We start from the raw sequence: 554,863 nt of genomic DNA, 5'->3' as shown, positions 1-554,863 counted from the left end.
GTATAATGCTCTGTATTAATAATGCCAGTACTGGCCAGGTGCCATGGCTCACACCTATAATCCCAGGATTTTGGAAGGCCAAGGTGGGTGGATCACGAGGTCAGGTGTTCAAGACCAGCCTACCCAGTGTAATGAAACCCCATCTCTACTTGAAAAAAAAAAAAAAATTACCTGGGTGTGGTAGCCGGTGCCTGTAATCCCAGCTACTCAGGAGGCTGGGGCAGGAGAATCGCTTGAACCTGGAAGATGGAGGTTGCACTGAGCTGGGATCACGCCACTATACTCCAGCCCAGGCAACCATGGGAGATTCCATCTCAAAAATAATAATAATAATAATGTCAGTATTTTGACAAGTAAAACTTAAATATTTCTCATTCTGTATATTATCTTATTTACATATTAGTGCTTCTGTATAATAATAAGTAGTTTAAGGAATTGATTATGTATGCAAGAGAGTAATATTATGTTAGTAAGTGTCCTTAAAGTTACTACTAAGCAAGAATATGATAAAATATCACCTGACAGTCAATGTTATTGGACAAATAAAGCAGTAAAAGCTTTATGAAAATCAATTTGGCAATATATATCAAAAACCTTAAAATTGTACATCCTGGCTGGGTGCGGTGGCTCACGCCTGTAATCCCAACACTTTGGGAGGCTGAGGTGGGTGTATCACCTGAGGTCAGCAGTTCAAGACCAGCCTGGTCAACATGGCAAAAACCCATCTCTACTAAAAATACAAAAATTAGCTGGGTGTGGTGGCAGGCACCTGTAATCGCAGCTACTCAGGAGGCTGAGGAGAATCACTTGAACCTGAGAGGTGGAGGTTGCAGTGAGCCAAGATCATGCCACTGCACTCCAGCCTGGGCAACAGGGTGAGACTCCGTCTCAAATAATAATAATAAATAATAAAAAGTACATCATCTCCACCCAACTTCTAGAAAATGATCCTAAGAAATAATCTAAATTACAAAAAATAAAATATTTGAAGATATTTATTACAGCTGATTTATAATAAAGAAAAGCTGAAAAGGCTAAGTGACAGTACAGCATATGGCAAAATTTCGTATAGTCACTAAGAATTATGTTTATGTTGTGCTAAGTGAAATAAGCTAGGCACAGAAAGACAAATACCTCACGTTCTCACTTACATGTGGAATCAAAAACTCACAGAAGCAGAGAGTAGAATGGTGGTTACAGAGTCTAGGGAATAAGGAAAATGGGGAGATGATTGTCAAAGGGCACAAAATCTCAATTAGACAGGTGGAATAGGTTGAACAGTGTAGTGAATATACTTAATAATAGTATATTGTACATTTCAAAATTGCTGAGAGAAAATTTCAGGTGTTCTCACCACAAAAAATAATTTATATTTGAGATGAAGTATATGTTAGTTAGCTTGATTGAATTATTCCACATTGTATTCATAAATTATAACATCACTTTGTACCTCATAAATATATACAACTATAAATTGTCAATTTACAATAAAATTTAAAAAAGAATTTTTTTATGCATATGGACTGTTTTGTAAAATCACAAAAAGATGCCACGTTACAAAGGTAAGCGTAAAAAGCAAACTGCAAAATTTGAGTCCAGTGAAAAAAGGTGTAGAAAAAATTGATGGAACAGAATACAAACAAATGTTAACATTGCTATCTTGCGGATGGTAATGTGGAATCAACAAGTGATTTTTTTCTTCTTCATAATGTTTCTATACTTTCAAGATTCCCTAAAATGTACATTATTCATTTTTATAATAAGAGAAAAACTATGGCGTAACGAAAAGGCAGATCTAAACAGATTACCTAATGCTCATTTAAAAAGTACCTATTTAAGAAACATTAATGGAAGATGTGTAGAGGGCAAGGCCAATCAGAAAAGGTGAACTTAACCAGGTAGCTGGTATTGCCACATTTTTTTGTTGTTTGTTTGTTTGTTTGTTTTGTTTTTGAGATGGAGTGACAGAATCTCACTCTGTTGCCCAGGCTGAAGTACAGTGGCGTGACCTTGGCTCACTGCAACCTCCGCCTCCTGGGTTGCCAACTTAGACAGAATCCTATTATTGATTTTGCCAATGGTTCTGATAAAAAACAAAAAACAAAAAAAAAAACTGGGATTTATATGAAAGAAATGCTTTTGTAGTGGTGAAAAATAATGAAAAGTTTGGTTAAGAACGGAATATTTACAGTCTCACAGTAACTCCTCACAAAATACTTATTCATTATAAAACAAAATAAAGTAACTTTTCAATACAAAAGTCTGGCATATACAGCCATAGCCGAGTGATTAATGTGGATACCATTAGTAATGGGACAAGTCTAAATCATGTACCATCTGATAGGATGCAGTAAGAACACAACACCACCTTGTTGATAGTTCATCAAAAGATGCACATCCTGAATCTAATTTTGAGGAAACATCAAACTAAAATTGAGAGACATTCTACAAAATAACTGGCCTACACTGTTCACCAGTGTCAAGGTGACAAAAGGAAAGACTAAGGAACTATCTCAGAATAATGAAACTAAAGAGACATGATAATGCAGGGTACAGTTCTGAACTGAATTGTTTTCAATAAAGGGTGTTTTGGGGATACTTGGGAAAATTTGAATGAGATCTGAGGATTAGAAAGCAGTAATATATCAATATTAATTTCCTAATTTCATGGTCATATTGTAGTTATGCAAGAGAATTCCCTTATTTGTAGGAAATACATACTGATGTTTTTGGAAATTATGGTCATCAGATTGGCAAATTACTTTCCAATGTAATTAAAACTTTTCTGTAAGTTTGTATAAGTTTGTGATTGTTTCCAAAAAGATAATTCTAAAACACAAGAAATACACCAGGACAATCGACATAATCTAGACTGTTCTAGAAGACTGGATATTATCATCATCCAACTTAAAAGTAGGTTTAATAATTAAGTACTTCTTCAAACATATATTTACCTAATATAACACCAAGGTATTAATATGTTACCCAAAGTGGTAGTAAATCTTTGCTTTGGTGGAATGAAAGGATTTATCATCCATAATAGGAATTTATGAAACTGTCACTATTTGGTCTAATGGGGACCTTCTTAAAATGTTTTATAAGGAATTTTACTTTCACAGCTGGACTTGCATTCTGAATCCTCTTCATCCTACCTAACCCAAGGAAAAATTACTTAATCTCTGGGATCCATAGGAATGTAATACTAAGCACACTGCAAGATTGTTTTAAACATCTGATACTATGTTAAAATAGTAGTTAATGCCATATCTTATTGATTCCAGAAGCACAGCATCATTTTTCACATTTTCTGATTTCTGACGTCAGGATGTACCTTGCAATGGAAGGCCTTTCACAGTTGTGAACAGCCAGAGAGAGGCCAGAAGTACTAGTCACTGTCTACATGTTTGCAAAGTTGGATATAAGTACTGGCAGCCTGGCTGGAAAACTACAACCCTTCTGTGTTTCAGACAACAAACTCTTTTAGGTTCATTTAAGGATGGAACATTCGTATTGGTCGTAGAACCTTTTTTTTTGGCCTCTTCTGGTAAGATCAAGAAAGCGCCGCCCTAAGAACTTGCAGAATGAGTCTCAGTGACTGTGGTGGGGCCCTCTTTTCAAAACATGCTATGTCCCAAGAGGACATTACTAATTGAAAACAGATGGACACCAACAATTCTGAGTTGAAGTGACTTAGAAGATTCAAATTCTATGTGCAACGAAGTTTTATGGATATCTTAATCAGTTAATTTCACTTCTGTTTTTTTGTTATGTACCTACAAGAATGAATGAAGGTGGCCAGGTGCTGTGGCTCACTCCTGTAATCCCAGTGCTTTGGGAGGCCGAAGCTGGTGGATCGCCTGAGGTCAGGAGTTTAAGACCAGCCAGACCAAGAAGGCGAAACCCTGTCTCTACTGAAAATACAAAAATGAGCCAGGCGTGGTGGTTGCGCCTGCAATGCCAGCTACTCAGGAGACTGAGACAGGAGAATCACTTGAACCTGGGAGGCGGAGGTTGCAGTAAGCCAAGACAGCGCCACTGCATTCCAGTCTGAGAGAGACAGTGAGACTTCGTCTCAAAAAGAAACAAACAGACAAAACGTATAACAGTAAAATCCAGGTCTAACTAAGTCTAAAAGATATCTTTCAGTAAGTCCTTAGTAAGAATTCTATGTTATGTTTATATAGTTCAAGTGTCAGAGTTTTTCTTTATTCATGGTATATAAAATAATTAGGCTTACTACAATTGATATGTGCCTTAGATTTGAAGAAAATCAGTCAGTGGTAATTTTTATTATCCTTGAAATGGCATCACTTAAGTAGTTGCCACACATAGACAATAATCTGTGAAAACATGCCAAGGTCCCTGGGATTGGTTCCTTATTATGGCAGAATTCATTTGGAAAAAATATATAACCTCTGAGAGACTGTCTTTACCTAGGAGAACCAAAGTGGTGCCCATCATGTCTGCATCATTAGGAATATACTTGAATTGCTGTTTTATATAGAAAAAATGAAGATATACTCTAGGCACAGGTTAGTAATATTCACCATTAATTAACTAATAGGCTTCCACTAAGTGGTTAACTGAGAAGTCAAAATATTGGCCTCAGGGGGCCAGGAAAATCTGTGCAAATATGGATGTATTAATATAACCAAATTTTAGAGTGTTAAAGGAGACCATGGCTGGTTAATCCATTGGTCACATGACAAAGAAGGGAATTCGTGTCATATAAAAATGACATGGAACCACTCTGTGGACTGATCTATAACTGGCCACTCTGTATAGTAATATTGAAGCCTCCTCTGGAGGAATTCACTGACAAAGTAATGCTAGAAAACATCTGGACAGTGTTTTTTATTTCTGGATGGTTTACCGCAACCAGCGTTATTTGAGACTGGGAAAGAATGTATGGTGTTTTCAAAGTCCCCATTTGAAACCAGATCATTTGAATGTAGGCTAAAGCAGAGGCACTTCGCGAAGGGGCTACCATTGGCCTGACGCTTTCAGCAAGGACCCAGCATTGGCCATTTTGCATTTGCCTAGCACTGGACATTTCCCGTGCAGGACCTCTTGTACTACCTCACCTGCAAACAAGCTGATATTGACTGTTTTACAAAAGAGATACCAGAATTTTGAAAATGGGCCAGGCAAAGGCATATCTTAAATGAGCTATCCTAGCATTTCTGCTGATCCACACCCCTCCCCACACACAATTTGGATAATCTGTTTAAAAACTGAATGACTTATGCCATTTTATATCTGTCTCTGCTGCCATGTTGACTGTAGATGAAGTAACCTCAGTCATTTCACAAACTGGATAATCTTCTTCTGATCATTTGCTGAGGGTGGTCTGTGGGCAACATTTTACAAATATTCAATTGCAAATGATTTTATTGAGTCTTAGAGTATTTAAAGACTGCTGTGTTAAGCCGTTTGTGAAATAGAGGATTAAACTTATTTAAAATGTTAATCTTCTTCAGTGCATGAATCATGCATTCAGCCTGTTTTAGTTCCTCCATAATAGTTGTCAGAAAGTTTAGCAAGAAAAGTACTTACAGTATCATTGAATTATTCTTGTCAACTAAAGTGATATTTGGTCATGATGTGAGTAAGACAGGCTCTCACATTGGGTGAATACTATTAAAAAACTAGATCCTATTTTTTCTGGAAAGAATAATTATACTTAACATTTTGATACGAAACTTTGACTTTCTAAAAAACTATCATAAGTAAATATACATGACATTTTATGTGAAATTTCTATATTCATATAAATTTGTTTCCTTTCTTATAGTCAACAGGTTCATATTCTTCCTCTTCAGTATAGTCTTGAAACTTTTTTCTTTTTTTCTTTTTTTTTTTTTTTTTGCTTTTTGAGATGGAGTCTCACTCTGCTGCCCAGGCTGGAATGTAGTGGCATAATCTCAGATCACTGCAACCTCTGCCTCCTGGGTTTGAGCAATTCTCCTGCCTCAGCCTCCCGAGTAGCTGGGATTATAGGCACCCACCACCATGGTCAGCTAATTTTTTGTATTTTTAGTAAAGATGGGGTTTCACCATGTTGGCCAAGCTGGGCTTTAACTCCTGACCTCGGTCTCCCAAAGAGCTGGAATTACGGGCGTGAGCCACCGCACCCAGCCTGTTCAATGTAGTCTTCGTAATCTTTGTTATTCTTTGTGACTCAGTTCCATGCAGGAATTTGATATGTGAATGAACAGCCTATACATCCAATAGAATAGAGACGACATAAGTGAAAGATACAATGTACTTCATGATGTGCTGCACTTAGAGGTTTACTCTCAGGCCAACAGTTATGAAATAGTGCTACCCCACTATTTCCTTACCCTTTGTTGTGGATTGAACGTTTGTATTCCTCCAAAATACATATGTTGAAGCCTTAACCCTCAAGTTGCTGTGTTTGGAGATAGGACTTGTGAGGAGGTGATAAGGGTTAAATAAAGTGGGTCCTACTCCAGTACAGCTGGTGTCCTTATAAAATGAGGAAGAGATAGTAGAGCTCTCTCTTCCCACCATGTGAGGACACAGTGAGACGGTAGCCATCTCCAAGCCAGGAAGAGTATCCTCACCAGAAATAAAACAAATCAAACACTGCTGGACCTTGATCTTGAACATTCCAGCATCCAGAACTGTGAGAAAATAAATTTCTGTGGTTTAAGCCATGCAGTCTGCGATATTTCTTTACAGCAGCCCAAGTAGACTAAGGCACTTCTATTTGGACTTTCCTCCCCCAGTACACACATCCTTATAAATGTACTGGTATTTATCAAGACCCCAGATTAAACTAGGTCCATGCCATGATTTGATTACTTTATATAATTACTGTGTGTCTCAAAGCATTTGAGTTCAATATTCCCCAGACAAATCACATTGTTTACCTTTATTTAATATACAAAGAACCTAAGAGCAAAGAAATTTGTGTTATTAAGTGGCCAAGTTTTACTCTGCCTTTTCAGTTCTAGAATCTATGAAGACCATTTCAAATTATTCACAAGTTATCTTGGTTAATTCTACGTTGCCATTCAGTCTTGTATTTGAGTGGCAATATCAATTAGCTAATATTCGAATCTCTATTCTCTGCAAGTCATTCCACTATATATTTGGGCAACGCAAAGTTTAAGACCATCTTTGCTTTGAGGAGGCTTATAATGCAATGAAGAAACAAAGCATAAACTGTTAGAGGCTTGGTTTTGCGTCAGATATGAGGAAAGTAATAACAAAAAAGACATCACAAAGTAAGTTACAGGCCGATTGAAAGGTCACAAATGTGGAGGAGTATTAGTATTCCTGAATAGGAGCATGAAGGCATGCTAACGTAAATATTTCACAGAAGTATTCTTAAAGAAGGGAAATGACATGGATTGCATCATTCAAAGGACTAGGGTAAATCAGTATGGTTTGCAGAGAGGACTTGAGAAGGTAAATAGTTGATAAAAGCTTGAAGAGGTTGGCTGAAGCAAGATAATGGAGGAACATCAAAACCAGCCCAGGGTCTTTGGACTGTTCTTCTGCAGGTAATGGGAAAAAAAAGGATGGAAATGACATCAAAAGATGACTGTGGTTATAATATTCAGGACCAAGTGAAGGGGAAGGCCTGGAAGGTAGGTACCACAGCTAGGGGGCTTTTGTAGGAACTGAAAGAAAGGATCAGGTGCAAAAGACAGGCAGAGTGGAAGTTAAAGAAAGATCATACTGAAAGGTGGATGCCATTTGCTCTTGAAACATTAACTTTTAAAAGACAAAAGTAGTCTTCCATGGTACATATATGCCACAGTTTCTTTATCCACTCTTTGATTGATGGGCATTTGTGTTGGTTCTATGTTTTTGCAATTGCGAATTGTGCTGCTATAAACATGCATGTACATCTTTTTCACATAGTGACTTTTTTTCCTCTGGGTAGATACCCAGTAGTGGGATTGCTGGATCAAATGATAGTTGAATGAATTAATGGCATTCACAGTGACCTGGATGAGACTGGAGACTATTATTCTAAGTAAAGTAACTCAGGAGTGGAAAACCAAATATTGTATGTTCTCACTCACATGTGAGAGGTAAGCTATGAGGATGCAAAGGCATAAGAAAGACACACTGGGCTTTGGGGACTCACAGGGAAAGGGTGAGGAGGGAATGAGGGATAAAACACCACAAATTGGGTGCAGTGTATACTGTTTGGGTGATGGGTGCACCAAAACCTTACAAATCACCACCAAACAACTTACTCATGTAACCAAACACCACCTGTTCCCCAATAACCTATGGAAATATGTAAATTTAATATAAAAGACAAAAGTAATAAACATTCATTATACAAGTTTAGAGAATTTATTTATTAAAAATTAGTGTTGAATTAAAGGTTAAATATCTATCATTATCCCTTCTCATGCTGTGTAGAGGAAACTACATTTAAAAGTATAGCATGATATTTCCACCATTTTTCCTGTTTTTGCCTTAATTTGAAGTAAAAAACTACTTACCAGGACTGGTGACTTCTTGTCTTGTGTGTGCATAGGCTATATCATATTCATCTCTGGTGTGGCAAGCATCAATTACATTCATCTGTTTTCCTGATTCCTTAAATTTGCAGTCAACACATCAGATCATATTTCAGAGGTCCACCTCTAACCTGTTAGAAAAATTTTCCTTCAGGAGTTACTTATTCATTTATGCATAACTTCCTTCAATGGACATTTTAAACATGTATAAAAGAAGAGAGAATAACATAATGAACCCTCACATACCATCACCCACAATATACATAGACTAGCCTTTTTTTTATCTCTTATTCTCTCCTTAGGATCTACCCCCGACTAGCTATTGTAAAGCAGTTCCTAGGCATCATACTACATCCTAAAATAGTCTTTCTATGATTCATGGCTCACTGAGAAAAATCCAACCTCTGTACCCTATTGGATCTTCCTATCTAATCCAATCCTACTTTTCCAGATTTACCTGTGAACGCTGCCACTCATGCACACTGCACAGCTGTAGTGAATGACTTGCGTAACCTGCCTGTCCTTGCTGCTTTGCTTATACTGTTTCCTCCGCTTACGAGTCCTCTCCACCCATTATTCTGAGAAGAATGCCCCAGAGATATGGTTAAAAACACCGATTATAGTAACTACCATTTACTGAGTGTTTACGCTTGGCAATGGAATGCACTGGGTAATGATTCATATTCTTTTCTTTTTTTTTTTATTTTTGAGACAGAGTCTTCCTCTGTCGCCCAGGCTGGAGTGCAGTGGTGCAATCTCAGCTCACTGCAACCTTCGCCTCCCGGGTTTGAGTGATTTTCATGCGCCACCACATCTGGTAAGTTTTTGTATTTTTTAGTAGAGATGGTGTTTCTTCATGTTGGCCAGGCTGGTGTTGGAATCCTGGCCTCAAGTGATCCACCCACCATGGCCTCCCACAGTGCCGGGATTACAGGTATAAGTCACCACAACCGATCAATATTCATTTTTAAACAATCCTGAGATATACCTGAGAAAGAGAGGAAACCAGATCAAAGAGGTGAAGTAATTTGCTGATAGTGCATTTCATTTTGAGGCATATTATGCCGTTTGTTTGTTTGTTTAACTATATCAGTGGTTGTCAAATTTTGGAGTGACATTAGGTCATCTGGAACAGTTATTTTCACATGCAGATTCAAGAGGCACACCTTCTGGATCCTGACTTTTTCCAGCTGCACTTGAGTCCTGCAGCTGATCTTTTCACCAGGGAGTCAAGAGGGTGCTGTGACTTGTGGTCTTTAAGCCACACTTTGAGAAACACTGCACTATACCACGCTACAACCTCCTTTCATTCTTTCTGTCACCACCTGCAGACCTCTAGGTCCTATTAATGAGATCATATATATAGAATGAATTTGTATATCTTCTATTACCTTGAATATGGAAGGTGTTATTCTATTGCCTGGTATGGTTACAAGGGAAACATTTTAATATTTCGAACTTGGATTGTAAAATGCAATCTGGGAAAGAGAATTCATTAATGTCATCAACAAATATATTGAGTGGCTCTGTGTGTTGTGCAAAAGATTCACGTACCTGAATTGAAATGCACGTACCATCATCGGGAAGAAATGTTTTATCTGCCTTTGCCTTCCACTCCAGATGTTTTATGGGGTAGGCTGAATTTTTACAAACAAAAATGACATTATTTCCAGTGAAACTCTCTGTATTTTTAGGAGGCAAAGAAATAACAGTAGCTACAAAAGAAGTGAGAAATCTGTGCCCAAAATGTCTCCCATACAGTTTGAAGGCTCCTCAAAAAATTAAAAATAGAGCTTGCATATGGTCCAGCAATCCCACTGCTGGGTATATATCCCATTGAAAGGAAATTGGTATATCTAAGAGATATCTGCACTCCCATGTTTACTGCAGAGCTGTTCACAATAGCCAAGATTTGGAAGCAACCGAAGTGTCCATCAACAGATGAATGGATAAAGAAAATGTGAGACATACACACAATAAAGTACTATTCAGACATAAAAAGAAACAAAAGGCCAGGCACTGTGGCTCACACCTGTAATCCCAGCACTTTGGGAGGCTGACACTTTGGGAAGCTAAGGTGGGCGGATCACGAGGTCAAGAGATCGAGACCATCTTGGCCAACATGGTGAAACCCTGTCTCTACTAAAAATACAAAAATTAGCTTGGCATGGTGGTGGGCTCCTGTAGTCCCAGCAACTTGGGAGGCTGAGGCAGGATAATCTCTTGAACCCAGGAGGCAGAGATTGCAGTGAGCTGAGGTTGTGCCACTGCACTCCAGCCTGGTAACATAGCGAGACTCCATCTCAAAAACACACAAAACCAAAAACAAACAAAAAAAAACCTCTGTCATTTCCAATAATAAGGATGGAACTGGAGATCATTGTGTTAAGTGAAATAACCTAGGCACAGAAAGACAAAGATCACATGTTCTCACTTATCTGTGAGATCTAAAAATCAAAACAATTGAACTCATGAACACAGAAAGTAACAGGATGGTTACCAGAGTCTGGGAAGGGAAGTTGAAGGATAGTGGGGGATGTGGGGATGATTGATAAGTACAAAAAAATATGAAGTTAGAAAGAATGAATAAGACATACTATTTGATTGCACAACAGGGTGATTATAGTCAACAATAACTTAAGTGTACATATTAAAACAAGTAAAAGAGTGAAATTGGATTATTTGTAACACAAAGGACAAATGCTTGAGGGGATGGATATCGCATTCCCCATGATGTGGTTATTTCACATTGCATGCCTGTATCAAAACATCTCATGTACCCCACAAATATATATACCTACTACATACCCACAGAAATTAAAAATAAAAAAAAATTTTAATGTCTCCAGTGTCTAAGGAAATATTTCTGGAAATAATTTGTGCATATGTAAATGCAATTGGGGCCTGGTGCGGTGGCTCACACCTATAATCCCAGCACTCTGGGAGACTGAGGCAGACTGATCACCTGAGGTCAGGAGTTCGAGACCAGCATGGCCAACATGGTAAAACCCTGTCACTACTAAAAATGCAAAAATTCGCCAGGCCTGGTGGAATGTGCCTGTAATCCCAGCTACTTGGGAGGCTGAGGCAGGAGAATCGTTTGAACCTAGGAGGTGGAGGCTGCAGTGAGCCAAGATTGTGCCACCTCACTCCAGCTTGGGCAGCAAAGTAAGACTCCATCTCAATAAAAATAAAAATAAATAAATGCAATTGGAACAAATAATTGGATCTTTTTTCAGTACTCACATAGTCAGTAGACTTTTAGTCAAAATTTCTACAAAAATCTGTGTAGTATATTTGCAGCATGAAAAAGGGAATCCACTAGCAAAAAAACTTTGCTTAGAAACTCATTCAGAGATCCCTATCATTTAGTTGAATATGGACTTTTTTTTTTTTTTTCAGACAGACTCTGTATCTGTCGCTCAGGCTGGAGTGCAGTGGCGTGATCTCAATTCGTTACAACCTCCACCTCCTGGGTTCCAGTGATTCTCCTGCCTCAGCCACCTGATTAGCTAGGACCACAGGTATAGGCCACCATCCCTGGCTAAATTTTGTATTTTTAGTAGAGACAGGATTTCAGCATGTTGGCCAGACTGGTCTCGAACTCCTGACCTCAAGTGATCTGCTTGCCTCAGTCTCCCAAAGTTCTGGGATTACAGGAGTGAGCCACTGTGGCCAGTCAAATATGGACTATTTAGAATGGGAAAAACTTCTGTTAAAATTTCCAAAAGACCTGGTGAAAATGGAAGCTGTGAAGAGTGTTTGCTAAGTTGGGTGGGGGATGTTGAAGAAGAAAAAGTAGGAAAATGATGTGGAAAAAGAAATAATGTATCTGTTAAGGAACTCGTATCTAAAATACATTAATATTATAATTCAATAAAAATACAAATAACCCAATGAAAAATTGACAAGCAATCTGAATAGACATTCCTCCAAAGACGATATACTAAAGGCCAATAGGTATATGAAAAATTGACAAAGGATCTGAATAGATATTTCTCCAAAGACAATATACAAAAGGTCAATAGGCACATGAACAGATGCCCAGCTTTGTGAGCCATCTGGGAAAGGTAAATCAAAATTACAATGAGACAGCCCTTCACACAAACACTAGCAGGGCTCCAGTCAAAAATACAGATGGTAACAAGAGGTGATGAGCACCTGGAGAAACCAAAACCCTCATGGAAGGAAACCAGTCCAGAAGTAACAAAGGGTTATCATGTGAGGCAACAATTCTACCCATAGCTATATACCTAAAAGAAATGAAAACATGTCCACCAAAAAACTTCTCCATGAATTTTCATAACAGCATTATTCCTAGTAGCCAAGAACTGGAAACAACCCAAATGTCATCAACTGATGGATGGTAAATAAAATGTGATATGTCCATGCAATGCAGTATTCTTCAGCAATGAAAAGGAATGAAAGACTGACGCATGCTACAATGTGGATGAATCTGAAAACCCTTGTGTTAAGTATAAGAAGTGAGTCACAAAGGACCACATATTATATGTCCAGAAAAGGAAGCCTCTAGAGACTAAAATAGATTAGTGATAGTCCAGGGCTTGGCAGGATAGAGGACTGGAGAGTGAGGGCTTATAGGAGTGAGGTTTCTTTGGGGTAATAAAAATATCCTAAAATTGATTGTGGTGATGCATGCAGAAGCCTGTGAATCTACTAGGATCATTGCATCATACCCTTTAAATAGGTGAATTGTATGGCATGTGAATTATGTCTCAATAAAGCTGTTAACAGAAAAGGACCATATCAAAAAATATGAAAGACGTTCTTGATAGTACAACACATGGAACAAAAACAGCCATTACTCTAACTTTCACTGTAAGAAAGTGAAAACAAGAGAAAAAATTTGTTTAATACCTATGCAACAAGCTTTATGTAATTCTTATTTAACATGGCCAGCTAGCAAGACAGGTATTTTCCAATTTTACAGATTACTTCAAAGAAGCAGGTCAGTTGTATCCTTAAGTGGCAGAGTACATATTTAAACAAAGTTTGTCTGTCTACAAAGTATTTTTTTTTTTTTTTGAGACGGAGTCTTGCTCTGTCGCCAGGCTGGAGTGCAGTGGTGCAATCTCGGCTCACCCCAACCTCCGCCTCCTAGGTTCAAGCGATTCTTCCACCTCAGCCTCCCAAGTAGCTGGGACCACAGGCGCGTGCCACCATGCCTGGCTAATTTTTGTATTTTTAGTAGAGACAGGGTTTCACCATGTTGGCCAGGATGGTCTCGATCTCTTGACCTCGTGACCTACCCACCTCGGCCTCCCAAAGTGCTGGCATTACAGGCGTGAGCCACCATGCCCGGCCAAAGTAAATATTTTTTCAATTACACCATTTGGTCTCTGTATTTCAGCTAGTTTTATAATTTTATTTCAATAATGGAGCTAAATGTAAAAAAGGGCCTTTATTCTATTTGTGTTACTTTTACTTTTAAAAATTTATATAAAAATGGGCTGGGCTCGGTGGCTCACACTTGTAATCCCAGCACTTTGGGAGGCCAAGGCAGGTGGATCATTTAAGGTCAGGAGTTCAAGACCAGCCTGGCCAACACAGTGAAACTCCACCTCTACTAAAAATACAAAAATTACTTGGGCGTGGTGTCATGAGCCTGTAATCCCAGCTACTCAGGAGGCTGAGACAGGAGAATTGCTTGAACCCAGGAGGCGGAAGTCGCAGTGAGTTGAGACTGGGTCATTGCACTCCACCCTGCCTGGGCGACACAGTAAGACTCCATCTCGAAAAAAAAAAGTTTATATATAGTCAATGTTAGGGAGTACATATATATACAAATATCCTAAACTTCTACCAGTTGACTCAGAGCACATCTTTTATCCATTTAGAAGATAAAACTAAAAGTGTATGCATATGTGGCTGGACACGGTGGCTCATGCCTGTAACCTCAGCACTTTGGGGGGTCTAGGCGGGTGGATAATTTGAGGTCAGGAGTTTGAGACCAGCTGGGCCAACGTGGTGAAAACCTGTCTCTATTAAAAATACAAAAATTAGCTGAACAGTGTGGCTCATGCCTGTATTCCCAGCTACTTGGGAGGCTGAGGGAGGAGAATCGCTTGAACTCCGGAGGTGGAGATTGCAGCGAGCTGAGATCTCGCCACTGCACTCCAGCCTGGGCAAGAAGAGCAAGACTCCATCTCAAAAAAAAAAAAAAAAAGTATATGAATGTGCATATATTTTATTATATATACTAAAATTTCTTCCTGAAAAATAATGTAATGTCATTGTTACATAGCTCAGTTTTATCTTAAGTGATACAGCATCTTGGAAAATTGACTTTGTTATGACCCAGGGTAAAATAATCAAGACATTTTTAATCTAGCTATGTGAATTATCTCACCCACTTTTTAAAAATTATTTATTTGTTGTAGTCTACATAGCAATTGATGCTAAGACTGTAAAATTATTTCATGGCTGATAAGGTTCTATAAAGGTTGATAGATTTTATAAATTTTATATTCCATGGCTTATATTTCTGAATATTAAATATCTTTTTCATTAGTAGTAATCTCAGGATCTAAGAACGTGTTCAGTCAATTTGACATTAAAGTAATTTTTCTTTTTTCTTTTTTTTTTGAGACGGAGGCTTGCTCTGTCTCCAGGCTGGAGTGCAATGGCGCGATCTCGGCTCACCGCAACCTCCACCTCCTGGGTTCAAGCGATTCTTCTGCCTCAGCCTCCCGAGTAGCTGGGACTACAGGCGCGTGCCACCACACCCGGCTAATTTTTTTTGTATTTTTAGTAGAGACGGGGTTTCATCATGGTGAGGATGGTCTCGATCTGTTGACCTCGTGATCCGCCCGCCTCGGCCTCCCAAAGTGCTGGGATTACAGATGTGAGCCACTGCGCCCTGCCAGTAATTTTTCTGTTTATCCTGAGAAAGCAGAAATGTCAGTGCCAAAGGCACATAGTAAAAAAACAGAAATCACACCCCCTTTCAAGGGCAAAACTACTGCATGTGGTCCTTGGACACATTAACTTGTCCACATCAAATCAAAAATAAATGAGATAAGAAAAAAAAGTGGACTAGTGTGAAATTGTTGCTTGTCAACATTAGGGAATGCATTTTATATCAAGAAACTCATAAAGAATAGATGGTAGCTTAGCTCTCCTAACCACCAAAAGTTTTGTTTTAGCTGGTGGTAAAAGCTCCCAATATTTGAAAATAGTTTTTTTCCCTTCTCTTTTGGTGGTATGTTTTGATTGTTAATGATAGTAGCTTTTTCTTGGGCTTAAATGAATCAAATCTGTTTGTTTTTATCCCGAATTGCCCACAAATCAAGTACGTATTTTTGACAGAAGGGCACTCTGATACTGACTCCATCGTTCCAGCTAATGTCACGTATTAACCAGGAAGGCTAGCCCTTTAATTTTCCTGTATATTGCAAATGTAATAGACTCACAATAGGCTGTACTAAAATCACTCATGATGAATCTGTCTTGTCTATAAAAGGTCTCACAGACTTTCCATATCCCCAGCATGACCAAAGCTCAAATTCAATTCATCATATTATATACCAAAACCCCAAAGAAAATTACACCCAATGGACTGTTAAACCATATTAGGTTTGTATTATTTAGCTCAAGAACATTGAATCAGATTTAAGTAAGGTGCAGCCTTGAAAGTAGTTTAATGGATTTTGGCTTGTTGTTGCTGATAAGTGTGTATGTGCGTGTATACATATATGTACGTGTGTGTGTATATATATGTATACACACATATATAAAACAGTGTTAAAATAAGTATAAACTTCATTTTCATATGAATGCAGGAAAATCATAATTGTGTTGGTAAATTGGTCATTTTGCAAAGCATGTGAATTCAGACTATTACAGGAAGATATTAACATATTATAAATTAACAGAGTAATGGTTAATTATGTTTTTGTAAATGTGATTTTTTTAAAGGCTTGTCATGGAATTCTGAAGGAATCCTACTCACTGAATTCATTTTCCTCCCCATTAACTTCAAATAGTGCTACTAATATCCATGTAGAAATTAGAGTGTGGAAGGGGTAACCAAATCAAAAATGGTAAGATTCCATACTCTTGAATAAATGATACCATCAGTCCTTTAGACCCATATTCTCAGCCCAAGAAACTCATAAATTACACTGAGGAGTTGTGAATAAATAATTAGAAGTGATGTAGAAGATTTGAAAACTAGCTTTGGTGACTTCAAATATGATACTAGAAGAGGTACGCTATTAAACTAGTTTTCTTTAAAAACTAAAGAAAAAGTGGACACTGGAAGGAAAACTTAGTCTTATAATCATTAATAGTAATTATAATGATAGGCCAGGCACAGTGGCTCATGCCTGTAATCCCAGCACTTTGGGAGGCCGCGGTGGGAGGATCACTTGAGCCCAGGAGTTCAAGACAACATGATAAAACCTGTTTCTACCAAAAATACAAAAAATTAGCAGGGTGTCGTGGTGCATGCCTGTAGTCCCAGCTATTTGGGAGGGTGAGATAGGAGGATCACTTGAGCTCAGGAGGTCAAGGTTGCAGTGAGCACTGATTGCACCACTGCACTCCAGCCTGGACAACAGAGTGAGACTTCATCTCAAAATAATAATAATAATTGTTATTATTATTATTGTAATCGTATCAGGATCACTGGACTTACTTCAAGTGTCACTATGGTTCTATTATGCTGGAGAAAATGACTCTTGTTTCTCATTTCAAACAGAATGCATATATAATAATAGGCTAAAGTGGATTGGCGAAATTCTTTCGAACACCTTGGACTTAGGCAAAAACATTCTCTTTGCTAAACTTGTGTAATCCTCAGGAGTCTTGGACTTCAGGACATCCAGTGCTGCAAATGCTCTGCACACCTTGTGCATTTGCATTTGTGATTCTAGCACTGTGTTAGAATGGGTTGACATTGTCACAGTGGGGACATCGCTGGCTAACCCTTATTTTATTCTGAGAATCTGCCTCTTGAGATCTCAAATTTTTACTTGTAAGAAACAAATGTAATAGGGAGAATTATACCAATGGACTTTTGAAAACTAATTGCAATAATCAGACATAAAATACACGTGTCTAGAGTGTGCCCATGCAGTAAAGTGGATTCTGGGCACTGAGGAAACTGTTGCACTTACACCGTTTCATGAATAGCTATTTCCAGATGTGTGTTTTGAAGTATTTAATAAGCCATTTAGAACTCCAGAGAGCATGCATTAGGACATTGGAAAATCTTTAAGAAATTGGAGCAACTTGTTTCTGAAGAATGATTTATCTCAACATGGAGATGTAAAACTACCTTTGTGAAAGTTGCTGTTGTGACTGCTTTATTTTTCTTCATCTTTCCCAATGAGTAGAGTAGTTTTCTGTCTACATTGGCTTCTTTCTCCTATCAAGAACATTGTAGCCTTGTGAGAACTATATTTGTCTTCTTATGGTTCTTTAGTGTACCAAAATAAATGCAAATGAATGAAAATAAATGTTTCATTGACATAGGAAGTCTTTTCTACTTCCTTATCAAGGAATGTGGATCTTCAGTGTATTTTCATTCTTTCAGAGGATGTAAGTTTTGACTCTCACACTGAAACAGAATTTCATCCAATTAATTAACCAAATCATCTTTTTAAATATGCTGAGTTCAGCAAAGATATAATTCATAGTTATTAAGGCATTTACCCTTCATTGCTTCTTATTACTTTTAATTCCATTTAGACATCACTAAATAAAAATTCTCTTATTGTTATAAAATAAACACAAACATTTGCTATTACTCTTGAAGTCACATAGTTAAACTCTACACTTGCTAATTTTTTGATTCTTGAGTAGTTTGAATATGGAGCACTAAATCAAGCCCTGGAGAACTAACTCTGCATACTTGAGTTTTTTAGATCTGCTAGAGGTCAAATAATCTAGACATTAAATGAGATGTGACCATAAAACAGATACTAGGCTCTTATGTCATCTCAACACATACAGTCAAGGTCTGAAATAGAAAAACACATGCAGAGATCTATATCTTTTATCCTTTAATAAGAATTGAATCTTTTATTCTTTAATAAGAATTGAAAAGATCTATGTCTTTTATTCTTTAATAAGAATTGAATTGAGTGCAGATTCCGTATTACCTGAATCACAAGGTCCTTTATGTTTCACGCCACTATTGGTGTTCGTCTGAGAGTTTAGCTTCTTGAACTGGCAGACATCCTTGTAGTTTTTTCCTGATTCACACAGAAACACTGGCTCAGTGATTCTCCATCTGTCAGCACCTCTGCCTCCAGGACCATGCCAGGTTGTTCACACACTAATCATAGAAATGGCTGTTTGACCAGGCGCAGTCGCTCACACCTGTGATCCCATAACTTTGGGAGGCTGAGGCAGGCGCATCACTTGAGGTCAGGAGTTTGAAACCAGCATGGCCAACATTGTGAAATCCCATCTCTACTAAAAATAAAAAAATTATCCAGGCCTGGTAGTGGGTAACTCCAATCCCAGCTACTTGGGGGGCTGAGGCAGGAGAACCACTTGAACCCCAGAGGTGGAGACTTCAGTGAGCTGAGATACTACCACTGTACTCCAGCCTGGGCAACAGAGCAAGACTCTATCTCAAAAAAAAAAAAAAAAAAAAGCCTTTCTGCCGATATTCCATACTTCCAAGTAGAGCTGCATCGATCCAACACAGTCCTGGACAGGGAGCGTGCAGGCTGGGAGCAGAGTTCTAAATCACAGTTTACACAGCTATCATCTCCCCTGAATAACCTCAGCCAGCACTCATGACACAAAGGAAGGAGACTATGCAAACTATGTAAGGGTTGTAGCAGGGCTGCAAACACCAGTATGCTCCAAGCCATTCATTCATGCCAGCTTTGAATCTTTGGTTTTAAACCGAAAGAAAAAAAGTCTCCATTTTTCATCTTGTTTTTCCCTCTTTCCCCTCCAGGAAAATTATAAATCTGCCACAGATGATTTCAAACCAACATTAACATCAGATTCCAAGTCTAGAGAGGATAAATAGGATATTTAAAAATCCACAAATGCTCTTCTGGGATGCAATTTTTTAAAAGACAGCTTTTGGGTTTAAAACAAACTATAATCTTGACAGTGGAATTGTAGTTTTTGCCTCCTGATTGGTTTGGAAGCTAAACGCTGAGAGAGTTATTGTATGAGAATAAAATTGTTTTATAGTGAAGTCCAAGAAGTATTAATAAAGAACAAGTATAAAGTTCATTATCATATATGATTTTAAAATTGTTAGGAAATTATTTTCCATTCTTTTTTTTTACCTCCTTCCCTCTTTCTTCCTGCTTCCTTCCTTTATTTCTTCTTAGTCATAAGACTAACATGTCAAATTCATTTAGGCTACTATTTTATGAAATACTAGAAAGTATCTATGGCTCAACTAAATGGCTTTTGTTTATTTGGGGCTCAAGTGAGGTTCTGGGCATTATTTAACATACGATGACTCTAAAATAACTACTAAGTGAACGAGTGTGGTGGCTCAGACCTGTAATCCCAGCACTTTGGGAGCCCAAGACGGGCCTGAGGTCAGGAGTTTGAGACCAGCCTGCCCAACATTGTGAAACCCCGTCTCTACTAAAAATACAAAAAAATTAGCCGGGTGTGCTGATGGGCACCTGTAATCCCTGCTACTCGGGAGGCTGAGGCAGGAGAATCACTTGAACCCGGGAAGTGGAGGTTGCAGTGAGCTGAGATTGCACTGCTGCACTCCAGCCTGGGCAACAGAGCAAGACTGTCTCAAAAAGAAAAAAAAAGTAAAGATTAAAATAATAATAATAATAACAATAATAAAATAACTATTAGGCAGTAATAAAGCACAGGACTTCTTGTTAAACATGGTCAAAGAGTTCTCACATGAATTATGGTTTTCTCCTCAAACTCCCCTAAATTGATAACTGAAGAAATTTGAAAAACACAAACTGATAAAGGCAAAGAGAACAGGAGAGGGCTCCATGGCAAACGGGGAAACTCAACACAATGTTTGGAAGCTGGAAGGCAAATGAGGTAGTAACTGATTTAGCACAGCAGAGACAGGGTAGACCTAGATATCCGTCGTGGGGGAAGATGACAAGAGGCCAGCCACGTTGCACTGAAGAACTTCAGAATATCAAGACTTGAAAGCAATATGAGGCCCTGGAGGCAGAGTTGTGGGCTAGGCCTGAAATCGGATGTTTTGAAAATTGCTATATAGAAAAGTAAGTCTTGCAGGTAACTTGTTCAAGAGAAAAAGAGAAAAAAAAGGCAAGGAGTTTAATTCCTTGTAGGATTTTCTCAGTTGTGGCCAGGGATAAGGTGCTGGACCAGGAGATTAAGAGGAAGTCAGTGGACTGAACAGGGAGATCTCAGGCCACTTCCCTAGGGGTTCCCAGAATGCTGGCAGCCAGGTCTACATCTTCCAAGTGAGAAACTGGGGTATCCTTCTATGGGGAAACTGACCTATCTGGGAGATATTACCTTCAGATGGTGCACATGTTACTTGTCTAAACATAAGTTTTAAATAATTAAAAGCAATTGTAACAAAACACAATCAGACAATCACTTATGGCTTTGCTTGACTCTTGACTTGCCTGTCACTAACTTGTGACCTTGGGTAATTTTACCAACTTGATCTTAAAATTTCCTTAAAATTGAAAAACATTTCACTGAGTTGTGATAAGGATGAAATGTGATACACATGTAAAAGCTTCTAGGGGATACAAAGGCACTTAATAAATAGCAGGGTTTTTTTTCCATTAGTTCATAGTGATCAATAATTATAGTAAAAGTAAGTCCTCTTGGAATAATTAACCTACTCTGGCACAGTAACCTTTGGCCGAATATTACTCTGGGCAGAATATTATATTGGCTTGCTTTAGACTCTTGCTAAGTGGCTTGGCTGTTGCCTGAGAAACAGTGATTTAAACTAGACATATGGATTTCTGTCTAAGTATGATAGATGAGGCAAGATAACAGTGGGAAAAGAGGAGAGCTTGAAGAAGAGGGGGAAAGAGAATTGATTTTGGTTTACTTCAAAGGGCTGGTGTCATTTTTCTTAGATTTGTCATCATGTCTTGTTTGATCACTTGAAACCTAGGTGTCAAATACTACTGCATGTTTCACAAAAGCAGCAGGTTTTATAGAGGAATTGGAAAGGTTTGCAGATAAAGAGGAAAGGAAGCGACGGTGTTAGACTCTAGGTGCTGTCCTGGAGGAGGACAGGTACCCCAGGACAGGATGCGTTGAGAGATCCCTGCACAGGAAGTAGAATTAGAGAAACAGGCTGATGTGAGTATGGAGGGGACACAGATCAAAGGCCTTCTAGTTTCCAAGTACTGGCCATTCAGTTTTCTCGAAACCTTCCAACTACAACCATCATCCAAATAGCTAGCTCATGATGCCATAGCATATCCCGTTTGACATATGAGAAAACATAAGCAAAGAGGCTAAGTAATTTGCCCAAGATTGACTTCTTAGCAGAGCCAAGATTTGTACCCACGTCAATTTCACTCCAAAGTACATCTACCTTTTTTTTTTAAAAAAAACTCCATTATCCCATCTCTTTTCAGATATGAACTTATTTTTATGAAATAAGTGCATACAAGCCCTTTGTAAGGCATAAAGTATTCCATAAGCTCAGGACATTTTAGCTATTATTTAACATTTGGAAGGCAAATGACACATGAAAATCGGAGGTGCAGTTGTGCTTGTGTAACACTCAATGTATTTAGTTTGCCGTCTGCTTGCGGAGCAGGTTGAAATAGGAGATGGGAATAGGAGGCTGAAATGGAGATGAAGTGGAGAGAGAAATAAGAGCTGATGGGTTTTAGTATTTCAAGAGAAAAAGAATAATAGAATTATTTTTGTGGTAGTAGAAATTGCTCAGCTTAAACATTTGTCTCTCTTGTATTACAAAATTATATAAGTACAATGTGGATTTTCTTGGTGTAAAATTGAAGAGGGATTATTTTGAGGCTGATCCACAAAAAGTTTAGGTTCTTGCTACTGAAAGTGTGGCCTGGGGCCAAGTGTTGGCTCCTCTTGGGAGCTTGTTGGAAATGCAGAATATGGGCCCCACCTGAGTCAGACCATGCACAGATCCCCAGGTGATGTGTATGCACATCGTGGTCCATGAAGCACTGTTTTAGGTCAAAAGCTAAAGGTCGTGGATGAAGAGAAAGGACATGAAGTTGGACAAGGGCTTTTCAGGGTTACAGATTTTCAGTAAGAATAAGGATTTTCAGGAAGTATTCTGAGTATTTTTTAAATGAATGAACAGACTATGAACACATCATCCCAATTGCCACAGAAGTGACTGGACTGTGACCTGAAAGGGGGGCTGTGGCGGGCATGTGTGTTATAAATGAAACTCATTAAACAACAACAAACGTTTGGATATTAACAGAGATCAAAACATTCAGTGCAGCCTCCTGTTTACCAGTGACATTTAATTATGCAAAGAAGATCTGAGTGAAATCATGAAATTTTCGCTTAAAAATTTCCCTTTAATATGTAATGTAAGTTACAATAAAACAAATGTGGATTTCTCTCTTGTCAAAGCAATTCAGTATTTTATAACGCTAAGGAGGAAGAAAAGAGATATCCAATGTCCAACACCTTGAAGAAACTAGCAGAGGGTAAGTCTATGGTGCCCTTAGGTGTCCTGAGTCCCTGCTGGGGGCCAGATCCTATTTCCTGGCAGTCGGTTCTCATCATTTGTGACATTGCAGTCTGCAGAGCATGATGCTAGGAGCCACTGGTGGGGGACGTGAGGCAGAAATACAGTGATTCAAGGATTCCCAGCGACAGCTACAGGTCACTGACCTAAATAAAATTACAATTCCTCAGGTCCTCAGAGAGTAAATTAAGAATTTACATTCTTTCATTCAATTTATCAGCATGTATTTAGTAAACATACTTCTTGAACAGCTCTGTACGAGAAGGCTTATACCAGATCACAAGCCTTAATTCCTTTCTTCCAGGATTTTTAAATCTCCATGCTCAAAATGGCAGAGTGTTTTACGAAGGGGTAGGTGACCTCTGTTGGGATAGGAGAGAGCACTGTAATAATTCACTGCCTGTATTTAGGACAGTGAATTATTACAGTGGACAAAGCACATTCAGAGTCAGAGGGAAGTAAGCAGTTTTCCCATTTTAGAGCCGTGGAGCATGTTGGGAGAGGTTTAATAACCCAAGGTCACTCCTTGCTATAAATTGACAGAGCTGGAAATGAAATCTAGGCCTTCCATCATTTAATTCCATGAGGAAAGAATAATCCAGATGATGATCATGATGATGGTGGTAGTGGTGATGTTAGTGGTGACGATGATGGTGACGATGGTGGTGACGATGGTGGTGGTGGTGGTGGTGGCGGTGATGATAGTGGTGGTGATGGTGATGAGGAAGGGTGAAAGACGGGAAAGGCAGTGCTAGGGACTCTCCTCCTTAAATAAAGAACAGTACTGCTAGCTCTACTACTGTTTGTCCTGGCTGAAGAAGAAAAGTAGGTGGCTTCAACAGACTGAAACTAGGACAAACAGAGGGACTGGGGTATCTCAATGTGATCTTAGCACACATGGGGATTCCCAGAGATCCATGAAGTGGATGTAACTGAAGAATCCTCATTGTAACCCACAACCACGGTTAAAAAAATCAGGAGCTTCACTAAATGTATCTGGCAAGCATTTCGTCTTCCCTTAAATAAAATAAATTCTCTTAATAAAGCCAATGGAGGCAGGGTTGGTGGCGGGGGTGGGAGGTGGAGAGGGTATGTGTGATTTATTACAGAGCAAGAGGATGGCCCTGATGGCTCCGAACTATCTATTTAGAACTGCTGGCTCGAAAACCAAGTTGTACACTGGTTTCTCTTTTTGTGCCAGTCTTACTTTTTTAAAAAATATAACTTTTATGAATATCATCATTAGTGCTATAAGCACAGGGAAGTATAAGTTAATTCTACAGTAAAGTGATTATTAAATCCATTAGTCATATACAGGGAATCCATAATTAACTTATTCTCCAGCATCAAGTAAATGATTCTACTGTGTGCTTTAAGAAAGCAATTGTTCACTAATATGCAAAATACAGCAGAACTATTAGATCATAAAGCCATGCAATCTTATAATTAAATTATAAATTTTACATATTTTAATAATGTGCTTTATATACTTTAATTGTTTTCTATGCAAGATTAAAAGGAGGTGCCATGGTTTTTCTCAGGCATATTATATCTTGACCTGAACTGTGCAATACTTAATAATAATTGATGAGTATCTACCAGGGATGACAGCAGTCTTTCAGTGGCATCAGATATTTCTTTGGATTATTGCTGAGGACTAAAATGAAGATATGCATTAGTCTTAAGTGGAGTTGCAGCTATACCCTTGGGCTGTCTTTGTTTCCCCTTTTTTGCTGTTATAACAACCATTGGCATCCACGTTCTTTCTTCCCAAGCCATGAGAAGGGACTGGCCCCGTTCACACTTGGTTGTATACGTGGGTAAAGGCAGCATGCACGTTAAATTCTCTGCAGGGGACTTATGTGCCCATATGGGCAATCTATTGTGGTTATTGTATTTCGGATTAAATAATGATGCCATTTTTTTCCCTGTGCAGAATTAAATGTGTTTGAAAGACCTGGGAAATACTACAGATCTGGGCTGCAGGGATTGCCTCTGTAACCTGTTTCTCCAAATCGTGATTGCTGCAGGGAGACCTGGAAAGCTGGTTTCCTTTTCTCTCCCTCAGAGGGAGCTAACCTTTCTGTTTGATGATTATTTCAGCCTGCTGTTTAGTGGTCATCGCACGGGGTGAAGGTCTTCTCACAAAGTAGCAAAGACAGCTGCCACAACTCCTGGCTGACATCACCCTCTTGAGGATGCTGTAACTGGCTCTTATCCTATCATCAGTTTGGCCACATGATTTTCTGTGAAGTTATCATGACGGCCAATGGATGGAGCAAGCTGACCGTCCAGGCCTGGATCAGCTGTCCTCCTCTGGAGCCCAGTGGGAGCAGGGGTAGGATCAGCCCCATTAAACTACATGGACAGAAGGGGAAGAGCAAGAATCCACCAAGGAAAAGCGGGGGAGCATGATGGTTAATTTTGTGTGTCAATGTGACTGTGCCACAGGATGCCCAGTTGGATTGCTAAACACAATTGCTGAGTGTACCTGTGATGGTGTTTCTGGGAGATGTTAGCATTTGAATTGGTGGACTGAGTAAAGCAGATGGCCTTCACCAATGTAGGTGGGCATCATCCATCCTCTTGAAGGCCTGAGTAGAAGAAAAAGGTGAATTATCTCTCTGCCAGATTGCTTGAGCTGGGACATCGATCTTCTCCTGCCCTCAGCACTCCTGACTCTGAGACCTTCAGACTCAGACTGGAACCTGCACCATAGGGTCTCTGGCTCTCAGGCCATTGAACTATACCACAAGGTTTTCTAGGTCTCCAGCTTGCAAATGGCAGCTTGTGGGACTTCTCAGCCTGGATAATTATATGAGCCAATACCTTATAATACGCATCTTTCTAGAGAGAGAGCTATATAAACATCCTATTGGTCTGTTTCTCTGGATGACCCTAATTCAGGTAATATCTGCCCCAGGAGATAGAAACAGAAGCCTGAAGGTGGTAATAGCCTTTAAGGTGGCCTCTGCTTACCCCTGCCTCCTGCTAGTCACACCATTGTGTATTCCCCTCCCACACTGAACCCGGGTTGATCTCTGTGGTGTGACTACAGAATACAGCAGAAGTGACCATGTGTCACTTCCAAGATTAGATTATTAAAGACATGGTGGCTCCCAAAAAGGAAAAATATAAAAAAGAGGCCGGGCACAACGGTTCATGCCTATAATCTCAGCGCTTTGGGAGGCTGAGGTGGGCGGATCACCTGAGGTCAGGAATTTGAGACCAGCCTGGCCATTATGGTGAAACCCTGTCTCTACTAACAATACAAAAATTATCTGGGTGTTGCCGGGTGCCTGTAATCCCAGCTACTTGGGAGGTTGAAGCAGGAGAATCCCTTGAGACTGGGAGGTGGAGGTTGCAGTGAGCCAAGATTGTGTCGTGGCACTCCAGCCTGGGGGACGGGAGCAAAACTTCATCTCAAAAAACAAAAACAAACTCTTACAGTCGGGTTTGATACATCGTTAGTGTTATGTCAATCTCAACCAATTAGAAGTCCACTCCTGTATCTGGAATTATTATGCTAACGTGTTCTTTCACTTTAATTAAAGGAGGCAAAATTGGTTTCCTTGACTCTGGTCTCTGCTCTTTTATCTTCATCTTCTAACTAAAGCTGTAGAAAGACATAGCAAATTAACATTGTATTTTATTCTGTTTTAGAGAAGTTAATGAAGTATGAGTGAAAGTTTTTCTATTTTTAAACATCCTGGTTTTAAACGTCACTTTTTAAAACCAAAACAATCATGTTACTTCTGTTACCAGAAAGGGGTCCTGATCCAGACCGCAAGAGAGGGTTCTTGGACCTTGTAGAAGAAAGAATTTGGGGTGTGTCCATAGAGTAAAGTAAAAGCAAGTTTATTAGGAAAGTAATCAGCTGGGCACAGTGGCTCACACCTGTAATCCCAGCACTTTGGGAGGCCAAGGCGGGTGGATCACTTGAGGTCAGGGGTTTGAGACCAGCCTGGACAACATGGTGAAACCCCGTTTCTACTAAAAATAAAAAAGTTAGCAGGGCGTGGTGGCAAGTGCCTGTAACACCAGATATTCAAGAGGCTGAGGCACAAGAATCACTTGAACCTCAGAGGAAGAGGTTGCAGTGAGCCGAGATTATGCTATTGCACTCCATCCTGGGTGATAGAGCAAAACTCCATCTCAAAAAAAAAAAAAGGAAAGTGGAGGCATAATAGAATGGCTACTCCATAGGCAGAGCAGCAGCATGGGCTGCTCAACTGAATATACTTATGGTTACTTCTTGATTATATGCTAAACAAGGGGTGGATTATTCGTGAGTTATCTGGGAAAGGGGTAGGCAGTTTCTGGAACTGAAATTTCCTCCCCTTTTTAGACCGTATAGAGTAATTTCTGAACATTGCTGTGGCATTTATAAATGATCATCGTGCTGGTGGGAGTGTCTTTTAGTATGCTAATGTATTACAATTAGTATATAATGAACAATGAGGACAACCAGAGGTCACTGCTATTGCCATCTTGGTTTTGGTACGTTTTGGTTGTTTTTTGTTTTTGATTTTTAAACTACATCCTGTTTTATCAGCAAGGTCTTTGTGACCTGTATCTTGTGCTGACCTCCTATCTCATACTGTGACTAAGAATGCCTAACCTCCTGGGAATGCAGCCCACTAGGTCTCAGCCTTATTATCCAACCCCTATTCAAGATGGAGTTGCTCTGATTTGAATACCTCTGATACTTCTCTATTTACAAATTTAGGCTTGGAAACAATAATCTTGGCTTGAGCTCAGATCATCACACATGTATTAGGTGACTATCATGTTCCAGGCCCTCAAATAGAATATATGAAAAGATTAGTAATAGGTAATCTTTGCCCTTAAAAGTAAATTCTATTGATGGTTTCACACTGTTTATAGCAGTTTCTCAAGGTGTGATCCACTGACCTCCAATCAGCATTTCTGGTATGGACTAGAACTACAGTGGACAGGCTGGGCATGGTGACTTATACCTGTAATCCCAGAACTTTGGATTCTAAGGATTGACTCGCTGAGGCCGGTGGGTCACTTGAGCTCAGGAGTTCAAGACCAGCCTGGGCAACATGGCAAAACCCTGTCTCTATTAAAAATACAAAAATTAGCTGGGTATGGTAGTGCACGCATATAATTCCAGCTACTTGGGAGGCTGAAGTGGGAGGATCACCTAAGCCTGGAGGTCAGGGCTATGAGTAGAGATTGCACCACTGCAACAGAGTGAGACCCTATATCAAAAACAACAACTGGACTGGGTGTGTTGGCTCACTCCTGTAATCCCAGCACTTTGGGAGGCTGAGGTGGCTGGATCACCTGAGGTCAGGAGTTTGAGACCAGCCTGGCCAACATGGCAAAACCCCACATCTACTAAAAGTACAAAAATTATCGGGGTGTGGTGAGGTGTGTCTGTATCCCACCTACTTGGGAGACTTAGGCATGAGAATTGCTTGAACCCGGGAGGCAGAGGTTGTAGTGAGCCAAGACTGTGCCACTGTACTCCAGACTGGGTGACAGAGTGAGACTCCATCTCAAAAACTACAACAACAACAACAACAACAACTGGCCAGACACAGTGGCTCACACCTGTAATCCCAACATTTTGAGAGGCTGAGGCTGATGGACCATTTGAGATCAAAGTTTGAGACCAGGTGGCCAATATGGTGAAACTCCGTCTCTACCAAAAATACAAAAATTAGCGCATGCCTGTAATCCCAGCTACTCAGGAGGCTGAGGAACCTCAGGACGCAGAGGTTGCAGTGAGCCGAGACTGTGCTACTGCACTCCAGTCTGGGTGACAGAGCAAGACTCCATCTCAAAACAAACAAAGAAACAAACAAAAAACCCAAAGCAACAACAACAACAATCAAAACAAAAAAGGACTAAGGTGGACCAGGCAGGTGTGAGAGAGTAGAGTGACAGCCACACAGGCAAGCTGCTCAGGAGAGACCAGGTTCCTATTTGGTGCTGGAAGTTGTTGATGAAAAGAGTCAAATTCTGTAAAATATTTGGAGATTTATCCTTACCCAAATGTGAGGACCATGACCCTGCCACAGCCCCAGGAAGTCCTGAGAACCTGTGCCTAAGGTGTTCAGGCTACAGCTTAGTTTTGCATATTTTACGGAGACATACGACATCAATCAACATATGTAAAATGTACATTGGTTCAGTCCAGAAAAGTGGGACATCTCAAAGCAGGTTGTTGGGGGCAGGGGTTCCAGGTCATAGGCCAATTCAAAGATTTCCTGATTGGCAATTGGTTGAAAGAGTTAAATCATTATCTAAAGACCTGAAATGAATAGAACAGAGGGTCTGGGTTCACGGGTTGTGGAGAACAATGTTTTTATTATGCAGATGAAGCCTCCAGGTAGCAGGGTTCAGAGAAAATAGATTGTAAATGTTTCTTATCAGACTTAAAAAGATGCCAGACTCACCGGGTGCTGTGGCTTACTCCTGGAATCCCAGCATGATGGGAGGCCAAGTTGGGTGGATCACCTGAGGTCGGGACTTTGAGATCAGCCTGAGCAACATGGTGAAATTTTGTCTCTACTAAAAATACAAAAGTTAGCTAGGTGTGGTGGTGGGCGCCTGTAACCCCAGCTACTTGGGAGGCTGAGACATGAGAATTACTTGAACCCTGGAGGCAGAGGTTGCAGTGAGCTGAGATCATGCCACTGCACTCCAACCTGGGTGACAGAGCAAGATTCTGCCTCAAAAAAAAAAAAAAAAAAAAAAAAAAGCCAGACTCTTAGTTAATTCTCTCCTGGATCAGGAAAAAGACCTGGAAGATGAAGGGGATTCTCTACAGAATGTAGATTTCCCCCCCCAAGAGACAGCTGTGCAGGGCCATTTCAAAATGTCAAAGAAATGAATTTGGGGTTAAAATAGTTAAATTTCTTTCAAGGCCTGCGAGCTGTCATGCTAGTATCTTATTGCTACAGGGTCTGTTTTAATGTTAATGCTGGTCAGTTGAGCCTGAATCCCAAATGGAGGAGAGTATAATGAGGCATGCCTGACTCCCGCTTTCCATCCCGGCCTGAATTAGGTTTTCAGGTTTCTTTGGAGTGCCCTTGGCTGAGGGGGTGTCCATTAGTCACTTGGGGGTCTTAGAATTTTATTTTTAGTTTTCAAAGTCCAGGGCTTGACTCTGACACAAAGGTGTGAAGAAAGCTACGGAAAAAGAGGTAGGAGGTGGACACTGGTTGCTCCAGTGTTCTTTCTAAAGAATTGGTCACATTTTATACCATGAAAGAGAACCACTGAGCCTGAGGGAGGTCTAAGCTTTTGATAAAAGGGAAATACATGAGAAATTCAGGCCCTACCGGGCCTCCTTACTCAGACCCTCCCACACTGTGGCTGCCCAAACCAAACTTGGCTTCCCAGAATTGGCTGACAGAGCAGAGCTTGTTTAATTTGTGAGTACTGGACACCAAATCATTCTTTGTGGCAGCTCTGATATTGGCAGATGGGAGATTTAGCTCTGTCCTGTTTATATAACAGCAGTTGATAGATAGTGACTTCATAGTTGGATATTTATGAGAGGTTTCATTTCAAATAATATAGTTTTGGCCTGTGGCAATGCTAAGGCTCTTACCCATTATTACTGAGAAGCTAAATCTTTAGGATATTGTAACTATAACTGCAGGGTCCGTTTGATCTACCTGGAAGAACTGCAAAAGTTAATATTTTTTGAAGTGATGAAAGCTTTATTATAAAAAGTCTCATTAGGAAGTTATCTGTCCCTAAAACATATAGGCTATCAGAAGGTCAGGTCTATAAAAAGGCAACTTTTCATATTTTTCTTTCACCCTGTGACTTCCATCACATAACAAGGTGATTAAAAAGAAAAAAAGTATCCTGCTTTCCATTACAGAACCCAAACTCCTTTCCATTGACAGAGCAGGAGCATTGCCATCATGGACAAGCACCTCATTTTAAAATTCATCTTAATCAAAAACTGCCTAAATCCAAGGGACTTCAGCCTAATGGCTAAGGGCAGCATGACCATAAATCACAAATAACATCTCCAATCAGAAACATTCCAAACTCCTTCCTGACCAGAGACATGCTAGCCCTAAGATACCCCACCACGGGCTGGGAAGATGCCAGCCTTGAGATAACCCTGCTCTGGCTGGAAAGATGTCAGCCCCAAGATAACCTCCCCTCTGTCCAGAAACATTCCAACCCCACCATAAACTTCTCCCCCACACAGAAACTTTCCAAGCTTGTGATAAGCCCCCTCACCCCAAAACCAATATATACTCTTAGTCTGCAAGAGAAAGTGCTCCTGAATGAAATCAGCCAGAAGCCCCTCTCAGGTTTATCTCTGTAAAATAAACCTGTCTTTGACTGTTAAGCCAGGATTTGTGTTTCTTCCCTCTTTCTTTAACTCTTATAGCTGTGCCCTCCAGCCAGGTCCTGGTTCTGAGGGAAGTAGGTGAAGTCCATCTTCACTGTTTTAGGACAATAACCATGGCTGTGTTAGGCACTGAGCCTGTTCCCAGTCCTGTAAGCTGTCATCAGATTGTGAGTGCCATGTGTTTTCCCAGTTGTGAAAGAAGATTATCCCCATTGTAACACTACTGGGGGAGATCTTTGGGATTCCGTGGGTTTAAAATCTTTATTCAGTGATAACAGACCCTTTGCAGCAGAGGAAGTGGCAGGATCTGAAAAGGATGATTGTGTTGAGTGGTACAAAGACTCTTTAGGGATGGGTGCTGGGAATCCATGTAGAAGCATGATGCTGCTCAGCTGTTTCCAAAAGGAAGGTAGATGGCACTGGAGGACCTGAGTCATGGAGGCGCTCTTGGTTTGTGGGAGACAGAGTAAGAGCTAAAATGGTTGGAGAAAAATTGGGCAATAAATGATGGTAATGGATAACTTAGCAGAGGGCTTAAATTTTTCCTTTTTGTTTTGTGATGCAGGAAATTGAAAAGGACACACAGTAATCCCTCACTCTTTGAGGAGGCCAGTGAGAGGAGTCAGAGCTGGTGTTATGGGTTGAGTTGTGTCATTTCCAAACCTCTCCATTTTTTGCCCAAAATTCATATGCTGAAGTCCTAACCCCTAGGACCTGAGAATGTGACTATATTTGGAGATAGGGCCTTTAGAGAGGTAATTAAGGTAAAACGAGGTCATTTGGGAAAAGCCTAATCCTATATGACTGGTGTTCTTATAAGAAGAAAAAATTTGGACAGGGACAGAGCAAAAGACCGTGTGAAGACATCAAGAGAATGGCCACTTATAAGCCAAGGAGAGAAGTCTCAGAAGCCAACCCTGCTGATACCTCAGACTTCTGGCCTCCAGAACTGTGAGAAACTTAATATCTGTTGTTTAAGCCACCTAGTCTGTGGCACTTTGTTACGGCAGTACTAGCAAACAAATATACCTGGTTAGATTATTTGTGGGATGAAGGAGAAAGGCAAACTCTAACTTGTAACTAAGCATATCACCAGGTACACCTGCGAGTGTGGAGTTCAGCCTTATCTTGTGCCCGGCCCCTCCTGCAAGCTCCCATGCTTTGCTCTCGAGTGCTACAAGGGGCCTGGTACCTTAACCTAAGTAAAACATTGGGTTTTAAAAAATTAAGGCTAGGCTGAGTGTGGTGGCTTATACTTGTAATCCCAGCACTTTGGGAGACTGAGGTGGGTGGATCACCTGAGGCCAGGAGTTCAAGAGCAGCCTCGCCAACACAGTGAAACCCCATCTCTACTAAAAACACAAAATTTAGCCGGGGCATGGTGGTGCACGCCAGTAGTCCCAGGTACTCAGGAAGCTGAGGCATGAGAATCACTTGAACCTGGAAGGCAGAGGTTGCAGTGAGGTGAGATTGCACCACTGCACTCCAGTCTAGGTGATGAAGTGATGGAGTGTGTCTCAAAAAATAAATAAATAAATAAATAACTTGACTAGATCTTCTTTTCATGTATTTTATGTCTCTTATATTTTAAGAAAGAGTTATTTTCTTAAATAGTATTTCTTCAATCTATAATTTTGAAAAACAATTTCTTCCCAAATTTTGCTTCTTTTTCATTTTCTTTTTTATTTTGAGACAGATCTGTCACCCAGGCTGGAGAGGACTGGCATGATTATGGCTCACTGCAACATCCGCCTCCAGCCTCAAGCAATCCTCCCACCTCAGCCTCCTGAGTAGCTGGGACTACAGGTACGCACCACTGCGCCAGCTAATTTTTATACTTTTTGTAGAGACAGGGTTTTGTTGTTGCCCACGCTGGTCTGGAACTCCTGAGCTCAAGTGTTCTGCCTGCCTTGGTCTCCCAAAGTGCTGAAATTATAGGCGTGAACCACTACCCCCGGCCTCTTGTTATTTTTCTGCCAGAGAATAAAATCCAGCATTTCCCAAAATGTGTTCCATAAACTATCTATGAGCTACACTAATATAATTTACTCACAAGTAGGATTCTATCATCAGATAAATTTTGGAAACACTGTATATGATGTCCCCCCTTAGACATTCAAATTGCATATTAGTATTTTGAAAGTTCTGACCAGTCTTGAAACAGGCAGCCTTTTAACTTTAATTCAATATTTTCCAGAATTATTGGATTAAAAATGCCTTTTTATCTCCAGATCATCTGGCCAAAGTGGTGTTGGTAAGAATCATCATAACAGGAGGATATATTTTCTCAGGGATTGTTATGTACAGGGCATTGCTTTAAGTAATGTATATGTTTTAATTCATTTTATCTATGTAATAACCCAGTGAAGTAAGAAGTAGTATTATCCCCAGTTGACAGATGAGGCACAGTGAGAGGAATTAATTTGACTAAGACCATACAGCTAATAAGTATCATAGCCAAGACTCAAACCCAGGCTTTCTGACTTCAAGGACTCTTGGGAAAACACTACTGTAGTCTCCAGGACAGAATTTCGTTTAATATTTCTGGACTCAATGAATATATGTATTAACTCTACAAATGTTTATTAGATTCTTCTTATGTGGAGTCACTATGCTAGGCACTGCGGGGGCCCAGGGGATAAAAGCAGACAGAGTCCTTGACTGTATGAAGTCTGAGTCTCAGGGAAAGATAGACAGTGAACAATGAATGCTTTGGATAGGTGTAAAATTACAGCTGTGAACACAGTGATGGGGCTTTTAATGAAAGGCACATACTGCTATAGTCTATGAAACACAGGACTTGATTTTTTTGGAGAGGAAAGAAAGACTTCCCTGGGAAGTAAATATTAAGCCTAAAAGTAGTTCTGTAAGGATCCAGCCAAAGTCTTGTTTTAGTTTTACTTATCAGAAACTATGAATTTTAAACTTTAATGCTAAACTTTGTGTTGAGTGCCTGATTTCTAAGTTACTTACAACGTTAGGCGCCCGATGCCTTCATTCTCCTTTCCCACTTCCCTGACCAGATGTTTTCCATTCTTTATTAATTCCAAGGTAAATGTTTTAATATGCTTTCTTTCTAAGAGGACATCCTCATTTGCTCTTGGATTAAGCATAAATGGAAAGACTGAAGGTCCCGTAGAGAGTTTCCTTAAGCAGGAGACCTACACACATGTGGTCCCTATGTCAGCTCTGTATGTTGACAGGCTGCTATTTTATTTTCAATAACATTATTTAGAACAATTTTTCTTTTTGAGACATAGTTTCACTTTTGTTGCCAAGGCTGGTGTGCAATGGTGTGATCTTGGCTCACTACAACCTCTGCTTCTTTAGTTCAAACGATTCTCCTGCCTCAGCCTCCCAAATAGCTGGGATTACAGGCATCTGCCACCACACCCAGATAATTTGTGTATTTTTAGTAGAGAAGGGGTTTCTCTGTGTTGGTCAGGTTGGTCTTGAACTCCTGACCTCGTGATCCACCCATCTAAGCCTCCCAAAGTGCTGGGATTACAGGCATGAGCCACCACACCAGGCCTAGAACAATTTTTTAAAAGAATAGTTTGGAAATGGTGGAAATGACAGCTAAAATTTTAATATGTAAAAACAGAAAAGGGAGGGATATGCAGTTTAGGGACTGACTCATTCATTATAAATTCTGGAGATTTAACTTCACACTCTTAGCAGCACTGATTTCCTACTTAAACTTGCAGGAGAAATAAAACGGGCTTTGATTTGGGCTGTCTGACTAGACTTTAGTTTTAGCTGAGCTCAAAAAAGAGCAAACAGAAATTCAGTGTTTGATATCCACTCTTTGTTTTTAAGGCTCTCTTAAATCAAGAAGTGTACAGCCATTAGGAGCCAACAAAAACCAGTTAAGCCAGAAACCGTGAATTTTGTTCTGTTTCACCAATAATGTGTCTTTTACTTTTATATAGCAACCTCACAGCAAAAGTTCCAATAAAAAAGAGGTAACATTTATGGAGCATGCAACCATCGGCCAGGAACTGTAAGTGTTCTGCACGCTTGGTATCATTGTGTGCACTGCACACATTGCATCATTGGAGGCTATGAGGACATTTTTCCTGTTTTACAGAGAAGGAAATAAGGTTCAAAGAGGTTAAGTCAGGTCAACAGCTAACTGGTAACAGGCAGAGCCAGGGCAGAAACCCAAGTTGACTCAGGTCAAAGCCATCCTCCTAAGCTCTCTGGTATACTCCTTGAATTCTTCACACGGTCAGTTTGTTTCTTCTCACCACGCTTATGAGTTAGTGACTTTGGAGACGGAAAGTTCAGTGATCATTTCTAAGGTGGGAAAGCAAAAGGGGCATGACCTTATCCTGGTTTGCGTTTCTTTCATTCCTATTATTGTCTAACTTGGATCCAGATTCTGGAGACAGATTCCAACAACTTGGAAGAGTGAGGAGGTATGGTATAGTGGATGAAGTACATGTTTTGTTTTTTTTTTTTTTTTTTAGACAAAGTTTCTCTCTTTTTGCCCAGGCTGGAGTGCAGTGGTACAATCTCAGCTCACTGCCACCTCTGCCTCCCGGGTTCGAGTGATTCTCCTGTCTCAGCCTCCTGAGTAGCTGGGATTACAGGCATGCACCACAATTTTAGTAGAGATGGGGTTTCACCATGTTGGCTAGGCTGGTCTCGAACTACTGATCTCAGGTGATCTGCCCGGCTCAGCCTCCCAAAGTGTTGGGATTACAGGCATGAGCCACCACACCTGGCCCAAGCACAAGTTCTTGAGGTCAAATAGACTTGGGTTCAAATCAAAGCTCTGCCACTTCCCAACTATATAACCTTGAGCCAGCCATTGAATCTCATTGAATCACTGTTTTCCCCTCTGCAAAATGGGTTAATATTATCTACCTCATAGGACTATCGTCAGGATGAGAGATAGGATAGATGAGGTGCTTAGTACATAGTTGGCACATAAAAAATTGTAGCTATTAACTAGCATTTACACACCATGGACTCCTGTCCTTTCATGTGACTCGTAACATCAAGTCTATCTATCTGAGAAAAAGCAAAATAAAAACACCTTTGGTGGACTGCACTGTGGTGATTATTCTTAATATTTTCCCCCTGCAAACTGCATAAAAGTTCCTTTGCTTCTGTGTTCTATTTAGAAAACATTATAAAACTTTGAGGAGACATCGGTGCTGCGACAGCACCGTGCTCACCGAAGCACAGTATGCTTTTCTGATAAAGATGAACTTTATTGCCCTTTGGTACTCTCTTTGTTGATATAGTAAGCAAATGGGAGATAATTTGAAATACCTTTACTCCCATTTGTAGTGTCAGAACATACAACTTACCTTTAAAAATGTGAAAGATTCATTGCAATGGAAGGCATTGTATATACATACAAATGCATTTTTAAAACAATCACCAGTGTAGTGCTGAGAGGAAACATGAACTGAGATCTCTCACCTTTGTAGAGATGAAATAGGATGCTTTTGTTAACTGTGTTCTTGGAGGAGCAAGCCAAGCTGCTCCGATATGTGTTGTGGGCAGGATGCCAGCTTTTGTGATCTCTTTTGCAGGAACTTTTAGACGGAAGGGGCAAAAAGCAGGGTCCTCTAGGCTAACAAATGACTTTAAAAGTCCTTTCTGGGGAAGAATAATCTGATTTGGTGGGAAAGATTCCAGAGATGCCCCTGCCTCAAATTTCTGGGAGGTGGAACAGTCCTGGCCGATTGTGAGAGATTGTCAAGACACAGGTCACAGATAATGCCATTAAATCTTTATGAGGTACAGCTTGCTGTTGTATGGTAGATGCTGTAATCTTGCAGCACTGCTTCTGCATAGGCTGAGCATGAAGCTGAGTGCACAGAATCCTTTGAGGCGGCCCTGGGATCAGTGAAAAGATGCTAGGCTTAGGAGATGTGGCTTCTAGTCTTGGCTGTGCCCTGTGTTTGATCTTGGATGCATCCTGTGCCATCTCCCACCCTTATCTACTAACATGCCATATAAGCTGGTTGCACTTCACAACGTCCCAGCTACTGATTTTCTGGGGTTATGTAATATATGTGTAATCATGTATCAAATTAATTAGGACCCATTTGTGTGACTGATAGTACATGTCCAAAATACTTTCACATTTATAATCTCGATTTTTAACCACACCACAAACCTGTGAGACAGAAAGAGTGAATATTTTTTTCCCTTTGACATATCAGAAAACTTAGGCAAGTAGAGATGCAGTTAATAGTAGAGTCGAGGTCTCTTGACTCTCATTCTTGGGTTTCTACACTAAATTAAACTGGATTAGTCTTTTGGGATAAGTCTGAAATGGAATGCAACTAGATTCTTTGTGGAAAAACTAACTTAATAAATTACATTAAATTCCTAAAAGAGTAGATAAAAAAACAAAGTTGGAGTTCTCTTGTTGAGAATTTGCCTTTGAATCCCTCTGTGAAATGAATTAGAATCTTTTGTTAGGATGTAAGAAATATACAAACTCAGAAAAAGCACATCTCACATATTTTTAAATGGATAATTTCTCCTGGGACTTCTTTGCATTCTGAAAATTCACTTTATTATTGCGTTCTAAGGTTTGTGGCTTTAAATGCACGGCATCTGAGTCTAACTTTTATTGGTGATATTTGTGGTTATCAGTTTCCACTGTCACCCTCTCCCATTTCCTTTGTTTCGTTCCATAGATATGATTTGATTTATGAATGAGGGCTTTTTGATCCTTTGAGATACATTTTTGTGAATTGGTTCAATAATTTGTTATTGAAAAGGAAAATCCATCAGAGACATATTTGCCTACTTTCTCTAAAAAGAAATCTTTTCATAGAGACCAGCTGTCTATTCATCATTCGTGCCTTGCCTCTGTACTTTTTAAGGACATAGGCACATTTCTTGTTTGTTAAATGTGTCCATAGAAGTATTCAACCTTAAAGGCCAGCTTCAAGGCTTCTAAAATTTGGAAATTACACAAGTGTCTTAGTCCACAAAGAAATACACACAGTGTAATTCAGATCTGCAGGCCTCTGCCTTGGGTGTAGACACAGATTAAGTAGGCAGGCCAGACTCAAAGAGACCCTAAGAAGGAGAAAGAATTTTTTTTTTTTTTTTTGAGACAGAGTCTTGCTCTGTTGCCCAGGCTGGAGTGCAGTGGCACAATGTTGGCTCACTGCAACCTCTGACTCCCTGGTTCAAGCAATTCTCCTGCCTCAGCCTCCAAGGTAGCTGGTATTACAGGCATGCACCACCACGCCCAGCTAATTTTTTTTGTATTTTTAGTAGAGACAGGGTTTCACCATGTTGGCCAGGATGGTCTCTATCTCCTGACCTCATGATCCACCCTCCTTGGCCTCCCAAAGTGCTGAGATTACAGGCATGAGCCACCGTGCCTGGCCAGAGTTGCCTTTTTATGTCACGACTCTGATGATCATGTATATCTCAGCTGAGTGCTCCCTCCTTTTATTACCTTTGAGTGCTCTTACTGAAGCTTTTGACTCATACCCCTGACCTTGAGGGCTACCTATGAAGTAACATTCAAGCCAGCTGTCCGCTCCTACCCATTACAGAAAGCAGGCTCTTTCGTTGCATGTAGTCTGACTTTTTGCATTCCTGTGAAGGTTTTTAGTTCATTTACATAAATTCAAATTAACTTTAAGGTTAAAGTTTAGTGCCTTAAAAACTAAGTTTAAGGGAGTTGCAACAAAGAACTGCTGTATCCCGGTATACCTGCATCACTCTTCAGTCACAAAGTTATCATTGAATGCTTTTTTGTCATGTTTGGCCACATCAGAAATATATGTTGTACTAGTTCATTCTTGCTTTGCTGTAAAGAACTACCTCGGACTAGGTAATTTATAAAGAAAAGAGGTTTAACTGGCTCACGATTCCACAGGCTATACAGGAAGCATAGCTGGGGAGGCCTCAGGAATCTTTCAATTATGGCAGAAGGGAAAGGGGAAGCAGGCTCATCTTACATGGCTGGAGCAGAAGGAAGAGAGAAAAGGAGGAGGTGCTACACACTTTTGAACAACCAGATCTTGTGAGAACTCATCATCACAAGAATAGCAAGGGGGAAGTCCTCTCCTATGATCCAATCACCTCTCACCAGGCCCATCCTCCAACATCTGGGATTGCAATTTGACATGAGATTTGGGTGGGGACACAAATGCAAACCGTATCAGATGTCCTGTTCCTTCTTGGCACTAACACAGGAGATTCAATGAAACAGACGTATCAATTTGCATTCTGCCTGCTCTACATATTATTCATATTCAATAGTTATGTCCTGTTGGACTTTTCCATGTGGTGGACACACTATTATTTCACCATCCTGAAAATACAGTTTGCATGAAGTTGTTGTCTTTTCCACCAAAGCATGTGGCATCTATCTTTCCATCTGGCCTCACATTTGGAGAGCTTTGAAAAATATAGGTCTTGAGTCCATAAGTCTGAATTGAGACTCTGGGGTCTGTTGTCTGTAAAGCTCCACCCATGACTCTTATGATTAGCCAGATTCAGGAACGACTGCGCCAAAGCCTGTGTGTCCAGAGTCCCCACAACCACCGGCTAGGTTTGATGATTTACTACGAGAATTCACAGGACTCCGCATACAGTTGTACTCATGGTAACAATGTATTACAGCAAAAAGATACACAACATTGCCCGACTCCACAACTCTTTAACCCTCGGCTGTCATCTTCACTGAGAGAGGAATAGCTAGCTGGCTTGTAAATGCAGATGTCCTTAAAGATCACAGAGACATTGAACCAGCAGATAGCTATTTATTCGCTTTTTATGTTATTTTCTCTTTTCTAGTTTTCCAAATGGGATTGCATTTTCTTTAATGTCTGGGAAGGCACAGTTATAAGTAATGAGATTGGATGGTCAAGTCTCATATCATAACCAAGTCACTGAAAGTGAATCACGTGACTCCACTTCAGATCCCCCGAAAGAAATCATAATTTTGAAGCTCAACCTTGTGGGCCACCAGGAATATTCTTAGACATTCGTTTTATGTTAGCAATACTTTGTATGACACTTTAATTTTCTGCAGCCAGAGGCATCTCCCTGTATCTACAACTTCCCAAGATTACCTGGTAAAATAGAGCTGTCTGCTTTCAGGCAGGTGGATGGCAAAATCAAAGGAAGAGATGATTGTTTATTCCCATGGGAAATTTCCAGATGGAGAATCTGAGCATTTCATTATTCAGCCTGCACATTTTCTTCTTTCTAAACAATTAGGCTTTCTCTTAAGTGCGTTTATACGTATTTACTTTTATCCAGTTCACTTATTCAGGTGAATAGTGGAACAGTATGTCCCTTGCACAAAATTTCCCTTGAACCTAATAATGACAGTCATTCATTCAGCTTACTTTTCAAGGTACAAAAACTCCTTCTTGTTGGACTTGTTCTCTATTATTTAAATCACTTCTGTCATTCTTCTCTCTTTCCCCGTTTTTGTACATCCCTAGAAGTAAGGGCCAAAATCGAACTCAATGTTCTTCAACCCAAATATACTACAGTGTGATATATATTTAAATTCTTTACAAAACTGTTGAAAATTATATGTAATTTAATATATATTTTTAATATTAAAAAATAGATTAAACCTGTTTTCAATGTTTTCTTTTAAAAAGTCATTGGTATTACACATAACTTACTTTGACCATGTATTGTAGTGTAATTCCTGGTCTGTTAAGAGACAACTTAAAAAATGTACATGTTTTAAAAAGAAAGGAACTTTGGCAGTAAATAAACTGATAAACATTCACTTTGGGCCAGCATCTGAAAACTGCTCTTTATGTCTAAGAGTAAGGCACAACATTGAAAAAAAGGTATCTTGATGTCAAACTCCCACTAACTGCAGATCTCTATGATTCTCACTATACTTGCCTGGTGTATCAATTCATTTTCACACTTCAGTGAAGATATTACTTGAGATTGGGTAATTTATAAACCAAAAAGGTTTAATTGACTCACAATTCTTCATTGCTTGGGAGGCCTCAGAAAACTTACAATCATGGTGGAAGGCAAACGAGAAGCAAGGCATGTCTTACATGGCAGCAGGAGAGAGAGCAAGGAAGTGCCACACTCTAAAACCATCAGCTCTCCTGAGAACTCACTCACTCTCATGAGAACAGCATGGGGGAAACCACCCCCATGATCCAATCACCTCCCAGGTCCCTCCATCAACATGCGGGGATTACAATTCAAGATGAGATTTGCGTAGGAACACAGAGCCAAACCGTATCACCTGGCACTGAAAGCTATACTGTACTTCAACGGGAACTCCCTGCATTGCCTGCTCATTTCCAGTTCCAGGTCTACTGTAATCTCCAGCCCTTTTCTGCTATGCTCATCTCTCTCTCTCTCTCTTTTTCTCTTTCTCTCTTTCTTTCTTTCTTTTGACAGAGTTTTGCTCTTGTTGCCCAGGCTGGAGTGCAATGGCACGATCTTGGCTCGCTGCAACCTCTACCTCCTGGGGTCAAGTGATTCTCCTGCCTCAGCCTCCCGAGTAGCTGAGATTACTGGCATGCACCACCACGCCTGGCTAATTTTTTGTATTTTTAGTAGAGACAGAGTTTCACTATGTTGCCCAGGCAGGTCTCGAACTGCTGATCTCAGGTGATCCACCCGTCTCAGCCTCCCAAAGTACTGGAATTACAGGTGTGAGCCACTGCACCCCACCCTCATTTCTACCTTTCGTTTGAAATTAACCATCTGCCATTAAGTTGCTATTCAGTGTCTACCTATATTTGTATGATTTTTATATCGAGACTATTGCTAGTCTCAATAGCAAGGTAACTAATAATTATATTTCCATGACTTAGATATTCCCATCCCCAGCTAATTTCATATTCTTAGGAAATTTGGTGAGGTTGTTCTTGATATTTTCACCCAAGAAGTAAACATTTTGAACATCCTGAGCCCTGGGACTGCTCTGGGTGGAGGATACGAGGGACAAATCTAGAATATTAGGAGTTTTTACTGAGAATGCTAAAGTAGTAGCTACATAAAGTGCAGAGTGATACAAAATCTAAGACTCAATGTTCCCCCCCAAGTGTATTCTCAAACTATAAAAATATCATTCAGCAAAAACAAAAGAGAATTCCAAACAATAAAGAATGCTTAGAAGAAAATGTGTAACATTATTTGAGAAGTGACTCTTTCAGTATCACCAGGCTCAATTGTTTAACTGCAAGGCAAGTGTTGTGGTACAGTGATGTCAAAGAAAACACTGGCTGTGTCACCAGCATTTACTATTTGCTAGGTAGAAGATACTAACAGTAGGATTAGTGTGTGTGTAGTGAGCATACATGTGTACTGTCTGGGGTCGGGGGAACAGGAGGATAGAAGAATGTGAGCCTATTGGGTTTACACTGTGATACATATTTTCTCCAAATTGGATCTTATAACAATCATTCTATAGATGACCACTTGATTTGGTGGCTAGCTAATAAGGTATATTTATTTCACAGTTTCACATCTTTCTCATTGTTTTTATATAATGCATAAATGGGGCTTAAGAACAGATATTCCCTTTTAAACTTTTTTAAAATTTTTATTTATTTATTTATTTTGAGATGGAGTCTCACTCTCACCCAGGCTGGAGTGCAGTGGCACAATCTTGGGTCACTACAACCTCTGTCTCCCAGGTTCAAGCGATTCTCTTGCCTCAGCCTCCCAAGTAGCTGGGACTACAGGCACCCACAACCATGCCTGGCTAATTTTGTATTTTTAGTAGAGACGGGGTTTCACCATGTTGGCTTGGCTGGTCTCGAAATCCTGACCTCATTATTTGCCTGCCTTGGCCTCCCAAAGTGCTGGGATTACAGGCATGAGCCACTGTGCCTGGTCTAAGTTTTTTTTTTTTTTAATCACAAATATGATTGAATCATACAACCACATTTCACCTTATTTATTTATTTATTTTGTTATACTTTAAGTTCTGGGGTACATGTGCAGAACATGCAGATTTGTTACATAGTTACACACGTGCCATGGTGGTTTGCTCTATCCATCACACATTTCACCTTTTTAAACCAGCCCTCCCATTCCCATTAGAAACATTCTGTTAAAAAAAATCAGGTGATCAAAGTCATAGAAACTGAATTGTGAGAAGTATAATGGGAAAGGAATGAGAACCTGTGGATACAGGGAGTTACAGAAGAGAAATCATCTTTTAGAGCCATGGTTTATTTCTGAAAGGAAGGGTAAAGCCATGAATTAATTAGAACAGGAAGCTAAGAAATTAAAGATGGCGAGATTGTCGAAAATAACTGAGGCTGAACTGGAAGCCTTTACCCTGGCACACTTTTGGTGCTGTTGGCTGAGCCTGGCCAAAAAGCAGGGAGAGATGCACACGTGTGCTTCTTATGAGACTGTCTGGATTTGGAGAGGACAGCTCACCTGCAACCTGAACACAGGTTCTGTAACATATCTCATTGTTACTCAGAAAGTTTCGTACTCAGGTCCAGCATGCTCCTGCTCATGCAGGGTAAGCCACTCAGAGTAGACCAGCTGGAAGGATCAGGGATCTGAGCAAAGCCAAGCTTACTTAAGTTAAACCACTTGTTCCTGGGTCATGCAGTTTGTTTTCTAATAAGTATCATTTCTGATCATTAGAGCAAAATGATGAATGCTCCTCTTAGAATGATATAGGGGATATGCCACTGGGAAAGTATTGCTCAGTGTTACAGTAGCAGCAATGACAGAATGACAGCGAGTCTCTGAGTCAAACCAGAACTTTTAGTACCCCATCAGTATGTGAATAAAGGCAGCTAGAAAATGGACTCGATTCTGCAAGCCTTCAGGACAACAGCCCATATTAAGACTTCTAGAATAAGTAAAAAAAAAAAAATTTCCATTTCCATCCATGACATGGGAAAAGGGTTTTAGTACTGTTTAGGATAGATGTTGTTTAGGATGTATGTACGTATAATAATAAAATGATAAGATATACATACTGGGGGAATAAAGCTTCAGAGTCCTTCCAGTGTGGGGAATCCATTGTATCTTAGAACCAAGGGATTTATTTAGATTATTGATCTACTATTTCTTCACTTACATGTGAATTTTCAATGATAGAACTTATTGGAAGTTGGGGATAATTCTGTTGTGGTATTAAATAATATTCATTATTTAAAAACTCATCTTGGTATTGAGTTAGTGCACTGACATCCAGTGAATTGACATAAGCCCACATTTCGTTTTAACCAGAAACAAAAACTAGAAAATGTTACTCCCTAAATAGGTAACAATGTATTTTATAAGCACTGCAGATATTTAGTAAATAACATGTATGATTACTTTAGAAAAAACTTCTGACACTTGAGGGTTACCCAACGGTCTCCTTTCCATTCTTTACATGAGGTAAATGCAAACCAGGGAGCCACTGAGTAAATAGCCCTGAGTACATTTGTAATCTTGGGCTCCATGGGGATGACTTTGGTTAAGATGAAAGAGGAATGGACTGATGTTTCTATTACAAGATCCTGTAATGCTAGGACTTCTACACAGCTTAGAACAATGGTGGGGGTCCATTCTTTGAGGAGAAAGGCCCAAATATTATTTTAGTCACTTGTAGCACCATTGAATGTGGGTGCACACTTGGCCTAGAATACCATTTACATTATTATCTTGTCCTGTTGAAGACCTATTGTATGCAAGAAATTTAACATCAACTCAAAAATACATGTAGTATGCCCAGTAAAATACATTGGCTAGCATAAAAATCAAAGGAAACAGTAGTTTGGAATACCGATCAACATTACTGGGATTTTGAATTGTGAAATAATCAACGATTCTGCCCATCTTTTCTCGGAAGACAAACTTGAACTTGTCTCTGGTTTTCATTGTCAAGTCACTGTAGTCAACCTTGTCGCTGGAAATTTCAATGCTGGCAAAGCTGATCTTCCGTTTAAAGCTGGAGATGGAGCTGTTGATGATGTTAGTAATACTGACTTCTTCCACTGCCTTCGTTGTCCCCTAGTTCATAGACAATGATGTTAGCTTTAAAGACTTGACTCAGCAAAATAAATAAGTAGGTAATGAGCTAATAAAAAGGTTAGAGGCCTAGGTATAGAATAATTAGGCTTAATAGAGAGTGGCATTGAGTGCTTCAGAAATTGGCCAATAAGCCAGACTTGGAGTCCTGTTACTCTGTTTGGAGACATTTATTTGTAGGTCACCAGCATATGTAACAGAAGGAGTAACCATGACCCACTGTGGATATGCTGAGCAGTGTGCCAGATGCGAAATGCGCAGGCTTTGAAGTTAGCGAACCTGGGTTCAATTCCATTCGGCCTCTCACTATCGTGAAACTTTAGTCACCTCAATCCCTGTAAGACTTGATTTCCTTGCCTGCCAAATGGTGATTGGCGTTACCATCTTGAGACTGACGGGAAGATCAAATGGTAAAAAATGGAAAGCATCTGGGAGGTATTTCATGAATTCAGTCCTGTTCCAAGGAGAAGGGAGTAACTCATTCTGAGAGAAAATGGAAATCAGCTGTGTCTTAAAGGCTTTGCCACAAAAGCAGAAGTAGCGACGCTCCCTGCAATTGCAAGGAGTTGTCATTCTCCAACATGGCTGGGGTCAACTCTCAAGAATGTGGGAGTGTAGTGAAGTCAGAGAGAGTGTGGTTTGGACCCTTGGCCGGGCCACTTGCTGGATGTGGGGTCTTATGGGAGTTACCATGTCACTCTATAGGACAATGAAATGAGTACCATTATTATCCCAATTTTACTCTTGAGAAATCTGCCACATCAGGGAGTGCCAGATTTCTCAAGAGTAAAATTTGATAATAATGGTACTCATTTCATCTGGTTGTTAGATGAACTAAAGGAGATGTTGATGGGTGTTTAGGTCACAGCGAGTACTTTGTAGTGCAGCGATTATCGTATACACAGCAAAATAAGGACTTTCTGCTGTCGTCAGAGGAGGCTGTCCGTATTTCATCAATCTCCATTTTGCCAATCTAGCAAATCTAGATTTTTTTAGGGGGTGGGGAGGTAATTCAACTTCCTTCCTTCCTCATAAGGAAGCAAAAGAGACGCAAGCCATGTTCCCCTCTGGCTGGCACACATGGTCATTTGCCTTTGGTGCTTGGATGACGTGACTGTGAAACATTGCTCACTGTAGCCAAACATAAGGGAAAAAGCAACTGGGTCTTTGGGTCATTCTGATTCCCCATTCTTCACTATTAGACCCTTTAGCACTTTGCTAAAGGTGGGCACCTCTTCTGAACTGGATCCCTATTGTTTTCTTGCTTGTTAGCATGAAGGTTAGTATGCCAATATCTATCAAATTTGGCTTCCAAGTAGCACTAGGGGTCCATGGACCTGTAAAGAGTGGTAGTTAAGAGCATGGTCCAATGCCCATTGCAAGTGGAAATAACGAATAAGTGCCAGGCTTTAGCACCAAGTAGGTTTAGCTTGGAATCCCAGCTCTACCCGTTACTATCTGTATCCCCTGGGGTAAGTCCCTTTCCCTTCTTGTTCTCAGATTTCATAAATTTAAAAAAGGAGCTAACCTTATTGGGTTCTTATGTGCATTTAAAATGATATAATACTTGGAAAAGGCTTGTTACTGTGTCTGACACATGTAAGTGCTTGACAAATAATGGCCATTATTATTATTTAGAGAGCTGGACTACAGTGTTCCACTGCTAAACCAAATAATGACAGTTTTTCTCAATTAGCAGAAAAATATGCTAACCAAGAAATTTGTCAAAATCTAATATTTTCCACACATTTTTTCAGTAAAAACCATTACTTGTATAATTTAAGAATACAATAATGCAACAAAAGAATTAAATAGTAAATATACATTAATCTGAAACTTGCAAGCAGCTGATTATGTTTTGTTTCATATTGGATTCTTCATGGATGATTGCTCCTGTGGTTGTGATTTTATGCTGCACACAGATAACACATTTTCTGCTGGAAAGTTGAACATATTAATATCTCATTATATTTGGTGAAAAGAATGGTCTTTTTCAAGGGGCACCATGACTTCCAGCTGCTCCCACCTGAATGAGGATAAGACTCACTGGAGCACAGGGAATCACTGGGGGTGGGTGGGGATAGGAGCCAGGTCCAGGCCACGTCCACAGATCCAGCACATGGCACCAGTGATGGATCGTACACAGGGCCCTCAAGACTTACCCTATCTTTGGCTGCCATCTGCTGTAAAGAACTGTAGTGAGCAACTGCGTATTCCAGCAAGGCCCCAAACACAAAGCTAAAGCAGATCCCCAGGTACACATCGATGGCCTTTATGAAGCAGTTGGTGTTGGGAAGAGAAGTGCGGGACCCGATCATCAGTGTGGTCATGGATAACACGGTCGTCACTCCTGGGAAAACAGGCAGGGAATGTTCCTACCATGTGACTGGTTAACCCTTCACCATAGCCTGGTAGAGTGTCCTCATTCAAAACTGGCAGGTTGAGGACAAGACCCAGAAATAGAATGCATCTCATTTTGAAAAGTCTGTGACCTTCTAGAACAGGGTTGATGTGTTCATTCTGCACAAAAATGAGTGATGTGGTTTTTAAAAAATGTTTCATGTTCTGTCTTCTCCTGGGAGGGAGTGGTCAGTATGCAAAATAACTGACAATAGACCATCTAAGCACAATGATCCCTTGCTTGTCACTGTAAAACATAAGTTTAAAAATGTACCACTCCTGGCAGGGTGTGGTGGCTCACCCCTATAATCCCAGGCTAAGGTGGGTGGATCATTCACTTGAGGTCAGGAGTTCAGGACCAGCCTGGGCAACATGGTGAAACCCCATCTCTACTAAAAATACAAAAATAAGCCAGGCATGATGGCGCATGCCTATAGTCCCAGCTACCAGGGAGGCTGAGGCAGGAGAATTGCTTGAACCCGGAAGGTGGTTGCAGTGAACTGAGATGGAACCACTGCACTCCAGCCTGGGTGACAAGAGTGAAATTCCGTCTCAAAAACAACAACAACAACAACAACTACAACAACAACAACACTACTCCTGAAGTAGTCTGTTTCTGTCTCTCTCTTTCTCTGTAGAAGAATCTCCCAAGAAACTAACCCTTGGAACTGCCTTAGGAATGTCAATGAAGACAATGGTAAAAGGAAAAAAAACTAAGTACCTGATAAGCCAGTTCTTAGAAACCTCCTGTTGGAGCTGCTTACCAATGCAGGTTCTTGCAGGGACTGAATCAAGGGAGATCCAAAATGAAACCCAGGACAACACCACCAGGAAAGTGGAAGGAACGTAGGTTTCCAAAATGAAATACAGAACATTCCTCCGAAGCTCAAATTGTAAGACCAATCTAGTGTAATTTCCTGTTAGGGTAAATAACGGATAGGAAATCATGTCTGTTCATGTAGCAACTGGTTTTTCTATGGGATGCTTAACTCAGCTATATGCACGTTAGGCCCTCTGTCATTGATCAAAATCTGGCTATGTATGAACTGTCATTATGATTTCCACAGGAGACATTGCTGTTGCATTGAATGGCATTTATAGGGGCTCTGCTCCCCGTCATGTCTATCTTGGGCTTTTCTGTATCATAGTATTCCTACAGCAGTGGAATCAATACTGGTTTTCTTGATGTCTGCCTCACTAGACAGTGAGTCCCTTGGGGGCAAACACTGAATCTTTCAGTTCTGCACTCACAAAGTAGTTGTTCAATAAATACCTATCTAATGAAGATTACCTGGGACCATCTGTTTCTCAAGGAATGCTATGGAGTAGACCTAATGGACCTATTAAATATAAATGAATTTTTGATGACTTCAGAGGCACCCCAGATTTTACACTACTTCAGGGCCATCCTTAGGAAACTAGCAGTATATTCTAGATGTGGGAAAGGCATGTGATGGAGGGCTATCTTAACAGAATTCTGTGTGGCAAATAGGCTACTGTAGCACACAAATATCCATGGGTTAGAGTCCCATCCCAAGCTCTGGTCCTGCTGTGCTTCTGTTATGGGGAGGTGAGCAGTAGTGGCCAGCATTGGGGTGGATGGATGAATGAAGAAGTTATTATTCTCTGGGAACAGGAAAAGTCTGGCTTAGATGGCACTGGGGAAAAACAGGATAGTGAATGGGATCTGCTCTAACCTCCTGTCACCCCCAAATTAAAGCCTGAAATTAGAAATTATGCCATTAATTAGCTAAACAACAGACATATGCCTGGAGAAATATAGTAGAGAATAAAAATACGTACTTCTAGAGCTCGATGGGACCCTAGAGATTACTTATTATTTTACTTTATGGATGGGTAAATTGAGACACAGGGAGTTTTAGTGATTTGAAAAGGACCTTGAGTTGATGTTAGAAGAAAGAATAAAAACCAGGTCTTTTGCCTGTTGGTCCAGGGGTGTTTTATCAGTCTACACTGCCTGCTTTATTTCCTTGATTTTGGAAGTCAATGTTTTAAAAACAAACGAGCAAACCTTAGAATCAATATTTGACTAAATAATGACCCTCTTTAGTACCTAAAGTGGATCTTTTGTGCCTAAAGAGAGTCATTATGCTACATGAGATTAAATAATTTTGAAAACTGAGGCCATTTTTTCATATGAACTCAACGTGGGAATCCAGATTTGATAAACTATGACAGCATAGCCCTAATTTACAAATTGTCTTTAAAACTAAAGTGTATTTATTTGCCCATTATAAAAATAATACATGATAATTCTTTAAAATTTGGAAAATAAGGCCAGGCGTGGTGGCTCATGTCTGTAATCCCAGCACTTTGGGAGGCTAAGGCAGGCGGATTGCTGGAACTCAGGAGTTCGAGACCAGCCTGGGAAACATGGTGAAACCTCATCTCTACAAAAAATACAAAAAATTACCCAGGCTTGATGGCACACACCTGTAGTCCCAGCTACCAGGGAGACTGAGGTGGGAGGATCACTTGAGGCCAGAAGGTGGAGGTTGCAGTGAGCTGAGATTGTGCCACTGTACTCCAGCCTAGGTGACACTAGAGTGAGACACTGTCTCAAAAAAAAAAAAAAAAAAAAAAAAAAAAGAAAAGAAAAGAAGAAAGAAGAATGAAAACAAAAATTTGGAAAATAAGAAAAATAGGGGGAAATCATCTTTCCTTCCATTCAAGTCTTTTCTCTATGCATAGCCTTTAATTTCTAATTTTCACATAGCCATGATCTTGGTGTGACATATGATTTTTAATGTCATCTAAGGCTCAACTAAAATACACAGTAGGCTGGGCGCGGTGGCTTATGCCTGTAATCCCAGCATTTTGGGAGGCCAAGGTGGGCAGATCACTTAAGGCCGGGAGTTCGAGACCAGCCTGGCCAATGTGACAAAACCCCATCTCTACCAAAAATACAAAAATTAGCCGGGCGTGGTGGAGCATGCCTGTAATCCCAGCTACTCAGGAGGATGAAGCACAAGAATTCTTTGAACCTGGAAGGCGAAGTTTGCAGTGAACTGAGATCACGCCATTGCACTCCAGCCTGGGCAACAAAGTAAGACTCTGTCTCAAATAAATAAATAAATAAATAAATAAAATAAAACACACAGTAATTTGTTAGGGTGCAAATATTGATGAGACTAAGCATTCTTAATATTATCATAAGGAAGTGAGAAGAAATGTCAGCTGCTTGTATATAACATCACATCTTTCAAAAAATATCTATCTAAAATCACCAAAGACCAAGAGATGCATTTCTGGTAAATGAAATGAATAAATAATACTTCCTGCCACCTTTGCAATAATTCGGGTGTTTATGCTTTTATTGGGCATTGCCGCTGTCTCCTTCAACTTTGAGCTGTATTCTTATTTGTACTCTTCAGTGTCAGAGAACCAGTGCTCCAGTAAGAAACAGGAATAAATTTTATGCATGGGGGAGGCATGGAATTTAAGCAATCATTAGAAAATATCTGGAGGTACATAGTGCAAGGCTTCGGAGTTGGTTCAGAGGTCTGTTCCTCAGTGGACCATTTTAATACCGTGTGTGGAGCAGGTGGAATTGCTCAGCCCAAATTCTACTGTCCCTCTCCACTACATCCCATAGGTAAAGTGAGAAGCTGATATTTCTGACTCAGAGAGCAACCCTACACCTTGGTTCACTTATTTTTATCTCATACAGTTTGTCACATGAGTTACCTGTCTCCTGCTGCGATCTGGTGACTAAGGTGAAATACCGCTGTATGGTGTACTGAGCAAGCCGCAGGTGTTCCAGCCCACGCACAGAGTCGTTCCCTCTCAGCCAGGTGAACTCGACGTCATTTCCATCATAGCCCCCTGGCAAATAAAACGGAGGCCTGGTCAGTGCAAGGGTGTTCCAGATTGAACTGGTCTGGAAAATGCTATAATGTGGAGACAGCATGAGCTCTTTCTTTATGGTGATAAGTCCAAGAACAATCCCAGGCAAAACTTGTCATGATTTCTCAAGTGTAATTGTAATGTCTGCTCTGAATGAAGTGACCTTCTAGGACTATTTGCCATCAGTTGAGAACTGGTCCTGTGTTAGGTGTATTGTGTAGATCTGATGGATGGTAAGTCATTAGACGTGGCCTCCCTCATTATTTAAATTATATTTATTAAGCACATATCTGTGAACACACAAAGATACTGCCTTTCAAGACTGTATAATAGCTCTGATGATATTTTCAGTAACTTAAGAACTGATCTGTTCATATTTCCATATTGGCATAAATAAAAAACCAAAAAATCTGCTTTATTAAAGTCTGTAAACACGTATGTTAGATAAATCTCAAAGCAGTTAGAGTGGCACACCAGTGTTCATAGCAGCAGTACTCATAATAAGCAAAAGGTGGAAGTCAAATGTCCATCAACTGATGAATCAATAAAGAAAATGTGATATATATCTCTCACATGAATATATATATATATATATAAAAGCATACAAAGAAATAACTACTCAGTAATAAAAAGGAATGAAGCACTGATGCATGCCATAACATGTGTGAACCTCAAAAACATGCTAAGGGAAAGAAACCAGATGCATAAGACCACATAGGGCTAGGCGTGGTGGCTAATACCTGTAATCCCAGCATTTTGGGAGGCTGAGGCAGGTGGATCACCTGAGGTCAGGAGTTTGAGACCAGCCTGGCCAACATGGTGAAACCCTGTCTCTACTAAAAGTACAAAAATTAGCTGGGTGTGGCGGCATGCGCCAACTGCTGGGGATGCTGAGGTAGGAGAATCACTTGAACCTGGGAGGTGGAGGTTGCAGTGAGCCTAGATCACGCCATTGCGCTCCAACCTGGGCAACAAGAGCAAAACTCTATTTCAAACAATAACAACAACAATAGCAACAACAACAGAAAACCACATAGTTCAGGATTCCATTTATATAATACCAAGAAAAGGCAAATTCAACAGACAGGAAGTAGGTTAGTCATTGCCTGGGAGCTGGTGATGGGGAAGAGGCGTGGCTGCAGAGGGGCACAAGGAGTGTCTTTGGGGAAATGAAAATGTTCTAACAATGGCATGTGGAGATAGTCGCACTACTTGGAAATGTACTAAAAATCTTTGACTTGGACGCTTAAAATGGGTGAACTTTATGGTATATAAGTTATACCTCAAGAAAGCTGTTAAAAAACAACTCTGAGTCAGATACTATTATCCTTCCCACTTTACTGATAGGAAACTGAGGTCCAGAGACATTGGTTACTCACCCGGAGTCACAGAGCTAGTGATGGCAAAACCCAGTGACTTCAGTACTTGTGATCTTAAACACAAAGCTATAAGGCTACCGGGAAATATGATGCCAGTGTTGGAACTAACATTTTGTTAAGTCTCACTGTATGGTATCCATTGTCTAGCAAGGTTATCTCTCTCTTCCCAGGGAAGAGAAATATAGTCATGAACCCTTAGGGAATTTCCAGGTAAAAATTATCTGTGGACTTTCCCTAACATGTACTAAACCCAGCTGTCTAAATACGGCTACCATCCCACGTTAAAAAAAAGTCTATGAAAGTGGGTAGTACAAATTTCTACCTGGACACTCTGCCTTTACAACTAGTAAATGCTCACAATCATTATATTATGGTCTCTCTGTCCCTGGGTGAATAAGGAAAACTGTGGGATGGTATCAGTTCTTTTCTAGAGATGGCACGTAGAAAAAAACCCATAGTGAGGTTTCTGTACCCAAACACTGCTAATAAACATGCAGAGAAAGCTCCCTCTGCTCACTGGGGATGATATTTGTGAAACAGAGGCTGAAGTTTCCAGGAGAATCTCTCACCTGGGATTTGAGATGAGCCCAGTCATGATATACGAAGGGTAATTGCTTTTTCCATGTGGGACTGAAAATGAGTTCTCTTTTTGATAATCTCAAGTTTTATTCTGCCACCAAACAGCTGTATTGCTTCAAGAAGGTTCTGCATGCATTTAATCAATAAGATAATTAATCTGTTTGTCTGAGTCTTTAATTAAATGTCTGCTTCTGAAAAATGGCTTCTACCTCATAATGGTTGTGCTTCTCAGATGTTGCCCACTTGTGACCTTACGTAAGGAGTGTCCACTGCTCTCCACAGCTTGACTATCCTTTCTCCCTTCACACACAAGCCCTACCTTGATGCCTGAATAAATCATAGCTGCAATATTGTTTGCCTATCACAGGTGCCCAAGTTTGGCTGGCATTTTGGAGTGGTTTACTAAGGGACAATGGGGATTACTTAACAATACTAGGGAGTTCATTCATCACACATCAACTTAGAGTTAAATCCTCATTCTTCATCACCGGCAAATCCCCAGATTATTGCTTAGATGCCCATTTACTGGCATGATCGTATGAGCTTTATATTTATCAAGCAATTTCTTTTAGAAGTTGGAAGCACGAGTGATAAATGTCAAGGATGATTTTGCATATTTGCCATTTCTTCTGCTGTGTACCTTCTTGTACATAATCTGCATCTTAGCAGATTCTGAGTCCCACTCCTTGTCCTCTTGGTTCATTCCAGCTGATCCCCTATGTCTTACTCCAAATGACACTTTCCCTAGGAAAACTCTGACACCCCATTACTTTTCATTGTTGTAACTCATTCTGTTATAATTATTTAAAATCCTATACCCTCTACTAGACTGTAGAGTTCTTGAAGACTGGAACATTGCCTTTTTTTTTTTGAGACAGAGTCTCACTCTGTCATCCAAGCTGGAGTGCAGTGGCACGACCTTGGCTCACTGCAACATCTGCCTCCCGGATTCAAGCAATTCTCCTGCCTCAGCCTCCCAAGTAGCTGGGATTACAGGCACCTGCCACCGTGCCTGGCTAATTTTTTTGTAATTTTAGTAGAGACGGGTTTTCACCATGTTGGCCAGGCTGGTCTCAAACTCCTGACCTCATGATTCACCAGCCTCAGACTCCCAAAGTTCTGGGATTACAGGCACGAGGCACTGCGCCACACCCATTGCTTTTGTCTGTGAATTACAAACATCTACTGTAGTTCGGCAGATAGAACAGTCATTTAATGGTTGAATGGATGTATTGAATGTATTTAAATGAGGATAAACATTTAAATACATTTAATACATTCAATAACCAGCCATCCAGACTGGCTGGAGACTTTAGTGGGACAATATATAAAACTAAACTGTCAGAATGAGAAAAAAGACTTTCCTTAGCATACACAGGAAAGGACAAACACTGGTGTTGGTCCTGAGTAATGCAAGGGAACTGGCACAGGGATACGGCTGGGACCACTGTGTGGTAATCAGGTTGCAATTCAGTTGAACATTCTGGCAGGATTTGGGGAATCCAACAAGGGCATCACGTGGTGACTCAACTTGGGGAACAATGATGATAATAAATGGACACTGGAGAAACTGGAAAGGAGTTATTAAAAGATTTTCATTATCCCCGTATTACTGTTTAAAAGCACTTTATGTATACTCAGGAAAAATAAGCAGCTCAGATCACTAACAAACCACGGGAACAAACTCCCTATGTGACTCTCCAGCCCAGTGGAAGGGCTACTAGAGTTCAGAGAACTTTGGACCTTGGGCCCATTCTACCTGGGTTCAAGTCCCAGTGTGGCTACTTAACTTTCCCTTGGGAAAATTACCAAATCCTAATGAGCCTCAATTTCTCTATCTGCAAGATGGGAAAAACAAAATATATCTCTCAGGATTGTTTGGAAGGTTTCTAGTATAGTGCCAGACATGGGTTAAGCAATTGGTAAATGGATGCTGCAGTATTTATTGGGAAAATAATTTTTATTACTTTTTTTTCTTTTTGAGATGGAGTCTCGCTCTTGTTGCCCAGGTTGGAGTGCAGTGGCATGATCTTGGCTCACTGCAACCTCCACCTTCCGGGTTCAAGTGATTCTCCTGCTTCAGCCTCCCAAGTGGCTGAGATTATAGGCATGTGCCACCACACCTGGCTAATTTTTGTATTTTTAGTAGAGATGGAGTTTTATCATGTTGGCCAGGCTGGTCTTGAACTCCTGACCTCAACTGATCCATCCATCTTGGCCTCCCAAAGTTCTAGGATTACAGGCATAAGCCACTGTGCCCAGCCCATTTGTTACTATTATTACTATTATGGTTAATAAAAAAGTTGTTTGGTCAAGGAGACTGGGGCAACAGCAGATTGAGGTCATAAAGCACATTTTGTTACCTTCTCCAGGAAGTCTTTCCCCACTAGCCTCTCTACCTCCTTGGCAATGGAGAGTGAGGTTTCTCTTGTTAACACAGTGCTTTGCATAGAAAAAATAAAAAATAAAGCCTTTGAGGCTTTCTAGACTTAAAAAGGTAGCCCTGGACATATTTGCTGACAAATGAAGAGTATATTGATGAAAATTCCATGACTTTTTTCGTCAGCTTCTACAGGGACCTGTGGCTGATTTGATCTTGGAGAGTAAGGGCGAGTGGGTGGCAAAGGACATGGCCATAGAACTCATCTGGAATCATAGACTCTTTGAGAGTTAGTAGCCAGATGGATGACATAAATTAAATGTTAAAAGTTTAGGTCTCAGGGGCTAGTGTAGATGCGTTGTTACCAAAATGTTTTTTATAAAATGATTGTCCCACAAAACACTCATGAAAGAAGACTCCATGGTTTAAAATGTTTGGGAATTGCTACCACTCCTTCTTGGAATTTCACATGGAAGTAGCTTATTACAGTCTGTTAAAAGGTCTGCAGCAAAGAAGACTGTTAATACTTCAGGCTTTATGAGTCATCTGGTCTCTATCACAAATACTCAACCCTGGCACTGCAGTGCCAAAGTAGCCATAGACAATATGTAAGTGCATGGGCATGACTGTGCTTTAGTAAAACTTCCTTTGTGGAAACAGGTGATGGACTGGATTTGGCAACCGGCTGTTGTTTGCTGACCCCTGGCCTAGACCACCAACCACTTTAAAGAATTTCCTTTGGTTTTCTTGTCCACTCACAGTAGGAGGTATTTGGTACTAATGCATAATGGTTCTTCCCCAAAGATATTAGACATGTCTTTGAGAAGTCTCTAAATCTGTCTGGAAGCACAGTCAGAAGGGCTGAATCCACAGTGAATCAACATTAAGAAAAGAAAGGTCACTATGTATGAGATACTTTTCATGAATACACAGACCTAAGTCACCCAGGAAATCATCTCAGGAGTCTGTAGAATGTATACTTACAGCTTTCCAGCTGCAACTTGCATGTCTGTGTGTCCATGGGGTATTTAGACAGATCCATATTACATGCAACAGTTGTTGTGATCCTAAGAAGGAAAAATGGGTTCAAAAACAGTATTATGAGGGAGCTATAGAAAGTTCACATTCCCTTTCAAGGCCCACTCAAAGAGGACTTTCACTTGAACTTGTACAATGAATGTGTAGCTTGGAGTCTGCATCTAAAGCATCCTTGAGGTTCTGTGTGCTAAAGAATGCCCATGAGGTTTGGTTAAAACTGGGTCCAGAGTGGAGGAGGTTGGAATGTTGGCCATTCAAGAGGCAAAACTTCTGAGACTATCACAGAACAGATGGGTGCAATGGCTCGAGATGCTTTAGCATCCAGCTTTTAAATTTAATCTTCGTGACAGACCTATGTAAGCCTAGGACAGTGTTCACAGTCACTATTGTCACCACTTGACAGCAGCTGTAGGGACTTGCATAGGCTCACATGGCTCTGAGTGGCAGAACTGAGGCTGGAGCCCAGGGTCTCCTGGCTGTGCTCTTCTCACAAGACCCTGCCTCCTCATGGGAAACAGGATCCAGAGGCAGTGGGGTCCAGGCACGTGGCTTTTGGGGCTTAACCCCAGAGATGTTCAATTAAAGGTCAGTTAAGCTCTCACGGTGGAGATTGCATTCGCCAGGCCTTTATCTTCCTTTATTCTTCAGTGTCATACATTTTTTATTCAACACTCTTATTTATTAAGCACTGTGCTAGGTACTTGGCAGAAATGAAGGTGGTTATAGAATGGTGCTCACCTCCAGGAAGCTCACACTCCCTTTAGGGAGACAGAGACTAAGAACAGCTATGGTTTACTGAGTGCTTACTGTGAGCCAGTCCCTGGGCTGAGTGCTTTGCATGCATTACCCCTTTGAGAAGCTCCACTAGGTAGGAAATATATTAATTCTCATTTTACTGTTGATGAAACTGAGGCTCTGAAAGTCAAGTAACTTGCTTAAGGTCACAGAGCTGCTGAGGAACAGAGCAGGGACTTGTACCCAAATCTTTGTGATTCTAGAGCCAGGCTATTAAAACATCCCTCATTATTTTTAATCCTTACACAATATTGATTGTGCTGTGTGCCATAATATAGACAGACACACATGTATACACAAATGCATGCACATGCCCACACACACACACACACACATGTGCTGTGGGAACATGGAGAAGGGGGACGTTAATGATGATTGGAATTGAGGTCAAAAGAGAAGTCTAGTTTTGTTTCATGAAATAAGAATTGGGCTTTGAGGTGGTCTTTGCAAAAGTCAGTACAGTTGAGGCATGTCCAGAAACTCAGTTTATCGGTTAACTCAGTCCCTGATTTATAACTTCAGACTCTCGCTTAAGATTAAAGGTCAGCCCCATGAATTGGTTCCTGGCCACCTCCCCAAGGCCTCTGGGAGCTTTGGGTTTGCACAGTCCTTGCACAGGCAGGGATGAGTCCTGTCCATCCAACCCGGCTCCATGAACAATTGGGTGAAAGGAACTTCAGCTTCAGGGATTTGGGGAGAGAACAAAGGGGAGCCCATGGCTGCAGGTGGTAGAGGCTTTGAGGCACTGCAGCTTACTTTTCTGTACAAACATGACTCAGACAAGTAGAGCTGTGTTCAGGAGCTGCTGCAGCTCCACTGAGCCCCATGAAAGGAAAATTCCTTGCATGCACCTCTCTGTTGCCCTTGCTTCTTCCCTTGCTAACTTCCCTTTATCCTTTAAGACTCAGCTCAGAATCCTGTGCAAGCATCCTCTAACATCACCCCCAAACCACTCACCTACTCCCCAACTTGGGCCCCAGAACTAGGGATTTCCTTTGTTTCCAGGTCCATGTCCTTGAGGACAGGGCAATGTCTTATTCAGTTCTATCCTGTGTCCAGCATGGGGCTGGGCACAGAGAAGGGATTCGGTAGATGCTGAACTGAGAGAGGGACCTTCTATTAGCGGGGCAAGGATCTAAGAAGGCAAAGAACCTCACAGTGGCTCTTTGAGTTCTGGTCACAAGTATCTAAGACACATTTTCATGTTTTCTCCCAGCTGCTGCCTTCCAGCCCTGAGGTCACAGGTGTCTGCGTACCTGAGGGCATAAAGGACCGTGCCATTGGCGAAGAGGCGGATAAGCCTGTTTCCCACAGTGACTTCATGGAGAAAGGACTTCTTGGACTCCACAATGTAAGTGTCTGGCACCCAGAGGAACTCCACGAGGCGGGCATCCAGAGTGAAGCTCTTGTTGCCTTCAAACACCAGCCGCTGGTCCATCCAGCGCTGTCGGAGGTATATGGTGGCTGTGTAGTCCTGGGAAGGGGAGGCAGGGTATGGAAATGGATAGGGGTAGTGGGTGAGAAAACCCAATCAAACAGGAGAAAAGTGGCCAAGCTTTACTCCACCCCAACCTCCACTTAGAGCAAGAGTACACAGACATTGGTGAAGAAAGTTGCTATTCTTATTGCAATATGCCACTACTCAAAGTTGGGGTAACTGGTAAGAAGTCATCTGCCGGATAAGTTACCCCAGTTATCCTAGTCTTGGGGTAGTGGCATATTGCAATAATAGAACAAATTGCCTTATTTATTCTAGAAAATAGCTCCCACTGCCAAAAGGGAACTCCATGTTTGAGACTTTAACTTACTTGGCATGTCAACTCACATTGCAGTAGATCACCAAGGCTCCACCAAATTGCTGAAGTTCTTGGTGGGCTAAGTGCTTAAGATGTCCACAGTTTATCCGGAATGCACAGCATGCCACTTGGCAAGCTGCCTTTAGTTTGCCCTTATCTTGAATGTGTGTGTGTGTGTGGTTTTTTTTTTTTTTTGAGACAGAGTTTTACTCTTGTCACCGAGGCTGGAGTGCAATGGCACAATCTCAGCTTATTGCAACCTCCGCCTCCCAGTTCAAGTGATTCTCCTGCCTCAGCCTCCCAAGCAGCTGGGATTACAGGCATGCACCACCAAGCCTGGCTAATTTTGTATTTTTAGTAGAGATGGGGTGTCTCCATATTGATCAGGCTGGTCTCGAACTCCCAACCTCAGGCGATCCACCTGCCTTGGCTTCCCAAAGTTTTGGGATTATAATGCGTGAGCCACCACGCCTGGCCATTGACTGTGTTCTCTTAAGGGAGAAGGACATTGCAGCAGTCAGCTGTCAGTTTTCCTCAGGTTGTCTCCCCGACTATAAAAGACCATGTGATCTGCAGCCTTGCTTACTACACTTTTACTCCTTTCCCCAAATTTTATCCATCACCAAATGTACCCACTTGATTCCCTGGTTTCTCTCCTCCTGGCCCTTGAATGAATCTTCTTCCTGATACTCCGAAAATCTGTTCTACAAGAATCTTTCATTGTCTTGAGTTTGGAGATAGCATTCCAGCTTCTGCCATTCTAAATGGAGGAGGGCCATGAGCCATTCTTTTTTTTTTATCTTTTTGAGTAGCTAGAAAGGGTATCCCCATTAAACACATGGACAGGGACTCCTTGGGTGGAGCACAAAGGAACAACACTTACCATGTTACTCTCTGAAATGCTGGAGATACTTGCAATGTCCAGAGTCAGCGCTATCTGAACTGGTTCTCCTAAGATGAACAAAACCCAAGACAGACATGGAAACACAAACATGAGATTTCCCAATACTACATCAGCGCATTCTAAAAAAGATTAAAATTATAAAAGTCGAGCTTGCTTGATAGAAATATTTAAATAATCTATAAATATAAAAAGAGAAAGTTAAATTTTCTTATCCTCTCTCAAGAGTAACCACTGTGTATGGTGTGCCTCCCTTTGGTATGAAAAATATGCACAAATACGTAGGTATTTTAATACGTAAGAGAGACCATACTGCGTAATGAATGCGTATTTTAAGGAACATAGTGCTGAGATATTTGCCACTTCTTACATGGAGGGTTTTTCCTATGGCATTTGCAAGGAACTAATCATTTAGAAAGTAACAGATTTGGTAATCCGATTGTGCACAGATGTCGTTTTTTCCCCCTTGGCTAAATAAATTTACCACAAGGGGCATTCAAGACCCATGGCTGAGCTTTTGCTGACCTCCGGACACTTTGCTTCTCTTCCTTCACTCTCCCGGAACCCTAAATTTAGAATTTCAGAACCTCTGCACTTGGTCCAGTGTGCGGACTGTTGGGCCTCAATCCTGGAAGCTCAGCAGCCAGATTGAACTTCAGAGAGAGACAGTTCTATCTCTAGAGACTGAGGTGTCAGAGCCACCTTCAAGAAGCCAGGCCAGGCCAGGAAGTTTACTCCTCTTTATGTGGAGATGTGGAACAATGTACCTGGGTCCCAGATCTGTCACCTCCCAGTTCTTTATTCTGTGAAAAGTTATCAAATCTTTCAGATCTGCAGTTCTTTTACCTGCAATTGGAGATCATGTTGACCTCATAGGGTCAAGGAAAGGGTTAAAGGAGATTAGGCGTGTGACAGTGTCTTTGTGGAGGGGCAGCAACGGCGAATGTAAGAGAAGTGCCTGCCCAGCCCGACATCCTGAAGGTGATCATCACTGCTTGTCTGTACAAAGTTCCCAGCATCATGTCCATCAGTTACATAATAGGCGCTCAATAAATGACATTTCCTTCCTTTCCCTTCCCCCTCTCTTCCGTAATCTTAGCTAATTTTGGAAAAGAGACAACTTTGTTCACCAGGCTAATAGATGCAAATAGCATTCACTTGCAATAAAAAACCCCTGGGGGTACCTCAGGGGACAGTGACAATGCATTAACCAGGAAGAGGCCAGGCGAAATTCAAAAGAAACTTAAAAACATCTAGATTGGTAGGAATAGGGCAAAGAAACCTACTTATTAATCTAAGAAAACTAAGCCATAGGATATAGGTAGGAATTTGGAAATAAAGTGTTAGAGCCAATGCAATTAAACAATACTTGAAGTTAATGTTGATATCTGGTGGAAAAGGACGAGTTTTTTTTTTTTTTTTTTTGAGACAGAGTCTTGCTCTGTTGCCCAGCTGGAGTGCAGTGGCATGATCTCAGTTCACTGTAACCTCCGCTGCCCGGGGTTCAAGTGATTCCTCTGCCTCAGCCTCCCAAGTAGCTGAGATTACAGGTGCACACCACCACACCTGGCTAATTCTTTGTATTTTAGTAGAGACGGGGTTTCATTATGTTGGCCAGGATGGTCTCAATCTCCTGACATTGTGATCCGCCTGCCTCGGCCTTCCAAAGTGCTGGGATTACAGGCATGAGCCACCGCGCCCCTTCAGGGCGAGATCTTTGAGGGCAGACCCTGGAAGGTGCTGAAGCAGTATGGTGCTAAGTGGCTTTCTGCCCCTCCAGGCAGCAAGGTGCAGCTCTGAGACTGGAAGCCTGGAGTCAGAGAAAGGTGTATGAATTCCATTCAGGCCACTTAACGGCAAATTTCAAATCTCTTTGTGCTGCACTTTCTTTTCTTTTCTTTGTTTGTTTGTTTGTTTGTTTGTTTTTTGAAATGGAGTCTCACTCTTGTCACCCAGACTGGAGGCGCAGTAGTGTGATCTTGGCTTACTGCAACCTCTACCTCCTGGGTTCAAGTGATTCTCCTGCCACAGCCTCCAGAGTAGCTGGGATCACATCTACCACCATGCCGAGCTAATTTTTGCATTTTTAGTAAAGACGGGCTTTCACCATGTTGGCCAGGCTGGTCTTGAACTCCTGACCTCAGGTAATCCACACACCTCTGCCTCCCAAAGTGCAGGGATAACAGGCTTGAGCCACTGTGCCCACACTGTGCTGCAGTTTCACGCCTGTAAAATAGAGCTACTAGTGCCACTGTGGTTTGAATGTGTGTCCCCTCCAACACTCATATTGACATTTAATTGCCATTGTAAGAGTGTTAAGAGGTAGGACCCTTAAGAGGTGGTTAAGCCTCATGAGTAGAATTGGTGCCATCATAAAAGGGCAAGTTCAGCCCCATCCTGTTCTCTCTCTTACCACCATCTGATGACGAAGCTAGAAGGCCCTTGCCGAATTCCAGCACCTTGATATTGGACTTCTCAGCCTCTAGAACTGTGAGCCAATAAACTTCTGCTCATTATGAATACTCAGTCTCAGGTATTCTGTTATAGAAGCACAAAACAGACTACAACAAGTGCCGGCCATCGAGGGTTGGGTTGGGACTGTTACGGCATCTACTTTAAGCGCCATAGATCTGTGTTAGTCGCCCTCCCTGAAGAATGCAGGGATTGGAAAAGACACAAGAACTCCGGTCCCACTGTGCTTTCTGTCCAGTTTATTTCTACACGGTCTAGTCTAGGCTTTGTCTCAGTTGGCTTTTTTACTGGACCAGACCTTGCTCTTTCTTCCCCTTGAGTTATAAGAGCACGCTGTGCCACCAGAGGGCAGCTTTCTCCTAGGAACGAGGTCAAAGCCAGCTCCTGCGTAGTGTTCACTAGTGCCAGCTTACAAACCTTTGCTTTGTCCAGCTCTGTCCCTGAGAAATCCTATGAAGGTCTTGTCTCTTTTGGACCTCAGGGCCCTGGAAACTGGGTGCACAGATATTACGAGAGCAGTGGCCCTCCATGGGCCTCCAGGCTGCCATACAAGTATAGGGGTTTTCAGGAGTGAAGTGCCAGAAGGCACAAAACAAGGGGTGTGGGGCTGTGCTGTTCCCCTTTGTTAGCTGTAGACCCTATGCCCCATTTTCACCCCAGGTGGGAAGAGACATCACATCCCTTTAGGCCTACCCTGGGCTCCCTGTTCTCAGAATGAACTCCCTGCCCAAGGACCCTGCATTTGTTGGCCAGTGAGTGGGCAAACAAGAAGGGCTGCATTCTGGCTTAATTGTTTGGGGTTTGGGAGGCAAGAGAAATTGTTGAGTGGCATTAACCAAGGCTACATGCTTGTCATTCGTGTTCAGTAGGACCTGGGAAAACCAGGGGATGTTGAAGCCTCTCTAGGCTCCTTGATGTAAGGATCTCACATCTTAATTATGTCTCAAATCTGAATGAAAATGCATCTCTCCCATCTCCAACTGAACAGATGTGATTGACTGAGGACCCTGGCTTCTGTGCTTTGGAATCTAATACTACGCTTGCTCTGAGGCCACGCTTCTCTTGGGCCATAGCCAACCACAGACTGAACACGTGGGGATACAAAGGCAGGCCTGTTCCTGGGAGGCGCAGAGATAGGAGACTCCTCTGATGGTACCTCTAGCTCAAGGACTCCCTGGTGAGTCATTCCAAACACACTGAGGACTGTCCTACCATCTAAGACACTTCCACCCAACCTCCCTTCCTTCCCTCTCTCCTTCCCTGGAGCCAGACCTGCAGGTCTGACAACTCTCCTAGCTTCCCTCCCTTACCCCCATTCTCCCGTCTAGACATAGTCCCCCTAAATAGCTTAAAGAAGTCATCTGCTCTTGGCATCTGCTCTTCAGAAGATCTGGACTACCACATGAATCCTAGATCAAACCAGGAAGGGATGAAAATAACTCATCCTCTGTTGATGGTGCAGGCACTGTGCCTCAGGCTTCCATACTTCACTTCATTCAGTCCTCCCTGTGAGATAGATGGGATGTTCCCATTTTACAGAAAGGGAAAGTGAGGCACAGAAGGCTAAAGTACTTGCCAAGCAGGAGAGCTAGGAGCCAAACTCAGATTTGTTCAATGCCAAGGTTCTTTCTGTTGCTTTCTGCTATGAAGAGCTGTGTAGTTGGTCTCGCTCCCTCCCTCCTTGCTTTATTCTTTCAACAGATATTAATCAGCAATTTGTTATATGTCATGCACTGAGCTTCTATGGGGGATAGTGAGGGAAATGAAGTCAGGCTCCTCCAAGGGCTGCCTGGAGGAATCAGGGGAGGCTTCTCAGAGAAGGCAGCCTTTGCTCTGAGACATGATGGAAAATCGACATTTTTCTAGGGAGTCAAGTTCAAAGAAGCAATTCCACGAAGATAGCCTCTGTAAAGGCATCAAGACGGGGGACGGCAAGGATGTCAGGGAATGTTCGGGGTGCACTGGGGAGCATTGTAGGAGGGGAAGGCGGGGGGGACTTGGGCAGATGAGAATGACAGACAGACAAAGGCTGGGCTGCGAAGGACCTGGTGTGCCTGGACTCTGTGTGAGGATGCTGAGGCACGTACAGGTGTTCCAAACAGGGCAATGACCCAGGAGGCATCCAGATGGCGGTGTGAGGTGTCAGCTGAGAGGGGGCAGGCTGGAGGGGGAAGACCAGATGGGGTAGCCTGGTGGCACCTGGTGAATTCATTGAATAATGACCCTGGAAGTGGGGGAAGGAGCAGGACAGTGTGTGAGTGATTGTTAGGAGGCTCTTGAAACCTCCTCAGTGAGGAAGAGTATTGCTTTATCTTGCAGGTGGAGAGGCAAGGTGCCTTTTCCCAGGTAGTGTGAAAAATCATTGGTAGCCATCCTCATCCATCATTGCCAATCCTTAACAGGTTGCAGATCAGAAAATGGAGTCAACTAAAACCTCCCGAAACCCTCCACTGCTTATTGTCTCTGTTTCCATCCTTTTGAATTGATGTCCTGGGCACAGAGGATGACCTACCACCAAAATTGGGCCTGAGAAATTTGTTATATCCTGCTGTGAGGTTCTCAAAGCCAGGCAGGGAAAGCTTGTCACTTCTGCCAACCTCGATGTTGAACTGATTCCCCTGGACGCACATCCTGGAAAAGAAATGGGTTTTATTGTGCATGCTTGCTTATGTGAATCAACATGTGTACACACCCTCGAGCTTATGTTTGCCCGTGTGTGTGTGGGTGTATGTGCCTTGTCCATGTACCAGCAGTGATATTTCTAAAGACAGATCTCTTAATTTTCAGTTATTGAGTATCTCCATTTTTTACCCACTTGTCACAGATCAAAATATCATGGTAATTTTGATAGAAGATTGATAATTTTATTGATATTTTGATAGAAGAAGACACACCCTCCAAATGTCTTCTTGAAAAATACAAGGGTTCATCCATCTATGACCATATTGGAAACTTGTGTTCTGTAAAAGGAGTAAATGGCGGGAAGTTTCATTGTTTGGTGCTCCAGGGAAGTGAGTGGACCAGGTTTTGCCTTGCTTGTGGGTGAGTAGGAAGAGCTGCCCCCTACCACCACGTGCCCCAACTCAGATGGAGGCCATTCTGGGGGTAGCAAAGCTCACCTTTCAGTGAAGAGAATCAGACACACGAAGGCCAAGTGGAGGCTGTAGTTCATGTTGAGGAGCTGTTCACACCGAGGGGTTGAAATAGGAATCACCTGGGAAACAGAGGGGGCAAGGTGAGCAGCAGGCAGCCCAACAGGCTCACCGGCTCCCGGTTGGCCTCTCTCTCCGGTGGGTGGTTGGCTTAGCATTTTCTCAGCAGGAGTGGGAGGCGGCCTCTTTCCATACCTTTCGGTTACAGCTCCTTCTCTCTGTGTTCCTGCCAGGAATGACTTCATTTTGGAGGATTATGTTTTTTTAAATTTAATTTTTATTTTTTTTTGAAACAGGGTCTCACTCTGTCACCCAGGCTGGAGTGCAGTGGGGTGATCTCAGTTTACTGCAGCTCAATTTCCAGTGATTCTCCCATCTTAACCTCCTGAGTAGCTGCGATTATAGGCACGTACCACCACACCTGGCTAATTGTTTTGTATTTTTGGTACAGATGGGGTTTTGTCATGTTTCCTAGGCTGGTCTTGAACTCTGAGCTCAAGTGATCCATCTGCCTTGGCCTCCCAAAGTGCTGGGATTACAAACATGGGCCCCTGTGCCTGGCCCAGGATTATGTTTTAAATCCACCCAAAATTAAGACTGAGACCTTGTTTGGAGCATGGTTCATCAGCACCAGAAATACAGCCAGTTTATCCTCTGGGCTGCATCTGTTGGGAGCCAAGACTATTCTTTCCCTGTCTTGTCCCAACTTTGCCAGGAAGCACACTCCCAACTCTACATTCACCTTGACCAAGCCAGACATTCTCTTATTTATCCCTGGGTCTAGGCTTGTGGGGCCAGTCACGTAAACAGGAAACAAAAACCTCCTGAGAGCCTCCCGTGTTAGGGAGTCATGAGTTAGGTGCTGTCCCACAGAGCTCACTCCATCCTCACCGTGACCTTGTGTGGTGGGCGGGTTAATCCTTGTATTATGACAAGGAAGCAGGTGCATGGGAAGGACACCATGCTAGTGAGTGCCAGGGGAGGCTTTGAATCCAGGGCTGGCTGCCTTCCCCAGTACTCTCTTCCTTCAGAGCAGGCTGGGGCCTTGGCCTTAGATAACCCAGTGATCCTTGCTGCTAGCATGACGTCCCAGGTCTGGTCCCTGGGTTTCCTGAAGCCTTCCAGCTGGTGTGTGCATGAGGACCACTGTTGTGGGTGGGGGTGGTGCATGGCTCAGAGGCCTGGCCTCCTTGGATTCAGGAGCTGCTCTCAGGCATCCCTCTGAGACAGCAGGGAGCAGCCAGGCAGGCCAGCCTGTGACCTGTCACGCTGATGACAGCAGAATGGGGGTGCTCAGGCTCAAGCCTCCTTCCCAGGCAGCCTTGGGTAGATCACCTTCTCAGTGGCAACATCTGTGAAACAAGCCACTTTCTAGAATCTAGTCTTTCTGGAGCTTAGGGTGTGGTTCAGCCATTCATTAATATTATTTTACTTTCAAAACCAATACATGTTCATTGTAGAAATGGCAACAAGACAGAAATTAAAAGTGTAAGTCCCAATCATGTGTCAATATGGGTTCATCAATGAAAACAAACGTGCCGCTCTGGTGTGAGATGTTGACAGTAAAGAAGGTTGTACATGTAGGGAAGGCTCAATTTTGCTGTGACCCAAAATTGCTCTAATAAAAGAAATCTATTTAAACAAACAAAACCAAACCAAAAAAAGTCCCTTCTTCATTTCTTCTCTCTCATTTCATACTTTAGAAAGAACCAGTGATAACAGTTGTTTTATCCACATATACACAGATATATATTTATATACATTTGTATCTCTGTACCAAAAAATTAAAAAGCAAAATCGGGGCAATAGCATGCTTTTTTACTGCTTGCCTTTTTAACTTAGTAATCATAGCAAACATTTATTGAACACTTAATGCATGCTTACAACTGCACCATGCCTGTCTAGAATCCTCAGCCCTTTGAAGGAGGGACGACCATTCTCTTCATTTTACAGGTGAGAATACTGAGGATTGGAGAGGACGGGAAATGTTCCCAAGGTTCAGTAGCACATGAGGGGTAGCAAAGTGAATCTAAGCAAGCTGACCCAAGTCCTCTTAATGAGTGCACCATGAAACATGCTGTTTCCCAACACCAGTGACACCTTCCATGTCAGATCCTATAGATCCACCTATTCTTTCTAATGGCCGAAGGTATCTCATGGTGTGAATGTGCCAACATTTCCAGAACACATCTCCTACTGTGAATGCTGTTATTTCCAAAGTGTTTACGGTTACAAAATCAGTGAAGAACATCTTTGCACACAGGTAAACCCTCATAATTCTGCTCTCTGTTGTGTTAGCTCTTTTGTTCTCACTCATTGAAAATACCAGCTATAAAATCAACATTATAAATCTACCGATGATTGTACTCACATTCTCTTCCTTTAGTCCATCTCCCCAGTCCCTGTCCCTCCCAGTCCAAGCATTGAGTTTAAGGGAGTCCCTGGAGCAGCTCCCATGTCCTCCATTGCCTCTTTCAATTTTCCAAAAGTTTATCGAGCTCTCCTATGAACAGGCATGTGAAAGGCACCATCAGAAGACCCATCTAGTGAGGGAGAGACACGTGTGCGTGGTGAATGGATGTTCCCTATAGCCATCCTATAACAGGAGCAGAGGCCAGGGGATACTTGGTATGCAAAAGAGCAGGGAGGATGGGGCAGTGTCAAAAGGGAAGTCACAGAGAAGGACATTTGATTCTTGGCGAGTGTGTTGCATTTGCCAGGTAGACAAGGGGGAGTGGGCGCCCTCCACATGTTGGACAGAGAAGTGGAGGCTTGCCCATGGCCTCTCTCTCACACACTTATCAGCCTCTTTCTGCCAGCCCTTGGCTGTCTGTGTCTTTCTCCTGGTCTGGCCTGAATGAACATGGTTCTACTTTGGCATATTCCTCCATTCCTCCTCCTCCTATAGGAAACTGCCCTTGATCAAGTGAGTTGGGGAAGCATCCAGCCTTCAGGTCCAAGAATCCTATTGAATAATGCCTTCCTGGTGGCCAGGAAGATGTAACATTTGGCCCTGGGCCTCTCAATTTCCTCTAAGTAGTCTCATGATCTGAGAAGCTTCGCCCAGGCTAGAGCCAGAAACGTAATCCTATCCTACCCTGTTTGCTTGGTTAGGTTGCTAAACAGGTCTCATTTTATAAGGGATGAAAAGAGAAGCAGGAAAAAGCCTTCTAAATGCCCATGAATTGTTAGAAGCCCTGTCTGGTGCTTAATGTCATTTAATTCTCATGGCCATTGGCCCAGTAGGTGTTAATTTTTAGAGTTAGATCTCAGATTTGCAAAGGGATTTGCTGAGGTCACACAGCAATTAAGCGGCATGGTTTAAATCTGTTTTCCAAGTCCCTTTTCTTTGCCCTGCATCTAGCAGGAGGGCCTCTGGTACTCCCAAGCTGAACTGGATTCCACTTCAATCTTGTCCTTTTTACACCAAACCCATCTGAGGAATGGAGTGTGGCATCTGCAGCACATCCCAAGTGACAAGTGCAGCTAATGCCATCGCTCCCTGTGGCAGAGGAGCCAATCATTAAGTGGCTATGTATGTGCTGGCCAGGCTGAACGGAGGCTCAGGCCACCAGTTCCGGTACAGAGGCTGGAGATGGCATTTAGTATAGAGGTACTGAGCCACCAGAGGGCAGTGTCCTAAGGGTTGTCCCCGAAGCTGCAACACAGATGTTGACTGGAACTACCTAGCTTTCTGCATCTGCACAGACATGGTAACTCAGACATGGTACTCAGGAGGTCCTAGGGGGCTCCAGAGTAGGAGCAGCCTATGCATTATCCTGCCTCGAGGGCATCTCTGGACAAGCTCCCACTTCCACTTGTTGAGGAGACCTTGAACTCTGGACACACCCGAGTCATTTAACCTCTCAGAGCCTCAGTTTTCCCATCTGACAAATGGGAATAGGAAACACTCAGTAAACATTAGTTTTCATTCTCCTTTGCCTTCCTTGTCTTCCATGGGAATTCAGTGATTCCACTATGACTAAGAGAACTCAAAGCTCAAGCTCTTTCTTTCTTTCTTTCTTTCTTTCTTTTTCTTTTTTTTGAGACGGAATTTCACTCTTGTTACCCCAGGCTCACTGCAACCTCCGCCTCCCAGGTTTAAGCTATCCTCCTACCTCAGCCTCCAAAGTAGCTGGGATTATAGGCATCTACCACCACACCTGGCTAATTTTTGTATTTTTAGTAGAGACGGAGTTTCCCCATGTTGGCCAGGCTGATCTTGAATTGCTGACCTCAGGTGATCCACCTGCCTCGGCCTCCCAAAGTGCTGGGATTACAGGCATGAGCTACCATGCCCACCTGCTCAAGCTCTTTCTAATACATCCCAGGTGCCACTCAGAGTCTGAGCTAACTGGCATCATCTCAGGAAGGACAGGGTCAGGCACAGGGCATTAGAGTCCCCTAGGGAACTGATGGCATCTTTTTCTGGACCAGAAATCCAGCCCAATGCCTCCCAGTCTCCCCCGCCTCTTCCTGGGTTGGCCTGCTGGGCCTCTATACTCCTTGCTTTTGGCCTTTACGTCTCTTTTCGAAACTTCCCAGGCTGGAAGCAGAAGCAATTCCAATATGTGCAAGTTTCTATTCCCGTTCCTAGAATATCTACCATGTAAATACAGTGATGCTGAACTTGTCACCTCCAGCTTCCTTCCTATGCAGGCACCGTTTTCCTATCCTCGTCACTTCAGCATAGACAGAATCATTTGTTGGAAAGCAGGAGTGGAGCCCGAATTAGACTGAGATGAGGAAAGGCATTATTGCCATGGGTCCTCCTTAAGAAAATCCCAGAAGATAAAGTGGTGCGGGGCGTGCCCTGTGTCTGCTGGTCTTGGCTGGCTGGTGCACAGAGGTGAACCACCGTGGCTGTAGTGAGGACAGCAGGGGCTCTAATCTCGGCTCTGCTGCTCGTCCTCCAGTGGCGCTCCCTGACACACATTAAGTGTTCATCAGAGTCCAGACCTGCCCCCTCCCTCGGTCCCAGCAGGGCTTGCGTTTGGATCTCATTCCCTCCCCTCTCTCCAGGCACCTTACCGGCAGCTGTTGAGACTCCGTCAGGGCAAGTCCTTCAGGCCTACAGGCAGGACATCTGGGCGAGGCACGGTCTTTTGTGTCCCCAGGGTTCTCCCCATCCTCAGCCCTGTCCCCTCGTAAGTGGGCACACAGCCACCCTCTGATGGAGTGGCTCTCTGGGGAAGAATGGAGCTGCTGAACCTGCTGCGCAGAAACAGAGGTGGGTGGAGCCTCTCGTAGCCCCGTCCTTGGTGGGGGCGCTGACTGGTCCTGAGTGTCTGGGAATCGTCAGCTCCTGCTACAGCTACTGCCTCCAGGGGTTTGATTCTGAGATTGTGTCTCAGTCATGCTCCCAGACCTCTGTCGGAAAAGACCCCTGAGATCAAGGACCCATGAGCGTCAGGTAAAGTGGTTGATTCCACCGCTGTGCTGGGCTCTGCGTTTGGAGGACAGCCCTTCATTCTGGTGCAATGGAATTGCTATAGCGGCCACTTCACCTCCTTAGGCCTCAGCTTCCTGTCCATAAAATGAGAACCTGATTGTTTGTTAAACTCTGATTCCTTTTTGGCATTTTAAGAGCATCTTTGGGATCAACAGAAAGCCTATTCTATATCAAAAGAGACTTTCGTATTCCAGGACCTAGTGCTTTCCAGCCTGGGAAGTCTCAAAAAGAGCCATAGATGCCAAGAGCACAGAGGACAGGGGTCCAAGAGGCCAGCGCAAGAGGAGGTGGGGAGACTGGGAGACATTGGGCTGGATTTCCCTAACCCTCCACCTTCCCCCATCCTGCCCTCACACAGGATTCTTGAACTCCCCACAAAGTCCCATCAGGAGCATCCCAGAGAGGGAGGCCTTCATCCTCCCTGGCCAACTGAACCTCCTAACAGAATTGCTTGGGCAGTGCTCACTGAGCCCTGGATCATCCCCTCATCATAGCCAGTGGCCCCAAACTCACTATTGGCTCCAGCCATGCCAGTAGGGGGAGGGGATTCCTTGGAGGCTTGGCCTTGCATTCCAAGGGAACTGGGAGACAGAAGGGACTCAGATGGAGGGGCAGGGAGAGGCCCAGAGACATCTTCTTCCCTCTTGACATTATGGCAAAGCTCCTTCCCAGACCCAGAATAGGAGTGGTAAAGGGAGAGACCCAGAGAGAGAAAGGAAGGGGAGCAAATGGAGGGGCAGGAAAGGGAGGGCCTCAGCGTACAATGCACCATAGATGCCTTTGGCCCCAAATCAACTTCCTTAGTGAGCTTCTGGAGCCTGGCCAGGTTGGAAAACATTGCTCCGCTGGTGGGTAAGGAGTGGGCACCTAAAGAGACAGTGATTTCACTTCTCCTGAGAGGCCTCACTTTCACTTGGGAAACTTGCAGGTGGCTAGAGCAGGAATGGCTGAGGAGCCGGTTTCAGGTTCTCAATGAATGAACAGTGATCTGGGGCTTTTCTCAAAAAGTCTAAGATGTTCTTACACAGAACAAAGACTCCAGGACAACAAAGACAATTCAGAGCTGAGAGGTGGGGGTGGGAGGGTTTCCTCTGACTCAGGAGCATGAGACTTAGATGAACGAACATGGGCTGGCTAGCTGCATGGCCCTGGGCAAGTTGCTTAGCCTCTCTGGATCTCAGTATCTTGTCTGACCAATGGGGCTGAAGCTTCCTTACAGGGTTACTGTAACGAGTCAGCAATGACAGATGTGGTAGCGCATCTGAAAGCACCTGGCACCTTGACCTGGCACATTGTAGGTGCTCAACAAATTGTTCTTTTTCTCCTGATACTGTAGTGTCTTGTCACGTTTGTACTTACCTATCAACCCTCCATCCAAGTATCTATCTATCTATCTATCTACCTACCTACCTACCTACCTTCATCACCATTATCTATCTATCTATCTACCTACCTACCTACCTACCTACCTACCTACCTTCATCACCATTATCTATCTATCTATCCTGTGTTTAATGTTTCCGATCATATTGTTAGTACTTTCATCACAAGGGGCTTGAATTATGCTACTATGTAGACATCCAGTAAATATGTTAAGAGACTACCCCTGGTGGCCAGGGAAAGCCAGATCTCCCACTTTCAAACAATGTTTCAGTCTAGTGCCAGCTTCTTCTTAGCTTTTCCTCAGATCAAGTGAAGAAATGCCTGGAGTGGGGAATTTCCAGGAAAACTAGGTTCCTCTTAAGTATTCCCAGGCATTCTTGCTCCATGGCTCCAGAATCCCCAGCAACCTCTATACCATCCAGGTCACCTCATTTCCAAGTGTGACCTCTGGCCTCAGGAGGCCTGAGTCAGTGTTATTTCAGGACACTCAAATGTACTACCCACAGGATACCGATCTCAGTATCTACCTCTTACTCCACATGGTCGTACACTCTCTTAGAAGGTGTCCCAGAAAAACAAAGGTGAGAGTACATAGATATGTCTTGCCTTGTACCTCAATCACAATGCATACAGGATACTAAATCATAATAATACCATACACTTGTATAGCGTTTTGCAGTTTTCAGAGCTTTTGTGCATATGCTTTATCTCTGAGCCACATAATAATCCTGTGAAGCAGGCAGGGCTTTTTAAAAAAGTTGTCATTTTGCGGATAAGGAAGCTGTGCTAGTCAGCCAGCTACTAAGGGTGGAGTCAGCATGGACTGGAATCTGGGTCTTTGAATTTCAAATAAGTCCATTCAGTAATGGTGGGGAGTACAGTGAAACAGAGTTCAACTAAAGCAGGGGACAGAGCAAACCTTTGGATCTTCCCCTTGCCTGGAATTCTGTAGTGAGATGAGATCACTCTTTGCACCTGTACTACCCAGGAAATACTGCCTGTCAGAACTGAATACCCTTCTGACCTGCAATCCCAGCTGGAAATTCTAGGACAATCTCAACCCTCTTATCTTCCTTATTCTCCCACCCTCAGCACCTGATGGACGCTCACTCTTGATACCTCGTTCTGTCTTATCTCCCAATATCTGGCTCAGCATCTCCTAATCTTAGAAACGGGCATCTCCAAAAAGAGGCCTGAATGGCTCTGTGCTAGATGAGCCTTTGAATTATAGGGAGAAAATATTAGAACTTCTATGGCTTCAAACAATGGGAGAGATATTGCACTTTACGAATATTTGCTGTGTTCATGGATACCGGCTGCTCACCAGTGTGATGGGCAGACTGTCCAAGGTCATGTACAGCTGGGCCAAGCAACATGAACCTGAGGATGGAGCCGGGCTTTACAACATGGAGGGCTTGGTCTTGCAATCCTTTGCTTTGGGGCCAGGTTAAATGGATTGATGATTTGTTTTCACCAAATTAACCCTAAATTGATGTGTGGCTTAAAAAAGATTTTTACAAAAAGAAACTACTGAAAGAAGATAACATGAATAATGCAAACAGCAAGAAAATGGTAGCACTGACACTTCACTCACCTCAACCTAATTCAACGTCTTCCAGATGAGGAGTTTTCAAACTCCTGTTAAAAATGTGAAAGTGATTGATCAACATCAGAGAAGATGGACGTTTCCTAACTGAATTTAGACAAAATTTACATAATTGGTAAGACAGAAAAATTATTGTTTTAGCAAGCACAGTCAATGTAGTGCCTTTTCTATTTGGATCTCTGCACTTTAGTAAGGAATCATTTTTTCAATTCTGTAACTGATTAGAACTAAATATTGAAATAATTTGAACTTAAATCTAGTCTTCTAAATATCCTAATGCAGAAGTTTAATATGAAAATAATACAGACATGATAAAATGTAACAACCACATTGCATTTACTACAAATATTAGTTTTCATAGTAATTTGTTTCTGGGTCTTCAAAAAGTCTACTGGGCCAATGAACAAACGTAACCAATGGTATCTGCACAGCTGGGTAAAGCAGTGTATTATGAGCTCCTTATATTTGCTTCTAATTTCTTTGTATGTTTTTGAGATGGAACCTCGCTCTGTTGACCAGGCTGGAGTGCAGTGGTGTGATCTCGGCTCGCTGTAACCTCCGCCTCAGCAATTCTCCTGCCTCAGTCTCCAGAGTAGCTGGGATTACAGGCGTGTGCCACTGTGTCCTGCTAATTTTTGTATTTTTAGTAGAGAGGAGGTTTCACCATGTTGGCCAGGCTGGTCTTGAACTCCTGACCTCAGGTGATCCACCCACCTTGGCCTCCCAAAGTTCTGGGATTACAGGTGTGAGCCATCATGCCTGGCCTGCTTGTAATTTCTAATAATAATAAATACATACCTTCCTCTCCTTACACTGCACACCCCCTGGCCACACCACCCCGCATTGCCCCAGCTCCAAGGCCTAAACCCCTAGATTCTAGATATGTTTGAAGGACTAGAGAAAAAGGCAATGGCAGGTAGTGAAAACTCATTTCTCAGCAATGTCTCTGCAGAGGAGACAAACTCTGCAGGTAAGGCAGTGTTTTCCAAGGTGTGGTCTGCCCAGAGGTGCTTCTGTCGGAATCACCAGGGGTGTTTGTTAAAATGCATGTTCCTGAGCCTCTCCCCAGACCTACCGAATCAGAGTATCAAGAAATGACAAGAAATGAGGCCTAGGAATCTGAATTTCAGTCAGCTCCCCAGATAATTTTTATTCATTCTAAAATTTGAGGACTATGGGTATAAGGTAAAGCTCTCATTTCATTCATCATTGATTCAGTTAATAAATATTACAGAATGCCTACTCATTCCAGACCAGGCACTGTGCTACGTGCTGGTGGAATACTGCCCCTTCAGTCGCACCTGGCCCTTCCTTTCAAACTTACAGTTTAGAGGTGGAGGCAGATAATACTTAAGAATCATATTTAGGCTGGGCACAGTGGCTCACACGTGTAATCCCAGTACTTTAGGAGGCCTAGGTGGGCAGATCACTTGAGGTCAGGAGTTTGAGACCAGCCTGGCCAACATGGTAAAACCCTATCTCTACTAAAAATACGAAAATAAGCCAGATGTGGTGGCGCATGCCTGTAATCCCAGTTACTTGCGAGGCTGAGGCATGAGAATAGCTTGAACCTGAGAAGTGGAGGCTGCAGTAAGCAGAGATTGCACCACTGCAGTACAGCCTGGGTGACAGAGTGAGACTCTGTCTCAAAAAAAAAAAAAAAAAGAAAAGAAAAGAAAAAAAAAACATATTTAACTACAAAGTATGATAAGAGCTCTGAAATGCAAAAAATGGAGCAGGACTGGCTAGCTTAGATGGAGTGACCTAGGAATATCTCTTTGAGAGGTGACATTTAAGCTGATTTCTGGAGGGTGGGAAGGAGTCAGCCATGTGTTGAGGAGGGCAGGGGAGGCAGGGCAGGGCCTGGGGACAGAACTCTCTCAGGGGTTGCAGGAAGGTTGGGCAGTGACTGGGGGCAGAGCTCTCTCAGGGGCTGAAGGAACACCCTGGGGGAACCCCTAGCCCAGGCAAACAGGTCCTGACTGGAGGAGAAGCAGAGGGCTGCTCTTCCGCATCATCGCAGACTTCCCATCTCAAACCCTGGGAAACTGGAATAGCTATGTAACATAAACCCACGTTTGACTTCGAATCTTTCACAGCTCTTGGGGTTCAGCCAGACTCCCACAGTCTGAGAACACCCGAAGCCAGGGGAGGTCTCCACCCACTCTCTCCAAACCTTGGTGCTTTGTTCTTTTTCTCTCAGTCAGTCTTTTCTTCTGAGCTGCCAAATCATTGGCACCTTTAGAAGACTGTCAGAAGCTAAGGGTATGAAAGACCTCAAGCCACAAACACAATCACTGGCACTGTGGGCCACAGGGCAGGTGAGGGAAGGTGGGTTGGATCTACTGGAAGCAAGCTGAGTCCCTGCTGAGGACAGACTGTCCACACCCCTTACTGTGCACCCTGGGAAGCTGCTCCCAGGGAGGGGCGGCCTGGATGAAAGATTTGTGGCAGACACTGTAATCCCAGCTGTGGAGACTGGGGACCATTTCAGGAAAACAACCTCACCAAGTCCCCGGCATCACTTTACCTGCTGTAAAGAGCTCAAGTGAAGCACATTCGGCCTTACCATATTCCCACAACTCAAATAAATAATAGACAAATAAAGAAGAAAATAAATTTAATAAATGAAAAAGCATTAATATCATTGCCTGAGGGTCAGGCTATACATGTGTTAGTTTCATTTATCAAAATGACTCCCTGGTCAGTTTCTAAGGGTTCTTATTTCTCCATTTCATTCACCAAGTTAACCCCACCCACCCTGGCTTGGCGTTACCCCTGGGAGTTAAAGGGTGCTGCTGGGTGAGGGGGTTTGAGGGTCTGTGTATCACAGGGGTTGGAAAGTCTCTGTGGTGAGGTCAGCCGAGCTTGGGGCTCTCTGATGGTGGGTCTTGTTTGGGATTAGACATTTCAGTCTATGTTGCTGAGTGGAACAGGTATTTGAATCAAACCTGGGTTCTCAGCTGGACACGGTGGCTCATGCCTGTAATCCTAGCACTTTGGGAGGCTGATGTGGGTGGATCACCTAGGTTAGAAGCTCAAGACCAACCTGGCTAATATAGTGAAACCCCATCTCTACTAAAAATACAAAAATTAGCTGGGTGTGGTGGCATGCACCTGTAATCCCAGCTACTGGGGAGGCTGAGGTAGGAGAATTGCTTGAGCCCAGGAGGTGGAGATTGCAGTGAGCCGAGATTGCACCACTGCACTCCAGCCTGGCCAACAAGAGTGGAACTCCATTTCAAAAAAACAAAACGAAGCAAAACAAAGCAAAAACCCGGGTTCTGGTTTCCTGGCTCTGTGATCTTGGCAAATCACCAAGTTTCAGTTGTCAGTTTCAGTTTTTCTTCTGTAAACCGGGGATAACAATACCTACTTTGTAGTATTAGTAGGCTATCTTTCATTTTGCCTGGTACAGGGAGTGCTCAATAAGTATTTATTTTTATTTTTTATTTTAGATGGAGTCTAGTTCTGTCATCTAGGCTGGAGTGCAGTGGCACGATCTTGGCTCACGGCAACATCTGCCTCCCAGGTTGAAGTGACTCTCCTGCCTCAGCTTCCTGAGTAGCTGGGATTATAGGTGCCCACCACCATGCCTGGCAACTTTTTGTATTTTCAGTAGAGACAGGGTTTCACCATGTTGCCCAGGCAGGTCTTCAACTCCTAACCTCAAGTGATCAGCCCACCTTAGCCTCCCAAAGTGCTGGGATTACAGGTATGAGCCACCATGCCCCACTCACAAAGTATTTTTTAATCTGTAATTTCAGACCCATGGCCATGAGTAGCCAGTTGCACCCTCCTTGGAACCATTCGGTGTTGTAAGATGCTGGCATGACGCCCAGCGTCAGAAGCCTACCAGCCCCAAGGTGCTAGGGTCAGCACATGCAGATGGGATCTTTGCAGCACTGGGTTCTTGAAGTTCTACAGCAGCGTGAACCTGCTGGGTGGCTCCAGAGGCTTCCGATATAGATCTCATGGGCTGGGGCTCACTTTGCTGACCTTCACAGCAGCTCAACACCATCCTCAGAGCCAACCCACGTCCCAGCTGCCAATCACTTCAGATAAAAACAGGCCCACAGCAAAGTTTTCCATTTCTTAAAAAGATAAAAATTTTATTATATTTCCTTTCAACAAAATTTGAGAGCCGACTATGGGTCAGATGCTTTTCTAGGTTTTAGTGACACAGCTGTGAGCAAAATAGATTGAGTCTATGCTTAAATGAAATGCACATCCTATAGAGAGGAGACCAGAAAATAAAGAAATGCATACAGACGTAGATGCAATGTTGGGTAGGAATAAGCGCTATAAAGAAATGTAAAGCTGGCTAACGGGGATGGGGCATGATGAGGGTTCTATTTAGATGGGCTTACAATAGAATGCCTCTTTGAAGAGGTGACATTAAAAGGAAGGAATGCTGTCCTGTTCTTGCTTCCCTCCTCCACCCTCATTCTGCTCTCACCAGCATTATTCCTGGAATTCTACTACAATCAGATCACTTCCCGGCTTAAAGATCCTTCAGAGGTTATTTTTCTGAATAAAGCTGGAACACCTTTTGGCATGGCAGTCAAAAGCTTTCAGGATATGGTCCCAAAGATCACTTAAATCTGTCACTTCCCAGTTTCAACCCACCCTGAACTACTCACAGTTTTCCAAATGCCGCCAGGTGGCTGACTCTGTCTCTTTTTTTTTCAACCCCTACTTTCCCCTAGTCTTTGCAGATGCTGTTCCCCTGCCTGGAACACCCTCTGTCTTCTCCCTCTTCTCCATCTGGCCAACCCCAGTAGGTTCCTTGGAGGCCCTCCTGTCCAACCAGGTTTTCTCCCCCTCCTCCAGGCCAACCCCTTGGAAAGCACCCACCATATCATGAACCACAGGATCCTTAGTTTGTATCCTTGCCTGTCCCCCATACCAGACCATGAGCCCCTACCGAAATTATTTGCATCCATCCTTAATGCTTAGTATAGAACCAAACACATAGTAGGTGTTGACTGGATTAATAAACAAGGGAAAATCATTCTGCTTATTCTCTGTCACTTGATTATGCCTTTTCCAGCATGGCTTATTAAAAAAAATCTATGGCACATAGTAAGTATGCATATTTATAGGGTAGATGAGATATTTTGATACAGGCATGCAATGAGTAAAAATTGCATCAGGGTAAATGGGGTTTCCATAACTTCACACATTCATCATTTTCTGTGGTACAAACATTCCAAGTGTACTCCGTCAGTTATTTGAAAATGCACAACAAATCACTGCTGTCTGTAGTCACCTTGTTGTGCTATCAATAACAGATCGCATTCATTGTACTGCTTTCATTGCATATTTTGTACTGTTAATCATCCCCCAACCCCACTACCCTTCCCAGCCTCTGTTGTTAATCATCAGTCTACTTTTCTATCCCTGTGAGTTAAAGTGCTTTAATTTTTAGCTCCCACAAATGAACGGGAACATGAGAAGTTTGTCTTTCTGTGCCTGGCTTATTTCATCTAACATAATGTCCCCCTGTTCTATCCATGTTGGAAATGACAGGATCTCATTTGCAAAATCAGCATTTCCCTAACTGCCTCTACACGTCAGCCACATTTCATATTCCAATATTTGCCATCCCAGTCATTCTGTCCCCCATACCCTGCTCTTTGCATTTTTCCCTACCGTATCTCCTTCTAGCACCTTCCACAATTGAGTCATTTGTTGTGTTTATTGTTTACTATTGATTGGTCTCCTCCCTGCAGAGCACAAGCTTCACATGGGTGGGGTCTTTCTGTGTTTTCTCCCTGCTGTATTTCAGTGCCTGGCACCTTGTAGGGGGACACATTTGTTGAATGAATCACAGCAACTCAATGCTGCCAGCATTTCGTCATTCCTCCCTAGGGACCAGAGAGCCAGGGAGGTAGCATGCCTTGCCCAAGGAGGCACGACCAGTAAAGCTGACGACAGGTTGTATTCCCCTCCCAGCATGAACTCTCGCAGCTCTGTGGGCCACTTCTCAGTGTACTGCTCCACAGCCAGATTGAAAAGTGAGCCTGCTGGCTCAGATGTGCCCTGGTTACAGCTAGTGCTCTACTTGCTGGTGGTGGTGGGTTTGTGCTGGATTTCCTCACGCTCAGGAATAGAGATTGGAGACACCTGGCTTCGGGTGAGGATTGTGAGTGGGTGGGAGGCTGGCAGGTGATTTGGTGGAGAGGCTTGGTTTGCACAGACCCTCCCACTTTGGCCTCCCAAAGTACAGAGATTACAGGTGTGACCCACCTCGGCTGGCCAAGAACTCAGGTTGCTAATCCCTCCAGCATGCATTTGCTTTGTAAACACTGCTGCAGCCAGCTCAGGTGCGGTCCTGACTTGGCCTAGCCAGGCCTCTTCCTGGGACTCCCCAGACGTGCTGCCCTGCTGCTGTTGCCATCTCTTCAAAACTCTGGCCTTTGGGAGGCCGAGGCGGGTGGATCACGAGGTCGAGAGATCGAGACCATCCTGGTCAACATGGTGAAACCCCGTCTCTACTAATACAAAAAAATTAGCTGGGCACGGTGGCGCGTGCCTGTAATCCCAGCTACTCAGGAGGCTGAGGCAGGAGAATTGCCTGAACCCAGGAGGCGGAGGTTGCGGTGAGCCGAGATCGCGCCATTGCACTCCGGCCTGGGTAACAAGAGCGAGACTCCGTCTCAAAAAAAAAAAAAAAAAAAAAAAAACTCTGGCAAGCCCACCTCAAATTCTAAAGGGGTGCTGAGGGCTCCAGTGAGGCCCACTTAGTGTGGCCCCCAAACGGAGTCCTCGCCTTCTCCCATCCCTGCCCCACCTCTCCTCTCTACTCCCCACCCACGCCCCTGCCATCATGCCCCACACATCCACACATGCCAGGCTCAGTCACACCTCTGCCTGTACACACTCTGCATGCCTGTTCCTCTTCCTGGAAGGCCTGCCTCCTCTTCTTTTTCTACCTACTGAACTCCTCCTCCTGCTACAAGAGCCAGACCCAGGGATGGCCTCTCTGGGAGGCCTTCCTGCTACCTGACCCTCTACAAACACACACGTGCACAAAGATACTCTGAATACACATATACCTTGTATACACACATGCACATACAAAGGCACAGACAAACACATCACCCAGATTCTTCACACACAGACATGCACTTGTACACACAGACAAGACACACATACACACCATATACACTATTCACACAGTTACATGCATATAACATATGTACATACACCCATAAACCCCTTCCCCTCCACGTGCACACGCACTCGTATTCCCTCCCGAATACCCCTACTCACATACACAGATGTGCCCCACTGCCTCTCCTTCCCCACACCCATCACACACTCGCCGTCAGCCTTGTACTCCCTCCCCTTGACAGCAGCTGCTCACCGTTTATCTACGCTGCTGGGCCTGACTCTCTTTCGGCACGACCTGCCCTGTGACATAGTGTGTTCATTCTCTGTCCCTCAATCCTTGATTGAGAGCCCTGTCTGAGCCCCAGTCCTTAACTCTGGCATCTGGCACACAGGAGGGAAAATTGACTGGCAGGTGAATGAATGAATCCAAGCAAACTCAGGCATGAAGGGTGGGGCTGAAATGAGCCCTAGAAATGATTCAGGTCAGGTGTAACAACCAGGAGAGCACGACCCTGGGCATCAGGAGAACTGGGGCAGGACAAGGGTATCTTTGCTTTGAATATCAAAAATAAACAAGAAGAAACAAAACAGTAAAACAGCTCCCCGGGTGGCTCTCATGTGCATCCTGGGTTGAGAACGGCTGATGAGGACCAGCAGCCCCCTTTTTTCACACACACGGGAGAAGCAGATGGTTCCACCTCACACAGCAGGGTCAGGACCTGACCCAGGCATGGTGGTGTTGACTGCTGCTTCACAGAGCTCATGAAATGTGCAGACTGTGGGATGATCACTTCATAGGCAGAAAGAGGACAGGAGGGCCTATCTGCACCAGCTCTGGACTGCTGGGGGTGGGATCCAAAATGCCTTTGTTTGGGGAGGTAGCAGGGTGCAGAGCAGTGGCTGTAGGTCAGGGGTGGTTTTGCCCCCAGTGGACATATGGTCCCAAGTGGTCTGGAGACATTCTTGATGGTCCCAATTAGGGGGCAGGTGCTATTTGTAACTGGGGGTAGATACCAAGGTTGTTGCTAAACATCTTGTGATGCACAGCCAGCCTCCGTAACAAAGAACCATCCAGCAAACAAGTTAGCAGTGCTACGGTTGAGAACTCCTGGTGTAGACAGAGGAACATGGGCTTTTGAAAGATATCCCAGCTCTGCATGTGGCCCTGGACAAATCACTTTCCTGATGCCCCTGAACCTCAGTTTTCTCATTTGCAAAAGGTGATAATCATGTCTACGTCACAGCATTATTGTGAGAATCAGCTTTCACTGCAAATCACCTAGCCCTACACAGGGCACATGGAAAGTGCTCAATAAATAGTGGCCTTCTCGAGCAGCCTCTGCATCCATGGTTTCCACCCTCCTTTCTTTTCTTCCTAAAGACTTCCTTCACCTCTGCCGAGACTTTTCAGGATCTGCCTCCTAGTGTCTCCCTGATCTCTTGGCTTTGGAGGTAACCCTGCTCTGCCCAGGCCTTCCTCCCCTTGAACTTCATGTGCATCTAAGGGGGATTCTGAGTCCATCATCTTCCTCAATCCTCCCACCCTGAATACACAAACATATGTGCCTCGGACATAGGGCACATGGGGGTGTGTGTGTGTGTGTCCACTCATGAGCGTATTTACACTTGCCTCTGTGGTCTGGTTTTCAGCAGGATGATGATGGGGCATCGCTGACTTGGGGGCACAGCACTTCACCTGTAAACGTGTCTGAATGTGTCTCCTTAGGTGTACTCACCGTCTGAAAATTAGAAAGGCCTACAATCGCAAGAGGAACTTTCCTTTTCTCCAGCATTGCTCTGCCTTGCTCTAGGTTTTTGAGGAATCCGCCACCCTTGTCGGACAGAACAATGTCAAGGAAGTCCAGAAGGAGATTGAGAAGGCTGCTTCCCAGTTTCTAGGCCTTGATGCTTTCTTGTCTGCCTCAGGAGTTCAATACTGCCGTGAGGGCTCTCCAGATAGGCCACCGAAGAGCCAGGTCCAGAAGTCCCATGGAGAGCACTCAGCCCAGCCTACCTCACTTCACTGGATGAGCTGATCTCTTCTCTGTAGGTGAAAACCTATAGCAGGGGCCACTGCCCCAGGCTGCTCTGAGCATGCTCTCCTTCAAAGCTGCCAGGGTCTCAGAGGCTGGATGATCAGGTCACTGTGCTCTGCCTCGCTATTCTGCTCTGGAGCACCACTCTTTGCCCTCCATTGGCAGCCAGCTCTGGCAGCTGAACTGACACGCTCACTTCCCTGTCCCCCAGCCCTCTGCTGCTGAGCAAGCCTGGGCTGCAGCAGCCTTTGTGCTCACCCCATCCACTCATTACCTGCTGTCTCTCCACCTGAGCAGGCCTTCCACCTGCCCAGGATGAATCTTTCCATCGCTCACTCTGAGAGGCCTCTAAGCCAAACAGCCCTGCCTGCTATCTGCCCTGGCCAGTGGGCAGCCTGCTCCAGAAGACATCTTAAGGCAGACACAGAAATGCCCAACCAAAACAACTGGCCAGAAATCTGGCTCGAGCTATCTTCACACAAAAGAGACACTAAATGAACTGGAATGGGTGGATGAAAGCCTATCTCATCTTAAAAGCTCACCTCCTTTTACCAGGTCACCAACACATCCACTAATTGCAATTCCCACTTCTTCCTGTTGGAGTCTTTCGAGAGCTCGTCTTGAAGCTAGGTCCTCTTGCCTCCCTCCACTCGCTCCCCTCTATTACACACTGCCCCACCCTCTTTCTAAAATGCAAATCCCATCATGTCACTCCCTTCCTCAAAAGCCATCAGTGGCTCCCCATTGCCTCTAATTGAAGTTCTGGATTTCAAATCATCCTTGTTCAGGCCCTTCACGGTCTCTCCCACTGCCCTCCCCAGCCCTTTTCCCACTACAGGCTTACTTGCAGCATGCTTTTACCCACTCCTCAGACACACAAAGCAAGCAAGTTCTGCCTTCTTTGCCATTGTACTTTTCTTTCTTTTACCTGCAGTAATACCCTTCCTTTTCCATTTCCTCGATCTTGAAACCTTACTCGTCCTTCCAGACACACTTCAAATGGCTCTTCCTTTTCAGAACCTCCTAGCTCAAGTGTCTCTCTCTGTCCCATAGCACCTTCATCCCAATAATATAGCCAAGTGCTAGAGTTGATTGAGTGCACATTTGTCTTCCCCAGTAGTAAAAGCTCCTTGAAGTCAGGGACTATGTGTTATTAATCACTGTGGTCAGCACCCCCCATCCTGCATCCCATCGCTAGACATAGGCTAGGGAGTAGATAAATTATGAAATTGAAGGGTTTTCTACAAGCTCTTTTAGGAACCATGAAGGCTGTCAGATGGGGGTGTGGGCTCAGTGACTGCCAGAAATCCAGGCAAATAGGAATGTGGGCAGAGCAGTCAGCCTGGAGAACAACCAGGAAAGATGCTGAGATTTCCTGGAAGCATGCTCCAGTGGTCGGGAAGCCCGATGCTCATGATGACATGCTATTTTACCATCTGTCAGAACTAGGCTGCTTCTTTCCTTCCTCAGCCTCTTCCTCCTCTCTCCAGCTCCCATCTCTGGTTGTTCTCTGGGGGAAATGTATATCTCTAATGGTGGAATAATTAGCTCCCAAACCTGGCATGCATTAACCTTGAATGTCAGCTAATGAGAGAGGGAGCAGGAGGGCTTGGGAATTATAGCAAATCTAACTGCATTCCTTTTTCTGGGGCCTGGCTTGAGCTGATTGACTTCCAAACCCTGAGAAAGTCCTTGTGGGTGTTTTCACTCCCAGGTAAGAGACATCGTTGCAGGGTTTCCCACGTTCCATGTCCAACATCGGTCATCATTTTAGTTAAATATTCCCCAACCCCCAAGTAAATGAAACAGTATATTTCTTCCCATAATGATATTCTTACCTATGGACCTCCAGTTGCTCTGGCGACAGTGAGATACGCTGTTAGTATGTTACCCTTACTTACTAACGGTGTACACCTGGACTAGCTACTTGGCTTAATAGAGTCTCTGTTTTCTTAACTGTAACATGGAGCTAATTATAGTATCTACTTTATAGGGCTATTGTATGAATCAAATAACCTACTGTATATAGATGTTCAGTCTATAACATGAGCTGTTATGATTATTACTTAATCCAGGTGAGCACCATGACACAGCATGTTCTCCAGGCCTCAGTTTCCCTTGCTCTAAAATAGGGAGTGGGACTCGGCCATCAGTAAATCTCACCTGGAATGTTAAGATGGGATTGTTCTTAGGTTTTCCCACCATGCTGACTATGTACCCAATCCTCCTGCTATTTCTTATCACCTAACATCTTGCTTGATTTGTTCCATTCAGTGATGTAAAAAATTTAAAAAATGTTTCCAAGAATAGTTGTAAGAGTCCTAGTAATTTGACGATGGAGAGAAGTGAATTTCCCTTAAGAGCTCCAATTAAAGCTGCTTTCTGCAGTCCGGGAAAGCCACTACACCATCGCCAGCTGCTTCCTAGATGGTTTTTGTCTCTGGCAATCAACCGTGTCAGTTCACATTATAATCCTTACATCAGCATAGTATTTTACAGTTTAGAGGGCTTTTCAATCTCTATGGTCTCAATTCGCCCTACCGATAATCCCGTGGCAGAGCTGGTGTAAATAATATCACTCCCGTTTGATGGATGGGAATGTTTATTCATTCCTCTGCTCATTCATTCCATGAACGTTTATGGAACGTGTTTTGTACTAGATGCTGCAGCTCAGATGCTTGGCATATGTGGCTGTGGTGTCACTGCTATAAGTAAGGGGCAACTCTGGGTCAGGGTTCAAGGCCTCTTTGTGCTGTATTCAGTGTGTCTGCACCCCCAACACTGCTCTCTTGCAGTCTGTGCCAATTACTACCCCTGAATCCTGATACTGAAGCCTGCAACCAAGAGAGCGTTTCGGCTGAGGCACACCCTTGTGTTCCTCTGCTCAACCTTAGCCACCTGCTGACCTGCTGCTCACCCTTCAGCCCTAGCTCCTCTTCTGTGAACCCTCCCCCCACCTTGCCCTTCTGCCCCCCTCCCTCGTTTGTGCCTGTGGATCCATCTCCACTATCATATTTATCACATAATATTGTAATAGTTTATGTACATTCCTGCATGTCTGCACCTGTTCTTCCACCCCTCCACATGCATCCCACCTATATACAAAGCCACCAGACAGGAAATTCGGGCCCCTCATATGATCCCTGCGTCTCCAGAGTCAGGCCCAGCGCCCAGCATGGGCTCAGTAGATGTTGAATGGACAGAGTCATTTTGAGTTGGTCCTTCCTCCCTGAATAATGTTTGGTATCTCATACCCTCTGGGTGTGGATGAATGAGAAAGGGGACAGGGAGAGGAAGTGGAGAGGAGAGAGAGTTATGAAAAAATAGAAGCTGGAGACCTCACCTGGTACCTCTCTGCTTCTCAGGGCAGATTGTTTTAATATGGGATGCCTCTTGTTGATAGATGTTCAATAGCTGTAAAAACCTTGTGCATAAGAAACCTCCTCCCACTCCACCCTTACTCATCTCCCACAGACCCTGGGTCAGGAAATTAGAAAGACAAAAAGCAGCTGGCTGACTTGCTTAGAGGAAATGAAAAGGAATTCATGCTGACTGTGGCTCAGGTGCCTCGGCTGCCTTGTTACTAGGTAATATCCCCAGGCAAGGAGAGTCAGTGGTCCCAAAGTTCAAATAACTTGCCCACGTTCGCACCGCTGGTGGAGGTGAAAGCTGACCCAAGATCCCCTGGCCCTTGTTGAGGCCCCTGCTTTTTCTCCACTGCACACCTCAAAAGAGTGTGGAGAAAGATCTAGAGGGAGTCTGGGATGGCCCCATGAGGAAGTGAGATGAGGGAGCTGAAGGCGCAGGTGCTCTCAGGAGCACTGCCAACGACCCCAGGCTCTGTCTGTACCAGGCAGAAGGGTCTCAGAGTAAAAAAAAAAAACCAAAATTACATGATGACACTTACTTATTAGAGCATAGTAAGGAAGACTTTCTTCAGGACCATTGCAACAGGTAGAAGAATTACAGCAATGGGGTTTTGCAGTGTGGGTTCTGCAAAAGAGATTGGGTTCAATCTGAATACATCATGGGAAAGTAAGAGTTTACATAGCCAGGGAGCAGGGCGGGGTCAGTGGATGGAAAATGACTAAGAGGCTTCCACCACAGCCGCCACGGGGGAGTGGCAGCCATGGCTCTGCGTTACCCTGTGGCTGTGGGCCTCAACAAGGGCCACAAGGTGACCAAGAACACGAGCAAGCTTAGGCAGAGCCGCAGCCACAGGCGTCTGACCAAACACACCAAGTTCCTGTGGGACACGATCCGGGAGGTGTGTGGCTTCGCCCTGAATGAGCGGCGCGCCACGGAGTTATTGAAGGTCTCCAAGGACAAACGGGCCCTCGAGTTCATCAAGAAAAGGGTGGGGACGCACATCCGCGCCAAGAGGAAGTGGGAGGAGCTGAGCAACATCCTGGCCACCGTGAGAAAATCTGCTGCCAAGAAAGACTGAGCCCCTCCCCTGCCCTCTCCCTGAAATAAAGAACAACTTGATAGAAAAAAAGAAAAGAAAAGAAAAGAAAATGACTAAGAGGAACTATCAGGAGTGAGGAGGATTCTGGCTGAACCCACCTAAAAGATTTTTGTTGAAGGCGAGACTGGGTGATCAGACCTCACCTAGGGGAGGGCAGAAGGTGCCGGAAGCTGAGCAGATATCAAAGGTGTCGGGGGAGGGGGTCTTGCTAAAACTAGGTTTTACAAGAAAATTCATAGATGGACCTAGGAGAAGGTCCAGAAGCCTGGCAAAGTTTTGATCAAGCAAAGAATCTTTGTCATTAGATACAAATTAGACAGGGCAGGAGGCGGGAAAGGGTGACATCTGGAAAAGGTTGTGTTGACCCTGGGGAGGGGTAGAGGTCTCTGTAGGTAGCCTCTGCCTAGTGTTTGTCGGTAGTTACCTTACCTGCAAAGCATCACTGAGCTCAAGAAGATGGGCCAGGCTGTGAAGCAGTCAGGGCCATGTATCTTAAAGGGACCACCAAGGAGGAGCAGATGGGAACCAGTGACAATCCTCTGAAGCGTCCCTGAAGCCAGAGCCCCACAACTCTTGTGAGGGAGAGAGTCGCTCTGCTGGGGTGTGTGTGTGTGTGTGTGTGTGTGTGTGTGTATGTACACACGTGTGAAGGTGGAGGTTGTCTGACTCTCTGGAGTGTAAACTGAGCCCTGTTCAGGTGTGATTCCCTGGGCTGTTGTCCCTGGCGTCACTGACAGTGCCATCTGCAGTAAATCTCCCTCCACCTCAGCTGGCTCTTGCCCCATATGACCATTTGGGCCATGTCCCCCAACCCCTACAGGGGCCCCTGCCAGACCAGCTCTCAGGCAAGGCAATTAACTCGTTTTTCCAGACAATGACTCATGAGAAAATATCTCTGATTTGTGGGAACATGATGGATCTGGGAGCTGGCAAATGGCCACGGGGGAGGGACAGTCACCTGAGCACAGAGTGCCAGCTCCCTCCCGGCTATAATTTTGCTCAGCAGCAATTCCCATGTAGAGGCTCAGGCTGAGCTTTAGCTGTTCTCCCCAGCCTCTACCAGGATGACCCCAGCACCGTGGGCCCTGATAGAAAGACCTGGAGCCAGGTCCTTGAAGGACTCAGGGACTGAGACCAGAATGAAGCAGAGGTCCTGCCCGTGACTTGCCTCCTGAGATAGTGTTGACATTGTTCTGTACTTGCACTCCACAGTGACTTGTCCCTTCTAGCTAGTGAGATCGTGGTGTGTGTAGGACTCTTCAGAGATTATGAACTGCCTCGTTCAACCATAACTTACAGGCTGGGGAAATACTTGAATTATATGTGGCTTCTTCACTCATTAATTCAACATTTGCTAGGACCTGCTCTGGGCTAAGTCTTGTGCTAGGTCCTGAGGACTCAAAGATATGTAAGACATGGTGTATAAGACCCCTCTGGAGGGGTTCACAGTCAACTGGAGGAGAGAAAGTCGTAAGCAAGCAACCCATGATATAGGGCGGGAAGTGCCATTATAGAGAAAGGGTCCCGAGGAGGTGGGAGAAGAGAGGCAGGAAGGCGTGACTACCTGGGACTCTGAACAGACTCAGCAGGGAGGCAACACCTGAACTCATTCTTGAGGATGAGCAGCGGGGCCCTTCTAGGTAGAGGGGACGGTCCGTGCAAAGGCCAGAGGTTGTGAGGGGGAGGATTCTTAGGAAGACATCATGGTAGGGGACATAAAGAGGAGTATCAGGAGGTGGGCCTGTGACCCATTAGGAGAAGCCAACAAGTTTGGACTTCATCACATAGACAATGGAGAGCCAACAGAAGATTTAATTGGGAAGCTGCTCACTGGGCATACATAGCATGGGAACAGGGCTCATCTGCTAGAGAAGAGCTCCAGCGCGGAGGTCATGCAGTCGGTGTCTGGAGAGGCAGTGAGATTTAGGTGGAGAAACCTTCTTGATGGGGCTGCAGACCAACTGTGCTGCCCACCTTGCTAATCAACACTGCAGACCTGGTAAGAAAGTAGAGACGACTGAACAAACTTCAGTCCCTATAGCTGATTGGAAGAGCAGTGCAGAACGCACATCTTGTCCCATTAAGGGCAGCGCACAATCATTCACAGTAGATCATGCTTCAGCCAATATATAAATGTGGACACAAACTCGTGGAAGTTTAGAGCAGGAAGGTTCTTATACTATCTTTTCATTAAGTTTTGTTTTTCCATTGAGTTCTGAGACTAATAATCCTCCTCCTTTCCCCCTTTTCTAATGATCAAAGACTTTCCTTTATTTTAAAGACGGGAAAATTGAGATCCTGAAAATGCACACGAATTGCCCCAGATCCCAGTTGTGGTCAACGGCAGCGTTAGAACTACTGAAGACACACGTGGGCCTGTGACTCTTTCCCATTATGAAATGACACCACTGCGAGGCACCTATAGGTGGGGATAGACCGACACGATTGCTTAGGAAACTTACGGAGGAAAACAAAAACCACTCTCTTCTTCTTCTTGAATTATCTCCATCCCCAGGCCAGAGGTTATTGATTTGTCAGCCATGTTTTCTTAGTTTCTGCAAGATTGGCCTTCACATCCCAGGAAGAGACAACAGGGCAGTGAGAGGAGTGGACAAAACATCTCCCATCTTTCATGGCTCCCTGTTCCATTCAGGGAGCCTGTGTGACTCCAAACTTCCCATCTTTAAAATAAAGGAAGGTCCAAAAGTAGCCTTTGTCCCCTGAGCATCTTAACAGAGGTTTCAGTAGAGGATACTATACTAAATAATGCAGCCCCTCCTTCCTTCTTCCATGCCAGAGAAGTTTACATAACAAGAAGGAAGCCTTCCTACCCATCACAGCCAGGAGTCCCTGTTCTGGCTCTCGGCTGCTGCCTTAGGGTAAATCTGTTGCTATGGTCACTGGGGTGTCTCTGCAGGTATGTATTTTACATGTAACTCACTAGGAAGGATGAATTCAAAATTTTCTCTTTCACTCCCATCTAGGGCTGCTACGTTCAGCAAATAAAAACACAGGACATCCAGTTAAATTTGAACTTAAGATAAACAATGAATACTTTGTTAATATGAGTATGTCCTAAATATTGTATCATTTGGTGTTTATCTGAAACTTAAATTTAACTGGGCATCCTGGTATTTTATGTGACGACTATACCCCTAATATAAGGAAAATGGCCCGTATCCATTTTCTCTGCCTAGAGAGCAATTGCTTATACTTGTCTTTGCTGCGATGCTCTGCTTGGAACTTGTTAAAATAATTGGTCAAAATACACATGTGCCTGGGGAGTTCAGATGCCTGCATTTCTAGAATAGTGTGAGAAATGGAATCCAAATAGCAATACTTCTGATGATGAATCATCAGCAATGTATACGTGCCTGCTGCCAGTTCCTTCTTTGACTGACTGGAAGGTCAGATGAGTGGAAAACAATAGCCAACCACTGACTTCTACCAGAGCCCATGCCATTAAGCACCTTTGCTTTTCAATAGGCTTTTTGGTGTTGGTAACCATTGTGGTTAATGTGTAATTAGACCATGGAAAACACCTGCTTGAGGCCACGGCTTGTCCCTGCTCTTTAAACCGTGTCTTTAATGATTGAACTATTAATAATCCGCTCATACCAGAGAGAAGAGTCATTCCTCTCCACCTCAGTCGTTTAGAACTAATGTAACCCTTTAAAAGTCACAGAGTAAAATTCACACACAATGAAGGAAAAAAATCGTCTGTGGACATTATGCAAGAGGATGGCAAAAGAGTTTCTGGAATGCCCCAAACTCTAATTGAGGTGTCCTGGGCAATGTCTTGGCAGAGAGAATTTGTAACTAAGACTGACACGTCTTCAGTAGAATTGCATGATCTCTGAAAAACAGCAGAGTTTGCTGGTGGGAATCTTCAGCCTGGAGCCTTGAGATAGGAAACTCACAGAACAAGAATTTGGTAGTGTTTTTCCAGGGCCTTGCAAGGGAAAGAGGCTGGAATCTTCCAGAAATGTTTTAGGACATTGGAAAGGTTGTCACTGATGGAGAAAGGGTAGTTCATGAGACCTCAGCACAGGTGTGGGTGACAGCCTCTCTATGCCTCCACCAACCTCCTTTTCCTTAGCTTTTATTTCAGCTCAAGAAGTGATGTTCTTTTAATACTTTAGCTTCCCTTTTGAATTTGTTTATGGGGTTACCAGTACTGACTGTGTAGCATAACCCTCCCTCCCACCCTCCTTCCTTCCTTCCTCCCTCCCTTCCATCCTTCCTTCCTCCCTTCCCTCCTTCCGTCCTTTTTCTCTTTTTCTTCTTCTTTCCTCTGCTTCTTGTTCTTTTCCTCTTGTTGTATTCTCAGAATACATTAGTCAAGTGGAGTTAATTCTGATTTGTACAAGAGCCTCTTGTGACTTGGTTGTATGAGCCAGTTCCCTCTAAGGCTGGGTAACTCTCAGAGCTCTGGCAAAATTGAGCTCCTGGTCTTGGCATGCTGGAGGCCAGGTCCTGGAACACAGCAGCCACACCCAGGCCTTCTGCCTGGCCTGGCAACACCTCTGCGCTCTCTAGAACTTGGTTAAGAGAACATATGAGTCAACTCTGCAGTTTTGTGTTTTATAACCAATCCCGTTTTGTTCCACTTTATGTGAACTCGTATAGATTTACACAAAGATCTTCTGTGAAGAGAGGTGTAAACAAACAAACGAATGCATCAGTGAACACCAGGTGGATCATACCCGGTTAAATATTATTCTTAAAATAAAAAAATTCAGCCCTCCTGGGTGAACTGAGGCAAGGGGATGCAGCGTCTCTGCGGCTGATGAATCTGGGACCCCAGCACCACAGATTCGGCACTTCAGTTTGCCTGCTGGACATTCCTTTCTCTCAGCCATCTGAAAAATGGGCCCCACAGCCTTTACATTAAATAGCTATTCACTGCCAGGCTTTTCTTGGCAAGATGCCGATTGGCCAAACTTTTTGCGTGGCTGTAGAAAAGGGGAGTAGCTGTTTGCAATTACAAGTGCATATGGAGGAGGTACACCTTTTAATCACCTTATACATCGTATATGACCTGTGAGGAAGCTGCGCACAGAGGCGGGGGTTCTTACCCCCAGGAAGTCTGGCTGGCATATCCAATGCCATCACTGCACTGTTCTGGAGATTGTGTTTGCCTTATGGATGCTGAGCCAAAAGGAATGTCTGGGGTGATATCTCAGGTTTCCCTCTTTTTGGTTATATTTTTAGGTCTTATTGCCCAGGTGGCTGACTTTAATAATATAAGAAGGAGGTGATGAATTTCAGGCTTATTCATCCATTCACGAAATAAATATTAACAGAGTACCTGCTATGTGCCCAGCACTATGACCCCTTTCAGCCTAACTGGAACAAAAGTGAGAAACAAGCATCTTGTTTTCTGGTTTAGGGGTAAACAACATGTGTTTTGGTAGCCTGGACTGAAATCTTGTTGGGTATACTAGAACTGCACATCACCATGAGGTCCTGAAGTTGGGAGTGGAGCCCATGCTTGGACAAAGCTGGGAGGGCAGGACAGGAGAGACGTCCAGACCTAGGCAAGGATACAGGATTCTTCCCAACATCCAAATCCAAGGCCCCAGGCAGAGTACTTGAGTCTTATTATCTACATCACATGGTTTGAGCCAGGAAAACAGCTGGCAAGGTAAGTGGTTACAATACTGGGTATGGTGTCAGGAGCTAGAAAAGCTGTAAGAATGAGAGGCAAAGCATCAGATAAAACTGCCAGGATGACACAAGAGAAATATCTCTCCATCCATCCATCCATCCATCCATCGATTCATCCATTCACCTATCCACCTATCCATCCATCCGTCCATCCATCCATCCATCCATTCATCCATCCATCGATTCATCCATTCACCTATCCACCTATCCATCCATCCACCCATCCATCCACCCATCCATCCACCCACCCATCTACCTACCCACCCATCCATTTATCTACCCATTCACCCATCCATCCATCCATTCATCCATCCATCCACCCACCTGTCCACCCATCCACTCACCCATTCATCCATCTACCCATCCATCCATCCATCCACCCACCCACCCACCCATTCATTCATCCACCCACCTGTCCACTCATCCATTGACCCATTCATCCATCTACCCATCCATCCATCCATCCACCTACCCACCCACCCACTCATCCATACGTCTGTCCATCCATCCATCCATCCATCCACCCACCCACGCCACCATCCACCCACTCATCTGTCTGTCCATCCATCCATCCATCCATCCATCCATTCATCCACCCATCCATCCATTCATCCACCCATCCATCCATCCATCCATCCAGCAAATATTCATCAGTATCCATTCTGTGAAATACAAAGATAAGTAAAAACATACTGCCTATGCTTAAGGAGCTTAGAGCATAGTAGGGGAGAAAAGCAAGTAATAATGATTACAAATACTAGTTGAGCCTTGCTATGTTCAATGCATTTTTGGTTCCAGTTTCCCAAACCCTTATTCCCATGGGGTGGCACAAAGAGGGCCAGGTGTCATCTGTAACTGCTGTGGGTCGCATTACAGGAGAGGAGCCCTAAGCCTATGGAACCCAAGTATTTCATAATGGAGAGTAAGCCTACCTGCTCTTTGCATTGAAGGGAGATACTATATATTCTGAGGCTATTTGCTTTGCAAACATTCCTGAAAAGATTGTAACCAAAGCAGTGTCTCTACTCACAAGATGTGCAGAAACACAGAAGATTCTGGAAAAATACTTCCAAACAATGAGAGGTTTTATCTTTTAGGATGACAGTGTTTTGGAAACAGTGAGAAAAAGATACTGAGAGCAGTCCCTAGCCTGGGTATCTAGAGAGTCTTTTACCTTCCTCTGCTAGGACTCAATCCTGGGGTTGGTTATCCTAGACAAGGCCAGTGAAACAGGTAAGTCCACAAGAGGGAACAGGGGGAGGCAGCACTGGACACTCTCTCTTCTACTGGTGGATCAAAAGCTTTACTTTATGAAAAACATGGATTCATCCTATCAGCATCTTGGAGCAAGTATCTAAATAGAAAAATAGTCTGCCCTGGATAGGCATGTGGGGTAGAGGAAGGTATGTTGTCTACATTTCAGTGTGACAGTCTGAGGGAAGGAAGGACATTAAAATTTATTGAGAAACTGTAATATACCAGGCCGTGCGATTATTTCTACAACCTTCATTTCATTTAATGTCATAGGAACTTAAAAAAAATTGTGACAAAATAAACACACCATAAAATTTACCATTGAAATCATATTAAAGTGTACAGTTCAGTGGCATGAAGTTCATTCACAAGGTTGTGCAACCATTGCCATGATCTCGTGCCAGAACATTTCATCACCCCAAACCAGAAGCCCTGTACCCACCAAGCAGTTACTCCCCATTCCTCCTGCCCCAGCCCTGGAAACCATTCATCTGTTTCTGTCTCTGTGGCTTTGCCTGAAGTCATCATCAACTTTGATAGAGATACTCTTACTCCCATTTTACAGATGAGGAATCTGCAGCTCAGAGAAGCTCATCTCCTGTCCAAGGTTGCAGAGGAGGCAGGGGGTTGATGTGATGGGTCTGTAAGAGCTCCCCACGTGGAAGAGGAAGGTCAGTCAGTCATGTTGCCCTCACGTCACCCTCAGGAGCACACTTGCTGTTACTGCATTCAGGGAAGAGGAGGGGGAGTAGGAGTCCTGCCCACTGGGCTTGAATCAGAGGAGGCAGGAAGGAGAAGGGCTCCAGGTGGAGAGGGTCCAGGCTGCGGGTAGGAGAGGCCAGTCAGCAGCAGGGCCAGGCCCCACGGTGGTTGGAGACTGTCTTGCTGGAGTGGTGCCTGAGGTCAGGCAGCACCCGCAGTGCAGAGGAAGCTTCTAGTGCAGCGGGCTTCAGCCCACACACCCGCATTGAACAGCTTTGTTTACTTGGATAAGCCCCCCCAAGCAGACACTCTGGGAAGGCAGCCGGTTCAAGTTTCTTTTTCTCCAGGGAAACCAGACCTGTCTTTGGCTGAAAGTCTCTCTGGTCTGCTGCCAAGATCTCCAGGCTGTCTGCGGGGCTGAGTGCCTGAGTGAGGGTTCATGAATTGCCTCGGGTCAGAGGCAGCTGCCAACGGGTGAGCTGAGGGAGGCTTTTGTTCATTTCCTGGGAACCTGCGAGAAGCCGGGGCAGGATGCTGCCCATCCACTGCAGGCTGGGACCTCAACATTCCCTCCTCCTTGAGTCTCATGGGAGTCAGTTTTTGGGCCTTTACTCAAGCTGCTGGAACTCGGGGAGCCCCTTTTCTTGCTGGGGGGGTGCATGGTAGGAGTTCGGGGGTGTTCCTTCACAGATTTCTAAAACTCAAGAGGCTCACCATCTCTCCTCTGTGAAATGTGAGCCTTCCCTACCCTCGATCTCTCTGGGAAGCAGGGTGGGGAGGAAAATGTGGGCCTGTCCCAGGTGTCCTAACTCATCCTCTGTAGAGGGACCCTCCTCCTTGAGCATCTCCTTCACCCAGGGTGTGGTGTCCCTCGGCCCCGAGGGTCCTCAGAGGGTTACACATTGAATAAAAAGAGCCCTTCCAGATGGGCTGTGCCATAGCAGCTGTCATGAAGGGCCCCGCCGGTCCCCATGGGCCTCAGGACACAATCGTAACTGTATCTGGCTGTGCCTGACTCCAATCAGATGAGCTTCGAGGTGAGGCATGTGGCTTCCTCCTGGCAATAGGCTGTCTGGGGTGAATGTGACTCCCACAGATGTCTGTCTGCCTGCCTGCCTCCCTCTCACTGGGCCTCTCTGGGAGGAATTTCTAATAGCAGCCTGACCCCATGGGTGAGCGTGCTCCCTGGCATCAGGATGGTGACCCTACAGAGCCTACTGAGGTGACAGGTGGACACGGGAAACACCTGAATGCCTGCGGAGATGGATCCTGGAATGAGTACCCTATTCTCACTTGAAGCATGGCAGGCACAGAAGCAGAACAGGCCTGGTTCACCCAACCCTGTCACAGGCAGCCATGTAAATCTGAATAAATAAACCCCTCTGCCTCGATGAACCCCTTCTCATCTGTAAAAGGGGATAATGCGTTGCTGAGTTGCTGTGAGTCTTAAATGGAGAATGCATGTGAAATACCTGGAAAATACATAACAAATATAAGTAGTTATTTCAGACATTGAGCCTTCCATTTGACACCAACCTATTCTAAAAGAATCAACAGGTTTCACCGGGCCCGGTGACTCACGTCTATAACCCCAGCACTTTGAGAGGCTAAGGTGGGAGGATCACCTGAGGTCAGGAGTTCGAGACTAGCCTGACTAACATGTGGAAACCCCATCTCTACTAAAAATACAAAATTAGTCAGGCCTGGTGGTGCATGATTATAATCCCAGCTACTCAGGAGGCTGAGGCAGGAGAATCACTTGAACCTGGGAGATGGAGGTTGCGGTGAGCTGAGATCACACCATTGCTCTCTAGCTTGGGCAACAAGAGTGAAACTCCGTCTCAAAATAAACAAACAAACAAACAAACAAACAAACAAACAAACAGGTTTACTCAAGGCTCAGTATCTCTGGGTGAATCCTGAGCCTGTCCCAGCCTTTCCTGGGCCATTTCGCTGATGCATCCCCTGGTCTGGCCTCTGTTTGACTCAGCAGGGTACGCCTCACTCCGTGTTCCTGATTCCCAGTCTTCTCTCTGGGAAGCAGCCCCTCGAGCAAGTGCATGGCTCTGTCACTAAAGGCTGCAAGCTGTGTTTCCGATTCCTGCGTGAGCACAGCTGGCGTCCGCTCTCCTTCTTGAGCCTGTTGGACTCCTCACCCTCTCTGCTTAGCTACTTTTGCTTAGAAAGATTGAGTGTGGACATCTGATCCCTACTGTCCTGTGGCTCAGGAGGCAGAGTAGTAGCATGGTGCTATTAATGTGCTTTGAACCTAGATGGGTGGTTTGGGTTCAAGTGGTGGTTCCACATCAGCTCAATCTACTGGTGACATGGGGCAAGTGTCTTCAGCTTTCTGCCTTAATTTCGCCCTTTCTGAGATGCGGACATGATCATCTTGCCTGTCCACTTCAGGGCTATGGGGAAGATGAGATGAGCTGTAGACACACAGAGGACTCAGAACAGAGCACGAAAGAGGGAAAGGGATTCATGGCTTTTAGCTGTTAGCAAGACCTTAAATCCTGTGGGTCTTCCTAGAAACCATCTGGGCTTGGGGCAAAGCCTGGGCGAGGGGGTAGACAGCTATTCTAGTTTCCAGATATGAGAGCTGGGGTGACAGTAGGAGAGAGGAAGAAAATGAACATTCCTTGGTGCCTGTTGGGTGTCAGCCTCCTAGGTGTTTGCCCTGTTTATTCATTTCCCTTGATGAGAACCTTGTGGGGCCAAGGATGTGTTTTGACTCTACAGTCAAGGAGGAAGCTGGTTAAGGGAGCTGAGACACCTTGCCCAGTCTCAATTAGCACATGATGGTCGGGGTTCAATACTAGGTATGTCTAAAAAGCCCATTCTTCCCACATTACCATTCATGTCTTCCTATTGGCTGAAACTGTCAGTTCTGAAACAGAAGGGGGACTGTTATTCAAGACCTATTCACTGTCTCCTTGTTTGGGCATATTTTAAGAGCTGCCTCAAGCGATTATGTGACAACCAATGAAGACTAAATACAAGTTGCTCATCGCAAACGTCCCAAACTGCCCTGGCAGCTTTCAGGTCAAGTTGCTAACCTGCTGAGGGAGGTTCTGCCAGCAATCTGTCCCTCAGTTGACCTGGGGACTTGATTGTACATGTCTATCACTTGTGACTGGCTCTGTGACATGTGTCACTTAACATTAACCTGAGCTCTCATTAAAAAGTGTTCCTTACAAGTGAAGACCACTCTCCTTCACAATAAAAGCCATCTCAAAGCTTCTTATGTTTTCTGGGACTTAGACATCTTCAAAAACAATGAATACTGCAGTTTTCACGAATAGCAGTTCCCCAGGCTTGGGCAGACAAAAGCCTCTGGTAGTTGAGGCTGGAGAAATGGGAGCTCGAAAGACAGGGAGCTGGCCCAGGTGGTAAGTGGGAGACGCAGTGGGGTGGGCGCCTTCTGCTATGGAAATCCCAGGAGACGTGCAGCGTGGGGCAGTCCAGGAAGGCAGTCCAGGTCAGCTCGTCCCTCAGACATAAGGAGAGGAGTTAGGTGGCTGACACCGCACAGTTGTTGAGAGCAAGCTGCTCCTGTGAGTGGAGAATGAAATCTGGGGAGCAGAGGGATTCAGAGGAAAGTGGAGACCCAGGCCCCTCCCTGGGGAGCTCTCTGGAGGAAGACTGATGTCAGAGAATGCCACTAGAAAGAAAGCCTCTGTGGTTCCACAGATCAGGGGCGCTTCTTCCGGAGGAAGACAGAGGAAGGGGAAAGCAACCTTTTATTGAAATGGAGAAACTTCCCCAGGTGCTCATCAATTACCAGGCCAAAGTAGGTGGAAATGGCCCCCCTTACCTTCTCTCTGCAAACCATCATTCCCGCAGGTTTGGAGCAGGCTTTAGAGCCAAGCAGCCCTGCACGTGCCTTCCGGCTCCGTCACACAAGAGCTGTGGGCCTGGGGACAAACTGAGATTGAAGGAAAGTACTAGGTATAGTGGTTTGTATGTAGTAGGTGCTCAGTAAATATTAGTTCCTGATCTCATTTCCCTCCCTAGAGAAGGCCACCGGAGGTCCTGCAACATAAGAAGGGATGGAAAAAACAAGCAGATGTAACTACAGGGTGGGGTGGTGTTCTCAGTGGAGCTGTTTCCTAGAACTGTCCAGAGAATCGGAGAAACAGTGCCCCAGACTGGCCCCACCTAGAGGTCAGAGCTGGTCTGCTCAGGGCATGGGGGCTGGTTATCATTGAGACCCCGGCCCCGCATCGTGGTTAAATGGTCTGATCTCACTCTAGAGATCCATCTCCAGGCAGGGGCTGGGGGTATCAAGAGGCATCCAATCTGCTCCTGGAAGTAATCCAGGAATCCCTTGAAGAACACTGTGCAGGGCCTGGAAACACAGCCAGTGGGAAGTGAAAGCTTTTCTGGATAGTTTTAAAGACCTGCTTTCTCTTGTCCCCTGTGTGTACGAGTCTAAGTCTGGGGTAAGCTTGGCTCTAGGGAAGGCCCAGTTATCCTCCTGGGGAAGGAAAGGTGCCAGGTACTGGCCATTCTGTTTAGCTCTATTGTGATGTCCACGGTAAATGCACTTTTCTATGCTGTTAAAATCTCAGGAATGTTGGCCAGAGATGTGGTCATTCAGCAAAGAATTCCTGAGTGCCTGTATGCACAGGTGTTGTGAAGCGCCGGACCGATGTGGGGGAGACGAACATGACATGAGCCTTCCCCTTAAGGAGTCCCTGATTCTGGAGGACACAGACATGGAAACAGTGGAACAGGTGCTCGGATGCAGAATGTATGATGAGCAGGGGAGGTGCCACGTACAGAGGAGTCAGCCACCCTCAAGGTCGGGAGGCTGCTCAGAAGTGGTGACAGTTACATGGGTCTTGAAGGGTGACTGGATGTCTGCCTCTGGGCAAGGTGGAAAGAAGATTTCAAGAAGAGGGAACAGTGTGTGCAACAGCAGGAACACAGGAAACGCTACTCACACCCCAGGGAGCTGCGTATGGTGTGGTTTAGCCGAATATAGAATTCCAGGCAGGAAGGATCCGCAGATGCAGATGGGCAGAGGGAGGGGCAGGCTGTGCATGGCCTGGTGTGTCTTGCTAAGTAGTGGGACTTCATCATAAGGATCATGTGGGATCCTTCTTGTGGAGCATGACAGGATAGGACAAAAATAGTAATTATAATAATTATTATTATTCTGTTTTTCATAAGCGAGTGCTTGCTATATGCCAGTCACTTTTTTAAGGGCTTTACTTGAATTAATGTATTAATCGTTAAAACAATCCACTGTGATAGGTGTTCTTAGCCTCCTTTACAGATAAGGAAACTGAGATACAGGAAGACAGTAAATGGCTGGGTTTGAACCCAAGTTGCTAGATTCCAGGGGGTGCTGTCCTTGGAGGTACCATTGTCACTGCTTTTGCTTTTTATGTAGTGAAGAAAAACAACGGCATGAAGCCCAGCAATGGACTAGATGCCCTACTCATCTCGGGGATTCTGTAACTCCTGCCCTAGCCTTACCTCTGAGATTTGGTTTTTACCTAGTGTTTTTGTGTTTGTTGTTGTGAGGAGGAATACATGAGGCTTTCAAAGATTCCGAGGTCAGAGAGAGATCCAAGATGGCTGATCACTAGCAGCTCGGGCTTGTAGCTCCCAGTGAAAGTGCAGAGAACGAGAGGACGCCACACTTTCAGACGAATTTTTGTTGCTCACGGACCAAGAGATTCCCAGCGGAGGAGCCCCACGGGTCGCCAGGGCGACTCTTGTGGCCGGCGCGGCGGTTTTGCTGGCAACTTAGCGCGGCAGTTCTTGGTGCAGAGTCCGGAGATTCCCGGGCAGAAAAGCACCATCAATCTCAACACTGCTGTTTTGGCCGGCGCAGTGGATTGCTCAGATTTCGGCGCTGGGAATCAACAAGTTGGACGTCTGCTCAGAGACCTAGTTAGAAAGTCGGTAATTACAAAGACGACAGAGGGATAAATATATAATGAAGGGAAGAAACCAGCCTAAAAAGGCAGAGAATACTCAAAATCAGAATGGCTCTCCCTCTACAGGGGATCACAACTCCACATCAGTAACAGAACAAGGCTTAATGGAGAACGAATGTGTTCCAATAACAGAAGCAGGTTTCAAAAGGTGGGTGATAAGAAACTTCTGTGAATTAAAAGAACTTGTTCTAACCCAATGCAAAGAAACTAAGAACCTTGAAAAAAGGTTTGATGAAATGTTAACAGGAATGGACAATTTAGAGAGGAATATAAGTGAATTGATGGAGCTGAAAAACACAACACGAGAACTTCGTGAAGCATGCACAAGTTTAAACAGTCGAATTGATCAAGCAGAAGGAAGGATATCAGAAGTCGAGGACCAGCTCAGTGAAATGAAACGAGAAGACAAGATTGGAGAAAAAAGGATAAAAAGGAATGAGCAAAGTCTCCAGGAAATATCAGACTAGGTGAAAAGACCTAATTTACGTTTGATAGGTGTACCTGAATGTGATGAAGAGAATGAATCCAAGTTGGAAAATACTCTTCAGGATATCATTCAGGAAAACTTTCCCAACCTAGCAAGGCAGGGTAATATTCAACTCCAGGTAATACAGAGAATACCACAAAGATATTCTTCAAGAAGACCAACCCCAAGGCACATAATCGCCAGATTTATTAGGGTTGAAATGAAGGAGAAAATACTAAGGGCAGCCAGAGAGAAAGGTCAGGTTACCCATAAAGGGAAACCTATCAGACTTACAGCAGATCTCTCAGCAGAAACCCTACAAGCCAGAAAAGAGTGGGGACCAATATTTAACATCCTTAAAGAAAAGAACTTTCAACCCAGAATTTCATATCCAGCCAAACTAAGCTTTATAAGCGAAGGAAAAATTAAATCTTTTGCGAACAAACAAGTACTTAGAGACTTCACCACCACCAGGCCTGCTTTACAAGAGCTTCTGAAAGAAGCACTATACTAGCAGCTATATAAAGGAACAACCAATATCAGCCTTTCCAAAAATATATCAAAAAACAAAGAGCATTAACACAATGAAAAATTTACACCAACTAATGGGCAAAACAGCCAGCTAGCATCAAATGCCAGTATTAAACTTATGTATATTCTAATTGGATAAAAAGCCAAAACCCATTGGTATGCTGCATCCAGATCCATCTCACATGCAACGATACACAAAGACTCAAAACAAAGAGAAGAAGGAAGATTTACCAACCAAACAGAGAGTAAAACTAAACAAATAAACAAAAAGCAGGAGATGCAATTCTCGCCTCTGATAAAGTAGATTCTAATGCAACAAAGATCAAAAGAGGCAAAGAAGGACATTACATAATGGCAAAAGGATCAATGTAACAAGAAGAGCTAATGATTCTATAGATCAATGAGACAGAATATTAACAAGGACATCCAGGACTTGAACTCAGACCCGGAACAAGTAAACTTAATAAATATTTATAGAATTCTCCACTTCAAATACACAAAACATACATTACCACCTCACACCTATTCCAAAAGTGACTACATAATTGGAAGTAAATCACTCTTCAGTAATCGCATAGCATTTCATGGGTTTAAATGAAATATTGGTTGGCTGCTTGTTTGTTATTTTCTTCCCTTATTCCTTCCTGTCTACATCATTAAGTATGATTATTGGTATAAAAGAGGTTTTCAATACCCATTTCTAAACTGCATTCTAGCCTGGGCAAGAAAGCAATACTCCCATTCTCTCTCTCTCTTTCTCTTCCTTTTTCTTCCTCTTCTTCATTCTTTTTTTTCTTTCTTTCTTTCAAAAAAAGAAAAAAAAAAAGAAGATTCCGAGATCATGAAACAAACAATTTTTGTCTCTTAGATCCAGATTTCAAATAGTTAACAGTCTTTGCATGGTTGATGTGACCTGGTTAATGTCGCTACTCATTTTCACTGTCAGCTTTCATTCCCGAGAGGCTGCCCGGTGACAGCAGGAATGCCTCTGCATGGGTGGCTCTGCAGGCATCAGATTAGCCTGGGTGCTGGGCAGGCACCAGGCCAGGTCCTGGGTGGTGTCTGTAGTGAAATGCAGCTCTAGCTACCTCCAGCCTCCATCTCTCTTGGGAGATTGAGACTCAATCATGTTAATCTCAAACATACTAGAACATCCTAGACAGGAGGTTGTTTTTTTTTTTTTTTTTTCCTTTTGAAACAGGGTCTCAGTCTGTCATCCAGGTTGGAATGCAGTGACGAGATCACGGCTCACTGCAGCTTTGACCCCCCAGACTCAAGCAATCCTCCTGCCTCAGCTTGCTCAAGATCATACAGTGAATAAAGGACAGAGATGGAGTCTGAAGCCAGTCTGACCAACTGTAAAACTCACATGCTGTCCCGACTCCATTCAATCCTGTGAGGTAAGGATTATCAACCCTGTTTCACAGATGAGGGGACAGAGGCTCAGAGAGGGAGAGTCATGTTCTTGAGGTCACACAGCAAGTTCATTGCAGCAGTGGGGCTGGAGCCCAGCCTCTCAGAATCCAAGGGATCCAGGACAACCTTTCATCCTGGTTCAGCCAAGAGACCGCCCTCTGAGGAGGGCACAGACCCTGGGATGAGGGGAACCTTCTGGTCTCTGGTCCCTGATTCCGGACCCCAGTGCCTGCTTCCAGCTCTGTGGAGCTGGCAGACAGAGGAATGAGGGACATGCTGCCTTTCCTGCCCCTTTGTCCCGTGTTCGGGGGCCCTGACTCTGCAATACCAGGGTGATCGCTGACTTGAAAATTAGGAGGCTGGGCCATGTCTTTGTGTCACTCTCTTGACCTTGGGCAAGTCACTAATTTTTAAAGTGGGGCAGTGAGGACGCGGTGAGGGGAAGGCTTTGGCGCCAGCTTGGGGTTGTATGACCACATGGGGCAATACGACTATTATTGTCTTTCCTCCTGCTCAGTGGCCTGCCCTCTGCTTGTCTGCAGCCCCAACCAGTGTGGAAGGCCACCTAGCAGGCTGCTCTGGACCAGACGCTCAGTGGGCTGCCCCCAGGTGGCTGGTCTGGCCTGCTAGACCACATTTCTCACTGCTCTTCTGCCCTCCAGCCCTCCCCTCACTGAGCACTCTGCCCCCACCCTGCTTAGGGGAGAGTCTGTGACCCCCAGAACTGGCTTCTGTGTTTCATCCCCCAGGGGGAGATTCCAGAGCAGACAACCCAGCTGCCTTTGTGACTGAAACCGAGAGTAAATGAAGGGATATTTATGGAGTCGCTGCAACTTGCCAGGTGCTTTCAATATGCAACCCTCCCTGCAGCAGCCCGGAGAATGTGATCTTGAGTTTACTTTTGATGAAAGCAAGGCTCAGAGGGGCCACCCGCCTAAGGGCATGCAGCTGGAATGCGGGGAGCCAGGGCTCCAGCTCTGGTCTGTCTCACTCACTCGGAAGCCAGGTCCCTTTCCTCCCTCCCACTCTGCATGTGGGAGCTCCATGGGGCCGGGGGTGGGGGTGGGGAGGGGGTAGGGAGTGGGCTGCTGCCCTGAGGGCAGGTCCTTCTGACCACAGTGCCAGTGGCTGGCTGTCCAAAAGGCGGAGCCAGGACTGGTAGCTTGGGCTCTGAGGACTGCCTTTTCCTCCTGGCTGCCAGGGAGTTTCCAATCATCAGAAGAAACAGACTCTGGGAACAGCTCTGCCACCTGTCCCAGCTCTGTCCCAGCCTCTGAACGACTGGAGTCCAGATGTCCTGGCCCACCCTAAGCTATCCCTAAGCACAGGTTGGCCTGAAGGAGGCTCCCTGCTGGGCATAGGTGAGGGTCTTTGCCTTCTGGGCAGCACTCTGCCTGCCAGGGGACAGCCTCTTAGGTGGGTGGGAAAAAACTCTGTACTTGGGGTCACAAATGTGGCTTCTGGCCCTGCACCAGCAAGGACCAACGAGTGATTTTGGATGGGTCTCTTTGCCTCTGTAAGCCTTAGTTTCTTGGTCTATTAAATGGGATCCTAACCTCTCCTCACTGCGGTGTGGGAGGGAAAGTGAGTCAAGGCGTGCAAGTGCTGGAGACCGCAAGCCCTGGGCAAGTTCAGTGCAAACATGAAAAGGTGGGGCTGGGCCTCCTGGCTCACACCTGTAATCCCAGCACTTTGGGAGACTGAGGCAGGTAGGTCACTTGAGGTCAGGAATTCGATACTAGTCTGGCCAACGTGGGGAAACCTGTCTGTACAAAAAATACAAAAATTTAGTTGGGTGTGGCAATGCCGCCTGTAGTCCCAGCTACACGGGAAGCTGAGGTGGGAGGATGGCTTGATCTGGGAGATGGAGGCTGCAATGAGCTATGATCGCGCCACAGCACTCCAGCCTGGGCGACAGAGCTGTTCAAAAATACATAATAACATAACATACGTACATATGTATAAAATAAATACAATAAAATGTAAATAAAAAATAAAAATGAAAAAGTGGGTCTCCTTGTTCACAAATTGTGAATTTCAAGGCCATGGTGGCAGAGGGTTAAACCAGCTCAGGGTCGCACGCCCTGAAGCCGGCGCTGCGCTGGGGTCCGGAGCCGTGGAGGGTCCTCGCTGAGCCGCTGCTTTGGCTCCCGGGCCGGGTCCTGAGAGCCACGCGGCGGATCCCGGTGCATTCGGCGGGCGCCGGCTCCATCTAGCGGCCCGATGGCGAACAGCACGCGCCGCTCAAACCGAGGTGGCCTTGGGGCGCCTTAGACTCACAGCCGTGGGTCGTTTTTCATCCGTCTCCATCGGTCACCACGTTCTCTCCATGGTCCTCCAGGGTCTCTCACATTGCTCCTGCTCCGTCGTGAGTACTTTGGTCTACTCACTCACCCACTCCCCTTGTGGTGGTCCCGCAGGGCGGTGCGGTTCCCTGAGGTTCCCACGGTCCCTCCTGAGCTATTCTCTGGGGGTCTCTCGAGGCACCCCGTCTGCAGCCCCTTTTCAGCCTGCAGCGCCATCTCACAGCACCACCTCCTCGGAGCCCTTCTGTGGCTTTCTGCCCTGCCGGGCAGGCCCGTTTCCTTCGCCTGGCATCCCAGCCTACCTGTCCCACCCTGCGGCGTCCCCTTTCGGTCCTGGCCCCGCCCCGCCCCCCTGCCCCTTCTACCCCCACCACACCCCACCCTCCACCCCCGACGACTCTGCCAGCCTTTCCTTCTCCTGCCTGCCTTCCTCCCGGCCCACCTCTGATAGGAAGCCTTCCAGGATTACCAGAACTCCCTCCCTCTGTGTGAACAGCAGTGGGGAGGTGTGGGAGACAAAATGCCTCTGTTGGAGGCAGCCAGGTTAGGGGTGCGCAGAGAATGGGCTTTGGGATTGGACCTGCTGACCTGAAACCTGTCTCTATCACTTCTGAGTAGGTTTCCTCGTGGATAAAGTGGGGACATCAAACGAAGCAGGATTTTTTTCTTGGTGAGAATTACATTAGATAATTTATGTTAGGCATTCAGACTGGTGTCTGGTTCATTATAAGCACCGAATAAACGTTGCTATGGTCATTATCATTATCATTATTAAGTTCTGTACCCATTAATTACTGGCCATGTGACCTCAGGCTGGTGATTTTACCTTATTGAGCTCTCCTTGTCTGGAAAAGGGGGAGATATTTCTATTCCTATGTCAGAGGGTGCTCGTGATAGTACATGGGGTGCTGTTCGTAGGTGCTGGCAGTAGGATTTTTTTCAGAAATGCTGTCCCTCTCTCCACCCTGCTCTAACCACAGTCCTTGGTTTTCCAGGATTATCTACTTTTGGTACAGCTTTATTTTTTATTTTATTTTATTTTGAGACAGAGTCTCATACTCTGTTGCCCAGGCTGGAATACAGTGGCAAGATCATGGCTCATAGCAGCCTTTACCTCCTGGGCTCAAGCCATCCTTCTGCCTCAGCCTCCCGAGTAGCTAGGACTATAGGTGCTTACCACCACACCCAGCTAATTTTCTTCATTTTTTGTGGAGACAGTGTCTCACTATGTTGCCCAGGCTGGTCTAGAACTCCTGGGCTCAAGTGATCCTCTCATTGTGGCCTCCCAAAGTGCTGGGATTACAGGCGTGAGCCACTGTGGCCAGCCTGATACAATTGTTAAACTTCTGTGTTTCCTCAACCAAACATTAACGCCCTGAAGGACATACATTTTTTGTTTGTTTTTGAAATGGAGTCTTGCTCTATTGCCAGGCTGGAGTGCAGTGGTGCAATCTCAGCTCACTGCAACGTCTGTCTCCCGGGTTCAAGCGGTTTTTCTGCCTCAGCCTCTTGAGTAGCTGGGACTACAGATGTGCACCACCACACCCAGCTAATTTTTGTATTTTTAGTAGAGATGGGGTTTCACTATGTTGGCCAGGATGGTCTTGATCTCCTGACCTCATGATCCGCCCACCTTGGCCTCCCAAAGTGCTTGGATTACAGGCGTGAGCCACCGTGTCTGGTCCATATTTTAGTTTTAATGAGTGTATTAGTCAAGGGTCTCCAGAGAAACAGAACAGGGTGTGTGTGTGTGTGTGTGTGTGTGTGTGTGTGTGAGAGAGAGAGAGAGAGAGAGAGAGTGTATGTGTGGAGAAAGAGACAGATGGACAGACAGACACATCCACAGACTGATTTATTTTAAGGAATGGGTTCATGTGATTGTGGGAACCGGCAAGTCTAAAATTGAGATCCAGGGAAGAATTGATGTTGCGGTCCCGAGTCATGTGGCAGCCTGGAGGGAGAATTCTCTCTTCCCTGGGTGACTTCTGTCCTCTCAATTGAGGCCTTCAACTGATTGGATGAGGCCCACCACATTATGGAGGATGGCTTCCTGTCCTCAGAGTCTTGGACTTAAATGTTAATCTCAGCTGAAAAGTACATCCACAACAACACTAAACAGACTGATGTTTGACCAAAAACTGGTTACCACGGCCTTGCCACGTTAACGCATAAAATTCACCATCATAGTGGGCTGGCATTTACTACAAAAGAATTTTATCTCCTTTATTCATTCCTCCCCTTCCACCTCCCTGCTTCCTTCTTTCCTCCTTTTACTTTCTTTCTTGACCACAGAAAGTTTAGTGCTCTCTCTTGCTCTTCTGCATAGAATCCGCAATAGTCTGTTTTTCCCCGGCTTTCCCCCAGCAATTGCCTATTCTGTGTCATTGTGGACAGTGAGGGGCTGGGCAGGCAGTGGGTTGGGGTGGACTGCATACTCTCCATTCCTAAACCCCTGCCTCAAAATCCTTGCCCGCCTTGTGGCGTTCTCATGAACACCAGCCGAATACGAAGAGTGACACAGGATTGCAATCCGCCATCTCTCGCCTGCACCAGTCTGGAAAGGGGACCTGACTGGGCTTTGGGATGAGGGCAGAAGGGGTAGACTGGAGTTGGCAGGCTTCCTGCTGGGAATAGAGAGGGATGAGATGTAGTCAGAGAAACGTGGCTGGGAATAAAGTGGCCAGAAGAAACACCAGAGGTTTGGACGATGGGGCTTATTAACGGAAAGTGTCAGATTGCAAGTTACAGAAAATCCAACTAGAACTGCCTTTAAAAGATGAATTTCGGCCTGGCGTGGTGGTTCACACCTGTAATCCCAGCACTTTGAGAGGCCAAGGTGGTCAGATCACCTGAGGTCAGGATGAGACCAGCTTGGCCAACATAGTGAAACTCTATCTGTACTAAAAATACAAACATCAGCCAGGCTTGATGGCGCACACCTGTAATCCCAGCTACTCGGGAGACTGAGGCAAGAGAATTGCTTGAACTCAGGAGGTGGAGGTTGCAGCGAGCCGAGATTGCACCACTGCCCTCCAGCCTGGGCAACAGAGTGAGACTCTGTCTCAAAAAAAAAAAAAAAAAGTGAATTTCTTGGTATTTATGGACACGTGCAATGAGCACTAGAAGTAAGTGTAACTTCCAATGACGCTTGATCAGCAGTTCAGTAACATCAGCAACCCATTCTGTCATCCCTCTGCCTTGATCACTGTGGTCTCTTAGGACATTTCTAGCTTGGCTTCCCTGCAGATTACATAATGGCGGCCTACAGTTTGCAGGGCTCTGTGGTTTTCATTCGTGTCCAGCAGGACAATGAGCAACTTTCATTGTTCTCAGTAAAAGCCCTAACATTCCATGCTATTTGCATGAGCTTAGGTTTTAAGCCTATTCCTAAAATTTCACTGTGGCCAGAGGCAATGGCTGGTAATGATTGGCTTAGCCTTGGTCCCTATGTTTTATTCTAAAACTGGGACCCGTAGCATCTCATGGGTCTTCAGAATCCTACCTAGTGGGACTGGCTGCCTCTAGGGCTCCCCCTACTGTTCGAGTTCTGAGCTTTGTTGGTCCCCATAAGGCAATGGAGCAGAGTGCAGGGCTAGCTGAGGTCTGCCAGTTACGTTGAGCCTCATTTTGATGTGGAAGGACATGCTTATTTCAGCTTCTTTAAGAAACCCATATGGCCATCTTTGCACATGTCCTTGGCATGATTCCTTTTACAGGAGGAGTAATTTGGCTCAGATTTGTGGGTTTGTTTTCATTGGTTTTTACTAATAGTTTTCATAGCATCTGCTTCCTAACACCTTCTGGTGTTTGTATATCATCAGAGCTAGTTTTAGGAATAGGTGGAGAATGGTCTTTATGCGCTGTAAGAAATAAAGCTGGGCATGGATTCTGGAGCTTGGCAGACTTTTAGGCCCACTACCAGCTGTGTATGTAAGTCCTTCTATGACTCTGGGCATCCTTTTTTTTCATCTGAAAAATAGGTGCCTTGGATACCTGCCCCACAGAGTTGCCATGAGACTGGAGAAGGATGTTGTCCGTGGAGAATCCCCTGATCCAAGTCACGTCAAGCTCAGTGGTCTGCTCTTCAGGGAAGCCTTACTCTCCACCCCTCCAAAGTAGCCCACAGCCACCCTGGACACTCTTTATCATGTCTCACATTTATTCATGCCATTTCATCTAAAATCATTTCATTTCATGTCCATTTCCTCTTGCTAGAATATGAAGTTTATGAAAGCAGGACACGTGTCTCTCTTATTCATCATAAGTTACTGTTGTGAGCAACTGGGGCTCAATCCCCCCAGGGAAGTCTAGGAGATGGTACAGAAGAGACCTCAAAGTTCTTCCTACTGAGAGGGATCTGGGGTATTTTTCCACCAACTCTCATCAGTCATTGGTCAAGGACTTCTCCTAGGAGGTGTCAATGACTCGGTTCTTTGGTCTGATATATCCACGGCAGAATGGGCCTGTGTCTTAGTTCACTTGTGTAGATAAGGAACATCCAAGGCCAAGTACTTTATAAAGAAAAAAAGACTCATTTGGCCCATGTTTCTGGCTGGAAAGTTCAACTGGGCACCTGCATCTGGGGAGGGCTTCAGGCTGCTTCCACTTGTAGTGGAAGGTGAAAGGGAGCTGGGTATGCGGAGATCACACGGTGAGAGAGGAAGTGAGGGGTGGTGGGATGGTGGTGTCAGGCTCTTTAACAGCCACCTCTTGAAGGAATTAACAGGCCCCCGAGGGAGGGCCTTCATCTAGTCCTGGGGGATCTGCCCCCATGACCCAAACACCTTTTCTTAGGCCCTACTTCCAACATTGGAGATCAAATGTCAGCGTGAGGCTTAGAGAGTCAAATACCTAAAATGTAGCGGGCTGTCATGGACAGATTCTGTGATTGTTAGAGTTATAGACAAAATCTCTCGGGTGATTGCCGTTGGCAGCACTTGAGTCTACCTGCATGGTGATGGTGAGCACCGAGGGGATCGGGCAAAGTGGCCATAGCACCTGCTGCACAGTTGAGTCCCCATCAGCAGGCGTGATGGTAAGAATTTGTTGGATGGTTCAAGAGGAGCAGGGTCCCTCCAGGAAGACAAGTTAGAGATGATGCCAATGCCCTCTCATTGCTGCAACATGTCCTTTCCCCGCTGCTCGTCAGGGCAACCATCTCCCTTCCTGTTGTTTATCCATCTGAGGACTAGTGTTAAAACTTCCTTCCACAGTGCATTCTCTCTGAATATCCCAGCTGCTGATTTTCCTCTCAGTGTTAAGTGCCAGGACTGAGGCTGGTGTTACTCATGGTCTGGTTAGCACAGGGAGAGGGGTGCCAGTCCTTTCTCTATTCTAGAGCAGGGGTTTGCAGCCCTAGGTGTACATTGGAATCACCTGGTGAGCCTTTAAAGCATACTGATGAGAGTTGTTTCATCAGGGCTCCACCTCCAGATGCAATTCATTTGGGATAAGGCGCAGGCATTTGGCACTTCAAAAAAAATTCCCCTTCTCTGCTCCCCAGGTGATTCTGACATGCAGGCAGCGGGGAAGGGAACCACTGACTTAGACCTTACAGAGGCACCTGACACAGGCATCTGAAGAGGTCAGAGGTATGTCTAGCTTCAGAGGCAGCCGATCTAGCAGATAAATGATGTCATCAAGGGCTCAGTTTCTGCTTGCTTTGTTTTTTTTCTCTTCTATCTTGCCTTATGTGATGTCAGACTTATTAACCCTCTGATTATTAGATAAACTCTCATAATTCCTAAATAGTTACCAGCAGGTCCTGGGGCTATGTGCGTTCTTCTTCATGTCTGGTAAAGGAGAATATCTTTGTCTCATTATTCCCGGCACAAATTTGGAGATTCATGCCATTTGAACGAGTGTGGGTCTCAAGCCTATCCCTGAATTGATCCTTGTGGCCAGGGGGATGGTTCAGACCATGCACTTCATGCCCAGCTCTAGATGTGTCAGTTCCCCACTTGGCCCTGTGTGCCCAATACACTCACCTGGGTGGCTTCTAAAGAATTCTGATGCTGAGGTCCCACCTTCAGCGATGTTCCTTCAACTGGTCTGCCATGGCAGTCAGGTGCTAGCATTTTTCAAAGTTCCCAGGTGATTCTGATAGGCAGCCAGGGCAGAGAACACTGGCATAGACATCATACAGCCTCAAGATGCAGGTTAAGACCCCATATGGGAAGAATCTCGAGGACAGATCCTCTCCTGGGCCTAACTGGATGTCTTGCTGGGGACCAGTCACATGCCCAAAAGCCTTAGGGGGCCACCTGGCTACATGCAGGAAGCCCAGAGGAACAGACCTGAAGTATCCAACAAATCCTCATCATCGCACCTGGAATTTCCAACCATGAGAGGCAGCAGCCAGTGGCCATCTGAGTGGGATGTGCCATGAATGTAGGAGGTTTGGTGGCCTGCCCCTACCAGTGACAAAGGCTGTCTGAGATATTTCCCTGTTCTACATTTGTTTCCCCATCTGTTACACAGACTCATAGGATACCGATGCCTCTCTGAACTGACTTCAGAAGAATGAGATTTGTGGGAAGTATCCTCATACTTGGCGTGAGGCAGAATCCCCTTGTAGGAAGGGTCTATGATGGAGGGAGAAGAGTTTAGTCTCCCTGTGGAGTCTCTTATTGGCTGTGCTGTCTTACGCAGGTCCTCCTTACCTCTCTGAGTTTCAGCAACCTCATCAGTACAACCAGGACTCTAACCATCTGGAATGCTTCACATGAGTATAAATAAGATAATGTATATAAAGCCCCTAGTGCAGCACCTGGCACAAAATCGGGGTTCAGTAAATTGCTTTCTTTCCAAGAATGCTACTGTTGGCTTTTAATCTTTTAAATGTGATGTCAAATGGTGAAACCAAGGCCCACAGTGTTCAGCATGAGTAATCATTTGCTGGTTATAGGCTGAAACCACTTGATCATCCTCTAGACCCTAAAATCTCTCAGTAGGAGGCCCTGCCATCCTCTTCATTTCTGCACTCCCGCCCACACCACAGGGGCTCCAGACTTTCCGTATCAGAGGGTCTTATAGGTGGCAATCTTTTTGGAAGCAAGGTGTTGAGAAGGGTCTTGTCTTGAAGTTGCATTTGCATTTGGTTACAGTATTTGCTTTTGGATTGGATGTTTGCTGGGGATGACCTGGGGGCTGGGGAGGATGAAGTCACTGCCTGGCACAGGCCTGGCACAACATAAGTACAGTTGACCCTCCAACAACATGAGTTTGAATGGCATGAGTCCACTCACATGTAGATTGTTTTCAACCAAATATGATAGAAAATGCAGTATTTATAGGATGTGAAACCTGCACATATGGAGGCCCAATTTTTTTGTAAACACGGGTTCCTCAGGGCTGACTGTGGGACTTGAGTATCTACAGATTTTGGTATGCAGAGTCTTGGAACCAGTCCCTCACACATACGGAGGGACAACTGCACTAATAACTGGATGTCAAATGAATGTACTAGCCTTCCCTTTTCACAGCTTACCTCTCCTACCTAACGGAGTCATGAAGAAGTGATTGAGCATGTAAGAAATAGTTCTGTTTATTGGTTAGAACATGGTATAAAATTACAACAATTTGCAGGCATTCTGGGCTTCTTGGGAGGGACATGCAGTGCTGGGCTCAAGCAGGGGATGGGGTGGAGATATGGACCACTGGGCAATGGCTCCCTTCCTGAACATGTTAAAGGACTTGCACTACCAGCACAAGCGCTAGTGTGAGAGGATTATTGGTCCTTGTTTCTGGAAACAAATGACATGGGCAGTTTGGGTCATCAGACAATGCCATGCTTAATAATTCAGTCCTATCCTACATATATTAGGTGCTAGCTCTCCCAGTCTGGTCATGACAGATCCTAATTGTTCTGGATAACTCTCATTCTTCCCACCAAAGGAAGAGAAGCAGGCACATTGGTTTGGGAGGCCATCAGAGGATGGTGTGCATCTGGCTCAGGTCCTCTTGCTTCCAGATTCACCAAGGTCTGCTTGACTTGGAGGCAGTGGGCTGGGGGCACATAAGCAGAATATTGTGCACTACTGTTTAAGCTCAAGCAGAGGGACCTTCTGTAGGGCAGCAGTGTGAAGAGATGAGCATGCTTCCAAAACAAACTCAAATTTCATCTTGTCTCTCTCAAGAAGAGGAAGGAGGAAGAGTTGGCAATCAGAGACTGAGCCACATGATGCTGGGTTCCATAGAAAGTCTCCAGCAGAGATTTCTTCCAAAGTGTAAAAGGTGTTTCTGTCCCAAGAGTTGGAGTGTAAAGTCAGAACGAGGGCAGATCAGGGTGTTAAGGTGGTTGTTTAGTACAATGTCTCTGAGAGCTGAATGGCTGAGTGTCACCAGTTACATGACATTTTGAAACAGCTGGAGAGACCTCATGATGTTGTCATCCTGGGAAAGGAGGAGGGGAAGAGGATGGTTAGAACTCTGAGACTCCTCCCTGAGAGCTCTGTAACTCTGGTGAACAAATCTCAAGCATGGGTTTCCTGTATGGAGAAAACTCTACAAGGGTATGAAAAATAAGACGTAAGGGTGGGAACCTAGAAAGTAATCAGCTCCAAGTAAGAAGCACCACCTGTAGGCTTAAAGAAGAATTCAGAAGAAAGAAATCATCTAGTAAAATACTGAGTTGCTTCTTTTAAGAAGCTCTGAACAACTGCATTTCATAAAATTATTTTTATACATCCACTGAAATGATTATATTTTTCTCTCTTTATTCTATTAATGTGGTAAATCACACTGACCAATTATTGAATGTTAAACCAATCTTGCATTCCTGGAATACTGCTTTCGATCCTACAAATTTTGATATGTCATATTTTCATTTTATTTTAATTCAAGATATTTTCTTATATGAACCATGAATTAAGTTTATTGCTTAATACCCAACATTTAAGAATTTTTCTACATTCAATACTATAACTCAGAGAAGATATAATAGAAAAATGTAAAATACAGAACATGCAATAGAGACATACAATAAGAAAACCCCCCAAAACTCTCTCAAAAATAATAAAGTAGATAAATGCTTATTAAGACTGCTTTTCAGATTATGAATATCAGAAATGAAAAGGTTAATGTCAGTATAGGCTTATTTGGCTCAGTATTCTGGTGGCTGGAAAGTTCAGCCAGGCATCTCCATCCGGTGCATGTTTCAGGCTGCTTCCACTCACAGTGGAAAGTGAAGGGAAGCTGGGTGTGCAGAGATCCCATGGTGAGAGAGGAAGCAAGGTTGGGGGTGTGGAAGGTGCTAGGCTGTTTTACAACCAGTTCTCGAGGGAATTAACAGAGTGAGAACTCACCCCCAAGGGAGTCAGTGTTCATTCCATTCTAGTTGTTACATATCTTGGGTATCACTCTGTATATAGGACATCTACATAACAGGGCAGCTGTGATGTTTGTGTATGTGATTGAAACTCAGTAGGGGCTCAGTACGTGCTAGCAACTTCTCCCCTGCTTTCTTACGTTTGCTGTTCTTCTTGGCTGCAGTTCAGAGTAACTGTACATTTCCAAAATAATGTGGGGGTACAAATGCATTTCCCAAAGGTAGATGAAGCAGTTATTTCCAGTTCAGTTTCTAGTAGTGACTCTGGGGCCAGTTTATTAGTTAGACTTAATGAAAATTGTGTTCTCAGGACCAGCATCACCAGCGTGACCAAGGAGAATGTGAGAAAAGTAACATCTCAGGCCCCACCCCAGACCTATGGAATTAGCATCTGCATTTTAACAAGATCTTCTCAAGGATGTTGTCTCATACATTAAAGTTCTAGAAGCATTGGCCTAGGGCCTTTGTGTTAAAGTGACCCAGATCTATAGTCTCTGAGATTGAGGCCTGGAAATACACATTTTCAGAATCATTCCAGGCAATTTTTATGTACACTCTGGTTTGAGAATCACACAGTTGTAGATCTTTTCCCCCTAGCTGCTCCCTTGTAGTCTGGGGAATGAGGCATCAAGCCAGAGGCAGGCTAAGAAATAATGGTGTTGCCTTTTTGGGAAGTCTATCTTCAGAGAGACCCCTCTGAGTTTTCACATCCCCACAGACTCCTACTTTGGGTCTCCATTCAGTCCTGTGCTTAGCCAAGACCAACCACAGGCCAGCCTGAGGAGTGGAACCACAGTTGTTGCTGGTGTCATTGGCTCTGACAGGAGGGGTTGCAGGTATGTGCAGGTTTCTCATCACCTTCCTTCTGCAGGTCCCCAAGCCCCAGATTTGCTTTCCCAGATGTAGAATTATTGTGACCTGAGATCTCTCCTTACCTCCTGACATGATTCAAGAAATTCATCTAAAGTTACGATGCCATCTTTATTTTTGTCCATTTTCTGAAAGACATAACAGAAAGCACTTTATGGAATCGGGTGATCTTCCTTCCAAAGCTTGCTCCCCTGCTTTCTTGCTGGAGCTCAGAGTAATGAGCTCAGCTCAAATGAGCTGGAGCTCATTTCATTAACCAACTTTGCCTTGAGAATTAGAATTGTCTTTCAGTGGCCAGACAATTCCAATTACGCCCTAATTACAACACTTTGACCCCATGAGCTTCCTTAAATCGAAAGACTTCCTCTGGACACTCATCACCTCGCTGCCGGCTTATTCTGCTTCTTCTGTAGACTCCCTACTACTCTGTCCATCTGGCAGAACACTGTGTACAAGAGGTTCTGATTCTGGCCTTTGCTTGTCATATAAACTTGCTCAAGGCCAGAAAGGACTCTCTTTTCCTGTATGAAAAGTGGGAGGTTGGACTAGAATGAGCTCTGATACTCTCTGATACTCCACTGCTAGATTAATTTTTTCCTAAAATGCCCCAATGATCACACCACTCCCCTAGTCAAGGATCAGCAGTAGCTGCCCATCCTGTACCAGAGCAAGGCTAAACTCTTCCATTTAAAGGTCTCACAATCTGGCCCTATCCTAGTTTCCGTGTTTACTCTGATTCCCCAATTTTTATGGATTTAGAGTTCATACTATACCGCTAACATTTAATGATAAACTTTCTTGTTCTCTTCTGTCGTGTACACTTGCAGCTTAAGGAGACCATCTGTTTCTTGAGGACAATGTATCTTATAATTCTTTTCTGTTTCCAGCCATGCTTAGTACAGGGTTGGTTGGACACAAATCACTTGCTTAGATGCTCATGGGTTGACTCGATCTAGGCTGGGCTTACAGCTCATGTGCAGGGTGTGTGCACTTACCTGGAAGAAGACGTCGACATGCTGCCTTGGAGTGTCCTCTTTGAGCACGGGATATGTGTATTTCCCCATCATGTCATAGATTGCTTTGACAATGTCCATCATCTCCTGGAGCGGGGACATAAAAGCACACAGTGTGGGAACCATGAGGTCAAGCTCTTTCTAGGTGACAGTGTTTGGAGCTCCTTATGCCCCTTGCCAATGAAAGTGATTAAAAGGTGAGGTCCTTCTTTAGCAGGTGTTAGGGAGTTAGATGGTAGATAATTCTTAAAGCCCTCAGAAGTTCATGGGTAGGTTACTTTGTTATGGGCATTGTCTTCAGTGAGGGGTGATGTGTGGGATCCCCATTCACAGACTGGAGGCAAATAAAATATTATTCTGAATTTTAAAAAAGTTAATGTTCTAGCCTAGAGATTAAAAAATTCCCCTAGGGTCTGCCACTGTTTTAAGTTAAGGAAAATGAACCAATAGCTAAGAATATCCACAGGGCACGTGAGGCCAATAGTTCCACAGACTGAGGCCCTTACTAAAAAGGTCGGTTCTCAAGTCAACCCCAAACCTATTGAATTAGAACACCTTAGGACTAGGTCCTGGGAGTTTCCATGTTTATCAAAGTACGTTAGGAACCATTATTCTGATCATTCTGGCCCCCAAGTTGGAATGGGGATAAAAGAGTGTTTGGGATGTTTGATGTGGTTTCTATAGAGACCCAGGGGACAGTCTTATTCCATATGCTTATTTTATTGTGTTTTTTGTTGTTGTTGTTGTTTAATTTTCACCTATTATTAATAATTTTAGACTTACAGAAAAGTTACAAAATAGTGCAGAGTTCATGATACCTTTCACCCAGTTTCCTCTCATGTTACCAACCTGTATAACAGAGCACAATGATCAAATCTAGGAAATTAACATGCTACACTATTACTAATTAAACTACAGGGCTTATTCAAATTTTATCAGCTTTTCAACTAATATCTTTTTTCCTTTCAATGATTCTACATTGCATTTATTTGTTGTGTCTCCTTAGTCTCTTCTAATCTGCGTGAGTTTCTCATTCTTTTTTTTTTTTTTTTTGAGACAGGGTCTTGCTCTGTCACCCATGCTGGAGTGCAGTGGCACAATCACGGCTGACTGCAGCCTCAACCTCCTGGGTTCAAGTGATCCTCCCACCTCAGCGTCTCAAGTAGCTGGGACTACAGGCATGTACCACCATGCCTGGCTAATTTTTGTAGAGATGGGGTTTTGCCATGTTGCCCAGGCTGGTCTCAAACTCTTGGACTCAAGTGATCTTCCTGCCTTTGCTTCCCAAAGTGCTGGGATTATAGGCATAAGCCCCCATTCCCAGCCTGAGTTTCTTTCTTTCCTTGTCTTTCAGGATCTCACGCTTTTGGTATGAGTATAGGTCAGTTGTTTTGTGAAATGTCTCTCAATTTGAGTTACTCCCTGGTTTACTTATGATTAGATTGAAGTTATGCATTTTTGGCAAGAATACCACAGAAGTGATGTTATAACCTTCTCAGTGCATCATATCAGGGAGTTACATAGCGTTGAGATGTCTTATTATTGATAATGTTGACCTTGATCACTTGATTAAGGTGGTGTCTGTTAAGTTTCCTTACTGATTTAGTATCTTTCAGTGGATCTTGCCTGAAAAAATTATTACCGTAGTATTTGCCTAACAGCAATTTTTATTTCCTTTATTCCTTCTATATTTATTAATTAAAATTCTTCTGTAAGGAAGAGCTGCCCTCTCTCCTGCATTTATTTATGTATTTAGTTGTTTATTTACATTAACATGGACTCATGGGCAGTCACCATATTTTACAGGTTATAATCCAATATTTAATAATTTTTAATTTTGCTCTAATTGCTCTTATTCTGGCTATTGCGAGCTCCTTCAGGTTGACTTCTGTGGTTTTCTTTTATTTTTTAGCACTTTCATATCTTCCAGCGTGATAAAGTACTCCAGGCGCATCTTATATTTACTTTTCCCCAATCTTGGAATCAACTATTCTCCAAGAAGACTGGTTCTTTTTGTTGAAGAATGGTATTTAGAAATCAAGGTCTAGGTGCTAGGAATGCTCACTGCTACAGGGATGTCATTGCTCTCAGGTGCCCTCAACAGATAGAACCAGGAAATGTATGTCTCTATCCATGTATTTATTTTAAAATGTGTGCGTTACAAGACCTTCACATTTACATGGCCATTGATGCTTTTCCTGTCTGATTTTTTTTTCTTAATCACAGAAAGGACTTAAAGAGCAATTTTGTTGCTCTCTCAGGATTTTCACTGCCTACAACTTGGATGAGACCATCTCCAAATGATTGCCAGGTGAAGAGCCTGCTATTTTTTCTAAGAAGCTTTTATTTTTTAGCCACACTTTCTTTTTTTTTTTTTTTTTTTAGGGATACTTTATTAATTCTGCCCTCCAGAGAGGTCTGATGGATTAATGGGGACAATTCTGTCTAGTTTGTAGATTACAAAAAGGGAGAAGGAGCTAGTAAGGTTATTCAGCGATGAAATAGTGAGTGAACCAAAGTTGAAGACCAAGTAGTATAAATCCCCTTTCTGCATTTTTTTCTTTATATATTTTGGCAAGGTAGTATTTGAATACTTTAGAGTATCATATATTTGCATATGTATACAAGCATTTAGTTGTTTATAAAATTGAGATATCATACATACTACTTTATTAAGTGATTTTAAAATGTAATATATCATACTAATGTTTATTTTACAGTACTCTTTCATGATTTTAAGTGGCCACCTGCTATTCCATTATATGTATTTGCTGGAATTCATTTTACAAATCTGCTATTAGGGGATATTATGGTTATCACATTTTGGAGGACTATTACTTGAAGACTTTTCTTGCTTTTAAGTCTTTGTCTCTATTTTTTTTTCCTTGGGACATATACCAAGATGTGGTTTATAAGGAGAATGGGATGCATAGCTTTCAATGCTTTTGATACATATTCCTCAAATACCTTTTAGAAAGTTTGTATCAGAACACTCTCAGCAACTATGTATGAAAAACCACTTTTACCAACCTTCAACAAAGATTTTTACAAAATCTTTGCAATGTAATAGATAAGTGATAATTCGTTGTTTTTAAAGATATACATTACTTTCTCGGTGAGGTTTCTGATATATGTGTTGACTATTTTTATTTATTTTCTCATGAACTATTTGTTCCTCTGCTTTGCTCATTGCGTTCATCTATTTCTGACTGGATTGTAAGAGCTCTTTATATATTTGGGTAGATTTATGAAATTGTTAAAATCTCTTAATAGATTTTAAATTTATGTAAAAGATATTTTAATGCATCTACCATGTGCTAGATATTGTGTCAAAGAAATACAAAGATAAGCATGATAAATATAACTCTTGGCTTTGTTAAAATGAATGCCTACTGAGGAATATCAATCCTTTCTGTTATCATAAATTGCAGATATTTTTTAACAGGTTTGTCACTTGCTTTTCAATTTTGTTTATGGTATTTTCTGATATACAGAATTTAAAAATATTTACAGTATAAAGCCATCAATAATTTAAAAAATTATTTCTAACTTTGATTTTATGCTTTGCCCATTCTACGATCAGATATTTACATAAGACTTTTAGTTATTTTTTAGTTAAAAATCAACTATATGTATCTATAGTGACTTTGGATTTATAGTACTAAGTGAGAACATTTACTTACCTGTAGCCAAAATAGCTAACCAGTTTTCCCAGAATCATTTAATTATTCATTACCTATCTATTCTCTATTCAATATGCACCCTTTATTATAAACCAAGATGTTATTTGTACCTGGGCTTTCTAGTCTGTTCCATTGATTTACCTGTTCTTTCTCTGATATTATAATATTTTAATAGTTTCAGCCTTATTATATGTTTCAGTATCTGGTAGAACAAATCCCATTTTTCTCCTCTTTGAAAATTATCTTTGCTATTCTTATCTGATTAATCTTCCAATGTAACTTTATAACAATTGTGCCACATTCCCTCCCCAAATAACACTTTCATTTTGATTCAAAATGAAATAAATTTAAAGTTAATTAGAGAAGAATTACTATCATTACAATATTGCTATCTTTATATATATATACTCCTTCATAAAATGGTATGTGTCTCTACTTATCAAATTTTTCTTTCTCTTCATCTAAATTATGGATATTTTAAAATGCCCATGTGCCTTAAATTTTATTGTGATTACAATTAGAATATTTTTGTTGCAATTTTCTAGCTTGTCACAACTGATGTATTGGCTATACAATTTCTTTTTGTGTATGTATTTTATTACCAGTCATTTTGCCAGCTCTTTAAAAGTTCTAATTGTTTTAAATGGATTTTCTTGCTGTCTTTTTTCTCAGATAGAAAATCATGTCTTTAACGAGGAATGTTGTAATTTTTCATATTTAGATCACATTTCTTTTTCTGTTTCACTGTATTTGAAGAACTTCAGGAAATGTTAAATGGTGGTGATGTTTGACAGTGTGCACTCTTGCCTCATCTTCCCTTCAGTGAGAATCTCCGCTTCTTACCATAAAGTTTGAAGCTGTGTACTAGGATGGGGTATTTTCCATTATGCTGAAGAAGTATCTTATTCCTAATTAACTGAATCTTGAAAATTATTATGAATAAATGGTAAATTATATCAAATGTGATTTTAGCATCAAATGGTTTAGTCTTTTGGTATATTAATATGATGAATTATTTAATAGACTTTTTCTACTGTTGGACTATTCCTGCATTCCTGGAATAAACTTTATCTTAGTCATGTGCTTTTCTTTATTTTTTTAAATTTTATTTTTGAGGAAGAGTCTTGCTCTGTTGTTCAGGCTGGAGTGCAGTGGAGCCATCATAGCTTGGGGCAGTCTTGAACTCCTGGGCTCAAGCTATCCTCCTGCTTCGGCCTCTGGAGTAGCTGGGAGCACAGGCATGTGCCACTACACCCAGGTAATTTTTATATTTTTCTTTTGAAGAGACAGGCTCTCTCTATGTTGACTAGGCTGGTCTTGAACTCCTGTGGTCAACCCATCCTCCTGCCTCAGTCTCCCAAAGTGTTGGAATTACAGGTAAGAGCCTTTAAACAGAGCACTGGGATTAATTTCCTAGTATTTCATTAAAGATTTGTAATCTATAGTTTGAATGAGATTGGGTTCTTATTTTCTCTTATCTGCTTTATTTCACAGGATTTTCTCCTTCAACACATTTTTTTGAATATCTTCTATCAGGCACTTCCTGCTTACACCAAGTTTAAAAAAAATCAAATTTATAAGAGCATAATTTACTTATAACAAATTCACCCATTTTAAGTGTACTGTTTGATGGATTTTGACAAGTGTATCTACCCATGTAACCTCCACCACACTCAAGATATAGAACATTTTCGTAACCAAAAGACATTCCTTCATACTTCTTTGCAATGAGTGCCTCTCAACCTTTGTCACTAGGCAACCACAGATCTAATTTCTGTTACTATAGATTGATTTACATTTTCTAAAATCTCATGTAAATAGAATCAAACAGTATAAACACTCATTTGAGTCTGGCTTCATTCACTCAGCATGAGGTTTATTAGCTTCATGCACATTGCTGCATGGAACTGTATCATTTCCTTTTACTGCTGAGTAATATTCCATTGAATGAATAAACTATGATGTATTTACCCATTATCTTGTTGACAGACATTTGGGTCATTTAAGTTTTGGGATTACTGTGAATAAAGCTGCTATGAACATCTTTGTACAGGTCTTTATGGAATTATATATTTTTATTTTGGGGGGGTAAATACCCAGGAGTGGGACTTCTTTTCTTCTTTTTTTTCTTTTTTTTTTGAGACAGGGTCTTGCTCTGTCACCCAGGCTGGAGTGCAGTGGGGCGATCTCAGCTCACTATAACCTCCACTCGCCAAGGTTAAACAATTCTCCCACCTTGGACTCCTGAGTAGCTGGGACCACAAGTGCTAACCAACACATCTGACTTTTTTTTTTTTTCTTTTTTATTGTATTTTTAGTAGTGACAGGGTCTCACCATGTTGCCTAGACTGGTCTTGAACTCCTGAGCTCAAATGATCTGCCTGCATAAGCCTCCCAAAGTGCTGGGATTACAGATGTGAGCCACCATGCCTGACCGGAATGGGATTTCTGGGTTGTACGTTAAGTGTGTGTTGAGCTTTATCAAAGATGCCAAAATATTTTCCAAAGTGTTTGTATCATTTACATTTCTGCCAGCTACCTATGAGAGTTTCTATTGCTCCACATCTTTGCCAATGCTTGGTATTGTCAGTCTTTTTAACTGTGGCCATTCTGTGCAATTATATTTCATTATAGTTATAATTTGCATTTCTTTGAAGATCGGTGATTGGAGCAAACTTTCATGGGCTTACTGGCCATTCACGTATCTTCTTTTCTTAAGTATCTCTTCAAATCTTTTGCCTATTTTAAATTAAATTGTTTATCTTTGTATTAAATTATAAATGTTCCTTATATATTTTGGATACCAGTCTTTATATTGGATTGGTATCTTGGTATCTTTATATATCTGGTATATAATTTGCCAACATTTTTTCCAAGTCCATGGCTTGCATTTCCATTTTCTTAAAGGTGTCTTCCAAGGCATAGACATTTTTAACTTTGATAAATTCAAATTTATCTACTTTAAAAAATGATTCTTTATCCTTTCTTACTCCAAAGTTGTGAGAATGCTTCTCCTACGTATTCCTTAAGAAAACAGCTTTTGTTTTAATATTTAAGTCTATAATCCAGTCCAAGTTGATTTTTATGTTTGGCGTGAGGTTAAGTTTAAGGTTCATTTTTGTTTCCAAATGGATATACAGCTGTTACAAAACCACTTGTTGAAAACACAATTCTTTCCCCTTTGAAATGTTCTAAACTCATTTTATAAATTTAATATTATTATTTTATATTAATATATTAATTCAAATATATATTATTAATTATTATTAATATAATATATTAATATTTATTGTTTTATATCATATTGTTTTGATTTTTTGACCCCACAAATAAGAGAGAACATGGCATGTTTGTCTTTCTGTGCCTGGTTTATTTTACTTAATAAAATAATAATGACCTCCAGTTCCATTATTATTGACTCTTTTTGGCAACTGTTGCATTGACATATGGGTGAGCCTGTCTGTATTTAAAACAATTTTTTTTAATTTTTAATTTTTGTGGGCACATAGTAGGTGTATATATTTATGGGGTACATGACAAGTTTTGATTCAAGCATGCAATGTGTAATAATCACATCATGAGAAATGGGCATCCATCTCTTCAAGCATTTATCCTTTGTGTTACAAACAAACCAATTATACTCTTTTAGTTAAAATGTGCAATTAAGTTATTATTGACTACAGTCACCTTTTTGTGCTATCAAATACCAGGCCTTATTCATTCATTCTATTTTTTTGCACCCATTAACTATCCCAGCTTCCCCCACAGCCCCCCATTATCCTTCCCAGCCTCTGGTAACCATCCTTCTACCCTCTATCTTCATATTGTTTTGAATTTTAGATCTACAAATACAAGAGACATTGGGATGTTTGTATTTCTGTGCCTGGTTTATTTCACTTAACATAATGACCTCCAGTTCCATCCACATTGTTGTAGAGGACTAAATCTCATTCTGTTTTATGAATGAATAGTATTCCATTGTGTATAAGTACCACATTTTCTTTATCTATTCATCTGTGGATGAACACTTAGGTTGCTTCCAAATCTTGGCTATTATAAACAGATCTGCAACAAACATAGGAGTGCAGATATCTCTTTGATATATTAATTTTCTTTATTTTAGGCATATAACCAGCAGTGGGATTGTTGGATCATCTGGTAGCTCTACTTTTAGTTTTTTTTACTCTCTATTTTGATCCATTGATCTATATGTCTATCTTTATGTCAGTTCCTCGCCATCTTGACTACTGCACCTTTTCATTAAGTCCTGAAGTAAGGTAGGTTTAGTTCTTCAACTTTGTTCTTTTTGCAGTTGTTTCGGTTATTTTAGTTTTTTTTGCATTCCCATATCAAGTGCTACAAAATAACTGCTGGGATTTTTATTGAGATTGCACTAAATCTATAAATAAAATTTGGAGAATCTACATCTTAACTATATTGGGCCTTCCAACCCATGAGCATGATATATCTCTGTGTGTATTTGGTTCTTTGCTTTATCTCAGCAATATTTTATCGTTTTCAGTGTATGAGTCTTGCACCTATTTTGTTGAATTTTTCTAAAAGTATTTTCTGCTTTTTGATGTTATTTTTTCTTAATTTAATTTTCTGATTGTTGCATGTAGAATTATAAGTGACTTTTTATAAATAGAACTCATGTCTTCACTTGTTAAATTCACTTATTATTTTTAGCAGTTTATTTGTAGACTCAGGATTTTCTAGTCATATCATTATACCATGTACAAATAAAGACAGTGTTAATTCTTCCTTTCCAGTCTATATCCCTTTGGTTTCTTTAAATATAGTGAATTATACTGATTGCTTTTTGAGTGTTAAACCAACCTTGCATTCCTAGAAAAAACTCACACAGCTGTAGTGTATCATCCTTTTTATATATTGCTGGATTCAATTTGCTAATAGTTAGTGAATACTTTTTGTGTCTGTGCTCGTGAGGGAGCATGGTTTGTAGTTGTTTTCCCTCATAAGAGCTTTTTTTTCCTCTGGTTTGGGTATCAGTGCACTATTGGATTTATAAAACAAGTTGGGAAATGTTCCATGCTCCTCTGTTTTCTAAAAAATTTTTTGTAGGATTGGTATTAGAATTCACCAGTCTACCACCTGGGCCTGTAATTTTATTTGGGAATGTTTCTTAACTGTGAATATAATTTCTCTAAATGATACAGAGCTAGTCAGTTTTTCTAATTCTCTTTGAGTCTGTTTTTGCCCTTTGTGTCTTTCAAAAACCACGTTCATCTAACAGCCTCCCAGGGGAATATGGTTGGGCCCCTTACCCTAGCCCTCCACCATCTGACTCTGCTGACCTGTCAGCCTCATCCTGCACTGGTATTTGCCTTCACACCTTCATCGGCAGCTGTCTGAAGTCTTCCTGTTTCTGAAACACATGAAGCTCTATCTTGCTTCAAAGTCTCTCTAGTGGCTGTTTCTTCTGTCTGGAACACTTTTCCTGGCTTTTTGTATAACTGGTTTCAGTATGACAACATCTCCTTTGAGAGGCCTTTGCTAACCTTCCCTGCCAAAATATCTTCTACCTGTTAATGCTTTTTTGGCCAGTTTATTGTCCATCTCTGTATACTGCTCCAGTGTGGGGCCTAGTCTGATTGTTCACCTCTTTGCCTCCAGCACCTAGAACACCTAATAAGCCTTCAAATATGTGTTAATTAAAACCATGACTGAATGAATGAGAAATGAAAGTTGAATAAACTCTCTGAGCTTTAGCTTCTCTCTGTAAGGAGAGAAGCTTGCATGGCTGTGGCGAAGATTAGTGCTGATATCTATACCTCCAGGCACTGTACCTGGCACATGGGAGCTCAGAAAGCGGGGTGTTACAGGAAGCCGAATTCCAGCTTCCACTGAGATACCAGGATACAGTGGATACAAAAAGTGAGTTTTGAAATAGACTTGAGGGTATTTCACTGGCTAGAGACATGTGCTCTGAAGTTGTAAAAGTGCAAAGTGGTGAAGATGCATAAATTATTTGTGATAATTTCTTTAAAGACAGCCGTACCTTCCATTATCCCCTTGGAGGTTGTATTAGTAGGCAAAATAGGTTAAGGCCAATATGACCCAACCGTACGTTCCTCTTCCTTAAAAAACTTTCTTTTCTCTTGTAGGTGCTGCCTACAATTCCACCATTTCAACTTTCAGCTTTAACTTGTGGCTGCTAACCTTCCCAAATGCAGGTTCTCTACGGAAGAGTAACTCTTTCCACTGAAACAAGTCATATTTACCCACTGTATAATGTTTACTGAATCTAGGCGACCCAGTGAGAATGAATCTGTTTAATCTTTTCTGGGTGCTTGGGAATAGGGCAGGGTAGGGCAATGAGGGAGGCCTTCTTTATTTTGCCAGGGACCAGCTCTGTTAGCCCCAAAGCAGAACCTGCCTCATTCAGACAGCACTGTACTCATGTCTGGAGCTGTTTTCTGTTGGCTTAGTTACCTTCACTGGGGCTGTTTCACACCCCTGGCCCTGGCTCACTTACCTCTTTGTTTATATATCCATCCTTATTGATGTCATACAAATTAAATGTCCACCTTAGTTTCTCGTGGACAGTTCCTCTCAGTAAAATCGACAGAGCGGTTACAAAGTCCTGAGAAGGGGAAAAAGCAGGAGTGGCATTAACCATCAAGCCATCAGGCAGGGTGAAGCTGTGTTTTTGGGTCAGACTGTGATACTCTCACAGAGTGGTGCCTCCTGCATCCCCTTGTCTGCCTGGAGGATGCGGCTATGCTCAGTGAAGAGCTCCCGCCTTCTGTCCCCATCCTGCTCCAGTTTTTAGGCAAGGTGCCCTCTTGAGGAAGAATGGAGCTCTGAGAGACACAGATCAACACAGCCAGCCCTGTTATTGCCTTATCCGTGGCAGTAACAGTGCAATGGTCTGTCTATCATCCCAGTGGCCATACGGTCTAGTGACTGAGGATGTGGACTGTAGGAACAGTCTGTATTGAGGGTCATACTGCCTGCATTCAAATCCCTCCTTTATCATTTGTGCGCTCTTTGACCTTGGGAAAACTACTGTGTCTCTCTTTGCCTTACTCTCCTCTTCTGTAAAAGGGTAATAAATAATAAAACCCTATCCTATAGGGTTATTGTGGGGATTAGAGTAAATGAATTAATACACACGAAGCCTTAAGTACAGGGGCTGCCACCTGGGAAGCAGTGTCCCAGGAGCTCATTCACTGTTGTTACTAGTCCCCCGAGCCCCTGAGTTCCTGCAGGCCAGGGGAAGTTTCTGCTGCTTCTCCCCATGTTCAGGAAATACTTATGAATGGATAAAGGTGTCTCTGGTCTTGACTGAGAGCTTTTGATGGTCCAGCCCTTCCCCCAATGCCTCGAGGTTTAGAGGGGGAGGTGATGTAGAACCAGGGGACCCCCTAGAGTGGACCCCAGATGAGCATACCTCGAACTTCACGGAGCCTGTCTGGGTGGTGTCGAAGGCATTGAAGAGGTAATGGGCATACGTGCTGGCATCTACAAGGCAGAAAGGGAGGGGAGGTGATGGGGCAGGAATTCCACACAGGGGGAAGCTTCCAAACAAGGCAGGGCTTTGACAAGAAAGAGAGGAGAGTGATGCTGGGGTGATGGAAAGGAGAAAATTATGGAGTGGGGCCCGTTGACTCAGCTCTTTGGGTGTGGGTGGGAAGTTAGATCTAGCAAAAGGTAAGATGAACCCTTGTCCCGCCCTTTAGCCATCGTGAGAAAACCATTCTCCTGCCTGTCAATGTGCAGAATCCTTAGTGTATGAATGATGCAGTGACTGCACGACGACGTTGTGAGCGACCGTGCAGTGCCTGGGATGAGCACTCACTTCAGAGTAGACAGACTTGAGCTTGGATGCCGCTGTATTACATAAGCTGTGTGACTGTGGGCATCAAACACGACCTCTCTGAGCTTCCCTCTCCTACCTCTCGACAATGGGATGAGAGCAAGGCCTATCTCTTGAAATTGTTTAAAAAGTATGTTAAGCTAGAGCTGTGCCTCGCATACAGTGAGAACTCAATGAACAGTGGCTCAATGGAACTCAGAAAGCTGCAATTCTGGGGCCTGCAGGGGACAAAACTGCCTCCCCACCCGATCTAGGTAGGGCCCCCGCACACCTAGGAAGGCATCTGTCTGCTGCCACAAAGGCCCATGAGAAACAGGGCCCAGGAAGTGTGTGGAATGCTTGGATCTCCATTTTTGTCAGGAACCAGGGGAGGTGTCTTGCAGGAGACAGCTCTTGGGGACAGAATGCAAGGTGGCATGTGACATATGGAGGCCACAGAAAGAGCCACTGCTGTGTTCCCAGGCCCATGGCGACAGAGCAGGTTCCTACAGGAGTCGAGCAGGGCACCAGAGCAGCTGCTGTGGGCCTGGCATACTTGTAACCAGGCTGAATAAGCAGAGCTTCATGCTCCCCGCCGTTTTTTGGATTAGTTTATTTTTATAGTCTTCGGTATTTACTGAAGTTCTTTTACAAAATTCCAGCTTGTCTCAGCTATTTGAAGGAAAAGAATCGAAAGTGCTCTGCACAATGGTGATGCCAGCATGGCAAAACTCTGCTTCAGACCCTTATGGGATCTAGTCTTGGCCTGCCATCCACTAGCTGTGCAATCTTGAGTACATTGCTTATCTTCTCCAAAGCTCAGTTACCCCATCTGGCGTTACAATACCTGCTTTCTAGAGCTGTTCTGAGACTTTGTGATGTTGCATTATCAGCCCTTCTTCCCCTTCCAGGGTGGGTTTGTTTTGAGAATTCTTTCGTGCTAAAGCTTTGGAGACTCCCACATCTCACGATGAGGGAGGTGTCCTGCTCTTCCTCGAGATGGAAGCAGATGATAAGGAAGAGTGGACTTGGAGGAAGGGGAGGCTGCTCACCAGAGAGGGAGCTGGGCAAGATAGTTTTCAAGGTCAGACTCACCTCCGTGAGGGAAAAACTGAGCATAGATCTGCTTGAATGTGTCTTCATTGACCACACCGCTGGGACACTCCTGTGGGAAGGAGAGAGTCAGCAGGAGGCATCTGGGGGCCCGCACCAGGAGGAGATGCCTGGGCCCAGCTTTGGCGTCTGGGTTTCCTCATGATCCCCAGGGGCAGGGACGGGGCAAGCACCTGTGCCTTTCCTCTTCTCCAAAGTAGCCCCATCTCAGGGGCTTTGCAAAATGAAGCTGCTTTGCAAAATGATGAGACATTATCAGAGAATGGGCACTGTGAAGTGGAGAGATTTGGCGCTTTAGGATCAGAAAAATCTGGGTTTAAATCCTGGCTCAGCCAATACTAGGCTTTGTGACTTTGGCCAAGCCAGTCTCCGATCCTCAATATCCTTTCCTGTAAAATGGGGCTAACAATACCTTCCCAAAGGTTTTTTATGAACCTGTGTTAGGTGAGTCCATGGTAGATGCTAAGCAATGTCAATTTCTTCTCTTTTCTGGATGCTGTTCTCTCTGAGCCCAGTGCCTGCCTGGGAAACTTTCCCACAGGATCCTGCTCCAATTAGGCTGCCTGCTGCCAATGCTGCCTCTTCAAGCTCAGAAGGAAAGAAGCCCTAATGGCAGGAAACCATGCACTTTGTATGTGCAGTCAAGGCTAGTGTGGAAGGAAGAGGCATCCCAGCACCTGTCAGATAACTCCCAGGAGGGACTGGAATCCCCGTGGGTCAGCACTTTGGAGAACATTGAGGCTGTAGTCAGTTTGGAATTGACCTAGCTCAGCTGTACCTACAGACTGCACCTGGAGGGATGGTGACCAGGTGCACCTTGCTCTAGCCTACCCCACTCCACACCACCCTGGGATTTGGGAATAAGATTGTACTCTGAAAGTTAAACTTAAAAAATAAATGGCCAGGTGCGGTGGCTCACACCTGTAATCCCAGAACTTTGGGAGGCTGAGGCGGGTGGATCATGAGGTCAAGAGATGGAGACCATCCTGGCCAACATGGTGAAACCCCGTCTCTACTAAAAATACAAAAATTAGCTGGGTGTGGTGGTGCGCACCTGTAATCCCAGCTACTTGGGAGGCTGAGACAGGAGAATTGCTTGAACCCAGGAGGTGGAGGTTGCAGTGAGCTGAGATGGAGCCACTGCACTCCAGCCTGGTAATAGAGAGAGACTCCGTTTCAAAAATAAATAAATAAAATAAATTAATATCCAGGATTGTATCTGAGAGCTCTCAAACTGGCCTGAGAATGCAGGAATGTATTAATGTATTTGAAGTAACAACTAAACAAAGAACCTCTCGTCCTCTGGCTTCCATATGGCTTATAAGGAGAGCAGGTCTCAGCGAGGGGAGAGGAGTGTCTAGTCCCACTGTCAGTTCCATTTCCCATGGTAAATTAATACACTGACATTCGGCTTACACATGGGTCTCGGTGAGCCTGGTTAGCATAAGTCAGCAGGCCTAAATCCCGTTATTGTGGGGGCACCACCAAGTTGGAAGATACGACTATGTTAAGGGCTAAGGCTGGACCCTGGGCCAGGGTGAGTTCCCTGAGGTTGTGCCACCCTGTGAAGTTTCTGGGCAGTTGGCCGTTTCCTGTCTCCTGAGGTTGCTTCATCCTCACCTGGAGCCTTCCTTTCTAACCAGATGATCTCCCTCTCATGTCCCCTTTACAGAGCTGGACTTCCTTGTACACCCTCACATATGGGAAACTGCCTTATGAGCTTCCTTAGCATTGGGGAGAGCTTAGCCTCACGTGGGAAACCCCCCCAGGCCTTCAGAGCCTGCGCTGGTCTTACATTTTTGAAGCCCCGATAAAGGACCTGCAGCTCCCTCTTGGTGAAGTTGGTCTGGGCCTCGAGCTGCTCCAGTCCCTCGGGCCGATGGCAAACCATGGTCATCTCCAGCTCATCTTCAATCTTATCTGGAACCAGAGGAAATGGCATTGGAGCGGTTGAGCTCGGGGGTCGCTCTTGCTAGGTAACAATCTGGGTTACCAAAAGGGTGGTGTCACAACCCGGGATCTAGGGCTGTGGGTGGGGGTCTCACTGCCGATGGCCTTCCTGTCTTAAACCCCACTTCCCTGCCCTGTCAGCCTCTGTGTCCGACACCACATAAGGAGGGGGCTTCAGCATTGGAGAGAAACATGTTCCCAGTGGAGGCGAAGGCAGAGTGCTCAAAATAAATCCATATGAAAACACTTTCCTTGCTTTAAAAATAACTTCTTTGCATATTCAAATTGTTTCCCACTGAACCTTCTGAATATTCCAGAGACACAGGTAAGTAGGCAGAATGATAACCACCCTCTAGACAGCAAAGGGAAATAAAGTTATTTTAAAAAACAGTAAACTCTCACCATTTGGGCCAACTAGGAATGGATAGCATGATTTAGTAGAAAGTTCAAATTACAGCATGTTAGGTATTAATGATAAAAATCTGAATGTATTTATAGTGTATTGTTTCATAATGTCTGCTAGGTACCCTTAAATACTTAGAAAATATCTTAAATGGGAGTCAATTTGTATAAACCATTTGAAGGGCTCTAAAAAGAGTTGTTGTAAGTAGTAGTTTAAATATGGACTATAATGTAATGTAAGATTGCAGTAGTTATTTAGAAAGTGTCTGTCAATTAAATTAAGGAATCTGCCCATCTCCCGCTGAAGGATCACAAAGTCCAAGTCAGTGGAATTTTCAACGTTTTAACCATCACAGAGGGGTAGGTGAGTGATTTCCTTTGGGCCCTGCCAGAATGCTTTCTATAAATTTACACCAATCAAGAATCAATTGCCATCTAACTTTCTCTGTCTGTTGTTGTCATGCAGACATTACCAAATCCATATATTGAACGACTGTAAATCTGGGCTGGCAAGAATAGTGATGAGATGGGCGGCTGCTGGGAACATACACAGACCACGTCTCAGCCCGTGGCAACCCACAGCACACACAGGCTGAGTTTCCACATTGGAGAACAAGGTGAGCAGGTGCGTGAAATTGTGTGCATTTCTCTAATCAGTGTTGGTTTCATGGCACCAGATTTTCTCTGAAATTGTCACTTTCCCTTTTGAGACTTTGATTCCAATACAAAAGGAATCCATCAAATTAAGTTTGTATCTTGTACGTATCCCCAAAGGTGATAGGTGTTTGTGTGAGGCTCCAGTAACTTGGTAACAATTCCTAATTGCCATCTTTCTCATGTGCTGGGCAATACATATCGCCTTATCCTGCTGGGACTAAGGCAGATGATTTGTTACAAGTAAGACACTGTTTACACCACAGAGAGACAAGTGGCCAATTTCCTCAGAATTCATAATTCTTACAGAGCCTTTAATTATTGTTATGTTTGTAGCTAACAAGATAAGTAGCAATTATCTAAAAGCTGAAGCATTTCTATATAAATGAAAAGGCTTGTTCTCAAAAAGAAAGAAAGAAAGGGAGAAAAATTCACATAGGTCTAATTCAGAATGCTTATATATTTAATATTTTGCATCTATTTTAACCCATTTTAACATAAAAAATAGTTGTTGATTTAAATCTCCTAGCATTAGATCTAAAAGCATTTTTATTTTTAAAATGCTCATCTATTTAATTGTGCATAGATTCACAAGAAACTTCTGAAGGGGCTGCAGAGGTTTTCACATCCCTCCTTTTGCTCATTAGGAATTCCCCGGTTACTGCCCAGGTGGCTTGAGTAAAGAAAGGGGATGAAGCAAAAATCACATTAAAATGCAAATAAACAAAATGGGAATATTGTACTTTTTGAGTAAATGAGGTATTCTTGAAGACATCCAGTATACTGTTAGATTTATCTTAGCCAGAAGCATGAAAAGATTTTTTACAGTACTTTTAATTCCTTGATCTTCCTGTGACTGAATTCCTCACAAGCTCAGGGAAATTTCTTTGCAGGAGCTTGAGAGACTCTTTCTGACTCAGAAACAGCACTTGCTTCCCAGCACCTTCATAAAAAATGCACTAAGTAATTATTGATATATCAACTATTAAACCCACTTCATTAAGGAGGAACTGACTTTATTACTAAATGAGTTGTTTGCTGTCTGGGCAGCAGGATCAATTTCCGTATCAGACAGGTTCTGTAATATCTGCGTATTTGGATACTGCCTGCCAAGCTTTTATTTTGTTTTTCGTTTTCATCATTGGCTAAGTGTCAGGCTTCAGTAATATCAATTGTGGAAGGAAATTTACTTCTCGGGGGCTCAAGATGCTGGGATGTAGCCTACCTGTGGATGTTAGGGGCTTAAACCAGTGGCTCTCTCTTTCTTTTACTGTATTTTATAGTAAGAACTATAATTTATGCCACAATCCAGTATACACATGTATATAAGCAAAATGTTAATGAAATGATTTGAAACAGAACTCCATGAAATGATCCCATCCTTCACTTATGTGAGCTGTGCTCCGGTCTCAGTTTTAATGTATTCCTTTGTAACCACGTGCTGGTTGGGACTCTCACGGGTCGTGACTTTTGACTGGACAGCACTGATTTAGCTTGTCTACAGCTGCGGCAGCCTCACAGGGGTGCCCACGTTGCCGCTCTCACATCAGCAATCCCTTCCCTTTCTTTGCATGCCTCACGGTGCTGGCTGCTGTAGATACATTCACAAGAAACTGTAGAGGTGACGGCCGTGGTTTTCACCCTGCTCCTGTTGCCCCACGGGGATTCCCTGGATGAAGCCCAGGTTGTCCCAGTAAGAGAAGAAGAATGGCCCAGTTCCCTGGGTGCAGGAGGGAGCGTGAACCTATGGGGAGCCTCCTTGACAGTTTCTTCTGAGGTTTGTTCAAAGTCTCCGATGCCAGATGCTGCTAGTTATTATTTTTGCTATAAAAAATAATGATAAGCCAGTTACTAAGTCAGACTTGAGTTTGGATGGTTGAGATAAAAATTAACCTTGAGAGGTAATGCTGTGGTGATAATTACATAACAAGAATAAATTAGAGCACCTTCTGTTTGTAAAGTACTTTTAAGCCATTCAATGTTCTTATGGCTGTTGCTCCATAACCTTATGTGTGATGGGAGCGCGGGGACCACTGCCCTGCCTGTGTGATATTAAGTGATTTTCTAACTGAGTGCCTCACACAGTGACGAATACCTGTCACTCGGGGCAAAGAGAGATAGATCACCAACTCTAGAGGATGCTACACAGGAAATTCTCAGATCAAATAGTAGGTGATTTAGATTAAGTGATCCTTAATGTTTTGGGATCATAGACTCTTCTGAGTGTGGAATGAAGGCTTTAGAGTCTCTCAGAAACATACACAGTCACTGCACTTTTGCGTATTCAGTCACGTGTCGCTTAGCAACAGGGGTATGCTCTGAGAAATGTGTTGTTAGGCAATTTTGTCATCGTGTGAACATTGTGGTGTGTACTTACACACACCTAGATGGGATAGCCTACCACACACCTAGGCTGAATGGTATGGCCTGCTGTTCCTAGGTTCCAAAGCTGCACAGCATATTACTGTGCTGAATACTGAAGGCAGTTGTAACACAATGGTAAGCATTTTTAGTATTTGTGTATCTAAATATACTAAATATAGAGAAGGTCCAGTAAAACTACAGTGCAAAAAATAAAAAAATGGTACAACTAGGAGGCCGATTACCATGAGTGGAAGTTACAGGACTGGAAGTTGCTCTGAGTGAGTCAGTGAGTGATGGTGAGTGAATGTGAAGGCCTAGGATATTACTAAACACGATTCAGACTTTATACATACTGTACACTTAGGCCTATGCTAAATTAATATTAATTATTAATTAATTAATATAGAGCTATACTAAATTAATTAATATGCTAAATTAATAAAAATGTTCGGTGATAAATTAACCTTAGCTCCCTGTAACTTTATTTTACAAACTAATTGATTTTTTCAAACTTTTGGACTCTTTGTGGTAACACTTAGCTTAAAATACACATTACCTAGATGCACAAAAATAGTTTTCTTTATTTTCTTATTTTATAAGCTTTTTCTCTATTTAAAATTATTTTATTTTATTTTTTTTTATCTTTTAAACTTTTGTTAGTTAGAAATGAAGACACAAACAACACATTAGCCTGAGCCTACACAGGGTCAGGAACTAGGCGACAGGAATTTTTCTTCTCTGTTATAATCTTATGGGACTGCAATCGTGTATGTTCTGTTGTTGATGGAAACGTTGTTATGTGGCTATGACTGTACTTTCAGTGAGTTTCTGTGTCTTTTAAACATGTCCAGCCCATGCTAAGGTATTCTATCATAGGAGATCTAAACCTAGTCACTAACTGGCTTTGTCTGAGTCCTAAGTCATTGGGCAATGGGTGACAAAGCTGGACCTAGAATCCAGCCAGTTCAGGCCCCTTTCATTATATCTGGTCCCCACAGTGACTTCTGCTTCTCTCAAGCACAAATTGCAAATTGGCTTGTAGCCAGTCTTGCAGCACCCCTGCTCCTAAGAAGCTGTGTGCCTCTGTAACAGTTAGACCCGGACTGTGAGCAGTGGGAGGACCCACTCCTTAGGTCTTCTCCCCAGTGAGGTGTCCTCTTGGTCAGGCTCAGGATAGTGACCATGACCATCTCCTCCCTTGACTGCCCAATAGTGCCTCTCTCATGATGTCTCTAGTTTGGACTTTATACTTACCCATCTAGCTTTGAGGTTACAAAATAGTGATCCTTGGCCTGAATGTGGCCCACAGATACATCTTGTTTGACCTGTAAAATGTGTCTTCATTATTTTGGAATTAGTTGTCCATGTTTAAAGATAAGAGATCCATGTACAAATTTGGATGTCTGATTTGTCTTGGAAAATGGGATTATCTGACCACTTTGGTCTCAAATTCTGACATGGCAGCAGCCCACTAGAGATGAGCAGTGGCTGTCTCCTCTGGGCAGCCACAGCCTCTAGGATGCCCTGTTGTTCACTGTTGGCTCACAGAATTCATTCATGCTCTCTGCCTGGAGCAACAGGTGTTGAGTTTTTTGTTTTTGATCTATACCACCTTACCCTCCCACCTACCAACCACACAGTCTACTCCTCACTGTTTATTTAAACACATGCCACTTTGTTGCACAAAGAACTTGAAGCTGATTATAGGAAATAAATATGAAGTAAAAAGAGATAAAGTAATAAGAAAAACTGCCCCAGTAAATGTTGATTAGATTAGGAGGTCAAGACCATGGGGAAAAAGAGAACACAGAAATTCAGGCCATTTGTTTGAAGCAATTGTTACACTTGAGCTGCATACGGACTCTTAGTTTTTACAAATGTCTGTGAAAGGAAAACGTAACCATTTCATAGGGGGAGCGAAACTTTTCCTATAACTTGTCTCTAAAAGAACGTTTCCAGCTGTTTCTATATATGTGAGGCTTGCTAACAAGGGGCACAGAAAGCTGGTGAATGAGAAGACTAATCACAAAACATGAACTTGATTAAGAAGCTCTGCCTTTGCAGTCATGTGACCCAAGTCAAGTTAGTGTAAACTGTTTTTTACCTCTCTGATACTGGTAATACCACCAGGCGATGTCTAGGAAAGAGTGAGAAGACATTTTACCAAATCCATTCATCAAAAAGCAAAACACACTTTTATTGTCAATGGAGAGAGGCCACTCTGAGGGTGTCCACGTCACTGTCCAGCTTGACATATGCAAAGAGCCTCTCAGTAGCAGAGCTGGAGCTGAGCTCCCTGTCCTTTTCCCATGGCCGGAACAGGCAAGAGCAGTGGGTTGCCTCCCAGTGTCCACGGCTCCCGCAGGGACTCACTGAACATGCCCTCAGCCATGCAGTCATGCAGCCTGCAGAGATGGGATGGCATGTGGCAGAGATATGCGATGTTGGATGAGTCCTTGGAAACACCCTCGTGTTTGACTGAGGAGTGGCTTATAAGATGCCCTCCACAATCAGGAGTCCCTTATTCCCTCACTCTGTTTCTTTGTGATTGGAAGCTGCCTATCTTGTAAGATTATTTGTTTGCTCATTCAACAACTGTCAATGAAGTATCTACTAGGTACATGTCAGTGAATAAAACAGCTGTGTTCTCTGCTCTCTTGGAGCTTACATCTACAGGTCTTTGCTTCTTTCTTCCCCTTTTAAGCTTGATTAGTAACCAGATGCAGAAAAAGAAAAGGGCAATTGCAGAAGAGGATCAGCACATTAGGGTGTATGGCAGAGTGGATGCCGGCCAAGTCCTCCATTATGCTGAATATAAAATATAAGACAAAACACCAGACCTGCAAAGTTATCCATGGCACAGTGCAGCTGGGTAAGTCCAAGGTCCCAGGGAGCTCTGCTAGATACTCTCCTGCTGGCCTTTGTGTGTCTATTTGGCGGTCGGCCTGGTTTTCCTCTGTAGGCTCTTATTTGAACTTCCTCTTGTCTTGCCAGCACCCCTGACCACGAGGGTGTAAGGCAGCCCAGCCACCATCTGGAGTGTGTTTTAGTGTCTCTCCTGTCCCCCAACCTGCAACCCCAGACGGCAGCTCTTCCAAGTGATAGAATAGGTGAGCATCCATTGAAGTGTTTTCACTCCTCTCCTGACCTGTATCCCGTGGGAGAAACTTATTTTGCTGGATTTAGTTGCCCCTTTGATCATTCTGGTTAGGTGGCATTTCTATTTATTTATTTTTACAAATATACTTTATTTTTAGAGTCGTTTTAGGTTATAGAAAAATTGCACAGAAAATATAGAAAGTTTCCGTATCCACCCTCACAGTTTCCCCTATTATTCACATATGCATTGGTGTGGTATATTTGTTGCAATTGATGAACCAGTATTGATATGTAAATATTAACTAAAGCCTGTAGTTTACATTAGTGTTCACTCTTTGTGTTGTACAGTTCTGTGGGTTTTGACAAATGCATGATGTCATGTATTCACTATTACAGAAGTATATAGAATAGTTTCACTTCCCTGAGTGCTTCGGTAGCATTTTAGTATAGATATGTTTACAAATGTGCGTTGACATGCTCTGGTATGCCAGGAATGTCATAGGTACTTGGAGAGAGATGAAAAGACATATCATCTGTTCACATGGTATCTCAGACTGGTGAGAAGGCATACACATAGACCATGGATTGGAAGCTCAAATGCCAGTAGTCATTGGCAGGTAATTCAACTGTGTACAACTATGGAGAATGGAGGGAACTGAGAATTGGAGAGTAACTGCTTTATGAAAGGGAAAGTGTTGTTACCCAACAAGTTGTTATCATGCAGTAATTTAAGCCCAGTGAGTCCAGATCTTTAGATTTTTCAAGAGATGTCATAATTAACAATGGTTCTTGGCTGTTATCAATGAATTTGACTTTTAAAACATATAGTATATATCATACATAACACAACTTTGGAAAGGACATTGTGGGCTGCTGGTCTGGAATTTTTCATTGGCAAATCATTTCAAAACAGTGTTGACATGGTTAAGAACTGGGAGCTGAGGGGAGGAAGCTCTTACTGCCTCCTGGGTGGCATGGGACTAGAAGGGATGTCAGAGAAGGCTTCAAGGGCAGGCAATAATTCAGCTGAGTGTTGAAGAATGAGGGGACAAGGGAACAGCATATGCAAAGGCACAGAAGCTGAAGATCCCAGGAGTGGTGAGCTCTCCTATGCAGGGCTAGAATCCCTTGAGAACAACCAGAAAGAAAAAGGATTAAAAAAAAAACCTCATCATTTTTGAAAGCTTTGGAGAGCTACCAAGGCAAATTGCATGAAAACAGCTCAGTCCATGTTTGGATTAAGTGTATCTGCCTTTACTCTATTACCTTTCAGAAGTTGAAGACTCAGCCAGATAGGTGACATAGTTTTTATTCCAATGTGCACCCTTCAGTAAATATTTGTCAGGCATATTAAGAGACAAGACCAAGAGAAAAAATAGAATATAGTAATAGATCTACAGCTGATCTAGATAATTGGATTAATCATATCTGGGCTTTAAAAGAATGATGAACATACGCTCAAGAAAATATATAAAAAGCTAGAGAATTCCACCAGACAACCAGAATATATACAAAAAAGTCAATTAAAAATTGTAGAAATGAAAAATATATTATCCAAAATTAATAATTAAGCAGACAAATTTAAAAGCAGGTTTGACACAGATGAAGAGATAATAAATGACTTAGTAGATAGATGAATCAAAAATACACAGACTGATGCACAGAGAAAGAGAAGAATGAAATCACAGACCAGTCATGGTGGCTCACACCTGTAATCCCAGCACTTTGAGAGACTGAGGCAGGTGATCACTTGAGGTTGGGAGTTGGAGACCAACCTGGCCAACATGGGGAAATCCCATGTCTACTAAAAATACGAAAATTAGCTGGGCGTGGTGGTATGTGCCTGTAGTCTCAGCCACTTGGGAGGCAGGAGAATCACTTGAGCCCGGGGGGATGAAAGTTGCAGTGAGCTGAGATTGCACCACTGCATTCCAGTTTGGACAACAAAGCGAGACTCTGTCTCAAAAAAAAAAAAAAATGGAATCACAGTTAAGCTTGCATAAGAGACATATGGGACATGATGAAAAGTTCAAACATACGTCTAATTAGAGTCCCAGAAAAGAAGGAGATAAATAATGATAATGAAGCAATATTTGAAGAGTTAATAAATGAGAATTTTAAAAAAGTTACTGAAATATATCAAGCCATAGACTCAAGCAGCACTATAAACCCCAAGCAAGATAAACACAAAGAAAGTCACTTATAAGTACATCATAGTAAAACTGCTAAAAAATTAAAAAATAGAAAATCTACAGTACAAGATAGAAATCATCAGATATAAACCAAACCCTGACTAAATGCTGCTTGTAAGCATAAGGGCACAGAAAATAAAAGTAAAATGATGAAAAAGGATGTATCATGCAAACACAAATCAAGAAAGGCTGGCATAGCTACATTTACATCAGCTAAAGTAGACATTAAGGCTAGTAACTTTGCTAAAGACAGAATTCTCATGTAAAAGGGTCCATTTACTAGAAAGATAAGACAATTCTAAATTAATATGTACGAATAATGTAGCCTTAAAATGCAAAATGAACCAAAGACTGATAGAATTAAAAGGAGAAATAACAAATTCACAGTCATAATTGGAGCAATTTTTAAATACCTCTTTTAATAGCTGATAAACAGACAAAAAATCAATAGAGGCGTAGAAGATCTGAGCAACATGATTAGCAAACTTGTCTCATTGAGACTTACGGAGCTCTGTACTCAGCAATCATAAAATACTATACATTTTCTTCAAGTGCACATAGAATAGTTACCAAAAGTGACCATTTCCTGAGCCATAAAGGCAAGCCAATATAAAAAAATTTAATTTTGAAGTTATTTAGACTATTTTTGTCCAAAGTGGAATTAAGCAAGATATCAATAACCAAAAGAAAACTAGGAAATCATAAAAATATTTGGAAGTCAAGCAATATAGTTCAATTTCTTTTTTTGAGACAGGGTCTCGCTATGTTGCCCATGGATGAAGTGCAGTGGTGAGATTTCTACTCACTGCAACCTCTGCCTCCCAGGCTCAAACAAACCTCCCGGCTCAGCCTCTCGAGTAGCTGGAACTATAGGCCTGTGTCACCAGGCCCGGCTAAATTTTTTGTATTTTTTGTAGAGACGAAGTCTCATTATATTGCCTAGGCTGGTCTTGAACTCCTGGACTCAATCAATCCTCCTGCCTCGTCCTCTCAAAGTGCCAGGATTATAAGTGGGAGCCACTGTGCCTGGCCTAATTCAATTTCTAAGTAACTCATGTATCAAAGAAGCAACCTCATGGTAATTAAATCAAGGTAATTTTGAACTAAATGATGATGAAAATGTGACATATCAACACTTGTAGAAAGTTATTCAAGTTATACCCAGGGGAAAATTTAAAAGAACATCACATACTTGAGTTGCAAATAATTTACAGAACTGTGTACATAAAAACACAGAATGCTGTGCTTCCTCTCGAAATTGTATTCCTAGTATTTCCAGTGGTTCATTTTCAATGTTTCCTGAACTATATCGGCTGCATTAGACGTTATATTAGTGATGGGATGCTGGCATTTGAAAATGTAACCTTTCCTTCTTTTTAAACATGGTTGATTGGTTTGTTCTAGATGAGTTTCGCATCATCTTTTTAATCGACAGCATTTCCTAATATAATCAGAGGCAAAAATCTTCGTTGGTGCTTGCTTGGAGCCGAGCAGGGATAGAGCAGAAAGTCTTACTTGGTCCTTCAGCTTTAAGGCTTAGATTCTTACAGCCAGGCTTGGAGGTGACTCATAAGCCCACTCAGACCCACGCAGTGCACACAACTCATCAGCTCTGAGTTTTATAAACTTAACAATGAGCCCTGGGAGTGCTAAGCTAAGCCTTGATAAGGATTTTCTGAGTGTTCCAAGTATTTTTTTTCAGTCTTCTCGGTTCAATAAAACTCAAATCATGTTTTGCTTCAAGCATTTGTTCTCTTAATCTTGAAGCCCCTCCTGCTCCTTTTAAGCGAAATTGAATTTATACATTTCTCATTCATTTATATACCTCAGTCCTGAAAATGTCCTGGAAAAAGGAGTTCTACAAAAAAAAAAAAAAAAAAAAAAAATCTTTGAGTGCTTTCTACTTCCATTAGACAGAGTTTTCAAGATCAAATGACTTGAAAATTCTTCAATATATAGTGTATTTCAGTACACTGCTCTTTCTTTCCAAATGAGGGTGTGTTTTTAATGTGGCCCTTAGGTCAGCACAAATGTTGAGGTGGGCAGGGAGGGGAGTGTCAAATGTCCTCTGCAGCTTTTCAGGAACAAGGCAATGGTGGAAATTAACTGTCAGAAAGGTAACGCAATTATTAAAAGTCCACAAAATCACTACACAGAATGTGACATGAGTCATAATTTTGTTTGTGTGTGACAGCGTTACATTCAGATATTTTCCAAGATTGAAAAAAGCAAACGGCTGGGAAAGGAATTACCCGGATTCCAGTATTAGAGAAGGCAGCAGCTCTAAAAGACATTTCAGGACAAGGAGCAAGGACATGAACATTAGGACTCTCACATACCCTCACCTTTATAGCCACATTTTGGTCCAGCTAAGCCTATGGCCAGGCTGCAAAGTAGAAATGTCAGTTTCACTGCAGGACATCAGCAACAGGCACAGATCTCTAGATGATGTTTTAAGTGGACTTTTTTGTCTGGAAAAAGTGCCCTGGGATGATTTTTTTTTTTTTTTGATGATTTACTCAAGTAGTTCCAGCAGTCTCTGTAGCTCTAGGGGGCAATTAGTCAAATGAGGTTCCCATCCTGCCACCAGCTAGCATTCAGGTGGTGGTGGAGAAACCTCCCACTGTTTCTCCTTTGAACCCAGCTGGACACCACCCTGAAGTTCCAGTACGTGGAGATAGCCAATAAACGAACCATTGATGACCTGTGTTGAAGAGAGAGGGTATGTTGCCCAGGGTAAATGGGTCTAGAATATTTCTGTGGGAAATAAGAGGATTAACATGGGTGGGATTTTATTACTCCTCTTGACTGAGGAGCTGAAATGACAATTCATTGCAAATGAGGAGTGTCCAGGGAGAAAGAACACTTTAGTTTTAAGAGAAAAATGAAGAAGCAGAGAGAGGTTGAAGGAATTGCTCAAAGAAAAAGTGAAATCGCCACAAGAATAGTATTATCTCAGGTTAGCACAGAATTTTCTTACTGATGGAAACTCGTTGGGTCTAGATCAGGCTAAGATGTGAACAGCGTATCTTTCAGCCTGCTTTTTGAAGAAGAGGAGTTCATTGCTTTGCAGATAATTTGACAACTTGCTAAGTAATGGTTTCTGATTAGACAGCTAGCTTTGGTGGGCTTGTAAATATCTGAAAACTGGCTCCTGGGAAGGGTGGAAAAGCTTGATTGACACAATTTCCAGTTTCCTTGGTGTAAATATTCCCTTCACGGCCTAATTCAGGCTGTTAGTGAGAAGTTGTTGAAATGAAGTGATGGTAGTTTGGGAAGCACAGTATGACCCGTCTCTATCACATTACTGCTACTGTTTTAGAATAGCTGGCATATGTTTACCCGTCCCAAATAAGTGTGCTAAAGACCTCAAAGGCAATTCCATAGGGTAGGCTTAGGCCCTGTAATCCACGCAAATAAACCCTTTTTTTTGTTGTTTGTATGAACATAAATTTCTGGGCATGATATAGAATAATCACAAACAGGAACGTAATGGAAGCCGTCCATGTGAGTTTTTGCTGGATTCAGTATTAATGTATCCTTGTATTAAATGCCTGTCTTGGTGAGCTCAGAGAGCATGGTAATAGTTTTAGAATTGATCTAATCATCTCCTGTCCCTAGGAGGTATACGGTTATTACACTAATTCAAGCTAGAATCATACCCACCTTGTAGCTGTGAATCTTAAGGAGATAAGGCATGTAAAATGCTCTACACACATAGTAGGTGCTCAAAAATGTTATTTCTATCTTGTCGTATATTTTGACGGGAATTTTAAGGGTCATTCTTAATAACAGAATCCAGTAGTCATGTCTGTTAAACACTGTCTCAATCATGATTGAGGCCTTTCCTGATGGATCTAATTAATTAAATACGCTTCTCTTCAGTTTAGGAAGATTTCCTTGTTCTGTTATTTACCGTCAGAGACTCACCTCAATTGTCAGTTGAGGTTGGACATGAATGGGCTAAAGTAAATGTGATCTTTTTTTTTTTTTTTTTGAGACAGAGTCTTGCTGTCGCCCAGGCTGGAGTGCAATGGCGCCATCTCGGCTCACTGCAACTTCCACCTCCCGAGTTCAAGAAATTCTCCTGCCACAGACTCCTGAGTAGCTGGGATTACAGGGATGTACCACCACACCCAGCTAATTTTTGTATTTTTAGTAGAGACAGGTTTTACCATGTTAGTCAGGCTGGCCTTGAACTCCTGACCTCGTGATCTGTCCGACTTGGCCTCCCAAAGTGCTGGGATTACAGGCATGAGCCACTGTACCTGCCATGATCATTTTATGTTAAAGGTAATGGCCACTAGCAAACACCATCCTCTGGATGAAAGAGCGTTGACCATCTCGGTCCATGGAACAGGGCAGGGGGTCTGTGAGTGATGTATACCAGAAGCACAGGGCCTGGAACGTTAGTAAACAGACATAACAACTGACAGCCACTGAGGACACTTCCTGGCTCTGTGTCCTCTGCCCTTAAGAATCCAGACAGTCCATGCACACTGTTATGGGCCATCTCGTAGCTGGAGAAGTCAATTGGGCATTACCCTCCACTGGAACATGAACTTCCAGATGCAGGGAGTGCAGTCAGTTCATCTGAGAATGTATATCTGTCTGCCCAGAGGCAGGGAGAAGATGGCAAGGTGCTATCCTCTCCAGGACTCAGCTCCGAAGCCTTTTAACTGTGCACTTAATAAATGAAGCCTTGGCAGACACACCTTGAATTATTAATGAAATTATTCAGCTTTGATTGTTTCCTTCTTTTGGGGAAAGGTTATTCACTCAAATGCCTTTGATTAGACTACACAATACATCACAATTGGGCATATTTTATGTGCAACTTTATGGCGATAATAGTTCTGTCTCATTTAGAAGCAAATCAGACATTATGAACTTCGTGATTTATTAATGTATTGATTTCTATAAATGTCAGCGCATCTCACATCCCGCCAGAGAGCCCGGGAGCAATCAGTGAAGGGCCAATAAAAATGTAAAATGAAACCATCATAAAAAGAGGAAATACTGCCTGTTTCAAAGCCCTCCTGCCTCTCTGAATTGTTTCAGGGTCTACATCATTACCATAAAGGCATCCCCTTACCCCAAGGAAACAGCCTTGGTTGGGGGGCTCTGTCCCGCTTAAATCTATTTTAAATTAAAAAAAGAGGTTGTGTCGCAGGAGAAATAAAAAAATAAGAGGTGAAGAGTGGGACCTGGAGGGGTCCCAGGGTCAGTGCCCAGATTCCTCATCCTGGAGAAAGCAGGAGGAAGAGGAGGAGGAGTCCCTTTCCATCAGATTCACCCCACGACAACCCCCGACCTCTCTGCTGAGGAACCTTCAAGACAGAGCCCAGATTTTCCTGCGGGTGCTGAAGGGTCCACACTGAGGTCCTTGTCTACCTTTCCAGCATGATTCCCCAACACTCCCTGTCATGAGTCCTCTGCAATAGCCCCAGAATTCACTGGTGCACAGACCCCTCTCTACCAGAGCACATGATCATTTGGCTCCAATCCTATCCACCCTTAAAACATGGCTTAAGTGCCATCTCCTCTGGACAGCTCTCTCAGACCACTGCCAAAAAAGCTCTCTTTGTTCAAATTCCCAAAGTCACTTGCAATCACCCGGCAGGAATCAAAATCTACCTTTGGTGTCACAGTTTTCATATACAAGGGTAGGGTGGGGGGAGATTGTGTCTTGTGCTTATTTTTGTCTTTGGTATCTCACTCCCTCCATGATATCTAATATCTGCTTTGCACATAGAAGGTGCCTAGTAAGTGCTCATTATTTGCTAAAAGTGTGTAGCACTACAAAGAGCTAATTAGAAAATATGTTAGTTGTTCCGAGACAGTGGCCCAGGAAATATCTGGAAAGTATTTGGCTAATTTAGTAGCTAATTTTGTAATCTGACAGTTTAGTTCAGAAATCACAATCTGGCAGCCCGTGGGGTACTGTTGTTTTATTTCTTTTATTTTAAAATTATTATTATTATTATTATTATTATTATTATTATTTTAGAGATGGGGGTCTCACTGTGTTGCCCAGACTGGTCTGGAACTCCTGGCCTCAAGTGATCCTCCTGCCTCGGCCTCTTAAAGCGCTGGAATTACAGGTGTAAACCACCACTCCTGGTCTGTTTCACTTCATTTAAGTGTGAATTTTATCAACATTTATTTCACATAAAAATATGAACTTTTGGCTTTCCTTTAGAAATCTGAAATTATGGCCATGACAGGCCCACAGTCCCACATGGCAACAATTAAACCGCAGTCCCCACTACTCCCTATTACATTTCCAACACTAAGACCAAGAGTCTTTGTTATTCATCCTCACTCATGTATATACCTAAGTCTACAATCTCTGTTTAACAATTCCTTTCCTCTGCCTCCTATCATGTTTTCCCAAGTGACTCTTTGTGATGGTCTAGAGACATGACAGAACTTCATTTTGGGGGGTCCCAAGCAACGTGGCGAAGACAGGATGCCCTGTGATGAAAGAATCAGGCTGTACCCTTAAATGTACTGTGCTGCTAATATCACGTGTCACGCATGGGGCAGACCTACAGGTTCTGAGCTGAGTACATTTCAGCCTTTTGCTTAACAGAGTACTTTCACATGGCTTAGCTCCCGTGACATATGCAGAATATGATTCCCATTTTATAGGGGAGAAGACTGAGGCTCAGAGAAGAAAGAGAAAAGGTGACACTTGTGAGTGAGCACTGCCTATTTGCAGAGCACTATGACGTGTACTTTGCTTACATGATCTCACTTAATTCTCTCATAGCTTTTAAGTATTCTTGTTAAATCTTCATTGTTGATTTCTTATTAGCTAATTATTGTTCCCATTTTATCAGGAGAAATGGAATCAGCAACTTCAGGAGGCATTCTTGAGGTTGCAGAGACTAATTGCATCATCTGCTTGATGGGCAGATGCTTTGGAACCTCAAGGGACTACCCTAAGGGTCTCTGCTGGGCCCACTCTTGTGTCTTTATGGTTGTGTCTCTATAACAAGTCAGGGACCAAATTCCACTATCCCAAGTCTTCTTCACTTTCTGTACTTGAAAATTTGTACTGCGGGGGCAGGAGGGAAGACATCAAATAGTTTCAGGAATCCCCTCCCCATCTCCTTGCCCCCTCAAGCTCTCTGCTATCCATTTAGCATTTCCAAGTTTGTTTCTTTTTTTCTGAGCATCAAAGCAGCCTCCACTTTGGGCAACAAGTTATGTAAGTCACAGAGCAACTGGCTTTTCTCCTGGTCTCTAAATGTACAAATGTGGCTACTGGGGCCCGGGGAGGGAACTGGCCTTGTCTGAGGCCACACACTGGATTCCCAGCATAGCAGGATCACACTCAGGTGATTCCTTCCGGTAATCCAGTGTTCTTTTCACAACCCTATTCACTCATTGGACAAATAGTTACTGAGTGCCTACTAGGTACCAGGCACTCTCCTAGGCATTGGGGATAAAGTGGTGAACAAAAGACATAAAGGTGGGGATGGAGCTATGAATGGAAATAGAGCAGACATGGAGAAGACTGGAGGGACGTGGGTCATGGGAGGTGCTGTTTTTATTTTTATTTCCATAGATTTTGGGGGGAGCCGGTGGTGTTTGATTACATGAATAGATTCTTTAGTGGTGATTTCGGGAGGTGCTGTTTGGAAGGAAGGAAGGCTCAAGGAAGATGAGCCCACTTGAGCATCAGCGAGAAGGGAGTGATGGTGAGCTTCGAAGTTAAACACAGGCTCCTGTCACAGCTCCGCAGCTGAACAGGTGGTGGGCCCGAGCAAGTCACTTCCATCCTCTGAGACTCAGTTGTCAACAATAGGAAAAATGGCAAAGTAACATCATCTCTCGGTCTGCTGGGATCAAAAGAACCCCTGCAGATAGAGCGCTGGCATATAGAAGGCACTTGAGAGTTTCCTCCCCACTCATCGGGGAGCCCTGGGGCTCAGCTTCCTAATGAGTGCCTTTGCTTGGCTATGAGTGGGGTGCAACCTACCGAGAGCCCACATAACACTCCATTAGCCAGGGCAGCAAGCCGAGGGCCAGCTGGAAGACTTGTGTAGTTTGAGAGGATGAATGAGCTGGGATTAATTAGCTGAGTAAGTTTGTGAATACATTAGCAGGTTACAGGGCTCTGAGGTTGTTTAGTCTGACGAGTGGTGGGTGGCGAATGCTGAGCCTGGAGTGATGCTTTGATGGAACTTTCCAGATCAGAGCTCTGGCTTGGAACTCCCAGCCCTTCTGAATTTCTCGCTGTGAGATAGCAGTGCTTCTCATCATTTAAGTCCCAAGGTGATTTACCATAAAGCTTACGTTGGATCAGAGGAGTCTTTGAAAATTAAATCTCACGTAAAAGAAAGAGTTTTAAGTCATGTCTTCTATGGGAAGCTTTCTCAGACCTCCCAGCCCATATCTCACGTCCTGAAACCCTCTTCGTCTATAAGGATAATGTCTTGGGACTGTGGGGTAGGGAAGTTGGGAGGAGGAGGCACACTTTTTAACCCTTTATCACTGGTTGAAATATTTTTTAAGCTATGGGTTTAAATTGCTTTTAGACTTTTAATGTTTTGGGTAAAAACATGACATTTTGAGAGGGGTAATGATTTCACTGTGCAGATAGGTCTGGAAAGTCGATTCTACCACAACCAGTGTTTTGCTGTTTTGTTTATTGTAATGTTGTTTTTGTGGAATAAAGTGCTTTCCAAACAAAATATATTGGGGTGGTCATTTGTGCTTGTCACCAACAATTTCTGGTCCTCCTCCTTCCAGGTGCACGTTGGGTGTGCCTTCTGCCCCTTTGAAATGAGGTGGGACTATGTGGTGGCACTGGCTGGGAAAATGGGAACATTCTGTGTGTGTCCCAGCTGTCCCAGGAGTGAAGTGTGCCTCAGGTGTTCTGCAGGGCACAGCCTGCTCTGTGCTCAGGTAGGCTGGCTCCAGAGCCAGTGCTTATAAATCAGAATTCCACACATGCACAACCTCTACCTTCACAGAGGTATCAGTCCTGTGGTGGCAGCAGATATTAAATGAATAATATTTTTTTGAGACAGGGTCTCACTGTGTTGCCTAGAGTAGAGTGCAATGGGCCAGTCATGACTCACTGCAGCCTCAACCTCCCAGGTTCAAGTGATCCTTTCATCTCCGCCTCCTGAGTAGCGAGGACCACAGGCACATGCCACCATGCCCAGCTAATTTTTGTTTTTTATTTTGTAGAGATGAGATTTCCCAGGCTGGAGTGATTTTTTAAAAATAATGTTTGATTACAGTTGAGCAAAGTACGATGGAGGAAAGGTATGGGTTACCATGATAACTTAAACGGGAAGAACAAAACATAACCACAAGGCTTCTCTGTGGTGGCCTTGACACTGAGCCAGGAAGGAGGAGTAGGTGACCGACAGGTGAGGAGTGAGGGAGAGCGTTCTGGTCAGAGGGCACATCCTCTATAAGGACCCCGAAGGGGAAGAAGAGAGGCCTGCTCTACAGATGAGAGGAGGCAGGTGTGTCTGCAGGCTGGGATGAGGGGAACGAGACCCAGAGAAGTGGCAGGCAGGTGTGGACCGTATTGTGGCAGGCTGGGAGCCTGGGTTAACAGTTTTAGGGACAGCAAACAGCAAAGAAAGTACAGTTTTGTTGTTATTTTAGGAGAACTGAAACAAACTTGATCCTTCCTGTTTGCTGGGGCTTCACAGAGGACGGCTCTGCAGGGCCAGCTGTCTGCCTGCTGGCTTCGAGTCCTTCCTCTCCTTGCTGGCTCATGGCAATCGAGGGCCTGCATTCATGACATAGGGCTGAGACCCTAGACTCCCTGCAATTGACGGGAAGGGGAAGGAAGTCTGTTTCTCCTTATCAGTTACTAGAGCCTACAAATTGGGATGTTTGAGGTTTCAGCTGGAACACTAGGGGGCCTGGCAATTCCCCTTTAGAATACCAAGGGCTGAGTTGGGCTCAGCTGCAGACCTAACTCTATGGCATCAAGAATATGATAAGGCTGGAGAAAATCTCCTGGGACTGTAAGACTTTTTTCTCTAGCTGATTAGTAACTTTCTCCTTTATTTTAATTTTAGTTATTTCATGACCCTGCACTGGGAAACAGGTCTTGGTAGTTGTAATTAAAAGGGGGAAGATTAAACATTCGAAGGAGATGTGATAATTATTGAAGCAAAGTTCAAGAAGGTGGAGGCAATGGGATGAGGATCAGAGACATGGAGATCCTGTGCAGATTTCAGATTAGTTCTCAGAAGCATTTCTAGAAGTGCAAGCAAAAGCAAGAGTTATAAAACAGAAAATATCTATCATGTACCCATCTTCCCTGTGTCAATATGTCTCATCTCTGTCCATATCACCTCACTCCTAGATAAGAAACTTTTTTTTTTTTTTTTTTTTTGAGACGGAGTTTCGCTCTTGTTACCCAGGCTGGAGTGCAATGGCGTGATCTCGGCTCACCGCAACCTCCGCCTCCTGGGTTCAGGCAATTCTCCTGCCTCAGCCTCCTGAGTAGCTGGGATTACAGGCATGCACCACCATGCCCAGCTAATTTTTTGTATTTTTAGTAGAGACGGGGTTTCACCATGTTGACCAGGATGGTCTCGATCTCTTGACCTCGTGATCCACCCGCCTCGGCCTCCCAAAGTGCTGGGATTACAGGCGTGAGCCACCGCGCCTGGCAATAATAAACATTTTTATTTTTGGATGGCTGTTACCTTCTTTTTTGCTTATGTGTATTTTCTAAATTTGCTGAAATGAGTAAGTACAAATTTCGCATGTGAAGAAATTCATAAAGATTATTTTTAAATCACTTGAAAGGGCAAATGTGCAGAACTCTTCAGTCCTCAGTGGCCCTGGGATAGATGTGGAAGGGGTGGAGCCTGGAGCCCAGCGCTGCCTTGGGGGTCTCTTTTCTGCAGAGAGGTCTGGGAAGCTAGGCAGGTGAGGGTGGAGATCCTCCAGCTTAGAGATCTTCATGTAGCCATGGCAACATGTCATGCTTATCAATTTCAGTTTCAACATCTGGGAAATGGTGGGAATAATCCCTACTTTACAAGGCTCTCGTCAGATTTAAATGAGAGAATGAATGGCCGTGCAATTAGTTCGGCAGTATATACTCAATAAATATTAAACAATGACCAACAATCCTTTTCTACCTTGTGAAGAAGGCAGCTTGGCTAGACGCAGTGGGTTAGACAGGATGCCTTCACTCTGGAGGAGGCATTTCAGAGGCAGTGGTGGGTGGGATGGGGTGGTGCAATTGGGAGTATTGGGGATGGGGTCTTGCAGTGATCAGAATGGCAGCTGACAATTTAGAAGCATTTCCTAGTGCCTAGGGCTTCATGTGCTCTATCTCATGTGACCTTCCTAAAACCTGGTGAGCTACACTCTGCCGCCCTTGTAAAGACAGAGAACTGGAGGCTTAAGGATGTAAGGTCATCTGCCCAGGGCCACAGTTAACAGACAGCAGAGGTGAGGCTCAAATCCAGGTCAGCTTGATGCCAAAGCCCATGGTCTTAATTGCAGCATTACGTTGCATGAGCTTTATAGCCACATAGACCTGGGTTAAGATCCCAACTTTGCCACTTGATACCTGGTGGCCTTGGGTAAATCACCGTCCCTCTCTAAGCCTCAGTTTGCTCATTTAGACAGTGGCTGTGATCTAACCCCTGTCTCATTGTCCCTGTGAGGATCAAATGTGGCAAGGCACTTGGGTCTTCTGAGGCAGCATCTCAAAGCTGTGCTGCTGAAAAGGCAATTTTTTGCTCTAGCTTGTATGGATAGATTTTTAATATTTAATTAGGAAGAGCTTCTGCTTGGAGAAAGGGCAGGACTTGTTATTAAATCCCTGCTGCTTGGTCTCCCTCACTTGCCCATGGGATTATTCATTCATTTCCAGTCACACAATTTAATATTGCAACAGCTAATGGGGAGATGTTGATAATTTGTAAAAACTGGTTGGTCCTGAGGCCATTGGAGAAGCTCCACGCCCAGGCCTGCTGTGGGGGCCAAAACAGATTCTCAGCAGATGAGGGTTCCTGAGAGCTTTGTGTTCATTATCTGCAAACATTCATCTTGCACCTTCTGAGTCCTGGATGCCATGCTGGGAGCCATGAGGATTATAAAGATGTTCGAGCACAGTGGCATCCTCAAGGACCTGGGACTCCTGAATGCATTAGAGGGCTGGGCTCTGCACCAGACAAATGGGGTTCAAAATGCTTCCTTGGACATTTCCTAGCTGGGGCACTGGGCATTAACCTCTTGAGGACTCAATTTCACGTACTCGCCATCTCTTCCTGAGACTACTGCAAAGTATCCGCCTGTAGGCTAAATCCTACCAATGGGATCTCTGCAAGAACAGCTAGAAGGAACACATAACTACTAAGTACCTAATATGTGAAAGGCACTTTGGCAGGCAGTGTGACGATTACAGTGGTGAGCAGGACAGGCTTGGTCCATGTTTCCAGATCTTATTATTTAGCACATGAGGGACTTAACCTTTAACCTAAGAATCACAGACACAAGTGTAAAATGACAGCTGTGAGAAGTGCTGCAAGGGAGAGCTATTTTGTGCTCTGGGTTGGGGGTGGGGGAAGGGGGCCCTTGTGTAGTGCAGGCATTCAGGGGAGGCTTCCCTGAGGAGTGATGGTGGGACTGAAATTCCAAGTAGAAGATGACTAGATAGGAAGGAAGGGGTGTGTGTGTATGTGTGTAAGACAGCGAGAGAGAGGGAGAGGAGGAGGAAGAGGAAGAGGAGGAGGAGAAAGAGAGAGAGAGAGAGAGAGAGAGATTCTATGTGTACAGGGAGGACGGGGAGAGCTTTTAGGTGCTTCCTGTGCATTCTGGAGCAGAAGGAAACATACTTTCCAGGGAAGTACATCTGACTGTGTCCTTACTCTAAAGTCTTCAATGGCTCCCCACTGCCTGCAGAAAAAAGGCCATGCTCTTTATGAAGGTCTTTGATGATCTGCTCCTTGATTAGCTCGCAAGTTTTGTCTCTCTTATGCATAGTCACCCTACTATACACACACACACTCACTTTTTGTAAATAGTTGCTGTTCCCCCAACATGACTTCCTGGTCAATACTTCCACATCTTTGTATGTCAGGTGCCTGAAGGGGTTATTTCCTGGGTTTCTCTAAGTCTATGCCATGCGTCGCCTATCTCCAGGAGGCTCTATTTATCAGGACTGCAATGTGCATGGTGCCCATGGAGTTGTGCAGTGTGCACGCCCCTCTCAAATCTCATTTCAAGGGCTACTCCCTCTGAAACTGAAGTTTTTCTGTCTTCCCCAGACAGTATCAGTGTGACAAGACCCCTCTCCTGCAGCATCCATCACACTGCAAGACAAAAAGAGAAAGATTCTTCAGTCTCTCCTTGTCTGTGGGTCCTTTGAGAGTATGGCCATTCAGCCACTCATTTAACAAACGTTTATTGAGCTCCTATTCTGTGCCAGGCTTGAGTCCAGGCACCAGCAACATGTTCCCAAATAAGTCAGGCCCGTCCTCTGTTCGGCAGGAATGACACGTTAAACAAATATTGACATAAATGATGATGCAATTAGAAATCATTTTTAGAGCAGTGAAGGAAAAGAATGAGGGAAGTGTGAAAGAAAAACCAGAAGGAGCCTCTTTTGAGTTAGGAAGGAAGAAGTGTCTATGATCATTATAAGCTGAAGCATGAAAGTGAGAAGTGGTAGGAAAACAGCTTCAGGAAGAGGTAATAGCACGTGCCAGGATTATGAGATGAGAAAAAGCCTGGCCTTTTGAGGAATGAAGTGGAAGGCAAGGTGGTGGAGCAGAATGAGTGAGGGAGAAAGTGATGTCAAGTAAGGATGCTAAAAGGGCGGATCATTCACCTTTCTGAAAAGGACTTGGGCTCTTGCGTTTAAAGCAATGGGAAGCACAAGTATCGAGTTTGTAATTGCCTCGAGCCTGAAGTTTACCGAGAGTCCATCAAGAGTAAAATGGATGATACACTGTTAAAATATTCACACAATGAAATGCTACACAGCAATGTGAATGAATCAACTACAGCAGTGTCTAGCAGTATGCATAAATACACAGTGCACAATCAAGGGAAATTAACCAGTGTGGTTAGAAGTCAGGACAGCAGCTACGTTTCGGGAGTAATGGATCAAATGGGGCAGATAGGGGGCTTCTGGGATGCCCTAATGTTCCTTCCCCCGTCTCTTTCTTTCTTTTTTTTTTTTTGAGATGGAGTTTCGCTCTCGTTACCCAGGCTGGAGTGCAATGGCGCGATCTCGGCTCACCGCAACTCTTTCTTTTTAATCTGGGTTCTGGTGAAGATTATATTTTAAGGAATGTTTTTATTATTTAAAATTTAATTTAAAAATAGGTGCAGAAGGATCTGCTAGGAGAGTGTTGCAACTGTCTGGAAGAAAGATGATGTTAACTTTGAAAGAGACAGATGAGAGGCAGACCTTGAATCTCTGATAGACAGAAACCACCAGACTTGCTGACGTTGGGTGGCAGGGGGATGGGCGTTAGAGAAAGGAATTGGGAGGTGACAAGGAAGTCTATCCAGGCTTTAGCAATTGGGTGGATGGTGGAACCGTGCTGTGTACTGGGGAATGCTGGAGAGAGCTGCGTCACACTTCTCTACCCTGGCCCCAGTGATGATGCAGTTGTTCTAGAGAATGGGTTTGATTAATGCTCACTTATCTTTGGCTATTTTAAGTCAATAATGCTATGACCAGTCCTCGGAAAGCCACTAGTTTACTACCCTCGATTTCTACAGGTTTCATCTTGAAGATTTTTCAGAATTACCTGTGCTTTAAACTCAACAGGGCTCATGAACGTTTGTCACATGGGCAACACACATTTATTCCCTTTGTATGTGCAATGGCATATTATGGGCACAGACATATATGTGTGACTGTTTCAGGTGTCCTTTGTGATTCTGGGTGTTGAGAGGAAAGAAAAGAGCAATTAAAAAGAATCTCTCTGTGGATGGCACTATGTTGAATGCATTTCATAACCTTTATTAACCAACCTCAGGAAGATTACTTTTTAAATTTCCATTTTCTGCATTATTAGGGCTTGGCTATTAGTCATTGAGTGGCAGAGTTGGAATCTGAACTGTAATCACCCTGCACTGCTTCCATCTGATCAGGAATGAGGGTCTGGGGCTCCCTGGGGTGTTAGGGAGTGACGGAGATCATCTCCTCATTTCAGTCTCTGTGATGAACGGAGGGAGTCCTGATGCTTAGAAAGTGCTTAGAGATCTCCAAAAGAGAGCTGCCCCAAGGTTCTGTTTTAGCATTAAAAAAAAACATTTGCCCATAATGTCTTTTTATAGGATAATAAAAATGAACCATCTGTGGTTCATTGGAAAACATGTCTCAGGCTTATTAAAAATATATGAATTTTTACTTTAAGACAGGATGGCTATATTATTCAAAATTGTAAGCCAAAATGTATTATCTATTATTAATTTATTTTTAATAGACAGCTTTCTTATAGATTAGCATTCTAATCACTCCTGAAAAAGGAGGCAGCAATGTGGCAATGTTTCCAGTGAAAATTGTCCCGAAGAGAAATTGAAGACTCTGGCTGCAGCACTTCAGTCTTCTTCCCATTCTTGGGCAGTGGCATCTGTCATCCTGCAGGGGCGAGGCCAAGATTCTCATCCAGGTTAGATCTGCCTGAAGAGTTCGAGGTTCTCCTCAGGAGTGAATGGGGCTACTCTCGACCACGTTCCTGCTAAGGCGCTGTCCAAAAGTCACACCAATGAAAGCTGGCAATGGCTTCCAGCCTGCTTCTCGCTGCTGTACTCCTCTAGGCTGCCAGCCCTTCTGCAGACCCCCTCCACTTTCTTCTTGCTAAACCTTCCTCCAAACCCAAGATAAAAAGTGTCTGCTGCAGTAAATGCAGCTCACGTGATATGACAGGGGAATTTATGGGGTCTTTCAAATAACTTGCTTTTTATTTTTTTCCCGAAGATGGAGTCTCACTCTGTTGCCCAGGCTGGAGTGCAATGGCACGCACAGTCTTGGCTCACTGCAACGTCAGCCTCCTGGATTCAAGCAATTCTCCTATTCTCCTGCCTCAGTCTCCCAAGCAGCTGGGACCACAGGTGCACACTGCCACTCCTGGCTAGCTTTTAATTTAATTTAATTTTAGTAGACCAGGCTGGTCTCAAACACCTGAACTCAGGCAATCTGCCCACCTCGGCCTTCCAAAGTGCTGGGATTACAGCCATGAGCTACCATGCCTGCCCCAAATACTTTCTATAATTGAAAAATCTCAGCATTTATAATTCGATTAAAGTTTGTTCATATCAATTTAAAGCAGTTCATGTTGATGGAGAGCCTTCCGTGCTCATGTGTTTGACTCAGTAAAGGCAGAGACAGGGGAAGAGCTGGGCGCTATACTCAGGGAGTCTGAATAGTGTGGATCTCATACCTGTCACCCATGTGCTGCGTAGCTTCTGCACATTCTTCACCTGCCCACTGGTGTTGCCTGTCTATGAAGGACACTCACTTCTCAGGGTCTTCATGAAGATTAGGTGGATACCCAGAGCATGGCACACACGGGATGTGCAGCAGGTGGTGGCTTCTTTTCTTTTCCCTCCTATCTATTCCTGTGTGAGGAGGGAAGGTTGGTGGACTGAGTGGGGGCTTCCAGGTCACTCCATGTGGTGTCAGCCTGGCTCCATCTTTAAGGGACAATGTGTGTGTGTGTCGGTGGGTGGGGGCTGGCCCATCCCTAAGGATGCCATCACAGGAAAAAGAACACTGACCGGAGGGCGGGGGTGAGAGGGAGGGGGTGAGAGGGATGGGGTGAGAGGGAGGGGAAGTGGGATGGGAGACCTGGGTGCCAGGACCACATCCCCAATTCTGGTCTGGGACTTTCAATTCCCTGGGTGTCAATTCCCTCTGCAATAAAAAGGAGTGGTGGGGACACCGAATTTTTACTCATGTGACCTTGGGCAATTCTCTCCATATTTTTAGTTTATTAACCAATGATGGATCTATTCTCTGGAAACTTCTCTAAAGTCATCTCAAACCTATGCTATTTTAAATTTATATTAATTTCCTCTGGAGACAGCAAGTTTCATTAAGTTTATGAGTTTTGAGGAAGGTAAACTTCTTTAAATTGGTTCTAGTTTACTCCTTTTAATCTTCTAATTTCAGTATTTTATGATTTTCTCAACATTCCTGCATTTGTTTAACCAGCATATAAGCGTATCCATGCTCCCCATATTCAGATTTTCAGAAAGAGAAAATATAGAGAAAAGTTTATTGAATACCTACTATGTAAAGATATACTAAGTGTGTTCACGTTTGTCAATCTCCATTTACCTTCCCAACAATCCTGGGAGGTGATATTAGTATCTCCAGTTTGCCATTAGACTAGTTAAGTTTCAGACAGCTTAAGTGACTCCCAGGGTCACACAGGGAGTAAGTGCATGAACTGGCATCCAAAGCTAGATCTTGCTTTCTGTAATTCTATAATATAATGTTGCAATATATTGTTGCGATCTTGTAATATTGTGCCCCTTCTTTCTGCCTTCCTTCTCCTCTTTATATATCAGAGAGATGGAAGCTATTATTTCTGGAGCTGCTCGGCATTGATTCTTTGCTTCTCCAGGCCTGGGGGATTTATTTTCAAAACTCCCTGCTTTGCCTGAAAAGGCTTGGGAAAAGCTTGGAGTGGAGATAACAGAGGAGGGGGTCCTCCAGGGGGCCCACCCCGCAGGATGCTTCTTTCCTGTTGCATCAGACCGTGGTGGTACCTCAGGATAAAGTGCTGTGACTGCTCCTGCTTGATGACAACCTGGGTGTAGTAGCCTGTATATTTAATCCCACGCATGTTAAATTGCATCTGTCCAATGAGTGTGTTGCATGTCTGGGGCTCTTTACTTAGGTGGTTCTTGGGGAAAATTGAGGGCATGTATATCAAGCAATTTTTGAATTATGTCTCTATTAGCATCTGTGAATGTCTCCCTGGGGAAGCCAGGAAAACTCTATTAGTTGAGCAGTTTAAAACAGGATTGGAGGAAGCAGTGGGGAATATCCCATAGGGAACAATAATTATAAACAGCAGTTCCATGTAAACAGGTCTTAATGTGTTTTCTATATTGAATTCCTGAGAGTGAGGATCTCGAGTGGTGTTTCGGCGCCCCCTCCAGGGCCTCGCCCCTGCATACTAGTGCCTGGAGGGAAGTGTTGGGAGCTGAGGAATACCGCTCCGGGCACCCTGCTGGTTCCTGGGGCACCAGAAGCCTCTCAGACCATGGCAATGCTGAGCCAGTCTGGTTGTGCCCACCAGCTGCCTGTGGGCCACATGATACTAATGGCATTGTTGTGTGATCTTCAGGAAGAGATCTAGGCAAGTCACTCTCTGTCTGTGCCCTTGTGGAGTATTTATATAGGCTTAGCACTGAGCCAAAAGTTCTCATACAATTTATTTAAACTAATCCTACCAGTATCCTGCAAGGTGAGTTATATTGCCCTCCTTTATAGATGAGGAAACTAACTCAGGAAAGTTAAGTATTTTCCCGAAGTGACTAGTGAGCAAATGGCAGAACTGAGGTCTAAATTCTGATCTTTGACTCCAGATGCAGAGTTATTTCCATGATACCAGATCATTTCCATACTCTTCAAGCTCTTGTCCAACTAAACATTCTATGAAACACACCTTTTTGATACCAGAAGTTCAGCGATCTCATCTTCGGTTTTGCAATCTGCCCTCAACTTATTTACCCTGTGACAGCTATGGGAGAAGAGATCTCACTCATTATTAGTTCAGTGTTTTGTGGCTGCTGCTGGCTCTAGAGTCCCAGGGGTTATGGTTTGGGGCCAGTGCATAATCCATAGGATACACCCATAAGGCATTTGAACTGATGGTTGTCATGGCAATGGTGCCATAGAGAAATGCTGTGGCCCTGGCTAGGTCACATCCCTTCTGTCCACCTAAGTCTATCTTGGGTCTTCTGACATCAACAAAGTGGAATTATGGAAGCATAAAGGCTTTGTTTGGAAAAACCTTAGCTATCATCCTGTAATTCACATCATCCTTAGATATCATCCCCTACTATCAAGGCAAGGAATTCTTTAATCAAAGGAAGTTGTGCACAGAAGCTAATATGTAAAATAGATGAAATCAATCAAATGATTCGGTTAAAGAAGGAGATTGGGAGAATGTAGTTTTCCTTCCTCAAATCCCACAGGTGGCCCCTAAAGGAATTCTGCAGATCACCATTTGGAAACGACTGATCTAATTCAACCCTCTCATTTTACAGTTGGTGAGAGTGAGCCTAGAGAGGGCACTGATGTGCCTGAAGGTTGGGGTTAAGGCTCTAGTCTATATCTACTGAACCCTACTTGGGCCCTTTTCCTCACCATGTGATGTGGCCCAGAGGGTGAGGGTGCCCCAGAGTTGGACTTGGAAAAATTATCATACCCCTTGCTATGAATGGCATGGTAATTAATTTGTGTATTAATCCATTCACTCGCCAGATTTTACTGAGCATTTATTGGTCAGATGAAACTTTCCCTATTCTTGGAATATTCTCTGAAATACCAGATTACTCTAGGCCAGCTCAGAGGGGAATAACAAGCTTCTATAAATATTTAGGATGTATATTTGGAAGGGAATAGAGAGATTTTGAGGAGTCAGGCTTTGCAGAAAGATAGAAACCCACTGGAAATGAGGAAGAAGTAAATCTGTACATGGTGTGGGAGTGGTGTTTTTGCTGTTGAAGTTGGAAACCTTTGTCTTGGGCCCCCAAATGCATTCCAAAGTGTGAGGAAGCTTTGGAGAAAAATCCCTCCCTAGGCCAATCATTCATTAGTGATTTGTTCATTCATTCAACACCCTACTGAGGACCTACTATGTGCTGGCACCGTGCAGGGCAGTAGGGATGTGTGTGAGTACAGCAGACATAACCACTGTCTTTGTGAGTCAGCTCCTTCTCCCATCTCCCCTTTGTCTACAAAATAAAGGCAGGCTATGCAGGCCTTGCGTACAAAAGAAGGCTTTTGGGTTTTCTTTCAAGCAGAACAGAAAACCTTTGAAATGTTTAATAAGAGGCAGGCCTGATTTGATGTGCATCTTTAAAAGATCATTCTGGACAAGAGTGGAAGCAGGGAAGCCAGAAAGGGGGCTCCTGGCCTGATGGACATTATTGTCGTTTTCATCTTTGACATCATCTCCCGCCTTCCTGAAGGCATATCTCAGCTCCCAGGGCCACAAATGTCTTGTCTTTTCCTGAACATGCTTTTCTCACCTCTCAATGCACCTTTAAATGCACACACTGTTCTTTCTGTTTGAAATGACTTTTTTCCTCTTCTTTGCCGCTATAGCTCCTATACATCTTTCAAAACCCATTTAAAATGCTCCCTTCTTTGGAAGCCTTCCCTGATTCCTTAAAGGCAGATGTAGTCCTGGTTTCTTCTGTTGCACAGCTTTCTGCATGAATCTCAGTTTTGTGGCTCAGTTACCTACTAGTTGTATTACTTGAGCAAGCTATTTGACCTCACTAAGCCTCAGTTTCCTTATCTGTCAAGTGGAGACTATAGTATTATCTTCCTCTTAAAGTTGTTTTGAGGGATATATGGCCATGCATACAGAGTATTTTGCACAGGCTGAACACAGCTATTATCATGACTCCATATTGTATTACAAATGCAAGGCTATCTTTCTGGTTAGACTGTGAATGCCCTTTTAGAATGGGGCCAAATTTTACGCATCTTTGTATCTCCAGCATCTGTTCTGAATTATACAATATTCATGTATAAACAAGTGAATGAATGAATGAAAAAGTATCTCCTCTGACTTCCCAAATTTCCACACCTCTTGTGGGTCTCCTGTGTTATTCTCCTGGAGGCAAAGCTTGCTTCCCCTAATTTTCAGAGACATTAAACATTGACTTACGTCATGGATTATCTTTAACCTTGATTCCTTTCCTCCCTCCCACACTATCACCCTCCTTTTCCTCCTACCCTTTCCTCCTTCCTTCTTTCCACCCTTCCCTTCTTCCTATCCTCTGGTTCTTGGGTCTCTCATTTCCATGCTAATTGGTCAGCCCCAGATAAGCCAGGTGATGACCTATATGACCACAACACAGGTGGTGTGCTTCAACAGAATCAGCCCATTTTGTAGTAAGTGGTGCAGGGTGGACATGGCCCAGATAGTCCAATAATTTAGATCTTTGTTTTCATGGAAAAATCTTAGGGCTCTCCCCCTGGGCCACAATTGAGGCCAGGAATAGTTTAATGATTTGGGGACTTCATCTGCTGGTTAAGAGAAGCCTCCAAAAGGTCACTATTAATATGGTTGTATTATCTGGAGGGGTGACATGGCTTAGTCCATCCTTTGAGAATAGCAGCTGTGAACCCAAGATGGAACTGCCTGGGTCCCCTCTGTTCATCTTCTCGGGTCAGTTAGGCTTTGCTTCCAGTAATCGACTTTGCTTCCACTTACTGGTTGGGAAGCATGGCTGGGCTGGCAGCCCTTCTGCAGTGGGAGAAAAATATGGCTTTCCCATAAAGCATTTGGAAAATTTGATAATTGAATTCAACCAGTGAGTGGAATGGAGATTGATTTACTTAAAACAACCTAAGTATCCCAAAATACATTCCAACAATTCAACTCTGGTTCAATCTTTCATTCTAATTAGTGACCTCCATGTCACAGTCTTGCCCTTAGGTGGGACTCAGGCTTTGACTAGAACAATCTCTATTTAGGTACTTCTCATAATAGAGCCTGAGGTCTGGAATCCAACTTCTTGGGTTTGAATCCCAGCTCCCTGACTAGGAGCGCCCTTCCTAGGTAAGCAGCTTAACTTCTCTGTGCCTCATCTGTAAAATGAGAAAATAATGGTGCCCACCTGGTAGCCATGAGGACTAAATGGAATAATGTATATGAAGCATATCATGCATATAAAGAACTTTGCTTGGCACATGGTAAGAGCTTAATAAATATACCTATTATTATAATACAGTAAAATTTCTTTTTCTCTTGGAAATCCTAAGACGAACTTCTTTTTCTAGTCTTGGCATTGTTATTTTGTATCTCCCTTTGATTAGGCCACCAGCTGTTCTCTGTCTGCAGTTGGATAACTCAGTCTTTGCAGTAAGTGGTTACTATATGCCAGAGGCATACATTCTTACATTCCATCAAACGACATCCATATGAGGTAGTCACAATTTATCCACTTTGCAGATGTAAAAAATGAGTTAAGGAGATGTGGTCCATTTCCTAAGGTAACAGTGTGCAAAAGACAGTGTTGTGGTTCAAACCTTGGCTTCCGAGGCAGGGGCTGGTACATCATAGAGTATATAACACAGCAACGCCTCCCCTAAAGCAAACTGCCTCAGGAGGCACAGCTCAGAGTGACTCCTGAAGGAGGCAAGAACACCTCAACTATCTTCTCTCTAGCTTTTAAAATAAGCAAACGAAAAAGCAACTAACAGTCTAAAGCCTGTATGCTATGTTAGTAGTATAATTTTACAAAATGTACTCAGGTTTCTTTACACATAAAATCACAACAAAATGATTGCCTAAGGAGAAACCTGATTTTTAAGAGTGATTCCAGAACAGCCAGAGTCCAGAGGGCATGGGACATAGGTTAGGTTAATTTTGCTGGAGACAGATTAACAGCAGGGAACTCAGGGGGAGAACTGGGGAGGACCAGCAGCCCAGGAGAAGGTCTTCGGATCAGGAGAGAGGTTTGGGTCTGGAAAGGTGGAAGGGGAAGGGCACAAAGAGGGCAGGGGAAGGTAGAGAGGAGGAATCTGTAGCCGGCTCTGACTTTTTAATCCTTGGATATTGCCTTGAGGGAAATAAAGGAAGATGGCCTCAGTTCTTACTTATTTCAAGGGCACTGGATCAGTGGAGTGCTGCACTGAATATACTAAGCACATGACTGCGTGAGACACTGAACACTTCATTTCAGAAAACCTCCAAAAGCCCAGCCCCAGAGGTTACTGAGGAAGTAACTAGACAGAATGTTCTTTACAGCCAGTTTGCGGACACTCACAGGACACTGTGGGGCTGGCTTTGTCTGGTGGAAGTGGTGCTCTGGCCACAGCTCAAGTGCAAGGCAGGCTGCTGTAGTCTGCCTTTGCAGTGTAAAGTCTCTGGAGAATGCAGGACAACAAAACAATTGGCAAACCGTTAATTAGCCAAGCAGACTCCTAAAGGCCAATGATTACAGGAAATAACTTACTTGGAGACCCAAGTGAACCATGGAACATCAAGTGCTTGCCTCAAAACTGGTTGACTCTCCTTCTTAGTGCCTTCCTCTGTCCCTCCCTGACCCCTCTCTCACTCCCACCTCTTTCCCTCTTTCTGCCCTGCCATTTCTGACAGTTTCTCTCTTCTCTCATTTATTGTAGCTCTCATCTTCCTATCTTATCTCTGCTCTTCTCCTTTCTCTCTGGAGAGAGAAATATTATGTACTTGCAAAATAGGTTCATTTTATTTCTTTAATAGATTTTGTGTTCATTTTTTTAAATTTAAAAATCAGATGGTGATCCTTCTTATGTCAGCTGTTCACTCTGAACACTAGTATCCTGATAATACCTTGTCCTGGGGACAAAAGTGGGGATGGGAAGTACAGGCCAGCAACGAGTACTTTCACTTGATCTGTAGGATAAGGGATGGTTTAAAAAAGCGAGAATCCATTCATGTATTACTTGTGTAATTGAATATAAATAAAAGGAAACATCATTAAAAAAATAAGATGAGTTGAATATTTTATGTTGTTCTTTCTCTGAAGAAGTTCAAGCCAGCTTAATGCAGCTACTTTTACTCAAATTGGGTCTTGTTTCCCCCCCGGAATCTATGATCTGGAATAGAAAAAGTAATTTTAAAAGGTTTATTGGCTGGGCGCGGTGGCTCACTCCTGTAATCCCAGCACTTTGGGAGGCCGAGGCGGGTGGATCACGAGGTCAAGAGATCGAGACCATCCTGGTCAACATGGTGAAACCCCATCTCTACTAAAAATACAAAAAATTAGCTCGGCACGGTGGCGCGTGCCTGTAATCCCAGCTACTCAGGAGGCTGAGGCAGGAGAACTGCCTGAACCCAGGAGGCGGAGGTTGCGGTGAGCCGAGATCGCGCCATTGCACTCCAGCCTGAGTAACAAGAGCGAAACTCCGGCTCAAAAAAAAAAAAAAAAAAAAAAAAAAATTAGTTGGGCATGGTGATGCATGCCTGTAATCTCAGCTACTCAGGAGCCTGAGGCACGAGAATTGCCTGAACCTGGGAGGTGAAGGTTTCAGTGAGCCAAGATCGTGCCACTGCACTCCAGCCTGGGTGACAGAGCAAGACTCTGTCTCAAAAGAAAAAAAGTTTATCATGCTTGCTATAATAAACTACCAAATACAAGCTATTCTAGTCTTCAAATCTAGTGTGCCTTTGCCTTTGGGGCTGGATTTTAGGAGACTGTCTCAGCTGCAGGAGTCTGGATATTAGGTAGGCAGGTGGGGGAGTGGGACCTGGAGTCAGTCTTATTTTGTTGATCACAGTGGAGGTCTTCAGGCTGTGACTAAATGGGCAAGTGGTTGGCCTGGGTTTGGGCAACTCTGGATGTCCCTTTGAGATCAGAAGTAATGAGAAGGCTTCTGACCACAGAATGTGTTCTACTCATTGGAGGATGGAAAGTATTTGATGTCCTCTTGCTGGTTATACAGACAGGGAAGTCTTAGAGCCAAAACTGAAAACCCACACAGAGCAGGAGACAGCGTTGTCCTCATGGGCAAGGAGAAGCCGGAGGAAACCCTTCCCATTTACATTGAAGGAGGTATGTTCTGGGAGCATTATAAACATTGATGATGTAAAAATGGGACTATGATAAACAGATTAAGTAGACAGAGAGAAGGATGAGAGGAGGAGAAGAAAGTCAAGGTGTTCTTGTCTTCTGATATTTCCAAGAAGGTGAGCAACTGGCACTGCTTCAAGTCAACATTTAGGTAATTAAAGATCGTGGGGCTGGGCGTGGTGGCTCAAACCTGCAATCTCAGCACTTTGGGAGGCCAAGGTGGGAGGATCACGAGGTCAGGCGTTAGAGACCAGCCTGATCAACATGATGAAACCCCATCTCTACTAAAAATACAAACAAAATGAGCCAGACATGGTGGTGCGTACCTGTAATCCCAGCTGCTCAGGAGGCTGAGGCAGGAGAATTGCTTGAACCCGGGAGGTGGAGGTTGCAGTGAGCAGAGATGGTGCCACCGTGCTCCAGCCTGGGCAACAGAGTAAAACTCCATCTCAAAAAAAAAAAAAAAAGCTTATTGTTTGTCGTTTAAAGTGTAACTATATCTGCAGAAGAACTAAAAATAGCCAACCAAATATGGAGGCAGAAAGAGGAAAGAGAGGAAAAAAGAGAGAGGTTTGTGGCTCAGGTTGTAGAGGACCAAATTTACTGGGAGATGCCAGGTCCCTGTGTGGCCAGTGACCAGGGATGAAGGAGGGAAACTCCTGCTGGCAAGAGGTCAAGGCTGCTACTTCTCATCCTCCTTGGAATTGCAGAGAGAAATTGATCTAAGCCTTTACATTCACCAGCATTCCAGATCAATAGGTCTATCCATATTTGAACTTTTAAGTGCATGTATTTTATTTGATATCACATTGTGGCAAATGAAGAAACATTTCCAAAGACCTATGTATTATTTTCCTAAGACTGTCATAACAAATTACCACAAACTGGAGTCTGACATTGGAGTGATGCTGCCACAAGCCAAAGAACACGGGAACTACCAAAAACCGGAAGAGGTGAGGAGGAATCCTTCCCTAGAGACTTCAGACTCTAGGGGAGTTTGTCAAGAACTTGATTCCAAACTGCTAGCCTCCTGATCTATGTGAGAATAAATGTCTGTTGTTTCATGCACCCAGTTTGTATTAATTTGTTTTGGCAGTCCTCAGAAATTGATACAACGATCATTCTCATTTCTTTATTTTATAAATGAGGAAAGTGAAAGCTAGGAATAAAAAAGAGACTTGTCCAACCTCACACAACCGATAAATAGCACAACCAGGATTGCAACCCAGCTCTTTTGACTCTCAGCCCAGTATCTGTGTACTGTTCCAAAATTACCCCTAAAAAATTGGCCAGGGACTCTGGCTCATGCCTGTAATCCCAGCACTTTGGGAGGCCTAGGCAGGCAGATTGCCTGAGCTCAGGAGTTCAAGACCACCCTGGGCAACATGGTGAAACCCCGTCTCTACTAACACACACACACACACACACACACACACACACACACTAGCTGGGCTTGGTGGTGTGCACCTGTAATCCCAGCTACTTGGGAGGCTGAGGCAGGAGAATTGCTTGAGCCCAGGAGGCAGAGGTTGCAATGAGCAGATATTATGCTGCTGCCCTCCAGCTTGGGTGACATAGTGAGATTCAGTCTCAAAAAGAAAAAAATCCTAAGAAGTAAAATAGGAATAAGATCAAGGGCCCAAGAAAGACTACAGATGGGTTCTTTGGAGATGTTCCACTGATCTCCTTATAATGACTGCATCACATTGGTCCTGGTATATCTACTAGGAAGTGGTATTCTCTCTTTAGTACTCAAATTGTGAACAGAGTCTCCCATATCAGATATACATTAAAAATGGCATTTTTGGACCATATGGTAAGGGCTCTAGCATAGAGCCTATGTGTGGTAAAGACTTAATGGCAGACTACAGATCCCATCTGGAACTAGATTACTTGCTGAGGTACTTGGTGTACAGAACAGAGGGTGAAATTTTAGAGACAAATACCTCTACCTTGCTATCGCTGCATTTTTGGAAATTTTATTTAACTTCTCTAAATCTGTCTCCTTCCTTATATAAAAGGAATAACGATATTTAACTTCAGCATTATTTAAACTTTTTTCCTTAGAACATTATTTTGAGGGTTATATTAACTCATGTATATAAAAGCACTTAGGACTGTACCTGGCACATGGTAGGTGTTGAATAAATGCTAACCCCCTTCTCTTTATTCACCTAGAGTTTCTAGAAATAGTTCTCAACATATGTTCTCTACCTATTACCTTAAATATCCTCATTGCTATAACATTAGATGAATGATTGATATCCTTTGTGGTAATAAAACCCAAACTGCAATCTTGAGAAGTTAAAGCAGGGGAAGGAAGATGGATACTTATGATATGGAAAGGAAGAGCAGGGGAATATTTCTACTGTATCATTAGCCTTATAAGAAAGTAGGAAGCTTGGCCAGGCATGGTGGTTCACGCCTATAATCCCAGCACTTTGGGAGGCTGAGGCGGGTGGATCATCTGAGGTCCGGAGTTTGAGACCAGCCTGGCCAACATAGTGAAACCCTGTCTCATAAAAAAAAAAAAAAAGTAGGAAGCTTTTGCATTAATGTGAAATCTTAGGGGTAGCTGCTCTCAAGCTCTGAAGCTCTGAACAGGAATGGAACATGTTCTCTTGGAATCCGGTGGAGAACAGGGGCTCTGCTCAGTTGGTATTGACTGACAGGCTGAGTTGGGATCTTCAGAAAAGCACATCTAAGGGACCACAAGCTGGAACAGACAGAACTAGTCTTCCAGATTATCAGATTTCAGGTGACGTTTAAGAAAGAAAAGTTTTCTGAATGTGCTTCAGCTTTCAAAATCTCAGGGAAGTAGGGCCACAGGGTCATAGATTCACTAAATTTTAGCTAAAGCTAAAACACATCCCTACGTACAGGGTTAACATGCCGAAGAGTAAAGTGGAGCTGTTCTGGTTGAAAGAGCTGAGGGACTCACAGTCTGGCTACCCGTCTCAATGCACAAAACTGAATTCAAAGAAACCTTTGGGTCACTCTAGTGGCCAGGGATGAAGGAGGGAAATCTAAAGTCATCATAAGGAAACCAAGACCTAGAATAAAAAAAAAAAAAAATGACTTGAGCAAGATTAAACCAAGACTAAACCAAGACAGATCATGGATAGAAAGTGGCTTTCTTGACTCTTACTCCAGGGCTTATCTCATCTTACACTTCAGTTTCTGGTCTTCTCACTTTCGGTTGGTTGGTATTTTAGCTAGTCCTTTGTCTACAAATGCATTTCATTATTATGTATGGCTTTGTCATGTGGTGCCCCTTGGAAGAGAAGTTCTGTCTACACCATGCAGTGGTGGAAGAATACACATTATACATACTTTGAATATACACTATTGGAGTCTGATCTTGTTTCCTGAGCCCAATTGCTTATGAAATTTGGAAACTTTCCTGGAGCCTAATTTTATGTGACAAAAATCATCTAGACAAACTGTGTTCTATTTGGAACAATATCTCACAAGGAGGAAAAGTAAAACTTTGTTTCTTGAGCTCCTTTAACATTGGAAACCAAACCACTTTCTAATCCTAAACAATGGGGCTAACCTGGATTTATAGCTACATTCTCACTAAGGAATGGAGCTGAAGTCAGAACTGAGAAGGTGGCTTTGGAATAAGGGTTCTTATAAGGGTTGAGGAAAGAAATTGACATTTACTAAATGTAATCTAATTGTCAGACATTGTGATAAGCATTTTACAAAGGTTTTTACCTCCATATAATCTAAACTACTTCTTTTAAAAAGTTAATCAACATAATGGCTTTTAAAAGTCATTGGCTTCAACCAACAATATACATAGTTACCAGAGACCTTCAGAGAGAATTGCGAAGTGTTGTGCTGGCCTCACCCATAGCTAGTAATCCATTAAGACTCACATACTTGTAGGGCAGGAGGAGGAGACCCTAACTCCCTGGCTCCCGCACTCCCCAGGGGCGCCACATTTCAGCACGACGGACAGCGCAGCATCGGGGCGCGCTGGGGGAGGCGGGGACCAATACCACGCTGTGTCAGGCCGGCGTTTTCAAATCTCTCGGGTCTCCGCCCTCATTTCCGTGCATTTTCGAAACAAGCCTCACAGCAACCAAAGCCGGAAAAAAACATTCACAGAAACAGGGAAGCTCCAGGGTTCGCTTACCGTCTGACAAATCAATCAGCCCGAGGTAGTGCAAAAGTTTCAGGGAGGAGCACACGACCACCACTATTCCGAGAGTCTGGAGCCCTTCGGACTCGCCCTCTGCCCACATCCTCAAGGCGCCCCGGCGCACCGGCCAGCGCCAGGCGGTCATTCAAAGTCGGAAAACCAGGCTTCCACGCCTCCCTTCCCGCTGTTCTCCTAAAGTGCAGGGTTTATTTTCCACCAGCCTCCTTTCCTCTTTCTCCCTCCCTCCCTCCCTCCCTTCCTTCCACTCCTCCCCCTCCCTCCACCTCTCTCCTCCTCCTAGCTGGTAATCTCTTTGTTTCATAGTAATATTTGCTTTTATTTCCTCTTTTCCCAAGGCAATTTCTCTAAAGGTTTAACCAATCGCTAAACTTCTGCTAGCAGAGTGTAACCATCACCGGTAGCATTTCGTGGCTTATTCTCTCGGCAGCTCAGGGAAAACGCATGTCAGTGTAGACCATTTCAAAGACATGCAGAAAGAGCCCTACTGCTTTAGATCACAGACAGATGGAAAGATGAAAGATGCTGTTTCATGGGGACAACAATTTGTCTTTACTTCCCCAGTGAAAACCCGGACAAGCTGATCTGGAATATAAGTGGTCCCTGCTTTGACACAGTGAGCTGTCCCTGGAAACTGTACCACCAGGAAAGCTATGGTAAACTGGAGTGCATCTACAGTTATATTTGTCTTTGGGAAGGGTTTACATTAGTATCAGAAATTGTTAGATGGGTAGTCAGGCTGGCTAAGGGATCACTGGGCAGAACTGAGTGAGTAAATCTTCTGGAAATAAAAGAAAGAATGAGGAAGCAAAGGACGGATGCTGTCGGAATGTCCCCCTCTGTGGGGGAACTGTCCCTTTTTCCTACACTGGATTGTCAGCAGTGAGTCTGGCTGGGAAAGGTGCTTGACATGGGGAGAAGGGAAGATGGCAGACTTAGAGTCACAGAGACCTGTCCTTGGGCAAGTTCCTAGATCTCCATGAGGCCCAGTTTCCTCTTCTTAAATAAACTTACCTCAAATAAGAGAACCTGTGTAAATTGTGGGAACAGAGCAGGCACTTCACAAATGCTGGTGTCAGATTTTGAGAATACATGATATTAGCAACACTGTGGAGCAAAGACACTCTCTGGAATCACTGATAGGAATGTAAATTAATCAATAAAACTGTATATATCTTCTTATTCAAAAATTCCAGTTGCAAGGATACCTATATATGTGCACAAATATATATGTACAAGGATATTCATTGCATCATTAGTTTATTTATTTATTTTATTTATTTTCTTTTTTTTAGATGGGGTTTCACTATATTGGTCAGGCTGGTCTCGAACTCCTGACCTCAGGTGATCTGCCCACCTAAGCCTTCCAAAGTGCTGGGATTACAGGCGTGAGCAACCGCGCCCAGCTTTTTGCATCATTAGTTTATAAAAGACTGAAAGAACTTATATGCTTATCAGTGAGAAAGCTGGTTCCATAAATTAAGGTGCATGCATGAAAGGAGTGCCATGTAAGCTGTTAAAAATAATGTGGCACATCCATGTATCTTTTCCTGGAATGATACTAAAAATATACTATTAAATGAAAAAAAAACCTTCTGTTGTTTAGTACCACTATTACCAATGTTAATATTAGCATTTTAATATTGGCAAGCAACACATACACACACACACACACACTGTCATATATATATAAAATATTTCCAAAAAGATACACTAATAATTGAGAATTTTAGCTGCCTCTGGAGAGAACTGAGGAACTGGGTTCAGAGGATGACTGTTGCTGAAATTTTCTCCCATGCATGTGTTAATGGATTTAAAACAACAACAACTACATGTCACTGCTGGTGTCTCCTCCCCTTTCTTCTTTGTGAAAGGGGAGACATATTCTATGTGTTGAGAAAATCTTCTCTTCCCTGCTCTTCATGTCTCCACTCTGTTCTTTGTGTCAATCTCCATTCTCATTGGTGTGTAGGCAGTGGTGTCCTGGGGTCAGCCCACTGCAGCTCATGAAAGCTAATTGTTAAAGTTTTAGGAAATCAGCAAGGCAGTTGTTAAACCTTTGTTAGCTTGAAATCAGCCATGATAGGAGTGTTGACACCACAGAAATGAGCAAATGCTACAAATCCATGTTTCTTCACCCTCTCCACTGTCTCTGAATTACCAGGATGTCATGTTACCATCCCAGATCTCATCTGCCTAGAAGGAAACCTGAGAAATTCACCTGACCAGAATTTTTTCTGATTTTCTGTGTTGCCTCTCCTCTGGAGTCCTAGCAAGTGTAATAATTAACCCACTGGGCTTAATGGGATTTTAGGCATTCCCATATCCAGATATCCAGAACTAAATTAGAAGCAGGAAGACGTCCATGTTTCTGATAAGGCAATACTTTGTTCTCTTGGCTTCTCTTAGCTGTATCTTTTTCTAGGTTTCTACTTATTCCTTCCCTCTTTCTACTGCTTCCTTTCCAACAACTCTCTGCCTTATAAAACTTATGCTGTTCCTGATCTTCCCACCTTTGTATTCTCCCTTGTTGCAAGTTCATGCATAAGCTAGGCAGAAGCTCTCCTCTCAGCCATTTTCCTGGGCTCCCTTCCCAAATTTTCATCTATTGCCCTTTTGTACTGCACACAAAACATTCCCAGTGAGGTCCCACCAACAAGTAATACTGAGCATCTGTTAGATATAAAGCCAGGTGTCAGGAATTAGACTTAATGCCTCACAGCTTTCTGGTATTTCTGGGAAAGAATGATGCAAGAAGGGAGAGTAGGGGTTCCCACTTTCTGCTTTGCTGTTACTATGTAAAGACTTGAATTCTTCCAAGAATTTTGACTTCACACACAGTCCCCCTTCTGATTGTCTCCTAACCCTGAACTTTAGGAGCTCCTGTATCTCGGGTGGGTCATCTCAGTGGCAACCAGAAAGACTTACCTACTATTTCGTAGAAACGGTGAGGTGCCACTTCTTATCCCCAAGTAGGTCAGAAGGAAATCCAGGTCTTATAGTAGTGGGTGTCTGGGTATCAACCCAGAGTCTACCTGCCTCCAAAGTCTGTGCTGTCCTCATATGTCCAAAGCTGAGTCTGTGATTTGGCATTTGTGAAAAGTACATGAATTGTTTATTAGAAAACCTGCCTTCTTCTCACATCCCCGTTCCATCAGAGCCACAAGGTGTCTGCACAAATCTTCTCTCTACATGTAACCAGTTTTGAAATCTTTATTGAAGTTCCATCCTTCATTTGATGAGAAATGTTTGCCCTAACTGGAGCACTCATGGAAGCTATTTCACAAATGCTTTTGCTATTTCCATATAGAGTGTAAGGTGAATATGTTTGTGTTGGAGATGTGAGCCTGCATAGATTCTGATATTTCTCTTACTAAATTTGTCCCCAATTACTATTTTTTTGGCCAAGAATCTTTTCATTGTTGGCCCTTTTCAATTCTTTATTAATACTGGCAGGCATTTCCCCCCCACCCAGGTCCATTTGCCTTAAAGAAACAAAGGTTTGATCATTTGTGAAAAGTTTTCTCTGGGTGAGGATGATATGTGTCAGTGGGGTGTAGAGTTGGGAGAATTAGCTGACTTCATGGACTAGATACCTGACTTTTGTTATGTTCCAGACATCCTAAAAGACTGGATTCCAATTTAGGTCCTTGCATCTTGACAAATGAATAGTGGCCATGATCTGCAAGGTCCCCCAGGGGTCTTGGAAACCAAGAATGTCACACTCATAAATGCCAAGTTTTTGCCAAACAATTTTAGCTCTGGGTTTGAATTTTAGCTCGGCCACTTACTAGATGTGTGACCACTGTAATTCCACTATAGCTTTTGGAGCCACTTTCCTTACCTGAGGATAATATTGATACCCACAGCATGGGGTTGTTACAATAACAAAATGAGATGATACCATAAACTGCTCAGCACAGTCCCTGACACCCCGTGAATGGCAGCTTGGCACAGAGGTGCAGAGCACAGCTTCTGGGTCAGATGCCTATATTGACTCTTTTTTTTTTTTTTTGAGATGATACCTCACTCTGTCGCCCAAGCTGGAGTGCAGTGGCGTGATCTTGGCTCACTGCAATCTCCACCTCCCGGGTTCAAGCAATTCTCCTGCCTCAGCCTCCCGAGTAGCTGGGACTTTAGGTGCACTCCGCCACGTCTGGTGAATTTTTATATTTTTAGTAGAGTTGGGTTTCACCGTGTTGGCCAGGATGGTCTCGATCTCTTGACCTTTTGATCTGCCTGCCTCGGCCTCCAAAAGTGCTGGGATTACTGGCATGAGCCACTGTGCCTGGCCTATATTGACTCTTCACTCTGCCTCCTACTTAGCTCTGTGACTATGGTGAGTTACTTAACTTTTCTGTGCCTAAGTTTTCTCACCTGCAAAACAGAGGTATTCATAGTCTGTACTTCATAGAGTTGTTGTGAGATTAAGATGTGTTAGTAATTATGCATAGAAAGAATAATGACATTAGCATAATTATCACTATTACTATTAACCATAAGCTTGAGGCGATAATGATCAGCTGGGCCCCATGGACAAGTCATATATTGAATATCCACAGTCTGGAGATTTGGATCTGGGGAGAGCAAACAGTATTATTTCAGGTAGCGGAATCAGACTTCCTCTAGTAATTGCTGGGTGCATGAACTTCAATTCTCCAGCCACAAATCTTTCTTCCAGGCAAATGTTTTCAGCTGAGTACGATTTGTTTTTGCTTAAACTTCACTTGAGTATTTGCCTCCAGCAGTCACAAAATCAAATACAATTTTAGCTAGCTACTTCTGCTGCTCTCAGCTTGCTTGTTGCTGTGTAACCTGATTCAATTAGTAAATGGAGGGGCCCTGTGGTGCAATGTCCCACAGGATCGGAGCAGTTCACTTAGTTATCTGAAGACACGTATGCAGGCGACATCCATGTGCCCGTGACTCAACAGGGCTTGCTGCTGCCATGGGGACTTTCTGAGTGGTTCTCCTGGTTAGATACTGTCTAAACTTCATTTGGACAAACTAATTTGTTAGGAGTCTTATTTTCCAGAATGTTCTGCTGCAGTTGGTATTAAAATAGTGCCAATAATTGCACTTGAAGTTTTCTTTTCTTTAAAAGGTGCGAAACAAATGAAAGAACTCCTCAGAGCACCATCTCAGAGCTCCTGGTTCTATCAGAAAGCAATTATTTAACTGCAAGATGGTTATGGTTCAGAGAGAAAATCATTCCCATTCCAATCACTGACCAAAGTGGGAAAATTATTCCTCTGTTCTTTATCTTAGCCTTTATCTTGGTGCCCTTTTGTGAGGACAGGATGGGTTTGTTTAAATTCGTTTTGTAATGATAGCAATTGCACAATAACAATGATATCTCCCTTCCTCCCTCCCTCTCACCTGTAATCCCTTCCTTCCCTCCTTCCTTCCTTCCTTTCTTCCTTCCTGCCTCCCTTCCCTCACTCCCTTTTTCTTTCCTTCCTTTCTTTCTTCCTTCCTTTCTTCCCTATCTTCCTTCCTCTCCCCTCTCTCCCCCTCCCACCTCCCTCACTCCTTCCCTCCTTCCTTCCTCCCTCCCTCCCTTCCTTCGTTCCCTCTTCCTCCCTCCTTTCCTCTCTCTTTTCTTAGGTATTCACAGTCCACCCAAGCTCTTGCAGCTGCTGACACTGTGGATAGATAAAGAGAAAAGCCTTAACTATTACAAAGTTCACAAGATCTAAAATGTTCTTTAGGATTTTCAATTTGCAAAGTTCTGTTTAACCTTTTACATCTCTTTGCATGTTGCAGTTTCTCAATAAATATTCATTGAAAAAATGCCATGCCACTGTCCATAATCAACTTTTGAGTTAGGATACAGCATTATTTCTATTTTACAGAAAAGAAAATGGGGGCAAAGAGCGCGAAACTAAATGTCATTAGGATTTTCCATGGAGCAGGCACTGTGCTGGACTCTGCACAATTTTCTCCTTTATCCTATTACAACCACAAATGATATTTTTACTGGTGTCAACTTACAGAACAATTTTATCTATTTTTATTTTTAAATATATATTTTTGAGACCGAGTCTCACTCTGTTGCCCAGGCTGGAGTTCAGTGGTGCAATCATGGCTCACTGCAGTCTCAGCCACCTGGGCTCAAGTGATTACCCCATCTCAGCCTCCCAAGTAGCTGGAACTACAGGCGCATGCACCAAGCCCAGCTAATTAAAAAAAATTCTAGACATAGGGGTCTCACTATATTGCCTAGGCTGGTCTAGAACTCCTGGGCTCAAGTGATCCTCCTGCCTTGGCTTCCAAAGTATTGGGATTATAGGTAGGAGCCACTGTACCCAGCCCAGAGCAATTTTAGACAGATGCTGCAAAGTTAAAAAAAAAACAAACCCTCAGCACATCTAGCTATAGGGCCTTCTTTCAGAATCTATCATTGAAAAGGGGTGTCATTCTTTAAGTAGCATCTTGTAGAATTCGGCAGGGCTGGTTGTCCACCCTCAGGGTCTCTGTTTCTCAGGAGTTAATTCTCAAAGTCAGGTCTGCTTATTTGATTTTATTATCAGCTCCATGGAGACTAGGGAGGAAGGAGGGAAGACAACCGGAGAGAAGCTTCCTGGTTTTCCCCTGGCATTTTAGAAAACCCTCAGAACAATCATTCCAAGCATTCTAGGAGATCAATTTTGGGAGGATCTTGAACCCTGCTTCCAGGATTCCGTGTCCTTTGGGATGAATTTCAGAACTCATTCTCCCAAACTTTCAGCCTACAGGACCCATTATTCATTCTCCATCTCACCAACATCTCCCTCCCCTACTAGGGTTCCAAGCTGACAGGTGGAGATGTAGGTCTCTCTGCTTAAAACAGGCTACAGGCTGGAGAATGGGAGTCAGTGCCTCCTGGCAGGGAGGAATAATGAACACATTCCCTAAGGACTGCACCATGTTCCTGTGGATTGTCAGCACCAGTCATTCGTTGCTTTGAACAAAATGTAACTGTTGTCAAAGGAAAGCCATTTGTAAATAAAGTCAGTGAGTAATGATTTTGGATATCCATTGACTTGTTTCCATTTTTACCTCTTTTGTCTAGAAGGGATCAGAATTTCAACAGGAATTCCAATTCAATACACACATTTATAATCAAACCTGTGGATTTAAGTTAATTATTAAATATTCTCCTTCTTGCCTTCCTTCCTCCCTCCTTCCCTACCTTTTTTCCTTCCTTCCTTCCTTCCTTCTTTCCTTCCATCATCCCTCCCTCCCTCCCCCCTTTCCTTCCTTCCTTCTTTCCTTCCATCATCCCTCCCTCCCTCCCTCCTTTCCCTTCCTCCTTTCCTTCCTCCCTCCTTTCCTTCCATTCCTCCCTCCCTCCCTCTCTCCCTCTCTCTCCTTCCTTTCTTCTTTTTCCTCATTCTTTTTCTCCTCCTCCTCCCCTCTCCCCTCCCTCCACTCCATCCCCTTCCCTTCCCTCCATTCCCCTTCCCTTCTCCCTCCCTCCCTCTCCCTCCCTCCCTCCCTCTCCCTTCCTTCCTCCCTTCCTTCTTTCCTTCCTTCCTTCCTCCCTTCCTTCTTCCTTCCTTCCTTCCTCATTGCTTTCTTCATGGGAATACATTGCCAGGTATGCTGCTAAATATCCTAAAATGCAAAGAACAGCCCTGATCACAATGAAATATCTGTCCCAAGATGTCAGTAGTGCAGAGGTGGAGACAACCTGCTTTAGTGTATTTTCCCAGTAATAGACCTGCTGTGTCACAGGATCTGTGCACCTTTTACTAAGTATTGCCAAATGGTTTCCCAAAGTTGTTTTACTAATTTACCCCCCAATGATTAGTACGTATAAGAACTCTCACTCACCCCACACTGCCATTTTATAGATTAAAAACCTGAGGCTTTGAAGAGTGTGGAGTAACTCGAACAAGGTTATAGAGTGACAAAGGCATTAATAAAGTTTTGAGAGTGATATAGATGTTATATCTTCCCTTGAGGACACAGCCAAGGAAGATAAATTTGGTTCTTCCAGCCGGGTGCAGTGGTTCAACACTGTAATCCCAACACTTTGGGAGGCCAAGGTGGGCGGATCACGAGGTCAAGAGATCAAGACCATCTTGGCTAATGCAGTGAAACCCCGTCTCTACTAAAAATACAAAAAATTAGCCGGGCGTGGTGTCACGTGCCTGTAGTCTCAGCTACTCAGGAGTCTGAGGCAGGAGAAACACTTGAGCCCAGGAAGGCCTCTGTGATCTGGCCCCTGCCTCCCCCCCTAACCTCATCTCTTATGGCTCCATGTCCTCATCCAGGACTCAGTCTTCGAAGTGATTTGCATTTTATTTCCACTACTAGGTTGTAGTTAGCCAAGATCACACCACTGCACTCCAGCCTGGTGACAGAGTGAGATTGTGTCTCAAAAAAAAAAAAAAAATTCAGTCCTTCCATTTAAGAGATATTTACAAAGTTTTAATTACATATCAGAAACTACACATATATCTTCTCAAATCTTCCCCCAGCTGTACAGATGGTATCAGAGGCTAGCAGAGCCCACTTAATAGCATGGGCTTTGAAGCCAGCTAGAACAGATGTTAGGTCCCAGAGTCATTCTTCACTAGCGCTGTGCCTCAGGAAAGTTACTTCAACTCGCTAAGCTTCAAGTTTCCTCATCTGTGAAATAGGAACCATGGTAGACCTATGTCACTGTATCGTTGTGATGGAGATAACACAATAGGCCACCCATAAATAATAGCTATCAAGGTCTTCATCATCATCACTCTCACTTAACAGATCAGGAATAGAGCCTCAGAGTTTAAGTTGCAAAAGGTCACAGCTAGTAAGTGGTAGAACTAGAATTTGAACTTGGGTTTGTCTGACTCCAAAGTTCGTCTCACTGTAACTGTGTCAAGTTGTTTTCCCAAGAGGGGAGGACTCCTAGCCCCATCCCACCACTTTAGACTAATCGGGGTCTGGTGAGGACAGCCATATGAATTACTAAAACTCAGAATTCATCGAACACTTTCAAATAACACATTTTCATGGTATCATGAATATTTAGTAACTCAACTAAGTAAAACAAATGCTGTCAAGATATCAGCTGCCTGGGGGCCTGGTATAATAGATAGTTAGGGATGATCTGTAATTAGAATGTGGACTGCATGAAAATGGTGATTCTACAGATTCTGAAAACAACCTCTTCTCTTACAAATTATAAATATCTCCTTTACCATATTATTGCTATTCATCTGCTTCACCCTTGAAGACAAACCACCTAAAACCTATTGCCTAGGCAAAGATCGCAGATTTTGAATTAGTGGTGTCAGAATGAACAATGCTTGCCTTCCTCCTCCCTGTTTGCAATCAAATCCTCCAATTTCCCCTACATTTCCTGCCCCCCTCCCTCCTGGGAAGACATTTGTCTCCAGAGGCTGGCAATGAGGCATTTGCCATTAGACATACTATGACATATTTTAAATATGCTCCAAGGAGCTGAGGCTAAATTACACTGGTGAGTTATTAAAAACAGCTCTCAATGCTATTATTATTTATTGCATTTGCAACTCTCAGCAGCAGCTGATTACACTGCTTAATCTTATATTTTTAAAAAATTCCCCACCCTGAAATTAATTCTCCCCACAATGGATAAGCAAGGTCAGCCACACTGAGCATCCTTTGGAAGAGTGTGGATTCTGGGAAGGAATATGATCGATAGCCCTGGGTCAGAGCCTCAGTTTCTCCAGGGGAGGAAGTCCTTCACTTGAAATATGGACATGTCTTTTCTGAACCCCTTCCAGAGGGAGTTCTCCAAATCACAGGTCTCACCACGCCATCCCTTCCATGCTGTCTCTGCAGCTGCCATATGTTGCTGTCATTGAAAGGCCTCTGTGATCTGGCCCCTGCCTCCCTCCCTAGTCTCATCTCTCATAGCCCCATGTCCTCATTCAGGACTCAGTCCTTGAAGTGACTTGCATTTCATTTCCAGTGCCAGGCTCTGCCCTCTGAGCCTTCGCATATGCTGGTCCTTTCACCTGAAATTCTGCCTCCACCCTTATTTTCTTGCCCAATACCTTTTCCTTCCAGAAGCAGCTTAGGGAATATCTCCTTAGTGAAGCCTTCAGTGAGGAACAGAAGGATTTTTTCTCTGCATCCACAAAGCCGCACACCTCCACCTATTGTGACACTTGGCATACTGCATTGCTACCGTGTATTTGTGTCTCTTTTTTTGTTATATTGTGAACTGCTTCAGAGCAACAGTCATTTACTGTCTAAGCTTTACTGTTTAAGCCTCAGCATAGGCCCAGCACAAAGAAAATGCTTTGAGAATTAAGAGATAAAAAATAGAAGCAGTGTACTAGTGCAGAAAGAGCCAAAGCTCTTGAATGAGGCATTTACTCATTCACTCATTCATTTATTCAACAAATATTTATTAAGCATCTATTATGAGCCAGGCACTGTGCTAAGAACTAGGGATACAATGATTAAAAATCAATGGCTATAATACTAATGGCATAATGAGGAGGCAGACATAACTCAAATAATAGCATACGTATACCATATAAGTCGTGGTAAGCGCCATAAAGGAAAAATACACAGGGCCATGACTGCATAAAGATAGGACCCAACCCAGGCTGGAGTTTGTATAGGGAGTTTCATCAGGGCTTCCGTCCTTGAAGAAGTCACGCTTCAGTTAAGAGCTGAAGGAGGAATAGGCATTAACTAGATGGTAGGTGGGGTAAGAACATTTAAAGCCAAAGAGACAGACAGTGTACAGGTTCTTGGGGCTGTGGGAGCCTAAGTGCTGAAGAGGTGTCGAGGAATGAACCACAGGCCAATACTAGGGCCCAGGGAACAGGCAAGGGTGGAGGTGGTAGGGGACAGATCAGGTTGGGAGACACCCGGGGGCCAGGCCATGCAGAATATTGTAGAATGTGTTAAGGATTTGTCTAGCCTGGGCACAATGGGTTTTAAACAAAGGAACAACATCTTGACTATGTATGTATGTGTGTTTTAAAGCATCTGCAATGCAGAGAACAGAAGGGGGGCAAGGTACACAGAGATTGTGGGGTATCAATTTACAGACTGCCTCAGAAGGCACAGTGACAAGGCTGTGTTAATGCCTAAAGGACCACAGGGAAGCGGGGAGACATCCAGAGGTCCTCAGGGAGACACCTGGACCATGTGTCAGGTTCACAGGCCTGCTCCAGATGTCCTCCTCTTTTCTTTTTAATTTTTATTTTTTAGGACAGAGTGTCATTCTATCACCTAGGCTGGAGTGCAATGTCGCGATCTCAGCTCACTGCATCCTCCGCCTCCCAGGCTCAAGTGATTTTCCTACCTCAGCTTCTTGAATAGCTGGATTACAGACATGCACAACCACACCTGGCAAAGTTTTTGTATTTTAGTAGAGACGGGGTTTCACCATCTTGCCCAGGGTGGTCTAGAACTCCCGAGTTTAGGTGATCAGCCTGCCTCAGCCTCCCAAAGTGCTGGGATTACAGGCATGAGCCATCATGCCCCGCCCAGGATGTTCTCTTTCAAAGCAGAAGCTCCTGCTGGGGGAGGCTCAGCCTTACCTGGGTTAACCACATTGGTGCGGGGAGAAGGGGCTCTGCTTTAGAGCAAGGCTCCCAGGGAACCTGAGCTCAGGCTTACTCTATAATTTATAGTTTATGCCTCTAGGGTACTGAGGTCAGAGAACTGAACCCTTACCTGTAAGTTCTTGTCCTAATTTCTAAATTCTTGGAAGGGTTAAGTCAGCCATCCTAGACTTAATTTGCTACCTTAGAAAGAGTCAGAGAGTGGAAGGCTATCTGCTTCATCCTTCCATTTTATCCAACAATCCATTCATCCATCTCTCCCTCCGTCCATCTGTCCATCCGTCCATGCATCCATCCAACCGTACCCCAATATTTACCGAGAAAATATTGGGGGACAGTCTAGAACCTGGCCTTTTGATCCCGAATATAGTATGTATTCTGCTCTGGTCCACCTCTGTCCAATTTGACTTAGTGTTTGTTAGCTATAGGTAAGGGATGAAGTCTGGCTCAGACACTGTCAAAGTTTATTCTTTCAGTTCTTTGGTTGCTGAATTGGAGCCCCAGGCAAACCCTGCATTCTTCTCTCCTGATTTAATTGGTCCATTATTTTAAACTTTTGTAGATAAGGGAATAAAAAAGTCAGTAGAATATTGTATTTGTCACATTCAAATTAATATGCTTCATTACCACAAAGACAAAGAGTATAGTTGTAATATTTTCTCAAAACTTTTAATTGAACAGAGAATGGGAGGGGGAAAAGCAAAAATGGAAACCACCAAGCTCGGATGTTGTTTTTCACTTTCTCAAAATGTGCGCTGTTTGTGATCCACTCATCTCATTAGTGTTAATTATGAACTAAAATAAAATGGCATTTAACACTGTGCTGAGACTTTAATTAAAGCCAAACCTTCACACCCCGGAACTCTCCGAAGTCCAAGATAGTTATTTTAAAATGGTATAAGCTTCTGCTGAACCAGCGGTATCCACACACTCACTCCATCCCCTGCTGCTGGAAGCCCACTACTTCCATCCACCATCCATCCATCCATCCCTTCAACAAATTAATTTAAGGTAGTTCTGGGGGAAGAAAATGAATATTTATTAAATAGCACTCTATTACTTTAAATACATTCTATGTAGCCTAATGTAGCACCAAGGACACAGGAACAGTCAAGTAAGGGCAGTGAGTAGCATTATCTCGTTTAATCTTCGAAAGAGTCTCATGAAGTGAGGACAGATTATCATATTTATTTTACAAGAGGTAAAACTGAGGTCCAGAGAGATTTGATAACTTGCCTGAAATCATATTGACGGCATGTTTTCCTGTTTCACACTGCTGAGCTGGAAAGAGGAATCTGGATTATCTAAATGCATTCGTTCATTCATTCAATAAACAGAGATCGCCCACTATGTGTCAGATCTATGTTAGGGGCTAGAGAGACCCCAGTCCCTTTATTCACACATTCAGCGAGGCAGGCAGACAATTGGTAGAGATGATAAGACTGTGTGATGGGTGCTGGGAAAGAGAAGCAGGTGGACCGTGGGACTAGGATGCAGGGATATCCAGCCCAGTCTGGGAATCCAGGAAGGGTTCCCCAAGAAGGGAAGACCAGTGGGACAATTTTATCCATAATTCTTATGGAAGGACCCACTCAGAGGGTGGCCTAGCGATTCTTTCAGAGATGTGGCAACCCCAAAACCAGCTTCCCAGTAGCAAGCATGGTTCAGGGCCCATCCAGCCAGACTGCAGGTAGCATGCACCTGGGAACCACCTCCAGAAAGCATGCTAATGACTGACCCCAGTCATCTGGGCTGCCTGGCATCAGGCTCTGTGGATAATACTGAAACATGAGTGTCTTGAACAGATTAGGCACTAGTAAGGAGTGGCACGCCCCTCCTCCCCATGATTTCCCAACTCTGGTTTCTGGGTTCTGGAACCTCAGCCATGCATGCCGGCTGCACTGGGCTCCTCCCCTGTATGCCAGTCTCTTGATTTGAAGGAAAAGTAAACAACAAGAGAGCAATTACTGATCTGGTCAAGAATTCAGAGATTTCTAGGGCTGACATGGGGCTAGGACAACCAACCTGCTCATCTACAGGGGAGGAGGCTGTGGCCCAGACCAGGCAAGCCACCTGTCCCATGTCATACGGCAGAACCAGCTCTTGGACCCAGGACTCCTGACCCCAGTCTGGTGGTATTTCCTTTGTCCTAGCAGGAACCAACGGAGAACTTTTTGGGAGAGGTCAGGATGCTGAAGAAAATGATTCTTGCCCATAGGTTAGCTTCCTGTTTGCCCAACTTCGCCTCCCCCCCTTCCCTCCTCCCCCACTCCTCTGGCCAGGAGCCTGGCTGCACAGCTCCTTTTTCTGTTTGTGACTTGCCCATCAGCTCAATACTTAACCCCTTAGAGAGTTCTCTTTTCAGGCTTCATCTTCAGGGAAAAGGGACGCAGTTTCAAGGAAAAGCGCATGTTGTATTTCGGCAAACCCTCATCTATTACCTGTGATTTCCTTTAGGGATAAAAACCTGTGAATCCAAGTGGTCAGTGTGATCCTTGGATAATCCCTCAGTCACTGTGATTGTTTAGGGGTAGACATATGAGCCCATCAGAGCCAATGAGATTCTATGAAATGTTGAAGGTCAGTTACACGAGCCAATAAACTTCCTTTTGTTTAAGTGATTCTGGGTTGGCTTTTCTGTTACTTGCAGCCTAAAGGGTCCTGAATCATGAAGTAATAAAAACAGTAATTGAGTAATACTAATTGGCTGCTTACCCTGTGCTAGGTACTGTGTCAAGTTCTTCCATTTGTGAACTTATTTGGCGTTCCCAGCAACCTGATGAGATAATCAGTATTGTTATCCTTACATTGTGCCTAGTGAGCTTTAAATAATTCAGGCTCCTGCCCCGCAGGCAAGTGATGGAGCTGAGCTTTGAACATAAGCAGCCTGGCTCTAGAGCCTATGTTCTCGACTACAGTGCAACGCTGCTCTTTCCAAGTAGAGCCCCAGGAACCTTCTCTTCCATTTGCTGGTCTTGTAGAGACACAGTTCCCAACTCAGTCAAATTCTCGAAAAGGACGTGATGAATTTCATGCAGTCTCCCTGGAGAAGACAGTTTGCTTGTGCAAATTCATCCCTCCCAGGGGCCTGCCTACCACACTAAGCCTGAACTTCTATCATTAGATATGTGTTTATTCAGATTATTAATAGTAATTATGGTTATAATAATGGCAGTTTTAAAATTTTAAGATACCTGTTTCTTACCAGGCCTTTCATTGAGAACTTTATATACATAATCTCATTTACTTCGTAGAGAAGAGGAAAATGAAGTCAACTATCATCTTGGAGGTCACAGAAGAATGATGTATTCACTTCTTCAGAGTCTGCTGGAGTACACACCCTGGCTCCTAGCCTCTTGGGCCTGCAGTCTACTGGAGGGAGAAGTGGGCAGGGGCTCAGCGAGCAGACCACCTGAGGATGGCCAAAGGGAATCACTGCTCCAACCACAGATGGTAGGGAAGGGGGGTAAACCAGGCCTCATGATATCCCTTGGTCTGGCAGAGATCATGAGTGAAAGCACAGACTTCTCAAGAGCCAGCAACTAGCAAAAAGACCAGATGAAATACCCTGAAATGTTAATGCTGGATTTCTTTTCTGCTTGGGTTATTTGGGATCCTTATTTTCGTTCTTGTTCTTTCATATCTTTGCTAAATTTTCTGCAATGAGCTGATTTACCTTTATAACTATAAAGAAAACAAAACAAAACAAAATGATGGACCATTATGAAAATTATAATAGGAACCAGTAATAAACGGAATCAGGCTTTCTTGGAGGCTCTTTGGAGCAGCTCCAGGGCTAAGGCAGGAGATGCTCAAATCAAGCCTAAGCATCCTGTGATGCCAGACAGTAAATAAGTGCACACACCCACACACACACACCCACCCACCCACACACACCCCCCAAACCCCTCAATGATGGGGGCATAGGTGTCAACTGCAAGAGCCCCCAGTAGCCAAAGGTGGAATAATTTGTGCAACAAAGAAGTAAAATATGATTGGATTATAACACAAAGTGTAAACACAAATATCCGTGAGCTCATATTAATATAAACAAATCTCTTATGCAGAATAATTCCCAATAATTCATTATCATGGTTCCCCCTCAAGGAAGGTCTATAACTTCCCAATTTTAAAGTGTGAGATGCACAGTGACTTCTTCCCAAAGAGTCCAGTGTGCAAGGCGGGGAGGGAGGAACATGACTTCACAGCGGAGAAACCTGACAAATATGACCTTCGCCAGGTGACTGAGGTCACCATCAGCAGTGATGGGTCGTGTTGACAGCATGCGCTCTTCAAATAATGAGATGTGAATGGAACTTTACCTCTGTGCTCTTCCTTCCCAAACCCCAGTGCAATCATGAGAAAAACTTCAGATAAGACCCAGTTGAGGGGCATTCTACGACACATCTGCACAGCATCTCCTTAACACTGTCAAGGTCATCTAAACAGATGGAAGCCTAAGAAACAGTCACAGCCAAGAGGAGTCTAAGGAGACATGACTACTACATGGAATGTGGGATCTGGAACTGGAAAAAGGACTTCAAATAGGAGCTAAGGATGTGTGAATTAAGTATGGACTTGAGTGAATAATAATAACACGGCAATATTGGTCTAGTGGTTGTGACAGTGTTAACCTAAGCTGTTAGCAATGGGGGATGCCAGGTGTGCAGGATATGGGAACTCTCTTACTATCTGTGAAGTTTTTCTGTAACTATAATTTAAAATTATTCTAAAATGAAAAGTTTATTTTAAAAAGCTAAATAGGAACAGAGCATGGCAGGAGAAACAGGCATATTACAAAGGCATGGATGATCTCTCAGGTCAGCTGGAGAACTGGTTTAACTCCCAGTGACTGTCTTTTTTTCCAGAAAAAAGATCTAGAGTTCTGTAAATAAATCTGTCTGTTGGACTGGAGAGGGACAAGGTTATTGTACCTAACTGGCCTTCGCCAAATCCCACAGGGGTCGCATGGCAGTTAGATTCATTAAGTCAGCATTTTCTAATGATTAGCACTGATCAATAAGCCACTGGGTCTGTTCTTTAAATCAGTTGGCCCCATTAATGAGAATGAAAGCACCATTTTATTATCCAGGCCCTGGTCCTTTTGCAGAAAAGGCTTCTGGGGTTTTGGACTTCCATTTCCCATGCTATGTGTTAGGTTAATTGCTCTCCCACTGAGGTCTTCCAAGCCTGATGCCTGTGACTTAGAACAAAATGAGTTGCAGGAAAGACTTCTAGAAAAATGGGTTAGAGGCTTTCACTGAGTGAGACACTCAGTTAGTTCGGGAGTCAACTAAATTTTACCAAGGACTGAGTGCTCAGGCTGCTGCTCAAATGCCACCTCTGTAAAGAGACCTCCGTTTACCACCTTGTCTAAAACATCAATACTTCATACTCTGTGGCCCCTCGTTTAGTTTTTGTAAGTATTTATCACTACTAGATGTTATATTTAACTGTTTGTTTGTCTTTTTGCTTTGCTCCCTACTAAACTGAAAACCCCTTGAGGGCAGGGCTCCTCGTCTGCCTTGTTCATCCCCAAAGTCTAGCCAAGAGTAGATAGTTTTAAATTAAAGAATGCAAAGGATCACTAGATACTGAGGGTACAGAAGTGAATGGGACCCAGACTCTACCCTCCTAGGTCTTATAGTGCAGTGGGGAGATGAGCGCTTGCATGGGGAGGAATTATAATGCAGAGAGGGAAATTCTAGGGAGTGGGGTTAATGAGAACTGAGGAGGAGAACTGAGCCTGTCTCAGGAAGTTAGGAAAACCTTCCTAGGAGAAAGGGCATCTAAGATGACCTGCAGGCAGAGCAGACATGTGCCAGAAGAAAAGAAGAGGAACAGAGCTGTTCAGGCACAGAGTGCAGGATGTGCAGGAGTGGTGGGGGTGCACGAAGAGGAGCCCATTGGTCAGCATGGCCAGAACACAGAGTGTAGGGGGAGTCGCAGGATGAGGCTGGGTGGGGCAGCTCACAAGACCTTAGCAGTGCCTGGGAGGAGGCTGGAGGTATGGGCAGGGCAGCTCACAAGACCTTAGCAGTGCCTGGGAGGAGGCTGGAGGTATGGGCAGGGCAGCTCACAAGACCTTAGCAGTGCCTGGGAGGAGGCTGGAGACATGGGCGGGGCAGCTCACAAGGCCTTGGCAGTGTCTGGCTAACACTGAGGCTGGGATCTTGAAGTGGTGGGGAGCTGTGGGAGGAAGTGGCGTGATCATCTTGGAAAGACAACTTTGTTTGCAGTGTGTGGACAGGATTGGAAGAGAGTACAGACAGGGTTGAAGGAGGGTGTAGATAGGATTGGAGGAGAGTATAGAAAGGATGGTGGAGGGGAGTGTACACAGGGCTGGACGAGGGGACAGGAGTGAATACACAGGCTGGGTGGGAGCAGTGCAGGGACCTGTGAGACTCAATGGTGAAGGTGCTGGGTCACGGTGGATGGGAAGGGGAGGAGAGAGGAGATGTCAAGGTGGACTCAGGACTGGAGACAGAGGAAATGTGACTCCAGCACAGCCTTCAGTGACGGAGGGTCATTCCTCCCTCAGGTAGCTCCTCCCTCACCAGTGCCAGGGCACCTTGTAAATTCTCTAGTGGGAAGAGAAGGGAAAGAATATGCTACATAGACTGCAAACTCTTCGCACTGGCTGAGCTTCTCCTAGATAAACTAAAACTAAAATAACCATGCCCAGCAGAATGAGGACCCAAGAAAGAAGTCAAATTCAGTTACAGAAAAATAGAAGCTATCGTTCTGCAATACCTGGGTTAGGTGCCTTTGATCTGCTACTTACAATGTGTCCACATTCAGCAAATGCTGGCTGTGGTCATTTGATAGTAAACTGGTGTCTTCCCCTGACTGGAGCACAGATGGGAAGAAGGAGCCTCCACTGTGTCTACATCCAGGCCGGGAGACAAGGAGTGACTGTCGCATCGTGCTCAAGCGTTGCAAGGAAAGGTCAGTGTTGTACACACTGAGAGCAGACCCAAGAAGTAGAAGATGATGTTGGAAAGATGTGTGAGCTCCTCAGGGGCAGGTTGGGGTCTGATTCCTCTCACAATCTGTGGCATTCAGCACAGCATCCATATCCAATATATATTTGTGGGTTCAAAAACGAGCATGTGCTGAATGAATGAATGAATGAATGAGTAGGTGTGAACAATATGCTTTTATGTTGAAGTGCAGCGATGAGAAGGGTGTAATATGGGGCTAGGGGAGCAGTAATGTATGTGTCTTTTTGGCCCCAGCCCCTTTGCTATCCCAGAGTTCAGGTAAGTCCTCTTTTGGGTCAGGAATACAGCTGCTGAAGGCCCCAGGGGGAGGTGCAGGACTCGCATCTAACCTCACTGCTTATGGTTTTAAGACTGCTCTGCTCCTGCTCACCCAAACAAACCATGGATGGCAGCACCTTCAGGATTCCCCCACTCCAAGAACTGTGGAGCTGGCAAGGGTCTCAGATGCCATCGCTCCCTCATTTTACAGGCCGGGAAAAGTCAGACCTACCTTGGCCAAGGTCAGACAGGAAATTGTGATGGATGTGACATTCTGAGTCACGCATGTTGATGTACATGCATAGACACATATCCACGTGTCGCCACACGCAGTGGAAAACACAGACCCCTGTGTGGGCCTTCCCATGTGCTTCACATCGTCGATGCCTCCAAATGTGTAATTCAAGCCTCACCCAGCCTTTCCTTTGAGTTCCGGACTCATGCCATCAGCCGTCTCCGACTCCACCTGGGTGGCTGACGGGGTGCTCAAACATATCAGGTCCCAAACCAAACCTTTGATTTCTGTCTCACCAAATGCCCCTGAACAGATCTTCTAGAAAATGCCCATTCTATCACATAAGCCACCCAGGTGTCATCTGAGAGTGTTCTCCTTCCTCACCCTTCCAGTCCCCAGGGAAATCCTCTGCAGGCCCCAATGCGTCCATCTCTAAGATATGTCCCAAGTCTCAACTTGTTAATCTCTCTGGTTCTTTTGCCATGTGAGCTTTCTCTATGAGCAGCAAGCCCGTGCTGGCTCCTGTCCAGGACACACAGCAGTGAAGGTGCAAGAGTGGACAAGGGCAAGTCTGCTAAGCTCTGCTGGATGTGGAAGGAGGGATAGACTGGGCACAGCAGGAGGGTCGGGGGGCCCTGCTGGTCAGGAGCCTGGAGCTCCACCTTGGAGGGACTCTGGGGGCCATTTGGCAAGAAGAAGGAGAGGACCCATCCCTCTCTTCCCGTGTCACTAGAGGCAGACACTAAGCTCAGGGTTGGAATCCACATATGGGTGAGACGGAGACATGGGACAGGCCTGGAGTCCTGGTCTCCCCTCACCCTAGGTCTTTAGCTGCCACCCAGCTAGTCGGGGAAGGACATAGGAACAAATATCATTAACTGGGTGTCTCCTGGCAGAAATCATAAATCAAAAATGTGTTATGCTCCAAACCCAGACTGGCACTGCATAGTGAATTACTTTAAATAGACAAATGAATATTTTTTATAAAAATTATTCTCCTTTAAGTATTAAGGGGGAAAAGTTTTCCATTTTCTTTGGTATGGTTTTTATTATATCTCGAGGGCAAAGACTTCCAATTTCAAAATGGAAATCAATGAGAAACATGATTGAATTTAGGAAACATGGTTTTACAGCCAACAGTTTTGGGCTGTGCCAGGAGTTCTGAAAGCTATAACTATATCTATAATTCATACTAATATTTTGAGGATTTGAAAAGCAGCTGGATCTTAGTTTCCTGAGGAACTAACTTCAAGTTGGCAATGCCCTATGTTCTCCGGGAGCCAGAGATACCTTGAGATGAGCTTATTTCCTTGCACCATTCTTCATGCTCCTCCCACTTCCATGGGCCATGGGAACGGTTAGATGGGCTAATGTGCCCGAGGAAATAGGCCAGAATAAGCAATAAACAGCAGCTCCTAGGATCATTATACTCCTGGAAGGAGCTCAAAGGAGCCAGGAAAAAAATCCAGGGGCTTATCAGGAGATGAACGGTGGAGATCTGAGGACACAGAAGCACGTCTATTAAAACCAATGCCAAAAATCCCAATTACTTTTGCACCCACCTAATAATAGTCAAAGGTCTTATCTCAAAGTTAAGGTTCTGACAGAAGATTAAAACACAGAACAAAAAAGCAGAGTCTTGTTCGGAGCCTGGCTCCAGATAAAAAGCAGAATGTTCCCTGAGCTGTGCGTGTTAACTCTTCACTGCCTCCACAAATGCTTGAGATTTTGGATCTGCAAGATTTGGGAAGGCTTCAGGAAAGACCTCTCTATAGAAAGAAGGTGAAAGAGAGAAAGGAAGGAGAGACTCTTCTAAAAAGTGTCAATGATGCTTCGCTCCATGCGGTAGGAATTCAGGCGATATGGTTTTTCTTCTTTCTAGTTTGCTGTATTTCCCAAATTTTCCATAGTGAATGTACATTGCATTTATAATAGATGCCAAGATTTCTGCTCTCTCCATTGTATCCCCCCTACTCCCACCTATGCCTTTGTCATGAGTCCCTTTGAAATGTCCTAATTTGGATGTCCCTCTGTTTCTTGTGTGGATCTTGACATACACACACCATGAATGGAAGGTGATTGTGACCACGAAGAGAGCAAAGCAGAAAGATGCTGTGAAATCCTAGTGAGAGACTGCTACTTTCCAAAGGCTCTTAGGACAATGCCCACCTACTCTGGGTTAAAAAAAAAAGTGACCAGAGAAGACTAGCTTGTATTAGACAAGTGTTAAAGGCACACAGGCAAGAAGTACAACTTGGTCCTTGAGCAGTCAGGACTGAGAGGCTAGAAAAGGAGTCCCTGACTACGTGTCTCAATGCTTTTGATGCTGGGCCTGGGCCCCATGACTTTGGAAACATTGACTTAGATGGCTGCTTGTCATCTGTCAGCTGTGAGGTTGTCTCAGATTCTAGGCTCCCAAGCCCCCAACAGGAACCTGAGAATGGTTGTATGTTCAGACCCATCGTGGAAAACATTGCTGTCTTGGGAATTTGGGACTGGTGCTGTCTTCTCAGTGACTGTCTCAAATGTAAGTCTGATGGAGTCACCTGGCTCCACTGATTTCTTCTTGCATTTTCTTGCTCACTCACCAAGTATGTCTCATGCTCCTGCTGCGGCCAAAATGCTGTGCTAGACTCTTCGGCCTCAGTGGTTCACGAGACAGAGACCCTTCCTCAGCCGCCCACCACTAGCAGGAGGGGCAGGTCTATACACACCATGAAATCTGTGTGATCTGCCCATCTCCCTCTACTTCCAAAACTCATCTGCCATCTCTAGGAAAAGTGATCTCTATGAACTGTGGTTCGAATACTTGTCCCCTCAAAGTCTCATGTTGAAACTCAGTCTCCAAGGTGGCAGTATTATGAGGTGAAGCCTTTAAGAGGTGAATCTATTCGTGGGTTAATGAATTAATGGGTTACTGTGGGAGTGGGACTGGTGGCTTTTTAGGAGAAACCTCAGTTAGCACACTCAGCCCTCTCACCATATGCTGCCTATGCTGCTTTGGGACTATGCAGAGAGTACCCTTCCCCCAACCCCCAGCAAGAAGGGCTCACTAGATGTGCTTTCTCAGTCTGGGACTTCCAAGCTTCGTGCCATAAGAAATAAATTCCTTTTTTTAAAAAAAATATAAGTTGCCCAGTTTCAGGCATTTTAAGCAACAGAAAAGGGACTAAGACACTATGTAACACCCTATTCTCTTTTGCTTCTTTGGTGGCATCCCCCGTGCTATTCTTTTTGGTCTCTGTGCATTTGCTTATACTGATTCCTCTGCCTGCAATATCTTTCCTTTAGGCTCAGCTCAGGTGATACCTCCTCCCTCTAGGTCCCTGCTTAGATACCTCTGAGAGAGCCTCATGAGGACTCTACCCCAGCAGGTACCACATCTGTGTCCCTGTCTGTGTCCTGCCCTGGGTTTTGAACCCTTTGAGGCCATAGCCTGGGTACTATATTCATTTCTCAACATGCCTGGAGTCCAGCAGCAGGTCTGGCATGGGTTTCTGTGTAGTCAAGGTTTGCTGAGTGACTGAGTGACTGTGAGGAGGTCCAGGGCTGTGCAGCCTGGTGGGAAGGTCATCTGATCGCACCAGTCTGCAGGTATGCACATGTACTCCTACAGCAGCTTGTTTCGTACTAGCACCAAAGCCTGTCTCACTCTTATTAACCAAAAACGTATCCTCAACAATTGGGGATTTAGGGGATGGGATAGATTATTTCTGTAGGAACTGAGGAAGAGTGAGGGACCTAGAATGATGTGGGGAAGCTGTCCATCCTTGGGAACGAGTTAATCTCAAGGGTGGTCAAGGGCATCTGACACGGAGCCACAGAGCTGGGGGGCCCACAGAGGCCAACCAGCACCTTCCAGATAGAAACCGAGGCCTGGGCCAAGGCGGTGGCGGGTGCCTGCCCTAAGGAGTGGGTGGCAGAGCTCGGACTCAAAGCCAGAGCTCTTGGCCCCCTCCCTACCTCCATTCCCCAGGACTTGGAAATGCTGAGGGTTGGCCTCCACTCACATTCAAAAGACTTACTGAGTCTTACAGGCATGCCTGTGCATAGGGACAGTCAGAGTGAAGAAGCTGATGTGCTGAGCATGGGGGCGGGGTGAAGGTGGGCATGGGTGAGGGCCGTAGTGGGAGCCAAGGGCCCTGCTGACCTGCAGCTCCCTCCCATGTGCACTGTTAAAGGGACAGTGGGAAGCAGCCATGCAGTTGTTAGCATGACGCTCCACAGTCCTGCTTGAACCCTACTGGCTACTCGAGGTGGGAGGGGGAGGAGAATGTCTATGAGATGGTGACTGTGCTGGATGGTCCCATTTGCCCCTCCAGGTCCACTCTGCTCTCTGCCCCTGGAAGCTAATCTTCATGGATGGCATCTCCCAGGCTCCCATGGCCTCTGGCTTCTAACTAATGCAGCCGGTGGGAAGGTGCGGGTGCCCACGGGGTCTTTATTGCCCTGCTCTCTCTTGTTGGGTTGGGGACTGGCAGTGGCAGCCAAGGCTCATGCTGGGCGGCCCTGTCCTACAGCGCAGGTCTCTCTGGGTTCTGCCCTTCAAGCCCAGGGATGGGAGTAGTTTCCTGGTACCAGTTCTGGGGCGTTTGACACTCTCTTGCCTTTCTCTTAACTCTTCCCACACCTCTTTAAACAGCCCTCGTAAAACTCCCTGCAGAGGCAGGCCTGGGATTGTCACAAGGACTTAAAATCGCAATTAAGTCTAGTGTGTTTCTTGCTCACTTGGTGTGTGCACTGAGCTTCATTCCAGGAAAACTGAGAGGAAGCTGTTCACAGCGCTGGGCCTGTATAGGCACTCCGACAACTGAAGCTTTGCCTAGTATTAGAACAAGGTTTCCAGTGACTTGGAGAACTTAGAGGTCACATCGTCCCTGGCCATGTCCCTCAGAGCCATGCTACTCTTGCTGCTTGGGGAACGCAAGTTGGCCAGAGGTCAGAGTTCTGAGCTTTGGAGTAAGAGGAAGGTCAGTACCCAGCCTGTTTTGCCCTCTCTTCCTCTCCCCTACCTCAACTTCACACTAGCCCTTTGGGGCCCAACGCCTTTCCAGGGCTGTTGGAAAGTTTTCTCCTCTGCACAGATTTTTCTAATTTCTTGCCCAGTGGCCGAACTATTGATCAATGAGCAAGATGACTGATTGGTTTGAGAGAGGCTGGTTTCTCAAATAGGATTTCCTCCCACAGCAGGAACATGGTAATTAAACTTTGCTATAGTTGGGGGAACAAAGTTTCCCCAAGTAGAATGTCAATTCTCAGAGCACAATGTAAGTCAGAAGTGGAGTGGAAACAGGGTTATGATCCCAGCCCTGAAAGCCATTTCCCCTCTACTCTGACACACCAAGGAGAGGCAAGAGCAGCCTGAACCACCTGAAACTGGGGAGGAAGTCAGCTTTGTAGATCTCAATAAACTCCAAATGCCCAGCAACACATCTAGGACCTGCCTTAGTGAAGGTGGGCCTAGAAATTGCTGTCGGCCAACTGTGGCTGGAACCACATCACACTCTTTGGTCTTGGTGTGATGTATGTGAATTCAGCAAAAGCAAAATGGGAGTCGGGGAGAAACTGAGCTTTGCCAGCTAAAGCAATTCTCCAGAGTGAATTACGCCTTCCCTGGCCTTGGCTCCCACGTGCCTCCTCTAGGTAAGCATCTCGCTGGGCCAAGTGTGACCCACATATTAACATACATTGAACATCTGTCATTTTATACAACATGGCCCCCAATGCACTCTGACTTCTTCATGTAATGCACAACTAAAGAAAGAAATTTCTCCCAACAAAATGGGAAAAATACTGGTTTTGTTGGCTGTATTTTGAGTTGGTATATTTACAAGTATTTTAAGAATGACTTAAGAGATTTTGAAGGTAATTTTGAGTATACCCAATTTTTATCTTTTATGCTGACTCCAGAGCCACTTAAGTCATTATTTTATAATATTTTTTATCCAGCCAACTTACAGATCCTTATTTTTATAAGTGGTAATGATGCAAACTGGATTCCAGCTCATATTTGAATTGTTCTGAATTTAAGATTGGCATGCTCTAAAATAATAGTTTTATGATACACCTTATAAATACAGTTCAGAACCAGGTACTGTTAACAGTTTTATGTTAGCTTAACATTACCTTACTGTATTCCAAAAAGTAGAAAGAAAATTTCTGTTTACACCATTAACCAGGTGATGTGAATGCAAGTCGTGTACCTAAGTGTGAAACTACCGGCTGCAAGCATACTCTGGAAATTAGTTAACATTGTAATTTTCGCCAACAAATGGCTAACCTAATTTACCCGCAGGTGGATTTGAGCTCTATCCAGATGCTGGATATGCAGGTAAATCATGGGTAATATCTGCATAGGAAAGAGTAATGAGCAAATCCAACAGTAGCTGGAACGAATGCTTTGCTTTAAGTAATATGTTTTACCCTCATTAAATACATTAATATTCATGGGCAAGTGATTATATATATGCATTTCCTACTGTAATGACCCAGATTCAGCCAGTGCTCCCCCTTTTAAAATGGATGCCCACCATCAAAGTACAGCATGATTTTATTGTGACTAGAATGGTATATACAATTTAGGAATGTATTACCTCTTTGTGGACACGACTAGAATGTGAGCTCCTTCGGGGCTTTGGTTGCATTTTACCCTTTGGAGCATCCCCCAAGGCCCTGAAGCACAGTGCCTGGCACACAGTAGGTGCTCAGCAATGCTCAGTATGTGGGAAATGGGTGCCTTGGTCAATGGCATGGATCATCTACAGCAGAAGAGCTCAGGAACGGCAGCTCATAGTGGCTGCAGGGACCAGGGTGACTTTCTCAGGGGAGGTGGGACAGAGCTGAGCCCCAGAGAAGGATAAGACTCGGCACTGGTGAATGGAGTGCAGAGGACATTTCAGAATGAGAGGAGTGAGTGACAGTCTTTGGCACTGGTGCAGAGGCTGGAAAGTGAAAAGGATAGTGTGACCTTTGAAGAAGATGAATTGCCAGATGAAGGGGACCACTCTGGGATTGTCAGACTAGCACCTTCTCTTCCAGGAAATGTTCCCCAGCCCAGTTCAAATGTTTTTAGTAAAAATTTCAATATTTCTGCAACATGAGCTCCTCCTAGCCACCAGATGCTTGGCTCAGGGTGGGAGTGGAAGGCTGGAGCTGAGATAAGGGCATCAATTCACCCTCTCCTGGGAGGCCAGGCTTCTGATATACACCTGCAGTTAATGGCGGCCACATTCTGCCATGAATATTGGAAAGATGACAGCCTGTCTACAGGTAAAGGGAAGCAGAGGTGTGTGTGAGAGAGAGACAGAGAGAGAGAGAGAGGGAGACAGAGCTTCCTGAACGCTGTGTCTCTCCAGGCCCTGGTCCCACGTGAAGCCCTCTTGCCATCCTCCATCAGTATGCCTCTGAGAAGTCCCTCCTTTTGGCTTAAGATAAGTAGAGCTGGTTGCTGTTAGTTGGCACTAAATTAGAGATTTTTACATTCATCTGTAGCCTGGATTGGGGCTGGATTGAGCAGAGAGGGCATCACAAATTATTGCCCAAAATCTAGTCTCAACCCCAGAGGTAGCCTCACAGATCCATATTTGATGATGATGATGATGATGAAGAGCGAGGAGAAGGAAGCAAAGGAGAAGATATGTTCATGCCACTTTCTGCTCTTTTCCAAGGACCTTGACCTGATAGCCACTGGGCAGCAACATGTTTGCTGGAGCCTCGGCCCAGCCGGGGGGAGAGTCTCCCCAATTCCTCGTGGACACACGACGAGATGCAAAATTCCAAGTCCAGAAACTCTGACAGATGCCATTCCTCTTGGCTCATATTGAAAGACATGGGGTTCATAGCTGGGCTGACTTTTCTCCAATTGCTGTCTGCATGCCCAGCTGTCTGGCCCCCTACTCTTTTCCCTGGGGGTGAGTGGATGCAGGCCTAGACCTTCACTCCTTCCCCCGACCTGGCTGTGTGCTGCTCTCTCATCCCATACAAGGAAAATGAAGGATGACAATCTGGGCCTATTGACTTTCAGAATCAACCTAAATGTCTGTCAGTCAGCTGCAGGAAGGCAGGGAGTGTGCCTTCGTTTTTGTGTTGGTTTTGCAGGGGTAAGATTGGGGGATGCACTCAGGGTTTGCTGAATCATTCAGAGCTCAGGTTTCCCCATCTGTAAAATGAAACGGCAGGGTCTGTCTTTCTACAGGGATATTTTAATGATAAAAACAGAGCTGATGTATACAAAGGCACAAGTGTATGCCTGACATGCTATAGGCATGTAAGTAAATGTAGTCCCTCTCTGTCCCAGCAGGGACCCTAGAGCCTGACATGTAGCATCACTTGGGCAAGCACGCATGAAAACCTGTAGCTTTCTCCAATCTAGTGCTCTGCTTTTTACCATAAGTGGGCTTTCCTCTGTTTCTGGCTACCTCAAATGAGACCCAGTGATTTCAGGTCTTTTTTTATTGAGATAGGGTCTCAATCTTTGCCCAGGCTGGAGTGCAGTGGTTCAATCTGAGCTCACTGCAACCTCTGCCTCCTGGGCTGAAGCTATCTTCCCACCTCAGCCTCTGGAGTAGCTGGGACTATAGGTATGGGTCATCATACCCGGCTAACTTTTTGTATTTTTAGTAGTGATGGGGTTTCACGGTGTTGCCTAGGCTGGTCTTGAACTTTTGGGCTCAAGCAAACCATCTGCCTTGGCCTCCCACACTGCTGGGATTACCGGCACTAGCCACACACTGGCCAACTTCAGGTCTTCTATTCTCGGCCACTAGAAGCTCCTTTCCCCCAGCACATCTCACCTGGCCACCAGGCACTCATGCTGCACTCTCCCCTTGTCTGTCTCCTCCTCCCACACAGCCAGCCAGCTCCTCATCGCTCACCCTGACAGCCACAAATGCCTATTTATTTGCCGAGTAACTTCCTGGTGGTTTAATATCCCCTTGAATTACTGTACAATCTCTTTCAAGTTATATTTGATTATTTTTCACATTTAAAAACATGAACGCAATTACCCAACAGTGGCATGTGCCCTTACAGTCAGAAATAAAATAGGATTGCAATACGATATATACATCTTAGACAAGTAGTCAGTCCCTGGGAATTATGTCTCCAGCATGGAGCGAGATCTGTAGTGATAGGTACCATATAAATGCATATGAGACAATAAATAGTTACAAAGGGAGAGGATGCTGAATAATTAATCCACCCGCCTCTCCAGGAACATTCTTTATAAATCTGTCCCAGGCATTCATTTGTTTTTTTACGGAAGCAAATATTTAAAAGTAAAGAATAAGTAATGTCCAGGAATGAGACATAAAAAGAAAACAATCAGTGAGGTGGGGGGCGGTAGCAGATTATGGATGGTGAGGCCTCCAAGATGGCTGCACCATTGACTGATGGCATTTGCTAAGGAGACGCTGAGGGGACAGGCTGGGGTTGTTCACTGTGGAGACAGTCTTGGTTTGAGGTCATATCTAAGTGTTAGGCATTTGTGCTGGGTTAATGCCATAGACTTCTTATTAGGCCCAAGCCTATGTGTAGTTGGAGAAGGAAAAACCCACAGGGACAGATTTGGAATGTTCTAGAACCCACCTGCCTTCCCCTGATACAGATGGGACTCTAAGAATCACAGGACGAGAAAAGGATTTAATATGGTCCAGTTGGTTCAATTACACTTCAATATATCTGATTTTTTTATAAAAAGGAATTTGAATATTTACATTAAATGGTATCTAATCTATAATCCTAAGCAATATTTCTTGAAATTCCCTTTTCTCTCCCCTCTGATGTTTTTCCTTCTCCCAGCTGCACAAGAGCTGCTCATGCTGTAAAGCATGAGGGCTCTCCAGGGGAACCCTCCTTTGGGACTTTTCTGGCTGTCTTTCCTGGCTCTCTTTCCCTTCCTTATCCCCAACTTCTTTTTATTATGAAGAACAATTGAGGCTCTCTGGCTTCGTTTCCAATCGTCTTTCACCTTACTGTCCCTTACCTGACCTTTTCATAACAAAGAAAAGACAAGGCATCACCTTGCCTCCCTTCTGCCTCACTTCCTGTTTCTCTGCCACATTAAAAAAGCCTGGGTACCTGCTTGGTTGCAACAGGATTGTACCAGAATGGAGAGGCTGGGTGGTGAAAAGGCCAGTGCTCCAACTAATCTAAAAAATGCCTTTGTGTGAGTTAGAAAATGATGCTCCGTCTGAGTAGATTAATTTGAAAAATACTTCCCACTGGGCAGATTCAGACTTGGAAGCACTGGATTTGGGGAATAGATGACATCAATGTCTGAAGTAAAAGATGCCTCCTCTCTCTGGGTATACAGAGACTGTACCACGGTGTATGGCTTGGAGAGCAGAGCATGGCTGGATTTAAACTCCCACTCACTCCTTCATCAAGAGCCTTTGTTCAGTGCACAAACTAAACAACAGACCATGGACACCCTGGAACAAAAGTTTTAATGGCAGGCAAAACGAAATATTCTTGAGAAGAGAGGAAGGTTGAGAAAATCACTGGACAGTGAATCTTGTCCTCTTATCTATTTTTATTTTCGTTTTGCTTAAAATGAGTTTATGCATTCAACCATTGAGAGCTGTTTAAATTGATTCCAGTTTTTGCTGTCGAAATGATACTGCAACAAGTGTTTTTGCATTTATACCTTAAAAATGTGTTCAACAAAGGTCTTTAGGGTAAATACTTAATAGTGGCATTGTTCGGTCACTTTGGGGTCATGTGCAACTTTTCTAGGCATTTCCAAACTATTTACAAAGTGGGTATACCAATTTTCTTTTCCACCAGTAATATATGAGAGTTCCTCTTGCTCCATATTCTCATCAATTCTTTATTAAATTTCTTAATTCTTGTCAATCTGGTGGTTATGAAATTGCAGCTCACTGTGTTCTTTCTTGATTAATAAACTTTATTTTTTAGAGTGGTTTTAGGCTCACAGCAAAATTAGGTGTCAAGTAGAAGAGTTCCCATATACTCCCTACTCCCACACATGCACAGCTTGCCCCACTATCAACATCCTGCACCAGAATGATGCATTTGTAATAACTGATGAGTCTACAATGACACATCGCTATCACCCAGAGTGCATAGTTTACATTAGGGTTCACTCTGGTACATTTTATGCATTCTGACAAATAAATCATGGCGTATATCTACCATTGTAGTAGCATACAGAACTGTTTTGCTGCCCTAAAAATCCTTTGTGCTCCACCTAGTCATCCCTTCCTCCCCCCAACGCCTGGAAACTGCCAATCTTTTTACTGTTCCCATAGTTTTGCTTTTTTCCATAATGTTATATGGTTGGAACCAAGATTGACTTTTTTTACTAAGTAATATACATTTATGGTTCCTCCATGCCTTCTACTGGCTTGGTAGCTCATTTCTTCCTAGTGTTGCGTAAAATTCTATTACCAGGATGCACCACTGTTTATTTATCCATTAGCTCACCGAAAGACATCTTAGTGACCTACAAGTTTTGTCAATTATGATTAAAGCTCCTGTAAACATCCACATGCAGGTTTTTGTGTGAACACAAATTTTCGGTTCACTTGGGTAAATACCAAGGAGCATGACTGATGGATCTTATGGTAAAGGTCTGTTAGTTTTGTAGGAAACTGTCAAACTGTCTTCCAAAGTGGCTGTAATGTTTTGCACAGTCCCATAAAGCACTGATGAGAGTTCCTGTTTCTCCACGTTCTCACCTACATTTTGTGTTGTCAAGTGTCTTGGATATTGGCCCTCCTATGAGTACTGTAGTGGCATCTCATCATTGTTTTAATTTGCAGTTCCCTAATGACTTATGTGGAGCATTTTTTTTTCATATGCATACTTGCCATCTGTATATCTTCATTGGTGAAACATCTGTTCATGGGCTCTCTATTCTGTTCCATTGATCTACTTGTCTATTTGTGTAATAAAGGCACAATACTACAGTGTCTTTATTATCATGGCTTCATAGTCTTGAATCAGGTTGTGTCAGTCTTCCAACTTTTTTCTCCTTCAGTATTGAATTGACTATTCTGGGTCTTTGCCTTTCTCTATGAACTTTAAAATCACTTTGTTGATATCCATAAAATAACCTGTTAATAATTGCCAATAACCAATAATTTTGGCTGGGATTACATTTAATCTGTAGATCAAGTTGGAAAGAACTGATATCCTGACAATACCGAGGTGTCCTCTCTATAAACATGGAATACTCTTCATTTATTTGGCTCTTCTTTGATTTCTTTCATCAGAGATTTGTAGATTTCTTCATATAGATCTTGTACACATGTTATTTGACTTATACTTATTTATATTATAGGTATTTTCATTTTGGGAGGTGTCAATGTAAATGATAGTGTGTTTTAAATTTCATATTCCACTTGTTAATTGCTGGTATATAGGAAACAGATTGACTTTTGTATGTTAACCTTATCCTGCAACCTCACTATAATAGCTTATTAATTCCATGAGGTTTTTCTTGTTGTTGATTACTTTGGATTTTCTATAAACAAAAACAGCTTTATTTTTTCCTTCCCTATGTGTATACCTTTTATTTCCTTTTCTTTTCTCATTGCATTACCTAGGACTTCCAATATGATGCTGAAAAGGAGTGGTGAGAGGGGACATCCTTGCCTTGTTCCTTAGTAGGAAAGCTTCTAGTTTCTTACCATTAAGTATGATGTCAGCTGGAGGATATTTGAAGCTTTCTTCATCAAGGTAGAAAGTTCCTCTCTATCCCTTGTTTGTTGAGAGTTTTAATCACAACTGGGGGTTAGATTTTGTAAAATGCTTTTACCACATCTATTTGTATAATGACATGATTTTTCTTCCTTAGCCTGTTGATGTGATGGAGTACATTAACTGATTTTCAGAGGTTGGACCAGCCTTGCATACCTGGGATAAATCTCACTGGGTCATGGTTTATAATTCTTTTTATACGTTGTTGTATTCAATTTGCAAATACTTTGTTGAGAATTTTTGCATCTATGTTCATGAGAGATATTATTCTGTAGTTTTCTTTTCTGATAATGTCTTGTCTGGTTTTGGTATTAGGGTAATATTGGTCTCATAGAATGAGTTAGGAAATATTTCCTTTGCTCCTATCTTCTAAAAGAGGTTGTAGAGAATTTATAACATTTTTTTCCTTAAATATTTGTTAGAATTTACCAATCAGCTTATCTGGGTCTGGTGCTTTCTGTTTCAAAAGGATGTTATTGATTTGTTTTCTCTAATACACATAGGGCTATTAAGATTATTTATTTCTTCTTGTGTAAATTTTGGCTGATTATTTACTTTAAAGAATTGATTCATTTCATCTAAGTTATCAAATTTGTGGGCATAGATGTGTTTATAATATTCCTTTATTATTGTTTTGATGTCCGTGTGATCTGTAGTTAGTTCAGAGTATTTTTTTAAAATTTCTTAAGATTTCTTTTTTGACCTACATTATTTAGGAGTGTTGTTTAATCTCCAGGTATTTTGGGATTTTCCCGCTATCTCTTTGTTATTGATTTCTGGCTTGATTCCATTGTGCTTTGAGAGCAGATATTATATGATTTCTATTCTTTTACTTTTGTTATGTTTAATGACCCAGAATGTGGTCTATCTTGGTGAATGTCCCATGTGGGTTTGAGGAAAATATGTAATCCGCTCTTGTTGTATGAGTAGCCTATAGATGTCAATTACATCCAGTTGATTGACAGTGTCATTGAATTCAACTATGCCTTTATTGACTTTCTACCTGCTGGATCTGTCCATTTCTAGTAGAGGGGTGTTAAAGCCTCCAATTGTAACAGTTGACTCATGTATTCCTTCTTGCATTTATATCATGTTTTGTCATCTGTATTTTGACACTCTGTTGTTAGGTGCATACACATTAAAGATTGTTATGTTTTCCTGGAGTATTGACATCTTTGTTATTATGTAATATCCATCTTTATCCCTAACAATATTCTTTGCTCTGAAGTCTGCTCTGTCTGAAATCAATCTAGCTGCTCTCACTTTCTTTTGATTTGTTGGCATGGTTTTTAAATGTTTAAATCCAATTTAAACCCTGTTTCCCATTTAAAGCCTGACTGAGGTGGATTTGTGACCCAACTCAGACAGGCTTTAAAGTGACTAATCCTGGTAATCATAAGAGTTCTTTCTAACATAACTACAGACCTGACACAGAGCCTGAGGTGGAGTAGGTGTGTGGTGAATATTTTCAGAAAGAATGAGACCTCTATGGACAACCAGGGACCTAATTTTCTGAGAAGCACACACTTTGGGAAATGTGATCTACGCCCATTCTTCATTTTATCAACAAGGGTGCTCATGCTCAAATTAGCTACTGAGCCAGCACCAGAAGCCTTGGGTCACACATGCGGTGTACCCTTGCAGCAAGAGAGGCTGCTACACGCATCTTCCTGAAAAAGCCGAGCAGAAGAGGTTGAATGCCTGACTCAGATCTTCAGGCCAAGTTGCACTGGGGCCCAGGGATCCTCTGCCCCCACTCGAGGCCTGAAAGTTGCCTCTTCTCAGCTCTGGGCATCAGCTTCACCATAATCGCTGTAGCAAAGAGGCTTTTGCTGAACTGCCTGTGATTTGAAGTCAAATGCCTGCACTGGGGGCCTTACAGAGCCGACTGGGCTCTGGGCGTCCAGCTAGTGTCCCTGCTGACGGCCCATTTCTTTCAAGTTTCCTCCATTTTCTGGTCGTTGAAAACCTCAGCTATTTTGAGTTCTTCTCTCCCTCTATTGCCCCAGACACTGTTGAGCCACTCATCACTTTTGTCTCGAGCTTACTCGGTGACATGCCTGGGTGCTGGGGCCATGGGGACATATCGGCACCCAGTTAGGGTGAGAGGCAGGCGCTCAGGCTGCTCCTCCTGCCAGCCCCTTCTCCTCAGTCCAGGATCCGATGGAGACTGGAGTCTGGCTCTGGCCTCCTCCACTCTGATGCAGCTTACTCAGCAAAGCCAGGCTGGTGCCCACAGATATGAACACATTCAATTTCTGCTCAAGAGTCTCCCTCTTGAGATCCAAGAGAGAGATCCAAGATGGCTGACCACTAGCAGCTCGGGATAGTAGCTCCTAGTGAAAGTGCAGAGAATGAGAGGACGCCACACTTTCAGACGAATTTTTGTTGCTCATGGACCAGGAGATTCCCAGCGGAGGAGCCCACGGGTCGCCAGGGCGACTCTTGTGGCCGGCACAGCGGTTTTGCTGGCGCCTCAGCGCGGCAGTTCTTGGTGCAGAGCGAGTGGGACTGGGTCCCCTTTTGGCCGATTCCCGGGCAGAAAAGCACCATCAATCTTAACATCACTGTTTTGGCCGGTGCAGTGGATTGCTCAGATTACGGCGCTGGGAATCAACAAGTTCGACGTCCACTCAGAAACCTAATTTGAAAGTCGGAAATCACAAAGAAGACAGGCGGATAAATTTACAATGATGGGAAGAAACCAGTGTAAAAAGGCTGAGAATACCCAATATCAGAATGCCTCTCCCTCTGCAGGTGATCACAGTTTCTCATCAGCAACGGAACAAGCCCTGATGGAGAACAAGTGCATTCCATTAACAGAAGTAGACTTCAGAAGGTGGATGATAAGAAACTTCTGTGAATTAAAAGAACTTGTTCTAACCCAATGCAAAGAAACTAAGAACTTTGAAAAAAGGTTTGACAAAATGCTAACGAGAATAGACAATTTGGAGAGGAATATAGGTGAATTAATGGAGCTGAAAAACGCAACACGAGAACTTCGCGAAGAATGCACAAGTTTTAACAGTCGAATTGATCAAGCAGAAAAAAGGGTATTAGAGTTCAAAGACCAACTTAATGAAATAAAACGAGAAGTCAAGATTAGAGAAAAAAGGATAAAAAGGAATGAACAAAGTCTCCAAGAAATACGGGACTATGTGAAAAGACCTAATCTACGTTTGATAGGTGTACCTGAATGTGACGAAGAGAATGAATCCAAGTTGGAAAATACTCTTCAGGAGATTATTCAGGAAAACTTTCCCAACCTAGTAAGACAGGACAATATTCAACTCCAGGTAATACAGAGAACACCACAAAGATATTCCTCAAGAAGACCAACCCCAAGGCACATAATCGTCAGATTCACTAGGGTTGAAATGAAGGAGAAAATACTAAGAGCAGCTAGAGAGAAAGGTCAGGTTACCCACAAAGCGAAGCCTATCAGACTTACATCAGATCTCTCAGCAGAAACTCTACAAGCCAGAAAAGAGTGGGGGCCAATATTCAACATCCTTAAAGAAAAGAACTTTCAACCCAGAATTTCATATCCAGCCAAACTGAGCTTCAAAAGCGAAGGAAAAATAAAATCTTTTGCAAACAAGCAAGTACTTAGAGATTTTACCATCACCAGGCCTGCTTTGCAGAAGCTTCTGAAAGAAGCACTACACATATAAACGAACAACCAGTATCAGCCTTTCCAAAAATATATCCAGCTAGCATCAAATGGCAGTATTAAACTCATATATATTATTAACTGGATAAAAAGCCAAAACCCATCGGTACGCTGTATCCAGACCCATCTCACATGCAACGATACACAAAGACACAAAGGGACAGAGGAAGATTTACCAACCAAACGGAGAGCAAACATAAATAAATAAATAAAAAGCAGGAGTTGCAATTCTCACCTCTGATAAAATAGACCTTAAAGCAACAAAGATCAAAAGAGGCAAAGAAGGACATTACATAATGGTAAAAGGATCAATGCAACAAGAAGAGCTAACGATCCTATATATACACGCACCCAATACAGGAGCACCCAGATACATAAGACAAGTTCTTAATGACTTATAAAGAGACTTAGCCTCCCACACAATAATAGTGGGAGACTGTAACATCACATTGTCAATATTAGACTGATCAACGAGATAGAAAATTAACAAGGACATCCAGGACTTGAATTCAGATCCGGAACAAGTAAACTTAATAAACATTTATAGAACTCTCCACTTCAAATACACAAAACATACATTCTTATCAGTACCATATCACACCTATTCCAAAAGTGACTACATAATTGCAAGTAAATCACTCCTCAATAATTGCATAGCATTTCATAGGTTTAAATGAAATATTGGTTGGCTGCTTGTTTGTTATTTTCTTCCCTTATTCCTTCCTATCTCCATTGTTAAGCACAATTATTGGCATAAAAGAGGTTTTCAATTCTCATTTTTAGACTACATTCTAGCCTGGGCAATAGAGCAATATTCCCGTTCTCTCTCCCTCTTTCTCTTCCTTTTTCTTCCTCTTCTTCATTCTTTTTTTTTCTTTCTCTCTTTCTTGCTTTTTCTTTAAAAAAAAAAAAAAAAGAGTCTCCTGCACTTGGCTGCGGATTGCCTCGGGCATATGTCAGGCCACTCCATGAAGACAGGGACCTTATTTCTTCATGGAAAACATTACATCCCCAGGACCTGGCACAGAGCCTGAGGTTGAGTAGGTATGCGGTAAATGTTTGCAGAAAGAACAGGATGAAAGTGGCATTTGAAGTCCCTTGTCATCTGACGCTCTTGACTCTGTTGGCTTTGTTTCCCAAGACCCTCCATGGGCTTTGCCTGCTGGCAGACTTCACTGTGGGCAGAGGGGCACTGGTTCCTGCCCCAGGTCAGCCCTGCCTCGTAAAAGTTTGCACTGATGGTTTACAGATGGGGAGGGGAACACTTAGGGGAGTTCAGTGACCCACCCAGTGAGCACTGGTGAGTGACAGAACCGGAACATGTGTAACTCACTTGTACATGTCACCTCTTCATCCCCACCTGAGAGGGGCTGTGAGTGCCTCACTACACAGGTGAAGGCACAGAGCTAGGGGATGGCAGCCCTGACCCATGGCCCCTCAGCCAGTTGCGATCAGAGCCCTGACTGCTGCCTGCAGGTCCTCTGCCTTCCTGACGACTTCTCGTCCCATTGTGGGGATGGAGTGAGGAAGAAGACACAAAGGCCACACACTGGAGACAGGCAGGGACCCTGTCCTAGAGGCTGAGGTCTGATGAGAGGCTCACAGCAGCCATGGATAGTTTGTCTTCTGTGTTCTTAATCTGGGGAAGGCGAGTCTCCCTTCCTGGGCACCTATTACGCATCAGATCCTGGGACGTAGTAATGACACGTGGTGGTCCCTGACTTCGGGAGTCCCTTAGCTTGGGGGATGAGTGGGTAAAGCGTCCGACTAGATGCTAACTCCCAGCAGCAGAGCCCTGTGGGCTCCAGCACACTGCAGAGCGGAGAGGAGGGAGGGCGTCGGGATCCTTGAGGCATAATCCTGATGTTTTGGTTTCTCATGGCTACTGTCCTTAACTACTGCAAATTTGCTACCTTACCACAACACAAACTTATTCTCTTACAGTTCTGGAGCCAAAAGTGTGGAGTCAGTTGCGCTGGGCTAAAGTAGAGGTGTTGGCCAGGCTGGTTTCCTCTGGAAGCTCATGGAGAAAAACCATTTCCTGGCCTTTTCTGGCTTTCAGCCACCTGGACGCCTTGGCTCATGACCCCTTCCAGGTCTCACTCCAGCCTCTGACTCATTGTCATGCCTCCCCCTCTTCTGTAGCAAAATCTCTGCCTTCCTCTTATAAAGACTCTTGTGATGACACTGAGGGCACACCTGGATAATCTAGGATAATGTCTCCCCATCTTAAGAGCCCGAATTTAATCCCATCTGCAAAGTCCCTTTGTTATCTAAGGGAACATTCACAGGTTCCATTGTGAGGGCTGTCATTCAATCTACCACATCTATCTGGATTCATCACTTCTTATCTGGCTGAATCATTTCATCTCTTAGAGCCTCAGTTTCCTCCAGTGTAAAATGGAGATAATAATCTCAACTGTAAAAGGGCTGTGGCTTTGAAGATTACATGGGACCATGTGAGCAGGTTTCATTGCATTATGTGGAATATTGATTTTAATCACTGCGCTGCAATTCGACTCTCCCAGGTTTACCCTTAGCCCTCAGCCCTCCCTAGCTGGTTTGATGCAGACACAAGCAGTTTTCACAGGAGCACAAGTTTAAAAAATAGGGGGCGTGAGGGGGGTGGTGCTTGAAGTGAATCTACTTCCAGATTCCCCACATCTGTCCTTTACTCCTGGCTATGGGGCACGGGAGCTCTGGCCTGTGGGTCTGAGGCTTCGCTTTGGCGATGGTGACAGTGTTTGGAAAGCGGAACTGGAAGCTGATGGAGACACCTTGCTCCCCCCACAGTTGCTCCATGAACTTGGACCCTCTAATGGCTGTGCACTGGGAGAGGGCCAGGTCCATCGGCTTCCACAGCCACTGGGCAGCTGTGGCACTGTAGATAATGAGTGTGAAGCTCCTGGCTGGCACTGTGTGCACACAGTCGGCGCTCACCACATGCCAGCCCCCTCTCCTTTGCCTTCCAGGTCCCCCTGCTTCTGATGGGCAGCTGCTGGCTCTCAGTGCCCCTTCCCTCCTTAAGTCTGGAGAGCCAAAAGGGGAGCTGTGAAGGACAATCGCCAGGGTTCAAGTGCAGCTGTCATCCAGCCACTGAGCGATGGGGGCGACTGCCTAGCCGCCTGGTCCTGTGCTCCCTCCCATGCATGATCTTACCTCCCCCTGGGGGGCGGGCACTGCATGGCTCCCCCCATGGCATTCCAGGTGGGAATTGCTCAGCAAACACTGGCTACTGATATGAATCTTCTTGCCTTCCCCTTCTCAGTGGCATTTGAACTTGAACGGGGAGGCAGAAGACCCTGGTGGAGAGAGGACAGCTGGAGGAGGAGCCCTGCAGGCAGGGGGCAGGGTGGAGCCATACAAGACTGGGGGTCTGTGTGACTCAATGGGATGCTGGGAATTTCCAGCCCCAGACTTAATTTCTTAAAGCTGGAGTTTGAGGACAACTGTCCCTTCATTCCACAGTCACAGTGGATCCAGAACCCTGGGAGCCCACCCTCAACCACTAGGAGAAAGCATTTGCAAGCCGTTTGGGAGCACCTGTTCCTGAGGCGTCCTGGGAACAGTAATTTGTACATCCCTGGCATGTCCATTTCCCTTAAAATCCAGAGAATGTGAATTTGCATGGCACTTGGCCGAGACTCTTCCCATCTCCCTTTGAGCTAAGAGAGGGCTCTTGTCCAGGCTCTGGTTCACTCTAGGCTCCCAGGCCTGGAACCATGGAGAAGGTGAAGAGGCAGCACCAAGGAGGCAGCTGGTCCCGGCGTGTCCCCAGCACCAGTGAGCTGGAGAGAGCCTCGGCTGCACACACATGTGGATGCTCCACGTGCTGCCCTAGCGGGTGCCCAAGACCCTTTGACATTTCAGTGCCAGAAGTCAAATGTCCCTTCAGAAGCCTAGTCCTACAAAGACATCACAATCCAACCTCCCACACGCACAGTAAGTGGAGTCTAAACCTCTTTCCCACTGGCTGAAACCTTGATGTGAGGTGATGGGTGAGAGAAAGGTGATGGGAAGGGCGACAGAGCTAGGGGTAAGTGACGTGGCTGGTGGGATGCCATGAGTTTGGAAACGGCCGAGGCTGCATGCCACCGAGGACGAGGGCCTTCCGAGCATCCAGGCAGGACTAGTGAGGTCCCAGGAAGCTCCCTGCACTCATCCATTCCATGCCAGTAGGTCTCAGCCATTGGAAGCTGCCAGGAGCAGCTCTTTGAAGCCAATGTTGTAGATCGTGGGAGATGCCTCCCTTGGAGCAGGCAGCCCAGTGCAAGCTACATGCACAGACAATGGAGCCGGGTCCTGGCCACCGCACCTGGAAGCCACCACCCCTTTACCTCCCCCAACCAAGGCTAGGGCCCTTTCCAGACCCGGAGAAGCCTCCTTGGGGACAGAAATCCACACATGAAAGTCCACCCCAGCAGAAGGTTGAGATGCAATGAATCAATCGTGTCTTACTGTGGCGGCTTTTGCTCCCAAACTGCCAAGTGTGTCATCACACAGCCCTCCCGACTGCTGGAGCATGACTTACCTGCAAGAGAAAACACAGATGGGGATGACAGCCACCTTCCCCTGGGATCGGCATGGTCTCTGGGACTGGGCCCGAGTAGCCCCTCGTGCTGAAGGAGGGGCAGGCTCTAAAAGGCTTCCCTCATCAGAGCAGAGCCAGGCAGGGCTGCTGCGAGACTCTCTTCATGCCTTGACCTTGACCAAGTCGATAGTCTGGGAGAAACGTGATAAGGCACAGAGCGGGGATCTGGAAAGAGGCTCTTCCCAGGGACCCGGAGTGACAGGGAAGCCATGCCCATAAGCCAGTGGGCAGAGGGTCCCAAAGTGCCATGAGCAACCAGGTGCGTCTAGTGGCACTAAGAGATGTTGCTTTCTGTGATAAGAGATGGGGACCGCCTCTGCTTGAATCTTTTCCTTGGGGAAGGGAACAGCAGCAGCCAAAATCTATTCTTTTTACTTAGCAACCAGAGAATTTGTGATTCATTGGATTTTTTAATCCTCTGCATAACTGCAAGCCAAAAGGAATTAGCAACTCTGGGGTGGAGTTTTGGTTCCTCTTTAAGCAACGATGCTTCCTCCACCCAGCTCACCATTCGCTGTGCATCAGAAGGAAGCAGAGGCGTCAGTTCTATTCATCCCATGCCAAGCCTGCCTTCTGCGAGGTATCTCCCTTGCAGGATGTTTTCAAGATTTACAGTTCTCCAGACTAGGAGGCGTGTTGGGGGCTCGGGCAAGGGCTGAGGATTTTAAATACCAACACTTCTCCCTGAATATACATGAACACGCCTGGCACACACTGAGAGACTTTAGTAAACATGGCTTGCCCGCCCTCCTTATGTTCCCTCCTGGCTGAGTGTACATCCCCAGTGCGCGTATGGAGTGATGGATGCTGCTCTGTGGTCAAAAGCCTGACGTACCAGTCAAAAAAATCTCACTGCAAAATTTTTCCTCGATATGCTTTATTTCAACCCAACTCTAGATATTGGCCTATATAATTTGGGACCACCATCATCCGGGGCACACAGCTCAAACCAAAGGCCAGTATTCACCTGGGATTCAAGATGGCAGCTCCAGGTGCAAGCTCAAGAGATGTAATCAGGATTTTGCAGACCCTGCTGATGTCTTTCTAGCATGGGGCCGGGTTGGACAGGTTTCTTCCCTGCGCGCCTACTCACAGTGTTGATATGCTAATGTACATTGTGACTCTCTAGTGCCCACCACTTCCTGGCCATGGGACCACTGACCCTGTCTCAGGAGATGAGAACAATGTTCATCTGGTTCTCGCATCAGCTCCTTGGGAGTCACCGTTGGGCCTCCCTGCTCCCCAGCTCTGTGGCAAATCTGTCACCAAGCCCTGTTGATTCTACTTCCTAAGTCTCTCTGGGAGCCACTGCCACTCTCACAGAGCAGGCTGTTGTCACCTATGGGACTGAAGGGTGGTGCTCCAGCAACCCTCTTGGGCTACGAAGTGGCAGCCATGGGGTGATATTGGCAGAACAAGAAGACAGAAGGAACCCAGGCTCTTCCTGATTCTTGAAGCTGCGGTGCCAGCCCTGTACCCGCCTCCTCTTGCCTTCTTTTGTGTGTGAGCAAAATAAACTTCTTTGTGGTGCAAAATCATGTTTTTGTCTGGGGGAGCGGGTTGATCATACACAGCCAAACTGCATCCAGCTGAGTCACTGAATCAGTGCGGGGATCTGACCTGCGAGCAGGGCTACACCTGGCAGCACAATCATGACTTTTTCAATTACAGAGTGATGGGGGCGGGGAAGATGGGAGGAGAGGCAGGTTCCGAGGGCCATGGAGAAGTGGGAGAGAAGTTATCCTCGAAACCACAGGTGGTCCAGCAGTTACTGGGCATGGAGATTCACCTGTACTACAAGGAACAACCTTATGAATTTGGCTCTATGATCATCTCCATTCTGTGAATGAGAACAGTGCGTTTGGAGGGATGAAGTAACTCGCCGAGGTCACGCAGTGCTGCGGAGCCAGGATCCCAACTCAGGAAGTCCTGAGAGCCCGCGCTTGCCCCCGACTCCCTGGAGGTGTGTCCATTTTACTTAAATACCCAACAGATTGAGGGTTTAAATGTAATATGCCCGTTTTTTGAGATGCTTGTTCTGTTCAGAGTTTGGCATCTTATTTCATAAACTGGAGGTGATAGTGGAGTGGGTCTCAGGGCTGGGTGTTGTGGGTATGGATGAGGTGAGGCGGGTGGACATGGTATTTGCACTCAGTAATTGCTGGGCTGCCTGTGACTCTAAGCAGAGTCTACTGTCAGTCTGGGGGGAAATTAAAGATGACCTAAGCAGAAGGCATTCCCTTTATTATTATTATTATTATTATTATTACTCATCACCATCACCAGCAGCAGTGGCCAGAGAGCCTTGGGTCAGTCTCATGGGGAAGCTTGTGAAGATAGAAAGCAAGGGTGCAGCAGAGGTGTTCCACCCCAGAAGACACTGGCTCGTCCTCCTCTTTGTACATCTGCTCCTGCTACGGAGGAAATGGGCTCCCAGGGTGGAGACACCGGCCTCTCCCTTAGGCCTGGGCCTCTGGGCCTTCCCCAGGCTGCTGCTGCCCTCTGCTGGTCACAGCTGGAATTTATGGCCATGGCCTCAGAGCACAGGGATGCTGGAAGCCTGGAGATTCGCGAGCGGGGTCCCCCACAGCTTCCTCTGTCATTGCAGTGTGGGCAATGACCACATTACTTGTTAGGAGCTGAAGGAAGACACCACTTTATATGGGGGCCTGGTTGCCCCAAGAACAATACATCACACAGGGTTGCCTTGGATGCTTGGCCCAGGGTGGAGAGAGGAGGAGGGTCGTCGAATGGAGAGCAGGGTGAGGACAACTTCATTACCACCTTTAAGCGACACTCCTACTCCCTGAGAGGCCTCAATTATTGCTCTAGTTTTCAGAGACTGCCACTCAGAATGGTAAAATAATTTCTTATTCCATTGCAGTCCAGACCTTAGACTGTGGGGTCAAATTGTGTGCATTTGAGACTCAGATCTTGTGTGACCTTGGGTAAGTTCCTTAACTCTCAGAGCGAACTCTTCTCACTGAGAGCTGGGGATGCTGCTGGCCATACAGAAGTGACTGAGAGGACTCCATGAGCTATGATGCAGGCAGGAAGCCAGCACATGCCTGGCAGGGGGCAAAGCTGAAGACCACTGAGCAAAGGCAGCTGCCACCCAAGAGACACCTGGAAAGCGGTGGTGGGATTGGAAGCTGGCCTGGCTGCCTCCCGCTGAGGGCAGATCTCCTTGAACAGGCTGTTGAGGCACAGGCTAAGGTCAGAGGTGGGGCTGTCCTCTGGAATGCAAACTGTAAATCTAGCAATGCCAGGCCCTCTTGCAGGCATCTCAAACCATGCTTAAAATCCAGGCCTTGGAGATCTTGGAACACTGCCCCCTACCCCCCACCGCCCACACACACACAATCCTTTTTGGGTACCTCTCAGTTCTCTGCTTTGAGCTGAACCCAGAAGGTGGAAAATGACATATCTTTCCCCTGGAGTCCCCACACCACTTTATTTGACATTCATTTATTCAGCAAATATCGACTGCATGCCTTTTCCGGGCCCAGCACCATTCTAGGGGTAGAGAAAAAGCAGCAAACACAACAGATAGTGGATCTGGCCTCAGGACACTCACATTTATTTCAGTAGGGGAGCGAGGAAGGAAACACACAGACCAAGGCCCCACAGAGTCTGTTATGTAGCATGAATGTTGGGGAGGAATAGGAGGGCAGGGAAGGAGAGGAGTGTTGCTATCCAGAAGAGGCGACCGGGAAAGTCTCACTAAAAGGAAAATGAGCCTCAAGAGTGTCTGCGGGAAGAGTGCTCCAGGCAGAGGGAACAGCCTGAGCAAAGGCCCTGAGGCGGATGTGTGGGTGCCATGTTTATGGGATGGATCCATCAGATACAAGGGAATGGAGCAGAGGGCCAGAGGGAGGAGGTGAGGTGTGGGTGGATGTGTTTGGAGTGTGCAGGCTGCTGCCTTTTGCTCTGAGTGAGACAGAAGGCGCTGGAGGGGTTCTGTGTAGAGGGGAGACACAGCCTGACTGGTGTGTAGAGCACCCCTTTGTCTGCTGGTTGAAGAATGGACTCAAAGAGGGGGAGCCATGGCAGAAGCAGGGAGGCCGGTGAGGAGGGGCGGGTGGTCATTTGGATGGAGTGGCGACTTCCCAGTGAGAAAGCCTGGCCAGACACTTGCGGCCTGAAGATAAGGGGGAGCAGGGATGTGTAGACAGTGTCAGGGGTCGTGGTTCTGGGCCTGTGGGACTCTCAGGGGCCGGGGAGTGGCTGGAAAGGACAATCCACCTTCCCCCTAGGTTCACATATGCAGGATATGCCTGGAATTGATGCTGTTGTCGTAAAGATGACATTTCTGATGGGAGGCTGCTGATTGGCTGGCTATTTTGAATGCACACATGCTTTCATTCAGTGGACTCCAACCACCGTCCTGTTGGTGGTGGGGATGGATTGGGGGTGGGGCCACCCCACTGTGAACATGGAGGTAAATTTGGATTCAGACAGCCTGGTTTGCAGGCCTGGCTCCACCACTTAGAAGCCTTGACCTTGGGGAGGTCATTTCATACCCCTAAGCTTCTGCTTACCCATCTGCAAAGTGGGAATTACAAGATAGCATTTATTGAGTAGTCAGTAATGTGGGTAGAGCACTTCGTATGTAGGAGGTGGTTACAGTAGCTGCTCAGTAAATGCTTGCTCTCACCTCATTTCTGGCCCCACCTTGTGAGGCCTAAAAGCTGGTTTCTATGCCAGTTTCAATACTGGCTTGCTGTGTGATCTTGGGGGAACTATTTGTCTTTTGAGTCCATCCCTTTGCTAAGAAATGGGGATAAGTCCAGGATGAAAAATACCTGCTCAGACAGCTCAGATCAGGAAGTGTGGCCATGTCATATTAACTGAGCCATTGACGAGATCTCTGCATGCAGTAGGTGCTCAATCAATATTCTCCTTGAAGATGAATCACTGCTGCTAGCATGAGGAGGCAGGCCTGGGACAGTCCCTCCTGGTTGCTAGCCCCGGGCCCCTCTGCGGCCATCCCCCTGTGGTAGAGCTCTGGCCTTCAGAGCTGCTGGTCCGCCACCCTCTGCCATCTGCCTCCACTGTCCCTGTGTGCCCTTCTGCCCCAACAGGGCTCAGCCTTGCTCTATTCTTCCCTGTCAATGCTCACTCCCCTGGTGAACCCATCTAGAGTCGCAGATTTAAACGCTGTCTCTGTGCCGATGACGCCACAATTCACGTCTCTGGCTAGGCTCTCCCCCTGACTCCAGACTCCAATTTCCAGCTACCTTCCTGACGTTTCCACTTCATTGTCTAATAGAAAAAACTCTCAGAATTAATAAAATGAGACTCCTGAAATTTTCCCTCTAATTTCCCTGTGTTCCCCAGGCAGGTGTCGAGGGAGTTTTCAAAGTCACATCTGAGTCATATCTGGGAGAACCTGCCTCTCTCACACCCAAATCCAGCCCACCAGCGAGTCCTGTTGGCTTGACCATCAAAATACACCCAGGGCCTGGCCACTGCCTGCCACTACCACCCGCACCCCCCACCTGTGTCCGGGCCCGGGCAGCCCCTGCCTGGCCTCCTGCCTGTCCTCTCTGCCTGCCGTGGTCTAGCCCATCAGTGTGGCTCAGCAGCCCTTTAGTGCGTCCAAGCCAGATCACTGTCCCCTTTTGCTCCATACCCACCAATAGCACCCAATTTCCCTTCAGAATAAAAACAGAGCACTGCAAAGATACTTGGCTGGAGATAAAACCCGGAACAAGACAGAAACTGAGCCTGCCCTGTTGGACCTTACAGAGTGCAGGGACACTGATAGCAAATAAGTAAACGGCAGCGTGCACAGAGTTTCAGGTTGTGGCGGTTCTGTGACAACTGTGCTGACTTGGGTGGAGAGCTACCTTGGACAGGGGAGTCAGTGAAGGCCTCTCTGAGGGGGTAATATTTAAGATAACAAAGAGATTCAGAACGGAAAGAGACTCTTAAAACATCCACTTTAAAAGGTTTTCTTGTCCATGTGTGGTGGCTCATGCCTGTAATTCCAGCCCTTTGGGAGGCCAAGGCAGGCAGATCACTTGAGATCAGGAGTTCGAGACCAGCCTGGCCGACCTGGTGAAACCCAGTCTCTACCAAAAATACAAAAATTAGTGGGTGTGATGGCTTACACCTGTAATTCCAGCCCTTTGGGAGGCCAAGGCAGGCAGATCACTTGAGGTTAGGAGCTTGAGACCAGCCTGGCCGACCTGGTGAAACCCAGTCTCTACTAAAAATACAAAAATTAGTGGGTGTGGTGGCTTACACCTGTAATTCCAGCTACTCAGGAGGCTGAGGCACAAGAATTGCCTGAGCCCGGGAGGCGGAGGTTGCAGTGAGTGGAGATTGCACCACTGCACTCCAGCCTGGGTGACAGAGTGAGTCTCTGTCTCAAAAATAAATAAATAAATAATAAATAAAAGATTTTCTTGTTACATTTCTATATGGAAGCAAGAGAAACCCAGAGAGGTGAAGTGACCTGCTTAAAGCCACACAGCATATTACTTACAGAGCTGGAATTCCAGGCAGGCCTCTTGACAATCTAGTTTGTGATTTAGGGGTTGCCAGCCTGGAGCTACAATCCCTAACAGCGATGCTTGGGAATGCTATGAGCTATTAATCTCCTCTTACATGTAAAAAAATTGCAAAATGCATCCATCATATTAATCATGACCTTTCTCTTTTTGGCTTTCAGGACACACCTGCCTGGCCTTCCTCTTCCTTCACTGGTTTCCCGTCCCAGTCTTTGCTGGTCCTTCCTAACCTGCCAAGCTCTCACCATTGGAGAGCCTGGGGCTCGGGACTTGATGCCCTTTTCTTCCCTCTTTACACACACACTCCCTGGGACAGCGCATGTAGTTTTGTGGATTGCCGTGCCAATGACTTGAAAATTCTATCTCTTGCCAGGACCTCTCTTTCGAACACCAGCATCAAACATCCAGTTGGTACTTTGGTGCTACTCGAAGTGTGGTTCTCAGTCTGGCAGCACCAGCATCACTTGGGAAGCTGCTGGAAGTGCATAACCTTGGGCCCCATTTTGGGGCTACTGAATCAGCAACTCAGGGGTGCCGGGGTGGGAGAGGCATCCATCTGTCTGGTTTAACAAGCCCTCCAGGGGACCGAATGGATGCTGGAGTTTAGGATGCATTGTATTCCTTGCTGTCTCCACCTGGATATCTCCCAGGCATCTCAGACTTAGCAAGTCCAAACCTAAATTCCTGATATTTCCTCACTTTACTAGCCTTCTCCGTCTAAGTCAGTGGCGACTTCATCTGGACATCTGCTCAGACCAGTAACCCTGCGGTCATTCTGGAGTCTCTCTTCGTCTCACCTCCACTTTGGCCTCTCAACAAATCCCACCGGTTCCATTTCCACAACACCTGCAGAACCACACCCCTTCACCACCTGCACTGCCACCCCCTGGCCAAAGCTGCAGCACCTCCCATTAGATTCTTGCAGAAGCCTCTTGGGCGCTCTTCACGCTCTGCCCTTGGCCCCCGGTCTATCCCAGCATAGCAGCCAGAGGATTAAAATGCCGTCAGCTCTTGTCTCTACCTCAAGCCTGCCAGTGGCTCCCCTTCTCCTGCAGATTAAAAGCCACAACCCTTACCCCGACGCACAGCCAACACCCCACCCCCACCCCATCCCCTTGCCATCTCTCTGACCTCTCCTCTCCCCTTAGCTCTCTGTCCCTGGCCTTTTTGCGCATTCTGGAACTTTCCTGGAACACGTCCAGGCACATTCCTGGCCCCTGCACTGGCTGATTCTTCTGCCTGCAAAGCTGTCCTCCCAGATATCTGCATATCCAGTCCCCAACTTCAGGTCTTAAAACCACTTCTCAGTGAGGCTCCCTGACCATCTTAGCCACTTAATTTTTAAAATTTGCTCCTGTGATCAGCTGCCCTGCTCGTTTTTCTCATCTTATGTGTCGCCCATGTGTTTGGGAGAGTGTCCGCTCTCGCTCTCGCTGTCCCCTACTCGCCTGACCGGCGTCCTCCTCCCACTCCGGACCTTCCTGCTCCGCCTGTCTTACCTATTCTGGACACCAGGTGGCGCCCCACACCGCCCAAGTCCCTGGCCGCCTCCATCCTTGCGGGAGAGAGACCCTGAGAACGCCTGCGGGAGGCGTGATTCCCCCCAACCCCTTCCCTCTGCTCTCCCCCTCCTCAAAGGAGGATGTCTTTTCTGACCCCAAAGCGGATGGCTCCTCTGAGACCCAGGAATTCACAATTCTTCCTCTAGGAAAAAAGAGGGAAATGGCTTCTTCCAGGTTCAATCAGTGCTCAAGTCCCAACCCGCCCCCACGTGAGGGAACACTGTGCAGACCTGCTGCGTGCTGGCTGCGCGCTGGGTGCTTTTACATGGTTGTCCCATGGAGCCCTCAGCACGGCGTTAGCGTCCCCACTTACAGATGAAGAAATTGAGGTTCAGAGAGGCCAGGTTGCTTGCCTGAGGTCACACAGCTGACAAGTGCAGAACTGGGATGCTAACCTGACTCAGAGTCAGGGTTCTTCCACTAATCGAATGTCCCCCACTGGGTAGAGAATGGCCCCCGAGAGAGAGAAGGCACAGCAGGAGGCCGGCCCGTCCTTAGGCATCACATTTTAGGAATGGAGGAAGGGAGCTGATGCTGGTTTGCGCCAGCCTCTTTTATTTACCGCCCGTATCTCTAGCGGTAAGGATGTGCAAACGACCCAGAGAGGTTGTGGCGCTTGCCCAGGGTCACGCAGCAGAGCACTCCCACTTCTGTGGGTTCACCCTGGGGTGGGGCGGTAGAGCACTCTGCAGCCCCTGACAAAGGAAGCTGCTTCTCTTCAAAGGATTCTTCAAAAGCCTTGCAAGGAAGCGCCAGAGGGCAGCGGTGAAGCCTGGAGGAGAATCTTTTGTGGGAAAAAAGATACAAGATTTGAGGCGAGAATCCTAATTACAGAAGGACTAATAGCCTGGAAATCCGTGTGGCGTTGGTGGGACAGGGCTTGATTCCAGGGCATCTAGTAATTTCTGAGACTTTCCCTTGCCTGCTCTCATGGGTATTCATTTTCCCTCGCCTCTTGGAGGCAGAGGCAAAGGCTCCTAGAGCTTTGATTCAGATGCGTGTTTTTCTGCTCCCCAACCGCAGCTGAGCCTGGCCTGGGACTGGGGAGGAGGACAGAGGACAGGCACGAAGGTCCTCTGAGGCCGGGGAGGGCTCGGAGCTGAGCAGCCTCAAGCATGGTGGGCTTTGGACCTATGGCTTGCTGTCACGAAGGCAGCTGCCATTACTGAGCTGTGTGTGCAGATATCACCTGGGGCTGTTGTCAGTGCTACTCTTTGCCCTGGTCAGGACTAGCCCAGGTCTCTAGTGGGGGCAGCAGGTGGCCTTGGGGAACCCAGAGGCCCCTGGAGGAGAAGCCCTAGGGCACCTGGCAGTCTCAGCTCCGGTGGGCAGCATCTGGAGGGGAGGAGATTTGAGGGGTTGTGCCCTCATTGCAGAGAGCATTTCTTGGCTTCCGTTCCTGATGAGCAATGACAAATACATAAACCAGCAGTCTGTTTACCGCAGAAGACAGCTTCCCTTCTCTGAGGGGAGACAATCCTGTGTGTTTCTAAAATTCCATCTGGGAAAGCCCCTGCGTTTCTTTGGCCTCCTGCTTGGGTCTGGAGCTGCTTTCGAAAAGCCTTTGAAATGGAGAATGGCAGAGACCAGTCACCAAGGCTCAGAATTGCCCTCAGTTCCTGAAGCCCCTTCCTGGGTCACTGGAGCCATGTGTGTGGACAGTAGCTGCACCCTCAGCCTTTCCTGAGCACCTACTATGTGCCAGGCACAGTGCTTGGGCTGTCACACACATTCTTTGCTTTCCTGCCCACAGCTGCTCTGGGAGGTAGGAATTCTAACGCCCATTTCACAGATGATGTAACTGCCTATCTAGGAGGCTGGGCGGCTAGGACAACAGCCGCTGCACCCTGAAAGTGCCCTGTCTTGTACCAGGCAATTTCACAGCCGTTGTTTTGTGGAGCTTGGTGATTGTTCCCACTCACAGAGGGTGGAACAGACACTCAGAGAAGGAAGTAATCTGGCTGGAGTCACCTGACCAGGTTCACACACTGATTCATCGGCTATCTGTACTCAAGCCTCGTACACTTATTTCTAACCCAGTGTTCCCTCCACTACCCCATGCTGACAGCTGTTATCAGTTGCTTATGCCCTGGTGTGACGGGGGAAGGCGGTAGCTTTGGAGATGCTCTTATCTGCACCCTGCACTCATCAGAAAGTCTCCCTCTGAGCCTCATTTTCTGGGCCTGGAAGATGGGGGTGATGCTATACCCTGGAATTAGGCCTTTAAGACACAGTCATGCAATATGTTTCTTTTCTCCCATCCCTCCCCACCAGGCATTTCCCTGTAGATTGAGAGGCTGTGCTTGCTCCCCTAGGGTACAATTGTTTCCCAGCAAATCCCCCACCCCGGTCTTGATGTTCTCACTGTGCTGTACCCATTGGCACCCTCTGCCTAGAGTACCCTTCCTCTTTTCCTGGATCCTCTCTCTCCTTTGTTTTGAAACATACGATGGTGCCAAGTTAGGCAGTAACTTTCATCTGCCCTCCCCCCAGTCCTGATGGACCCCTCTGGGATCCAGTGACAACAACACATTTGACCCCCTACTCATCTGTACATCCTAGCCCAAATGTTGCCTTTTTGGAGAGTCTTCTCTGGTTCCCTGGCCCATCCTGAGTGGAGGTCATTGAAGCCACAACACTGAGTTCATTGCTCTTGAATACATGTTGCTGAAGTTGGAGCATTCAGCACATTGAATCATTGGTGCTGTCCCCTTGGCTGCCTAATGCATGCATGCATCCATCCATCCATCCATCCATCCATCCACCTACCCACCCACCCATTTGTCCATCCATCCAACCATCTATCCATCCATTTATCCATTTATCCATCCATTCATCATCTATCCATCCATCCATCCATCCATCCATCCATCCACCTACCCACCCACCCACCCACCCATTTGTCCATCCATCCAACCATTCGTCCATCCATTTATCCATCCCTCCATCCATCCATCCATCATCTATCCATCCATCTATCCTTCCATTTATCCATCGATCCATCCACCCACCCACCCATTTGTCCATCCATCCATCCATCCATCCTTCCATTCATCCATCCACCCACCCAGCCAGCCATTTGTCCATCCATCCATTCATCCATCCATTAATCCATCCATCCATCCATCCATCCATTTATTCATCCATCCATCCATCCATCCATCATCTATCCATCCATCTATCCTTCCATTTATCCATCCATCCATCCATCCATCCATCCACCCACCCACCCATTTGTCCATCCATCCATCCATCCTTCCATTCATCCATCCACCCACCCAGCCAGCCATTTGTCCATCCATCCATTCATCCATCCATTAATCCATCCATCCATTTATCCATCCATCCATCCATCCATCCACCCACCCACCCATTTGTCCATCCATCCAACCATCTATCCATCCAATTTATCCATTTATCCATCCATCCATCATCTATCCATCCATCCATCCATCCATCCATCCATCCATCCACCTACCCACCCACCCACCCACCCATTTGTCCATCCATCCAACCATTCGTCCATCCATTTATCCATCCATCCATCCATCCATCCATCATCTATCCATCCATCTATCCTTCCATTTATCCATCCATCCATCCATCCATCCATCCATCCACCCATCCATCCACCTACCCACCCACCCACCCACCCATTTGTCCATCCATCCAACCATTTGTCCATCCATTTATCCATCCATCCATCCATCCATCCATCCATCATCTATCCATCCATCTATCCTTCCATTTATCCATCCATCCATCCATCCACCCACCCACCCATTTGTCCATCCATCCATCCATCCATCCTTCCATTCATCCATCCACCCACCCAGCCAGCCATTTGTCCATCCATCCATTCATCCATCCATTTATCCATCCATCCATCCATCCATCCATTTATTCATCCATCCATCCATCCATCATCTATCCATCCATCTATCCTTCCATTTATCCATCCATCCATCCATCCACCCACCCACCCATTTGTCCATCCATCCATCCATCCATCCTTCCATTCATCCATCCACCCACCCAGCCAGCCGTTTGTCCATCCATCCATTCATCCATCCATTAATCCATCCATCCATTTATCCATCCATCCATCCATCCATCCATCCACCCACCCACCCATTTGTCCATCCATCCAACCATCTATCCATCCAATTTATCCATTTATCCATCCATCCATCATCTATCCATCCATCCATCCATCCATCCATCCATCCATCCATCCATCCACCTACCCACCCACCCACCCACCCATTTGTCCATCCATCCAACCATTCATCCATCCATTTATCCATCCATCCATCCATCCATCATCTATCCATCCATCTATCCTTCCATTTATCCATCCATCCATCCATCCATCCATCATCTATCCATCCATCTATCCTTCCATTTATCCATCCATCCATCCATCCATCCATCCACCTACCCACCCACCCACCCACCCATTTGTCCATCCATCCAACCATTCGTCCATCCATTTATCCATCCATCCATCCATCCATCCATCCATCCATCCATCCATCATCTATCCATCCATCTATCCTTCCATTTATCCATCCATCCATCCATCCACCCACCCACCCATTTGTCCATCCATCCATCCATCCATCCTTCCATTCATCCATCCACCCACCCAGCCAGCTGTTTGTCCATCCATCCATTCATCCATCCATTAATCCATCCATCCATTTATCCATCCATCCATCCATCCATCCATCCATCCATCCATCCATCCATTTATTCATCCATCCATCCATCCATCCATTTATTCATCCATCCATCCATCCATCCATTCATTTATTCACTAAGTAAATACTGATTGAGTCTTACAACATATCAGGTCCAGTCTCTAGTCTCTTTTTCTGACATGATGGGGAAGTGCTGTGCCTACATCTTCTCTGTATCCTTTGAGTTGGCCTCTGGCTCCTCACAATGGTTAGGGACTGTTTACCTAATAGTCACCTTGGACTCAGTCCTGCTCTTTGCTGGAGGAGCCTAGCTACCCCTGGCCCCACTCCCTGCCCACCCCCTCACCCCAGGCCAAGCCTGGTGCAGGGAGCCGGGACAGGCACTGTTTTCAACTGCCTGTCTTGCCTGCCTCAGCCCCAGCCCCATCAAGAGGAACATCCCAAGTCCCTGCCTTAGGATGGGCTGGATAGGGTGGGGTTCATTTCCTTCTGCAAAATTCATGTTTCTAGGGCATCTGGCCTTTTGGTTGCCCTTTAGCAGGTTCAGAATTAATTCATTTCACTCATATGTCTGGGCATGTGTTTGGTGCCCTTACTAGATGCTGTGTGCGGGGATGTGGTAGGGATGGGTGCTGGTGCTGGGGGTGTGGAGGTGAAGGTAGCCCAGAGAAGAGGGCATTAGGGCCAGGCCTAAATGCTGATGCCACCCTGCAGGGGGCGGGGGCAGGCTTTCTAGGGAGGGACTGGCGAAGGTCCAAGATGGGACCCAGCTTAACCTAACTGGGCACCTGGAGAAAAGCCAGTGTGCTAGGCTGGTGTGGGAAGAGTGTGGGGGACCCAGGCATCGCAGCTGGCACCTCAGGCCTGTCCTCCCTGCTCCTGCAGACCTTGGGCCTAGGGCTGGCTGGTTGTTGACCAACTCCTTTGGGGCTTGGCTGTCCGGGACCCCTCTAAGCGTGGAGCAGATCCTGGGAGAGGAGTTCCTTGGCTTGCTGAGTTGCTGTCTTAGCCTGTCTGATCATTTACTCTTTCCTTCTGACCTTGACATAGGACCTTGGCCAGGAGGTCCCTGCATGAATAATGCCCCTGCCTGTGGCTCACATTGTCGGAATCCCCAGTCCCCACCTGCACTCCATCCCTTAGAGTCCCCTCCATCTGTGTCTGGTGAGACTGAGCATCTGTCTTCCAGAGCGGTGAGCTTAGGCAGCTGGGCTAGCACGAGATTGATGCGTATGTCAGGGGTGAAGGAGGGAACAGATGTTTTCTGAACAGCAAATCCATAGATGTGTGAGGTGGGAGTGGAGGGCAGGAGGACAGAATGATTTTGCATTTCAGAGTCGGCCTGCAGCATGATAGATGGAGGGGCTCAGCGGGGCTGGCGAGGCACAGGGTGAGCTTGTGGCCAGCGCTGACCTCAGTGCCACAGACTGCAGGCCTGGATGGAGGAAAGGAGATTTGCTGTCTGACCCTCATGCGCAGACAAAGCTGCCCTCGCGGGGCTGGGGGGCCGGGGGCCAAACCTGCAACACTCGCTCAGAAACTCCCAACATGAATCCTGCAAATTAATCTTGAGCGCCCCTCGAGGGGAGCAGCTCCCTTACCAGAAGCGTGTGTGCTGCAGCGATGTGTGTCAATATTCATATATTTACGGGCATCTTCACAGGACAGCCAGGCCTGCAGTGAAATCATTCAATCACGCCTTCAGAGCCCAGACCCCAGGCATGGCAAGTACCCCACACTGCTAATTATGACGGGTACCAAGGCCGACTTCTGGATCACATATTTTACTAAAATTTTTTCCCAAACCGGTGTTCCTAGCAGATTCCTTTCTGGGGATTGTAGGGGGCAATATGATTATGGCTGGAAAAAAAACCACACACACACACACGCACACACGCACACACACACCTTTTGGAGTTAGAGAGATGAAAGTTAAAATCCTGACTTTAACAGTTATTGTTACGTGATTCTGAGAATCTCCACTACTCTGAGCCTCAGTTTCTCTAGTCATAATGGCCAAGATTCACTGCGAGTGTGGGCAGTTGTGAGGATGAGGCGCCGGTGATTTCTATAAACCAAGTCAGGCTGGGGGTAGCCCTGGGAGGTGGTTTGCTGACCTTTGGTGATGGAGGTGGCTGTGTGTGCCTGGGAGAAGGACTGAGAGGAGCTGGCCCCTGGCTGTGATTAATAGGCTGCTTGGGAAGTTGCTAGGCCCAATCGTCCCCATGTCCAGGCCACACACCACCTTGGAGACCTCCTTGGCTGCATTCTCATCTCCTAATGCCATCTCTGTCACATCATCTCTAAATTCCCAGAGGCGGGAACTCCCCACATGCTTCTCTGCAAAGCGGGAGCAGGTGGAAGAGGGGTCCAGGGCCCCAGTACTGACACCTATGAGATTAGCTTAGGCCTGGTGCTGGAGGATGAAGCCTTTTAGTTAAAAGCTTTGACATTTACTAGAGAGAGAGGTCACCTGACATTCTCATGCTGCTGATACTTGTTTTGATCCCTGGAGCTTTGGGATCAAGGGGAGCCCCAAGCTCTTCTCGTCTTCTGTCCCATCCCTCGAAAGGAGGAGGAGTAGCACAGCCTGGGCCTTGGTGGGACTGAGAGGGTGGGAGTAGATGGGGGCTCCCACTTTGGCTCCTACAAGCCCCAGCTTTTCTACTTGTCACCCAGGGAGGGCTAAATGCCACAGGTTGGCTCAAAACAGATCTTGCAAGGGCTATCTTCAAGTCAAACAAAGCTGTCGTGACCTTTGCCGGGTACCTGAGGGTCACCCATGAGCCGCCTCGGACACCCTGCATCTGTGGGGTCAGCCAAGGTCCTGAGTAGTGGCGGGTGGCCCTGGAGCCTTGTTTTCCTGGGACTGGCCCTGTCCTTAGCCCCATGTCAGCACTGCTGGCCACTGTGGGAAACATCAGCTCTGGAATCCAGGGCAGCCAGGGACATTCTTGCCCTGGCATCGGCAGGTGTGGAGTCAGGCAAACCCAGGGTGCTGGTCCTGGTGAAGGAAGCCCTGGGGACTTAGTGCCAGATACCTCATTGAAAGAGCTCAAGACGCAGAGGGAACTCTTTCGGTTACCAAATACATTATTTGCTTATTTTTCATCATGTTGTTCAGGGCCAAGAACAGCTCTGTCCCAGGTTCTATTCTTTGAGCCACTGAATGAATGGTGAGGGGCTATGGAGAACCGCCAGAGACCCAGCTCTTGTTCCTGGCAGAAGAGCGCTCCCTGCGAAGGAAGGCCAAGACGAGAAGAGAAAAAATGTGGGGGAGGGACGCATAGTCAGAGCCACGGCCCCCGGAGGACACGGATGCTGACCCCATTGAACACTGGCCACGGCTACTGCTGCGGCACAGTCCCCTCTCCCCGTCCCTGTCTGTGTCACCGGCTCCCACGCTTGCCAGGCCTCAGGTGCCTGCTCTCAGCTTGGCTGCAAGGGAGCCTGGGAAATGAGCATCTGGGCTTCCTGAGAGGGCGCGGATCCTGTTGCCCACCCAGACTCATAAGCCGAGGAGACTTCTCAGACCTAGGAGGGGTTTTTAAATGCTGAAGTAACACACCCAAGCCCCTCCAAAAGACAAATGTCACAACACGCCATTCATGTGACAGTCTCACTGCAGCACCCACTCAGACTCAGGCTGTGGACCTGACAGCTCCAGCTTCTCCTTCCGGGGCAGCACTCGGGCAATAAGACCTAGGGGCCTGGTCCCTGGGGCTGCAGACTCGGCGGCCTCTTCCCCACACCTGGTCACCCTTGGAGTAATGTCCCTGCCCCTGGTCCAGCATAGTTATTAGCTGGGGATATGGAATTCCGTGTCAATTTGAAACAGTCAACCAAGGCCATCCCTCCGAGTGTAGCACATCCTTCTTCCTCGTCAGTATCCAGGCGTACTGGCTGGAGCAGTGACACCTGTTCACGGTGGCATGGAGGGGGCGGAACACCTTCTCCACCTCTGTTAGAAAGCTAGCACACTCTCCTTGGAAAAGTCAAGATACTGGAGTCTACAAGTCCTGGATTGAATTCAGCCTCAGCACGTAACAACTGGGGAGCCTTGGACAACTGACTGAACATTCTCGAGCTTCCGTTTCCCTGCTTGTTGAATGCAGACGCTCCTACCTAGGTGACAGAGTTAGTGCAAGGGTTAAAGGCAGTAGTGACGACAGCATGCTTGGCATTGGCCTGGCACGCATGCAGTTGCTCTACACAGCAGCTACGGGCGCGATCACATCCTTCCCACTGCAGACCTTCCAGCACCATCCAAACTCCTTCCCATTGCCTGCAAGACCCTGCAGGATCTGGTTCCAGCCTCCTCTCCAACCTCATCCCACGCCACTCACCCCATCGTTCAGTACATCTTGGGCCTCTCTAGTCTGGCTAAGCCCAGCGAGGTTGTTCCCACTAGGGCCTCTGCCTTGCCTGCGTGCTCATCCCCCAGGTCACTGCTCAGTGGCTCTGGCTTGTCGCCGTCTCATCTTGATTGCTGGGTCCAAAGCAGCTTCCTCTGCCCGGTCCCCATCCCACTTACTCTCTAAGCCTCATATTGTTTTATCACCTTTCAAACACTTTGCACTCTCTGAAATCATCTTAACAGCAGGTGGAATGAGGCACTCCACTGCCTTGGGAGTTTGACTAAAGCTTGCAGCCCCGGGGACAATGGGAAGTAGCTGGGCAGCACTATATTCTGAATAGAGCTGTTGGGTGCTTGTGAGACTTGCTGAGGGAAAGTGGGTTTGATGTCGTGACCACCACCCCGTCCCAGACACATCAGTGAAAGCTAGAAATTTCCAAGGAGATTGGTGGAAGTGCATTTAGAGGAGTACATACCACTTTAAATTTTTCTCCTTCTCTTCCATGGAGGGGTGCCTCCGCAGGTCACAGCCCAGCTATGGGGAGCCAGGGATGAGGATGCTCATGAGAAGGGGAGGCTGGCAGCTCACACTGCAGCCAGGGGTCCTGAGCTGAGGGCTGCATAGTGCAGCCACAGGCCTGATGCTTGGTGGCAGAGCTCTTGTGTTCCTGGGGCTTTGGGGTGTCTGTGAACACAGTGACTGGAGAGTCCAGGAGGCAGCCTTCAGGCACCAACTAGAGAGAGGGTAGCTGCACAGTGCACACTGCACATGTGCCCTGTGGGAGCACGAGGGTTTGTGAGTTTCCTGAGGCCACGTGGGCTCTGAAGGAGGTAAGCAGGTTTGAGGGGCTTGGGTGAGATGCCCTCCTCTCCATACCCAGAGGGCTCCTGTTGGAACGAGAGGACCAGAGCAGAAAGAGGCTCTGAATGTGGTGACTGGGGACATGGGATGTTCATCAAAGCTCAGATCATGAGGGCATCCATCTGCAATAGATTGGGACAGGGCCCTCTCTGCCATAGTGCCCCGCAGCAGAGCTTGCATCTGGATGACCATGTGCCACACTGGAGAACTTTCCAGTCAGCCCATGTTGGCCAACAGAAAGTCACCAACAGGCCCAGCTAAGACAAAAGACGCTGCCTCTGCTCTGCCAGTCTTCCTCCTGCCTTGGGTCAGGAGAAGAAGGTGAGGAAGGAAAGGAGAGTGAGGAAGCCAGCTGCACCTTTCTCCCCTCCCCTCCTCTCTCCTCCCCTCCTCTCTCCTCCCCTCCTCTCCTTCCCTCCTATCCCCTCCCTTTCCCTCTTCTCCCCTCCCCTCCGCTCCCCTCTCATCCCCTCCGCCCAAGAATTGAGACACCAAGACAGGTCTGAGCTCAGGGGCAGGCAAAAAGTTTAAACTGCGTGGAGGTTGACATTTTAATTGGATGAGACTTCCCAATGCTTGAAAACAGAAATTACTGTTGCAATGAGAACCAAACAGAGAGAAATCGAGGAGAATAGCCAGAGATGTTGTAAAATGGAGAGGAAGGAATACAAGAGAACAGAGTTAAAGACAGAGTTTGGAGAAATGAAGCTGTGTGTTGTTTGAACCACCATCCTCAGTCGATCAATTGATTGCCTTCTGCCTCACTTAATGTCAATTCATTTTCTTCCTCTCTACCTCCACTTGACTCTAAGCTCAGCAAGATCAGGGACCGTTTCTTTTTTCAAGATCTCTGCTGTATCCCCTGCACCTAGAATGGCTCCTGGAGACTGGCACATAGTAGTTCCTCAATAAATATGGTTTGAATGAATGAAAGAACAACAAAGTAGGTGCCCAGTTATGTTGCTTTGTGGGTATGACCTATTTTATTGCATTGTTTGAATTTTTTATATTTGAGGAATGAGTTTGCCCTGGTTAAAGTAGCCCAGAAAACCAGGGCCGAGGAGATGAGAGGGGGACAAAGAGATGGATTGCCCAGGTCAGGGCACAAGGCCAGGGCCCCTATTTCCCAGACACAGAGCCACTGGAGGCAGGAGGCATAGACACTCGAGGAGTCTGCTCCTTGGTGCTGGCTGGGTGTGGACTGAAGTCCTGGCCTCAGTTCTGGGACACAGGTGTCGCTGAGCTCCTGCTGAGAATAGATTTGGAGGGGCCAGAGGCTCAGGGCTCCCAACGTGAGCCCTCCCCTCCCAATGTCCAAATGAGAACTTGTTCCTGAGTACTCGGGCCCCGCATTTGACATCGCTTGTGTTAGTCCGCAGGCCACCAGCAGGGGGCGGCGCCGTCACCTCCGTTTTGCAGAACCTGGCTAAGCCCATTTGGAGTTCAGCCCTCCCGCCATCCTCACAACCTCTTTGCCTCCCACGCTTCTTTACCTGGACCTTCATGAAGCACTTTTCACATCGGTTGCGTTTAAGGGGAGAGGTTGGGGAAAGGAGGGTGTATTTGTCTCCTAGGGACTCCATAACAAAGTACCACAGACTGGAGTGGTTGAAGACAGGGGTCCCCAGTCCCTGGGCCACGGATGGGTCTGTGGCCTGTGACCCGGGCTGCACAGCAGGAGGTGGGCGGGCGAGTGAACGTTACCGCCAGAGCTCCGGCTCCCGACAGATCATTTGATTCTCACAGGAGCACGAACTCCACTGTGAACGGCGCATATGAGGGATCTAGGATGCCCGCTGCTTGTGAGAATCTAATACCTGATGATCTGAGGCAGAACAATTTCATTTTGAAACCATCCCTCACCCCACACCCTGTCCATGGAAAAATTGTCTTCCACTAAACCCAAATCGGTTTCTGGTGCCAAAAAGGTTGGGGACCACTGGTTTAAAGCAATAGCTTCTTATCCCCACCCCCCTCCCCCAGCTCTAGAGGCTGGGAGTCTGAAGTCAGGGGGTCAGTAGGGCTGAGCTCCCTTTGAAGGCTCCAGGAGGAACCCTTCCTAGGCTACCCTGGCTTCTGATGGTCCCAGGCACTCCTTAGCCTGGCGCTGCACCCTCCAACTTCTGTCTCTCTTTGCACACGGCCTTCTTCACCACCTCTCTCTGTATTCCCTCTTTTTTTTTTTTTTTTTTTTTGAGACAGAGTCTCACTCTTGTCACCTAGGCTGGAGTGCCGTGGTGCGATCTTGGCTCACTGCAACCTCCGCCTCCTGAGTTCAAGCAATTCTCTTGCCTCAGCCTCCTGAGTAGCTGGGATTACAGGTGCTCACCATCACACCCAGCTAATTTTTGTATTTTTGGTAGAGACAGGGTCTCACTCTGTTGGCCAGGCTGGTCTCGAACTCCTGACCTCAAGTGATCTGCCCTCTTCAGCCTCACAAAGTGGTGGGATTACAGGTGTGAGCCACTGACCCCAGCCCGGCCTGTATCCCCTCTTCTTATAAGGACATCAGTCACTGGATTTCAGGTAGACCCCAAATCCAAGATGATTTCATCTTGACATCCATAACCGAAATAAACTTGCAAAGATGCTATTTCTGAAAAAGGTCACATTTGGAGGTTCTGAGTGGACATGAATTTGAGAAGGACGCTGCTCCCGCCACCACAGAGGGAATCTTGACTGAGGACACACTGTCCTCCAGGGACCGTGTGAAGCACCTCCATCCTCCACGAACTGGAAGGGAAGCAGTATTATTTCCAGTTTTGTTTTTTTCTAGACAAGAAAAGCCAGGCTCAAAGGGATTCAGTGACTTGCTGCAAGTCACATGGCTGCTTAGCAGGGGAACTGGGATTGGAGCTCAGGACTGGACCCCACACCTGTCCGTACTGGCGGATGACCAGCTTGAGGATGGAGGTTTCGGTGTTCGTCTTTCCATCTCTCTTCTCCTCTCATTTCTGGGCCTAGTAAACTGCACATTGATATCTTTGCAAACTGATAAAATGAATTGAACAAGGCTGGGTGCGGTGGCCCACACCTGTAATCCCAGCGCTTTGGGAGGCTTATGTGGGATGATCACCCAAGCTTAGGAATTTCAAACCAGCCCAGGCAACACAGGGAGACCCTGTCTCTACAAAAAATTTAAAAACTAGCCAGGCATGGTGGCATGCGCCTGCGGCTCCAGCTACTTGGGAGGCTGAAGTGGGAGTCGCTTGAGCCCAGGAGTTTAAGGCTGCAGTGAGCTATGATTGTGCCAGTGCACTCCAGCCTGGGTGACAGAGCAAAAGCAAGCCTCTAAAAAATAAATACATACATACATAAAAATAAAAAAGAGGAGTACGACTGACCTAGAGAGACTTGAGCGTTGACTCTCCTGGCTGCTGAGGTGCTCACAGATCTCCCCCACACCACACTCTGTGGGGACAAGTAAGAATACCCTCTCTTACTACCTGGCTGCATCTGCCCCCTGAGAAATGTTACAGCCCCTATAATCTTAGATCTACACTAGCCCTGGAAACAGGAAGGGCAGTGATGACAATGCTAAATGTCTAACCATAGCTGCCATTGAGCAAATGCCTACTGGCCTATAGGGTCTAGGCCAGGCTCTTTCTATGCCTGACGTCTTGGAATTTTCAGGGCAGCCCAGCTAAGTGACTATTAGTATCCCCATTTTGCAGATGGGGAAATTGAGGCTCAAAGAAAGAGGGTGACTCTTGGAGCTTGGAAGAAGTAGGTCTAGGATTCTGGCCCAAGTCTCCCTGGGTCTGGAGTTGGTGTTCTTTCTGAGGCCTATCTTGCTTTTTTCCAGCTTCACTGCCACAACTTCCCAGTGTGACCAGAGGTGGACACCTCTATCCCATAGCAGATTCCCTTAGTCGAGGGAGGAAGGGGAAGGATCCTCGAAGCAGTGCATACAGGCTGTCAGTCAAGAGGACACCTGAGTCCTTGGGGAGGGCCCTTATGCCTCTTCGAGTTTTAAATGATTTAAGAGGGGGCAGAAGCCATTTCCTGGAGATCCAATTAATGCAAATGAATTTGCATCTCCTAAATTAGCTCATGAAAATTTTGACACGCTCCCGGTGGATTTGGGGGTGAGTTTAGGAGGGTTGAATATCCAAAGGAGATTTTTTAAATTAGTCAAATGCTTTTTGTTTTATTTCCCCCAAAATTTAACCTGATTTAGCTTTAAAAATAGAGAGAATCATTACATGGAACTAAGAAGTCCATTGATCCTGCAGGCATCAGGCACAGTTTGATCAGGACTTTGCATTATTTTCTGTGATGCATAGCCCCTCCCCAGGCAAGTTTTGTTATCATGGCTAGTTCCCTCATGGTAGCACAATGGCCGCAGCAGCTCCAGCCCTTACTTTTGCAATAAACTCCTTCCGGAGAGAGAGAAAGCGTCTCTTTCTTCAACCAACAAACCAGAGTTTTGAGCTTAAATCTTATCAAACCAACTTAGGTCACGTGCCTTTCCTGTACTAATGATGAAGGCCCAGAGAGCCACTGGAATTAAGCTGCTGGGTTGAAGCCCATCAGAGCCTATTCCTGGAGCTGGGAGTGGGATGATTCGATCTCAACTTTTACAGGACAGGGAAAGGGTGGTGCATGTGTCGGAAGACACCTCAGCATCCACTAGAAGGCTCTCCAGGGGCAAGGGAAACGGAACTGATATTCTTTGAGCACCTGCTATGAATTAAACTCAATGTGTTTTGACAAAACATTGCATGGTAAATGATTTTATCTCCAGTTTTGAGATGAGTCAACCAAGACTGAGAATTTTGTAGCTCATAACACTCTTGGAGTTAGTAAGTGGCGGACTGTGGGTCCAAACCTTGCTCTTGCCATCTTCTGAGGGGTTTCTCTTTCTCCTTCTTCAGATCCCTCATCCCTCCTTGCAGTTGGAGAGCTGTGATTGGGGGATGCTGACATACAGGTCTGGGGATTTCTAAAGGTGGACAGAATCCAGTGTTAACAGTGCCAGGAATTTGCAGAATTTGCTAATTTTCCCTGGCACTGTGACTCAATATTCTCCTCATCAGATTATTCAGCTAATTTACCAAAAGGGCAAAAAGTTTATTAAGGTCTCATACAACTAATTATGGGCCAAGAACAGCAAGAGCCAGGAGGCCTGAGTTCTGACTATCTCTTATCTCTGCTGTTTTAAAACGCTCCCTCTATCCTGAGCTGAAGTGTTTCTGTTTTTGGCACCGATGGATGCTGTGGGCACCTTCGTCCAGGCTTCTTGGATGGGGCTCATTTTGGCCAAGACACTTTCACCCCAGCTCTGATTTTGAGCGCCTTGGGGCCTTCCAGAAACTCATTCCAATCTAGCAGACCTCCTTACCTGCCTCCTGTCTGAGGCCTCCTGAACCTTTGCGTCCTTCAGGGTTTTACATCCCATACCTGCCCTAGAAGAGGCAGGACTCATTTTCCCTGGGAGACAGAAGAGGAAACTGAGGCTCAGAGAGTTAAGCTTTTTGCCCAAGTTTATGCTACCTGATGACCAGAGACAGGCTGTGAACTTGGGTCCATCAGACACCAGTGTCTAACTGTGCTACTTCTGTGTAGGGCGCTGGGAAGAGATTTGAAGGGAAGATGGCATATGACCTGTGTTCTGAAGGATGAGAGAAAAGTTAAGCTATTAAGGTGATTATCTCATTGATACAAGGCTTTTCAGATTAATGTGTCATTGCCCATAGAAGCATTCATTCATTCATGCATGCATGCATTCATTCATTCATTCAGTTATCCATCCATGTCTTCAACAGCCCTTACTATGTGCTAGGCACTGAGGATACATCGATGGAAAAACACACGCAGTCTCCCTGCAGGGACCTTGCTTCCAAAGCTCTGAGAGTTCAGGAGGGTCCCCAGGTCTAGATAGTGTCCCCCATGACTGCAACTGTCCATGTAGAGCTCAGTAGGAATGTGCTGTCTTCTCCACACCTTCTATTAGAAGGAAAGAAGAGAAGGAAAGAAGGAAGAAAGGAAGAAAAATAAGATAGAAAAGGGCAGAAACCCTGTCTTTATAAAGGGCTATGCTCTCGTTGCACAATGTCTCAACAACAGAGGGAGACAGACCAGATGTCAAATCATCATACCCATTTGACAGACCAGGAAATTGAGGCTTGGCAAAATGATGTGATTGGTCTAAAATCATACAAATTAAGTGAGTGATACTACTAGGATTCAAACTTTGGTCCCCAGACTCCTCAGTTACATTGCCCTGCATGTCAATCAGATAGCGAAGGGGAAAATGTCAGTTAACTTCCCTCCCTTCCTTCATTCCTTCTTTCTTCCCTTCTCTCCTCTCCTCCCCTCCCCTCCTTCCCCTCCTCTTCTTTCCCTTCCTGCCTCTCTCCCTCCCTGCCTCCCTCCCTCCCTGCCTCCCTCCCTCCCTCTCCTTTTCCCTCCTTCCCTCCTTATAAGAGATATAGAGAAGAGGATGCATTCTTGCTAGGCTCTATGTGGAGAGTTGCAGAGTCATGGGGGACATGACTTTGCAATTAGACCTAGGGACCCTCCTGAGCTTCCAGAACTTTGGAACCAAGGTCCCTTGCAGGGAAGCTGTTAGCAGGGATGCAAGTCATTGCAGCCAACCCAGGCTTTTAATCAAGCAGCATTTAAACCATTCCATTTTGTCTGTGATTACTCCGGATGTTTACATCATTTGTAATGAGACAAATTGGGACAAATTGCCAAGGACACTTATGTAAATGAAACCAGCAGAAATGCTTCCATCTCCAGTGGTCGGTTGGAGGGCTTCTTTCACTTTCCTTTCTCCCCGGGGACGTTGTGGGGAAGAAATGGTACTTTGTATTCTGAAAATCTTCTCCCTGGGCAAACAGACTATTCCTTGTAAGACAACTGTTTTACATCTCCGGTTGTAATTCTCTCCTGCATCTTATTTACTCTCTCACCCACCTCAAAGGAAAAGTAAGTGTACAATAAATGCAATCATTTTAATTTTCTTTGCCATTCACTGCACAGAGAATGGGTTAGATCTGCATTCCCTGGAGTATCTCTGCAGAACTGTAGGTGGGTCGTAAAAAAAGAATCTTTTATTTAATTTAGTTTAGAGAACAGGGCTACAAAAGTTACCCAGAGTCTTTCCTGCAGGACATTTCAGAGGCTTTGATATGCTAATGAGCAGTGAGACTCTTCAAGATAAGATGATGCTTTTAGGACTCTGGAGCCCCCATTGCCTGAGATCTTTTATGGAATTGGTCATGAGCAGAAGCAGCTCTGGAAAAGTGCTGTGCACACTGTCTCTAGAAGGGCCAGGACCCCCTCTGCCTACTGTAATTTATAAGTCTGGTGGCTTAAGATCACTTAAGATCCGGAGGGTGAGGTCCCTGACTGGGCAGCAGCCAACAGCCAGGGCCATATGGAAGCCAGAAGATCATAGAGCATTGTCCAGAGGGGTCAAAACCTGACAGTGGTCCAGCTTCCACTACCCATCTTAACCTGCAAGCTCAAAGAGATCTTGCTCATCTGGCCTTCTTGCCTTGTTTCCTGCTGTGCCCCTGTCTGGGATGACTTCATGCCTTCTCTCCTCTCCACCCTTCTTGTCCACAGTGTCCCAGTCTGAGTGCTGATGCTTTGCAGGGAGGGCCCATTATCCTGTAATGCCATCTTGTCTTCTCCAGATCTGGGGTCTTCATGGCAGGGACCCTGTGTTCCTATCTTGAGACCCTTAATTTTTAGCTCAGGGAAAATATTTGTTACACACTCACTAGGTACAAGATCTTGGGTCCTGAGATGCCAAGACAAATAAGACATGGACCCTGCCCAGAGAGAGCATGCTGCTTGGTGGAGGTGACAGATGAGAAATCCCAGTTACAACTCAGTGTGATAATTGGGGTGATGAACGGGGAAAATCAAAGAGCAGAGGTGGGCAGAGGGGACCCAAGCCCAACTCGGGGACATCCAGGAAAGCTGGATTCCAGAGGACATTTGATCCAAGCAGTGGCACGAGGCATAAGTAGGAGTTCTGTACAGGTGTATGGAAGTGTGTTCCAGGCAGTTGGAATAGCCTGGGCGAAGGCCTAGAGGCAAGAGAGAACATGAAGCTTTAAGAAACTGGATGAAGGTGGAATGTAGTGTGGCTTCCTTTTGGGGAGCATGGAGGGGCAGAAACTGATGAGTATCAGACTGAGTGTCTAAGGAGGATGCTGAAGAAGGGATCACAGAACTCTATCTCTTTCACATTACAGAAGGAAACTTACACCAGAGAGAGTGTGGGAAACTTCCCAGTGATAGCTTTGAAAACTGATAAAAAGAAGGGAACAAGCCTGGGTGCAGTGGCTCATGCCTGTCATCCCAGCACTTTGGGAGGCTGAGTGGGGAGGATCACTGGGCTTTCAAGGTGCGCACATAGACATGAACGCAGAGATGCTCCTCCAAGATCTTCCTTCCATCCTGACTCTGGACAAGAAATTATTTCAAGATGAGGAGCATGCTCCAAACGGAAAGCCTGTGTCCTGGCCACTGTCCTGCCTGTCCAGACAGTCATCATCTACCTTAACTATGATGATGTGAAGCTCTGGGAAATCCCAAGGCCCACTTCAGTGCCTGGCCCAGAGTAGGTGCTCAGAAAACCTTGTTGACTGAATAAATAAATGAAGAAAACAATTACGAGTACCAGGCCCTTCCACATTTATGATCATCTTACCAATTCTCAAAGCTACCCTGTTGAATCGAAACCGTTATTCTTAATTTTGGGGGAGGCTCAGAGAAGTGAGTGATTTGAGCCTGGTAGGATTCCATCATCAGCCATTGGAAAAGCCAGGATTTGAATCCAAATGTGCAGATTCCCGCTACTCCGTATTTAAAGCCCTATCAAGTAGACATGACATTTCTGAAAAGGCCGCCACCCCTATGAAAGTAGCCTTGTTCCCAAACATCTCATTCTCGCCTCTTCCAAGGCTGATGCAACTCTCAGAGCTTTCTGGAGGAGAAATAATAGTAAAACAACAACAAACCCAACACCAGCTACTACTAATTATGCTTCACACTCACTATGTGCCAGGTGGGTGGCAGGACATTACTTGTACCAACTCAGTTAATCCTTACAACAATCCTATATGTAAGTACTATTAGTATCCCCATTTGACACTTAAAGAAACTGAGGCAATTTAAGTAGTTCCAGGTCCCATCGTGTGAGTGACGAGGTCTGATGCAAGGATAGCAGCTGGACTTAGAATCTGAAGTCCTCTGTTGCCATGGCAAGTGGAGGGTATCAGGTGCCAGGGAGTCTCCCTTGCCCTTTGCCAGCTTTAAGCTAGTGGAAAACCCCAGGCTGCTGGGATTCTCCCTGCAAAGAACTAGCAAGATCGCGACTGTGATGGTGATGAGAGTCTTCTCCTAAGACAGACAATTAATCAGGAGTATTAATGAAAATGCCAGCTCCGTGATTGCAGAAACTTAAGCAATTTATTGGGAATTGAACTCAGGCCATTAAAATGTTATTACAGGCTTGTCAGTCAGCGTTCCATGTGCTTCTGCAAAGGAGCCATGGTCTTAATGAAACAGTTCAGTGCTTCTGGAACTGATGGTGCCCGGGTGTGCTCTGCCAGCAAAGGTGATTCACCACAGTGGCTGTGTGCCCAGGCTGGGGGAAAGTGGCTTTCATGTTCTGTGTCTTCTTTTTTGTTTTTTTGAGATGGAGTTTTGTTCTGTCACCCAGGCTGGAGTGCAGTGGCATGATCTTGGCCCACTGTAACCTCCACCTCCTGGATTTGAGCAATTCTTCTGCCTCAGCCTCTCGAGTAGCTGGGATTACAGGTGCCTGCCACCACACCTAGCTAATTTTTGTATTTTTAGTAGAGATGGGGTTTCACCATTTGGCCAGGCTGGCCTTGAACTCCTGACCTCAGGTGAACCGCCTGCCTTGGCCTCCCAAAATGCTGGGACTACAGGTGTAAGCCACCATGCCTGGCTCATGTTCTATTTTGGTCTAACCATCTGTGAAGTTCCTACCATCATGCAGCAGGCACCGAGAGGGGGTGTAAGCAACAGAGAAACAGGCCCTGTCCTCAAGGAGGAACCAAATACATAAAGGTGGCAATGTGGATACGTAGGATGGCAGCACACACAGTGACAATATTAGAAAGCTCAACTGCGGCCGAAGGTGGATGGGGGGCTTCTCGGAAGAGGCATAACAATGCAAAGAGAATTTGTTTCCTGGAGAGTTACATCTCTCCCTCCAAATCTGATCAGGCTGATTGTAGAAATTGGTTATCTGAAGGTTTAATGTACAACATTCATTCTCAACATGAATGTGGATGTTCCTGTTGAGAATGAAAGGTCATGCTATGTGGATGATTCCACATCTTCTGGCCTTTTCCTGCTCTAAGCGATTGACCCTAAGCTCTCTGTTGTACCCCTTTGGACTCTTTCTGTACTTTGCAGTGTGGCGCTTTTTATGGGAATTAACCTGACCTTTCAAAGATGCTGAGTATTGGCTCTGATTAGCTCTTTGGGTCCAGGGCAAGCTAAGGCCTTTAATGGAGGTGGAAATTGGTTCTTGTGGAAATGCACATGTGAATAAAGCCTCTTTTTTTGTTTAAAGAACAGACATTGCATAAAGTATTCAAGCAGGTATAGAATATATTTTTGGTATTAAAGTTTCAAGGTTGGTTGGGGTGACTAGGAAAAAAAGTCTTGAAAGGCAATGATGGTAATGAAGTTGGGATCACTGGCATGCTGCCAACCCTTAGAAGATGGCACCACCGGAATGGTTTTGCCCTCCTGGCCATCTGGCTGAGAAGAAACTGCATGAATTATAGCCCCTATTGAAGAGGGGGCCCTGAAGCCTCAGACAGCTTCCACTGCCTGCCAAGTGGGCTGACTGTGTTTATGTCATTCTTTGCCTCCCAAGCTTGTCCAGTAGAATCCTGTCAACGGCCCCATCTGCAGAAAATCAAGCTTTCCTCCCGGCTGTGGCAATATTTGGGAAGAAGATTAGGGCAATTCCCGGGACAGGCAGTCCTTCCTCGCCAGCTGTTCCCATCTGCTCTGTGACACAGCCAGATGAACCATGCCTTCCCCGGGGACACATCCTCAACAATTCTGTTTCCAGGGACTTCGTGATGGCTACACAGGAGTTGAACACGTCACTTCATCACCTCTCCAGTAGACACCAGAGCTAAGGCCATCTCTCATTGAACTTATTTACACTTGTTCCCTCTCCAGGACCACAAAGAGCCAACCACACAGACACCAAGCAGCCCCTTCTAACTACTCACCTGACACAACAATATCCATGTTTGGGCCTTGAGTTCCCTTTTTTTAGAAGCTCTTTGTCATCCTTCCTGGTCTAATAAGACCTTTTTTCTGACACTTATTTACATATTATACGTTGAGTTATTTATTTTCTCACTAAGAACAGGCTAGGATCTGTGACAGTAACAACCCCCAAATCTCAATGATTTAAAATATGAAGGTGTATTTCCAGCTCCTGGCCCTCCCCACCTCCTTTTCTTCCCTTCTCTTCTTCCTCCCCTTTTCCTGTGTTCTCCCCACCTATTTCTCTCCTCCCATCTCCTTCTGGTGCAAATCTTGGCCCTCTCACTTATCAGTTGTGCAGTTTTATTTTATTTTTTTCATGCCTCAGTTGCCTAATCTTTCAAGTAGGGGTCATTAATAGTACCAATTAATGGAGTTTTGGGAAGCTAAATAAATTAGTGCATGTAAAGTCCTCAAATCACACTTGACATAAAATAAACAACTCAATTAATGTTTTGTCTAATTATTAGTTATCTGACTCTGACTCTGGGCAAGGGATGTGACAATGAATTACATGGGCTTTCCCCTCACAGACTTGATGGACAGGGAGATGGACACATGCAGGTAGTGGCAGGGATCCACGAGAAACCGGCGGGAGGCAGGATGAGGAATCCAGCAGGGGCAGAGAGGCCAAACATGGAGAGACATTTAAGCTGGAATTTCAGGGAAACGCAGGCATATGCCAGGTGGAGACAGGGTGGAAGGGCATTGGGAACAAAAAGACCAGCTCCTGGGATGTCTTCAACAGAGGAGAGTCACGTTCAGGTGTGAGTTCTAGAAAAATGTGCTGTGCTGCGTGCTTGTGTGAAGAGCGGACGGGACCAGGACTCAACCCTGGGGAACAGAGGAACCTTCAGGAGGCTATTGGCACAATCCAGGGAGAGAGGAGAGACCTGGGAGAAGGAATCAGCGGGTACTACAGATTGATTGGGTCTTGGGTGGTGGTGAGGAGTCCACCAGATGTTTCTAGCCTGCCCCATTTGGGGGCAGAGCAGGACACACAGCCATTATCTGAAGCAAGATACAAGGTGGGTCAAATTGAGTTCCCTGAATTACAGTGGCCACATTTGCTAAAAGCCCAACCTCATATCGTCAGGCTGGGACAGGGCGATCTGTCTGTTCTCCTCCTGCCACCATGACAACGGGACTCCACTCCATTAAACCAATTTACTCCATCTTCTTAGACTCAGGAAAATGAGAATGAGCTCTGGGGACGCTCTTCTGATTCCTGACCTCCAGCTCACCCCGGGAAGCGCTGCCTCTTCAGCTCGACTGGCTGGCTGTCCTCTTCCAAGCTGTTGCTGAGGTTTCAGCCTTGGGCTCTGGATCCTCCTCTCTAGTCATCCCCATTAGTCTCTGAAAGGGGCCCGCCAGGAGAGCAAGTGCTTCTTACTGGTGATGGCTTAGTTACGCTAATTGCACTTAATTTCTCTGTGCTGTGCCCAGCAGGGTCCTGCTGAGAGCTCGCTAGGCATTTTGCACAGCTGGCTGGCCCTGGAGACCAAGGCATGTGGCTAGGAAGGAAATTTGGAAAAAGGAAGGGATGGGAGAGTGGCCTAGACTGGGGCCTGCTCCATGTGGGGTGTTTTCTGCCATTTGATGCATGCTTTCAGCCTCTGAAGCCTTCAGTGTTGTCATTGGGCATCTGTCTGTCTGGTTTTCTCAGGGGCCATGAGCTCACCAGGGGCAGAGATTCTGTTGTGGACATGATGTGTCCAGCACCTGTGGAAACCTGACACAGGGCAGATAGTAAGTGTCTGTGGATTAACTGAGGGGTGTGTGTGCTGCGGGGGGCGGTTATTCACTTGAACATGAACTCCAGGAGGAAAAGTACTTCTGTCTATTTCACTCACTGCTGCATATTCAGCACCTAGGCCAGTGCCTGGCATGTGTTCAATTAATACATACTAACAGAATGAATGAACGAATCCTCCCTTCCAGCACTCTGCAAGGTAGGTGTGGTAGACTGTCATTCAGTTGTAATTCTCCCTTCTCTCTGTCCTTCCCAGTCTCACTGTCCTGTGGGCTTGGCCGTGTGACTTGCTTTGACCAACATAATGATTGGGAAGCAGGTCTGACTCCAAAGTTCCTGCTCTTTCCTCTGAAAACGATTAGCTCAGGAAGAGGTTACCCTTCGAGGAAGGTGGAGTGGGCTTGGGAGGTGTCGGGAGGTGGATGTGCCGGGTTCATGGCAGGAAGTCAAGGCTATGGACTCTAGGAGTGAAGGGAGTCTGGACAGACAGATGCTATCTGTGTCTTTGACCCTGAATGAATGTATGTGATACCCTCCTGCAAGGGCTATGTGGATGATTCCACATCTTCTGAGCTTTTCTTGCTCTACGCAATAAGCTCTCTGCCGTAGCCCTTTGGACTCTTGCTGTACTTTGTAGTGCGCTACTTTTCATGGGATTTAACCTCACCTTTCAAAGACGCTGTGGGGTCCAGGGCAGAGAAATGAGCACCAAATGTGAGTACTGACTCTGCTTAGCTCTTTGGGTCCAGGGCAAGCCAAGCCCCTCTTGTAGCCTGGACTCTTGCAGCTACAAACCAGGGGCTTGAACCAGATACATTCTAAGCATCTGTCCTGGTATAGTTCTAAAAACAGACACTCCTGCTTCCTCCCTGCCCAGCTGGGGCTAAAAATCGAAGGAGACTAGAGTTGCAATATGAGAAAATATCTGGAAGATCCTCAAGAAACGCTTGATGAATTTGAATGCCACTGTCAAGCCAGAAGACCTGGAATCAAATCTTAGCTTTGGCACTTAATACCTGTGTGACTTCAGAAAAGTCAGTTCGTTTTGAGGAGATCTCAGTTTCCTGATGCAGAAAATGGGTAATAATAGCTACAGTGCAGAGCTGTTTAAAGGCAAACGCTGTAAGTGAAAGAACCCTGTACTTACTAGATACTCAATAAGTTTGGAATATGCAACTCAACAATAATCCTCCAGGACAGATGGTAGCAGGAGACATGGTCATAGGTTGGTGGCTTAGAGGATTACCTGCAGGAAACACCTTCTGCCAGTTCATAATCATAGGAACATTTATAAGCACTCATTAGCATACTAAGCTCCATACTAAGCATATGGTCTGTTAGCCCATTGAATTTTTACAGCAACTCCATGGAATACATAGAATAGTTATTTTCATCTTCTATTTGAAGAAGCTGAGGCAGAGGGATGGAATTAAGGGAACTGGCTGAGGTCACTCAGTTAATGAAAGGCACAGCTGAGATTCAAATCTAGGTCAGCCTGGCTCCAGAGTCCTGGCTTCTTACAGTAACACTAGGATATTCCCCCAGCTCTCACTACTCAGCGCTGTGCATGAGTGTGAAACCAGCCCATCATGCTGTGGGTCTGGGCAACATGACTTGATTCCTCCAGAACGAATTTCATTAAGCTGTGCCTTAACAAGGTTTCAGGAGTGTATGCTAAGTAGGAAGGTGAGAAAAAGGCCTATGAAGTACACGATGGTGTTTACAATGGGGGTTTGGCCAATGTAACAGCTCACTGCGTCATGCAGAAACTTCTCTGAGATATCAGTGTTAGAAACCGGTGTGTATTTATTCTAACATAAGTGGGTCTCACTCCTGAGCATGTATCATTACCTAGAAGGCTTGTTAAACCAGATGCCTGGGCCTCACTCCCAGATTCGACTGTGGAGAGGGACAATCTAACAGGTTCCCAGGTGGTGCTGATGCTGTTGGTCTGAGGACCATGTGTTGAGAACCACTGCTATAGAGATTTGCCTAACAGAGCTTGTTTTCTTCTTTGCAAGGGCTGCTAGGAAGCTAAGAGCGAAATTAGGACCCATCCCAGCAAGAGCTCATGCATTTTCCATTCTAGCTTTATGTCCAGCTTCCTTTCTTGCATTTTTCCATTTGTCACAATCCCCTCACTTACATGAATGAGCAAAGTAGTGTCTATTTGTTTGTTTGTTTTCAGAGACAGGATCTTGTTCTGTCACCCAGGCTGGAGTGCAGCGGCAGGATTATAGCTCACTGCAACCTCCAGTTTCTGGGCTTAAGCCATCTTCCTGTCTCGGCCTCTCGAGTAGTTGGGACTACAGGAGTGTGCCACCATGCCTGGCTAATTTTTTGTTTTATTTTTACTTCTTTATTTTATTTTTAGTGAGGTCTTGCTATGTTTCCCAGGCTGGTTTTGAACTCCTGGCCTCAAGCGATTCTGCCACTTTAGCCTCCCAAAGTGCTGAGATTACAGGAGTGAGCTGCCGCACCAGGCCCAACTAGTACTCTAGAAAAAATTTATGCATCACCAAAAGCCTGTGAAATTGCTTAAAAAATAATCAAAAAGTCTGATTAAATGGCTAAGCTCTTGGATCCTCACATTAAACTAACACGAGAGTCACACTCAGCCTCCCTATGCCTCAGTTTCCTCATCTGTAAAATAACAGCTCCTGCTTCCTAAGCCCTTTGGAAAGATTGCTCGCAATAATGCATGCAGTGATGTGCCTAGCCGGGTGCTTCACACAGACAACTCAATAAATGCAAGTGATTATTATAATTATTATCAGGCAAAAGATAAATAAATAGCCTCAAGACTGTCATTGCTCTCTGTTGACTACCCCATGTGACTGAAAGGAAGAGAGGAAGCACGTTCTCATTATGTATGTTAGGAAGCCGCCCTGGGGAAGACAGCTTTCTCCTTTTCAGTCTTTGCCAGGTATAGCTCTGCAGGAGACACAATAAACAACACTCATGGCAGTGAACACCTTTTTCCTGTTCAGAGCATGTGATTCTGAGGAGCACCAGAAGCCCCCACTGTATTGCTATCACACTGAAGGGAGACAGACATCTCCCTATCTGAGAGTGATGAAAGGGAACGTGGAGGCACAAAATCCAGGTAGCCGAGCCTGACTCGCAGCCAGGGTAGCCTTCCCTGCCTCCACCCAGGACTGTGCTTCCCACTAGGACTTTTAATTCTTCCTCCAGCAAAGAAGATTTTACAGAGTAAGGAGATGGTAGTATGGCTTTGTGGCCATGATTTCTCTGAACAAAGTGTTTTCCCATTCTGATTTTGTCTTTGTATCAATTTCATCTTCATCACGCATCAGTCAGGTAGAGGTGGTTCTACCCATTTTATGGGTGAGTAAACTGAGGCTCAGAGAAGCAAAGCAAATTGCCAAGATCACACAACTGATGTTGTCTGATTTTGGCAATTGCCCTTACAATAGTACACGTGAAGCCCAAAAGATCTAACACCCCAGAGTTGGGAGCCTGTTCCCCTTTAACTGTGTTTCCTGCTCCTCTATCTATCACCAGCTCTCAGCAGCCCGCTGGTTGACTTTTCAGCTCTGAGGATGATTGACAGACAAAAGAGGTCTTATCTGGAATGAATGTAATGGTATCCTTGTTCCTAGGGGGCAGATATGGAGGGCTGGAGAAGGAGCAGGGTGTGGAGGATGTGTCACAGGCCTCTAGGTCAAGTTCTGGTGCCTGCCTTCTCCTGTTCTCACCCCTTGAGCTCAGCATAGGCCTTCAGGTGAAAACCTTTTGGAAGATGTCCAGGTGAACCCACCCAGCCCTAAATCAGAATCCACTACTGTGGAAGGTCCAGCAGAACGAGGGGTGGGAGTGGTGTGTTGTAGTGGAGAGGGCTCTGGGCTTGGGGTCAAAAGACCTGGTTATAGTCCTCACTCTGCTATTTCCTAGTGGTAGTGTGATCCCAGGTGTGGCCTGAGTGAAATGCAGCTCACCCAGTCTGCCTGGCCTCCAGCCTCACACCCATGTTGAGACCAGACTCAGTCCTTCATTACCTCTTCCCTGTAATGGGTTGAATGATGATCCCAAAGATATCAGGTCCTAGTTCCTGGAGCCAGTTAATATTACCTTATATGGAGAGACTTTTCAGGTGATTAAACTAAGAGTCTTGAGATGGAGAGATTATCAGGGACTGTTCAGGTAAACACCACAAGGGTTCTTATAAGAGGGAGGCAGAGGGATATCTGGGACAGAAGAGGAGAAGGTGATGTGACCAGAGAGGCAGAGATTGGAGGGATGCGGCCAAGAGCCAAGGAATGCCAGCAGCCACCAGAGACCAGAAGAGGCAGGAACACACTTTCCCTGCAGCTTCTGGAGGGTGTGCGGCCCTCCTGACACCTTGACTTTAGCCCAGTGACACTGATTTTGGACTTGTAGCCTCCAGGACAGTGACAGAATAAATGTTTGTTGTTTTAAGCCCACTCAGTTTGTGGTAATTTGTTGTAGCAGTCATGGAAAACAAATACAGCTCCCAAAATTCATTCTTTAAGAGTATTGGCAAGCCATGGAGATTTTGCTGCAGGTTGTGAGGGAAGAAGAGGAAAAAGTTTCTTGTTGTACATCCTGTGGCTCGAAGGCTCCACGTTAGGGATCACTGCCCTCCAGAATCCCTCCCTGCTGACTGAGACCTTCATCTCACCTCCACAAACCTCTCTGTGACCTCAGAATGTCCTGTCCAGTTTCTCCATTGCCACCTTCAGTCTGAATAGTCCATCTGGGCAAACCAAAGGGCCCTCCTTGGAACAGCCAGGAGGAGGCAGGGATGAACCCTTCCTAAGAAGACACTGCATTTTCTTTACCATGAGTGGGATGAGCATGGACTTTAGAGTCAGACAGATTCGGGGTTCACCCCAGGCTCTGTCACTCACTGCTGGGAGATCGTGACCTCTCAGCACATTGTTACATTGTCCCTAAAGTGGGGGCTAGACTGCCCACCTCTAAGGTGGGCAGAAGTAGGAAAGGCACCCAGTTCTGGGTTTGGAGTATACGGTGGTTGTCACTCTGTAAATGATTGTTTATATTTGATAATGATGCTTAGATTAACTGAGCACTTACTGTGGCTCAGGAGGTAAAGTTTTTTACTGGGATTAGCTCATTTATTCTTCATCACTATTCTATGAAACGCAAATTGTTCTCATCATCCCACCATACACCTGAGAAAAAGGAGGCACAGGAGGCTAAATAACAAGCTGAAAGTGACAGTGACAGGTAAGTGGATCCAAACCAGGGCAGTCTGACCCCCAGAGCCACACACTTGGGCATGAGGGACCAACAGAAGCACGACAGACAAGGCTGTTCCCTCAAGGAACCTGCACTGGGATTTAGCCATGTCTGTGCATCCTGATGAACTGGAGGTGGTCCTTCCTCTAGCCAACAGGAGACTTGAGGCATTGCCCACTTGAGAACACATCCTGGGGAAAGGAGCTCTCAGGGGCAGCTGTGGAGGTAAGAATCTGAACTCAGCCCACGGGCCAGAAGCCTGTGGTTGACACTGGTGTCTGGCCCCAGCCTAGGGCGCTGCCTGCTAGGAAGGAGCAATTTCCTGGACAAAGTAGCGCTTCAGTGGAGGGGAATCGGAGCAGCAGAAGAAGGAAACAGTGGATGCTGGGTTCTGCACAGAACAAGTGAGAGTGAGCCTGGGACACTGAAGGGGCAGCTGTGAATGTGGCCGTGTGGACACAGACTGGTAGGGTAATGGTTATGAATTTTAGTATGTGTTATTATGAGGACTGGATGAGGTCACACATGTGCACTAGACAGGCCACATGACCTGTCCCTCCCAGGTCCCCAGACTACCCAGCCCACAGTCCTGGAAGATGGGGAAACATTTGAGATGGCCACGGACTCCAGGCTCCTTTCACCTTCCTGCTCTCCAGCCAGGCTGATTGACCACAAAGGCTGTCAGTCATGATCATTTTATAGTTGGTTGAGAGATCTCTGCCTGGTGATTGAAAAGCAAAAAGAGCTTCACATTCACTGGGAAGACCATAAAAACAAAAGCATTGATGAGGATGTGGAGAAATTGACACCCTTGTCCCTTGCTTGAGGGATTGTACAATGGTGCCCCTGTTATGGAAAACTGTTGGGCAGTTTCTCAACAAGTCAAACAGAATTACCATATGACCCAACAGTTTCACTCCTAGGTATATACCCTGAAGAATTAGAAACAAATGTTCAAATAAAATCTTGTACATGAATATTTATAGCAGCACGATTCACAATAGTCAAAATGTGGAAACAGTCCAAAGGTTCATCAACTGATGAATAAACAAAACTGTGTGGTATAGCCACACAATGGAATGTTACTCAGCCATACAAAGGGATGAAGTGACCAGCCGCAGTGGCTCACACCTATAATCCCAGCACTTTGAGAGGCTGAGGCAGGCAGATCACCTGAGGTCAGGAGTTCAAGACCGGCTTGGTCAACATGGTGAAACCCTGTCTCTACTGAAAATACAAAAAGTAGCTGGGCATCCTGGGCATATTGGTGAGTGCCTGTAATCCCAGCATATGGGAGGCCAAGGCAGGAGAATCACTTGAACCCAGGAGGCAGAGGTTGCAGTGAGCTGAGATTACGCTATTGTACTCCAACCTGCTTGGGCAACAGAGCGAGACTCAGTCTCAAAAAAAATAAAAAATGGGATGAAGTACTGACACATGCTACAACATGATGCCAAGTGAAAGAAGCCAGACACAAAAGGCCACATGTTGCATGATTCCTTTAAATGAAATATCTGGAATAGGCAATCCATGGAAACAGAGAGCAGATGGGTGGTTGCCAGGAGCTGGGGGGAAGTGGGCATGGGGAGTAGCTTCTTAGTGGATATGGGGCTTCCATCTGAAGTGATGAGAAGAAAGTTCTGGAACCAGATAGTGGTGGTGGCTGCATGCTGTTGTGAATGTAATTAAAAGCCACTGAATTGGATCCTTCAAAATGGTTAAAATAGTACATTTTATCTTGTGTGTATTTTCCCACAACAAAAAAATTAAGATGGGCTGAGTATACCCAGTTCTTTTCCTGTCTCGCACAGCAGCTGGGAAATCGCAAGAAAATAAGGAAGCAGGAGCAGAGGCTAAACTGTCTTGAGGAAGAGTAGGGCCAGAGGAGTTCCCAGCCCAGCTGTCATAGTGAGGACAGAGGGACTCAGATGAGCAGAGCCCATGGGAGGTTGGGGGGACATTATAAGAGAGGATGGGCATGTGGCTAGTGGGCAGGGGGATGGGGGATTCTCATCCCATTCTGAAATGAGGGAACTAAGAGGCAATCCTGCCTCACGCGGCCTGTGACACAGAGACAAAATCAAACCCAAGTCGGCCTGCCAAGCCCAAGCCTTTCACTGTTGTACCACACTGCCTGGCAGGTTGGGTGGACAGGCTCCCATCCCTTCATTGCCTCCCGTTGCCCTCAGGGTACTGCTCAGACCCCTGTGCACAGTCTATCTTGTCACGTGTGTAACCTTGTTTCCTTGTCTGTCTCTTTGAGCTCTGTGCATCCGGGGTTGGCATCCGTCTCGTTTGTCACTGTGTCCCTGGCTCCCAGCACAGGGCCTGCCAGACAGCAGGAGCTCCGCATAGAACCAGTACATATGTTAGAGGAAAGCAATCACTGAGTCTGAGCTCAGGGCTCTGCACTCTCAAGAGACAGAAGTGGAAGCTTTTCCTTCAGCCTCTCCTCCCCGCCAGAGGTGTGATTTGGACCACTGAGGTTCCTCTTTGCAGCAATTCAGCTCAGCGAACCTCCAGTGACACTTTGAATTCCTGTAAATTACTTCCCTGCTATGACTTGTAAGCCGGGTTGCCAAGCAACAGAAGGGGATTTGGTCCTTATCAAAGGGCCTCATCTGCACATTATGCATTAGAAAGATGTCTGAGAGTAGGTCTGGGGTGGGTGGGATCCCACTCCCTTGGCCCCCTGCCCTGCTGGTGCACCAGCCTCAGCTGGAGCTTGGGCCCTGGCCCTGGAAGGAGCTGGCCATGTTGGGGGCACCTGGGACTTCTCTTTCTGATCTGCCATTCATCTGGGTCACTCTGGGCCAGGGGAGGAGAGGGCACTCAGTAGGAGTGTGACGCGTTGCAGAACCTTGGGATCACACGCCTTAGAATCAGAAAGCTTAGGGCTTGTAGCTCACGACTGGCACTTTGCCTCATACCCTTGTGAAGCTCCTTTTCCTGGTTCATCTGGTTTTCTCCTCTGGCCCCTGTAAATATGGAGACCCATCCACCAGGGCCAGGAGGATGAGATGAGGTGACTGGCTGTGTTGATGCCTCTTCCTGGTTTGTTCTTAGTCCTTGAGTCTATCCCTGACCTGGGCTTGTGGAAACCAGAGTACTGTTTTGTCAGGCTCACTGTGTCAGCGCTGAGTGAGTGGGCCACCAAAGGGAAACAAGAGAAACAGTGGTCACCATCGTGGTCCTTTGCAAATGGCCTGTCAACCAATTTAAAAGTCACAAATCACACAGCAGACAGGTGGATGCTCACTTCCAAATTTCCTTCCAACACTGAGGATTTTTCCAACTGCTGTTACGGAGCACCTGCCCCAGTCCAGCAGCCAGGCCAGGCGTCCCATCCTCATCCTCCTGAGGGCTCTGGCATAGGCTGTTCCTGTCTCCACTGGCATTGAAGCCCAGCGGCGGGATTTGATTCCAGGTCTGCTTGGCCGAGAAGCAGAGGAGGAAAGTGGCGAGTGGGTAGGGCAGTGTAAGGCCAGGTGGGTGGACCACTTTTGTGGGCCTGGATCAGTGCCAGGGACCAGAACTCCCTTTATAAGTATTTGTTGACTGACTTACTGTCCTCAAAGCAGAGGATGGCCATGCACTATACAGGAGATGGTCTTACACTTTCACAGTTCTGCAAGAGAAGGTTATCATAGAGAGGTTGGCACGTGGTGTGGGATGACAGACACTGGGATTCTAGGGTCTCTGAATCACACGCAGAGGCAGCCTTCTGCTTCACCTCGGAGGGCAGATATCCTGGGGTAGCATCAGGATATCTGCACTCAGCCTGGTCCTCCGGCACCATCTCGGTCTCTGGCAGTTTCTGTCTCCTGCTGCCTGCTCCATTCCCCTCTGCCAGGGCCAAGGCCCAGGTTAGACTCCAGACAGGCTCTGCCTCTTCAAAGACCCCTCTCAATGTACGCAGGCGGCACTGCCAGTCCCTTACCATGCTCGATGCCTCCGTTACAGTGCAAAGCACACATTCCAGTCACCTTCTCCCCGCTGGCCTCTGGGCTGTCTGAGCACAGGAACCAGATCTGGCCCATCTGTGGCCTGGAGCAGGTGTTTAGTAGAATTGTTGAAAGGCAAAATGAGTGCAGTCTTTTTTTCTGCTTTCTTCACTGCTAAATTATTTATTGCCTCTGGTCCTATCTGCCCTCAAATTTCATTGAATTTCCTTCTTCCATCTCACATGGCTTTTTAATACAACTTGTGTCCTATTGGGATTAAAAACTAAGAGAAGCCCTGAACAGATAAACTGCCTCATTCTAAGGCAGGGCCCTGGAGCTGGAGCCCTGGCTTTCCGGGCAAAGCAGAAGCCAGGGTGAAGTTTCTCAGGAAGTTCTAGTCCAGTTCCCAGATGATATTCCACCTTCTGCCTCCATCTCCCGTGATGTCTCTGGGGATGGCTGGCAGCTGACTGTGGTTCTGATCCATTGCTCCCATAATTACTTCCAAATGTCATTTTTATGAAGCCATATTCTCCCCCACACCACTGTGACTCCCAGTTGTCCCCGGCACGTGTCCCATTAGCTCCAAACCAGGAACTGGTGTATTTAAAAGACACTGCAGCCCAGCCTTACAGCCTATGCATGAAAACTGCAACAAGGTTGCTCTGTACAGAGAGGGAAGTGATGGTGGGTGTCGTGTTTGTCATCTTCAGAATCTTTGTCAACTTTAAAATATGAGGCCCATTTTGTAGAGGAAGAATTAAACTCAGAAAGGCCGAGTGACTTGTTCAAGGTCACACAGCTGATAAGTGGTAGAGCTGGAATTTGAAACAAAGTCTTTCTAAGCAGAACTCAGTTCTGAAGTGCAGTGTTGCCAAACATTGATTGGCCATCTGCTTGCTGCATTCCAGACCCTACACTAATCAAGTTATATGGGCGATCTCATTAAACCCTCACAGTGGCCGTGAAGTGTGAGAAACAGTGGGCTAGCTTGCCCAGGGTCACACAGCTAACACAGGGCTGAGTGGAGATTTCAATCCAGGCCCTTTTGGATGCAGAGCTTAAGCTCTAACCATTTGCTGTCCTGCCCCTGCAAATAGTACCTGTCTATTGAATGCAAGGACCAAGTTAGGTCCTTAGGAGACAGCCACGAATGACATGCTCCAGGGAGAAGATGACAAGGTGGTCATCAGTTGCGTTGTAATGTAAGAAGTGTGATGTGATGGTCTGTCCAGGGTGGGGAGGTAGAGAGGAGGTAGGTACGGGCTCACAGAGGATGCGGTGCTACCTGGCATGATGGGGTTGGCTCCCAAGAGTAGGAGAACATTAAGCTGGATCTTAAAGGACAAGCAGGATTTGGGAGAGAAAAAAACAAAAAAGGAAGGGAATTCCAGGCAAAGGGAACAGCTGTGCTAAAGCCCAGAAGCTAAATACAGCATGATGTGTTCAGGGAAATGCTGGCCCTTCCATGTGGCCTTGACCAAGAACTACAGGTGGTGAGTAATGTAAGGTGAGGCTGGAGAGGCAGAGCAGGGCAGGATGAGTAAAGTGTGGGATTAAGAATAATAGTGTAAGGACTAGTTACCTGAGCCAGCTCTACTGCTAACTAGCTGTGTGGCCCTGAGCAAGTTAATTGACCTCTCGGGGCCTCTGCTTCTTCATCTGATGGGGTGACACTAACAGAACCTATACCTCAGAGTTGTCTTCACATGGCTTGAATGATCTGGTGCCTGTAACAGTGCCTGGCACATCATGTGCTCTCAATAAATGTCATCTCAGAATTGATGAGGACCGTGGGTACCAAGCTGAAAAGCTCCAGTTTTCTCCTGAACAGAGTAGGCAGTGGAAAGGAAGTGAATGACTTTAAAAGGAGGGAAGTGCTGTTTATAATATGTTTTCTTTCAATAAGTGCTTGTTCAACTAAGTCCTCTGTCTGTCCTCACTGAAATACCTCCTTTAAGTCAATGCTGGAGGAAAGGGGAAGAGGAGAGGATACGCAGGTGAAACTCGTCTGCTTGCCTGGGTTGTCTGGTTTCTTCTCTTTCTTCTGCTCAGTGTTCTGACTTCTCGCTCTTCCCCACCCCCAGGCCCATCACACGCCCGTGCCCATTCCACAGTCCTGAGCATCATGGAATCTTGGGGTGGGAGGGCACCTGTGAGCTCCGCTTGGCTACTTCCTTCTCCTCCACCTGTGACCAGAAAGGCTCTTCTTGATTGTCTCCAGTGATGGCAGACTCATTCCTTGATATGCAGGGCCTGTAACTCTGAAGGGTTGGGTAAGACTAGTTGTCCTGATCTCCTTTGAGATGTGGGAAAATTAAATCAGATGCCATCATGATATTGCATGGAATTCTTGGGGGGAGTAAGGGTCTTCTTACCCGTGTCTGGGTGAGAGGCCCCAGCCCAAAAAGGGATGCAAAATGTGCTGCAACAACTTTTCCCTCCATTGTGATCATAATGGCTGGCATTTATTGAGCGCTACTGTGTGCCTAGTAGTTTGTTTTAGCTCTTGTTAATTGCTGCTTCATCCTCACCCATGATTGATGGCAAATTTTCAGAGGAGAAATGTGGTAGAGGAAGGAGGAGTGAGCTGGTTCTATGAGGTGCTCCTTCCAGTCTCCGGCTCTCGTTAAGACACCAGAAGCCCTCAACCTCAGGGCAGCCTGTAGGTCGGCACAGGACATTGAGATCCGCAAACTGCCTTACTTACCATCCAGGGCCTCAGCCTTTGGCTCCCTGCCCTCTCTTCCTCTTCTGCCTCCCTTCCTATGCCACCAACACACACACACGCGTGCGCGCGCACACACACACACATACACAGTGGGGCTATGGGAACGAGCACATCAGGTGACTTCAGGGCCTGTTTGCACTCAGTGTCCTGCTTCGGTTTTGGCATCTGTGATGACAGGAAGCTCCTGCCCCTACACAGCCTCTGCTGACTTCTGCCCACTGGTCCCTTGCAGAGCAGGGGAACCCTCTATTCTCAAGAGGGTCCTCCAGGAGTGAGAGGAGAACTTCTTGGCACCTCCCAGGCCTCCCCTCTCTGTGTGAGCCTAAGCTCTCCTCTGCAACCAGCTCCTCTGTGTCTTGGCTAAAAGTTTCCTGAGCCTCTCTAGGACTCAAGTCCACCCATGTTCTGGTCCTTTGCTTCGTCCACTCACTTTTTCCTGGGGGTTTGCTTCTATACTCACAGGATAGGTACCTTGTCCCGGGCACACGGAGGATGGGTTGGCCAGAAAATGGTAGTCACAGAATTTGAACCCAGGCTATCCAACTCTAGGGACCACAGCCAGGTGTCCAGCTCAAGGCAGGGATTCACCAAACGTGGACTAAGACGACCTCTTCAGTGCCTTCTCTCTGATCTGCCACCTCCCTTCCTGGTTCCTGCTGGTCTGGACTCCCGCCGGTGATCTCTCGGAGAGGGAGGGCTGGCAATTCCTGCCTCCTCCCAGCTTCCCTCGGCTGCCAGATAAGCAGGTGGCTTCCCCTCATCTCCCATTCAAAGGGTGTCGAGCTGGTGGAAGGCAGATGAATGAGCTCCTGAGCCAGGGAAGATTTTGTTGCTAAAATACACGGTCTGATTAGGAGTGATTGAAGGGCTGGAGAGAGCGACTGCAGTTGGCTGTGATTTGTTCCGATCTGAAGTAGTTCTAAACAAGTCACCAGGAGGCAGGAGTGGGGGCCGCAGAGTTCAGCGGCACAGGGCTTGGCAGTGATACATTTCCTGTGGGTGCCGGGGCCTTTCCAGCAATTCCGGACAGAGTTTTCAAACAGTTTTTGAAAGCGGATTCGGCGCATTTATTTTGTCTCCTTTCCACTTGGCATTAAAGCTTCCCCTTTCTGTCTTTCTCTCTTTCTCTCTTTTCTTTCTTTCTCATATATATATAAATTTCTCTGTCTTTCCAGCATCAGAAGTGAGCTGCAAATTCAGTGGAGGAGGCTTGGGAAACCAAAACCAGCCTGGTGTGGAATAATGATGTTATCTGCAGCCTGAGATCAGCCATGGCACTGCCTCCCGTGTCGTCTGACAAGGAGAATCTGCTTGAGAGAATTCATCCTGTCAGGATTGAAGGCAGTAATTGGGGCCAGTGATTCATGACCCCTTTATGGGCTCATGAATACATTCATCTCCCAGATTTATCTCATTTCTAAAATCCATGATCGTCAGTTCCAGCCAGAGGTGGTGTGTGTGTGGGAGTGGGTGGGTTGGCTGGCATGGCGGGAGAAGCCTCTTTGCAAACACAGATAAAGGGAGAGCACTCAGGAAATGAGGCTCAGTGAAGAGGTTTCCTTTAGATGGTTTGTGGGATGACTGACTCAGCCTGCAACAAGGCCTGATAGCTCATCCTTCCCCAGCAGGGGAGGGTGAGAGTCAGTCCCTTCATTTGTCAAATCTGCCTTGGTTTGAGTCATAGGATTGCTGCAGCTGCAAGTCACTGTCCTGCTCCTCGCCTTTAAACTGGATTGAACCAGCCACCCACTATGTGGACCCAAATGCTCCTTCTAGGATGACGACCTTGGACCGACCCCTAATAGAGGCAGGATAGACCAGTGGTTGGGAGTGTGGATGCTGGAGCCGGATTAGCTGGGTTCAGACCCAGCCTTCCCCGTTAGCAGCTGCATGAGATTCAATATGTTACTTAAATTTTGTGCCTTGGTTTCCCCATAAAACTCACCTATAGCATAATTGTACAGCTGAAGGGAGTTAATACATATCCAACACTGGTACACAGCCAGTGCTCACTCAGCGTGAGCTCACACCACTCGCATTCCCTTGCTGTGTCTGCTTCCCAGAAGCTCCGATCCTTGGTTTTGACATCTGCTTCCAGTCCCATGGTTGGGGCCCCCCTGGACAACCTCCATTTGGCTTCTAGCATCTGTGCTTTCTGTATGCATTTTAGCCCTGATCACAGCTCCAGCTCTGGCCATGCAGGACCCCACTGATTAAGCAGGTCCCAAACTGGGTGGTGTTCAGACAGGATCAGAGCTTTGAGACTGTTACCCAGCAGTGTGTGTTTGCAGATGGCCGAGGCACTGGCCCCTAGTGGCTTGGTCGGTAGCTGGCAGAGTTGGCGCTCCTGGCTTCTAGACTCACACCCTCTCCACTGCTCCATGCTACAGGGCAGGTGGTGTTTTCTCTATCATGCCATTCCTCTTCTCTACTGTGTCTCAAGGCAGAGACCTGGTTCATGGACACAGTCAAGACAGAGACCTGGTTCATGGACACAGTCACTACAGCCTGGCGTGGGTCGCTAAGGAAGGAGTGTTTCTCTTAGCTCCTGGTCCAAGAGGCAGCTGCCCATGGTGTCAGCACTTTCATGTGACAGCTGTCCTGACAGTTGATACTGTGGGTGTGATGGGCACAGTGTATCCGCATTTGCAGAGAAATGTGCTGACTTACAATGGACAGGTAAGCCTGCCTGTATTAGGGTGGAGACTGGGGGAATTCTATTCTTCTACAATTAGTTGTTTGAATTACTGGCTCTTTCTTCAACACAAGAGAATAAACAAACCCTTTGTGTGCTGTTTCTTTTGATGCTTTCAAAGCCCTGTCATAAAGGCCCTGTATCCTCAGAAACAACTTTTGAGTCCCTGCATCTTAGAGGGAGCCTCTAGTAACAGCATTTGCATTGCTGGAAGCCCTGCTGTGAGAGCTAGTTTGAGATGTGCTTGGATGAAGCCCACCACCCGAGACGGTGACTCCCACATGCATCTCACATGCACACCTTCCCTAAGGTTAGCAGAGCTTCCTGCATGTCAAACATATTGTCTAAAACCATGACACAAACTTGCAAAACATAAAGGGATGATGGACTGATCCGCTGTAAAGAGCTTGGCTCTTTGGAGTTAGAGTCTTGGGTTCAAATCTAGCCATTTGCTAGCAGTGTAACTTTGGCAAAATCATCTAAGGTCTCTCAGTCTTAGCTTGCCCTCTATAAAATGGGATAGAAATACTTAACTTGCAGAGATGTTAGAAAGATTGAATCAGTTAACACAGGCGATCAATAGGTGCTTGTTCTTTCTCCTTGCCCCTTCTGCCCACATTCTGAAACCTGTGCACTCTAGGGCATCCTAGACCACACCCTGGAGAGTAGACCTGGAGCTGGGCAGTGAATCATCCCAGAGGATCCTGCAGGGAGCCCTTCCTTCCATCATCGTGGGCTTCTTTATCAGAGCCATTCCAGGCAAAGTGCTCAGCATGGAGATTAGCTGCCCATGCAGGCTTCTCTACTTCTTCAGTCAGTCACAACTGCATGTGAATCATTTTTGTGGACCACTCCCAATCCCACCACTGATGGAACTGGGCACAGCCCCTGAGACACAGCTCCCTGGTCCAAGGAGCCATCCTACTAATGGACTCTGCTTCAGAGAGGAAACCCAACTGGGTTTTATCACTGCTTCCCCTTCACCTGTACCCCTGTCCTCCATTTTTACTCCCACCCCACTTCTCACCCCCAGTACCAAACCCCAGCCAAGCCCCATCATAACCAATGAACACCTGTCACTCAGGACTCTTTGGGGAAGCCAGGACTGGGGAGTTGCTTGGACTTTGGTGGCCTTGAAGTGGGCCTTGACTGTAACACCTGCCACAGAGGAGATGGTGTGGAGGATCTGTGTTAACTGAGTTGGATTGGCCCAGTACTCCCTTGTGCCTAGCTGCTCATGCAGCATTTAAAATTGCATGGCCAAACTGCTACACTCTCAGTGAGAATCCCAACAGGAGGAGCTACAGGCAATGTCTGCCACATGTAGACACTGTGGAAGGCCCTACTCTCCGTAACTCGTCAAGGGGACTACTGTTGTTTCCAATTTACAGGTAAAGAAACTGTAATTAGGCTGGGTGTGGTGGCTCACACCTGTAATCCCAGCACTTTGGGAAGCTGAGGAGGGTGAATCACCTGAGGTCAGGAGTTTGAGACCAGCCTGGCCAACGTGGTGAAACCCCACCTCTACTAAAAATACAAAAATTAGCTGGGTATGGTGGCAGTCAGCTGTAATCCCAGCTACTCGGGAGGCTGAGGCAGGAGAATTGCTTGAACATGGGACAGAGCTTGCAGTGAGCTGAGATCACGTCACTGCACTCCAGTCTCGGCAATAGAGTGAGACTCTGTCTCAAAAAATAAAAAAAAGAAACTGTGGTTAGAGAGTCACTAACATGCCAGCCCACAGTGGGAGTGGTTGTCTTGGAACCCCGGCTTTCATACTACAAAGTGCTGCTCTGTAACCACGTGGCCATACCCCTCTCCTGGTAGGGAAAGAGTCAAATACCATCTCTTTCTACCCCAGGGGAGGACTGATATACCCAAGGTGGGATACTTTCTGAGGTGTCCAACATGCCGTCGCTGGCTCTATGCATCCTATTATTGGATTATTCCCAGCAGATGTGATTTATCAGGAAGGAAGAGGTACCAACAAAAATGAGGGAAGATGGCACCAGTCACGGAGCTCCTAGTGTGCTTTATACCCTACTAGGTACTGTCGAATATTCAAAGGTCCTGGAGCTGCCAATCTCTAGCTTTGTCTTCTAGGGAAAGTCATCCTTTGGAAGCCTTGCGTCCCATAACATGGGGGACCCCTCAATGACAGATGTCTCTTCCAAGAATTATATCTTGACTCAAGCTCTTGACACATGATTGAATGAAGAATTATAGCTTGTATTCTGTTCTACAACAGAGGTCCAGAAAGCTTCATTGACGTTTCCAAGATCACCTGAACCTAAAGCCTATTTTCTTCACACCGCCTCAGGCCTCCTCTTCTTTTTCTACAGTAATAGCTGGGAAGGGAAGGCCCCCAAACATATATTCCAAAACTCTAGTCCCTTCCTGAGGCCCATGCTGCCGTGGTGACCCCTCCGTCTCCCTCCACTCAAGGAAAGAGTGACTAAGAACACAGGGATGAGTCTCCTCCCTTCCTGCCCCGCCCAGCCAGGGATGATGTCTCGCTTAATGAGGGATTGTGGGAGGGTGGAAAACACACCCGATTTATCTTTGTTGCCTAAATACCTCTTAAATTCTCCCTTGAATACTTCTAATTCAGCAGAATGTGAACAATTATAGCAAGAAGCTATTCATAGGTGGAAGGGGGCTGATGGAATTATTTATCAAAGTGACATTTTAATTATAGTGAAGAATGAGTTTATTGTCAGCGAGATGGAAGGCAGTGTTTCTCGGCCTCCACACACCCCTCCAAAGCAAATTACAAATGCTCCCCTCTCCATGATATCTCCATTAGGTGCTAAGGACAGAGGAAGCCAATGGTAGGTTCTTTCTGGTAAACATTTCTGGGAGGAAGCGAGGTGACTCCTGAGAGGGATTCTGCTTCATGCCAGGAGATGTGGAGTCTCTGGAACACATGGGGTTGGCAGGTAGAAGCCAGATGGGGTCAGAAGACTCTGTCTCTGTTGTTTCTCTCACCCACCTGTGGACCAGGCCACCTGGCCACACTGTTCTCACATACATACTCTTTTTTTTTTGAGACGGAGTTTTGCTCTTGTTACCCAGGCTGGAGTGCAATGGCGCGATCTCGGCTCACCACAACCTCCGCCTCCTGGGTTCAGGCAATTCTCCTGCCTCAGCCTCCTGAGTAGCTGGGATTACAGGCATGCGCCACCATGCCCAGCTAATTTTTTGTATTAGTAGAAACGGGGTTTCACCATGTTGACCAGGATGGTCTCGATCTCTTGACCTTGTGATCCACCCGCCTCGGCCTCCCAAAGTGCTGGGATTACAGGCTTGAGCCACCGTGCCCAGCCCACATACATACTCTTTTAAAAAGTAGTATATGTGCATGGCGAATTCCAACTATGAAAAGCATAGATAGTCAAAATTAAGTTATGAAAGTAAATGAGCCAAATTTCTTGACCTCCCTGGCTCTTGGTTCTGCTCTTTTGAGGCAACCAGTATGTCCAGATTCTTCCGAATGAATTCGGAAATAATCTGCACATACAGAAGCATATCCGTAGTCTGTGCTGACTTTGGCTTTCTTCTTTGATTGTAGCTGGGCTATTTTACATTCCCAACTAGGAGGAAAGCAAGCAGAAGGCACAGATTATGTTTTGGGCTTCTTGTGTTTGCCCAGAGCTTACAGCATGGCAGTGTTAATTTCTACTATTTAGGCAGCCCCTGACACACGCTAGTCACATGCTTAGCACTTTGCAGAGGTCTTCTTTGCTCAAATCTTCTAAACAATCCACTGAGAATTGATTTTCTACATTTTGCAGAAGAGGAAGCCCGGGTTTCCAGCCGCTAACTCAACTGCTCAGGGCACCTGGGGACGTTAGGTGTGGCCTCGGTCTTGCTCCACTTATCCAGCATGTAAGAGATTCTGACCGGTAGGTGCCACTGTGCCAAAGACAAGAAGTAATCTCTGATCTCAAAGCACATTCAACTTATGTAGTGGGTGGGACAGGCAGGAGACAGATAAGTAAATCAACATGATGTTATGGTGTAACAATAGTAGGTTTCATGAAATGTGCATTAGGTTTGGAAAGAGAAAGATTGATATTTCAATACAAGCTCTGTCATTTTCAAGCTGTGTGACTTTGGATAATTAACTTGGTCTTTCTAAGGCTTAGTTGGCTTTACTGTAACACGAACATATTAATACCCACCTCATTGGGCAGTTAGAAGGATTGGGAATACTATTTACAAAAATGTGAGTGGAATTAATAAACATTTCTCCAAGAAAGGTATATAAATGGTCAATAAGAACATGAAAAGTTGCACAAATCACTAATCATCAGGAAAATGCAAATCAAACCACAATGAGATACAATTTCACACCCATTAGGTTGGCTATTATTAAGAAAAACAAACAAGGGCAGCAGAAAATAACAAGTGTTGGTGAGGATATGGAGAAATTGGAACTCTTGTGCGCTGCCGGTAGGAATGTAAAATGGTGCAGCTGCTATGGAAAACAATATGGCAGTTTCTAAAAGAATTAAAAATAGAATTACCATATGATCCAAGAATTCTGCTTCTGGATACATATCCAAAAGAACTGAAAGCAGGGACTAATACTAGATATTTGTGCAGCCATGTGTATAATAGCATAATGCACAATAGCTAAAAAAGATGGAAGCAACCCAAATTTCCATCCTCAAATGAATGGATAAACAAAGTGTGGTATATAGTTATAATGAAATATTATTCAGCTTTACAAAGGAGGGAAATTCTGACACACGCAACAACATGAATAAAGTCTGAGGTCATGATGCTAAATGAAATAAGCCAGGGTACAAATACTGTATGATTCCAATTATACAAGGTACCTAGAGTAGTCAAATTTCTAGAGACAGAAAATAGAATGGTGGTTGCTAGGAGCTGGGGGGAAGAGGGAATGGGGAGTTGTTGAATGGGTACAGAGTTTCAGTTTTGCAAAATGAAAAACATTCTAGAGATGGATGGTGGTGAAATTTGCACAGCAATGTGAATGTATTTGGTGGCACTGAACTGTGCACTCCCACACGGTTAAGATGGTAAATTTTATGTTATATATATTTTACCACAGTTTTTAAAAAACGAATTGGGTTTTCTCAACAAGTACTAATTCACTCTCCTCTTTTCTTTCCTCTTTCCTCAACAGCAAGCTAAATGGAGCTTCCACCACTGTCCAGGCCCTGAGAATACAGCCTTTGGCTCCTGCCTCCATGTGGCTCAGACTCTACTGGGAAGGACACACAGTCAGGCAGTCATCACTCTTGTAATTTGTGCTGTGCTAGAGGTTAGCCTAGGACTCAGGGAAGCAGGAAGTGAGCCTGGAATGTTTGCATTTGCGCATGTACACACCTCTCATTCAGCTTGAGTAGATGGACAAGGACAGAGAACATTGTCTGAAGGAGCTGACGCCTCTGCACACGGTAGATGCTCCATGGGTGTGGCGGTCGGCCTGACAAAGATGCTCGATGTCCTTGTTCTCTTCTTCTTCCAAGGGCAGTCTGTGTGGCTAGATGCCTGAGTTCTGGCCCAGGGGATGGGAGTGGAGGTGGTGCACCTCACTTCCAGGCCTGCCCCATACAAACTAGAGGCTTCCTCCAGGCTCCCTTTCCCAGCCAGCAGTGTAAGGGGGAGGATGGAGAGCCTCAGGATGGAAGGATCCTGCATGCAGGCAGATGCAGATGCACCCATCCTTTCTGAGCTGCACTGGCTGCCATGGCCAACGAGAAGTAAACTATTGTGGTTTCAGCCACAGACACTTAGGGCTATTTGTTACAGCATTTGCACTGCTCTAATACAGTCTGGCAAGGGAGCTGATTATTTGAAATAAAGACAGTCTCAGGAATGGTCACAGTCATGTTGAACCCTCCCCAGTTGGGTGGTGAGGTAGCTGGTGTTGAAGGTGCAGGCAGCTTAGCGTGAAGCTGGAACCTCCCTCACCCTTCCCACCACCCTCTGACCCAGTGCCTGTCCCAACACTGACCATCACCAAACCATAAAGCAGAGTCCGACTGCAAATCCTCTGTTGGTTGAATGAAACGTGTCAGCCACAGTAAGCCACTTGCTCCTTGGAGATCTCATTTCCACCTCCAGACTCACTTCCCCACTCTTGCTTTACCTGTCTCCCAGTCCTCAGTTTAATCAGCAGCATGGGGCCCCCAGGCCTCTTAAGCTCTCCCTCAGAGGAGCTGTGTTGGGCAAATATCAAGGTGGTTGACGAGTGCCCTGGTCGGAAGTGTCTTTGGCACAAACTGGGTATCCACGTACTCTGGAATGACCCTTGTCTCTCCTAGGGAAGGCCCCGGGAAGTTTAAAAATTCACAGCTGCCTCTGCTTCACCTTCAAGGCTATCCTTACTGGCTCTGAGTTTCCAAACTTGTGTCCAATAAAATCAGCACCAGCACTTAACTATGACTGGGCATGCTCTGTGCTCTAGGCCAGGCACTCTGCTCACACTTCCCATATATTCCCATACATTATTCTTTCTAACTCCCCCTGGGAGTTCTGAGCCATCCCCATTCTTATGTTGCAGAAGGGGAAAGGAACACACTGGGAGATGAACTCACCACCGAAAGCCATGCCTCGGCTGACATTTGGGCCCTCGACTGTCTGGCTGCAGAGCCTGCAGCTCTGGGCTGGGCTTTAGGCCTGGCCTAGGAAGCCAATGGGCTCCCAAGGCCAGCCTCAACCCACACCAAAAAAAATAACCATTTAAGCACCTTCACATACTCCTTTCATTAGAGTCTGTGCCCTTACATTGCCTCCTCCAGGGGGGCTTCCCTGACACTCATTTGAAACAAAAGTGCCCCAACCCTCCAGGCACTCTCCATCCCTCACCTTGCTTTGTTTTCCCACAGAGCATTTATCTCTGACCTCTATTTACTTGTGTGTTCGTGTTGGGGGCAGGGATGTTGTTTGATTCCCTGCTGTACTTCAGGCATCTACAACAGCACCTGGCACTGAGTAGGTGCTCCATAAATATGTATGTTAATTAATTTAACATAACTCTGAATATCCAATTAAACAGGAAATAGCAGATATCACCTATTTGGTACTTGCTGTCAGGAACGGTGCTAATGCTAACATGAAAGTATGAGCTTATTTTATCCCACAACAATTCTGAAGAGGTAGGAACAATTATTACACCCATTTCATCAGATGAGGAAACTGAGGGTCAGAGAGGAGAAGTGACTTGCCTAAGGCCATCGGCAAGAAACAGAGGAGGGTGAAGAGCCTCAGTCTAAGTCCTGGGCCTGGGTGTGTGAGCCCCTGCACTACACATCCTTTTTCCCCCTCACTGACCTTGGCTCTCAATCTTGGGCCATTGACAGCCAGATTGAATCACAGGAAACAGCCTAGACATGTGAAGGCTTGGAACAGGGTGGGTTTGCTCTGCCAAGTTTCCAGGGTCCTTTGATAATGTCTTGTATTTTCTTCCTCGGGGGAGCCGCTACCCAGCAGCCACATATCAGGAAGCTGAAGGATTTGGGGAGGGAAGGGGTGGGCTCTCTCTTGGTCCTGCTCTAAGGCTGCCTTTCTCCTGACTCCAACTCTCTTTGACAATCACGTGGCATCCCCACAGACAGAAGTGAGTGACACGCACAACTACAAGCTGCTGCTCGCTTCTGTTGAAATCTTGCAATACTACAAATTATATATATGATCCAATAGGGGAATATGAAGTTCTCTCGAGCATAAAGGTGGGTGGCTTTATCACGTGTGAGGTGGAGATAAAGAGCACTGGCCCTGACGCCAGGCAGCTGACAATAAGTCTTCTTGGCTGTGTGTGACTGACTGCACCTCTCTATGCCTCTGTCCCTCATCTGAGAAATGGAGCCAACAGTGACTTTCAGAACAGAGAAATTGTGAATCAGAGAAAGCACCCTGCACGGAGACTCAGTCTTTGATTGCTTTCCTGGGTTCCTCCCTGACTTTCAGTTCTGGGGCACCCCACCTTATTTTATGAAACTGAAAGACTCCAGTCTCCAGTAGATTTGACCTCTGATGCTTGAGGACACACTGATGAGCAAAGTAACAGGTCCTTAAAGAACCCATGAAGCTGGGCGCAGTGGCTCACGCCTATAATCCCAACACTTTAAAAGCCTGAGGTGGGCGGATCATGAGGTCAGGAGTTCAAGATCAGCCTGGCCAAGACAGTGAAACTCCGTATCTACTAAAATACAAAAATTAGCTCGGCATGGTGGTGGGTGCCTGTAATCCCAGCTATTCTGGAGGCTGAGGCAGAAGAATTGCTTGAACCCAGGAGGTGGAAGTTGTAGTGAGCTGAGATTGTGCCACTGCACTCTAACCTGGGAGACAGAGCAAGACTCTGTCTCAAAAAAAAAAAAAAAAAGGAACCCATGAAAACCAATTTCCAGTCTCAATCCTGAGGTTAGGCTTGCCTCAGTGCATGCTGGGTCTGAATGAATATCCATGGCCTCTACTGTGCCAAGCACTGAGCTGGCGATGGCAAGGATAACACCCGCCTAAAGTGAGTTCCCCCATGCTGGGTTGAATCATGGTCCCCTAAGGATGTATGTCCTAATTTCCAGAAGCTGTGACTGTTACCTTACGTGGTAAGAGACTTTGCAGATATGATCAATTTAAGGATTTTGAGAGAAGGAGATTATCCTGAATTATCCAGGTGAACCTGATGTAATCACAAGGGTCTTTCTCAGAAGGAGGCAGAGGCTCAGGGTCAGAGGAAGGCCATGTGATGGCAGAAGCAGAGATTAGAGGGACGTGCTTAGGAGATGGAGGAAGGGGCCGTGAGACAAGGAAAGTGAGTGGCCTCCAGAAACTGTAACAGGCAAGGAAACACCTTTTTCCCTGGAGCCTTCAGAAGGAACACAGCACTGCAACACCTTGATTTGAGCAGAATCAGACTCATTTTGGACTTCTGACCTGCAGAACTGCAAGATAATACATTTGTATTAGCTTTTTTGTTTTGTTTTGTTTGAGACTGAGTTTTGCTCTTGTTGCCAGGCGGGAATGCAATGGCACAATCTCCTCTTACTGCAACCTCTGCCTTCTGGGTTCAAGTGATTCTCCTGCCTCACCTCCCAAGTAGCTAGGACTACAGGCGCCTGCCATCATGCCCGGCTAAGTTATGTACTTTTGTAGAGGCAGGGTTTCACCACGTTGGCCAGGCTGGTCTTGAAGTCCTGACCTCAGGTGATCTACCCACCTTGACCTCCCAAAGTGCTGGGATTACAGGCATAAGCCACTGGTGCGCCTGGCCCATTTTTATTGGTTTTAAGCCACTAAATTTGTGGTGATTTGTTAAAGCAGCAACAGGAAATTCACACACCCTGCCCAGTCATCCCACATTGTTCTGTATCCTGTGACTTGGTGTTCTTTGAGGCTGCCACCTTTACTTATAATTACAAACTTGTTGCCTGTATGTCTGTCCTCCCCACTGGGCTGTGAGCTCCATGAGGGCAGAGAGAGCTCATATATTCTGTTCACTGCTGTGTGGTCAGAGTTGAGCACAGTGGCAGGCATAAAGACACTGCTCAATCCATAGTTGTTGACTAAATGAAAGGATGTTCCATTCCTGTCCTCCAGAAGCACATACAAAGAAGTGTACAACTCTGCTCTTAAGGGGAGTGGCGATCTGTAAGTTGGGGAGATCAGAAATGTAGACAAGAGTAGCAACAGCAATACTCTCTGTGAATTAAACACTCTCTAAGCCATGTACTGTGCTAAGCACTTTGTGAGCATGGCTTCATTCTCTCCTGACAACAGCCCTGGAGAAGATGAGGGACAGAGATCCAGACTCAGAGAGATAAGGTATCTTCCCCCAGCCACACAGACCAGTAGTAAATTTCAGCATGCCTATATAACTCCAAAGCTAATTCAATTTCTGCTGCAACAAACTGCCCTCTTGTGATTTCTAAGACCCATGAGGGCTTTTGCATTCTTGCCTAATCTTTTCCCCTTCCTCTTCCTCTTCCTCCCCATCATCATCATCATCATCATCATCATCATCTCAATCACAACACATTAATCCTGCACCTAATATATGCAAGGTACTGGGAAGGTTATAAAGAAGTAAACTTTGAGGCAGATGAACTGCGGAGTCAGATCATGCACTTGGAGGATACAGAGGTGACAGAGAGCAACCAATGATAGTAATAGCCATCGTTTATTGAACACCTGCTGAATACCAGGCACTGGGCCAAACTCTTTACATTCATAATCACATTGAATTCACATGAGCGCTGTGGGGTGGGTATTAATTACCCCATTTTACAGATGGGGGCACTGAGATTCAGGCATGTTTCCCAGCCTGCCCAGCAGTGAGGCAGAAGGTTGGGACTTGGAAGCAGACACATCTAATCCCAAAGGCTGTGCAATCAACCACTATGCTCTGCAGGGCCAAGGCCATGTGCTTGAGAGGTACTAGAGGAGACGTGCTGAACCACTAGCTCCCGCAGGGCTTGGAGGGCCAGGGTTGGGGGTGCAGAGTGCTCTGAAACACAGTCAGACTGGAGACAGCCCTGCTCCTGAGAGGAGTGAAGGTGGCCCTATGACTGGGTTCCATGTGAACATCTGTCATGTGCCACTCAGTGAATGGCCCTGTCTGCCCTGGGAGGAACATTCACTGTGAATGCAGTCAGCTCTAATTTCCTCTATTCATGATGCCATAATCAGCTGAGTTCTAGACGCTACTGGGTGCCCTGATCCGTCGGTAACACCAGAACCATTTCTGAGGTGGGGGCTGACAGGCTCATAGGTATTATGGGCCTGAAATGGGCAGAAACGCCATTCCAAGAGACTAGTGGGTGGAGCTGAACACCTCTAAGTGAGAGGGAGTGGAGCCACGCTGGGGGGAAGTGGGAGGACTGAGAGCCTGGGGAGAGCCATCGGGGGAAACACAGTGGAATGTGCCAGAGGAAGTCAACAAGTAGCATGTTAAGTTCTGTGGTTCACATTTCTTCCACTGTGGGGTTCAAGTCCCAGCTCATCCTCTAACTCACTGATGACCCTGGACAAAACAGATCTCCTCACTGAACCTCAGAGCCCCGCTCTGAAAAGTGAGGGAGTTTTCAGCTTAGATGTTCTCTAAGGACACTGCTACCTCTCACATTTTATGGTTTAATTGGGCCAGAGCCATATAGGTAAGAGAGCAAACTTTAAATTCAGATTTTTTTTTTTTTTGGTTTTTCGACTCTGGCTTTGCCACTTATTAGCTGTGGGACCCTCAGCCAGTTTACTTTGCGTCTCTGCACCTCAGTTTTCTCACTGTGAATTACAGAGGCTAGTATTGTCTACTTCCTAGGGCTGTTAGGGGTTACATGGGATAATGCCTGTAAAGGGCTAACCCAGTGCTGGACTTGCAGAGCACGAGTGAATTGGGCCACACTGATGACTGTCATGAAGCTGCCAGGCCTGCTCTGCTCTGGGCTGTGATTTTCTTCTCTTTGGAGAATGGGGGAATGTTAGTCTCTTGGGGACTGCAGGGAGGAATGTGGAGCAGGGGAAAGAAAGTGCATGGATTCCTCTATTGCCACTGATTGGAGCTGAAAATAAAACTGAAATTCAGCTAGAAAAAAAAGGAGTATGTGAGTCACTGGGGAAAAGAGTCCCCTCTGCCAGCCACTGATTCCCCAGAGTTGTCCCTCCAGGCTTTCTGTCCTTGTCACTGTGATCTGCCTCTGCTGGGGACTGGGCACCTCCTCATGCCTCGCACGGACTGAACTGCTCTCCAAGCTGGTCTTTCTGTTTCCTTGACTCTATGTGTCCCTGCCAGATTCCTGGTGTTAAATGCAGCTTTTCTTACTTATTCCTCTGAGCCCAAACCTTTCACGACTTTCAAGCTCCCTAGCTTGGCACTCTAAGCTTTTCCAAGTTCTGGTCTCAATCTCCCCTGCTGCTCTTATCTCTCAGTGTCCAGCCTGGCCTCCCAATACACCATGAATGGGCCCAGGAGCAGCATCTCTTGCTTCCTGCTTCAATCCCCTTCTCTAAGCCTACATTAAAGAAGCAGTTTGTGCATTCATTTATCTATCAAACAAACAACAATCAGAATTTCTGAGAAGCACGGAGTCTGGGGGGCATGGCATGGCTCCAGTAGCTGCTCCTGGGTCCAGTGCCCATGGCAGACATTACTAATAGATCACAGCACTTCTTTTCTCACCAGTTCAGATGCAGCCTCAGAATCGTTCTCAAGGCAGCTCCTCAGGCAGCCTCTACTCATTAATCTAATTAGCACAATCCGTATTCCATCTTCAGGTAATGGAGTCAGACAGATGGGGATTCCAGCCCCATCCGGTGCCTCCACTTACCTCTGTATTACCTCAGTGAGGCCAATGTCCATTCTGAGAATCCATATCCTCGGTGTTAAAATAATGACCTGATGTGATCATTACACATTGCATGCTGGTATCGAAGTATTACCTGAACCCCATAAATATGTAGAATTGTTATGTGGCCACAATAATAACATAAAAAATTAAAAACCGATGATTATCTTTACCTCACAGAGCTACTAGGGGACAGAGATAATGAACAAAACACTGCAGGAAAATATTTCGGGAGTTTCTCACCACCTTTTCCCCATCAGCTCAGCAGCATTCACTGCCTCGGGGGTAGGGTGATCTAACAGGAAAGCTGAGAAAAGATTTTCAGTTTATTGAGCCTCAAGAGCCTAAGCTCTGAAGATCACTTTGTGCCCCAAACAATGGATTTTGAAGAACAAATGAAGGGACAGGCTAGTCTGCCCTCAGGCTAGCTAAAGCGTCTCTAAACCAGGGGAAGGAGGGGAGAGGAAGGAAGGAACTTAGATGCTGTGATTTCCAAGACCCATGAGGGCTTTTACGTTCTTGCCTAAACTTCTCCCCCTCCTCTTCCTCTCCCTCCCCATCATCATCATCATCATCCTCATCACCACCACCACCATCTTAATCACAACACCTTACTCCTGCACCTAATACATGCAAGGTACTGGGAAGGTTACACAGAAGTAAATTTTGAAGCATTGGCAGATGAACTGTAGAGGTAGATCATGCACTTGGAGGTTACAGAGGTGACAGAGAGGAAGTGATGAACTTAGATGCTAGTGGTCATGAGAATGGTGGGGAGAGAAAGAGAACCGCAAATCAATCTGGAGAGGAGAATGCAAGTGAAAAACAGGCAGGGCGCTGGACCTTCTCTGCACTTAGCACAGTATGAGAAAAGCAGCAATGTCAGGAAGATGGGCCAGGACGGCCTCCCAGCATGCAGTGGTTTTTCTCTCCTCCATTAGGAGAGTGAAAGCCCACCCACCCACAGATTCAGAGAACTTTCATTTTTATCATGTAGGCAACTCCTCAGGAATTATGAAGACATATGAACTGACTGGCTTTCTAGCTCTGTTGTCAAATACATTTAATCCGTTTATTAAATGGTCTTTACAAAATGCTTTGTGCTTTGATAAATTTGGGCACAGCAGGCTCAGGAGGCAGTTTGCCCCCGTGTGATTCAAGAAAATGTGCAATCCTTCAACATCCAGTTCTCAGATGACTGCTCCCACACATTCATTGCCTCTGGCTCTTCCCCAATTTGTAAGTCCGTGGGTGTGTACTTTGGGAAACTCCATGAAGCAGGACTGGAAGGTGAAAGGTGTTATGGAGGTAAGGGAGCTGCCTGAAGCTTTTTGGCCTTCCCTCCTGGCCTTTGTCTTCTCAGTCAGCTGGAAAGCAGGATCTCTTTAGGAATAAGAGACTCCAGCCGGGTGCGGTGGCTCATGCCTGTAATCCCAGCACTTTGGGAGGCTGAGGCGGGCAGAGCATCTGAGGTCAAGAGTTCGAGACCAACCTGACCAACATGGAGAAATCTCGTCACTACTAAAAAATAAAAAATTGGCCAAGCGAGGTGGCGCATGTCTGTAATCCCAGCTACTCAGGTGGCTGAGTCAGGAGAATCGCTTGAACCCGGGAGGCGGAGGTTGACGTGAGCTGAGATTGTGCCTTTGCACTCTAGCCTAGGCAACAAGAGTGAGAATCCATCTCAAAAATAAAGAAAAAGGGAGACTCCAAAAATCTGCCTCAGATCAATAGTTTGGGATTGGTGACCTATGTGTTCTCCAGCAGCACATTTATGGGTGGCCTTTGCTGCTCACCTTTTAAATGGCTGGAAAGGTTCTAACACACAGAGAAGGGGGTCGATGCAATATTATAAAGCCAATACTTCCTACTGTTTATTGAGCAACTGTTAAATGTTAGGCTGTGCTGAGTAATTTATTTATATTTTCTCATGGCAACCTTGTGAGAGAGTCATTATCTCTCATTTTACAGCCCAGCCAAAGGATCTCAGAGAAGCACCTGCTCAGGACTGCTCAACAAATATGTGGTGGAGCCACCTGCCAACCTGGTACCTTAAATTGTCATTCAAACCATCTACATATCACCTGTCATCTGCTCTATATTGTTGGGGCTTAAGGTCACTGCACATCTTTTTCATTCGTTAGGTGGGTGCTATAGTTTGGATATTTGATCCTCCTCAGCTCATGTGTTGAAGTTTGATCTCCACTGTTGGAGGTGAAGCCTCATGGGAGGTGTTTGGGTTACAGGGGTGGATTCTCCATAAAGGGTTTGGTGCCATTGTCCACATAAGAAGTGAGTTCTCACTCTATCAGTTCTTGAGCGAGCCCCTCTCTCCTGCTTCCTCTCTTGCCGTGTGGGGTCTGCACATCCAGCTCTTCTTCACTTTCTGCCATGAGTGGAAGCAGCCTAAGATCCACACCACATGCTTCTTGACATCTTCTGGATCCATGCTTCTTGACAGTCTGTAGAACTGTGAGCCAAATAAACCTCTTTTTTTAAACAAATTACCCAGCCTTGAGTACTCCTTTGAAGCAACACAAACAGATGTAGACAGTGGGTTTAACCATCAAAGATAGATCCTTGAATCATTTTCCTAAATGAGGTGACTAAAACGTTATCTCACATTATAATCTCTTTTGCAATATGAATATCACTTCCATAGAGCATATCATCCCATAAAGCAGAAAGTCATTAAGATGGATTAGCTCAAGGCTGTCAAACCCTTGGCACACAGATTGTCACTTCCCCACCCGTGTCCAAAGAAGACATCGTAAATTATTCACTCATGTCCACTGGATCCAGATGTGACCTCAGAATCTTTCTGGACAATGGCACTTCAGGAAACCATGACCCATGAATTAAAAGCTGGCACATGAAGTACATCCTGTTTGCCACTGCTGGATGAGAAGACTGTCAAGGGTCTTTCATTCTTGACCTCATGATCCAGGTGGTGTAGAAAGTGGAACTGATTGTGAGCTCAGACTTGTGAGTCCTGAGTCTAGCCTGACTGACACTTGTTAGCTCTGTGACCTTGGAAAGTTAGTCCCTGTCTGCAGGCCTCGGTGACTTCATGTATTTTAGCTCTGTGGTTCCATCTAGCTCCAATAACTTGTGATTCATGACAGATCACCTGATGGGGATTGGATGTGAAGTGATCCTATGGCTTTTGCATCCCAGACTAAGAGGAAACCATCTGGGAGAATAATACCCACCTTTAGATTTATCAAGGAGATGGCTGGCCTAGGCATTTCAATCACACTACGACGTGCTGCTTGAGATAGACTACTGTGAGTTACAATAGAATCTCTTATACTTGGGGTCAGAAGTGCCTCAGTGGTTATTTGGGTCATCTGTATCTGATACTTGAGATTCCTCATACCATCCTTAATAAGAAGTTGCCAAGCCTCTGGTAGAGAGATTACTACTTTCCAAGGTGGCCCGACCCCTTTTGGACACTTCTGAGTATTCAGAAACTTTTCCTTATATGCTGGCATTAATTCACCCCCTTAGGCCTTGTGATCTTGGACCCGTAGAGAGCCTTTTCCCTCTTGATTAATGTTCATGTATGTGAAATTGGTTTTCATGTCTTGCACTTCTTTACCCTGATCAATCCCTGCCATGAGTCTACCTTTACTTCATGCTAATGCATCATCTAGTCCTTCCTCTATCCCTTATGTGATGCAGCTTTGAGTATCCATGCCCTGAATGTGGCCAGGGTGGTCTGCATTGACAGCCAACTTGAACATGGCTATCTGAGTATGGTCTGCTTAGTGCAGCATGAAGTGGGAGGCAGAGAGGGGGTTGAGGGTCTGGGTCCTAGAGTCTACTGACTTGGGGACCTCAACTCTGTATGACCTTGCACAAGGGACTCCTTGGAACCTCAACTGGTTCACCTAGAAACAAGAGTGATAACAGTGCCTGCCTCCCAGGTTTGTTACAAGGATGAAGTTGGCTAACACATGTACAGGGCACATAGGAAATGCTCACTTGATGTTAGTTATTACCAGCTCATCTTCCTAGAGATGGTACTTCTGTTAATATAGCCTACAGAAATGACTTTCTAGAAGTGTTTCTAAGAAAGCAAAGATCTCTCAGAGCAGTTTTATCCTTTGAAGATAAATGATATCTCTATTCCCTCTACCTCTTCCCACTGGACGTGGACCAGTGGGTGGAGGTAGAAGTGATGGAGAAGGTTAGGTTGCTGAAGCAATCAATGGCCAGGGACCAGTAGCCATTTTTCCTTAATCAAAATCAGAAAATCAAATTTAGAACAAAGGCTACACCCTAGCCTGACAGAAAGTACCAGGCACATCTGTGAACTTGCAAGAAACTTGTTTTTTTCTTCTTTCCTATTTAGGGCTGTTCATCCCAGGGCTTTTAAGAGCTGATTTAGGGCAAAGTACGTAAGCCAGTAATGAGCTTTTGGAATGCCACCCCCCACTCAGGCAAGGGATCAGAGAAGAGGCATGCGGGGCTGTAGGAGAAAGGCGGAGAATGCTTGCTTTGATTTCTTGTGAGCCCCTCTAAGCCCTGGCCCAGCAGGGCTTCCTGCCTCCAAGCAAGAGCCAAATCCAGCTTTGAGCTGGGGATAAGGAGCCCCTAGATTGCAACAAATCTCTTAGGGCAGTCTGAAGAATCTCTTGCAATGCCAGAGAATCCAGCAGAGCTAGATGTGGGTGAGAGTCCTAGGGGAGGTTTGTTGCATGGAGAGATGCATTAACTCATGGCTTTCCCTGGCCGTGCCAGCAAGATGGCATCACAGTGAAGCAACACACATGATGCCAAAAATGCCCAAGATCATTGGTAACTGGTGAGGTCTAGGGCCAGCTTCTGCCTAATCCTGAAAGTAGAGGGGCAGGGCAATTTTTTCTGGCCTGCCTGTGGCTGTTCTTGGTAAAATTTCTCTAAGTGTGGTACATAGATAACCTTCATCATAACTATTTGGGGTGATATTTTTTAAAATCCGGGTTTCTGTGAAATCAGACTCTCTGGAGGAAAGGCCGTAAATGCTATATCCTAAACCAGCTCAACAGGTGTTTCCTATGCTCAGTAAGGTTTGAAATCCATTACAACTAGAGGAAGGACTAGTTTTTATTTAAGTAATGCATTCTGAGGCTGTTGTGGCTTAAAGAGAAGGTGGATTGTACACAGGGAGGTAGTAAATATGGACAGAAAGAGAAAAATTTGAAGAGAATCATACTGGGTTCTATTCCTGACTCAGCTACCTCTAGTATGCCATTGAGGTTTGGATGGTTTGTTACACAGCATTACAGTGACAATTGCTGACTGATATACTTACTCCTGCCATTTTTCAAATAACTCCCTTTGCTCCAGTTATTGCTTTCTTTCAGTCCCTCAAGCATATCAAGATTGTTCCCACCTCAAGGCTTTCCCTCTGGCTATTCCTTCTGCCTGGAATCTTGTGCTCCCAATCTTTCTTCATGACTGTCTCTTTCCCAATATTCATATGTTGTATTCATATGTTAGCTAAAACATCCTCTTTTCAGAGAGATTCTCCCTGATCAGTCTATATAAGTAGAATTCTCCCCAAACTCTGTTTATTTCTTTCATAGTATTTATCATGTTTTGAAATGTATTTGTTTGTCTATTATCCATCTCCTTTTATTTCAAGATGATTTATCAGTTATGTTCATTCCCGGGTCCTCATTGGAACGTAGCCTGCGCCACTTTTCCAAATGTCACATGTCTTAGAATAACCACTGCCACCTCTGCGGTGATTCTCCATGGATATCATTCCTGATGATCTCTTCTCTCTTTTGAGAATCCCTTCCATCTCCTAACATGCACGGCCTTTCTGATGGCAATGGAAGGAACACAAACGCTGCAGGCCTGTTCTCCTAGTCAGTCTGCCCAGTGAGAAAGCTCTGCTCTCCGGATACACTCAGGCAAGGCCAGTTCCCCGACTCCCACCCTCCACTTCAGTCCCTCCAGAGCCAACCACCCTCTTCGATCAGGCACTTTCTCAAGCTCTTTGAACCCCACCTCATTCAATGTTCTCTGAACCGTGACACTCAGACATCCCTGTGTGTAGCCTTTCCTCTGTTCTTAGCCTCCTGCTCAGCAACCACTGCTGTCTACTAGATTCCTCTAGTTTTCTTTCTCACCTTTTCACTCTGTTGTCTCCATGAAAGTGAGAACCTTTCAGCTGCCATGGAGCCTCTGAGGTTTAGAGTAGTTTCTGCCTAACACATAGTGGGCACTCCAGATGTATTTGTTGACTGAGTGAATAAAATATTATAACATAAGCTTTGTCCTAATAATTCTTCATCTAGCAATCTATCCTAAAGTGGTAGGCTTGTGCAAAGTTGTTCACTGACACATTTTTTTTAGGATAGCAAAAAAATTGTAAAAATTTAAAGTCCATTAAGAGGGGATGGATTAAGTAAGTTGTCACATGGAATAACATGGACTTTGCAGCCAATATCAATGAAGCTTTTGACTTATAAGAATTTAAGCGACTTTCAACTTTTTTGCTGTTATAAGTAACACTGCATTGAACATCTTTGTTCTTATAAATGTGCTCATCTCTACTACGTCCTTAGGGTAAGACTCTAGGATCTGAATTACTGGGTTCATAGCATGAAGACTTTAAAAAGTCCTACTCTTTCCAAATTCACATGCTGTCTTCATCAACAAAATTACTTAGAGCACCTGAGAAAACTCTGTTTCTTTAACCCTTTTTAATCAAATGAAAGCATTATTGCTCCTGAGTCAGAATTAACAAGCGAGACAGTCCATATTAAAAGATTCAGTTAGAATGAAGACAAAGGCATCATATGAGCTCTGACATTCACACGCAACAGATGCATAAATGGATTTCTCATCCGCTCCAGCTTTTGACTCAATGTATCCAGGCAACAGAAGTCTGGATTTAATAACAGATGTTCGCTGCATAGCAATCACCATATAATGCCAGGGTAGACTAAAACAGCATTTTATCAACCAATAAATGTGCTGTTTGCTTTATTTTACCATGTTGTTCTTCAGTTCCCTTCAGAATCAAGAGGACAGATTGAGTCACTCGGCATCTGCTGGGAGCAGTATGCTTGGCTTCATTTAAAATGAAAAATCAGGTCTGTGTTTACATTTTTCACCAAAGCATGGGATCTGATGTACTAACATTCCCAACTGGGCTAGCCAGAAGGGCTTTCAGGAAAATCTCAGGGGAACTGGGACCAAAGCAGGAAGTCAGTCACCCTCCTGGGAAAGACATATGGTGACCCTTCACTTCAATCAACCCCACCAGAAGGAGGTCCAGATTTCCCCTACCCATACAGCAGGGTTGCAAGAGACCCCTGCTGGGTCCCTTCCCACAGCCAGCAGCTCCAGCCTTTGAAAAGACCAATCGACCAGCAACGCTTGAATAATGATTTATATGCATTCTGTAAATTTACAAATACACAGAAATTATTTTTTCAGGGGAAATACTTTAAAGAAGGCAGCCAAGAAGAATGCCATTTTGAGTCAGTCCAGGTTGACTGGGATGAAATTGAGGAAGAGAGAAAGAAGCTAACATTTGTTAGGCATGACTTTGTGACAGGTACCAGGTTAATTTTAAAAATATATTATCTTATTTAATGTTATTATTTGTAATACTCATTTGTTGTCACTTTAGTGAAGGAGACAGAGGCCTGGAGAGTTGAGGTCACTTGCCCAAGTGGCTAACAAACGATGGGATATGGGGGTAGAGTGGAGGATCAATCCTGTGCTTATGTTGGGTATGGCCAATTGCATTTGCTAAAGATGTTTTCAACAATATCTTCCATCCCACATGTTCTTTCACAACTCTGGCCAGTTGTCTATTAAGGGAGGGAGTCTATGTCTCCAACTGTGAAACCGGGTGGGCTTTTGTTACAATATCTACCAATAGAGTGTGATAGAGGTGATACTATGTGACTTCTGAGGCTAGGTCTAAAGGCCATATAGCTTCTATCTTGCTTTCTGGAATACTTACTCTTGAAGTCATTAACTGCCACATTCTGACTTCCCTGAGGTCACCATATACTGTGAAGCCCAAACAAGGAGTCTGGGGAGGAGCTTATATAGAGATGAGCCAGGCTTATGCAGAGTGCCCCTGCTTATAGCTTTCAACTGATGGCCAGCATCTAAATGGCAGTCCTGATAATCAGCCATCCTGAAAGTAGATCATCTATGCCCCAGTTGAATTATCCCAGCTGATTCCACATGGAGCAGAAGCAAGCTATCTCATCCAATGACTGAATAAACTATAGACTGTAAGGAGAATAAATGATTTTTATTGTTGTGCAGCCTTGCATTTAGGGTGATTCATTACACAGCAAGAGCTAACTGATACATAGGAGAACTCAGCAGATGATTAAAAGAGGTCCATTCAATCTAACTCTTCAGCGTCTGGGTTAAACTGTTCAGTAAAAAGGAAAAAAAGTTTTCCACCTAACAGTTGTAACAAGGTGAATTGTCAAGAAGAAAGACCAATTATTTTTAGCAGTCCTCTCCCACCCCTGCACTGGAAAGTCAAGCCAGAATTTTGCTTCTAAAGGCCTGTTGAGAACAACTCTGCTCCTTTCGTCCTGGAGAGAGGAAAAAGGGAAAGTTGGCTGGGGGTGGGGGTACAAAGGAAGCAAGTGGGAGGACTAAGTGAGGGGTGATCTTGGGCCATTCTGCACAGCAGAGCCTAAGGGATGGACAGATCAGCACACACAAACGCATTGTAGAAACAGAAGCAAGATTTAAAAAATGGTCTCTACTCCAACCCAAGAACCTGTCTCCAACTTAAGCTTAGAGTTCTTATTTGACAAGACCCTTTCCCAGACGGGGATAGAAACTTCCCCACGTAACTGAGATTGAATTTTCTGCAGGTGGCAACTTTGAGCAACTCACACATATCTAAAGATATAATATCAATGATATTTCTTAAACCCATTTTTCCTGCTTAAACTTAAGTAACATATGCCCTATTAAAGGGGACATTTTCTGTAAGTGTTGACTTTATCATAATGTTACTTAATATGTACAGACATAAAACTTAGGTATAAAATCCTTATGCTTTTTAGCTCTTATTCGGCTATAAAACTGAAACAAATCTCCAAATTAAACACATATAAGACTGTAAAACCAATAAACTTCAAATTAACAACATTAGTTTAATGCGACGTTGTCTGGTTGAAATGGAATTGCTGCTTCCAGTGTGACTGCAGTGTGGGTTCACATTTTTTTCCATTTTATTTCACCTGCCTCTACTGCCTTGTACTGTGATGGCTTAAGTCTCCCTGGAACTGCTGGAAAGCTGTACAGCAGGTCCTCGAATCCTGTTGTTTCATTCAACATCCTTTCATTATAACATTGATGAAAAAAAAAATCTTGGCAGAGCCACTGTCTGTGTGGACTCGGCACATTTTCCCCATGTCTGCATGGGTTTTCTCCAGGGACTCCAGTTTCCGCCCATGTCCCAGAGCTGTGCACGTGAAGTGAACTGGTGTGGTCCCAGTGTGAGTGTGTGGGTGTGTGCGAGTGTGCCTTGCTATCGGGTGGCATCCTGGCCAGGGTGGGATCCTTCCTGGCGCCCTGAGCTGCTGAGATGAGCTCCAACCGCCTGTGACCTTGAACTGGAATAAGTGGATTGGAAAATGAATCAATAAATGAATAAAAGTTATTGTAAAATAAAAATTTGTAAAGCAGAATATAATCATACAAATGCATGACAATAAACCATGCAGTATGGAAGTGCTCAGCGAGCCTGCCATATCTCGAATTGTTTTTGAACAGTGTGATGGGAGGAGGTGCTCCTGACAATTTTTGCTTTGCGAACATTTATTCCTTGATCCAACGAACCACCACTAGGACTGCTGGCACTCGCTGATTCACCAAAACTTGGGTAAATAATTATCTTACTTGTCTTGATTAATCTACCTTAAATGTATGTATAGCTCATATTTATTTTAATGCTTAGTATTGCAAGTGTTTTGGGTCTTTATTTAGAAGTTTGGTGATGTTTTTGTGCCCAGAAACATGCCCTGGGAACTTAACTCTTATTTCTGGTCAAATTGGCTTCTGGTCAAATTGGTTTCTTTGTATGTCGTTTCACTTAATAAAGTTGCAATATCAAGGAACCTATAGACAATAATGTGAGGACTTACTGTGTTCTCTAGCAGCAAATGCTCTAGGTACCTAAGTCCTCCTCTATTTTTATTTTTCTCATTAGCCCTATGGTAATAAAAGTAAAAACCCCAGCTATCTGGTGCATTCTGGGTATCGGGGGTCCCACTTGGGTCCATCGGCAAGGAACTTCTCTATTTAGCAGGAAAATTTATGCAGTGGTTGCAATCCAGGAACTAAAAACCACAAAAGACAGAATACCCAACTCAGCTGGAAGCACAAACATAAGCCACTAAAATCACATTGCATAGGTCAGGAATTGGCAAACTTTCCATCTAGGGCCATAGAGTAAATATTTATGGTTCTGTGGGCCATAAGGTCTCTGTTGCAATGATTCCACTCCACTGTCTTTTTGCAAAGGCAGTTACAGATGAATGAGAACTGTGGTCTCAATACAACTTTACTTATGGACACTGAAATTTAAACTTCATATGCTTTTCAAGTGTCATGAAATATTATTTTTATTTTGACTTTTCCCCAATGATTTAAAATCACAAAAACCATTCTTCAGTTGTAGATCTTAGAATAACAGGTCGGGAGCTGATTTAGTCCACAGGCTGTAGCTTTTGGACTCCCAACATAGATGGTTATAAGGTGATTAAAACAGACAATCTAAAATAGTAAATTGATGTTTAAATGATTATTATTTAGATGAAAAATTTTAAATTTTGTTAAGAGGCTACCCGGAGAATTCACAGACCCTGGAGAATATCTCCCAGGATTTGAGTTAAAGAGGCACTGCCCGGGGATATCCCTGGGAAGCAACCCTGCTCAACTGGGCTCCAGGCAAGAAATTGAAGAGTGAAATTTGAATTTCAGAGGGCAGATTTCCCCACACTTTCACAACATCTCCTTCCTCAACCCTCAAACATAGATAACACACCAGGTGCATCATTAAAGTACCACTATAACCCTAGACTGTCCGCAGAAGCCTTGTAGTAACTGGAGTTTCTGCAAGAGAAATTATTCCTTACCCGGTCAGCTTGGAAAAGACTGTGTGTCTGTCAGGACCATGCATAGGAGAGCAATGCCTGAGCCAAGGTGGGAGCTCTGGGCTGGGAACTGGCCTCTCTGCTCTGCTACTTACCGCCCTTGGGCTTCTTTGCCTCAGCTATTTCAAGTATAAAATGTTACCACAAAGGCTCCTCCCCAAATATAACAGTGAGTGTTATAAGGCTTAAACGAGATGGTATATGTAATATTCTTGGCACAGTATCCGGAACAGAGTAAACATTCCATAGATAGTGGTCATTAATAAAGTCACATGAGATGATTGTTGTTGGATATGAGTTTCCCTGAGTCCCGTCTGTAAAGTCGGGGCCGTCTCAGGGGTGGTTTGAATCTGACAGCACAGAAACATCACGTGCAGCAACCTGTGCCATCAGTAATCATCAGCCCCCCCCAGAGCTTGTGTTTGCTCCAGCAGCAGAGTCCCGAAATGAATATTTCTGTTCCAGTCAATAACATTGTACAACTTGTGGTGAAAACTGAGAGGCGATGAATCGTTGAAACTGGAAGCATTTGATCCTATGGCAGAGAGGAAGCAGGAACAATGTGCGAGTGATTTCTGCACGCCACGAACACCTTGATCTTTTAAGCGCTGCCTGTTGGGGTTATAAATATTTTTCCTTTGGCGCTGGGGTTTGCTGAAGCTTCAGGAAAGCGCTGTGAACGTAAGAAGGGAAGGTTTGGGGTGCACACAAATCCCAGCCATTTGGTGCATTCTGGGATTGGGGGTCCCACTTAGGTCCATCTGCAAGGAGCTTTTTCCTATTTAGTGCAAAAATGTACATAGAGGTTGCAATCCAACAACCAAAACCTCTCAGCAGACGCTGCATTTAGGTTGTTTATTTTGTATTTGTTTGTGCCTGTGTGTGTTCAATTGAGGCAGCTCCTAAAAATTGGGACATTATGCATACAGTCTATTTCCAGCTCCTCTTGAAAAGTCAGGAAATGTGCCCGCACTGGTTCACATTTCCTTGGGCAGCACCAGGCTGAAGTTAAGAAGCAGCAGCCTCTTTAGACAGGCTCTGTGCACCTCCATTCACCCCAGCCCCCATCACTTCCTTTCATTGTTCCCACAAGTAGACTACTTGGGCTGTCATTTATTACTGTGCGTAGGGTGCTATTTGTCTTATAGTAGAGACATAGTTCTCTTATTCACATCTCTATTAAATGTAGGGAAATGAAAGATAGATCAGGAGGGATGCATTTTTCAAGAAAAATGACGGAAAAGATACTTTCTTGTGATATTGAAGAATATTCCTCGGTATTTTGTAGGCAAATGGCCAGCTTTGCTCACCTGCATGATTTGTCTGGCCCACAGATTGACCTATTCCCTAAGTCTCCAGAGGTGTCCACATTTAAGTACAGTCCCATTATTGACATAACTCACTCACCAGAGTCTACTGAGTGCCTCCCACATATCGGGAACCCCGCTTAGCCCTGGACTGTGGCGAGTCAGGTGGACATGGTCTCTTTCCTCTTCCAGTCTGGCCAGTAAAAGAAATCTCAACAATCCAAACAGCAACCCCAATAAAGTGCTGTTGCTGCCATAGCAGAAAAGCCCTAGCCATGGCAGTATAAATTAGGGGAAAATACTTAGCAGTCAGCAGTCTTTCCAGGAAGAACTTATGTTTTAACTGAGACCTGAAGGCGGAGACAGAGCAAGTTGCTCCAGGTGGGGAAAATCATGTGCACAGGCAAGAAGGCAGGAAAGAAAAGTGCTGGAGGAACTGGAGGAAGCTAAGTCTCACTGGCATATACAGCATGGAGGCAAAAGGTCCAGGGAAGAGATGAGTCTAGTGAGGGGGATGACAGCTGGGCTGTGATGGTCAAAGGGTTAGTGACTCAACTGGGTTCTAATGTGCATGGATGAATCCCAGTAGCCAGAGGACAGCAGGAGTCAGCCAGAGCCCAAAAGACAATGGGGAAGAGGGAGGGAAGTGAGCAAGGACTGGGCAGGTGGTGGGGGCTGGAGAAGGATGGCAGGGACCCCTGGGTAGCAGCTCCTTCAACATTTTTATAGCAGGCCCCAGAATATGAGGGTGACCAAAACACAGAGAACCAAGTGCAGGCTTCCAAGCTGGACAGATCTAGTTGAGCTACTTTTTGATTGGCTTTGGGACACTGCTTCACATTTTTAGCCTCAGTTTCCTCGCTTATAAATCAGGATAATGCGAAATACCTCCAGGAGTGATTTTAGGGTTAAATGAGGCTAAAAGCATCTGGCACTTGGGGGGGACTTAATAAAGGTAAATTGATTTTCCATTGATTTGGCTGTGCATTTTAAAAGCTGATACCCAGCCTGGGATGACTTAGCTTTATTTCCTCCCAGAAGACATCTCCTGTTCAGTGTCCCCACCTGGGAGGAGCCCTCCCCAGTTAGTGCCAGCCATCTGTCGTTGGTGCTCCACTGCTGACCTGCCGCCTGGCACAGGGCCGCAATCATAATTACCACTTCTGAATCGATTCCTTCGAGCCCTTTTGAGCAGGCTGAGGAATGCTGTGATTAAAATGATTTAAAACCTGCCTCCTATTTCACAGCTTTTAATATTTGATAAGATTAAGAGCGAGGGGTGAGAGCAAGGCAAAAGATCTGGCATTTTACAATCCCAGCTCCAGCCCTCTCAAGTGCCTATCAGGGACACTTGAAAAAGAGAGTAGGGGAGAGAGTATGAATTTGAACACGTGGGGAAGTGTAACAGGGTGTATTCTCCAAAGGAGAAAGGCATGGACAGATCAACTCCTCCTTCTCCCAGGCGCTTCATGGCTTTGAATGCCAGTAATGATTAAGACGATTATTATGAAAATCATGAGCAGAAGAAGACTATAGCAGCTATCATTGATCAGGTATCCAATACATGCCTGGAAGAGATCTATTTTCCCAAGGATCTTTAATTTCCCCATGAATCTTATAAGGGGGTATGATTTTTCTTAATTTTATGGAAAATAGAGGCTCAGTGACTTTTCTAGTATCACTCAGTCAGTTACTGGGAGAGCTGAAGTCCACACTGGGCTGGATGAGCCCTGCTCCACCACGTATGACATTGCAGAATGTCGGAGCAGAAACAGGAGAGTCCTGCAGATGGGCAGGGACCTCAGATGGCTCCTATCTCCGTCCGTGACATGATCTTAGGGAAAAACATCCAAGTATCAAATGCCTAGATGTTCCGCTCTTTTCATTACTTTGGCTCAATTTTAGGCTCTCTCCATGCTGACTTGCTTTCTTTTAACACAATTTTGATGACTCTGCTAGAATGTCACTGAAGGCAACTTTTTTGTCTGGATGGAAATAATAGCCCTAGCAAAGCTAACTATGGTGAATGCTTACTAGGTGCCAGACACTGTTCAACCTGTTTTTTTAGAAAAAATTTTAGAGTCAGGGCCTCGTTCTGTCGCCCAGGCTGGAGTGCATTGGTGTGATCATAGCTCACTGCAACCTCGAACACCCAGGCTCAAGCAGTCCTCCCACCTTAGCCTCCCAAATAGCTAGGACTACAGTAGCGTGCCACCACGCCCAGCTTGTTCTACCTTGGGAGGCCGAGGTAGACAGATCACCTGAGGTCAGGAGTTCTAGACCAGTTTGGCCAATGGAGAAACTCCATCTCTACTAAAAATATTAAAATTTATGGGCATGGTGGTGCATGCCTGTAATCCCAGTTACTTGGGAGGCTGAGGCAGGAGAATCGCTTGAACCCAGGAGGCAGAGGTTGCAGTGAGCCGAGATCATGCCATTGCACTCCAGCCTGGGCAACAAAAGCAAAGCTCCTTCTCAAAAAAAAAAAAAAAAAAAAAAAAAAAAAAAAATTCATGTTTCTGGAAATGCTGGTCTGGGAAAGCTCCTCTCCTGTTGCACACTGGGAGCAGATTTTGGGAGCTCCATTGACCTGGATCCGAACAGGCTCCTTCAAGAAAGTTTGAGAAGTTGCTTTGTTCTTTAGATTTCAGGAAGGTAACAGGATATTCCAGGTTACTGCTAAAGAGCTCTGTTTCTGCCTTTCTGAGGTCACTCTGGGACCCCTGGAGGCCATGGCTACTAGGAAAGGGTTTCAGGGGGCAGCACTTGGCCCTTCCTACTTCGAGAGGGAAGACAGACACCAAAGCCCATCCTTGGGATGGTCACTTAGTCATGCAGAGTCTTTGTCTAGATAGAAAGCTATCCCAATCCAGCAGAGGAGGCTGGGTGACAATATGTCAGCCATTAAACTCCCTAATAGGAGGGAATGTGGGAGAGGAAATAAACAAGCCTGGGTAGATGCAAAGAAAGAGCCAGAACCAGAATTTCAGCTCAATACAGGTATGTAAGTACTTTCTTTTTTCTTTTCTGAGATGGAGTCTTGTTCTGTCAACCAGGCACGAGTGCAGTGGTGTGATCTTGGCATACTGCAAACTCCATCTCCCAGGTTCAAATGATTCTTCTGCTTCAGCCTCCTGAGAAGCTGGGATTACAGGAGCCTGCCACCATCGTCGGCTAATTTTTGTGGTTTTATTTTTTTTAGTACAGAAGGGATTTCCCATGTTGGCCAAGCTAGTCTTGAACTCCTGACGTAGGTGATCTGCCCGCTTTAGCCTCCCAAAATGTTGGGATTACGGGTGTGAGCCACTGCATCCGGCATAAATATTTTCATAGTCTGAGTGGTCTGCAGAAGGAATCACCTGACTCAGGAGGTGGTGAGCTCATCAGCACCAGAAGTGTGCAAGCCAAGGACACATAAGTGGGATGTTGTGGAGGGTACTTAAGCGTCAGGAGGAAGTTTATGGACTTTAAGATGCCTTTAAACCCTCAGGAGCTCAGTAAACAAAGAACAGAAATCAATCTCTATTCCTCCATGTAATTTTAGTGTTCAGCATAGTGTCTGGGACATACTACATGCCCAGGAAATGTTTGCTCAATGATGAATTCTGCTGCAGCAGATATGCACCAGAGCACTCAGAAATACTAATGAGGGAATTATGTTCCAGCAATAAGAATGGCAACCACAACACATTTGCAAAGTCCTCTACAATTGAGGTGATCCACAGAGATGTAACTTCTGCTATCAATCCCATTTTTACAGGTGAGGAAACCGAGCTTCAGAGAGAGGCAGTGACCTATCAAAGGCCACATCTGCAGAAGGTGGCTGATCAGGGATTTAGAACTCCATTGATTGGCTCCATAGCCCATGCTCCACACCCCCAAACTGTCCTGACCTTGGCTGCAAATCTCATCCCTGGCCCTGGGCAGCACTTTAATGAGCCTCTGCTTTTGTGCGTGCAGTGGGAAGTGTTGCTGTGGCAGGTTGAAGGTGACCTGCTCCTGACTGTGGGGGCCAAGAGTGGCATTTTTAGGGCTCATCATCCATTTACAGATGGCCTCTGGTAGTAAAGCATGCAGGCCCCTTGTTTTGTTCAAACTGCTGTCCAGAACATCATCACTTTGACCCCCATCCACATCCACCATGCTGTTCTTCATCCAAATTCTGATAAGAAAGGTTCCTCACCAATGGCCCTTCTCTCTGGCTCTGGCCTCAACCGTCCTTCCCCATTGCTTCTTGATTTTTGCTGCTTCTGTGATGACTGTTAGGGCCCTATCTGTCTGAGCTCTGAAGCTCCTCTGGACTTCTCTTTGTCTAATCTCCTCTATGATCCTAAATCTCCTGACTGATTATTTAACTTCCTTTTGTCCTTTGATTCATAACTCCTTGTTTGACTTCTTTTCCTTCTAGCTTCCCATCTGATGTTTGGTCAGACTTATGACCTCCTCACCTCCTGTATCCCTCTTCTCACTCATCCTTAGATCAGGGTTTTTCCCCAGTGACACTATGGTATTTGAGACTGGATAATTGTAGTCAGTGGAGAGGTCCCCAGGCCTTATATGATGCTTAGCAGCACCCCTGGTCTCTCTGCTTACCAGAGATCAGCAGTGAGTAGATACTTACCCTGGTTGTAATCATTAAACATGTCACCAAATATTGCCAAACATTCTTAGGGGGAAAATCACTGTATGCCAAGAACCACTGCCTCTGACCCATGATGGCCTTCCCCTGCACCTCAGGACCTGACTGTATCCCATTCTCAGGGACAGTTGGGATTTATGCATTTCTGTTTCTAGCTTTTCTAGGTAACAACTCTGCCCAATCCCTAAGCTGCAGACCCCTGCCCCTCTGAAGCTTAAATCACATTCCTTTTCTGAATATGCAGGTGCTGGCTACAAACTTTCTATTCTTGATACTCCATGCCGTATCTTCCTTATTCCTAATACCTTGTGCTTCTGTTCCTCCTTTTCCTGGTTTATGATTTCCATTTTAATAACCAGTTCAATTTCTCAGGTGCTTTGGGCAGGTCATTAATTTCATGGTGCTTCACCGTCATTAACAGTTTTGCCCCTGACAACCAGGGACCTGTTTAATCTCCATCCTCCCCCTCCTCAGCTTTGCTTTTTGCTTTCATCCACACCTTCCTCACTGGCCCACTCACCAAGAGAGAAACCAGTGCTGGAACATGTATCAGTGTGAACTAAGAGGTCTCCTGAATCATTGCAGACCTGTTTCCTGAGGGACATGAGGTGGCATGGTGTGTGGGGGAAAACATGGGCATTGAAATGGATAGATGCTGCCTTGGTCTCTTCAGTCCTTGTATGACCTTAGGCAAGTCACTGAATTTCTCTGGGGCTCAGTTTAATGAAATGTTTCCATTTGCTTTTAAAAGCTTAAATGAAAATACATAATAATACAGATAGTTGGCTGGGCGTAGTGGCTCATGCCTGTAATCCCAGTATTTTGGGAGGCAGAGGCAGGTGGATCAACTAAAGTCAGGAGTTCAAGACCAGCCTAGCCAACATGGTGAAGCCCCATCTCTACAAAAAAAAAAAAAAAAAAACCTAAAAAAAACCTAAAAGTAGCCAGGCATGATGGTGGGTGCCTGTAATCCCAGCTACTCGGGAGGCTGAAGCAGGAGAATTGCTTGAATCCAGAGGCAGAGGTTGCAGTGAGCTGAGATTGCACCACTGCACTCCAGCCTGGGTGACAGAGCGAGATCCTGTCTCAAAAAAAATAATAATGCAGATAGTTCCGAAATTAAAAGAGAAGAAGTTTCCTCCATAATTGTCATCTTCCATTCGTCATCTATATACAGATATTTTTACATTGTTGCTAATAACATCCTGCATTTGTCCATTTTTGTCATTTCCCTACGTATTAGGTATCTTAACACTATGCTGTGTCATATGGACATGAGATGCTTGGGTTGAAATATCTTATGCAATTTCTTCTGAAACATTCCTAGCAAACTGACATTATTTCCTTCCACTTTGCAGAGTTCATGGAGTCCTGCAGGGAGAAAGTGGCAGGATTAAAATACTAGTTTCAAAAATCCTGTTTTTTTCTACTTAAAACACATGCTTCTAACCAAATAGCATATCGTTTCTTATATAAAATTGATAGGCTTCAATGAGATAATGTGTATAAAGTGTCTAACAATGCCTGGCACATAGTAGGTACTTATCAAATGTTCGGGTATTTTTCCTTGCCTACTTTTTGGGTAATAAAAAGAAACTGTGAGTGTTTAGAGAAGAACAGAGTGTCTTTGAAAGTTCTGTCCTCTTTCTGGCCACACTCTCTACTGGGTGTAAGTTCCTCTAGGCTGAAGTAAAATCTGTCCCTGAGCTTCCTGCAGCACCTTGGACAGTGCTTATATAACTAAGTATTGACTCGATTATTGGCTAAAGTAACATTGGAGGTGCAAGTCACATCTATGGCGACTCTATGGGAGAGGTGAGACTGGCATACTGCTGGCCCATGGCTTCTCCCAGACAAGGGCATTTGCATAACTGGAACGAGCTGTCCCCATCTCTAATAGAGATCTGAACGTCACTAATTGGCAGGCAGAGGCTGTGTTCTCTCTATGGGAATCAGAAGGGAGCAGAACGTGTCCTGAATGCTAAATTTCTCATCAGCCTGCTCTTGGGGGTGGGAGAAGAGAAGGGTAGATAAAGGAAGGTTGAAAGGCACAACATATTTCACACACAGAGCTCTGGTCTCATAACCATTTCATTAAAATGTACCAAAGTAAAATTAAATGGGCACAGGACTTGGGGCCAGGTAACTTAGGTTGAGTTCCTGAATCTCTTTCTTACAAGGCAAGTCAGAAACAAATCCCTCAGTCTTACTGAGCCTCAGTTTCTGTATATGGCAAATGAAAAAAAAAGTGTAACTGGTAAAAACAATTGTTGAATGAATGGATGAAACCCGATAGATTTTTCAAAGGGATGTGACATCAGCTATATAATTTGTCTGTTCTGCAAGAATGTAAACAGAAAAAAAAAGGCTAATAAAATTTTAAAAAATTGACAAACCACATACAGGCTTCTGAGTGAAGTGCAGACAAGATTCTCCCACCTCCCATGGCAAGAGCAATACCATGTCCCAGCGCTGTGGTGCCCACGCCTGGTTGGGAAGTTGTTTGAGGGGTTTTCTTAAAACACAGAATCACAGGCTACATCCCTGGAGAAAGTGTGGTTCAGTAGGTCAGGAAGGTGGGGAAAAGCTAGGAATCTGAGCTTTTTTTCCTGTGCCCCCAGCAAAAAAATTCACCCTGGAGGCAATGCTGATTCAGGACCACGGTCAGTGCCCATCAGCGCTGTCTCCTGCTACCTCTTGCTTGCAAAGACCAAACGAGGTGTCATAGGAAAGATGCTGTGCACGTAAGTGTCGTAGTCAGTTTGCCTTCCAGGATCCTTAGAGATGTTTCAAGGACATCTGAGCAGGGGTGGGAGAAGATGAGAAAAGTGTGAATCTGTAATTTTTGAACATTCCCAAAACACGAGTACAGTTTTTAATATATTATTAGCATTTGCTACCATGCTAATAATACACAATGTACCTTAAAAACATCATTATGGAAATTAAAAATTATAAAATAAAAATATATCAATAGAAGGCCTAGTGATTTCTTTCTGCATTTCTGAGATTCAGCAGATTGTTATTGCATAGCTAGTCCTTGATGTGTTCAGTGTGCTGTGATGTGGTTATGGGGGAAAGAGGATACAGGGTGGTTGGGGACTCTGTGTGTGTATAACAGCAGAAAGAGGGGTGTGTTGGGACGGGAATCCTCCTGACTATACCCCAAATGGTAAAACCTCTAAACTAGTACATACCTCCCATCACACTTGTAAACTGTGTGCATATGGCTTTGCATTCTTACACAAAGGTAAGATGCAGCTGAAAGTAATACAAAGGAAAGCTCTTGCATACTTTATGCCAAACACCCAGTGCAGATCCTTCACCTTAGAAACCTCAGTCTAGGGAGTGAGGTTTAGGGACAGGATGGGAGAGGAAGCCCTGTGTGTGAGTGGGTGATGTCAGTGTTATAAAACTGGAATGAGGATTGTGGGCCTGATTCCAGCAGTTCCATCAATAGCAGCCACTGGGATGTAATTCTAATAAACTGAGCAACTGATTGATCCAAAGTCAGAATAATCGCTAGCCCCCTTCCCTTTGCCACCGGGCCTGCAGGATTGGGCAGGGTAAACCATACTCCAACCAAGGTGAGGAGCAGCAGCGCCTGCCAAATCAGTAAGTGAGATAGTCACCTGCACTCTGGAGGAGTGGGGTGAGTAAATGATAGATTGATGGATGGCAGGTGGAAAGGCTTTGAGTTTCTTAGGCTCTCCTAGCAGGTCTCCTGCAGTGTCCAAAACTGAAAGGGCAGATTACGAGGGGAACTAGATCTGGGTGTGGGCAGAGATGAGGACGAGAAATGCCTCTTGCTACCAAAGCTGCAGTCTGCAAGCTTGGTAGCTCAGGCCCTGGGCTCCCTTTCCAGAGTGGAGGAGAAGATGAACACCTGTTCTACTGCCTTGGGGCCTGAGACTGCAGACAGCCACAGGAGCATGAGTCCCATGTGTTATTCCAGGGCCCAAACCTCATTCTGGGCAGGCATCCTACTTGCTGTGTTTCAGTTCTCCAGCTGCAGCATGGAGCCCTGGGCTCTGGAAGTCAGATTTCTCTGTACTCCAATTCCAGGAAACTTGAAATGCAAATGTGCCCCTTGTTGGAAGGGCTTTTATGAGAAAATGGAGCACATCATGGGCACAGCAGCTCAGGGACTGAGAGGCCGCATGCAGGGGATGAGGAAATGAGGTACCCACTGGATACACCAGGCTTTGGGAAAGGTTTTTGCAAAATAAATGCACTTGCCGAAACCCACTGGGTTTTGGGAACTGGGCAAGGGAGGAGAGGCCAGAGAAGAGAACATTCATTTATTCATTCAATAAATGTTTATCAAGTGCCTGCTACACATCAAGCACTTTACCCAACTCTGAGAACACAGCAGTGAACAAGACAGATGAGGCCCTTGCGCTCACAGAGCTCATGTACTGGTTGCAGAACGCTGTGCAGCCATGTGGTCTCTGAGTTCAGATTTCACAAGAAAGTTGCTGTGCCCATTGCCACCATCCCCTGGGTACTTCTAGGCCCCCTACTGGCTCTACATTTGTGCTGGGCCCTCTGCCCAGCATTCCCTCTGCCTCTCCTCTGTCTTACAAACGCACAATCATTCTTTGGGTCTCAGCTCCTATTTGACTTCCCCCAAGAATCTTTCTTGTTTTCCACAATGAGCCAGCTGCCTCTTTTCTTCACTTTCATCTATCTCAGCATTTGCCATCTATCTATTTTTTTCTGTCTGTCTTTAAAAACATAATACAGATGATCCCTGACTTGTGATGGTTTGACTTCATATTTTTTGACTTTACGAGGATTATCGAGACATAACCTCATTGTAAGTTAAGGAGCATCTGGACTTACAATGGTTCAATTTACAATTTATTGACTTTATGATGGATTAACTCTGGGTACGAAATGCATTTTTGATTTATGTATTTTTGATTTACAATGGGTTTCTCAGGATGTAATCCGTGGTAATTTGAAGAGCATCTGTACACTCTGTGGGGGCAGGTCTGAGTCCCAATCACTGTTGTAGCCTCAGTGTCTAGGATAATGCCCACCACACAGTGGGAACTCAACGAATATATATTGTATTGAACTGAATGGACCACCTTGTATACCTACTGTATGGGAGGCACCATGTGTGCATAGCCGTGACATGCGGTGAAGAGATGGGAACCTGACCTCAAGAAGCTTTTGATCTAATGGAGGGTGATCAACCACAGAGGCAGAAACATAGTGCCTAAGGCCAGGGCACAAACAAGCTCTAGATGACGCCCTGAAGGGACTGGGGGAAGAGAGGAGGAAGCCAGCTCTGCCTCTAAACTTGTCTCCCACTCACTCCTTCACCACTTGCCCCAGCCCCCTTCCACGCGCCCTTGGTGGTGGCTTGGTGCAGTCCTCCTCCTTTCTCTGTTCCCACCGTCCTCCCCCATGCAGTGCTCCTGAAGCCACTTTAGCCTTTTTGGACTCTGCACACCCTTTGGTCATGGTCGCTGTGTGGCCACTGTGTCTTTTGTGGGCTGGTAGTCCCAGCAGGGCTGGTGAGGCAGGGAGGAGGGCGGTGCTCATCTGAGGATGCAGGGGCCAGCCAAGCAGAGCGGGGACTTTCTAATTGACATTTAAATGTCAATGCGCCACATTAAATGTTATGGGTGTTTCATCTCAGCCCTCCAAGAGCATAAACACATCTCCAGCTCCTTAATCACTGCCCACATTAATTACAGATGCCCTTTGGTAAGTGGAAACAAACCCACTGCACAGCCATGCACCAGCCAGGAGGCTGGGCTCCTGCCCATCGGATGGTACAAATGCCCTCTTTGTCCACAATGCCTTGGCTGGCCCCTGGACCCCACAGGAGACTCCTTCTTGTGAGAAGAATGGGCAGTTTGAGAGCGATTAGAGAGAGGCTTATAGTGGGGGAGAATCCAGGAAGGAACGAGTGGGCGAGGGAGAAGGAAGTGGAGGGGAAGAACAAACCCCACAGAGAGAAGAGCATCTGGGGCAGGGGGAACCAGGGTGAAGGTGAGAGACAGTGTAGGACAGAAGCAGAAAGACAACGACAAAGAAAGGCAGAGGAGACAGAAAGAGACACATATACATAGAGGGGGAAGAGGGAGATGAAAAGAGAGGAAGAGAGACAGAGGCTGAGAAGTGCTAACCTGTAAATGTAATTGTTTCTTTCTAGATAGGTCTGGAAACTTGAATTTCTGGAATATGCAAAATGCCCCCTCCACCACCAAGATAGGACCATCTTGGTCCCCAATCCCCAGGGACACAACACTGCTGTGCAACAGGGGCATGATAGGCCCCATGAAGCAGTTGAGAACTGAGACATCTGTAATTAATGTGGGCAGTGATCTCACGAGGACGTGAGATGCCCAAGGTCGTGAGGTGAGATGCTCAAGGTCACAGAGTCCAGCATAAGACTCAGTTCTTGTCTTTTCTGAGGTTTTGCCAGGGCTGCCTGTCAAGTCATTCTGGCTGTCTCCCTTTAGTGGATCTGAAACCTGACCCAATGCATGTATGCTCTCAGCCAAGATCCAGGCCAGGTAACAGGTGCTGGGCATGCACACCTCGCTGGGCCAAGTCATAAGAAAAGAACTAAGAATGCCCTCCTGTGCTTTCTGCTGGAAGCCCAGAGGCTGAGAGGAGGAGCTGGAAGACAGGAGGTAGGCTGATTTAATGAGCTCTGCCCCCACCCCTCATGGCCCAGAAAACTGGTTCCTCCTGAGACATTCCCAGGTGCCACTGAGTGCTGGCTCCTGAGAAAGTTTAGGGAACATCTACATTGCAAAGCATAATATTGAACATCATCTATGAATTCCCTATCCCCAAACTTAAGAAGCAAGATAGTTACCAAGTAGCTGAATTTCCCCTGGGAGACACAGCCTTATGTATGTGGATGAGGAATAACCAGGAGGAAATTTGGGAGAGTGAGAAGTGTGGTCAAAGTGTTGAAATGGTGACCAAGACACTGCCTAAATTCAGGCTGAGGATTCTCCAGCTTTGAGGTCTTGCTTGGTTGTGGGCATCTGTCCATATTAGGGCATTTTTATTCAGATCCCTGACACATCATTTTAAGAGCCTCATCACTGCCAAGCAGTTAAGTTCTTTAATTCTTTAATATTTATCAACGCTCTCTCAGAGCCTGGCCAAGAACACAGGGGATGCAGAGGTGAGATGTCCAGAGGTTATTTTTCAAAGAAGCCAGCCTAGAAGGGAGGACTGATGCCAAACAGATCCCATAGCCCACAATGCCCCAAACAAGAGAAGGGGGTTGCGTATGAAAAACCCAAACGTAAGACTCAGCCTAGAGCAGGCGGAAGTTTAACAGAGGAGGGGATTTTTGAGGTGGACTTTGAAGAATGAATAGGAGTGTGCTTAGAGGCCAAAGGGAGGGTGGGCCCATCCCAAGCAGTAGATAGAAAAGGTATGAAGTTACAAAGTTTGAAGAACTGGGCGTGTTTGCAAACAGTTTCTATGCTAGGTACTGGGGAAGAAGCCAAAAATGAATAATACATGTTTCTGCTTTGTAGATGATTTGACATAAATGCAAGTAACTAATTATGGGTTTATTGTGATAGCTTACATAAGAATGATATACACAAAGCCTTGGGACTAGCGAAGTAGAAGTTTTGAAAAAATGCGTTTATCTTTACCCCATCAAAATTTCTACAGGAGTTTAGGTAAGAGAGAGGAATTAATTCAGTCTAGAGTGAAGGTGGATGCTGCCTTGAGGAGCGATGTTGAAACTGGGATTGGGAAGAGGATTCTCAACAGTAGTTCATATAGCTGCCAGATAAAGACACTATGTAGCCTAGGGTAGAACTGACTGAGAAATACCTGAGAGGAGAGCCTGCCTGAGTTGGAAGACAACAGAGAGAGCATTATCTTTTTTCGATCCCCTTATTTCACAGGTGGATAAACTGAGGCCCTGGGAGGTGATAGGGACTTGTTCAAGGCCATTCAGTTTACTAGGGGCTAAGAAGATATAGTCCCGTATGTCAATTGGCAATTTCTGGGTTTTAAACAACTTTGGGGTTGATAAGCACTTTGTTTTATTGTATTAGATTTGTGTGTCATGGCTGATGCCCTTAAGGATTTCTGTTTGTGCTTTTCCAGTTCATTAAAACATAATAATAGACCTGGGGACCTTTAATTGAAAATTAAAGTTTCAATTCCCTGAATCAGCACTTGGCTGCCTCCTTTTGGGAAATGCACAGGTGGGCTGAATGGCAGCACCCAGGGTTGTTCCTGGCTGGTCCCCAGGGCTGCACAGCTGCTGGGCTGCAGCTTCCAGAGAGCCCAGTAGGGTCACTCTGAGAGTACTTCCATGTCCTTAGATGGAGTCGCTCTGTCTACTCCCGTTCCACTCCTATCTTTCTCTACAAGGGAGCTGGTGTCCAACCAGTCCAATGACGCAACTGGAAGAAATTGTTTCCTTAGGTCACAACCAGTTTAAACCTTCTTTAAAAAATTCTTTCATTTTTTGTTCTTTTTTTTTTTTTGAGATGGAGTTTTGCTCTTGTTGCCCAAACCGGAGTGCAATGGCATGATCTCAGCTCACTGCAACCTCTGCCTCCCAGGTTCAAGCAATTCTCCTGTCTCAGCCTCCCCAGTAGCTGAGGTTATAGGAATGCGCCACTACAGTTCGGCTAATTTTTTGTATTTTTGGTAGAGACGGAGTTTCTCCGTGTTGGTCAGGCTGGTCTCAAACTCCCAACCTCAGGTGATCCACCTGCCTCGGCCTCCCAAAGTGCTGAGATTACAGGCATGAACCACCTTGCCTGGCCTCATTTTTTATTCTTTTAAATTATTTCCTTTTTGAAACTGGGTCTCACTATGTTGCCCAGATTGATCTTGAACTCAGGCTCAAGCCATCCTCTCACCTCAGCCTTCCAAGTAGCTAGGATTACAGGTGCTTGCTGCCATGCCCAGCTCAGTATAAGCCTTCTGACCTTAGATGGCAAAAGCAGTTTAAACGATGAGATTCTTTGATCGTGGGTGGCACTTTACATTAAAGTTCATTGTCACAGTCACCTGGGGTGGGGGATGTGATGCTGCCATTTTATAGAAACTCGGGGAAGGAAGGGAGCTTGGGTAGGCCAGGGAAGGGCAGAACCGAGACTTGTCACCCAAATCACGTCAATTCCTCTCTCCTAAGGACCAGAACGTCAGTTATTTTCTAGTATACCACAGACAGCCTCAGGGCTAAAAAAACTACCATAGTAAAGGTAACATTTTGTTTTGAAATGGGGTTTCATTCTTGTTGCTCAAGCTGGAGTGCAATGGCACAATCTTGACTCACTGCAACCTCCACTTCCCGTGTTCAAGCGATTCTCTCGCCTCAACCTCCCGAGTAGCAGGGATTACAGGCACGTGCCACCACATCTGTCTAATCTTTTGTATTTTTATTAGAAACAGGGTTTTTGTCATGTTAGCCAAGCTGGTCTCAAACTCCTGACCTCAGGTGATCCACCCAGCTCGGCCTCCCAAAATGCTGGTGGCAGGCAAGAGCCACCACACCTGTCCAAGGTAACAATCATTTAAGGCCCAGCAATGTGCCAGATACTGTTCTAAGCACTCCACCTGTCTCTTCTCATTTAATCTTTAGAATAATATGTGTGCTAGAAAACTCAGAGTAAGCCCACATTTCCCACTGTGGCTTCAAAGTCCTCTGTTATTTGACCTCTAGCTACTTCTCAACCTCCCTACCCATCTTCTCCCTATCCCTCCACTGCAGCCACTCAGGCACTCTTCCTATTCCTCAAGCTTGTTCTCCCTGCAGGGCCTTTGCATAAACTACTCCCTCTGCCCAGAATTGCTCTTCCCTGATGGTTATGTGACTTAGATAGGATGTTGTCCAAGAGCCCTTCCCTGCTCTCTCCACTGGTACTATCTGACTGTCCTCTAACTGTTTGTCTCAGAGAGGACAGGACCCACATGATTCATTTCTGGGTGGTTGACTGCAAGCACAGAGCTTGGCACACAACAGGGGGCTCTGCAAATGCTTACAGCAGGAGGCACATGAAGAATGTAGATGGGGGAGGCAGGAGAAAAGGATGGAAGGGGAAGAAGGCATGAGGTACTGGAACCACTCCTCCTGGCCACACCTCTTTGAGACGACTTCACAGTGAACTTTCTCTCCTTTTACCAGGAGAGAAAGTTGTTTCAGTTTATCCATATTTATTCCAGAAAATAGCCACCATGCCCAGATTCTAGCTAACACGTCTGAGCACTCACCATGTGCCAAGTCCGTTAAATGCACGAATTTGTTTCACCCTTTTGACAAGTCCACAAGATGCATGCCTGTATTAGCCCTGTATTGCAGCTGAGGAGAGAGACCCAGGGGTGTTGAGTCACTTCACCAAGGTCACACGGCTAGCAGGTGGCAGAGCTGGGATTGGAGCCTGGGAGAAGGCTTGGCTCCAGAGTCTGTGCACTTAATCTTCCACTCCACTGCTGATGGAGGCTAAGGGGCCTGTTCAAGGTCACACAACCAGCACATGGAAACGACGGGATATAAACCCCAGTCTTTCTGACTCCTAAGGCAGGACACCCACACGGTCCTGCCCAGGAAAGTTTTAATAGGCCACATCCACAGTTGGAATCCAGGCTACAGATCAACAAGAATTCCCTGACGCGGCAGCTGGAGCTGACTGTAAGGTGAGGGTCTAGAAATATTCCGGTGCATTGAGGGTGGGACTTCCCAAGTGTTCCTGCCTTTCCTAGTCACAGCTAAGGCGCTGGAACAAACATCCAGGCCTCATTCACAAAATGAGCCATCCCCAGATGGGGCTGAATGGAGACAATCGAAAGAGATGCTTCAGTTTGTCAGAGCTGTGCAGCTGGCTCTAGCCTGCTTCCGGCCTCAGCTGCTGCACATCCCACCTCCTTCTCTCTTCCTCTCCCCATTCCTATCCTTGTCCCTCTGTCCCTCTTCCTTGCTGACATTGGCTCCTACCCCCCACCTCCTGGAGAGGAGAATCTATGCAGAGGGAGCTGGGGTCCCTGACCAGAAAGGGAGAGGAAATGCAGACAGAACCTAAGGGTGCTTACAAGGGCCTGCTGGGTCAAAGGGCACACAGTGCAGGACTCCAGGAATCTCCTGAGCCTGGCATCTCAGATGCATTCTTCCTTGCCCTCACCCTCAAGTCATTTCTTGCAACTCCTGGAATACAACCAATATGGAGGGTGGTTTTCTAGCACAGTGATTTTGACAAACTGTCAAGACCAACTGGCCTCACCCCTTGTTTGCTGTTTTACATGGAGGATGTAGCTTAGTGAGCCATACTTTGCTCATCCATTAAATGGGGATAATAACACCTACTTCATAGGATCTTGAGAATTAAATGAATGGATGTGGTTTCGTGCCTGGTACGTATTTTGTGCTCACAAAACAGTTGAGTTGTGATTGGCATTGTTGCTGTGGGTTTTGCTAGCAGGCTGGTCTACTCTGGCCCACAGTGGGGCAGGAGGCTGGTTCAGACGGTACCTGGAAGCCAGGCTGAGCTTGGAAAGTGTTTCTCTTCCATTCGCTTTGCTTGGCAATTTCCTTCATTATCTTGTATCCCTGTAGCCCTAGGTTTTCCTGCCCCAAATTATGAGACAGTCTCAATAACCTGATACTTCGCCATTCCCAAGGCTGCCTTGGTTTTCCTGGGGCTTTCAAAAATGCCATCTAAGTTCATTTCATGAAGACTCTATAGGCAGGGACATCCCTGCTTGACAGATGAGGGTAACCTCCCTACAGAAGCTTTGGTCAGCACAGCAAGGGAGGAAGCACTCGCTCCTGACATGGCCAGAACTTCCCAACACCCACGAATTGTTTGGGGCAGAGCATGAGGGCATGGGTGCTCTCCCTGGGACACAATGCTGTGAAGTAGGAAGGGAAGAAACTGTGGGGCCAGCTAGCCCTTTGCTGGAATCCTGAGGCCATTGCAACTGACTCTGCAGCTTCCTCTCTCAGAGCCTCAGTTTCCCCATTGGTAATATGGAATGATAACACTGACCTGGCAGTGCTATTGAGAAGATTAAATTCAATACCAAACGGGCACATGGTAGGTGCTCCATTCATGCTGGCTCCTGGGAGGGTAACTTCTGTCTTTTTGGAGGGCATGGTGCCCGCCTCATTCCTTCTGTCCCCAGAGATCCTTCCCAGCAGCTGTTTCCCATGTGCATGGAGCAGGTGCTCTGAAATCACCTCCATGATGCTGCCAATAAGCAGGCTGAGCGCCCGCCTGCCATCACCTAAGTAATGGCTGAGCTCAGTCTTGGCCTCACTGGTGAACTGAGACAGGCAGCTGTTTGGTGGTGGAGCAACCAGGAGCCTGAGTATTCTTGTTCTGAGAAGATGGGGCTGGGAACGAAAGCGATTCTGCTCCGCCTGCCAGCAATGAGGGATAATTACAGCACTTGTCAAAATAAGATATGGAGATAGAGCCCATTCCTTGCCAGCCGGCTTCTCAAATCCCCTGGGAATTCCTGGTCTAATTAAATACCTGGTGCAAATGCTGGTGTCAGCAACACGCCTGGATTAAAAGCCCACCCTAAATGGAGCCAGGATGAGTGCATTCCCCCTTTCTTCCTCACAGGCTCTGGGTGGTGCAGAGGAAAGGGATGGGGGTGAGAAGGAGAGAAGAGGAGAGAGGGAAGGAGAGCATGACACATACAGGAAGGGAACCGATAAACAGAGTCAAAGAGGCTCTGGCAGACGGATTACGTGGAGCATAAAAAGAATTTCCCAACTGGGAAGCGTGCCTGCAAAGACATTTGCTATCTTAAGAAAAATAAATCTCACATCCTTGAGTCTGGCCATGGCTGGTGAATCTCCACTTGGGGAAGGCTCAGCCCCAAATCTGGCTTCTAAGACTCTCCAGGTGCCTGAGATCTCGTCTGTCATCAAGCCACCTTCCCCCACTCTTCTGGCCTCAAGAACTGCTCCCTCACTTACTATCCTGGCCCAGTTTTATATACAACCCCATCCTTTAATCCTCCTACAGAATAGCTGAGCTTGACTGCAACATTAGACAAGACTTAACTAAAATCCTGGAGTGACAACCAGAAAATAAACATCAAGCAAGTCTCGAATCCGGATAAGCTGGCATGCAAAATGCAACTTCCTCTCGGAGGCTCCAGGGAGCTTCTCATTCTTCTTAGTCTTCCCCAACCCAGCCCCCATTCTGGGCCACCTGCTACTGATCTCAGGCCTAGCATCTCAAACTAGTGCCCTCTGGGCTGGATCTCACTCTCAGATAATATTTCCTTTGGTATACACACAATTTTTAAAAACAAAAAAACTTATCTGTCCATTCAGGTTCTCATGAAAAATCAGAAGACCTAGCCATACAGGGCCACATTCCCACAAGCATGATCAATGGGAGCTGCTTTCTTTAGACGGGACATGTAAGCATGGATGTTGTCACACCAGTCTGGACCCTAGAGTATGAGGACAAAAGCCATGACATTGCCCTTCTGCCTTGTCCACCTGCATGTGCTAGATATTGAGTTGGATGTAAGCGTCTCCTCATGGGCTTTCTCATGGGAAGGATGAACCCGTGTCCACTTACATCTATCCATCCATTCATTCAATAATGTTACTGAGGACTTTCTCTGTTTCAGGCACTGTGCTGAGCCTGGAGACAGAAGGTAAAACAAGACAGGCATCTGAGGTTCACCTCCTCACCCCAGGTTTCCTGTTTGAGGCCCTCTCCTCCTTACTTGTAAGGAATTATAGCTAGGAATGACAGGCCAGCCCTTCCTCTGAGGTGATTCTTATCCTCATAGACCCCAGCATGACAACTGAACAGAACAGAGCTGTTCTGCCACAGAACAGCTCACCCACACCACCAGGCATACAAGAGATGCTCCAGCCCGCTGGAAGAGGAGAGTTCTTTCCACTGTGCCAGCTCATGGACAACCGAGAGCAGGTGGTACCACGTAGAGCCCAAAACATGGATTCTGGGTCAGTTTGCCTGGATGTAAATCCTGGCCCAGTGCTACCTTGGAGAAGTTACTTTGCCTCCCTGGGCCTGTTTTCCTCATCTATTAAATGGGAATAATGATAGTTTTGACTTTCTGAAGTGGTTATGAGAATTAATATTGGTAATGTGATTTAAACACAGTAAGAGTGTTGTTTAAGAATATGATGAATAAATAAACAAGAACCAGGATTACATAGGTTTCCAGATAGGGGTAAGGCTCACATGATCTCCAGGCATCCTTTCCTGTTCAGGATTCTATGATTTGACAGAGGTGTCCTTCACGGGGCAGTTGTGAGGATTATCCAGGAAATGCCTGTGGTGTCTGGCCCAGAGTCTTGGCCCCAGGAGGAGGTGCTGCCAGAATTACTATTTTCCCTTCCTCTCTTCCCCAGGCACTGGCCGCAGCTTGCTGCTGAAGCCTGTGGCCTCTGCAGAGCCTTGGGAGGAATTCCCTGCATATCAAGCAGTTGGGAGCTGAGGGTGATGTCATTCTCTGGGAGCCCTCCAACGTTGGCTGCTGGGGTCCTGTGGGAAGGGAGGGCTGAGTCTCAGAGAGTCTGACTGCTGGGCCCCACTTCTCGTCAGCATCAACCGGCCTGGACAGCTCCTGACCGTGTTTCTGGTCCACCCTCTCCCCTCTATGGTTCCTGCCTGCAGCATGGCTGAGCATGGAAAGCACCAGTCCGAGCCTGTCAGTCCTGTGTAAGCCCTTCTAGTGGCCTCCAGTTGCACTCAGGATAGAATCCACATCCTTAGCTGGCCCCAAAGGCCCTGCGCGGTCTGGCCCTTGTTTTTTCTACTACCCTCCCTCTCATTTCCTGTACTTCCTGTGGTCCAGCCACAACCACCCTCCCTCCCCTTCTCCCTGACTGGTCTGGAGCAGCCTTCCATCTTCCCCTACCTGCTATGGGAGCTTCAACACAAATGCCACCTCCTTAGAGAGTCTTCCAGGATTTCTGAATTTAAAGCAGCCCCTTTCTCCTCCACACTCTCCTCCTCACAGCCTCCTGCTTTCTTTCCTTTGGAGGCCTTCTCTTTGCCCCCAAATGACCTTACTGATCTGTTTACTTGGTCATTGTCTGACCCATCCCCACTATCAGAGCAGCAGATCATTAATTCCATGAAAATGTGAACTGGTTCTGCTGTTTGGTCAGCTCTGTATCCCCAGCTCCCAGCCCTGCGCCTGGCTGCAGACTCGCAACAAACGTGTGGCCTCAATGTGTGAATAAATGAATTCATTTCTTTCAGATGCCAAGAGATGTGGCCTGGTCCTCCCAGGGCCTGATGCTGTGCTGAGACCTTCCATGACAAATGGCTGTAATTTTTATAACTTCATGAAGCCTGGGTAAAGGCAATGTCCTCAATCTATGCAGTAAGGGACTGGGCCTCCCTCCAGCCCATAGTGAACATCAACATGAACACACACACACACACACACACTCTCTCTCTCACACACACACATACACACACTCAACATACAACACACACTCATTCAAACACATATACACTCAAACATAAACACACTCTCACATTCATACATGTACTCACACATATATCTGCTCAAACACACTCATGCTCATACACATTCATATACACACTCACACCCATTCAAACACACTCACATCTCACACATGCACTAACACACACACTCAAACATCACACAGTCACACACACACTCAAACATACACTCATACTCAAACATACACTCATATACATACTCATTCAGCCACACACACTCACACTGTCACCCACACACACTCTCACAACCACTCACTCAAATACACACACTCTCACACACACATGCACACACTCACTCATGTAGCTACCTTGGCAAGAACAAATGCTACTGTGTGGTGAAAGAAAGAGAATGACATTTGCTTTCAGACTCATCTGGATTCCAAACCTGGGGAAGCCTTGGGCCAGACTGTCAAGAGAGGTGTGGGAAACACAGAACCTGGGAGAAGGGGGCTCTAGTCTGCATAGCTATCACTGCATGGGGGTGCATTTACCCTGCACGTTTGCAACAGTTGCCCATGTGCCTTCAGTGTTCCACTCTGGGAGGGGGCTGGCAATAAACCGTAGGACAGATGTCTGTGTTCTCTCACCATAGACTCAGATAACATAACCTTGGATGTGGTAAGGGTTATACAGATAAATGGAGAAAGCATTGCAGGAACTTAGGCAAAGAAACCTTGCAGCGCATTCCAGGGTGAGATCAGTCAAAGCCCTAGAGAGGCTCTCACCATTGAGCTGGACCCTGAAGGATGAGTACATGTCTTGTTAAAGGCTGAGATGAAGAAAAGACAAGTAGGGAAGAGCACAAAAAGGCATAAAAGTGTAAAAGTGTACAGAGTGAGTGAGTGTACCTGAGCAGAGGATATACGATGAAAGGAAAAAAGCTAGGGTTGGGGAGGGACAGAGAGTCTTTAATCCCTGCTAAATCACCCAGGCACTACAGTGTAGGCTGCCTGGCAAAGGAGAGTTGTAGCCAGCCTTAAACTTCCGGAAGATAACATCAGCCCAGTGTGGAGACAGACTGGAACAACACATTGGAAGCAGGGAAATGAGATGAGGGGGCTGTTGAGAAACGTTAAGCCCTGTTCCAAAGAAATTAAAGTATGAGCTTTAATTATCAAGTAGACTCACAGTTCTTGGTGGCCAATTGAACACAGTATTGAGTGAAAAAAAGGAGTAGCAGATTAAACTCTATCATCATTGCCATCACCAATATCACCATCACCACCATTATCATCAACCTCATCATTACCATTATTGTCATCATCATCATCACTAGTATTGTCATTGTCATCACTATTACCATCGCCGTCATCACCATCTTCATCACCATCATCATCACTAGTATTATCATTGTCATAACTATTACCATCGCTGTCATCACTGTCACCATCACTATCATCATCATCACTAGTATTGTCATTGTCGTCGTCACTATTACCATCACTGTCATCACCACCATCACTATCATCATCACTAGTATTGTCATTGTCATCACTATTACCATCACTGTCATCACCACCATCATCACTATCATCATCATCACTAGTATTGTCATTGTCATCACTATTACCATCACTGTCATTACCACCATCATCATCATCACTAGTATTGTTATTGTTATCACTATTACCATCACTGTCATCACCACCATCGTCACTGTCATCACCATCATCACCACTAGTATTGCCATTGTCATCACTATTACCATCACTGTCATGACCATCATCATCACCATCATCATCACTAATATTGTCATTGCCATCACCATTACCATCACTGTCATCACCATCATCATTAGTATTGTCATTGTCATCATCACTATTACCATCATTGTCATCACCATCATCATCACTAGTATTGTCATTACCATCACTATTACCATCACTGTCATCACCATCATCATCACTACAATCACCATCGTCATCATTCCTGCTAACATTCAATGGATGTGAATCAGGCACTTTTACAGGGATTGTTTTTGGAAGAACTCTCATATCCATAAGAGACTCTGCAAGCCTTAAAAACCACCAAGTTTCTTATCTAATAGTCTTTCCTGTTTCCTTTCCTAGATAAACTATTTTCTGTTCCAGAACCAAGTGTGTTGCTGCTTGGTCTTCTTTATAGTCCTCTTGAGGGGTACAGTTATGTCAATAAGTTTTGCATCTCCCAGGCTGTATACAATAGCCAACTGCCTGGTCAATTGTCCAGACTTTGGGTCTGTTCCATGTCTATTATACAACAATTTGAGGGGCAGCTGGGTTCTAGACATTTGATACTTCTTTCTTAATGCCTCCTTGACAGTCCAATGCTTCAACAAACCCCATGAGGCAGCAATCTTATCTTTTTTATTCACCAATGTATACTCAAAATGGTAGGCACATAGTGGGCTTTCAGCAAATATTTGTTGAATAAATCATACTTTCTCTATAATTTCTTTTCAATGTTCATTGATAGCATACAAACATCTATGACAGCAGTGAATTCTACCCAAAAAATGAATTGTTACTCTTCCAAGTTCCTTATATTTCTGTGGTTACAAATAACTTGAAAACACTAACAAAGGATGTAAAGGACCTCTTCAAGGAGAACTACAAACCACTGCTCAACGAAATAGGAGAGAACACAAACAGATGGAAAAACATTCCAGGCTCATGGTTAGGAAGAATGAATTTTGCGAAAATGGCCATACTGCCCAAAGTAATTTATAGATTCAACACTATCCCTATCAAGCTACCCATGACCCTCTTCACAAAACTGGAAAAAACCATCTTAAACTTCATATGGAACCAAAAGAGAGCCTGCAGAGCCAAGACAATCCTAAGCAGAAAGAACAAAGCTGGAGCCATCACGCTACCTGACTTCAAACTATACTACAAGGCTACAGTAATCAAAACAGCATGGTACTGGTACCAACACAGAGATATAGACCAATGGAACAGAACAGAGGCCTCAGAGGCAATGCCACACATCTACAACCATCTGATCTTTGACAAACCTCACAAAAACAAGCAATAGAGAAAAGATTCCCTGTTTAATAAATGGTGTTGGGATGACTGGCTAGCCATGTGCAGAAAACAGAAACTGGACCCCTTCCTGACACCTTACACTAAAATTAACTGCAGATGGATTAAAGACTTAAACATAAGACCTAACACCATAAAAACCCTAGAAGAAAACATAGGCAAAACCATTCAGGACATAGGCGTAGGCAAGGGCTTCATGACTAAAACACCAAAAGCATTGGCAACAAAAGCCAAAATAGACAAATGGGATCTAATTAAACTCCAGAGCTTCTGTACAGCAAAAGAAACAATCATTAGAGTGAACCAGCAACCAACAGAATGGGAAATAATTTTTGCAATCTACCCATCTGACAAAGGGCTAATATCCAGAATCTACAAAGAACTAAAACAGATTTACCAGGAAACAAACAAACAAACCCATTCAAAAGTGGGCGAAGGACATGAGCAGGCACTTTTCAAAAGAAGACATATATGAGGCCAACAAACATGAAAAAATGCTCATCATCACTGATTGTTAGAGAAATGCAAATCAAAACCACATTGAGATACCATCTCATGCCAGTTAGAATGGCGATCATTAAAAAATCTGGAGACAACAGATGCTGGAGAGGATGTGCAGAAATAGGAACACTTTTACGCTGTTGGTGGGAGTCTAAATTAGTTCAACCATTGTGGAAGACGGTGTGGCAATTTCTCAAAGACCTAGAAATGGAAATTCCATTTGACCTAGCAATTCCATTACTGGGTATTTATCCAACAGATTATAAATCGTTCTATTATAAAGACATATGCACACGAATGTTCATTGCAGCACCGTTTACAATAGCAAAGACCTGGAGTCAACCCAAATGCCCATCGATGATAGACCGGACAGGGAAAATGTGGCATATATGTACCATGGAATACTATGCAGCCATAAAAAACAATGAGTTCATGTGCTCTGTAGGGATATGGATGAATCTGGAAACCATCATTCTCAGCAAACTGACACAAGAACAGAAAATCAAACACATGTTCTCACCCACAGGCGGGTGTTGAACAATAAGAACACATGGACACAGGGAGGGGAGCATCACACACTGGGGTCTGTTGAGGTGGACTAGGTTAGGGGCAGTAGGGGAAGGGAGGTTGGGGAGGGATAACATGGGGAGAAATGACAGATATAGGTGACGGGGGGATGGAGGCAGCAAACCACATTGCCATGTATGTACCTATGCAACAGTCCTGCATGATCTGCACATGTACCCCAGAACCTAAAGTACAATAAAAAATTAAAAAATAAAACAAAAATTAAAAACTTGGGAATTTAATCCTTGAAACTCTGGATGAAAGTTTAGGTTAACCAAGGGTCATGTATAGTGTATACTTTTTCAGCTCAAGTAAGATTTTTTTTTTATTAGAGTAAATATATTATGATAGGATCCCAGGCTCCAGTGGACATGAAGTGGAAGCAGAAGAGCTTACTTGAGGGCTTACTTTTGGGTGTTCAGAAGCCAAGCAGGGACTCCTATCCCTCACATCCCTCACAGTGATCATGAGTTCCCTAGTGTACTACCTGGCTTCTCCAGCCTTAGCCCAGATGCCACAGGTACCAGCATCAGGATTCTCCCATCTAAAGAGGTTCAAAATGCCTCTAGCCCAGGGCAAACATGAATTCAGTGACTCAGAAAGCTAGGTACTAGTGAATAGGTCCATTGCCTTTAAAAAATTAGTTATAAAAGAATTAGTTATGCACTACTGAGTCTCCTGGCCTCTGAGGTTAACCACAAACTTTGCTTAGTAAACCAGTAGGTAGAACCCAGGCCCTACCAGGTGAGAAGAAGCCCCTACATAAAACTTGAACCTCAAAGGGCTGGACCTTTAATATAAAGGTGAGTGAAAGTGAACTAACACAGAAAACCTACCTGTCCTAACTTTGGTACTAGGAAGGTGGATGGGGAAGGAAGGAGCCTCATTTTCTTCAAGAATTTGTAACCATATTTGAGCTCTCACATGGGATTGTGGTATGAAGAACCTCAAATGAAATTTTTAATTGAAAATGAACTTGGGTTGTTAGTTCTCTTGAGTTACTGAAATGTGAAAACACAGTACTTTCTGGAGAAGTGAAATTTTAATTCATTCCTTAAATAATATTCAAAGATAAAGTTCTAAAGAATATTCACTGTCAAAAATTATAAAACACACAAGAAAACAAGGCACTATGAGATAAGGCTAGCAGGAAAATGAACAGAATCTGATTATTAAAGCTTCAGATATCAGAATTTTTATTAGCACAGAAAATGAGATGGCAAAATTTGTATGCTTAATGAAATAAAAGAGGTTTGAACATTTCAGCAAGTAATAAGACACTATAAAAATGTCTTAGCAGATTTGAAAAATAACCATATAGAACATTTAGAAATGAAAAATATATTAGTTGAAAATTTTAAGTCAGAAATGCAAATCAAAACCACAATGAGCTACCATCTCATGCCAGTTAGAATGGCTACTATTAAAAAGTCAAAAAATAACAGATGCTGTCAAGGTTATGGAGAAAAAAGAATGCTGTTATGCTATTGGTGGGAGTGTAAATTAGTTCAAAAATTGTGGAAGACAGAGTGGTGATACCTCAAAGACCTAGAGACAGAAATACTGTTTGACCCAGAAATACCGTTACTGGGTATATACCTAAAGGAATATAAATCAGTCTATTATTAAGACGCCTGCATATGTATGTTTACTGCAGCACTATTCATAATAGCAGAGACATGGAATCAACTTAAATGTCCGTCAACAATAGATTGGATAAAGAAAATGAGGTACCTATACACCATGGAATGCTATGCAGTCATTAAAAAGGGGATTATGTCCTTTGCAGGGACATGGATGGAGCTGGAGGCCATTATTCTTAGCAAACTAACACAGTAACAGAAAACTGAATACCACGTGTTCTCACTTACAAGTGGGAGCTAAATGATGAGAACACAAGTACACATAGAGAGGAAGAATGCACACAGGGGCCTGCCAGAGGGTGGGAGGAGGGAGAGGATCAGGAAAAATAACTAATATCTGGATGTTGAAATAATGTGTTGAATAAACCCCATGACATATATTTACCTATGTAACAAATTTGCACATCCTGCACATGTACCCCTAAACTTAAAAGTAAAAAAAAGAAATTTTAAGTCATAATGGACAGCTATAGGTGGAGCAAAGACCTAAGGAGATAATTAGTAAACTCTTAGATAGTTATAAATAAAACAGGCTAGAGAGACAAAGATGGAAATAATGGAAGATGGTGATAAGATGTGGAGGACAGAGTGAGAAGTCACACACAGGGCCACTGCTTATGCTTATTCAGACAGGCTACAGAATAATTCTAGAAGATGAAAGTAACATCATAATCTACGACGGAGAAAACTTAAAAGTAGTCAGAGAGAAAAGTTAGACCATCTACAAATAAATAGCAATTAGGCTAACATCTGTCTGTCTTCTCAACAATAACAATGAAAGCCAGAGGCAGTGAAATGATATTGTCCATGAGTCAAAAGAAAAAAATTGACCACCTGCAAATGAAGACTTAGGAAGATTATATTACAAGAATGAGAGCAAACACATGTTTCATATTTAGATAAATAAAACAGGTCCTCACAAAGGAAATTTTAAAAGATATGGCTTAGTTAGAAGAAAAATTAGCACAGATAGAAAGTCAGAGATTCAAAAAGGAATACAAGGCAAATATGTGATTAATATGAGAGCAAATCTAAATGAATATTGCAGTATATATTAATAATAATAATGTCTAATTTGTTGACTTACAAATAACAAGATAAGGTATTGCTTCCAGTAAGATGTAGTAGATTGTGGCAGGTTGACTCCCCTACTGCAACCACTATTAAGAAAAAAAAGAAAAGCTGCAAAAATAGAAATTTTGAAGACATCATAAAGCTGTGGAAATGAGGACAAAATGGGTCCTATGTAAGTTAATAACTGCTGACAGTTTTCTTTCCTGCAGGCAAGGGCTGATTCTGGACGTGGGCTGAGGGCCGGCATTGGCCCAAGCAGAGGTTGCCTACTGAAGGAAACAGAAACTCAGCAGCAACTTTTAGCAGTTGTGCAGGGCTGCCATGATGGATGGGAAACAAGAGAAGCCTGAAATACAGGAAGCCAAGTGACTGTTGGCTTTAACACATAGGACACTGCTAAGTTGCTTCATGTAGCACAGGTGACTGCGAAAGGAGGGTGGACGGTTGGAATAAAATCTCTCCTAATCTCATGGGACTTAGGAGCATTCCGAGAGAGAGAGATAGAGAGAGAGAGAGAGAGATTGGAGGGGGGGAGACAGAGAGAGAGAGAGAGAGAGAGAGAGAGAGAGAGAGAGCGAGCGCTTCACATAAATCCCTGTTTTCCCTATCAAGATGTTTGCTAGATTTTGAAGATAGCCAGAAAAGCTCAAAACATCTAAAAAGCAGGATTGAATCTCCTTCAGGCTTTTAGGACTGAGGAGAGATTAGCTAATATCCCAGTCAAAATCCATGAAGACCACACAAGGAAATGGGAAAAACCAGAGGTGGTAGATTCAGTCTTCCTCAAACTGCAATCCTATTAAATTTCTGACTAGACTGAGGTCATCAGCCTTTCATCCTGATTCCCCAACAGAGGAAAGGGGTAAGCTCCTCTGGTGGAAGGTACCAGCGGGAACCTCCACAGTTCTTTTGCATACAATGTCCAGCTTATGGTCAAAATTATGAGGCATGTGAAAGAGCTAGAAGAGAAAAGGAAAGAAGCAAAGCAAAGCAAAGAGAAAAGGAAAGCTATCAATAAGAACAGATCCATAGATGACCCAGTTATTGTATTCGTCAAACAGGACTTTGGCTATGATTATTCTGTTAAAGATAATAGAGAAAAAGATGAGCAAAATGAATGAACACATGTAGCCTTTTGAAGTCTAGTATCTTTTAATAGTTACTTGGAATCAATAAAATGGTACAAACTTACCAGATGGGTTTACAGCAGACCGGACACAGCAGACTATAGGATCAGTCACTTAAAGGCGGAACAATAGGTAAAATTCCAATTAAAAACAGAGAGGAAAGAGAAAGGAACATTAAAAAGACAACAGAGTATAAGCACCACATGGGGCACTATTAAAGGTCTAACATACACATAATTGGAGTCCCAGAAGGCAAGAAGAGAAACTGGGCAGAAGCAAAATTTGGAAAGACAATGATCAAGAGTTTCTAAAAACTGATGAAAGAAACCAACTCATTGATTCAAGAAGCGCAAGCCCTCCAAACACAAAGAAAATCATAACTACACATAGCACAGTCAAAATGCTGAAAACAAATGAAAAGAGAAGTTCTCAAAAGCAGTAACAGGGAAGAGAGACATTACCTTCAAGGGAGCACCAATAAGGCGGATTTTTTAATGAACATTGATGGACTCTAGAATAATCTTTAAAATGCTGAAATAAGAAAAAAAAACCTGCCACTCTTGTATTATATACATAGCAAAAATCCCCAATGAAACAAAGACATTTTCAGAAAGCTGAAAATCAGCAAAAATTCAATACCATCACACTAACACTGAAAGACATACCAAAGAAAAATCTTCAGACTGAAGGAAAATTATTCAATCCAGAAACACAAAACTGCAAGAAGGAATAAAAAAACACTACAAAGGAGAGGTATTTGGGTTAGTATAAAAGAATATTGGCTGTTTAAGATGAAAATATTAATAATGTCTTATGAGATTTATAACATATGTAGAAGTAAAATTATTTAACCACAGCACGAAAAGCAAGAAGCAGGTATAGGAGTTTAACTGTTGTAAAGTTCTTGCATTGTTCAGGAAGAAGTAAAAGTCTTAACTTTAAAATAGACTGTAATAAGTAAAGAGGTATATTAAAACTTCTAGGGTAACCACTGCATGATCATTCAGGAATGTGAAACACAAAGCCAACATAAGGAAAAAATACAATAATGAAGCTATTTACTTAATTTTTAAAAAGGCAGGAATGAAGAAATAAAGGAAGAAAGAAGAGATAGTACAAATAGAAAAACAAATAGCAAAGTGGTAAAATTAAACCCCACAGTGTCTGTAAGTATAGTAAATATAAATGACTAAAAGTAGCAAGATAGAACTGAATTGCCTATGCACTGGGAAGGAGATAACAAGAGTCTCGATACTGAAAAGGTATTATTGTTCAAGAATTAAAGTATCAATGGGATCTAGACATTTAGTAAGTACCCTAAATGAATTAGTAGTTACCCTTGATTAATAGGTACCCTTGATATTTTAACACGTAGTAGCATATGTTAAAATATCATGGGTAACTACTAAATGAATTAACTTAGTAAGCTTTCTGTTCTGAACTACTTTAGGAATTCTTATCAGTTACTATTATTATTATTTTTAGTAGAGACAGGGTTTCCGTCATGATGGCCAGGCTGGTCTAGAACTCCTGACCTCAGGTGATTTGCCTGCCTCAGCCTCCCACAGTGCTGGGATTATTGGTGTGAGCCACCATGCTCGATCTCTTGTCAGTTAACTTGAATTTTACAACTAAGTATCATTATTCAAGTCTCTGAGGTTATAAGGTTTGATAGAGAAGTAAAAATCTTCATAACACTAAGATATTTACTAATAAGCTGATCACTTAACCATTTTATGCACACTTAAGTTTTACCTCCCGTTAACGCTGCTTTCTAGCCTTACTCATCTCACCTAGGTCTACTGGTTTCCTTTGGCTTGTTGGTTATTGTAAACGTCTGATGGGGTAATGGAAATTCAAAGGAAATTGATGAAGAGGAAAAGTGCAGATCTTTAAACAGATTTAGGATTTCATGAAGATAGCAAAAGCATTGTTGGATAACGTTTTTATTCACATTTAAACTACAGGCAAATGAGAAACTGGCAGAATTAAACTAGTTAACAACCGAAGAAGAGAAAAGCGACAAAGCTGTCAGGTGCTTCAAAGAAGAAAAATGTTATCTTCTAATGATTGGAAGAGGCCCATGGGAAAACGGATAAAGCTTGGAAATATTTGCCCAAAATGACCCTCTTTATTTATTGTGCTCTGAAAGTCAAACAAAATTAAAACTGTTAGATTGTGCTAAGATATGATTTTGTTTAAAAAATGTACCACGCCTCCCCAAAATCAACACTTAATAATTCCTATTTTTAATGGGAAAAAAACACATTTGACATTATAACCTACATTTTATTAATAGACAATAAAAAAGATTTACTTTTGTGCTTTCAATTTTATTTTTTCATGATATGGCCCCACTCAAACGTTTTATCTTCACTATCACAATAAATAGTCAACATTTGTTTTAAGAAGATTCTCTTTAAGTGGTATTTTTGCTGGTACCAATTACTCTTAGAAAAATGAGGAGTGCCCATGTCTACTTTCTTTTACCTGATAAACATCTTTCTGTGTAGTATTTACGTAGATGTGAACACTCATGTCCCCCAGTATTCATATGTTGAAACTTAATCCTCAGTGCAGTGGTGTTGGGAGGTGGAGCATCCGGCGGGTGGTGCTTAGGTTAGGAAGGCAGGGCCCTCATGTGGGATCAGCGACCTTATAAAAGAGGCCTAACAGAGCTTCTTTGTCCCTTCTGCTTTGTAAGGACACAGCTAGAAGACACCGCCTATGAAGAATTGGCTCTCAACAGACATTGAATTTGCTTGTGTACTGACCTTGGACTTTGCAATACATTTCTACTATTCACAAATTATAGTAAATTACAGTAGTACCCCCATTTAGCAGTTTCAGTTACTCGTGGCCACTTGCAGTTTGAAAATAGGTGAGTACAGTACAGTAAGATACTTTGAGCGAGTGAACAAGAGAGAGATGCTGCATTCACATAACTTTTATGATAGTATATCATGATAATTGTTCTATTTTATTATCAGTTATTAATTGTTAACCTCCTACCATGCCTAATGTATAAATTAACCTTTATCATAGGCATATATGTATGGGAAAAACAGTAAATATGGGGTTTGGTACTAACTGATTTCAAGTGTCAACTGGCGGTCTTGGAATATATCCCCTGTGGATAGGGGGGATTACTGCACCCAATCTAAGGTTTTCTGTTATAGCAACCAGAATGGACTAAAAGAATATGTGTGTCTTATTTTCTTTTCCATGCAGGATTGAGTCTTGACACTTTCTGTTTCTGACAGTTACTATGAGCCAGGCACTTACCTAAGTATAATATTTCATGTAATCTTTGCAGCAAAGGTATGGGACATTTTAGATTTAGAAACTGAGGTCTAGGGAGTTCAAGGGATGATTTGCCCAGTGCCACCCAGGGAGTTTATGACTCAATCCAGTTCTCCTTCTCAGATGTGTCTGACTTCCAAACCAGGGTGTTAATTTTGATGCTACACTTTCCTACCCGTCTTTCTTTCTCTAGGGGTCACGACACGGCCTACCACATAGTAGGTGCTTAGTGAATGTTGGCAGATATGAATTATTGCTTAACTCAGGTCCTCAGTTCAGTGTGACATGGCAGAATAGGTATTATTACCATTGTTCAGTTTGACTTTTGGGCCTATGGCTAGGAGCCCAGGTGCAATAAATCTGTAGATGGAGATACCTCTTTAGAATGGAAGCTGGCAGTGAGCATTTTCCCCATCTTGCTCTGTTGATAATATTACTAGGATGGGAGAACTGGAAGAGAACCAGCAGTAGATCTCAAGCTTCTAAAATGTGCCAGGCATTATCTGGCATATTTTCAATTTGTTATCTGGATCTCCTAAGAACTCTGATAGGTAGGTGTTATCTCACTTTTGTAGAGGTGCAATGAACCTCAGAGAGGTGCAGAGGCTTGCCAAGCTATTCAGCCTGTACATGGCAGAACCTGGGTTCAGGCTGTCTGACTGCAAACCTCTTTCCCTCCTCACAATATTACTTTATCATGATGGCTTGGAGCATCCAAACTAGGTAAGAAAGTGGGTAGGTGGGTCATGGGTGGGAGTTTGCTTTGTGGTTCTGCCACTGCTCTGAGATGATGACAAAGTACTCAGTCACCTGGGTGGCTGGAGTGTGCAGTCTCAGGGAAAGAGCTTGCTGGTGACAAGTATTGAATAGCCCAGCCCACATTTCTGGGGCAAGGCTGCAAGCATCATTCATTCAGCTGAGAAAGATAAATCCCTGTCATTGGGATTAATGAAGCTGGTAGCACTCACTGTTTGGGACTGGCTAAAAGCTGATTATGAGTTCAGATAGACACTTCACAATCAGAAGGACTGAGAGATGATTGGGGCAGACTCCAGGGGGTGACAGTGTGAAATGACCAGTCCAAGAGGAATGCTTCAGGCTTGGCACAAAGGACAGACAGATGGCCACGGGGTCTTATGGAACACTGGGTCACTTGCAGTGAAGAATCACATGTATCTGTATGGAAGGGACCTCAGAGGTCATCCATTTCCCACCCCTACCATTGGCCCATTTTATAGATAGGGAAACCAAGGCCTAGAGAGGGGGAGGGCCATGCCCAAAGTCACACATTCAAGATTATCAAGCTCATACTTCATAGCTGGAGGAACTGAAGTTCAGAAACTATGATATCTGAACTTGCCTAAGATCACATATGAGATTGTCTGTCTCCATACCTGCATTCTATAGATGAGATCATGATGCAGAGAGGGCACATTTTATATCTAAAGCAGAAATGGCACACTGGGCAGCATTAGACCTTCCAGCCTCCACCCGCCTTTTGGTGTGGCCACTAAGACCTTCTCTACCAGGGGCAGTGGGAAGTGTTTGAGGTTCTTATTCTACTGGCCCCACACTATCTTGGTGACCTGCTGGTGTTTTGGGGACTTCACCTTCTGCGGTTAAAGGCAAGTTGGTTTGGAAAAAAGAGTCACTGTGATGCAACCATTATGGCAGGAGTGGGATCATGGTAAGCCTGCTGGAGTTTCTGACCTTTCAGATGCCTCAGGCATGGGCTGCAATGCATGCTGGATTACTGAGGATGGGCTGCCCAATCTTCTCAGCCATTACTCATAGCATTGTGCTCAGGGAAGGGCAGGTCTTTATCATATGGTGGACTCATGAATTTCCACCTTTTACCTGAGAAGCACCATGCTCTCCAGTGTAATTGTGGATAAATTATTGTCCCTGAGATCCACATAGCAGGGCTGGGCAACAGCTGTTGGTGCAATAACTCATCACGAGGCTCACTGGCTGACAATCCCAGGACTATAAGTATGCTGGGCTCTAGCAGCCTGCTTACTGTGCCTCAGCATACCTTTTGAGACTTTTGTAGGGTGAAGTGAGGAGTGGCACTGGGGGCAGGCACTCTATCCATGAAGCCTAGCAGCTGCTCTCTCTGTGGAACACAGGCTTTGGGGGAGCGATGTCCCCAGGAAAGCTCCTGGGTCTGTTTCCTCACCCTGAAATCTTGTTTCTCTCATATTTGAGTTTTGCAAGAAGATGATTTCCCTGGAATCTAGAAGGAAAGCAGCATATATTGGGAGCCTTATTTTACATCAGAAGAACTCAGACCCAGATAGCAAAAGTGCACAGGTCAGATACACATAGCAGGGAAGTGGAGCCACGGAGGCCCACACGCAGGTTGAAGGACCATTCCTTTATTATTATTATTTTAAAAATCCTCTCTCATTTCAGTTTGTCCATACAGGCACTGGAAAGGATAAATTTTTATTTACCCTGAGTTCTTAATACTTGCCGCTTGAGAACACAGAGAGCTGGGCTTAGAAGACATATTTAAACTTGTAGCAATTTTTGACCAAAGAACCTGTTTCTCCCATTTCAATCACTCACTTCCCCCAGCTACTGCTTGACATTTGTCCTTAACAAATAACTTGTTGAGTGCCTATCCTGTGCCAGGCCTGAGTTCTAGGTGCTAGGGACAGTGGTGAACAGGCAGGCAGGCCAGGTCCCTGCTCTTTGGGGGCTTCAAGTCTAGTGAGGACAATGGATAATAGGCCAACAGCACAATCACAAGATACTCTAGGTTGGGATGAGTGCTATGGGGAAAATAAAACAGGGTGATGAGATGCAAGACCCTTGGGTGTGGACAGGGGCTGCTTCCAGCAGAATAGCCAGGGAAGACCTTTCTGAGGAGCAGGCATGTTTGCTGAGACCCAGATGCCAAAAAACTGCAGACCATGGGCAGGTCTGGGGGTTGAAAGCAGGAAAGAGCTTGGTGTTTGCAAAAGTGCAAGGAAGCACAGCCAGTGGTGAAAGATGGGAGGTCAACAGGGCCAGAGCAGGTGTGGCCTTGAAGGCTGTGGTTGGGAGTATGGATTTCACTCCAAGGGCCAGAGGAAATGCCCCAGTTTCACGCTGGCAAATGACAACACGGGTATTTCCCTTCAGGATTTTAAAACCTAAAGTTTAACCAGGAAGTGACAACCTGACATATGACTTTATAGTGACTTGTAGGAGGCAAATTTGGTGGCAATGAGGCAATCCTGAAACGTCTGCAATAGTGTAGACTAGAGAAGAGGTTGGCTTGGGCTAGTGAGGCAGCAGGAGGTGAAGAGAGGTAGAAGAAATGAGACAGACTCTGGAGGCCATGACCACAGGACCTGCAGGTTGGATGTGGATGGTGTTTAAGACCAAGAGAATAAATGACACCCCAGAAGGAGGGATAGAAAGCCAGCCCAGAGCCCCTGGACTAGTGGCAGTTCAGGGAGTGTCAGTGGTGGAAAATCTCATGAAGAAGGCTGGCTGAGAAGGAGTAGCCAGAAATGGACTCGTTGAATACTATCGGTTCAATTAGGGAATGAGTGCAGGCACACGGGCCTTTGGCAACTACAGAAACATATGACGAATGATTCCTCTAAGTGCCAAAGGCCTGTGTGCCTTTGGAGAACCACAAGATGCCTCTCCGCTGGGGCATTGAACATCCTGTGGTCATTGCTTCAAGATGCACCCTCCATGAACTGAGAGTTTTGGGGGCAGCACCTGGGTCTCATTATGTATCCCTGGGCCAAGGATGCAGCTGGTGTAAGGGAGGCATCTAGAATGAGGACTGGGGATGGGGAAGAGTGGAGGTGGGGGTGAAGGAGGAGGAACAACTGTGTGTGTAGACAGACCCTCTTGTGACCCTCATCCCAACAAGGTCCAAAGTCAAGGCCACAAGACTCGTGTGATGAGAACAGGAGCTGGTGAGGCTGTGGGGAAGAAACTGGTCATAGGGAGGCTTTCTACTGTCCACTCCATTGTTGGAAAAGGGTTTTGGAACAACCACCATAATAGAATATTTACCATCCATTGTGTTTCTGCTTTGTCAGGCCATGTGGGGCTGCTCAAATCACCTCTGTTTAATTATTAGCCCAGATTCCAGATGGCATGTGCCTCGGAGTGGTTGTGAGAAGGACACTTCTACATGAGAACATGCCTTGGAAGTTCAAGCACATGTACTCAGTAGCCTCTCTGCCTATACTGGAGAAGGCATGAAGATAGTCATTAAGAGTTCTATGCTTAGCTCTGGCTGTGAAACATTCTTGGAGCCTCAGTTTTCTCATCTGTAGAATGGGAAGAGCTATAGTAGCTTCCTCCCAGGGCTCGCTGGCAAGATTAAGATTTTACACACCGAGCTGAACTCAGCAGTGTTCATTACTCTTGCTTTAAGCTCCTGAAGGGAAATAATGCCAGGTCTGTGGCCAGAGGGGACAGCTGCTTCTGTCAGGGTCTCAGCTGGACACAATGGTGACCTCAGATTGAGGAACTGGAAGGCCATGTAACAAAGGGACTGTGTACAGTGGTGTAGGGAGAATGTGGAAAACACACGGAAAGGGCAGTGCCCCAGGCTAGGAGCAGTGGGTGCCCCCAGCACCCCAATCTGATGAGTGGGGGAAGCCATCAACAAAAGGCAGAGCAAAGAGTCATGCCGTGCAACCCTCGGGAAGGGAGCCTGGGAGCTGACACCTCATGTCACCCTCCTCCCACCTGCAGTCTCTTCTGGGGCCCCCTGTGTCATGAGCAGCTGAAGTCAGAAGGCAAAGTCCTCATTCATAGGGTCCTCCCAGGTCAGCCTCTCCAGCCCATAGTGGAGAGGGGGTCCTGAAGGCAAACAGAATATCCAGGGGAAGGGTTTGTGCAAGGGACAAACAGGGAAAGCAGACATTTACTCCTGCCAGTATGACAGGTGGAGAAACTGAGGCTCGGGGTGACATCACTTGCCTAGAATCACAGACCTTGGCTGCCTGACTCCCAAGTCCATGCCCTTAACTGTTGCTCCACATGGCTCCACTCATTCATATCCTGAGTTGAATGCTATTTTCCTCATTGTACAGTTAAAACAATGTGTGCTCAGATGGGTAAGCTTGTCTGAGGTCACGCAATTGTTAGAATCGGGATCGTAGGAACCAGGTCAGGGAACCCCACCACCAGCTGCTTCTATTACTCAGCACAATCCTTTCTCAGCAGGAGGAGAGAAGATTCTGGAAGCTACGTTAAGATGGGAGCTGTTACCTCTCTGAGCCACCGACCTCAAGTGAGGTGGCCTGTGGCACAAGAATCAACCTGAGGGGGTGTCCTGGGAGAGTTGGTCGTGCTGGCAGAGGAACACACCCTCGTCTCACTCTGCAAAGCCACCTTCTGGTGAGATTGTGGGGTGTAATCTCTCCTTCGGTAATAATTTTTCCAAGCAGAGCTGCACACCTTTGACTCTCCACTCCTTAATCCAGCAAATCTGACACCCAGGAGATGCATCCTTCCACCCTGCCTCCCTTCTTGCCTGCCCTCCCCCACCTTCAGCCGCTTTCCAGGCTTCTGACTGGATTTTCTTTGACTCTGTCCTCTGCTCCAGACAGAGAATACATAAGGCTGTTTGCCAAGGTCATTTTTAACTCCGGTGCACTGCAAGTGTGGGAGTGAGAGTTAAATCACAGAGAGCCAGCCTAGGGTATTTCCACTTCCCTTAATGTCTCTGCAGGTGTGTAGGGGCAGAGGGGGGGACTCCAGCCCCTTCTCTCCCCTCACTCCCCCTTGGCCCCATGGAACCTGGGCTGGGAACAGGAAAATGTTTGCCTTCCTTTGTTTCCTCTTTGCGGGGTGGGTGGAGCTAGAAAGGAAGGGCTGCAGAAGGAGAGAGAGATTTTGATGATGGAAGAGAAAAGGTTCTGGCCACGGCTTGGGCAGAAAATGGTCAGCTGTTGGGGGAAGGTGGGACAAGGCTGTGCCTGTTTTCCAAAGTGGACATGTGGTCTTCTCTCCAATAATAAGCCCATTCTACTGCTGGGAAAACTGAGGCCCAGGGAAAGCAAGGTCATGCACAAGGCTGCAAAGACAGTGGCAATTGGCGGAAGGATTGACAGCAAACCCACATCTCCTGCCGTAGCTAATGCAAGGAGCTCCCAGTTTAGGGCCCAGGAGTCCTCAGTTTCAATCAGGGCTCTGCTCTAACTTGCTGCGTGACCCCGGGCAAGCCACTGCTGCTCTCTGGGTTTTGGCATCCCCATTGATGGCTTTATTTTTATTAAATACCTACTGTGTGTGAGGCACTGGGGATTCTACAGGGAACAAATAAAATCCTGCCTTTATGGAATTCATATTCTGGAGGAGAAAGGGTTATGAGATAAGCACATGACAACCACGTAGGTATTATTAATCCCATTTCACAGATGGCAATACTGAGCTGCATCTCCACACAGGTGGGGCTGGAGGAGGCAGGTCCTCAGGCCCCTTTCCACCTGATGTTCTTCTGGCTGAGAGAGGTGGAAGGCAGTTCACACCGAGCTGCAGATCTTGGAGATTTGAAATCTTATTTATTTGGTCTGGAGATGAGCAATCAGAATTTTTTCCCTTAAAAGTAGATTTACCTTCTTAATTATGTTTGAGTTAGGTTTACAATGATATTAATTCTCGCTCCCTGAATAAACACGGCAGGTGTTTGCTTAGGGAAAGACATCTACGAGCGTAAGTGGCAAAGGGGGCTGGGATTTGAGAATTTCTGCAGGTTTTCAGAGGGTGATCATTCCTGAAGAAGAACAACTAAGGGTGGAGTGCTCGGTTTACACGGAGTTTGGGGCCAAGCAGAGAGCGCTTCTGAGGGCGGTCCCCTCTCCTCTTTTCTCCAGCCCCACATCAGCAGAAGTGGGAGCTCACTGCACACCTAGATGTTGTTGTTAAAGAAGCAAATAAATGTACACTCCCCGGTTCCCTGTCTCCTGTTTTCTGCTCTCCTGCAGAAGCTGCTGGCCTTTGCTTGTGGCCCCAGGCTCAGGGTAATGACATTAAAGAAGGCTCAAGTTCAGTCTATCATTGATGGTCATTTGGGTTGGTTCCAAGTCTTTGCTATTGTAAACAGTGCCGCAATAAACATACGTGTGCATGTGTCTTTATAACTGAATGTTTTATAATCCTTTGGGTATATACCCAGTAATGGGATTGTGATTGGGGAGGACTGACATTAGGAGAAATACCTAATGCAGATGACGGGGGATAGATTCGGCAAACCACCATGGCACGTGTATGCCTACGTAACAAAGCTGCATGTTCTGCACATGTACCCCAGAACTTAAAGTATAATAATAAAAAAAAGAAGGCTCAAGTCTTCCTTCCTTTTTTCTTCACCCATGGGAACCTCACTTTTTTCCACTGTCATTAAGTCAGAAGTTAAGGAGAACGTCCTTCCAGCGTGTCAACTAGGGGAGTGGAGGACACGACCTCCCTCCTAACGTCTCGGGGGACGGCGGATAACCTGACCTGTCAGTGGGGGTGAGGCACAATCAGAGACAGAGCCAGGAGGGCACCGCTGCCCCTGACCTCTTCTAGGTTGCTAGGACGGCGCTGGGACCCAGCTCCTGCTGTGCCCGCTGGCTGAGTCAGCTAAAACAGGGTCTGCAGCCGTGGGGACGATTTAGCAGCTAATGAGAAATGAAAACTAGGAGAACAAACAAATGAGGCAGGTACTGCCTGTGGAGGAAACACGTGCGTCAGACTCTGAGAAACTGAGGCAACCACCGCAGGCCACCGCACGCAGGAGGAGGCAAGTCTCCCGGGCCTCACCTCTAGGCCAGGCGGCCAGTCTTGTCGGTAGCCTCTGTTAAAAAAAAAAATCTAGGCCTGGCGTGGTGGCTCACGCCAGGAATCCCAGCACTTTGAGAGGCTTTGATGGGAGGATCACTTGATCCCAAGAGTTCAAGACCAGCCTGGGAAACATAGTGAGATTTCTATTTCTACAAAAAATAAAAAAATTGGCTGGGCATGGTGGTGCCTGCCTGTGGTCCCAGCTACTTGGGAGGTTGAGGCGAGAGAATCACTTGAGCCCAGGAAATCCAGGCTGCACTGAGCTGTGGTCACACCATCACACTCTACCCTGGGCAACAGGCATTTCTGTGGCTCTGGCACTTCTTTTTTTTTTTGGTGGGGGAGGGAAGGGGGTCTCACCCTGTTGCCCAGGGTGGAGTGCAGTGGCGCAATCACTGCTTACCACAGCCTCCACCTTCACTGCTCAGGTGATCCCCTCACCTCATTCTCCTGAGTAGCTGGCTCTGGCACATTAAATTCCTATGAGGACAAACCAAAGACCAATGTAAACAGTAAGTTGGAACTAGAAATCGCACCAATCAGGAGCCACTGATGAACCTCTAATTAGGGACTTTCCATTCCAACCCATTAAAATGGTTTCCTTTGTCTTGTTTCTGCAACCACTTTATAAAAAGATCCCGCTTTGTCCCTCCTGGAGGAGCGCTAGACGCTTGCTGTCTGTGCTACACTGTTTATGAATTGATAAATGTGCAAATAAACTTTTAAAAATTTTAATGTGCATATATATATATATATTTTTAATCACCTCTTTGGGGACAGACTGGCTGCAAAGTGGGTCTGGGCACCTTCTCGTGCCAAACTGAACCAATGCATGAACAACTACACAGGAAAACATTTGAGAGTCTGGCCCAGCCAGTCCATCCAGCCCAGCAAGCCACCCTCTCACTCCTGCTGCCCACTGGAGCCATCTATTTACCATTTATCAGAGATGTTGCGCCCATTTTGTGGATCAGGAGACTGGCATTTGGAGAGGGAATGTGATTTCCCGAGAATTGAAATCTAATAGGTGAAATCTGACCTTGGTTCACCCAAGTCTTGAGATTCAAAATCTGAGCATCTTCAGACCAGAACTCTCACCTGAGTAACCTCATTTAGTGTTCACAGCAGCCCTCTGCTAACGGACTTATTAGATCCATTTTAAAGAGGAGGAAAGTGAGGCTTGGAAGTGTTGAGTGCCTGATCCAATGACACACAGCGAGTAAATGACAGAGCAAAGTTCCATGTCCTGGACCCTCCCAAGTTCTGGGCACTGTGCCACCTGCCCTCCTGTGAGGCGGCAGAGCCTAGTGGTTAAGGCTCTTCAGCCTGGGGAGCACTGTGGATCCTGGCGTCATGGCCTCAAGCAAGTTACTCAGCTCTCTCTGTGTTAGTTTCCAGGGCTGAAGGATCAGGATGAAAACAGTACCCGTGGTGTAGGATTGCAGGATAGAGCAACAACAATGCCACGAATCAGAAATGCCTGTAAACCTTGGCTGGCATTAACCCTCCCTCCACTATGCCCAGGCCAGGAATATAGAGGTGAGGGAGGTGCCGGGGTGTCCCTCTGTGAACTCTCTGTCTGAGTGTTCTCCTTTCTTATCACCCACCTCCCAACATGCACACACTCAGTGGCGCCCTGAGTCAGACTGCAAGCAGATTGTTCCATGCTGACTGCCTCCAGAAAGCAGAGAACAAAGAAGATGCTGCTTGTCTCCGGAGTTTCTAAACAGACTTTTACAGCTGCAGACAAAGATCTGCAGTAGTGAGAGAAGGCTTTTGGTTTCCCAAGCTTGCAGAATTCCAAAAGCTTAGAGCTTTGAAGGACTCCTGGAAAGCATAACAGATCCGGAAGGCTACATGCTTGGTCAGAGAGACCTCCACCTCATCACTCCCTCCTCTGGCCTTTGCATAAAATTTCCTTGGACTGGGAGAGGAGGAGGAGCAGGAGGAGATCAGAAAGAAAGGAAGATGGGGCGTTTGTTGGTTGTCACTGGAGAAGGGACTGTGAGGACCTGTGACCCTCCCCTCAGCCTGAGTCTCCCAAGCAGGGGGAGGCAGACACTCCCTCTGATGGCATGGGGGGCAGGTCTAAGAGCAGAGGTGGCCACACAGCGTCGTGTCCTGTGATCCATGGCACCACAATGGCTACAAGGTGTATACAGGCCAATGGATCTGAGGCAGTGTCTGTTGACCCCATCCTGGAAAGACCAAAATCTCCTCATGTCCAGGAGTGTCCCACAAGTGTCAGAGAGAGAGAAAGAGAAACGACATGCATGCGTGGTCTCAAGAAGTGTTGAGGTTCAGATGAAGAGAATACTAGAATACTCCTGGAGTCAGCATGGGCCTGTGATCTGAGATGAGGGGGTTGAGGACATGTCTGTGGATGCCAACACAGAGAAGACTGAGGACCAAGGAACAAAAGCACCAGTGGAAACTGCCTGGCCTGGAAATGCAACCCCAGAGAGTGGGGAGGGGAATCTAAGTTGACCAAGATCCCATTTCTATCCCTTGGCAAGAATGGGGGCTTGAAGTTGAAATTAAAGTCAGTTACAGAACAACAAAGAAAGCAACATTTCTTGTACAGCCAAGTGTGTGGACTGAGTTTGCTGTAGGCTTTAAGCAAATGAAAAGTTTGAAAATGAAGTACTAATCTCTAGGATTTAGGTCAGCCTAAATCCTGGAACAAAGGAAGGTTGAGCAAGGCTGTCTAGAGCCTTCCACATGGATCTCAGAGGTCATGGAGGAGTTTGCTGGTTGGATAAGAGTGGTAGTCGTGAGGGTATTCCAGGCGGGAGAGCTGCCTATGCAAAGGTGTGGCAGTGAGAGAGGAAGTTGAGAGAGGCCAGGTCCCTATGGCAAATGGTTTGAGTTAGATTGGGAAGAAGATGGGGGCAGGAGTTAGATGTTTGTAGCTGGTGAAGATTCTACAGGATAGGCCAAGTGCTTCAAGGGTCTGCTTTCCCTTGCTGGGCAGGGTGGGAGTTAGGACAGGGGGTGGGGCATGGGGTGGGGAGTCTGGGACTCCTGCAGTGGTTCCTCCATTGTCAGCACTCCCTAGGCTGAGTTACAGGTATAGATCTCAAACCATACTCCTATCATGCTGCACTGTGGGGTAAAGGAACCCATCCTGTTTCTTCAACAAAGCAAATTATCAAAGTGTCCTCGTTAAGAGCAGGATCGGCATGACAAAGCATGCTAATTACGAGATCTGAAGCTCCAGGTGTCTTAGGACTTAGGATATTACCAACGATGGGAATGATTGTTAGGGGTAGGTTTGCCAGGGGATGATTTGGTCTCATTATCTCATGCAATAGAAGTAGGCACTTCTGTCATGTGTGATGTTTTGCTGGAGGCTTAAGGGTCCCTGGAACCTCACCACCACATTGGTGGTCCTCAGACTGCCAGCATCAGCAAAACTTAAGCTGAGAGGGTATTGGAAATGCAGGATCCCAGGTCCCAGCCCAAAACTGAATCAGAATTTGCAAGCTAACAACATCCTAGGTGATCTGTGTGCACGAGAGTTTGAAAGTTCTGATGTAGAAGGCAGGGAGTCCCAAAGGCCCATCAACATGATAATGCCCCTCGTTGATCCCCTAGGCCACCAGTTTGCTGCCTCCTCCTCAACTGATTCTCTTTATAGTCCAGAGCTCACGCTGCCTTCTCACATGGTCATATCTGAACCCACAAGCTTGAGGAGGTTTCGGTCAGGGTTCTTGGTTGTAAACTAGATCTATCCTAGCTGGTTCACGCAGAGAAGGAATTTATTAAAAGATATTTGGCAGTGCAGAGAATCTCCAAGAGGGTCAAGGTATTAGGCTTGGAGGCCACCATAGCTAGAGTGATGTTCGAGCTTTACCATGGAGGCCTCTCCAGGAAACACCCCACTATCTCCACTGCTCAACACAGTCATGATGGCCCTCGCTAGGAAGGAGACACCAGAATTTTCCCACCTCTGCCTCCACAGAGCTGCCACCCTCTGCCAGAAGTGAATTCATGCTTCATCCAGATCCTCAGGTGGACCCTTCTAAATCAAGCCGCAGGCAGGTGCCTCTGCTATCTGAGCCCTGGATGTAAGGGTGGCTGGAAGTCTGAGTTTGAATACCCACCTTGGGGAAAAAGGACTTATAATGTCAGGAATTCTCCAAACTTAGAAAAGGTGTTCAATAGCTTTTGGGAAGCCATAAACTGAATTTTGAGCCCCAAAGTTGGCAAGGTTGCCAATGGTCAGATCTTGTGAGCAGCTCCCTGGGTATGAGAGGCAGATAAGGTGGTGACGGGGCCAGAGGGTCCCATCTTTGCAATCTAGATACATTATATGCAAGACGTTGGGCAAGTCATTTCACCTTGACTCCCAGTTTTTTCATCTACAAAATGGGAAGAGTAGTATCAGCATAATAATATTATTGGGAGGGTTAAAAGGAGCAGTTATTCAAGGGCTCTCTTATAGTATCTGGCATATTGGCTATTATTAATATAATATTAATTAGCTATCAGATCATTACCAACAATAGTAATACTGTTTTGGAGTCTCTGCGACCTTCTGTGCTTTGATTTTATCCGTGTTGCCGTCTAAACAATCAATAAACATGTGATGAGCCATGAGCACCTACTATCTGCCAGGCACTGTATTAGGTGCTGGAGAGGTCAATGAGAAATTTAGTCTCTGCCCTCCAAGGGTTAGGAGAAACAAATACACCAATCATAGTCAGCAGTGGCATAGTGACGTTGGTCTTGTAGAAAAGCGTCTTGCTCAGCTTTAATCCTGGGGAAAACTATTAGAAGGAGGGGCATTCAAGGAAGAGTTTGAAAAGTGAGCAAGAAGCGAAAAGAAGGACATTTAAAGCCTAGAGACCAACAAGAAGAATGGCCTGGAAGGGTCAAGTGGTGAGATGTTCTCAGAGAAGGCCATATTGCTTGATGGCTAAGAGTCTGTACTGTGATGTCAGACTGTTTAACGTAGGTCCAAATTCCAACTCTGCCATTTATAAGCTCTAACTCTGGGCAACATTGTTACTGCACCCAGTTAGTCTGTGGTTTGCTATGTGTAAAATGGGAATAAAGGTAACAGAACCAATCTCAGAGGTTCAGAAGAAGGGGCGCGTACAATAAGCATAGTGCCTAACAGGAGGCAGGTGTCCTGCAAATGCAAACTCGAATTACTTATAATCCTTCAGGCTGGAGTTGGGGGCAAGTGGTGCATCGGCGTGAGGTGAGGTTTTACAGAAACCCATGTACTTGAAGAACGCAGTGACATATTTTGTTTCTGCTGGCCCAGCATCCATTCTAGTAAGAGCTCCTTGGTTTCTCACTCCTCCCCACAAATACAGCCCATTGGGTTGTTAAGGCAGAACACTCCTCCCTCCCCAGAACCTGGCATCTCACAGCATAGAACAGGACCCAATTCAGGGCAATGGGAGCCAGCCCTGAGACTTTTCCTGAAACTATTGAGAAGCTCTTTGCCACTGAGGTTGCTGAGCTGGTGGGGTATAAATCTGGGGCTGCTGGTGACTACTCTTGAAACCCCAAGGGTAGAGCATTTCCTGAGAATGAAGCCAACACAGAGGAGAGCAGATCTGAGATTGGAAATCAACAGGTTCTTGTTGACATTTTCTTTGAGCGCCTGGATTCAGCTGTGCCTGAAGTTAATCTTACCCTGGCCATTTTATTACATGAACCAATAAAACCCCCTTTCCTTCCCTTAAACAGGAAGAGTTGGTTTTCTGTTGTTTGAAACCAAAAAGGTTCTGACTGACACAGATGGAATCCTCACTTATGCTTTATCTGTCAAAGAGACTATGGGGCAATCTCTGGGGCTGGGTATGGTCTTCCATGCAGTAACACTGCCCAGGACTACTGAACAGTTCAGTGCAGTGGAGCGGACTTCTGTCCTCAAACCCAGCCCATTACCCTGTCTAGAAGCACATGCTACACATGCATTCAGAGACAGCATCAGCACAATCCCTTAAAGAATTCTTCCTTCCCAAATGAAAAATGATCTAAAGTCCATTTAGAACCTTAGATTTCTCTGACTTGGTATCTGTAACCCTGTGGCACCTTGAGATTCCCAGAACGGGCCACGGATTTCCCGTCTATGAGCAGAAAGAAGCGGGTGGGGAGTAAAGGGCCCTATGAAGCTTGGTATCCCACAAAGCCCTTCTCTCCATATCTGCCTGGCAGAAGCCCCTTCAACATTACACCCTCGGATGTTTGCTTCCAATCATCTTCTTGATCCCTTAGGAGGATGAACTAAGTTTCCTGAGTTTGTGCTTTGCCCTAGGCACCGGACACCACCCATTTTGTTTATTCCTCATGCCAGCCATGCAGGAGAGCCACATTCTATAGTTAAGGAAGGTCACCCAGCTTGCAAATTACACAGCAGAAGTGAAGTCTGGCCTGCAGCGCTTTGCACTCACCCGATGGTATTGGGAGGAAGATTGCCAGGGTCTAAGAGGCTTTAGAAATAGTTATCCAGCTGCCCAGAGACCACCTGCTTACAGCTCCCTCCTTGAACAAAGGGCTGTTGACTAGGGAAGGGAATGGGAGAGGCGAGAGGGAGATGGATGGGGAGCAGGGCCAGGAACCAGAGCCTCCAGTTCCAGAGTAGCTTGGGTGGGATTGGTTGCTGAGATGTAGGTCTCCTTCAAGGCAAGCCCCAGGCAAAATTCATTTGGGTTCCTACTGCAGTCAGTCCTTCTCCTGGGAGGGTTCCTGAAGCCTTCCCAAATCCTCCAGCTCACAAACACCACTGCAGCATGCCATGACCCTTACAACATGCAGCAAAGGATAACTGAAAAATAAAATCACCCCTTCAGAATTGTCGTGTTTCTATAAATGCAGGACGACAACCGCTTATGAAGCTATTAATTCAAACGTGTCCCCCCAACGAATGTTACTTGATATTAGATTGTATCATAATGCATTTTGTTTTGTTTTGAAAATACGTTTGCTATAACTGAAAACTCAAGGACAAATAGAGGAAAACAAGCCTGTGTTTGTACTATGTGTACAAACCTCCAGCTCAGTGACTCTCCCACATCAGAACTCCAAGGAACACCATTCAAGTTTGAACCTAAGCAAAATCACTAGTGACAGCATGCCATGGGTCTTCAGATCATTTGTGACTAGCTTAAAAGGCCAATGTCAAACTCAACTGCCTGGTTCTGCCGCAGCTGTGAGTGGCTGATGTGGACACGCGGCTCACACACCAGGTCCTCACAATAGATCGCCATTCACAGCCCCTGAAGAACTAACAGAGGCTTTGAGAGGGAAAGTGGTCTTTTTAATGTTCCATAGAAGGCGCAGGTCTTGAGAATTCTCACTCAGGTCTTCCTGATGCCCAAGCCCAGGTAGTTTCTCCTGGGCCACTGCCCCGTCTCAGTTTAATTCAGCTCTGCAAACATTTGTTTGCTTAGTTGGCTCCAGTCTCTTTTGTAATAAGGCAGAATATTAGCTAATAAGCAAATACATAGTTTTAACTTCGGCTGTATGTCAGATCCTGGAAGCTCTACAAGGCTTGGACTCTGATATTAGAGCTTCGTGGCTTGGAGCTCCATGCTGGGCTGCTTAGGAGCAAGGGAGTTTTGGAGCATGGAGAAGGATCACCTAAGCCAGCCTTGGGATGAGGGAGGGACCAGGGAAGTATCCCAGAGGAGGTGATGTCTATACCAGGTCCCAAAGAACAGGAAGAAGCTAATCAGGCCTGGTTCAGTGGCTCACACCTGTAATCCCAGAACTTTAGGAGGCCGAAGCAGGCAGATCACCTGAGGTCAGGAATTCAAGAACAGCCTGGCCAACATGGTGAAATCCTGGCTCTACTAAGAATACAAAAATTAGCCTGGCATGGTGGTGGGCACTTGTAATCCCAACTACTACTCAGGAGGCTGAGGCAGGAGAATTGCTTGAACCCAGGAGGCAGAGTGAGACTCTGTCTCAAAAAAAAAAAAAAAGAAGAAGAAGCAGCTAATCAGACAAAGGGTATGGGTGAGAGGTTGGGCAAAGGTGTCCCCCATCAGTGGGAACAGGTTGAGCAAAGGCAGGGGGATAAGAAGCAGCTGACACCTCAGACTTCTCCTTCCAGATGTCACTACCTGAGTTGTATTGGTGACTCTCTAAGTTCAATAAACCTCCAAAGCACAGAAGGACAGGTCTCCAATTAAGGATAGATATAATCTGGGTACAGTGCATATTTGATGTGTATGGGAATGAATGGGTCCCTCTAATGGCAGCTCCAATATAGCCTGGAAAGAGCAGAAAAGCCAAGACTGAAACCAGACAGGCCTGAGTTGGAATCCACCCTGGGCACATGCCTTCCCTTCCCGTAGCCTCCTGTTCTTCATCTGCAGAAAAGGGCTACTGTGTAGAGTTGATATTGACAACATAGCTGGCATTATTGGGTGTGTGGTGGGAGCCAGGCACTGTTCTAAGCACTGCTGACTGCTTTCTCATTTCACAGTCACAGCATGTAGATTGAAGTTTACAAATGAGGGTATTGGATGCCCAGGAGGGTGACATGAGCATGGCTAGGTCTCACTGGTGCAAGGTGAAGGAGCCAGGTCTCAATCCCAGCTATAGGTGAAAGTGCCTAATGACCCTGAGCACACAGTGAGGTCCAGTGATGTGAGGCTCGGTAACTGAGCCGGGGCTGGCACATGGTGGATATTGGAAGGGAGGTTGTAAGATGGCAGACATGTTGCCCCAGGAGAGCAGCCTGGTTGGTGCTGGCATCCTCAGCAGTTTGTTTTCCTGGTGACTCTGACACAGAAGCCCTGTGCAGAGGTGTGGTTTCTGGGCCCAGGATGCAGGATGGGAGGCACGGCTAACATGACCCGAACTAACACCGTCACCCTTGGCTAATGGAGATGTCAGAGACAGAGTCTGGAATTATTTCCTTCAACCAGGTGGACAGTGCAGCATCAGATGGCTCTGCCTACCCTTACTTCCACCCTGGGAGAAGCTTCCAGAACACTCCCACCTGTCCTCAGTTGCCTGGGAAGGGGCTTGTCACCACGTTTGGCTGGCACTGCGACACTGCAGTCTGAGTCAGAGAAACACATGGTGGGAAAGGTCACAGGCTTCCAAATTAACTAGAGGAAAAACTGCCAATTGCCAAAAATGTATGTAGGATTCTCATGGAGCTCTTCCTTCCTCTGCATTCTAGGGAGGGAAGGCAAAGGGATCATGCACAAGGATGGGTGCCCTCCATGCATGGTAGTGCTTGGTTCTTGCCATTTTTAGATGTTGATTGAGCCTTTACTAAATCTCAGGCACTACCTAAGTGCTTTTATGCAGATTCTATCCCTTATCCTTACAACAACCCTATGGGGCAGGTATTATTGTGATCTCCCATTTACAGAAGAGGAAACTGAGGCTCAGGAAGGGTAAGTCACTTGCCCAAGGTCATCTGATTACTAAGTGCGGGAGTAGGGGTGAGGACCCAGGCAGCCTGCAGAGTGCATGCTCTTAGCCCATCTGCTAGAGGTCTGCTGAGACAAGGTCTCACCCATGGACACAGCTGTTTCCAAAGCGCAGGATGGCTGGCTCCCCAGAGGTGGGTTCTTTCCACTGATCCTGGGCTCAGAGCAGGGACCCAGAAAACAGGACATATCAGGCTGATCCCAGAGCCTAAATCTTAGGCAAAGCTTCCCAGGCCTTGCACAGAAGCCCCCTCCTAATACCGCCACCATCAAATGTCCCCTCACTGGCTTACCCTGGAAAGCCGAGCTGAATTGCACACCTTTCTTCTCCCATAACCCACTCCTCAGAGTCAGGGGTTTGGTGGGGAGGAATCCCTCTCACCACTGGTAAGCCCTCAAAGAACTCAGAGAACTTGACCACCCAGAGGGAGTTGTTTGCCCCATGCCAGGTCAGCCAGGCCTCAGAACAGAGAACGCTGGGCTGGGTCCTGGGGTGGCCATGGGTAAGGCCCCTCCTCTCTCAGAACCTCAGTTTCTCCCTCTGAAACTTCATTCCCACCATGACCTGCCCCATCCCACTCCTCTACCACCCATGCTTGGATGTCACGTTTTGTTTCCATCTTGGGACAGGCAGCAGACACTTGATAGGATGGCCACTGTGCACTGTTCATGCTCTGAGTCTTTTACATGAATATGTCATTTAATCCTCCCAACAACCATATGGATGGGTTCTGTTAGTACTATTATTTCTATGTCATAGATGGGAAGAAAGAATAACAGAGGGGTCAAGTGACTTCCCCTGGGTCACACAGCTAGCAAGTGACCAAGCTAAGATTTTAACCCACACAATGTAGCTCCCAACATTCGCCCTTGCATTCCTCCCTTCTGGCAAAGCCACATCAGAGGAACTGGGAGAAGTACACGTGGCATCCGATAGAATCGGGTGTCGTGAGTGGGGCAGGGGATGCAGTGCTAGAGCATTGGCAGCTTGGGAAGGGTCTTCAGCACAGTCAAAGGGGCCAAGTTGGTGCTGAGAGTGAAGGAAGCCGTGGAAGAACTCCAAGCATGGGAATATGTAGCCAGATTTACTGGAAGACGTTGGATCTGGAGGCAGTGAGAGGCTGGCCTCCAAGGGGTGAGGGTGGGGAGGCCAGGGAGGAAGCCACCACAAGAAAGCCAGGGCGGACCGTGGAGCCTGGACCTGTGCTGTGCAGCGGGGGCTGGGAGGACAGGCAGGAACCAAAGCACGGCTGCTGTAAAACTGACATGGTCTGGCTTCAGATGGTACATAGGTGGTGGGAAAGGACTAGAGGGCTTGGACTCCTGGGTGCCTAGCGGGTATCTAGGAGGATAGCTGTGTCTGGCTGGGAAGAGAATACGGACTGAGAGGCAGACTGGCGTAGGAGGAAAACAGCTCAGGTTGGAGTGCGATGGGCTGGAGGAGATGCCCAGCATGCATTTGCAGATGCCGGGCTGGAAAAGTACTTGGTGTCATCAGCATATATGTGCTAATGGGCAGGGGTGGACTGTCCCAGGGAGGTGACACGTGGAGAGAGTACAGAAGAGGGATTAGGTCAGAGCTCTGGGGATCTCCTCCTGTAACGGGGTGGATGGAGGAGAGAACTCATCAACTTCCTGCCTCCCTCAGCTTTACGTTTGCCATGTCCTGGCCCAGCCAGGTAGGAGTCTTAGGAGGGGGAACGATTACCCTCTTCTTGCAAAGTCGACTCTGAGAATCAGTAACTGGCTGCAGTTCCGGAACCCTGCCTTTCTGCTCTGGCACCAGCCCAGGATTCTCCAGCAGGCTCTGAATCGTGTAATTATCCATGTAATAATTATGCCTGGCAGAAAGCATCAGCTTTCTTGGGGGAGGGCTTCCCAGAGCGTCGCCTAGCAGTCCAGCCACCCTCAGCCTGCTCTGAGGACAGCTCTCTGCAGCCCGCAAGATCAGAGTGCAGTCCCCAGCCGAGGAAGCTGAGCTTTACCTTGGCCACCTGTCAGACCATCTCCCCGGGGGGCAGGGTGGGGGAGGGGGGAAGCTATCCACATCATTTGGTTGGGCCTCCTGGATGTACAGCCCATCTCGACTTGCTCCCACCAGCATGCCTCCACCATCTCCCACAGACCTATTTATGACCCGGAGGGAAAAAAATCTATCAACTCGGAACGGCAGCTAATCAGTTTACTGGGTTGCCTGGGGTCTTCTGATGTAATTAGAATTCCTACTAAGGCACTGGTGAGTGTCAGACTCATTTCAACAACTGCTGCAGACACTATCATCAAAGCGCCAAGATTCCTTTGTTCCAAGTCCTATTCGGAAGCAGCTCGGGAGGTCTGCTTTAGAGGGAAAACTCTAAGCATTGGAATTTTTTTCCGCTTCCTCTCCTTCCTGCTGCACTCTTCCTTACAGAGATCAGGGAGAACCTGCCAGAATGTCCCAGTGCAGCTGGAAACAGACCCAGACCTGTGGGGTGTGAATGTAGCTCCCAAATGCCCACAGGCTGACCAGAGACGCCTCATGTTGAGGCAGGAATGCTGCCCTGGGGAGGCTGCTGGCTGTGTCTCAAAGACCTCACAAGGTGGCATTTACCTTGGCGAATTCCCCAGCCTCTGGCAGTGAGCCTTGGAGGTTTGGAAGCCTGATTTTGCTGGCACACCCAGAAGAGACTCATCTGTTAGGCGAATACTCCCATTAGCTCAGATCATGTGACCAACGTATAAACCACAATGAGAAATGCAACTGCCATGCAGAGCAAGAATGCTGAAGTTGTCATGCCTGGCGTTGTCTCTCCCTGAGGCAGAGCTGCCTGGGGAGCACATTACAATAATGTTTCTTGGTGAACCCAGACACATCGGGATGCTGGTGGAACCACTCAAATGTTTAATGGCAACAGGCTCTGACTATCTGCTGCAGGCTATCCTCAGGAGGGAAGCAGCTGACATCAGGATTACACAGGCCTTGTCCATGATCAGGGCAGGAGTTCCCTGGACAGGCTTGATGTGGACCCTGTCAGGTGATTTCGGTTCCTTGAGCTGCCCTGCTTCATGCCCAGGATGACCACATAGCACCTGGGGTCAGACTCCTTGGCCAGCTGGGACTCCACCCAGCTGATCTGGTGCCCAGCCCTGAACTGCTACCTGGTTGTGATCTTTATACTATATAATGTGCTTCTCCAAGACTAGAGTTGTTTCTGGCCCATAGACCACATTTTCTGCTCCCTTTTCACCTAGATGTAGAGGAGGCCTTAGGGTTGGGGGAGCAACAAGACAGAAGGAGGCTGGGTCCCTGAGTGACCACATGGAGGAAGGCTTCTGGCCCAACTAAAACAGTTATATGAATGATAAAAGCAATTCTATGTGTTAGGCTACTGCAATATCGGGGTTTATTTGTTACAGCAGCTAGGGTTACCTTAAAGTATAATTGTTCTAGCCTAGGCCTACCTCCTTGAGATTATGGTTGTCAGCCAATGGAGTGCTAAATCTTTGGAAAGACTTCAAAACTGTATTCCAATACCATCTCTTGTGTCACCCCCTAAAGGTGGCTGATGGTGCAATGCTGTATATGGATTTTGCTCTCCTAACTTTGATTCCCCTCGTCCCTCCCAAATGTAAGCTGATGTTACTTGGAGATCCCAAGACACAGACATGATATTGCAAGTGGGATTCTGAAAGTCCAGCAATTGGCACAAATCAGCACACAAATGACTGAAATGGTCTTTCACTCTGGAAGAGGAGTTTAAACACGTACATACACAAACGAAGAACCACACACTCACAAAAGCAGGTGAGAGACAGAGTAGAGAGACAGCCTGCACTGAGCAGATGGAGCAGTGAACATGAACTTGGTCAGAACTAGAATGCAAATAAACTTCATCTATCTTCTGTGCCAACTATGTTCAACTAGTAGTGACCGCTTGAAGCATTGTGTTAAGAAGGATTCTGAGGTCACATTCTAGCTCAGAATAAAAAAGTCTCATAATGAGGGATCTGTGTCTGCCATGGCTGATGGATATGGGAGGGATAGCACATGCCAGGCAGTGTCATACTTGTGCTAAGGAATAGGATTGTGGTTGCAGAGGAACCTGTCTTAATCAAGTCTGCTGCCTGAGACCCATGGGCTCACACTGTAACAACCCAAACATTGTTAATTCTCAAACGAGTGTCTACTATGGAGCAGGCGTTTTACATACACCTGCTCATTAAGCCTCACAGCAACCCTAGAAGGGAGGTGTTAACTCTGTTTTGCAGACAAAGGATCTGAGGCTCAGAGAGAGTAGGTGACTTACCCAAGGCCACATGCCCAAGAAAGGCAGAGCCAGGTTCCAGAACAGCACTGCCCAGCTTCTGAGTCTGTGTACTTCACCATTATGTGGAACCTTCCATTGGCATCTGGGTTGAGAAGGGGCAATGCACGTCAGCCCCAGAGTCTGACTGCTGAAACTGACAATGGTAGGCGAGAGGGAGGAGGGTTTGTCTCCCAGGAAGCTCAGACAGAGGTAATACAAACACCAAAATGTTTTGGGATTGGATCTTCCTACAGCCTTTCTCTGTCTCTCAAGTTAGTTTATCACTCCCCTAAAGTTTTGGATGACAGCCAAGAAAAGAAGGATGAGAAGGAAGGAGATGGAAGATTCTTGTGTTGTCAGTTCCAATGATGTGCGAGGCCACAGGGAGGGACTGTGGAACTGGCAGTCAGAACTGGGATTCGGTGTACCATTGCTTCAAGTTGACTGTGCAACTGAAGAAAACAGCTTTCCTGAGCCTCAGTTTCCCCAAGTGTCAGATGGAGCTAATACTAGGAAGCAGGTGTAGAATCTCTGAGACCTAAGGGCACAGATGGGCCTGGGTTCTGATGCTGTCCCTGCACTTAGCAGCTGTGTGATCTTGGGCTGGTCCTCACTTCTATCTGAGCTTCAGTTTCCTTGTCTCTAAAACTGAGACAATAACAGCATCTGCTTCATAAGACTGTGTGAAAATTAAATGAGATAATTTAAGGACAGTGCCCAGCACAGTGTCTGATGTTGTATACAAAGAAAGCATACTTTATCTCTCTGTGCACATGCACACACAAAAACACCCTGGAAAGAACTCCTCCTGTTTGACACGTAGAGTCACAGCGTGGTACTAGAAGCTTGGGGACAGCCTGCCTCCATTTCCACCCTTTGCAGTTTGAATAGGGTGCTTTGTAAACTCTAAGAAATTCAGCCTAGATTCTCTTGATCTCTTCATGCTTTCGCTCACCTTGTGTCTTTGCTCGAGTTCTTTCTACCTGATTTCTCTTCTACATCTTTCAATAATGAGAACAATTACAATAATACAAATGACAACAACCAATTAATCCTCCCTCTGTGGAGGGCTTGCTATGGGCAGGCAGCCTCTGCCTGCACTCTACATGTTTACTGTTTCTTCCACACTCGTATTACCCATCTCCCTCCCTTCCTTCCTCTTCTTCTTGACTTTGTTCCAGGATTTGGGGAATAATAAATCAGCTTTGGAGACAGATAAAGGCTGCAGGCAGCTCCCAAAAACCACTTTGGTCTTTCCATTACCTCCTGTCCTGTGCTGCCTCGGAGACAAATTCCCTCCCTTGCTCAATTTACACTTTATTTTCCATACTCTTCCCAAAGAGTCAATGTGATCAATATTACTAACCTTATTGGACACAGGAAGGAAGTAAGGCTCAGCAGAAAGTACTTCCCTAGAGCCACACACCCAGGGGAAAGCAAGTCTGGGATTTAAATCCAAGGGTCTTCGATCCCCAAACCTTATTCATTATTCAGTAGAATAATGAATAAGCACTTGAACCCAAATGCCTGCACACCATCTCATCTTTCTCAACAATCCCACCAGCACCACATGGCTCATTCAGAGGACACTCTCAGGCTAGATTGCCAGAATGAGGGGATTCAAGGTGAATCTGAGCCACACATGTTCTACGAAAGAAACATACAAAGTCTCCGATCTATCATTATTGACCATGTATCAGCTCAATGTTTCTACTAGTAATGGAAATAATAAATGATACGAATATTAGTAGCTGCTGCCATTAATGGAGCCCTCACTATGTGCCACATCCGTAAAAACCATGAGAATTCTATAATGCTGGTGTGAGATTATTCCTCTTCCACGGAAAGAACAGAGGTTCCACAGGTTCCTCTGACTTGCTTAGAGCAGAGGGTGGGTGGGCTCTGGAGGCACTGGCACCTGAAATCACTTCTGTAATCCCGCCTGCCATTGGGGAGGACTTGCTGCCAAGAAGAACATCTCCGGAGCCAGGACATGCCTCTCATTCCTGCTGCACAGCAAGGTCACCGAGGAGGGAGGCTCGGACTCTCCAGAATCAGCTGGCGGGAGAGGCCGTATTCCCCACCGTTCCCTGTGATCAGTTAGCACAGAATCCAGGTAGAACAGGCCCTACCTCTGAGGGCAAGGTGGTGGGTACAAGAGGTCAGGCCAAGCTGACGTCTGGGGGCATTCCAGGGACAGAGTAGGTGCCAAGAAGTCTTCCCAACCTGCCAGGGTTACTGAATTGCTCATGCTGGCGATGCTGTTAATGCAGGTATATTATGATGTGCCTGATAACCCCTGCGTTATCTTCAAAGATGAGAGGTTTAACTCTGATGAGTTCATCCAAGAGAACAGCCTGTGTCTTTCTGCAAGTTCATCCCTTCATTTCACAAATATTTATTGAAGACTTGACGATGTACCAGCCACGGCACTGTGCTACGTGCTGGAATGCAAATGTCAAGAAGGCAGCTTACATTAAAATGATTCTGAAAGCACCAACCAGGAATAAGAGAAGAAATCTGGAGGCATGGGATCCATTTGCCTTATTCTTTCCTACTTTTGAGAACTACACCTTGGGGAATTCAAGTTCTGGGGGCTGGAAATCCTTCTGTGCAGCCTAGTCAAAGAAGATACTTTGGACGAAGGGAATGATTGCTTCAAATTCCCCAGTGCTATTGACACCACTACCACCATCATCTTATCAACAACATTACTACCACACCATCATCACTACTATTACCACCATCACTACCATCATAACCATTGTCACCATCACCACCTCCATCACCACCTTTCATCACAACTACTATCACTACCACCATACCACCACCATCACTATCATTATTACCACACCATCATCATTACTATTATCATTATCAGCACCATCACCATCACCACGATCACCAACTCCATAACCACCATTATCACTACCACTGTCACCATCATCACTACTATCACCACCATCACTACCATCATTACCATCATCACCATCACCACCTCCATAACCACCACCATCACTGTCATTACTACCACACCATCATCACTACTATTACCACCATCACTACCATCATTACCATTGTCACCATCACCACCTCCATAACCACCACCATCACTACCATCAATACCATCATCACCATCATCACCATCACCACCTCCATAACCACCACCATCACTGTCATTACTACCACACCATCATCACTACTATTACCACCATCACTACCATCATTACCATTGTCACCATCACCACCTCCATAACCACCACCATCACTACCATCAATACCATCATCACCATCATCACCATCACCACCTCCATAACCACCACCATCACTGTCATTACTACCACACCATCATCATTATCAGCACCATCACCATTGCCATGACCACCTCCATAACCACCACCATCACTATCACTGTCACCATCATCACTACTATTACCAACATCACTACATCATTACCATCATCACTGTCACCACCTCCATAACCACCACCATCACTGTCATTACTACCACACCATCATCACTACTATCACCACCATCACTACCATCATTACCATCACCACCTCCATAACCAACACCATCACTACCACCAACACCATCATCACCACCACCTTCATAACCACCAACACCTTCATAACCATCACCATCACTACCACCATCACCATCACCACCGCCAACACCACCACCACCTCCATTACTACCACCATCACTGTCATTACTACCACACCATCATCATTACTATTACTGTTATCAGCACCATCACCCTTGTCCCCACCACCGTCACCTCCATAACCACCACCATCACTACCACCAACACCATTGTCACCACCACCTTCATAACCACCACCAGCTTCATAACCATCACCATCACTACCACCATCACCATCACCACCAACACTACCACCACCTCCATAACCACCACCATCACTGTCATCATGACCTTTACCATACCACCATCACTGTCAGTACTACCTACCATCATCATTTCTATTATCATCATCACCATCACTATCATCATCACCATTGTCACCACCACCGTCCTTAAAATCAACAGCATCATCTATACTATAATAATCGCCATTACCACTAATATTGTCATGCTCCATCGTCGTCACTACTGCCATGAAGCCCCTACTGTCATTACTGTCACCAGCACCTCTGCCATCATCAACAATATTATCCCTTTCTATGGTTCGCCTCTATGTCCCCACCCAAATCCCACGTTGAACTGTAGTTACCAATGCTGGGGGAGGGACCAGGTGGGAGGAGATTGGATCATGGGGCAGTTTCTCCCATGATGTTCTCATGATAGTGAGGGAGTTCTCATGAGATCTGGTTGTTTAAATGTATGTAGCGTGTCCCCCTTTGCTCTCTCTCTGTTCTACCACCATGTGAAAATGTGCCTGCTTCCCCTTTAGCCTTCTGCCACAATTGTAAGTTTCCTGAGACCTCTCCAGCCATGCCTCCTGTACAGCCTGTGGAACTGTGAGCCAATAAAACCTCTTTTTTCCATAAATTACCCAGTCTCAAGTAATTATTTATAACAGTGTGAAAACAGTCTAATACATCAATAATAATCATCACCACTAATAACACCACCCCTATCACCACCATCACTACCACCAACACTATGAGCACTATCAGTCTCACCAACATCACATCACCATCACTATCAAAATCATTATTTGCTATGACCATTATCTCATCTAATACTGATCCCCACCATGTATGCACTGCCTTCTAGCTTACTAAACACATTCATATTATCTCACTAATCCCGATGTCAATCCAGTGACTTGATACCATGATTGTAATCGTTTAACAGATTAAGAAGCTGATATGCAGAAACGGGCTAAGCAATTTCCTGAAACTACACAGCTCCAAAAGGGTAAGCTAGGACTGGCCTTCAGTTCAATTTCACCCAACACACCATACCTTTTTCTCTCCATCAGCTCTAAGCTGTTATGGAACAGCCTCTAACTTGCTATGTTTTTGTGCCAAGCCACAACCTTTGATGTTCACATCTTGTGAAAATGCTGTTGGTGGGACGGTGGCGGGATTGGTCCTCAAAGTCATGCCCAAGTTTCTCTGCCACATGAATTCTAATTAAGGAATCCCAAGTCTTTGTGTAGCTCTGTGAAATATTAGTCACCAAGTACCAGTCTTTTGCCTGCAACTGTCCTGGGCTCCTCGAAGATGCTCAGAAGGGAAAAAAGAAAGGTCCACGTCTTTGAGGAAAGGCCACTCTTGCTGGAGAGTCAAGCATGTTTATAGGGAATGATGATAGAACAGTTCAAGGTAATCAATAGCTAAATCAAAGGGACAAATAATCAGTCCCCTGGGAAAGGAGAAGGAGGAATCAAATGAAAGCTGAGTGATCATGGGGAGACACTTGGGGGACACGGGTGAGGGTGAGAGGGCACAGTCTCAGTCCCTACTTACTCAGTCTTTCCTCACCCTCGCTGTCCACGACCTCCCAGGACCTTGCCCCACTCTCCTGAACACGGACAGCCTGACTCTGCTCTTTGCCTCCCACTTCTGATGGCATCCTCTTTCTGCTAACATCCTCCAAGTCACAAGCATACAAAACATCACTGTCATTTTTCACCCTTTTGTGCTTCTTATTGCCTGCCTCTGTGACTGCTCATCTTGTCCCTTCTGCCTAGAACTTCACTAACCTAAATTCCTGCTTGGGCCAACCCCTAGTTCTTTTGTTGAGCTCTAATGCCACCTCTTTGGGGCATCTGCTCTAATTCTCCAGCCCCAGCCTCTCAGATAGAGGTGCTTTCTCCCTCCTCTGAATCCCCACAGTGTTACATAATCTATAACATCCTCTAGTTAAATGCTCAGGTCCAGCCTAGTCCAGTGATTCAGCATGCAGACACTGGAGACAAACCATCTGGGTTCGAATCCCAGCTTCTCCACTTATAAGAAGTGAGACATTGGACATTTGCTTATGCCCTCTAGTCTTCAGTGTCCTCATGTGGAAAGAGTCTAGTAATAGTGCTTGCTTCCTCGAGATACTGTAAGGCTTACATAAAACCAAGCTGCTAAAGTGTCTAGCACATAGTCAGCATCTATAGATCTGTTGTTAATGTAATTATCATGACCAGAGAGAAGTTCCTTGGGGACCAAGACTGTGTCCAACATAACTCTTATCTTCCAGCAGCTTCTTCCTCAGTGGAAGGCAGATGAGAGCCAGACTTGCCTCCAGCAGAGGCTACACGATACGGACCAATGTGTAGAGTGGTCATTCAGCAAGAGAAAAACAAGGGAGGGTGGAATGGTAGCACCAGGTGAGGACAGATGCAAAAGGCAATTGGAAATGGCAGAGACTCCCTGAGAAGATCAGGACAAGACTCAGTGCTCATTGCAGTCCCAGGTCTTCCTACTTCCCGTTATAATGCACCCTGAGGACGTAACAAATCATAAGGTGCTTCCAGGAAATGAGTGAGGCCTGCATTTGGAGTGTCAACAACAAGGGCTTTGGTAGTGGCCAAAGTTGGTGTGAATGCTGTTCTTCCACCAGGCATCTAGGGGACTCGGGCAAGTCACTTCTTCCCAACACTCGGTTTCCTCATCTATAAAATAGGGGGATCGGTGCCTACCTCTCATAGTGTGAGATTTCATCTGTTACATGGGAATAATCATACTACCTACTACATAGGGTGTTGTGAGGATTAAATCAACGTACCAGAAGCGCATAGAGGGGTATTTGGCACAGAGTGCTACATAAATGTCATAAAGACGACTTAAATGTTATGTTTGTTAATGTTGTTATTTTTGTCAACACCTTGCACAGTTCCTGGCACGCAGCAGGTGCCCGATACAGATCAGTTTTTTCTTTTTCCTGTCTGGTTCCAACTCCAATGCTGAAATACCTCACAGGCACACTGAAGAGATGCTTAAGGCACCAGCAAAGTAGAGGCCACAAAAATTATGTTTTGAAAGCATATTATATTTCAGAAAAGTCACTGAAGTAATCAACATGGCAAAAATTCAAATTCAGCAGACTTTCTTAGACTTATTTTACTGTTTCTCCTTTGAGTTGCCTGTGTAGCCATTGGTGGGGCTGGGCGGGGAGGACCTGATCATTTTAGTGTTAGGGCCTGCAGGGCTTAGAATCCCTAATCAAAATTAGAATCCCTAATCGCCCAGGGCTGGATGCATGCAAAGGGGGAAGACAACAAGGGAAGCCCCTTCTGCCCCAGCTTTGATGGGTGGAGAAGCCTCCTGAAGACGGCCCTGCTGAGTGCACGATTTGGCCATCTGGGAGAGAAATACATAGGTGAATCCCAGAGATGGAGAGAAAGTGCAGCCTCAGCCACAGGGATGCAAATGCTCCGGCTTCCCCAAGGCAGCTGGGAGCTGTGTGGTCTCCAGGGAACACTCCTCTCACTCTGGGTCCAGGGTTGGCATGGGTGAGGAGCCGATGGGGCCTAGAGGAGCCTGTCATTTCCAGTTCCTGGGAGTTGGGAAACTAGCTGTAACTGCTCAGCCTCTTCCTGGGGCTCAGAGGCTTGCTTGTCCTGGATATGCCCTCCAGCTGCAGGCAGGAGGCCAGGTGGTGGAGTGCCTTGCAATCAGATCCACTTCAAGTCCTTGCTCACTAATCACTAGCCAATCAAGAACCTCCCTGCAACTAAGTTTTCTACTCTGCAAAGTGAGAATAATAATGAAACCATCATAGGACTCCACAAAAATAAAAAGATTTCTTTTTTTGGGGGGATCCCTGCCAACATAGAGGTCCTACTAGACCCCCTGGAAAAGGTATTTGACTTTCATTCTCCAGGCCCTGCCTGTGTCTGTTTAGACTCTTATTTCGGTTGCATTTTCTGGCTTCAAATGTGACCGAAGTAAGAGTAACTTTTGAGGCCAGAAAAGCCTTCAAAGGCTCTGCACATAAACGAGGCTGCCAGTCCGCTCTGGGATTCCGAACATTACCAGTGAAATCCGTTATGCAGGCAGGTGTCTAGCTGCGGCCCACATGGCTCTGTCCTGCACCCTGTCCTGGACTGTGCTCTTAGAAGCAACTTAGATAAAGACCTAGAGCGCCTCCTTATCTTCAGGTAGCAGAAAACTTGGAGGTACAGCTAAGATGATGGCTGGTAGAATCAAGATTCAGAATCTCACTTGGCTGGAATAACAGCTAAAATGAGTAAATTAAAACTTAATGGCCGTACATCGCCCTGCATTTCTTTTTTGTTGTTAAAAAGAAAGAAAGAAAGAAAAACAGACAAGCTTGATTGCAGAAATGCAAATCTGGAAATCTTACTGCATAGCAATTTTTATGAGACGAGACGAGCAGGGCTGGGGTTCAGATGCCGGGCCTGACACTTGAGCTGTGTGATTGTGAGCAAGCCACTCACCTTCTCTGGACCCTATTTTCTTATTAGTAAAATGAGGCTTAAATCAGAAGTCTTCAAAGGGCTTTCCCGGCTTAATATATAATTTGATATAATACAATACATATATTTCCATAATCTGTGCTTTAGGCCAGTATTTCTCAGACTTCAGTGGGCATGTAAACCATCTGGTGATCTTGTTAAAATGCAGGTTCTGATTGGGCAGTTCTGACTGAATTGAGGCCTAGGACTCTGTATTTCTAACAAGCTCCCAACTGATGCTGAGGCTGCTGGTCTGAGGGGCACACTTTGAGTAGCACAGACCCAGATAGTAATAATTTACCTTTAGAGCATTCTATGTGCTGACCACTGTGTATTACATGGATTATTGAATTTAATCCTCATAACAACCTGGGGAGGGAATTATCAACAATATCCTCATTTTCTAGATTATGTAGAGATGAAAGTCCACAGAGGCAAGGTAACCTGCTCAATGTCACACAGCTAATGAGTTGCAGAGCCAGGATTTGAATTCTAGGTTTGCCTAACCAGGAGTATATGCTCATAACTACCATACCACATACATAGGTGATTCGGGCCAAAGTATGGCTAAGGAAAGAAAGGAAATGGACAGGAGCGCAGTAATGTATTTGCAAATGTACTAGCAAGTTCTGGTGTTTTTTTTCTTTGCAGTGATAACCACTTTTAAACCGACAGGCCTCTCCTTGCCCCGCTGGACCATGTGAAAACTCGGACTGATCTTGGTCCTTGATTCTGAACGTTTGCAATTCTAACATACTTGGGAGCTATTTGAATGCTCTGTCTTCACTGACAGGCAATGATGGCTATAGCAAAGGGAGAAAATTTTAGTTCACTTAAATGATTAGAGCAGAGGAAAGATGTTTAATCCTATTAATGAATTTGCTAATTGGCCTTCTGCCCCCAATCATTTCATATTCAGGCTTTCACAGTATCAGATTAAATGGAAACAGATCTGGGGGGAGGTGGGGTTGGGATGGGGCTAAAAGCATTTTGCTCAGGGCCTGCAGTGGCTCAGTTGTTCTGTGTGGCTAACGAGGTGCTTAAGTCTATCCTTGAATGCCTTATCCCCAATATCCACGCACCCATTTTGGCTGTTTTTCTACCCAGGTCCCTAAGGTTCCAGAGGCAAAGCCAGGAGGAGAGGAGGTTGGTGTGGCAGTTTCAAGCTCAGGCTCTGGGATCAGCCAGACCCAGGCTCTGCGATTCCCTAGCTCTGTGACCCTGAGTAAGGCACTTCCCTTTTTAGAGCCTCAGGTTCCTCAACTGCAAAATGAGAACTGTAATAGCATTTTGTCCTCCAGGGTTGGGATTAATAAAAGAACACAGGAGAGGGCTGAGCAAGGTGCCTGGTACTGGGTAGAAGCCAGAGTGATTTGAGCCAGTATTATTATCCACCTTGAGCTAGTATTATTATCCACCTTGCGCTAGTATTATTATGACCTGCATTTTCATACTTTGCTGTTGGGAATTGCTTTTACCATCTAAAGTTGACAGCTTCCCTTAGGAATCACCAGGGAAACTGTTTAGGGTGCCAGTGACCATGGATGTGGTGGCCCAGGATCCCAGGGGCTGGGAATCAGAGACCACAGCTCGAAGGGATTGGGAGACTACCAAGTGTCACACAGTCTCGTCCAGGTGGAGCAAGACAGAAGGAAGGGACCTGCCCTGCGATGGGAAAAAGGCAGCAGCAAAACCAGCACTGCCAGCTCACCTGGTGTGCAGCACCACGCTCACTTCCTCCTTGGCCCTCACGCAGCCCTGTAGGGAGACACTGTCATCGTCCCCCTGCCCTTTTTTTTTGAGACGGAGTCTTGCACTGTTCCCCAGGCTGTAGTGCAATGGCGCGATCTCGGCTCACTGTAACCTCCACCTCCCAGGTTCAAGTGATTCTCCTGCCTTAACCTCCTGAATGGCTGGGATTATAGGAGTGTGCCTCCATGCCCGGCTAATTTTTGTATTTTTAATAGAGATGAGGTTTCACCATGTTGGCCAGGCTGGTCTTGAACTCCTGACCTCATGATCCACCCACCTCGACTTTTCAAAGTACTGGGATTACAGGTATGAGTCACCATGCCTAGCCCATTGTCCCTATTTTATAGAGGAGGAAACAGGCCTGGAGAAGCTCAGATATGAACTGATAAAAGGGAGATCAATCCCAAGACTCTTATTTTGATGCAGCCCTGCTAACCATAATGCAATCCTACTTCCAGCCTCCTGATTTCGGTGGCATGTGGGTCCTATTTCCCCAACCGCACCAATAAGGTTTTCAGTCTGGCTTAAATAACAAGATTTAATCCAAGGTACTACTCCCACGGCTGGGATACAGGAAGCTAGCAATATCCCAACTGACTTCAACTACTTCCAGAAGGTGACCTATTTAACATACTACCTGGAGGAAGGTGAAGCATTTAAAGAGAAGTCTCTCTGAAGGTCCTAGGACTCTTAGGCTCTCTCTCTCTCTCTCTTTTCTAAATACTGCTCCTTCCCTGCCTGATGAATGGGAACATCAGCTCCAGGGCGATTATGCAGTATTTTGCATAACTTCTCCCCAGGAGCGGACCTGAATTTCTCATCTGCACCACCGCATTCCCGCACCACTCAGAGCCATCGAGAATGCACACTCTGGCCCATCCATCCTTACTTCCATGCCGCCAGCATCCATCAAGTCTGGATGCAGTGCCAGGCCTGACAGAGGCCCTGGAATAAGACTCAGTCCCTGAAGCTAGTCAGAGAGACAAATGTGAAAACCCATAATGACAACCTCACAGTGTGTCAGAATTGTAGTGAGGGAAAGCAGCAACAGCTATGCGAGAACAGAGAAGGGAGAGATGTTCTCTGCCTGCAGAAGCCTGGAAGGGCTTCCCAGAGGGGCGGCATTGAATGAGGCTTTGAAGGATGAGTAGGAGTTGGCCAGGTGAATGAGGAGATGCAGGAGGAGGGAGGATGAGGAAGCCAGAGTGGATGTTAGGCAGAAATGACATCAGGGAAGCAATGCTGAAGGACAATTGTGGGATTGGCTAAGTGAACAAATAAATTAGTGGATAAATATACAGATTCTGATCTCACCCAGGCAAGGCAAGGGTGAACCTGAAATATAAGGGAAGACAAGGGGAATCACTATGAGTCAGTCCCTGCTTTTGTTTCAGCAAAAGAATGAAAACTTAGAGACATCTCCCCACCTTCCCCAAAGACGCTATACACCTACCAGTATCCAAAATATTACCAGGGCTCTTCTTGACTGAATTTGTATTTTTCAACTTTGGATAGCATGACTATCAATGCTCTTTGTGAAAAGATAGTCTTTTAATTATAGCTGTTCTGAGACTTAATTATCTACCCATTTATGGACATATTCATTCATTCACGCAGTCATTTATTCAATCATTCTTTCTGTCATTCATTTGATAATTCATTTGCTGCTTCATTCATTCACTCCTTTACTGCTTCCCTCATTCATTCAATCATTCAATTCATTCATCCAATGAATGAATTCTTTTCCCTCATTTGCTAAAGCATATGCTCACTTACTCACTTACACATTTACAAAGCATTCATGGAGCAAGGCCCTTCCAGGTAGACAAAGAGGTCTAAGCCTTCACCTTTTCCAGAGACCAAGTCAAAAAAATCCCACTTATTTTAGGCAGTAAGTCCTTCCCCTCTGTCTCGCATTCTTTTCCATCTCTCTGTTTATCTTGAGATCTACTGAGCTTCTTCTGGGATTGAGGGAGCAGAGCTGTGCCTGGTGCTGGGTGTAGGTTCCTCATACCTTTGTGATTGTGGGGGGAGTGGGAGTAGAATCACTGCTTTCAGTACTATCCTGCTAAATGGTAAACAGATTCAGTACATTTCATGGGCAAAGCCAATTCAAAGCCAGCAGCCCGAATAACAGAATTCATTCCGAGCAGAGGGCTGGTAACCGAAATTCCAGTGGGAAGCTAACTTTTCCTGCGGGGTCTGCAATTCTAGGAAATAATGGAGAGTGGCCAGCCATTCCATTATTTATAATTTCTCTAGAAAATATTTTTTAAGTACCTACTATGTGCACAGAACCAAGCAGAGCATTGTGAAGGATGAGTTAGACATGCTCCTACCCCCAAGAAACCTGCCCTCTGGTGGTGGGAAAGGGGGTTAACACCTCCATTGATAGACAATTCCAAGCACGACTGTGAGTCGTAAGAAAATGTACACCTTAAAATAATATGGGAATTCAGACAGGACAAGTCATTTCTCTCTGGGGCTTGGAGAAGGCTTCCTAAATATGGAAACTACTGAGTGAGACCTTGGAATGTGGGTGGAATTTTAACTATTAGACAAGGCAGCAAGGGGTGGGGTGGGGGATTATTACAGAATTAAAAGGACAGGCAAATATACAAAGATGGGTAAAGACCAAAGCAGAAACATTTCCATACAATAGGATTCTCCTTTTACAGATAAAGAAACTGGCATTTACAAAGTGAAACGACTTGCCAAAGACCCCTTGAGCTCAGGACTATGTGACGACAAGGCTGCTCCTTCTCTATGCCTGTCTGTCTCTTGTCAGTCTCCCAGGTCTTTAGGTCAAAGATGCTGCCCTGACCAAGAAACTCCAAACCCAGCCTCATCAGGTACACTCTGCTTCCATAAGTTCTCAGAGGTGCTCATTGATCTAGGAGCAAATATGGGACTGATCAGGAACAATGCCATGTTTGACACTCTACTAACCAGTACCATATTCACTCACCATGTGCCCTTAGTAAAAGCATCTGATAGCTATGGGGTTGAGTTTGCTCACCTAGGCTATGACTGTTCTGGAGATCTGAAGCTCAGCCCTTTCAGAAAGTTCTGCATGCTTGCACTCGGTCATGGAGGATTTCTAACCCAGCCGCCTTTGCAGTGTGGGGTTATTTCCTTGTAGGCAATTCTCTGTTGAGATGGTCTTGGTCTAGCGATGCTGTCCCTAAATTCTCCTGCCCCCTGACAAGCCTAGCAGCTGCACCTGCTGGTCCTCCTCTGGTTCTCCGCAATGCCCTAGCCTGTCTCACTTACCCATTCAAGGCCAGGAGCAGTGTCCTTGGTGTGCCATGCACATGCAAAACTGTCAGAGCCAGAAATTCTATCTGGGACTGGGATGCAGAGGCTGAATCCCAAAAGCAGGGCTTTTCTACTTTTAATTAAAGACACACAAAGATTCCAAACAGAAAGAAGGACAGGAAGTGAACTTGAATATTTTTATTCAGTCGCATGACTCTTAAATTACTTTAGATATCTGTTGCCTTTAAAGAGCTCTCCCTGAACACCCGGGTTGGACTGGGTATGTTCTTCTTGCAGGATTAATCATGCAGAGTTTTTGCCCTATTTAAAAACTATGTATGTTTCTAAATTGTATTATCAAAGCATTCAGGATTTTAATTGAGCAGGCTTTGATGTTTTCAGAACAAGCCACAGAGTAGAGGTCAGTGAGGGTTGCAGCAAGGGACAAACATCTGCGTGCCTGGGTTTTTGGTCCCAGGTATCTGAATAGGGCTGGATGAGGTTTCCAGAAATGAGCTGTTAAGACTTTCGGACATATCGCCTACTTCAAAAATGGCCTTACTCTGGACATTTGGAGGCGCCGAACAATAGAACCATAAATTGAATAGTATCTAAAATTTGTTGACCACTTATTATGTAGCACAGTCTATGCTAAACGCTCGACTTGCATGATCCTTGAAATCCACACAACACAACAGCTCTTTTAAGATGGTAACTACTACTATCCCTGTTTTATAGTTGAGGAAAATAAGCCTTAGTCATACAGCTAGTAAGTGGCCGAGCCTGAATTTGAACCCAGCAGGGAGACTGATTCCTGAGTTGAAAATCCCAACTGCTCTCTTCTGACTGCTTCTAATTAGATCTGAGCCTCACGTCTCAGAGATCATAGCAGCAGTTCTGGTGAGAGCATCAACCACAAAAATATTAGAATTTGAGAAATAAATGGAACCTGAGGAAATGCCTAATATAAATTTCTCCTTTACAAAGGAGAAACTGAGACCTCAGTGGGAAAAAGTGACCTGGCCAGGATAGGATCCCTGACCACTAGCCTCCCCAGCCAGGGCTCCCTCCAGGTTTCCAAGCTGCTTCCATGAAAAGGTCTTCTGCTGATTAGCATTCCACTGTGCAAGGCAGTGAGATGACTGCTCCGGGGGCAAATGCCTGGGGGAATATATGCAGCTGGACCCCTGGACAACTCACACCAGTGTCACAGGCTCTGTGCAGGAAGGGCTGAGTGTCCAGTGCTTTGATAGCTTGTCTTGGGAGTTTACCCATTGGCCCTGAACCTGCTATGAGCCTCAAACAAACATTGCTGTGAGAGTTAAATGAGAGTTAACCCTCACAATAATGTTTGTCAATAAAACACCTGGCACTATGGCAAGCACACAGAAGGGACACACTGAATGCTAGTACCCCCTCTTCTTTTTCTTAGAATCCTAGGAGACAGAAGTAAAGACCTTTGTACTTTGGGAATCCTGCAGGAATTCATCCAGGGTGACCTGGAGTTTTGGGTAGGAGAAGGAAATGGTAGACAGCAATGTCTAAGCTCTTACTCTTTTCCCAGCTCTATGCAAGGAGCTCCATATTCATCGTTCATTTGAACCTCACATCCTTACAGCAACCTCCCCTGGGTCCCTGGTGGCTGCAGCCAACCTAGTATATGAGGCAGAGTTCCCCCTTCCTTTACTTCCTACATACCCAGTTCCCTCCAGGAAGTAGTATACAAATTTTATGGATAAAAAACTGAGGCTTAGAGAGATGGGGGGACTTGCCTAAGGTCCCAGAGTTAGGGAGTGATGGAGCTGGGATGCACACCCAGACTCCACTTGACTCTAGGGCCCTCCAGCTCCCAGGAGGGCCACAGGCATTGAAAATATTTAAAAACAAGCCCCTGAGTTTCCTGTCCCCACAGTCTCCTGGCCTCTGAGACCTCATGGTGGTTGGACAGATGATGAGGGAGAAGACCTAGATTTGGTGCTGAAAATTGTCCCCAGCCAAGCAGCATCCCAGGATCTGCGAGAGGTGAGGCGTAGAATGCCAAGACCTTAGGCTGAGCTTTGCAGACCTGTTCTTCTCAGGACTGATTAAAGGGCAACAGTCCCTTCCCTCCCAGCAGGATGTGTAACTCAGCTGCACAAATGGGCCGAAGCCTCTTTCTATGTTCTAGGCTGTAAATATTAGAATTTGAGAACCAAATGGAACCCAAGGAAATGCCTAATGTAGATTTCTCCTTTTACAAAGGAGAAACCAAGGCATCTTTTCCCAGCCATATGCAAGGAGCTCCATATTCATCATTCATTTGATCCTCACATTCTTACAACACCTCCTCTGGGTACCTGGTGGTTGCAGTCAACCCAGTATATGAGGCAGAGTCCCCCCTTCCTCTACTTTCTGCTCCCAGATATCTCTCTCTTTGGCGCTCAGCCAGCCTGATGCCTCTGGGAGCTGGACCAGAATCTGGGATCCCTTCTTCCAGGGAGTTTCAAAGACAGCTTACTTATGGGGATCTCTGTGGTTCCAACCAAGGTGAGACCAAACAAGTTCTAAGAGGAGACTTGTTGTTCACCTGGGGTCCCTTACCCCATTACACTGCTCACCATCGGGCATATGGGGTAGGAGCTGTAACTCCCGCCTGTATCCAGGATGGGGACTCTGATGGTAGTACTTGAATGTTTAAGTGTCAGGCTACTTAAAGTCCTACCACTCTTAGTGACATCTGAACATTAAACAAAACAAAACCCATCATTTCCTGTTTCCTAACCACTTCCAGTCTCTTTATTCCAACTAACTTTCTAATTGCTGGTTAGGAGGCCTGCATAGTCCTCCATGGCCCAACACACTGGTCCCAACTTCACCTGGACCCATTTGAAGACTCTCCCACTGGTGAGATCAGTCACATCTCGGCTGGGGACAGGTGGCGATGGAACAGCATCCAGGCAGAAGAGACTCCAGGATATTATGCTTTTTAATCCTTGATGTAAGCTCAGCTCCCAGCCAGCCCTCCACGGTTGCTCCTCCTGACTCCCCGAGCCACCAGGACATGAGCCCTGGGAGTTTTGCCACCTGACAGCAGCTGATTCCTTTTGGCTTGCAGAGGTTTTAGGGGTGCAGACAGAACACTCTCCCTGATGAGGGGGACTCGCAGGTCTGCACCTGGTCTAGCGGTCTGGGAGGAGTGCGCCAACACCAGCTGTCATGGGAATGGGAAGAGCTTCACCACACTTCCACCAGAGAATCCGGCCACCCCCACCTGTGAACATGTCTCTTCCTTCTGCTCCCAGAGATTTCCCCAGGAGGAGAGTTCCGGCACATGGTGCCCCAGAGGGGTCCAGTCGCCGCTGGGGCAAACGTCCACTCTGGCTCCCTCCTCTGGGTGTTCATACCAACCCTCCCGCCGGATTCTCTGTCCTTTGGATGCAAGCACCTGTCCCAGCTCCTCATGGAGAGGGGAGTCTGGACTAAGGGAGCCAGGTGGCACACCCCACCTCAGCGCCTAACACCCCCAAACCCAGATGGGGGAACAAAAGGAAGAAGGAGGTGGCTTACCTTTCGAGGGTCGCCTTTGTTTGGTTTGCAGAGAAGAGAAGGTGCCCATGACGGCCCCCATGGCAGTGAAGACTTGTGCGCGAGTTGGGACCCCGGGCCCTGCCCCTCCCCTTCCCTGGAAAGAAACCCTTGTGGCTTGTCTACTCTGAATTGGAGGAGAGAAGGGCGTCCGGCAGCTCGCCTGCAGCTTGGTATTCAGCGTGCGGGCTGGGAGGCTTCTGGCTTCCTTCTTCAGCCCCGCACATGCGGGGACTCAGGGCCAGGCGCTCCCCGCGAGCCTTCGGAAGCGCTTCCCCGCGCGAGGACCCGGCCCGGAGGGTTCCCTCGCCCAGGGCCAACGACGGTGCCCTGAAGCCTGCCTGGAACTGGACACGGGGCCGGCGAGCCCGCCCGGCCGAGGTTGCCGAGCCAGCGCCGCGTGCGGTGCGGGAGCCGCGGTCCGCCCGCCCCTCCTGCCGCACGCTCGGCTCCCCTCCCGGCGCTCGGGCTGGGTCTCGGAGGGCCGAGTACCAATCATGAATGAACAGAGCCCGGACCGCGCGGCGCGGAGCCACAGCGCGCCCGCCTGCTGCCTGCTGACTGCTGCCAGCGCTCAGGGCGAGAGTCGGAGCGGCGGAGGGGGCGGCGGGCGGGCAACCACGGAGGGGCGGGGTGGGGGTGAAGGTTGCACGGGGGCGGGGCCGGGGGGGAAGCCTGGTCCTGCGCCCGCACCCCTGCGCTCCCGCACCCCTGCGCACCCGCACTGGAGTGGTATGCGTGGGACCCCCAGGAGGATGCGACCCTGAGACAGACCGGGGGCCAGGCACCTGAGTGCCGTTCAGGGGGCAGTAGATTGAGTGGCCCCAGGGAGACACTTGTATGTGTGTGTGTGTGTGTGTGTGTGTGTGTGTGTATGTGTGTGTGTGATGTGTGCGCGCGCACGCGCGCGCGTGCGTGTGTGTGTGTGTGTGTGTTCCTGTGTGTGGTGCATTGTGATTTCATTCGACTTCAAGGGAAATATTTAACCCACTGCCTGAATTCATGGGGTAGGGGAAAGTCTGCCTCACCCAGAAAGGGGTGAAGAACACATCCAGCTGGGTTGTCATGGGAAGTAAGAAGGTGCCCTCCTGCTTCGCGGGTCCTTGAGGGACCGGCAGAATCCTTCCATGCCAGAGCCCATTTTCACTAACAGGGAGTTGGGGAGAGGAAAGGAGCCCTCAGCCCCTCTGGGCCCTTGCTCTCTCATTTTTCTTTTCTTTCTTTCTTCTTTTCCTTTTCTTTTCTTTTCTTTTCTCTTCTCTTCTCTTCTCTCTTCTCTTCTCCTCTCCTCTTTTCTTTCTTTCTTTCTTCTTCTTTTTTTTTTTTGAGATGGGAGTATCCCTCTGTTGCCCAGGCTGGAGTGCAGTGGCACGATCTTGGCTCACTGCAACCTCTGACTCCCAGATTTAAGCGATTCTCCTGCCTCATCCTCCTGAGTAGCTGGGATAACAGGCGCTCACCACCATGCCCAGCTAATTTTTTGAATTTTTTGGTAGAGGCAGGGTTTCATCATGTTGGCCAGGCTGGTCTTGAACGCCTGACCTCAGCTGATCCACCCGCCTTGGCCTCCCAAAGTGCTGGGATCACAGGCGTGAGCCACCGTTTCCGACCTGCTCTCTCATTTTTCTGTTTTTTCCTCCTTGTTTGTCCCTCTTCTCTCTCTCCAGCTCAATAATTTATTAGCCATCAGCTCCCAGGCACGGGTTGTTAGTGCTTGAAGGGGCAATGATTAGATTTAGGAAGCCATTTCCCTTCTGTGAGTGGCTTCTCACCCAAAGGGCATACTTTGAGTCCCTGCCTGTGGACTCAAAGCCTTGTGGTGTTGAAATGCAAGATTTGCTCCCTGGAAGGTGGAAGAAGGGCTTCCCCTCCCCCAAGTCTGAGCTGCCTGGGTTCTCACTGAGACCCATTTTGATTGACACTGAGAATCCTTTGTCCAAGCTGCTCCCCACACTCCCACCCAGCCATTTTCTCTCTGTCACACAGATACACACCATGTTAGCAGTTCAGAGAATCCCCGGACATACGGCCTCATAAACACGCATGCTTGCCCATAAAGTCCCACAAATATATGAGCATAGGTCCGTAAGTCCACACAGACATTGCTATTGTACACACAGACAGACACAAGGCTCATAATACACCTACAGCTGCACCCCACAAAGACAGAGAGACACACAACCACGCAGGCACACAGATGCACACATGGCACAAAACCGCATCACAGTCACCACATTCACACAAGCTCAATGCCACACAGGCACAGAGTTGGACCTCCAGATACAGGCCCCTCGAGAGCTGCTTTCTTTAATTGCAGCTCATGAGCTGTCCCCTCAAGGCTACAGGCGGCTTGTGACTTGGCCAGGATCCCTGAATACTTTTCGGCTATGCAGCATTTAACGCTTTTCTGCAATTCCAGCATGTGACCTGTTTTCTGCAACAGGGGAGGTGCACTTACTAACACACTTCCTTTCATTTGCATTGCCCACTGCTGTGAAACCACGTTGTCCACGTGCTGCCCGCCAAAGCCCTGTGAATTAGGCAGGTGCCCGACCATCACCACAGAGAGAAATTGAGGCTTACCTAACTTTGGAAATTTGCCTGAAGTTGCCTGGCCAGGATGTGGGATTAGAACTTGGGTTCCAGGTCTCTGTCATGGTCTCCTGGGGAACACCCTTCTCACAGATGAGCGCACTGAGCTAGAAAGATCTGGTGTGGGTCCCACCAGATTCACAGCCTCTGCTCTCCTAACTGCCAGCTCAGGGCTTGCCCAGGCCAGGGAGGCCTGGAATCCTGGAAGATGGGGTAGGCGCTGACCCCTGCTCATCTCCTGTCTTCTCTGTTGAGGAAGAGACCGGGGGGGCTGAAGCCTGGGGTCACTACAGGACTGAGTAGATGTCCAGGATTCAGGGAACAGAGGAGAGCTCTTTGCTGAGAAGAGGGTGAAGCCGCCCTGGGTGTCTTTGCCAACTTCTCAGAGACATCACTGGGGGAACACCAAGCTACTTCCCCCTCAGGGCTCTGCTAATTTTCACGCTACCTGAATGACCATGAGGACAGCACTTGAGAAGTCACAAAAGGCTAGAACGTCATCCTGTCATTTCTGCTTCCCCACAACCCTCTGAAGAAGCAGAGTGCAGACGACTTGCTCCATTTTGCAGGTCAGAAATAGCAAAGTGCTTCTGGACGTGTTTGCAATTGGCTGCCTCTGAACAGTAGGTATAAAGAGAAGTCACCAAAACAAAATTCAAACCGTCGAACATGAATTATGAGGTCTTTTCTGTGGCCTGTGGCTTCTTCTACACATCCTCCCTGACTCCCGGTGCTCCCTTTGTGGCTCAGCCACCCAGACCCCTCACTATTTCTCAGATGTGTATTGTGGTTCTGCTTCAGGGCCTTTGCACGTGCTACTGTCTCTGCCTGGAATGTTCCTCACCTCTTTTTCCATCTGGCCACCTGCTGTTGACCTGGAATATCTACTGCAGATGTCATGTCCTCCAGGAATCCCTCCCTGGCCCTGAGTCGGTGCCCCACTTGCGGTTTTTATAGCACTCGGGCTTCTTGTCTTATCAGAGCCCCTTTGTTTCTCATTGTTTCTTTCCCTGCCTGTGTCTCCCTCGGGACTGCTTTAACTGATTTATGTACTGATTTAACTCTCTACTTTCTGCTTAGTCCCTGGTTTCTGACAGGGGTGCAGTCAATCTATAAATGAATGAGCAAGTCGATTTTCTTTGCTCAGTGACCATGTTAGTAAGTAGAAACTGATGATTACCAGATCATCCTTGCCCCTTAAAGGAAGACACATGCTCTCCCAACTGAAGATTCATTCATTCACTTATTCATCCAACAAATATTTATTCATTCATGTATCTACCATGTACCAGATATTTACATGCACAATGGCTCATTTATTCCTGCTGACGCCCTGTGACATAGGTATTATTTGCAGATAAATACTCACGTGTTTGCACGTGCCCACTGTACAATGCAGTCAACATCACCCGTGAGATGCTCACAGAGAACGTGTCTAAGTAGGAGAACACAGGTAAGTGTGAGGGGCAAGAGAGAAAGATGATATAACAGGCCCTCTCCCTGCCTCCTGGGAACTTGCAACAGAGAGCAGAGCACTGCATGGGGAGAGAGGGAGTGACAGAACAAATGTGCAGAGGGAGTGCCGAGGAAGCCTCCCATCAGTCACCCTGACTGTGGGAGCCATTTGTTCTGTTGTCCCTGCCATGATGTACTCACGAAGGCGACCTTGCCAGCCCCATCCAACCTGAGCTTCAGCGGCCATGGCTCCCTTTACTCAGGAAGGTGGGCTAGATCATGCACTGTCTCCAGCTCTGACCCTCCCTCATGCACCCTTGGATGGACTGAAAGTTTATGTCCCTCCAAAATTCCTATGTTGGAGCCCTAAGTCCCTGTGTAGCTGTATTTGGAGAAGGGGCCTCTAAGGATCTAATGAAGGTTAAAAGACGTCATAAGGGTGGGGCCCTGATCTGATAGAATTAGTGTCCTTACAAGGAGAGACGCCAAAGACCCCATGCACAAAGAGGTCATGGGAGCACACAGGGAAAAGCCAGATGCAGCCCAAGGCAAGAGGCCTCACCAGACGCCAACTCCTCTGGTACCTTCATCTTGGACTTCCAGTTTTCAGAACGATGAGAAAATCAATTTCTGTTGTTTAAGCCACCTAGACTGGAGTGTTTTTTAAAGGCATTCCAAGTACACTGCTACACAACCCCAGTGTCAATCCATGCGCTCAGAAGGTTCTGGATGCAAGGCCTTCCTTCCACCATGAGTTTCTATATAGGACTCCTTAGGGTACCCCTCTGAGGCTGTTCAGGGAGGAAGGAGTGAGGTTGTCAGAGACCTGAGGGAGTCCTGTGAAAACCTGCATGTGCTTTTCTGAGTTTATATAACACACAAGCCCTGTTCTTTCCCTCCCTCTCTCCTTTCTTCTTCTCTTATCTCTTTCTTTCTTTATTTCTTCCTCCTGCTCCTTTCCTGCCTCCCTACTCGGTGCTCCCTTAGCCATATTTCTTCTCATCCTCGTGGACAATAGTCGTTCCTTCCAGGCACAGCTGTAGCGTAGTGTCAGATTGAGAGCATGAATTTGGGAGGCTGCTAGAACTGGGTTCAAACACTGAGCTTGCCCCTTTGCTCTGAGACTGTCAGCATGATGAGTACTATCTCTGAACCCTGCTTTCAGCTTCTTGTGGATTACGTTCGTAATTCCTTTAGTAACTGGTCGTGTTGCTGTGAGGGGTTGGTGACATAATGTTTGTAAGGCCCTGAGCAGGTGCCTGGCACATAGAGTGGCCCATTATTGAAGGTGGACTGCCCTACTCCTGTTGCTGTGGGCCAAGCAGCATGCTGGGTTAGAGGGGTATAAAAATGAGTAAGCCACAGCCTTTCCCTCGGCTTCCATCTTTGCTCTTCATCTGTTTGATAGGAAATCTATTCTCAGGGTCCCCATCTGGTATTAAAAGACTCAGATTAGTTAAGGAAGGGAATGCAGTTGGCACCTGATTATGTGCAATTCAGCACTACGCTTGCTGCTGTCTTGTACCATTTCCCAAATGTTCTGCATGCATAAGTCTGGCCTCAAATAGACTGGGAGCTTTTAGAAAGCAAAGGCCGAGTCTCCTGCTTTGCATACCTCCTCTCCACCGCCCCCATCCACCGCCACTCAGTCTGGCCCAGAACATCCTAAGTGTTCTACAAATACTCAAACTGAGATCCTTCAGGGCAGGAGAAAGGGTGTCATCATTTACCCCTGAGTTCAGATGAACCCAATCCCATGACCCCTGGTATGTACACCTGGCCCTTAGCTTCATCTGTGAAATAGGGACCCAATCATGTCACGGGGTTGTCGTGAGAATGGGGTAAGATAAAGTAAAGGGAAAGCACTTATCACTCTGTGAAGCACTCTGCAAATGTCCTTTATTTGCTCTGGGGCTCATTGGATCATTCATTCATTCATTCATTCAGCGAATGTTTATTAAGCACCACCTACCTGCCAGGCACTATTCTAAGTATATGAATCAATAATGAGCAAGAAGTGGCAAGAGTACCTGCTCTCAGGAAGCTGGAGGTCTAGGGCTGAAGACAATCAAATCATCTCCTCATTGCAAATTGCATTCAGGCTGGGAAGGAAAGAGTGGGGCAGTAAGTTCAGGGTAGCAGGGGCTTGGAGAAGTCAGGTAGGATCACCTTGTGCGAACAGTGAAGTGATGACATAGGACATATATGTCTTCAGAGGGCAGGAAAGCACATATGCCTTTCAGGTCAAGGAGATCAGGCTTCAAGTCTTGGGTTTGTTTTGTGACCTTGGACAGCTTATTTGAACTTTGAGCCCCTCATGTTTGCAAGCAGAACAGTCCCAGCAATGTTGATGGAGGTCACAGGGTGAGGTTGAAAGTGATCGTGTTACAAAAGTGCCTGGCACAGGGTCTCCCTGGCTGGGACACAGTCCTGGTCCAGAAAACACAAACTCCATGCCTCACTTTCCCCTTCCAGTCTCCTTTGCTTGCACCTTCTCCCCTACCTCCCCAGGAGGAAGAAAAGACCTTTGAATAGGACTTGGGTTTGGGAAGCAGCTCTCCCTGGCTGCATCCTTATGCATCAAGCATGGCCTCATCTGTCGAAGTTGATCATGTTCTGAAGGAAGCAGGACTGCTGTGGGCTGCAGTGGAAGCTGAGGAAGCCAGGACACAGGCTCTGCCCTTCCTGTCCTGACGGCTGCACTGCACCCTTCACGCTTCTGTGCTACTACAGTCTCCACCAGAGCTGAGATGAGTTCAGACAGAGTTCAGCCACCCACGCAGCTGGGACACTGGCAGTAAAGCCCTCTGAGTTACCCAGATTCTGCTAGGAGTGTCTGTTTGGTGGGGCGGGGACAGGGGTAGTCAGGGAGAGGGGAAGGATATTCCTGGAGACCAAGGAAGTCATGGGTGCCAGCACCATGCTTGGCGCAAGGCAGATACTTTATGAATATTGATCAAATGGGTGTCTGGGGGTGGATGGAAGGATGGATGGAAAGGGGACGGGTGGCTAGATGGATGGAATCAAATATATTCTAACAAACGGTAAGTATCTGATAAAACCTGTGCACCCTTTCCCCCAGAGTTACCATGCAGGCAGCAGGAACACATTCTCGTGCTCGGTGTAGAATTTCAGACTCTCCCCCGTGAAACACAGCCGTGGACACTTTGTCCTAAGGAGGAAAAGTTATAGTAAGGGATTTGATCCATTCATCCCTTAGCTGTGTGCCTTTAACTTCTCTGATCCTCAGTTTCAACATCTATAAAATAGGTACAATAATTACGCCTATGTCTTAGGGTTGCTGTGAGGATTAAATGAGTAGAAGCATTTAAATGCTTTAGTGTGGTACTGCCAAGTACCTTGAATCTTCATTCATTCATTCATTCATTCATTCACTCACAACTTTGTGAGGGCATCAAGTGAGTGCCTCCTGTTCATCACACCCTAGGGCTCGCTGCAGAGGCTGATGTTCACTGCATTAGGGACTCACAGTCTTAGGGCGCTTAGATAAACAAACCACTGTAACATCCCAGACTTCACCAAGGCCCTCTCTAGCTCTGCTGCTGGGAGTCAAAGGGACCAAAGTCCTAGGGACTCAGCAAGATCAGGGGTCCAGATCAGCCTAGGAGGTGAAGGTCAGGGTGGAGAAATCAAGGGTGGAGCTAGGTAGAAAGGGATGCGGGCTAGAGGGAGTGGAAGTGAGACTTGAGCAGAGCAGGGCTGAGGTGGGGTGGGAGTGGCCCTGGGCAACTGCATTTCCAGGCCACAGTGGACAGGCGAGACTGAAATGATGGGGGCAGTGGGGACAGATGTTGTAGTTTGCATTCCTTGTCTTTCTGAAGTATGTGCAGAACGTGGCTCCCTAATCTCCTTGGGTAAATGTCCAGGAGTCAACGGTGTTTCCTCCCCTGCTTTAGTCTCCTGAGGTGATGGAATAATTGCATCAGCAGTGGCGGCCACTATTTATGGAGCTCTTACTGTGGGCCATCGCATGCCTGATCTCACTTAATCATTTCAATAGCCCCATAAGGAAAGACTCTCATTCTCTCCTGTTTTATATATGAGACAGCTAAGGCACAGAGAGGTTAAGTAACCTGCCCGAAGTCACACAGTGCATAGATGGTTGAGCTGTCCTTGAACTCAGATGGTCTGACTCTGGAGCTCCCACTCGCCATGTAGCTCCAAGCCCTCCTACTGCTCTTGCCACTGACTTCTAGCGTTGTTTCTCTAGGGAGGCAACAATTCACCGGGGACTCACAGATAGGAGAAACTGGTGCACAGGGGAGGGACAAGGGTCCCCAGCCTTCTGAGTGGCGGTTGATGCTCCCACCCATCCTCTTAGTGCCTGGGGGCTGCAGTTGTAATTAGCAGCCTGCCCGGGTGCACATAGGATCTCTCTCTCTTCAGCTCCTGCAGACTGAAGACCTGAGGAAGTGAGAGGGAGGGGAGGAGGGAACAGTAACCCTGCTGCTGCCTGATGATTAGTAATCATGCCAGTGATGAGCTGATGAGCACGCCCCTGGCCCTGCACGGCCCGCTGAACCTGTCAGAGCTGGCTCTGGGCTCCCAGGCTTTCTGCTCCCAGCATTGCTGCTGCTGCAATTGGAGCCTGAAGAGGGAGGAAATCCCTCCTGAAGAGGAGGGAAGGAAGAGGGAAGGAGGAAGGAATCGGGGAGAAAAGGGTCCCAGGTGCCCTCATGCTGAGGGCTGACTCTGGAACAGGACCTGCAAAAATGAGGCAACATAAAACAGAGATAGTAACGAATGCACCTTCTGTTATTTCCTACGACCACACACCCCACTGCACGTTTGAGCTGTGGCATTCACTGCCTGTGGCAGAGGTGGCACAGAAACAATGGTCACGTCTTGGATTTTGAGAGGAAAGGCCTGGAAGAATATGTGGCCAGTTGGAAGGCAGGAGCAAGAGGCGTTTGCCCTTGCCCTCCACCTCAGGTGGAGTTTGAAGGCTGATTATCTGTTCAGCACTGAAGCCCCAGACTTTGGCAGAATGTAGGAGCTGAGAGCACACCCTGGCCTTTCCAAAGTGAAGCCTAGGAGAGTGAACACAGCCCAAGGTCCGCCTTTAAGGTCTGCCGCCTCCTGTGTGTAGCAAGAGCATTGCATAACCACTGGCCTTTGTGTCTTTTTCAGGCAGAGGTTCCTGACTTATCTCTCCTGGGCAAGTCTGGTAAAGAGAAGGTGAATCCCAAGAGCGGTGTGGTCCAGAAAACCCCCAGAGAGCCTGGAAGGCCCCAGCTGCAAACTGAATGGCACAGTGAACACAGAATGCACAGGAACCAGGGCTTCTTGGGGTGCCTTCCTGGAGGGGTGATAGGGCTGCTCACCAGAGGTAGAGCCCACTTTCATGCTCCATGCTCCATAAGCCCACCCCAAAACATACAGGCAACACTGGGGATGGGGCATCCTGAACTGATTGAGAGTTCTTTGCCACTGAGAGGAATGGGAACTTGGAATGGAAATTAAGTTCAGTGATTGAAGCAATAAGCAAAGTAACTTTCTGACACATCAGAGTGAGTTAGTTACCTGAAATTCTCAGCTATTCCTCAATGATCCTCACAATGCCACTGTGGCAGGTACTTCTCTTTTCTCCATTTTATAGCTAAGCAAACTGAAGTTCAGAGGCATGGTGCAATTTGCCCAAGCCTGAAAGTCTGAGTGATCTGTAGAGTCTGGGTTAGAACCCGATCTCTCTGCCTTCAAAGCCAAGGCTATGATCCACTAAGGAAGGAAAGCAGATGGGAGCAGGGGAGGGAAGAGAAAGAACTGGGAGGAAACAGCAGTATTGAGAAGAAGAGGTGGGGCGATGGGGAACCCTCCTCTCATCCTTCCTCCCAGGATGGAGTTGGTACTGAGTCAGGGTAGACTGGCTGTGAAGAGCCTTGGTCTTGGTTTAGAGGACACCACAGGACATGCACACGTGGCCTGACACATAGATGGCCAGGTGGAGGGAGGACGAGGCAGCAGCTCCAGGAGCCTTGGGACTCATGTAGCAATTATTACCTGGACCCCCAAGAGCACCACCTTTCCTCCCAGAGTGCCCGTGGGAGCCTGGTCCCGAGAGGACAGGCTGGCCCTCTTGTTCTTCACTCTACGTGGAAGATCCCTTCCCAGGCTGCCACAAGACACTACCTTAACAAGAGCAGCCCTTCAAGATGGGTCCTGTTTCTGTTGCCCCTTCTTGCACTGGGCTGGCCTGTATCGAGTGAAGGGGTTGGGCACTCTAGCTGGTGCTGGGGGGAGCTAATTGATAGTCCAGGGCTCTCTTGCCCTAGGTTGGCATTTGCGTGGTCCATTAGTATTCGTGCCCACAGCTCAGGACTGCTGCGGATGGAGGACGCCATGCAGATGAGCATCCAGCTGGGTGTGCAATGAGGAACTGACGTGGCTTGCTGGGAATCAAGGCTACGGAGTACGAGGAAACTGAGGAAGGCTGCAGACCTGAGACTGGGGCTTCTCGCCTGGCTCCCACACTGGGGTATCTGCTGCCTGTGCTGTATGGGCTCCCAGCCAATCCCTCCAACAACTCAGCCAGCATCCACCGAGCCCCTGCTCTGCCCCACCCGTCCTGTGATGGCACCAGGGATGCAGTGAGAGGTGAGGTGGGTATGGTGATGGCACGAGGGATGCAGTGAGAGGTGAGGTGGGTATGGTGCTGGCCCTTAGAAAGCTCACAGTCCCGTGGAGAGTTGAGTATGCATGTGAGAAGAGACATTTAATTCAACCTGGAGAAGGAAGAGTGGGGCATGGGGAGGGGGCCAGGCAAGGCTTCTCAAAAGAGGAAATGCTTGAGAGAAGCCCTGAAAGATGAATCAGAATTTGCCAGCCGAACACCACTCTTAACACGTGACTTCTGTGACATCGTTCAGTGTCCTCCTTTTTTTTGTTTTTTCCTTTTTTTCTGAGATGGAATCTCACTCTGTCACCCAGGTTGGAGTGCAGTGATATAATCTCAGTTCACGACAACCTCTACCTCCTGGCTTCAAGCGATTCTCCTGCCTCAGCCTCCTGAGTAGCTGGGATTACAGGCACCTGCCACCACACACAGCTAATTTTTGTATTCTTAGAAGAGATGGGGTTTCACCATGTTGGTCAGGCTGGTCTCAAACTCCTGACCTTGTGATCTGCCTGCCTCTGCCTCCCAAAGTGCTGGGATTCTAGCACTGGTGAGCCGCCGCACCTGGCCCTCAGCGTCCTCCTCTTTAACGAACTGCAGAGGCGTCACAGTCTATTTCACTCTCATAAGGGTGCCCTGGTGAGCTGAGCAACAATGCTTCACTAACCCCGTCTATGGACCCACAAACCTGCAGCTGGAGGGACTTTGGAGAAAGCAGGTCAAGCTACCATGGGTGACTTGACTCGATAATGCCTGTAATTCATGATTGAAGTGAGCGGCTGAGTCACCCAGAGCGGAGGGATCTTCCTAAAGCTCTCCAGGGATGGAACCTTCCTAGCTTCTATATGCCACCTATTCCAACCTCGTACCCAGCTCTAGGAAGTGCTTTCAACATCTCATGAATTTCTGCTGAACTGAAGAGCATTGACTCTTACTATTCCAGGAAGAAGGGCATGAAATGCCTCATCTGAGAATCCATTGTGCAAGCTGCCAGAGCCACACAAAGCCCCAAGTGTCCTCAATTCAGGGTGGGATGGGGGAGCTCGCAGTTGGTGGGGGATACAGATACAGATAGTAAACAAAACTTTCTACCACAGAAACCAAGTGGGCAGGACTGGAGGAGGGCTAAGGGATTTGACCTGAGCCTCAGGCTCTGATTCTGACAGTGCACATCTGTGGTATCATAGAAAGATATTTGGTCTTTGTCTCCCCTTCCTAGCACAAAGCTCCTAAAACCCTTGGAGTTTCCCGAGTGATGAGGGTGTAGGAGCATCTTTTGTTCCTATGCGGTGACTCTGGATGAGCCCTTGATAGCTTCAGGATTGGGCTGATCACTACAAAGACCAAGCCTTGACTAGAAGCTTGGGACTTTCAGCCCTACTCCTAACTTCTGGAGAGAAGGGAGAGGCTGGAGATTGAGTCAGTCACCATTGGCCAATAATTTCATCAATCATACTTACGTAATTGAACCTCCATAAAAACCCCTAAGCAACAAGATTTGGAGCGCTTCCCTGTTGGTGAATGCATCCAAGTGCTGGGAGAAAGGCATGCCTGGAGAGGGCATAGAAACTCGATGCCCTCCTCCCCCAACCCCATACCTTGCCTGATTGATCCATTCATTCTATTTGGCTGTTTCTGAGTTTTGCATCCTTTAAAACAAACCAGTAAAAAGAAGTAAAATGTGTTCCTGAGTTCTGTGAGCTGCTAGAGCAAATTATTGCACCTGAGGAAGGGGCACTGGGAATCCGTGACTTACAGCTGGTTGGTCAGACGTGCAGGTGGTCTGAGACTGGCCACTGGTGTCTGAAGTGGGGGCGGTTTTGTGGGACTGGGCCTTTAATCTCTGGGGCCTGTGCTAGCTCTGGATAGTGTCAGAACTTGATTGAATTGTTGGGTACCCAGAACTGGTGTCCGAAAACTGGAGAAAAGTTGGCATGAGCAGAAAAAGAGAACTTCCTCAACATCATGCTGACAACTCAGAGAGAGTCTTCCCAGAAAACGAGGGCTCCCTAGAGTTATGCTATTGGAAGCTAGAGGGCATTTATGTGCCATGGAGCTGGGCCCTATTTTCACACAAGGCCCAGGGAGGGGCGAGGTCTGCTCAGCAAATCACAGGGAGACAGTGACAGAGCTAGGACCAAACTCAGGGCTCTGGAAAGGTTCCAGCATATTTGAAATGCCATGAGTTTGCCGCAACTGTCCAGACCTCCCCTGTAGGTCTAGATGCACATTCACTCTTGGTTTCCTGTGAGGCATAAATGAGCACAGGAAAAGGCTTCTCTCCAAAAATGTTCCGTCTTCCCCTTTACTAAATGCCCTCAAGATGACATAGTATCACATGAAGCTTGAACCACAAATATCTGGAGGAAGTTGGCAGTGATCTGGAATTCAGACTAATGTATAAATGACTGATATTATACTGTGAGTCAGATTTGCTAGAGATTTGAATCCTGTTAGAGGGGTGGGAGATGTGGGCCGGAAGAGTAGCCTGAGGCCTTCAGTACATCATGGAAGCACATGCATGTGTTTAAAAATAGTATGAGCCCCGGCTGGGAAAGTCTGCACTAGGTAACCTCGTTTTTAACTTCTGCTAGAATGCTATTTTGTGTGGTGCGTTCGTTCATTCATTCATTCATTCATGTGCCATTGACATTTGCTGCACTCTTGCCTGTGCCCGCCCCTGTTGTAGGTACCAGGATATAATGGTGACCAAGATAACATTTTCCCTCCTTCAATCTCAGAGGGAGGGTAGGTCCGGACTGACAGTAACAGGCAAGCAAACAAATGAATCACATCATGTCCGATGATAGTAGCACTCTAAACTCGATCTTAGCCAAAAACCGAGAGGTGATGGTGACGTAGTACCCTAGAGGCAGTGGAAGGGCCCGCTGTGATAGAGCTGAAGGGGTCATTCTGAGTAAGAAGGCCTCGCAAGAAAAGGAGACTTATTCTGAAATTTGATTGATAGGAATTACTCGTGTTTAGGATTTGGGGCGAGAGAAACATCAAGGCCCACAGCCCCATGAAGGAGTGGGCCGGGTGTGCTCAAGGTGCAGAGAGGAGGTGATGGGGCTGGCCCTAGGGAGCCAGGGGAGAGGTTGGAGAGGAGGCAGAGGCCAGATTTCAGTGGGCCTGTGGTCCTCCGTGAGGAGTTGGGATGTTATGAGCAGAGCAATGAGAAGCCACGTGAAATTGTTTTATGACCTTTCCTTTGAGAGGATTATACACACACAGAAAATTCTCATCGTAATACTGAGAGGCCCTTGCACCCTTCATCCAGTTTCCCTCAGTGGTAACCTCTTAGGTAACCACAGGACAATGTCAAAAAACTGACCATGTTGGCATGGTCCACACACCTTGTTTGGATCTCACTAGCTTTATATGCAGTCGTGTGTGCATGTGTGTGTGTGTGTTGTTCTGTGTCATTTTATCACACACGTAGATCTGTGTAACCACCACAGTCAAGGTACCAACTGTTTCATCGCCACGGAGGGCTCTTGCGGGAGACCCTCAGTTCTCCAATTGCTTTGCTAGGGACCCAGTGGCTAAGTTTACTTAATGAGGCTGGAGAGAGAGCATAGGTTTTAGCCTCAGGACTCATTCCCCAGGCTAGCTCCAGCCAGTCATAAAGGGGATACCTTCCTCCCTGAGCCTCCATTTTTTCTCAGATTATCTGTGGAAGAGGAGTGTGAGTGAATGCTACCTTTCAACTCCAAGACCAAGCACAGTTCTGGGTCCAGAATCCCTGCTGTGAATAACGTCATAGTTGTATTTCGCGTGGTCTGCTCAGAACTGTCTGAAGGTACGGGTACATACCTGGGAGGAAGCAGACAACCAAGAGAAGGGGGTCGAGCAGCTGGAGAAAGAAGGAGAGAGGTCAGGGGTTGGAGCAGCTCTGGGGCCTTTCTGGGACACTGAGGGAGAGAAGAAGGGCCAGTCCCTGCCCAGGGACCTCCTGCACAAGGTCCTTACCCTCAGGACAGCCCTGGCCAAGGTCTGGCGGCAACCAGATAGTCTCATTCCTTCTCTACTGACAATGTGCAATCTTGATCGCCTATAGCATGGCTTTTTCCTTCTCAAGGGAAATTTCTGTCTGTTTCTGGCAGGAGTCCTCCATCTTTTGGGGTAAGTGCCGAGGTGACGGATGGTGTCGTCGTCCCCTACCTCTTCCTTCAGTGCCTGCAGCCTCCCAGGCTGCTCAATCACCACGCCAAGGCCATTGGGTCAGCCTCCCTGCCTGGCCGGCCTCCTGCCCTCTGGCCTCTGGGGAGAAGGCACATCCTTCCTCTCTAACACTAATGAAATCCTCCTTCTGCTCAGGGCCCGGCTGGGGTCAGGGTCAGTGCTCTTACCCACTTGGCTCAGTTCTGCACTCTGGCTCAGTAATTACACCCCACACCTCACTGCAGGCAGAGGCCCCGGCTCAGCTTCTCTGGGCTTCAGGGACTATGGGTGTGTAAATTATCTCCCCCTTCCAGGTCCTCTACATGCCTGGCATCTGCTCACGTGGATGCCCCCCCCAACCCCCAGCACTAACACTCGAGACACCCTTCCCTGGCCTCTGTTCCATCTGGCTGAGTCACAGTCCTTGCTCTTGGCTTCACTCATGTCCTGTGGCCTCTCCCCCAGGAAGCCTTCCCTGGTTTACTTCACAGTCTCTCTCTATATTCTGAGACTAAAACGTGGTGCCTGCCTGCTTCTCAGAGCTCTGAACACCCAGCACTGGGAGCACTGGGCTTTGTACCTTGTAGGTGTGTACCCTAAAATGTGAATGGATAAACGGATGAATGAATGAATGTGTAATTATGTGTCTATCCTCCTCCTCTGATGCTTGTGTGTTATTTTGTTTTGCTTTTTAACTGCTTCACAGAGAGTGATGATGGAAAACGCTTGAAGGAAGGACACTTTTCCTACATGCTGCTACTCATTCATCACCCAGGCTCATTCAGCAGACCTCGTCTGCACCCGGCATGAGGACACAAGGGGACTCGCAAAGCACGTCTCTGCCCTTCAAGAAGCCCTAATGCCATGACTCTTGACCCTTCCCAGGATCCTTTTGAAAATCCAATGAAACCATGAACTCTCTCCTAAGAAACACAAACATATCAAATGGTTAAAATACGGGGTAAGTGCCAAGAACCCCTGAAATCATATTTTAAGAAGTGTTGGTCTGGTGAGAAAGAGAAGCGAGGTGATTAGGCAATTTGAATATCTTTTGCCAATGGCTATTCCAGGAGGCACCATCAGCTTATATTGGGGGTTCACTGAAAATACAGTGATGAACTCAGTTTGAGGTGGAATGGGGTGTTTCAGGTAGGTGGGGATCAAGGAAGATATTTCAGAAGGTCTGGCTTTTGAGGAATGAGTAGAAATCTATGAGGCAGGCAAAGGCAGGCGAGGAGGAAGGTGAACCAGCACGTACAGCATGCAGACCAATGTGTCTAGTGGTTGCCAGGAGCTGGGAGGAGGGAGGAGTCAGGGTTTTCTTCTAGGGCAATAAAAACGTTCTGTGACTAGGCCGGGCACGGTGGCTCACGCCTGTAATGCCAGCACTTTGGGAGACCAGAGTGGGTGGACTGCTTGAGCCCAGGAGTTAGAGACAAGCCTGGGTAACATGGAGAAACTCTGTCTCCACAAAAAATACAAAAATTAGCTGGATGTGGAGGCATGTGCCTTGAGTAGTCTCAGCTACTCGAGGGGCTGAGGTGGGAGGATCGCTTGAGCTACGGAGGCGGAGTTGCAGTGAGTTGAGATCGCACCACTGCACTCCAGCCTGGGTGACACAGCCAGACCCTGTCTAAAAAAAAAAAAAATTCTGTGACTAGATTGTGGTGATGATTGCATGACCTTGTGAATATGCTAAAAACATGGAACTGTAAACTTTAAAAGGGTTAATTTTATGCTATGATATGTGAATTGTGTTGGTTAATTTTGTGTGTCAACTTGCCCAGGCCATAGTACCCAGGTGTTTGGTCAAACACCAGCTTAGATGTTACTGTGAAGGGAATTTTTTCAAAGAAATTAACATTTAAAGCAGGAGTCTTTGAAGAAAGCAGATTACTCTCCATAATATGGATGAACTTCATTGACTCAGCTGAAGGCCTTCAGGGAAAAAGACAGAGGTCTCCCCCCAGGAAGAAGCAATTCTGCCTGCAGATTATCTTCAGACTTGAACTGCAAGATCCACTTTACCCTGGGTCTCCAGCTTGATCGCCTGCCCTGCCAATTTTGAATTTGCCAGCCCCTACAATCTCGTAGACCAATTCCTTAAAAGAAATCTCTTTCTCTCTCTAGATACATAGATATGTGTGTGTGTATGTGTGTGTGTGTCTGTAATACATAATAATGTGTATAATATATATACACACACATCCTGTTGGTTCTGTTTCTCTGGAGAACCCTGACTAATACATGAAATCTACCTCAACTTAGAAATGTTCATTATGAGGAATTAAATAAATTCTAGTGAGACCGTGAAAGACAATGCATAGCCATGCATCACTGTGGTGCACTCAGGGTGCAGCGAGACAGCTCAGCATGGCAGGTGCAGGCTGGTGAGGAGAGAGAGCTGGCTGGGGCAGGCAGGGACCAGGAAATGGTTAGCCTTGACTATCATGCTGTGGCCCTCTCCTGCCTGCAGGATAGCAAATCTTAGTTGGGTTATTACTGATTGCAAAAACCAGAAACTGACTCTGGCCAACTTCAGCGAAAGGAAGAAGCTATGAGAAGGGTATGGGGCTCGCACACTCATAAAATGCTTAACAGCCAAATCTAGAAACTGCCAGGAGACAGGGAAATCCCAGAAATATTGGCAGCAGGAACTCATTACTTGGATTTCTTAAGGATAAATCAGTTACCATCACTTTTTGTTCTTGATTACTGTGGTCAAAATGCAGGATCTCAGGAAGGACAGTATGATTGGTCACACTTGAGTCCATGGTCCCAACCCTTGCACCAGGAGTGCAAGGCAGAACCCCTTGTTTGAAATTCCTGCCAGTCTGCTGCTGCTGCTGCTTCTGGGAAAATGGGGAGTCGAGGCTTGCAGATGGATCAGCTGGAGTACATGGCACAGGCGACACTGGAATCCCTGACCTGCTAACGAATGAAAGCAGGGGCCTAATGTCCACTGAATGGAGCAGTTGGGCCTTTGTTACAGCAGGGACACTGCACCCACCTCTGGCTGTGTTAGGATCACAGACCACCTGTCGCCAGGGAACAGAGCTGTTTAGCAGGAGGCCTGGAGCTAGACAGGGCCCTGATGTTTCTAGCTGTGTGACCTTAGTCAATACATTCAGCCTCTCTGAAATGCAACATCTGGGGGAAAAAAATGAAAGAAAAATGAAGCAACAGAGAAGAAGAAAGAGGAGGAGGAGGAGAAAGAGGGAGGAGGAGGAGAAGGAGGGAGGAGAAGGAGGAAGAAGGAGGAGGAGGAAGAAGGAGGAGGAGGGAGGAGGAGAAGGAGGAAGGAGGAGGAGGGAGGAGGAGGGAGGAGGAGGGAGGAGGAAGAAGAAGAAGGAGGAGGAGGAGAGGAGGAGGAGGAAGAAGGAGGAGGAGGAGGGAGGAGGAGAAGAGGAGGAGGAAGAAGAAAAAGAAGAAGGAGGAGGAGAAGGAGAAGAAATGTAATGTCCTCATCTGTTTGGGGCAGGCAATTTTACCCACCTTCTGGGCTTCTTAGGAGGATTAAATGAGAAAATGCATGGGGTGACATCTGGCCCAGGGTCTGACATATCCAAATGCTCTGGCCCTCCTTCCATCCAGGGAAGGCCTCCAGTCTTGATGATGCTGAGTCTAGAGGAAGGGCACAAGCAACTTTTCTAGTCCATTTTCAATTAAATTGAGCCCAGCTGGGGCTGGGGCTGGGGGTCCTTGGGCTGGGCTGGGTTGTTCTTTCCTTGGGCTCCTTATTTTCTCCTCCTCCTTCTTGTGCCATGGCCCAGAAGCAGCCTAGAGGCCTTGGCCTTCCTCTGAGACTGTGTCCTCAGCAGTCCCTCTCCCTGGCCTCTTTGGGAAGGGAAGAGCTCAGCCCTGAGAGGTGGAGGGTGTGCCTGGTGGAGACTCAGACATGCCCTAGCTGCCTTGATGATTCCTGGAGGCCCTTCCCAGAATAGGGTTTATGAATCCTCACGACCCCGAAGGTGGGCCATATGTCTGTGTGTGGGTCTAGGCGTGCTGTTCACTCACAGGGCTCAGCTCTGAACCACCAGCCACCCTCCCTGTCCACACCCTAGGCCCAGAGCTGGGCTCTGTGGGCTTGAGTTTGGGATGTGGAGAGGTGAGGTGAAGGAGGGAGCAACGGCCCCAGCTGAGCGAGGGAGGACGGGACTCCCTTCCAAGCCCAAGGCCAGAGGCCCAGGCCAGGCCAGGGTTGTGTAGGGGCATGAAAGATCCAGCTGTGAACCCACTGGGTGTGGCTGCAGAGGAGGAGGGTGGCACATGGAGGAAGATATGGAGCGAACAGATAAGTGAGTCAGAGACACGGAGGAAGAAGGGAGGAGCAGAACGCAGAGAGAGGGCGGAAAGGTGGAGGGGCGTGTGAGAGGCAAAGGGCAAAAAGGAGCCTGGCCAAAAGGGATTTGGGAAAGGAAGAGAAGGAGAGGGAAAGAGGGAGGAGAGAGAGAAAGGAAGTGAGAAGGACATGTTGAGAGAAGCAAAGAAAGAGAATGGCAACAGAAAGAGAAGAGGAAGAAAAGACAAATGGGTAGACAGAAACAGAACAGAGCAATGGAATGAACAACGGAGAGACACAGGGATGGGAACATAGACTTGGAGAGAGAGGAAGTCGGAGGGAGCCCTGGAGACTGTCAGGCTCTTGCCAGCCTCCCCAGTGTGTGATGGAGGGCGTGCTGGCTGGGAGTCACCTGCCAGCCTCCCGGAGGGCCCGCACCTGATCAGCTTGTTTTCACCATCTGAAGCTCTAAATGGTCTATTATCACAGAGAGAGCTCTTCACATGCTTCCTCCCACTGCCACCCCCGGGGAACACGTGCTATATTTGTGAGGTGACTCATCTGGCTGCCACAACCTCTGGGATCCCAGGAAGAATGCACTTCAGGAGTTCACCTTCAACTGGCCACAGGGCAAGGGAGATGGGGCCTCGGTGGGCAGAGGGTGTGGAAGGAGCCACTGGGATGAGCCAGTCTTCCATCTTGTGGGGGTCGGGCTGATGCAGACAGCCAGTGGGATGCTCTGTGGAGGGATGGCTTGATGTGAGTGCCCCCCCTCCCCGGGTGCCTTTTTTAGGCTCAGTCTCACAGAGGGACCTGAAAACTTGTCTAAGAAATTCCTATTTCTCTTGGCAGCAAAGAGATGAGGTGGAGAATGGCTGATCTCTCTCCCTTCTGGCCACAACTTAACTCCCCCAGGCTGTCGGAGTGCCTCCTACTTCTCCTTTGTGGCATTCATCAGTCATCACATCACATTCATTGTGAAGTTTTCTCATTATCATCACGTCTTTCATGCCAGTAGACTGAAAGCTCCCTGACCGCAGAATGAACCAATGAATGAACACATGCACCTATTTGGGAATCTAAAGATGCTGCATTTCTACCCCATGGAGGTATTTTTGACAACCACAAGGAAGGCGAAGTTCAGAGACAGGCAGCCACTAACTTGCGGGATACAGCTATAAAGAAGAGGTGGGATTTAACCGACCAAAATGTGACTGATGGTAGAGTTGTCCCAATCACCTGGGACCCTGCAGCCCCACACAGATCACCATCGACATGAATTGCCCGAATTACCCAAGTTATGTAGTGATGGGTACTCTCCTCTTGCATGTTAACTCAATACAACCAGCTAGATGTCCTTAAAGAAAAAGAAGCGAGAGGGGCTGCAGCAGACAGGAGAGGTGGTCTTAAGATAGAGAGGCCGGCTAGGTCCACTTTAAGGGGATTCAGAAGCTGACTGTTTGCAGATTTGGGCAATATCCCAGTGATGGTCACTAGAGAGTGCAAGAGTTACATTTCCTCCTGGGAGGGAATGTTGGCTTTCATCTATTCAGCCAAAGGTCCTCAGCCCGGGATCACCGGGAACACCCAAGGTGTTCCCACCGCAACCTGGGTTCCTCTCACCCCACAGTTACCTGTGATTTCCAGGCCTGGATGAGAGGGCAAGTGAGCTCCGAAGAAACACCTGTCTCCACAGCCTGCAGGTGCACACACGTACTGCCCAAGCTATCTGGCTCTCTGTGCCCAAGACCCGCCTTTGACCCTATTTGTCCTTGGAAATAAAAGGGAAGAAAGGCTGTTTCTTCCATCTCATACTTTAATTTAGAATTTAGGCTTATGTTTGCCAGGGACACATGGAATCTAGTCATGACCTATTTGAAATACTGAAACACCACATAAAAGCTCTCAGGACAGAAGGTGTGGGATGATAGCAGCAAAATGTTTCCCCTGATAACTGTCCAAAATTTATGCCTCTAAACATCACCAGAGCTGTGTCAGGGGAAGGCAGAATGGGTGGAAGAAGGTTTTGGAAGTTATTATAATTTTGGAGCTAATAAAACCCTCTCTCTTGGACAGGTTTGGCTTTGGACACTGCTTGACACCCCGCAGAATACCAGATGAAATCTGGTCTCTGGGGACCTTTAAAACTTCAATGCCCAAGCCTCAGCAAAGACAAATTACATAAGAATGTCTGCGAGCTATGGCTTTTGGGGAGAATGATTCCTCACAACACTAACATCAGATGTATCTAATTCCGGGCTCTGCCACTGCTCGTCTGTGAGTCCGAGAGAAATCACTTCAGTTACTTGATCCTTGGTTTCCTCAAAAGTAAAAGGAAGCAAATCATGGTGCCAATTTCGTGGGGCCGTTATAAGGGTTTTATGATATAATAACTGCAAAAAGCCCTATACTGTGCTGGCACACATTAGGGATTCAAACATTGGCCATTATAAGTGTATTGCTATTATTCTTATCCATAAATATTGACTAATCTCTGGCTAAAATTCTACCCTTCTTTGAACCCTGGGGAAAGCGTATTAACATGACGGTAGAGGGGCGCTGTTGGGGGAGGGTTAATGGAGGTGTCCTGTGCTGCCTAAATGACAAACCTCTTCTCAAAGTGGACTCCAAGCAGAAGTGTCTTTTCCTGTTAACAGCTGCTTGGAAAATATTAATATCACCTATATTCTCAATTGGCCTGATACACCATCACAAGAAGAAATGCTAACCCGGCTGGCTTGGTTTAAGACATAGATTGCAAAGCATCTCACAACCACAGCCAACATTCTGTTAATCATATCAGAGGGAAGCAGAATGCTTTAGCAGTTGATGGAGGGCAGGCATTTAAAGAATCTACTTTACTACCTACATAAACAAAGAATAAGGCTTAGAAACAAGGGCTGAGAAGCAAGGAGGGGTGAATTTAGTTCTGATGTGAGTGTGCAGACCACTCAAGAAAAAACTCACCATGGACGAGGCCCTTCTTGTCACTCTAAAATAAACTATAAATAGCTATCGTTATAAAGCATGGGTGGGGTTATTGTCAACATTTCTTTCTGTCAAGGTTATAGATCCCAAATTCATAAGCCCCTTCAGATAAGGTTAGATGCAGACCCTTCACTAAGGTGAACCTGACCTCACTTCTACACTCTTCAATCAAGTTACCAAGGATTTATGAGAAATATCAAATATTTCCCAAATATTTATTTTATAAATATAAAACAATAGAAAAGTGAGGTGTAATATATAGCTTGCATGAAGGGTTAAAATGTTAACTATGCCATTGAGAAAGTGGGTTTGCCATTTTTGCATTAGAACATCATGATGGAGCAATGCTAACGTTAAATTGGGAACACTAATGTGAACTCAAATATGTTCCCACTTCTGTCACTAACAGTGGAGACAGCAGCAGCAGCAGTGATAGTACTAATGCCTACCACCAACTCTCCTGTGCCCCTAAATGCCCAGACTTTGTCTCTAAAAGTTTTCTCCACTTAAAGAAACAGGGGCTCTTTGGAAGAATTGTCGTGAGTAGGGTAAAATCAATGGTTAAGCCTGGAAGCTTCTTTTGTGACCAGAAAGCAAAGATGCTTTCTAGAATATCACAGGGTGGTTCTGGAAGGACTAAGAAGCTGGATTAAAGAGGCTTCCTCTGGTCAAGCTCCGAGATTTTGAACATCAAATAAGCTATAATCAATTATAACACATGAAGTCTGTGAAGAGTCATAAGTTCCCAATGAAGCTGTGAAGAGAAAAGTTGGTGTAAATGGTGAATGTGATAGGGTTTTATTTCATATTATTTTTAATAGCAGATTTATATATGGGTGATATTATTTCTTCTATTAAATATATGTTGGGTTATTAAGCATCAATAGGCACTTTTCTCTGTCCTTGTAAGAAGGAAAGACTGAATTTCTAATACATCTAATAGTCTTAGGAAAAAATAGAAATTAGTAGTCACGCTTGGTGACACATAAAGAGAGAACTCAGAATATGGCAGGAAAGTTGTCCAGATGTGCTCATAAGGACAGCAAACTGCAGAATTTAAATTCCTCATCTTGGCCGGGTGCAGTGGCTCATGTCTGTAATCCCAGCACTTTGGGAGGTTGAGGCAGGTGGATCACTTGATCCCAGGAGTTTGAGACCAGCCTGGCCAATACGGAAAGACCCCATCTCAAATACAAAAAATACAGAAAATTAGCCAGGCGTGGTGGCATGAGAATCTCTTGAACCCGGGAGGCAGAGGTTGCATGAACTGAGATCAGGACACTGCATTCTATTCTAGCCTGGGTGACAGAGCGAGACTCTGTCCTAGGAAAAAAAAAATTCCTGGTTTCCTAGGAGATGAAGCACACTTTAGGAAAGCCTCTGGTCTCAGAAAAGCATACCCATGTGAAGGTCTGGACTTTTACATTCTTAGTCAGGCCACATTTAATCTCAAGTACAATAATATTGGGAGACACTTTATCACTTTCAAATAAGAATCAGTAACCCCAGACCTGCTGGCCTGAGATAATATTGTTTTTCCTCTGGTTCTGGAAGAAATTTGTATTCTTAAGAGAAACTGTATCACTTTATACTCTAATCCTAGGAAATTATCATATTGACTCTAAGAAAGTAACTGAGAAAATGTAAGAATAAGTATAAAAATGTTTTTTAAAACCAATATATATCCATAATCTTCCTACCTTTGTAACCAGTGTAAAGGTAAGTATAAGCATATATTTTTCAATCAGTGTGATGTTTTGTGTGGGTTTTTGCTGACATTTAGGTGTTTGAAACATTTAAGAGAGTCTGACATATTAAACTTATGGTTTTAATTAAACATGTTGGAGAGTGTGGTTAAATAATTTTGTAACCAATGGTTTATAAGTTTGGGAATTTATAATTGGTTCAATTTTTAATAAGTTTTTGATTTATAAATTATGCAGCAAGTGTTTGAATGTCAAGAGGAATATTGTTTAATAGATGTATAAGATTGGGAAGTTAAATATTAAACAAAGCACCAATAGGAATTAGAGTGTTCCTGATTCCTATTTGTGCTTTAAATATTTAACTGATTCCTGAGTCAGTTTTGGTGACAAATATCCTACCAATGCGTCACAGCCAAAATTCCAGAGCCCCCATGTGGGCAAAACAACTTGGTATTACCCTTATGGAAATGTAGTAAGAACAGAAGGGACTGATACATTTTCCTTGGGGTATGTCATGCTGAGCTTGCATTTTACTATGGTGATTCTTAAAAATGGAGAAGTCTTCATGTCTTAAAAGGAATTGATCAAATGGAGCTTTTCTAGGTCCTTTGCAGAAGGTGAGGGGTATCTTCGGGACAGGAGTCCTACGCCCTCCCCCAGTTGTCTCTAGTGCTTTCTGATTGTGCCTGCTCAGACCTGAAGTTTACTTCTTTTCCCTCAGACCTCTGAGATTCTTATTTTTATTAACCCATATAATCAGTATTTTATAGTCTAGGAAAACATACACCATTACCTCCTCAGTGCCTCCAGCTGGCGACTTCTTAGAAATGTGACAACCCCCCTGCTTCTCTTAGCAGCTAAAGGAGCAGGATCCTCTCTGAAGGCTTGCATTCTAACTGACACCACACATTTGTGGGTTTCTCTGCTTTGATGCCTTCTTGACAGGCAACTTGCAATCCCCCTTTCCAAGGTCTAAAGAAAACAGGATTGCAACATTTGGGAGCAAATGCCCTGCAAATATTGCCAACCATTTTTTTTCTTCCTTTTCATTAACCACATTAGGAGTCATGCATGCAACTTAGATCTATATTGGTGTTTCATGTACAGGAAGTGTTCAGCTGTCTGTCATTTTTATTCACCCGATGCACCTTGAACATCCTACCGAACTGTAATCTTGAAAGCTAATGCTTCGTGAGAAACCTTTTCTTTTTCCCTTTAGAGCTTACAAGTGTGTCCTATTTAAAAGGAACCCAAGATGCCAAAATTCTCACATAGAAACTTAGACATGTTGGCAATTGTTCTTGCAACAGAAAACTGGACTTGGCAGGAAGATGGTTCCCCTGGGAAACCGACCATGGGAAATTGACTTTGGAGTCACACAGTCTTGCAGTAAACCTTCAGACGCTGGCTGAGTTCAGAGTCCCTAGGACGATCTGGAGCTGCCAGCCAGAGAGTAAGACTGGCTGGCAGAGAGAGGGTCCCACAAGCCTGAGGGATCTGCACTCCATCAGGACGGCCATTAACAGCAGGTGCCCTCATGGGACTGGAAGGTCAGGGAAGCTTGTCCTCCAGCCTCAGGTGCTGCAGAGTCTCTTAGTGCATTAAAAGAGCCAGATTAAAGGAACGCATATTCTTTTCCTAAGTCTGCAATATCTTTCTAACCATTATGCCACCAAACTTTATGACAATTTTGTAATAACTAAGCAAGGAACTTGCAAAAGATATCAAACAAATACAACTACAATAAAGTCATTTGGGTAAAGCCCCAAATCCTTACCCGGCCTCCCAGGCCTCCTATCATTTGACCGCTGTTGCCTTTCTGGCTTCATCTTGGCAGGTCCCCTCACGTACCCTCTGCGCTGAAAGGTGGAGGTAGGTGTCTTGGATTCAACCTCCCAGGAGGAGGCAGGAAGGTCTGAGATTCACTTCAATGACCCTTCCTCCATGAACCTTCCCCTGACACCTTCCCAGCAAGTTGAACTGGTACCATCTTCCTTGGATGCACCTCTGTTGGAGTCTTGTCACACTCTATTGCAAATATTAATTTACAAATCTACAAAGATGTGAACTCTGAAGACAGGGCTGTGTTGGATTCATCGCTCTCTCTCCAGTGGGCTGTAGAGAGCAGCACTCAAAAATGTTTGTTCAACAAGAGAGCAATAGCCACTAATGACTCCAAACCAAGATTTGCACATGTACACCAGAACTTCAAGTACAAGAAAAAAAAGAGATAACCAATGAAATAAACACCTTTAGAGGGCAGTTATATCTTAGACTTTTAACAAGAAATATTTACTTTCTGATATATATGTATATATAAATGTATAATGTGTATATATTGTGTATATGTGTGTGTGTGTGTTGTGTGTGTGTGTGTATAAAGCCCCAGAGTGAATTTACAGGTCCAAGTAACATTTGGGAAATGTCTTCAATTTCTCAGCCCAAGAAAAGGCCATTTATTTACTGGCATATTTATTTACTGAATTCTACTTATTTGAGCAGTCTTAGGTTTACAGTAAAATTGAGCAGAAAGTACAGAGAATTCCCATGTGTCTGTCTCCACACAAGTACCACTTCCCCCACTTCGACATTCCACATTAGAGTGGTGCATTTATTACAATCTGTCAACCGGCATTAACACATCATTATGACCCAAAGTCTATAGTTTACATTAGGATTCACTCTCAGTCTTGTAAGGAAGGCCATTTATAATAGAAAGAGTTTGCATTCCCAAACTGTCTTTGTGCTTCGTAATTTATGTTGAACATTACTGCGAGGATGTGGTAAGAATATTTCCATTTTTCCTGAATAGGAGGATCTTGAGACTCTTTGATATACAGTAGGGAGTGATGTGTTAGCTTGTGGAATAACAATGCTTTTCCTTAAGAATGGATCTCTAAAGCAGAAGTCAGCAGAAATGTGATTTTCTGTGCCAAAATGTGTCTTACAATCAAAATTGCAGGCCAGCAGCCATTTCAGTGAGTCATAGCACTATCCTAAGACCATAACTTTGATACAAGCCACTATGGAAAGGCCAAAATTCAAGACAAATTACCATATGCCTGTTTTTTAAGGCTAGACAAAATTTTTTTCTATTCATATTGTGTCTGTCAACAGTATGCCTTTAACTAATTAGCCCTGAAGAAGGGGGAGAAAACCCAGATTGGAACAGAGGAGAAGTTTACCTTCTAATGTATGACAGTAAGGCAGTTAAGTCAAAATGTAGAGAAAAAGACTCTGTTTGTTCCTGTTGGAATTGAGAGGACAGCTTGACACTTTGATATTTCATCACCTGTTACTGTAATTAGTCAGAGATATGAGCATCTAAAAATTTGGAACTGCAAATTAGAAACAAGTTTAGGCTGGGCGCGGTAGTTCATGCATGTAATCCCAGCACTTTCTGAGGCCAAGGCTGGCTGATTGCTTGAGCCCAGGAGTTCAAGACCAACCTAGGCAACATGGCAAAACACTGTCTCTACAAAAAATACAAAAATTAGCCAGGCGTGGTGGCACAGGCCTATAGTCCCAGCTTCCTGGGAGTCTGAGGTGGGAGAATCACTTGAGCCTGCAGGGGTTGAGGTTGCAGTAGATGAGATTGCACCACTGCATTCCAGCCTGGATGGCAGAGTGAGACTGTGTCTCAAAAAAAAGAGGGTTAAACCAATATTATTCCAATAATCATTTCATCTCCCTGACCCCAGAAAAAAGCATGGGCTACTTGCCACCCTTCAGCCTACTCCTGACAAGGGAGGATGCTGGGTGATTCAGGACTTGCTCCTGAGCTGGGAATAGGATCAGCTTCTTCTTGGGTGGGGGGTGGATTCCTGAACAAAATTGGGTCTGTTATCAAGGAAGTAGGAGGAAGGGAGGGGAGGACATGGGGATGGGCTAGATAATCAGTCTGCTCTGGCTTTGAGGCCTCTTGTGGCTCTGCCCATAAGAACCCCCGAAAAGGCCCTGCTGCAGTTGTGTTTAGAGCAGTATCCAGAGCAGAAAGATATATTGAGATTTCCTGTAACTTTGTGACTTCTCCTTTTGTTTTGTTATTTTTATCCCCTCTATTTCCCTGTCTTACCAGCAGTGAGAGCCCTTAACTTAGAACAACCTAAGAAAAGCTGCTGTCTTGTTCCAGGACAGCCGTGTGGGAGTCACCTCTCAGTGGGTCTGCAGCAGGAGCCAGGGAGGTTCCTCTTAGCACGGCCCTCCTTGTCTGGACGGAAGCGAGTAGATTAGCTTCCAAAGCTGTGTTTGAATAGCACTTAGGCCAGTGCCTGCCACGCAGGAGGTGGTCAATGTGAGTCCGAAATAAATGTGCAGAAATGGATATGGTAGAGAGGGAAGCAGAGCAGTGAAATAAAAAAGCTTGGAGGTTGGTCAGACCTGGGTTCCGCTCCCAGCATTGCTGTTTCCTGGTTATGTGACCTTGGACAAGTCACTTATCCTCTCTGAACCTCTATTTATTTATCAGCAAAATGTAGATAATACCACTGAAGCTAGAGGAGTCTATGGGAATTGGAAATAACATATGTAAAGCTTACAGGACGGGACCTGGTGCTTACTAGGTGCTCAATAAATGGAAGCTGACTTCTCTTCTAGACCAACGCTCTTGTAGGGGAGGAAACAATGGTTGACTCCCACACTTCTAGGTTTCTATCTGGGCTATGAATTGATGTGACATTAGACAGATTAGCAGAAGAAAAAACATTTCTAATTATGTGCCTAGGCATGGTGGTGCCACAACACATGAGACTCAAAGATGGGCCAGATAATCGACGCTAAGATAGCATCCTGAGCTACAGAAAGGAACAGGAGCAACTGGGGCCTCTCGGAGATGGTGCAGTAATGGGAGGGTGAGGGGAGGAAATGCATGGTAAGTAAATGTTGTCTCCTTATAAAGATAAAAAGCCTCTCGGGTAATAAAAGTTGTCTCTGAGCAGCCCTCTTCCTGATACAGACTGTTTTACTAATGTGGACTTCCTTTATAGATGTAAATTTCTTTTACAAAAGGACAGCTTTTCAGAGTTACTCCTGCTTCTGCAGTTTCTCATTATAACTAGCTTGAAAAATGCCAAAGAAGTAGATGTGGGTGTGGCATATTCCTGGTCTCCTATAGTCATATTTTGGAGAAATGTGTTCTGACACCCAACACAGTCTAATTATTTCCTAAATTCATATACCACATTCTAGCCCTGTGTCACCTGCACCAAAACTACCTGTCTCCTTGCTCACGCCACACCCTGGTGTGAGGCTGGGACCGAAAACTGGCAAAGATGCCGGGACCCCCTTGCCATCATGGGATTTGTGGGTCAGCTTCCCTGGGGGTGGGTTTCTAAACAAAACTGAGTCTGTTAGCAAGGAAGTGGGGTAGGGGGAAGGGAGGAAATAGGGGTGGGTTTTGTGAATGAAGTGGCAAGAGTGGAATCTGTCCCCTTGTAAGACCACAGGTGTGGCATGTCATGAGCACAGGTATCACTCATGGCCCCCATGCCAAGCTGCCAGGGGCCCTGGTGTTCAGCCGAACCTCTGCGTTCCCTTAGACTTCAGTGTGAGGTTGTTTTGATTATAAAAACTTCTGGTCCCTCCTGATTTCTCATGGGTGATGATGACTTCATTGGTAAGAAGGTGGACTCTGGAGTTGGCCAGAGTTCTAATTCTGGCTCTACCATTGACTGGCTTTGTAACTTTGGGCACATTGCTTTTGTTTCCCTGTGTCTCAGTTTTCTCAGCTGTAAAACAGGCATAACACTGATACACATCTTAAAATATTAATAACAAGTACAGCGACTATGAGATTTAGCTAGGTAGTACCTATGACATCCTTGGCATAGGGTCTGCAAAGTACTTAATAAATGTCAATTATAGACAGTTCTCAAAAGAAGATATACAGATGGCTAACAAAAGTATGAAAAATTGCTCAGCATCACTAATAATCAGGGAAATGCAAATCAAAACCACAATGTGATACCACCTCACTCCTGCAAGAACGGCCATAACAAAAAAATTAAAAAACAGTAGATGTAGGTTTGGATGCACTGATCAGGAAACACTTCTACACTGCTGGTGGAATGCAAGCTAGAACAGCCGCCATGGAAAACAGTGTGGAGATTCCTTAAAGAACTGAAATTAGAACGACCACTTGATCCAGCAATCCCACTACTGGGTATCTACCCAGAGGAAAAGAAGTTTACACGAAAACTTGCACACACGTTTATAAAAGCACAATTCGCAATTGTAAAATCGTGGAACCAACCCAAGTCCATCAGTCAAAGAGTGGATAAAGAAGCTATGGTGTACATATACAATGGAAAACTACTCGGCCATAAAAAGGAATGAATTAACAGCATTTGCAGTGACCTGGATGAGATTGGAGACTATTATTCTAAGTGAAGTAACTCAGGAATGGAAAACCAAACATCGTATGTTCTCACTGATGTGTGGGAGCTGAACTATGAGGATGCAAAGGCATAAGAATGATACAATGGACTTTAGGGGCTTGGGGGGAAGATGGGAGAAGGTAGGGATGAAAGACTGAAAATAGGGTGCAGCGTATACTGCTCAGGTGACAAGTGCACCAAAATCACCACTAAAGAACTTCCTCACGTAACCAAAAACTGCGATCATCAGAGACCCCCTATTTCACCCCACCCCTTACCCAGGTGGGCAGACCTACAGGCCTGTGGGGCAGGTGCCACCCCAGCATGAATCCACCCTTGCGGTTTTGCCTCCAGCTGCCTGGGAAGTCCTCTCATTGCAAAAGTTTTCTTCTGAATCTCACAGTGGCTCTGTCCAGTTTGGACTGAGACAATTCCCATCTTGTACATGAGAAAGCTGAGGCCCAGAGAGGATGCCTTCCTTCTGCAGGATCTGAGCACCATTTGCAGCAAAAGGAGGATGGAGTCCCAGGTCTCCTGACTCCATGTTTGGTGCTCCTTCCATCCCCCTGTTAGAGTCTGGAGAATGAGGAGGGTGAGCTGGCAGAGGAAGGATCAGGGACTGCTTCCCCAAACCCAGCTCCTGCGGAGGCCAGAAAAGGCTCTGACACTTCCACCCTACACCCTCCATGCCTCCCATGTGGCTGCCAAGAGGCCTCTGACAGAGATGTGAAAAATGAACCACTAAATGTATCATGACTTGTAAGGCTGTCTTGATAATTAAATTTTATTAAAATGAACACCAAGAAATTTCCTGACATGGTCTGTGTGGTGGAGCTCATCAAAAGGTGATAAATGAGTGGGGTCTGGGGATCTAAAGAGGACAGAGAGAGAGGCCCCAGAGTGGAGAAGGGAGGGAGGAGGCAAGGGGAGGCCCAGAAGCACTGAGCAGCGTTCAGTTAAGCATCTGGCCACTGCTTCCCTGCTTTGCTTGGAATTACTGCTGAGGGCACTCAGGGCCTTGCAGACTGGCATGCTGAGCCCAGCTTCAGTCATGACAGACTTTAAGTCCCAGCTGGGCCACCACTAACTGTGGCAGCTCTCCTTCCTGGGTCTTCCTCCCTCACTGAGCTGTGAAAAGGGAGACAGATTGGAGCAAACTACTCTGACCCCCGAAGGGAAGTGGGTGGCCATCCATTTATGGCAAACTTGGTCATCTAGTCTGCAGGCATCAAGTAATATACGCACCAAACAGTATTTTCTTCTGGGCATGGTATTGGGACTGGGGAGAGTGTTATTTAGAGCAACTCTGTTATTTGGATTCTCCACACTAAGCATTGATTGCTTTTGTACAGAAAATGAATGAACACTTCTACCCCATATACATTCTAGAGCACTCAACTGATAGTTCAAGATAGGGGGTGAGATGGAGCAGAGACTACTGTTAGAAGCCTGTCAGGTACTCATCTCCCCAAGCATGGAGATAAAGGAAAATCTCGAAGCTCCAGGCACCTAGCTAGCCTCGAGAAGTAAATGAGCAACCTGACAAGCAAGAAGGTAATGGTAGCTCAAGACAATAGCTAAGGAAATTAGAGTCACAGGGTATTTGGTTTCCTGTAGGCACTAAAGATAACATCTCAACCTATGTCCCTGGGTCGTGTTTCAGAAGCCCAGACCTCCACTAAATGAAAAGTGCAATCTGCTGGCACAAAGACCTCAGATAAGTGGGAACTGAGGACCGAATTCACACCGCCATGATTTCTTCTAAGTTTCTTCCTGAGGGACCTGGAAGAGATCACGCCCACACGCAAGAGCTAACATTCTTTTCTGCCTACCTTAAAATTTTAGACAAACCCTTACCTCTTTAACACATCACAAACTGGAAAATCTTTGGATCCACCTTTAACTTGCCACACTCCCAAACTTCTGCTTCAAGATGTTTGCCTTTTCAGGCCAAACGAATGCATAGCCTCCATATATTCAATTATCACTTTGCCTGTAACCTCTGCCCTTCTATCTTTAAAAACTCTTACCCGTAAGCCATCAGGGAGTTCTGGTCTTAAGCATAAGCTCCCAATTCTGCTTGCTTGGCACCATGCAATAAATGCCTCACTTTCTCTGACTGCAATCCCAATATCAGTGTTTGGCTTCACCGTGTCGGGTGGGTGGATCCAAAATCAGTTCAGTAATAAGAGTACAAGTCTACTGAGAGATAGGCCCTGCCCCTGGGGAGCTCACAGTGGTCTAGGGGAGAGGGGACATAAGGCAATTCTGTTACAGGAGTGTCGATTCTGTTGCGCTAAGGGCTGGGGCAGAGGTAAGCCCAGAGTGGCTAATGTGGGGCATAGGGAGGAGCCTCAGGAGCGTTTGCTGGGCAAGGGGATACCTGTGCTGAGATGTGAAGAAGAGCTTTTTCACTATGTAGTAGAAGAGAGGAGAAAAGGAGAAAGTGGGGGCCAGATGAGCCAAGTGAAAGTGTAGAGGCATGAATAAGCACTGGGAATTCAAAGACTGGCAGCTAGTTCTGTAGGAATGGGGCAGCAGCTCAGATTGGCTCTTCCGTTTTCACACAAGGATATCAATTCCACCATCTGTCTGGCTGATAACTCTGCCCTCAATCAATAATAGCCCAGAATAATGGCATTCTGGGCCTTGCCAGGAAATACATGAACCTCTGTTATCCCCATCTCTTATTAAGAAAGAGAGAAAAGCTCTGTTGAAGGAATTGTTATTTATGGAGGATTGAGTGAAGGACATTCATTCTGCAAGAGGATAGGTTTTATCCTTGAATCAAGTCAGGTCATCAGAAAACTTGTACCCAAGGACAGAGAGATCAATGGGACAGAGTGGACAGGCCAGAAATAGACCCAGATACAAATGGGGATTCAGTGCTTGATGAAGTGTCTTTGCAATGCAGTGAGGAAAAGATGGCTCAGCCAGGGGACACTGTCGGGAGAGCTGACCAGCCATTTGGAATAAAACAAAACTACAGTTTCACACCTCACATCCAACCACGATTGGTCCAACGTTTACATGTGAAAAAACAAGTCTATAGAAGAGAGGAAGAAAGCATGGACAGTGTTTTCATAATATTAGAGTAGGAGAAAGTCATTCTAACACCACCAATCTCAAAAGCCACAAAAGAAAACGTTGAAAATTTTGATTACAAGAACATAAAAACTTCTAGATAATGATAATGATATGCATAACATCAAAAGGAAAGAGACAGGGGGCAGGAGAAGGGAGAGTTCCAAAGGGAAACTCCTGAAGAGTTTTAAGTAAGAGATTGTAGGGTAGAGGATGGAGTGGGCGATGAATTGTCAGAGTTTTATATTTTGAAAAAACATCTCTGTGACTGTGCTGTGGATTGTAGAATGAGAAGAGACTGACTGGAGGTAGAGAGACATGTGGTGTAGGTGAGAATCAGAGAAAAGGCTATTGTGATGGGCTAGATAGGAGATGGCGAAAGCTTGGGCTAGGCTGTAGCTGGGCAGCATGCAGTGGGTGGAATGGAAAAACATCTGGAAACAGAAATCCATATGAGGTTTGGCGGTGCACTGGATAAAGGGGTCATAGGGGAGCGGGTGTCAAGGACTCCCACTTTCCAGGCTTATACCCAGATGGTAGTGGTACCAACCGCTGAGACAGGAAAGACAAGAAAGGATAGATCTTGTGGTGACGGCGGTGGGAGGTGCATGGTTTTTTTCAGACTTGTTGAATTTGAGATGTCTTATTTATTTATTTATTTCCGAGATAGGGTCTTACTCTGTTGCTCAGGCTGGAGTGCAGTGGTGTGATCTTGGCTCACTGCAGCCTCGACCTTCCAGGCTCAAGCCATTCTCTTATCTCAGCCTTCTCAGTAGCTGGGACTACAGGTGCAAGCCACTGTGCCCAGCTAATTTTTTTGTATTTTTTGTAGAGACGGGGTTTCTCTATGTTGCCCAGGCTGATCTAGAATTCCTTAGCTCAAGCAATCCTCCCACCTTGGCCTCCCAAAGTGGTGAGATTACAGGCATGAGTCATTGCACCAACCCTTGAGATGTCTTTGAGCAGAGCCAACCTCATAGGTGAGGAACCTGCACAGTCACATAGGGTCCCATATTTGATCTAATACTCTTTTCGTCACCATTTAGAATTCTTAATAATTTTTACACAAGAACTTGCATTTTAATTTTGCACCCAGGCCGCTTCTGCCTTTGAGTAACCCAGGAGTCAACGCTGTGAAATATTCAGAACACTCAGAAGCATGGTGGAAGCTTCTGGGCTGGAGATAACCAATGTGGGAATCATCTCCATTTAGGCAGTGACTGGAGACCTGGGCAGGAGGCACTCCCTTCAGGGAATGCTTAGGACGACAAGAGGACAACTAGGGCCTGAGTTTTCAGGTACTTGGAGATGTAATTTCTGGGTAGAAGTGGGTATGAGAGTAGAAGGGGATGGAGCAGCAGGAGAATGTGGAACGCCCATGGAAGGGAGGCGATAGGGAAAGAGGCTGTGTCGAAAGCCAGCCGGAGAGCAAGAGGTGAGAGAACTGAGAAGCCTCTAGCAGGTTTGGTAAGGTGGAGGACATTGGTGACCTCAGAAAGCACAGTCTTCATACGGTGAGTGGCTGGGGAGAGAGGAAGTAGAGACAGACAGAGGATCCACTCGTGAGAGGAGTTTGGGCATAGCCCAGAGGGGAGGCATGAGGCCACACCCCAAAGGGGATAAGGAAGGGAGAGAGGGATGTTAATCTTTGTTCTTATGAGACGCATGAACATGTTTTTAAGATATATTGGCTTTTGGCCAGGCGCGGTGGCTCACACCTGTAATCCCAGCACTTAGGGAGGCTGAGGTGGGTGGATCACGAGCTCAAGAGATCAAGACCATCCTGGCCAACATGGTGAAACCCCGTCTTTACTAAAAAAATACAAAAATTAGCTGGGCATGGTGGCGTGCACCTGTAGTCCCAGCTACTCAGGAGGCTGAGGCAGGAGAATTGCTTGAACCTGGGAGGCGGAGGTTGTAGTGAGCCGAGATTGCACCACTGCACTCCAACCTGGCTCCTGGTGACAGAGCAAGACTCTGTCTCAAAAAAAAGAAAGAAAGAAAAAGAAAAAAAAGGTATTTTGGTTTTCGTTTGTTTGTTTGGAGGCAGGGTCTCCCTCTGCTGCCCAGGCAGAAGTGCAGGGCGCGATCATGGTTTACTATAGCCTTGAATTCCTGGGCTCAAGTGATCCTCCTGCTTCACCCTCCTAAATAGCCAGGTGTGCACCACCATGCTTGGCTGATTTTACATTTTTTTGCAGATGGGGTCTCACTATGTTGCCCAAGCTGATCTTGAACTTCTGGCCTCAATCAATCTCCCTGTTTCAGCCTCCCAAAGCTTGTGGATTACAGGCGTGAGCTACTGCATCCAGCTCAAGTTGTATTGTTAAGCACAAAAACAATACAGAATATTAGATGCAGAATATACCTCTTTGTTTAAACATGGGGCTGGGGACAGATTCTATGCATATGCAAAGCAGAAACACAAGAAACTTGTAATGATGGTTCCCTCTGGGAAATGGGGCAAAGGGCTTCAGCTTTTTCCTTCCATACTGATTGTTTTTTTTATTATAACCATGAAAAAAAAATTTTTGAAACAGGGTCTCACTGTATCTCCCAGGCTGGAGTGCAGGGGTGCGATCTCGGCTCACTTCACCCTCATCTCCTGGGCTCAGGTTATCCTCCCACCTCAGTCCCCTGAGTAGATGTGTGCCACCACACCCAACTAACTTTGTATTTTTTTAGTAGAGATGGGATTTCTCCATGTTGCCCAGCGTGGCCTTGAACTGGGCTCAAGCGATCTGTCCACCTTGGCCTCCCAAAGTGCTGAGGTTATAGGAGTGAGTCACCGCACCCGGCCTAACCATATTTTTTAAATAATAAAAAACTATTAATTTGATGCCCTCAAGAACAGCTCTTAGGCACCAAAAACATTGATTAAAGGTTTCTTTGGTTTTCAAAATTAACATTCAATTTATTAAAGTAACAAATTCACAAGGACCCAAGTTCCTCCATAAGCTTTGAAATTCGGCTTACAAATCTTATTATTTATTTATAAGTCTAGTAAATTTTAACAATCACTTTTAAGAGTACCTTTGAGAAATGTTTTGTCTCATTTACAAATGTTTTTAATTAAATTGCTTTAAACATTGTAAACTGCATTTAATAGACTTAATATGCTTGAATTCCTTTTTAAGTACTTCAATTGTCTAACAAACCTTCTCAAATATTTAAGTAATTGTTATAAATTTAATTCATTAAACTTCTAAATATGGCAAGGCTCAAATTCTTTTACAGGTTCCAATTCTTATTTAAATACAATAAGATTTCAATTTAGAATCTGATGTCAAAATCAATTGCTCCATGAAACACTTTATATTAGAAGGAAAAGTTCATGTATAACTCTAAAGGGGCACATATTCTTAAACGTTACTAGTGTGTAAACATAGCTTATTTCAAAGCACAAATATCTTAATAGAAAGGGTATAGTTCTATTCTATATTTCTATGTTTGGCTCACTGCAACCACCCCCTTCTGGGTTTGAGCGATTCTCCTGCCTCAGCCTCCTGAGTAGCTAGGACTACAGACACATGCCACCACGCCTGGCTAATTTTTGTATTTTTAGTAGAGACGGGTTTTGCCATGTTAGTCAGGCTGGTCTCGAACTCCTGACCTCAGATGATCCGCCCACCTCAGCCTCCCAAAGTGCTGGGATTACAGACATGAGCCACTCTGCCCAGCCTATACCTAGTTCTAAATCTTCGTTGGGTTAGAAGATGCTCACCTATGATCCTGCTGATGTCATCTTCCTCATTCCAAGAACCCAAGCATGGGTGGGGCCTCCCTCTGCTCCCTGCTACCTCCTGCACCAGCCTCTCCTTCCTTCCTGTGGTAGAAAAGAAGCTGCTCCTCCTCCCGACTCAGGCCAAAATCAACCTTGTTTTGTGAAGAGCCTCCCAAAGGTTGGCGCAAAAGTAACTGCGGTTTTTGCCATAATTCCCTGATACACATCATTCTTTTGTCTCCTACAGATCTGATGGGTTCCTCTCAACTTGGATAATTTCACATCAGCATTTAAAATATGCTCAGGTCTATCTCTTAAAAACAATAAAGCCAAAAACAATGACCTCCGCACCCTATTAGTCACCTTCCTGTCTATCTCCTCTGGCTCATGGCCAGCTCCTTTCAGAAGCTGTCTACACTGGGTATCTTCATGTCCCCACCTTTGCATTCTGTCAGCACATTCCATCTGGCCTCCCTGTCAACTCCACCAAAACTTCTCTGCCTAAAGTAACCAATGATAGTCATGTCATCACATCCAATGGCTACTTTTGAGTCTCAGTTTTATTATACTTGAATTCTCAGTAACATTTGACTCAGGACTTGGTTTATTCAAGACATTGTACTCCCTTTCCTTCCACGAAATTATCCTTGTATGATTTTCATTCATCCTTCTCGGCTATTCCTCCTGCTATAGACTGAACACTTGTGACTCCTAAAATTCATTTACTGACATCTTAACCCTCAAGGTGATGGCACTAGGTGGGACTTTGGGAGGTGATTGGGTCATGAGGGTGGAGTCTTCATGAATGGGATTAGTGTCCTCATAAATGAAGTCCCAGGGAGCTTCCTTGCCTCCTCCACCATGTGAGGGCATAGCTAGAAGGCAGTATCTATGAGCCAGAAGGCAGACTCTCACTTGCACCTTGATCCTAGACTTCCCAGCCTCCGGAACTGTGAGAAATGAATTTCTGTGGTTTATAAGCCGCTTAGTCTATGGTATTTTGTTATAGCAGCCTGAATGGATTAAGACACCTTTTCTTCTTCTAATAATGGATTTCTTAAAGCCTTGCCCCTAGATCCTTTATTCATTTCACCCTCTACCTTTTCCTTGGAAATTCCATCCATTTTAAAATTGTATTTATTTTATTTTATTACCATTTCTTTGCAGATGACCGCTAGGGTTAGATCTTCACCCCAGACCTTTCTTCTAAGTCCCAAACCTACATATCCACATTCTGACTAGACATAGTCATGTGGTTCTACATCTCAGCTTGAACTCCTGCTCTCTCTGCTGCCAATCACAGCCTCCTCTTGGGTGTCCTCTCTCAGTGAATGACACCAACGTTCATTCTGTTTGCAAGCCAGATTTGGGAGTCACTCTTGACACTGCCTTCTCTGTCTCTACTCCATATATCATCTGTCACCATTCCCTGTACATTTTAATTCAGAAATCTCTCTTAAACATCCCCACTGGCCTTCTTCTCAATTTGAACCTCCCTAGTCCCAGCTACTATTATTTCTTTACTGGAAAACTGCAGTACTCTCCTGGGTCTCCCACATCTGCCCTGTGTTATTCACCCTCCCACTTGTCCTCCAAACCACAGTTCACAGTTCTGATTAGCTACAAACATGGCCTTTCTGACCCTTCCCCTGCTGGATTCTCCTGCTGCGTCTTCCTGCTCCATGTGGTTCAGAGACATTGGTTTGCTTTGAGCTGCAGGAATGGATCATCTCCCTTCCTCCTGGGACTTTGCACATGTTCTGGAATGTTCTCCTGAGGACCTTCCCCCAACGCCTGCTTAACTAGCAAATTTCTACCCATTTCTTCTATCCTAGTTCAGGAAGCCTTCTTTGCCCTCCAGATACAGATAAGGTTCAGAGCAGCATCTGAATACATGTATTTCTCTCACTCTCTCTTTGTGTTTGTGTGTGTGTGTGTCTGTGTGTGTGTGTGTGATCAAGGTCTGACTCCACCAGTGAACTGTAAACCCCTTGAGGTTAGGAACCATCTAATTTTTGTTATTTCAGTGTCCTCAGAACCTAACACAGTACTTGGTACATAGTAGGTGCTTAATAAATTGTTGATAAATGGCAAATGCTGTGGAGGCCCATGCCCTTCACATCCCTTGGATGAAGAGATTTCTTTGAGCAATAACAGCTTGGAAAGCTCAGTTTTCTCTAAAGAACTGATGTGTGAGAGGGAAGCAGGGGAAGGCAGACGGGAAGCACAGATGGTTCATACCCTCCAACTAGGGACAGGCTGGGTTTTCCCCCCAGGAATTTGCAGAATCATGTTCAAATCCTAATGAGAATAAGGGATATGTAGTAGGATCTATAGCGAAGGTATGTTGTACAGAAAAAATTTATCCTCTGTATGAAATTTCATGTCTCCTCCCCACAAGCTGCAGCATGTTAGCTTAGCCAGCTCTGGGTGGTTGTGTCTCTCTCCAGCGCCCAGTGTGTCCCAGTGCTCATGTTCCAGAAGGATCCCTCCCGTGACTTGGAAGTCGAAAGACTGCAAGACAGATCACCACAACAGGTGGAGCACCTGTACAGAGAGCACTTGTGGCACACGGGTGATGGCAGAAGTGACTCATATGGGAGCTCTGGGGCTTGCCTCCTAACCATATGGGCACCCACACTCAAGCCAGTAGGATGGAGACCAGAAAGCAGGCTGTCCACTGAGTGGACACTTTCAGAAATGTGGATGAGGCACAACACACCCTTTCGGGTTAATGGATGAGGTCCCTACAGTGAGGCTTTGGGGGTTAGAATTCCCAAACTTCTTGGGCTGTTTGTTCACAGGTCCTGTGTCAAAGAATCTCAGGAGTGGTGTAGATAGTGGCTGAGAGCATGCGACATCTTTATATTCTGGGCAGATCTGAATGTGCCCTTCCATTTTTGGTTACCCAGCTCTCCGACCTCAAGCAGTTCCCAATGCTTCTTTAAGCCTGGGTTCTGCATCTGAAATACTATGATAATGATTCCACTTGACTGCACTGTTGTGAGGTTTTGAGATGACAAATATTACCATACTCAGTTCAGTGTTTTTACTGCCATAGCTTTGAAGTAAGATTTGAAATCAGGAAGTGTAAGATGGACTTTGTCTAGCTTTGTTCTTCATCAAGATTGTTTGGCTGTTTGGGGTCACTTGCAATCCATATGAATTCCAGCAATAGCTTTCCATTTCTGCAAAAATGGTTATGGAATTTTGATAGAGATTGCACTGTATCACTTTGAACCTGTAAATCAATTTGTAAATCACTTTATAATATTGTTAAGTATTGCCATCTTAATAATATATGTCTTCTGATAATGAACATCATGTCTTTGCATTTATTGCTATCTTTAATTTATTTCAATGATATTTGGTCATATTTAGAGTATAAGTTTTAGATTTCTGTTAAATTTATTCATAAGGATTTTATTTTCTTGATGCTATTGTAAGTGGGATTTTTTTTGAATTTTATTTTTGGATTATTCATTTCTAATGTATAGGAATTTTAGTTTTATGTCCTGCAACTTTGCTGATCTTGTTAATTAGTTCTGATAATTCTAATAATGAATTCTTTAGGATTGTTCCTATATAAGGTAATGTCATTTGCTAATAGGTTTATTTCTTCCTTTCAAATTGGAACTCCTTTTATTTTATTTTCTTGCTTAATTGCTCTAGCTAAAACTTCTAGTATAATGTTTAATAAAAGTGCCAAGGGCAGACATCCTTGTGTTTTTCCTATTCTTAAAGGGAAAACATTCAATCTTTTACCATTATTTATCGTATTAGCTGTGGATTTTTGGTTGATGTCCTTTATCAGATCCAGAAAGTTCCACTCTGTTTCTGGTTTGTTGAGGGTTTTTATCATGAAGGCAAGTTGGATTTTGTTAAATGGTTTTTCTGTACCTTGTAAGATGATCATGTATTTTTTTTCTCTTTTCTATTGGATTATGTATTATATTAATTAATTTTCAAATGTTAAACCAACTTTGCATTCCTGTGATAAATTCTATTTGGTCATGGTTTTGATCTTTTTAACAGACTGCTGGATTCAATTTACTAGTATTTTGTTGAGGATTTTTATGTTTATATTCATAAGCAATATTTGTCAGCAGTTTTCTTGTAATGGCTTTGTATGGTTTGATATTGGGATAATACTGGCCTCACAGAATGAATTGGAAAATGTCCTCTCTTCTACGTTTTAGAAGAGTTTGTGGAGAATTGGCATTAATTCTTTAAATGTTCTGTAGAATTCACCAGTGAAGCCATCTGGGCTTAAGCTGTTCTTTGTGGGCAGCTTTAAAATGACAAATTCAATCCCTTTATTATTATTGTTGCTGTTTGGTAGTTTTAAATTTTTATATTATTTTTAATTTTTTTATGTCCATAGGGTATTGGGGAACAGGTGGTGTCTGGTTACATGAGTAAGTCCTTCAGTGGTGATTTGTGAGACTTTGGTGCACCCATCACCCGAGCAGTATACACTGAACCATATTTGTAGTCTTTTATCCCTCATCCACTTCTTACCCTTTCCTTCTGAGTCCCCAGAGTCCATTGTGTCATTCTTATGGCTTTGCATCCTCATAGTTTAGCTCCCACTTATAAATGAGAACATGTGATGATGGGTTTTCCATTCCTGAGTTACTTCACTTAGAATAATAGTCTCCACTCTCATCCAGGTCACTGTGAATGCCATTAATGCATTCCTGTTTATGGCTGAGTAGTATTCCATCATACATACATACCACAGTTTCTTTATTCACTCATTGATTGATGGGCATTTGGGTTGGTACCACATTTTTGCAATTGTGAATTGTGGGGCTATAAACGTGTGTGCACTTATCTATCCTTTTTGTATAATGACTTCTTTTCCTCTGCATAGAGACCCAGTAGTGGGATTGCTGAATCAAATGGTAGTGCAACTTTTAGTACTTTAAGAAATCTCCATACTGTTTTCCATAGTGGTTGTACTAGTTTACATTTTCACTAGCAGTGTAGAAGTGATCCCTGTTCACTGCATCCATGCCAACATCTCTTTTTTTTTTTTTTTTTTTTTTTTATTATGGACATTCTTGCAGGACTAAGGTGGTATTGCACTGTGGTTTCGATTTGCATTTCCCTGATCATTACTGATGTTGAACATTTTTTCATATGTTTCTTGGCCATTCGTATATCTTCTTTTGAGAATTGTCTATTTATGTCCTTAGACCAATTTTTGATGAGATTATTTGGTTTTTTTCTTGCTAATTTGTTTGAGTTCATTGTAGATTCTGGATATTAGTCCTTTGTCAGATGTATAGATAGTGAAGATTTTCTCCCACTCTGAGCCTTGTCTGTTTCTCTGCTGACTGTTCCTTTTGCTGTCCAAAAGGTCTTTAGTTTAACTAAGTCCCAGCTATTTATCTTTGTTTCTTTGCATTTGCTTTGGGTTCTTGGTTATGAAATCCTTGCCTAAGCTAATGTTCAGAAGTGTTTTTCGTGTTTTTCTAGCTCTCAGCTTCAATATCTTTTTAAAATACCTATTTAGATTTTCTATTTCTACTTTGGTCAGTTTTTGAAGTTTGTGTCTTTCTAAGAATTTGTCCATTTCATTTGTAATTTAATTTGTTGGCATATTGTTGGCTCACTGTATTTCCTTATACTTTTTGTATCTATGAGGTTGGTAGTAATGTTCATTCATTCATTCCTGATTACAGTAATTTAAGTATTCTTTTTCTCTTGGTCAGTTAGCTAACAGCTCGCCACTTTTGCTCATTTTTTGAAAGAAACAGCTGAGTGTGGTGGCTCAGCATTTTGGGAGCTTGGGGCAGGAGGATTGCTTGAGCCCAGAAATTTGAGACCAGCCTGGATGACATAGGGAAACCTCATCTCTACAAAATATTAAAAACATTAGCTGGACATGGTGGTGCACTCCTGTGGTCCCAGCTACTCAAGAGTCTGAGTTAGGAGGATCACTTAAGTCCAGAAGATAGAGGCTGCAGTGAGCTGTGATTGGGCCACTGCACTCTAGCCTGGGTGACAGAGCTAGACCTTGTCTCAGGAAAAAAAAAAAGAAAAGAAAAAAGAAACAGAACTAGAGAAGACAAGAACCACTTTTTGGTTTCATTGATACTCCCTGTGGTTTTTCTGTCCTTAATTTCATTAATTTCCACTTCTGCTTGCTTTAGGATTAGTTTGCTCCTTTTCCCCTAGTGTGCTAAGGTAGAAATTTAGGTTATTGACATGAGATCTTTTTTTTTTAATCTTACTTTAAGTTCTGGGATACATGTGCAGAACATGCAGGTTTGTTACATAGGTATACATGCGCCTTGGTGGTTTGCTGCACCTGTCAACCCATCATCTAGGTTTTAAGCCCCATATGCATTAGGTATTTGTCTTAATGCTCTCCCTCCCATTGTCCCCCACCCCCCAACAGGCCCAAGTGTGTGTTATTCCCCTCTGTGTGTTCATGTGTCTTATTGTTCAACTCCCACTTATGAGTGAGAACATGTGGTATTTGGTTTTTTGTTCCTGTGTTAGTTTGCTGAGAATGGTGGCTTCCAGCTTCATCCATGTCCTTGCAAAGGACATAAACTCATTCTTTTTTATGGCTCCATAGTATTCCATGGTGTATATGTACTACATTTTCTTTATCTAGTCTATCATTGATGGGCATTTGTGTTTGTTCCAAGTCTTTGCTATCGTACATAGTGCTACAATAAACGTACGTGTGCATTCATCTTTATAGTAGAATGATTTATAATCCTTTGGATATATACCCAGTAATGGGATTGCTGGGTCAAATGGTATATCATTGAGGACTTGCCACACTGTCTTCCACAATGGTTGAACTAATTTACACTCCCACCAACGGGGTAACTCTTTTCATTTTTAATGTAGGTACTTAGAGCTGTAAATTTCCCTCTAAGCATTGCTTTAGCTATATTGCATAAGTTTTTAATATGTTGTGTCTTAATTTTCATTCATCTCAAAGTATTTTCTCATTTATTTTGTGATTTCTTCTTTGACCAATTGGTTATTTATGGTATGTTAATTTACATATACCTGTGAGTTTCCAGAAGTTCTTTCTAATTTTATTCTTTGTGGCCAAGGAACATATTGTGTACAATAATTTCATTTCTTTTAAATTATTGAAGCTTGTTTTGTGGCCTATCATGTGGTCTATTCTATGGGATGTTTGATGTGTGCTTAAGAAGAATATGTGGGCCAGGCATGTAGCTTGTGCCTGTAATCCCAGCACTTTGGGAAACTGAGGCACATGGATCACCTGAGTCTGGGAGGTTGAACCTGCAGTGAGTCATGATCACACCACTGCACTCCAGCCTGGGCAACAGAGTAAGACTCCGTCTCAAAAAAAAAAAACAAAAACGTATGCTTCTGTTGTTGGGTGGATTATTCTATAGATGTCCATTAGGTCTAGTTGGTGTATAGCTTTGTTAAAATATTCTATTTTCTTGTTGATCATTTGTCTAGTTGTTCTATCCATTATTGAAGGTGAGGTACTTAAGTTTCTAAATATTGCTGAACTGTCTGTTTATCCCTTCAACTTTGTCAGTTTTTGTTTTATGTATTTTGAAATTCTATGATTAGGAGCATATTTCTTTATAATTGTGGTATCTTCCTGATATTCTGACCCTTTTATTATTATAAAATGTCCCTTTTTATCTGTAGTAACATTTTTGTTTTAAAGTCCATTTTGCCTAATATTGCAATAGCCACTCCAGGTTTATCTCTTCTTTTTTTAAGAACAATATTCTTTGAACCTTCTTTCAACTTCGTAGTGAGGGTAAAAGTAAAAATAGAAACATCAAATGAATACACGGACTAGATAAGCTATAAAAATAACTAGTTCTTTATGTTTACACAGAAGTCTGTCACACAGATTTCAGAATTATATAGCTTAAAGAGTTCTAATTATATAAAAACATTCTGAATTCTGAAACATTTCCAACTGCCTACTCATTTTTCTTAGAAATCGACAGGCAATATTTCATAGTTTTACCAGGTAAAGTTTAATATCTTTCCATGATGGTCATCAAGAAGTTTTCTAAACTTCTAACCTACATTCTTAATTCTAGTTTCATGTAAGGCAGAGTACAAAAACCAGTTCTCCTGGGCATCAGGTATCTCCTGACTTATAAGTAAGGGTCTCTGGCAGGATGCAAACATTTTAGGTCAAGGCCACGTGTCAGAATTTGCTTCAGGTTTAGATACACTCCTCTGGTCCTTTATTACATTCAATGCCAATCTCCTTTTCTGACATTACTTGTTATAACTTGGAAGAGGTTCCCTGTATGTATACCAAAATTTAATTTGTCCCTTCCTCTCACCTTTCTGAGTTAATTATACTCACTTCCTTGAGTCAACCATGAAAACAAACGCACTTTTTCCAGAATTTTAAAGAAATTTGGGTGTGGTGAGAAATGACCTTCTAAAACTACAGGACTTTTTTCCTCTTTTTGGAAAGTATAAACTCTTTTTCTAGGAATAAAGCTTGTTTTCCTATGAATGGATTGAAATCTGGAGCTAGCCAACCTTCCTGAGCCACTGCAATAGTTTTCTAAGTGGCGTAACCACTAACATGTCTTTATTATGTGACAGTCTCTGTGGGTCAGAAGGATGAACACTGTTTGTATCCTTTTTCCCAGGTCTCACAAGACTGCAATCAAGGTCTGGTCCGTATTTTATTCGTCAGGCTCAACCTGGGGAGAATCTGGTTCCAGGCTTACTCATGATGTTGGCAGAATTCATTTTCTTGTCTGTAGAACCAGGGATGTCTGTTTCTTGTTGGCTGTTTGTTGGATGCCAATCTCAGCACCTAGGGACTTCCCGCAGCGCCTTTTCACCTGGAAGTCTTCATCATGGTTACATACTTCGTCAAATCAGCAAGGAGAATCTCTAGCATGAATCTTCCAGCATAAAGGAGCCACATGACGCAATGTAATCACAGGAGTAATGCCCCGTCACCTCTGCCATATTCCGCTGGTTAGAAGCAAGTCACAGATCTCATCTACCTTCAAGTGGAGCTTATTCCATAAAGGTGTAAATAACAGAAGGCAAAGCTTATTGGCAATTAATTTAGGGTCTGTCCACTACTTGTGTTGGAGTGGTCCTCAAAAGACATGCCCCAAAGTTACTTTCAGATTTTCTAAAAAGGAAACTGGAACCAGGAATGTGGTACCTCTGCTAAATAGTGCCTGGAAGTGCACCTGTTTTCTTCATTTGTATGGTGGCTGCGTGATGTGCAGACTGCCTTTCTCAATCCTTCAGCACTAAACCAGCACATTAAAGATGCGACAAAGACCATTACATTGACATAGAGGCCACTTCCCTAATAAGGCAACTTTCCTTTAAAGTTAAATTGAGAAACTAAGTGACTGGATGATATACTTTTAATGGCTACTGAGCGTAAATGCATTTTGAGAGCAAATGCTCCTTCAGGAAAGATCATTTCTAATGTTCTTTCAAATCGTCAATTTGGAGGGTGAAGAAGAATGTGATTAGAAGACCAAAATAACAAAGAATTTTGAGACCAGCAAAACTGTTGACTGCACGGACATATAATTTAAACTGCCAAAGTATTAGCACATTTTTGATGCAAAATACACTTAATCAGTAATAATCCTGTTCCTCAAGAAGGCTTCTAATTTGTTTTATTGCCTTTTTAGATTTGTCCCCTTTCATTTTCTAAAATATAATCATAGTTCAGCGACTCCATCTGTGAATGATCGGGCGATGAATTCTGGGTGGTAATGATGTACAACGAGAGAATATCAATTCCTTAATCACGCTGTTTCCTCTGTTGTCACCTCATTTGAATTCCTAGTTTTCAGAAAATTCAATTATATTTGCAATTTCATCAAGAAATTACTTAGATAAATAACTGACAGGGTAACAGTTAGCTTCTTTGTCAGGGTAATGGCAGAGGGAGTGGGGTGGAGAAAGAAGTGGGGAAAGACAGATTTGATCAAAAATGTCGTAAAGAAGTTTTGCTTTCCTGAGAGGCAAAGGAGAAGGGAAGGCAAAGGAGACAATTGTACAGCTACGGATGTCAGCTCGGCCTGAAGATGGGAAGTGACAGGAGCCCTTAAATGAAACCTCCTCATCCATCAAGCCTGGCCTAACATCCCTCTCTGGAACTGTCACTAGCTTTTGCTGACGTTTGTAAGGCCTGGCCCACATTCCAGGCAGAAATTTACAATGGACGATCGGAGGTGCCCATTGTCACCTTCATCATCTGAGTTTCATATTGGATTCTGCAGCCATACACACCAGGCGCTTCCTGGTTGCTAAGGAGAAGCCTTACCTTGACTTTAATCTTGCCAATAAAGATTCTCTGAGTGTTTGAAGAAAGAGATTAATCATCTTCCTCAACTAACATCTTTTGGCATTCTGTCTCTATTGGGTGATTCGGCCCATTACCCAACCACTGTCAGAAGTGATGCAAGCACCACACAGTGTGTCTCTGATCCACACTCAAAGCCTGAATCTGTTCTGTTCTCAGTCCCCAATGCCACCAACCACGTGTCTTTCCATGGGAAGCTGGCCCGAGGAATGGAGATGGAGTCACAAGGGTGTCCATGGATTGGAGTGATAGCAGCAGGACTTTTGAGGATGGCCGTGCAGATGGTTACCACTCCATGACAACAGCCACTAGCTCAGGCCTGGGCAGGGCAGCTCCTGGGATAGAGAGCGTCTGCTCCATGCTGCATGCTCTTACCTTTGGAAGCAGATGTCATCATCTAATTATAACATTCTTTTCTCAAGGAATGTTAGCTGATGCCCCTCCAGATGAGACATGCCCAGTCACGGATACCCAGGACAGCAAAGCTTGCATCCTTTCCCTGCACACACACACACACACACACACGCATACACACACACACACAATGGAGGGGAAGCTGAAGCATCTCTCCAGAAAACATCTGGAATGTTCAAGGTTGTCTGCTCCAACTGGTGCTCCCTATCAGAAATTCATTTCTCACTATCAATTAGTTTGCAGAAACTGATTAGCTTTTTGTTGTTGTTTTGGAAGTTCAGGTTTCTGGGAACTGGATGGTGTCAATGCCCCTTAGACAAAGACCAGGAACACGCCTGCAGCTGAACAGAGCTGGGTTTATTGGCTCATTGCAGCAAGGAGACTGTACGCTGTGGGGAACAGTGAGGGGTCTTTGTGAGAGGGTGTCAGGAAGGACTCATGAAAGGATGTGGGCTTGCGTTAGGTGACTAGGGAGGGCTCAGTTGGACACTATCAGGCAGTAGGAGTAACTCTATAATTGGGTACCTGTAATCTTATCTATAAGGTAGAAGGACTTGTGCAGGGCCAACATTGTCCTTGGTAAAGAGTCACTCCTATTAGCCGAAAAAGCGGGATGTCTGATCATTTTCCTGCTTGGACAATGTTCATGTTTGTCTGCATTTAGACATGACTACGAAGTGCTCTCGATTTTGTCTTGCTCCAACACAGTCAGAATAGCCTTGTGTGATGTCAATGTTCTGTGAAATTGTTTAACAGGAGACCACAAGGGCTTGGCCATGAGAACCAGGCCAGCTCCCGTCATTTGGTCCTTTTTCAAGGTCGTGATCCCCTTCTTCATATCCAAGCTCTTGATAATCACACACGCTCTTCTAAATATTAAGCACCTTCTCTATGGCAAGTGTCAGGTGATGGGACTGGAGCACCAAACGTGTCAACCACCATCCCGCCCTCTCAAAGCCCCTGGCCTTGCAGGGGAGATCGTCATGATGGGGTATGATAAATGCTCAGCTTGCAGTCTGAAGGATGCTATCAGCCACAAAATGGAAGGGATCCTGTGTGGCCAGAGGGGATGTCCTGCAAAAGTCGATCCTTCAAGGAGCCTTGAAGTTGGCCAGAAAAGAGAAAGGGGAAACTGTTTCTAGGGATCGGGGATGGGGGTGCTGGCAACAACTGGGTCAAAGCTTTAATTCTTGAGATCTGAGAGCTAAGAGGGGTTTACAGGGCAGGAATGAGGGGTGAGGGTGGACAGCAGGCGGGAGCTAGACCACAGGAGGCCCTGCCAGCCCTTCAGAGGAGTCTGGGTGGAATTTAGCCTATGGTGAGTAACAGGGAGCCACGGAAGGGTTTCCAGTTAGGGAGTGCCATGGTCTGATTTACGTTTTACACAAGACACACCTACAGAGTGACTGTAAGAAAGGAAGACAGACAGGAGTGGCTGAACTGGACATCTTGACTTGTGAGTAGAGACCCCAGGTCCTATACGACTGCTTCTAGTTATCAAAGTAGGAGAAGAAGCTGCAAAGGAGGGTGGGGCCTGAGGGTAGCGCAGAAAGGGCTGACCCATTGCTCAGGAGCACCTGGCCGTGCTGCTACTTCTAATCCCAGCTGATGTGCACTCAGCATTTAACACACACAGCCGGCACTGTTCTAAGTTCCTTATGTGGATTATTGTGTTGTATCATGACAATGATTCTATGGAGTAGGTGCTTCTTTTTTTTAGCCCTAGGTTGTAGGTAAGGAAACTGAAGCACAGAGAGGCCGAGCAATTTGCTCATCATCCAGCTGCTAAGTGGGGCAGGAGTTCAACCCTGAGCAGCCTGATTCAGGACCTGTGCCATTTTCCTCTGCGTTCCTTGGAGCCCTGCAAGTGCCAGGCTCTACCCTGCACACTGTGCTCATCTGGGCCTCACAAAACTGTGGTCCAAGGGCGTGTGGAGCTCAGGGTGACAATGTCTGGGGCCGAAGCACAGTTTGGAAGTGGACAGCTACTTTTCAGGAGTTGGGACGAAGAGCTAGAAGCTCAGTAACTATGGGGAAGCTCCTCTTACTTCGCAAGTGTGCTAACTTTGAGTCCAAAGTGTCCAGTACGGGGCTTGCTGGTTTTGCCCTAGAAGTTTGAGTTGATTAGATGTGTATGAATAAACAAATGGAGAGTGAATGAATGAACCAACTCACTACCTGTCTTCTAAATAGAAGGCAATAGGATATTGTGCAGATGAGAGGGGAGAGGGCTAGTGTCTCATTTCCAAGAACGCTTTCTCATGGAGACACTGCAATTGCCATTGTGATGATGTTAACTGCACAAAGAGAATTCGCTTCCTTGAATTAAGCATCAAGCAAACTGCTGAATGTACTTCCCAACTGTGTAGCCCTAGATGGGTCCTTCACATTCCCTGAGCCTCAGTATCTTCATATGTAATATAGGAACAATTACCTCATAGATTTGTTTTCATAATTATAGAGTATATTTCAAGTATCTATTAAGACGTGGTGTATAATGGGTGCTGGATAGACAAAAGGAGGTATGAAAATGAGCTATTTTTGAACAATTATAAATCACTGGAAAGTATGGCTTTATTTGCTACAATCAGAGGGGAAGAGAGAGGGGTGGGAAACAGGCCTTCGGTCGGGTCAGACCAACTCATACACTATTATTGGTTTGCAATGCTTTTTCACTTGTGGCTTTTTATCTTACCCATTCCTGAAAATTGCTAAAGAAATGGCCCTTCTCTGGTAATTGTTCCTTTTGGTGGTCAGTGTTCCTCAGGCAACTCCATTAGCATCACCATGGCAACCCACCCACTCAAGGGGCTTGCAGCCCAGGCTTCTCCCAGAGAGCAAGCAGTCACTCCTCCAAGCCCCCAGGGCCTCCACTGCTGGGCAGAGAAGAGGGAGCGCAGCAATGTGAGTGTTTCTACCTGCAGGATCCGGGATGTGGGCATAAGAGGACATGGGGCCTGGCATACGACAGATGTACAAGACATGCTGGTAGAAGTGAAATGAGGTAACTGTATTTTGGAGTTTTCTGGAACAGGGCATTTGTCCTGAGTCCAAAAACTGAAGCTGCTCCATGCTGCCAGGCAATGATAGTGGGGGATTGCTCTGGCCTAAGATGGTTCCATCCAACCATCCATTCAACAATATCAGTAGGCTGGACAACTATACTAACAACTACCAGCCATGATGAAATAGAGGCACTTCTTTCTTCATGCAGCTCACAGAGTAGTGAGGAAACACAGAAATAAACAGTAAAATCTGGGGTCAGGGTGCTATGAAGAGGAACATCCAGGGTGGTGTGGGAGCCCAGATTTGGGGTGATCTGGGAGGGCTTCTCAGGGGAGGAGCCTTCAAGCCTGACTCTTGGATGAATGGGTAGGAGTCATCCAGTAGCAAATGGAGGGTGAATGCCTGCTCCAGGTGGAAGAAATGACATGTGCAAAGGCCTCAAAGTGAGAGGGAACAGGATGACTTCAACTGGAAACTCATGACAACTTGTCTCAGTCGAGGTCTCATTTGTAAGCAACAAACACTGAGCCTGGCTCATCCAAGCGGAAAGGGGATTGATTAAGTGACATTAGTTGGTCCACTGAATCTCTGAGAAACTAAAATCAACTCAGAGGCTATGGGCCAGAAGCAACCTGTGGAATAACATGGTGAAAGACACCCCTGTCTTGGCCGCTGGCCCTGATATGGTGGCTTGTGTGGCCAACATCACTGAGGCTGAATTCTGGACACTGCCCCTGGGAGCTAGATTCCATGCACCTTGTGCCACTCCCTTCACAAACGGAGTCTTGTGTGGTTCCTGATTCTTCAAGCCATGGCTTCCCACTCAAGCTCTAGGGTGGAAGGGTTTGATCGACTGGTTCTAGGTCATTTATGCACATCACAGTTGCAAGAGAGGCTGGGACAGAGGGAATGTGGCATTTCCAGCTTTATGATGAGAGGTGGGGTCTGCTTCATAAAGAAAACAGAAAGATTCGTAAACGTTACTTGAACATGTGAGTGCCTGCGGTCCTGTCATTTGACCCAAATTCAGTCATTTGGGTCAATAAATGCCCCCCTCCCAATTCTTCCCCTTAGTCCTCTTTGTGGTGTGCTTGTCTCTTGCAGCAGGAGCTTTCTCAGCTTTTATCTGAATTCCCAAATGAGGAATTCCTACTCTGTGAGCAAGGCGTGATGTCAGGCACGAGGAATATTCATATGAATTAGAAGATGGAGATTCACCTGGGCTTCAAGGGGTGAAACATCAAATGGGAGAGACATCTGAAGAATGAAATTAAACCTAAATTAAACCACTGCTTAGTACAGGAACACGTATTACTCTTTGGGCATATAGAGAGAAGAAACTCAGTTCAGTCAGGACCTGGAGTGGGGGTTCACAAGCCTTTTCACAGGATCCCTGGGGAGTGACGTGAGGATCCAGTTAAGCCATTTGGTAGATTGCTGGGGACAAATGGAGATCTGGACATGTGGCAAGTCCTGCCTCACCAAGAACCGGGGAGAAGATAGAAGTGGGAGAAGTTGAGGCTGGGTGTAGTGGCTCACGCCTGTAATCCCAGCACTTTAGGAGGCCAAGGCGGGAGGATTGCTTGAGCCCAGGAGTTCCAGATCAGCAAAATAAATAAATAAAAATAGAAGCACAGGCCTGTAGTCCTACCTACTAGGGAGGCTGAGGCGGGAGGATTGCTTGCGACCAGGAGTTCAAGGCTGCAGTAAACTATGATCGCACCAATGTACTTCAGCCTGGGCAACAGAGCAAAACCCTCCATCTAAAAAAGAAGAAGTAGAGGAGGTGGAGCTTCAGGAGCTGTCCCCAGCACTGTGATTTTGTTTTTTCTTTTTGTCAGCAAGGTCAGAGGTTAGTGCACAAATTACCCAAAGCAAGACGAGCTCAGAGAACTCAGAGAGAAAATGCAACTTGCCCACATTCACATAGCCTATGAAAGAGTCCACTGCTTCAAACCCATCTCCCTGCACTACTCAACAGCAGCAGCCTTCAGAAATGGATTTTTCTAGGTGCAGAGTTTTCTAAGCCTCACCACACAAAATAAAAGGGGAGAACATCCCCCGTTCTGTCCCTGTGCTGCCAGTAAAGGTAATGACTGATGGCCGAGCTGCAGGGAGACTTCCTGGGCCACAGTATCGACTGGCTACTGCTTAGAGTGTGCTTGAGGGTAGTAAAGAGTGGGGCAGGAGCTGCCCCATGCATTTTAAACCGTCAGTTTCTCCAGGTCAGGCTGCATGCTTATTGAGGACTGAACAAAACAGACAGCAGTGTGGCAATTTCCCTTGACTTAGCACAAACTTTCCGGATGCTGGGCAATTCAAACTTTCTTCACCCAAGGGAGGGAGCAGAGAGTGCAGTGATGAATTAGGATGAAAGAGTTAGGATTAAAGGAACAATGTTGCCCAATTCAGCCCTTTCACCTTCTTCAACCTCGTTAGCATGGCTTGGCTGTAGGCCCTGATAATTTAGACCCAAGGAGATCTCTGCAGATGGAAAGTGAGCGGGCGATAGTGGGAAGGGAGACGTTAATTGCTGCCGGATGAGATTCGGGAAGACCGAACATGTGCCTGTGAGGGAAAGAGGCGAGCTGTTCTCTCCTCAGTGAGCATTCAGGTTCACATCCAAGCTCTGACACTTACTAGCTGTGTGGTCTTCAGCAAGTTTCATCTCAGTACCTCAGTTTCTTCATTTGCATAGTGAGAATGATAACAGCAGGAAACTTGGAAGGGAGCTGTGTGGCTTAATAAATACCAGCAAAGCGCTTTGTAAGCAGCAGCAGCCACCCCAGGAATCCACCTCACGATCCGAAATCCTCTCACTCACAGCCACGGTGGCAGGCGCTGGCCAGGTCTTCTCTTGGCTTGTCCTCTGCTTTTCTGGTTGGCCTGATAGAGTCATTAACTCTCTGATCAGGAAGGGTCATTCATTCATTCATTCATTCAAGGAATGAGCACCTACTATGCATCTGAGGCACTGGGAGACAACAGTGAAGGAGGGAGGCCGGACCCCGCTCCCATAACGGGGCTCTGTGCTGGATGTCTATGTGCTCCTGTGATTATAAAACCCAGGGGCCCACAGGAAGGAAAGCTCCTGCCTGCAGTGACAGAGCTGGCCAGTGAGGGCCAGGCACACGTACCCAGTTCATCACCCTTGTGTTTCCAACCTCACTGGCAAAGGGTAGGTGCCCGATCAATACTTGCTGAATTGATGAAAAAATGAATTAATAATGCCTAACAGAGTGCTCTTTCATGACTTCCATCGAAATAATTGGAAAGCGAGGATTTGTGTGGACTGAGGATTAGTGCTTCCTGTCCTGTGGCCCCAATTCAATTCTCCCTCTGCAAAGGGTGAACTGAGAGAGCTGGAGGGGGTTTTATTCCTGCTCTCAGGCTACTGCATCTGGAGCCAAAGTAATACAACAATGTCAATCAGAAATCTGATTATGTCCAGATAATCACATAAACACTCATGCCCGCAGACCTTCTCAGGCACACAGTCCTGAGGTCTAAAGGAAACCCGACCTGGGGGAGAAGGTTTTTTTTTTAAAGAAAAAATAATAACTTCTAGTCACTGGTAGCATTTTATTCAGAATTCAACAAATTATATGCCTCATTTTTGTAAGGGTTGGGACAAGAATCCAAATGGAGGCTGTGGTGGGCACAATAATTGCCCTGTGAAGACATTCACCTCCTCATCCCTGTGCCTGTGTGTCACCTTGCATGGCGGGGGGCCATGGAGGATGCAGATGGGATTAAGGTTGCCAGTCAGCTGACTTTAAAGCGGGCAGATTATCCTGGGCTATCTGGGTAGGCCTGTGGAATCCCCTGGGTCTTGATAAATGACATAGGGAGGTACAAGAGAGAGAACAGAGGTGGCAGTCTGAGAAAGACTCGGCCTGACACTGCTGGCTTTGAAGACCCAGGAAGGGGTCATGAGCCAAAGAATGGATTCAGCATCTAGACACTGGAAAAGGCAAGGAAACAGGCTTCCCCCAGGACCCCAGAAGGAACGCCGCTCTGCCAACACCCGGATTCAGCCCAGGGAGACTCATTTTGGATTTCTGACCTCCAGAAATGTAAGATGATAAAGGTGTGTTTGAAGGCGCTAAGTTTTGGTCATTTGTTCCAGTGGTGACAGGAAACTAATATTGAGGTCCACTTACCATGTCTGCATATTTAAAGTTACAAATCAAGTCAATTACTTAGTAAATATAACATGTTCTACATTAACAGATATGTCTTCTTAACCATTTGGGTTTGCAGATTTTCACCATGCTGGGAGGTCCTCATCAGAACCTGGCAATGTAGAGAAAGCAGACCCTAGCCCCTACCCCTGCCCCGGGCCTGACTCCCTTTCTCTTCCTTCTACTTCCTGCCCGTTTCTGGAGAGGCACATGCCTGTGGGCACCGCAGCCTTGCCGCCCAGGCCCCTCCAGGGCTCCTGCAAGCAGCTACTTCATTTGCATCATGACGTGTCCTCAACAGCACCTTCGAGGGTGCAGATCTTTTTGCTGGGGCTTACTCAGAATGATACTGTCAGTCTAGACATGTTTCACACAGAGGAGAACTCTGGACTAGGACAGGAGTGGTGGCAGGAACGCAATCTATTACAACAAGTTTTCTGACCTAGTTACACTCCAGGGATGTAGAATCGTGTACCTTTGTGTGCAAGGAATCCTTTCTACAAAACCCCTAAGAAGTAGCCATTCTACCTGTTCTTGAATACTCCTTCCACAGGAGGCTCACTGCTTTACATGGCCATCTCTCTACTGGTGAAAAGGTTGAGGCCAGCCCTGCTTTCTTCCCACTTCCATGGCCTCTGCATTTCCTTTTCCCAAGGTTGGTTTGGTTTCCAAGCCCTCTCATGCATTGGAACTGTAGGCTGTTCACTGACTGTGTAATAAATAGCAGGCTGTGATTTGGTAGGGTTGCCTCTTTCAGTAAATAGTCACTTCAGGGCCAGCAGGAATGAGGCATTTTTATGTGGCAACAAAACCCAGCTGACCATACTCATCACCCAGCTGTGCCTAGGTGGTGATCTGAGCCACCCTTGGGTCTGGACAAGAGGGGTGCCTACCATGCAACCCCTGCTTTAGACCCCCTCTGACCCTGCACTAGCTGAGCCCCTCCCCACAGGACGAGGGAAGGGAAAGGGCCAAGGTGGGTTTGCCCACCCAGAGCCCACTGCCTCCTTCTGTCTAGAACAGGCTCTGGGTACCAGGACCCCAGAATCCCCTATCCAAATAGGCCTGGGGCTGATTCCAGGGCCTGCCAGGCCTGTTTTCCGGGATTGTCTTCAATCTCAGAATTCCTGAAGGCACGGGGTTCTACATCCCTGAAACATAACCACATATGAAAACTTGTTCTAACAGATTGAGCTCCTGCCTCCATTCCTGTCCCCTGTCCTGAGTTCTCCTCTGTGTGAAACATGCCTAGACTGACAATATCATTCTGCATAAGCCCCTCTCTCACAGCAGCAAAAAGGTCTCCATTCTAGAAGGTGCTGTTGAGGACATCTCATGACTCAAATGAGACGATGTCTTCTCCAGATTTTCTTGGCAGAAATGGGAAACTCCTGAGTGTAGTGACCAAGTGTCTCGAGAGTCCTGTGTGGTCCCCAGAGCCAGACAGGGCAGGGTGGAGCTAGAAGGCCTTTCCTGGAGACACTCATTCTGCCTGCAGAATGAGGCCCATCTCCCCTTAACCTGGCGTGAAGGCCCAGGGTCAGGGTGGATCCTGGATGATTCTGTCCAGAGCCCTATGCAGACAAGAAAACTGAAGCTCAGAATAGGACAGGGACTTGAACAAAGTCAAATAATTAGTGCCATCATTTCTAGGAACAAGACCAGATTCCTTTCCAGGGCCCCCGGGCCCCTGAGGATCTGGCCCTGGTGATCTCTCCAGTTTCACAAAGGCTCCCAGCTATGTGGCCTTTTCTCTGATCGCCGAAAGGACTCTGCTTACTCAGCCCCTGGGGTCTTTGCAACGCTGTCTCCTTTGCAAGGCACTGCCGGAAAGGGAATGGGATTGACCAAGGGCCTCACAGCTCATCCGAGGCCAAGCTGGGATTTGACTCCAGGGTGCACTCTTAGGCACCGCACAGGCCAGTGGGTGAGGGTGCTTCATAAAGGTTTGAGATGGACAGAAGCTTGAGAACAATCTTTGCTGGAGCACTGAGTGGTGGATTCCTCCTGCTGGATAGAGTAGCAGCTATGCTTATTGTAGTAAGCAGTAGTCAACAATTGTTCATTCTTTAAGATTGCATTTTCTCTCAGGAGCCAAGCCCTGTGATGGTTCCGGGATACGGCCCTGAGGGCAAATCAGAGTGGGCTCCAGGGCTGCAGATGCCTCTTCCCTCCTGGATTTCTCAATCTCCCACCTAAGTCCCTGGCTGAGACACCACTGATCACCTGCCACACACGGAGGTAGAATGTGCACACAGATACAAACCCTGCAGGTGGGTACCCGGGCGCCAGAGGCTCACAAACGGCCTCTCCTCACCCCTTCCCAACACGGGAGGTACACAGGCTCTGAGGTGTCTGTGCCCTCAGGGGGCTCATTTGCTCCACACTCCCTGGAGCTAGCCCTGTTATCTGAATCACAAAGACTCTTTACAAAGCACCAAGTTCTCATTGCTTCCTACTAGTTCGATTTTAGACAGACCTGTGTGTGATTGTGCAAACGTGGATGCGTGAAAGGGGCTTTGAGTTCTGATCCCATCCCTGCCAGTGCAGAGGCCCTGCTAGCCTGGGAGGGCATCTGGAGGAACATCAATGCAAACTGAAAATAAAGTTTAGTTACAGGAACTAAAGGGAGCCACGTTTCTTGCACACCTGAGGGTGCAGACTAAAATTCATGCCTGTCACCCATGGTCATGTCTGATCACTGGCAAAGGGGGGATGGCAGATGGAGGGGGAGAAGCAAGAACAGAGAGCACAGAAGGGAGGAGCTCAGACAGGACAGTGGGAACCAGGGCCCTGAGCCAGAGGGACAGAATACCTGCGAGCCAGCAGCCCAGCCTGACTCCTGGGTTCTCCATGCTATTCAGGGTGGGAGCTTCATCCAAGGAAAAACCCTCCGTTTTTCCGTTGCCTTACAGCTTACAGACTCGTACATCACTATATCATTTAACCCCCAACTCTCCCTGGAGGTAGGGACTGTAAGTTTCTGCACTTCAGAGATAAGTGGGTGAGGTTCAAGGTTCCATCATGAATCTGGGATGGGGCATGAAGTGAACTCCAGGTCGCTGTGTTCTAATTCCGTCAAGAGGGATCACGTGTCATACTCGCCTGGCTTCTACTCCGTTACTCAGCCACGAAACAACCTCCATCTGTGGTCTCAGCAACCTCACGCTCCTGGAAACCCTCTGACGCTCTCCTGGGAGGGAGTCAGGCAAGAGCCCTCCTCGGGAATCCGTTTCCTTCAGTTCCACGTTTCCTCAAGTTGTTGTGTGGCCTCGGGAGTCCCCCTCCCTCAGCACCCTCAGTTTTGTGATGTGTGAAATAACTGAGACCCAGCTCTGGGATCTGGGCACCCCCACTGTGTATTTGTGATTTAAATGGCCTTATCACACTTTTCTGTTTAGCTATCAAGGCCAATGTGTATTGGTTTGCTCAGGCTGATATCACAGGGTGCAACAGACTGGGCAGCTTAAACAAAAATTCATATCCTCCCAGTTCAGGAGCCTGGAAGTCTGAGATGAAGGTGTCAGCAGGCTGATTTCCCCTGAGGCCTCTCTCCTTGGCTTGCAGACAGCAGCCTTCCTTCTGAGTCTTCACGTGGTCTTACCTCTGTGTGTGTCTATGTCTTATTCTCTTCTTACAAAGATACCAGTCATATTGGATGAGGGCTTACCCTAATGACCTCCCTTTAACGTAATTACCCCTTTAAAGGCCCTATCTCCAAGTACAGTCCCATTCCAAGGTCCCGTGGGTTAGGCCTTCAGCATGTGAGTTTGGGGAAGACAGAACTCAGTCCATAGCATGAGGATGGCCGCCTGTGAACAGCCAGCCATACCCTGGTTGTATGAAGGAAGGGAAGGGCCACTCCTCCAGGCTCTAAGCCCCCTCCAGGCTTCGAGCCTGTTTCTTCTCAGCAGCCTGCCCCAGGCCCGCAAGAAAGGAGCCCACCTGGTGTCCTATGACTGAATTGTGGGCTGGCACTGCCAAGCCTGGGGAAGGGGAATGTCTCTGGAAGCCTTAGGGTCTTGCCAGGCCTGCTCCTTCAGGTTCGACCTGGGAGTAGTGAGGCTGAGGGTTCCTCAGGCTGGCACGCGCCTCACAGCAGCCTGCCACTGCCCCCAAGGCTGGCGAGGATGAGCCCCACAAAGTGGTCAGGCTGGACTCCGCCTTCTACCCCAGCAGGCATCCAGCCTCCTACGTGTGGAGCGGCAGCCCCAGCACCAGGTGGGCAGATGCTGAGCTCTGCACCCCGCCCCTCCCCGTCCCCCACATAGTGCCGGGCTCTCCTGACACACTGCAGGAGTGAGCTGCAGTGGCCCGTGTCGAGGGGATCTGCCTGGAAGGCAGCCCAGTCTGGGGCCTTTGTTCCCCACTTGCGCCTGCCTGCCAGGTTGCCTGCCGAGCTTCATAAATGCTGCAATTTGTGAAATTAAAGTTTCCTTCTTGTTTGCATCTGGCCGCATGGGGTCCGGGAGCCAGGCATGGGAGGTGAAAGTTGAAAGCTGATTGGTTCCTGAGCCTCCGCAGCAGCCCTAACCCCATCAGGTTGTCCCGTTTATTTTATTTTATTATTTATTTACTTATTTATTTATTTGAGACAGAGTTTCGCTCTTGTTACCCAGGCTGGAGTGCAATGGCGCGATCTCGGCTCACCACAACCTCTGCCTCCTGGGTTCAGGCAATTCTCCTCCCTCAGCCTTCTGAGTAGCTGAGATTACAGGCACGCGCCACCATGCCCAAGTAATTTTTTTTTTTTTGTATTTTTAGTGGAGACGGGGTTTCACTATGTTGACCAGGATGGTCTCGATCTCTTGACCTCGTGATCCACCCGCCTCAGTCTCCCAAAGTGCTGGGATTACAGGCGTGAGCCACCACGCCCGGCCGGGTTCTCCCGGTTTATTAAGCGGATATAGTAGCCCTGATTCCCAGCTGTTCAGTCTTCCCAGGCAAGTGAGTACAACTGAATTTTTCTCCTGTGGATCTGTCCATTGTCAGTTAATTTGCAGCCCTCCACCCCACAACTAGGATCTAGGTTGATAAAGAGGGAGTATTTTCTTCCCAATAGGCTCTTAGAAGCAAAAACTCACAGAAGCCAGGTGAAGAGTGCTGAGAAATCGTGAAAGGTACCCGAGGGGTCTAGGTGGTGTATTGACAGGCCCACATGCAGTGTCCAAGGACAGAGAAGTACGGTAGGGATGTTTCCAGCACACGATGTGGTGCAGGGTGCTCCGGATGCTGGGCACTCCTTGGAGAGGGGATGGGGCATCAGGGAGGGCTTCCTGAAGGAAGAAACATGTAGAAGTCAATTACAGGGAGTGTTCTAGACCAAGGGAGGAGGCTGAACAATGGCTTGGGGGTAAGAAAAAGTACAGGTTGACTTTAGAACTTAGTGTAGCTCCCCCTACCCCGCCCCGCCACAAGAGTGGGGAAGGCTAAGGGAGTGTGGTGAGGCTGGTCGGGTGGGCAAGTGGCCTGAGGCCTTGGCAGCCAGGAGGGAGAGGAGCTTGGGTTTCATGCTGGGGCCAAGGGCAGCCTTGCAAAGGTTTTAAGCTGGGCAGGTCTGTGGCAATTTTAAACATCTAATTTTAGAAAGTTCCCTCCGATGAGGAATTGATTTCAGGGGAGTGGCAAGGAGGCTAGGGCTGCCTCTGGGCCAGCTCCTCAGCCTGGGACAGGAGACTCTCCTCACCCCTCCAGTGTGGCCTCCTGTCCCCACATAAGGTCCTTTCAAGCCCAGAGTGGGCCCTGCTCTGAGCTCAAGGCAGAGTCTGAGCACCAGAGCCTTGTCTACAGTGACCGAAGGGGCTGTCGGGAAAAGCTCAGCGCTGGCCTGGGGTCAAGGCTGAGGGAGAAGGGGGGCCACAGCCTGTGTGGGAAGGAGAAGCCACTAACAAGGCAGGGAGGTTCGGGGCTTGAGTAACATCTGGACGGATGGAGATAGCCAAATTCCACCGGGGTCAGAGCCTTCCAGAGCCTGTCGATGAAGCCAGTCCTCCAGGCCTTGAGCCTCCGCATGCGTTTCTGGAAATACGGAGGCTGGTGCCAGGAAGGACAGCGAGGAGCAGGCAGGGGGCTCTGTGGAGGGACAGAGGGTATGAAATCAGGTGTGAAATTGGGTGACTGGCCTCAGAGCTAACTCTGGGGAAGGAGCTTTTCTTGGTGGCCCAAGGTTTGTTGGGTCATGTGCTGATGGCGCGGGGCTGAGGGACCCAGGAGATCACCGCTGTGCTGCTCTGAAGGCTGTGCAAAGGCCCAGAAGTAGGGGAGACCTGGATGGTTTGGGATCTTCTTGCAGTTCCATCTGAGAGAGCGAAGAGGTCAGAGGAAGCATGGCAGAGTGGAGGATCGCCTTCCTCCGTGGACCCTGTCCAGAGTGGCTGCTCAGGGCTCAAGGGCAGAGTCCCGCTTTGAAGGAGAGGGTCCGTTCTGCTGCGGCCAGTGGAGCTCCTGTCGCTGAGCCTGCTGAGGGAGATGTCTGTGCTGCACTGGATTTCAAGCCCCTGCTCATGGACCCAATAGTCCTGGTTCAAATCTTGGCTCTGCTCCCTTGGGAAGGTTGCATCCTATCTCTTGGCTCATCTCTGGGTCTCTCAAGTGGGGGTGAGCACAGATTTGAAGGTTCATTTTGAGGATCTCACAAGTCAATACACATTTGTGGCCGTGAGTGGCAGGCACGCGGACAGCCATGGATGTGATGGAGTTCTGGACACACAATCCCAGATCTGCCACCTTGGCATTTAAGAAAAGCACAAAAGCGGGAAGGTCACTCTCTGACCTTCTCCTGCACTTCTCCCCCGAAGCAGGCCATAAAAGAATTTCCTGACCTATTTCTCAAGTGGGGCATGAGACTTTCATTTAAGAGTTGCCTTCCCTAGACCCACAGGAAAGGAAAATCCTCCTCTATGAAGATGCAGGGATGCAGAGAAGAATCTGAACAAACAGGCCTTCTAAATGACACCTAGATCATCACATCAAATCATACCCCCTGGTCCAGTTGTACTTCTCCACAGTTACCTGCTTCTTCATCAGACTTAGCAAAAAATCACACAGATTTCCCTGTTTCTTTGGGTCTTCATTTCTAAAGGCTGCCATGTCACACGAAACTTAAATTACCTGGTATGCTTTTCTCTTGTGAATCTGTCTTTTGTTACCGGTGCCTCAGCCATGAACCTAGTGATGGATGAGGAAAGAAATATTTTCTCCTAGCTGCACTTTTAAAACCAGCTTATGGGGCTGTTATGGGACCTGAAAACAACGGCCTTGAGAAGGCTTGTGTGCTCCAAAGACCTGAGCATATATTGCTATTCTAGGTTTAGACTGGGCCTCTGACCAAGAATGGGCCCCCCGTCAGGAAGTCTGAGCTGAAACACTGCAGAAAGCAGAAAACGGGAACACGCACAGGCACGCATGCATGCACGCACGCACACACGCTGCAACACCTGGCAACTTGTTGAAATGCAGTTTCTCTGGCCTCATCTCAGATTGACTGAGGTCAGCTCTGGGGGTGGAGCCGGCAGCTCTCGAGGTTTCCGTGAGCTCTCCTGGGGATTCCAGTGCTGATCCAAGATCGAGAACCACTGAGCCGGATGGGTGGATCTTCCTAGTTCTGGCCTCAGTCTTGGCAGCTGTGCCCTCTGACCCAGCAAGAGGCCTGTCATCCTCTAAAGCTGTCCCTGAGACCTTTCTGCTCACCAGGCTGAGCAGAAACAGGCCCTGCAGGGCAGCCTTCTGACTACCTAATATTGTGGGCATCCTTTACCCAGCGTCTACAGTCTCTCCTGCACATGAGTAACCTTGAATAGCTGGAATTTGCATAATAGCTCTCCTGCCCCCTTCATGGGCCTGCATTAATTGTTTTAGAATACTGTTTCCCCATCTCATTGCCTAGAGTGGTGGCTGTTTGACTCCATGGACCTCAAAACCCCCTGGAGAGCTTGTGGAAAGGGAGACACTCAGCCCTGCACCTTCTCGGCTCCTGTAGGGTGGCTTGAAGATGCAAGTGTACTTTACAAAAGATTGGGATGAGGGCAGGGTCTTGGTCAATGAATGGCTATGGGGGTAGTGGGCAGGCACAGTGGTGTCCGATGGAGATCAAGGGAGCACCCCTGCAGCAGTTTGCAGGCCCTGGCTTAAGAAAGGTGTGGCCTGGCCCAGGCAGTGCCGGCCTCCCTGTGCGTGAAAGCAAGTGATGTAGGAAAGGGAGAGAAATTCTGGGTACTGGTCCTTGAAAAAAGGTCCTCTGGGTGGTCTCCCCAAGATGTAACCTGAAAAATAATTGCTTTGTTTCCTGAGCACTTTGCTGGGCTCTGTGCATGCGGTCCTTCACTTAGTTCTCCTGTAACCCCGTGGGGTACGGATTTTATCCATGACTCCACAGAGGTTAGAGAAGGCTTGTCCATAATCCCGTAACAAGGCAGGCTTAAGCACAGCCCCGTCCCCTTCCAGAGCCCGCAACTTCAGCATCGTCTTAGACTTCCTCCTCCTGGGAGAGAATGGCAAGGGCAGATAGCTCACCTGGCCCCCGGTGAGCTTGCAGAAAAGCCCCAAAACCGTCCCTTCCAGCCCCCGCTCTCCAGATGAGGAGGTTTGGAGGTGTGCTGTCTGCACCTACATGCCCTGGGGCTCTCTGCTCTGGAATATGAGTTCAAAGTCCCGTTTCTGATTTGCAGTGAAGCTCTGAAATATGCTAACACAGTTCAGAAAGACCTCAGAATTTGGGGATGAGGATGAGGCAGGGTGCCTGTGATCATGTCCAGGACTTCCCCGGCCTGCAGAGGAAGAACCGGAAGACTCTAAACCCGAGTCTACACGTAGCAAAATTTCACCAAGAAAAAGCCAGCCTGTGGCCTGTGCTGCCCTCTGCTGGTCATCAGTGGTACTGGCTGCAGCTGGCCGGGGCTGGTTCCCTGGGCTGGGCGGGCCTCAGGCCAGGCCACCGGGCGGGTGGGGGGTGCAGGGAATTGTCTGAAGACCTTACGCTGGCCCCCTTCTGCCCTAGCCCAGACAGGTCCACATCAGTGGTGTCTAAGGCCGTGGGCCGGCAGCTGATTGAGAGCTGGGCACTCCCTTCCATCCTGTATTTTATTAAGATGGAGTCTGGAGTGCCTAATCTTGGCTCACTGCAACCTTCTCCCAGTTTCAAGGGGTTCTCCCGCCTCAGCCTCCTGAGTAGTTGGGATTGCAGACTCGCACCACCATGCCTGTCTAATTTTTGTATTTTTTAGTAGAGACCATATTAGCCAGGCTGGTCTGGAACTCCTAACCTCAGCTGATTCACCTGCCTCAGGCTCCCAAAGTGCTGGGATTGCAGGCATGAGCCAACGCACCAAGCCCCAGCTTGTTTTTAGAGGAGGTTTGATAATCATCTCACCCCTCAACCACACCCTGCACTTCCCTGTCAACCCAGGTCCCTGGCTGCTGCTCCTGGTCTTCAGGCACCAGGAAAGACAGCAGCTTCCTGCCTGAGCTTCCCTGGTGCACATCCTACCTTCTACCTGAGTGCTCTTACAGGTCCCTATCCTGGTCTCCTAGGAGGGGTATGATGATACCCTATCCAGGATGCCACCGGATTGGGGGCTGGAAAGCAAAACCCCAGCGGCCCTCTCACTCCAGCCCATAGGATAATATTAACAGTACTTGTCATTAACTGAACACTGACTATATTTCATGCGCTATTCTAAATGTGTGTGCTTACACACATACTTAACCTTGTATGTATATGCATACATGCATAATTGCCAATACGAATCTTAATACATACATACTTAATCTTCATAAGAAACTTATGAGGGAGATACGGATAGTATTCTCACGTTATAGAAAACAAAAAATTGAGGCTCAAAGAAGTTCCACAAATAGTTTGGGGTCCCACAGCCAGTAAGTAGGATTTGAACCTAGTGAGCTTGGTTCAACTTTGGTCCTTTTTCTTAACCGTGGTAAGAAAAGTGGGCACAAATGTGCAAAACTCTTTTTGTGGCCAGGCCAAAGCAACGCGGCCCAGTCAAGGCATTTGGGCTGGGAAATGGGAGCTGTGCATGGAGACGGGGAAAGAGTGTGGTCTCCATAGCCAGGTGGGCCTGAGAGACGGTCCCCCACTGCCCTGACGAGCTGTGAAATCCTGGGCAAATTGGTGCCTTGTTCTAAGCCTCAGTGTCCTCATCTGTAAAATAATAAGGGTTTTGGTAAAGGTTAAATGAAACAAAGTGAAGACTTTAGCATAGTGCATGATATATAGCAAGGCAGGTTTTCTTTATTCCTTTGACATTGGACTTAGGCTACCAAATGATCTCGAGGAGGCAGAGGCAGTGGTGATGACAAGGACGCTGATGAGCTACCTGCTCACGATTACTGAGCATCTACTCTGTTTACTCAATAGCTATTAATGGCTATTGTTTTGCCAGAGTGCATGAGCTCTGGATTTACTTTTTGTTTCATTTCAGTGGTTCAACCATGAAGCTTTTAAAACCATTGGTACCAGCAGGACGTGGTGGCTCACATCTGTAATCCCAGCACTTTGTGGGGCCAAGGTGGGTGGATCACCTGAGGTCAGGGGTTTGAGACCAGCCTGGCCAACAACATGAAACCCGCCTCTACTAAAAATACAAAAATTAGCCAGATGTGATGGTGCTGGCTGCAATCCCAGCTACTCAGGAGGCCAAGACAGAAGAATCGCTTGAACCCAGGAGGAGGAGGTTGCAGTGAGCCGAGATCACACCACTGCACTCCAGCCTGGGTCACAGAGCAAGACTCTGTCTCAAAATAAATAAATAAATAAAATAAAAATAAAAACATTGGTACCTGGTTTCTACTGATTTAATTCGACTGAGACTGTACCAGGTCATGATACTTTCTTTGTGTGTGTGAACCTCAAATGGTTCAAGTTATGCATCTGGGATTGAGAGCCACGGAGAATATTTCCCTCCTGCCCAATATTCTCCTATGTAACACTCCTTTAATCCTTCAGATCTCAGCTTAAATGTCACTTCTTTAAAGAAACACTCCCTCATCACTTAGACCAGGCCCATTTTCTTTGTTTTACACCATTGTAAATCCCTGTTCCTTTCCTTCAGAGAGAATTTATCTCATTTATATTTATTCTTGTGGTCATTTCAATAATATCTGTCACCCTCACTAGATAGTTTACCCATCTGTAAAACGGGGATATTAATTTCCACCTCACAAGGTTGTAGTGAGGATATAACAACAAAATGTAGGGAAAGAGCCTGGTTCAAGGTGGTCTCTGTGACTGGTTGCTCACTGCATGTTGTCCCAGGGGTCTCTTGGGATAACATGCCATCACTTTCTAATTTCCAAAAATGAACACTTGCCAGCTTCAGAGCCTGAGCCTGGTTTAAGTTTCTCTGGTTTTAGGCTACCAGGTGGTTCTCGTGTCCCATTTGAACTTCTCTGATTATATCGGCTCATATCATAGCCCCCCTCTCCAAGCCATGAATATTCTACTGAGCCCTCAAGTGCCAACTCTGAGCTAGTATTCTTGTTGTGTCCAGTTGGCCTGTCTTTTTAATAATCGAGATAATTTGCACAATAAATATTAACTAAGGATTAGGTTAGGTGCCAGGCACCATTCCAAATACACATATTATCTCATTTAAGCAGTTTTGCTGTTTAAATAAAGCTAATCCTCTTGCTTCTAGTTAAAACCTACAATACATGTCTGCAAGGGCAGGAGTTGATATAAATGAGCACAGGAAGGGTTTTTTTTAAAGGGGTGATAAGTCCTTTGGCTGTTGGGAGCTCAGGCTTTATCAAAAGCCTCTGTTTTTAGCTCTACCTAATTGTTTCTACACAAGCCCAGAACTGCCAGATTGCCCTACTTTTAAAGAGAACCCAGCAACTTGCTTTTTTATATGAAAACCTCAACTGTAAGAAGATGGCTCAATTTGGAAAAAAAAAAAAAAGAGAGAGAGACTAAGAGAGAGAAAGAGAGACAAAATGCCGTTGAGACCAAACAGCTCAACCATGAGATGGAATCTGCCCACCAGCAACCTCTCAGGCCTGAGCCTTTGAGAAGAGAGTGGGATGTCCTGGGGGACGGCAGAGGCAGCTGTCAGTGGGGAGGCAGAGGCAGGAGGAAGCATGGAGGGAAAAGGGCAAAAACAGAGCCATTGCCTCAAGTCCAGAAAGGTGTTGAGCTCATGAGTCCTGCTGGGTAAGTGGCAGAGCCTTGGCGGGAATGCCTGGCTTCCTTGCACCAGGTCTGGGGAGCTCAGCCCGAGTAGACCCTGGGTGCCTCAGCAACCTCTGTCTTGCAGTGCCCCCGTGGGCTTGGCTGAGAAGGAAACGAGGAGGCCTCCTCTCTGCTTGGATCCATTCGGGAGAACTTGCTACTTCCGGCCACCGCCGTCTCCCACCAGGTGACAGCTTGAAGTGGTAAGTTCTGCCATTGAACCCAAGTGATTTCCTGGAGATGTCTCAGCTGCGTGGGGATCCCAGCTGTGAGCAGAGGTCTCTGAATGTGATTTCTTTCCCCATTTTCTCAGCACCACCTAAAATCCCCCAGATTCTTGCATAAGACTAGAGAAGGGGAAAGCCTGTCAGGACAGAGGTGATCCTGTGCCCTCCCACAGCCCCTCCTTGGTTTTAAGAAGACAAATGAATGGGCATTTCTTCCACCGCCAGGTGTGGAGGGCAGGATCTGTGCTGGTTTCTCACACACTCCACACAACTGTTGAGTGACTGGGGAAGATGCCTCCCGACAGGCAGCGGCAGCAAAAGGTCTGCAGGCTCCTCCGCCATTCTAGCTTGTAAACTTTAATGCCCGCTTCGATTCACAACCCAATTGCTTGTAAAATGAGGCCACTTTCCACAAGTCCCTTAATTGGAATCTGTTTCCCTGCCTCAGAGGCAAGGGCTGGAATCGGCTTTGCTAACATCTGCAGATGGAGTAAGGCAGGAGGATCTGTCCTGCGGGAGGGGAGGGGAGGGGCTGGAGGGACAGCACCCTTTGCCTTCCTCTCCTACGAGTGGGACCGGATCCTGCCTGGATGTTCCTGGCAGCGACAGTGAGCAAATTCTGGGATCCACGAGGCAGTCTGACCCTTCATCTATGAGACTAGGGAAGGGGTCATTTAAAGGAAGGGCTGAGATCAGTAATAGCACAGTAACAGTAGGGGCGACAATCATCGCTGCAGCTACCAGTCGTGATCACCTCTGTGAGCCAGGAACAGCGTGTGACCTCACATACTCCCCATGCCCACGACAACTCTTTCCCAGCTCTGTCCTTCACTGCTTCCTGATGAGGGGCTGGGCCTCCCAAGGTGAGTCTTTGACTTAGCAAGCGCTTCCTGAGTGCCCACTTTACGTGCAGGACTGAAAGGTATACCTGCTGCATGTGAGGACTTTCCCATCCCTGGGAAGAGATGAATGTCTGGGAAAGTCACCAAGCACCAAGCAATGTTAAGTGCTACACTAGCCCTACAGGGTATGATGGAAGGCAAGGAAGTAGCAATGTAATCTCCTTCAACTGGAATCATTATCAGGGAGAGGACCCGTGACCTGGGCTTTGAAGGGTGTGTAGGAGTTTGACAGCTGGAGAAGGTGGAAGAGAATGCTGGGCAAGTAGAACAATTTGAACAAAACATAGAAGTGTCAGGGAAATAAAAAGAATTTCAGGTGCTTCACCTATGGTACGAGAATGTGTGTGTGTGTGTATATATATATATATGTTATTCATATAATATATGTTATATAGCATATTTATCTATATAACATATAATACATAACTAAAATATATGTTACATATATGTAATATATATAGTATATATTATGTAAATATACATTATATATTATATATAATATATTATAATATATATTTATATATAATATATTATATATATTTTATAATTATATAATATTATATATAAATATATTTTTTATTTATCACATATTTATATAAAACATATATACTATATATTAGATATAAAAACATATATAATATATAAAATACATGTTTTATATATTATACATATTTTTATAATTTATATTTTATATATTTTAAAAATATCTATTTTATATATTGTTATAAAATATAATCTATTTTATATATATTATATATCTATTATATAATATAATAATAGATAAAATATATATTATATATAAAAATATGTATCATATATTATATATAGTTTTTATATATATGTAGGGGAAGAATAAGGAAGAGAGACTTGGCTGAAGGAAAACTCTGATGAGCCTCCAATGCCATGCCACGAAGCTTGGATTTTATCCTGTAGACACTGGGGACCCACTGAGGGGTTTAGCAGAGGCAGTGGCATGGCCAGTCCAGCCCTGTGCTTTACGATGTTTCCTCTGGTGGCTGATGTGGAGAACAGGGTTGCTGAAGAAAGATGCAGGAGACAGGACTGGATCAAAGAGAAATTACCAGGAAAGCACCTTGGGCTCAATGGGAGAAAGTATTATTATTATTATTATTGTTATTATTATTGAGACAAAGTCTCACTCTGTTGCCCAGGCATCTGGTGCCATCTTGGCTCACTGCAACCTCTCTGCCTCCCGGGTTCAAGTGATTCAATGGGAGAAATTCTTAACACAGCAGGCCATCATATGATGGGAAAGGGTGGTATCCAGAAGCGGCAAGTTCTCCCTCAGCAAGGAGTACAAGCAGGGGGCAGACCTCTCACTTCCTTCCTATTTAGCTCCCACGGCAGACTGGCAAACCCCAGATACCTATTATCCTAGCACCACCCACAGCTGGGCAGGGATATAGAACCACACTCTGATCAAAGGGGCATTGAGAAGGGAAAGGCGGGTCACCTGGCAAATATTTCCTCCCCACATAAAGGGTGGGAAGGTGAAGGCGACACACATTTTTCTTCATACTGGCTTTGGTTTTGTGAGGCTGTGATGTCTGTAGCAGACACAGCCACCCCATGAGTATTGATGGGACAGCAGACAGAATCCCAGAACCCACCCAGAACCTGGACGTAACAGAGCTGCCCCAAAGTTCTCAACGCGGATCTCTTGCTACATAAGACGATAAGTATCAAGCTTTACGCTACCTTTGTGTCAGATATTATGTTCCTTGTTGCTAAATTCTATCAGCCTGGAATATTGTTTTAATAAAAACGAAATAAGACAGCATTAAGCCCAAGTCAAGCTCCAAAGCATGGGTGAAGAATGCACACTTTGACTGTGGTTTTCATAGGGAGACAAGAGGTCTTGCCTCCTATCTTCTGCACTCTGAAAAGCCCCTGAAGCATACCTGCCCTGGCTCTCAAGTTCCTTACCCGCGGGGTGCGGCCACAGCATCCCCACAAGTCCTTCCACCACCTTGCCTTTCCCAGCCTCTTCCCATTTCTTGTTTACCTCCTTATTCTTTTTTCTTATGTAGAGCAAATTTAGGCTTCTCCCAACTTCGGTGAGGAACACAGACATCGTCCCTGGGACACACCCACATTAGAAGGGGAGGGGTGGAAGGAAATGAGTGGGCAGAGATTAGTTGAGCATGGTTTTGAAGTATGAATAGGAGCTCACCACATGGAGGAGAGAGGAAGGCATTCTGGAAAGGGGAAATCACACTTGTAAATCTAACAAAACTATTTTCTTTCTATCATATGCTGAAAATACTCAGTGTGAAGTTAAACCCATAGGCCTCCTCTGGGAGGCTCTGGGCAGCTTGCCAGCTCTGGGATTGGGGGTTGGACTCAGATGCTGCAGGGAGTGTGACAGGAAGAGTTGTCTCTGGGCCATCTGGCTCCAGCTGCCTGGCAGCATGCTTTCCCTTGGGAGGAAGGCGAGGGGGTGGGAGCAGCTTCTCAGGAGGAAGGCAAGGAGGTGGCAGACCCCACAGGTGCAGCCTGGGGGCAGCCCTGGGGCCCAGCAGCAGGCCGGCAAGGTGGAGGCCTGGCACAGGGGAGCTGTCACAACGCTGTTGGCATCGGCTGGGAACTCCTGGGTGAGGGTGCAGGGGTTCTGAGCTGGGGATGAATTCCCTTCCCCATGGCAGGCTGTGCTTGTCAGGGCCCAGTCCTACCACTTACTGGTGGTGTGAATATGGGAAGTAGCTTCCCCTTTCTGGGCCTATCTTAAAACTGGGACAATAAGAATGTCCACCTCAGGCCGGGTGTGGCGGCTCATGCCTATAATCCCAACAGTTTGTGAGATCGAGGCGGACAGATTACCTGAGGTCGGGAGACTGAGACCAGCCTGACCAACATGGAGAAACTCCATATGTACTAAACATACAAAATTAGCCAGGCATGGTGACTCATGCCTGTAATCCCAGCTACTTAGCAGGCTGAGGCAGGAGAATTACTTGAAACCCGGGAGGCAGAAATTATGGTGAGCCGAGACTGTGCCATTGCACCCCAGCCTGGGCAACAAGAGTGAAACTCCATCTCAGAAAAAAAAAAAAAAAAAAAAAAGAATGCCCGCCTCATAGGGCAGCAGTGAGGATTAGATGAGCTGGTCGTAGCTATAGTGCTCCTGTCTAGACACAAGAAAAGGGTGACCATAAGCTGCCAGAACCCGGCCCAGAGCCTTATACCTTATGCCTTTCTCTCCTGGTCCTTGGAGGCTGCAGGAGGAGCTGGAATGCAGGAGTGCTGGCCGACAGTCACAATGCACCAGAAACAGCCGCCTTGGGTCTGCCTAACTTAAAGCACCTCTTTAAGGCCGTTACTTGGAGAGGAGGATGCTAGTATCTTCATTTTACAGGTGAACCTGCAGAAACTCTGGGAGGCCATGACTCTCCCCTGCCCTGTGTGGTGGCGGAAAGCAGGGAACCTTCGGCCCCCACTCCAGCCCTCCTTGGGCTGAGTCAGAAGAGGTCTGTCCTGCTGTCAGCTCCCCACCCCTGAGAGGAGGCCTCTTACCTCTCCCTGTGGAGCTGGTCCTGTGGCCGTGCAAAGGCTGTACACAGGGTGGTTTCTATCTGGGTTTCTCCTCCCCGAGACTAAAACATGGCTTTCTTTCTGCAGGCTGGTAGGGGAGGCTGGCTCTCAGCTCCACCCTCTACCAACCCCTCTTGGGAGCTGGATGAAAGCAGGTGCTTTCCCTGAAGTTCTTTCTTGGCTGCTGCAGTGGAAATCTGGGTGGAGTGTGAACTGTTCCTTCAGGTAAATCAGAAAGCGCTGACAGCATCTTCCATTTAACGAGCACCGGGCACGCGCAGGCACTGCGTTAAGCCTCTAGGTGTAGACTGTGCTCCGTGCTCACAGTGCCCCAGTGCTAGATGCCGCTGGCAGCTCCATTTTGCAGACTGGGAAAACCGAGTCCCAGTAGTAACTAATTTGCTCAGTGTCATGCAGACAGTAACTGCCACATCTGGGAGGTATCCCTGTGACTTTGTGACTCAAGCCTTTGCCCTTCAGTATGTCCCAGTATTAACTCTCAGTAGGAGGCAAAGAAAGACAAGGTCAGGCTTCCAAATTGAGCTGGAAAATGAAACAAAGAGGCTAAGAGTGTTATGAACAGCATTTGCCTGGAACAGAGCAGCTGCCTCAGGGGGCTTATGTGACTGATAATATTAAAACTGTGTGTGTGAGCATATGATTCCTTTTCAGTCACAAGGCATTAGCAAACGTTTTCCCAAGCATACTGGGCCTGAGGATACAGGGGCCTACGTGAACCAGTCCCTACCATGGAGTAGCTCTGCATCTATCAGTGGTTTGAGGAGAAAAAGACTTACTGCAAGGAATCACCACTTCCAAATCACTGGAAGGGCTTGAGAAGTGGCCACCAGGCTGGGCCTCCAGGACTGACCCCCAGGACACTGCAGAACTGACCTGCCGGGGCCACTACCTCAAAAGCTGCTGAGAAAATGCCTGCGCTCCAGAGCACACCGCGACCAGTGCTGCAATTCAGGAACCAGGAAGCTGTCCCCATGGCTGCCACCACCACGACATTTTCTGTTGCTAGGAAGCAGTAGGATAGACAGTGGACCCGTGCCACAGACAACCTTGTATCTCTAGGACCTTGCCTGCCTGCGAGAAGGTGGCTGCTGTCTTCCAGATCTTGCTAAGGCGTAAGGGATTGACACCCAGAGCCCTCACCCCAAGAGGTCTGGTGGTCCTCTCCATGGCACAGAGGCTTCCATAGCAGAGGAAGAGGCATTTGCAGGACGGAGGGTGGAGTTGAAGCCAATTCAAGAACCATGCCCAAGTCTATCTCCAGTCAAGATGGGGTGTCAGAAGCCTTGGCGGCACCAGAAGGATGCTTTCTGTTCTGTTCATTCTTTCCACTCAGCTTTGCAGAGTTAGGGGCATCGATCCGAGGGATCCTCATTTCTATGAATGCAGGGAACCCCAAAGGGCCTCCTGGCTTTTCTCCAGCAGCTCTCTGCCTCACCCCATGACTGCCATCACCTGCATGGCCAGGCCACCTGGCAGTCTTTCCCATGGGGCCTGATCCTGGAGGTAAGAATTGGTTTCCAGAATCAAATTCTTTTTCTAGGGCCTAGGTCAGGGTTCACCCAGCTTGGATGCAGGGGAGAAGGATGAGACAAGTTAATTCATTAATTCAATTAATAGTTATTGAACACTTACTACATTACAGTCACCATTCTAGGGCTGGGGAAGCAGTGGAGAACAGCCCAGATATCCCTCATGGAGCCTGCATTATAGTGGGATAGGAAAATAGCAAATAGGTTAAGAAGTAGAGACAGTGTTAAGTGCTGTAAAGTAAATGGAACAGAGCTATGGTGTGGAGTGTGTATAGGCGAGGGCAGTTTCAACCCAGGCTGCAGTGGGGGCCTTTCTGAGGAAGTGACTTGGAGCTGAGGTCCGAATGACAGGTTGATGCTAGTCATGGGAAGAATCTGAGGAGGATGGTTCCAGCATGTGCAAAGGCCCTTAGATAGACATGAGCTTATTGTATCTGAAGACCAGAAAGAAGCCAAGATGCCCAGATAAAGGAGTGGGGTAGGAACGAATGAGCAAATGTTGGCAGGGGTCATATCATGAAAGGCCTTGAGGACCATGGTGGGAGGTTGGGCTTTATTCTGAGAGTGGTGGGAAGCCATTGGAGGCTTTTAAGCAGGAGAATGGCATAATCTGACTTCTACTTTTAAAAGATGGCTCAGGCTACTGGGTAAATAATGGGATGAGATGGCAAAAATGGAGTCAGGGGAGCCAGAAGGAGGCTGTCACAGTGAACAGGGGAGAGGTGATGGGGATTTGGACTAGGAAAGGAGTCCAGATCCTTTGTATTAGTATCTACCCGGCTCCACCCCTAGCCCCAGCCCAAAGGATTCTGTAGTTTTCTGAGTCTTGGTCTGGTCTTCACTGGTGTCATCACTGCTAAAAGGCCTGAGGTGTGTGGAGCCTCGGGGTGGGATGCACCCTTTGTTCTTGGGCAGCCTTGTGTGAGTTGCCAAGGCTCAGACACACCTGAGTTCTCATACCGGCTGTATTCTCTACTCTGGGGGCAAGTCACTTGATTTCCATAGCATCAGTATCCCTCTCTATAAAATGGGAACAGTCAAGCCTCCTTGTGGGGAGGGTGAAATGTGACAATGCCAGCCCAATGGGACATGTGCAAAGTAGGCCTTTGATAAATGGTGGCTTCATGCCTGCTCTTCATGCCTCATCCCCTCCCTCCGTCTCCTGCTACCCCACAGTTGGGTAAGGATTGGGGACCCGACAGCATGTCCGAGAAGTCCCCTAGTAATGGAAATGTCAGCGGCAGAAGAAAAGGAGCCAGTGTTGCTCTGATGGCAGTGATGGTGATGAATGATTTATGTCCAACGTAATGGTTACATAAGCAGCTGTTACATTTTAAAATCATCATGCAAACAATATGAAACATTTATTTAAGTGGTTCTACACTACGGGGAATTTGATTTAATCAGCCTTTATTTCTGTTCTCATTAGAATGAAGTCTGGCAACTCTAGTAGACAGCCCTACCTCCGTTCGGTAGCTTCCAGCTACTGAAAGCAAATATTTTTACTGAGCCACAATTAAACATTTATACAGCACCCAGCTCCCCATCTGGCCTGCGGAGGGGAGGGGTGATACAATGAATTCATCCAAAAATCCCACACAGAACAAATCCAGACGCACCCCCGCATCTAACAGAATTAATAAACCATCTGAAGAGCCCTTTTGAGAATGAAAAAGTTCACCAGTTCATAAAATTTCTGCAGTGTGCTGTGAGCTGCAGGTAGCCAAGCCTGGGATCCTTGAGGCTGGCTTGTAATCTTTGTTCTTCTGAGCCAAGTGGGGTTTTTGGTTTTCTTTTGAATTCTAAGACCATCACAGCTTAGAAATCATGGGAGATGCTAAGAAGATTGTCTAGAGACAATATGGCTTATTTGAAATTCCACCAGAATTTTCATGTATTATATCTCCAAGCTCAGAATATGGGTTCCCTTGTGGAGACAAATGAAAAGGGCACGCAGGGGGCTTTATTGCATTGGTGATGTTTTATTTCTTACACTGGGTGGTGGTGCATGGATAGCATGTATTAGTCTTTTTATCTCTTTGTGTGTCTTAAATAGTGTATCATATGAATTGAAAGAAAAACATGAAAGAAAAGGAAATTCACTGGGTATTGGAGTCAAAAGACCAAAAATCATCTTGTCTCTGCCATTATCTTTGTGAAATTTGGACTTGTCTCTTGCCTTATCTGTTTCCCTGTCTATAAAAAGGTAGGACTAGAGCAGCAAGGCTTCTGTGGGTTCTTTTGTTTGTTTGTTTGAGACAGAGTCTTGCTCTGCTGCCCAGGCTGGAGTGGAGTGGTGTGAACACAGCTCACTGCAGAATCCACCTTTGGGGCTCAAGCAATCCTCCCACCTCAGCCTCCTGAGCAGCTGGGACTACAGGCACGTGCCACATGCCCAGCTAATTTTTATATATATTATACATATATATATATTTATATTATACATATTATATTATATATTTTATACATATATATATATATTTTTGAGACAGAGTCTCGCTCTGTTGCCCAGGCTCCAGTGCAATGGTGTGATCTTGGAGTGCAATGGTGCTCACTGCAAATCTCGGCTCACTGCAACCTCCGCGCTCAGGGTTCTGGTGATTCTCCTACCTCAGCCTCCTGAATATCTGGGATTACAGGCACCTGCCACCATGCCCAGCTAACTTTTTTGTACTTTTAGTAGAGACAGGGTTTCGCCATGTTGGCCAGGCTGGTCTCAAAGTCCTGATCTCAGGTGATCCACCCGCCCTGGCCCCGCAAAGTGCTGGGATGACAGGCATGAGCCTCTGCTCCTGGCCAATTTTTGTATTTTTGGTAGAGGTAAGGTTTCGCCATGTTGCCCAGGCTTAAGTCCTGGACTCAAGCAATCTGCCTGCCTCCATCTCCTAAAGTGCTGGGATAACAGGTGTTCACAGTTAAATAAGTCCGGGAAACGCTGCATATGCTCCGCCCTTCGGGAAAATCATAGAATGTTAAAGGCTCTGAGAAGTCTTGTGGCGAAGAAGTCTGTTTTATTATATATCTATTAACATCATGAGATACTAAGATCCTATAAAATAATCTCTGGGACCTGTTATTCTGGATTATGTCAAAGATCCCTTTAGATTCTAGGTTCTTTAAGGCAACCATTTTTTGCCTATTAACAGGACAATCTCTAACCATCTCTGAAACAGATAAGCCAGACACCCCAGCCAATCACTGTCCTCTAGATCAGCCAGCAGAGCACCTTTCCTTCCTGTTCCAAGTCCTGGCTTCATGCCCCTGGGCTCATGCTGCACCCCGCCCCCAACTGCTGAGTAACTCTTCCTGAGCCAATCATGGAAGTCTTTGGGTATCTAGCTTTCTTTTCTTCTTGACTCCCCACCCTAGAAGTATAAATTATCCAGACTGTCTCTTGCTCAGTGTGAGATAATAAAGTTGAATACCAGAGAGGTTGTGTGACAGAGACAGTCACATAGCTACGGATGGCAGAGCTGAGACCAGAACCAAGTTTCTTTCTCACTGCCCTCATATGCTTTGCTTTACATCCGATTTACATTCTGCCCTGTGCACATGTATCCTTGATGCTGTTTTCTTGCTGTTTATCTATGATGGTTTTGCATGTCTCTCCTGGGAAGACTATATTCTCCTTAAATAAAGGCACAAGTCACATCTGTGTTTATATAAATTCTAACACTATTCCGAGGACAACATCGTGCCTAAAACACTCTTAATGCCAGGTTATTGAATATCCCAATGGATTCTTCTCCCTGCCAAGCCATCTCAGCTCTAAACACTCCTTCCTGGAGTGAGGCAGACACATCATTTTATTCACACAAAGTTGTGTTAAAAACTCCCCTTCAAGTGTGGGAGTGATTCAGAAGTCCAGAATAACATTGACCCTAATCAAGTGTTCTTAATTATTCACATTGGAAAAAAAAATCTTGGTTCCCTGGAATTCTGGAATAACTACATACACCCAATTCGAGGGAGGAAGGCACAACTTGGGAGACGCTATGGTCTCAATATTTCTGTACTTCTCCAAATTCATATGTTGAAATCTAATCACCAAGGGGATGGTGTTAGGAGTTGGGGCCTTTGGGAAGTGATGAGGTCATGAGGATGGAAATGTCACAGACAGGCTTAGTGCCCTTAGAAAGGAGGCTGCAGAGAGCTGCCTTGTCCCTACCCCCAGGTGAAGACACAGCAAGAAGATGCCATCGGTGAACCAGAAAGCAGGTCCCTACCAAATGCCAAGTCTTAGTCATGGACTTGCCAGCCTCCAGAAATATGAGAAATAAATTTCTGTGATATATAAGGCCAGTTTATGATATTTTGTGATAGCAGCCACAATGGGCCAAGACAGCGGAAAAGTTTTTACTACCAATTAAAAGAGAGATCACATAATTTCTGAAGAGAAGTCCTTCACACAGCCACATGGTGAAGTTGGGTGTGAAAGAAACTCCTGCTTTTTAAAGAGCTGCTTTATACATGCCTTCTGAAAAAGAGTTACCATTTTCTGCTAAATCCTTTTGCAACCGGGAGACAAGAATGCACCACGCCAAGGTTTGCCGACGTTGTGGGTGACTTGAGTTTGCTCCACGGGTGTACATCTTCTCTGGGGACATCCTCGGCAACAACACCCCCTCCAAGCCCAAGTTCTTTCTAGGGAGCCGATCCGAGGCCCACTGTGCTATTGTCCCTGATGCTGATATTTTTCTTTGAGTTGGTTTTGCAAGCCAGGAACATTTGTCCACCAGATGGCAGTATACCAACAACCCACTCAAATGGCTCCTGCTCAGATCTGGGTAAGACCTCTCCGTCAGCTGGCAGACCCCAGCCATAAGTGACTATTGAGTCATTACAGTGTGAATAGTCCGATTTGAGATATGCTGTAAGGTTAACGTACCCGCTGACTTCAAAGACTGAATACAAAGAAGTGGGGTGGGGGGAGAAGAAGGAAACACAGTATTTCATGAATAGCTATTTTATATTGATTACATTTTGAATACTATTTTGAATATAAGGGTGACCCTCGAACAATGTGGGAGTTAGGGGTGTCAACCACCTTGCAGTCAAAAATTCTGTGTATAACTTTTGATTCCCCAGAAGCTTAACTCCTAATAGCCTACTGTTCACTGGAAGACTTACCGATAACATAAACAGTTAACATATTTTATATGTCATATGCATTATGTGCTGTATTCTTATAGTAAATGAGGCTAGTGAAAAGAAAATGTTATAAAGAGAAATCATAAAGAAGAGAAAATATATTTACTATTTATTAAGTGAAAGTGGATCATCAAAAAGGTCATCATCCTCTTGGCTTTCACGCAGAGTGGGCTGAGGAGGAGGCAGAAGAGGATGGGCTGGTCCTGCTGTCTCAGGGGTGGCAGAGGCGGAAGAAAATCCATGTGTACGTGGACACGCACAGTTCAAACCTGTGTTGTTCAAGCGTCAACTGCATTGGGTTAAATAAAATGTCATATTAAAACGGATTTTACCCGATTCCTTTTTCTTCTTAATGTGGCTATGAAAAATTGTACTATTACATATGTGGTCTCATTGTGTTTCTGTTGGCCTGAGAAGAGAGAAGGTGGGCGGGAAAAGGTCGCGATGGGAAGCTGGGTAGAGCCGGCGGTAGTAAGGGTCCTATGCAAAGTGGAAAGAGCAGGGCCTTTGGTAAATGAGCACCTGGGCTTGAATTGCAGCTCCATCATTTATTTTGGACTGTAACTTAATCAACTGTTGGTTTACCCATTTGTCAATGGACATAAAGGTGCTGTCTTCTCCCATGGATGCCGTGAGAGTCAGGTGTAGGACAGTCATAAATCGTGGCCTGCTCAGACCTGCGTCCCAATGCAATTATTAACAGCACCTCCTTCAGTTGCAGAATCTTCTCAGTTAAAGCAATAAATTATGCAGTCTCCCTGGTTAAATGAGATCACATATATTAAACACTTGGTACATTGTAAGTGCACAATTTTATGTCTAGAGAGATCACACGACTGAAAGATGGAAGATGGTGACTTTCTCTTCTGTAATTCCACATAATTTCTGACTCCAAGCTTCATTTCTGGTTGAAGCAGAAAACTCAGCCTGGTCATTTTCAGATAAATTTGGTTATTTTAGAATTCTATTCAAATCCAGAGTTCTATCTTCTTCCTTCTTCCATGGCTAGGGTCTAGACTGGGAGAGTGGTGGCTCATGCAGGTCACAGCACTGGACAGGGCGGGAATATCTGACGTTTACTTGACTTTCCTTGGCTTTGTTCCTCCACCTCTCTGATTACTTCCTCCCCTGCTGATGACATCAGGGTCCTGCCATGGTCCACAGCTCCTCTTCCACTGTAGAGCCCCCAAACCTCTTGGGGTCTCGGCCTCTGCACCCTCCTAAGGACTGGCCATGGTTTCCCTTTTCAGAGATCAGCACTGGACACTGACTCTGTCTCTCCCCTCTGTCTCAGCTCTCTCCTTCCGTTCACCTGGACAACGACTTTTACACTCTAGAAAGATCTGTTAATTCTGTAACCACGTAGACTGCACCTGTTCTGTCCCTTGTTATTCGCTAAATTCATAGGATACAGAGACAAATAAGAAAGATTACTGACCTCAATGAAAGCATAGTCTTAGCCAGTACACTCACCGAAATGGCATGTGAAAAATGTTAACTTCCAGAAAATAAACATAAATAGAGGGCTATATGACTGGGGAGGGACAAGAAAGCCAGGGTCAGGAACTTGTATGGATAGCTGCTGCTGACCAGTCCTGAGGAACACCGGACCCAGCAGAGGACCCAGTGTGAGCAGAGGCTTGGAGGTGGGACAGTCTTTTTGTAGATACAGTGTTTCGGTTTGATTGGAGGGAAGGTTGTTAGTGGGGAGGAGTGAGACATCAGGCTTAAAAGGACGTTTAACACTCTGAATGGAAGGTTGCAGAGTTGGGTTTTGGTGCCCCATAGGCACAGTTTTGAGTAGTGGACTGGATAGGATCAGAATTGGATTTTGAGAACCTTTACCCAGAAGTCACATATAACACAGACTGAGGGGGAAGTGGGGAGCCAAGGGGAGCCAGTCAGGAGCACTCAAGGAGGTAGGGGCTGGAGAAATGATGGGAAGGGGTTGTTTTGTTTTTTGAGACAGTCTCGCTTTGCAGCCCAGGCTGAAGTGTAGTGGTGCAATCTCAGCTCATTGCAACCTCCACCTCCTGGGTTCAAGTAATTCTCCTGCCTCAGCCTCTCCAGTAGCTGGGATAACAGGTGCGTGCCACCCTGCCCAGCTAAATTTTGTATTTTTAGTAGAGATGGGGTTTCTCCATGTTGGTTAGGCTGGTCTTGAACTCCTGACCTCAAGTGATCCACCCACCTCGGCCTCCCAAAGTGCTGGAATTACGGGTGTGAGACACCACACCCAGCCAGGAAACGGTTATTTGAAGGAGACATTCCCAAGGTTGATTTCAGAAGCTTTGGGCACTGATGAGATGTAAACAATTAAAGAAGGGTCAGAGAAAGGTGATTTTCAGGTTTGGAATGGGTGGAAAGTGAAAGAGTCGTGCTCAAGAAGAGAGAATTTAGCTTGGCAGCACAAAGTAAGACTCCTGTGCTGGGCATCAGGTGGCTTATAAGCTGCCTGGTTGTCCAAACGAAGACAAGACTGGGTCTGAGGAGAGAAGGGGCAAGACGGTTTGAGGAAAGAAGGGCAAGGTGGACAGGTGAATTGGAGGGTCGTTTTATTTTAGGAAATTAGGACTTAGGAAAGGAAGAGAAAACAAACCATGTAAGTGCAATTTGTCAGATCCTCAACAGGAGGCAGATGCCACTCTCTGTTAGGTGATTTGAGGACGGTTCATTCACAAAAGGACTCATGATCAAGGTGTCAGTGGGGTGTAGAGAAAACACTGGGGGGAGGGGGTGGGGTATAGAACCAGGGCCAGAGCAGAAGAACTTTTACTGTCTCTATACCAGAAAAAAAAAAAGAGAATGGGGAGGTGACCAGAACCCCGATGACAAGAGGGTTTTGCAGAGCCAGATGCCTTGAGAGGGGCAGTGACTTCTGCCAAGGTGGCCTCACGCAGAAGGGACCAGGTGAATATAGACCCCGTCTCCCATTGGCAGAGTGTGGAGCATTTGGGAAAAATGGAAGGTTCTGGCAAAGCAGCCACAGCCCCTACTCTGAGGGAGGAAGAGGCTCACTAATTCCCCAGGAGAGAAAGATTTCCTGCTGCTTATTCTTTTATTCAATAACTTTTATTGAGTTTATTTCTTATTATAAATGTAGTACATGTTCATTGTGGAGAAATTAAGACTATAGACACGTGCAAAGAAGAAATTGGAAGTCAATAGAAACCCCAGTCCTCAGACAAAATGATTGCTTACAAACAATGTGATTATTCTGGATTCTTCTGTTAAAATACATAATTTAGATGTCTTTTTATGTTGGTACATACAAGTAGATGTCATTTTGAACAGCTCCTTTTATATGGAGGCATCACGGTTTCTTTAAATAACCCCTCTTAGTGGAGATTCTCATTGAGTTCCACATTCTAAATAATACTGCATCCTTCTAGCTAAATATTTATTCTTCTGTAGGCTCAGTTCCTAGTGATAGAATTGCCGGGGCAAAAGGTACACTCAATTAAAAAGATATTGCAACATATTCTAGCATTAATTTTAAAAAGAGGCTATTATTTAAGGATTAAAGGGTGGATTTCTTTGTTAAACCTATCTTAGAATTTTTAGTGAATCTGGGAGACTTACTAAACTTCACTGCCTCAGTTTCCCCATCTGTAAAATGGGGATGATAATAAAAGCATACACCTTACAGAGTTGTTGTTAGGATTAACTCATTTTCCATTTGCTCCAAAAAATGAGTTCTGACAGTGAGCTGCACTTTTTTTTTTCTAGATGGCAAATGGGTAAAATGAGTTACGGTAAGTATTCAAAAAATTAGCTGTTACTATTGCCAAATGTCTTCCTACACCGGAGATACTGAACGGCCTGATCTCCATTTTAAATGCAGAAATGCAGCTTTTTCCTTAAATTCCTTCAACACCAGCTCTGACCTAGCATGAGGTAGAAGGGAAGGCCCCCGTGACAAGGCTGAGTTAGCAAACTCCTGACCTCCAGCATGGTTTCACCAGGAATGACGAGTCTCTTCAATGATCCTCCCTTGGCATCACTTCTTTAAGCCGACTTCTGGGAGGATCCGGAAGCGGAGGATCCAGGCCTCCCCTGCCTGGGCCTAGGATTTGTGGTTTCTGACTGAGAGCCGGTCCATGAGGGTTAGAGGGGTGGGCTGAGCACTGAGCTGCCTTAAAGTAGCGTTGCCTCCTTGATGGAAAGACTCTCTCCCACCCTGAGATAAGACTTTGGGGCCACGTCAGCTCTGGCTTCAGCCTCAGGAGTTCAGACCAGTTTTAGGAATCGTCCCCAACCTTCCCAGAGTGAGGCTAGGCAACAAGGAGAGAGGAGAGTGAGAGTGGGCCAGGGCTGGACGTTGGGGCACCTGGGAGGTTTCCAGAGGGCTTGCTGTCACTCCGGGAACTGAGTTTGCACTCCTCACCGTGGCCTCCTGACTAGCTCTTCTGGCTCTTGGAGCGCCCTCCTCGAATCCCCCTCCCTTCTCCTCTCCAGCAGCCTTCCCCAAGGCAAGCTCATTCCTGCCTGAGAGCTGTGCAGTGGCTGTTCCCTCTGCCTGGAGTGCTCTTCCTCAACACTTCCCAGGGCTGGCGATTTCATGGCGTAGAGACATCACCTCCCCAGGGAGGCTCCTCTAGTCACCTCGTCCTCACCTTCATCCGCTGGAGAACCTATTGAGTGCCAGGCACTTCTGGGCCCCAGGGATAGGGAGATCATCAAGACAGAAAAAATTCCTGTGGAGCTCACAGCCCAGCGGAGAGGGGCAAACAACAAATGAGAGAGACACCAGGGAATGATCAGAGAGCTCCGTGGAGACAGGAGCCTGGAGGGTCAAAAGGACGGCAGGCCCGACGCTGGTGTGGACCATAAGATCAGAAGGCTGGCTGAGGACTCGATGTTAGTTCTGAAACTGTTCAGAAAGAAGGAACCAGTCACATTCTCCAGGGAGGCTAAGCAGTGGTTCTCACCTGGATGGTTTGTCGTGAGATATGTTTTACTGTCACGGCTGGGGCTGGGGGGTGCCTCTGGTATCCAGTGGGTAGAGGCCAGGGATATTGCTAAATGTCACAGCACACAGGACAGTCCCCTACAGCAGAGAATTATCCCATCCAAAATGTCAGTAGTGCCACTGTAGAAAGTCCTGGGTTGTAGGATTAGGGATCTAAGGATAGGAACACGCTGAGGGAAATGTGAGGGTGAGGCAGATGGCAAACACACCAACACAAAGGCAGGAAGAAATCAACAGGAACGCCCCTCCCAGCTTCCTCCATCAGGCCCATCTCCTCACTCAGAAACAATCAAACAACGTCCTCATGGGTTATCCGGATTGATTATCATGGTGTCTACTCACAGGAAAAGAGAAAAATATCTATATGACAGGAGACAAAATACTACATTTAAATTTAGCTAAGGTAACAACATTTATGAATTATGAAAAGTTATGCAGAAACTGAGTTCATCATTGAAAATTCATTCAATCAATATTTGCTGAGCACTTACTATGTACTGGGCATTGGAAGCCTTCTCAACACCTGAAAGAAGCTTCTCCCCACTTCCACAGCTCCCCTTTCTCATCACACATAGAAGCAAGAAGTCACAGAGTGGGAAAAGCCCAGGTAGGTTCAGCAATTTACTGATACTCCAAAGAATACTCATTGAAGTTTTAGTTGAAAAGCTCAAGTAGATTTTGAGAGAGAAGGGATAGCAGATAACGATTTCCTTCTTTCAAGTACACACACATTTTGTAAGTTTCTGAAATCTGGAGCCATTCAACAATCAACATCTAGCATTAATAGAATGATAAAAGAGAAACTTCAGCAGAATTAAATTTGAAAGAGTTTAATTGAGCAATGAATGACTTTGAATTGGGCAGCCTCCTGAGCCAGAGTAGACCCAGAGACTCCAGCGCAGACGCTTGGTGGAAAACGATTCAGACAGAACAAGGAAAGTGACACACAGAAAACGGAAGTGAGGCACAGAAACAGCTGTATCGTTGGTTGGTTATAGCTCAGCATTCGCTTTATTTGAAAATAGTTCAAATAGTTGACTACATTCGATTGGCCAAAACTGATTGAGTGGCACAGTGTAGGCTACAATCTGTCTACATCTCTACTTGTTATAGTTCACCATGTGCAGAGAAACCTTTAAGCTGAACTTAAAATATTTAAGGAGGCAGCTTTAGGTTAAACTTGACTTAACAATATACTTTTTCCTAAAAAGTTTTATCAGGTTGATTGCATGTCTCACAGCAGAGGGTACCTTAAGATATAAGGGGAATATTAGATATGACATACAGACCATAGTTCCCCTCCCTTGCCTGAGGCAGACATTGCTAACTGATTGCAGCACTCTTGATTGGATTTCCAGCCCATTAATCTTAGTTGCTGTGAGAAGGAGACATATCTGCCTTCTACATTGACTCTTTGTCACCTTAGGTCACTTCTTTCCCATCTTCAACTTGTCCTGCTGCCCTTTTTTTTTTTTTTAAACTTCCACTCAGGAATGGTAGCGGATGCAGTTGAACAAGACTAGGGGAACAGGCAGGATTCATAAACAGCTGTGGTTTGTTGATTTCCCAGCAAGGAGAGAGGTGAATGGGTTCTGAGTCGTTCAATGGCTCCTTCTCACTGTGACAAGGGGAGACTGGGCTGGTGGGGGAGACCTGTCTGTGTTGAGAGGGAGGCCCTGCCCTCATTTCATGTGGCAGGCCAGGAAGCCAAGGACACAGTCAGGAGATCATTTTTACATATTTGTGTATAAAAGTCATGTCCTAAGGGCTAGGCAAGGCAGAGTGGGAGCCCTTGAGCTGAGATGGAGGTGAGAAATGAATTGGTCACCGAGGCTGACATGAAGAATGGTCTCCCTGCCCACTGCCTTCCCAGCTATTCAGTGTTAATTCCCTGTTCCTGCAGGGGACAGTTCTGAAAGCCTAAAGCAAGGAGGTAGGGTTGGAGACGCTCTTCACAGGCCACTCCCCTGCCTCTCACCATTCTCCATTCCCTGCCCACAGTGAATGGTCACCATCCTTGTGTCTTCAATAAATAACTCCCTTTAGCGGGTCTTAGCCTCTGAGCCACAGCTCCTTCCTTCTGTCTCTTTCCTCACCATTTCCTGGTCACCAGTGCAAAACACAATAAATAAAGACAAAACATCTAGAAGGAAGGTTTCACTCCCCCAGGAAATTCTGAAAGGTTTCCACTTGAACTTGGACCCTGAAGACAAAGAAAATTAGGAAAAGAAACAGCCAGGCATGGTGGCACGTGCCTGTAATCCTAGCTACTCGGGAGGCTGAGGCAGGAGAATCTCTTGAACCCAGCAAGAGAGGTTGCAGTGAGCTGAGATCGTGCCATTGCACTCCAGCCTGGGTGACAGAGTGAGATTCTGTCTTAAAACAAAAAGAAAAGAAAAGAAACATCACCCTGGCATCTGTACTTCCAGTCTGGGGAGTTCTAAGCCTGGGAAATGTAACTCCAGGAAGTGTCCCCATTCACCGTCCCCACGCATCACTCTTCCCTCATTTTTATTGGTGCCTTCACTCAAGTAATAATCACAGTAGCAATAATGTGTGATCCCCTACAGTGCTTAATTCCTGGACCTTGACAACAGTCTGTGACACAGCCACCAGTACCACTCCCTTCTTACAGATGAAGAAACTGAAGCTCAGAGAAGTGCAAGGCCACACCCAGGAGACAGAGATGGCTAGATATTTGGGATTTGAGTCCATCTCTCTGACTCAAGGCCTGGAATTCTTTCTAGCACCTCACAGCTGCAGCATTTGCACTGTGACATTTTAATTTTGTGTAGCTATGTTTAGAAAGGTTTCATTATGACAAGAAATGACCCCATTGAGTGCCAAGGCCAGGCATGATGGGTTTGAAAGTGTCTACTGCAGCTGTGCCTCCTGACCCCAGCCTGAAGGCCCTGGGAGACCCAGGCCAGGCTTCGTCTACCAAGACCCCGCCGTCCTCTGCAATGCCGGTCAGCACGGGAGCCAGGGACCTGCCTTGGCCTGCTCTCTGGTGCTCAAGCTAATGTCATGTGTAGGCCGCACACTCATGGATTTACCCACCATCATTCCTTCCTCCCTTTCTTCATTCACTCATGCCACAGATCTTCATCGAGCACTCACTATGCCGAGCGCTGCTTTAGCACTGAGGATGCAGCCTGTGTGCTAAACAGTCAACAGTCACCACAGCAGTTTCCATCCCAGAGGGCAGAGACACACAAATAAAATGAAGGGTATGTCAGATAGTCCTGGAGATGGCTGCCTGGGGCAGCAGGTGTGCAATGTAAACGAGGGGGTGGGGGTATGGAAGAAAATTTGAATAGGATGATTAGGGAAGGTCTTGCTGAGAACGGGTCATTTCAGCAAAGATAAGGATTGAGCCACGTGACCAGATGGGGGGCAAAAGCATTTCAGGCAGAGGGAAGAGCTGGTGCAGAGGCCCTGAGGGGAGAGCCAGCAGAGAAAAAGCGAGCTCTCTCACTCTGCACTGCACCCCCGGAGGAAGCTGCATTCTCGTTTCTCTGTCTCAGACAGCACTGCAAGGACCTCCAGGAGGCGTTTTACTGGTTTTTGTCCGTTTTTGTTCTTCACACTTGTTGCGTGATCTTGGGGCAAATTTCCAGAAGTCACATTTCTGGATGAAAGGGTTTGCACGTTTTAAATAGCAGGAATCACTTTCTGAAACCCTCTCCTGCAGCATTTTCCCTCTTTCCGCCTCTGAGAGCCAGATCAATCTCCCCAGCAGGTGATGGGTGCGGGTGATGGTGCCTGCTTGCTGAGTGAATGAACGTTGGACCCAGTGAAAAGCAAGGACAAATGGTTGAGAGACGAGGTATAATAAAGGGACTGTGTTGCAGGGATGTGTGGCCGCCGAGCCTCTAACCAGTCCACCAGTACAGTGTAGTTGACTTGTGGCCCCACCAGTCAGATGAGCTTTTCCCCAAATCATTTACCTCTTGTTACTTGAATGCCCAGAGACCTCAATGGCTGCCTCCTGTCTGCAGGGAAAAAGCTAACATGGCCTCACATTCAAGCCTTCCTCCTTCCGTCCCCCAAGACTTCTCCCATCTTTTCTCCTGCTCTTCCCCTGGAGTCTACCTGCTTCTCCCACAGATGTGCCTGTGGGACCTGAAAAGAGAGAAAGCTAAGGAAGCTCATCTGACTGCTGGGACCGCAAGTCAACTACACTGTTGGTGGGCTGGTTAGAGGCCCGGTGGCCACACGTCCCTGCAACCCACGGTCCCTCTGTTATACCTCGTCTCTCAGCCATTTGTCTTTCTTTTCACTGGGTCCAACATTCATTCATTCAGCAAGCAGGCATCTTCACCTGACACGGGCAGGCCCTCTGCTGAGCACCGGGGAACCTGTACTGCCAAGCACTAGGGCCCAGCCCTCAAAGTGCACTCTTTCTGGAATCTTCCATAACCTCTCCAACCTCTCTCTCGCCATCTACCCTACTTTCTTGACCAACCCAGAGCCCACACAGCCCCCGCTCTGACCTCCATGGCACCAACTCTCTGACTTTTATCTGGCACTTGGCATTGGTTTATTGACACTTACTTATTATCTTCTAAATAAACCTGTGTTTCATCTCTCCAACTAGACCGAAGCTAGGAAAGGGCAGACACTACATCTTATATTAAGTGTCTGCAACTGTCTCTGCACCTAGAAGATTATCTGGCACCTTGGAGTTGCTTAATAAATATAAATGTGTTGGGGATATGATCATGTCTCAATTCTGCTAAAACAAAAAAAAAAAATTGATAAAATTCAAATTCCTCAGTATAGCACTTAAGGCTTTTCCTTTAGGATTCCGCTAGACATCACAACCTCCGAGAAGCCTTCCAGGTTAACACAAAGCCACTGCCACACACATGCACACACATGTACACACACAATCTCTCTCTCTCTCTGTACCCTGCCTGTCCTCTATCAGAACATCTGTCTGCACAGTGGATGAGAACTTGGTCTTTGAAGGCATGAACCCCTGGGTTTGAACTATGACTCTGTCACATACTGGCTGCGTAGCAGTCCCCTCACCTCTTTGGGCCTCAGCTTTCTCATCTGTAAAATGGGCATCATAGTGACATGTGCCCCCTAGCGGGGATAGAGGAGGTATTACCGTGAGATAAAAGTGAGCAAGTGCTACCAAGGAGTTCTAGCACCCCGCCAGGTCCATGCAAGGCTGCTATCAATTAGCATCTCCTGGATGCAATCATCTCGGCCATGTGACATGTCTGAGTGCTCCTTGAGGGCAACATAGAGGTGGCTCCGTTTCCCTCTAAACCTCCAGTACCTGGGAGGGTCTGCAATAGGGAACGTGCTAAATTTGCAGTCACTGGGTGGGTGACCATTCATCTTTACTTTGATAGAAAATCTGACAAATACAATCGTCTCTCATCCCAGAATGGCACTGAAGCCCACTGGTGGGGCATGGCTAACAGTAAGAAGGCGGGACCCAGAGCTGCACCTGCCTCTGTGTGGGGCCCTGTTCCACCACCCTCCCAGGCATTTTTGTGCACTCATACACTGAGCCAACCTCAAAATTCTTCTGACTCATTCACTGAGATTCATTCAGACACTGCTAATTTCTTCCTTTTTATTCTGATCCAAATAATTTATACTTTCCCATTATAGTTTAATTTTCTCCCTTCCTCCCAAACCAGAGCACATTGTCCACAGAGACATGGGCCATTGTTTGCATTTATAGCATCCTTATTAATCCTGCCTTGGCCTCTGGTGCAGAGCTCAGCCTGGGGAAGCAACTTCAGTTCCCTTTCCACCGGGCCTATTTAAAATGCCTTGCTTCTAATTGGTCAAAACAGAAGATAAGCTAAAAAAGAAGAAAAAAAGCCCGCTTTCCTATTCCATTTCAGGTGCAAGAAGGACACGCAGGTGCACCTGCATTGTGTCTGCGATCCCCTGCGTTGGGGACCCAGGAGGACCTGCATGGGGCAGACTGACGAGACCAGGTGGCTGGCAGGGGCTCATGGCACTCTGATGGCTTTGCTCAGGATTCCAGATGTAACATTGGATCTTAGAACAAAATCATATAAAGCTGGAAAACACTATGGATTTAAATTTGGCATTTAGCAAAACAGGCATTTAAAAATGCTGGTTGAGGCCGGACTCAGTGGCTCATGACTGTAATCCCAGCACTTTGGGAGGCTGAGGCAGGCAGATCACCTGAGATCAGGTGTTCGAGACCAGCTTGATGAACATGAAGAGACCCCATCTCTGCTAAAAATACGAAACTAGCCAGGTGTGGTGGCATATGCCTGTAATCCCAGCTACTGGGGAGGCTGAGGCAGAATTGCTTGAACCTGTGAGGCAGGGGTTGCAGTGAGTTAAGATCATGCCACTGCACTCCAGCCTGGGCGACGAAAGTGGAACTCCATCTCAAAAAAAAAAAAAATGCCGGTTGAATGCTAACAGCTAATCTCTTAGATACTTACTACTTGCTTTTGAGTATTTACCAGGCTTTAGGCACTGATCTAAGTGCTTTCTGGGTATTAACCCCCTGAATCCCCTTGACAACCCAAATGAGAAATACATTGTGTGGCCCATTTTACAGATGAAGACATTGAGGCACACTGAGGGTATGCAACTCAACCAAATTCCTGCTTAGAAGCAGCAGACAGGGCCAGGCCTTGCCCACATGAGTACTCTGTAGAACTGGCATAAGACAACCTGCTGTTGGTGGAGTTCCAGGGACCATGGCTTAGTAGAGGGGCATAGGATGGTCGCCTGTTGTCATCTTGGCCTGGAGCTCTGGAACAGGGCATAACCCACCCAACCCTGGCGGCAAGGGTGGGTTGGAACCCAGACTGCCTCAAGAGCCTGTGCATGTAACTACTGCACAACCCTGTCTCTGTGAACTTATTTATGGGGTATTGTTTGTCCCTAAGTTACAATAGCAAAGCCCTGGGATGAAGAAGTGACTTGACCTTGTTGGCTTGCTAAGAGCAACCGGACAGGTGAGTTCACACACACAGTGCGCACATTGTGACACCAGGTCTAATCCCTGAGGGCACCTTTTTGAGGTTTCAAGATCCTGAGGGCAGGTGGTCCTAGGGCAGAAGATGGCATGAGGGCAGAGGAATGGCACAGTCTCGAGCATCAGCCAGACCAGTGTTCACATCCCAGATCTGCCTCTGAGGTCGGTGTGAGCTCGGGTGCATCAGTCATCAGGCTGAGTCTGGAGATCGAACAGTCACTGATCGTTGGGGCCCTCCCCCTTCTGTCCCTCCTGCCTCTGCAGCCCTGTGGGCGGCTCACCCGCAAGCCCCACCTGCCTGCCTGCTTTGCAGTGCCTGGGGAGTGTGTGCTGTTGATGCCACCTCTAGAGCCCAGGTGTTCCGGGACTGCAATGTTCCCAGAGCAGCCTGACTCTCCCTCCAGCACCTTCCTTCTTACTTCAAATACTCACGCACAGAGACCCACTGCCTGACTGAGCCTTTTCTCCGCTTCTCTTTTTCTGTGCCTTCTTTTTTCTTTTCAACTAAGGTTTTTTTGACAGGGCTGCAGTGACAGCAGCGAAAACATTCTTCAAGAAGCCAGAGGGCATTTAAAATACAATTTTTCCTTTATGCCAATAAGAAATACCAAAAACCCCAAGCCAAACACTCACCCCCACCACACCCAAACTATGCCAATTACTGTCTCTCATCACCCGAGAGGGATAGGAATGCATTTGGAATTTGACCATTTCCTCTCTGTCTGACACATGGAAATCGGCTAGGGACAAGTGTGCTTCTGCGAGGTGTTTTCCACCCTCCAACTCTGGGGTGGAGGATGATTCTGCTCACATTCTCGGAAATCACAGACACCTGGCTCCTATTAAATTGCATGACAATGAGCTCATTCAGTCAGCCAGTGGTGACAGCAGATTACAGACCAGGATCAGGCTGAGCCCTGGAGATTCCCTGAGGATTAACAGCTTGCATTCGAGCAACTAGTCTCCCTCCAATGGCCCTGCTCTATCTAACTGAGGCTCCCATGAACCAAGAACTCTTCCATAAACAGTTCTCTGCCAATCAATAATTCCAACCTCCTTCTATTATCCAGTAACCATCTTGTATCTAACAATCCCCTCCTCCAATTAATAGCATCCACCATTGACTTCAAGATAACATTAACAAGCAAACAACATAGCGTTTGAGTTTTATCTCATGAGCTACTCTAAGCGGTCTACCCATATTACCTCCCTTAATCTGTTCTGGAAGCCAAAAACTATTACCCTCCCCATGTTACTAGGGGGAAAATTGAGGCCAAAAGAGATTAAGCAATTGGCCTTAAGTCACACAGCAGAGTGAGTTATGCTTCAACAAAGCCCATGCTTTTTGAGGGACCCCTCTATACCTAAGATGCCACCACAGTTGAAGGTCACCGTTACTACCCTGCTGAAGATGAGGCGGTGTTTTGAGCAAACAGTGTAATTTACACCCATGAATCCGCTATGACATGTTTGGAACCTGGGCAGGACTGTGACACATCTGCAGAGTGGGCACTTGTTCTATCGATGATGTCCAAGTTTGTCCTGCCTTCAGGAAGCATGTGGCATAGGTGGGAAGCCAAGACTAGCAAATTTAAAATGATGAGAGAAACAACACAAGGCCTATCCTGAAATGTTCTGAAATTTATAAATACTGTAGGGCAAGTGCATTCTATAGAAACGCAGTTCCCTGGAGTGCTAATATGGCTTTTAAAAAACATTCAACAGTCACACATATAATGATAATCTTTGTGTTCAAGGATTGGGATTGTTGGTAAACTTTTAAACCTCCCTATCTTTACAAAGCATTTTTTTTTAGACGGAGTATCACTGTGTAGCCCAGGTTGGAGTGCAGTGGTGTGATCTCAGCTCACTGCAACCCCGCCTCCCAGGTCCAAGCAATTCTCCTGCCTCAGCCTCCTGAGTAGCTGGAACTACAGGCACATACCACCATGCCCAGCTAATTTTTATATTTTTAGTAGAGACAGGGTTTCATCATATTGGCCAGGCAGGTCTCGAACTCCTGACCTCATGGTCTGCCCACCTCGGCCTCCCAAAGTGCTGAGATTGCAGGCGTGAGCCACTGCAACTGGCCTTTACATAGCATTTTTTAAAAATAATTTTTTGGTTATACTTATGGATAGAAGGAAATAAAAGTATCAGCCAAGGCAGATAGCACCCTTTCCTTTCTAAATTCCTGCCCATCCTTAGATGTATAAATATTTCTCCCATTCCCAGCAGCTCCATCCACCTTAGTTATGGGAAAGCACCTGCAGTCCTTGTCTTTCTTGTTACACAACACGATGGGGCACAGACCCAGCCCTGGGGTCTTTAGCCATGGCACGTGCAGCTTCCCCATTAGCAGCAGCATGCCATCACTCTTAACTGGTCCACAGTTAGCTGGTCGGTGGTGTGGACAGGCAGGGGCTGCTTCCCACCATGCACACCACAGACCCTAGGCTGCTTCCCAGTGTCAGTTCCTCAGAATCATCCCCAAGGCTCCACGCTGCTCTGAGGACTCCATTAGCTGAGGATTTCACAGGCTATCTTGCAAATAAGAGGAGAACAGTATGGACTACTTGGTCTTGAAAAGTCACTGAATGGTGCTGGGTTGAGTCTGAGTAAGCTGATGCCCTCACATCACTTGGGGTTTTTATTTGGAGTCTCCAGCTTTGGGACCTTCTGTTGAGATTCATGGCACAGATTTGAGTCCGTGGCCTTGCCTCCTGCCTGGCCTTGGACCTCATAAATGTGCAAGGCCTGGGGTTGTCCAGGTTCCAGGCAGGAAACAGAGTCCTCTCTGTGCAAAGATCCTCCAGGCCTCAGAATGAGGAAGGAGCCTGAGAAGGAGAGGACATGAGCCTTCTGGGCTGACATAGGAAGAAGAGAGGGATGCTGATGTGGAAAGGGGAAAGAAACAGCTTCCCTGGATGTAAGGGCCAGCTTACTGGTGCCTGCTGAAGGTCTTCCAGGCCATGCTGCTTTGAACAGGACGCTCACTTCTTGTGCCTGAGCCAGTTTTTAAATTCAATAGGTGCAATTATTGCTACCTGCCATTTCTTGCCAAAATCCTTAAAATAACCCTTTATGTGTTATTATATCCATTTTAGTGATGAGAAAACCAAGACACAGAGGCAAGTTAAGTAACTTGGCCACATTTACACGGTAAGTAATGGGTAGGTGATTTGAGGCTGGGTGTGTTGAACTCCAAAGCCCTTGCCCTCAAATGCTACACTCACGAGCTCTCCAACTTACTCCTCCTCTATTTGTTCAAAGGGCCAGTTCTCCTATAACTTCTATACCCATAGATCTGTGATTTCCCATAAACATACCCTCAATCTCTCTTCCACCAACTCACTGTTCATGGTGATCCCAATTTCCCTTATATTGGAGCCAAATATTTTTGGAAAATCTTCAGTGAGGCTTGTTATCTAGGAGGAAAACGTAATAACCATAAATGTGATTATTTATCAGTTAGTTGGTGTTTGAGACAAACAGGGAACTGAGGGAGTAAAAGAGGAGACAGATGAGTTTTGAGGGAGTGGAAGAGGTGTCTGGCTGAAAGGTCAAGCCCAGGGAAAACGGGGAGCGGAGAGGTATTCTAGACCCTAGTCTCTATCTGGATGTGGGACGAATCTTGGTGTTGCCAATCACATGAGGCTTCCATGAGAATCATGTGGAAACACGATTGAGCAGGGGCTGGTACAAAGCTGTGGAAGGGGATTGCCAGAGCCAACCTGGGATGGGAGCTCATCTGTGGTGCTATCTGCTCCCCAGCTTAGGGTGCAGGTATTACCATCTCTGGTCCAGGAAACTCCTCATCCAGTCTCACAGCGACAAGAAAGAGATCACAGGGGCCTGAACCAATTGTCATGTACCACAGAATTGACTCTCAGAGAACAATGCCCACAGACACTAACATTTTTCCCAAGGAAGGGTCTGCCCAGTTGTGCTTCATTCCAGCTCCCTGGCACGAGGCACCAGGAAAGCAAAAGGAATCAAGGGAAGCCAGGAGGCCCTGCAAGGATGCTCGAGTACAGACTGCTGCTGAAAATCCCTTTTCTCAGCTGGGTGCAGTGGCTCGTGCCTGTAATCCCAGCACTTTAGGAGGCAGAGGTGAGCGGATCACCTGAGATCAGGAGTTCAGGACCAGCCTGGCCAACATGGTGAAACCCCATCTCTACTAAAAAATACCAAAATTAGCTGGGTGTGGTGGTGGGTGCCTGTAATCCCAGCTATTTGGGAGGCTGAGGCAGGAGAATTGCTTGAACCCCAGAGGCAGAGGTTGCAGTGAGCAGAGATCGCACCACTGCAATCCAGCCTGGGCAACAGAGCAAGGCTCCATCTAAAAAAAAAAAAAAAGAAAAAAGAAAAAAAGAAGTCCCTTTTCTCTCTGTGGCTACAGGTAAAGCAGCATAATTCTGCAGGGCAATTTGGCCATAGTTATTATTAAATCCCTATGTATTTTCACTTATCAGAATATCAAAAACCCCATTTATGCCTTGTTGACTCAACTTCTGGGAGTCTATCTCAAAGAAACAATCAAAATGACAGAAATACCTGTCTGCATCAAGATGTTCCAGCTTTATTTATATGTGGGAGCTTTATTTATATGTGGGAGAACTGGAAGTCATCTTTATGTTTAATAATTGGGAGACGTTTAAGTAAACTATAGTCTATCTACTATCTAAATAATGTCATGAATCCTTTGTATTAGTAAGGAAAAATAATCATAATACAATAATAAATTTTTAAATGAAAAGGTAAAAAATGTCACACAGTCCTGATTGATTGCAAAACTAGCCACAATATTTTGTAGTTCCTCCAGCAGGAACTCATCTTTCTTTACCCCTTGAATCTGGGCTAGCCTCATGATCTGCCTGGACCAATCAAATGCCTATAAGTGACAGTGTAAGTTTCATGCTTGGACCTCAAGAGGACCTGTGGCTTCTGCTTCCCCTACTGCCTCTGCATCTTGTCACCATAAGAACAGGCTTGTCTAGCCTGCTGAGAAACACATGGCACAGTCACTAGCCTGTCACTCATGATAGCCAGCCAATCACCCGACATGAGGGAGGCTCCTGGGGCCCACTGACTTCAAGTATATGAATGGGCCTAGCTGAGATCAGCCTAGCCCAGCCCCAGAGAACCACTCAGCAGAATCATGAGCCTTTGGTGCCACTATATTTTGAGGTGGTTTGTTACACAGCAATGGATAACTGATACACCAGTCTGTGATGATAACTATGTACAGAAAAACCATTTACAAAGGAAAAAAAAATCTTGAAAGAAAAATTTCAAAATGCGTATAGCACATTTATTAAATGGTGGAATTATAGATGACTTTTTATTAGTTTCAAATGTTTAAGAATGTGCTTAAACTATTTACAATGAAAAATAAATGCACGTTTTAAAAACTAAAACCTGAAGCTTAATCTTCCTCTCTGGAGACTTCTAATTTAAACCTCTCTGACATGTTTGTGTTCAGAGTTAGGACTTCATTATAATCCCCTGCCTCCTGCCCACAAGAGATGCAGGAGGAGACTTAAGCCATGTGCTCTAGTGTAGGACCAAGACAGTGGTTTCTGGAGGGCAGTCCTCAGGCCCATTCTTGCCTCTTCCCCACGGGCTCTGAAGTGGGAAGCTTAGGAGCTGTTATCTGCTACATTATGTGTTTCCCCTCTCTGAATCCCTCTGGCATGCAGGGCAGGTGCTTCCACACCAGGAGTCACTCTTGAATTACTTCTCTGTGTTCAAAGAGCTCCTCAATCAAAGCCTGCACAGTAGGATGAATCGCATTTGGAGTGTAAAGGCCTGAACTCAAACTATAGCTCGGTTCTTCCTGGCTTCTGCATTCATTTCCTGGGCACCTGCTATGTATTAAGGCCTGAGCTTTGCCTGGACATTCAGAGCTAAGCTAGCCTCGGCTTCCATTCCAGAGGAGCACTTGGCCTTGGGAAGAAGATCTATACATTTGAAAGCCAGGTCCTCCGAAGTTAGGATGGCCACTTAATTTACTCAAACTAGGACACATTTGAGAGTGAAAGGAGATGACAGGAGTAAACAGGGCCTGTCCAGGACTGATGGAGACCTGTGGCCATGCTACCCGTAGCCCTATCTCTCTGTAGGGAGTCATAGTCAAGACGTACAGTCCAGCAAACAAAAGGAATTTAAACAAATTCAAAAGAAAGTCACTGCTTTTCCATAAACACATAAGAGAATCACGTTCATAATTCACAGTTATGTTTCTCATCATTTTCCTCTGCTCTTGAATCTTTCCTAACTGAATCTGCTCCAAAACCCCTTATGTGTCAAACCAGGGAAACTTCTCTAGGACATCTGAAAAGTGGAGTTTCTCTCCACTTGGAGTTTCTTTCTCTCTTTCTGCCACCCCCTCCCTTTCTGGCTCTTAGCTCTGTTCCTGCTCTGCCTCCTGCCTCTTCAGCTCTAGCTCTCTCTGCCCATTCTCCAAAGGGACAAGTGAGAGAGGCAGGAGGACTGAGAATCAAAACAAAGTACAATTTGGGAGGTGGGGTAAATAAATCTTATCAATCATGTTCCTGGCACACATAGAGATAAATCATATAGTGGGTTAAATCCAATGATGGAACAGGGCTACATGAAGGAGGGGCACCTAATTCAGGACTCCTTACTAAATCATGATTGAATTGTGACTTAATGCTCTATGACAGTCAAATCACCTTACTTTCCTGAGCCTCAAATTCCTCTTCAGAAAAATGAATGAAAGACTGAATTACATGAATGAAGAATAACTAAATGAATGACACTTTGGCAGCCATGGCCAGCTGACTAACAAGGTGTGGTGCTTTCCCCATACCCTCATCCCCAGAGTGTGACATTCATGCTGAGAAGCCACTGTGCCTGCAGGGGCTATATTTCCCAGACTCTCTTGCAGCTGGACAGACCACATGACTAGTCCTCACCAATGGGATGTGAGGATCAGTAATGTATGTCACTTCCATGCCAGTATGTCTGTGTATCAGATGTTCAGTGACTCACATGCTCTCTCTGCTTCTCCTGCTCCCAGTCTACCTGCTGGATAACTCCAGGGGGATCTCAAGGCCACAGGATGGTGCAGCCACAGATGTAAGGAGCCTGGTTCCCCTAGAAACCACACAGAGGACTCTCCCAAGCAGGAACATCCATACTGGACTTCCCATGAGTGAGAAATGCACTGTAATCGTGTAATGCCATTAAAACCGTGGGGTGGTTGCAGCAGTTAGTCCATCGTGGCTAACTCACCTCTCTCTCAGAGTTGTCATTTAGATTGAATAAGATGGGCATAGTGGCTTGAATGGTGCCACCACAAAAGTTATGTCCATGTCCAAATTTCTGGTACCTTGAATACGATCTTATTGGGAAAAAGGGGTCTTTGTAGATATAATTAAATAAAGGACCTTGAGATCATCTTGGATTACCTGGGTGGGCCCTAAATCCAACAGTGAGTGTCTTTATCAGAGACAGGAGAGAAGAAGCCACTGACAGAGCAGGAGAAGGCCACGTGAAGACAGAGGCAGAGCCTGGAGTGCTGCAGCCACAAACCAAGGAGTGCCTGCCATTACCGGAAGTTGGAAGAGACAAGAAAAGATTCTCCCCTTAGAGCCTTTTGGAGGAAGCACAGGCTTGCTGGCAGCTTGATTTTGAACTTCTGGCCTCTAGAGCTGTGAGGGAGTACATTTCTGTCGCTTTAAACTACCCACCCAGTTTGTAGTGATTTGTGTCACAGCAACCCTATGAATGTACTGTAGCAAGGCATGTGCCAGGCTACACATGCCTGTAGTGTAGGGCCTGGCACGAAGAAGGCACTCAGTCAGTCATGATGGTTGTTTTTGTTTGTTTTTCTGTTTGTTTTTGAGACAGAGTCTTACTGTCGCTCAGGCTAAAGTGTAGTGGTGAGACCACGGCTCACTGCAGCCTTGATTTCCTGGGCTCAAGCCATCCTCCCACCTCAGCCTCCCAAGTAGCTGGGACCACAGGCATGAGCCACCATGCCTAGCTCATTAAAAAAAAATTGTAGAGATGGGGTCTCACTATGCTGCCCAGGCTGGTCTTGAACTCCTGGGCTCGAGTGTTCTTCTCATCTTGGGTTCCCAAACTGCTGGGATTATAGCCATGAGCCACCATGCTCAGATTAAATGATAATTTTTAAAAATCAGTCCTTTTATGCCTCTTCACTTTCCTCCTTAGAGGCACAGCTCTCATCTACCTTGTTAATTCCAGAGAATATTCTAGTGAAGCTCACAATAATATTCATTCTGAGTGTAAATGTAGAACTTGAGCTTTGGAGGAGCAATCTTATTATTTATGGATGACAGACATACATTTTCATTAATGTGTAACAAAAGGGGATTAAAAAGCCTCTCTCTGCAGTGTGTCTTTTTAAATGTCTGCAGGAAGTAGCTCCTGGAACTGGCAGCCCTGTGGACAGCTGAAGAATCTGCCTCAGGCACAAGGTCCTGGCTCAGAGAGAGTCTGGCTTAGGATTAGCAAGGCGTGTCAGGAAGGCAAAATGAGTCTTACCCCATGCTGAGGTTCAAGGATGCTAGGAGAAACTTCTCCAGAGCTGCCTGCGACAGGCTATGATGGAGAGAACAGGGAAGCTTAAGGCTCCAGAGATACCTATCCATTATCAGTAGTTACATGTGGCTACTGCTATTTACATTAATTGAAGTTAAAAATTTAGTTATCTACTTACAGTGTTCATATAAGTGCTCAATAGCCATAGGTAGCTAGTGGCTACTATATTGAATGGCTTAAATTTATATGACATTTCCACTATCACATCACAGAAAGTTCTATTTGGACCACACTGCTCAAACAAGAAGCTATGGGGGTTTGGGCTCTAAGGTACCAGCATCGTGACCTTGGACAAGAAACACTTTGTTTCTGCCTCGGTGTTCCCATCTATAAAATGAGAATAACTACAGTGACCACTTCAAAGGGTCAGGATCAGATGAGATGCTGCAGTCCAAGTACTCAGCACAGTTCTTGACACATGTTGGTGATCAGTAATTGAGAGTTCTCACTGGTGGAGAAATATTCTACAAAGAGGAAGGTTATGGCTAGTCTCTGTGTCCCCACCCAAATCTCATCTTGAATTGTAATACCCAGGTGGTTGAAGGAGAGACCTGGTGGGAGGTACTTGGATCATGAGAGCAGTTTCCCCCATGCTGTTCTCGTGATAGTGACGGAGTTCTCATGAGATCTGATCGTCTTATAAATGGCAATTTCCCCTGGGCTTCTCTCTCTTTTTCCTGCCATCTTGTGAAGAGGTGCCTGCTTCCCCTTCTCCTTTCTCCACAACTGTAAGTTTCCTGAGGCCTCCCTAGCCATGCAGAACTGTGAGTCAATTAAACCTCTGATGTTTATAAATTACCCAGTCTCGGTTAGTATTTTTATAGCAGTGTGAAAACAGACCAATACAAGGAATAAGGCAAGAATATGGCATAGGAGTCAGGAGGCATGGGCTTCCGGCTGGGTTCTGATACTCACGAGAGGTTGTTGAGACAGGCCTGAGTTCCAATCCCTGCTTTATCAAAGCTATGTGGCTTTGACCAAATCACTGCACCTGAGCTCAGATGGCTCACCAACAGAACAGAGGTGTGTATCTTATAAGAACGTACGCTTCCACAAAAAGAATATTAGCCTTTATTAGGCTCTGATCCCTGCTTTTAGGAACCTTTTGGAAGGAAATAATCAGAGAGGTGAGCAAAGATGACATGAAAGGATCATCACTGGAGAGTAGTTTATAATAGCAAAACCTTGAAAATAGCTTAAATGTCTCAGAATAGGAAAACAGTAAAACATTTTATGGCACATCTATATGATGGAATATTATAGGACCATGAAGTAGTATTTTTAAAAATAATATTACATAAAAGGGGCAAGTGTTCTATTTAAAGTAGGAATATATTTTAAATTATATAGTATATTCCTAAGTTTGTTTTTAGAAAGCATTTGTATCATACTTTAGAACATAATCCACCAATATTTTGACTGTGGTTTCCTCGGGATGTTGAATCTTGATTGATTTTTACGTTCTCCCTTTTTCACTTTTCTGTATTATCAAATTCTCTACAACTTACCTCTGTTAGTTTGTAAATAGAAAACATTACTCAAGGACAAAGTAATCATGTAGGCCTGTTACAGAAACCCCTGCTTACCAGGCCTCTGGTTTAATAAAATGTGACTAGAATGACTCCATATTGAAGTGAGCAGCCAGGAATTCACAAGGGATGTTTAAGGTTAATGCTTATGGTCTGAGAATAGCCAAATTCTAAGCTGACCACCACTTACAATTATGTAATATTTATGGCCATATAGAACATCTCCCACCAAGCCTGTACAATGTCTAGATATCCAAAGAGTACATCCTATTTTACTTAAAGATAACATCAATTAGCAGACTTAGGTTAAAAGATTCATGGCCACTGATAGCACCAATAGCCCTTTCCTTTGGTGATCACATCTACACATTCCAAGTTTAATTATAGCTCCTCCTAATTTCTTATAGAGACACTAACAAAGATAGCATGCTCCCCCTCCTGCTTTCTGAGAATGCCCCACTCTGTAACAAAGTAGTTTCCAATAAACTTGCTTCTTTCACTGTGCTCTGTGACTCTCCTTGAATTCTTTCCTGCATGAGATCCAAGAACCCACTCTAGGGGTCTGGATCAGGATCCTCTTTTCCAGCAACAGGCCTAGATGACCTCTAAGGGCCCTTAGAGGGCTGACATTCTACAACTCAGCAAGCAAAGTAAGTTTACAAAATAATCTGTTTATAACCTCAAAACCCCCTGCCCATGCTGATGGGCTGGGAGGGCATGGGATGGGTCATTCAGTCCCTGGAGCTTGTCCTGACCTGAGCCACTGAGAGCAGCTGATGAAGACTGGTCCTCTGAATCTTGCCAGAAAAAAAAGGACAGATAGAATGGTCTAAAACAGGGGCTTCTTATTTATTCGTGATCACAATTTGGGACAAATAAAATATTTCACTTCCAATGAGCATATAAAGAACTGTACAGTTTTGTTAGTAATTTAAAGAAAGCAATTGAAAATGGATGAAAGATTTTTCACCTAGCCAAAAGACACATATTTCTAAATGTAAGAGTGTTAAGGATTGGTGATGATGTGTGAAATCAACCAGTCCCCTCCACCAGCTGTGAGTACAAAAGTTGGTATCAATGTTCTAGTAAAAGATGTGCAATATATATTAAAATCTTAAAAATGTAGAACCTTTCACCCTAGAATTTTGGCTTGGAGGTCCAGTCTTTAGGAAAATAGCAAAAAAAAAAAAAGTGCAAACATTTGTAAACCAAAAATAAAATTTTAAGGCTCTCCCAGCCATCTGAATGGATCCCTTCTCTCACAAGGCATTCCAAAATTAACCTGAAAAACTGGTTTAGGCCATGATTGATGGAAAGAGGAGTCAGACATGCCTCCTTAGGCCCTTCTCCCTATTGGATTTCAGGAAAAGCTGACCAGCACTTAACATCAACACAGACCTTAAGTCTGACAAGAAACATCTACAATCTATTCTCTCTGAAACCTGCTTCCTGGAAGCTTCATCTGCATCATAAAACTTTGGTCTCCACAACCTCTTATTATAACCCCAACATCCCTTTCTATAGATTGTAACTCTTTCAACCAGTTGCCAATCAGAAAATGTTTAAATCTACCTATGACATGGCAGTCCCCCTTTTCAAGTTGTCCCACCTTTCTGGACTGAACCAATGTATCCCTTAAATGTATTTGATTGATATCTCTTAAAAATGTATAAAAGCAAGCTGTTCTCTGACCACCTTGGGCACATATTCTCAGGGCCTCCTGAGGGCTGCATCATGGGTCATTGGTCACTCATATTTGGCTCAGAATAAATATCTTCAAATATTTTACAGAGTTTGACTCTTCATCAACATATTTTATGCAAAGAATATTTAATGAAGCACCATTAATGTAACCTGAGTTTCCTGAGCTCTCACCAGCATGGGGCTCCAAATTAGCCACATAAAATGTGACTTACAAATTTTTTGGTTCAGAGTCCCTACTTAACATAGTTTTCAGACCCCTACAAATATTTATGGAGGATTTGTAGGGAGTTCCCATATACTCAAGCCCTATTTTTTTGCTCTTATCCCATTTTCCTACCCCAAAGCCTCATACATAGAGAGATGGACTGATACCTGTGTGAGCCCCTTCTGATTCTGCCCTGGGAGCTAATCACTGGGACTGCAGCAACAAGCTCTTTGTCTATTGGTTGGATTTAGCCAAAGGAGATCAGGCATCTGGAAAAGGGTCTGTAAGCCAAAAATAAAACGCAAAGCCCCTTGATTGACTATATGGACCCCTTCTTTTGGCCAAGGGGATTTCAAAGAAACTTGAAAAACTGGTTTAGGCCATAATGGTGAGGAGATGTTGGACAGCCTCATAATAAAATACCTTCCTCCCTTTGGTATTCAGGTACAACTGACCAGCATTAACATTAAATCAGAGATCTTAAGACTGACAAACAGGCTGTTTGTAGCAATAAATACCAAATTCCAACCTGACTGTAGTATAGCATCACATGACAGATAGCAGGCTCTGAAAGAAACAAGTATTTTACCCCAAACTATATTTATTTGACATATTTTGAAATAGCCCTGCAAAGTTGTCACTTGTGGGAAAATCTACATTCTGTAAAAAATCCCCTTCCCTTTCCAAGTCTTTTTCTGATCCCAGAGAGATTTAACTAAGAGTCTAATCAGAATTTCTAAGGTCTGATAAGAGACATTTATCATTTATTTTTTCTAAAGCCTGCTACCTGGAGGCTTCATCTACATAGCAAGAACCTTGGCTTCTACAATCCCCATTGTGGTTCTTTCTGTTGACTTCAACTTTTTAGGCAAAACTTAATTATTTCAACCAATTATTAATCAGGAAAACTTTGAATCCACCTTTGAATCTTTGAATCCACCAAGAAATCTTTGAACCCATCCTCATTTGAGATGTCCTCCCTTTCTGAGCCAAACCAATGTAAATCTTATGTGTATTCATTGATGTCTGCCTGTAACTTCTGTCTCCTTAACATTTATAAAATCAAGCTGTAATTCAACCACATGGATACATGTTCTCAGAACCTTCCGAGGCTTTGTCACAGGTCATGGTCCTCATATTTGGCTCAGAACAAATCTCTTCAAGTATTTCACAGAGTTTGACTTTTCATCAACACATCCCAGGAGAGTGAGGACAGCAGTTTATTGCCCAGCTCTGAGGGTCTCCCCAAGCTGGGGGCATCTCCCCTCAAGAAGATTCTCCTGCTGCTGCTGGACATAACTCCCTCCCCTCATCCCTCAACCAACACTGCCAGCCCCTAGGGTACTTACCATTCCTTGTGATTTCCTAACTGTCCACACCTCCATTCCTAATACTTCTCCGGGTTTCCCAATTTAAGTGTATCCTCTGAAGTGGTGTACTGGCAAACCAGCTCTTCAAAAAGACAAAAGCCCTGATTGGATTGTTTGTGAATTTCCACAGTATAACTAAAGCAGAGAAGCCACAAGACAAACCTCTTGAACACCGAACTGGGAAGGAAGCGGTGATTTACTCAGCCAAGAGCAGTGGCGGTGTAGTTGCCTAACAGCTGAGCTCACCTAGCAAAGTCCCTGCCCTTTTAAAGACTTACAGCTCTAGAAATTACATGTGAAAGGGTCTTGGGCTTACAACTCTATGTGAAAGGGTCTTGATCCATGAAGTAGGCATGGGGTACCTGACTTACGTGGGAGTTTGATCCTGTTTAAGTAAAAACAATGCCTTCAGAAAGATTCCTCCATACCATATTCGTGATCTACAGATGGGATTGTGGTTAGCAGCAGGGGTCTTCTCCTTAACCAGGCTGGCAGGCGCCAACTGGTCCCTCCTCTGGTTAATTTCTAACTTCTCCTTTTGAGATGCAATGTAGAAGGTCGAAGGTGATTAAGGGTCTCCTTTCTCATAGCTACTCCCATCACTGTGGTGGATTTTCAGCTCCTGATGGTTGAACACCTGGCTTGTATAGGCTCTTACAGTGCCAGTGTGAGCCAGCTCCAGCACACCTAGGGATCCTAACTCATATAGGAGTCCACCTTTGCTGCAGCTACTTTAAATGATAATGATGGCCATTATCTGTCAGGGCCACTGCCCAAGGCCACAGCTAAGCAGAAGTGGAAACATCCTCCTTGTATTTCCCAAAGTGGCATTGCTTATGTTCTGAGTCTCATAAGTCCCGAAAACAGCTCTCTCTCTCTTCCTTTTTCTCACTCACTCAGGCTCAAATCAGGCCTGGGACAGGGTTAGAAAATTGCCAACCTGCTGCCATCTCCCACTTCTATGATGTTACCATCTCTATCCACCCGTTCTGGTCCCCAAACTTCGAACTTACAGATACAATCTCCCTTATACCTGTCCGTTCATGAAAAATGATATCTGGGCCTGGGTATAGTTCACAGGCAGAGAATAAAACAGGTCTGCTGATCAGCAGAGGCAGACTCTGCTTTCTACTAAACACAAACACGCACACAAGCACCCTTCCTAAATATCTGACAACATGGCCTTGATGAAATCTATCCTGAGTTAGCCATAACATAGAAACTGTGCAGCCTTTCTAGAAAAATGTTTTATGAAATGCTCAGCATCACTAATCATCAGAGAAATGCAAATTCATACCACAATGAGATACCATCTCACACCAGTCAGAATGCCAATTACTAAGAGTGAACAATAACAGATGCTGGAAGGGCTGCAGAGAAAAGGGACTGCTTTTACACTGTTGGTGGAAGTGTAAATTAACTTAGCCCCTGTGGAAAGCACTTTGAAGATTTCTTAAATAACTAAAAATAGAACCATCATTTGACCCAGCAATCCCACTACTGGATATATATACACAAAGGAAAATAAATTATTCTACCAAAAAGAGACCTGTACTTATACATTTATTGCAGCACTATTCACGATAGCAAAGATGTAGAAACAACCTAGGTCCCTATCAACAGCGGATTCGATAAAGTAAACACCTTGGAATATTACACAGCCATGAAAAAGAATGATTTCATGACCACTATAGCAACATGGATGCAGCTGGAAGACATTATCCTAAGCAAATTAATGCAGAAATAGAAAACCAAATATCGTAAGTTCTTACTTATAAGTGGGAGCTAACCCCCGGGTAGGCACAGACATAAAGATGGGAATAATAGACACTGGGGACTCCAAAAAGAGGGAGAGAGTCGGGCAAGGGCTGAATATTTTCCTATTGGGTACTCTGTTCACTCTCTGGGTGATGGGATCAATGGAAGATCAAACGTCAGCATCACGCACTACACCCTCATAACAAAGCTGCACATGTACCCCCTGAATCAGAAATTATGTAAACTATGAAAGTATAATATATCAATTTAAAAAAGAAAAATGTTTCATGGCATGGGAAAATGATTATAATATTCTGTTACATAAAAAACCAAGAGATTTTTTTCCCTAAAAACCAAAGCACAACAACAACAAAACCCAAAGATCTCTGTTTATTCCTCCGGTCGCTAGAGATGTGACAAGGAACAGGAGCAGCTCTAGTCCCTGATTTTAGAGCGCTTACCCTTGGGTTGGGAGACGTGTGAATGGAGGATGCACACGAATAAACGTTAAATGACAGGGGGAGGAAGTGTTCTGTGGGAGAGGCATGCAGAGCTCCCAGCAGGCGGAGCCAGCGCTTCTACCTGGCCCAGGAGGCGCTGAGAGTGGCTAAGGGGCTGGGGGCGAGGGAAGGCTCCCGGCATGGAGTCCTGTGGAAGAGGAAGAGCTGGCCAGGAGGAAAGGACGTGGGGGGCATGTGCCATGGAAGGAGAGGGCACGTGCGTCCTTTATGTGTGTTCAAAAGGCCCCACACAGCTCTTACCAGCAACTCTCTCCGAGCGCCGAGGCTGACATTGCGCCTCATCTTCTCCCTGCGCTTCCGCAGCATACAACTTTCCCGCAGAGCTGGGATGATCTGCGCTAAGGAAAAGGCATTTAAAAAAAAAAAAAAAAAAAAAAAGCCAACCTTACCACACAGACAGACAGCAGTGCTGTTTATTTATTTATGCTCCTCCTTGTCTCAAGAGGATTTTCAAGGTGCTTACAATTATGTTAACAGCATGGCAGGCTAAAGCAAGGAAAATGTGGTGAAAAGAGTCAGAGGAGAAAAGAGTGAGTATCCCCCACACACGGCAGAGAACAACCTTATCACGTTTTTTACCGTGTCTTGTCCTGTTGCTATTTAATTCTAGTATTGGCATTTACTTTTCCTGTTATTGTACTTGGTCAACTCTACTAAAAAATCTCCCATTGTTATTTCTTCTGCCTTTTATTACTCTCTCTCATCCAAAATTCATCATTTTCTTTTCTGTTCTGCATTTTTGCAGTTTAGGAAATCCGGCACTGCTTTTCTGCAGGGAGGCGGCAATGTCTGAGTCGCCTCGGCTAGGCGATGTATCCACAGTTTCTGCACAGCAAGTGCTGAGATGTCTGTGAACGCACAGCTTTGCTAGGACTGAGGGTGACTAACACCCATTCCTGCAGCATTCAGAGGGGGACACACACAGGGGCTCAAGACCTGGCTGCCAATTTGATTTATGGGATGTATTATCCCAAGTGTCGGCAGAGAGGAGATATGGATTCAGAAGGACTTAAATAAACAAGCAGGTACATAATCCAGAGAGGGCTGCAGACTGAGCTGAGGGCGTCTGGAAAGCAGCGGAAGCAGACATCGTGAAGAAACCCGAGGTCTCTTGAAAACTGCTCCCAAGGGATTCATGGGGTGACAGAGAGGCAGGGATGGGCTGAGGAGTCAGCAGACACAGGTGCAGCTCCAGGTTCCATCACGTCACACGCTAGGGGCATGACCTTGGAACAGTCGCTTTCCCTGGTGCTTTCACAGAAAGAACAAGGCCTTTTGTGGGGGATTGTGGAGACGAAAGTCCATGTGTATGTGTATGTATATGTATTGCATATCTATGTGGTCATGCCCTGGCACATAGTAGATGCTTAATAAACAAAGATACCAAGGAAGGAGACCCTTAATCACCCTTAAGCATCTAAGACCGCCTCCCCCTTGACTTCCACATAGCATTTCAATAGGAGAAGTAAAGGCTGGCAGACGAGTGCCACTTTTAATCACCCTCCTATAGATTGCAGGCATGGTATGGAGGAATCTTTCCAGAAGGCATTGTTTTTACTTAAACACGATCAAACCCCCACCTAAGTCATGTACCTCATGCCTACTCCGTGGACCAAGACCCTTTCACATGTAATTTCTAGAGTTGTAAGCCTTTATAAGGGCAGGGATTTTCTTTATTAGGGGAGCTCGGCTATTTGGGGCATTCAGACCCACCGCAGCTTCCGGCCAAATAAATCACCACCTCCTTCCCAGTTCGGTGTTCCAGAGGTTTCTTTCACGGCCTTTCTTGCTTCAATACCCTCTCATATCACTGCCCTTCTATTCCATTTGTGCTGTAGTATGTGACCTAAGAGTAGATAAAGCATTTTTTTATTTTTAGATAGAATCTCACTTTGTTGCCTAGACTGGAGTGCAGTGGCTCAGTCTCAGCTCACTGCAACCTCTACCTCCTGGGCTCAAGAGATTCTCATGCCTCAGGCTCCTAGAATAGCTGAGATTACAGGCGCCTGTCACCATGCCCAGCTAAATTTTGTATTTTTAGTAGAAACAGTGTTTCACCATGTTGGCCAGGCTGGTCTTGAACTCCTGGCTTCAAGTGATCTGCCTGCCTTGGCCCTGCAAAGTGCTGGGATTACAGGCATGAGCCACCATGGTCAACCTAGATAAAGCACTTCCAAACTCTCCTGTAACACCCCATATAGCAATCTCAGGCATTTTAATTCCTGCTAGTATAATCCTACCACTATCACCAGCAACAGTAACAGTCCGTCTTTGAAATCACTTGCAATGTGTTCCAGTTAATATGACTGCATAACAAACTACCCCAAAACATAGGGGCAAGAAATATCAGTTTTTTTCTGCTTATGGATTTTGTGGGTCTAGAATTCAGAGAGAGCACAGAGCAGGTGGGCTGTCTCTGCTGCATGTTCTCCGAGGCGTCAGCTGGGAGGCTGGCAGGCTGGGGGCTTGCTGGAACTGTCTGCAGGTTTGTTCTGTCCCGTGCCCTGTAGGAGATGCTAGTTGTTGGCTGAGATCTGAGCTGGGGCTGTCAGCTGGAGCACAGGGCCTCGGCTTCCTACAACATGGTGGCTGGGTCCCAAGGACATGTCCCGAGAGCATGCCCGGGGAACCCGAGTCTCTGTCTATGACGTAGCCTTGAAAATAGTGCTGTGTCCCTCTACCATATTCTACTGCTGAGGCACTTACAAAGCCCCGCGCAGGGTGAAGGGGAAGAGATATAAATGCCCCTCTTGATGGTGGAGTGTTGATGCCACACTGTGAAAAGGGCACACAGGATGGGATGTATGTTAGTGCGACCATCTTTGGAAAGTGCAAACTCCACACAATGTGGCAGGTAGCCTAGGTGATCTCTCATTCCTCCGAAACAATGAGCGTCTAGGTATAATTATCTCTATTTTAGAGACAGACAAACTGAAGCTTAGAGAGGCCAAGTAACTTGCCTTGGGCAATTTATTTCACCTCTCTGAGCCTCTGTTACTCCATCAAATGGGTAGAAAAATTTCTAACTCAATGGTCTAGTATGAGCCAATTGTGCGAGTACCATAAGGAGCTGGTGGAAGAGTCAGAGGAGGTATTTTGTGAGCTTGATCTCTGACACCTCATACTAACGCAAACCATCGATATTTATGGTTGCCGCATTATTATTTTCTTGCCCTCCACCTGTAGCCATCTGTCACACACAACCCCACAGCCAGCAAAGGACCTGGGTTTTCATCCACAAACCCTTGAGGGCAAGGCTTGTCGATGTCTTTTGGTTGTGGCTCACTTAGGGCCAGCAGAAGACCCCACAGCCCCCCTTCCCTGTCTGTTCCCATCTTTCCTTGGAAGAATGTTAAAGTTTGTTTATAAATTCCAAATAATATGTAGCCCTCAATAACTTTTTAGAGTCCTACGAGCAAGGAGCTCTTTGGTTGTACTCATAAATGGCAGCCTGTGGCACTGTGTATCTCTCCCCCAGGGAAGCAGGATGAGGGGCTGGCATTCCTGGGTTAGTTTATGGGCCACAGGAGGACTCTTCTGGCCCCTGAATGGACAGAGGATCATCCTTAGAAAATTACTCCTCTGAGGTTGAATTCCAGATCCTACATCTCTCTGTCAATCTGCCTCACAGGAGGACTCTTCTGGCCCCTGAATGGACAGAGGATCATCCTTAGAAAATTACTCCTCTGAGGTTGAATTCCAGATCCTACATCTCTCTGTCAATCTGCCTGCAAGGTCTAAAGCTGCCCTTAGACCCTCCGGTGCTATCGTGCCCATTAAACAGACACTGTAGTCTCCTGTTAATATGATTCAATTAGGAAAGGGGTGGAAAGGGCACTCGCCGCCTGAGAGTGTGTCAGGGAAGCCTGAACGGCCGCCCTCATTTCAAGCCTGCTGGAGGCAGGAGGGAGGGAGGTGGTGAGCTCCCTCAGCAGGGAAGGCCAGGCTGCACCCATCTTCCTGGGGGCTGGGGAAACTCAGGGTGACCTCCAGAGCTTCAGTTGGCAGTTGACTGTAGGATAGAGGTGAGCTTTAATGTCTTACAGCAGCCCAAGGGTCAGCAGAGATAGACCGAGCTGTGCAATCTGGAAGGGCCAGCTTTAAACCTAGTTCTGGTCCCTAGGGCTGAACCAGTGACTTCAAGCTTCCAAGTCTCAGTTTCAGATTCTTTGATCCTTGGGTCAAGAGAAGGGTAGAGATATGCTGCCTTCTAGCATCATGCCTGGTAGGAAAGCCCCAAAATCTGGGATTGTTTCTTTTGCTGATATATGATAATATATTGAGACAGCGTCTCGCTCAGTTGCCCAGGCAGGAGTGCAGTGTGGCAATCTTGACTCACTGCAACCTCCAACTCCCAGGTTCAAGCAATTCTCATGCTTCAGCCTCCCTGGTAACTGGGACTACAGGTACCACCACACCCTGCTAATTTTTGTATTTTTAGTAGAGATGGGGTTTCGTCATGTTGCCCAGCTTGGTCTCAAACTCCTGGGCTTGAGCAATTCATCCACCTTGGCATCCCAAAGTGCTGGGATTACAGGTGTGGGCCACCGCGTCTGCCCTTTTGTTGCTGATTTTTAATCCTTACATCCACTTTACAGATGAAGAAATGGAGATCTAAAAGCATGGTTTTGCCTGCAAATACTGACGTTCACTTGTCTCATTGCTAGGAACAAATCTCTGTACTTTCACAGTCTCTGGGGGGGTGGGAGTGGGGCTGGTGAGCAGGCTGTGTCCCTGGACCTGGTTGGAAGCAGTCATGGAGCTCTCACTACTCCCAGCTTCAGCTTGGCTGGTCCTTAAAAGGTGGGTTCTCTCCCCTTGCCATAAATGCCCACCATCTCTAACCCTCATCACTACCTAAAGCAAAATAAGTTTTAAAAATGCCAGTAACACAAGTGAGAAAACTGAGATCCTTTAACGATAAGTTTGGGAGAAAAACAAAAAACATAAAAGAAAGCTGAAGCCCAGAGAAGTGCCATAACTTGCTCAGGGTCACACAGCACATAAGTGCCGAAGGCAGGGAGGTTTAGCTGCTCCAGCGTGGATATGTCAGGGACTGGTGACAAGCCCAGCCCCTCCAGTTCAACTCCACCCTTCCTCATGCCAACAAAAGGAAAATCATTTCCTATTTCTGGCATCTTTGTCAGCCCACAGAGACAGAGGAAAGAAGAAATATTTCCAAATATACCAGGCTGATCTTTCGTAATTTCTCGGTCTTGCTGTCTGTTATCGTTTGGAATCTGTTTCCCATGAGACTCAGGGGAGATGGAGGTGCAGGGCCTGGGTAGCAGCTGCCCTGCTCAGGGCTGGGTACCTGCTCTCCGAATCTGTGCCTCCAGGCTCTGTGCTCAGACTTGACCATGTTTGGGCATGGAGGCTTGCCCCAGATGGGGACCAAAGACTGCTTCCCTGGAGATGGGCGGGGAGGCCAAACTTCCTGCTGGAGCTCTGTGGCGTCTTTTGGGGTGGAGGGTAGGGGCCAGGCAGAAAGAAACCATCTGCTCCTGAAGACCCACAGGGCGCCGGGGAGACTGTGAGTACCACGTCTGAGAGCACTTGGGAAGTGGTTTCTCCCAAGACTGGGGGCTGGAGGGAGACTGTAGGGAAAGCAGCCTGCCATGAGGCAGGGAGGGAGGCAGGTGGTGAGACTCTCTTTTTCTCTGGCCTGTCCTTCTGGATGGAGGGCCTGTGGTCTGATGGCCAGCAGGGAGGGTGGCACAGTGGCCAGGTTATGCCAGTAGTAGGTGCCCTGATCCTCCAGGTCCCAGTTCTCAGAGTGGCCAGAAGGCTACAGCCTGGAGATTAAGACCAATCCTGGCACTTGTCACCAGTACAGAGGTGGGACAAAAAATAGATTCACCAAGACTGGTCCAGATGTCTGCTCCAAACCTGCAGGGTTTCCTTTGTTCATAATAACAGCTAATATTTACTGAGGGCTGATTTGGGGCTAGGCACTGTAATACATGCCTGATACTCTATATGGCATTTGATCTTTAGCTGAGCTCTCTGAGACAAGTACTATTATTCTCATTTCACAGTCATACAGTTGCTAAATGGCAAAGCCAGGGTTTGATTCCATGTCTGATGACCTCAGAATCGCCCTGTCCACACCCCACCGAACTGTTAAACAATGTACTCTATTTCTTGTCTTTCTAAGGAAAAGGATGCTCACCCAGCTATCACACAGGACACTCCAACATCCTGCCTTGCTTTGTCCTTCTCCATCTTTCCTGAATCTATCCCAGACCTCAAGTGACCTTTCTAAATGGGAAGATATAGCCTGGAAGTTCAGAGATACTTAGAAATGATCAAAACTGGGAAGTTCTTCTTAGAGTCTAACTGAAATCCCTCCTACGATAGCTGAAATCCACTTCTTCCTGTTCTTCCTGTCCCTTAGGGGATATTGACAGTTCCCATCCTTCCTCTCGCCAAAGGTTCTCCCTTTGGATGCTGAACGCTACCTTCTCACTGAAATCTTATCTACATTGAACCCTACGCAGGGTCTTAAGAGGATTTATCCTGACTCTACAAATCCATTCAGTCAGTGCAGGCGACAATCTCATCAGAGCATTAGAGACAGGTCAGACCTGAATAAGCCAACTTTCTGGACTTCTCTGTGACAGGGAAGCCTCTCCTTTTCTTTTCTTCTGAGCTCCTAAAAAGGGAAAAACCAGGTTTCTGCCTTCACCAGTCTCAGGAGTGCCCAGGGGACTGGGAGGGCACTGGAAGTCACACAGCAAAGGAGGCAGTGGCCCTGAGAGGTGGGGGACTGATTAACCAGCAAGGAGCTGTCACACCACAGGAAGCCCCCACAGGTACGCTCCAACTCCCCCAGGAGATAAATGGCTTTGTTGTGGGCACTCAGTCCTATGTTTCCAAAATGGGATTTCCCACTGGCTTCAAATAATTTATGTCTCACAGTCCCTGGGGTGGGGCCAAGTGCCAGTGACTCTTGAAGGTCCTGGGGAAGCAGGCTGTTGGGGTTTTTAGCGTATCTCCAGGTGATTCTGTTGCTTTACCTGTGGATTCATGGAGGGGCTTGTTCAACTGACACCAGGTAGAAAAAGGTGTGGGCTCTGCCATTCCCATAGGACCACAGAACAGAAGGAAAAGAATAAAAAGGGGTTGAACAAAACGCCTCTCTTTGTCGAGGGCAATTTCTGCTTGCTTGTGTTTTTATAATGTCTCATTAGAATGCAGGGGAAGCTCACCTCCTGGTGCCAGTTGTCATTGGATGTCACCTCTGTCAATCAATAGGGGAGGTGGACCAGCTCACTGGGAAGGTGTGATGGGTATCCATGGTGCCTGACCCTGGACTTTTCCCTTTAGTGGGGATGCCCAGGTATGGGGGCAGCCTGGCTGAGAAGAGGGAGTCAAAAATCTCTGACAGACTATTTGAAACAGTCCAGCAGTTAAGAGATGCCCGAGAAGAAAATAGAGCACTTTGGACTAATGCCTGTCTCTCGGACACTGACTAATTAATAATAATAATAATATGTTTGTTACTTTGGGGACTTGGCAATAAGAATAAAGTCCTCCCTGATACCTAGCTAAAATTGCCCCTAAAATGGAGGATTACACTGAATAGGTCTCATGGCCCTGATATTTTTGGTAGAAATGGACTCTGGTTACCTTAAACAATTAAAAACCACAGCAAATAAATTTACCAGAAGACTCTAGGACAGCTTGTGGAATGCATGGTAAATCACATGGGAACCACAGCTGGGCATCTCTGAGGCTCCAGGTGACAGGAGGGTGGCATCTTTGCTTGCATTGGGGTGGGGTCAATGTCCAGGGGAAAAACAAGGAGTTGCCCCCTAAAGAAGGTGGAGAGAAAGAAAGCCACCACCAGCAATGTGCCCATTCTGCTTTGTCCCAGGTGGCTTCAAGCCCTGAAATAAGAACGCGGTCACTGAGGCCACCATGATGCCTTTGCTCTTCTTTCTTTGCCTGTAGTAAGGAGTGTTTCAGAATATAGGAAACTTCCTATCTCCCCCTGACAACCTGTGGCTGCCTATTGGAGCCGTCCTCTCCTTTCTCTGCCTGCTCCCTGGCCCAGCCAGCCCTGCCGTAGAACTGTTCCTGGGCAGAAATGCTCCATGGTTTCCTGTGAGATAAGTGTCATGGAAGGAGGTGCATGGATGATGCACCTGTGCTGGTTGCTCACCGTGTGGGACCTATGGCCATTGTAGCAAATGACCATAAACCTGATGGTCCCAAAAAACAGAAATTTCACCGGAAGTCCAAAATCACCAAGGTGTCCACAGGCTGCACTCCTTATAGTGGCTGTAGGGGATGAGCACTTGTTCCTTGCCCCCGCCAGCTTCTGATGGCTGCCAGCACTCCTTGGCTTGTGGTCACATCACTCTAACCACTGTGTCCCTGGCCATATCACCCTAGCCTTCTCTTTTATGTTTAATATCCCTTTACTTCCCTCTTATTAGGGCCCCTGGGATCACATTTAGGATCTACATGGATAATCCAAGACTGTTTCCCCATCTCAAGATCCTTTATCTTAATCACTTCTGCAAAGTCATTGTCATATAAAGTAACATTAATGGCTTCCAGAGACTAGAACATGGACACCTTGGCGGTGGGGGGGGGGCATTACCGAGCCTATTACACACTGTGTGACCTAGGGCAAGTCACTTTGCCTCTCTGAGTCATAGATTCTACATCTGCAATTGCCTCTCAGTTGCACAGGGAAAGTTTACATGGGGTCCAAAAAGCAAGCCCGCTGGAAGTTGCAAAGCTCCAAATATAAACAAGAATGGTATTAATATTTGAGTACCCTCCCTTCTCACCTGTCCTCTCTTTCTGTGGATCACCTGTGAACTGGGCTGATCTCACTTCTGTTTGCTTCTGTGGACCTAGAAATGATCACTGCCCCCAGTGGATATGGTGAAGAAGCTGGTAATGGCTCAGAAGCGGGGAGAGACACGAGCCCTTTGCCTGGGCGTCGCCATGGTGGTGTGTGCCGTCATCACTTACTACATCCTGGTCACGACTGTGCTGCCCCTCTACCAGAAAAGGTACGGAGCTCTCCTGGCCTGCCCACCCCCCTCCGCTCTCCTCCACACTCACTCCAGGCAGGAGGGTCAAAGCAATGCTCATTCTTAGGTTCTAGGGTTCAAGAGCAGGGAAGGTAGGATGAACTGAGCCCCACTGGCCTGAGATTCCAGGACCTGGTGGCAACAGACACATGATGACCTTCTCACAAGAAATACCAAGAATCAGAGCAAACGCTCCAGTGCAAATTTGATCCCAGGTGGAATCAGAGAATTGCAGACGTTCACGGCTCAGCTACATAGCTCTCTCTCCTCTGAAGCCTCCCTGTCAGGTGGGCATCCTGCCTCCTGATGAATACCTCAAGTGAGGGGGAGCTCCTTGCCTCACTGAGCATACCATTTCATGTTTGAGGTTTTCTGATGTATCTGCATTGAGCCAGCATCTGCTTCCCTGCAGCTCTGCTCAGGAATCTCAGAGAAGGGTCCATGCCCTTGCTCCCTGATATATCAACCACTTGAGATTTAAGGAAGAGCTGTGAATTCCTAATTAATGTTTTATTGGAACAAACGCACTCAGTTCTCTCAGCCTTTCCTAGGAACAAGTCTCAAACCTGTGCTCTGGGCACGTTCCAGCAGCTGACAGCCCACTCCTGAGTGGCAATGGGTCTCCCGCAGGGTACATGGGAGATGAATCACAGCTGATTTACTAATATGTTGATGAGCCTGTTAGCCTCTCCCGGGCCTGCTGCAGCCTCACTCTTAACAACACTGGAGCGATTCCAGGCTGGACTCTTACCCTGGTGAGGTACCATTTAGGGACAGTGCCCACCATCTTTCCCATCCTGGCTCAAATCAAGCCCCTCCTACCTCTATCTGCTCCTTTTAGGGGAAAGAACACAGCTCTCGAAGCCACTCAGACCTAGCTTCAGGTCCTGCATGGCCTCGGCAAAATCACTTGACCATTCTGTGTTTCTCTTCTGCCTCTGCAAGACAAGATGATGTGGATAAGAGTCTCAGGTTTGGCTGCTTGTCAGAATCACATCAGGGAGCTTTGAAAAAAACACCAAGGCCTGGGCCCAACCACCGGAGGCATTCTGATTCACTTGCTCTGAGGTGTGGCTTGGACATGCAAATCTTTTTAAAAGCTCCCCAGGTTTGGGGGCAAGCAGCCAGGGTTGAGAACGATTTATGTCGATAATGTCCAAGACCCCAACCAGCTTCTAAAATTCCTCCCTGTGTCCAGGGTCTCTGGGGTCATGTGCTTTTATTGCTAGATGCTTAAGACAAGATGAGGAGCCCAGCCCTGGATCCCTTTAAAGGCTCCCAGGGGATCAGGTATTCAAACAGGTGTTCTGTGTGTCACTCAGTTTCGAGATGTGTATGTGTGTGTTTGTGTGGTCTCCTCAGTATATGGACCGAGGAATCCATGTGCCACCTGATTGAGACCAACATCAGGGACCAGAAAGAGCTGAAGGGCAAGAAGGTGCCCCAGTACCCGTGCCTGTGGGTCAACGTGTCAGCTGCAGGCAGGTGGGCTGTGCTGTACCACACGGAGGACACTCTGGACCAGAACCAGCAGGTACTGAACTGGTGGGATGGGGACACATCCCCTTATCCCTGTCAGGTGTGTGAGCCTGTACCTAACGACCCTGTCCCCAAGGCTGAGATAGATCAACCCACTTGGCCAGGTCTCACAGCTGGAATGAGATTGAGCCAGCCCTAGCTGTTCTGTGTTGGAGTCACACAGACCTGGGTTTGAATCTGCTGCTAACTGGCCGTGCAAACCTAGGCAGGCCACTTAGCCCTCACCACCTCAGTTTCCACCCTTGTAACGTGGGTTGCTAATGATGCACCTTGAAGTGCTGTTAGCAAGTCAGAGACGCTGTATATAAAGTGCCACGCTAGATCCTGGGAGGAGAATGGGCACTCAAACAGAAGCAGTGATTAGTGTTATTACTTTCATTCTACAACCTTAGTCAAATGAGGGACCAGGACCAGGGCCAGCCCCCCGAAGTGGAATCCCTGTAGCTCCCCAGGAAATCAGGGACCCAGGGCTGGAGTAACCTCCATAAACAAACATTTAGATGGTTTTCCCATCCTCCCCTCCCAACATCCCATCCTCCCCCTCCGAAAAGCAAAACTCACCACCATATCCTTTCCTAAAGCCATCACTTGGCCCACTCTTTTCCTTCCTTCTTTCTTTCCTTCTTTTTTCCCTTTCTTTCTTCCTTCTTTCTTTTATTTCTTTTTTCTTTTTTTCTTCCTCCCTCCCTCTCTTCTTCCTTCCTTCCTCCCTCCCTCCCTTCCTTCCTTCTCTCATTTATTTATTCAACAGCCATTGAGCACCTCCTGTGTGAAGCCTATAGAACTCAAGAGGAGAGAGCTCGTGCATGAACAGTGCCTAGCAGGGAGGGATTGGCACCACGGAGAAAAACAGAGGAAGTTACAGGGGTTAGAGGAGACGTATGTTTTCCAGCTGACAATGGTAGTATCAGAAAGGCTCTTGGGTTAGGCTTTTTCTTTTTCTTTTCTTTTTTTTTTGTTTTTGAGACAGAGTCTTGCACTGTTGTCTGGGCTGGAGTGCAGTAGCACCATCTCAGCTCACTGCAACCTCCGCCTCCCAGGTTCAAGCGATTCTCCTGCCTCAGCCTCCCAAGTAGCTGGGATTATAGGAACCCACCACCATGCCCAGCTAATTTTTTGTATTTTTAGTAGAGACAGAGTTTCACTATGTTGGCCAGGCTGGTCTTGAATGCCTGACCTCATGATCCACCAGGCTTGGCCTCCCAAAGTGCTGAGATTACAGGCGTGAGCCACCTCACCCAGCCGACTTAGGCTGTTAGCATCAGGCAGGCACAGGATGCAAGGCGTAGAGGGGGGATGTGTATAGAAAGTGAGTACAGGACGAGGCATGGCAGAGGGCAAGGCTAGGTGCAGACAGGGATCAGAGGGCTGACTACAAAAAATGACCCAAGATGGGGTGTATGCAGCTGGAAAAGGCTGCCAGGGCAGACTAAGTTCTGTTCCCAGAGGCCTTTGATCATCACAGCATGGAATTAAAATGTGAGTGTGTATGACAAGATATGTCAACTTTGGCTATACATTAGAACCATATAAGAGTCTTAAAAAAACAAAACTAGGGTCCAGCACTAGACTATCAAGGCAGAATCTCTGATCAGAGATCCCTTCGTGGAGCTCCCAAGGTGATTCTAAGGTTGGAAATTATTGCTGTGGGCAATGAAAGTTCTTAGGGCATAATCAGAGTTGGACCAGGAAGATGGAGCTTACAGGTGTGGGGGTCCAGTTACTAGCCAGAGGGGCCAAGACCACAGCAAGCACCCCGGACCAAGGTGTGGGCCTGAAGCAGGGGAGATGCCAACAGTCAGGATTTGCTGGCTGATGGGATGGGAAGGGGCAGGGTGCCTGGGGTGAGGCGTGGAGGCTGTGGGACCTTGAGAGTGCGGAAGGTCAAGGAGAAGTGGGTCTGGGCAGTGGAGGATGGTCAGGTGCTCAGTCATTGCTAGTGCGACTCGGCCCTTCCTGGTGGAGAGAGGTCTCAGGGCCACTGCAGGTAGCTCCTACTCATGACCCATCTCGTCTTTGGCATTCAGTAGCCCTCGATTTATGCCAAAAGCAGGAAACAAATTTTCAATAACTGGTGGCATTCTCTGGGTGTGACATGGGTTGGGAGCAGACTAGTTTTCAGGCTGCCTCCCCAGTCCTGAGATTGCCAGCTCAGAGGGGCATCCCTTGAATGAGCTCAGCAGAATGTGAAGGAAGGATGGTGCTGGAGCCACTGCTGTCCTCTCCTCTGCCACCCAGGCTTGACCAGGCATGGTGCTGATATCAGGCTGCAGGAGCTGGGAGGTAGCAGTGGAAATGCCCTGTGTGTTTTTGCCGAGTAGCTGGGTTGTGGGCCAGCTGCTCCTTCCACCTGTGTCCAGCATAGGGGTTCAAGGAGCTGGGGCTCCAGGCTAGCTGGGTGCCCTCTGGAATCATTGTGGAAAGCCAAGAAGGCTCTCATCCCACCCCCCAACTCTGAAGTTAGGGGCCATGGTCTGCCCTCAGCTTTTCCTGAGTCTTAGTCTGGAGCAGGTGAGTTCTAAATCCCCTCCCATTGTCTGTCCCAAGGACCTTACACTGCAGGGCTTGGGAAAAAGCTGGGTGGTTTCAGATCATTCCGATAACTCAGGCTTAGCTGGACCCAGGACAGGAGAGAAAGGATGCAGCCAGGCCCCAGCTTCAGGGGTTGGCTGTGAAGAATGAATTCCTGCCCAGTGTCTTGCCAAACAGGCCCAGCATAAAAGATCCAGAGGAACCCTGAGCAGGCAGAGGATGTAGCAGGCCCAGAATGGGCAGAAGCCTCCGCTTCAGAGCTCATCCATAGGCCTCTTTTTAAGAAGGTAAAGAAGGAGCTATTGTTGCAATTTCATAGATAAGTCAAAATGTATTATTATTAATAATAATAGCATCTTCCACTTTTTTGCTTTCTTATCATGTGCTGGGCTCTGTGCTCAGTACTTTACATGTATCATCCCTTTTAATCTCCATGACAGTTCTCCTAGGCAGGCAGCCTGACAAACTCATTTTACAAGGCCCAGAGAGGTTGTGGCAGTTGCCAAGGTCACGCAGCTCAGAACTCAGGCCTGTCTGACTCCCTAGCCACACTGTTGCTTAAGGAGTTAGGTTAGCCAAGGTCACAGCCAGAGGCATTGGAGAGACTCGGGCCAGGCTCCCATACCCTCAGCTCAGGACTCTGGATTGTATGCTACTGTGGACTTGGCAGTGCCTAACAGTTCTGAATGCCAGATTCCTCAGGAGCCAGCCTCTCCCCAGCCTCAGCTGCCCCTTGGCTGGCTGAGGCCCTATATCTGAGTGCAGCGCTCCCATCTCCCAGGCTGTGAGAACCACCGTGCAACCCTTCTCTGTGCTGCTGGACTGAACGCCCTCAGAGCAGGCAGCTTCCAGGGTGGGGTCTCATATAAACCCAGGGAGTGGCTGAGGTCTGGGGAGAATCTGGCTCAACACCTGCCCTTTGGGTCTCAGTTTTACACATTTTGATCTTGGACGTGATTTCACTAGAGCAAAATTAAGTGCATGAAGGAATCACACATTCCTGGGCCCCACCCTCAGTGATGCAGAGTGGGTAGGCGCCTGGGCTATGGGGACTCTGTAGGTGTTCTGCTGCAGATGGGGGCACCACACTTCAGCACAGAACAGAAGTAAAACCAGGGTCTCAGCTTTATGCCTGCTTTGAGCGCTTTCCAGCGGGCCTCATCCGACAGGGTAGAAGGTTTCTAATAACAATGAGGAATGTGAGAATTAAATGTGTGTCATGTTCTGCTGGCACTAAACTCTTTTCAACGCATCCTTTCTTTCCTTTAGATCCCAGTGTCAAATACCGGCTTGCCAACGCATTTTGTTTGCCGTACGCAGGTTGAGACTGCGAAGGTTTTCAATTTCCAATGTAGCTAATATTTTACTTTTTTTTTTTGAGATGGGGCTCTCGCTTTGTTGCCTGACCTGGAGTTCAGTTGCGAGGTCAAAGCTCACTGCAACCTCCAACTCCTGGGCTCAAGTGATCCTCCCATCTCAGCCTCCCGTGTAGCTGGGACTACAAGTGCATACCACCACGCCAACCTGGATAGTTTTTAACTTTTTTTGTAGAGATGAAGTCTCGTTATATTGCCTAGGCTAGTCTGGAACTCCTGGGCTCGAGGGATCCTTCCCCCTCGGCCTCCCAAAGTGTTGGGATTACAGGTCTGATCTGGTTTCTGACTTCTCTTGACATGTTGGAGGTCTGGCTATTACAGATCTTCTGAATGGCCTGGCATCCGTTGTCTGGAGGGAGTGCTGACTGGCTGTCTGGAGACAGCTGGCTATCTCCCTATTGTCAGGCCCTGCCACTCCCTGACAATTCTTCCTGGCACCAAGGCAAGTGTCGGTGGCCACCTGTCATCTTATTGCTTTGCCTGCTTCACTCGCTGACAATACTTGTATGAGCCCTGTAGGCAATTGAGCACGTGATCTCTAATTAAAAAACATAGCCCACGTGGCCTGTGTCCCTCCCTGGTTTCCTTAGATAGCTCAGTTTGAAGTCCTTCTTAAATAACATCCTTTGAAACTAATATTGCTATTCAACCATTTAAGTGATGAAGCTATCAGGACTCTGAAAGAGTGAGCAATTTGCCAAAGATGCTACAGGCAATGCAACCAGAGTCAGGACTCCAAGGCGGGACCTGTGCCCAGGTGTGCAGGCTGTACCCCGATCAGCTCCAGCACTCCCATCCACACACACAACACAAATGAGAATGTGCTCTCTAGGCCTGCACAGCGCAAGGCCTGCCAAGCTTTAGACAGAGGTCCTGACTCCAATCCAGGGGCCCGACTACAGAGCTGGTATTATTCTTTACTCCATATTAAGCCCTCGGCTTCTAAGAAATGGGAATTTCCAAGCCCACGTGCTCTTGCTTCTCCCCACAGTGCTCCTACATCCCAGGCAGCCTGGACAACTACCCGACGGCCCGGGCCGACGTGGAGAAGGTCAGAGCCAATTTCCTAGAGAGGCAGGTCTTCTACTGCTTCTCAACAACTCTGGCGAACGAGACCAGCGTCCTGTACCAGCGCCTCTACGGGCCCCAGGCCCTCCTCTTCTCCCTCTTCTGGCCCACCTTCCTGCTGACCGGTGGCCTCCTCATTATCGCCATGGTGAAGAGCAACCAGTACCTGTCCATCCTGGCAGCCCAGAAGTAGAGTCATCCATGCCATACCCTTTGTCGGGCCACAGGGCACTAGCTGGACCCCCAGGGCTGCTCCCCACTTGCAGACCCATGCCTTCTCCACCTGCCCTCTCATTCTTCCACCCCAATCCACCCTGTCTTCTGTTGCAGGACTGATCTTTGATACATCCCTTTGTGAAATCATTTCCTGCTCAAGAATGTACAATGGCTCCCCAGTGCCTTGGAGGCCATCAGGCCAGCCAGTTATAGCTCTCTATTACCTGTCCCCACTCAACTGACTCATCCCTGTTTTCTGCTGCATCACTGTGTGCCCCACAGAGAACGATGATTGTCACCTCCGTGTCTGTGCTCTCCCTGTTGACTCAAAGGGCTACCCATCCTCCCCCGGAAGCTGTCCTCAGCAAACCTCAGATCTTGGTTTGAATTCTCTAATAAGAACAACAGCAACTCCCATTTCGAGAACACATTTACAGTATTACTATTTTCTAGGATATGAAGTATCATATATATTTTTAATTCCAATATTGATGAATACCTGCAAAACAGCAATCAGTTGTATGAAATACACCAGAACTTATCAAAATATTAGCGGCGGGCTGGTGCTTAATTTCTATTTTTTTCCTTATCTCCCTTTTTACTTTTGGTGCTTTTCTAAATTCTTGATTATAGGAAGGTTGTTTTTTATCTTGTTTGTTTTTAATCAGGAAAACAACAATAGATGCCATTTTGGAAAAGTTGAAACAAGTGTGTCCTCCTCACAGAAGATGGAAGTGGGTCTGGGGACGGATTTGTGCTCCAGTCAGAGACAGCTGCTCGGAACACACAATCTTAAAAACCCCTCTGGAGGAAAGGTCATGATATAGAGAAGGATTTACTCTTTAACTCGAAGGTAGGGAATCCGGCACTGAGCCTGCTGGGAAAGCCTATCTCAGATTCGAAAAGGGCAAACTGGGAAGAAGCCATCAACTTTACCATTCCCACTTCAACTTTTCCTAGAATAATGACTGTCAAGTGTGGTCCCTGGACCAGCAGCTGTGGCAGCTTGTAAGAAATGCACACTCTCAGGCCCCTGTCCCAGCCCCATCAAGCCAAAAGCCCTGCGTGGGGTGGGGGAAGCAATGCTCTGTGTTCTAACAATGGCTGTAGGGGATCCTTTGCCACACCTCGAGCCGGAGAACTACCAGTGTAGGAAGTGAGTGCCCTGTCGTCAGGCTTTTCAGAGCAGATGCGTGGCCATTTGGGTATGAAGTTAGGCTGGCGTCTCTGAAGTTTCTTCCAGTGTTGTGAGTCTTAGATGCAGCCCTTGGGTTTGAATCCTGTCTCTACCTCTGCCTGATTTCATCTCTTTCATTCTTAGTTTTTTCATCTTAAAAGAAGGACTCTTTCCAGGTAGTTGGAAGGGCTGAAGGAATGTCTGACACATCAGAGGTGTCCAAAATGGCAACTATAGGTTTTGTGTGTGTGTATGTGTGTGTGTATGTGTGTGTATGTGTGTATGTATGTGTGTATGTGTGTGTATGTGTGTATGTATGTGTGTATTTGTGTGTATGTGTGTGTGTGTATGTGTGTGTATGTGTGTCTGTGTGTGTGTCTGTGTGTGTATGTGTGTATGTGTGTGTATGTGTGTATGTGTGTGTCTGTGTGTGTATGTGTGTCTGTGTGTGTGTCTGTGTGTGTATGTGTGTATGTGTGTGTATGTGTGTATGTGTGTGTCTGTGTGTGTATGTGTGTCTGTGTGTATGTCTGTGTGTATGTGTGTATGTGTGTGTATGTGTGTATGTATGTGTGTATGTGTGTGTATGTGTGTATGTGTGTGTATTTGTGTGTGTGTATGTGTGTGTATGTGTGTATGTGTTTGTGTGTGTGTGTGTGTGTGTGTTTCTTAACTTCTATTTTAAGTTGCAGGGTACATGTTCAGGTTTATTACACAGGTAAACTTGTGTCATGGAGTTTGTTGTACAGATTATTTCATCACCCAGGTATTAAGTCTCATACCTGTTAATTAAAGAAAATGTGATACATATACACCATGGAATATTATATAACCATTAAAAGGAAGGAGATCGATCATGTCTTTTGCAGGGACATGGATGGAGCTGGAGGCCTAATATTATCCTTAGCAAACTAACACAGGAACACAAAACCAAATACTGCATTTTCTCACTTATAAGTGGGAGCTAAATGACGAGAACACATGGGCATAAAGAGGGGAACAACGCACACTGGGGCCTTTTGGAGAGTGGAAGGTAGGAGGAGAGGATCAGGAAAAAAGAGCTGTTCTCAATAACAAGAATGAGTCACAAATACTCAGAAACTTCCAAAAGTTATGCCAACAATGTTATCTGGCATGTATGGGTTCTTATTTATTCTGTGCCAGGCACTGTGCTAATTAGTTTGCCTTATAAAGAAAATGAGGTACTCCTAAACCTGCCTCATAGTTGACAAGAATCAATAAAGGACAGTGGCTAAATATGTGGACTTGGGATGTGCACTATTTGGGTTCAGATTCCGACTGTGCCATTCAGGAGGCGGGTGACTTTGGGCAAATAACCTCTCTGTGCCTATTTTCTCATCTGCAACATAGAAACTAATCATAGTATCTTTCCATAGAGTTTTGGCATGAAACGAGTTCTTATTTAAATTTCCTTGGATAGTGACACGTGGTAAGCGTTATTGAAACTACTATGAAAAACTGAGGCTGCAAGAGGTAACTGGCAAAGACCATCTGTAAAGTGAGGCGCTAGGACTTCAGCCTGGAGCTGTGTGATTCCAGAGCCTGGCATCTCAACCACAGAACTCAGCAGAGCCAGCCGAAGTGCTGAGGGACACAGCCACCCAAAGCCACAGGGGCCAGGCAGGGAGCAGTGTTGCATCCCTGGAACCCAGATGTCCTCATGCAGGTTGGAGTTCTGAGGGGAGGCCCTGGAATCTGCACCAGCATCTGCCACTTCCAGCCAGGGAACCCTGATGTATCCCTGCGGCCTCCAGTTTCTAACCTGGTGGACCTTCCTTCCAAAGGCAGGCAGCTCACCATTCCCCAGAATTTTTTCCTTCTGGGGCCAGGGAAGTTTCAAGGGTCCTCATCTGAGTCTTTTAAGAAAGTCCTAATTGTAATATTGTACTATAGTTTTGCAAAATATTAAATATTGCCGTTTGGGACATTAGGTAAAGGGGACATGGAATGTCTCTGTATTATTTCTTACAGATGCCTGTGAATCTACAATTATCTCAAAATTTAAGTTAAACAAAAGGAATAAAAATAAGAAAGAAAGTCCCAACCGGGAGTCTGATTTAAAAGAGTCTAATGGTTTCCATGCACCTGAATTTTGGACTAAAATACACAGAAACTCAGAATACCCAAACAATGTCTGCAAGGTAAAAGGCCATGCTCCTCCAGAAAAATTAGTGTGTGGGGATGCCTAACTCCTACCGATCCATAAATTATTAATGATGACCTCCATTTGCTTGAGACAGATGTTCTCCTCTTGTCAACAGAGACTGGCCTTTTATCAAATGCCACAGCTGTCTGCTGCTCACAGAACTTTATGCACAGGATAAGCATGAAATGATGGGCATTTAGGCATGATGGAGTTAGACATCGTGTCTACGTGTTTTCTGCAAAAATAGCTGCCTGGGAGCAGAGAGCCTTCACCAGTTCTTAATAAACCACTCAGCTAATGAGTGTCTAGTGCTTCCATCATTTATGGTTTTCCTCTCATGGGCCAGTGACCCACACCTGGAGAGGTGCACCTGGATGGCTCTCCCATGTGTCCTCCCCTGAAACTCAGACACAGTGGTGGAAATCAGAGGCAAGCAGCCCCCTGAGCCCCACAACTAGGGTGGAAAGGACCCTGGGGGACATCCTAACAGTGCCAGGCCTCAGACAGAGCTTCAACTCATCAGCCTGAGCTGCCATAGAGGAGGAAAGAAAGGGGGGTTTCTTTTATTTTTGAAGATCTCAGAGGACCAGAATTTCACTTCAGTTTTATGGTGTTTCTGCTTGCTTGCCTGCAAGGAACTTTGTGTCTTCTTACCGTTCATTCTCCCTCCCCATCCCTCACCAATCATTGTGAAGGGCTTCCTTCTTCACAGTGAAGACTCAGCATTATGCAAATTTAAAATAGTGCAAGCAATCATTGGGAAGGACCTCCTTCGTCACAGTGAAGACTCAGCATTAATGCAAATTTAAAATAGTGCAATACAAAATATTAATATAATCTCATTTTTTGTGCCTTACTGAAGTGATACCAGCTCCTCCTCTAAATCCACAATTCATCCAAAATTTATCTTAAACACCTTTGGTCAGAGCACTGGAAACTGCGCTTATTCTATTGTTCATTGGCAGCACAGGCTGTTATGTGAGAACACCCAGTATCCTTTGAATTAGTCTTGTTTTTGCGGGACTTTGAATTCTATGAAACATTTAAGAAGACACTGTTTGAACAAAGTGCCACCCGTCCTGCACCTCACCAGCCATTGTCCTGTCACATGGACAGGAAAAAGAAAGACCAAAGAAAGATCAGACAAACATGGACAAATTCACTACAGTCTAGTGTAGCAGTTCTCAAAGTGGAAGGCACACAAAGTCAAAACTCTTTACAATAACGCTAAGACGTTATTTGCCTTTTTCATCTTCATTCTTTCATAAGAGTATGGTGGAATGTTCCAGAGGTTATGTAACGTGCATTATTACAACAGTCTGAATGTCGAGGTAGCAATACAATTCCAGCTGCCTTTATAAAGCTGGACGTTAGAGACTTGCAAAAAATGTAAAACAATACCAGTTCTTCCAATATAGTTTTTGGCGCACATAATTGTTTTTCACAAAAATATGCTATTTTGTTAACAGCTAATGGATGTATTATTTTAAAATAAGTAAATTCAAATTAATTATTTTTACCGCTCTTAGTTCTAATCTTGAAAATGGTAACTGTCAATAGATATAACTCATATACACCAAAGCTCTTAGGATCCTTATATTTTTCAAGTTGGTAAAGGGGTCCTGAGGATGAAAAGCTTCAGCACTGCCAGTCTAGTGCTTCCAGAGACCAGGCCTCCAGGCCCCTCCCACACCATGCCCTGTAGAAATGTGAAGGTTTCCACTAGGCTCCATCAGATTCCCACTGGGGGCCAGAAGGAGGGCTTTCGTTTCCTCCATCATTTCTGGCTCCTAGATCCTGCTCCCACAGATGAGTAAGTTGATGGATCATGGTTCTTTCTACAGTGCTCTCCTGGATCTTTCTCATGTCACCTCTGACGCAGAACTCAGCCTCATCCTAGCTCTGCACAGCTCTCCCTCCCCACTTCTATAAGTACGTTTTCACCACCCAGCTTCCTCAAAGGATTTGGGAGATGAGAAAGAGAGGTGCATGGATGCAAAGCCAACAATTCCAAACTGAGCATTAGATCACATTTATGATTCCTCCCCAGGCCTGAGAGTCAAAGGTGGGTTAAATGGACTCCGATCTCCCATAATCTTCATCATCCTATACCAACCTCCCCTATCCCCAATACACATAAAACAAAAGCAGGAGCTCGAGCGGCACAGGCAACTTTAGGACATGTCTTCTGTCTCCACACCCGACGAGATTGCTGCACTGAGTCCTCCTCCTGTGTCAATTCTGGAGCCTCTGCTCCTCAACTCCCCTTTGATTTCACGTGTTCAAATACAAACGCTTGCTCTCTAAGGGCCAGTAAGACTTTAGAGATCATCTAGTGCTTCCCCACTTTCTATTTGGTGCTTGAACTCTCTTGTGCCACAGAGAGATATTTGGTCTTTGGTACAGAGATCCTTTAGGGATGATAGGAGTGTCTTTTGTTCTAATGAGACGACTCTTGGTGGGCCTGTAAATAGTTTCAGTATGGGGGCTGCTTTCCAGAAGGACCAAGCCTTGATTAGAGGGTTAGAACCTTCAGCTGCACCCTGCAACCTCTGCAGAGGGAAGAGGGGCTAGAGGTTGATTTTAGCCACTAATGGCCAGTGGTTTAACAATCATGCCTATGTAGGGAAATCTTTATAAAACCCCTTAGGTAATAGGGCTTGGGGGGGCTTCTGGGTTGGTGAACACATCAAGGTGCTGGAAGAGGGCATGGAAGCTCCACACCCCCACCCTGCATCCCGCATACCTTGCCCTGTGCACCTCTTCCATCTGGCTTTTTCTGAGTTCTATCCTTTGCAATAAACATGTAATAGTAAGTAAAGTATTTCCTTGAGTTCTGTGGATCGCTCTAGTAAATTATTATTTCCAACCTGGAGGTGCGGGGGAGGTTGTGGGAATGCCCTGTCAGTCATCTAGAAGTGTGGATAGCCAGGGCACCCTATTGGTGGCTGGCATTTGGATGGGGCGATCTTGTAGGACTGAGTTCTTAACCTGTGTGGTCTGAGCTAACTCTGGGTAGTTAGTGTCATAATTGAATTAAAGTGTAGGACACCCAGTTGGTGTCAGAGCTAGTCGGTATCAGTAGGAAAAAAACCCCTCTTACGTGGTGTCAGAAGTATTGTCAGGGAGAACACAGTCACACTCTTTCTACACTATTTAATCACAACCTGCAGCAACACCTTTTTTGATGGATAACTCACTATAGCAAGATGCACCCACTTCCATCTGGGGATATATTTAGCTGATCACTTCCTGTGCAAGAACCTGTCATTCCTAATAGTTACAATAGCTGGCATTTGCTGAGCACCCACCTGAATGCCAGGATCTTTCCAGGCACAGCTCATTGAGCACTGACAACATCCTTCGAGGTTATAATTAGCATCCCCATTTCACCAATGAGCCAATGGAGGCACAAGGAAAAGATTGAACTGCCCCAAGTCAGAAGTTAGCAAATAGCAGAGCTGGGATTCAAATCTAGGCAGTATTGCTCCAGACTACACTCTAACCACCGGGAATCCTGTTCTTTAGTCTTTATCCCTTATCAAAAGTGGAAAATGCCAAGCAGGTCAAGGTCAACTATTGAAAGCTTGTCAGATGCATCCGTATACCTTTCCATCACAGAGCCCAGGCTCTCAACGGACTCCCTGGGACCACACGTCTGAAGTGTCAATAGATGTGGGGGTGATGGCCAAGCAGAAAGATCTGGAAAAGTCCTGCAAAGGTTTTGCTGTGAGCACTGCCAGACAGGACCACAAGGTCAGCTACAATCTGCCTGAATCTACGCTTTCCAGCCCATAGCTCATCACATGCCCAACTGGAACCCAGGCACACCACGGTTGCAGCAATCCTTGAACTAGTCACTATGAAAAAACAGAACAGAAGGGAGTCTGGTTCACCCAGCAGGGCTCCTTCTCCTCCTCTCATTCATCTCTACTTTCTTTCACAGATGTTCCCAAACCATGGGTTTAACCATGCGCTCTAGAATTTGTTCAGGAGTTGACAGCATGTTTGCTTACATATTACCTTAGAGTCCTCTTTCACTATCTTTAATTAAACTTAGGCCATGTCACATCTTCTTGGCATCTAACTAAATTTTCTGTGGCTCCGCTGGTCATAATCCCTCATTCCCCTCTGTTATTTCTTTCCGACGCTTCCGAATTGAAATCCCCTCAGCCACATGCCAGAACCCCACTGGTTTGAAGAAGTCTGCGCCATAGAAGGAGCTCCTGACCTCACGGGAGCCTCTCAGCCATGCTGGGCCATTGCGCCCAGGTCTCAGGTCTCCCTCTTTGAGGGGCAGATGGGAGCAAAAAAAAAAACACCCAAAAGAGAAGTGGATATTGTTAGCTCTTCCAGCAGATCATTCGCGCCAAGCAGCCTCAGCCACCATTTATTTTTCACTCTCTCAGGACTAGTTTGAAAGGCCTGTTTCTCATGCTTACAATTTTGGTGGGTAAGATACAGCTGAGTATGGCATTATCCTTATGGCCCTAAATGATGTTTTTGTATTTGTCTTTGAGCGGGAGCCTGCAGGGAGAAAAGCTCAGGAAAACAAGAGTTTGAATCTGTCTTGTTTATGACTTTGGGCAGTTTATTTAATCTTCCTGAATCTCAGTTTCCTCAATTGGAAAATAAGCCTCACAGCCTTTGTTTTACAGGGTGCATTGAATCATCAATCATGAATGTGAAGTGCTCAGCGCAGTGCATAAGAGATGCTTCACAAATATCTGTTCTCTCTTCGAGCAAGCCTATCTCCTTCCACCGCTAATTCAGATTATTTTCTGCTAGGGCTCAGAGAACTCTCTCCCACCACCTTTTCCTCACTAGCAACTTCCTGTCTCTCTTGCTTGTGGGCCTGATTGACAACTGCCTCCCCTCCCTCTCTCTCCCCTCTCACTTAATTTCTAACTGTACCCCGCCTTAAAAATTTTGACCACAAACAGACTGCCCATCTTTGCTTTGAACTTTCCTGATTCTACTTGTATAAACTTAATTCCTAGGGGAAAAATGGTCCTATCACAGAAGCCATATTCCTGCCTCACTGAACCATTCCAAGGGTTGAAGGACCTGCTTCCTTCAGAGTCCACTTCATGGGAGAATCATGGCCCGTGATAATAATAGGCCTGGCCAGAATAATCCTCCCAGTGTGAGGTAGGCAAACCCCTTGGCCCAGAAATCAGACTTAATTGGAAATTAAATTGCTTTTCCATGCCAACTGCAAGATGCTTATATCCACCGCTAATTTATCAAGGTGATGCCTTATCTCAAGGAAGCCTGTGGGAATAGAATGGCTGCATCAGCGAAATTGCAAACTTGGTCCTGATGAGAAGAATTTTCTTTAAAGTACAGCTTGAACCCTTTGAGTTTCTCATTTGGGGTTTGGTGCATTTAATGTGGCTTCTTTCCCCTTGCCAGGCTCTGTGCCAGGGCCTCGAGGCATGGATACCAGCAGGACAGGCACTGCACTGGAGCAGTTTCCAGGGCTAGTGGCAGAAAAAGAACCATGCAAGCAAAGATTCCAAAGCTGTGGCACTTTACTTAGTTGTCCAGGGATGAGTAGCTTATGGAGGTAGAGAATATCATGAATAGAGTCACGGTTAAGAAATCGATTTCTATATTTGCACTAATACTAACAGTTCATGATCAAGGGTGTGTGGCACTGTCCACCAAGCCCTTTCCACACATACATTCCATTCTCTGGGAAACTGTAGGAAGCAAATACACTAGGATGTTCATTACCCCATTTTACTGATAAAGAATCCGAGTCTTAGAAAGTAAGTACTTTGCCTAATGTTACTACTTCCCACTAATAGGCAGTGGGAAATTTGAAATAAGATAATTTCATGCAGAATTTATGCCTTTAAATACTATACTATACTGCTCCTTTACTTCCCCTGCTTTTTATTTTGAAAATATCCAATTACAACGCAAATTGTGAGAATGCCTGCCCTTCACCTGGGTTCACCGGTGGTGATCAGTATTTTATCATATTTGTGTTTTCTCCCTGTCTCTGTCTCTCTCTGTGTGTGTGCACGTGAATATGTGTTTCTGAACCATTTGAGAGTTAGGCTGAGGAACACAGAACGGAAGACTGGTTTGGAAATCATGTGGGGACCAATCTGGCTGGAGGACAATGTGTGTGTTGCGGGGTTGGTCACGGGGGGACAGAAATAGGAAGTGGACTGAGGTCTGAGACTGTGGAGTTAGGGCTGGGAGTGACAAATCTGGCAGTTTGGGGTGTATTGCAACATAGCATGAACAGCCGGTGATACCCCAGTGAAAGCAGAACTTTCATTCTTTCTCATATTGAGAACTATAAAATTGAAGATGTGTATTTAGTGAGTGATATATTTGTGGTTTCTGATTAAATATGGATGCTTATGGAAGACAATTCAGACAAGGCAGAGAAGGATCAAGAAGAATTTTAAAAACTAACCTTTAATCCCAGCTCAAAGCCCACACTAACATTTCCAGTTATTTCTTCTCTATTTCACTTTTCCATACACATCTATTTCCATAGACTGGAACTCCATTGAGCATATGGTTTTTTTTTCTCCTGGTTTCCTACTTGATATGATATCAATAGCAGTTCTGCAGGTTATTAATGAGTTCTTAAAATAATTTTTCAACAGTTTAATATTATCCCATCAGATAGAGGAGCCAAAATTTATTTAAAGCACATTTTTTTCATTGAAACTTAGATTGCCTCCAGTTTTTCACTATTATAAATAATGCAAAAATACCATAATGAATACCTCTAAATAAAAGTCTGTGTGCACATCTGTGATGATTTGCTTAGAATAGATTTCTAGGAGGGTTTCTGGGTCAATGGGTTGGATGGGCCATCTTTTTGGAATGATGTGGAGGAGTCAGAAAGGAAAGAAATGGAAAGAAATGAAGTCTGCAGGCTGCTGCAGCAAAGCGGGTGAGAGGTTAGAACGGTTCAGACTTCAGGAATGGTTCTGAGAGTGGAAAGGGAGTGACAGATGGAAAGAACAAGACTCAAGACTGGGACATGTAAAGAGAAAGGGTAAAGTGAGGAGAGAGAGGTCTGCTTTGGTTTTACAAGGGTTGAGTAGGGGCTAGAGAAAGACGTTCAACTGGAAGCGTCTAGTGGTCCTCCCTCCTGTCATCCATCCGTCCATTCATCCGTCCGTCCGTCCGTCCGTCCATCCATCCATCCATCCTTCCATCCATCCATTCATTTAGTGAGCCCCTACTCTATGCCAGGCCTTGTGCTGGGTGCTGGACATTCTTTTTTTTTTCTTTTTTGAGATGGAGTTTGGCTCCTGTTGCCCAGTCCGGAGTGCAATGGCGTGATTAAAGCTCACTGCAACCTCCACGTCCCTGGATTCAAGCAATTCTCCTGCCTCAGCCTCCCAAGTAGCTGGGATTACAGGCATGTGCCACAATACCAGGCTAATTTTGTATTTTTAGTAGAGACAGGGTTTCACCATGGTCAGAGTGGTCTCAAACTCCTAATCTCAAGTGATCTACCCACCTCAGCCTCCCAAAGTGCTGGGATTATAGGCTTGAGCCACTGCGCCCAGTCTTCACATTCTTAAATAACTTTAGATGTAGCCCCTGTCCTTCCAACAAGTTCACAATCCAGCCAAGGAGTCCCCTGTAGGCCTGGAGCTTAAGAAAAGAGCCAAGGCGAGAGAGAGAGACTTGGGAGTCTCCCTTAGAGGAGAGGCCATGAGGCAGAGAATTCAGAAATGAAGGGAAGAGATGAGGGATCTTGCTTGGGCTTAGCCTATGAGTCACCGACTGTGTGGCAATGAAGAACCATTTGCTGGGTAGCCACTACTTCCAGGAGGGGCCAGGTTACCCTCCATCCCTGTGCCCCCAGCTACCAGCCAGAGGAGGCTCTGTTTTGAGGCGAACTTATTCAAGGATGTTCCTTGCTCCGGCCTCAGTTTCCCCACCCTTACACTGAGAACATGTGGAGGAGTCTCACACTGGTCACTGTGCCATGTAGCCTTGACTTCCAGTCACATACTGGCTACCTCAGACTCTCAGAAGCTCCCTTGAACAGACTGAAAGTCCCAGATATAATGAACCTGGAGGAGCCTGTGCCTGCTGTCTTTCTACTTCAAGGTGCCCTCCCTGTGAGGCAGGCCAGTAGGCACAGCAGATGCTCAAAGCAGGGTCGGAGCTTGCCTGCCCATGGGGCTTTGTGGTTCCAGCCAGCTTCTCCCCTCCAGGGTGGAGGTGTCCTTAGGGGGCTCTGACCCAGGCTGCAGTGACTGCCGCAACATCCAGGTCTTAGGCTTCCTCCACCTCCTTCTGTTGATTCCCGGGTGGAATATACAAAGACAAGGTTTTACTGCCCCTTCGTATTTTTCATCAGTAGGAGAGTGTGGGCCAGTAGTGGGGCAGGAGTGCTGGACGGCCCAGAAGATTTTAAAGGTTCTGGACACGAAGAGCTTGTTCAATGAATGGAGTGTGAGCTCTCCTGTCTCATCTGCCTAGAATAAGACTCGTTGTCACTGATGCTTGCATCCCAGGTAGAGAAAGGAAAGGCAAAGGGAACACTGAAAACATCTCTGACTCCTTTCTGGCCCACATGAGTGATTTCAGTCACCCAACCATTTCCTGAAACGTGGGAGGTCCCTGGTTTGACTAGGATGCAATGAGAGATTTAAGCTCAGCCCTTATAAACAGCAATGCCAAATAAAAGCAAAAACACCCTATCATTTGTTGAATCCTTAATTTGACACAAGCACTGCACGAAACAGTTTCGAGTGCATTGCTTTAATAAATGTGTGATAATGGCATTATTGCGCTCATTTTACAGAAAAGGAAGCTAGGCTCAAAGGAGTGACTTCCTTGGACTTCCCAAGGTCATACAATTTGGTGGTAATGGATTTGGTGTCCAGTGAACTCCAAAAGTCATGTTTCCAGGAGGTTCTGCATCCTCAAGGGCTGGTGGGGAACACAGGCAGGGGAGCCAGCTGCATCTGCAGCCCCCAGATGCCTTCGATGGTGACTGCTCACTTCACACCCTCCCAGAGGAGCCTCTTGGCTGAATGGAGCAGAGCACAGTGGACACCATCGCCAGTCCTTTCCCAGTGGCAGGTTCCCCTCTCTCCATGCCAAGATTAAGTCAAAGATGAACCAAATGGTCCACCAGCTATAGTAACTGAGGAGGGCCATTCTTAGGATGGTAGCCTGATAAGCCAGATGACTATGTTAATTAACCCCTCATGTCCTGGATGCAAGAAAATGGGCGGCCTTGCTAAGGAGGAAGTGTGGATGGACAGAAGGACCCGGGAAGGGTGGATACAGAACCGGCGCCTTTAAAGGGCATGCAGCGCCGAGCCTGTAGGGAATGGAAAGAGGATGCAGAGGCCCAGGTTCAAGGGCCAGCTCTGCCTCTGGCGTGCTGGGTTGCCTTCCCCTGGCCTCGGGTTCCTCATCGGCCAGCTCGACCTCTCAACTCCCAATGAGAGTCTATTATGTGCTTAGTACATAGCAATAAAAAAGATATTACACTACATGAAATAAGCCAGACACAAAAGGAACAAATGCTGTTCATAATTCGCTTACATGAGGAACCTAGAATAGTCAGGTTAACAAGACAGATCGGGCAAAGCCCTGCACCAGGTGCTGGGGAAGTAGCTGAGGCCAGGCTAAAGTCCATGCCCCCACAGAGCTCAACTTCTAGTGGTTGAGCTAGATCATAAACAAATGCATAACAGGGAGCTGTTGGCCAAAGGGTACAGAGTTTCAGCTATGGAGAATGAGCAAGTTCTAGAGATGTAGTGCACAGCAAGGAGACTGTAGTTCATAAGACGCACCGTATACTTGAAATTTGCTAAGTTATAATTCTCACCACACACAGAAAGGTAACGAGACAAGATGGATATGTTCATCAACTTTACTGGGATAATCAGGCCACTACATATGTGTGTATCAAGACATCACACTGTATACCTTAAACATAGACAATTTCCATTAAAACATTTAAAAACAAGGAAATACATGTGTAATAGTGTTGCAGGAACAGGAAGTGCTCTGCAGAAAACCAAGGCAGCATTAGGCATTGTGTAGCGGGGGTGAGGAGGGAGCAGCCACCGCAGACGGGAGGGGATTTGAATGAATTAAGGGAGATAGCCCAGGGAGATTTTGTGGAAAGAGTCCAGAGCCCAGACCGAGAGGGAACAGACACTGGGAGGGCCCTGAGGCTGAAGGAGCTTCATGTCCCAGCAAGAGCAAGGTGGCCTGGTGTCTGGGTGCATCACCTGGGGTGGGGCCATGGGGAAAGGGAGACAAGCGGAGGAGGACGGAAATGCAGAGGACAGATCATGCAAAGCCAATGGGCCACCGAGAGGAGTCTGCATTTAACTCTAAATGTGTCAAGGAACCACTGGAGACAGTCTCCAGCCAGGGAATCATAATCATATGTTACTCATTTTTTGTTTTAAAAATATGGGAACGGTCCATCAATGGATAAAAAGCAAAATGCAGTATACGTACAATGGAATATTTTTCAGACTTAAAAAGGAAGGGAATTCTGATATAGGCTATAATAGGAATGAAGCTTAAGGATATAACGCTAAGTGTGGGCCTGGTGTAGTGGCTTGTAATCCCAGCACTTTGGGAGGCCAAGGTGGGCTGATCACTTGAACCCCGGAGTTTGAGACCAGCCTGGGCAACATGGTGAAACCTTGTCTCTCCAAAAAATTAAAAAATTAGTCGGGTGTGGTGGTGGCATGCGCCTGTAGTCTCAGCTATTCTGGAGGCTGAGGTGGGAGGATTGCTTGAGTCCAGGAGGCAGAAGCTGCAGTGAGCTGTGTTGATGCCACTACACTACAGCTTGGGTGACAGAGCAAGACCCTGTCTCAAAAAAATAAAAGATATTACATTAAGTGAAACAAGCCAAACACCAAAGGACACACACTGCTCCTGATTCACTTATATGAGGAACTTAGAATCATCAAGTTAATAGAGACAGAAAGTAGGGTGGTGGTTGCCAGGGGCTGAGGGAGGCAGAAATGGGGAAGTGTTTAATGGGCGCAGTGCAGAGTTTCGGTTTTGCAAGATGACAAATGTTCGGGAGGTGGATGGATGGTGATGGTTTCACAATATGTGAATGTACGTAATGCCCCAACTCTGCACTTAAAAATGGTCGAGATAGTAAATTTACTGTTATTTGTATTTATCACAATTAAAAATATGGGAAAGGATGCTATGCAAAGAATTGTCCGTGGGGCTATATCAGTCCACTTGGGCTGACGTAACGGAATACCACAGACTGGGTAGTTAAATAACAAAAATCTATTTTCCCACAGTCTGGACACTGGAAGTCCAAGGGTTCGGGCTGGGGTGGTGTCTGGCAACGTTTCTGTTCCTGACTTGTTGTTGGCCATCTTGTCCTCACATGGCCTTTCCTCTGTGTGTGGTGTGTGTGCTCCTGGTGTCTCTTACCCTTCTTTTTTTTTTTTTTTTTTGAGACGGAGTTTCACTCATTACCCAGGCTGGAGTGCAAGGGCGCAATCTCAGCTCACCACAACCTCTGCCTCCTGGGTTCAAGCAATTCTCCTGCCTCAGCCTCCCAAGTAGCTGGGACTACAGGCGCAAGCCACCATGCCCAGCTAATTTTTGTATTTTTAGTAGAGATGGGGTTTCACCATGTTGACCAGGATGGTCTCGATCTCTTGACCTCGTGATCCACCTGCCTCGGCCTCCCAAAGTGCTGGGATTATAGGTGTGAGCCACTTCTCCCGGCCCTCTTCCCCTTCTTATAAGGACACCAGTCCTGTTGGATTAGATCTCAGCCTTATGCTCTCATTTAACCTTAATCACCTGCTTCAAGGCCCTATTGTCAAATATAGCCACATTAGGGGTTAGGACTTTGACATAGACATTTTAAGGGGACATAGTTCAGTCCATGACAGCAGTGACAGTGCTGACAGATTTGACCAGGAGTATTCAAAGGTACATTAGTATTGCAGTGACCTTTTAAACCACAGTTCTGTATTTGTGATGTTGGCAAGTTATTCAGCCTCTCAAAGCCCCCAGTGTGGAATAAAAACAACTCACAGAGACAGGCTGGACTGAATATAGGGATCCTTGTAAAGCCCCCAGCAAATAAGTAGCACTCAACAGAGGGTGGCGTTGGTCATTCCCCCGTGTTGCCTGTTGAGTTTGAAATGACAGCGCTGTTTCTGAACTTGTGAGGCATGGGCAGAATTAATCAGCACAGGGATTCTGCGGACCCTTCTGCAATTCCATATGCCCCATGACTTAGAGACATTTCAGGCTCCGGGGGACAGCCGGCTCCAAGCTGATGTTTGCAGATACCGAGCAGCAAGCCTGGGCTTGGCCCGGCATGCCAAGCACAGATGGTTTGAAAAATGCCACTCAAACTGGCTCAGGGTTAATCAAAAGATTGTAGAAAGAAAATTAGGAGAGGCTAACCCCAGCCTCTCAGATACAAGCCCCAGAATCACATCCCACACCTGATTCTTGCCCAATTCTCTGCCTCAGCTTCCAGCTGACCTCATTCCAGCAATAAATGAGAATTGGCCAGACTAGAAATACAATGGGAAATCTTGCTGGGTGGTGTTTTCTTTTTTCTCCCCTCCCTGCAGTCTTGGCTGTCGGGCCTGCTCCCCCATATGTTTTGTTGTTTGACTGTGAAAGGTGACCTGTGGGTAATGGTTTAGGGGATGGATTGGGGGACTTGGGTCTCAGAGGGCATTCTCCTCAATTACACTCCTTCAGTCAGAATGGAGGCCCTGAAATCCCGATTTCTAAAACAAGAATGTGTGTTGCCTCTTGGCCAAACTGGAAAGGAATCCATTTTGCCTTCGTTGCCTTCTGGATCTGATTTTCAGAAATGGAAAAAGTGTGGTGGGAATGGGCGGGGGAGGGTGGGAAAACCTAGGACTTGGTGCCAGGCAGCCGAGGCTTCCAGTTGTGGCTATGCTCCAGGCTGGCTGTGTGACTCCAAGCCAGGCCCTTCCCCTCTCTGAAGCTCAGTCTTTATATCTGTAAATGGGGTTCATTAGAGCATTCCCCCCGCTAGGGTTCTTATGTGCCCTACATAAATGGTGGGCATGGAGTGCTTAGGCAATGCTGGGCACATTGCAGGTGCCATCAGCAGTGGTACTTTAAGCCATCAGGTTGATAAGCAGCCTGATGGCCTAAGACAGCGAGCGAGTATGAGGATTTGGATTCAAACCCAGGTCTGGCTCCAAAGCAGTTGTTCTTTGTACCTCTAGGAACACAAAATGGAATCTCAGTGGCTTCAGCCAGAGAGGACCAAGGTTGGCTTTGTGTTCATGGTCCTCCTACCTTCATCCTAACAACACAAAATAGCAACAACAAGACAACAACAACAAAAACTTTCTTCTGCTCCTAGACAGAAGATCCATGAGTGGTACAGAGAGGGTGGTCACTGGCGATGCTAAATGACTTCTGGTGAGTCTTTTTCAGGAGTTCTGGCTTCTCTTTCCTCCAGCTGGCCCAGGAGACCTATGCAATTTCCTCATTTCCAGATCCTCTCCCCAAAAGTTTTTCTCCCCAGCTGCCTGCCTTTCATCGGGGCCCTCCCTCCTGCACTTCTGGTTGGTGTGCAGATGGGACAATGGGGAAGAACCCCCACCTCACCTGGGCACCTGGCCAGCTGAGATGCATGGGCAGTATGGGCCTGTACCCAGGGCAGTTCCCTAGCAGAAGAGGAGAGCGGAATGGGAGCAGGAACAGGCCTTTGGTCTTGTTTGCACCGACCACTGTCTCATCCAGGTCGCTCTGGCTGGTCACTGCTGTCAAACTCCAGCACAAGAATTCATAGAGGGAGATAGGGAGTGGCAGCCTCCAGCAAGACTGTTGGAGACCAGACCTCAAAAAGGGACTCCAGCCACAAAGCCCAATGCTGCTAGGCAGGGAAAGCATTTAGTCATCCTTTATTCAACATTCCTCGGCTACAGGTGCCTGAGTTACTCACTCTAGGCGATTTCCACCTGGTGAATGCTTTTGCAGGGCTCCTATTCTCACAGGACTGGAGGGCCAATAAATACATAAACAACTAGATAAGAAGGATCACTTCAGTTGTTGGCATATTTTTAATTACAGAACTTGTCATCAAGAGTGACTGGGGGCAGGGGGATAATTTTGGAACAGCAGCACATCTGAATAGTAGCCGGGAAGAGGACTTGACCCACAGAGGCTCAGCCTTGTGTCTCTTGGCTACAAACCCAAGGTCGCATCATACAAGAAGAGAAGGGTGGGGAACTTGACTTTTGCTGGGCAGCTTTTACGAGCCAGGTCCTGTGCCTGTCACATGTCCCATCTCATTCCATCTCCAGTAGCCACATACAGTGGAGATTACTGGCCCAGTTATGGAAGGACACAGACTCAAGATGAGGAATGGCTTGCCCAAGGCTGTTCTGCAGGTGCATGGCAGGGTGGGAGCCCACGTCTGTCTGGGTCCAGAGCTGTGCTTTCCTGCCCTGCACCCTGCTTCCTTCCACGGCAACTTCACGTCATCACTTCCACTCTTGGGAAGCAATGGCTTTCAGGGATATGGGACCTGGGTCTGGTGAGAGAGGTGGCCTAGGGGAGATTCTGCAACCCTCAGAAGACTAGGGAAGATGAGGGTCCCTGTGGCATGACAAAGGAGGCCCAGGCCTTAGAAGGCTGATTCAGATGTAACTCGATCCCCTCCTCCCAGCACTGTGGTGTTGCAGCCTGTACTCTCCTGCCTGCCAGAGGGGCCCATTTCCAGCTACTTTTAATTTGGAGCAAACTAGCCGCTCCCCTGTGGTCCTGAAGTTAATAGGATATCTGTGCAGCAGTGCCAGGATAACTGGCCCCGAACAAATTATTCCTGCGTGGTATCAGGGTTATATGGGAGAAAGACCGGGAGGCCCCAAGGTTATATGGTCCCACCTTCTTCTCTGCCCTCTGCTGTGAAACTGTGGAGACCCCAGTGAGCACGTGGACAACTCGAATGGGCCAGCGAGTGCTGGGCCTGCTGCAGAGGGTCAAGGGTGGTGAGGCCAGTCGGCTGCGATGAAGGTTACTGGATATGGGGAGGGCCAAGGTGAGCACATGCCCCTCCTGGCAAGCTCCAGCTTGGGGATGGAGAGATGATAGGCAGAGACCCAGAAGCGCTGGACAATCAAGCTTTCTTCTGGTGACAAGGCACTGCACTCAGAGGTTCCAGGGCTACAGTGGGGCTGTTGTAACATGACCCGAGTGCCTGCTCAGCCCTCACTGCCAGGACAGTGAGCGAGCCAGGACTCAGATGGCGGGGACTCTTTTTCCCAGCAAGGGGAAGCATTGAAGCTTAGCTTCTCATGGGACAGGTGGCATCCTCCTTTTGGTAGAGGGCATTGTAATATCTCACACGTATCAAAGTTCCCAGTGTGAAGGCCTCTGCTTTCCCAGACAATTCTAGTAAACAGCTGCAACATCTCAATTCCAGTCTGCCTAGTGTCCAAAACTTTGTCTATTTTCTCACAGACAAGGCCACTTTTCACACCTGTCCTTTAAGAAGGGAGAGCCATGGGGGAGCGGCCCTCATGGGACAGCACCTACTCAGTGTCTGACAGGTGCGCACCTGCCCAAAAGGTGATAGGGATACTGGGAGCAGAGGTGAAGCAATGGTCTAAAGTCATCCAGTGGCTGGACGTGTTGCCTCATGCCTGTAATCCCAGCACTTTGAGAGGCCAAGGCAGAAGGGTCTCTTGAGTCAGGAATTTAAGATCAACCTGGGCAACATAGCAAGACCCTGTCTCTACAAACTATCAAAAATTAGCTGGTTTGTGGTGGCGCACGCCTGTAGTTTCAGCTATTTGGGAGGCTGAGGTGGGAAGATTGCTTGAACCCAGGACGTTGAGGCTGCAGTGAGCTGTGATTGCATCACTGCACTCAGCCTGGGGAACAGAGTGAGACCCTGCCTCTAATTAAATAATAAATGAAGTCATGCAGTAACTGACAGGGCCATAGGCTTTCATAAAGTGATCGTGAAATGCTGCCCTCAGAGTCTGTGCCTGGTGCTGAGAAAACTAGTAATGAGTGAGAGGGAGTCCCAGCCTGGAGGGGCTCCCAACCACGAGAGTACCAGCTAACGACAGTAGTTGAATCCATCAGTACCACTGAGCACCTAACAGGCAGGGAGCTTTATCTACACAATCTCATTCAATCCTACAAGCAGGGTATTGTAATTCCATTTTGTAGATGAAGAAACTGAATGCCAGGGAGGTGAGGGACCCAGCCCAAGGCTTCCAAACCGGTGTGCAGCAGCGTCCAGGGATGTCCCCATCTGGCAACCAATTGTGCTTCTCATTGCCTTAGTGGTTTGTGATATTCTTTAAATTTGGGAGAAATCCACTGAATAAATAAAAATAGAACCGGAGGGGTGGGAGTGGGGATGACAGAAGCCCACCCACCCAGCCTTTCCTTCTGGGAACAATTAATGCCCTTCCCTAGACACTAAGCAAGCTCAGACAGAGCTTGAATGTTTTATGTGGCTGGAGGCTCACGAAGGCTGGAGGCTGGAGGCTGCAGACTCAGCTTGCTGCAGCTGAATGGAGTTCAGAGAGCATTTGCTGAGCACCTGTGGGACAGGTGTTACACAGCGCTTCCTAGAAGGCTCCTGTGCCAAGTGTCGTCTCAGGCTCATGGCTGGTGTCAGTGCCATGCAATGCTCTTTCATTCATTTAAGACAGCGAAGCACATACTCCATCCTGGGCACCATACTAGTAGCTCTGGCTACAGTGGTGAGCAAAAAAATGCATGTGATCTTGACCTCATGGAGCTGAAGTCTAGTGGGGAAGAGAGCCTTTAGCAAACATGTTCCTAAAGGGAATGAAGATCACAAATTATGATCGGGGTAGGAAGGAAAGTTCAAGGTTGATGAGCTATGTGAGCTGGTGGGCATGAGCAGTTTATCTCTGCAACAAGCACCAGTGAGAAATTGGCTAGCTGGCATCTTAAACCAATGGCAAGAAGGATTGCTGGCATGGCAGGAGGTGGGCAAGGATTAGGAACAGGCAGGACAGTGAGGGTGATCCTGGACCCTTCTTGTTCCCCAGGTATTTGCAAGGCTGGTAAGAAACAGTAAATTGCCCTAGGACAAGCAGGTACCTGGTCCAACACACTCTTTGCACTCCTCAGTTCTGCAAGGGACAAAGAAAAATTCCTCTCCTGAGTGTTGGATTACTGCAAATCTAGAACTCAATGCAATGAGTAATGAACAAGCAAAATCGAATTAAAACCAGAAATCATTAAACAATCATAATGTGTCCACATAGGGTCAAATCTAAATCCACCAAGGGGAGGTGTACACATTAGAAAGCTGTTTTCTGGGAGAGAGATCCAAGATGGCTGATCACTAGCAGCTCGGGATCGTAGCTCCCAGTGAAAGCACAGAGAACAAGAGGACGCCACACTTTCAGACGAATTTTTGTTGCTCATGGACCAAGAGATTCACAGCGGAGGAGACCCATGGGTCGCCAGGGCGACTCTTGTGGCCGGCGCGGCAGTTTTGCTGGTGCCTCAGCGCGGCAGTTCTTGGTGCAGAGTCCGGAGATTCCTGGGCAGAAAAGCACCATCAATCTTAACACCGCTGTTTTGGCCGGCGCAGTGGATTGCTCAGATTTCGGCGCTGGGAATCAACAAGTTGGACGTTCGCTCAAAGATTTAGTTAGAAAGTCGGTAATTACAAAGATGACAGAGAGATAAATATATAATGAAGGGAAGAAACCAGCCTAAAAAGGCAGAGAATACTCAAAATCAGAATGCCTCTCCCTCTACAGGGGATTGCAGTTCCTCATCAGCAACGGAACAAGGCTTAATGGAGAACGAGTATGTTCCATTAACAGAAGCAGGTTTCAAAAGGTGGGTGATAAGAAACTTCTGTGAATTAAAAGAACTTGTTCTAACCCAAAGCAAAGAAACTAAGAACCTTGAAAAAAGGTTTGACGAAATGCTAACGAGAATGGACAATTTTGAGAGGAATATAAGTGAATTGATGGAGTTGAAAATCACAACACGAGAACTTCGCGAAGTATGCACAAGTTTAAACAGTCGAATTGATCAAGCAGAAGAAAGGATATCAGATGTCGAGGACCAGCTTAGTGAAATGAAATGAGAAGACAAGATTGGAGAAAAAAGGATTAAAAGGAATGAGCAAAGTCTCCAGGAAATATGGGACTATGTGAAAAGACCCAATTTACGTTTGATAGGTGTACCTGAATGTGATGAAGAGAATGAATCCAAGTTGGAAAATACTCTTCAGGATATCATTCGGGAAAACTTTCCCAACCTGGCAAGGCAGGGTAATATTCAACTCCAGGTAATACAGAGAACACCACAAAGATATTCTTCAAGAAGACCAACCCCAAGGCACATAATTGCCAGATTTATTAGGGTTGAAATGAAGGAGAAAATACTAAAGGCAGCCAGAGAGAAAGGTCAGGTTACCCACAAAGGGAAACCTATCAGACTTACAGCAGATCTCTCAGCAGAAACCCTACAAGCCAGAAAAGAGTGGGGACCAATATTTAACATCCTTAAAGAAAAGAACTTTCCACCCAGAATTTCATATCCAACCAAACTAAGCTTTACAAGAGAAGGAAAAATTAAACCTTTTGCGAACAAGCAAGTACTTAGAGATTTCACCACCACCAGTCCTGCTTTACAAGAGCTTCTGAAAGAAGCACTATACATATAAAGGAACAACTAATATCAGCCTTTCCAAAAATATATCAAAAAGCAAAGAGCATCAACACAATGAAAAATTTACACCAACTAATGGGCAAAACAGCCAGCTAGCATCAAATGCCAGTATTAAACTCATATATATTCAAATTGGATAAAAAGCCAAAACCCATTGGTATGCTGCATCCAGACCCATCTCACATGCAATGATACACAAAGACTCAAAACAAATGGATGGAGGAAGATTTACCAACCAAACAGAGAGTAAAAATAAACAAATAAACAAAAAGCAGGAGATGCAATTCTCGCCTCTGATAAAACAGACTTTAAAGCAACAGAGATCAAAAGAGGCAAAGAAGGACATTACATAATGGCAAAAGGATCAATGTAACAAGAAGAGCTGATGATTTTATAGATCAGCGAGACAGAAAATTAACAAGGACATCCAGGACTTGAACTCAGACCCGGAACAAGTAAACTTAATAAACATTTATAGAACTCTCCACTTCAAATACACAAAACATACATTACCACCTCACACCTATTCCAAAAGTGACTACATAATTGGAAGTAAATCACTCCTCAGTAATCGCATAGCATTTCATGGGTTTAAATGAAATATTGGTTGGCTGCTTGTTTGTTATTTTCTTCCCTTATTCCTTCCTGTCTACATCATTAAGTATAATTATTGGTATAAAAGAGGTTTTCAATACCCATTTCTAAACTGCATTCTAGCCTGGGCAAGAAAGCAATACTCCCATTCTCTCTCTCTCTTTCTCTTCCTTTTTCTTCCTCTTCTTCATTCTTTCTTTCTTCCTTTTATTTCTTTATAAAAAAAAAAAAAAGAAAGCTGTTTTCTGGACTATCTGAAGGCCTTTCTCAGCTACCCTTCTCCCAGCCTGGCCCTGCTACTAGCCAGGCCCTGCTCCCAGCCAGGCCCTGCTCCCATGTTCCTCACTATTTAACAAATATTTAGCAAACACCTGGATTGGGTAGAACGCCAGTCACCCAGCACGTGCCTGGAGCAGAGCCGGGGCTGTGTAAACATTTGGTTCTCTCTGCAGAGCCGAAGCAAAGAACACAGATACAGCTAAGACACGATCCTGCCCCGGTGCCTGCCATGGACTGCCTCTCTGAGCCCTGGCTGCAGGAAGGGCTCTAATGAGAGGCAGGTCAGAGGAAGGCCAGGCAGCCACTTGGTCCCCACGGAGTCTCTTCTGTGTCACATGGATCTTAGTTTCTGAGATTCTGAGCAGAGAGAGGGAGTCGTCCTGACCCGCCAGCTGGTTTCTATGCAGAGGCCAACGCTCTGAAGCTGCTCCCTCTGCCAGCTTTGGCTTCCTCCCACCTTCTCAGCCCTGCCTCTCCTCATCTTAGCTTAGATGTCACTTTTTGGAGGTGCCCCTTTGTCCACCCCAGACATCTCTTCTCTATGCTTGTTATCCTCCATGATCCAGCCATCTCAGCACTCAGCGTGATATCCAGGGATTATCTGCGTGTGAGGTCTGGGTCTCCATCAGACTGCAGGTGGGGACAAGCCCTCTTGATGGAGGGCTTGTGTCTTATTTATTCACATCTGTTGTCTCACAATAAGCATGGCACAGAGTAGGTGCTCAATAAATAAACGCTGAGCAAAGGAACATAGGCAAATATGCAGAAGAAAATATCTTCCTGCTCATTTATTCAAGTGGACATCTACCCTCACTCTGTTTCTGTCCCTGTCTCTGTCTCCCTCTCACATGCATACGTGCAAACACAGTTCTTTGCACGTGCTGTCTCCTTTGCCAGCTCACTTTCTCACAGTCACCCATCTTGCTGCATACTGGCCTTCTGTGATCTCATTCCCTTTTTGGTGCTGCTTGGGGAGAACAGACTCACCTGCAGGAGTGAATCAGGAGCAACTGAGGAGCTCTGACCCTGGTCCTGCCAGGGGGATGTGCTGGGGTCTCCCTCTGCAGACCCATGTTCATCTCAGCCTCAACCCACCCTCACGTCTGGTCATGGCAACACACTCCACAAAGGGATTCCATGGTCAGGCAGCCCTGGATCTTTGCACCAGTGCTAGGAGGTAGACAGGCAGGAGGTAATAGACTCATTTTACAGATGAAGAAACAGGTTCAGAGGGGCTGTGACTTGCCCAGAAAGCAGAACCAGAGTTGAGACCTAGGTCAAAGCTCTTTCTGCCACACTTGTGGGAAACCCCCATGATCCCCCCATCTCCACACTCAGTGTGACATCCAGGGAGCATCCATGTGTGGGGTCTGGGTCCCCACTTGACTGCAGGTGGGGACAAGCCCTCTGTCAGAGGCTGGGATGGGATGCTGCCCCACACCCATCACCCTCTCAGGTCCTGCTATCTGTGATGTGGGAAGAAAACCTTCCATTTGTCTCTGAGGATTGAATGGGGAAACTTTGTGAAATCTCCTAACCCCTTTGCTTTCTCCTTCTCCAGGAGGTAGAGCCACTGAGAGCGACCATAGCTACACCCCTTAACCTCCTGTTCACTCCACTTCTGGCCTCCAGTAATTCTGTCAGGCAGCCTGGCCCTCCACATCGAGGGCTCAGTCCACCTGGGTATCTTGGAGGAGCAGGGCCCCATTTCAGAAGGATGGTAGGGAAATGACAGGATGGTCAGAACATCCCAAGGAAGGAGATAAACAGAATCCCATCACTCCCACCCCCCCACACACGCCACACAACATACACTGGGCCAGACCCGCTGGGCAGCGAGCACCAGAAGTGTGTCACGAGATCAGACCGCATGCAGCCCTTCTCTGCTCTCATTGTTATTTTTCAAAATCCCATCGAAGGTTAGTGGGCTCCTTCCCTGAATATTCTGCCTGCTGCTTCCAGTGCCTCTCCCCCTAGCCCCCAAAAGACTCTTCCTGAAAGACGGCATGAATATTTAAAGACGTTTTTTCAGCTAGTGGAACCACATCACGCTGCTCCTCTCCCTTGACATCATCTCCAGAAAGTTGGCCAGATCCCTCTGAGGGCCTCACCTTCCCCAGTGCTGAGTGTAAAATGGGGTTTAAGACACAGGGCCAGGCCCTGAGGAGTTAGCCTTCCTTCTGCCTCCCGGCTGTGGGCCCATCTGGGGCTGCAGCCCTAATTCTGGCCCCTAGCCACACTTTCTGGTCTGCCCAGCAGTTACTCCTGCAAACCACCTGCCACCCCAGTTCTTGGAGAAGCAGAAAAGACAGGCATGGACAGAGGCATGAGATGTGCAGGGACAGGGAACCAAGAAAGCAGAAGGGTGAATGAAGCCCCAGAAGCACGAGACCCTGGAACCCTATGAGAGGAAGCTCTTGGCCCGTGGTGTGCAGAGCTGATCTGGATTCTGAATCCACCAGTGCACAGCAGATACCAGCCCATTGCCACTGCCTGCTGGCCCCCTCCAGCCTCTCTGCTCTGCGGAATTACTCACAGCCCACTGCATCAAATCTCTCTTTTATCAACAAAATACAACCCTCCGTGGCTAACTTCTTGAAACTCCAGTCACGCTAAGCCACTTCCCATGCTCTGGGAAGGGTTCTGTCCCTCTGCCCGCCCATAACCAATCAGCCATACACCACCAACTCCATTTCCAAAGTTCCAGGCAATTACAGCCAGCTGAGTTCCCTGGCAGGGTGCCCGCCTACTTAGAGCCAGGACCCAGGTTGTCAGCAACCTCGAATCCCAGCCACCAATTTCCCCAGCCTTTTCCAAGACCTGAGTGCACCAGAATGGCCACACTCACCACACTGAGCCAGTGCAACCAGCCAGGCCATAATCAAGACAGAAAGCAAGGGTCAAGTCCAGTTTCCATACCTTTGCTGAGGGTCCCAGTGATGAGCTTAAAGATGGTCTGGGCAAATTTCACGAACCCGAGCTTGCATCTTTTGGAGCAGCCGCTCATGGTGGCAGAGGGGGGCCGGGCTCTGCTGTCAGCACCCAGAAGGGGCAGCACCCACCTCGTGCACCCCAGGAGCTTGGAGCGTGCCTCGGTGAACCCTGAGGGATGGATGCACCCCCGAAGCCAGACTCCGGGAACAGCACAGCTGCCTCTGCAGCGAGTCTGGCTTCTGCATCCAGAGAGCCTGCAGGGCAAACTCTCCCTCCCTCTCTCCACCCACTCCTGCTGTCCACTTAAGTCCTCACCACAGGAAAACCTCAGGATGCCAGGGCTGGGACAGCACTGCCGGGGCACAAGGTACTCCAAGGGAACCGAGGAGGAGAGTGAAGCTGAGCAGAGCAGGGAGGGAGGAGCTGGAGCTCTCCCAGGCTTTGCTGACTGTCTTTCTTACATGGCAGCGGTAATGTAGCAATTAATACTCGAGTCAGAAGGGAGGGGACTGCTACGCAGAAAACACTCAGCCCCACAGCTTCCCACACTTGCTCTCCCACTCTTTCCTTCCTGGTTAATCTGATGATCAATTCTCTGTGCCTTGATCAGGATCCGAGAGAACTCCCCGCAGAGCAGGAGGCTGCTGCCGGCACTCAGCAGAAAGTTTGTAGGCAGCCTCAGAGTGGCCTGGTTTGTATCCCGGAGAAGCTGGGCTGAGTAGGGAGCCTCCGGGGAGCTGGCCTGTGAACATCGGACAGACAGACGGAGCCTGCACATTCTGTCCAGTAAGTGCTGCACCAACAGCAGGTGCTGTCCTCCTTCCTTACTCGGAAAGGACAATACCCCTGACCACCTCCTGCTTCAGGCATCCCAGACTCAAAGCCAGACTACTGAATTCCAACCTCCACCCCTGCAGAGCAGGCACGGGTCTGTGTTCTTTCACTGGGATGGGTGCAATTAGAGCTTTTTTTGATTGAGATAGTATTCCTCAGAACTGTCACAAAGAAATGACTGAGATTCATATAACTAGAATACAATGTAATACTCTTAACAGTGAAACTGCAAGGCATCATGCAAATGTGAAGTCCAGCTACTGCTCCATAAAAATCCTGGCTACTATTCAGTACCATAGGCTGTGTGAATTGGAAGGCACCTTGGTCGGGGGACATCTCATCCCACCCTCTTCACCACAGGTGAATCTCCCCGAGAACAACCCACTTTGCTTTCTTTAGAAAGTCCTTGTGGGCCCTGGCCATGGGCACATCTGTGAATGCACTGTGGCTACCTGTGAACAGAAGATATGAGATGCCTTCATCTGAATGAGGCTATGCCCTAGAAAGTCTCTTCCTCTGCCTCAGCTGTCTCCCTATGATCTACTTCTGTGAAATGTTCAAGAGGAAATAGTTGCTTAAGAGACAGAATGGAGACTGCTAGTGACAAAATGCCAGATAAGCCAGAACTCATGTACCAAGTCTGATTTGTACTCCATGTTCTGGGAATCAATGTGGAAGTGAATCTTGAAGAAAGGAACTTTGGCCCTTGGAGCGGTCACCAACGAATTTCAGCTATGAAAAGAGGCCTGGGAGACAGTCTGCAAATTCAGAGCCTTCTCTAAGCCCCAAAGCCCCCAAGCCTTGCCAGCATAGTAGGAGTCAGAGCATGCATAACAGAAGTAGCTCTAGCAGGAAATACCCCATTGTGCTGGATGTCTTAGGGCTTAAAATTGCCATTATTCACTGTCTTAAGGTTTGAAGATCTCAGTTAAAAGGCACATGGTGTCTGAGAATGTTAATAGCACTTAGTCTTTGGTTCATTTGTTCACTTATCCAGTATTTATTGAGTTCCCAGTGTGTAGGAAAGAGCTGAGCACCCAGGTTACAGAAAGTGCTGAGCCAGACAAACTAGACCACAAGGTCAGAGCCCTCATGGACTTACAGAGGAGGGGATTCACCACGAGATGCTCAGTCCTTGTTGAGAATCAATTTATCCAACCAGCTTCTTTCACTTTGCAGAATCTTCGTGGGATTGAGGCATAAAGCAGGTAGGTGTTGAGAGGGTCGTGGAGCATGCCCTGGCAGGCAAGGAGCAGGCAAAGAGGAGATGACCTGGGCACCACAGAGGAGGAGAAAGATCGGAGACAGAAAGTTTGGAAGGGAGGGTGTGGGACCCATCTGATCATTTTACCAACGATAATACTGTCCTCTGAATAGGTGAGTTCCTTTTGCAGAACATAGGTGTAAGGTTTGTTCTCGCCGAGCTTAACATGGAAGAAACTGAGGCCAGCACAAAAAGATCCAATGTGAAGGAATTTATCCAGGCTCCCAGGTGAGGTTCTGCGGTCTGACAGGAGGGGCCAGAGAAGTCGCACGAACTCCTCTCAGACATGGGGTTTTATAGGGAGTGGAGGCCTTTGATTGGTTGTGCCCAAGGTGAGTGGGGCCCGGAGTAGGGCCCGGATGGGACAAAATGGTGGGGAGTGGGGCCCAGATGGGACAAAATGGCAGGCAAGGAGTGGGGCCCAGATGGGACAAAATGGTAGGCAAGGAGTGGAGCCCGGATGGGACAAAATGGTAGGCAGGGAGTGGGGCCTGGATGGGACAAAATGGTAGGCAGGGAGTGGGGACCGGATGGGACAAAATGGTATCGGATAGGTCCTGGCAGGGCTTTTTTCCAGCCTTCCGGTGGGGGGAGGGTGTGCCCGAGCTCCCGACAAGGGAAGAGGGGAGCATCCGAGCTCCCGGCAAGCGAAGAGGGGAGCGTCCGAACTCCCGGCGAGGGAGGGGGGAGCGTCCGAGCTCCTGGCGAGGCGGGGTGGGGGTGGGTGTGCGTCCATGCTCCCGGCAAGGCAAACAGTCTTACAATAGGACTCTCAGCTATGCCCAGTTGCTCCTCTCTTTCATCCCACCGGAGCAGGTAAGACTAAATATTGAGAAGCCAAAGGAAAAATGGCTGTGATGACAGTGATATTAGGTGACCCAGAACTCAGTCTTCAGCCTGGAAATCTGGCCAGGAATCCTGCTGGAGGAATGATTCCCATAAGACTGTCAGCAGCCCCTGACCGGGAATGATAAGAGATTTCCAGGGTGGATCTGCATTTGGGCTCCAGCTCAGAAATCTGGAATCCCAGCATTTGACCACATAATGGAAAAGAAACAAAAGCACATGTTGTTTGAAGGATCTGGCAAATCCTATGAACATCTGATAACTCCTCCAAGGCAGACATGTAACGAATAAGAGCACAGATCTTTGCACCAGGTATTTACTGAATCACGTGTTCATCCTACACATGCATATTGAAAGTATACTATTATCATGGACTCTGCTCCAGGTGTTGAGGATACAGTGGTGGATAGAACAGACGAAGTCCCTGGGCTTACTGACATTATATTCATGTGGTCCAGGGACAGAAACAGTCAACAAATGTGTCTCCATACAAGAGATAGTGCTTTGAAGAAAAAGAAAAATGATCAAATGGATAGAGAGGAACAGGAGCTCTGATTTCAGATAGGGCCACTGGGGAAGGCTTCTATTAAAATGACATTTGAGCAGAGACCCCAAAGCAGCCATACAGCTCTCTGGGGGGAAGAATAGTTAAGGCTGAAGGACTAGCAAGTACAAAGACCAAAGACAGCTCTGAGCTCAATCCTAGGGTTGAGCTCAACTCAGCAGCTATTGACAAACAGGTTAGCCTCACCGAGCCTCAGTTTTTTTCTTATGTAAAATGGGAATAATAATGCTTCTCTCATAGGGTCTGGGGAAGATTTAAATAAAATTAACATGCTTAATATAGTGGCTGGCCTAGTACATGGCAGAGGTTATTACATCAATGACAAAGGTTACTGCTGCTGCTCCTACCTCTCCGACTATGAATGCTGATGCCATTCCTGTCCCATCCCTAGAACAACCCCCTACCATCTATGTGACTAGACAAGAACATTCTCTATCAGTCAGGAGTCCTGAACACTTGCCATGTGCTCAGTCCCAAGCAAATGCTGTGGAGGGATCGTTGCCCTCACATGAAACCATTATAAACACTGTTTCTATCAAAGGAGGGGTACAGAATTCCAGAAGAGGAAGAGATTGAGATCATTGAAGCTGTGGTGAGTGAGTGGAAATAACTCACAGAGGTGGAAACCAAGCAAACACAGAATAAAGGTGAAAATGAATAAAGGCTGTGCGGGTCAGACTTTGTAATTGTTGGAGTTTATGGAGCTAAATTTGATTTTTACCTTTCCTAGCAGTAAGCATTTTGGATTCTCCTCTGACCTCTGCAAGACATCGTGTGTTTAAACTCTCAGCCTTGGATAAATAAGTCAGGCCCAGAGAGGGTCAGCAGTATCCAAAACACCACACAGCAAAATCCCCCCAATACACAGGCAAGGGATTCAGTGTTCCAAGAACATTCCAAGCAAAGGAAGGCAAGGTGTGCCAGTATTCAGTTGATGATAGGTGAGTACAGGAGAGAATCATGTTCCGCTCAAGGAATGTCCTATTCTGCAAATAAGGAACAGGGAAGGAGGATTTATGTAGCACCAGAGAAATAAGACCATCAGCAGGCACGTGTTAGTCAGCCTCTGGGTCACAGATGTGCATTATCCAAAGGAGCTTGGGAAGTCAGAGTTTTCTCTCCACCTGAAACGTTTATGGGAATCTTCACACCCCAGTTCCAGGCGGAAGTAGGACAGGCAGATGGGGGCTCCAGCTGGTGTCTGGGCCTGGGAAAGTGCTCCAACTTCAAGTGCAAAGTGAAGAGAGGACAAACATGCCGTCTTTCAGAAGGTTGAAAGGCTGTCCTCCTCAATGATGATAATGATAGCATCATTCACCAAGTTTCTTCCCTGTGCAGCTGACTGTTCTAAGTACGTACATACATGAAATCTTTATTATAGCCTTATGAGGTAGCTATTATATTATCTATTCTATAGGTGAGGAAACAGAGGCCCAGAGAAGGAAAGTAACTCCCTGATGGTCACAAAGCTGAAGCTGAATTTAAATCCAAGACCATTTGACATTTGACTCTAAAATTTACAGAAACTTATTTGATATCTCACCAGGGTTCAAAATTAACATGACTCACAGTGTTAGAGAGATATATTTTGGCTCGATATTGGAAGAAATGAGTAGCTTTCCATTGTAATAGTACACCCTCCATCCCTGGAACCATCATGGAGAGAGACTGAAGATATTTGTCCTGGAAAGAATTCCCTCTAAGGCCAGAGTTGTGGCGTGGGAGGGGAGACAGGGAATGACTAGACAAGCGACCAGTCACTGTCCAGCCAGGAGAAAGAGACCATAGCAGTGGTTTCACAGAATCTCACCCAAAGGCTTGTTAAGAGAGCACTGGAGGACTGCAAAGGCTAAAAGGAGCACTGAGGAATCCTAGAGGTAGGAACTGCAGGAAGCAGCTACCACCCCTAGAGCTGGGTGGGGGTGAGCAGAGGACAAAGGAAAGAGGCGGGATCCCCTGGACCTAGAACTTCAGCAAAGGGACCCAGTGAGGCTGAGACCTAGATTTCTGCAGAGGCAGTGCCCACTAGCTGGTGCTGATGTCTGTGAGATTGTGTGATGAGCTTCATTTTCAGAGTTAAAGAAAGAAAAACATTACAAACGAACCAGCTGCTGCAGCTGGAATGCATTGGTGCTAGGGTCAAAAACTATTGCCGTGTAGATGCAGGCAGAGGTGAACTAGAAAAAGGCCTCTTCTTCCAGCCTGCACCTCCCTCTCCCTGTAGTGACAGAGCTTGTCACAGAGCTGCCTGCAAAGCAGAAATGAGCAGAGAAGGGAGCCCTGAAACCTGAGCGTCAAGGGCTTAAAAACCGACGCCTTCTAGATGTCTTCCTTCCTAAAATCCTAGAGTCCCTTTCTCCTCATGTGTTCATTCAGCAAATATTTACTCAACACCTACTATGTGCCAGCCATTAGGGATATGCTGGTAAATAAGACAAAATCCCTCGCCTCGTGGAAGTTGCATTTTACAGGCTGAACAGGGGAGGGGGTACTCAGACCACAAACAAATTCGTAAGGTAGAGAATTTCAGGCAGTGGAAATACAGATGAAATGAAGAGTGTCCAGTCTGTGTTTTCTAATGAGGAGGATAGGGCTCTCTCAGAGTTTGCTGGTCAGCTCATAGAACAACCACCAAGAGGAAAGGGGCAGGTTCCGTAGGGATCATGATTGTTGTCATAATCATTATAGAAATATCACTGTGATGTGCTACTCTGTTGCCAGATGCTGTTCTGGGTGTTTTATTTGAATTAGCTCATCCTAGTCTTATAACAAACTCATGAAGTAGGTGTTAGTATTTATTGTACCCATTTTATAGATAAGGAACAGAGACTTAGGCAAGTTATGTTATTTGCCCCTGTGGGAGGGAGATTGATTAGTGGAATTAGTGACTGATTAGAGGAAAGCGTGGGGGAAACAGAGGGAGGTGAAAGCCATTAGTAGTTCTGGAAACAGAAACAGGAAAGGTATAAAGAGAATCAGGTCTCGGGAGGGAGGTGGTTGCAGACTTTGTACGTCTTGGGAAGACAAACATCCAGCTGGTAGATGGAAATGAAGATGAGGAACTCAGGAGAGCAGGTAGGAGCTAGAATTCTCATAAATACATGATTTTTGTTGCCGCTAAGGAAGAAAATAAATGTGGCAGCCCGGCAGGCCAAATATATTAGCATTTAAATACAGGCTTACACAGGTGGGTAAAAAAGCAATTTCCGAAGAATTAAATCAGATTTTATTTCTCCTCTAAGTCTCAGAAAAATCAGTTCTGCTTGAGTGTGGTCCTCAGAGAGGGATTCTGCCTTGCTCTAGGGGCAGGCTAGCTCCACGTTCTCAGTGGGACTCCGTGTCTTCTTCCCATTATAATTACAAGAAAATGATGCCTAAGAAGCCGAGGGCAATTCATCAGCACTGTTTGCTGGAGTTTCAAAGGCTCATTTGTGTTGAAAGCAGGGCACCTCATGTTGGGGTCTCGATACACCCTGCACTCAGCTGTGTCAGCAAGTCTGCAGGGGCTGGCTAGATGAGGTGGAGAAACCTCGGTTTTGCCACGAAAGTGGTAAGAAAGGCCAATGTGCAGCTGCTGGTGCTGCCAGGGCAGAGGTGGGAAGAGACCAGGTTGGTCCGTGAAGCAGCCCTTTCTCTTTCTGTTGCCTCCAAATGCCCAGGGCCTTTATGCCACTCCATTGCTGCCCGTTGACATGTCCTTCCCAATTCTGTTTTTTCTGCTCTTGTTTCACCCTATGCTAAAAACTGGACTCAATCCTGGGGCACTACAGGGGTCCTTTACTGTGTGAGCATGGAAGGAGAAGAGCTAGCTTAAATTGGATTCCAAAGGCCACAGGTATGGGCACTGGCTAGTCCCAGAATGGGACCAAGAGAAAGCCCTACAAGACAGACTGATTTATACCTTACATCCACTTTCCCCTCTGCTTTCTAGCATCATGAAAAGCAACACACAGCCTCATAAAGTAGAGACATTAGGACAGGGATCCCAATTCCTAGATGCAAATTGCTCCTCGGTGCTACTTTTCTGTCATTTTCCCATCAAAAAAGCCCTGACTTGTGTTCCAGGTGCTCAGGGCTTTGCTCTTCCCAAATGGCCAGGCTGGCTTCTTCCACACCCTCTGTCTCCAAGAACTGCATCATCAACGTCCCAGAGCACCCAGGTCAAAACAGTGGGGGTCAGTTGCAACTCCTCCCTTATCCTCTTCCACCTGGCTTGCCCATCGCCAGCTCCTGTGACTTCTACCTCCTTAGCATCTCGTTGATCAGCCTATTTCCTACTAGTCCCCTAGTCACACACAGGTTTTCTCAAGGTATGGTCCAGGGTCCTTGCAGTGGATTGAACGGTGGCCCCCAGCAAGACATGTTTACATCCTGGAACTTGTGAACTTGGTGACTTATTTGAAAAAGGAGTCTTTGCGAATATAATTAAGCATCTTGCAATAATGAGATCATCCTGGATTATCTGGCTCGTCTCTAAATCCAATGGCAAGTGTCTTTACAAGAAACAGAAGATAAGACAGACAAAGGAGGAGACGGCAGTGGTGAACACAGAGGCAGAAATGGAAGTGATAAAACCGTAATCAGAAAATGCCTGGAGCCATCAGAAGCAGAACTTCCCCTGAGAGCCTCAGGAGGGAACACTATCTGATTTTGGACTTTTGCCCTTCAGGACTACGAGAGAAAAAAATTCTGTTGCTTTAAGCTACCCAGTTTGGGGTAATTTGTTACAGCAGCCACAAGAAACTAATACAGTTCATTTAAATCGTAATTACTTAGAGGTGTTACCAAAAATGTGGATTTTAGGGCCCATGTCCAGATACTTTGAGGACTGACTCTCAAATTTCAGCAAGCGTCACAATCACCTGGGAACCTGGCAATATACTGAGTCCTGGGCCTGCCCAGAAAACTATCCTCTGGGCATGTGCCTTGGAATCTGTATTTTTTTTCTTATGAAAATCTTTATTATTAGGAAGTACTTAATGAGTATAATTAAAAAGTAAATAAGAGGCCACCCCTCAAATGAAGTGGAGTGAAATATCTGGCTGGAGTTACGCCCAGTTTTCCAATATCCAAGCAATTATTAGAAGACTCTGATGAAAACAACTATGTTTTGCTTTTTTTAATTGCATTTTAGGTTTTGGGGTACATGTGAAGAACATGCAAGATTGTTGCATAGGTACACACGTGGCAGTGTGATTTGCTGCCTTCCTGCCCTTCACCTATATCTGACATTTCTCCCCATGGTATCTCTCCCCAACTTCTCACCCCCAACTGTCCCTCACCTATAGACCCCAGTGTGTGATGCTCCCCTCCCTGTGTCCATGTATTCTCTTTGTTCAACACCCATCTATGAGTGAGAACATGCGGTGTTTGATTTTCTGTTCTTGTGTGAGTTTGCTGAGAATGATGGTTTCCAGGTTCATCCATGTCCCTACAAAGGACATGAACTCATCATTTTTTATGGCTGCATAGTATTCCATGTGTATATGTGGCACATTTTCCCTGTCCAGTCTATCATCGATGGGCATTTGGGTTGGTTCCAAGTCTTTGCTATTGTAAACAGTGCTGCAATGAACATACGTGTGCATGTGTCCTGAGAGGAGAACGATTTATAATCCTTTGGATATATACCCAGTAATGGGATTGCTGGGTCAAATGGGATTTCTATTTCTAGGTCCTTGAGGAATCGCCACACTGTCTTCCACAATGGTTGAACTAATTTACACTCCCACCAACAGTGTAAAAGTGTTCCTATTTCTCCACATCCTCTCCAGCATCTGTTGTCTCCAGATTTTTTAATGATCACCATTCTAACTGGTGTGAGATGGTATCTCAATGTAGTTTTCATTTGCATTTCTCTAATGACCAGTGATGATGAGCATTTTTTCATGTTTGTTGGCCTCATGTATGTCTTCTTTTGTAAAGTGTCTGTTCATATCCTTCACCCACTTTTGAATGGGCTTGCTTGTTTTTTTCTTGTAAATTTATTTTAGTTCTTTGTAGATTCTGGATTTTAGTCCTTTGTCAGATGGGTAAATTGCAAAATTTTTTTCCCATTCTGTTGGATGCCAATTCACTCTAATGACTGTTTCTTTTGCTGTGCAGAAGCTGTGGTGTTTGATCAGGTCCCATTTGTCTATTTTGGCTTTTGTTGCCAATGCTTTTGGTGTTTTAGTAATGAAGTCCTTGCCTATGCCTATGTCCTTAATGGTTTTGCCTAGGTTTTCTTCTAGGGTTTTTATGTCTTTTATTAAGTCTTTAATCCACCTGGAGTTAATTTTAGTGTAAGGTGTCAGGAAGGGGTCCAGTTTCTGCTTTCTGCACATGGCTAGCCAGTTTTCCCAACACCACTTATTAAACAGGGAATCCTTTCTCCTTTGCTTGTTTTTGTCAGGTTTGTCAAAGATCAGATGGTTGTAGATGTGTGGTGTTGCCTCCGAGGCCTCTGTTCTGTTCCATTGGTCTGTATTTCTGCTTCTGTACCAGTACCATGCTGTTTTGATTACTGTAGCCTTGTAGTATAGTTTGAAGTCCAGTAGTATGATGCCTCCAGCTTTGTTCTTTTTGCTTAGAATTGACTTGGCTATGTGGGCTCTCTTTTGGTTCCATATGAAGTTTAAGGTGGTTTTTTTCCAGTTCTGTGAAGAAGGTCATTGGTAGCTTGATGGGGATAGCATTGAATCTGTAAATTACTTTGGGCAGTATGCTCATTTTCATGATATTGATTCTTCCTAACCATGAGCATGGAATGTTTCTCCATCTGTTTGTGTCCTCTCTTACTTCACTGAGCAGTGGTTTGTAGTTCTCCTTGAAGAGGTCCTTTAGGTCCTTTGTTAGTTGAATTCCTAGGTATTTTATTCTCTTTGTAGCAATTGTGAATGGCAGTTTGTTCTTGATTTGGCTCTCTTTAAGTCTGTTATTGGTGGATAGGAATACTTGTGATTTTTGCACATTGATTTTGTATCCTGAGACTTTGCTGAAGTTGCTTACCAGTTTCAGGAGATTTGGGGCTGAGACGATGGGGTCTTCTAAATATACAATCATGTCGTCTGCAAATAGAGACAATTTGACTTCCTCCTTTCCTAATTGAATATCCTTTATTTCTTTTTCTTACCTGATTGCTCTGGCTAGAACTTCCAATACTATATTGAATAGGAGTGATAAGAGAGGGCATCCTCGTCTAGTGCCAGATTTCAAAGGGAATGCTTCTAGTACCAGCCACTCTAAAAACATACCAAATGGTAAAGAGAATTGACACAATGAAGAAACTCACCACCATGGCTAAGAGGCTGAGGGTTGGGTGGGGGAGCTGGGAGTAGAGCTTAATCTCTTTTATCCCCCGCACCAACCATCATGTCCTTCTCCTACCCCAAGACCTTCAATGACCTCCCATTGCCATTCCAACAGAATGCAACATTCTTACTGGGACCCACAAAGCCTTGGGTGACCAGGTCCCACTTGCCTCTCCATCCTCACATCTCTCTCCCTCCCTCACTCCCTTCCAGCCCTTCTGGCTTTCTTTTTGCTCCTCACACAGGCCAAGCATGCTCCAGATGCCTCTGCATTGCTCTTCCTTAACCTGGAACATTCTATCCCCAGCCAAGTTGATTCACATTTTATTGAGGTCTTTGCTCAAACATTACATCCACAGAGAGGTCTCTCCAGCATGCATTAGAAAGGCACTCTGCCATGGTTTATCTTTCCTCAGAGTATGTGCCACTCCCTGACTCTCTGTTATATATTTATCTGCCCAGTGTCTGCTCCCCAACTAGCCTGCATGCTCTAAACAGCAGGGACTTGGGCTGTGTTCTTCCATGCTATCCCCAGTGTCCAGGGTGGAACTGTAAACCAAAAATAAAATTCTAAGCTCCACCAACTGACTGAATGGACCTTCCTCTCAGCCAAGGGGACCCAACTAAACCTGAAAAACTGGTTCAGACCATGACAGACAGTGGGGAGAGCTGTTGGACGCACTTTATCATACCCTCCCCGCTTTAGAGTTCAGGCACACAACTAACCCATTAAACATTAAAATAGAGACCCTAAGATGGACAGAAGAGACTCTAGAACAATAAGATACCAAATTCCAACCTGACTCTCACATAGCATCACATGACAGATAGCAGGTCCTGAAATAAAGCAAAGTATTTTACCCCAAAACATATTTCTTGGACATCTTTTGAAATGACTCTGCCAAACTGTCTCTTGTGGAGAAAATTTACATTCTGTAGAGAATCCCTTGTCTTTTTCAGGTCTTCCTCTGATCCAGAAAAGATTGGCTGAGAGATACTTTTAAGAATCTGAATAGAAAACATTTGTAATCTATTGCCTCTGGGGCAGTCACCAATGAGACTTCATCTACATTCTAAGAACCTTGGTCTCTACAACCCCTCGTCTTAACCCAGACACTCATTTCTATCAATTCCAAGTCTTTAGATAATAACTTAACTCTCAACCAATTGCCAACCAGAAAATCTTTGAATCTACCTATGACCTGTAAGCCACTCCCCCACCCTCAAGTTGTCCCACCTTTCTGGACCGAGCCAATGTATACCTCACATGTACTGATTGATGTCTTAAGTCTCCTTCAAATATGTAAAACCAAGCTGTAACCCAGCCACCTCGGGCACATGTTCTCAGGACCTCCTGAGGCTGTGTCATGAGTTATGATCCGTAACCTTGGCAAAATAAGCTTCTGAATTGACTGGCCCTTGTCTCAGATACTTTTTGTCTTACAAAGGAAAGAATGTCCATCTCCTCACTGTTGGACAGTTGGCCCGTCCCTCTCTTCAGGGAAGCAAGCTCCCTCCTGCTTCCTGCAGACTTTAGGCTCCAGATGTTCCAGTAGTCACACTCTTTTAAACAAATCCCCCTGAACATGCTCAAAATTTGGGTCTGTTTCAGATCTTGCCTAGTTTAGAGCAATGCTGAACCTAGATGATAAGGGTTTTGGAGCCCATGGGAGTAGAATTGAAAGCACGCTTTGAGGTATGAATCATGATGATCGTCTTGATAAACAACAGCTGTCAGAGGACACAGAAAAGTCGAGAGGGCTTAGGAACGAGGAGAGGGAGGCTGCCTGGAGTTACTGCAAAGAGCCATAGGGATTTTAGGAGCACTCAGGTCTAATATTTGACTTGAAGTTGTTTGCGTAGCCATTCATTAGGCATGTGCACATAACCCAGTTATTCCAACCCATTAAGTCTTTATTTCCTTAATTTTACTTCCTTTAAAATGCAGCTAAGACCTCCTACCTAGTGGAATTGATGCCGGCATTGAACGGCAGGTTGCAGGGGTGGGGGGTGACCAAGTTCCCTGGTTTTCTCAGGACTAAGGAGTTTCCAGGGACACTGGATATTTTGTGCTAACAGAGGACAATCCTCGGGCACCCTGAGGACAAGACAGAAAAGCCCTTGAACAGAGCACCAGCCTCTCCCAACAACGATAACGCCAGTGGAGAACTTGCATATTTTTAACCAAAGTTCTATACTGCTTTCAGATTGGTGGTCACTTGCATCTTACACATTACACATACATTGTCAAAAATGACCCCCAATCCTCTGTGGCACTAAGGTCTGGTGATAGAAACAGTAAAGGGGTAATTAGTCACGGGCGCTCAGTTCCTCTCCATTTTATGGTTTTTTTTCCCTGTCCCCCCACTTGTCTGGGTCTTGTCCCCAGAGATCCACTTATGGAGAATATAAGAGCTGACCCTGATGCTCACAGCCAGACAATGGACCATCCCCTAACCCCTTCAAGGCCACCCACCACAGAAGGGGGAAGAAGGGCCTCATGGCGAGGTCAAACCACAGGCAGCTCTGGGCCTATGTCAGAGCAACCCATCCAGAAATTCATCCCGAGCCGGTGATAGAGGGAACTTGGAGAGGAAGTATTCATTGGTTAAGTAAGAGTCCCTTTAAATATTCATCTCCATTTTGGTAATTACATCAGTGCCTGGACGGGCCGGCAGAGTCCTGGGCCGCTAATGGGCTGGCTGGAGACGATGGCAAGTTTGCACTGGGTCCCAGAGGGGGCTGCTGAGTAGGCACTGTTTCCCACACTCTAGTGTAATGCTCACTGCAGATCCGAGAAAACCACCTCTGTCATTGTGCCCAGGGCTTCAGATGATGAAATCAACTCAACTCTTAGCGGAATTCCAGCCCAGTGCCAAGCTGGAGCATTCTGGGAAGGCCAAGGGGCAATAGACACTCCAGAAGAGAATCCAGGCTTTGGGGTGACTTTACTTCATTTTTCTCCATTTGGCCTGCAAGCTTGCTCATGACAGAGAAGGCTTCTCTTGCTCGTTGTATGCACATGCCTGCTGCACCACCCCTGCCCGGGTTACCTCCCTGCCTGCAGAAAGCCAACACCTTTCACTTTTGTATCATCCTCAGGTTCCTGTGAGCAAAGAAAGGCAGACCCCATCACCTGTACAAGTCTCAATGTCTTCGTCTGTGATATGGTTGGAAAAAGAGCTTCCAGGTTGTATATATCCAGGTGAAGTGTAAGTAAAATAATATATGGTCTCCCACCATATAATGACATTTCAGTCACCAGTTGACGTCATATACAAAGGTGGTCCCATAAGACTATACTACTGTATTTTGACTGTACCTTCTCTATGTTTATCTGTGTTTAGATAGACAAATACTAACCATTGTGTTACAACCGCCTGCAGTATTCAGGACAGTTTCATACTGTGCAGGTTTGTAGAGTAGGAGCAATAGGCTGTACCATGGAGCCCAGGTGTGTCATAGGCTATGCCATCTAGATGTGTGTAATGCACTCTGCAATGTTCACACAACAGCAGACTCACCTAAGGACACGTTTCTGAGAACTCATCCCTGCCGTTAAGCGAGGCATGAGTGTGTGAGAATTTCATTCCTAATGGTAAATTGTTACATGAGCATGCAATGGTATACCGAGTGAGAGGCAGTGCCTTGTGGTAGTGAAGAGCCCAGTTGCCACACCTTCCAGCTATGTGACTACACAAACTTGAACCTCATAAGCCTCAGTTTCCCTATCTGTAAAATGATGATACTCATGGTACATACATCATATGATTAATGTAGTTAATGAGAAATGTGTGTACGGACCAGGTACGTAACAAGGGCTCAGACCATGGTAGCTGTCATTATTGCTGCTATCGTCATAACGATGATCATGGATCCTACTAGAAGTCTGAAGGAATGGAGACCCCTGACAAGCCCCTCTATGGGGTTTTATCCCAGAAACACCAGGAGTCTGGCTTTCTTGCTCACATGCTCTACTCCCAAGATCCTCAAATCTCTGTCCCTGGCAGCAAGTCTGGGAACTGGATGTCCTTGGACCACAGAGCTTCCCTGCAGGAGGGCAGAGGACTGGACACAGTGGACTTGAGGAGTTCCCAGGCTCCCTTGCATCTGTAGTTTCAGCTTAGGTTTGGAAGAGTATGGGTTGTGTGTTTACAAAGTGTCAACAAACAACTTAATCACAAGACAAACCTTTATTAAGGTCCTGCAGTATTGATGGAAAAATGCTTGAGCTTGGTTCCATGCCTTCCATCAGAGAGCTCAGGCCTTTGAAATGGCTGCAAGGGGCTGGGCACGGTGGCTCACACCTGTAATCCCAGCACTTTGGGAGGCAGAGGCGGATGGATCACCTGAGGTCAAGAGTTCAAGGCCATCCTGGCCAACATGGTGAAACCCCATCTCTAATAAAAATACAAAAATTAGCCTGGCAAGGTAGTGGGTGCCTGTAATCCCAGCTACCCAGGAGGCTGAGGCAGGAGAACCGCTTGAACCCAGGAGGTAGAGGTTGCAGTGAGTCAAGATCATGCCATTGCACTCCAGCCTGTGCAACAGAGCAAAAACTCTGTCTCAAAGCAACAACAACAACAACAATAGCAACAACAAGGAAGTGGCTGTGAGGCAGAACAATGAGGGGCACTGGAACCCCTCTCTAAAGCCCCCCACGGTACCCCTGCAGCAGTGTCTGTCCCTTCCCATTCTCACTCTTTCCTATTTCTTACCCATATGGAAGGAAGGTCCAGAGATAAACCAAAATGTTGTCGATACAAAGAAATGACTATCTCATCAGCTGGCACCTGCCTTTCTCTTCAGGAAGGAATTGTGTTTGTTCAGGTAGGGATCATCATGGTCACCTTGATAAACAACAGCTGTCGGAGGACACAGAAAGGTGAAGAGGGCTTAGGAAAGAGGAGAGGGAGGCTGGTCTCAAGTTATTGCAAAGAGCCAAAGGGATTTTAGCAGTTTGCAGGTTTAATACTTGAATTGAAGTTGTTTCTGTGGCTACGAAGTAATCCTCTGTGTCTCCTCAAACCTCCTGTGAAGTCGGCTACTCACAAGGGACTGGTCAGGTTTTTAAAAGTGAAAATTCAGGGAAGGGATTGAATGAAAATTCAGATGCTTTTGATGCAGAATAGACCAGTACACAAAGGAAGCCAATCAGCTAAACTAGTTCAGGGAAGCAGGCACTCAGGGCTTCAGGTGACTGGGGAATCCCCACCCTACCCATAGTACCCCCTGCCCCAGCACACACACACACACACACACACACACACACACACACACACACCCCTACACAATAGCAGATAAATCAGCAAAAGAAGGGGTCCACTACTTGGTGTGAGGACATTCTGGCAAAATCCACTTGAGTTTTATAGGATTTTATAGGATAAGGCATCTTAGCTGACTTCTGGGTTTTCAAAACAATAGATATTAACATCAGCTTGCACACTATACTGTCCAAAGTGCTTTCCCGTATTTTCCTCCCTTTTGACCCCAGCAATTTTAGTTTCCATTTTCAGCCAAGGCGCCTTGAGAGGTCACATGGCTCGCTCACAGCGACACAGGCCAGGGTCTGCTCCCCACTGCTGTGGGAATCTTTGCTGACTCAGCAGAGCTCAAGCATCTGGTTGCAACAGTTTCCTGACCGTTAAGATGCTAAGTAGCTCCAAAAATACTTTAGGGTGATTTCCAGGAGGCAAAGCTAAGTCTGAAAATGGGACTCAATCTCTGTCATGACCCACCCTTCACCCCCAACCAGGGCAGGGCTGGGACAAACCCAACAGGCCCAGCAAGGGGAGCAGAGTGTGTGCTTGGTTTGGAAGAGAAAGATGGGAAGGAGGCTGCCTCCAGCAGGGAGGTCTGCGGAGAATCATACGCGCCCAGACCCCAGAGATCCGCATGGGTACAGATGGGGGAATTTTGCGTTAAGAACCAAGGACCTCAGAAGAGTGAGTGTTTCAAAAGATCTTTGCTGGGGAGCCGGGACTGCCCTTGGGACCCACAGAAATGAACTGTTTTTGACCAGGACTCACCCCATCCCACTGCCTGTTTTCGATGGGGAGGAAGTCCTGCAGAGGTCACTCTGTGCCTAGGTTGGAGGTGTTTTCTGTGCTGCCCCCACTGCCTCACTAGAGGGAACTCAAGCTCCCACTGCTACCGTCAGCCCACCTGGCTAGGTGAGGTTTCCCTTCTGCCCCAGAGAGAATGTGGGTCAGGGGGCTTGGCAGAGAGGCAGCTCTGCCTCCCAGTGATGGGGAGATCTCAGTGAACTTCGGAAAATGTTTTCAGGAATCACAGGCAGCAAAGGCTGGAACTGATTATAAAATGAGTGCTGTTTCTCCTCATGGTTTGCAAGATTCTGCAAGCCTCACTCTGAACCTGGTGGTCTGTATCCCACCCTCCACCTGCTCCCCCATTCCCCAGGTTCAGAGCTCTTTTCAGCAAGCTCCACTAAGTACAGAGTCCAGGGAACCAGACACAGAGATGGGAGTGGGGAGACGCAGAGGGCATTCAACCGGGCCAAGGTCACCATAAGAAATATCCCCCCTCTCCGGATAACCAGGATTTATTTCTGGACATTCTGTACTCTTCCAGCCATCCAGCCCTCTGCTGGATTCCTTCTACCCAGCCGTGTACTCAAGAGCAATGATAAGAACCATCACCCTTCAAGAAGGCAGTATGAGCGGTGCTGAGACTTAATCTCCCCCAACTAGATGTGATTGTCATGAGACCAGAAACCTTGTCTATCTTGTGCACCACAAAACCCTCAATGCCTAGAATAGAGCCTGGCACACAGAGAGCATTAAATATTTTATGAGTAAACTAATGGCTCCGACCCTTACTGCTTCTTTAACCTTGGACCAGTTACCTCATTTCTTTGAGTCTCAATTCTTTCCTCTGTAAAATGGGCCAAAAGCATACTTACTAGACATGGTGGTGATGAGGATTACATGAGAGAATCAGCTAAGGCAGCCAGCACGGCACTTAGTTAGAAGCAAGCCTCAACAATAACAACTAAAACCTCATTAGCAATTCATCTGCGTCGGGATGAGAGTGAGAGAACGTGTGCATATAGTTTCATATAATCTTGCCAGGAGTGAGGTTCTATTATGATCTTATTTTTACAGTTGAGGACACTGAGGCACAGCCAAATTCAGTGATGAGTTCAAAGCCGTTTTGCTGGTAAGCGGCAGTGAAGCCCGATTTTTGAGCTCGGGCTGTCTGACCCTGCAGCTTTGCTCTGATGCGCAGAAACTGCATGCTTAGTAGAGTCCTCTTGGATCTGATACTCTGCAAATGACAATGCACTGTTTTGGTTGTCTCATGCAGAGGACAAGGCAAATCTCCAGACACCATTTCTGCATCTGACAATTGCTTTCGGCACCTTTGATCCCAAGCACCCAAGAGGTGATGAGCTTGAGTTGCCCAAAGATCCAATGACCAATGGTCAGCTGTCTGACACGCTGTGGCATGGAAGAAGGATGGGGTCAAGGGCTGTGCAGGCCACATGGGGGGCTCTCAGCCTGCCCTCAGTAGCATCCAGTTCTCTAGTCAAGTACAATTACCTGTGCCCCTCCTCTTCCATTTTACAGAAAAGGAAACTAAGGCTTAGAGAGAGAGTGACTTGCATCTTTAACAAGCACCCCGGGTCATTCTGATGCAAGTACTCTTCCTATCTTTGGAAATTAAAAAACGAAAGTAAAAACTAAAGATCTACCACACAGGCACATATTCTAGGATGATCTGGTTACTGGGAAGAGAGGGGACAGCCAGCCCCATTTTGGCTTTTCAAGAAGTAGGAAAATGCCAAGGAAACGTCAGTCTCCCACCCATGGCCGACTCCCCATTCCTCCTGCCCTCCAGCGTTCGGGGACCACCCCTGTGGTCTGCCCTCTAAGGAGAGTGCTGAGTTGGCTCTGAGGCAGCACCAATCCTGCAGAGAGCACAAAGCCTGGTAAGAGGGAAGGAGTAGAGACTCTCAGCTCCTCCCTGTGTCCTCACTTCTCTACCTCCCTTCCTTTCCACTGGAAAAAAAGAAAATTGCCAAGTAATTGCTCCTCAACAACCCCTGCTGGTCCTCAGTCATTTCTTCCTTGCTGAGATTATAATTAGGGATCAGTAAATTTAAATGGGAAATCTGTGAGCAGCACAGAGCCTTCATTTGTCAAACGTTGTTTCTTGCACCCTGCAAATGGCGCTCAGATTCAGCTGTGGGCAGTGGTGCTTAGGTGAGGTCCCCAAGTCAGGAGGGGTTGAGGAGTCAGAGAGTATAGCCCCTTGACTCTTGGCAAGGGTACAGGAGCACCAGCAATATGGATAAGCATTTACTCTGTCCCAGAGCCTGGGCCAGGTACTTTCTAAACCTGATTTTACCACGTCTATCCATGGAGGTAAGCCCTAGTTTTATTCCCATTTTACAGAAGGGGACACTAAGGCCCAGAAAGACAGTGACTTGCCCCAGGCCACACAGTGGGGACAAGTGAGCTGTAAGCCTGTATCTTTCATCCTGAAATCTGACTGCTTTCCCAATGGAGTGGAGGTCTAGGTTCCAGACCTGAATAAATTCCAGGTTTTTATCTCTTTGCTTCCCCCACTAAAGTCTGAATGCAGCCACATCTGGTTTGGGCCTGTCTTCTCCCTCATGCACCTGGGACGCACAGGTCAAGGCAAGTCTGGTACGGGTGGGGTAGAGGAAGAGAATCCTGCCCTTCCCCTTAGTTGTGGCTTCTCCCGGACTAGTAGGATTGTCCTCCTACAATGGGTCCTTACAACATGCTCTCTGGGCAGGTAGGACCCACAGCATCCCTTCTATTTTAGAGAGGAAGAAACAGAGACCTCGGAGAGATAAGTGACTTCGCCCAAGGTTCCTCAGCCAACTATTGGCCGAGAGAGTCAGGACTCAGGTACGGGAACTCTTCACAGCCTCACCCTCACCCTCACCTGTAGGGCTGGGATCCCTCTTCCAGAAATAGGTCTATGGAAATGGAAAACCACAACTTCAACAGTGGGAGAAGGAAAAGAAGCAAAAGTGTTTGGGGCACCTATGTGGTTGCTAAAGCAAAAAGCCTTTGGAGTCACTCTGGCAGTGTTAAGCTTTGTCTTGGCTTTTCTAAGCATCATTTAAGGAGTGAGGCTGTTTGTGGTCCTCACCTGATGGGGAAGATGTGAAGACCCACCGTGATCATACATGTAAAATGAGGACCCGGTGCATTGTTCAATATACGTGAGTTATGAGCAGTCAGCATTACTAGTTGTGTGATTTAACAGCATATTGATATTATAAGCAAATCTTATAATAACACTGTGAGATACTGGTATCTCCATGTTCCAGATGGGAAAACCAAGGCTCAGAAAGAAGAAACTTGGTTCAAACACACATTTTGTAAGTGGCATATCCAGGTTTCAAGGATTCTGAGTGATCCTAAGCCCACATTCTCCCCCTAGAACATCACCTGGAGCTCAGGGGTGGCATTCAGTGGGACAGGGATATCCAGGGGACAGAGGCACATGAGGCACCCAGACAGATCTATCCGTAACCTGGGTCTCCAGGACAAGCTTCAGTGCCTTGACCACTGCACCTCTGAACCATCCTGCACCCCAGAAAAATGCACAAGGTACAAGACATCCTGCAGGTCAAGGACAAAGGCTCAGTGAAGTGACTCTCATTTTTCTGGAACCTTCTTCTGTTGCCAGTCGCCTGCTGCTGGGGCCCTTTTAGTTAGTGGTAAATAAAGAAAAATCCCTAAAAATAAAGTATATTGAAAAATTTTTTTATTTTATTTTTTATTTTTATTTTTGGAGATGGAGTCTCACTTTGTCACCCAGGCTGGAGTGCAGTGGCACATTCTCGGCTCACTGCAACCTCCGCCTCCCGGGTTCAAGCAATTCTCCTGCCTCAGTCTCCCAAGTAGCTGGGATAAGAGGTGCCCACCACCATGCCAGGCTAATTTTTGTATTTTTAGTAGAGACAGGATTTTGCCATGTTGGCCAGGTTGGTCTTGAACTCCTGACCTCAGGTGATCTGCCGCTTTGCCCTCTCAAAGTGCTGGGATTACAGGCGTGAGCCACCACGCCCGGCCTAATGAAGAAATCTTAAACCTCTACTCATCTCTTCAAACCTAATTTGTGACTTTTAAAAATTGTTCATGAACTGTCAAGTTTCTTTCTCCTTTTCCTTTCAATATTTGCTCTCTCCTCTCTGGTCTCTGTTTCTGTCTAACTGTCTCTCTTTGCCTCTCTCTGTCTCTCTGTCTTGCTCTTCTCTCTCTCTTTGTCTTCCGTCTCTGTTTTCTGGCTTAGAAATATCTTAGTAAATTAATCCCTAGAATCTGAAGGAACCTCTCCTTTCTGCCTCCTTTCCTGAAACTTTCCACTCTGAGCTTAGTGGCTGCTTGAGCCCAGCCTGAGCTCAGCACCTCGGTGAGTGCAGCACCGTTATGTATCACTGTAATTTTCTCCGGCCTCAGAAACTCACAGCTAAACCTCTCTCCTCATGGTCCTAAATGTAAATTAACATTGCTCCTAGCTGGGAAGGCCAGAATCATAAATTGGCTGTGTTTCTGCTAAGTAAAACTTTTTAACAAGAAAGATGTATACTCTTTATCTTCTCGGCTGGAGGCACAGAGAGATTAAAAAAAAAAAAAGAGGACAGAGAACCCACTGGGAGAGTATGGATAAGAGTAGAGAAAGAATAAGCAGAAGGCATGAGAGACAGAGAGAGCGATTGAGGGAAAAGAGGAGCTGCAGAGAGGCCCACGAGAGCCATACCCATCTCTCATGCCATAGGTGAAGAATTTCACAGTAGCTATTTCATTTCACAGACAGAGATAAACTGACGATTCCAGAAACTCAATGGCCATATGAGGAGAGGGCAGGGTGTTCTCTGAAATTAAGAACAGTGCAGCAATGACAGGGAGAGAGGGAGCTTTGGAGCTCACTATGCTCCAGGAACTGCAAAACCACAGTCTGCCTCATCTTTCTCCCCACTCGCCAAACTGAACTAGCTTCCAAAGCCAAACGGGTTGTTCTGCTGACTTAGCTTTGTGTGGCCAATGCATTTGAAGCTTCTGCAGCTTTCCAGAAAATAGTGCATTTCCTACAGAGTAAACAACATAACTGGATTCATGTTTTCAGTTTTGGGGTCCATCTACCCCATGACTCCTCTTTGCTGAAAGAGGAAAGATGGTGCAGTGATGCTGTAATATCTTAGGAGGAAACAGCCAGATAGCATCTAAATGGGGCAAGGGTGTTGATTTGAGATTCAGAAGAAGCCTCGTGCCATTTTCCCAACCTCACCATATAAAGCATGGGTGAGGGCCAAGGATGAAAGCTGCTTCTGCCCAGTGCACATTCCCAGGGATCTCCTGGCACAGTCCACAGGACCGATGCTCAAAGCAATAACAACAGGGTCTTTACACCACCTAGGCCAGCTGAGGGTTCCTAAGCTAAGCAGGCATTCAGCTTTGCTACCCCTGGAGAAATGCTGCATTTTCACTGACGAGCATTTCTTCTAGCAGAGAGGAGAGCTCTGCCCCCTGCCGGGATAATCACAGTAAAGTCTCGGTTGGTAAAAGGCCCAAGGGGCAGTGTCTCAGGTTTCTCGGGTTTGCAGTTTATTCGAGCTCACCTGTGAGCTCCAATCCTTGTGAGTGGAAGCATCTTTCTGAGACACTTCGCCCTCTGCTGTCCACTGCACATTCTTGGCGCTGGGCTTGGGGAAACCAGGACCAGGACTATGGACTGAGTGCTTCCCGCATCCATCACCCCAGGACACATGCTGGAAGATGTTTTCTTTTTGAATAAACCATCTACTGAGAATATCCGTCTGTCATGTTCTCTTTTCTCCTAAAAGTCAGACTTGGGTGTCTGCCTAATGTCCAGGTCCAGTACAGTGTCTTCTATGAGCTGAATGATAGTCATAGTTTCTCTTCTTCCTGTGGCTTTGTGGGCAGTGTCATTTTGTGTCGACCTGATGTCTGGGAATGATGAGTGCTCACCCATCTGTCCTGAGACTCAGTGGTGGACAGAGGCACTCTACTTCCTGAACGAGGTGCTGGGACCCACAGGGTGTTGAACAGGTCCCTCTGGTCACCAAATGGCCCTGTGGCAGCCTCCCAGGGACGTGCATAAACAAAATAAAAATTCTAAGTCCCCCAACCATCTGAATGGACCCCTCCTCTCAGCCAAGGGCATTCCAAAGTTAACCTGAAAAACTAGTGCAAACCGTGATGGGAAGGGAGGGTTGAATGTGCCTCGTTATTCCCTGCTCACTTTTGGAATTCAGGCACAACTGACCAGCATTAACATTAAAACAGACCTTAGGATTGACAAAGCTGACTCTTTGTAGTAATAAGACACCAAATTCCAGCCTGACTGTAGTGTAGCATCACATGACAAATAGCAAGCCCTGAAAGAAATAAAAGTATTTTACCCCAAATTATATTTATTTGCTGTATCTCAAAATAGTCCTGCAAAGCTGTCTCTTGTGGGGAAAATCTACCTTCCAAAGAGAATCCCCTTCCTTTTCCTGATCCAGGAGCGAATTAATTCTGAAAAGAAACGTGCAACCTATTCTTTCTGAAGCCTGCTACCTGGGACTTCCTCTGCATAATGGGAACCCTGGTCTCCAAAACCCCTTATCTTAACCCAGACAATCCCTTCTATTGATTCTAGGTCTTTAGACGATAGCATAACTTTTTCAACCAATTGCCAACCAGAAAATCTTTGAATGTATCTATGACTTTCATGAAGCCCTTGCTTTGAGCTGTTCCACCTTTTCAGACCAAACCAATGTACATCTTCTACGTATTGATTTATTTCTTATATCTCCCTAATATATATAAAATCAAATTGTCACCTGACCACCTTGAGCAGGATCTCCTGAGGGCTGTGTCATGGGCTCATATTTGGCTCAGAGTAAATCTCCAAATATTTTACAGAGTTTGACTGTTTTCGTGAACACCTGGGACAGGAACTCCTGGTGGAGCAGACTCCTGGAGGCAGCACTCACAATCGAGGTTGTGGCTACTTTCAAAACCCTGTGGCTTGCCCTTGGTCCCCTTCTCTCTGTCTCTCTCAGTGACTTGAAGAAGAAGAATGAAAGGTGGCTTGAAGGTGGACCACAAGAGCAGGAAGCATCATTCCCACCCAAGAAAGAAAAGAGAACAGATGACACCTGATCAGAGCCTTCCTGAGGACTCATCTGCCCTATCCTCAAGGAACCGAGAACCACCCCCAAGGATTTGGTGGGTCCCCTCCCCAACAGGCCCCTCCATCACCCACCACACGATGCTCTTATGTGAGAGAGCCCCTGCCCACCTCTCTGCTTAGTCTGAGCTGACTGGAGGGAAAAACAGAGCACTGTATGAGCCGCAGGTCTCATTACCTCCCCTCATAGCCCAAGGTAGGGGGAGATGGCAGAGTGGGGGTTGCAGGCAGGGCTGGGGATGTGCCATGGGGTTCTCCTGGCTTCTTTCCCCTGAGGCTGAACCTTCTGGGAGAACATTTGAAAGCCTCAGAGACCAGCTATGGTGTCAAAAATATTGGTCTCAGTTTCCCTTCCTATCCCTCACCCTTGCATGAGTGTGAGTACTCACCACCTGCCAACTATGTGACCTTGGGAAGACCCCTCTGAAAGACCCCACACCATTCATGTTAGTCCCCCTTCCCCACCTCCACACACCAAGTGCATCAAACCCCACAGACTTTAGTCCTTGGCATCCTCACCCCTCGAGAGGGCTAAGAAAAGAAACCATGCTCTTCATGAGCCACCATACTAATGTGGGAATTCCCCTGAAGATCAGAACCACAGCTCCTTCTCAGCAACTCCTTCTGGCCTCAAGAGTGGGAGGTCTTATGCTCCCAGACAAAACGGAATTGCCTGTGACTCATACCCAGCCCTGCCTATTGAGAAATCTACTTCCGGGGTTGGGGGTGTGAGGTGGTTCGGAACTGGAGCCAGGGAGGGGTGTGTGTGTGTGTGTGTGTGTGTGTGTTCCTCAGCTTCCTGGCTACTGAGCCTTCTCGAAACCAGAGCTTCCTGACTTTTCAGAGAACCAGCTCCAAAATCATCTAGATCATCTATCCCCCTTACTAGGTAGTCTAGTGTGGCCCAAAGGCTGTTGTTTGGACTCTTTTTTTTAAGGAGAAGAGAAAAAAAAGTGAAAACAGAAAAAAAGGAAAAATTCAGCCACATGAAGCCAAATTATTATAGCTGCCCCATGTGAGTCAGGCAAGAGAAGGGTATTTCCTAAGACACGTTAGACGAGGTACTCGGCGGCTTAGTCCCATCCTCTGCTCCCCCAAGTCTGCAGCTCTCTCATCCTCTTTGGTTGCTAAAGCTTTGAGAGGGACCCAGGGTGCCTTCTGCAGAGCCTGTGCCACTTGCTTCGAAGTGTGGCTGCCTCTGGAGGGTTCTCACAAGTGCCATGCTGGATCCCAGGGGCACAGAACTGAAGCCATTTCAGTTTTTGGTTTACATGTCATTGCTACTGTCACAAAAGGGAAATATCAACTTGGATGTTAACAAAATGGAGAGCTGAGACCCACCCTGTGATTTTTGCCGTTTTTTCATTTGGGTAGAACAAGAGCAAAGAACAAAGGCACTTTCTAATGGCATAACCTAACTTTTAGGCAACAGCATCATTATTTGTTTAAAGCAAGAAAAGAAGAGGAAATAATGTTTGTCAAAACCTATTATGTGTCAGACATCTTACTGAACTGCCTTAGTCAATCTTTCTCCCCTAAGCCCAATGACATAGGTACTTGTACCCTCATCTCATGATGTGGAAATGCAGGCTAAGAAAGGTGCGGTGACTTGGCTAAGGTCATACTTGTAGAGAGAAATGCTAGAGACAGGATTCAAAATCAGGTCTGTTGCCAAGTTTCCTGTGTTTTCCAAGTTCTCACACTTTCCCCAACTTCCCTGCCTTCATCTCAGTCCTCTCATTTGCTTATTCTGTCCTCTGGGACATTGCTCTATTTAATTTATTTTACAGTACTTCTCACTCACCTACTTTATTTATTTATTTCCACAGTCTGTGACTCCCTCCCCACTTCCACCACCCCTGCAACAGACACTAGAATGTAGGGCTAGTGAGAGCCTAGGACTCATCTTTCTTGTTCTTTTCTATATCCAAAGAGTCTGGAGAAATGGCTGGTACATTGAGGACATTCAGAAACATTTGTTGGATGGATAGATGGGTGGATAGATGGGTGGGTAGATGGATGGATAAAAGAGTGGGTGGGTAGATGAATGAGTGGGTGGATAGATGGACAGGTGGGTGGGTAGATGGAAGAGTAGACAATTGAATGAACAGGTGGGTAGGCAGGTGGATGAATGGATGGGTAGATGGACAGTTGGGTAGGTGGATGGATGGGTAGATGGGGGATTGGTGGGTGGGTAGATAGATGCATTAATGAGTAGATAGATGAATGAACGGGAAGGTGGGTGTGTAGATGGATGTGTAGATGGTTGAATGGACAGGAGAGTAAGTAGATGGATGAATGGGTAGGTAGATAGATGGATGGGTGGGTGGGTGGGAGGATAGAAGGATTAATGAGTAGATAGATGAATGAATGGAAAGGTGGGTGTGTAGATGGATGAGTTGGTGAATGTATGTATGCATGAGCTGATGGTGTTGACTATGTACCAGATCCCAGTGGGGATGTAGAGATGAATAAAATGATGTCTCTTTGATCCAAGTGTTTGCTTTGAAATGAGGGAGACCTTCTCAATAGTCAAGTAGATGCATCAAACCATATTAGCTGTTCTGAGAGAAGATCAGATCTCAAAAGCACATTTGGGATAGAAAGGAGGAAAGGATCCATTTTTGCTAGTGCAGGGTGATCAGAAAACGCTCTGAATGGGAGATAACACTGTATCTGACCCATGAAGGATAAGTGGTTATTATTCAGGTAATCAAGGAATTTAAAAGCTTCCCTGAAGTCCAGGAAAAGGCAAAGAGGCTGAACAAAATCTTAGAGGCTAAAAACTGCAAGCTGTTTGGTGTGATGAGACAAGGGGTGTGAAAGATCTGGTCTTGCTTGTTACTGCGTGTTTAGTGTTCAGCATCCAATTACCCTGCTATTGGCACTTGATAATAGTACTCAAGAATAGGTCCTCAGTAATTATTTGTTGAAGAAAGGAACAAAATAAGAGCACAGGGAAAAGTAAAGCTGGCACGATTGTCCCGTGTTGGGTACTGCTGAGCTAAGGAATGTAGATACTAGTCAGAGGACAATGGACAGTCAGAGAAGGGTTGATGAGATGTCTGTTTCTAATGGTCACCCTGCTAAGCACAGGAACTGGGTTGGGGAAAGTCCAGGGAGAGGCAGGAATAGACAGAGTGGACTATGGTGATGGTCTGAGTGTGGGCTGTTGAAGACCTGAGCTATACCAGGATAGTGCAAACGAAGGGATAAAGAGGGATTCTAGAGATTTGAGGAAGGTAGAACTAGATGAGTAGATGGTTGAATGGACAGGTGGGTTGGTAAATGGTGGTTCCATATGGATGAAGTAGAGAAGAGGGAGGAAATAGAAAGAGAAGAAGTTTCCACACCTCCTGCTGGAATGACTAGATGCTAGCCACTGGAATACAAAATGTATTGGCGGTAGGGGGTCCACCATGAAGCTAATGAAGATTATGTGTGAGAATCCCTCCCTTTCATGTCCACTATCAAGGTCCAAACATGCTCTTGTATTAACTTTTTTCTTTTTACTTATTTTTTCCTAAAGAGCCCCATTCCTGCCCAATTATAGAAGCCTCAGCCTTCACCAAGCCTGGATCCTCCCATGGAAATACAAGAAGGGTTTGGGGGAAAGGATTGTGAATTCCATTTGGGGCATGGTGAGTTAGAGGGGGAAGAAAAACCTTGACGTGGAGATGTTCTGCAAGAAGCGCAGTTCAGGACAGGGTTTGAATCCTGGCTTCAAGATGTGTGGACTTGGGCCAGTTGTTTGAGCACTCTGGACTCAGTCAAATGGGATGCTAATGATAGTAAACCCTGATAGGGTTGTAAAGATTAGATGAGACAAGGTAGGTCAAGTGCTTAGAACAGTGCCCAGCACACAGTAAGTCTTGAAAACAAGTTGTGTGTTGGCTTCTGGTATTCTGTGGGGCAGTGTATATCTGAGAGTCACTGGAGTGAAGGTGGCCTTGGGAGGAGTTTGGATTGTATGGAAAGAGTGTTTTAGGGCTTGATATGAGGATGGCCCAGGACAGAGCTGTGATAGTTATCAGGGTGAACAGAGCAAGAGGAACCAGCAAAGGAGGCTGACAAGGACTAGCCAAAGGGGTCCTGGAAGCCAGGAGAGGGGAGAATGCCAAGCAGACACTCAGTCATGGGTGTTACCTGCTGCTGAAAGTCTAGCAAGAAGGTGACCACAAGGGGCTGCTGGCATGGGTTTTGGGGACATCTCAGTGACCTCGTCAGAGGGTTCTTGGTGGAGAGTTGGGTACTGAGGAATGAAAGTCCCATGCAGGTGACATGTGTAGACAGTCTTCTGCAGAACCTTGACCTTGGGAAAAGACAGGAGGCAAGAGGCAGAGGAGAACAGAGGCAGAGAGAAGGTGTCTGGGTGGTTGATTTGTTTTGCTTTGGGAGGACATGATACACTGTTTAAAGATGAGATTCACAGACTTTCGGAGCTGTGAAGTAGAGTTGGTGCATAAAGTTTAACAATTTGAGGAAGAAATAAAATAATTGATTTTAAAAAAATGTAAATGCCTTGACAGAATTAGAAAGGGGAGGATCGAGTGACACAATAAGGGATCAACCCTGAACTGCTCTCTGAGTCTGGAAGGAAGGGGGCGAGGGTGAGAAGGCTATAAATAAGCTTCTAGGTAGGAGGACAGGAAATGGGGCAGCTATGCCTGATAGCCTCAGCTTTGTTGCTGTGAAGTAGGAGGATAAATCAACTGCAGAAACGTAAATACACAGTTTCTCCCACACTGTGGGCACTTAGGAGAAATTATGATTAAGAAACTTAAAATCTCAAGGGGGTATTAGGGTTAGAGGAACCCGGGTTGATGATACAGTTATTAATATCCTTACAAATTGTTTTGCATCGATAAAGCAGTGAATGCAGCACACCAAGTAAAAACAACCTCAGAGGCAATTTGCACATCTTTATTAGCGCTCTACAGTTCATTTTCATTTGCAATCCTTTGTTTGCTTGTAGGTGCTTGAAGCATTTCAGGATCTTCCTACCCTGCAGTTTTAACTTACAAATAAATGCTAGCAAATTAATAAAAGCTATGAATCATTGTAAACTTACAACGAAGTTGAAAGAATCTTACAATTAACACCAATACACCCACCACCTCGGTTTAGCCATTAATGTTTTACTAAGCTTGTTTATTTAAACACACCTTTTAATTGCAAAAAGGAAAATTGCAAAAGTGCAGAGTTCCAATACACTTCCCAGCCAGTTTCCCTTATTATTACAATCTTATATTACTATGGTACATTTGTAATAACTAATTAACTCATGTTGGTGTATTACTAACTAAAATCCATACTTTTCTTGAATTTCCTTAGCTTTTGCTGATTTCCTTTTTCTGTTCCAGCATCCCATCAGAGAGAACCACATTACTGTTAGTCATGATGCCTCTTTATGCCCTTTTGGCTGTGACGGTTTCTCAGGCTTTTCTGTTTTCCATGGCCTTGGCAATCTGAGGTGTACTTACATGGTATTTCATAGAGAAATACCATTTCATATCCCTCAATTGGGATTTGTCTGATGATTTTCTGGTGATTACACTGTGGTTATGGGTTTTTAGAAGAAAGACCATAGAGGTAAAGTGCTTTTCTCATCTCATTATGTCAAGGATACATACTGTCCACATGTCATCACTGTTGATGTTGACCTTGATCATCTGACTGAGGTAGCGCTGGTCAGGTTCTCCACTGTGAAGTTACACTTTTTCCTCCCTTTCCATGTGTACTTTTTGGAAGGAAGTCACTAGATGGATCCCACACTTAAAAGAGTGAGGAATACATGCCACCTCCTTGAGGGTGTAGATTTGTATTGTTTTTATCACCTATGTATCCATCAATTAGTTATTCTTTTACCTGTCCGTCAATTCATCTTACTTTTTTAGACATTTAAAAATAAGTTTGCAGATTATATTATTTTGTGGCAGGCAACACATATGCTAAGGCACTTTGCTTCTGTGCCTCATCTGGTCTTCAATCCAAATTTCAGTTCTTATTAGATTGTATACAATTTCTGGGTTCTGCTTCCTGGGCTCCCACTGGTGTGTCAAAATCACACAACAAAAGTCCTAGATCATGAAAAGATACTAAGCCTGGGGTATTTATTTTATTATCTGGAAACTAAGTAGACATTTCTCAAGGTCTCTTTCCAGTCCCCAAGGTTAATGGTCTCAGCTTTGCCAGGTGACATCTTGTTCAGCACACTGGGCAGTGCTCCACACACTTGCTGCCTGAAGGACACCATCTCTCTCCTGTTCTTCCACATTTTTCAGGGCTTTAATGCAATAATTAAAAAGAAATAAACCTCCACTCCTCCTCTTGTTCTGACCTTTCATTTCCATTCTCAGTTCCTAGTTTCCTGTTTTGCTAATTACCCCCATCAGGAGGGACACTCTGTTCACACCCTGAAACTGAAATTCTTTAATTCCCAATACATTTGAATATACTACACTTACTAGTATTTCATATAAAGTAAATTCAGGGTTGTAGACACACCATTGCTGCATTTTATACAATATATATAAAAATAAATACAGTGTTATACATTTTTCAAATATGCCAAATCAGATATTTTGTGCCAATGTGCAAATAGCTGCATGGCAATAGCCCAGTGAATAAAATAATTGAAGGCTGTTTAATGTGATATGAGACTGGTAAATTCTTGCCTAAGTGGAAACCACTTTAGAAACTTTTCTGTCTTCCAGTCATCAATATATTTCTTTGTTGATGCTTCTCACACTTAATATTTTTCATGTATTTTGTCTTTTCTTGTATCTTCCTCCCCCATCATAGTGCCTTCTCCATAAGCACTGGTTATGTGCTGGTCAGAACAACCCATAATGACTGGCTGGCTGGGTGGATGCCTAGGTGGATGGGTAAATGTAAGCTGTAGATGTTTTGTGAGGATCGTCTAGCCTCTTGCTTGTACCATGTAGTCGTCTGTCCTCAGTTCAGAGGCACTGGTGGTGATGGCTGACCACCATCCCTAGAGTATCACTTCCAGGATTTTAAAAATGTTGTTTTCTAAATTAACGTACAGTAACATTGACTTTTTTGTGCATACAGGCCTATGATTTTAATGCCTAGATTTGTGTAACTACCACCACAATTGCGAAACAGAACAGGTTCTATTACTCCAAAAATCTCCCTTGTACTAACCCTTGGTGGCCGTACTCTCCCCCAGCCCTAGCCCTTGGCAATCACTGGTCTGTTCTCCATCACTATAGCTTTGTCTTTTTGGAGAATGTCTTACAAATGTACCACTTTTAAACTGGCTGTCTTCACCCAGCCTAATACCTTTGAGATTCACCCTAGTTGTTGAGTGTATCGACAGTTCACTCTCTCATTGCAGAGTAGCATTCCACGGTAAAGATGTACAGCCATTTATCTATCCATTCACCAACAGAGAGACATTTAGATTATTTACAGTTTTTGGTCATTGTGAATGGAACCGCTATAAACATTCACAAACTGGTCTTTGTGTGGATATAAGTTTTCATTTCTCAAGGATAACTACCTAAAAATGAGAATGCAGGTTCATATGGTAAGTCGATGCTTAACTTTATGAGAAACTACAAAGCTGTTTTCCAGAGTGGTTGCGCATTCTCACCAGCAATATGTAAGAGTTCCAGTTGCTTCCAATCCTCCCTAGCACACGGTTTTGTCAGTATCTTTAATGTACTTGGTGTATGTAGTAGCATCTCATCATAGTTTTAATTTCCACTTCCCTAAAGGCTAATAATATTAAACATCTCTTCATGTGCTTACGTGATGTCTGTAGATTCTCTTTGATGAAGTGTTTGGTCAAGTCTTATCCATTTTTAACTTGGGTCTTTGTTTTCTCATTTTGGCATTTTGAGGTTGTTAATATATCCCGGGTATGAATCTGGGCCATTATCTTGAAAGACACAATCCTGAATGCCATAATCCCAGATGTTGAAATCTCCAAAGATAAGAATTCTTAAAGTCTAAAATCCTGAAATTAACAATCCTAAGAGATGTAAATCCTGAAAATATAATCCTGGGAAAAATAATTTTTAAAAATTTAGAGATTATTTACATTTGAAAATATGTTTCTCTATTTAAAAAACATGTAAATCATGACAGAGCACTTCATAGGCCACTTTTCACAAGAAAATAGGTAATAATAACATGCATATTTTTGTAAACATAAACATTCAGGTGTACTAGTAACAGGCACATGGGTATAACAGCTCTGAGCAAATAAACCATATTCATAAATAAATAGGCCAAAAAGTGAAATGCATGTACACACATCATTAGTGTTGGTGTCATGCGCACCTCGCTTCATAACTGCAGTCATCTGAAATACCTAAGTCTTAATGGGATGGATCAAAAACTGCAATGGATTAACCATGGCAAACGTAGTTGCCCAAAGAGCTGAGATCTGGAGACATTTTACCTTTCATAGATGCAAGTGTACAAAAGGATAGCTCTTCCTTTGTTGAGGAAGTTTTGATTTTTTACATACTCACTGCTTACACACAAAGTCAAAATTGTAATAAGGCACTTTCAGGAAGTCAAATTTACAAAGCAATGCATACAGTGAATTAGAATTTTCTAAAAGTCTATATGTAATTTATGCCTCCAGTGTTGAAAACAATGCAATGATAAAATACATAGCATAGGGAACGATGTATTTCACACATGGTGCTCTGTGTGAGGGAGCAGAAAACATACATGATTGAATAATTTGGCAGGGGAGTTTTCTTGTATTCTTGGCCTGCATTTTCAGTTGTATAATCTTCTAAACACTTGCCGCACTTGTATTTGAAGAGTGGCTATGGTCTACAAATTTTCTAAGTATATGATGTCCATTTAAAAGTCTGGTTATGGCCAGGCGCGGTGGCTCACACCTGTAATCCCAGCACTTTGGGAGGCCGAGGCAGGTGGATCACGAGGTCAAGAGATCGAGACCATCCTGGTCAACATGGTGAAATCCCGTCTCTACTAAAAATACAAAAAATTAGCTGGGCATGGTGGCGCGTGCCTGTAATCCCAGCTACTCAGGAGGCTGAGGCAGGAGAATTGCCTGAACCCAGGAGGCGGAGGTTGCGGTGAGATGAGATTGCGCCATTGCACTCCAGCCTGGGTAACAAGAGCGAAACTCCGTCTCAAAAAAAAAAAAAAAAAAAAAAGTCTGGTTATTGCTTGGCTGCTGCAATTAAACAATTTTCTGCTTTTGCAACACTAATAATAATTAGCTTTTAAACTTTTATCTTTCACCATTAAGTAGCCTCGTATACTCGTATACTTATCACTTCCTTTTTGTGAGAAATAATTTCACAGAACTATTTTGTTGTGTTTTAAGGAATACAGTAAGAAGGAATGATATTTGGCTTCCCCAGTACTAAATCCGTTTTAGTCAGGGCTTTTCAGAAAGGCGGAACCAAAAAGACATAGGTATATAAGAGGAGATTTACTAGGGGAACTGGCTCACATGATTATGGTGGCTGAGAAGTCCCATGACAGGATGTCTGCAAGCTGAACTCTGGGATGCCTGTAACAAGACTCAGTCCAAGTCTGAAGGCCTCAACACCAGGGAGACTGATGATGTAACTCTTAGAGACCCAAAGCCTCAGGACCCAGGTGGCTGCTGAAGTAAGTCCTGGAGTTCTGATGTCCAACGCAGTAGAAGAAACATCTGTCCCAGCTCCCAGACACAGACCAATTTGCCTTCTGTATGTGTTCTCTTCAGGTTTCTGGCCTGTGGGATAGTACCCACCAACTCTGAGGGCAGATCCTTCCCATCTAGTTCACTCAGACTCGCACACTGCTGATCTCTGGAAACATTCCAACAGACACACTTAAAATAATGCTTTCCCAGGTTTCGAAATATTCCTTAATCCAGTCAAACTGACACTTCAAATTAAGTCCACAAGTTCACCCCTTGTCAACTTGGCACCCCTATGCATCTCCTTAAGCCATACTTAATTTCCAAATAAAGAAAATAATAAGGAAATAGTTCTGCCTAACACGATTCAACTAACATTACGTGGCATACAACTGAACATGTACCAACTTTGTCCCCAGAATTTGGATTTCAGGCTTGCAACATTTGGAATTTTAATCCTTTGGGATTGTGATTATTGGGATTTTAGACATTAAGGATTTTTGAATTTAGGGATTTTGATCCTTTGAGATTTCAACATTTGGGATACAGCATTCAGAATAGTATCTTTTAGGATTATAATCAGTATTGTCAGATATGTGATTTGCAAATATTTTCTCTCAATCTATAGCTTGTATCTTTGTTCTTTTACAAATGTTTTCATAGGGCAGATTTTTTAAAAAATTTGGTGAATTTACCATTTTTTTTCTTTTATGGATAGTGCATCTGGTATCATGTCTAAGAATTTCTTGCCTCAAATATTTTTCTTAGGTTTTCTTCTAAAAGTTTTATAGTTCTACCTTTATACTTAGGTCAACGAACCAAACATTTGAACCAATTGTTTGACCATGTTTTTGACAAACTACCCTTCTTCAATGATTTGCCTTTACACATTCATTAAATATCAATGGACCATATTTATGTGGATCTATTTCTAGACCCTTTACTTTGTTACACTAATCTATGTATCTGACTTTTCACCAACATCACATTGTCTTCATTACTATAGCTTTGCAATAAATACTAAAATCAGGTAGTATAACTTTTTTCAAGTTTACCCTTTTTCCCCCGTCAGCTATGCAATTTTTTTCTTGTTACTCTTAATTAAGGTCAAGAAATTTGCCCTGTATTCCTAAGGTGGCTAAGTCTAAGGCAAGGAATTCCCTTTAACCAAGTGACATTGACATTTCACATCCTGCTCAGATTTCACTGGTAAACACTTGGGCTGATTACTTATCCTTCGCATCACTGTGCTCTAAATCCTTGAGGTCAGAAACTGTGTCCTGTTCAACTTTGGATAATCATCACAAAGCTCTTCCTACCCTCAGATAAGAATGGACACACCATCACTTACTGTTCAGTCACATACTCAGGAAGAAGTGGAGGATGAGTCAATTTTTATAATTAAGCAAAGCGAGTTCCCCTACTCAGTTTTAGGTATAGTAATGTGCTCCAATCTGACCCCAGCAAACAAATGTTTTAGTCATACCCTAGTCCTCAACATCTTCTAATCTCACAAGATAGAGTAGAATTTAGGTCTGTTCTCTGCAACGGTTTTCAGAGTCCCCCTATCAGTGATACGTTCAGGGGCCCCCTAACATGTATAAGTGTCTTGAAGGGAAGACCAGTAGAGTTGGTCCTTTTTCAATAAAGCTAGGAAATGTGAGCAGCTGCATGAAAGCTGTCCTTGGCTAGCTGTGTCCAGTAGCCAGAAGTCCCTATAGTGGGTTAAATGGTGTCCACCAAAAATTCAAGTCCCCCCAGAATCTGTGAATGTAACCTTATTCAGAAATGGGGTCTTTGCAGATATAATCAAGTTAAGTTGAAGTTATATTGGATTAGGCTGAGCCCTAACTCCAATGGCTGGTGTGCCTATAAGGACAAGGTGATTTAAAGATACAGAGTCACAGAGACTTGCAGGGAAGGAGGTCATCTGAAGACAGAGTAAGAGACTGGAGTCGTGCACCTGCCAGCCAAGGAATACCTGGGACTGAAGGTAATCCCTAGGAGCTAGGAATAGGCAAGGGAGGGTTCTTCCCTAAAGGCTGTAGAGAAAGTGTGATCTGCCATGATCAACACCTTGATTTCAGCCTTCTAGTCTCCAAAAATGTGATTTGCTAAGCTACAACTTAAATTTGTGACAATTTGTTATGGCAGCTTATGACGTGACTACAATCCCCAACATATGTCACAGTCACAGGTGTCAGGATCTGGAGTTATCTGCAGAAGAGACACCCACTCCCCATGTTATTCAGGGGAAATTGTTAACAAATCTACTAACTCAGGCCTTTTCCCAGAAAACTATTTCAAAACCTTCCCTCTTGGTGGAGGAAATTCCCAATCAAGATAGCTACAGTCTTTAGGGACAAGGTGTCTTCCTGTCCCCTCCTGAGGCTAAGGCTGCAGAGAACGGGAAGTCTAGTGGACCAGAGCCACAGGGCCACAAGCCCCCATCTTAGTTGTGATTGGGGAGCGCAGCGGGAGCAAGAAACAGAAGGTTGCTGCAGGACTGCAGAAGTTGCCACCTCTCAGAGAAGGGCAGATTCAAGTGGATGCAGTCCTGACAGTGCTTCAGAGCTGCCCCTGAGGCTCCAACCTGAGACACAGTGCTGGGTGCCACCCTCTGCTTCAATGGATAGGACTGTGACCCTTCTCAGTCATATTTTGGGAAACTTAGAGCCCTGAGTGACTGTGGTTTGAGTTCTCAGACTCAGCCACTTCATAGCTGACCCAGAGGCTTTGGGATGGGGCTAGCTCTAGAATCCACCACCTCACATGCAGAACCACAGACCTTCTTGCTACCCCAGTAATTCCTATGCAAAGCAGGACAGCTTTTTTCCTCAAACCTTCAAATTACACACACACAAAATTCTTGTTATGTGCCCTTGCTCATTCAATCAAAGCAAATGCCTTCTACTTTATTATCCAAGAAGGGACAGCCTTGGCCATTCCTAGGTAGAATGCAGAAAGACAGAGAGAGAGGTGGGGGGTGGGAGAGAGGACACAAACTCACTGATATCTGGCAGAGCCTCTCTTGTAGGGAGCCTCCCAGGTGATGGGGCTGTGTGGACTTGGAGCCACATTTGACTCCCCTGATGGTAGCATGGGCTTTGGAGCTCAGAATTCATTTCATTCCATGCTAGACCAGCAGTGTGAGGCTCCAGGCTTAAAGCTAGCCTTAGCAGAGTATGCCTCAGCTTATGGGAGCTCTTTGTGATCTGGCCCTGGCTTTCTTCTGCAACCTCAGCTCATGATCCCACATACCCCCCCAGCCTCATGGATGCCTGAGCTTTCCTAGAAGCCTGCACTTTCTCTCTAGCTCTGGACTTCTGATCGGGCCCTATGTTTTAGTTTGCATTATTTAGTTGCCACATTTTGAGCCCTTCTCTGTGCCAAGCTGCTTTGCTGAGCACTGTCTTATTCTTGATTGTTATTATTAAACATGTCAGGCCAGCGCAGTGGCTCATGCCTGCAATCCCAGTACTTTGGGAGGCCGAGGAGGGTGGATCATGAGATCAAGAGATTGAGAACATCCTGAACAACATGGTGAAACCCCGACTCTATCAAAAATGCAAAATTAGCTGCGTAGTGGTTCGCACCTATAGTCCCAGCTACTCAGGAGGCTGAGGCAGGGGAATCGCTTGAAGTGGAGAGACAGAGGTTGCAGTGAGCTGAGATCGCACCACTGCACTCCAGCCTGGTCGACAGAGTGAGACTCTTCTAAAAAAAAAAAAAAATTCAAACATAATAAAGGTGGTAAATGCCAATGTACAATTTATTCTGATTAAACAAAGGTGACATTTGCCCTTTGCTTCAGATCTCTTTTTTCTTTTTCTTTTAACTAGAATAACCAGCATATTCAGATCTCTTTTGTTTTAAGAAATGAAATTTACAGATGCATCAGAGTCCTCCCCTCCCCAGTTCCATTTCTCTCCTTTCCCTTCTGGAAAAAAATACTTGCCAAAAATTGGAAGGCAGCCCTCCTCCTGTGCTTTTATACATTTACTACAAGTGTAACTATTCATGTCTGCTGAAGCTCTTTCTCTTTTTTATTGTGAAAAGGTGATAACACATAATCTACTCTCTTAACAGATTTTGGATTGTACAGGACAGTATTGTTGACCGTAGGCACTTTGCTGTCTAGCAGATCTCTAGAACTTTTCATCTTGTGTGACTAAAACTCTGTGCCCACTGAACAGCAACCGCCCTTACTCCCTCCCCCAGCCCCTGCCAACCACCGTTCTACTTTCTGCTTCTACGAGCTTGACTACTCTAAGTACCTCTTATACATGAAATCATGTATTTGTCCTTCTGTGACTGGCTTATTTCCTTAGCACAACATCCTCAAAGTCACCCATTTGTAACCCATGACTGAATTTCCTGCTTTTTTAAGGCTGAATAATCTATACTCCTATGTTCACTGCAGCATTATTCACAATAGCCAAGAGGTGGAAACAACCTGAATGTCTACTGATGGATGAACAGACAGAGAAAGTTTGGTGTATACATTCAATGGGATGTTATTAAGCTCTTTCCTTTGTAATACGTTATCTAATTTAATCTATGAAGATGGGAAAAAATTTTGCAGTCTACCCATCTGACAAAGTGCTGATATCCAGAATCTACGAAGAACCAAAACAGATTTACAAGAAAAAAACAAATAAGCCCTTTCAAAAGTGGGCAAAGGATATGAACAGACACTTTACAAAAGAAGACATACATGAGGCCAACAAACATATGAAAAAATGCTCACCATCACTGGTCATTAGAGAAATGCAAATCAAAACTACATTGAGATACCATCTCACACCAGTTAGAATGGCGATCATTAAAAAATCTGGAGACAACAGATGCTGGAGAGGATGTGGAGAAATAGGAACACTTTTACACTGTTGGTGGGAGTGTAAATTAGTTCAACCATTGTGGAAGACAGTGTGGCGATTCCTCAAGGACCTAGAAATAGAAATCCCATTTGACCCAGCAATCCCATTACTGGGTCTATATCCAAAGGATTATAAATCGTTCTACTCTCAGGACACATGCACACGTATGTTCATTGCAGCACTGTTTACAATAGCAAAGACTTGGAGCCAACCCAAATGCCCATCGATGATAGACTGGACAGGGAAAATGTGCCACATATACACCATGGAATACCATGCAGCCATAAAAAATGATGAGTTCGTGTCCTTTGTAGGGACATGGATGAACCTGGAAACCATCATTCTCAGCAAACTCACACAAGAACACAAAATCAAACACCGCATGTTCTCAGTCATAGGTGGGTGTTGAACAAAGAGAATACATGGACACAGGGAGGGGAGCATCACACACTGGGGTCTGTAGGGGAGGGACAGTTGTGGGTGGGGAGTTGGGGAGAGATAGCACGGGGAGAAATGCCAAATATAGGTGAAGGGCAGGAAGGCAGCAAATCACACTGCCACGTGTGTACCTCTGCAACAATCTTGCAAGTTCTTCACATGTACCCCAAAACCGAAAATGTAATAAAAAAATAAAATAAAAATCTATGAAGATGTAATTACTTCCACTTTACAGATAAAGAGACAAAAGCATGGTTAAATTAAGTAATTTGTCCAAAGAACAAATAGCTGGTAAATGGGAAAGGCTTGCAAATTCCTGCTTGTTTTAAACAAGGCCTCCTTAATCCCCGCACGCCCCACCATTACTTCTGCCATTCCATTTACCCTGAACACACAGTAAGGTCAGCATTATCCTCTGCTCTTTTGGCTCATATGCTAACCAGTACCATTGCACTCACAGCAGTGAACTAAATGGGGCAGATTACCCATCTCTCTTGCTTTGGAGGACAGACACTGGGTACTTCTCCACCCTGGAGTGCCAGTCCAGAGCAGCATCTAGCACCTGGTGGGTGAGAAATAAGGAGTTTTCAATGAATGTTGGAAGCGAACAGTGAACAAACAGAAAGTGACTCTGATCCGAACCTCTCCAACTCCTTGAGGGCATGCTTTCCCTGGAAACACACCCTTGCCTACGCCCTGGGCTTAACATTCACCGTAACTCTTGATTTTACATTTCATAGGCTTCCCAGGGCTTCCCTCTCAATAATCAGAAAAAAACTCAACTTGCCCCCATCACTTTCCCGTTAGACACTGGGCAAAGAGCCTATCTTTCTCGCCCAGGCTTGGTTTCACTCATTCTCACAGATAAAGAATGTGCAGCCAATAGCAAGTGGAAGCCTAAAGATCATTCATCTCAACCAAAGAGATGGTACCAGGAAGATGCGTCCTTTGCATTGACGCATCTGGGACCAGAATCTGCCAAGACTTTCCTCCGAGGTTCTTCCTACTCTGAGGGAGACTGTCCCGTTTTGAACCTCCATTCATCATCATCCTGGTTTTGGCCAAACTAAGATGAACCATGGTTACTTTTGTTTATTTCGTATATTATTTTAATTGAATTTCTTTTTTCAACTTCAATAAAACTTTTTCTTCTTTCTGAGCAATAAGTCACATGAAATCCTAAATGAGGTGAGTTTATTGTATTTTTTAACACACAGCAATCAATATATGTGTGTACGTGTGTGTGTGTTATGCAAACTTCTATTTGTAAAACATCTACATTTATCTGTGTTTTAACTCATATCACTTCGTGTGCCAAAGCTGGTGGAACTGTACTCAGAAGCAAGCTACCGTTCTTTGTTGACCTGGATTTGGCCATGTTGAATGCACAACTCAGGAAATAAACTGGTGTGCAGGCCTCAGTGAGAAAAATAAACCAAAGAGGAGAAATCATCCCTTTTTTGGATATCAGGGTTACAGTTCTGGCCAGCTCAGCCTTGACCAAGTATTCCTGGATATCTGAGTTCTCTAGAAGAGGCATTTCTTGCTCAAAAGCTCTAACTTCAAGCTTAACTTCTTTATCTGCAAACTGGGGTCAATAATTCCTAGAGATCAGACTAGGTCCTTAGTTACAAACAGCAGAAACGGACTCTCCCTTAAATAACAAATGGGACCCAGCACATTGGCTCACGCCTGTAATTCCAGAACTTTGGGAGGCTGAGGTGGGTGGATCACTTGAGACCAGGAGTTCAAGACCAGCCTGGCCAACATGGCAAAACTGCATCTCTACTAAAAAAAAAAAAAAAAAAAAAAAAAAACTGGGTGCAGTGGTGTGTGCCCATAGTCCCAGCTACTTAGGAGGCTGAGGCAGGAGAATTGCTTGAACCCAGAAGGTGGCTGCAGTGAGCCGAGATGGCACCACTGCACTCCAGCCTGGGTGACAGAGTGAGACTCTGTCTCAGAAGAAACAAAAAACAAAAAATGGAATGTACTAAACATCTTTGAGGGTCAGAACTTCACAGAATTGCTGAGAATATGAACAGTCTTGGAAAGCAGAAGACAGTCAGCAGCCATGTGATCTCAGAGGGCCAGGCTGCAGAAATCACACCGCAAGTTCCCACCGCAGAAGCCAGGTGATTAGACAGGTGCTGGCTGCCGAGGCCCCAGCGGAGCCCACACCTTCACATGCTCAAGGCTCAGTGTCCTGGGACTGAGTGTCTGATGGACCAGATTGACAGAGGAAAAGGACTGGGGAAATGAACTCATTTGGGGTCTACAGGCAATACCCACTTGCTGCTGTCATAAGAGGAAGGAGGAGGTGATGTCTGATCACCAAAAGTAGCAGCTGACCCCTATGCTGACCTTTCCAAGTTGCTCTGAGAATGAGAACTGATTTATACAAAGTGTCTGATAAAGTGCCTTTGTACAATTATTGTACCCAAATAATTTCATGAACTGGGAAGATATACAAAAGCCTTGAAGAAGAGGGAGAAATAGGTGCTCTAATGTAAGCATACAAAGCCATAGCAGTTATCTTCCTGGGAGGACTCCAAAGAGTCAGCAGAGAACTGCATTTTAAAAGCTTCCAGACCAAACTGCCAGTCATGAACAGGTGGCTTCTGCAGACAAAGCCAGCCCTGTGGCCTGTTGTTAGAGGCAGCTCTTTTATTGCCAAAGGACATTTAAATGGAAAACAGCACATCTACCAGAATAAATGCATCCTCAGGGAAGGAAGTGGAATTCTGGGCTATGCTGCCTCGACAACACCATGAACCAAAAATCAGACTTCATGGCCCCCTTAGGGGCCGATCAAAGATAGAAAGAAAAATGTAAGGTCACAGCAGAAGGTTTGCAACTGAAAGTTAATCTTATTAAAAGACTCAAGACTACGTTCTCTTCTGGATGTAGTAGAAATGATGCTTTGATTAATATTTTTAATGGCATGAAACAAAAATGTCATCCTTCTTCCTAGAAATTTCCAAATATCCCATTAATATCCCATTTATGGTTACCTTCTGGCATACCCAATACCAGCTTGCAGTTTTAGGCCCAGCCGGCTTAGGAATTACCTGGGGAGTCTGTTCATGGTACAGGCACCTGGGATCCCCAGGGTGGTGTAGAAGTCTGAGCCAGGGGGACTCAGTGAAGCCCAAGGATTTGTGTTTTCCTGAAACTCACCAGCCAGGGAGCCTCTGCCCTGGTGGCTAAGCCTGGGTTTGCCTTTCCCTTGCTATGGAGAAGGCTTGGTAGGACAAGCTCTATTAAAATAGGCCCTGCTAAACCAAGTACAATTTCACAGAGAATGTTAAGAAACACTGAATTATGAAACAAAGAATATGGTAAACATTTAAGGAAATTAACTCATATGGGCATCTCTTCCCCTGAGCATAGTTGTTACACTGGTTAGAAATCATTCTTAGCAGTTTAACAGATCTCTTAAGGGCCCCAACTAAAAAAAAGTTTTGTTATATTGGCTCAAATTATTGTGCCTATTTAGTAACAATTCTGGCTAATGTGTCCCACTGGGTACCCGCTCTAGGCTATGGGTTTTGACACCTGATTTGAATTAACTTCCAATAAACCTCATCAGGATGGGACAGTATGATTCCATTTCACAGCTGAGAAAACTGAGGTTCAGCAAGATCTTGTCCAAGTCAGAGTCAGTATTCAAACCAAGGTCTGTGTGATCCCAGAGTCTATTAATCTCTGTTCTGTGTTTAATAGGATCAGCATGGGATTTCTTCAATCATTTATTGTTCTATCCTACTGATACTCACACTGGCCATCCCTGGTGTGGTATGAGCAAGATTTATTGAGGTTTCTCTGGGGCTTTTCTCAGGTGGGTAATGGAGCCAATTGCACAGCCTGCCATCCATCATTTCACAGAAAACAGGTTAAGAGGACACCAAAGCAGCTGGACATGAGGAAATGTCACAAAATGACAACACATACCCTCATGGCCAACTGGCAGGAGCCAAAATGAAAACTGTGTAGAGAGAAGCAGAGTGAGACATAGCAAAATTACAGAAGTTCATATCCTTGAGGTAGCAAACTGACATCTGGCAATTTATCCTAACGAAGTAATCGTGGCTGTGTGCAGTGGGCCAGCTAAAAGAAAGCCGATTTCTGGGTTATAATAATGAAATTTGGGACCAACCTAAACCATGGGGAATTACTGAAATAATTCTAGTACCTGCATACGGTAAAGCACTCTGCAGCCATTTCCAAAGCTGCTTTGGGATGACTTTCAGCTACATGGAAAGCTGTTTATAATATGTTGCATATATGAAAACGGAATTTAAAAACCACAAAGAGGTATTAAACAAGCAGGAAGCCTTTGTACTTTGAGTTCCTCCATAACAAATTACATCCTAACTTAGTACATTAACAAAGTGAAATTTAGAATACTTTTTGTAACAAATAGCTGGTTTCAGCCAATCACAAACAGCTGAGCTTCAGCCAATCACAGACAGCCAATTCATCACACCAGGCCCAAATAAGGCAGAGGCTAGCTGTAGCCAATCAGGTGATTTCTCTGCTTCTATTGTTCAGCCTATAAAAGCTCAATCTCATGCCGCTGGGCTCCCGGACCCTCTTCTGGTTCTGAGTGCTGTGGATTCGTGAATCATTCTTTGCTCAAATAAACTCTGTTAAATCTAATTTGGAAATTTAAAGTTTTCCTTTAACAGAGGTTATAGAAAATTCTATGAAGATGGTACTCTCATTTTGACAGCGAGAAATATTTTTTTGTTTTAAAAAAGGAAATACCAACATTTTAAGTGTTTAATTTTCATTATTCTTTTTCTTTCCTGTATTTTATTTATGTTTCTATAATGACTCTGTTTTACTTTTACAGGTAGAAAAAATCCATAACTTTGTTCAAAGTAAGAAATTATGGTCATAGACAACTTGAAAGGATTTGGGTGATGCATCTATATGAAACCTTCTTCCCCTTGCCCACCTCTTCTGGCTGTGTCACAGACCTCTGCCTTCTGCTGCAATTCAGAGCCCCAGACAGTGCCAGGGATTCACCACATGCTAAACAGGGCTGACTCAGAGTCTTCCTGGAAATGCAGAAATCCCCAGACCATGCATGCCCCAAAGTGATGATGTCATAGGGAGTCTGGTTTCCCTGCTTGTCACTGAGCAATCCTAGGGTGCCCTCAACATATGAGCTTCTGATTCGCCAACCCTTGCTGCACCTACAGATCCCCAAGAGGAATGTGAAAGTCACCAAATCTAGAAGGATTCCCACATCCTAGACAGTCAGAAAAGGAAATGAACATGTGCTTTCCCAGGGTCCCTGGCAGGAGGGCTGCAGCAGCCTCATTCATTTATTTGTGCCAGGCACCCTGGCAATCATGGAGATACCATGCTGACCTGCCTTCAAGCAGACCATATTCTAGTGGGAGAGCTGAGCAGCCAGATGGCAACGTGTGGATGGTGATAGATGATGGGTAAGTGCAGCACACCCTGGAAGCACTTAGGAGGGAAACTTCACTCATATTTGGAGGTTCTGAGAAGTTTTCCAAAGGACATAATTCTCAGCATTGATAGAGAAGAGAATTAGGGGGAGGGGTTGTTTGCACCATCTCATAGAAGGAACAGGATAATGCTAGAAGATGTCTGTTCTCAATCTACCATTTGTGGCTCATGAATAAGGGTGATTCTGCAGACACTTACCAGATCAATAGGGTCTGAGGGCCCTGAGTCTGATTGTGGGGCCCCCGAACCCTGGTCAGGTGACCAGATAGAAGTTGAGAAGAGCCAGGAAGAATTCAGGAACCCAGGGGAGGGAGGGTAAGCAAACTCAAAGCCAGACATCAGGTCTGACCAAGCCTCCAATCTGAAGGTGGCTGGGCAGAGGGAGAATCTGGGTGTGAGGCTGTGGGTAGAGGTGGAGAGGGTGTAGGGAGAGGAAGGACCAGCTACAGAGGGACAGTGGAGGGCGAGAGAGAGGTGCGGCTTGGCAAAGTCCCCAGGAGAAGCTAGAGGTAGTTGCTGCTACTGCTGTCTCTGCTGGTTCTTTCACCCTCCTCAGGCTTTGGTGTCAGCAGGAGTAAGCCACAAGCAGGCACAGAAGAAACAAGGCACAAGGATTGAAGAGTGGCTTGATATGAAATGTAAGAGAAGAGATGGTGTACATGACTTAATAAAGGAGAGCTGGAGATGAATGAAGATGCCCCTAAGTGGCACGGGGATTTCTGCATTTCCAGGAAGACTCTGAGACAGCCCTGTGATTCAAGACATCATCTGCACCACTCAGGGATTGTCTCCAGGGTCAGCCGTGTACCTCCCCACCTCCTGACACTGCCTCAATCCAGGGCTCTTTCCTGACTTGGATCCCACCTCCCAGGGGAGTGTTTCCTTCTGGCTGTATTTGGCACCCATCGGCATGCAGCAACTGCTTGTCACACAATTCCCAACCAGCCAGTGGAGAAGCCCCCTCACTGGGCTCACTCTGAGCTTGTTCCAATTGAACCACAGCAGTTATCCCATCCAACACTATTTGATTTGTGCATTTATTTCCTGTTCATTGATTTTTTTCCCATGGTTTGCATAGAGTTAGTTATCTGTGGGAAGGACCCTGTCTGCCTCGTTTGTCACCATAATCCAATGCTTAGAACAGTTGCCGGTACATAGTGTGTCTCAATTTAAAAATGAATGAATGAATGAATGAATGATTGTACAAGGGGGAAAAAGAAAACAAGCTTCAGAATCAGATGCAGACAATCCTGGGATTGAGCCCAACTCCACCCATGGGGCAACCTGTAAGCCCAGCATCTTGATTTGTCAAACGGGATATTCAAAATTGTGGGTTTGCAAAGTGCCTCATATCAAATAAGTTTTCCAAAAGGTAGTTATTTTATTTTTATAATTATTGTAAAGAATGAGGAGAATTGTGCTGTCATACCAGAGGCTGGATGGAGTGAGAGCCCACCCTCCTGACCAGGTAGCAGGCAGCCTGGAGAAGCACACCATCCTCATTGGTCAGGAAGGGGAGGAGAGAAGGAGCAGGATGACATGGCTGGCTCTAAGGACTGCCAAGCCACCACACAGAGGACAGGGAAGCCTGAGCTCCCAGGTTGCTCTACTCTAGAGGGTAGATTTAGTGAGGTTTCTCAGAGCATCCCCTGGGCAAGTACCAGAGCAAACTGCACGGCCCCTCACCATTGCTCAGTAGCACCTATGTTTAGTAGGGGAAGGCTTAGCTTGGCTTAGCTCCCTCACCCCACTGCCCTCATTACCCTGGCCATGTGTCAGTATCCTTGCATCTTACCGTGCAGACCACCCTGATGTAGAAGCCAGGTGGGGCATCTTGGCTTCCTGCTCCTTTTCTTTCATATGATGCAGATGACTCTGGATATTGCAGTTGGGTCAGGCCTGCAGAAAAAGAGAACACTCGGTTGAACAGAAGAACATATTCTGGAGAAAATGGGGAAGAGAGTGAAGACACAGCTGGTTCAAGGGAAGGATGCCAACTGAGTAGAGAGAGAAAAGTGCTCGCTGAGAGCTCCACGAATAAAGAAAACCCTTACATAAAGTGGTGAGAAGCACGGGAGAGGACAGGGCCAGGGATGGGAGGCTGAGTTTACAGGACCAGTTCTGCATTAGCTGCTGTGTGACATTGAGCCACTGGCTTCCCATCTCTGTGCTTCAGTTTTCTCAATTATCATCTGTTCTCCTGCTTTGTCTATGACGTACATTTATTAATTCCTTGAGTCAAGAATATCAAGCACCCAGTGTGTGCCAGGTACTGCTGTCAGTGCTGGCGATTCAGCAATTAACAAAGTGGACAAAAAGTACACGCTTATGTGAGCCCTCATGCCTACAGCAAACACAACCAGTGAAACATGTTGCAGGTTCATTTGCAATAAGGAGAAAACAGAAAGCAGAGAAGGGGTCAGACAGCCTCGTCTGAAAGGATGACCTCTGAGTCAAGACATAAGGAAGCGAGGGAGTGAGCCTGGAGGACATCTGGGCAAAGTCTGCTCCAGGCAGAGGGGACAGCCAGTGTGAGAGCTGCCCCAAATGCAGAGCCTGCCCACTGCCCATTCTTTTGGTGTCTCCACTGGCCTGCTGGCTGCAGCAGCCTCCTATCAGACCTCCCAGCCTCCACCCCCACCTCTGGGTTCTTCTAGCCCCACACGTGGCCAGCCAGGGTGACTCTAAAATATAATTCAAAGCCTGTCACCCCCCTGCTCAAAACTCACCAGGTGCTCCCACCACATTCAATGCAGTGCAAGACCTCATGGTCCTCTAGCATCTTTCCAAGCCTGTCTGCCTCCTCTGTCTCCCTCACTCACTCCTTTCCGGCTACACTGGCCTCTGCTGTACCTGGGACGTGCCAAGCAAGCCCCAGCCTCAGGGCCTTTGCTCACAGCCTCTGCCTGGATGTTCTTCCCCCAGTTATCCACAAGTCTGGCTTCCTGAACTTCATTCAGACGCCATCATCTCAAGAGGACACCCCTGACTGTCTTGTCTAAGCAAGATCCTGTCACCTCCAACTCCTCACCTGGCTTTATTGCTCCTCATAGCATTTATCAAGGCCTCACATCATTTCATATATTGATAATAGTAGATATAATCCATGGATCAGATGTTTATTATGTGATGAACACTGTTGTAAACATCCTAGAATTAATTCCTCTTCTCCAAAACTTTTTGAGAATGGTACTGTTATTGACCACATTTTATAGATCAATAACCCAAGATAGAGCGAAGTTAAGAAATTTGCTCAAGGTCTCCCATCTGGTGAGTGTCAGATCAGGATTCAAACCCTGGAGCTTCCGTTATGAGCCACAACACTCTAGACCAGGGCTGCCCAGTAGAACTCTGCAATGACAAAAACGTTCTGTGTCTGCACTGCCCGGAGTGACAGCCATTGGCTGCCTGTGCCTGTTGAGCACTTGAGATGTGTGTGACCAAGGAACTGAATTTTGAATTTTATTGCATTTTAGTGTCTTTAGATTTAAATAACCAGGCTAGTGGCTACCAAATTGTACATAGAGCCCTAGAACCTCTTACTTGCTCCTGTGTTAATTTCTGTCTGTCACATAATGATGAAACTGACCTGTGCATCAGTTTCCTCATCTTACAGTAAAGGAAACAACCCTGGCACAAAGTAAATACTCAATGCTTATTCATCATCATCACCATTATTATACTACTATCATTATTAGGCTCCATGAGACCGATCACTTTATGTTTGTTCACCCCTGAATCCCCGTTACATTCTTCACCACATAGTAGGTATTCAGTAAAGATATTTTGAATGAATGAATGCGTGAATTGAGTTAAATGTGGCACTTGGGTAATGATGGACTCTCAAGGCTAGGCGGGAACTGTAGCTAAGTGAAGGTGGGTAATACAAGATCATGGGGAGGACCGAGGGTGTGGTGAACAGAAGAGATGTCCCAGCTAAATGCTTTCAAAGTGATTTTTGGGGAGTGGGAACAGCAAGGAGCACTGTGGTACAAATAGAACGTCCCTAGCTAAAAGACACCCAGGGACTGCCAGTTTGGAGTTAAGTCCCTTAAAGGCCGTTGTCACTCCATAATGACCAGTATCTGGTTCCATATCCCAGAGATTCAACTCTAGACATGCCACAGTCTTGATGAGTATCTTTTGTGTGTAAAGCAATCCAGGAGCCAAGGCCCAGAACACCAGTGACATAGGTAGTGCTCCATGAAGGCAAAGCTGTTCCTGTCCTTACTCAGTGCAGAGCTTCCAGGGGAAACTGAGCGATGCTTCAGAAATTACATGTGCCCCCCACCTCCCTGCTCAAAAACAAAAAGAAATGCAGCCGGCTTGGGAAAGAGGAACATCCGTCTGGGAAGCAGGCCATGGAGTTGACAGCAATGGCAGATAAGGCGCCTGGCACCATGCACGCCCGTGTCTGGAAGGGAGCTTTGCTTGGACAGGGTTTAGGTCGACAGGTAGCACCCACCGCTGGCCGTCTTGAGCTTACCCTGGGGCATTCCTTTGTTTCTTGAACAGAACAGCAGGCAAAACAGCCCACATTACTTAAGTTGCTATTTCCTTCTCCCTCCAGCCACATGCAGTTACGTTTATGTAAGTTTCCCATGAATATGACGTGAACTCCGTATTGGCAGGAATTTACCAACATTACTTCACCTCCATTTGCCTTCCCTCGATGCCTGGAGAGCCATGTGAGTGCTGTTGTAGGACTCAGCCTGTCCAGTGTGAGTCACAGCTGTGTGATCCTGGCCCTCCCTGCCACTGATTAGGACATAGAGTCCAGGGTTCTGATTTTCAAGTCCTTCCACCTTAAAGATAGTACCTGTCATTCAGCGGTTCTCAGTCACAAGAGGCTCTCAGCGGCTCTACAGCCAACAAATGTGGTTGGTTCGTCCTTTTTATTTTTTAAAGTTAGTTGATGTCTTCATTTTCTATTGCTACTGTAACAAATTACCACAAATTTAGTGACTTTAAAACAATACTAATTTATTACTTTACAGTTCCAGAAGTCAAAAATCTGCAACAGTTCTCACTGGGCTAAAATAAAAAGCTGTGTTCCTTTCTGAAGTTTCCAGGAGAGAATCCCTTTTCTTGCTTTCCCTGCTTCTAGAGGCCACTCACCTTCCTTGGTCTGTGGCTCTGTACAGCTGGAGCACAACAGAGTTGAGATTCAAATATGTTATTTTGTCTCCAGAGTCTGATTCTTGACTCCTATTGGTTCTGTCTCTAGAAAGAAAAAATTATCTGCAGTTTTAAACTTTTGAGGAGTTGGACTTGGGAATAAAAGCTAGACCAGGAGGAGCGTTCTGCCAAATCTCCAGAATGGACCTGAGTCCCTCTGAGAAGCCAGGTTCACACAGGAAGCCTTCAGAACAGGAACAAAGGACCTCTGTGAGGGGACGCCACAGTTTTGTGAAATTCTGGCCTTGAGTTGTTTAGGACAGACTTCCTAAATCACGAGCCTGGCCGTCAGGGAACACAAGACTCTATTGTACTGATGCCTTCGTCTGTTTTCCTCTTGCAGTTTCATCAGCTCTACTAAAGCAGAATTTCCTACTCCTTACTTATTGTGGCAAATGGTGACTTCATTTGCATTTAGCAAATAATAGACTGTTAGTGCTAAAAGGAAGCTCTAGAAATTGTCTGGGGGATGGAAATGAACTTGTAGCATCTCCATGTCAGATAGGTCGGACACAGGACAGACATGTAACACGTGCAACTTTGTGTGTCAGCAAAAGCACGTGAAGTGGGATGTTAAGTTTTATCAGTTCCTTTTAAAGATGAGGAAACTTTAAAAGGGGCTCAAGGTCAGACACCCAGCTAATGGCACTGCTGGAGTAGAATCCAAGCCCGGAACCTTCCCGTTTCCCAGTCCATGGTGCTTCCTTACTCTAGCCTACCTCCTTTTCCCTCTTGAGACTGGACAAATGAAAGAAGAACGGTCTACGTATGTGGAAGAGTCAGGGGGTTTGGTTGCAAGCATCAGAACTTAACTCTGTGCAACCTGAGCAACAAAGTTACTTACTGGAAGGATACAGGGGTGTTCCCATACTCAAAAGGAGAGTTTTAAGAGCAGGCTTGGAACATGAAGCAGCCAGGCAGCTCCATGGTCTGATAGCGGGAGAAGTCAGGCTTCCTCGAGGCCCCAGGCTGGAATGAATGGAAGCTTGTGGTCATTTTCCTCCCTTTTTTTATTATTTTCCTCCACCACCCCCACCTCCTATCTGCGGCTCAGCCTAACGCAGCCAAGCCCTGCAGTCCTCAGCAGGTGTCTCTCTACTTGCAGGGTTTAACTGAGGGACTCAGTGAGCCTGCAAAACTCACATAGCATTAGATTGCTAAGCTTAATTCTTTTCAATTAGAGGAACATGTATGCAAACCAAGGATCATCATTTCAGAAGAACTCAAAGACAAAATATCCTGTCTTTCTGAATAATAATGGTTGAAAAGACCTGCTCTAGGTGAATGTTGATAATTCATTTGTAACATTTTCTATCCTTGGAAACTGCATCTTTTGGTGGAAAGTCTTAAGGTCGGACAGATCTGGTTTCAAATCCCACATTTTACCTCTGATTAACTGTGAGGGCTTGGAAAAGTGTTTGGTCTCCCCAGGCCTTTCTTTTCAATCTGTAAAGTAAGTGGGTATGTATGACTCTGTCCCCCTTTCACAAAGAGAAGTCACGAGGGTTATGTGACATAATACACACAAGGACCTAGCCTTTCTTTTCGCCAAGTCCTTGAAGCCTCGTGGAAGGGCCGGTAGACAAATGACATGCTTTCAGGACGCGCCCACTTCTTCTCAGACCTACTCCAAACCTCTCATCTCTGCTGTTCTTATTTGCTGCAAGTGTTCACTTCACCTTAAAGACGTGCATGCACTTTCTGGGCGCACAGCTCTTCCCTGTGGAGAAGCAGCTGAAGTCGGTCACAAGTGCCTTTGCTGGCTGGGGATAAATTTCATTTGCTTTATTTTCTGATACCCCTTCCCACCCCCCAGACATTTTGCCTTCTCCAGCTTGCCAAGAAGAAAGACAAGGTTTTTTCTATTAAGTTGAGAAGGCTGCTGCCCTCTCTCCTGTCCGCTGCCTCCACTCCACCCCTTCTTGCTGGGGAGTTTCCCTTCACACAAGAGCTATCTGGGTTCAGGCTGCCAAAATCAAAAATAGGGCAGCCAGGGAGGGAAGGTTTGACAGGAAGTCCAAATAAGCACTTCCTCCTACCCACCTTCAAACATCTGAGGCACCTCAGCTAAAACAGCGGAGCAAGGGACACAGAGAAAGGGGATGAAAGAGTTTTTTTTAAAAGAATGAAATTATCAACTGGGAGGAAGTGGAAAATATTGCTCCTCGTTGCCTCGCACAGTGTGGCGGGCTCATGTTTTCCCCATGCCATCTCCCAGGACAGGGGAGGTGAGAGCTGTGTCCAGGCTTGGGGATGGGGAGTTCAGTGACTGTCCAGAAGAGCAGAGTGTGGTCTGCAGGAGACCTCCCATGGGTTGCTGTGGGGGCCCCCTCCCCATCGCCTCCCACCCACAGTCTGCTGGAGTGCTGTGAGCACTGGCATGGGGGATGCTTTGCATGGGAGACCGGTCACCCCCTGCCTGCACACTCCTTCTGACACTGACTTGATGAGTTCTGTGCCTCTTTGTATGGAGTGCGTGGGTCCCTCTGTCCAGCAGAGCAGTCGAGACCCCTGTCTGACTCTGCTCGCTCCACTGGACTCTCCCATGCGGTAAAGCCCTTCGCATCCACAAGGATCCCAGTCGTGGAGGGTGCTCCCACAGCCTGCATTAAGGATGGAGGGGAAAACTTTCCCCTCTCCTTGTGAGGATGACAGCTGCAGCCTTTGCTCCCATGCAGGCCCTCTAGAAAGTTCCAACAGCAAGGCACTTCAGCCTCTGGTGATAAATCCAAGTTGTTAAAAAGTTGGTGGGAGTGAGTCTGGGTGGACATGGGCGAGGGCATCCTCCGATTGCCCGTGGTGTCCCACGTCAGCATCCTCTCTAGGCCACGTGCCACCGCCTTATTCTCTCTCCCATGGTCAAGACCCTCTGTACAAGTCAAATTCAAATAAGCACTTCCTCCCACCCACCTTCTAACTTCTTTCGCTCTTCTCCTAAGAAGGCCAAGTCATTCTCGTCTGTAAAGTCCCTGCTTTCCATTCTCCCCATCCCTAAGCATCAACTCCCCAGACCCTTCCCCCAACCCAACATACAGAAGCTGCAACTCCCAAGTCTCTTCTAATAAACCGTGCATTTCTCTCACCTCTAAAATTAGCTGTGAATGAAGGCAGTTGTCTCCCCACCTGACTCTGCCACGGGTCAGAGGGAAAGGGAGGGAGATGGGAGTCTGGAAGCGGTGGATGGGGAGGGGAGGAGAGCGGGGCGATGCTCTGGGCTGCGGTGTGCTGCTACCACATCCACCGTTCCTTCCTCAGCTCTCACAGTCTGACACAGCCCTCCCTGCAGGTACCGCTTTCTTGTCCACAGCCTCCGCTGGTTGTGCGGTAAAGATTCCTGTCCCTTGGCCAGGCGCAGTGGCTCATGCCTGTAATTCTAGCATTTTGGGAGGCCGAGGCGGGCAGATTGCCCGAGCTCAGAAGTTTGACACCAGCCTGGGTAACACAGTGAAACCCTGTATCTACTAAAAACAAAAGCAATTAGCTGGGCATGGTGGCATGTTCCTGTAATCCCAGCTGCTCAGGAGGCTGAGGCAGGAGAATGGCTTGAACCCAGCAGGCAGAAGTTGCAGTGAGCCAAGATCATGCCACTGCACTCCAGCCTGGGTGACAGAGCGAGATTCCATCTTCCAAAAAAAAGATTTCTATCCCAGGAGCCCTGTTCCTGTGTAGGAGCAGAATGGTGTTTGTTTGTTTGTTTGAGAGGGAGTTGTGCCCCGTTGCCCCGGCTGGAGTGCAGTGGTGTGATCTCGGTTCACTGCAACTACAACTCCACCTCCTGGGTTCGAGCAATTCTCCTGCCTCAGCCTCCTGAGTAGCTGGGACTATGGGTGCGCACCACCACACTCGACTAATTTTTGTATTTTTTTCTTTTTTTTTTTTTTTGAGATGGAGTCTTGCTCTGTCACCCAGGCTGAAGTGCAATGGTGTGATCTCAGCTCACTGCAACCTCCACCTCTTGGGTTCAAGCGATTCTCCTGCCTCAGCCTCCCGAGTAGCTGGGATTACAGGTACATGCCACCACTCCTGGCTAATTTTTTTTTTTTTTTTTAGTAGAGACAGGGTTTCACCATATAGGTCAGGCTGGTCTCAAACTCCTGACCTCAGATAATCCACTTGCCTTGGCCTCCCAAAGTACTGGGATTACAGGCATGAGCCACCTTGCCCAGTCCCTAGAATGTTGTTTTTATTCTGCTCAGAGATTATCTTTTCCCAAATCTTGAGCTATGCATCGCAAAGCCTAAGAAGGCCTCCATAACATTTTCATTCATTCCTTCATAAGTGCTAAGTTCTCCACCTGGTTGGGGGAGGGAGAGAGAAGTGGGTGAGGGTATCCTTACTGCAAGTCACTCACTGCTTTGAATCCTGTGCCTTACTGGATCCCCACCCTCTGCTCTGCTTCGTGCTTGAAGCCAACAGACAGATGCTGTACACCCAACCGCTGGCCCTGACCTCTGTGATCATGGCAGCCTCCTGTCGGGGGCCGTACCCAGAGCCTGCTGTCATGGCCAACCCATTTTGCAGGTGAAGGGCCTGCAGGTGAGCCTGAACAAGGTCACACTGGTCCTTCTGGTCTCCGGAGCCTCTCTTGGGGGCTAACTAGCTCAGCCCCCAGAGCTTCAGGAACCCTGCAGCCAGAGACAAGAGATGTGAAACTCATGAGTGTTGGGAAATCGGTGAGGCCTGGGGAAGAGGAAAGGCTCCAGGCCTAAAGCAGTTCACTTCCCCTTGAGCCAGCTAGCTGCTCTTTCTGAGGAATGGGCCTGTGGTTCTGTGGGGAGGGGGTCATCAAGAGTGCTGCAACCTTTACAGAGCTTGTTCAGATTGACAACCTCACTTTCTCCTCACCAGAGGCCACAGACAAGAAACTGCACAGGCTCTGGAGACAGACTGGCTTTGAATCCCAACTTTACCTTGGGCAATTTCTGTAACATCTCAGAGCCTCAAGGGGGCAAATGGCCAAGGACGGGGGCTCTGGACTCAGATCAACTTTGGAAGAGTCCTGGATGCACCCCCTGCTTGCTGGATTCAGGGGGCAAGTAGTTCACCTCTCAGAGCCTCAATTTTCTCTTCTGTAGAGTAGGGGCAATTATAGTGCCAACAATTAAGACATCGGTAAGAAGTTCTCAGCTTGTGCTCCCTGGCACATAGGAAGAACTCAAGGCATTGTATGTCTCATGTTTCTCAATGTCATCATTATTGTCATCCAGGTTTCTTAATCACTTTGTCTGTCTTCTCAATGAGCTCCATGGATCATCCATCTTGGCCACGTTCATTAGATAATTCTTTCTAAAGGAGCTTAATATTTAGTGATATCTTCATTACAACTGCTTTTCTGTAGATTTTTCTTATCCTGAGTGGAGTGAACATCATTAAAAAAAAATTAGGCCAGTCTTGGAGGCATACGCCTATAATCCCAGCACTTTATAATGCCAAGATGGGAGGATCGCTTGAGACCGAGAGTTCAAGACCAGCCTGGAAAAGAAAGCAAGACTCCATCTCCACAAAAGTGTAAAAATAAAATAATCAGCTGAGCATGGTGGTGGTGTGTGCCTGTAGTCCCAGCTACTTGGGAGGCTGAGGTGAGAGGATCACTTGATCCCGGGAGTTCAAGGTTACAGTAAACTATAATCACACCACTGCATTCCAGGCTGGGCAACAGGGAGACTCCATCTCGAAACAAAAACTAAAAGAAAATACAAATAAAATAAAGTAAAATTACTTCTACTTTTAAAGTTGATCTGGAATGTTCCTTTCCACAGGTGGCATGTGTTTTGAGAGACAGAGAGAGAGATTGATTGATCCAGGTCAGGAATGCCCTCCCTTTTACTCCATCCTCCACGGCCCTACTTAAATCTCAGTTAATTCCATGACATCTCTGTGCTTACTCTACTTCAAAGTGATTTCTCTCTCTCTCTCTCTTCACATGGCTTTTTATTGCTCACTGCTATGCTAGTGATTTGAAAGACCAGGTGAGCTCTCTCACCAGTGATGGAGCTTTTGTACAGCAGGGCTCTGCTTTATACACCATGATCAGCTACCGCGATCTCTTAGCTGTGAAGCCCTGCAAGGAGCACATGGCCTGGGCCACCTTGACTGATGGCCTCAGTGCCTTCTAAGGTGAGGCCAACACTAGCTTATGTTGATAAGCCCCTTTCCAGGTTCTGGGTCTGAAGGAAAATGTGTATTTCATTTTAAGCTGCCCACCAGCTTATGAGGTAGATGCATCACAGTGATGACGGGGCTCCTGGGAGTGTGTATAAGACGGAAACTGTGCATGGCCAAAGCTATGCTTGAAAACCCTCAGGAAGGCACCACTTCAAGGACCAACATAGCATCACTTTGTGTGTGTGTGTGTGTGTTTGTGTGTGTGTTTGTGTGTGTGTGTGTGCGCGCACGCATGTGCATGTGTGTAGCATTAGATGAAGTAGTAATTTGTGTTTAGAGGCTGACATATTGCACAAATATAGTTGCTTTTATACACTGGACTCACCCTCTGCCAATGAGTTGTTCAGTTATGAGAAATGAACAATGTCTGAAACTAAGAAAACAGCAGATTCTCACCTCCTGTCTCCAGGGAACGTGCTCTTTGGCTAGAATATATGGCAGAATCAATAGTGAATAAAATACATTGTGGAAATAATTGTGAATGGAATATTCGACACTATCAATAGCAATTGTTGAGCCTTTTTCTTTTTTTCTTTTTAGGTTTGTCTAGTTAAATGCATCTAAGTTTTATGTGTGTATGAAGAATCACTCTGTTTTCCTATTGTACAGATATGGAAACTGAGATTCCCAGTTTTCAAGTCCTTGCCTAAGGTTGCATAGCACAGAAATAGTCACATCAGAAACTGAGCCTTGTCTGCACAGTGCAGCACCTTGCTCAGCTCTGGGTACCTGACTCACTCACTCCTTGAGGACCCTCTCATGACGACTGTAAACAGGCAGCTGAAAGAATCCCAGTCTTTGATGGTGGGAAGGGAAGGTGTTTAGAAAGCATGAGAAGGTCATGCTCCAGCAGTTCACTGATGTGGGAAGTTGTCTGGATTTCAGGTCAACCGTCAGGGTAGATGTTGGACTGCAAAGGCCCAGCTGAGCA

The 554,863-nt window shown here is 45.6% G+C and overlaps 4 protein-coding genes and 1 long non-coding RNA gene across 7 annotated transcripts; 3 read left to right on the top strand and 2 right to left on the bottom strand.

The window, feature by feature from the left end:
* Positions 1 to 43,447: 43,447 nt before the first annotated feature.
* Positions 43,448 to 71,390, bottom strand: GABRP (gamma-aminobutyric acid type A receptor subunit pi). The gene is made up of 10 exons (XM_012461126.3): positions 71,311 to 71,390; positions 66,247 to 66,341; positions 65,640 to 65,758; positions 60,638 to 60,705; positions 59,215 to 59,432; positions 57,110 to 57,192; positions 51,629 to 51,766; positions 48,685 to 48,837; positions 47,683 to 47,870; positions 43,448 to 45,502 (listed from the first exon to the last, which is right to left on the bottom strand). The coding sequence occupies exons 2-10, from the start codon at positions 66,297 to 66,299 to the stop codon at positions 45,200 to 45,202; spliced, it is 1,323 nt and encodes a 440-aa protein (XP_012316549.1). The 5' UTR covers positions 66,300 to 66,341; positions 71,311 to 71,390; the 3' UTR covers positions 43,448 to 45,199.
* Positions 71,391 to 88,004: 16,614 nt separating this feature from the next.
* Positions 88,005 to 88,322, top strand: LOC105723228 (large ribosomal subunit protein eL36-like). Its single transcript, XM_064376529.1, has one exon. It carries the CDS (start codon positions 88,005 to 88,007, stop codon positions 88,320 to 88,322), a length of 318 nt encoding a protein of 105 aa, XP_064232599.1.
* Positions 88,323 to 114,170: 25,848 nt separating this feature from the next.
* KCNIP1 (potassium voltage-gated channel interacting protein 1) lies at positions 114,171 to 350,934 on the bottom strand. Of its 3 annotated transcripts, XM_012461121.3 has the most exons (9): positions 350,329 to 350,934; positions 137,946 to 137,978; positions 132,267 to 132,391; positions 130,454 to 130,523; positions 128,954 to 129,024; positions 128,036 to 128,143; positions 117,836 to 117,940; positions 116,906 to 116,968; positions 114,171 to 115,036 (listed from the first exon to the last, which is right to left on the bottom strand). In XM_012461121.3, the coding sequence occupies exons 1-9, from the start codon at positions 350,387 to 350,389 to the stop codon at positions 114,989 to 114,991; spliced, it is 684 nt and encodes a 227-aa protein (XP_012316544.1). In that variant the 5' UTR covers positions 350,390 to 350,934; the 3' UTR covers positions 114,171 to 114,988. The 3 variants fall into 3 exon arrangements, with proteins under 3 accessions (XP_012316544.1, XP_012316545.1, XP_012316547.1); XM_012461122.3 differs by lacking the exon at positions 137,946 to 137,978; XM_012461124.2 differs by lacking the exons at positions 137,946 to 137,978; positions 350,329 to 350,934 and adding an exon at positions 209,972 to 209,990.
* Positions 350,935 to 365,615: 14,681 nt separating this feature from the next.
* On the top strand, positions 365,616 to 372,934 carry LOC105723226 (uncharacterized). The gene is made up of 3 exons (XR_001108786.2): positions 365,616 to 365,778; positions 365,898 to 366,152; positions 370,326 to 372,934. It is a non-coding gene; the product is annotated as an uncharacterized LOC105723226 (long non-coding RNA).
* Positions 372,935 to 461,720: 88,786 nt separating this feature from the next.
* Positions 461,721 to 473,984, top strand: KCNMB1 (potassium calcium-activated channel subfamily M regulatory beta subunit 1). The gene is made up of 4 exons (XM_012461125.2): positions 461,721 to 462,039; positions 465,381 to 465,538; positions 466,922 to 467,093; positions 471,998 to 473,984. The coding sequence occupies exons 2-4, from the start codon at positions 465,405 to 465,407 to the stop codon at positions 472,265 to 472,267; spliced, it is 576 nt and encodes a 191-aa protein (XP_012316548.1). The 5' UTR covers positions 461,721 to 462,039; positions 465,381 to 465,404; the 3' UTR covers positions 472,268 to 473,984.
* The last annotated feature ends 80,879 nt before the right edge of the window (positions 473,985 to 554,863 follow it).

Source organism: Aotus nancymaae, unplaced genomic scaffold (genome assembly GCF_030222135.1).
Source record: "Aotus nancymaae isolate 86718 unplaced genomic scaffold, 86718_ANA_hifiasm-v0.15.2.pri h1tg000015l_1, whole genome shotgun sequence".
In the NCBI taxonomy this organism is placed as follows: domain Eukaryota; kingdom Metazoa; phylum Chordata; class Mammalia; order Primates; family Aotidae; genus Aotus; species Aotus nancymaae.
Note: the sequence above shows the minus strand (reverse complement) of the source record. Positions and strands in the feature narration are given on the sequence as shown.

What these genes read in the sequence shown, in the direction of transcription:
- GABRP (XM_012461126.3), bottom strand. Translation starts at nt 66,299, where the DNA reads ATGAACTACAGCCTCCACTTGGCCTTCGTGTGTCTGATTCTCTTCACT. An exon ending in CAAGTTGCAGCTGGAAAGCT is followed by an intron (nt 51,767 to 57,109) that starts GTAAGTATACAT and finishes TTTATTTGCCAG; the next exon opens with GGGGCTATGATGGAAATGAC. An exon ending in CAGATCGCAGCAGGAGACAG is followed by an intron (nt 48,838 to 51,628) that starts GTAACTCATGTG and finishes TTACCCTAACAG; the next exon opens with GAAATTACACTAGATTGGTC.
- LOC105723228 (XM_064376529.1), top strand. Translation starts at nt 88,005, where the DNA reads ATGGCTCTGCGTTACCCTGTGGCTGTGGGCCTCAACAAGGGCCACAAG.
- KCNIP1 (XM_012461121.3), bottom strand. Translation starts at nt 350,389, where the DNA reads ATGGGGGCCGTCATGGGCACCTTCTCTTCTCTGCAAACCAAACAAAGG. An exon ending in GTATTACCAGTATCAGAGAG is followed by an intron (nt 132,392 to 137,945) that starts GTAAAAAACAGT and finishes CTCTGGTTCCAG; the next exon opens with ATAAGATTGAAGATGAGCTG. An exon ending in TTTATCGGGGCTTCAAAAAT is followed by an intron (nt 130,524 to 132,266) that starts GTAAGACCAGCG and finishes TCCTTCCCACAG; the next exon opens with GAGTGTCCCAGCGGTGTGGT.
- KCNMB1 (XM_012461125.2), top strand. Translation starts at nt 465,405, where the DNA reads ATGGTGAAGAAGCTGGTAATGGCTCAGAAGCGGGGAGAGACACGAGCC. An exon ending in CTGCCCCTCTACCAGAAAAG is followed by an intron (nt 465,539 to 466,921) that starts GTACGGAGCTCT and finishes TGGTCTCCTCAG; the next exon opens with TATATGGACCGAGGAATCCA. An exon ending in CTCTGGACCAGAACCAGCAG is followed by an intron (nt 467,094 to 471,997) that starts GTACTGAACTGG and finishes TTCTCCCCACAG; the next exon opens with TGCTCCTACATCCCAGGCAG.